The 410550-nt window shown below is 45.7% G+C and overlaps 1 protein-coding gene across 1 annotated transcript; it reads left to right on the plus strand.

Annotated features, from left to right (window-relative positions):
* Positions 1-62686: 62686 nt before the first annotated feature.
* On the plus strand, positions 62687-332299 carry LOC144823037 (angiopoietin-2-like). Its single transcript, XM_078681180.1, has 9 exons — positions 62687-63397; positions 194517-194672; positions 196732-196853; positions 216361-216593; positions 218422-218546; positions 264980-265081; positions 304105-304271; positions 325123-325253; positions 329896-332299. The coding sequence occupies exons 1-9, from the start codon at positions 63065-63067 to the stop codon at positions 330054-330056; spliced, it is 1530 nt and encodes a 509-aa protein (XP_078537306.1). The 5' UTR covers positions 62687-63064; the 3' UTR covers positions 330057-332299.
* The last annotated feature ends 78251 nt before the right edge of the window (positions 332300-410550 follow it).

A 410550-nucleotide genomic window follows, 5' to 3' on the forward strand; every position in this document is an offset into this window, starting at 1 on the left:
ATCATCGGGCAGTAGAGCATCGCAAACGTTCTTGAGCATGTCGACAAGACGGCGCAGGAAGTTAATATTTACCTCTCTCAATTGCAGTCATCTGAAGATTACAAGTCTGAATTGAACCTCGACACAATCAGCCTGCCACCCTACAAAAGTTAATAATTTGAGTATCATTAAATTGGCTAATTGAAAAAAATCTGTTGTTTACAGTGTAGTACGACATACTATGAAAAAAATAAAAGTATAAAAAAATTACGCTAATATTATATCACTTAGAAATAACCGACTCCCTGTGCTTGTATCATCTTCTACTCATTTTGTTTTATGGGGGTTGCTCTCACATATTGTGTCACTGTGAATGTGGATGTGGAACTGGGAATGACTAGAACCAACATTGATAGTGCAGTGCACCACGGAAAAGGCAGTGGGTGGTATCATGGCCTCTCCACAGAAAAGAGACTTTCGGACAAAGGGCAAGCGCTGAGTGTGAGATGCACAGGATGCTCTAATGAAAAAACATTATTTCATTCTTTACTTCCCCAGGACCTGATGCATCCATGAGGAGACAAGGTAAGGAGCTCAGAGACCAGGTTCGATTTCATCCCTCCAATAGTAGGATATAGGCAGTTGTGGGACATGACACGTGCATGAGAGAGAACACTTGCACCATTCCCCACATGGTCTTGGACTGCCGGCCACCTCCCCCCTTGAACACCGACTGAATTACCCAATTCAACCAGTCAACACATGGGGGTCTTTGGAAGTCAAGGGGGGGTACGGGCCCCCCCCCCTGGCCGTATTTATTAAAATATAAAAACAAATCAAAAATTTTAATCAAATAAACATTTCTGACAATTATTAAAATGCACACTTTTCAGAATATTAGATTGACATCCGTTTCGACATGGTATGATGGGCTAACCTTAACAAATAGCTAATACAGCGTGTCTCCTAACGTAATCTAATCATCCTGAAAATTAAACTGCATTCTAATATTTCCAATACTTTTTAATAACTTTTTAATAACTTTAATAAAGGCCTACGGCAAGGTCGCCAACCGGTGTCAGATCCTTTTACAGCTGCGCTCTCGCGTTGAAGATGCGCATGCGCAACCCAGGGCACGTTACACCCACGTGCGCTCCCCGAACTCCATTTAACCATAACAGGAGGGCCCAGACACTCGCGCACCTTAGTGACGTCATAGTGTTGTGAGGGGTGGCTACCAGCCTGAGGAAAGCGTAGACTCCCTCCCCCGCACCCTTTAAATTAATGGAGACCATCTCCTGCCCCTGAAGTTCTGAGAGAGACCAAATGGCCCCTCCCGCGGGCGGCCCCTTTCGTGAATGGGTCCGCCCCCCCCGTAAGGACCTTAAAATGCTGCTCACCGATTAATGACCTTACCGCCAGACACACATAATAAATACGACACTGCTATTCTAAAAGGAAAAAGGCCTAAGGATAAAATTGTTAACACACAGCAAAGCATAAACATCTACATATATAGTTACTCCTGTAAGCGGGAAAAAGGGGCCTAAGGAAAGAATTGGTTAAAATCACGGCACTGCACCAACGTTTAACTTCTGTACTTCCTTCCAGTAAACAGGAAATTCAAGGCCTACTGGATCAAGTCCCCCTTACATCTATGTTCCGGCACATTGACCAAACCTGATACTCACCATTTGCCAAGCCCCAAGGTCTGCTAATAAGGGATGGAGGGTGGGGAAAATTAAACGGCCCCACGGTGGGGCGAGGAGCGAGCCTGGGGAGCGCGGGCACAAAGAGGCCGCTTCCCGCGCTCCCCAGGCTCTTAACCCCTTCGCCGCCGCGACCCCGCCCCCTCGCCCCGGAAGCACACCAGTACTTCCGGGGCGAGGGGGCGGGGAACGCGGCCCCGAAGGGGACGGGTTATGGGAGGGACCGGGCCCCGCCATGCTTGCGTGGGGGCCTATTGGCCCCCCCTTGTATCATGGTCTTGGACTGCCGGCCACCTCCCCCCTTGAACACCGACTGAATTACCCAATTCAACCAGTCAACACATGGGGGTCTTTGGAAGTCAAGGGGGGGTACGGGCCCCCCCCCCCTGGCCGTATTTATTAAAATATAAAAACAAATCAAAAATTTTAATCAAATAAACATTTCTGACAATTATTAAAATGCACACTTTTCAGAATATTAGATTGACATCCGTTTCGACATGGTATGATGGGCTAACCTTAACAAATAGCTAATACAGCGTGTCTCCTAACGTAATCTAATCATCCTGAAAATTAAACTGCATTCTAATATTTCCAATACTTTTTAATAACTTTTTAATAACTTTAATAAAGGCCTACGGCAAGGTCGCCAACCGGTGTCAGATCCTTTTACAGCTGCGCTCTCGCGTTGAAGATGCGCATGCGCAACCCAGGGCACGTTACACCCACGTGCGCTCCCCGAACTCCATTTAACCATAACAGGAGGGCCCAGACACTCGCGCACCTTAGTGACGTCATAGTGTTGTGAGGGGTGGCTACCAGCCTGAGGAAAGCGTAGACTCCCTCCCCCGCACCCTTTAAATTAATGGAGACCATCTCCTGCCCCTGAAGTTCTGAGAGAGACCAAATGGCCCCTCCCGCGGGCGGCCCCTTTCGTGAATGGGTCCGCCCCCCCCGTAAGGACCTTAAAATGCTGCTCACCGATTAATGACCTTACCGCCACAGGCCAGGTAGTTAACCGACTATCTGCCCCCCCCCCAGAACTCCCCCCTTCTAGAAAGGTCATACTCTTCCTGCAAAAACTTCCACCCATGCCAGGATGTTTCTTATAAAAAGGGCATTCCCTTCCTCTGTTAAGTGCACCCCATCCCGCAGGTAGAAGTGTTCCCCCCAAATGCAACCGTGAGGGATGGTCTGTAAGACCGGAGTCCTAAATAACCTGTCCAGCTTGTTGTTGACCCTCTTTAACGAGCTGTTCAACGCGCTGACTGAGTTTCCCCCCCTCCATTGCATCCTTGGTATCAGTTGTGACCATACTACAACACTACCTGGTAACCGCTTTGCTAGCCAACCCGCTGCAGATATAATTTCTTCCAGGAGGACCCTTCTGCCCAGACCTGCTAGATCATTCCCCCCTAAGTGAAGTATTACCGCCGAGGGTGGTGTAGTATGTCGCGCTAGTAAGTCCGACATATAGTCCCTGAACTGATTGAGGCGGAGCCCCCCCCTGCCATGGAAGGAGACCCTGCACCCCCTACTTTCCACCCTTTGTTTGCCTGAACCTGCAAGAAAAATTTTGTTAGCACGTTTGACATATGAATGCCCCACTACCCAAATGACTACGGTCTTCTGTCTGTCCTCCTGGTCCCTCCATGCTGTAGTACAGTTGCCTTGATGCTCCGTGGGTAGTTTCCGTCCTGCGTCACAGGCCCGTGAAACTGTAAATAACCAGAAAAACAGCAGGTATTAGCAATACTCCACATGGCGGCAGCTCTCACAACATGTGCAACCGCACGTAGCGTTTATAAGCGCTTGAGGACCATCTCCCAATTCTTTGCACACTCTTTGTGGTCAAACCCCTAGCTGTTGCTTCTGTGGCTGCCCCTATCCGGAAGGAGTGCGTCCCAAACTCTTTGTGATTATAACCCGCTTTTGCCATGCTCATGGCTAGTACCCTCTGGAACTGAAACCTGGTAAGAGGAGTCCCATCCCCATGCATTAGCAGTGACCCCACACACTCCTGTGCCCGCTGTCTTATTAGTTCCTCCACATGTGTCACCGGGCAGCAGGGATTGTTCCTTGCCCGATGTAACGCCAAACTTTGGCCCCTAGCGTCCTGATCAGTTTTAGATTTCCTGATGCTGATCCACATAGTGTCGCCCCTTATGCTGATATCCTGCAGCTGAAGGCCGCCTATCTTATCACCTTTGTTGGCCGCCACGAGTTCACCTACCCTGAATGCCCCATAGAAGGCTAAAGAGAAAGCAGCTTTAAATAGGCCCACCTCAGACGTAGAGCTACATGTGTCCGGCAGCGTGAGGAGAACAGCTGACAGACGTTCAAAACCTATGGGTTTCCTGGAATCTATGGAGGGGGGCTGCATGCGCCGCCATCCTTTTAATGCCCTGTGGGCCTGGAAGCTGTGTGTAGGGTCCCTGCCCCCCCGTGCCCGTGCGAAAAAGGAGATAGCGGCCTTGTGCCTGTTGGCTGTTGCCACCGTGCGCCCTTCCTTGTGTAGGCTGCCTAAATACTCATTGAAGCTAGCCTCCATAGTCCACCTACTCTCCCAGCCCTGTCCCAGAAAGTGACAGTAAGACCTGAACGCCCCTTCGTATGCCGTCCTGGTCTTGGGTGCTAGGCTGGCTGCCACGAGGTCATGTAGTTGGGGGCACCAATTTGCCAAAGAATCGCCGGGAATTGGGCTGGCGCTGTCTCTGCCTCCGGCAAGTGATCCCTGAACACCTGCATCTTAAAGCGAGAAAGGGCATCAGCTGCATTGTTTAACACCCCTGGGACATGTTTTGCTCTGAAAAGTACATTCCTTGTCATGCAACACAGTACAATCTCTTTTATCAAGCGTAAAATGAGTGGACACCGTGCAGCTTGTTGGTTGATGCATTCAACCACCGACATATTGTCTGACCAGAATATTACCGATCTGTTGGCCAGCTCCTCGGGCCAGACTTTCAGTGCCACCCAGATTGGGAAGAGCTCGAGGAAACCAATGTTCACCGTCAGCCCGCTCTCCTCCCACCAGGCGGGCCACTTCTGCGCCACCCATTTCTTGCCAAGGATGGCACCAAACCCAACACTGCCCGCCGCATCGGTCCATAAACCAATGTCCTCCGAAGACACCGTGGGTGCACCCCACAGCACTCTTCCATTGAAATCCGCCAGGAATGCCATCCATATCCGCATGTCCTGGCGCACCTCAGCAGACAGCCGTGTCCGGTGATGTTTTTCACGAAGACCCCTCATGGCCTGTGCAATTGAGCGTGAAAATGGGCGAGCCATAGGAATTACTCTCAACGCAAAATTCAACTGTCCCACTGTCTGCTGCAACAGCCCTAAATTCACCTTCTTCGCTTGTAAGCACAGTCCTAGAGTCTGTTTGAATTTTTGGATCTTTTCTGCTGGTAATCTAAAACACCCTTCAACAGAATCCAGTTCGATGCCTAAAAATTCCAGGCATGTCACTGGTCCAACTGTCTTCCCCTGCGCCAACGGGACCCCGAAAGAGCGCATGAGCACGCAAAATTCCTGCAATGCCGACGCACACTCCCGTGAACCCGCCGGGCCCAGAAAAAGAAAGTCATCCAGGTAGTGCATCACCCAATGGTGACCCGTATGTTGTCTTAATGCCCATTCCAAAAAGGAGCTAAACTGTTCAAAATAAGCGCATGAAATTGAGCAACCCATGGGCATACACTTATCCATGTAGTACTTTCCCTTAAAGGAGAAACCCAGCAGGTGCTGGTCCTCTGGGTGAACCGGGAGTAGTCTAAAGGCTGACTCAATGTCTGACTTAGCCATCAGTGTACCTGCGCCCAAACTCCTCAGCATGCCCGCTGCCTGATCGAAGGACGCATACTTCACAGAGCAAATTGTATCATCAATAGCATCATTCAATGATGCCCCCCTTGGTGCGGATAAGTTGTGGATGAGCCTAAATTCCCCTAGTTCTTTCTTAGGCACCACCCCCAGAGGAGAGCACACAAAATTCTGCGTGGGAATGACGTGAAATGGTCCTGCTACCCTCCCCAAACGCACTTCTTTAGCTATTTTTGTTGACACCACTGTTGGATTGGCAAGGACTGATAGCTGATTCCTACACTGTGGTCTCCCGACATACCCCCCAGCAGGAATTCGAAAACCATGTGTGAAACCCTCTTGTAATAATCTAGCAGACGTGTGATTCGGGTACCTGTTCAACCAGGGGATCAATGCTGACAGCTGGATGGGTGAATGTGCTATTAGCGGGTGGATCTTACTATTCAGGTTTCCTCCTCCCCCTGCTTCCTGCACCACTATTTTTATTTCGGCATGTTGTTTCGGGGTGGGACGTGTGGCCACATACGCTACATGCGTGCCTGAACTTACAGGTACCTGGTGCCCTGTTGCATGTCCGCCTATTGAAGTCCCAACATACCCCCTTTGCCCCTCCATTTGCTCTCTGCTTTTGGGCCGTCTCCCCTCCCGGTGCTGATCGAAAGGGCTGTTGAAACGCCTGCTGCGGCCTGGGGAAATAACCTCTACCCGCATTTGCGCTTGTGCTTGCCCCCTGACCCTTCTCGAATTGATTGTGCCATGAGATAGAGTCTACCTTGTCCCATGATAAAGTTTTATCAAATTCTTTGGACTTTCTGAAAGCGACATCATATTCCTTCCATACATCCCCTGCATGATTCTCATGGAACATTGTTATCCTACTTTGGTAGCAGTTCATGGCTGGTTGCATCCCCTTAAAACGTTCGCCCATTACTGCGCCGAACACTGCAAAAGCCCTCAGCCAGTTGATGAGGTTTTCTTCCACCCTAAACTTGTACAACTTCGCTCTCCATTCACTGGGCAACAACATTTCCTTCTGTGATTTTGCATATTCCCATTCCCTGTTATCTATCAGCAATGAAAACATGTTCACATACTTGTCGGCCCATATCAATTCCTTTACACTCTGTGACACGTGCTGTGCTAAGCACTCACCCCTAGAGGGCAATGTTCCTTCGCCCAGCAAAGGCAGGGCAATCTCCTTACCATTCCCATTGTCGTTGGGTAACATTGCTTCCGCGGTCTTGGCACTGCCTCCATCATTCGCTGGACCTGTTTGGGGAGAAACCGGTGCAGGCGGCGTTGCGCCCCTACCACTAGCCAACAATATCTGAGTCACCAATGTTTGTTGCTCCGTTGTCAGAGCAGTATTGACCGGCAACGCACCCCCCCCTAACCACGGGAGAATAGCCGCCACCTGAGCTGCCAGGTCTATTGGCACGGGCCCTGGCGCGGGAGTGGGAGTAGGGCCCGCACCTAGGGGCACCGGAGCCTGTAGTGGCGCGACGGGTGGCACTGGTGCCGCCGCCGGTATTACTGGCACATTTGGTACTGCTACTGGCAACTGGGGCACCGGGGCTGGAACGGGCACCGGGACCTGAAGTGGCGGGAGTGGGGCAGCAGGGGGTACCTGTGGTGGCAGAATTGGTGCAGCAGGAGGTAGGACGGGAGTAATATTCTGTGGCTGCCCCCCCACCCTCTTATTTCTTGCTCGCCTGGGTGGTGACACAAAGACGCCCCTTGGCTTGGGCGGTACTATCGTCCGCTTGGGTCTACCAGATGGACCAGCCTGGGCATCTACTTTGGCCCCTAGAACCGCTAAAGCCTTATCCATTTTATCAACCTTCCCCAGTCTCTTATCCATTGCAGACATTCTGCGCATCATTTTTTGTAACATTACACCCACATTTGGATTGACACGCCCCCTTCTTTGAGACATATTTATGAGCACACCGTGCTCCGTACCTGACCCAGCTGGTGGTGCACGACCTGTAATACCTGACCCGATCACAAGCGCCTGTGCTGATGTATGGCGACCACAACCTAGCCTCGCAGTCCTGCAAAACAAAGAGCGTTACCTTTCCCACTAGTGACCATGAACTAGAGAAACACCCTATCCTTGATATTATCACATAAAACCCAACATTAAGTGGCCGTGCACCTTTAGCGTTTTAAATCGTTAAAATGTAAAACAAAACAACTCTTGCACCGTATTAGCAATACTTACCACATACACTTCAGATAAAATTATACCAGCCGTGATATGCGGCAATAGATTCCACGATAAGCCCTTAGCGCGCTATTCCAGTTAAACTATCCCCACTAGTCAACTCTAGCACTGTGTTGCAATTGATTTTTTATAAAACATGGATTTCAGTCAATAAATGACAACATAGACAGTCCTGGCTCCTTTTAGCGTGCAAATTCAGGTAAATTATCAAACCACGTGATATGAGGCAGTAAATCCCAACAGCAACCAGCAGGGCACCTTATCGTGCTAATACAATTAAAATATAAAAACTAAACAATTCTAGCACTCTGCTGCCCTTGGTAGCACTAATACAGGGATTTCTGGTCTCCCATCCAGCTTCTGCCCTAGCTGCCCCTGCTTCGCTTTGTTTCAAAGCTTGCGCGTCTAATCCACAACTGCCTGCAACCATAAATTAATTAACAGTTCGCTGGGGCACTCGCGTGTCGCCTTTACACTTGTCAATTTCACAAATTCGTTCTGCTGTGCTGGCTCGTTTAAAAACGGCTTTTCCCCGACGTGCACTAAGCCTTCCTGCCGCTGCCCCCGCCCCGCAAAATACCTCGTGTTCCGCCTCTCCCTGACCGGTCTCCACCGCACGGCTGTGTGGCGCCTCTCACTCTTTGTCCCGGCCGCGTCCTCCCGCCTTCCAGCAGCAACCGCTCCCGCTCTGATTCACAAGGCGCCGGTCTGTGCTCCCCGACACCGTGTCCTCCGCTGCGACCCGTTCGCCACGCTCCGATCCAAGGCGGTCTGCTGGGCTCCTGGGAAGATACCGAGTCCTCAGACGACACAGGAACCTGCAACAAACCTGTAACAAAGAAAGAGAAAATTAAACGGCCCCACGGTGGGGCGAGGAGCGAGCCTGGGGAGCGCGGGCACAAAGAGGCCGCTTCCCGCGCTCCCCAGGCTCTTAACCCCTTCGCCGCCGCGACCCCGCCCCCTCGCCCCGGAAGCACACCAGTACTTCCGGGGCGAGGGGGCGGGGAACGCGGCCCCGAAGGGGACGGGTTATGGGAGGGACCGGGCCCCGCCATGCTTGCGTGGGGGCCTATTGGCCCCCCCTTGTATTACGTGCTTTATGCTGTCTGTAGCATGAGTGGCACAGAATGTGCTTGCTTTGACACTCATAATTTTTTTCAGTCTCGTGTGATTCTGTACATCCAGCTTTCTCCAGACCTTAAAATTCCACTAGACCCAATGGGACCAGTCTTTTCTATGTTACCAGGTGGTTCATTTATTTATCTATACGAAAACGCAGTGTGGTCGCTCTACAACTGGCCATCCTTCTGTCCCTAACAGGTCAGTCACATCTAAGCTGGTCAACTTACTCACGCTGGCCCCCTTTTCACAGTTGTTCCAAAACCTGAGGAGTACACAGATTTGTGTCCATTATCCATATTTATGCCACAATATATATTCTGTTTAGGTTTGGCATACGCTAAGACCTTTTTGATTTTACTAAAAGTGTACATATAGTATACTAACAGGGGCTTGCTTCTAGTCTAGGGCGGTAGTAAACCACATCTGAGATAACCCACCTCTCTGTGCGTAATGCTTCCGAAACAAGGTCCATTCAGTTTGGTAACATGGCCAGGTGCTCCCCTGCTTGGCTGGATGAGAAACCAACATTTGCTTCGTCAGTGTCCTGTTATGCCATTTAATTAGCTAGCGCACCTGAAGCATGTCAGCTGCGGAAGCGCTATAAATTCCGAAGGCTCGTGCGCATGAATATGGACTTGTTTTTGTCAGTCACTGTTTCCAGGATGACCCTGAGTGTTTATCATGCTGTTTACAAAAAAAAAACAGGGTTATTAAAGGGATCGACTTCGTCCGTCCGTGAAGTCTTGGCGCAGTGAACGGTAGACGCATTACAGTGCACAGTATATATATATATTCTGAGAGCCATTTCTCACAAGCATCCCAATACATTGCCAGTGGCTGGCATGCACTGCATTGACGTCCAATAATAGGAAATACGTTGTGGCATTCACTATCCCGAGTGAAAGCTTTCTTTTTCAGAACAGTCCACTCCGAGGCTGCACTGGGTCGTGGCAGCTGTTCACTAACTTCTGGGCTCAGCAAACCCTCCAAGGCAGGCGTCCAGGTGCCCCTGGCATGAGTGCTCCCCGAAGTTCCGAGAGAGATGTCTAGCCAGGTCAGGGAAGAGACAACGAGAGAGAGAGAGTGAGAGAGACGCTCATCAGGGAGAAAACATAGAAACAAAAAAAAACGCCTTTTAAAGCCTGCTGAAAAAATACATGTGCTTCATCAAATACATAGTGGCCAATTCTAAATTGAGAGAGGCACGCAAGGTTTAATGAGCCTTGACAGAAACCCACATGGTGGCTGCGTGCACGCAAGCTTGAGGACAGGAAAAGCCTCTGGTGGCACTTTTAAAAGCCCGTTTACTAAATTTCTCACAGAGCATCGCATGCGCTGGCTCAGCGAGACCTAAAAAACCAATGGCATGTATTTAAAAATGAAAGTTGGTAAGCCGGATTTAACCTCGCCCTGCAGCCTGTGTTTGTGTGTGTGTGTGTGTGTGCGCGTGCGGGTGTTGGGGGCAGTGTGTACACGTCTCTCCTTCATCCCCAGAGGCCAAGCACTCTCTGCCGCTTCCGCAGGATGCTCGGCGTTCTCCATGAGACTGGGCTGGTCCAGCACTCTCAACTTCGTTTTTTTTTTTTAGGAGGGGGGGGATTTTGACGTCACCCTAGAGCCTTGCAGCGCAACGGGCAAAAGGAAAGCTCTTCTAACCTCTAGGAAGGATCACGTTATGCCTAATTCCATCACCAACTTTTAAACTAGAGCAATGGGGCTATTGAGCATGAAATGCTAATGGGGCAAATGAAGCAAAGCAAGGGCCTATTGCTAGTACGATTTGTGGCTGCCCCAATCCTGTTAATGTTTTGCGCCCACATGAGAAGTAGCATTGAACAAAGTCAATGCCTGTGTTAGACCCAGCGTTTTCCAGCTGGCAGGAACGCATTGAAACTAGTCAGAATCCATTGCTCTAGACAGAATGAGTACTATACACGTGTACGATAACCTGTGCTCACCCTTAGGTAGCTTGGAGCCGAGCAGTCAGGCTTATCATCTGGGCCTAAGTGAAAAGTATTGGCACAACATCACCCTTGCAACACACTGCGTTCACCACAATTAGACGACCACACTGTACGTATAAAACACTTGTCTTTGTATTACACACGCACATGGAAATAAAAACACAATACACATTGTATATACACTTCCCAGTTATATGCAATTGCCAAACTTTCCCAATGAAATCAAAATGATATACACATTGTATATACACTTTACAGTTATATGCACTTGTTGGCTTTCTTATTCGCAGAACGGCCAAAAAGTCACAGGTCTTTGACTACACCTCGTGACCCAGCCCCTCAGTCTTCAACAACACCAGCCAATGATACATGTTACACTGGCTGGCGCCCCATTGACTAGATATTTGGAACAACCTAACACGGAAAGAAACAGTTACTTAGTTTCGTCCATCCGGATTAGACCTCCAGGAGCCCAACAGTCACGAGTGCGGGACCGCGATCCGCCCATAGACAAAACGTTTGTGATCCAGGAAGCTGGAGTACTTCCAAGTCTGGAGAAATGTCTCCACTGAGGTGGAGGTGTGAACTGCTGTAACTTCCAACAGTCCGCTGCAGGTGTCCATAAGGCACACAAACCCCGTACACGTCATCAAAATATTCTCCACAACAAAGTACCTTGTGACGTGGGTCTAGGGAGAGGGAGCCAACGACCTCAGACAGAGGCCGTGATGTCATGCACTGTCATCCTCCTGATATGGAGGTTGAAGACCATCTCGTCTCCCGGCTCAGATTCCCCCAACACCCCTCGGACACCACACGTTCTAGAGCAGAAGCTAGCACAGGTCCCCTTGGTTGCAAGCACAGTTCCCTTGGACTCTGCAAGCTTACCCCGCACTCCGGTGGCTGCTGATCCTTACAAACACACTCCTCTGCAAAGCGTGATGATGGTGTACGCCAGGAAAGTTCTTGTCCCAACTAACAATCACTTCCACCCTTTTCTGCTGCACCCAGCGAGGTCCTTATGATCTCATGGAAACAGTGAGATCCTTTGTGTCCCTGGGATCTCGGGGACAGGAGGCCAGCTCACCAGCCATTGGAGAGTACTTCGAATCCATGCCAGGACAGTTGGCACTTAGCTTCAGGCCAGTAATGCCCAGGCAAAATCCACCAAGTGATAGTCCCCTTCCTGAAGCACTACAAGCCCCAGGCCACCACAAGCCTGTGGATAATCCAGTTGTAGTTCCTCCTGCCCTAAGAATTCCTCATGCCGATGTCCCAGTGTTGAAGTAGCGTAGTATGGTTCCAAATCCAAAAACGACTTTGGCTGCTGAGACCAGGGTCCAAGTAGTTATTCCTGTGATGGCCTTTGAAGATGCAATCAGTTCAAGAGGCCACCTTTGAAATGCACAGGTCCTCTCTAAATTCTGTCCAGTCTGCCATTCTACCCCGGGAGGTTAGATCACTATCTTAAGTGGGGTCAACACCCTGCCCCTTGGAATTAAGGTTCCAAACCCATCCACATGTAACCATCCCAGAAAGGCCCCTCAAAGTCAGAGATCTGCAGTTTCCCTTGAGCCCATAGTTTATGGCCTTCAACCAGGAATGCACAGGCGTAGCTGCCGTTCTAGTACCCAGATGTGAATTGGAGCCAGGTAAACAAGCACACAGAGCAATGAGCATCTAAATCTCTACTTTCCCAAACGTGACATTTCCGCACATGAAATATCGAATTCACTCACACTACAGGAGAGGATTCACCATTATGAGCTCATCGATTTCAAACACAATACTGTTACTATTCTGCCTGCAGGAAATACTACTCAATAGCCTTTCCCTACATTCCCCCATTCTAATCTAATGTGAGAAGCATGCACTTCATACCGAACACACCACCCAATGTCATTCATGACCACTGCATGTAGCGCACATAACCATATGGTTTACCTCTTCTCAGCACCAAACCCTGTTACCAGGGAGAACTGTGATATAACAAGAGACATGCAGAATTTTGGTACATAGCTTTTTAAATGCCAAACTGAGTAACAGTAATCAGTGCACACAGGCTCCACCAGGGCAAACATGTGATACAATTGATTATCTATCTCCGTGGATGCACAACCAGTGATGCAGCCCACGGAGGAGCACTTGATACATATGCCTTGGGTATATGTCTTACCCCTTTGACAAAGGACTTACAGCTAACTTGAATCAGCCAATTTATGTATATGACGAGCTCAGTGCTTTGGCACTGAATGGCAGTGTCAAACACACTCAAAGTCCTAAGCCAGCAAAAGCAGGTCCAAACAGGCGGTTGCCAGCCAAATAGATCAGGGAAGACTGTGCCAAAGGGTGCCAGGTCTAACACTCATCCCCTCAGCAGAAAGTAGGAAACAACTACCCCACCCCAACCCAGGGGATTCATCATCACTAAGGCGGAAAAATCTGGAAAGACCATCCACACTGGCGTGCTTGGTTCCAGGCTGATGTTCCATCCTGAAATCCATTCCTTTTAGGGAGATGGACCACCTCAATAGTTTAGGATTTTCACCCCTCCTCTGTATTAACCGTCAGAGGGGCTTGTGGTCTGTCTGAACCCGTAAGTGAATCCCAAACAAATAGGATCTCCGCAGACTCATAAGAGAGGTCAGGCACGTTGAGCACATGGGCTGTGCACCTGGACTCCTTCAGGGTGTCGAACACCGCCTGTCATGCCTCCATCCAGATCACCCGACGCAGCTGCTTCTTCTAAATCAGCCCTGAAAGGGAGTGACAATGGCAAAGTACCCTTTGACAAACCATTGGTAGTATCAGGTGAGACCTAAAAAGGCTCTCGCCTCCATCTGGGTCTTGGTAGGTGTCCATGCTAGAATGGGCTCAATCTTTAGTTGGAACGGTGCCAACTTGCCGCTCTGTACATGGTGACCCAAGTAAACCACAGGCCCTTGCCATATCTGGCACTTACTGGCCTTGATAGTGAGTCTGGCATGCTGCTGTGCCCTCAGTACCTCCTGGAGGTGGTCCAAGTGGTCCTCCCTACTGGAGCTGAAAACCGCAATGTTGTCAAGGTAGGCGGCACTGTGGTTCTCCAGCCCTGCAAGGACCTCGTTGACCAACCTCTGTAAGGTGGTGATAGAGCGCGCGTGTCACCCGACCAATAATTTCGCCACTTCCGGCTTCGGGCCCATATATTGCAAATCACCATATACATTGATCGGATGACCTCACGGTCTGCTATCAGATATTTGTGAGTTCCTTTCGTTATTCTTTAGCGTACCCGACTTACCATCCACCGATGCGGGTACCTATGGCCACAATGGATCAGGGAGCTAGCTGTAAAAGGAAAGGCAGCAAAATACAAACCCAACAAATAACATTCAAAACTCTTTGTAAAATGACCACGGACAACTGGAAGTTTTAAAGTCTTTATCTAATTTAGTAAAATTCAGAGAGTACCAAATTCACAGTAATTAAGCAATCGATAATCAGAATAACAGAAAGTACATAGCTGAGTAGCAAATAAGTCAGTGCAACCATTTATAAACTAATGGAACCAGGACACACTTAAATGAAGGATCAGAAATTAGAACGTTTAAGATGAATCACTAAAGATGGGATAGGCTTTGATTAGAACTAGTATTCTAGAAATTATCTCAAAGAAATGAGACAGGAGTTCGGGACATTTATATAACTATAGGAGAGTCTATGAAGAGAGACACGCTATGCTTTAAGGCAAAAGTTCTTTAGACAGTTTAAGTAAGGATGTTCTAGACCATATCAGGAAATGACAAACTGCAATGCAAAATATAATTTCTAACAGGTAGGGTAACATAGAAACACGTTATGAAACAAATGCAAATGACTTTATGATTCAATGGTTGCGGAAAGCATGGAAAATTAACATATGCAAAGGTATGTCTTTATTGAAGCAAAAGACAGAAAATTCAGAAAGGTGCAAGGTTCAGAGCTTTCAGAGTGATATTTACCTAGACTGGTGTGGAAACCAAACCCTGGCCACGGGTCAGTTAAGGACAGGAACCCCTCAAGGAAGGATACCCCTCAATGGACAGCAGGTGCAGATTGGACACCCAGGACAGGACAGGAAGACCAGATTAGGATCAGGACAGGACCCTCAGGACAGGACCCTCAGGACAGAACCCTCAGGACAGGACCGGCACCCGCAGTTCGGAAGCAACGCCTGCGCTCCACCCTCTCTGCAGCTATCGATCACGACCCCGATTGGGTCAGCGAACTCCCAGCAAAGTGCTCCGCCAGCACTTTAAGGTTTAGTAAAACCTTAGTCTATGGTCAAATTTCGGACAGAGTGCTCCGCAGTCACCTATTGAGTGCGTTGGGTCAGTGACAGGTCAGCTAAACCAGACAAGTCGGACAATTTCCCTAGGTGAACCCAGGGTAGATATACTGTTTTGGGACGGTGTACCACCCCCCAATGTTGCAAAGTGTCAGAATCCCTCCATTTGGATTGGTCCTAAGGTAGGCTTTGGGTAACACACCAATCAGAATAGACTATTTGGAGGCCTAATTTACATCTCTGGGCACCGCCTAGCAAGATTGGGGTTCCCATGAGAAAGCCGCACAGAATACAATGAAAAGAATACATTTCGATACAATAGAACATAATCATGATGCTTCTGCTGGGTGAAGGTGCTCTTTCCCAGGGTGGCTCTGGCATCAACCTTCTTTGGCCTGAGTTCAATGCCATGTCAGCTTCTAGCGATTCTGCGCAGAAATACCCTCCAAGATGGACTCCCCAGCCCAGCACCCCTCCGAGTCGAGGATACATGAAAAGTAAGCGAAAACAAATTAAAACATAGAAGTGACGGTATGAAAACACATCATTGGGTTTGTACTTTAAACTTATCATTATAAAAATATACTATGCAGTTTAAAATGTTAGCAACATATACACTGTCACAAGAGCATCACCACGTTATTCACGAAAGCTGTGTATTACGCATGCGCACCTTTTCCCACCAAACTTATAACTACGTCAGGTCACGTGAGTGTGACTGACGCATGCGCAGAAGCCATTTACCAAGCGGCGGCCATGTTTTAGGAACACGGATTAGTTGTATTAGAAATACACGTACGCAAGCTTCCTCTACTTCGTTCGAATATAAAAATAAAAGATTAGTAAGACGTACAAGTTTTATTAATTGATTACACACGGGCGAGGTTCATGACGTGAGCAAGTCGCGATGCGAAGCTTGCTCTATCAATCCCCTCTTTGATGATATTTACTATCATCACAAAAATAATGGAACCAGATGCCAACTTCTCACACCTTATACAACTCTATCTCTTCCAACAAGCGATTCAGCTTCTCTTTCTCATTTTTGGTAGGGTGAGAATTTTTCACCTTTTTGTATATCTGATTATTCATTTCCTCTAGTTCAAGCTCATCCACACTTCGTTTCACTCCTCTGGCATTCACTTGATGCTTTCTGGTATGCTTACGGCATTTGCAACAGACAAATATGAAAAATAGGATAAGACCTTGTGAAGGGGCACGTGAGCCGGAACCTCAGACTAATGCAGAATGGTGGTCAGCCACACCTCTTTTACCGTGCTCCTTGTCCCCACAGCATACACCGGCAACATGGACCGAAGAGGACGACTCTGTCTGGATTCCGGGAAATACGGGCACAGGTCCCTTTAAGATGGTCGAGCCTGGTAACGAGACTCCTCCCCCTGAGGACGCACTGGCGTCAAAAGCCGGCACACCTGGGAAGGAGAGGGAAGGCGTTTCAGGTGGAGTGGAGACCCACGAGGAAGTCGACGGGAGGTACCAGGACGCTGAAAAGACGGAGGACGACAAGCCAGGAGGCCAACGATCTCACGCTGTGCCCTGCCACGTTCCCACGGGAGGAGCGTGGCTCCAAGAGGTACGGGGCCGGGTAGCGGGTTGGGTCGGGCGGAGGAAACATCAGTGACCGTTTTCCTACTCCAGCCTATCCTTCTCCACCCCTCTCCCTGCACGAGCACTTCTTGTTCCCCACTGGCTAGGGGTAGTTTAAGTGTGCACGGACTGTTAATCCCTCACTCCCGCCCCCTTGAAAGTATTACCGACGTATTATGTCCTGACCCTCGTTTCCTTTCCTTTGCCGGTGCCTGAGCGGAACCCGGAGCGGAACCAAGAGACAACGCCCGGAGCCGACACCAGCCCCGTGGACGTCGTAACATCCCGAAGACCATCCAAGAGGACTTCTTTCTTTATCCTGTTTAATACTCCTGAGTTTCATGAAAAAAACTTATATCCCAATAAAGCCTTCGTTAAAACCGTTACTGAAGGCGCCTGTATTCCTCTTTACAACTCCGGTCCATGTTGAACCCTCAGTACCCGGTGTCAACCCCCACGTCCCAGCCCCGGCGGGACAATTGGTGTCAGAAGTGGGATCAGCATCCGTCTGTAAAGAAAAGATGGAGGCCCTAATTGATCATATAATCAAAGGACAGGATAAATTGGAAAAAGCCATGGAAAACCAAATGACGTCCGCCCAGGCAGACAGGGATATGTTCACAAACACGATAACGGCTCATCTGGAAAGTCTTAAGAGCATGACCCCTGCACCCCAAGTCGTTCAAGGCGAGGTGAGAGTACATACGCCCCATCCGCCAGGGGTGGCTCTCCAGAAATACATGTCTGGAGAAGACCCAGACGCCTTCCTGATTAATTTTGAAAGAGCGGCCCGTGCTCTGAGTTGGCCAGAGGAGAAATGGCCTTTTTTCTTAGCCCCTCTTCTCACCGGCGAAGCCCAGTCTGCCTATCAGGCGGCTAACCCCCTTGGAACAACCCCGTATGCTACCATTAAAATGGTGATACTAGACCACTTGGGTTTGGATCAGGAAGCCTATCGGGTGAGGTTCAGGAAAGAAAGGGGCATCCCAGGGGAAAACCCAAAGACTCTCTTTTTCAGGCTAAAAATGTCATCTGACAAATGGCTGCGACCAGACATATGTAACAAAGAAGACATTCTAAAGAAAATATACTTGGAACAATTCATGGAAGCCCTGCCGTACGCTACCCAGCGTTGGTTGCCGCAACATGTGGGACTCACCGTAGAACACGCAATCGAAATGGCTTCCCAGTATGCGAGAGCTCAACCAAAGTCCCTCACTTGGGAGCCGGAGAAAACGCAGAAAACTCTCCCGCCAACCAAAATGGAAAAAAAACACAAGGGCGGAACAGAACTGCCTCGACTGCTGCGCCCCCCGAGCATGATCCTTCCACCCAACAAAGGGCCCCAGTGCTTCGAATGTGGTGAGTGGGGCCATATCGCAAGAATGTGCCCCAAACGGAAACCACCTGAGGAGCCAATGGAAGTCGGCTATGTCCCGAGGACAGTGATGTACTCAGCCGAAATGGGTAGCACCTTCTATGTGAGTATGAGGATGAATGGTTATACCGTAAGGGCCTTGCTAGATTCAGGGTGTAGGCAGTCAGTGATTCAAACCAGATTCGTTAAACCAGAACAGTTGAATCCAAAGGGGCCTGTTTATATAAGATGTGTCCACAGGGATGTCAAACCGTACCCGATAGCTTCTATCACGATACTCCTTCCTAGTAGGGAACCATGCAAGGTGTGGGTAGGGGTGGTGGACTCCCTTCCTGAAGACATGATCTTGGGAACCGACAACCCGGAGTTCTTGTCTCTCTTCAAAGAAACACTTTCCCGAACCCCACAAACTAGCAGCCTACCTGCCTACCTGTCCCCCGAACCTTGGGTTATAGATCGTAGTTTCCGTTTTGCTCAGAGTGAGGACAGGACCTTAGCAAATGCCTGGGAAGTCGCCCATGCTGCGGGTGATCAAGCCTCTTCTTCCTATCCGCGCTTTTTGATAAAAAACCACCTACTGTACAGACAAAACAGAGCGGAAGGGGATGTACAACTACTAGTACCCCAGTCATTTCGAGAGCAGGTCCTTTTCTTTGCACATGCACACCTGATGGCAGGCCACGCCGGAAAAGAAAAGACCACGAATAGCATAACCCGACATTTCTTTTGGCCAGGGATACATAAAGACGTGCAGGACTATTGTGCGAAGTGTGAAGTGTGTCAACGACAAAACACACGTCGACCTCCCATGGCTCCGTTACAAAAGATGCCCATTATCGGAGTTCCCTTTGAAAGGGTCGGCATGGACATCATAGGACCATTGCCAAAATCGAGTAGAGGATATCTGTATGCCCTAGTCATAGTTGACTACGCCACCAGATTTGTTGAGGCCTTTCCCCTGAGAACCACCACCACCGCAGCTATTGCTGAAAAATTTGTAGAATCGTTTTCGAGAGTGGGGTTTCCTAGGGAAGTACTGACTGATCAGGGAACACCGTTCACTTCCAAATTAATGAAAGAGGTCTGCGCTTCCCTTGACATAAAACACCTAAAGACCTCGGTGTACCATCCACAGACAGACGGTCTGGTGGAAAGGTATAACCAAACCCTGAAAACAACCCTGAAGAAGATGTTGTCTGCTGAGGGACCCTCCTGGGACCGACTCTTACCCATCGCCCTTTACGTTATTAGGGCCCAAAAACAAAGTAGTCTGGGGTGTTCCTCCTTTGAACTCCTGTACGGAAGGGTGCCTCGTTCCTTGTTAGAAATAACTAAGGACATGTGGGAGAACGAAGAAGCAGAAAAACAGAAGTCCATGTTAGAATACACCAGCCACTTGCGTTCCAAGCTAGGAAAGCTGCAAGAGTTGGCTTATTCTAACCTGGAAGTCCAGCAGAACAAATATAAGAAAACCTACGACAAAGGAAAGAAGTTGAGAACCCTGACAAACGGAAGCTGGGCCTTGGTGCTCTTTCCCTCGGGCGTGACCAAACAGAAACAGGAATGGCAAGGACCGTATCAAATAATTGATACCATCGGCCTTACAACCTACCGGTTACGCCTGTCCCCATCCAAAACACAAACCTTTCATATTAACATGCTCAAGGAATGGTTAGGACCTGCACCACGTGATAGCCCTTTAGTTGCCCAGACGGATCTGGCCCAGACGTCAACCCTGGAGCAACTAGTGGTAAACCCAGAGCTGACCAAACATGAAATGGAGGAGTTAGCAGAGACTCTGAAACCCTTTTCTAACATCTTCTCTGACTTGCCCGGAAGGACAGACCTAGCGGAACATCGCATAGAAACCCTACCGGGTAAAGTGGTGAAGCAAAGACCTTACAGAATCCCCGCTGCCCGAAAGGAGACGGTCCGCAAGGAAGTCCAAGATATGCTAAAACTCGGGGTCATACGGCCATCCCAGAGCCCTTGGTCTTCACCCATTGTGATGATCCCCAAACCGGATGGGTCCAAACGATTTTGTATGAACTTCCGGGCGCTAAATGCGGTGTCCCAATTCGATACCTACCCCATCCCCAGGGTGGATGACTTGATAGAAAAGATCGGGGATGCCCGCTACATAACAACTATCGACCTCACAAAGGGGTATTGGCAAGTGCCCCTTCGGGAAGAAGACAGGAAAAAAACAGCCTTCGTAACTGACGAGGGGGCCTACGAATTCACGGTTCTGCCCTTTGGGTTACATGGGGCTCCTGCAACTTTCCAACGTTTGATGAACCTAGTGCTACAACCCTTCACTTCTTTTAGCTCGGCCTATTTGGATGATATAGTTATTTACAGCCGAGATTGGAAAGAACACCTGGTGCACCTGTCCACCATCCTGTCAGCGTTGGAAAGAGCGGGATTGTATGTTAATGCAAAGAAATCCCGAGCGGCCTTTAACACTGTTAACTACCTGGGGTATGTCTTGGGTGAAGGGTCCATAGCCCCACAAAGCGAGAAAGTCAGAGCAATAGCGGCTGTTCCTTTTCCTTCGAACAAAAGAGATTTACGCGCCTTCCTAGGACTGGTGGGGTACTACCGTAGGTTTATACCTCAATTTGCTGAGAGAGCAGCCCCTTTAACTGACCTCCTTAGAAAAGACGTAAGACCTAGCGAGTTTAGGCAGCCCACTCCTGAGACACTACATGCCTTTCAGTTTCTGAAATCCATCATGACTACGGCACCCATACTGGCCTCTCCTGATCATGCGAAACCCTATATCCTAGCTACAGATGCCTCCAATGTGGGTATTGGTGCAGTTCTGTCCCAAGTGGGAGGGGACGGGGTTGAACATCCGGTTTTGTATGTCAGTAGGAAGTTGTTTCCAAGGGAGAGCAGGTATTCCACTATCGAAAGGGAGGCTCTGGCTATAAAGTGGGCTGTAGAGAAGCTGAGATATTATCTCGAAGGAAAACCATTCATCCTTCATACTGACCATGCGCCCCTGAGATGGATACATCAAAACAGGTGCACTAATCCCAGAGTATTGAGGTGGTTCCTGTCTCTCCAAACGTACGCCTTCACCATCCCACACCGTAAAGGAAAAGACAATAGTAACGCGGACTTTCTTTCTAGGGTATTCCCTCTCCCCGAACGGGAGAAGCCAGGGGGGGAGGTATGTGAAGGGGCATGTGAGCCGGAACCTCAGACTAATGCAGAATGGTGGTCAGCCACACCTCTTTTACCGTGCTCCTTGTCCCCACAGCATACACCGGCAACATGGACCGAAGAGGACGACTCTGTCTGGATTCCGGGAAATACGGGCACAGGTCCCTTTAAGATGGTCGAGCCTGGTAACGAGACTCCTCCCCCTGAGGACGCACTGGCGTCAAAAGCCGGCACACCTGGGAAGGAGAGGGAAGGCGTTTCAGGTGGAGCGGAGACCCACGAGGAAGTCGACGGGAGGTACCAGGACGCTGAAAAGACGGAGGACGACAAGCCAGGAGGCCAACGATCTCACGATGTGCCCTGCCACGTTCCCACGGGAGGAGCGTGGCTCCAAGAGGTACGGGGCCGGGTAGCGGGCTGGGTCGGGCGGAGGAAACATCAGTGACCGTGTTCCTACTCCAGCCTATCCTTCTCCACCCCTCTCCCTGCACGAGCACTTCTTGTTCCCCACTGGCTAGGGGTAGTTTAAGTGTGCACGGACTGTTAATCCCTCACTCCCGCCCCCTTGAAAGTATTACCGACGTATTATGTCCTGACCCTCGTTTCCTTTCCTTTGCCGGTGCCTGAGCGGAACCCGGAGCGGAACCAAGAGACAACGCCCGGAGCCGACACCAGCCCCGTGGACGTCGTAACATCCCGAAGACCATCCAAGAGGACTTCTTTCTTTATCCTGTTTAATACTCCTGAGTTTCATGAAAAAAACTTATATCCCAATAAAGCCTTCGTTAAAACCGTTACTGAAGGCGCCTGTATTCCTCTTTACAACTCCGGTCCCTGTTGAACCCTCAGTACCCGGTGTCAACCCCCACGTCCCAGCCCCGGCGGGACAGACCTATAATTCCAATTGGCATCAGTACCTTGAACAATAAGCTTTTACCTAAACTAGCAAGCCAATGACCTACATTTGAGAGACCATCTACCAGTCTTTTCCAGGCACTGTCAACCTCGAGTGGTTTGAGTTCCTTTTCCAAATTAGTAATGTTTTTCACATATCTTTTGAGCTGCACACTTTTGTCCGGAATATAAGTGCAACAATGTTGCGCCTTCAACATCCGGCAGACTCCGCCCTCTTTTGCTAATAATGTGTCAAGAGCAAGTCTGTTCTGCAAAACCATTGATCTGATCGCAACCATTTCGGTATTGACCAGCAAAAATCCATGAGCTGTGTCCGTAGACAACACATCCACTATAGTGGACAATTTGCAAATTCTGTGAGTGTTCCGAACCACTCCCACTCCAGGTATCAGTGCACTGAAAATACTACCCATTATTTCACCTACGCTTTCTCTTTTACTACGCACTAAGCCATTAGTATTTTCACTGCTTCCAGCAACTTCATTCATATGGTATATTTTCGGGAAGACAATGCCAAAATAGCAGCTTCCATACCAGTGATCCGTCAATTTGAAATAAGCCTTGTCTCCACATATATAATAAATTCCAGGAAACACAGGCTCTGACCCATTTTTGAAACCCCATCCTCCAATTACCTTGTAATTATGTTCACATTCACTGGAACCAATGAAAATGTTATTATAATAGCTAGTCTTCTCGCGGTGAAGACATAGCTTTCCTTTCCTTTCAAAATCCAGCAACAGAGCAGGTCCCGCCCCACCATTTGAGGTGCCTTCCATGTTCTCAGCCCATTTTGACGTTTTCTGTCTTTCGTCATCTGCCTTTCTTTGTATTTTTATTCTCCTCTTCTCTGCCATGTTCAGGAACATCTTTTCCTGTTCACGCAAAGAGCAGGTCAAGTTATCTCTGGTGCGTCACCTATGTCGATATTACCTATAGTCAGAAAGTATTCGCCCATGTAGCGAGTAACGTCACTTTTGGTATGTACAGGATTCAAGTTCCCACGTATAGGAAGTTCAGAAAAGATCACGTCATTGTTAGAGTAATAGTACTGTAACGGTCCTCTTTTGTAAAATAAGCTTGCTAAAATACTACAGGATATTCCATATGTCAGGGGCAGGTGATGGTATGTCACGCCTTCAGCTACAGAGGTAGGTAGCTTCATGCAGACATAGCAATCCTCAATTTCCATAGTCTCTACATAGTGTATTAACAAGTTTGCGAAAACATTTAAATGTGTCTTATTCTTAACTCCATGATAATGTAGTCCTCCCTCATCTGATGCTTCTAGGTCTCGTTTTGTTTGTCTGAGTGCTCTCTCATGTCTTGCTACACTCTGTGTTGTCAGTTCTTCATTGTCAGTATTTACAATCTCAGTAGGGTCAACATTAGTATTTTTGCTCACCGCAAAAGGAATGAAAACTGTTAGTCCTATCCAAACTAATATCACTATAATTATACTACATACACATACCTTGCAGCATGTTTTGCAACAACTGCAACTAGGTCTACCATTCACGTTTGAATCAGACATTTTGGCTCAGAAGAAGTTTCTCGACCCCTCTTTGTGTCTTTACACGAGTAGCTTACTTTGTGCAAATTCACGGTGGCTCGTCTTCTTCTTCGGCAGAGTACTCAGCGACTGGTTCTCTGTCGCTTTCGTCAGTTATGTCAAGATCTTCAAATTCTTCCAAAACGAGCGTCCATTCAGGAGACTTGTACTTTTTGTTTTGTCTTTTTATTCGATCGCTCCTTCTTTTGGAAGTGTCTTCTGGTTGCTCTGCTATGCGAGAACTTCTCCTTTCTTCTGCACGTTTTTCTTCTACTGTTTTTATCCTCAGTCTCAATTTCTTTATGAATCTAGGCTCAATGTGCTTTCTTTTCTTAAGTCTTTTAGTTGGCACTGGGACTTTGTTCTCTTCTCTTGCCCTTTTATTTTCATTAGTTTGTGGCAATTCTGCTTCTTCTTCTTCCCTTCCTATCTCACTAGTTCCAGGACTTGCATCTATTTCTTCTGCCTGGTTACTAATCTGGCCTTGTTCAGGAGAGTTTTGTGTTTGCTTTTCAAATGTCTCTGTTTCTGTGTCCTGAACACGTTCTTCCAACCCTATCTGATCCTGATTGAGCACTTCGTTCTCTTGACTTTCTTCCGCTCGAATCTCTTTACTAGGTCTAATCTGTTTGTTTTCGACTTCTGGAGTTTGGGGAGGTGTATCAATTATTTGCTCAGTCCCTGTCTGACCTTCTCCTTCCTCAGTTTTGACGTGAATCTCAATAGTCTGAGGTTCTTCGCCTGTGCCTTGCTTTTCCTCTCTATTCCATTCTCTACCTTTCCAAATTCGCTCTCTTGTTCTGATTGGGTCTTCGGTGAGGTCAATCAAGGGTATCCACTCATCTGGCCATATGCTTGGTAGCTCGTCATCAGCTACTTCTGGACCAACTTCTGGGAACCCCTCAGCAGGCTGGACTCTTGGTAGCTCGTCATCAACTACTCCTGGACCAACGTCTGCGGACCCCTCAGCTTGACTGGTACTGGGCTGTACGTCGTCAGTTACTTCTGGTCTTGCTTCTACAGGCCCCTCTACTGGACGGCCTCCTTCTTCAGGCTCCTCGTCTGGTAATACCTTCTGGGTGTGGCTGGCGTGGATCCAATGGGGAACACCTGCACACTTCACTGCTGTGGTTGTTACCAGGATCACTTGGCGCTTCTGTCCCCACCTTGGTTCCAGGCAGCTCGACCGAGTATGCTTCTTTATTTTGACCCAGTTCCCGGGAACCAGTTTGTGGAGAGGAGTCGTTGGATTGGCGACGGCGTCTTCTCCGATCTGCCGAGAGATATAACGCACTTGGTCACCTAATCTCTTGCAGTATTCAAGCACCAAATCATCAGTAATCCTCAACAATTTGCTTCCTGGTACCCATGCTTGTCTCATCACTCTTCCCATCAGGATTTCATGAGGGCTCAGGCCTGTCTTCCGGTCTGGAATACTTCGGAGTCCCATCAGAACCAGAGGCAGGGCCTTTACCCAGGTCATGCCAGATGCATCACACAATTTCGCTAGTCTTGTTTTGATAGTCCCGTTTATTTGTTCCACTACTCCAGATGCCTCTGGATGATATGCACAGTGGAGTTTTTGCGAGATCCCAAATGCCTTACAGAGTTGGTCGATCACATCATTCTGAAAATGTCGGCCTCTATCTGATTCAATAGTGACTGGAACCCCGAACCTAGGTATCAGTTCTTTCAGTAAACACTTGGCTACTGTCAGTGCGTCACTTTGGGGAGTAGGGTAAGCTTCCACCCACTTTGAAAATAGGCAGACAATGACAAGGACATAACGCTTCCCCTCACAACGTGGCATGGTGATGAAATCAACCTGTATTCTCACAAAGGAACCCGCTGACCTCCCAATTTTCCCCAGTTCCACCATTGTTCTCTTGCCTGGATTCATCTGTTGACATGACAGGCACCTCTGGCAGAGGGACTCTGCTACTTTCCTGAATTTTTTGCTGTACCAAGTCTGTTGGAATACCAGAATCTTGGCGTCCCTACCAATGTGTGATCCCTCATGTATCAGTCTAGCCATTGTGCCAAGCAAGTGTCTGGGTAACACAGGCATACCATTTGGGCCCAAGATGACACCATCCTCACGTCTTGGTCTACACCCTTCTTCCTTCCACTTCTCTCTCTCTTGCCAGGGTGCCGCCTGCTGCCATTCTCTCACTTCATCCCATGTAGGCACTTCTTCAAACACTCGAAGTTGGCAGCTGTTTCCGGGCCCCCCCCGTTATGGATTTATGATATATCGATCCCTGGCGCATAATTGTGCCACTCGATCAGCAAAATCATTTCCAAAAGATACAGGGTCAAAGTCCTTCTTATGGGCAACACACTTGACCACTGCCAATTCCTTTGGTAATTGGATTGCCTCTAAAAGGTCTTGAACAACTTTTCCATTTCGAATAGGGGTACCTGATGAAGTCCGGAACTCCCTCTGTAGCCATAATTGGCCAAAGTCATGCACAACTCCAAAACAGTACTGACTGTCAGTATACACTGTTAGGCGTACGTTTTTCCCCAATTTGCAAGCTTTTATCATAGCGATCAATTCGGCTACTTGTGCAGACTTTACTTCAAATAAATAACCTGCTTCTACAATTTTTGTTAAGGAGACTACCGCATAGGCAGCACTCAGGCCTCCTTGTTCATGTCTTAGGCATGAACCATCCACAAACAATTCCATGTCATGTTTAGGCAAAGGTGTTTCTTTAATGTCTGGGCGTGGTTTTGTGCAAAATTCTGTTAAATCAATGCAGTTATGCTCATCTTCCTCCCCATCTTCCATATCCATTGAGTTGGGAAGCAGAGTGGCGGGGTTCAGAATGTTGCACCTGACAATTGTTATATTTGCAGCACCCACGAGAATCCTCTCGTATTTAGTCAGCCGACTAGGGGTGAGATACTGAGTTTTCGTTCTCGTTAGCAAAATTACCACTCCATGTGGAACATACACAGTTACCGGATGTCCCATGACAATGGATTCACTCTGCTCTAAACTTGTGCAAGTAGCAGCTACTGCTTTCAGACATCCTGGTAATCCAGCAGCCACTGGATCCAGGGTGGCAGAGAAATATGCCACTGGCTTTCTGGTTGTGCCATGTTCTTGTGTTAGGACTGACAACGCGCAATTATCGCGAGTGTCACAGAACAGGGCAAATTCCTTGGAATAGTCTGGCATTCCCAACGCAGGTGCTGTACACAGACAATCTCGCAATTTTGTGAAGGCTGTTAAGCTTTCATCATCCCATTCTACAATATCTGGTGTTCCTCTCTTGGTCATTTTTATCAAGGGCCTAGCTAGGACTGCAAATCCCACAATCCATTGCCTGCAGTATCCTATCACTCCAAGGAACATTCTGATTTCTTTCTGAGTACGGGGTAACTGCATCTTTTGAATTATTCTCACTCTTTCTGATGTTACTTTCCTGATGCCTTTCTCTATCTGGTGCCCCAGATAGTTCACTGATTTTGCACAGAACTGTAATTTTTCAGGGGCCACTTTATGTCCCTTCTCACTCAGGTGATTCAGTAGGGCAATGGTGTCAATCACACAGTCCTTATGACTTTTGGACGCCACCAAGAGGTCGTCAATGTATTGCACCAAGACAGAATTTCCAGGTAAGACCAAAGTTTCCAAGCATTTTTTCAAGATCTGATTAAAGATAGAGGGGCTCTCTGTGTACCCCTGGGGGACCCTGTTCCAGACATACACGTGATTGTTGAAGGCAAACGAGAAAAGAAATTTGCTGTCTGGATGCAAGGGAATGGAAAAGAATGCATGACACAGGTCTATCACAGTGAACCACTCAGCATCCCAGGGAATCTGGTACAGAATCACTGCTGGGTTCGGGACAATAGGGCAGCAAGGAACCACTATTTTGTTTACCTTTCTTAGGTCTTGCACTACTCTGTACTTGCCACTAGGCTTTTTGATGCCCATAATCGGTGAGTTGCATGGGCTACTCATTACTTCCTGTATGATGTTTCCTTCTAGCAATTTTTGTATTTCCAGGGCAACACCTGCTCTCACTTCTGCATTCATTCTGTAGGGTTTAGTATTAGGGTATACTGCATTGTCCTTGATGGCTATCTGTATGGGGTCTACGTTTTTCATTAATCCTACATCTTTTCCGGTAAAGTCCCATACCTCTGGCTTCACTGTTTCTTGGAGTTCTTTGGGCAAATCCTGCATAGTCATTCGCTTAATTTCTGAGTCAGGTCTGATTAACATTAATTTATAAATGCCATCTTCATCTGGGGTCTGAATTTCAACACCCTTTGGTGTGCAAAAGATGGTACCGTTCATTTTGCACAGCAAATCACGTCCCAGTAAGTTCACTGGACTGGTGTCACAAACGACAAATCTATGCATTTCTTTAAAGTTTCCAATTGAGATCTCCATGGGCTCGGTAACAGGAGTACTAATCAATTGATTAGATACACCCACTACTTGGATGGCTTCTCCCGAGAGGGGTAGGTTTGGAACGTCCACTGTTCTCACAGTAGAACGGGTAGCGCCAGTGTCCAACAGAAAAGTGACATCATTTCCGTCAACCTTTCCTTCAATGTATGGCCCCGACTGGTCTACCGGTAAGGAGGCGCCAAGTACGCACTCCTCGTCCTCCCCTCTCAGGCCCCGTCAGTACTGGTCATCACAAAGGAAGGTATCATTTAGTAAATACTGCGAAGTTGCTGTATTTCTGTTCTCATTGCTCCCCCAGACTTCTACGTCATCACCCTGCGTGGATTTTCCCTTAAATACTGGCTTTGGTGCTCGGGGCAACTGAATCGTTTTTACCTGTTGTTGGGTCTTTCTTTGTCTTTCATTCTGCGTCTGTGGAGTTAAATCAGGTGTTTGGGAGTTATCATCCTGCAAATAGGGACACTCGTCTCGCCAGTGTCCAATTTCTCCGCACTGGTGGCAGGGAAATTTCTTCTTAGCCTCCTCCCTGCTCATTTTGGGCCGGGGCTTTCCTCCACCCCCTTCCCCAGGACCTTGGTTCTGAGTAGTTTTGGCCATTTTATTCAATTGTTTTTCCTGCTGTTCTGCGAGCTTTACTTGAGCCCACATAACCTTCTCCTTGAGAGCCTTTTTCTTTTCTGCCATCTCGTCCTCACAGTACTTTGCGTACTGTAGGACCTCATCCATCTTTTTAGTATGCCAACAGATTTTGTTATCTTTTATCCATTGACAAATTTCGGGTCTTAAACCATTTACAAACCTGTAAATAAAATGTGTCATATCCTACATCTCGATGTTATCTATACCACTGTATGTTTTGAACACCTGCAACAGCCTTTCATAAAAGGAGTGCACTGTCTCGTCTCTTTCCTGCGTGGTTCTGTCTATCTTGGTCCAATCAGTTTCCTTTGCTGGCACTTTTAGTTTCAGATGCTGAATTACCTGTTCATATTTTCTCATTACTTCCTTCGATGGTTCCCCTGTTCTTTCATCTCTCGGGTATTCCTCACTAGGCCAAGCTATGGCTATTTTACACTCGGTCCATAGATCTACCGGGACCACAATGTCGAAAAACCCATCCAGGTCTTTCCACAGGCATTTTTGCACCTTTACGAACCTTTCCACCTGCCTGTACCAGTCAACTGGCTTTTCGCGCAATTTCGGGAAATCGTTAGTAAAGGACACAATATCCTGTCTGGACCATGGAACGTGCACATACTTTCCACCTGGTACTTCGCGCATAGGGCATAACTGTTCTGGTTTTTCAGCTTCTTTTAGCAAGAATTCGGGAGTTGCCTGCCTAGACCTGGCCTCATCCTTTTTCTTGACCCATCTGGCTTTCCACCTTTCCACATCTCCCCATTTTTGCAATACTGTCAATAGTTCCTTGACCTGTGCTTTCTTCCCTGAAACATTCAAGTTTTCCAAATCTTTGTCTGAGAAATCTGCCCTGTATGGTTTTCGCAACGGTTTCGATCTTGAAATATCTATTCCCATGCTAGCAGCCGTGTCTGTCAGTTTTTCATGAAGTACTCGGGTATTTCGGGTGAGACTCTTGCAGATAAACAGCATTTCGTCTTCGGAGTAGGTATTTAATCTGTCTAATCCTACGTTTCCTGCCATCAATTCCTCTATTTCTATTCTCAGCTTGTAGAGATCTAAAGGTTTCGTTGGGGACGCTTGTTTTTCCAATTCTTGACTCCATCTTTCGATTTCTTCAGGAGTCACCAATGTGACACTCCTAGTACCTGAGGTCGATTCCATCTGAATTTCCCTCGCATTAAAAGTATTCTGTCCTTTCGGTATCTTTTTCCAGTCTTTCTAATGGGCAGATCTAGCAGCGAGACCTCCGACTCGCACTCACTTGTCTGGTCATCTACAATTAAGGGTTCTGGTCTGGTCGGTGCAATGACAGGAGTAATTACGGGAGGTTTCGGACTTCCTTGACGGTCCCCGTACAGCGGAACCACCGGTCCGATCGTTACTGGGATCGTTAAGGCTTCAGGACTTGCATTTAGCTGTGACATTTTCTGTATTATCTCAGCTCTCTGATTTCCTAGCGCTTCCCGCTCTTTCTCTTCTAATAACCTGTCCAAAGTGTTTCCATGTAACACCTGCGGGGTTAGAATGGGAGCATAACTCGGGGCAGTGGGATGTGTCTCACTTGGTCCTCCGCCATAATTAGGTTTCTGAAACAAACTTCCTGTGCCTAGAGTTCTCTGATCTTCCTCATCCCGGGACTGTAATCGTGGCATTCCTGAACTCAAGGACCTCACCTCACCTCCGTAGGGGGGACGAGAGCAAAAATCTCCTTCACGTAAACATCCCGTCTCCCCACCCACGGGTCTCCTGGGGTAAATACTTCTGGTTTCTACGGGTCCTAGATTCTCAGTATAAGGAGGAATTAGATAATCCCCTCCTACACTTGCGGACCTGACCTCCTCCCTTTGTAGGGGTCTCCGGGGAATATCTCCTGCACTCGAAGGTCGGTGTCCCTCATTATAAGGAGGCGGACTTCTCATGCATATGTCATCTAACAATTCGTCATCTGATTCTCCCAGGGGCCCCCAATGTTTGGCCTTTTCTGTTCTTTTTCCCCCCCCAGGAGGATCTTCTGCTGGCATCATGGGAAACAGTCCCTCAACAATCATACTCTGTCTCCATTGTTTCATCTTTTTGTCTCTGGTTTCTTGTTTCAGTTTTGGGTAATACTTTGTCAGCCCTTTATCCATTCGGGGCTTTTCTCTTTGGAAAGCCTCAATCTCCCATTCCTCTAATGCCTCATACTGCGTTAGTCTCGGTCTGGGATGTAATTCATTCATTCGGGTTCTTAAGTTGAATAAGATCCTACCATTAAAGGTACCTTCTAACGGAAAGGCCATTATTCCGTCATCTTTTGTGTATTTCACCCAATTTTCTAACCACACACATGTATTGTACCCTCTGTCAAACATCATGAAAGAGGCGGGAGTATTTGGTGGTGGAATAACAATGCCCTCTCTAGTTTTGATCGGCTTGTCCTTTTTGAAGTAATTCTTTACCTTATTTACAAGGGACAATTTTCGCTTATTTCCGTACATAATGCCGTATCTATTAGCCTTCCACTGATCCCTTTCAAACCCTAGGTTTCTTGGATCGGGTCTAGTCTCTGGAGTATACGCGTGCCACATACGATTTCTACGCTTAACTTTGTTTACAAAATTACCTCCAATCAGAATGCGTCTTGCAATTCCGTGCGACCAATGGGGTGCACGAGTTCAAATAATTTCGGCCAATGGGTGCGCGGCCTTTTCGCGAGATCGTTCTCACGCTTCGGCGCTCACCCCTCCTTCACAATTCCAGCCCCGCTACCCGCCCGCTGTTTCTACCAATCCCAGCGCGGCTCGGAGTGACGTCAGAGACGCTTCGCGACTGACTCCCTCCCTTCACAAGGTAACGGAAACTTTCTTTCTTTCTAAAGTGCTCAGTGTTTGGTTATTTAACAACGAATACACATTCGCCACAGTGCTCAAGTGTCTAGACAGGAAAGATTTGTTTTACTGCAAGTAAACTACTTCCATTTACTTTTCACACGCTGCGGGTAGATCTCTTCCGCCTACCCTTCACTCTAGCATCAGTGACCCATCCACTCTTTCCGGGATATATCCGAGTCTAAGGTTTCCCAGCGGACCCCTTTGCTTTCACCCAAGCTCCGATGAACCTGCTACTCTTCCGATGTGACCCTTACTAGGTTACGCCACTATTGGAATTTTGCCAATGAACCTCGTTACTAACATTTATTCACACATGTATTCAGAAAAAGCCCTAGTTAGTGCTTCCGGTTCTTCCTAACCTGCACCTAACTTTCCTTGAGCCTGCGGCCTCAAGGCAAATGGATTCTATTCACCACTTTGCCATTCAATTCCCCGGGGAGTTCCGACAACACTTAACAAAACGTTTTACATACGCATGGATTAATACATATAACAATATAAGAACAAGAAAAAAAAATTTCAAACAATTCATAAATTTCAAAAGCAACGCATCTCAAGAGAGTGATCAAGTCCCCCGAAATGGCCGCTCCTATAGCAGCAATAATGTTAGCAGCTACCGACTTGGCTAGGTTAACTAGTCCTACCTAACCTTTAACTATTCCCTAACCATAACTCTGCTACCAGAAAAATACTGATAGAGCGCGCGGGTCACCCGACCAATAATTTCGCCACTTCCGGCTTCGGGCCCATATATTTCAAATCACCATATACATTGATCGGATGACCTCACGGTCTGCTATCAGATATTTGTGAGTTCCTTTCGTTATTCTTTAGCGTACCCGACTTACCATCCACCGATGCGGGTACCTATGGCCACAATGGATCAGGGAGCTAGCTGTAAAAGGAAAGGCAGCAAAATACAAACCCAACAAATAACATTCAAAACTCTTTGTAAAATGACCACGGACAACTGGAAGTTTTAAAGTCTTTATCTAATTTAGTAAAATTCAGAGAGTACCAAATTCACAGTAATTAAGCAATCGATAATCAGAATAACAGAAAGTACATAGCTGAGTAGCAAATAAGTCAGTGCAACCATTTATAAACTAATGGAACCAGGACACACTTAAATGAAGGATCAGAAATTAGAACGTTTAAGATGAATCACTAAAGATGGGATAGGCTTTGATTAGAACTAGTATTCTAGAAATTATCTCAAAGAAATGAGACAGGAGTTCGGGACATTTATATAACTATAGGAGAGTCTATGAAGAGAGACACGCTATGCTTTAAGGCAAAAGTTCTTTAGACAGTTTAAGTAAGGATGTTCTAGACCATATCAGGAAATGACAAACTGCAATGCAAAATATAATTTCTAACAGGTAGGGTAACATAGAAACACGTTATGAAACAAATGCAAATGACTTTATGATTCAATGGTTGCGGAAAGCATGGAAAATTAACATATGCAAAGGTATGTCTTTATTGAAGCAAAAGACAGAAAATTCAGAAAGGTGCAAGGTTCAGAGCTTTCATAGTGATATTTACCTAGACTGGTGTGGAAACCAAACCCTGGCCACGGGTCAGTTAAGGACAGGAACCCCTCAAGGAAGGATACCCCTCAATGGACAGCAGGTGCAGATTGGACACCCAGGACAGGACAGGAAGACCAGATTAGGATCAGGACAGGACCCTCAGGACAGGACCCTCAGGACAGGACCCTCAGGACAGGACCGGCACCCGCAGTTCGGAAGCAACGCCTGCGCTCCACCCTCTCTGCAGCTATCGATCCCGAACCCGATTGGGTCAGCGAACTCCCAGCAAAGTGCTCCGCCAGCACTTTAAGGTTTAGTAAAACCTTAGTCTATGGTCAAATTTCGGACAGAGTGCTCCGAGGTACTCTGTATCTTCAGTCACCTATTGAGTGCGTTGGGTCAGTGACAGGTCAGCTAAACCAGACTAGTCGGACAATTTCCCTAGGTGAACCCAGGGTAGATATACTGTTTTGGGACGTGTACCACCCCCCAATGTTGCAAAGTGTCAGAATCCCTCAATTTGGATTGGTCCTAAGGTAGGCTTTGGGTAACACACCAATCAGAATAGACTATTTGGAGGCCTAATTTACATCTCTGGGCACCGCCTAGCAAGATTGGGGTTCCCATGAGAAAGCCGCACAGAATACAATGAAAAGAATACATTTCGATACAATAGAACATAATCATGATGCTTCTGCTGGGTGAAGGTGCTCTTTCCCAGGGTGGCTCTGGCATCAACCTTCTTTGGCCTGAGTTCAATGCCATGTCAGCTTCTAGCGATTCTGCGCAGAAATACCCTCCAAGATGGACTCCCCAGCCCAGCACCCCTCCGAGTCGAGGATACATGAAAAGTAAGCGAAAACAAATTAAAACATAGAAGTGACGGTATGAAAACACATCATTGGGTTTGTACTTTAAACTTATCATTTTAAAAATATACTATGCAGTTTAAAATGTTAGCAACATATACACTGTCACAAGAGCATCACCACGTTATTCACGAAAGCTGTGTATTACGCATGTGCACCTTTTCCCACCAAACTTATAACTACGTCAGGTCACGTGAGTGTGACTGACGCATGCGCAGAAGCCATTTACCAAGCGGCGGCCATGTTTTAGGAACACGGATTAGTTGTATTAGAAATACACGTACGCAAGCTTCCTCTACTTCGTTCGAATATAAAAATAAAAGATTAGTAAGACGTACAAGTTTTATTAATTGATTACACACGGGCGAGGTTCATGACGTGAGCAAGTCGCGATGCGAAGCTTGCTCTATCAGTGGCATAACCCGAAACTGGAAATGGCCTTTCAGCATCGAGAAGGCTGACCTCTCCTGCACCCCTAGCAGTTAAGGCAATCTGCCAGTCCCCAGAAGATGAAAGGTACTAAGAAACTTGACAGCCCCTAGCCGATCAATGAGTTCACCCGCTAGAAGAAAGGGGTGCACGTCAGTACGAGTGACAGCGTTGAGCGCGCTATAGTCCACAGAGAACTGAAGTTCAGGTACCATGCCGGGGATCAGCCTTGGGCACCAATACCACAGGACTAGACAAAGGGCTGTTGAAGGGCTCAATCACCCCAAGGGCTAGCATCACATTTCAAAAGGCAAGTTCTATTTAGAACATAATGACAGAACACAGACGCAAACATTCTAAAAAGACTAGAACATTACAGAGACCTCTTCCCAGATGCTAAGCCTTACCTTATCCTACAACCTGTATGCCTTATGCTTAACAAGTAGATTATCTCCTGTATCAACATCATGAATGAACGAATGGGTGACCCCCGGGGTGAGCGAGAACAAGGGAGCAAACTGCCGAATAAACCGGCAGAAGTCTTCCTGTTGCTCCTGGGTCAGACTAGGGAGGACTCGCCCCCTCTACCGACCCATCCTGCTCCAAGGAGGACAGTGAGATCCTTTGTGTCCATGGGATCACATGGACACTTTTGAGGGAGGACAATGTTAAAAGATGTAGCCTTGCTTTCTGTACAGTCAGTGTCTTCTATTAATACCTGTTCGCCAGTGGCTAACTTTATTCAGCGTGCGAATTAATCAGAGGAAAGAATTTGGAACCATTTGTTGTTAAATAGACAAGTGGATTAAAAGTCCTGTAATTTTTAACAAGATGCACTCAAAATGTTTTCAATATATTTCCTAATTGGGATCTGGTTTTTATTCATTCATGAGATGTTTTTATAATAGCAGCAGGATGTGTATCGCCTAGTGCATTGTTTTATGGCTATTTTATATTGTGGAATCTATATATGATGTTTCATTTATGTTTTTTATTGTCTTTTTATGGGAAAATAAAGATTTCAAATTGATGAATGGCCTGATCACCGTCTACTGCCATTCCAGTTGTATTGGACCAGGACAGCAAACCATGGCCAACTCAGTGGCCTTCACCCGAAAAGGTAAGGTACCCCCTCTCAAGCTACCCAAAGGTCTGGGACGGGGGTGGGGGTGGAACTAAGGCATTCATTCTGTTTGTGAGTGCCAGAAATTTTGCAGGTGATGCCAGTAGAACGCGCCTAAGAACAGAGGCGTGCATACAGAGAAACAATTCTGACACAAAGTATTACACTGACAAGCGCTTGGATGACTCGTTAAAGCAATATACACAGTGGCTCTGTCCCTAGATGATCGGAGTTTGCGACTCAAGAGGGTCCGAGAGCACATATTCTTGGTTGACTCATATTGCTACTACATGAAGACAGCATATATCACATTGATTAGCAACAAGATATTTATCCACTATCTTGTGTCCTCAAAAATGTAAACAAGAGCATTAAACCCCTGGCCACCCTTAGAAAGGATTTCATACCGTGTGGTCCTGAAGAAGGTGTTCGGGTAATAGACATTTTCCACACTGAAGCACATGTTGACCGAACTTCAAGAGTTCTCAGCCCACAACATTTCAAAGGCCGAAAGACAAACTACTTCCCTGTTGTTTTATTGTTTCTTGTATGTGTGGTTGTGCTGAGATATGGTATGCAAGAATGGTATGAATGGTGCATCTGCTGTATGTATGAATGAGTGCAGGGTGGGGTCTTATATATGTACATCTATAGATGTGTGTTGTATAGTCTGTGTTAAATAAATGTTTTATGCTGAAGTAAAAGTACTATCAACTTTGTAAAAATAATGACTATATGAAAACAATACATTTATTGATGAAATTGAGTTGACTTGAAACAAAACATGTATGAAAAATGCTCAATAAATAAGAATACAATGTGTCATTATTTATGTCCACTGTCTAATGTTCCTTCTGTTTCAGAACATGTAGTACAACTGAGACACATACAAGAAATACAGGTTGAGTGGGCATTTTCTCTTGTTTCCTCAACTCAGTAGTCTAACATTCTTAGCAGAGGCACCAATCACATAACCCACTTTGATTTTCCCACATGCCATTCTTCCTGCCTACCCTCACCCATGAAAGATCAAGACATGAATGAAGCTACAAACTCATTCAACAACTCTCCAACTAGTCTAATTAATAATCTTTCTTCACTACAAGAGAAAGAATTAAGAGCAAAAGATTTGTCCTTGGTACACTATTGATCTTAATGAGAAAAAACACCTCACAGAGCCTGAAGTTTGAGACAACCTCTATAAAGCAAGAAAAGAGTACAAAAACACATGTTTGACGTGAAACCCCACGCTAGTAAGACTCAAATCAGCCTTGATAAAACCCGATTTGGGAAGGTTTTCAAGTTTGTCTGAGTCTCCAGAAACCCCAAATGTGTTCTAAATATTGTGACCCAAAAAGGAAATGTGAGAGTTTTGCCAGTTTCTTCGACACCAAAGTAAAAGTCATTGATGGGCTCCTTTCTTCAACCAAATGCTACTTGGCCCGCGTTAAAGAGGAAATCTCCCAGTATCATCTCTGCTGTCAACTTATTCCACAGCCTGAGCTCCTCAATATTTTGGCAAACTGAATCCCTCAACCCCCTTTCAGTATCCTATACCTGCTAAGCTAGTCAGGGAAATGCAGTACTATCAAGCTGCTCAGGGGACCAAAATCATTAACCTCTCTCTTTCTCAAGGTGCCCTCCAAGACTGCCTCAAGGTTGAACAAGGATGTCTTTTTCTTAAGAAGCCCACAGCCAACTATGATGACTTTAACAAGTCTTGCCTAAACCTTGGTCTGCCTATTTGGCAAAAATACCGCAAAGCTGTGTAAACATTTAACGTGAGCAGTTTATGCATGACAATAATATTCTTCATGACTTCCTGTCTGGTTTCAGGGCTGGCTGCAGCACCAAACACCACCATACTGTAACTCATTGATGATGCTAAATGTGTCCCTAACCTTGGTGATTCTTGTCTGCTGATCCAACTTGATCTCTCGGTGGCTTTTGATACCGTCAAGTATGGCACGCCCATCCACATGTTGAAAGACTGCATGAGCTTTGCAGGCACACTCCTGGATTGGTCCACATCTTATTTTGCAAACTGATTGCAACAGATTAAGATTAGAAACGCTGTATCCAATCCATTTCATGTCTCTCAAGGTATTCAACAAGGCTCTATATGAGCCAGTGCTCTTTTCAATCTCCATCCTGAAAGCCCAAGTGGTTAATAAAAGAACCAGTATCGTGTACTTCCATTATACCACCGATATGCATCTACTTGCAAGCTCCACTCAAAATGATATATCTTCACTGATGTCAACTATAAGCAAAATACAAATCTAGATAACCTGCCATTACTTCCAATTCAATGCTGATAAAACTGAGTTCCTTCTGATTTCACGATAGACTTTCTCAACGTGGATCAACAAACTACTGAATTTTACCAATATCCGAGGATGTTCACCACCATGGCCGAAAATGCCAAATCACTTGGCTTAGTCTATAGACTCACATCAACACAATTGCTAAGCATGTAAATGATCAATTTAGATGAGTCAATGACATTAAACCTTTCTTACCGGAACAAGGTGTAAAAGAAGTAAACAACCCTTGGTACTATAGAGACTCAAATATTGAAATGGTGCCTTATTTGGCATTCCCAAAACACATCTCGCACCACACAAAGCCTACCTACATGAAACTGGCCTTTTAAACTGAGCAGGTGGACTTTTTAGGCACAGGCACATTAACCTAGTCCATTGCTCATTGAGTGGGCTTCCTCTCCAAGGTGAGTGCACGTGCACAATAACATTCAGGACCTGATTCACAAAGGTAAATGTACACATTTGTGTTAGTCAGCAATTTTTTGGGGTATTTACAAACAATGAGTTAATAGTAATTTTATGAATACGGAGACTACACAGTCAGGGAGGAGAACTTCGCCCCTAAAAAAATAGGAAAGGCCTATATTTTTTATGTGCAAAGTTCTCCGCCCGACTGTGGATTCTCCGCAGTCGTAAAAGTAGGACAGGCCTATTGTTTTATGTGCGGAGTTCTCCGCCCCAAGTGTGGAGTCTCTACAATCATAAAATTACGAATAACTTGTAGTTTGTAAAAAAACAAAAAAATAGTAAACGTGCACAAAAGTGTAAGTTTACCTTTATGAATCAAGCCCATTGTTTGCACAAACTCCTCCATGCTCACCACCATCACATTCTTGCCAAGAAATTAAAGATGGCGGCTCCCGACTACTCCGCAGCCCTGACGCTACCATTGGAAATATCAGCGTTCAACAAAAAATGTATCATTAGCTAGTTGTTCTCTGGATGCGCGTCCAAGATTAAGGAGTCGCTCTGTACCACTATTGGCACCACTGCCAATCTGACCTCCTTCAAACAGAAACAAAAACAACGTCTTCTCAGTATGTACTTCGCTTAACTTATCTTCCCATTTTAATACCAGTTAGGTACTCTGTCTGTCTCTACAGACAGCCCCTGTCCCTTTCGATTCCAAACCTCTGTTCGAACTCCTCCTACTCTGGAACCCATCATTCTCCTCACCCATGCATTTTTGCTAATTGTTGTTAAGCCATTGAACTTTTATGGAATTTGTGCATTATACTGATCTTCCCTACTTTATCTGCTGTTTATGTATCAATAATGTTCCTGGGTGTGTAAAGTGCTCTAATGCTCTTGGACATGGGAAGCCCTTCATAAAAAAATCTAATGAATAAGAAAATGTCAGTTCATAAGGGGACGGTTTTGTTGTGCTCAGTGGTGCAAGCCTTCATCTTTCTAGCCTTGTTTAGTCTATAAATGTACTTATACAAGGACACGGGTGGGTAGAGGAAGGGAGTTGTGGGTTGGATATATCTGAATAGGTGCATGGAGGGGTGGGTGGTTGGAGTGAGTGAGGAGAGAGGTTGGAGGGCATGGGGTGGATAGAAGAAGGTAGAGGTGGATGGTGGGGAAGGAAGGACGGACGTATGGGTGGATGGATGGATGGATGGATGGATGGATGGATAGATGGATGGGACTCTCAAAGGGTGTGCATCTGAGTTCCTACTGCATTGTGGCACATAAATGCAATGAATAGAAAGCAATTCAGACTAGGGGGTGTTCGAAATTTGAGTAATTTGCTTTGGTGTAACTATGCAAAATTACAGCAAAATAATGTAAAATTATGTGTAATTTACGCTCACTGCAAATATGTCATTTCGTGCAGTATTTTAACACGAAATACATTCTCACGTCAATTTTGTGAGACGCATTTAAACACAAGTACCACAAACAACAGCTGCTCTGTTTTGTTGTTCCCTTGTGTTCTTTGTAAATTTTTTAAGTGGTGTGACAGCTGAATTTCGGGAATTTTGCATAGGAAGCCTAAAGCGAAATCCCTAAATTATGCATATTACGCTGCCTTTATTTAAATTTGACCTTTCAGGCCTAATTTATATTTCATGTCAGCATACTTAGGATTTCATTGAATAACCAAATTAATTCTGGGTCTTGTGGTCTTGGGTGAAATCAAATCATCTAGACTCGTAAAAGGAAAGCACAGGGCTGGATATGTTGTGCACTCTGGGCATGGAGCCATCCAGTTAAGCCATTGAATAATGCCAATCCCCTACCTTTGGCAATCGCACCCCCTCAGTGCTCAAATAAAAGGGCCACTTTCTGGTCTAAGAGCATTCGGTGCATGAATTAGAAAACAATCAAATTATTCACCTGTGCGGGACAGGGTCCCGGAGAGGGCCTACCCCAGTGCAGGTTGCCCGGGGGCAGTTCAGACTTGTCCACGCATTCATTAGAATGAACCTGCAGAGTGAGAGTACTGGCAGAGAGAGGTAGGCATGGACGTCATTTAGGGGTCGCAGCTGCGACCCCTGGCTTGCCCCTTGTTTTTGCGACACCTGGCTCAGAGGTGGCAAAATCAGTGCCTGGAACACAGGAGCAGCTCACCCTAATGGAAGTTGTCTGGAGCTCCATTTTAATGATTTTCTGTCAAATGTATATTACGCAAATAGTGAATAACATTATTCACTATTTGTGTAATCAAAAAATGGAGTATAATTAGCTGGAATATGACCCTATCAGGTAAGTAAAAAAGGCTTTGAAATGTATGTTTTTTTTGGTGTTTTTTTGTTGAAGATTTATATAGTGCGAACTTGACCCGAAGGTACTGGAGCGCTTTACATGAGTACTGGTTACACAAAGACATGTTGTATGTATGCTTGTAGGTGAGTGTATTTATCTGAGAGTGTGTAAAAATGTGTGTATGTTTAAGCATGTGTGTGTGCGACTCAAAGTAAAGGGCAAAATGGTGTGTGATGTCACTTCCACTACACCTAGCATTTTGGTGAATTACGAGAGAGAGAGAGAGAGAGAGAGAGAGGGAGAGAGAGAGAGAGAGAGAAAGAGAGAGAGAGAGAGAGAGAGAAAGAGAGAGAGAGAGAGAGAGAGAGAGGGGGAGGAGAGAGAGAGAGAGAGAGGAGAAGAGAGAAGAGAAAGAGAGAGAGAGAGAGAGAGAGAAAGAGAGAGAGAGAGAGAGAGAGGGGAGAGAGAGAGAGAGAGAGAGAGAGAGAGAGAGAGAGGGGGAGAGAGAGAGAGAGAGAGAGAGAGAGAGAGAGAGATATACAGAGAGGAAGAGAGAAAGAGACTGTTCTGCTGCACCATCACCTAAAGGACAGCATCCCTTTGCCTGCTTAGTTGATATTTAAAAAAGTGTTTGGCTTTTTGTTGACATCCAGGTTTGAACTATAGTCTGCTGCTGACTAGCATAGGGCGAAAACATATGACATCATGAAATCAATGTATTTGTCCATCAGCTGCAAAACACACAAACAGGTGCCTCTGAACAGAAACAATGAGTAAGCCGGGTGCATAAAGCAGGTGAAGCTGGGTTTAGACAACTTGACGACGTTTTTTTCTTAAACTACATCGGCTCAGCATTTAAAGATTGGAGAAATTCATAAAAAAGTAGGTTGAAAATCCCATTAAAAAAGGTGATTTGCGAGATAAAAACTCTCCGGAACATGGAATTTGTCAGGTACTTTTCAGTTACACACTATTTAACATAATAATTAATTATTTTCTAACCCTGCTCAGTTACCCCGCTCTAGAGCTACCGCTGATTGACACAGACAGGCAGCCCACTTCGCCCAAAAAATAAGTTGTACATTTGCATTTATATGCATGGGTGTAAATGTACGACTTTTGGGAATTCACAGACATGCCTAGTACTATGCCTAGAAAACGGCATAAGGTGCAGTTTACGGTTTTATATCTCCTGTTTTATCTCTCAAACCGGGAATTACAGCATGCTGTGCAATTTCAATTTCCACCCTTTTTTCTTCACATAGAACCATATTTTTCCATGGAGATGCCCCTTTTCAAACACCCCCACAGTGTTTCAAGGTGTTCTGTTTGCCTTACCACCCTTCAAGGGGAGTTACTCCATGCTTTTGTTGCAGTAAATCTCCAACCATTTCGAGGAAAAGAAAGGATCGAAGAGGAAATCGTGAATGACAAAAAAGCCAACAAAAGAAACAAGTTTCCTCCCTGCGTGACCGAAGATGCTAACTGGATGAAAACCAACTGTCTCAACTCAACACTGACAAAGCAGAAGTAGTGATCTTCGGCAAGAATACCTCGTCATGGAACTCCAACTGGTGGCCGGATAAAGCTTGGACCCGTACGGAGAACCCAAACCAGGGACCTTGAAATCATCGACTGCAAACTGGACATGACCGCACAAGTCAGCACCATCACAGCATCCTGCTTCTACACCCTGAAGATGCTGAGGAAATTCTTCAAATGGCTTCCAAGCAACACTAGAAAAACTGTCACTCATTCCCAAGTCACCAGCAAGTTGGACTACAGGAACACCCTCCAAGCCAGGATCACCAAGCAACTCACTAGAAGACTAAAAACCATCCAGAACTCGGCAGCCTGATTCATCATCAAACTCCGACACAACTCGCATCGCACCACATCTCAGGGAACTACACTGGCTCACGATACACAAACACGCTCAATTCAAACTCCTCTCACATTCAAGGGAATAAACAACTCAGGCCCTAACTTGACCAGTCTCAGCTCCTTCAACCAACCGCCCAGACACCTCCGCTGTACAGGACTCCTACTCGCACACATCCCGTGTATACACAAACCCAGATCAGGAGGATAAGCCTTCTCTTGCCTCGCACCTAAAGCACCTAATGTCCACCCACTATACTTCAAAGTCTCTGCCTCTCTTTTTGAAATCCGCAAGAAACTGAAGACCTGGCTTTTTAGTTTTCAGTCTACTATGAACAGGGCTAGTCACAAACACCTCAGCGTCAGGATAGCCTTGAGGGTGATAGTGCGCTTTACAAATGTGAAAAACAAGGGCCCCCTGAATAGAAATAATGATTCCTAGGACAGGGAAATAAACAAGTGTGTGAAAAATTCCTAGGCAATCATAAACAAGGAAACTAATGCAAGGAGGGACGGACGACTAAATAAATGCATATACATACATGTACTATTTATTTATAAAAAAAAACCATATATTGTACACAGAGTTGTTTAAAAAAACAGTTCATAAATCACAATAGACACAGTGAACAATTCATAAATCACAATAAACACAGTAAATTATTAAAAACAGTAATAAGACATCAATATCAAAATAGAACAACAATTAATAATAAAATCAGGGGTGGCAAATTTATTTCGACGCGCGTTTCGGCGTGCAAGACAACGCCTTCTTCAGGAGCCACACAATTTTCTGCAATGTAACAGAAAAATACATATTATAACAACCCTATTTTTTGATTAAAATCATTAGTTAATGCATTACTACTTTAGTCAAAAATGTTTGTCCTCCACTCCTTAGCTATTTGACACTATTTGTATAACACAAGGTTATATTCAACACAGCACAATAAACAAGCATTGGAAATGCAATAGGTCTCGCAGCATTAGAGTTAGTACTTTTAGAATTGTTTATGGGTTTTTTTTGTAAATCTTTAGCATTTTTGTTTCCTGTAGCCAATGCTAAAGAATTACAAATAAAAAAAGCCATAAACAATTCTAAAAGCTCTAACTCAAATGCTCCGAGACCTATTGCACTGTGTGAGGGTGAGTGAGGGTGGGTGAGGATGAGTGAGGGTGAGGATGAGTGAGGGTGAGGATGAGGAGTTGAGGGTGAGGAGTTGAGGGTGAGGATGAGTTGAGGGTGAGGATGAGTGAGGGTGAGGATGAGTGAGGGTGAGGGTGAGGAGTTGAGGGTGAGGATGAGTGAGGGTGAGGATGAGTGAGGGTGAGGATGAGGAGTTGAGGGTGAGGATGAGTGAGGGTGAGGATGAGTGAGGGTGAGGGTGAGGAGTTGAGGGTGAGGATGAGTGAGGGTGAGGATGAGTGAGGGTGAGGGTGAGGAGTTGAGGGTGAGGATGAGTGAGGGTGAGGATGAGTGAGGGTGAGGATGAGTGAGGGTGAGGATGAGTGAGGGTGAGTGAGGGTGGGTGAGGATGAGTGAGGGTGAGGATGAGGAGTTGAGGGTGAGGATGAGTGAGGGTGAGGATGAGTGAGGGTGAGTGAGGGTGGGTGAGGATGAGTGAGGGTGAGGATGAGGAGTTGAGGGTGAGGATGAGTGAGGGTGAGGATGAGTGAGGGTGAGGAGAGGAGTGGAGGGTGAGGAGTGGAGGGTGAGGAGTGGAGGGTGAGGATGAGTGAGGGTGAGGAGAGGAGTGGAGGGTGAGGAGTGGAGGGTGAGGAGTGGAGGGTGAGGAGTGGAGGGTGAGGAGTGGAGGGTGAGGATGAGTGAGGGTGAGGAGAGGAGTGGAGGGTGAGGAGTGGAGGGTGAGGAGTGGAGGGTGAGGAGTGGAGGGTGAGGAGTGGAGGGTGAGGATGGATTCGCCATTGGTGTGACGGTCAAGAAGGGTTGCCCTAAATTCAATCAAGAAATTGTACTTGCATACCTCAGATGTGCCAGGGCGCAGGTAGCCTGAAGTACACGCAGCCACCAGGGCCTAGTCACACCACACACGCAGGAGATATAAACACAGAAACAGACGGATTCGGGAAGGGCTTGTGCTGACACCAGTCACGCAGGGGCACTTCCAGGGCTAGAAGATTGCGAGCGTCAGTCACAAACACGTGCTTACGTTCAAATGCAAAATGCGCACTCACAAATAAAGTATATTGAGACGCCCGCGCATAAGGAGCGCACGCATAGATTGGGGCACAGCCAACATGTACAAGTGCACTTAATGCACACCCAGAACACACCATTCGAGTCAAAAACTGACAAGCACACACAATGTACACGGACGGGGTCTGACAGGCATCTATGCACAGTTCCTCCACAGTGGCACCTACTGATACCTATGTGGAGTAAACGCACGCACTGAAAGAGAAAGCTCAGTTTTATGCAATTTACAAAGAATAGCCTCGTTCAATAGCATAGGGTGACCAGGCGTCGCGGATTTGCCCGGACAGTCCCGGTTTTTCTCCAGCCTTCCCTGCAGATTTCAGGAAATTAAGGTCATGTCCCGGTTTTTAGAGACGGTCGGCTGAACTAACAGTGGGAGGTACCTTTTAATGTTTTGCAAAGCATGGATAGTTAGCAGCTGTTATAAGAAAGCAATCTAATTAACAGGCAAGCTGCTGTGTTTATGGCTTTTTATGAATGTTCTTACTGTCTCTTCTGTAATTCTCTGCTGAGGAGCGCTGTCATCGGTGCGCTGGGTTGAATTACAATACTATTACGAATGGTTGTTCTTCTTTAAGGCACTTGTAGCGTACGATACACTCCGGGCGGTGTCAGGGTGCTAGTCCGGGCTTTGCCTTGCTTTGCTCCGTTCTTCTGTCATGTACCAGTTTGTCCGACATGGAGTATGTTTATTTAGGCATTAATACATAGTGCGAGTTGTTTATAAGTTTATGCATGTATGCATTTTTATATAGCGCGGACATTAGCCAAAGGTTCCAAAGCGCTTTACAGAAGACATACATATTACATATTCCTAAAATGTTCCTACATATAAATAAAGTAAAGACAGTAGAGTGTGGTATAAATTGCAGCAGTCATAATATTTGTAGAATGTACCATGTACCTGGATGCAGGGGCTATATGTGTAACACAGAGATCAATAGTTCCACAGCCATTAAACACAGGACGTGTTCAGCCGGTTGGGGATGCTCTACAGCCATTAAACACAGGACGGGTCAGCAAGTTGGGGATGCGCAATATTATATTTGAATGAATGAATAAATGAGATTGCTTGTATTACCCACGCTAACAGCAATAGATACCTTGGCATACATTTACAATTCCAAAGGTCACTAAGAAAGAGGAGAAGCTACTATTAAAAGGAAAGAATCGTACAAAACAATTACAGCTCAAACAGAAGATGAATGAGCGCGTTTTACAGAAAGATAAAGCGGGTCCTTTAAACCTCGCAGCTCCCCTCGAGATTTCACACGGGTTTGTGAAGATTAGGCCATGGGGAGAGAATGTGACATCAGTCTGGGCTAACCACTTCTGAGCGGGGAACCAGGTTCTAATCTTGGGGTTGGCTCGACATCCAGTGATCCTGGGGAAATCGCATCATTATCCGTACCTACAAAAACCAAATTTGTCCTTGTGCAATGTAACGGGTACCATGTTAACCGTTCCAATCAATAGCTTAGAGTTGAATTTGCGCTATATCAAAACTGCAAAAAAAAAAAAACCTGCAAAATACAAGTGTGCAAGATAGGATCCTTCGGTTTGCTGAGCAGCTGAACTGCAGTATAGTCCGGAAAACGGGAACGCTTCAAGACTTGTATGTTAGTTTGTTGCGTTAGGGCCCGGACAGAGTAAGTCACGTCAGTCTCATGTCTCCATGGGGCTTGAGGGGCTGTGGGGAAGGTAGTCTCATGACTGACATCTCAATGGAGGTTCTGGCCTGGAGCATAAACAGTCACGGGTCAGGTTGGTGTCTCTATGAGGCTTAATGGACTGGGGCAGAGGCTCTGCCGCAGAGCCAGTCACATTTCTTGATGCTGAAGGGCTGCATGTAGTTAAGTATACTGCCGGATGTAAATTGCTACAATAACTCCTCAAGTGTATTAAGTGTCACATAAACGTTGCTGAGCACCGCGCTGAGAGTAAAAGTGTGTTTGAAGGCAAGCCTCGATGTCCATGACAAAAGAAAGGCGCGCTGCCATACTTGAAGAAGGTGGGCCTCTTCCAGCAGAGAATGGACCCCGGGGCGGGCCAAGTACGCCTCTCATAAAAGAAATGGCGGGGATGGTGGAGAGTCAACCGCACAGCATTTTTATATAGCGCGGACATTAGCCAAAGGTTCCAAAGCGCTTTACAGAAGACATACATATTACATATTCCTAAAATGTTCCTACATATAAATAAAGTAAAGACAGTAGAGTGTGGTATAAATTGCAGCAGTCATAATATTTGTAGAACAGGACGAGGACTGGCGCCAAATTTAAGACATGAGGTAGAGAGGGGCGCCTCGAAGCATGATCAGTGTAAAGACTAATCCAGCGAGGTAACATCCTAAAAGAGACGCCAGGGCCGCGAGGGCAGAGACCAGTTTAGGCACACCGTGTGTGTGCGCCCTTCTCTTCTGACAGTCACTTTAATTAAACCAATACACTGCAAATTAAATTAAATATAACTCGCATTCAATCAAGGTTCATTTAACAAATGCGTCACGCGTTGGGCAGCAGCCTCAGCATTAAGCCGGAATCAAAGTGACAACAAGCTCTCGGCATTGCGTGGCGGGAGGGGGCGGGGGGAACGTCGAGGGCAGGCAGGATGACTCAGGGGAGGGGGCGGAGCGGGGCAGAGCGGCATGTGGGTGTGAACAAGCCGGGCCTTTGAAGTGAAGCTAAGCTTCACTTCAAAGGTGTCGGAGGAATGCGGGCGGCTGTGCACGCGCTTTTAAGCTCAATGCACATGCGCATTGAGCTTAAAAGTCACGGGCACTGCAAGGAATCGCCACGATTCCTTGCAAGTTAGATAAAGTGTGGATGAGCCCCTATAGTCTCGCTTGCTCGATGCGCATGCGCATCGACAGGCGAGACCTAAAAACAGCATGATTAACATAAGGTTAACATAATAAAAACCATCTGTTAATACATAACTATTACTTGCAAAGAAATTATTCTGAACCATACATTTATACAAAAAGAAGAACATAGGTTCATGCAATCATCATATTTGATCTACCGAAAATACAGAAACGTCTATGTCCTGTTATATTTAGCAAAGACATTCCTTATTGTATCAAAAACCCAATACATATAGTACATGTAATTGGACTTACTAAAATCAAGGATGGGGAATGATTATCTTCGTGCCCTTTCTTAATATGGCTACAATTCCTAACGTGCACCGCAGAGAGTCCACAGGGAATAGGGTATTTCTTACATCAATGGTAAGTTTACCTATTTATTCAAGGATGGGAAATACCAATGAGAAAATTACAAGGCATATTCCGTTAGAGCTAACTAACCAACAGAGTGCCTAAAATATCTCACCTTTTTAATCATATCCAAAGTTCTTTGATTAAGGACATCTGGCTTGCAATATAAGGTGCAGCGCGATAAGTAGAAGAATAAAAAATGGTTTTATCTGTGTTAAAAAAGGGGAAAACACGATAGTGCTAATTAAAATATTTTTTATATATGTCAGTGCATGATGCAAGCACATATCTTGTTATTCAGTGAATCCTCTATATACACTTTCAAACTCACCAAAGAATTAGTTTTTCGCGGTGCAATCTTTAAAGCCTTTCCAAATCGGCTGTATGTTGCTTCCTTATTTGTAGTTGCTCGTGGCTCAAAACAGGGTAATGTCGAGCTAGTCTCTGCAGGGAAGAATAAATAAACCAAGCAGCCCTGAGTTAAATAGGGCAGTAGTTCTACCGTCATTCTCACTTAACTGAACCGTTTACGATGGCTTTGCAACGTTTATAAAATAAACGGGGACACAAAAGTGCTAGTTTAAATACAACCGCTTACCATAAAAAATGAACAGATTATAATTCTATCCGGCGTCTGTTATGTGTAAATTCACAGCTTTATGGAAGCGTCCCGTAGAAAACGATTAGCACTTCCACTTCTTTTCTCTCTGTTTATATGAACATTCGTTGCTCAAGACAGGATAATGTCGAGCTTGGAGTCTGTGAAGAAAAGGAATACAAGCCGAGCCGCCCCAAAGGTTAATAAGGTCAGTAATGATAAGGGCGCTATCGCTCAGCTCTAGTTGCACAGCGAGGGAAAATAAACCCACAGTGCAAATCAGCCACGTTGTAAGGCTTACCAGTGGAGTTTCACGTGCGTGACGACTACTCCCATCTAGCTCCGGCGTCCGGCGTCCGGTGAAAAAATGATGACTAACCCTGCCAAGATCCGGAAAAGCTGAAATACCTTCCGGCATTGACCACGTGTCTGCCCAGGTGGAAATTTTAAAGGGGTAATGCCGATTTAAGGCTAAATACGGACACCGATCGTTTTGGACAAAAACCTAAGCTAGGCATTCCAACTCCAGAACATAGGTTTACATCTAGCATAAAATATATGCGTTATATTGCCAAAGCAATCCTAGCATATACCAAGATCGATTCCTGACCATATTAAATAAGGTCCTAGCCTATTATTTAATTTAATAGCGTAATGGCATTAAATGTGAGCAATAAATACAGATATTAATGCTCGACCATATTGAGTGAGGTCCTAGCCTATTAATTAGTGTAGTGGCGCTATGCCACTAAGCATGAACAAGGATCCAGGTATGTAGAGGGAATGGTTTGTTTAAATAAACAAACCATAAAAGCATAACAGTTTAAAAGGAACAAGTAACTAAAGATCAATGAATTTATCAAAAAATCGCGTTTTCCCATGGCATTTCAGAATTTAATCCCTTTGCAAAGGTGTTAAAAACAAAAATCCAATAGACCTCGCGCTTTTTGCGAATAGCGCAACCACCTTTATCATTTGAAACTCTAATTTTCTCTAGGATGCGCCACTGGAATTCGTCAGGCTTGTGTTTGTGTTCCAAGTAGTGCTTCACTAGAGGCGCCAAAACCTTGCCGGTTTTAATCGCGGATCTGTGCTCTGTCAGTCGGACTTGAACCGATCTCGAAGTTTCGCCAACATAGCCTAACCCACAGGGGCATAGAATAAAATATATGACATTTGTGGTTTTGCAGTTCCACATGTCACTGGCTTTTGTTGAGAAACCATTATGAACATAGTTCTCACCTCTCAAAATGTTAGTACATGACTTACAAGAGGAGCAAGGTACTGTCCCACGAACAGGCATGTTATTTAACAAAGACCGCTGTCCAAGGGCAACATTATTTGTACTATTGTTAAATCTTGAATGGACGATTCGATCCTTGATGTTCTTATTTCTTTTATGAGCGAACAGCGGTTTGGCCAAGGTGTCTTTGGATGTAGGGTTGCAGTTTAAAACGTGCCAGTTGCTGTTAATAATTTGTTTTACACGGTCATTAAGAGTAGAATGTTTAATGACACAGACAAGCTGGTCAGTTTTTTTCTTTTCCTTATTTTCAAGTAGAGCATTACGGTCATAAAACCTAGCTCGTTTGTAGGAGCTTCTTACCAATCTATGGGGATTTCCTCGCTCTAGGAACTTCTTCCTCATTTCTGACGCTTGGATATCAAAATCATAAAGATTGGTACAATTCCTGCGTACACGCAGGAATTGGGAGAACGGAATACTATCGCGTTGACTCCTAGGATGAAAACTAGTGAAGTCAAGCAATGTATTACGAGCAGTCGGTTTAACAAACAGATCTACTATTAATTTGTTGTCCTCATTTTTTATCAATAGATCCAAAAATTCCACTTGGTCATTATCATACTTGGCAGTAAACTTAAGATTAATATCTGCCATGTTAATCCATTCTAAAAATTCTAAAAGTGTGTCCTTCCCATTGGTCCAGATAAAAAAGATGTCGTCAATATATCTGGACCAATGGGAAATGGACTCAAAGAATGGTGCTATCTCATTGTCAATGAATTTGTCTTCAAATGCCGACATGTAAATGTTAGCAATTGATGGTGCGACAGAAGCACCCATACTTACTCCTCGGGTCTGACGATAGACAGAGCCCCCAAACTCAAAAATATTTTCAGTAAGTACGATGTACAGACAATCAATGAGAAATTTTTTTGGGCAGCTTATATGATGTTTATCAATAAACCAATCTGTTGCTATTATAGCCTCTTTGAGAGGGATGTTACTATATAGGGACTCAATGTCCATGGTAACTAAAAAATCTCTACCGTGCATAAAGTCCAAATGTTCAACTCTAGAGATCATATGGCCAGTATCTTTAATGTACGACTTGATCTTAGGTATATAGGGTCTTAAGACATGATCTACAAACTTAGAGAGGGGCTCTGTGGGTGTTCCTATCGTAGACACAATAGGTCTATAAGGGGGGTCCAGGACGTTCTTATGTACCTTGGGTAACCCATAGATACATGCCGTTTTCCCTTTGTTGTAGTTAAGGAAATCATGTTCTTTTAAGGTGATATCTCCATTAGAAAGAGCCTCACTAGTGAGATGTCGAATTTTCTTGTTGATCATGTTTGAAGGGTTGAAGAATATTTCCTGATAGGTGGTATTATCGTTTAACATGGACTTCATTTTTTGTTTATAATTATCAGAATCAATAACGACGATTCCTCCTCCTTTATAACAAGCTTTTATAACCAGTTCAGTATTGCTAGCTAGTGAATTTAAGGCGAGAGATTCTTCCTTATTGAGATTATAGATCGGTTTAGGTACATATTTTAAGGTCCGGTCTAATTTTTGGAGTACCACCAACTCAAATGCAGCGACTTCAGGACCGACCTGCTCTAAGGAAGGACTGAATGTGGAGGGCAATGATACTGTTTTGTTAATGTCAGGATCATTATTATTACTAACATTTATTTGGAAAAACTTCCTGAGTCGAATTTTCCTGAAAAAGGAGATTACATCTTGATATAATTCAAAAATGTTTACATGCGCATGAGGCACGAACGATAGTCCCTTTGAAAGTACAGATTCACTAAAGGTGTCTAGGGTAGTTGTAGATAGATTAAATATAGGAATTATGTTCCTTGTCCCCAGTATTGGCGACTTCGAGTCTCCCTGATTACATGGGGTTCTTGTTGGTAGTTCTGGAAGTTGCCTCTGTTCTGCCCTTGAAACCTCACTCTCGGTCGGCCTCGACGAGGCCCCCTGTTGGATAAAAAAGGTCTCTGGGGTCGGGAGCCTGAATAGGAATTTGATGTTCTGTCTGATTCATAGTAGTGATTTGGATTCTCTCCCTCAGAATCAGACGTTTCCGAGAAATTATTCACTCTCTGGGGTGCATTCCTGTTGTCATCCACATAATGATTTTGTTTGTAGAATTCTTTCCCTAAGTAGGGGTAGGCTATCTCATCAGAATAAAATCTTTTATCCTTGAAGAGTTTATCTGTTTTACGTTTATTTAGATAGTTATAAAACGATTCCAGCTCTCTATTACACTCTTCTATTTTTTTCATAGCTTCTTCCACCCCTTTAATTTCTTTGAGTTTACTTTCTAGATCATCAATTTCATTTTTAATTTCTACTGCCAGTTCTTTTGCAGTTTCCACAATCAAGATCATCAGATCTCGGGAACATCTACTCGCAATCATGCTCCATTTTTCAAGGAACGGTCTGTGATGTACAAACAGGCCTGGGATGTTCCGAACTCTTAGCCCCATGGGTATAACCCCTGATCTTAAATAGGCCAACATAAACTCTCCGTGTGCTTCCATACGGATTAGTTTTTTCTTAAGGTCTGTTAATTTCCTACTTTCGTCATTACCCTTATCACTAGAGTTGGTATTACTAAATGAGGCGGAAGTGCCCACTAAAAGGGCAAATTCCCCATCAGTGAACCCAAAAGTTTTTAAATTGGACATGATTAGGAAAATTTCTTTTAAAAGTTACCAATTGGAATTATGGGAAACCACCGATAACCATAATCGCCAACAACCAATTTTTAATTTCCAAATAACAAGAGGAACACCCTACACAGACAGGCTGTGGGTAAACATATGTGAAAAACAAGGGCCCCCTGAATAGAAATAATGATTCCTAGGACAGGGAAATAAACAAGTGTGTGAAAAATTCCTAGGCAATCATAAACAAGGAAACTAATGCAAGGAGGGACGGACGACTAAATAAATGCATATACATACATGTACTATTTATTTATCAAAAAAAACCATATATTGTACACAGAGTTGTTTAAAAAAACAGTTCATAAATCACAATAGACACAGTGAACAATTCATAAATCACAATAAACACAGTAAATTATTAAAAACAGTAATAAGACATCAATATCAAAATAGAACAACAATTAATAATAAAATCAGGGGTGGCAAATTTATTTCGACGCGCGTTTCGGCGTGCAAGACAACGCCTTCTTCAGGAGCCACACAATTTTCTGCAATGTAACAGAAAAATACATATTATAACAACCCTATTTTTTGATTAAAATCATTAGTTAATGCATTACTACTTTAGTCAAAAATGTTTGTCCTCCACTCCTTAGCTATTTGACACTATTTGTATAACACAAGGTTATATTCAACACAGCACAATAAAAAACAGCATGATTAACATAAGGTTAACATAATAAAAACCATCTGTTAATACATAACTATTACTTGCAAAGAAATTATTCTGAACCATACATTTATACAAAAAGAAGAACATAGGTTCATGCAATCATCATATTTGATCTACCGAAAATACAGAAACGTCTATGTCCTGTTATATTTAGCAAAGACATTCCTTATTGTATCAAAAACCCAATACATATAGTACATGTAATTGGACTTACTAAAATCAAGGATGGGGAATGATTATCTTCGTGCCCTTTCTTAATATGGCTACAATTCCTAACGTGCACCGCAGAGAGTCCACAGGGAATAGGGTATTTCTTACATCAATGGTAAGTTTACCTATTTATTCAAGGATGGGAAATACCAATGAGAAAATTACAAGGCATATTCCGTTAGAGCTAACTAACCAACAGAGTGCCTAAAATATCTCACCTTTTTAATCATATCCAAAGTTCTTTGATTAAGGACATCTGGCTTGCAATATAAGGTGCAGCGCGATAAGTAGAAGAATAAAAAATGGTTTTATCTGTGTTAAAAAAGGGGAAAACACGATAGTGCTAATTAAAATATTTTTTATATATGTCAGTGCATGATGCAAGCACATATCTTGTTATTCAGTGAATCCTCTATATACACTTTCAAACTCACCAAAGAATTAGTTTTTCGCGGTGCAATCTTTAAAGCCTTTCCAAATCGGCTGTATGTTGCTTCCTTATTTGTAGTTGCTCGTGGCTCAAAACAGGGTAATGTCGAGCTAGTCTCTGCAGGGAAGAATAAATAAACCAAGCAGCCCTGAGTTAAATAGGGCAGTAGTTCTACCGTCATTCTCACTTAACTGAACCGTTTACGATGGCTTTGCAACGTTTATAAAATAAACGGGGACACAAAAGTGCTAGTTTAAATACAACCGCTTACCATAAAAAATGAACAGATTATAATTCTATCCGGCGTCTGGCGTCTGTTATGTGTAAATTCACAGCTTTATGGAAGCGTCCCGTAGAAAACGATTAGCACTTCCACTTCTTTTCTCTCTGTTTATATGAACACTCGTTGCTCAAGACAGGATAATGTCGAGCTTGGAGTCTGTGAAGAAAAGGAATACAAGCCGAGCCGCCCCAAAGGTTAATAAGGTCAGTAATGATAAGGGCGCTATCGCTCAGCTCTAGTTGCACAGCGAGGGAAAATAAACCCACAGTGCAAATCAGCCACGTTGTAAGGCTTACCAGTGGAGTTTCACGTGCGTGACGACTACTCCCATCTAGCTCCGGCGTCCGGCGTCCGGTGAAAAAATGATGACTAACCCTGCCAAGATCCGGAAAAGCTGAAATACCTTCCGGCATTGACCACGTGTCTGCCCAGGTGGAAATTTTAAAGGGGTAATGCCGATTTAAGGCTAAATACGGAGACCGATCGTTTTGGACAAAAACCTAAGCTAGGCATTCCAACTCCAGAACATAGGTTTACATCTAGCATAAAATATATGCGTTATATTGCCAAAGCAATCCTAGCATATACCAAGATCGATTCCTGACCATATTAAATAAGGTCCTAGCCTATTATTTAATTTAATAGCGTAATGGCATTAAATGTGAGCAATAAATACAGATATTAATGCTCGACCATATTGAGTGAGGTCCTAGCCTATTAATTAGTGTAGTGGCGCTATGCCACTAAGCATGAACAAGGATCCAGGTATGTAGAGGGAATGGTTTGTTTAAATAAACAAACCATAAAAGCATAACAGTTTAAAAGGAACAAGTAACTAAAGATCAATGAATTTATCAAAAAATCGCGTTTTCCCATGGCATTTCAGAATTTAATCCCTTTGCAAAGGTGTTAAAAACAAAAATCCAATAGACCTCGCGCTTTTTGCGAATAGCGCAACCACCTTTATCATTTGAAACTCTAATTTTCTCTAGGATGCGCCACTGGAATTCGTCAGGCTTGTGTTTGTGTTCCAAGTAGTGCTTCACTAGAGGCGCCAAAACCTTGCCGGTTTTAATCGCGGATCTGTGCTCTGTCAGTCGGACTTGAACCGATCTCGAAGTTTCGCCAACATAGCCTAACCCACAGGGGCATAGAATAAAATATATGACATTTGTGGTTTTGCAGTTCCACATGTCACTGGCTTTTGTTGAGAAACCATTATGAACATAGTTCTCACCTCTCAAAATGTTAGTACATGACTTACAAGAGGAGCAAGGTACTGTCCCACGAACAGGCATGTTATTTAACAAAGACCGCTGTCCAAGGGCAACATTATTTGTACTATTGTTAAATCTTGAATGGACGATTCGATCCTTGATGTTCTTATTTCTTTTATGAGCGAACAGCGGTTTGGCCAAGGTGTCTTTGGATGTAGGGTTGCAGTTTAAAATGTGCCAGTTGCTGTTAATAATTTGTTTTACACGGTCATTAAGAGTAGAATGTTTAATGACACAGACAAGCTGGTCAGTTTTTTTCTTTTCCTTATTTTCAAGTAGAGCATTACGGTCATAAAACCTAGCTCGTTTGTAGGAGCTTCTTACCAATCTATGGGGATATCCTCGCTCTAGGAACTTCTTCCTCATTTCTGACGCTTGGATATCAAAATCATAAAGATTGGTACAATTCCTGCGTACACGCAGGAATTGGGAGAACGGAATACTATCGCGTTGACTCCTAGGATGAAAACTAGTGAAGTCAAGCAATGTATTACGAGCAGTCGGTTTAACAAACAGATCTACTATTAATTTGTTGTCCTCATTTTTTATCAATAGATCCAAAAATTCCACTTGGTCATTATCATACTTGGCAGTAAACTTAAGATTAATATCTGCCATGTTAATCCATTCTAAAAATTCTAAAAGTGTGTCCTTCCCATTGGTCCAGATAAAAAAGATGTCGTCAATATATCTGGACCAATGGGAAATGGACTCAAAGAATGGTGCTATCTCATTGTCAATGAATTTGTCTTCAAATGCCGACATTTACAAATACACATAACATAGCAATGGCCACAAACTCAAACTCAAGAGGTCACAAAGTCTCAAGATAAATCACTCCTTGATGCGCACCTTGCACAGGAGTGTGTAGCGATGATGTCCACGCTGAAGTTGATTTAAAGATGTTTATTTGTAATTAAATGAATAAGATGGTTATAAGGCCCCACCAGGAACATCTGACATGATGCTCAGCCCAATGCCAACTGAAACTCCAGTCCACAGAGCCCCAACATTCCACAATGCATCATAGCTACAACATTCCACAAGCTGGTGTAGAAGGGATAAAACATGTAATGCATTGATAGAGTACCAGAATACTACATTTCCCCTTTCGTCCGAATTGAAAACAAATAGAGAAAGAACATAGATCAAAAAGAACCTCGTTAAGAAAGGAAGGTACTTAAATATGGTAACCAAAGAAGGTACAACAAACAGAAGAATAAAACCCATCCTCCTTTAAAATAGAAACAAGAATAAGTCAGGAAGACAAAAAGAAGCAAGCAAACTTACACTTATCCACTCTCCTTTCCACAACAGAAGAAAGATAAGAAAACGGCAGAAAGGAAACGAAAAATTGAAGATACCAGCGACTAACCGGCATACACACCTACTGGCCAGACAGGAATGTAGGACGGATAGACACAAGTAAAAGGACCAAGATAGCGTTAAAAGTCCAACCCTCCAGTAAAGAATTACAGCATGAGAGTAAGAACAATATAAATACAAGAGAAAACAGATAAAATTGTAACATCAAAAGAAGACAAAATTACCCATTTCCCCACCAAAAAGTTAAATATAAGCATAGCATTTCAAGCGTTTACAGGAATAAATGTAGAGGTTTCCTTAGCCACTTGTACCTTGAATTACGCGTAGATTCTTCTAGTCCTCGTCGCCATAAATTTTGTAGTGATGATGTCCACGCTGAAGTTGATTTAAAGATGTTTATTTGTAATTAAATGAATAAGATGGTTATAAGGCCCCACCAGGAACATCTGACATGATGCTCAGCCCAATGCCAACTGAAACTCCAGTCCACAGAGCCCCAACATTCCACAATGCATCATAGCTACAACATTCCACAAGCTGGTGTAGAAGGGATAAAACATGTAATGCATTGATAGAGTACCAGAATACTACAGAGTGACAACAGCAGAATTGTTTGCTGTTGTGGTGCATAATCACACAGTAGTAAAACCATTAACACCTGCCAGCTATCCCATTGTGCATATCTGACAGGAGTAAATTGAGCCCTTTTCTGCTATAAAGATAGGTTCTAAAGCCATTCATGGCTATGTCAATTGGCCCAAAGTTTCTGCTATTTTGCATCCCAAAGATGGTGATTTTCTAGACCAGCTGAGCCCCCCCTTCAAAACACGTGCCTTACAAGCTAGCCAGGAAAACATTCAAATTTTTAGGATAATGGCACGTAAATAGGGCAATAAATGTATCGACTCCATATACAGCAAGCATTGCGAAGCCAACAGGTCTATCATTGGCTGCCAGATTTTTTTGCTTTGTTAATTCTTGACTGCTTTGCCATAGTTTCAGTAAAACTTGATTGTTATAGGAGCTTCCGGGCCCTCACCAGTAGAAAAAATGGAACAAAGGCAAACATATTTTGGTCTCAAAAGCAGACACTGCCAAAGTAGTTCCTGACACTGAAGGGAACTACTGTACCTCAAAGTGAAGTTAGCCAATGGCGGAAGTGGGGCCACCCTCTGTCCCATGCTGTGTAAAGCGGATTAAAAATGGGAATGACACAACAATAGACCAATGAATGAAGAAGGCTGGCTGAAAGTTCCTCTTAATAAATATTATATATGGAATTTTAGTAAAATCAAATGGTCTTGGCTAACATCAGACCTAAAATAGACCGGTAGACCAACCACTGTACGAATTAATCTCCAAATTGGACTACTACAAATACTATTTTATCACATAATATTGCCAATTCGTTCAATTTTCTGGGAACAACCAATAGCCAAAATGAAATTAAATGAAATGAAAATTAAACTTATATAGCGCGTAACTACCCTAAGGCCTTGCAGCGCTTTAGCTAGAACCATTCAGGCGGCAGGGCAGGCGCTAAGCTCTTGCAAACAAATGCGTTTTTAATAGCTTTCTAAAAGCTGTCAAGTTGTTATTTTCTCTCAAGACCAATGGAAGAGCGTTCCACAACCTTGCAGCATTGTGCGAAAAGGAACGACCACCCCAGTGGGATTTTTTTACTTTTGTGGTGGTGGCCAGATGTAGCACACTGGAGCGGAGAGCGCTAGAAGGGAGGTATGGAGTTACCAAGGGGAGCATGATGGATGGACCTGACTTACGAAGAGCCTTCTGGACCAAGCACATAGATTTAAATTGTATCCTGGACGCTACCGGGAGCCAATGCAACTTCTTAAGGGCAGGTTTGGCCGACTGCCAACGAGGAATCTGAAAAAGTAGTCTGGCCGCACAATTTTGAGTAACCTGGAGTTTGGTAATTGTAGCAAGGGGGGCTCCAAGGTAAAGTGCATTGCCGTAGTCCAGGCGGGAGAGAATCCGGGCCTGGACCATGACTCTCCTCACCTGGAACGGCAATAGAGGGAGAACCTTCCGGAGCATTCTCATAAGTCCGAAGCACATGGCAGAAGTCTTAGTAGCCTGGACAGTGAAATCAAGTGAACTGTCTAGCCAAACTCCCAGGCTCAAGTTGTGACAAAACACTTGTAGAAATCCATCAGTTCTGTAACAGACATGCCTGAATGGTGTGTGGAGTGTAACCAGGTGCGCACAAACCCCAGCTTAGCAAACTCACAGTGAGGGTTATCTCATACCTAATCACAAGCACTGTTTGAGCTTTGCTTAACAGTGTTTTAACTATAAATAAAAGTTAGACCACACAAATAATTTGTTTGTGAATGTGTATAACCACTGATTAGTGTCAGAGTGATTTACAACAGAAAAAGACAGTTAATTCCAAACAGATGGATGAAACAGGGCAAGAACATTAATGTTTGAAACAATGAAAGTTTTTGATCATTCTCAACAAAATGGATGGCTGAGAAGAACTCTACAAGTCAAGACTTGATGAATGCCTCTGTACCTTAAATGTAAAGATGATGATTAACCACCTAAAGCTCAACACCACAAAAACAGAGATCACAATCTGTGGACAATGACACAAACATCAGCCTACTGCCAAATAGCCAAAGGAATCGGAGGCCTCACCATCACAAAAAGAGAGGGAAACCAAGGATGCAGACCAATTCTTGATGCCAGACGATGTGTTAATGGCTAGAGCTGTCGACCTGGAAGCTGGTAAACCGTGTTCAATGCTCGGCAGGGACGCACAACATCCTGTGATTCTGGGCAAATCTCTAAATCTGTCCGTGCCGGTAAACAGTCTAAATATCGATTTTTTTATTTCGACCTACAAAAATATCGAGTTGGAAATATCGTAGGGACACAATATCGAAATCAAGAATATCGACAACCAGAATATCGACAAGAAGGTAAGAAATATTGTTTTTGTTAATATCGAAGTTAGTGATATCGATAGCAAAAGTATCGATATTAATATTAGTGTTATGTATTTTATTATGCATTTTATATGTTTGTGTTCATATTTTTTGTTAATGATTGTACTAGTTTTAGAATATATGTGTTACATTTTTAGAAGTTAGTAATGTTTTTTTAAGTAAATTATGCGTTTTAGTACCTTAGCGGGTTGTGGGTTTATACGGGAATAGGGTGGGAAGTGATTTAATTATAGTAAATTCATTTAAAAAATTAGGAATTAGTAATTATTTTTTAATTTATTTAGCTTTTTAGTTTTGTAGCGGGTTGTGGGTTTATAGGGGAATAGGCTGGGAAGTAATTTAATTGTAATTAAGTAATTCTTTATTTTTATTTATTAGTATTGATAATTCATTTATGCTAAATAATTATTAATTGGTAATTAATTTGTATTAATTGGTAATTTATTTTTATTAATTGATTAATTGGTAATTATACTAAGTGTATTAATTTATTATTGAAGTGTGTTGTGGGCTTATAGGGGAATAGAGTGGAAAGTAATTTAATTGCAATTGAGTAATTATTTATTTTTATTTATTGTTGTTGATAATCCATTTTATGTTAAATAATTAGTAATTGGTAATTAATTTTTATTAATTGGTAATCAATTTTTATTAATTGATTAATTGGTAATTATATTAAGTGTATTAATTTATTATTGAAGTGTGTTGTGAGGTTATAGGGCAATAGGGTGGGAAGTAATTTAATTGTAATTAAATAATTATTTATTTTAGTGTTGAGTATTGATAAATAATGTATTGTTAATTAATCATTAATTGGTAATAACGTTTTAATAATTAATTTTAAAAAATGAATTTGATTTATTGTTAAATACTTAATAATTGGTAATTTGATTCATTATAATGTATTGCTATTTATCAATAATGTATTATTAATTATTTATTGCTAAATATGTTTTAATAATTATTGTTTCTTGGTGTTGAAAATTACATATTTTTTATTTGGTAATTAATTTTAAATAATTATTATATAATTGTATTATCAATTTAAATGTTAATTAAGTATTAATTGGTAAAACAATTAAGTAATTATTTCTTGCTATTGTTAATTAATTTGTTGTTATTTAATAAATAAATTATTATTTATTTTATTTTAAATATTGTAATTATTTGTAAGTTATTTTAGCCCCAACGCTAGTCAACACATTCCCTACTGTTGCACCCTCTGGAGTGGGACTAGTAATTTTTACCCCTACGCTATCCAACGCTTTCCCTACTGTTGCACCCTCTGGAGTTGGAATAGTAATTTTTACCCCTACGCTATCCAACACTTTCCCTACAGTTGCACCCTCTGGAGTTGGAATAGTAATGTACATGGTGCAGCATACTACCCATGGAGGTAAGTGCTTGAGCGGCCCACAAAGGGGTAAAAGGAGCTGTATAAATGTTAGAATACTATGTATTTTCAGAAACCTCAATCAAAGATTGCAGAGCTAACTAGGCCAGTATCAATGGCTATGTATCCAGAAGCACACAGTTCCATTTTAATTCCATCACCTAAAGAACAAATCCAGGCTACAGTCCTATATAACCTGACATCCGCAGGCAGATCTTTTGCTGGAGCACCAAGGTGTCTATGAGGTCAATCTTAGAATCCAGAGTCCTCTTTAGAAATCCAATGCAACACCCACTAAGGGGGCAGCTAGAGCTGAATTCTCAGCAGAACTACAATAGGTGCCCGAACAGAAACTACAGACCAGAGGAACAACGCACATCTGTCTGGAACACACACTCACACTGACCAGGTGAAGGCTTAGTGACCACAATCCGGAGACCGAAACAGGTCAATACTAAGGGACCCCAAACATAGAGAGGTCAGGCTCTGTGCCAAGTGTGACAGCAGGCAATCAAGATCCTCGTCTCCAAAACCGTCCAGTATGTAGATCTACCAGAGAAGCATTCTACAAGGAACATACGTCTTACCAAGAATAAAAGAAGTGAGAGGGGGGCAGGACAAAGGAGAGAAAAGGGGGCAAAAGAGTAGAGGAGGTGGAAGAGAGAGAACATGGGGGTGGAAAGAAGAAAGGAAAGTGCAACAAAGAGATGGTGATAAAAAATGAAGATAAGCAACAGAAGGTAGAAGATTGTAAAAAGACAAGAAAGGAGCGGATGGAAAGAGCGAGGGAGAAGGAAGAAGAGAAAGGAAAGAGCGAAAGTTGAAGCAGAAGAGAGGCAGAGATGATAGAGAGGCAATGGGTGGAATAGTTGGAAGCAAATAAATGAGTGGGAAAGATAAATTGAGAGAAGAGAGACCTTGAGAAAGAGGAATGGTAGACGAGCGCGAAAACAAAATAGCAAAAGAGAAGTGTAGAGGGAGAAGAGAAACATGAAGAGAGAAGATTTGAGAGAAGAAGGAGAGAAACTAAACGATAAAAAAGGGGAGAGGGAATTGGTAGAGGAGAAAGAGAGAATATGTAGACGAGAAAATGAATAGGTACGGGAGAGACAGGTCAGGTAGAAGAGAGAGAGAGAGAGAGAGAGAGAGAGAGAGAGAGAGAGAGAGAGCGAGAGAGAGAGAGAAAGTAAGAGAGACAGAATAGGAGATGGTTGTGAAATGTAGTCTAGTGGCTACGTTACCAGCTGCTGAAAGAAAACGTGAGCCTGCATTAATATTCTCAACTATTTGTGGTGCGGGAACAGGAAAGAGCGAGCACCTTCGATAAACCTGGAGGACCCCTCGCAGCCCTCCCCGCATTCCTGCGGTCTCTGAACTCATCGCGGGCCGGATCGGGGCAAGAGTTCCGCGAAACAAAGCATCCGCAAATAGGGATTGGAGCAGGTCCAAGGCGGGGGAGGGAGGGGTGCGCCTCTTTAAAAAGAACAACAACAGCACCCTCCGCTGACAGACCCATGTGGCCGCAGCAGTCCGAAGTCGTGAATCTCTCATAAGTGAGGCGAGGGATCAAAACCCGGGGATTGTAGGCGTCAGTGCCTGCAGCGAAACAGGGAGGCGCATGCTATGTCGGCGCTATAGATAAACTGGTCCTAGGCTGAGCAGTCGTAAAGGACTTTTGACACTTTCCGTGGCGCATGTCGTTGTGCACCACATTTGTTGACACACTTATTGTTACCTTTCAGGTTACAAAGCGCCTGGAGCATACCCAATTGGCTGAACGACGCTATATACTCAGCGAACCGTATTTTGGTTACTAGTGGGTGACAAGACTGGGATATTTTAAAGTGCCCAAAACGCTCATTTCTGGAGACTCTCTTGGAAGGATGGTCCCGCTCCTCGCAGTGATGCTGGTGGGGTGGCTGGGCTCCTGCCTGGCTCCGGTGGGCTCCGGCGCCTACCTCCAAGCCGCCAGCGCCCCCGAGCGGCACCGGCACCAGGTGCAGCACGGACCCTGCAGCTACACCTTCCTCCTGCCCGAGCTGCAGGACTGTCGGTCCCCCGCGGGGGGCGCCTCTCCCGCAGACTTCCAGGTTTCCAACTCGCTGCAGCGCGACGCCCCTCCGCCGCCAGCAGGGGGCGCCGCGCCCACCTGGCCCAGCCAGCGGCTGCAGCAGCTGGAGGACATCATGGAGAACAACACGCAGTGGCTGCAGAAGGTAAGAGGCGGCTTCTGTGCGCTGCACGGTGTATGTTTGCTGCTGCGCCGTGGTTGAGTCCGGGGGCTGAGGGGACCATTGCACATCCTGCACTTTATACGATTAATAATGGGCGCAGGGCCGGCACTAGACATGGGCAGTGTGGGCACCTGCTATACACCCTTCATCTGTCATTAGCGCCAAGACACCCCGAAAGCCTAGTTTGTGCTTTGAATTAATCTGTTCTTCTACTACATCTCACTTTGCTTTGAGCGGGTCGCATCACTACCAGTTCTCTGTACTGTAGGAGAAACTTCTTTCAACTTTTTTCATGCTGAGCTACATGAAAAAAATAACAGAAATGTTTGGTTCCACTGAGGGCTAAATGTAGGTTTTTTCCAGGTAGTATAGAAAATGTTAAATGTCCTCCACCTTATCCCTTGCACCACCACCCAGGCATCCACCTTACTAGAGGAGCTAACGTCATAATTTTAAGATCACTGCTTCAGGTGAAACTACTTTGCACCATATGCTATGAGAGAGTGCAAGGCCGGGTTCTGTTAGGTTGAATTATGTTAGGCTGATTTATGCTCAGATGTGTGGCTGTATGTTAGGACAAGGTGACAGTTTGTGCTAGAATACGCAATACTTTGGTATGTTAGGAACTAGGAAGGGCCTTAAATGGAATGAAAGTGGGGGAACTGGGGTCATTAAAAGTGGCCTTTGTAATTAAGGGTGTGGCTTGAATGTGCAAATTACATTTCTGCGATTCCTAAACCTTGCCACCAGGTAGATATGTTGGTGTCTGCCTGAGCTTTCTGTTCTTAAATCCAGATATACAACACAACTGATATACACCTAAAACCAGCTGGGACTAATGGCTTTATCAAAGATTCTTAGTTGTTTAAGATAAATGAGTACAGCAATGATTGTGTTAAATAATTAATATTGAAAATGTTTCAGTTCTGAAATTGTGAGACTGAATTAAACATTAGTGGGGCTTGTAGAAGGGATGGTAATCTTCAGTGTCTCGATTGCTCCTCTTATGTTCACTTCCATGTTGGACATGTATGTTCTTTTTCGGTATACAACGTTTACAACGCAACTTTTACAACGCACTACCATTACAACGAAACTTTTACAACGCAACATCCATTACAACGCATACATTTACAATGCAGTCATTACAACGCATGACACTACAACGTACACCACTACAACGCATACCATTACAACACAGTCATTACAACGCATACCATTACAACGCAAAACTTACCATCCAACACTTACCCTACTGTTGCACCCCCTGGAGTTAGAATAGTAATTTTAACCCCTACACTATCCAAAACTTTCCCTACTGTTGCACCCCTGGAGTTAGAATAGTAATTTTAACCCCTACACTATCCAACACTTACCTTATATGCAATGTAATGCGTTGTAATGGTATGCGTTGTAAATGTAGTATGCGTTGTAGTGGAATGCGTTGTAAAGGTATTTTTTAAGAATTCGTTGTAATGGTATGCGTTGTAAAGGTGTGCGTTGTAATGGATGTTGCGGTGTAAAAAATGCGTTGTAAAGGTATGCGTTGTAAAAGTGTGCGTTGTAACGTCATACATCCTTCTTTTTCACTCCACATCTAGGACATATGCATATCTTAAACCTCGTTTCTTTCCTCTCCAGCACCCTCACTTCACTCTCTCCTGAATGCACTTCCTCACAACTCCTTCACTATACTAACCCCAAATACACAACACACATGCTCACATGTAAGTAATGCATTTTCTTTTACTTTCGCCTTGTCAATATTTTGATAACTTGCCCCTCCTTTTCCACACATTTGCACAGAATCAGAGCTGCAACTGGAACACATGACCACGCTCTGTGCGCTCTACAGAGAGGCCAAAGATTGGATGACCATTTATTCTGAACACCTTTCTGACCCACTGACAGGCACTGTGAGAAAGGTGTGCTGTCTTCAGCCTCAACTCCAGAGCTCTCAATGGTGGCCCGTTTTAACTCTTTTGCCACAGGGCAAATTCCGCCGGGGTGCGAGGGGGGGCGGGGTTGGGCGTGGCGCTCGGGTACTCATGACGGCTCCCAGCCGTCATAAATCACGGTGGGCGTGTGCTCATGAAGGCCGGGAGCCGTCCGAACTCCGCCCACTAATTAATTCGCCCGCACAGGCAGGGAATTAGTGCCGCGTGGGCGGAGCAGCAACATTCAGACGGCTCCCGACCGTCATGAGCACACGCCTACCCGTGACTCTTGATGGTGGGGATCCGTCATGAGCACGGAATGAGTTAAACACCTGGGAGCAACTCAGATCAAAGTATGCATTAAACAAAAATAATATGCCACAAGAAAAAAAAATACAAAATACAGCATCCTGGAAACAGCTAACACTCTTAGTACAAAATTAAGTAAAAGGGGAAATATAAACAGGAACTAAATCGCTGGCATGGAAATACCTTAACAAGTTTAACATTCACTGTTCAGAAATCGATCACTGTTTCTACCAGTCGGGTCAAGGACATGAACATAGCGCCCGATAGGGGCCTGTCTCAAGGTCCGTATTTATCTACTACTGAGTCCCAGAGGGACCCGGCCCACTTACAGTCCTGATGCTAGGATTGGAAATGCATGCGTAGGCAGTGCCAGCTTATGTTATATTTCGCCAGGCCAGTGGTCTTTTTGATTGCTATATGATGTATTAAGTTATGCTATGTTGCTTTTTCTTGTGTTATGTTAAGTGTATTCCCTCAGCACTTAAACGACGTTGGAGCAACCAACCACGGAATTCTATAAATTCATTGAGACTTCAATATTGCAAATCTCGCAAAAAGAGAAATGTAAAAGATTCATATGTTGCTAAGCATATTTCCACGAGTGAGCAAAAACAGTGCTCACTGCTCACCGACCTGCAACCACGTCCTTGCTTTAGTGTTATATGGAAACGGGCACTGAATTGGGGGTTAAACTGAAGGTGCCAAAAAACGAAGAATCCTGGACTGCTCAAGCATTATCCCACTGTCCGGCACTGTGCATCAAACTTCACTGGGGAGATGGGGCAGGGTAGTCAATCTATGGTCATTCCTTGCATGGCCTCTCTGTTGAGACTGCAGAGAGGTGTTGGCTGCAGCTGTTCTACTTTCACCACAGAAAACCACCGTAGCGCCTTCTGTATAGGCTTGAGATCAAGAGCAGCTTCTTGAGCGCCTGCTGCAGAGGTCATGTCAACCTAGTTTTGTTTTATTTATTGATTTATGTATTTATTTATTTATTTGCGTTTTTGTACAGTGGAGACCAAGCTCAGCGAATTTTACAGAAGTACCAAAAACGATGCATAGGTACATAGGTGCCTATATCTAAAACATTAGCGTAAAGGAAGAGCAGGCTGCCAAAGCATACCCAGCTAAGAGAAAAGAACATGTATACAACGATGTCAGTTTCATCAAAGAAATCAATGAATCATAGAAATGATGACATTCTTATATGTGAGGGAAGTGGGAAGAAAGTTACTTCTGGAATGCCGAAGGAACAGGAGTGGCTCCAGATATTCTTTGACTTTCTGTGAGAAGGCTTTATCCTGATCTTTGGGGGACAGTGTTACTGACCCTGGAGGTGGTCCCTCTGAATGAGTGCCAATGCACTCTTCGGGCCCTATAAGCATCAAAAGACTTCAGAGATTGTAAATTTCGGAGATAGCTAACTCAGGGTCTCAGAGTTCATGCAGAGCCCTTGTCAGGAGTTTTATGGGCTCTGGGCCAATACATATTTCGGAGCCATCTCTTGGAACAATTAAAGATATTTCGGGGCCCATTAGGATGGCGGGCGGATCGCCCCCGCCAGGCCGGCTGTAGCCACCGCCGGCCTGCCGGGGGTGATCTGCCCGCCCTCCGTGCCGGAATGACCGCCCACCATATTAGTATGGCTGGGGGGTGCGCGGTGGCCGGAAAGACCGTCCGCCTCAAGGCGACCGGGGCTGAAAAGGGTTCATATGGTGGCGGTGTCTATCAGACACCGCCACCATATTACAATGGGCTTTGACAGATGCCTTTCCATGGCGGCAATGCCACCACGGAAAGGCATGTGGAGTCTGCTTTGGGGGCCCGATACAGCACAGTAGAAACCGTGCAGTGCCTGCCGTGCTGTGCATGGAAGTGCACAGCATGCCTTCCTGCCATTGTGGACTCAGCACCGCCCGCCACAATGGTAGGAATGCTGGATGCGCCCGCCACTGTGGCGGGCGCATCCTAATGCTGGCCACGGGACCCCCACCCTTATGGCGGGCGGTCCCTTTCACCGGTAGGATGACGGGCGGACAAAGTTCGCCCGTCATCCTAATGGGCCCCTTAGTGTTTGAATGATATATTCCCTCGACCGCAGGGTCATTTACACGTCATTATGGCCATATACTTTCTGGGTTACGACTTTCACTAATTGAATGGAACATTGATCACCTACTCCCCCTCTGAGTTTCTTTGACCACCACCTTATACCCAATCTTAACAAGTGATCCTAAGCAAAATCTTTATCAAAGAAGTCAGAGAACTCATCTGCCTTTCCATCCACCAGTTTCTATCACTTGGACTTCAAAACCGAACTCAGGGGTCGATTAGGATCGCGGTTTTCCCGCATCCTCTGGGCTGTCGGAAGCCACCGCCGGCCCGGAGGATGCGGGAAAACCGCTGCGGAGCCTCAAAAGACCCACCGCCATATTAGGATGGCGGTGGGTCTTGAAATCTGTCCGCAGCTTTTCCGCCGCAGTCGCCTTCCGACCGCTGCGGAAAAGCTTTAACATGGCTGGCGCTGTCTATCAGACAGCGCCAGCCATATTAGGATGGTGTAAGATGTATGCTTTTCCGCGGCCGTTGCGGGACCCCTGGGTGAAGGGGAGGTGGGGGATGCACATGGGGGGTACCTATGGTACCCCCCTGCATTTGCGTGAACAAAGCAACAGGCACCGCGCGGTGCCTGCTGCTTTGTGCACGCAAATGCGATGCATTTCTTTTTAACCTTGCGGCGGTGCAGCTTGAAGCTGCACCCGCCACAATGTTAAAGATAGAGGATGTGACCGCCACCCTGGCGGTCACATCCTAATCTGCACGGAGGGAACGCCGCAGCCCATGCGGACGTTCCCTCCTACTCTGGGGTCGCGGACGGACTCAAGTCCGTCCGCGATCCTAATCTACCCCTCAGTTCCTTGAACAGTCTCTATACTGTTAACATAAAAGAACCCATTGAACCGACCTAGTCCAAAGTCAACCTTGTCAACTTTGCCTTCACAACCATTCAGTCTTCCAAATAGCAATGGAGTGATCAGAATCCGCTGCCTTCCTGTCTTCAAAATTACAGTTGATGGATCAGAACTTGCTCACAACTGCCAACACCAACCACACATCACTGAAAACCAACCAACCAAAAATATTTCACCTTCATCGATGACCACATAAAAACTCTCAGACAGGAACTCATCACCCTGGCCATCAGAACCGACTCCAAAGCTGATGCCAATACCCTTCTGCACTTAGTCAACCTCATTCCTGAAAGCCAATATTAAAACTCACACCCCTTAAAGATGTACTCTAAGTAATCAAAGCTTTCCACACCATGTCCAAGAATACACTCATACAAAATAAACTATCAGCTTAAAAGAAAATAACAGCATAAACCCCACTTTTGAGACTGAAATCTCTCCAGTAATGACACAGAAACCTCATTTGCAACAAAAGCCACCTACAACAAGATAACTGGATCTTTGCAGCCTTCAAGGCTTCCTTAAACTCATCAAACAGTGCCTCTCTTTGATCCCAGACACCCATGTAAAAAAGAAAATGAACAGAAAAAGGGAAAAGAACGAATGAACAAGTGGAATAAGGAATGAAAGTTCTGCCTGGGTGGTGAGCTCCGCTCCATTCTCAGAGTTTGCAGAGCTTTCCGCTCTCCGTGGAGCACGTGGAGTTCCAAAAAACTTCGCTCCAGGTTTTTCCCTGCTCACCAATGTTAAGTTGGTGAGCGCGAACAAGGAAAATCCAATGCTAGACCACCTCCCTGCGAGATTTCTTAACGCGTGCAGACCCGGATGGTCATGACCACTCGTGTTGAGAAACCATCCGTTTGCATTGAGGAAGCTGTCTCAAGTAGAACATCTACTCGAGCAGTGGAAAGAAGCTGCGCTCTCTTGCGCTGCTCATGGTGCAGTTCGTTCTGAATTCCCTGTGCAGGACAAACACCTGGCGCAACCTAATGCATCCAGCTGCTTGCGGAACTCGGCGTAGCGTGGCAGAGATTTTTGGTCACTTCGCAGAGTTCCGTGTAGTGGAACTCCGCAAACTCCGCCCAGGCCAAACTTATTGTATTTCCATACTACATTTAAAACTGATTTTCATGTAGTAATTAATGCTCAGTTGGGGACATATATTTCTGCTGCTGTTTTCTTCTTACCACATGGCAACTGCTTATATGGCTTTTGGTTCAGGATTCACATAGAGACACATCATAGGAACTACTGTGTGAGACCAGAGCCTGCAAGATTACTGTAACCTTATGGATATGTCAAGTTAGGGCCGGTTCTAAGATTTTTGGGGCCCCAGGCGAAGGGGAATGTGCGAGACCCCTCTAATTTACATAAGTGACACCTTTGGGGCTCCGGAATCTGCTTTGTGCAGACTCCTCCTGGGTCGCAGCTCCCCTTCTCCGCCACCTACAAACACCTTTTTTACGGCTCATATCGGGCTGAAGGTGTGAGAATAGCTTGGGGGCTGAGAGTTAAAACTCTGCAGACGGTAAAGTGCCAACAATGGGTCTCCCGCAGTGTCTATGAAATGGCAGCCAAGCAGTAGGCCTAATTGTAAGACATACCTGCAATTAGCTCTCCTTGCAACTGGCACAAGATGAAGTGTGCCCCTTCCCTAGGCCTCGCCACACCATCTCTGAGAGGGCTAGGGAGGGGCCCCCTCCTGTAAGCCCAATTGCAAACAGACACCTTTCTTCAATGGGATCGACAAGGGCACAAGATGTTTGGTGGTGTGTTGCTCAGGTGCGGGGCCCCATGCTGATGGGCTGAGAGCGAGGCCCTGGGCAGCTGCCCATACTGCCCATGAGTAGCACCGGCCCTGTGTCAGGTATCTGAAACTTTAATGTTTCTGTAGCGCAAGTGGTAGCTCTTGCATTTGCCTGTGATGCCTGTTTAACCGAAGGAGTAGTCCCGCTGTCTACTCCTTTGGCATAACCTTCCATTTTCCTCAATTCCACCTGAATATGATAATATATGTCTGCAAATCTAATTGGAAAGGGCTGAGTGGGAAATTAAACGAGATGGAAGGCAGAAATTAAGGAAACTGAATAATCAGCATAAATGGCGCACCTAATAGAAGCAGAATGCTGTTCAAGACAATCACATTGTACTGAAGGAAATTGTACCCCCTATACCACAGACCTCTATGTAAATTCTTAACGTGCTATGCCAATCAAAAGCTACCATAATTGGCAATTAAGAATTTATGTTTTATTATTTAAATTGTATTCTTCTTGGACCATTGGGCTTCCACCAAACCCTTTTCACATGCATGAGTTAAAAAAATGGCATACATAGAAAGAAAAATGATTTTTCTCTGATTTGAGTTGATTATTAATCATTGGAAACCACAGGCTCAAATTAAGCACTGCTTATAATAGCATTAAGATTCCCCAATATGATACACACCTCTAATTAAAAGTCTCCTATGCTTCACACATTTAACATCTCAAACGCTGCTTGCACATGATCCAGGACTAGATGAAGCTCAACCCAACCAAGTCAGAATTCCAATTATTAGCCAAGAGCAACAAACAAGTTACTGTACAAACCTAGCTCAATGACCTGAACCATGATGGCTTTGAACCTCAACTCTCACTGAATGCGAAATGACTTGAATACCCTGAACACCAAACTCTCCCTCAAGAAGCACATTGCCAAAAAAAGGATGGCCTGGTACCAGCTCTCTCTTCTAAAGGAAGTCAAACTTTTTCTTTCACATAGCGACTTCAGACATGCAATTCGGACCTTTGTACTCTTGCATATAGATAGTGGTATAGCCCTACACCGCTCAATCTCAAACTCAACACTGGCAACCCTTAGGGGAATCCTACAAGACATAGCACATTTAATCTGGGGCATGAAGAAATATGATCACATCTCCTCCATCCTGATGGAACTCCATTGGCTTTTCTTGCCAGCCCTCACCTTCATCAAAACCAGCAGTATCATTTACAAACCAATCCCGACCAATACCCCTGCATATCTTACAGGCAAGCTAATCATTATTGAGGGTTTTTAGCACACCTGCATCCAAGATGTCATCAGACTGCAAACTAAGAAGTGTAAGAAAGAAAAAAACAAGACATCAGGCCCTTTCCATCTATACACCCAGGACATGGAACAACATCCCCATATATATTAAGACCTCCCCAGCGCTGCTCCACTTCAAGAAAGAGTTGAAGACTCACCTCCTTAACCCGTTGGCTGCTTCCGCGATTTCGCGGCAGTGCGGCCGTTTTAAAAAATGGGCGGGCCCGCGTCGGCCATTGGCCGACGGCAGCACTAGCGAGGTAGCGCTGCCGTCGGCCAATGGCCAATGGCAGCATGGAAGGGGTTAAATAACACCACATCACAATGCATCAACCAGCCATAACTCAGCTTCCTCTTCTACAAGCTTGTTGATTTTAAGCTTGCATGTGTCCATGCATGGTGCTCCACTGCCCTTTGACTAGGTTTATCATATATATCCAATAACGTATAGGTCTATGGTAACAGTCCCATTCTGAAAAAGGCCACAGGGCATGTCAAATTGCATTTTAGATTAATGGAATAGCCTGTAAATCCAAATACTTTTTCGACAATTTTTAGGCAACCTAGACTAAAACAGTCTCCATTTTGTTATAATTTGTTACCATATTTTTATTAGGGTAGGTTAGGGAAGCGACCTCTTGGTATGGTAAAACTTGTCTCAAAATATTTGAACATTTCATGTTTCCCCTTTAGCATTGACTGTAAAACCTGTGGCTTTAAAAAAAAAAAAATTGAAAATTGTCCTGTAAAATATGCAATGTGGTTCCATTTTAGCAAACACTTTATGAGGAGTGACTCTGCAAAACTCTCAGGGTGGTGAGTTTATTAGAGAGCCTGAAATGTTTTATATTATTCTATGAGTACCTGCACAGGATTTCCTGGACAATCTATTGCTTTTCGAGGAAACTTGCAAATCGAGCTTAGAAATGCACCAGTTAACCTTCACCTTTGGCAGGACGGAGGGGGGGGGGGGTTATGGGGGAATCATGGGGGCATGTGGGCATGCAAACCTTATGAGGATTAGTAGGCTAGCTTGCTTACAGGGGGAACAGCTCTCAAACCTCACATCACACAATATGCAAGTGTCCTCATCAACAGTGGAAGCAGAAGATTACAATACAGCATCAGCGAAAAATGTGAATGCTTCCTTTCAAACGAACAGTGCTTAAGGAAACTGAGGAGCACAGAGGTGGAATGCATTCTCATCCAGCCTCCTCAACAGATGGGGGAGATGCTTCGGCGTCTCCTTGCAAGAAGATGATTGAATGAAGGAACTTGAGAAGCAATGATGAATGGTGGAGTATGGAAGGAACGGGCGGCACTTCTAACATTGATTCTTGACCAAGAGCTCTTGACACTTTCACAATGAGAATACACTAAAACAAAAAGCAATAGTAAAGCCATACTGCCTAGTAACCTGCACAACTGTTTAGATCATGCTTTATATGTTGATATCTAATAATCAGTATCTGTGCACTAGTGATCAGGGTAGTAAAACGGGGATTCACTCTTCAGTGCTACAGATGTTGCTTCTCCTTCTTGTGACCATGAATAATCTGTGCCATCAATGCCTTCTGCTAAATACAAGTCATAGTAACATTTTTATGTAGCACTAGAAATGGCAGTTTTTGTGATTTCTACGAGCTGCAAAAAACAGTTGCTACTATGACCTTATTTATGGTTCTCAATGAGAGTATATGTTTTATTACTGTTGGGACAGAAACGCCCTTACATGCAGCTGGACGTGCACCTCTGCCCTGAGTGGTGGCAGCACACTGTGTAGTGATCAGTAGGAGTGAACAGGCCTTTATAGTCATCACCGTGAGGTCTAAAGGCTCACTCATTAAAGGTTTTGCTTGCAGTGCTGCACAGAGCACGTGTGTCATACATGTGCTGGGAGTATGTGTGCCTGTGAATGGTACAGTACAAGAATAGTGCTGTGCAGTCAGGGCCGGCCTAAGGCATGTGCAAGCTGTGCACCTGCACAGGGCCGCCAAACCCCAGGGGCCGCCACGCCAATATATATCCTTAGATACATATTTGCGTGGCGGCCCCTGGCAGGGATTGGGCGGCCTCGGGCCCCCTACCTACACTCCCTGCTCAGGGCCTCCGTGAGCCTAGAGCCGGCCCTGGTGCAGTGCATGCTTTTATATGTAAGTGCTGGGTGAACGTGTGACTGAGAAAGGTACAAGACATGGAAGGTGCTGGATTCTATTTTGGGAGACCCAAGGCTAACTGGAGGAATATGAGGAGATAGAGGAATAGCCCAGATAGGCTGTGAGGGACTCTGGAGGAAGGGAGAGCCAGGCTCTTTTATACACTTCAAAGGGTGCTCTTTGATTCAGAGAGAGGTCACAAGGAAGGGGTCTGGACACATTTCAGGAAGAAGATGGGGCTGATAAGAGAATCATAAAGTCTAGGGCCGAGGCCCTGGGGCAACCCTTTGATACACATATCACTGTGGCTGACATCAAGGTTTGAACCTCTAGTCTCTCCAGTGGCCTGTGCTGTGGGGCATCACCCAGGGACTCAAATTAACCCTGGGCGCCCGATTCGGCTACGCCCACGGAGTAGGCGTAGTGTTGCCTTCTACGCATTTTGCGTAGACAGCGTAGCCGGCAACACTACGCCCACTCCGTGTGCGTAGCCGAGTCGGCCACCACCCGCCTCCCTCCCGCCCTCCCCTAGATACATTATTTGAGCAATTAGCCTTATTAAAACAATATTAAAGCACTTACCTTGTCCGGGGCTCGTCCGGGGCTCCCTCTTGAATAGCGTCCTTTTCCTGGATACCAATGCGCATGCGCGGGCGGCCGCGCATGCGCATTTGAAATGCGCATGCGCGGCCGCCCGCGCATGCGCATTGGTATCCAGGAAAAGGACGCTATTCAAGAGGGAGCCCCGGACGAGCCCCGGACAAGGTAGGTGCTTTAATATTGTTTTAATAAGGCTAATTGCTTAACCACTTGGATGCTAAGGGTACCTGATGATCTTCCATGTAATTTCCATTGAAACCAATGGAAACTCCATGACGAGCTGCGCTCGTCATGAGCGTCGAAGGGGTTAAATAATGTATGCGGGGGAGAGCGGGAGGGAGGTGCGTAGTGGGGCTACGCGGAGTGCGGGAGTGGGCGTAGCTTCTCGCCCTCTCCGCGTAGCTCCGCAGAGCCCCACTACGCCCACTACGCCCACCCTTAACTCAAATACCATCGGCCCCTGGAGCCTGGAGCACCAGTGCCTGCATGCTTGCCGAGACTAGTGTGTCGTGTAAGGCAGAGGAGAGTGCTGGGGGGAGCGAGGTCCAGTGTGGCATCCTGGCGATTGAGTCCCTGTAGTCAGATGTGAGGAGACAGCTGCTGTACCTATCATGTCTTGGCCCATGTGCAGAGAAAACTCAGCGACCCCTGTTTACCAGAGAAGGGCCACTGTGAAGATAGTCATGATGGCTGCTGCACCGATCAGGTTGTTGCCCATGTACAGGGAAAATTCTGTGACATCCGTATGCCAGAGAAGGGCCGCCATGAAGAGAGCTGTGACTGTTGGTGCACCGATCAGGTTGTCGCCCCTCTGCAGGTTGCAATTCAGTGACCACATATGCCATGTTTAGCCTCTGTGAAGTGTGCTGTTGTACTGATCGGGCTGTAGCCCATGGCAGAGCTAAGTCTGCAACTTTTTACGACAGGTGGGGCCACTGTGAAGAGTACTAATATGCCGATCGGGCTGTAGCTCATGTGCGGAGACAAGTCAATGACCTCATAAGCTAAAAGGGACCCTTGTGAAGATTGTTGCTGTTCTGAACCGGCATTAGCCTATTTACAGAGTGAAATCGGTGCCCCTGAATGCCTGAGTGGGCCACCGAGACAAGGTACAGCAAGTGGTCTGGTCAAGACTATTGTGAGGAGGAGGCTATTGTGACCCAATCAGGTCCAAGCCCTGTCTGAGGACCAGCACCCTGAGTGTTACTCCCCCCACCTGTGGGGAAGAGCCCAACAGACACAACAAGCATTGGAGGAGCATCAAGGACCAGCTGCCTCTGCAGGATCACGTGCGAGGAACTCAATGACACCTTACCGTGCCCTTTCCGGGCGGTGTGAGTAACTAACTGGAGACAGCAGCTGCAGCTTTAGGACCCATGAAGTGATCACGCATGGAGGCTCTGGTTGCTGTGGTCCAGGGGGTGATGGTAAGACCGATTTAAGGGCCAGTCGGCCCCAGGGAAGCTTGCCTGCCAAGTACTCCTTCGGTGCTGGAACAATTTTGACTTTAATAAATAATTAGAGTGAGACTCCTCAGATTGGGACTACTAGTGGGTTTAACCTTAATGCCACGTATAGTGATTGGGGAAGAACCACTAACACTAGAGAGAGGGGAGAGGGACTCAGGGACACATCTATAAAACACTAGAGCCTTGACCTCATTGGTTTGTAAATATCGTATTTTACTCTGTGTTCATATGTAGGTAGTTCTTCTTTAATGAAAAACAAGTATTTGACTGGGCAATCATGTATTGCTACTAATAATTGTATTTTGAGTTGTGAGTCTGTGTTCACCCTTCTGAGTTTACCTCCTCTCTTCACTCCCCCAGAGAGCCTTGGACTGCTTGACCCACGCTACCACTGAGAGTCAAATGCTGAAGGGGTACTTGGCCCAGTAGTTCAGGATCCATAGTAGATCAGGCCCTGGCACATCAGGAGCTAAAGACCTCAACTCCCAGGGTTGGGGCCAATAGCGCCTGCTTGCCCTGTGGCCCTCCAAAGGGGTTCTGACAATAACATTACACATCCCTGACATATGTTTGTTAACATTGCACTTGGTGATCAGTTCACTCAGTATTTGAGATTTCCTTACTGGCTTGATAGTAAGATATGATAGGCTGGGGGAGGCATGAAAGAGTGGGGCCCACTTGCCTATAGTTTAAAACTGCTCAGCATGATTTCATAGGACATGTTAACAGTGCTTAGAGAGCACACTTGCGTTAGCAAAGAGTTGCATAAATGACAATATCACTTCATGACTCGAACTTTGTCCCACCCTTCGCCCTAACTACCCAGTAACCGAACAATCACACCCCAATTCCGATGCACCTCAGTCCTGAGCTGTAGTACTCTGAACAATGCAGCACAGGGCTCACATATAGTTTTAGTTGAGCTGCCATTCTTGAAGGGTAAATATTGTCTCACTCAAGCTGCAATCGCATGGAATGTACCACATACTTATGTAGCAATTGCAGTTTATTTTGTTTCCAACCCATAAAATTCATTATTTACTTATCAAAATGAGTCTCATACTTCTCTACTTTCGGTATTTATTCCACTTTCAGTTTTTTGTAAGTGTGCGCGTCAAACTCTGCTCCGCGGACCGAGTTAGCAGAGTTTTACCAATCCGCGCCTCCGTTTATGGCACAGAGATTTGGCAAAACCCCCAAACCCCCATGTAGTGGAGGTTTTTTTTACCACCACCCACCATTGATCGCCGCTGAAAAAGGTAACAAACCGGGTACTGGCAGAGTACCACCACTTCCAGTCCCACCAGGTCACGTGACTGATGTCACCTTCCGTGAAGGACTCAGGAAGGATCGGAGCCGCGAGTCAAGAAGAGCCTGAGGGGTGGCAGCGGACCTGTGCCGAGGTTGGGCCCAGGGACTTGTGGCTGCGTGAAGCCCCGAGGGCCTGGGCAGGAGAGGAGCAGCAGTGGAGGCCACAACTGAGGACACCCGCCGCAACCAAGGTCAATCCGCTCCATGAAGAGCAGTGGTGAGTGGCAAAAATATTGTGTATGTTGCGGGTTCGGGGTGATTTCAATAGAGCCTGGCCCCTGACATCTTGAAGATGCAAAGGTGAGTGCCTGGGCCAGTATTGAGCTGGGCGGGAGATGCTGAAGTTAAGCAATTGAAGAGGGTGCCAGTGGGGGTCACTTCGAGCTCAGAGCTGCCGAGGCAATCAGCAGTGGAGCGCTGCCGAGTGGTGTGCACGCATGCTCAGTAACTTCGTCTGCAAGCAGAACTCCTCGTAGCACTGCAGAGTGGGTTTTTCACTTCACAGAGTTACGGGTAGCGTTACTACGCACATGGTCAGCGACTAGCTGCCGCCTCCCCCCCAAACCGGCACCCAACACCCAGAAACGTGGACACGAGACGTCTTTACTTTTTGGAAGGCGGGCGCTAGTCGCCCGGCCGTATTTATTAAAGTATGAAATTAAAAAAGGTTTTTAATTGCATGATCAACAATTTATACAAAAATCAGCAGGACATTCGATACAAAATTATTGTCAACAAGTTTGAGAGCCTGACCTTAACAAAACTCTAATACATGTTGTTTCCTAACCGAGTCTAAACATCCTCATCTTGATTTTTGTACATTTCTGGCCATATGGCAGGGTCACTACCGGTGTCAGGTCCTACAAGCTGCGCCTCCCCATGAGACGTGCGCATGCGCAGTGTTACCCCGGGAATTGCCCGGTCTACGCCCTGAACTCCATTTACCCACTGAAGGAGGGCCCTTACTCTGCGCCAGCCGGTGACGTCATGAGTATACGCGCGCGGGGTGGCTACCAGCCTAAGGAAAGCGTGAACTACTCCTACCCGCGCTCCTTTGCTTTGCAGCATCCATTACCTTGCCCCTGGAGTTCTAGGAGTGGCCCGCAGGCCCCTCCCCCTGGGCGGGAACCTCCATAGGATGATGCCCGCCCCCTCAGACCTCAAATATGTGCTCACCGATAATGACCTTACCGCCACAGGCCAGCATTGTTAGCCGACGATCTGGCCTCCCCCTGCCTTGACCTACCCTAGAAAGTTCTCACTTTAGCAAAACCTTACAACCAGGCCCTGACATTATCAGACCACAGGACCCCTCCTTCCTCCGTCAAATGGACTCCCCTCACCAGGTAGAATTATGCGCCCCAAATACACCCATGTTGGATTATCTGTAACCGAGGGGGGGGCTTGAAATAATTTGTCCCACTGTGTGTTGATCCTCTTTATCGAGTGATTCAACGCCCTGACCGAGTCCGCCCCTCGCCCCTGCCACCGCGGGATAAGTTGAGACCCTACTACTGTGCCACCCGGGCAAGTCCTGTAGACCCACCCGCAGTGGAGATGAGCTCACCAATGAGTATTCGCCTCCCAAGTTTGGCCAAGTCATTCCCCCCTAGGTGAAGTATCACCACTGACGGGGGGTCGGGCTGCTGAGCGAAGAGTCCCTGAAAGAAGTTCCTGAACTGACCCAGGCACAGACCCCCAAACCAAATCTTCCCTGTCCCGCGTCCAGCCTGTTGCTTGTGCTGGCACGTTGTAGCTCCTCCACTTCTGCTGATGAGCTCCTCCCCTGCGTCACAGGTTTGAGAAACTGCAAGAACCAGGAAAAGACCAAGAAAAACCTGGGTGACAATTCCCACTTCCACCTTAGGGAATGGGTAGCACTTACACCTGCCAGCAATACTTGGGCCCTTGGTGTCCTCTTTCTCGACGTATGCTTCCCTTTTGACGTCCACCCGCTGCTGATGTTGCGGTCTGGAGCACCCCCCAGATATCCGCCATGGACCCAGCCGTGACTGACGTAAGCATCCCTTGGGCTGTCCACCTGTTGCAGCTGTTGTGATGTGGAGCACTCCAGGTATCCACTATGGACCCGGTCATACATAAAATGAGAAAGATAAACACACACCATTAGTGTTTCTGGCGATAACTGCTGTACACGTGCTAGTCTTACATTACCATCAGTTGCTGAGTTTTAGATAAGATTAGCGCCAGATGACTACTCATTAACCCGTCGACAGTACATGTTAAGCATAGCCTCAGTTTGTGTCCCATGTATTGTGATTGAATTAGTGTCACAGAGAGTGCCCTGTAGAATGACCTCTATTAGGAATAATATCCCGTGTGCAGTACAGTGACCCAGTGGCAGTGCCACAATATCCGGTGTGCAGTACAGTGACCCAGTGGCAGTGCCACGGCACATTTATGGCTACTAAAATTCTGCTGTAGACCGGGACATCACCTCCTATTCCTGGTTTTCCACCCAGGTCTTTAGGCCATCGGGTCTAAGTTTGAAAAGGCCAGTCTGTTTGCTAGTGCAGCATCTAGGTCGTTAAGCATAGGCTCAGCACCGCCCTAACCATGCTAGGCTGTAAAATTGGCTTCCTATTTTTACATTCATTGTTACCTCAAGAAGGTTGTGCTGCAGGCGAGGACATCGCCTCTTAATCCTGGTTTTCCCCCCACGTCTTTATGCATAAGATCTATGTGTGAAAACAAGACAGTCTACTTATCAGTGCAGCATCACAGTCTTTAGCTAAAAGACTTAGCACAGCCCTAACTCCGTCAGGCCATAAGCTGGCCCAAGGGCCTTTTTCGCTCGCCACTTTGGCTTCTGGGAAATATCATCCTAGCCAACCGGACATGATCACATGCATCCCCAGAACTATGTGATGCCGCAACTAGGCTCTTGGGCACCTTTTAGGTGTGACATCAGGGTGTGTATGATTATCAGGACCCCCAAGTAGTCTCTCTACAGGCTCCAGGCCCTGTTTCCATGCCATTCGTGGTTCCCCTACCACATTAATATATGGCTTTGGTACACCCCTAGAGCTCAACGTATATGGTGCTAAATCACTGTGTGCTATATAAGTTTACACACTGTAATTATTCGCCTCTAATCTCATCATAGGCTCAACGTATATTGTGCCAATTTACTTGCGTCTTAAATAAGTTTACTGACTGTAATTTCTTGCCTTTAGCCTCGGAAAGGAACTAAAGGGATGTGTTTTAGAACAAATACATATATTTGTTATACACCTGTTCTTTTTCCATTTACTCATTCATGAGATTATAGACTGGTAAAACAAGCTGCTCTACATTCCCTCAAGACTTAGCCTGAAGGCAGCACGCCATACAGCTACCACTAAGATAGCTTACTAATAAGGTTGACTTTACCTGTCATCAACGAATAGTCGATTGGACTGGTGCAATGTCCCCCCCCTAGAATAGTGAACAGCACCTCGGATGTTCATTACCTTTACAATGAAATAAGTCCCTTGTATGACTTACTGCTTTGGCTTGCAACGGAATGTGGGACCTGGGAAACTGGCTTTCTCAGTCTCGTCAAGCCCTACCCTTAGATGTGCATTAATCCCCAGGAGGACCCCAAGAGAAGGGGGAATACCCTATTCGTGAATCGTTCCACTATTGTTCTAACTATCCCCTCAGCAGACACCAATGATAGTAATTCTAGAGTGTCAAAATTTGACTTATGTCAATGGCTGTTCCTCGCGTAAGATAAATAAGCAGCAACCATGGCTTGGATAAAATATTGCAAGTGCCTGGAGGACATCAATGAAGAAGCCCAGAAATGAACACCAAATTCCTACTCTTTGTGCTCTGCAGCTCAGAAACCAGTTGGTGTGCCCAACATGGACGCAGAGTGTTTGCGTTCTGCTTCTGATACGTGCCCTGTACCATTACAATACAGTGGATTCCCTTGGAAACGCTAAAAAATGTGGGGCCTTGGTGGGATGCCTACCAAACATTGTTTGTATAGTCGGCCCTCAATACTGCTGTTAATACTAGGAACAATTGTATAGTGAAAGCAGCCGCATAACCCTTTTTCCGCTATCCAGACCGTCATCATTGTGTGGTGCATTCCCTAAAGTATCTTGGCTGGGAGCCATCTGGAGTCTCACACCTAGATGTAAATACAATGGAGGCGAAACAAAGGCACACAGCTGAATATTGCTTTCCAAGTACCTAAGAGAGGCATTGTTTCGCCTTTTTCCAGTGCCGATATATGGGAATATGCATGCACTGTCAAAATGTCAGATGTGTTTTACTGTCCCAGTATTTACTCATATTCCAATTTAAAACCCACAATTTTTTCTTTTTATAGTGCTACTCATCTCAATGCAGGGTGTCAGAGCACTTTACATTACACATACGCCTTATACATTGAAAATAAATTGTGTGTGTAAACCACTGAACAGTGTGTGTAACTTAAGACCAGGGCCACTGAAATTACGCGGCAATGAAGGATTAAATTAAGTAGCAGGGCTTGCTAAATTATGCAGCATAATGCGGCACATCTTTGGGTTAGTACCAGTTCTTTATTCTGTCATATGTTCACATCTTAACACTATCTGGATAAAGGTCTTATCTTATAAGTATTAATTGAACACCCCAATACACAACATGCACTTGAAAGGTGAACAGTCAGCTTTTGCAAAGTGCATTCCGCTTCATAGGAACATGCATTTCTAGTAACTTTTGTTCAGTTTGAGCTAAGAACAACTTGTAAATTATGCAGCAGAAGATGTAATATGTGGCAAATGTAGCCAATCCAGTACTATGTGAAACAATTGCAGTGGCAGCAGAATCACATAATGCCAGTGGGCCTGCATGAGATAGTGAGGGATACATGATGCAGGAGACACACGTCCTTCCTAGCTCACTGTGCAATGTTAGAAGGGTTGTGATTTATGAACTGCAAATAACAAAAGGATCTCTGTGCTAAAAGCAGTTACCCACTTACCTACCTACATAGATGACAAAATCTGTCATCTGCATATTACATGATGAACTTTGTAGGAGAAACATTAACCCTCCACGCTACTTTAATCTAAAACTGGGATTGGAGAAAACGTATATTCCCCCAGGAGATGTGGTAACCCCCAGAGTTATTCTACCATTACTCTCATTGACGTTTACTGGACTCACAAAGTTCTCAGCAGCAGATGCTCTAACCTTACCACATATTTTAAAATGCCGACTTTGCGACCAATTTAAGCGTAAAAATGCCGATAATTGCGCCCACTCCCAAACACAAGGAAGAATTTTCCACCATTGTATATACCAACTGCTCCAGTTCCCCCGTGCGTCTGCCACTTGCACACAGTCACAAGAGCCAGGCCTCTAATGAGGTGAGCAGCAAGAGCCACTTGCTGCCCAATTAATAAATTATATCGAAAATAGCCTCCTGTTGAGTACTAAACACATACACTGTACTTGACACCGTTTATCCTGTGATTAGTGCACACCCGTCTATCCCTATAACAACGTTGATATTGTGTGCTAACCAAATGGCGAACTTAAAATGACGGAATGAGCTAAATTGAGTCATATGATTTTCTATTTCGTGGTCCACTTTAGTCAACCCTCCCCCTTTTATGATTCCAGCAACCCTAGCTAAAAAAAACAAGCATTAGAAATGCAATCGGGCTCGGATTTATTTGAATTTGAGCTAATGGCATTGTAAATGCCAATGTCTTTTTGCCATGTGTTATGGAGTGTGTGCATGTGGTGTGTAGTGGAAGTATGTTGGTTGAATTGTAATTTTACCAATCGTGGCATGCTGTGCTTTATATGAATATGTTTAAAAGTAAAGTGTACCATACTGCGATTGCTTGGTGGAAAAGTGCACTGCCGGCTGGAGGTGTGTGTGCCTGGTGGAAGGGTGCACTGACGGCTGGTGGGTGGGTGCTTGGTAAAAGCGTGCACAGATGGATGATGGTTGTTGGTGTTTGTGCATGGTGAAAGCATTCATTGACGGCTGGGGGTGTGTTGTTGTGTGTGTTGTTTTCTGTGTGCTGGTGAGTGTGTGGTGGTGAGTCTGTGGGGGTGAGCCTGGGGAGTGAGTGTGGTGGTGAGTGTGTTGTGTTGAGTGGTGACAAGTGTGTGGTGTTGAGAGACTGAGGTGTGTGGTTTGTGTGTGCGTTATGTGTGTGTGGTGTATGTGTGTGTGGTGTTTTCTGCACACTCACACACTGCCCCTACACATTCACACACTGCTCACCCGCACACTCCCAATGTCACCCTGCATAGTCACACACTGTTTACCCTGCACACTCATTCTGCACACTCACACAATGTGCACCCTGACACACTGTCTCTGCACTCACTGTCACTCTGCACTCACTGTCCACCTGCACTCACTGTCCACTCGCTGTCACTCTGCACTCGCTGTCACTCTGCACTCGCTGTCACTCTGCACTCAGCTGTCACTCTGCACTCAGCTGTCACTCTGCACTCTGCTGCCACTCTGCACTGTGCTGCCACTCTGCACTCTGCTGCCACTCTGCACTCTGCTGCCACTCTGCACTCTGCTGCCACTCTGCACTCTGCTGCCACTCTGCACTCTGCTGCCACTCTGCACTCTGCTGCCACTCTGCACTCTGCTGCCACTCTGCTGCCACTCTGCACTCTGCTGCCACTCTGCACTCTACTGCCACTCTGCACTCTACTGCCACTCTGCACTCTACTGCCACTCTGCACTCTACTGTCACTCTGCACTCTACTGTCACTCTGCACTCACTCTGCACTCACTCTGCACTCACTCTGCACTCACTCTGCACTCACTCTGCACTCACTGTCACTCTGCACTCACTGTCACTCTGCACTCAGTCTGCACTCACTGTCACTCTGCACTCAGTCTGCACTCTCAACTCTGAAACTGCACTCTCAAATCTGAAACTGCACTCTCAACTCTCAAACTGCACTCTCAACTCTCAAACTGCACTCTCAACTCTCAAACTGCACTCTCAACTCTCAAACTGCACTCTCAAATCTCAATGTGCACTTTCAACGTGCACTCTCAACTCTCAATCTGCAATCTGCACTCTCAAACTGCACTCTCAATCTGCAATCTGCACTCTCAAACTGCACTCTCAATCTGCACTCTGCGCACTCAAACTGCACTCTCAATCTGCACTCTGCGCACTCTCAAACTGCACTCTCAATCTGCACTCTGCGCACTCTCAAACTGCACTCTCAATCTGCACTCTCAAACTGCACTCTCAAACTGCACTCTCAAACTGCACTCTCAAACTGCACTCTCAAACTGCACTCTCAACTCTCAAACTGCACTCTCAAACTGCATTTACAAGTTGTGAAATGAATTCTTTGGCAGACTGTTCTAAAAACGACATAATCAAAGTATGTGTTCCGAGTTGCTAGACTTGGGGAGTTCTACAAACTTTCCTACCAATGTTCTTTACTTTATAAAAAATAAAAACAATAAAACTTAGCACACTTCCTCTTTTGCCATCGCGCAAACGCTGCAACTAGCAGGATACCTAGATTCCATTCGGGGTTTCTCCCAGAGCTCGGAAGAATAGAATTTAAGTCAAGAACGGAAATCTACTTCTGCTGCTCCGCCTTTCAGCACGGTTATTTGCAGAACCAGTTCTTTGAATCTATATTTCACAGGCGAACAGATGTTTTGCAAAACGTGTAAATAAAATGTTTGACCTATTTTGTTTAAATGCTATTTTTTTATAACTGTTTTGTGGGGTTGGAGTTGGGGGGGGGGGTGCTATGCAACAATCATGCGTGTGAACACTAGCTTTGGGGTTTGCATTGTTTATGGTGAAAAAGGATGTTGTGGAAAAATGCAGGCTCCCATTTCTTTTGGGCAAAAAACAGCTTATCCTCAGTTGTAGCGAGTTTTACACGTTTATGAGATGTACACGTATTTGTATATATGATATTCTTTGCCCCAAAGCATTGCCAAGCATGTCTACAATACAAGAGCGCACAAGAAAATAAAGGAATATACAAGCTATTGTAAGACCTTTAGCTTGGAACTTCTACAATGCTTTATGTGTCATTTGTTCGCACACTTTATTGAAAAGAAATATACGTTACAAGAGAAGTAAAGTTCTGTTATTACACCAGGACATTTTTATGAATCACAACTTTGACCTGCACCGATTTTTGCTTTTTAAAATAAATTCATGGATATATATATATATTATACGAACGTGTTACACATTTATTTTTGAGACATTTAAATTGTGCCAGGACAGGTTTATAAAGACAACGTTAATTACTGGCTGGCAGCAATAAAAGGAGAGAAAAATAATTACGCAGATAAGTATGTAGAATATTAGAAAAAGCAGGGAGTTTGTTAAAGCCGCTTTCTGCAAAGTACAGCTGACAGTGGCATTGGCTGGAAGGAGAATGCACCCGTTTGTTTACCTTCCATGAATAGAACGTTGAAGAACCAATTGCCAATGGTAAAGCTAAGTAAGTGGTACGGGTCTGTAATTATGCCGATGAAACCTTAACATGGATCTGTGAAATATTTCCCATATTACACCAGTCTCCGTGAAATGTATTTTGTACGCCACCACATCCACTGTATTTCATATTGTGAGCAATGTATGTTCTCTTCTGTCAATGTATATATATATGCATTATAATTAATACAGAGATATTTTTTCAGAGAATATGTTTTGTTTTTACTGCCAAACAAACTTGTTTTAAGCACATCCCATTATCCGGTTATTACATTTGGAAACAGTGAAAAACGGGGACAACTGTTGACGTCTTATTTTATTGTTGCACAACATTGAAGGCCCTTGTCTTTCGACACTTCAGAGCGGCTTGTTCTGCCTGGGGTTACTTGCTATACCCCTCTGACGTACATTTCTGATGCGTGGTAACTTAATTTGCCTGGAGGTTAAGTGTGGTTCGTGCCATATCCAGATTTCTATTGTTGTATGGCGTTGAACTTCCGTCTTGCTTTGTTGGACATCAACTTACACTTGAGCGTAGCATGCTCGGCCAGCCCGCCGTGGGCAGGCCCCGCGGAGGGGGATGTTGACCAGCAATACAAAAAAAACAATATTTTGGTTACATGTGTGAGTGCTTGCTGCTTCAATCTTGCTTCAATTGCCCTCATCAGCCCGCACCTTGAAAAACAGCAGGTCTTGCTAACCACCTACCCCTCCACCAGACAGACACTTGTCTGGACGGACAAACAGTCCTACGGAAAGACAGACGGGCAGATTGGTGCAAAGCAATTCGCCTTATGCAGGAAACTTCCTTTTCTGGTTAAGCATTAACTGGTTTCCAGGCAGATCCTTCAGGCTGTTGGAAACCCGGATTTTATCTGCGGAATGCACTGCTAACCTGGCCCAGTAAACGCGCATCCCCTGTGTTGCTACAGAAATTCAGCCATAAAAACTGTCTGCTGAATCGCGCATTTGCATATTCGGAATGCAGTGCTATAAACCAGGCAGAGGGGCTGCAGCAGCCACTGCAGAGAAGTAAAACACTGGAGCCGAATCCCCGGTCTGCTGGGCGGATTTCCCTTCAGCCTCTTTAAAACACACGCCAATAAATCTGTGGATGAAACTGAGATTAAAAGAACAGCCCATGACAGAACGTCAGACTCTTGTTCTTGAACTAATGAAGCCCTTTCCCGGCCTGGCATGGAGCAGCTGCGCGCTGAGCGCTGCTGAATGGTGAACGCGCCCGGCCATCTGGATTCACTTACGGAGGCACCCTGACAGCTCCTAATTATAATTAATGTACTTCTTTGCGCGAGCACGAACGAAATATGCCCAAAATGGCGGAACAAAACTACATTTACCCTATCACTTTAAGCCTATTAAAACGACAACACAACGAAGACGAATCACTGGCCAAATGACAGAACACGCTAAGGAATGTGTGGAATTTGTCTCGGCCAAAGCCCTAGGAGATACTTCTTTTTTTTCTTCTTTAACATTAGTTCTCGAAACTCCTCCCACTTTCAGTGGGGAGGAGTCCGAGCCCTAAAAACAACACGGACTTTGAATGCATGGAATAAAACGTTTGCCTTCATTTGCTTCCGCTGATCTGGTTCTCGACTGCATCATAAAATTGTTTAAGTTTATATAACAGAAAGGACATCGTCATTGAGGCAACGGCACTCAGCGGTGGCCTCATTACAGCAACGGCCACAACTTAGGCCGTAAAACAATTAACTTAGTTGTACCTCGCTTCAGAAAGGGGATTAACTTTTTATTTGAATCTGTAAGGAGACCTGCCTTTTCTAGCAATGGCGGAGTGCAGCCTCGAACCCGTTTGCTTGAATATTTTGAGAGCTTCTGCGCTCACTCCAATAGGCAGTGCCAGCGGAGGTTCACTCTAGCGATAGATTGACGCTGCATATGTAATGTCTATGACTTTCTAGGGAGCGCCCGTTCCACATCTCAGCGTCTAGCGCCACAAGAAATCATGATAATTACAGTGGACTAAAAAACAAGGCAACGGCGGGCATCGGCCCTGTTCGACGCACTTATGATTCGCCCTGGGATGATGCTCAGTGAGCTGATCGCTTGCTGCTAATAAAGGCGGTTGTTTGCCAAGCCAGCCTCTGACCTTTGATCTTAGTACGATAAACCGCTTAGATGAACCATCTACTATTTACTACAGAAGTGTTGCGCTTTGTAATACAAGTTATTTTGTTTATATTCCGACCTCAAAAGATCGTAGTAAAAAAAAAAAAAAAATGCTATAAATCTGTTGCTAAAGCGCCCATGTCGATGTAGGGTCCAACCAGCATGATCTACTTCACAACTCCCCTCTCATGAATCATGGGGTAAAATGACAAACTACGATAACAAACTACGATCCCCCTGGACAGCAAAGACACAGCTTGTTGCAGTATGCTGATCCTTCCCACAGCCGCAACCCTGCAAAGCCTCTGTGCCCCCAAAATAACAGTCATTCAAAATGAGCTGTTTAAAAAACACACTCAAACAGCTGCTCCAGATGAGGCCCGAACCCGCAACCTCGGCAAGACTCAGTACGAGTGGTACTGAGTACGCCCTGTACGCTTAAGCCGATTGCACCACTAGAGCTTACTACTCACACCAAGTCCCCACAGGTGTTCTGCTCCCCACTTAACTTTCGCGCTTGAAACGCCGTCCTCCTGCTGATGATGCCTACACCATCAGCGCTGTTTTCAGGCGCGCTCAAAACGCTGCCCTGCCCATGGAAAGACCGTCTTGATGTCGCGCTGTTCTCCGGAGCACTCCCACGCCGCTCCGCTGTGAAGAGAGTTCGCCCGACCGTCCTGGCTGCCGTCCTCCCGCTTGTCCACCGCTGCACGCTCTTCTTGATTGAACCTGCAGAGGGCAAAAGGAAAAAACAAGCCACGCGATCCCATCGTCCTCGAGCCTCTTCAAAGAAGCCCCGAGCGCGGGGCACACCGTTCTGTGAGGGAGCGTCCAGGGACAAGGGGGTCTCCTGGGCGCTCCCCACCTCTTTATTCCCGAGGGGCCAGACGGGGGGGGCACACCCCCCCCCCGGCCCGCCCCTCCTGTAGCCCGCCCCCCCTGACCCGGACCTTCTACCTTGTATCCGGGTCAGGGAGGCCGCCGGCCAATCGGTGGTGGGTCGCGCCCCCCAGGGCCCGCCCCCACCACCGAGAGACAACAGTGGGGAAAGGGGGGGCGACGGTCGCCGCGCCGCCATGCGTGCGGGGGGGCCGAGGGCCCCCCCTTTTCAGTCTCCGCCCAGGCTTAGTGTTTTGTTCTCTTTGAACACAAAAAAAACTGCCCAGAAGCCTGCTTACACATACCTGGTTATAAACCTGCTCACACATACCTACTTAGACACACCTGCTTACCCACAAAATTTATAAAAAAAATATAGAGAAGCAGACATATTGAGTTTGAAATATCGTGATGCACAAATATTGCGTGCCAAAATATCAGTGAGAAGAATATCAATTGTAAGATAAGTAACATCGATGTTAAAAATATGTATGTTGTTAATATCTATGGGGGTCATTATGATGGTGGTCGGACTTTCGTCCGACCGCCATCGTTGCGGTAGTGGGACCAGCCGCCTACGAGGAAGCCTACCCACCTACCGCATTACGATGTGACCGCCACCGGGGCGGTCCGAGACCCGATCCCTAACATTGCAGCGGGGATGCAGTCAGCAGCTCCGCCGCAATGCCCAGAAAAAGGCACTTGCATATCCCTCCACTACGTGGCAGGCACCACACCATGCCTGCCACATGGTGCAGTGATATGTAGGGGGCACCATAGGTGCCCCCCAATGTCCTTGCCCCAGGCCCAGAGATGAAGGGGGGCCCGCTATTCATTTTGCTGCGGAATGTGTGCTGCAAAAACGAAAGGCGGACAGGGATATCATAATCCCTATGGTGGGGCCTTGCAGGCACCGCCACAATGTTGGGCAATGTTTTGGTTCCGACAGGCAGTCGGAAAAGGACCGCCTATTGGAACCATGGCGGGCGGTCTTTACAACCGCCGCGCTGAACCAACGATTCCCCCGCCATCATAATTTGGCGGGGGAAAACAACAGCACAATGGAGGATGGCCCGCACCAACAGGCTGTCGTTGGCGGGCCTTCCGCCATCGTATTCAGGGCCTTTGTTGTTAATATTGTTTACAAAAATATCATTTTTTTATGTATTTTAGCATATATTTTAGTTGTATATGTAATAACTTGTTTGTATAATTATTGTTAATGTTTTTAGTATAGTTTATACTTTTTAGTGGTTTTTAAATTTGTGGGGTTTATTAGGGTACAGAGTGGTAGGTAAATTAATTATTAATTGATATTAATTATTTAATTGATAATTATGTAATTACTTTTTTAATTGTGTTACAGTTTAGGTGTGGGTTGTGGAGTTTGTAGGGGTATAGGCTGGGAAGTAATTTAACAATAATTATATAATAATTATTTTGTAAATATTATTAATTAATTGATCATTGATTATTCAAATTGTGTAATTAATTTAATTTTGTATTAATATTTTTTATGTGGGTTGTGGTTTTTGTAGGGGCAAAGTGTGTCAAGGAACTTCATTATAATAATTAATTATTTATTATTATGTTATAATTATTTAATTGATCATTTATTATGTAAATTGTGTAATTAAGAAATGTTTTAAGTTATAATGAAGTGTAGGTCGATGTGTTTGTTCGGGTAAAGGGTGAAAAGTTAATGAAATATAATAAAAGTATCATTAGTTCATTATTAATTATTTAATTGATAATTATATAACATTTGTAACTACTATAATTTTAGGATTTATTTTAGGTTTGTGTTGTTCACTTGGTAGAGGCACTTGGTAGGAAGTTATTTAAGTAATAATAAATGTAAACATATTTATTATTTAATTTTTTATCTTATTTATAATGTCATGTGTTAATTGTGTTATGCTTTTTAATTGTAAATAACATTTGTTGGTTGTTAAAATTGGTAAAATATAGTGTGGTATTTTAATGATATTATTTTGTTTTAATTTAAAATATGTATTAAACATTGTAATAAATATGCATTTTATATTTAAAATATATATATTTTAGATTTAAATATTTATATTTGTTGTTATTTAATGTAGTTGTTAACCTATTTTGTTTGTTTGAAGTGAATTAGTCTCTCTCTGCTGTTGACCAGACAGAAGTGGGAATAGAAAAGCTTACCCCTCTGTTATCCAATGCTTCCTCTACTGTTGACCTCATCGGAATGGGAATAGTAAATTCTACCCCTCCTGAGTCCAACCCATTCCCTACAGTTCCACAGACTGGAGTAGGAATAGTATATGTTACCCCTTCACAATCCAACACTTTCCCTACTATTGCACAGACTGGAGTGGGAATAGTAAATGTTACCCCTCCTGAGTCCAACGCTTTCCCTACTATTGCACTGACTGGAGTAGGAATAGTAAATTTTACCCCTCCGCAATCCATTGCTTTCCCTACGGTTGCAGTGACTGGAGTGGGAAGAGTAATTTGTACTACTACTGAGTCCAATGCTTTCCCTACTGTTGCACTGGCTTGAGTAAGACTAGTCAATTTTACCACTCCGCAATGCAACACTTTCCCTATTGTTGCACAGACTGGAGTGGGAATAGTAAATTTTAACTCTTGTGACTCCAACGATTTCCTTCCTGTTGCAGTGATTGGAGTAGGAATAGTATATGTATTATTGCTACAATTTTATAGTTTTGTTTATATTGTTTAGATTTATAATATTATGATGTTTCTGTGTATTTTACATTATATTTTGTATGTATTAATGTTTATATGTAATATATTTTTGGTAAAACATTTTTTTAATTTTGTTTGGTTTTTATGTGCAATTACATTGATGTGCTTTTTAGAATTCTTTCCAGTTTGTTACAGTTTAATGTATTGTATTTTAACATAAATCATAATTATCTTAATAATAGTTTTAAATTATATCTGTTTACATAAACATACACACATATATATGAGTTTCATTAAAAATAAGTATACAATTTATATTATTTTATATTATTTATATATTTAATTTACATTTTAATTAGAGTTTAATATTAATATATTTAATATTTACTATGTTTGACTATTTTTATATTAAAAACTATGTTTTTGTCTTCAATATTAGTGTATAATGTTATTTTTTTCAATAGTTGTGTTATCTACATTGTAACAATATTTATGCTTGATATTTTTGACATGATATTTATGTCCCACGATATTTGTGGTTTCGATATTTTTTCAGCGAACCCCAGCCTACTTATACCTGATCACAAACCTCTTTACACAACTACTTGCACATGCCTGCTGTCAAACCTGCATTTATATGCCTGTTTACAAATACCTCCTTATGAACCTGTTTACACACTTGCTTACACAAAACTCATATAAACCTGCATACACATACCTGCTCACATACCAGCTTACTCATACCTACTGGCACACCTGCTCAGACAAATACTTACACATATCTGCTATCAAACCTGTGTATACATACCTATTTACATGCACATGCGATCAGACCTGCCTATACACACTTGCTTACACATTCCTGCGTACAGACCTGCTTACCAACCAGCTTACAGACCTTCGTACAGACTTGCTCACAAACCTGCGTATAAACACCTACTTACAAACCTGTGTGCACATCTGCTTACATATATATGCTATCAAACGTCCTGACACAAACCTGTATACAAACACCTGCATGCAAATCTGTTTACACATCTGCATAAGCATTACCACTTAAAATCTGCTTACAGTTACAAGGGCATATTTACAAGCCCCTTGCGCCGCTGGTGCGCCATTTTTTGTGACTCACCGGCTTCGCATTTTGCTGCCCCATATTTACAAGGACACGAAGAGCCACCCTGCGTGGCTTTTCCTGTACTTGTAAATACGCCCCCTTTACACGGAGCACTTTTCAAGAATGGGGCGTTCCATGGGTGTTGCTGTGGATGTTACCACGTAACACCCATGGACTCTGCCACATTCCCAGATTTACGAGGAATGGGAAACCTGGGAATACGTCAGTATGCTACGTCACCCAAAGGAGGCGTATGGAGGCGCAAGGAGGAGAAATGTTTTCATTTCTCCTTCTTTTTTCCTCTTTCTATGTGTGCTGCAGCAAAAAACACCTCTCATGATTGTTTTCGTGCAGGAAGGTGTCCCTTCCTGCACAAAAACAATCCCCCCGCTATGCAGGCACCCTTGCACCATGGTGTAAGGGTGCCTGCTTCGACGGCATAGCAGCGAATTCTACGCAAATACAGGGGGGGCACAGGCATCCATCATACCGTTGTACATATGATGCATCCCTGTGCTTTGTAAGTGACTCAGAGTCACCTTGTTGTAAATAAGGCCCACAGTGCTTAACGTATATGTACAGGACTTTTGCGTTTACTGCCGCACTGAGCCAAGGGAATTCTTCAAGTGTGCGTCTTAAACAGAGGGGGGTCGTTGTCATTATTTGTCTGTTGATGTGTTCCAGGCCTTGCTGCAGTTCTGTCTCCAGGGGAATATTCATTACGCTGTGGAATGCTTTTTTGGATATTGTGTAAACTTGAGAAAGGCCGCCATTTTAAAGATGTTTTCAAAGTACAGTTTTATGACATCGTACAACAGCACGAACTGCAGTGTGTATTGCTAGAGAGAAGGGACCATTAGCCCAATGCCTTGTACAGAAACAATTATATATGCCTTGCACATGGAGGAAATTTACTCCAAGAATACTGTGGTGAATTACAGGATGAGTCATTTAAAAAAAGCCGTGTAACAGGGACCAATCACTATTGGTACGGATAAGGCAGTTTAAAAGGACGCCTCATTAGAAAACAAGAGGAAAACAGACTGTGAAAGTGAGACCGTGGTGACACCGAACCAGACCTCTCAACCGAAATATGTACAACAAAATCAACTGCTACTTCCGGATATAGAAAACTAGCCAGAACTGCAAAACCTGCATGGGTCTTCAAAGAAGCACAGCCTTCAAAAGTAGGCCCTCAGCATTAGACCTCAATGTTTGAACTCACATGTGGTTAAAGTTTCCCCTGGGTCTTAGCGATAGCAATGTTAGTAGGACCTCCACTGATTTAGTGAAAACAACTGTGGCGGGTTCTCAGCAAATCTAAACTCACATCATAAATGTGACCATTATTGACATATGGTTCCTTTAGAAGATTTTGATGAGAGCCAAACTGTATTCATTCAGGCCCTTTGCCAACTTCAACCCCATAATCTATGAGACTTTACAAGACCAACCAAAAACATACATGGGGTTACATATGATGGCTGGGATGACGCAAGCGGGACCACACAGGCAGCTTGTGCAAAAATAAGCATCAACACGTTCAGGTTTTGCACTAACTGTGCGCACGATCCAATGGAAGCAATGCTCTTTTCCGTTTCTCACTGTCCCACCAGTGACTATATGTGCAAAAACATGCACGAGAGTGGTAGAAGCGTGGTAAGAGAATCGGAATAAGAGAAACAGCAGAGACTCGTGCCTCATCACTTCAGGGGTCAATGAAAGCTGCAGGCGGTAGTGTATTTCTACAGGACAAGGAGAGACTTTAAACTAGTGCTTGTCACTGGAACACTGAAAGCAACTGTGATTTTGAAATAATATGCATTTGAATTATCTCTGTATCACCAACTCTCTATGCCTTGATAGGGGACTGGGAATTCATGAAAGCTAAACATACACAGACCTATATATCTTGATTTTATAAATATCCATTTATAAGATATTAATATTAGAATCACTACTTTAAGCTGTGTCACTATACCCTGTTTTGTGGACAATGAATATAGTTTCATAGAACACTACTAACATCCTGTGACTCTCTTGATCTAGCAGTATATATGCATACTGAAATTCTGATACTTTATACATGTGCATTAATATTTGTATACATATTTGATATTAGATTAAGATCACCCACAGCATCAGCATACTTCTCTCAGAGCCTACATGACCATAATCCAACCTTTGGGGAATTTGAGGCTTGAAAATCAACATCCCTGTAGAGAGGTCGTGTTGCAGCAACAGTGTAGCAGACATTGCCTAGCAAGGACGCCGTGCACCACAAGGGAAGTATTCTTGAAGGTAAATGATGGCCGCCATCTCTCTAGACACACAAGAGCCCATGGCCACTGGTTCATTGCCAGTGCTCTACCAAGCGGCGCATTCCCAATGCGTGCACAGCTGGAATCCAGTCAGTGCCTACGCTCCCTCCTAAATGCAAGCCCTTCCTTTGCCGCAAGTCCCTTAGTGCAGGGTTCTCCAAACCGGTCCTGGAGGGCCGGATCCATGCCAGATTTTTAAAATAACTACATGTATCTAAATGGGGATATGTATCTGTTCTCGAGGTTCTACTTCACCCAAAGTGACGGTAAGCAACACGTCCAGTCCCACATCCTGATAGAAACCTCCAAAGTAGAGGTCCTCCCACTGTTGACTACCTTCTAGAGATGTCTGGCCTAAGATGAAACGTTGCTTAGATTACGTCATTCTCGGTGACTGCTTTGAATCAATTGAGTTGAATGAGTGTTCCTAAGTGAGAATGTCCATACTCACAGCTTCCATCTTGATTCTCCAGCGTAACCCTACAACAAGTGGGTGCAGGGTTTATGTGTATGGAGGAATGCAATTACCAAACTGTATGCTGCAGTTCCTGTTCTCTCCAAGTTTTAACCAGCCATAGTAGAAAGGGCAATTCGTGTGAGATATTGAGATATTTGTCGCACAGATACCGCTCCTTAACAGCTTCTACAGAAGGGAGCCCAAATGGGAACTGAAAGGTACACCAATAGCTTTTTTCAAGTTGCAATATATATATATATATCCAACAAACACAAAACCCTGAAGCAAGGACACTTCCAACAGCAGAATGCTTTCGAAGCTCTTTAATATCCAGAACGGCATTTCAGCTCTGACATTTGACAATTTCCTATATATATAACCAGTAGGTCGCCAGTAGGTAGTTATAGTTAGGACCTATTATCCATAGGAAAATCGCAACATTCTACTCCCAATAACTTTGGCGCCGATTGACGAATCTTCTCGAAATTTTCAAAACTCGTGGTGCGCTACGGTCTGCTTCTATGTTGAAAGTTTCGGGGTGTTTTTATGTCACGAGCAAGTTGTGAATAAAACTCGTGTTTTCTAAAAGAAGCTTCCATGTGGTTCACTTCACTTTAGGAACCTGGAATTTGATTGATGTTGGCGGCCGTCCCGGTCGCGAAGAGGACCCCCGCATTCTTGGGCGGACCTGCAGCTCCACCGGGGGCTTTGCATATGGAGGGAAGCTGTGTCAGCGCTATTCCAGTATGCGCTTGCACAAACACAATTTGCAACTACAAAGCTGCGTGCCAGAGGAACTGGAGGCTCCCTCAACCCACTGGGGAATTATTATGGTTATTTGCAAAGGAACTCGCTTACCCACTGGGGAAATATGGAATGGACTACAACGCCCAGCAAGCCGTTGTCACGGCCACGCCCCCGCCCAGGGGTGGGCGTTTCATCAAATATTTAAAACACAGCAAGGTCGCTTGCTTTCACTCAGAGCCACCGAAGAAGGGAGATGGTGATCCCGAAAATGCGTTTGGCCATGAACTTTTACAGAGGCTGCAACCATGTTTTTATGTCACAAGCAAGTTGTGAATAAAACTTGTGTTTTCTGAAAGAAGCTTCCATGTGGTTCACTTCACTTTGGGAACCTGGAATTTGATTGATGTTGGCGGCCGTCCCGGTCGCGAAGAGGACCCCCGCATTCTTGGGCGGACCTGCAGCTCCACCGGGGGCTTTGCATATGGAGGGAAGCTGTGTCAGCGCTATTCCAGTATGCGCTCGCACAAACACAATTTGCAACTACAAAGCTGCGCGCCAGAGGAACTGGAGGCTCCCTCAACCCACTGGGGAATTATTGTGGTTATTTGCAAAGGAACTCGCTTACCCACTGGGGAAATATGGAATGGACTACAACGCCCAGCAAGCCGTTGTCACGGCCACGCCCCCGCCCAGGGGTGGGCGTTTCATCAAATATTTCAAACACAGCGAGGTCGCTTGCTTTCACTCAGCGCCACCGAAGAAGGGAGATGGTGATCCCTAGAAAGGTGTTTGGCCATGAACTTTTACAGAGGCTGTAACCATGTTTTTATGTCACGAGCAAGTTGTGAATAAAACTCGTGTTTTCTGAAGGATGCTTCCATGTGGTTCACTTCACTTTGGGAACCTAGAATTTGATTGATGTTGGCGGCCGTCCCGGTCGCGAAGAGGACCCCTGCATTCTTGGGCGGACCTGCAGCTCCACCGGGGGCTTTGCATATGGAGGGAAGCTGTGTCAGCGCTATTCCAGTATGCGCTCGCACAAACACAATTTGCAACTACAAAGCTGCGTGCCAGAGGAACTGGAGGCTCCCTCAACCCACTGGGGAATTATTGTGGTTATTTGCAAAGGAACTCGCTTACCCACTGGGGAAATATGGAATGGACTACAACGCCCAGCAAGCCGTTGTCACGGCCACGCCCCCGCCCAGGGGTGGGCGTTTCATCAAATATTTAAAACACAGCGAGGTCGCTTGCTTTCACTCAGCGCCACCGAAGAAGGGAGATGGTGATCCCGAAACGCGTTTGGCCATGAACTTTTACAGAGGCTGTAACCATGTTTTTATGTCACGAGCAAGTTGTGAATAAAACTCGTGTTTTCTGAAAGAAGCTTCCATGTGGTTCACTTCACTTTGGGAACCTGGAATTTGATTGATGTTGGCGGCCGTCCCGGTCGCGAAGAGGACCCCCGCATTCTTGGGCGGACCTGCAGCTCCATCGGGGGCTTTGCATATGGAGGGAAGCTGTGTCAGCGCTATTCCAGTATGCGCTCGCACAAACACAATTTGCAACTACAAAGCTGCGTGCCAGAGGAACTGGAGGCTCCCTCAACCCACTGGGGAATTATTGTGGTTATTTGCAAAGGAACTCGCTTACCCACTGGGGAAAAATGGAATGGACTACAATGCCCAGCAAGCCGTTGTCACGGCCACGCCCCCGCCCAGGGGTGGGCGTTTCATCAAATATTTAAAACACAGCGAGGTCGCTTGCTTTCACTCCGCGCCACCGAAGAAGGGAGATGGTGATCCCGAAACGCGTTTGGCCATGAACTTTTATAGAGGCTGCAACCATGTTTTTATGTCACGAGCAAGTTGTGAATAAAACTCGTGTTTTCTGAAAGAAGCTTCCATGTGGTTCACTTCACTTTGGGAACCTGGAATTTGATTGATATGTATATATATATATATATATTCAACACGATCCACCCGCGTCTCCCTTTTAGTGATATCAAAAAGAACAACACAGGAGCCGTGGCATCAGTAAATGGTGCAGTTTAATGCAGATGCAACGTCCTACGCGTTTCGGAGTAAGCCTACTCCTTCATCATGTGATGAAGGAGTAGGCTTACTCCGAAACGCGTAGGACGTTGCATCTGCATTAAACTGCACCATTTACTGAGGCCACGGCTCCTGTGTTGTTCTTTTTGATATCACTAAAAAGGGAGACGCGGGTGGATCGTGTTGAATTTAAGGGGGTGGCTACCCCTGCCGTGAGCCCGCCGACATAGAGGCAAAGGACCAGCTACAATCCTGTGTTCATATATATATATTACCTACTGGCGGTCGCCAGTAGGTATATATAGTTAGGATTTTTTCTCTATGGGTTTTTTGAAAATTCTATGTCTAATAACTTTGGCGTTTGTGGACGGAATCGGCTGAAATTTTCAGGAAAATGGCACATTTTGTTTCTGAGCAGCCCTTGAAAATTTGGGGGGGGTTCGTCCAGTGGGGGCCGAGAAAAAAGGGGTGTCCCAAAACGTGTTTTTAACATTGAGTTTTCCATAGGGCGGTTGGCCTCACTTTTAGCCCGAACGGCTGAATGGATTTGCACGAAACTTGGCAAAATTGTAGGGACTGGTAGCCCGATGTGCCTTTTGTAGGTCTCAATATATGTGCTCCAGTGGATTTTGAGAAATTAACGTTTAAAAAAAGATATATATCTGTAACAGCGGACCGGTTAGCGCTCTGGTTCGCGGACTTTTCGCGCAACGGAGCTTTGTGAAGCGAAGCTGATTGGTTCTCCGGCGTCTGTCAACATTCCAAACAGTCCGTAGCGGCCGCCATCTTGTCTCTCGGTAGGATCGAGAGACAAGAGGAGGTCAAAACAAAGGGGGAAATAACTATAAGGGGGCATAGTAGATCCTCGCTGACCCCCTAGGTTTGATGTGGAGGTTTTAAAAGGGCCCCGCGGGGCAAAAAAAAACCAAAATAATAATAATCGAACGGCTGAATGGATTTGCACGAAACTTGGCAAAATATTAGGGACTGGTAGCCCGATGTGCCTTTGCTAGGTCTCAATATATGTGCTCCAGTGGATTTTGAGAAATTAACGTTGAAAAAAAGATATATATCTGTAACAGCGCTCCGCTTCGCGTACTTTTCGCGTTACGGAGCTTTGCGAAGCTGATTGGTTCTCCGGCGTCTGTCAACATTCCAAACAGTCCGTAGCGGCCGCCATCTTGTCCCTCGGTAGGATTGAGAGACAAGAGGAGGCCAAAGCGAAGGGGGAAATGACCATAAGGGGGCATAGTAGATCCTTCCTGACCTCTTAGGTTTGATGTACCATTTTGCCAAGTTTGGTGTAATTCCGTTCAGCCATTCAGGCTGTAGACGTATGTAAATGTCCTATGGAAAATTGCATGGGGAAAACACATTTGAAAGTGTTGAAATTTAGAACCAATTAAAATGTTACTTTGGTTTTGTATTTGTGTGTGATGAAAGTTAATTGGTTATGTATATATGTCAAATGAGAGGAAACCACAGCCATTTTGTGATACTACTGTCTGAGGTACATTTGTGAGGAATTTTTGGTGGTGAATTTCTGGTGTTTGATTTACACAGTACTAACACTTCTGCTACTTTTAAAAAGGTGAGTTGTTAATTTGTAAGGGGAACTATGTTGTACACTTGAAGATAATTTGAAAAATGTTTTCTGTTATTTATTTGCAGTCCTTCTGTTATACTAAATACTTGATGAAGTTAGTTTTATATTATGTATTACTAAAAACGATAAATGAAAGTGATTATTTTTTTCTGCAATTTACAGCAAGCAATTTCAAAATAAAATGGCTCACAATGAAGAGACCGTGGCAATTTCTTTTGAATTGTCCACTACATTGATTGAAATTGAGAGCACCAATAATGAAATATTGTCACAAGGAGGACATGACTTGTATGATTCCATTAGATTGATTGAAATGGACAGCACCAAGAATGAAATATTGTCACAAGGAGATGACTTGAATGATTCCACTACATTGATTGAAATTGAGAGCACCAATAATGAAATATTGTCACAAGGAGGAGATGGCTTGTATGATTCCATTAGATTGATTGAAATGGACAGCACCAATAATGAAATATTGTCACAAGGAGGAGATGACTTGAATGATTCCACTACATTGATTGAAATTGAGAGCACCAATAATGAAATATTGTCACGAGGAGATGACTTGAATGATTCCACTACATTGATTGAAATGGACAGCACCAATAATGAAATATTGTCAGAAGGAGGAGATGACTTGAATGATTTTTTTGATCAATCTCTTGATGGCGAATTTATCGAGTGTTTGGAGACCATAGAGTTACAAGAATCATCATTGCAGACTTTTAATGAGGAGATTCCAGATGAGATGATTGAAGAGGAAATTACTGATGAGGACATGTTACTAGTTGTTTCAAATTTAGAAAATTCTGAAGAATAAATTTATATTTAGAAATCAAAAATTGTTTGAGACATTATTTATTTTTATTTTTAATTTATGAGGTTGTAGCGAAGTGATTGTAGTATAAAATGAGACTTATAGTATAGAGTGCAACATTTTTATGTTACATGGTAAGTTTACTCATATTTACTTCCCTTCTGCCACTATATTATCTCCAATGTGTATTTGACATGTCTTCTTCATCTCCGGCCTCCTTTCTCTCACTGTGTGTCTCCGATGCATCTTATCGCTGGTATTTTGTGTAATTACAGAAGAGAGTAAAATAAAATAGTTCGGAACGTGAAAAGGGGGCAAAGTAGAGTACTCCTCACCCCCTAGGCCTTTTTAGGCGGTCCCAAAAGGATCAGTTTCTGCTTTCCTGAGAGATTATGGTATGAGTTCCATATACCACAATAACTTGCATTACAACATGCAAGATATCTATCTCCTATTACCAACTTTTGGAGATATTCGCGCTAAGCGCGAATATCTCCAAAAAGTAACACCTGCCCTGAGCAGTTCTTAGCCATGTTATCCAATGGGAGGTGGATAACATGGCTAAGAGTATTAGCTCGGTAATGCATGAATATCGCTGAGTTTTTAGCGATATTCATGCATTGCGGCCGTTTATTATCGCATTTGCGATAAACCTTGATAATAGTAAGGTTTATCTTCGATAATTTCTGACGATGCTTAGTGGTAAAAAATTGGTTGGTAAGCATCGTTAGCGATAAATATCGCTTAACTTTGGTAATATGCCCCAACGTCTATTAACGTTCGATTCGAAGGAAATGAGGAAGTGTTGAAAAACATTGTCTGCGCCATCTTGCCTTTTTTGAAATGCCACACTTTTGTCGTGCACGGCAGCCATTTTAGATGTCTTGACCAGACCCACTCTCTGCACGCTGTCGATTCGTAGCATGGCTCCTCACCCTCGTAAGCATCTCCCCCAGGCACTGGTCACCACCGCTCTCTGTCTTATGCATGGGCAATAAACCTTCCCCCATCTGCGCTGCTCTTCCCTGAGAATCACACTCTGTGCCCGCCCGACACCTCCCTTTCGCCCTATTCACTACCGCACCCTCTGACACTCCTCTTCCTCTGTGTCCGAATGTCCAGGCCGGTCCTAGGCTATCAGCTAGCCCTGCAGATGTAGTTTATGGCCCCAGCTGTAAAGAATCACCCCTCTTCAAAGGAGTTATAGTAGATCAAGGCCCACACCCGATGTGATCCGTCACAGCACACGCGTTCCTACTATCTGAAAACCATCCTGTATTGTGATTGGGGAGGGGACCGAGCCTGAAGCGGAAGATTCCAGGAATGACTCTTTGTACATCAATGTTTTTACAATTATGTGTCACATTAAAAATATATAGCACTCCAACAAAGTAGTAGGAATATAAAACTTTAATAACATATAAATATATACAACAAAACAAAAACAGTAAAAACATTTAAACGGGGGGCGTGGCTACGCGAGCGGAGATGGCGGTCGCAGCTTGCTAGAGCTCCCGCCGGCCCGCCGATTATCCGACGAATTATCCTGTCCCCAAACCCACAAACCCACTACCGGATAGCGACGGATGTTCCTACAGGCGCCGGGTGTCATCCGGTGGACTCAGGGGTGATCTCGTGCCCCCGGACAGAACCGAGCAGAGAGGGGCGAGGTGCGGCCTGGTGGTCACGGAGCAGCCGGGGCCTCGATTTTGGCGACGCGACAGGGTGCGCTGCCTGGCCCGGGAGCGGCCGCGGTGTTGGCTGTCCCTGAGGCCGCGATACTACAGGCGATCCTCCACCTGGGGCCAGGCTGGGCCGGAGAGTGGCGCAGGCGCCACGAGTGGACTGTGGCAGCGGTGGCGGCCTGGTGACCTGGCGCAGCCGGGACCTCAATTTTCGCGGCCTCGTGTCGGGCCGGGGCCGGCGGCCTAGAGGAGTGACTGGTATCCCCTGGAGACCCTGGCGGGAGGCGGCCAGACGTAGGGCGACCGGCCCGGCGAGCAACAACTGTGAGTAGTGGCCCTCCCCGGCCCCCCCCCCCCCCCCCCACCCCCCGGGCCCACTGTTCCGTGACATTCTTGGCATAGCAGTGCAGGACGCTGGGAGTCCTCGCACCTCCTGACAGGCAACGTGGGCCACGGGGGGGCCCTGGTCAGCGGCGGCTGGGGGGGCTGTTCCTGGGGGAAGTGGCTGAAGCCTGCCTCCCCCCCCTAATTCTCAACTGCCACTAGACCTTGCCGGAGAGGCTTCTTTCGGGTCTCCCTGACTGTGGACCGGCGACCCTAGTGGCCCTCACCCACCCGGGCGAACATGACCAGGGGAGGTGGTGGATCCACCAAGCAGGTGACCATCGACAAATTTACTGGCCCCGGTGGGGGCCCTGGATCATCGGGGGGTGGTCCATCAGGAGGAGGACCGGACAATACAGCCCTTATGGCGGCTATAACTCAGTCGCGAGACATGCTGGACGCAAAGATAGGGGCAGTTGGCGCAGACGTAACCCTGTTGCGCCAGGATCTTAGGAACGCTGTGGCACGAATCACAGAGGCCGAGTCCAGGGTGTCAGTGGTGGAAGAGGATGTAGGTGCCCTGAGGAAGAGAATGGCGGCGATGGAAGACGCGCAGCGGACCACAGCGCTCCGGGTGGAGGATGCTGAAGGGCGGGCACGGCGTAACAACCTCCGTTTTCTCGGCTTTCCAGAGAACTGTGCCAACGGCAATATGGAGCAGTTTCTCACACAGTGGCTGGAATCATGGATGCCCCCGGGGTCGCTGTCTGCCTGTTTTGTTATCGAAAGAGCACACCGCGCCCTGACACAAAGGCCGCCTGAGGGCGAGCGGCCTAGGGCAGTGATCGCTCGGCTGTTAAATTACCACGACAGGGACGCTATACTGAGGGAAGCCAGATCCAAGGAAACCCTCCTGTTTGAAAGTCAAAAGATCATGATTTTCCCTGATTACACTAGACTTGTGCAGCAACGGCGCCAGTCTTTTGTGGCGGCTAAGGCTAAGCTGAGAGGTCTTAAGCTACAATACTCCCTGCTGTACCCGGCGCGCCTGCGGGTGATATTCCAGTCACGGACATTGTTTTTTGATACCCCGGAAGACCTCTTCAAGTGGACGGATGAAACAGTGCGGGTCAGACCGAATCCTCAGCCAGGACTTCATCCAGGCACCCCTGAGGGTTCACCGCGGGCGCACAGAGACCGAACGACACAGAATGGGCGGTCCAAACGCTCTAAATCACGCAGGCGTGCGGCCTCGGTGGATGGCTCACTGGACGCTGGCAGACCAGAGGACTCGGAGCAGTCGGGAACAGATCACTGAAGTCTCCGGAGCCTCGGCTCCCATTTATTGCTAGAAATGCTGAGACTCCGGGCTGGGTGCGCTGAGTCGCTTGTGACCTGTGCACTACTGTTCACTGTGCAGCTCTGAGATAGTACTGTTTTGCTCTCCTGATTGGGGGGAGAGTTCTTGGGTGGGTTTGGGACTTGGGGACTGCGATATAAGGGCTACCACTCCCCTAGTTGTGAGTGGGATGTCAAGGGGAGGGGGGTGTGTTTATGGTTTTTCTGCTTGGGATGTTGGGATCCATTGGTATGGGTGGGCCCGGGCCCTCGGTTTTGGGCTCGAGACTACCCATGCCGCGACAGGTACTTCATGGTTCATTGAGGTATAGGGTGGGGGGAGGCGGGATGCAGGCGGTCGGAGTTGCGACTGCTGAGTTGGGGGAGGGAACTGTTGCAGATCATGGGACGAAGGGGTTGATAGTTTTTCTTGGGGTAGTTAGCGTAATGCATGTGTGTACCAAAATGATGCTTTGTGTGGTGTGTGGCGGGTGGTGCGGGCCTGAGGGGCTTTTATGGTGGACTCCGATTGACTATGGCTGAATCGATCGACCGACTCCCTGTGGACTTTATGCGGGTGGTTACGTGGAATGTCAGAGGATTGTTGGACAAGATTAAACGGGGGGCGGTGTTGCGATGGGGGAAAAGGGAAGCGGCAGATGTATTACTACTTCAAGAGACTCACATGATGGGCACTAAGGCACTGGGCCTACAGAGATTTGGATATCAGCAGGTCTTCCACGCGGGGTTCTCCAGAGGATCCAGGGGGGTGGCTATACTGATACACCGCAGGGTGGCGTATGTGCACGAGAAGCAGTGGGTGGATCCTCAGGGCCGCTACCTGTTTGTTAAGGGCATGGTGGGCACGGAGCCGGTGGTGTTTGGAAGTGTGTACGCCCCCCCTCCCCTGCAGTGGGCCCTGGCAGAGCGGCTGTTTGCGGTATGGGAGGATATCTCTGGATCACTGGCAGTGGTTGGGGGTGATTGGAATGACGTGATGGACGTGAGTGTGGATCGCCGGAGACGTCAGGAGGTGACTGGCACCACCCCCCCCTCCCTTCCGCCCACCAGATTGCATGCCATGAGTGAGGGGCTAGGTTGGGTGGATGCTTGGCGACATATGCACCCTGTAACCAAAGACTATACGTATGTCTCGGCAGTGCATGGCTCGTTCTCACGGTTGGACTATATGTTTTTGCCTGGAGAATATTTGTGTAGGGTGAAGGGCGCTGACATCTTGCCAAGGGGCCTGTCCGACCACTCCCCGGTTTCGATTACAATAGATCTCCATCGGAAACGGCAGCCGTTTAGATGGAGGATGTCCTCGTGGCATCTCCTTAAACCGGCATACGCTAAGCACTTGCGAGAGACTATTGACCATTATTGGCGGGAGAACCTAGTGGAGGGTGCCGATGTAGGTGTGGTGTGGGAAGCTATGAAACCTACTATACGGGGAGTCGATATTGCATGGTGCTCGGCGGCCCGTCGACAGCGACGGGAACAAACTGCGGAGGCCGCTGCCCGAGTAGCGACCCTCGAACATGAACACAGTACCGGTGGTGATGGGGTGGATCTGCGGCTGCTCCTGCAGGCACAGCAATCATATGCGTCCCTATTGCTAGACGAAGCCAAACAGGCGTGGCTCGCCACCAGAAGTAGGGTGTATCAATGGGGGGACAAGTCGTGTTCCATGCTCCATAGATTGTGCCAACACAATTTCCAGCCCCTCGCACTACCGGGTCTCACGAACGACAACGGAGACGTTCTAACCGACCCGAACGAATTGGCGGCAAGCTTCGCCACGTACTTTACAGACCAGTATGCCCCACGTGACCAATTGCCTGAGGGCGACTTAGCCCGCTTCTTCGAGGAGTTCCCACCGGTGCCGGTGTCGGATGAGACCAGGGAGGCCCTGGATGCACCCCTCACGGCGGAAGAACTGGGAGACGCGTTGGGGCAACTCAACGCCGGTAAGGCCCCTGGACCAAACGGCTACCCATGTGAGTTTTTTAAAAGATTCCATGTGCAACTGGGATCGCACTACCGCCGAGCGCTGGAAGCGGCCCGTACCCGGGGTCTACTGCCACCGGACTGGCGCCATGCAGAAATAGTAGTCTTTCAAAAGCCTGGCAGGCCCCCAGATAGCCATGACTCCTATAGGCCCATCTCCTTAATCAATACTGAGGCTAAGATACTGGCCAAGGCCCTAGCGAACCGTTTGGCTCCACACATTACTGCCTTAGTCCATTCTGACCAGGCAGGCTTTATGCCCCGCAGGGCGACGCGACACAATATCAGGCGTGCGCAGGCGGCGATCGACGCTGTTGGAGCCCTGGGGGACCAGGCGGCGTTGTTGCTGGCCGATATCAACAAGGCCTTCGACTCGGTTGGCTGGTCATACCTGTTTACTTTGCTATCTTGGCTCAACTTAGGCCCGGTCTTCCTCTCCTATATAAAGCTCCTCTACACTGATGTTACAGCCTCGGTGCGGGTCGCCGGGGCGGTGTCAGAGACATTCCGCATAGGCCGTGGGACCAGGCAGGGCTGCCCGCTCTCCCCCTATCTTTTTGCACTGGCCATGGAGCCCTTGGCGGCGAGAGTGCGCCAGGATGCGCAGATACGGGGCTTTGTATGGAACACTACCCTGTCGGACAAGATCGCGCTATATGCGGATGATGTCCTCTTTTTCCTCACTGATTTGCAACGCTCGGGCCCACGTGTCTTGGAGATCATGCACCAGTTTGGAGAGGCCTCGGGCTTGTATCTCAATCTCCACAAGTCCACCCTGTGGGTGCTATCGGGAGACCCGGTGACAGACCCTTGGGCCTCGGGATTGCGAATGGCCACGACTGGGCTGAAATACCTCGGAGTGTTTCTCTCGGACTCGGTTGACACTGCCTGGGACCGTAACCTGCAGCCCGTCTGGGAACGAGTTCAGTCGGACGTCAAAACTTGGTCTCGAATGCCCCTGTCAATCTTTGGCCGATCTGCCATTTTCAAGATGGTTGCGCTCCCGCGCCTACTCTACCAGTTGCAAAACCATCCGTATCCTATTCCACCTCGGTGGTTCAAACAGGTTAACTCAGTGCTGGGCCGCTTTCTCTGGGCGGGAGGCCCTGCCCGGGTGGCATTGCGCACATGCTTTCTGTCCACCTACTGTGGAGGCCTGGCCACCTCGGATCTGCAGTCGTACTACCAGGCCGCTCACCTCCTTGTTCTGAACGAATGGTGGTACTGTGACGGTGGGGACCCGGCCTATGCTCTAGAGCGTGCTTTGATGGGCGATAACTCGCTCCATACCATCCTATACTCGCCCCGACTGCGTGCCTCGCTGCCAAGGGTTACCAGACTAGTGTTTGCTATATGGCGACAGGCCTTGCGTCGCGTGGGCTGGTGGGGCCGACTGACCGCTGAAACACCTTTATGGCGGAACGGCATGCTACCTGAACTCTCTAAATTGCCAGGCTTCGATGGCTGGGATGCGATAGGTATCTCGCAGTTAGGTCAAGTGATGTCTGGTACGTCGCTCAAATCCTTTCAGGCCCTCAGTGCCGAATTTGATATGCCCCAATCTCAATTTTTCCGGTACCTTCAGTTCCGACATGCACTGACGCCCAGCATTGCCAACCTTGACTCACTCCCTGACTTTAGCCCGATCGAGGCGAAGGTCTTCATGGGTGATCTTGGGGACAAAAAAGTATCGCGCATTTATCAAACCATGGTCACCCACTGCTCCCCTACTCTTCTCTCACTGAAGGCGACTTGGGAAGTTGACCTCGGCCCCTTGGACGAAGACGACTGGCGAGAGGCCTTGGAATCCCCGAGGGGGGCGGCTATCGCAATGCGATTCCGACTCATCCAATTCAAGATTCTCCATAGGGCATACTATACCCGAGAGCGTCTGTGGAAGGCGGGCCTGATTGGGTCCCCGGAATGTCTGCGGTGTGGGGCTGAGGTGGGTACGCTACTTCATACACTGTGGTCGTGCTCTAGGCTGGTTGGCTTCTGGAGGGGTGTTTGGGGCTGTCTGTCTGAGGTGTTGGGCTGGACCCTCCCCCGTACTCACCGTCTGGGACTGTTGCACGTCCTGGAAGGGGTTGGTGGCAATATTTATAAGCGGCACCTGCTCCTACTGGGGCTGGTGGTGGCTAAAAGGGACCTGGCCCGAGCGTGGAAGAATGTGCGCCCCCCCCCCCTGACTGCATGGAAGGCTGGTATGGACTTTTGTATGGGCCTGGAGAGACCTATATTTGAGGCGCGAGGATGCCCCCGCAAACACTTTAAGATTTGGAAGAGGTGGGCAGACTATAGAGATCTGACACTGGACCCTCCGGTGGAGCCAGAGGAGGACCTCTAGCCCCGTACTGGCTGGCAGGGCCCATGTCCACGCACATTACCCACGTCATAATCTTACATCGTTACGGTTAGTACACACATGCATGGGGTTCGGGTGGGTTCCGGGTGGGATCGGGGAGTTGGGTGGGTAGGTAGCAGTATAAGGTGAAGGTGGGGTAACTGTTTTCTGGTATCCTTAATTGCATCATCTTCTTGCTTGGACACTTGGTTAAGTGCTGTGATTGTATCGTAATGTTTGGTGGTGTAGTCCTGACTGTGGGCTGCCACTATATTTCATATGCTCATCTTCACCAATAAACTAGTTGTGAAAAAAAAAAAAAACATTTAAACAACGAAGAGACCGTGGCAATTTCTTTTTAATTATCCAATAGATTTATTGAAATTGACAGCACCAATAATGAAATATTCTTGTCAGTAGCGGTCTGTTGTGCGAATAGTTCCAAGGCAGCAGAACGCGCTGAAATCTAGATGGCACGAAAGTGATGTCTAGTAAGTTGCCGCCCAGCAAAAAACGGCGTGGGGCGCCGCGGGGGTGAGTGAGTCCAGTAGGCACCACAGCTATTCTTACCGGCATTGCAGAATTACTGCTGGGGACAATGCCTGTGCTGTAGCAGGGTCACAGCAGAAACAAAAAGGATTCTGTTGAAGATGTTGTTGGTTTCAATTTGAAAACAGTTCTGGTGTCAACTGCTATGCTAATGTAGTGGTTAATGTTTTGTTTTCTCTAGAAAATGTAAAAGAGGGGGAGGCAGTCCAAAGTTCCGTTAAAAGGGCAAAGGAAAGGATCGGTGGTTTGAACTATCAGTCAAAAAGGGGAGGGGGTGCAATAATTTTTCCTACCGGGTCACACTGTGCTTTCACCGGAAGTGAGGTCTGCAGGATTGTAGTAATTCAAAGTGAGGCTGGCGCCAGCATGGGAGCGCCGACGTCCCGCGGATACAGTTTCGTCACTCCACGGGCGATCATGGCAGTCATTCCCCATCGGGGGTCGGAGACTCCCGCGGCTCCTCTAGAATCTTCAAGGTCGTGGAGGACTACGGTGGTGGAGTCAACCAGTGACCGGGCCATTTCTTTATGTTGGGCCCGCTCTTGCCAGGTCGACAGCCATTTTGAGAGTTCGGCAGCTACCGGCGATCGCGGGGTCACATGAGCGAACGGGCTCCACCCTGCCGGGCGAGACGTTGCAGCATGGCCACAGTGGAAGAACCGTTATCTAGGTCGTTCCGAAACTGTGCAGCACTGTAGTTGTTAGGATGCCACCGCCTGGAGCGCTGAGGGTGCAGCTGGGAAGCCTCCACCTGGGGAGGCGGGAGAGGCCTGTTCGCACCGTCTCTCCCTCCCAGTGCACCCCACGGCGTCTCGCTTGAGATTTGTTATGGCCGGACCAGGCGATGAGGACGAAGGGGGGGTCGGAGGCATGTGCAAGACATCCCCCTCCAGTGTTGTCGCAGCCATTATAAAAGAAAGAAGTGTCCCGTCCGTCTTCGGGCCGGGCTTCCGGTGGATGTCGGCCGGACGCCCCTGGCTCTGGCCCCATGAACGGGTTTCTTGGTTTATCGGCTGCAGCCGGATCCCGTCGGCCTCGGCCCCCCGACCGTTGGTGGTCGGACCGGAAGAGCATGTGGCGGGACTACCTGCAACTCTCAAGGGCCACCGCGGCCGGACTGGGAGAGAGAGGGGAGGGTCGAGGAGACATTCCCCCCCCCTGCAACTGTTCAGCGTTGTAAAGGCAATCCCCTGGCCGGGTCCCGCTGGTCTCGGCCTCTCCTCCGGCTACACCCTACGTTAGGATCTCCTGGCCGAGGCGTGGCAGCAGGACCTGCCTTATATGGGCTGCTCCCGGCTGGGCGTAGCCGGAACCCTGCCCCACCTTGGAAGTTTCCAGAGTGGGGGTGGATGTTCTACTGACTTGCATTTTCCCTAGTCTATCGATTTTTTTGGCGTGGCAGGCGGTGGGACAGCGAGGGGTGATTTGGTTTCTCTTACTGTTTTTCTGGTCTCTCACCACTGGCATATTTTAACGTTTTCTTGTTTCTAGGACATTAATAGGTTTTATCATTACGTTATGTTATCGTTTCTTTGTTCGTTGTTTAATAAAAGTTCATGTTCATCAGTGGCCTACTGATTTTCGTTTTCCTATTTTTTTCTTTCCAGGTTGTTTCATGGTAAAGTTTCTGTTAACAGGATACAGTGATCACTTCGTTATTATTGCATATGTCCTTTTCACTAGGGGTGCTCTCTGGTCGGGCCAGATGACGTATCTCTAGTAAATGGTCCGGGTGAAAAAGGTGCATCAATCAGTGGGGAGTAGATAGGCATGACAGATTACAACGGGGGAGAACGGTCCGCATTACGTACCCTTTCACTACTTGCAAAGATTTTCCTACGTTTATTTGCAAACAGGGAATACCTCCAAAAAGAACTAATTCCCAAACAGTCAATGTTCGGACAATCAATCAATCAATAAGGAATGAAATAGGTACGACGTGTTAAAGGCTTGCGTTACCTACCCTTCACTATCTGCAAAGGGAGATAGAATATTCCTATTCTTCCTCGTTTGCAGGTAGAGAAGATCGTTAAGAGAATTAACTTCGAACAATTCAATGCTCGATTGAAACAATCAACAAGGGGTACTGTGAACACAAATGAACGCCGCTTATATACATACGCATTGCTATTTTCAACAGGTTGTTCCTAATGTTTCTATTTTAGCGAGGTCAAAAGAGATCCCATTAGTGGCCTACTGATTTTGCTCGATTCCTTTTGTTTTTTTACACGATTTTTCGCTATCTGCAAAGACTAAACAGAGTATTGCGACTCTGTGCTTGTTTGTAAATAGAGAATGAACCAAAGAGAACAATCAATCAAATGGAGAGAGAAGCAGGCACGACGGATTACAAAGGGGGAAAGGGCTGCGTTAACTACCCTTCACTATCTGCAAAGAGAGAGTACTCCTAATAGAAATGAGGGGTGGGGGGCAGCAATCAAAGCAGATCAGTGTGCATAAACACGAAAAAAAAAATTCTTACCACGTACTTGACATTCGACAGCTTATGATATTTGCTATTAAAAAACCATTGAAATTCACTGAAAAAACCATAGGTTATAGACCATATATAGTTAGGAATTAGCATTTACAAAACCTTGAAAATTCACTGAAAAAACCATAGGTTATAGACCATATATAGATAGGAATTAGCATTTAAAAAACCTTATTTTACTCACACAAAACCATTGAAATTCCATATATAGTTAGTTGCACTAACTATATATTGCGCACCCGCAATCCACTGCTGATGATGTCACATATTACATCATTCATGACATGGTCAGTGACATCACTGATGACATCACTGATGACATCTCAAATGACATCACTGATGACATCTCATTTGACATCAATGACCACATCACTGATGATATCATTCATGTGACAATACAATGCATCTCCTCACATTTTAATATAACCTCTGTTTCACCCAGTGTTAAAAACAGAGTATAATTTTTGAAACCATTGACACACCAATACTAGTTACTACATACGTACTCACTGATTCCTACGTCTACACACACATTCACTCATTCACCCATACAATCATTCATACATACAATCACTCATGTTTACAACACAATCATATGCACTCATACACCTATACAGACACTCACACTCTGCCACTCATCCATGGAGTTACTCACACACCTAGTCAGTCCTGTAAAGAATCAATCACACTTCCATTTTCTACTCTATACAGTTAAACATAGAGCACCTTACGTTTTCAACCATATACTAACACATACTTACTCTCTTATACAATCATTGATACAAGTACACATTGATCTGTACAGAGTCACACACCTCCCATCCAGCCACACACACACTCAGTCTCCCATGCAAATACTTGGGCAATCAATCAATAACCCATATAGTTACTCATATAGCTACTGATCAACACATGCAGCAGTTTACAGAACAACAGACATAATGATGCACAAATTAAGACAGTTTAGTCACTAACCCATGCACTCAGTGAGACACATTTAATCACTCACTCATACATTCAGTCATGCACCTACTAAATCCTTCGTCCAGACACTTATACATCCACTCATTCTTCAATATGTAAGACATATTTTAACTTTACAGAAACATAGTCACTGGATGTTGTCATCAGTGATGTCACTGACCATGTCATGAATGATGTAATATGTGACATCATCAGCAGTGGATTGCGGGTGCGCAATATATAGTTAGTGCAACTAACTATATATGGAATTTCAATGGTTTTGTGTGAGTAAAATAAGGTTTTTTAAATGCTAATTCCTAACTATATATGGTCTATAACCTATGGTTTTTTCAGTGAATATATATATATATACAACCTACTGGCGGTCGGCAGTAGGTAGATATAGTTAGGACCTATTATCCATAAGAAAATCGCAACATTCTACTCCCAATAACTTTGGCGCCGATTGATGAATCTTCTCGAAATTTTCAAAACTCGTGGGGCGCTACGGTCTGCTTCTATGTTGAAAGTTTCGGAGTGACTCATCAAGCGGGGTCCGAGAAAAAAGGGGGGGTCCCAAAACAGGTTTTCCCCATGCAATTTTCCATAGGAATCTTTAGCCGCGGCTACAGCCCGAACTGCTGATCAAAATTTGGCAAAAAGGTAGCCCTTGGTTCAGCAAGAACTCTTTTTCTTAAATGGTGTAAATCCGTTCAGTAGTTGCTGAGAAAATCAAATTTAAAAAAATTGTGATATCTATTGCCGTGCAGGATCTGCGCACCCTTCCGATCACGAGCTTTATGCTAATTGGCTGTCAACACTCCAAACCAGGAAGTGTTGGCAGCCATCTTGTGCCTCGGTAGAACCGAGGCACAAGAAATCAGTAAAAACAAATGCGCAAAACACGAACAGGAGGCAGGGTAGAAATACCCTGACCCCCTAGGCCTGCTTAGTTTAGGGGTCACACATGGACCCCCAGGGCCAAAACATTTTTTTTTTTTTTAAATCGTCAAAATCCGCGGAGATTTGCGGATCCGGATGAAAAAAAACCAAAAAAACAAAGCACGGGCTCCCGCCCTTCGTTATTAATTAGCCCCCGAGTGTGCCAAGTTCTGGGGGCATACGTGAAAATATTTGTGGGGGCCTAAGGGGACCCCCGCAGCCCCGGGGACCGCCACCCCGGGGCTTTTTTGAAATATTTGTGTGGGGGGCACACAGCCCCCCAGCAGACCCCGGGACCGCCTCAAAGGCCCCGCCAAGCCCCGGGGACCGACACCCCCGGGGCTTTATGAAAATATTCTGTGGGGGGCACACAGCCCCCCCGCTGCCTCAGGGACCGCCACCACTGGGGCTTGTTTAAAAAAAAAAAATACCTGTGTGGGGGGGCTAAAAAGGTGGTCCAGGCCATGCCCCTTTTTACACCTCTGTGCAACGTAGCTCTGTGGTGCTTACTGGAGGTACCTAGTGGGCTAGTTGGACCCTATGGAAACTCAGGATTCAAGGGGACTTAATCTCCCAACTTAAAACGGCCACAGGGCGCGTTTACAGAGTGGGGAAGGGAGGGGGCGGGGCCTGAGGTGACGTATGAAAGCACGCCCTGTGGCACGTTTTAAGTTGGGGGAATAATTCCCCTTCAAGCCTGAGGGCCTCTTGGGGCCAACTAGCCCACCAGGTGCTTCCAGTAAGCGCCACTGCGTTGCGTTGCAGAGAGGTGGTCCAGGACATGCCCCTTTTTACACCTCTCTGCAACGGCGCTTATTAGAGGTACCTAGTGGGCTAGTTTGACCCTAGGGAGCCTCAGGATTCAAGGGGACTTAATCTCCCAACTTAAAACAGCCACAGGGCGTGTTTACACAGTGGGTAAGGGAGGGGGCGGGGCCTGAGGTGACGTGTGAAAACAAGCCCTGTGACGCGTTTTAAGTTGGGGAAATAATTCACCTTCAATCCTGAGGGCCTCTTGGGGCCAACTAGTCTACCAGGTGCTTCCAGTAAGCACCACTGCGCTGCGTTGCAGAGAGGTGGTCCAGGCCGTGCCCCTTTTTACACCTCTCTGCAACACAGCTCTGTGACGCTAACTGGAGATACCTGGTGGGCTAGTTGGACCCAAGGGACACTCAGGATTCAAGGGGACTTTATCCCCCAAATTAAAACGACCACAGGGCGTGTTTGCACATGTCAGCTCAGCCACCCCCCTCCCTTCACCAGTGTGCAAACGCGCCTTGTGGCACGTTTTAAGAGATAGTTTTAATACCAGTGCCCTATTATGTACTAGGGTCTTACAGAAGAGGCCATGGTAATCACAGGGGTACCCCAACCCATAGTGTTCCCTAGTGTATGTAGGTGTTTTAACTGTTTGCTAAGTGTCATTTAGCATAGCACTGGCTCTAGGACTGGTTAGTCAGAGTCAGTTGCCACCAGTACCCCTCTGAAAAATTTGAGGGTACTGGATGATTTTGTAACAAGGCCTCATTCTGCTCCTCTGCTTTTCCTTCTTCCTGCACTTTTCTTTGTCTTTGAGGGCTTCGGTTACTTCTTTCTGTGTGTTTTTTCTTCTTTCTTCACATGTCCTACCTATGTAGGCATAGTCAGAAACTAGCATTTAAAAAGCCTTTGAAATTAACTGAAAAAACCATAGGTTTCAGGCACGTTATAGTTATTATTATTATTATTATTATAAAGGCTTTTGTAGCGCGCTCTATTACTAAAAAATAGTATCCTGGCGCGAGAAGGTGAGAGCAAAGCAAAGGGTTCAGGAGAAGACAGAATGGACGGTTACAAATTAGCATTTCAAAAACGTTTGAAATTCAGTGAAAAAAACATAGGTTTTAGGCACGTTATAGTTAGGAATTAGCATTTACAAAAACCTTAGAAATTCACTAAAAAAACCATAGGTTTCAGGAGCGTTATAGTTAGTTGCACATGGGGGGGCGTGGCTAGCAGGCCATGTGAGAAGATGGGCACTGCTCGAGCTCCGGCGCTGGCGGGGGCTTAATCCGGTTTAAAATATCCTGGGGGGCCTCAAGGTGCCGCATCCTGTTGCCGGTACATGGCTGGAGACCACTGGTGCCCTCGACGCTGGCGGATTGTGAAGGCGGCGTGCACTTCGCCGAGAGATTCCCGGAGTGAGGCCCTCGGCGGGTGCGTTCAGGCCGGGGCCGGGACCCACAGTAGTGAGAGAGGCCGGGATACTCTCTGCCAGCGCCACCGGAAGTCCTCGGAGGACCGGCCCGAAGACTTCGCCGGGACACGGAAAGAGGGACACACTGTGCACAGCGGAAATGGGGGAGGACCCGTTGTCACTCCGGTCCCGGGGCGAGGACTGCGGGGGCCAGGAGAACTGCCGAGAAGGCCGGTGCTACGGTGAGCAACGCGGGGGGGCAGTTTGCGGGAGGAGCGGCTGGGAGTGCTGCCGACGGACCGGGGGCGGGGGCGATCTAGAGCCCCAGGAGGTTAGTTCGGGCTTGGGTTGCCTCCCCTCCCCCCCGCCACCCGTATCCGTTCCTCGCCACCCCATACTCATCAGACTGTGGCACACTGGCAACCGAAGAACGCAAGGGACCGCAGGTAGGCGAAGGCGAGTCCATTTCAATTTTGGCGGCAATAGCGAGGGGGGCCCTGCGCACAACAGAGGGGCTGCCAGGTCGGGAAAAGGCGCCCGGCTGCAACGTGACTTTTGAGGTCCAGGAGCCACTCAGTGAGAGTATGGGGAGCCGCCTAGAGAACCCAACCTCCCCTCCCAACAAAACAAAAAAAAGTTTCCCCCCCATTCATAATCACACCGGTGAATCGTGTGAAGGTAGGAGAAGGTGGACTGCCCCCCCCCCCCCCACCGGACAAAACTCGCACAGGGGCAGAGCTGGAAACCAAGTAGACTGCGGCCCCCCCCCCTGGACTGGCTGGCCACTCCTAAATCCAGCCAGTTGTAGCGACATCGGAAGTTGTCCCTCTTGAGAGGCCCTAACGTGGGGACACCCGCGAGGTGGACTGCGGAGCGACCGGGAGTACTGCGCGCCATGGTCCGTAAAGGAGTCAAGACTGCGGAAACCTTTGGGGGACCGACCACGGCCCGTACAATGCCACTCACAGAAGGGGAGGGATCCTCGTCGACATCCGCTGCACAACATCAAGCAGAGGGCCAACGAATGGATAAACTAGACATTATATTACAGGAAATAAGAGACTCTAGGGCGATATTGGAACAGCAGATGGGTACCCTGACGACAAATCTGTCCCTGCTCAAGGCGGATCACGGAAAACTGGCAGACAAAGTCAAGGACCACGGACTGGCGTTGGGGGAGATCACGTCGGCGGTGGCGGAACATACCGTCTCCATACAACAGCTCCAGCAACAGGTCACCCCTCTCATAGACCGAGTCGAAGATGCGGAAGACCGAAACCGCCGCAACAACATTCGCGTTATAGGCCTTCCGGAACGGTGTGAGGGGGCTCAGGCGGCGGACTTTATGGAGCGATGGTTCCGAGATCACGTTGCTGAAGAGGGGCTATCACCGCACTTCTGCATGGAGAGAGCACACAGGATCCCGACGGGCAGACCTAAATCTGGCTACCCCCCACGACCTCTCATAGCGCGCATCATTAATTATCGTGACCGGGATGTCCTTCTGCAGAGGGCGCGTGAGAAGTCCCTCATTCAATATGAAAACCAGAAAGTCTCCCTCTACCCGGACTACACCAACGCGGTCCAAAAACTACGCTCCTCATATCTGGAGGTGAAAAGGCTATTGCGAAAAGCCAACATCAAGTACGCACTGCTTTTCCCAGCTCGCCTGAAGATAATACATGATAGGAAGACGCACTTTTTTGAGAGCCCTTCGGACGTCATGGAATGGCTGGAAGTAATGGGTACTGACGGGAGCCAAAGGACCACGCAGGAGTCGAACGCTGATGGAGTGGGAGACACGCAAGCACGTGGCCCGACGGGGTCCCCCAAAATGCGGCGGGGAACACCGAGACATGGACCCTCACGGAAGCAGCAAAGAGAGAATCAGCTGGATGCAGTGGTGGTGGTGGGCGCTTTCACGGACGATCCTCAGAAAATTGCAACGGACTCGGAAGAAAGCACGGTCCACTCGGACTCGGACCACAGTGTGCTACAGTTCCCTACCTTGACGCCGCGCGCAGCTGATGACGTGATGGACAATTGTGGGAGAGAGGACCAGACTGGAAGCGCTGATCTACCTGCGAACTGTATTGTATCTTACTGTTTAATTTTACTATGCTTTGAGATGTTTTTCCTTGGTGGGCGAAGGGTGGAAGACACTCTGCACAAGTATTTTGCTGTTGCATGGGACTGACAGTTCTGGGTTTTCTTACTTTACCTGCTGCAAATGTACATTGGTAACGATGCCCCTGAAGTCAGTCTGCCGTTGAGCCAGTAGAGCCCACTAGGTGGGAAAGTGGACTGAAATGGTGCTGGGCCAACCCCCCGAAGGCGAATGCACCAGACCTCTAAACTTGTTTAACCTTGGTTTATTGTTGGGCACAGCTTTGTTCTTCTGCTGCGCTGTTATTGTTCAGTTTTGTGCATGGGATTGGGGAGGGGACGTCTCCTGGTGGTTAGGGCGAAGGGATCAGGTAAAATGGCTAGAGTGGCCGCAGTACAAGTGCCCGGATGGCTATGGCTGAAGTAACTGGTACATACAGAATTACAACCTGGAATGTACGGGGCCTGGGGGCGGTGCAGAAGAGGCATAGAATACACTCGTTCCTGCTCAGACACCACACACAAATTGCCTTTCTTCAGGAATCCCACCTCACCGACTCTGAAGCCACTAAAATGCGGAAAAAGTGGAGGGGCGCAATTTTTTCTACAACTTACTCTGCCTTCTCTAGGGGGGCGACAATCTGGGTCCGGCATGGTACACCGTTTATGGCGTTGGAGAAACGGGTGGATGAAGAGGGCAGATACATATTAGTGAAGGGCACGTTAGACGGTACACTAATGGTCCTGGGCTGTGTTTATGCACCGAACTTTGACCAGGACAAATTCCTGGAGAAGGTGGGTCTGGCATTGGCGGACTGGGTGGAGGAGGGGATTGGAACATGATTCTGGATATAGACCTGGATAGATCACATCCCCCCCTACAGGTGGCTGGGGTGTCCAGATTGACGGACTTGTTCCGAACGTGGACGGCGGGTTGGGGCCTGAGGGACATATGGCGCGCACTTTATCCAGAGGCCAGGGAATACTCCCACTATTCACATATACACATGCTACACACTAGAATAGACAGGTTCCTATGCTCCGACTCCATAGTCGCGAAGGTGGAGACCCCGGAATATCTGCAAAAACTTTCTCTGACCACAGGCCTTTGATGTTTCGCCTCATGTGGGGTGGGGTAGGGTTCCGACTCCGGTCCCCACCTGGCGCCTCGATCCGCTCTTACTGGAGGATGGCCCCTTCCGGACATCCTTGTCCAAAACTCTAGTTGAGTATTTTGCAGACAATTGGGACTCTGCCTCCACTAATTTGGTGGTGTGGGACGCCATGAAGGTGGTGATACGTGGCGCAGCGATAGGACAGCTCGTAGGTGCCCGACAGGAAATACACCGGAAACTTTGCAGCATAGAGGCTAGATTACAGATGCTGGAGAGAGAAGTAGGAGTTGATCCTGCAAAGAAAAAAGATCTGCAGAGGGAAAACATAGAACACGCAGATACTCTAGAAAAGCTTTGTGTCATAGATCACAAAGAATACCTTCGTCGACAACACACGGAGGTGGATCGGTCAGGGGCACTATTGGCTCGCTTGGTGAGGGATAGCCCGGATGTCCGGGTGATAACCCAAATCCGAACTCGGGAAGGTGCCTTGGTTGGTACACAGAATGAAATTAACCGGGCGTTCTGTGCCCATCTGACAGCACTATATGCGCGACCTGAGCGGGAGGACATAGGTCGAATGTCTGATTTCCTGGCCGACCTTCCATTCCCAACGCGGACGCTAAGAAAGACCTCGAGGGACCCATTACGCAACATGAGATACGCGTTGCCATCAAGTCCCTTAATCGCAACAAAACACCGGACATGGATGGGCTCCCGGTGGAGTTTTACACGACCTACTCAGAAACCCTGGTACCTATATTGGAAAAGGTGTACCGGGCGGCGTTGGTGGAGGGCCATCTGCCTGACTCCACTATGCAAGCATTAGTGGTCTCATTGCCAAAGCCGGGTAGGGATCATCTTGACATGTCCAACTACAGGCCCCTATCGATGCTCTCTACTGAGTACAAAATTCTTAGTAAAGCGATAGCCCTACGGCTCCAGGCACACCTCCCTACCTTAATCCATAGAGACCAGTGCGGCTTTCTCCCAGGTAGAAGCACCTCCATGAACACACAAAGATTACACGCTCTCATGGCAACAACCCCACAGGCCCTCCCCAGAGCAGGCTGCATAGCCTTGGACCTTAGACAGGCCTTTGATTCACTGTCTTGGGCTTTTATGTTTCTAACCTTGGAGAGGTTTGGGCTCCCAGCTTCCATCCTGGCGTGGATCAGACTGCTTTACACGGCACCTACGGCACGAGCACGCACAGGACGTCATGTGTCTGATAAATATGCAGTGCACAGGGGCACCAGACAAGGATGCCCCCTGTCCCCAATGCTATTTGTTCTTGCTCTAGAACCCCTGGCCATAGCCCTGCGTACGAAGGAAGGACAGAGAGGCATACCGAATAACGGTACATACGACCTGATATCGATCTACGTGGACGATATCCTATTATACCTACAAGACCTGGGGGCTGATCACACTGCCATCTATGACATATTTGATCACTTTGCAGAGGTCTCAGGCCTAGCCATTAACCCGGATAAGTCCAACAGCTTCTACTTTCGGGAAATCCTAAATCCAGGCCTCATTCCCTTTGGGGCCCATCTTATCCCAGTAGCTCCGATTAAGTTTAAGTACCTGGGGATCCAGGTGTACAGGACACAAGAGGACCAGATAGACGAGAACATCAAGAGAGCCATTACGGGGCTCCGCAGTTCGGTGGGATTCTGGACTGCGTTGCCACTATCGGTCGTGGCCAGGATCGCAATTTCTAAAATGGTGATGCTCCCCCGAATACTGTACTTCTTTGTTAATCTCCCTGATAGTCTGCTTCAGTCTATTTTTGACACTCTTAATACGCTACTAGTTACTTTAATATGGAGGATTGGGAGTCGCCGGATAGGCCTCTGGAAGCTACAGTTAGGGACTAGAGACGGAGGGCTGGGGGCCCCAGATTTCAAAGGTTATTACCTTGCTAGTCAGCTCTAATGGCTCTCCTACTGGATGGCAGGACGGAACCTACACGAAATAGACTACACGCCTGAGAGGCTGAACCGGGGTGAACTACACACATTGCTACTCCTGCGGAGCCACATCCCCGCAGAGTGCCACCCGCTCCTCCGCACGGCTTTGGTATGCTGGCGGAAGGCCCTAGCGTATACAGCTCCGACAGTGGCGTACGCGGATAATATCCCTCTATTGGGAATACCGACGCCACAGGGTAGACTTACTGGTAGAACAATGCGCCCTTGGCAGGAGGCTGCTGTGCTTGAAGTGGGTGCCTTTTTCGGAGATGGCAACTTGTTGGACCACGACGCCTTCCGGCAGGCCACTGGTGCTCCCCCACAGTTATACTTACTTCATGCCACTGTCACACATTTCATACGCATCAAATTGGCACCGCAACGTCTCCGACCCCCACAACATGAATTAGTTCACCTACTATACTACATGGGCCCAGGGGGTCACCTAGTACGTTGGCTGTACACGGGCATCAGGGCATCAGGGCACACGCCGCGATCCAAATCAGAACACTGAAACACACTTGGGAGCGGGACACGGATGGGATAATGACAGAGAAAGAATGGCGAACGGTGCTGGAACATCCCCGGAGGGTATCACGCAACATTAGGTTCAGATTCATGCAAGTAATGGTCTTGCACAGAGCATACCTAACCCCTAAACGACTGCACTTAATGCTCCCGGATGCCCCCCATAGATGCCCACGCTGTGGAGAGGATGAGGCTGGGTTCCTTCATATGATTTGGGCTTGCATAAAACTTCACGAGTATTGGTCGGTGGTGTGCCGGGTGCTACATACGGTCACGAACCTGCCGGTGCCGGTTGAAGCACTGCCCTGTCTGCTGGGGCTGCGCAGACGGCCTAAACCACTGAAAGCCTGACTGAAATTATTGGACTTAGCTCTCCTACTGGCAATACAGGCAATAACAATGAGATGGAAATCCCCTAGGGCACCGGGATCACACTTATGGCAAACAGAGGTACTGAAATGGGGCCGGGCAGAGGCAGCCCTCAGGAAGGAGGAAATGCGGGGCCACAGAAAGTACCCCATATCCCAAGACTGGGAGGTCATGCTCATAGCACTTGAAGATATAGACCTGGCCCCGGCACCGGGACATGGCTCTCAGAGTTAGGAGACAGGAGTTGGGGACTGTATAGGTGGGATCTGATGGCCCCCGCAGGTCGCACGATATGCTAGGATACAGCGCTTATTCTGATACATGAAAGCCAGTACAGACCGAGCTTAGACGACGAGAGTTGCACGGATCACCAGGAGGCGGAGAGGGAGGGGAATGTACAGAGGGGGTGGGAGGGAGGGGGAGGGAAGATGAGTTAGTCATTTGTTTGATCCCACGAAATTATAGAGTGCGAATACAGACATGTGAAAGAGATGTGTTGCAAACCGTAATTGGACCAACTGTATTGCCGATAGTTCCATGTTTAGGAATAAAACTGACAAAGTGGGTTGTTATGGTTGGGAGAAAAATTGGAAAATGCCAGCTGATGTAACGCAGACATTTATTGCACTGTCATATTTCTGATGAAACAGCTGTGAATAAAGAGTTTTAAAAAAAATAGTTAGTTGCACATTCCAAAACCATTGAAATTCCCCCGTTATAGTTAGTTCAGCTAACTATAACTCGCGCGCCCGCAATGCACTGCTGATGACGTTACATATTACATCACTCATGACATGGTCGGTAACATCACTGATGACATCACTGATGACATCATCCAGTGAATGTGTGTTTTTCTGAAAATTAAATATACTCCACGTCTGCCCATTTTATTTGTTAGTGAACAAGCCTGCTGGGCAGGCAAAACGCGTCTAACACTATCGGCTGACAATAAACAACATTTTGGTGCAGACACAGCGTCGACTTTTCTTGTTTTAAGAAGTGTGGCAGATATATATATATATATATATATATATATATATATATATATATATATATATATATATATTTGGCTTACAATTTTTTATAAGTCATGTGTATGTAAACACCAAGCCCTGGCTGGAAATAATTAATATCTGATGCCTGGAAGTGACCCAGCTCCGAGTCCTGGCTGAATGCCCGGTCGCCATCGCAGCTAGATGCAAAGCTTTCTGCTGAGATGCCAGATTTGTGCCAGCTTGGGCTCTGGGAATGCATCTGCCCAGGAATGGCATGGTGCACCAAACCCAGCACTAAAGAAAGTGCTCCTACTATGAAGTGGCAAGCCTTCTCCAGCCGGCACTTTACTGAACAAATAAACATGTGATATCTGAAAGATACGCCATCTGAGATATATGAATTATCTGTGCCAACTCTGTCTGATCTATTTGTGAGACTGAAAATATTTAGCATCTAAATGACGTGAAAATATCTGCTCATACTAAGTACAGATGCACTGGAGTTCCCAGTTTTCTTGCTATGACAATGTGGGTCCTGGTTACTTTAAACCAGACCCACTGGAAAAATTTCATTTTGTTGCCATGGCATTTTTTCTCATAATTATGTATTTGCCACATAATTAATCATCTGCTGCATAACCTGCAGATTTCAACATAGAAAATGGTTTCTAGCTCATACAGATCAAAGGTTACTAAAACGCACCAACATATGTTACTGTGCAGTCGGAGGCCCTTTGCAAAGATTGACAGGTCCTGCTTCTGTTGCTTATTGCTGTATGTGTGCGTTAAAGTTATATTGATGACATGAAACCTTTGCCCATACAGTGTTAACCTGTGTATAAATGTAAAAACAACGAAGAAATACTATCACATAATTTGTCGCATTCTGCTCCCTAATATGCCTTTTCTTGCCGCATAATTTAGTCAAGTCTGATACAGAATTTAGTCGCCCCTGCCGTATGATTCCAGTGGCCTGCTTAAGACCGCATTGTCTCATAGACTGGGGTATGCAGTGTAATGGCAGAGGAGGTTGGCAACTTTAAACTGCACAGATGTAGTTGCTTCAAGAAGCAGCCTTTGTGTTTGTACAGTTTCACTAGCATCCCTCAGGCAGCACCTCCTCTGCCTGTTGGTTTGAACCAGAAATTGGCCAGGTTACATACTGCCACAGGTCAGGCTGGGTCTTGGCTTTCTCTTGGGCGTGCTGCAGGAGGCCTCTGGCCCTGGTGATTTGATTCTGTTCTAGTGTTGAGATGTTCAGGTGACAGTGGAGGGTTCAGGAACCAAATCTGAAATCTGATGCCATTTGTTGTCTGGAGGTGCATGTTGCAGCATCTCTATGTGATTGTCACCATATTTGTGCCAGTGTCACAACTGAACGGGTCTAGCGTGCCGGGGACAGCTCCCAACCCCGCTGTCACAGATAGCGAGGCCTCTGAACCTCCACAGACTCCTCAATTCTTTTTTAGAACTGGCAGCTCCTCAGCGCTTTGAGAGAACCAGGCCGTGAGCCAGGCATAGAAGACAGACCGTCTGTTCTGTCAGATTAAGAGTCACGAGTGGCTCCGGTCCCCGAAGGTCAACATGCACCGTCGCTGCTTAATTCAGGAAGGACCTCAAAACTGGCTCTTTGACTGAACCGCAGATCTGCCCCCTACTACGTCCCCGCAAACTCAGCGCCTTGAGACCCTAACGGATGAGTGTCGCGCTTTACACAAAACCTGATTGATTGATAATCCAAGATGCGGGCCTGACCCTGTCAAGCTCTACTTCCTGATCAAAAGCAAGCTTGATAAGGGAGGGATTGAGTTTAACACTTCTGCTCCTTTGCTTTTTAATAGTTGTAATGAAAGTCACTTACAATGCAAACAATTTAAAAAAAAAAATAATTGATGTGGAAAGTCACCATTACTCAACTCTCAACCCCCTTCCCTGAATACTGCCCCCACACACCAGGCCACTCCTGAATTAGATGGCAGAGGGAAGAATGATATGTGACTGACTCGAGCCTGACCTATCAGCCATTCAGGTGCAAGCCTGACATCTGACTGACTTTTCTCACCCCGCCAGCTATTGATAGCTAAGCCTAACATTCGACTGACCCCATCTGGCTGAAGTGGCCTTTCAATGGTGAGTCATCATAACCTTTCAATGAGTCAGCCCTAACCTTTCATTGACTCAGCACTAACCCCTTTTCAAATCTCAAATTTCCCTATGAGCCTGTTAAGTCCTTTGACGCCACAGTCAACCTGAGTGTAGTGAGGTAGATAATCTGAAAAAATAAAAACATGGAATAAAAGTAGCAGTTACTGTTTAAAATATCATAACCCTCCTTAGTCTCGCACATCTCACAGATATTTATTGGCCTTAGGCTGAATGGGGTCTAGAGGGTTGAGGGGCACCTGAAGAGTTGGAGGTCCCACTGCACCGCAGGGGTTAAAGGGCCCTGTGGTAGGCCCCTGCCTGTGTCCCTAACATCCATTTGCCCCTCCCACCATTCCCCATCCCCAGTGATCAAGCAGCTCGTTTAGTTATCACCAAAGCTCAGGGTGTTTTATCCCACCATCGGTGAAACTCTCACTAAATATGTGAAATAACGCTTTGAAATAGTGAGCAGATGATTTGATGTCAATAAGACGCGATGTTTTCAGGCTCAAAAATAGATCAGACGGGGTTGGCCCAGATAACTCAACATCTCAGATTGGGTACTGTATTACCCATACCCCAAAGGCGAGAGCTTTTGGCTTTGCAAATGCCTGTTAGATCTCAGCAAAACACCCTTGAGTTTCTGAGTAAATAAGTTAATGCCCCATGTGTGAAAAAGAAAAAAATGACATTTGAAAAAAAAAATCTATTGTAGAAAGAAAGCAATTGTGCCCATGTCCAAGTCTTAGTGACAATGAATTTGGAAGTAGATAACATCTGTTGTCACAATAAACATCCATTTCAAAAAAGAAAAAGGCTTCTTTGAGGTGCACGCGGCACAGTGAAACATAGTTACAGAAGGCAAGAGTTCCAACAAAAACAACAGGAAAGAAGAAAACATGAAAGTAGTACCATAATCAGATCGCCATCAGCGGAGAGGCAGCAATAAAGGTGAAACAATCCATACTTGTCCCTTGCTCCAGTTGAAAGAAGAGGAAGTGAAGCTAGCATGCACTGGCCAATTAGAAGACAGCAAATAAGAGCGACAATGAAGACAATGATTGTTAAGCAATGAGTGAGCGGCAATCCCCTTGCTGTATACAATATCCCTCTCAAGCGAGAACGCATGCAGCACATGCTCTGTCACAAGTGAGACCTAAAAATGCAAAAAGTCCTGCAGCACTGATCAACCCCTTTTATGCTGCACCCAGGAGGGAGGTTGCACCAGTGAGCTTTTTATATGTTGATAGTGGGATTAATCAACATACCAAAGGCCAGAGGCGCTGGTCAGCTCTTTTGCTGTACACCCAGAGGGATCCCTATGGCACTGTGTACCCTGTATAAAACTAGGGGGGCCCTGTTTTCCCGGAATGGAAGAAGAGTGAAAGAAAGAGGAATATGGGGGATGAAAGTAGCACAATAGACAGTAAAGAAGCACACAATAACAGCACAACAAACTAGAGGCACAGAAGATGAAAGGAACACTGAAGTGAGAGAAAAGGAACAGATAACATGGTCTTAGCCATAAACATTTAGCTCTCTTTGCTTTCCCATTCAAGAATGACGCAGCCAAACCTAGCACCAAGGAACATAAATGTAATGTTTTTGCAATGGTGTATTGCCACGTGCTCTACATAGCGATACTCAGCACCTGCATCACAGCTATCCCGGAAAAGGTCATACAGCACTCTGGAATTCTAATAGGAATCAGGTCAAGAAGAAATGCTCCGCTTATACGTAAGAGATGACCTCCCCAAGGTTGCAGCACTAACATTCCGTAATGTTGGAAGAAACTTATATTAAAAATACAGAAATAATATAATTAAAGTTACATGTGCAATGTTAACCAGCACAACATTAAAATGTGCAAAAAGCAGTACGCATTTCTACTTATTGGTACCAGGCCTCGAAATTCCTAAAGCAGTTTTGTGTTACAAGGGGCTGAGCCAAATGTGCCCAGAAGTCCATAAATGTTTAAAAGTTGACCTTACCCTGTCATCTCTTTAATGAAAGCTTCACTTAACACTACAGAAAGTTTTTGATTAAGAGAACAATTTGAGTATGTTTGCTAAAAACATTATATTTCTAAAAAAAGTAATGAAACTTTTTCCCTTGCTAGAATACCATGAACCAATAGAAATGTTGCTCCCTTCTAACATATATTTCTCCTTTCTTAATTAAAAATGAGGTGCTAAATAATATTTGTTGCAGCTGATTTTTTTTATATAGCTCATTGTTTAGTTAACATATAATTAATTTTATTAGAAGGTTTGAAATGCCTTTATCCCAATCTCTTAATGGATGCTTCTCATCTTTTTTCTTATGAAGCTGAATGCTAATGGCTTAGCGCTAAACACTGAATGCTGATTTTCTATCCTTTACGACCTGATTGCTGATTGCAGTTTGCTACCGCTTCTGCATGATAACTTTGCTTTATTGTTGAGACTCTACCTAGTTTTGTAAACCTCTCTGGGAAGTTCGGCTGTTATTGACTGATCTAGTTTTGAGTTTCATATTCTATCTCACTGTTGCTTCTCAAACTTGAACTCGTTATGGGTTCCAGCTAACACACTTTTTGCCCCATTCTAAGAATAGTTATTATTTCTTTTATAGAAAGTGCTTGCTGCATTGTTATTAGGATGATCTAACCAAAACTGCTTTATTATTAATGCTGAAAGTTAACTGTGATGTAAAACAAACTAAATCAAAATTGATTTTACTAAACTCTTAAAGAAAATAAAACCCTTAAAACTAATTCAAACTCTCATTATTGACCTAAACTAAAAGTTAATATATGAGTATGATTTTTGTAATGCCCAGCTCCGGATGTATGACGTTACAATGCATACTTTTACAACGCTTGCCTTTACAACACATTTTTTACAACGCAACATCCTTTACAACGCATTCCATTACAACGCATACCATTACAACGAATTTCCAAAACCTACCATTACAACGCATTCCATTACAATGCATCCTACCTTTACAACGCATACCATTACAACGCATACCATTACAACGCATGTTTGGTAAGTATTGGATATTATAGGGGTAAAAATTACTATTCTAACTCCAGGCGGTGCAACAGTAGGGTAAGTGTTGGATAGTGTAGGGGTAAAAATTACTATTCTAACTCCAGGGGGTGCAGCAGTAGGGTAAGTGTTGGATAGTGCAAGCACACAATAACAGCACAACAAACTAAAGAGGCAAGGAAGATGAAAGGATCACCGAAGTGAGAGAAAAGGAACAGATAACATGGTCTTAGCCATAAACATTTAGCTCTCTTTGCTTTCCCATTCAAGAATGACCGCAGCCAAACCTAGCACCAAGGAACATAAATGTAATGTTTTTGCAATGGTGTATTGCAACGTGCTCTACATAGCGATACTCAGCACCTGCATCACAGTTTTCCCGGAAAAGGTCATACAGCACTCTGGAATTCTAATAGGATGCAATTCAAGAAGAAATGCTCCGCTTATATGTAAGAGATGACCTCCCCAAGGTTGCAGCGTTGTGATAGTATGTGTTGTAATGGTATGTGTTGTAATGGTATGCGTTGTAATGACATGCGTTATGATGGTGTGCGTTGTAATGGTATGTGTTGTAATGACTGCGCTGTAATGAAATGCGTTGTAAAGGATCTTGCGTTGTAAAAGTTTCGTTGTAATGGTAGTGCGTTGTAAAAGTTGCGTTGTAAAGGTTGTTTCCCCTCAGCTCCTGATTCGTCATATATGGCAAAGGTCTGTCACAGAGAGAGAGAAGAGGGCCCAGCACACCAAACAGGGATAATAACTGAGTAAGATAGAGATGGTAAACAGTGTTATTTCGATTGGTTCCCACTCCAGCAACCTACAGTACAGAAAAGTTTTTTCTTTCTTTTTAACACTGCATGAGTCTGGGAAGTCAACGAGTAGAATCAGCAGAGATAAGAGGAGAGAGAGAGAAAGTGAAACAAAAGGTTTTGGCGAGGTCGAGTCAGAGAGGGAAAGTCTGGTGCTAGGGAAGAGAAAATAAGCAGGCCTGGGTGCAGTTGGCGGAGTTTTGCTATGCGGAACTCCGCGCAGTTACAAAAAACTTCACGAAGTTCCGCGAGTGGCGGAGTACAGTGCGAACTGCAGTTTGTGCTGCTATTCCTGCTGCTCGGGTAGAAATTCAACCCGAGCGGCAGCTCGAGTGGGGAAAAAACTCCACTGCACATCTGCTGCGAAGCAGAGTTTTCTGCACTCCGCGAGCTCCACAGAGTGCGGAGTGCAGAGAAAGAGGTAAAGAACAATAAAGTGCGTTTAAGAAAGGAAATAGAAGTAATGTGTGAGAGTGTGAGCAAAAGGCAGAACGGTGGCAATCTCATAGCATTACTAGTGATAAATGGCACATGTGGGGAAAAAATGTAAGGCTTGGCTCGCGCTTAAGCTCTTAGTGCCAAACCAAATCCTTGGCTTGGCTCTGGATCGGCTCTCCCTACAAATTTTCTGCCTCACTGACTTCTACACTGGGGGCATCAAAATGCCCACAGTGACAGGAATCAAGCCGTAATAATATTGGTGTCGCAGGTGTGCAACGGCCATTAGGCTGAAAGAGCTTCTGCCCCCATCATGTTCTGTGGGCCGGGCTGAAGCTGTGTGGGTGTCTGTCCCAGGGAAAGCCTGGGTGAAATACGCCTGGAGAAGAGTGCATCGGGATAATCATTTTCTTTTCTCCAACAGACAGCTTATCTTGCTGCTTGAAGTGTGCTCAAAATAGGTGATGGGGGTGTCACGGGTGAGTCACAACAACCAGGAACAAAAATCACACAGTTTTTTAAAGAGAGAGAATGCTTGCCCTTTAACGCTGGTATGTGAGATCGCATCTGCACTTTAAAGGCACTCTCTAACACCTTCCTGTACTTCCAAGTAAACAAGACAGAAATCCCAAATTGTCTTGATTTGTAATAGCATTTATGTAGTGCTTACTACTCCTTTGAGGGGTAATAGGCGCCAAATAAATGCTAAAAAGTAAAGAGTTTTTTTTTTTTCTTTTTTGAATGCAATGACCATCCTGCAGTCTAGATGTTTCAGTCAAAAGCAAGGGCGAATAGGGGGAATTTGTGGTTTTGGTTCTAAAAGTACCAAGTCTGACTAAAACCGGTCAAGTCAAAAAACATAGGAACATGCAAAATGGTGTGTGGTGGGTGGATAGCAAAGAGGGCCCAGGGGCAACAGTCCCAATCCTCTGGGAAAAAGGTTCGTGTCCACCTGTCGTTTTTTATTTGAGCTGTTTTATTTACAGCAAACACAGACCAAAGGCATCAGGGTGCTTTACATGAACATCAGATTACATTTCACAAAATCAGGTGTGTGTTTTGAGGCATGGGCAGATTAATTAATTCGCCCAAGATCACAGGATGTTGAACTGACGCTGGGATTCAAACCTCCTTTCCCAGTTCCAAAGTTGGCAGCTCAGGCCGCTAAACCACTTCTTGTCTGTTAGTATTGCCGTCAGTGGCAGCAAGGGATTTTTGAAAGTGGGTTTGCATCACAAAAGGTGATGCAAACCTGCACAAAATTATTTTTTTCTATTTACTTTCCAGTGCAAATCTTGTTTTGCACTGGAAAGTTGCCCAAGAGTAACACAAAGCAGTGCAAATCACTGCTTTGTGTCATGCTGAATGAAGGGGGCATTCCATGGGTCATACACAGGAGTTCCCATGCAACCACCCATTGTTATCTACTAACAATAGCAGACAGTGCTTTGCATCAGAAAATAAATGCCACTTGAAAACGGGCATTAAAAAGGAGAAATGCTTTTATTTCTCCTAACATTTCCCTCTTTGTACGTTTACTGGACTGTGCAGTATGAATCCGAAGTACGAAAAGTTTTAGAGTTAGTCAAAGCCTCATATTTTGAACTGGAATTGCACCCCTTCAGTACAAAACCTACACTGGACACATTTGCACTCTTGAAGGTGTGTGTGAGGCGCTTGGTAGCCTAATTGTGTCCCAGCTCTAGGGAGAGAGCAAGAGGGTAACATATCTTTGTAGTTATGGTGCTTTTCTGCTCTCTTCCTCTCAAGTAATGTAGCAACTTTGGGTGCTGTGATGTGTTGTGTAAAACGTTTGATAATCTGGGCCTTAGCCTGTTTTCCCTCACTCACTCTAACTCACATTCTCTGGCTTCTCATTCATACTCACTCCAACTCACTGTTACTCACACACAAACGTACCCATACTCACTGAATCTCATTCTCACTAACACACTTACACTCACTAACTCTGGGTCCTGGGGCAACCGCACCTGCTTCACCATTGATAGCTACATCCACAATTCACCTCCACTCCCTCTCACAACCTCCAATCAATGACACGTTGTAACACACTCATACTCCTTCACTCACTCCCTCGTACTCACTTTCACTTATTAATGCACACTCCCAAAATTTGATTCTCACTTTCACTCTCATTGAAACTTTTAAACACACATACTTTCACTCAATCTCATCCACTCACACAAACACACACAAACGCATAGAGAAATAACATTTTTGTTTTACTTACCTGGTTTAGGGGCCGATTAGGATGGCGGACGGATTGCCCCCGCCGGGCTGGCGGGGGCAATCCGTCCGCCATCTTGACATAAATGACCCCCCACCACATTAGGATGGTGGGGGACTCCGCAGCGGACGGCAAGACCGCCCGCCGCTTTTACACCGGTCGCCTTCGCGACCAGCGGAAAAAAGTGCCTACATATGGTGGCGGTGGCTGCGAGACACCGCCAACCATATTACGATGCCGGCGGTCTTATGCCTTTCCACTGCGGCATTGCCGCCGTGGAAAGGCATATGGTCTTTGCTTTAGGGGGCTGTCATGGGCCCCCAGGGTGAAGGGGGGGTGCACATGGGGGGTACTTATGGCACCCCTCTGCGTTTCAAAGCACAACATGGCAGGCACCGCGTGGTGCCTGTCATGTTGTGCTTTGAAACGCACAACATGCATTTTTAGCATTGCGGCGGACGGTGCTTTCAGCACCGCCCGCCGCAATGTTAAAAATGCGAGATGTATCCACCACTGTGGCGGGTGCATCCTAATTCGCCGCACAGGACCTCTGCCCCTGTGGCTGACGGTCCCTTCTTACCACGGGATGGCGGATGGACAAAGTCCGTCTGCCATCCTAATCGGCCCCTTAGTTAGCTGGCCACTTTGAGGCTCCTTGGTAGCAGCAAAGCAGAAATATGGTGCTGGGCATTGGAACTAGCAAACATGATTTCCAACGGGGAACCAGATGGAGCAGCAAGAGTAGGACTGAAAAGGGGAAGACCCACCTCAGTACCCCTCTCAACTTTTTGATAGGCAGGGCCACTGGAATTATGTATCAGGGGAGGGTCAAATTATGTGGCAGGGCTAACTAAAAATTACAGCAAGAAAAACCAAATTATGTGGTGTAATGTAGCACATTTTATGAAAGTATCCTTTCATTTTTTGTGTTTTTAAAGTTTTTAACTCTTTCTGGGCATCAGTTGCACCACTTTGGTACCCATTTAACACCTAAATATAGCAATAAGCAGCAGAAAGATGACCAGTCTGCCTTTGCAAAGGGACTTCCGCTGTGCATCAACACATGTTGCCGTGTTTTTTGTGACATTCAAACCATTTGAGCTAGAAACAAAATCTTTTTTAATAAATTCTGGAGATTAGGCAGCAGATGATGGATTATGTGGCAAATGCGGCAAAACCATAACTATGCAGAAAACTCTGCAGCTGTACAATTGCATATTTCAAGAGGCCCTGTTGATAGTACTGGAAACAATGGCCTACAAGAAGCTGGGAAAGAACTGGGGATCCTGCTGCACTTTTTGGCTTTTCATTGGCGTCAGGGATGCAGTGATGTGCGCCCTGACATTCCCATTTTAGCAGATATACTGTGCTGCTGGAGGCATGTGCATTATGTCTGCTAAGTAAAATGGATTGTGCCTGTGTTAGGGGATCATAGTTGAACTACACCCATCAGCCATCTCACAGTCCACCTCCCTGAACATCTTTGGTTTGGTGAACAGATATATTTTATACTGAAGAGGTGAATCAGAATGACACTATGGATAGACAGCACATAGCACTTCGACCACCAAAGCTTTCTGCCACAGCAGCATGGTTTTCCCCAGGATTCACTGCCCTCAAGTGTTCTACATTTTGATCATCCTTACCATCTCTGCAAGTGGCAGCTGGTGGTTGGAACATTATAAGACAGTGGGAGAACAGTGCCTGCTCCAAATCCAGGACACATTCACATTTTAAAGGATCCAAACCGGTAAGTGTAGTCCCGTGGGTTAATACACCTACATCAGAGACATGGTCCACCTGACTCCCCTCTTTCCAAAGTCCACCCGCTTTAAATCTCAAACTCGGTGCTCAGAGACAAGAGTTCAAAATTGTATGTTTTCTTTAACTTTGCTTTTCTGCTCAGGCACACTCTTTCCTTCCCATGTGCTAAAGTGCAGTTTAAATTTTATTGCACCTGTACCTCAGCGCTGTTCATCTGCCCTATGTCCCTGTCTTCATATGTCGCTGCCTTCTCTTCGTTCCCTGTCATCCTCCCTTTTCATTTTTCTCAACCTGCCCTTTCCACCCCATACATTTCACCTTTGTCTAATTTTATATTTAACATTGTCTCCTTGTGGCAGCCTGGGCTTCCCTGCTCTTTCTACATTTCCTCATTACAAATGTAGATCAATAGGACATACTAAAATTACATAAAAGCAATGAACATCAAGAAAATGTTCACAACAAATCGAACTCTGGGAATGAAGAGGGTTTGACATGGAGGAGTGATAAGAAGACAGGGTAAATAGAGATCAGCACCATGTGTCCAAACTCTTGCAGCGCAAAGTCAATTTAAAACTCACTATTCAAAAGCCTGAAGCCTGCCCGGTAGCAAGAAGCTGTATTGTTGTAATTTACAACATAGCCTCATTGCTCTCACAGCAGTGTTTAGCCATCTTGAAAGAAGTAATAAAGGGCCAAAAAGTGAACAAAAAGATTCATCAACCGTTTGATCACTACTTTAGATGCCAGAAAATACCACATTAAAAAAAGATATGCATCCCCACCACGATCTATGCTCCACACTGAGGGGTACAATGAGGATTATTGAGCAGTCATTACATCTTGTACTACATGTTTTGGTGTTTTTATTGCAGAAAAGCAGTGGTGTTAAACCCACATATTTTTAAGGAACTGTGAAATATGGAAAATAATATTTCAAGGTTACGTGTGAAATACAGATTTTGTCACCACTGTGCAAAGGTTTTACATTGTCCAGGCTACTAGGATTATGCAGCTTGGGGGAGGGACCAAGGTTATCAAAATTGTGCAACAATAAATGCATATTATGGGGCACTTTGTCTGACGTATTATTTTCATACATTTAAGCTGGAAACAGCAATTTTGGTGAAATCTGAATATTTAAAACATATGTGTCAAATTCAGTAAATTCATAATTATGCTGTAAACGCTGCAGCCACAGAATCCCATAATTCCACTGAGCTCACAATTGCCTTTTGTTTTATCAAGAATTTATTTGTGAAAATTAAACAAAGCGTCAACATTTTAATTCCAGTCAATGCCCATTGTTAGCTGCACTTTGAATAAAACATATAAAAAAATACATAACAAGTACCTTGTCCTTGTCATCTCAAGCTTCTGGTAACATTTACAAACAACAAGGCCAAAGATATCACCAGAACACCCCAAAAGTAATATTGGACCAGATTACACAATTACCCATTATGAATGCTCTTTATTTATTTAACTTTAAACCATTGCGTAGATGCAAATAGATAAACCTCAACCTTAAAGAAGAGACAACTCATTTAGATGCTACCCATGTATGAAACACAAATACCAAAATAATTTGCATTCAATCCACTCACTGGACAGCAGGATGAATGTGGCCTAGTGGCTATATTAAAACAGCAACAAAACATGAGTGTTCACACGAGCTGTGAAATTGAATGTTTGAAGCTTTTTTTGAAAGTTCTAGTCATCAACTAAGGAAGAAAATGTGGTCTAGAGGCTAAACTTTCAATCTGAAGAGCTTGATTTGAATCCAGCTTGCTAATGAGGGCCAATTGTGCAATTCTGGGAAATCTCATAATAAACAATGTGGCTAAAATTAAATGTGTGAGATACTAGTGTAAGTGTTTGTGTAACAAAAGGATATAAGCCACCTCTTGATGAATACAATCTTGCATCATTTTCCATCACCTCCCATAACGAGCAACGCTCTGGTGCTCTCAGGTTAGATCCATGCTATAGAAATACCAACAAATGCATGCTTTTAGATTGTGAAGAGATAGCCAGCTTATTATTCTCTGTGGATACCCCTTCCTTTTGAGCTGCTGGTGATCCCACCTCATTTGGTGACAGGTAGAAAGGAGCTCCCATGATTTTCTTCATCCTGATCTATTCTTCCCACCTGGAGTCTACTTCTCAATGTCTCTCAGATCACTTTATTAGGCACATTGGGAGATTCCTCCACACACATCTTCTTGTTCCATGGAAGCATGTTATCATTATGCAGTTCCTGCTACTTTTAATCAGAATATACACTTTTCCAGTAAGCCTTCAGTGCTTTCATTTCTGACACACACAGGACACATTTGGTACCAACCATATCGCAGATCTGGTGGACACTCCTAGCTCCAGAAGTGCTCTGTGTCTCAGGGGAATGCACTGGCAAGAACAAAAGATCTGGCTTTAATGCCTACTGCCGGAAAGACAAGCATGAACATATGTCTTTTCCAACCGTTGGTGTATTAAACCCGAACCTATTGGCCTTCCAAACGTGTATTTTAATGCTGTCTTCATTCCCAGTGTGCGAAATGTTAGCCAAACCAACTCTGTTTAGTTCTAGCCTTTCCCCCCTTGTTGTTCGGGTCTAGTTGCACCCCTGTGGTGTAGTGATACCAGCCAGCACAGTTCACTTGAGAGATCTAACTTTTATTTCTTGCTACCTGCATTAAATAGGTATAGCACACAGAATGACAATCAGGTAAGTCTTTTCAAAGAATGCAAATCCCATTCATGGTTGTGATGGCGTTGCTTGTCCCAGCCCCCTCTCTGTTTTCACTTTGGCGCACTTTCTATCTGTCTTGCCTTTCTCCAGCCTGTACGCACTCCCTGAGTGCAGGCGTGGCCAGGTAGTCATGTCAGGGTAAGGTTGTAGCCAGGACTCTACATCTGGATCCATTATATGGTCCAAAATATTGGATTGCTTGTTTATAGACTTGTTTGTGTGTTGAATTTATCACGTTTGAATTAACAAATCTTAAAACACAGATAACCCGGTCTTGCCTTTGCACAACATTTCATCATGGTGAGCAAAGTTTTGTTTGGATTTCATCTTGGCCAGCTTTTGGATATCCCGTGCCAGTGACCCTCTGGCTGTGACCACACTGGCATCTCTTTATGTATTGCTAAGTAGAAAGGGCTGGCCCAGGCAGCATCTGAGGAACTATGTCAACTTCATCTTGGAACTGGAGATATTAAAAAAAATGAGGGTATGAGTGGAAGGGGAATTTCTCACGATTTTCCCAGCTGTAGCCATCACGTCATCCATAAATGTCTCCCAAGACCACATCGCTGGGGGTTTAGTTGCCAACTGTGGGCAAGCCATGTTTAAGAGCAACAAACATGCACTAAGGGCAAACTGGGCTATTGAGTAAGCGGCAGCGTGGCTGCACTGTTATCATCATGAAATCTATGTAGCGCTTAAGTCCCAGAGATGCCTAAGCACTTAAAGGTGAGGGCCAGGACAGGAACAGCTCTGGTCAATATGATCAGGTGTGTTTTTAGTACCTTTCTGAAAAGCATGAGCTGCTCAGTTAAAAGTAACTAGTCCAAAAGAACCTATCATTATGAGCTTGAGTGGTTGGGGAAACCACGCCTTCTCCTCTCTTCCAGTGTCTCCTCGTCAGTCCTCCTTGTTCCAGTTCTGACATATAGATGCCCTGACTCTTGTTGTAAACAGTGCTTTACCTACCCTTTAATTCAAGCCAGAATCATAATGTTCCCAGGATACTTAACATTAGCTCCACGCGTTATGCCGGAGGAAAAAGTGGTGTTGCCACAAATCTTGTCCTGTTTTGTCTATCATTGATAAGTTTACCTACATACTCATGAGTTTATTTACTTTTAAGTGTTAATTTATAGTGCCTGTGTTTCCACTTTAGACCTGCGTCGGTGTTTTTACCTTTCACCCTCCTAGTTACAGCTGAAGTGGCCCTCCTGAGCCAGCTCTCCATACGGATCTTTACGCTGTCGCCAGGTCCTTCTTTAGTGGTCGTGAGTCTTATCAATTCCCTTTTTAAAGCCTAGAAATGTGTGGTTTGCTAATAACATCTTGGGGACATTTGGAAAGCTGCTTGGGAATGCATTCTGTCCATTGTTTACCATTAGTTTTGCAACTTACATTTGCTTGCTTTATATTTGCTAGTTCCATTTGTTTTAGGCTGCCAGTATGAGTTTGTCCCTTCCGTTGCTCAAACCCTATTTCCTATATTCTACCACCAGTGTTCAATTTCTATTAACGGGACCTTATATTTTATTCCTATCTGGTCACCGTTGCCGTGCATTCAAAGACAGAGGTCGAATGTCAGACTCTGTTTTCCAGGAAGCTTAGTGTTAACTTCTTTTTCTCTGACTTCAAAGTAAAAGGACTTATGTGAAATTCATGCTGTCTACTGGGGATGTGCTATAGCAAGGCTGCATGATTTATTTGTTTTTCTAGAAGACAACAAAATGTAAATGAACTGAGCAGATATTTCAGAATATATCCAAATTAGAAAAGCACAAATGAAGCACATTTTTTGATATGGTATTGTATGGGTGATGACATTTCCACACATTATCATTTGTGTGCTGTATACTTTTATCAGTAAAACCTTATACCTGTGCAAATGTATTGGTAATTTCAATTGAAGATGTGTTGTCTGTAATGGCAGTATGCTACCACACCATATACATACTTCACTTTACCACACTCCACTGTACTCTGCACCACTCCACACCACTGCAGTCTACTATGCACCACTACACACTACCCCACTCCACGCTACTCCACACTGCATCATTGCACTCCAGTCTACACCACTCCACTCCACGACACTTCACTCTACACCTCTTTACTCTACTCTATGTCAATGCACTCTACCCCACACTCCTCTTCTGTGTACCACTGAACTCTTTGCCACTGCACTCTACACCCACCTGTCCACACCACTCAACTGCACTCCTTAGAATCCTTGGAGTGTCTTACACTCCACTCTGCAACACTGCACTCTGTGCCACTGCACTCTATACCAAAATACTCTACGCCACTCTAATCTACTCTGCGCTTTACATCACTCTACGCCACTGTACTGTACCATGTATCACTCCCAACTACTCTGAAACAATCTACTCAGTGCCACTCCATGCCACTCCACTTTTACTCTGTGCAACTTTACTCTATGCCTATGCACTTTACACCAATTTACTCAAAACCAAAGCACTCTACACCACTGCAGTGTGCCAATCTACCATGCGCCACATCTCTGTACGGAACTATACTCTACTCTTCAACATTTTATGTCACTGCACTCTATGCCATTGTACACCATGTCACTGCATTCTATGCCACACTATTCTACTCTGCACCACTGTACTCAGTATCTCTGCTCTCTACGCCACTCTACTCTTCTCTTGCAAGTGCAGTGGCATGGAGTGGTGCAGAGGCACCACTCTGTGCCACTGCACTTGCAAATTCACTCTATGCCATTTTACTATACACTACTGCACTCTATCACAGTGTGCTCTGCAACACAGCATTCTCTGCCATTGAACTGTACACCAATCTACTCTATGCCACTACACTCTACACCACTGCAATCTACACCACTATACCCTAATCTACACCACTCCACTTTATTCTACTTCACTGTACACCACTCTATGCCAATGCACTCTATGCCACTACACTCAGCATCAATACACTTTACGCCACTACATTCTACCCTGCACCACTCCAATCTACTTCATTGTACACTTTACACCACTGTACTCTGCAACACTGCACTCAATGCCACTGAACTCCATGCCACTCTTCTCTGCACCACTTCACTCTATGCCACTCCACTCTACACCACTATACTCTTCACCACTCTACTGCACTCTATGCCAATGCACTGTACGCCACTACACTCCACATCACTCCACTCTATGCCACTGTACTCTATGGCAATTTTCTCTCAGCAACTCTAAAGCACTCTGCACCACCCCTACACTCTACTCAACATCATTGCACTCTATTCTGAAACACTCTACTCCAGAGGTCTTCAAACATTTTGATACCGAGACCCCCTTGTCAAAACGTTTTAGGCGTGAATGTCTAGGACCTGGTACGCCTTATCACCAACAACTATTGACAACTATAAACGCCCCCAATTCCCACAGCAAATCATGTGGGGAAATAATAATGAACAGTGTTTGGAAAACCAGAGGTCAGTGAGCGTGGAGGCGTGGTCAAAGGTGTAGCCAAAAACAAAGGGCCTCATTTATGAGTAATTGGGGTAGGACAGCGCCACAAATCTTCTTGATGGGCTGCCCTATGCCAATGTAAAAGGGCAGGAATGCACCGTATTTATGAAATACAGTGCATTCATGTCCTTTCCTATTGCAGTGGTGCACACATTTCTGTCTGCCTAGCACCAACATAGGCAGGATTGCTTTTCTGCAGGAAGGGGCAACTTCCTTCACAAAAACAATTCAGAGATGAGTTTTCCTCGATCTATGTGTGCTGCATAATGTAGCACACATGGAAAGAGTAAAAAGAGGAGATATAAAAAACATTTCTTCTCATTACTCCTCCGCTGGGGAGGTGTAAGGTTTCGCTGCTGCCGCAGGTTTATGTGATTTTCTAAATCTAGGGCAGCATCAAAATCCATGAGTGTTGCATTGGAACCCCCACACAACGCCCATGGAATGCTTCATTGAGTAAGGCAACGCAGTGATGTGCGCTGCTTAGTCTTACTCCTCTCCACTCTATAGTCCACTCTATTCCACTCCACTCCACTCCACTCAATGCCATTCATCTCTCCTATACTTCTCCACTCTATACAACACCATCTGAACCACTCCACTCTACTGTGCACCACTCCACTCAACTCTATCTCACTCCACTCTATAACACTCTACTCCACTCTGACACTATACTCCACTCTATGCCCTTCCACTCTATGACTCTAATCCCTCCACGACACCCCACAACACTCTATACTAGTCGACACCACTCCATAACACTCCACTTCACTCCACTCCAAGCCACTTAAAATACTCTACACCACACTATGCCACTCCATACAACTCCATTTCACTCCACTCTATTCCACTGTATGACACTCCACGCCACTCTCCTCAACCCCACTAACGTTTGGCCATGCTGAACAGCAGTCATGCTGGTGTACATCATGGCTAAAACATATTGGCAAAACAAACGAATTGCTCTTGCATAGGTGGGTCCTATTGGCTTTGCCAGTGCTTGTTTTTACTGACTGACTGCTCTACGCTGTTTACTTCACAGAGGAGGTTTGTGAATGGTTTCCATTCAGAGTCTGGCGCCTAAAGATCACTGCCAGCACTCTGCCTGAACTTTCTAAGTTGGGAGTCACAGGATCACTGGGGTTGTGCGACTTGGTTGCCATAGAAGCAACCTCAAACAGGAAGCACTTGACCTATTCTGAGAGCTGTGTTTGTTGAGATAATGGAAGCCAGAAAATGTATCACCAAGTGAAAGCACACTTATCCTCCTTATGAAAATGCTCGAATACGGGAGGAAGAAGGAAGTTCAGTCATTACTACGTCTGACTTTTCTACTATAGCTAAATTGCAAGAGATGACACATCATCCAGTTACTGCAGCACTGGAGTCAAGAAACGGTCCTTTTGTGTCCAAACATCCCAAAAGCAGTCTTATTCTGACGACGTTGATTGTGAAAGGGAGCAGGGTGTGAGGGGCGGCTTTATCCAGGGAACTGGCCTTGGGTGAAATTGGCCCGCATAAGAAATACTTATTTTACTTATGCACTTCCTGAAGATGTTCCAAAGAACCTAATCAGCTTCCCATTCATAGCTGTTCACGAGGTATTAGCCAGAGAGTGGAAGAAGGTTGAAAAGATGGTGTATCCAATAATTCTTGCAAAGTGATATCCTTTACAGGGTTCAATGAGGAATGTCCCCCTGTAGTAAAGGTGGACGCTTTGATAGCATGTTTGTTGGACTTGGCCCTGTCTGTAGGATCATCCCCAAACTTTTTTCCTTCACCCTTCTGTTTTCTGAAACAGTTTTGTTTGGTTTTTAGGACTCTGCACACTTTACCATTGCTAGTTCTAAAGTGTCTGTGCTCTTTCCTTTAAACATGGTAGAATTGGTTTACATCAATTGGCCTATTTAATTTGCTTGTAAGTCCCAATTAAAGTGGTACTACATGTGCCCAGGGCCTGTAAATTAAATGCTATTAGTGGGCCAGCAGCACTGATTGTGCCACCATCTTAATTAGCCTGTTAAACCTGTCTCAGGCCTGTCATTTAAGCCCATGTGTGTGCAGTTATCAAACTGCCATCTCCACCTGGGGAAAAAAACTTCCTGCCAGGTCCAAAACATCCTTTTAAATAAATATAAATCAACCCTAATATAGGCCCTCACAGCTGAAAGGGCAGGGTGCAGTGTATTTAAAAATGTACTGGGGTGAATGTATGACATTGTTCTGCATTCTGCCCATCAACTGTTGTTTTTGCATTTCTCACCCCGAGTGGTACGGGTATGCTCAGACGTGAGTCCGGTGCTCCCCACACCACTGGAGTCAAGCTATCCTGGCTGAAGACGGCTGATAGCTAGAAACCGGTCCTAGGAAGCTTGATTCCGGTCCAAGGAAGACATGGCTTGGCAGTTCGGGCTGGACTGTTCCCATGAGGCACAGGGTCAAGGCTGATTTGCATATGGCCATGTCTGAATTGGGGTGGTGTGGTGAGCAAAAAAACGATGGATTTAGGCCCAGATTTCTGTACTGGGGTGAATGTATGACATTGTTCTGCATTCTGTCCATCAACTGTTGTTTTTGCATTAGTGGGCCAGCAGCACTGATTGTGCCACCATCTTAAATAGCCTATTAAACCTGTCTCAGGCCTGTCATTTAAGCCCGTGTGTGTGCAGTTATCAAACTGCCATCTCCACCTGGGGAAAAAAACTTCCCGCCAGGTCCAAAACATCCTTTTAAATAAATATAAATCAACCCTAATATAGGCCCTCACAGCTGAAAGGGCAGGGTGCAGTGTATTTAAAAACGTACTTTCAAGTTTTTCATGTCCTGGTAGTGAACAAAACGTTAAATTTGTTTTTCAGTGTTGCAAGGCCTACCTCTCCCATAGGATAACATTGTTGTTACCTTATTATGTTTAATAAGCTGTAACTTTCAATAGGGAACAGGTAGATAGGTTGAATTTGTTGTCTAAAGAACTGTAATTAGAATTCCTCTTTAATGGCAAAGTCAGATTTTTAAATACAATTCTTACAATTCAGCTTTTAGAAAGTTGTCATTTTTCTTGTTCTAACCATTTGGTGCCTTGAACCTGATCCTGTGTCACAAGACTAGTTGTAGCTGCCAGTTGATCTTTGTGTATTCTCCCAGAATGTGGGACAAAAGGAAGATAGGTGTTGGCAGGGTGGGCCACTCTGGGTTAATGAGGAGGAGGAGGATCTGTCACCTACTACACTTACACATCACAAAGGATCTTCCTGAGCACTCTCATGAAGGGTTTTTCACTAGTCTTTTTTGATCCTACACAAGCTGGAGTCAGCACAAGGAGGATGGGGATGATGGCTGACACCTCTGGGGGGTGGAAATGTCTAGAAGCTCCAGCCACTTTAAATTGGGTACCAGAACCTCAGACACCCGCCTCTTCAGTACACTTCTGCACCTGTGGACACTGCCAGTAAGAAGGACTGCTATGTGGCTGAAAGGACTGCCACTCAACTGACATCCCTGAACCCAGGACCCCAGGGTGACTTTCAGGGCTAGTTGGCTGCCTCCTGATCAGATGACTCAAGGACATACAAGAGTACAACAACCTTGAACCCAGCTGGATGTTGCAATCTGTGAGTCCTACCCTTCCAAATGGTGCCACCCCAGTCCTGAACTCTTGAAAGTGGGCCTGAAGGTGCTCTGCCAGCCCACTTGTGGATCCAGCACAATCGATGCATCTGCTATAATGTGCAGTGCAACTCCAAGCAGAACCAAAGAATCGCCTCTGCTGCATGGACTTCCCCGGCACAAGGACTTTGTATCGCTTTCACAGCCTGCAGCTTCTCTGGAATCGCTGCTACCCAAAGTATCCTTGACACAGGCCATCACATTGCAAGTCTCTCATCCAGTGCTTAATTTGTAAAAGGATATGTGCCGGGGCTCTCATCGGGGGGCCACTGCAGCTTGCACCACACATGCCCCTGCCAGCTGCCTATGACAGTACAATCACAGCTACTAACCATCACACTTTTACACAGGTGACAATTTATGCTATTCAAGGCCCCTAAACCTATAAGAATGGTTTGGGAGGCAGGTATTAGTCTTTATAAATGTAAACTGAACAAATAAGCAGCTGTTATTGTGCTCATATGTGGCAGACTGCCATATGCTGTGGTGCTGGCAATTAGGTGCCGGTGCCAAGCACCGGAAACCACGGCTCAAATTAAGCACTGCTCTCATCGACTGCAGCCTTAACGACGACGCATCTTAATCCCCGCAGGTTCTTCGGAACCAGCTGGTGTGCAACGTAGTTTCAATACAGAACTGCGCAACTCTTTGCAACCAGGATTTCAGGTACTCTTGTTCAGCAGGCCTAACTGGGTCTCTGTAGCTGGCCTGAACTTACGAGTGTCCCTGTCTAGGGTGACCAGATATCCACAGTTGGCACTTTGTGCTTCTTGTGGCAATTTTCACTTAAATCTTTAAAATTTCACATCTCAGGTTCTACTGGTTGGATTTTTGTAGTTTTGGTCTTGATTTACTTATTAAAATTTACTCTGTTTCTCTGCTTGTTTTGAATGAATGGTGGTATGGCAATAGGGAGGATCGGCTTATGCAGTGGAGCAGCGGCTCATGGGAGATCACTCGCTACACAGGGTATGATATTCGGCACCGTTGCGGGAATTGTTGCCTTCGGCTACGCAAGTCGTATTCCAGGTCTAGAGACAGGCATTGGTAGGATGGGGTGGTGGAACATGCTGACGCAGGAGACTCACCTCTGGGGTAACGGGTGGTTACCCCAACTAGCTGCCTTGCAGGGATTCCGGGGCTAGGATCATATAGGGATATCGGTCTTGGGGGACCTTATGAGGGGTCCAGTCTTGAAATACTTCCAGGACCTTCAGACTGAATTCCGTATGCCAAATTCCCAGTTCTTCAATTCCGGCACGCCCTGCCCCCCAGTCTAGAAGGTTTGGAGTCTGTGGCTGAGTTCAGCCCCTGGAAGCCAAAGTTCTTATGGGAGAGCTTCAGGATTGTAAGATTTCCAGAATATACCAAACCCTAATTATTCATTTCTCCTCCACACTGCAGAAACTCCGGGAGGATTAGGGAGGGGGATATAGGTCCCTTGGATGAGGAGGACTGGGCGGAGGCCCTGGCTGATCCGCGCAGGGCAGCATAGCGGTGCGTCTGATCCAATTTAAATACCTCCACAGGGCCTACTACACGCAGGAAGCATTTGTGGAAGGCAGGGTTTATTTCCTCTCCGGTGTGCCTTAGATGTAACCGTGAGGAAGGTGCTCTGGTACATACGGTTTGGCAGTGTCTCTCCCTGGATCGTTTTTGGAGGGGGGTTCACACTTGTTTATTGGAGGTCCTTGGATGGGACCTCCCCCGTTCACCGAAACTTGCCTTATTACATGTCATGGAGGGGATAGGTGGCAATGTTTACAAACGCCATTTATTACTGTTGGGTCTTACATTAGCAAAACGGGACATAGCGAGGGCGTGGAAAGCACCGAGGCCCCCTGCAGTAGCTGCATGGAAGAATGGTCTGGACTTTTGCATGGGCCTAGAAAAACCCATTTTCATTGCCAGGGGGTGCCCCAAAAAACATTTTAGAATATGGAAAAGCTGGGCAGACTATCGGGGACTGCTCCTAGAGCAGGTTCCAGTGGCGCAGGACCCGCACTTATAGAGATCTGGGTTTCTCTGGGAGGATCCAGGGAGCGTGGTGGGACATGGAACCCTGGTGTATAGCATTACTGCAATATTCAAATGGGTTTGTCTGAGAGTGAGTGTATAGTGTGATGGGGGAGGGTTTGGGAGGGGGAGAGTTAGATTTTTACCTTCAATTTTCTTTTTCTTTGGGTATCATTATGAAAAATGTCAAGGTCAGCATTACATGCTCTGATTGTCAGACGCCTCTGGGTTACAGGGCCCTGCTGTTTATGTGCCATTTGACAAATGTAATTTGTTTAAAAAAAAAAAAAACGTACTCTGTTTCGATTTACTTATACACATTTACTCTATTTTTCTAAATTGGTGTGGGTTTTTTCTTGTGTTGTGTTTTCATTTATTTACAATTTAAAGTGCTGTATAAGTACGCTAGAGATTGCCTCCAAGTTAGGCCTGACTTCTCTGTGCCAAGCTACCTGAGCGCTGAGCACAGGTTAATTTGGGGTTTATTTGTGCCTCCCCCCTGACAAGGATTGTGGTTCTTGCTTGAGTAGGGTTCAGCCCCCCAGTCAGTAACCACATTTTTTACAATGTTTATCTTCTCAAAGTTTGATAATTTCAGAAGAAGCCTCACCTTCAGATGTGGTAGATAAGAAGGTGGATGTTGCAAGTAAAAAGATCCTAATCTGCCTCAAATTTTTTAATTCACTCTAACACATTTGCCACCTACATACTATCACTAATCAGAGACTTCCAGTCATTAGCAGATGGTATACAAATGGGATTGGCGTGCATGCCAATTTTCTCTATTCAAAAAACGTTTTTTAAGTAATAAAAACCATTACAAGGGGCAAACTCTGATTAAAAGTTCAAGTATTCAAAGTGCTACAAGCAAATGGCTAATGTACAATTACTGTAGGTAATGGCTGTGCACTGCGAGGTCTATATGTTCAATTTAAGGCGTGTGCCGTGCTCCTTAGGATTACTCCCCGCTCAGGAGTATATACAATGAAAATAGACAGCACTGGCACGGAATGTGCAAGTGTCTCCTAGGGCACTGGTGAATACTGGCTGGAAAAACCAGCTAATGTTATTCAAAAATATTTGTCAATAAAGTTTTTTCGTCTTCAAAAGTATTTTATTCATACTTGTAGAATTCATTCGATATCATTCCATGATCACATTCATAGTAATCCAGCGAAAACAATATATATCCAACTTTCTTATATTTCATATATCAAAATTAACATTCCTTCCAATGCATTTCGGCCTTAGGGCCTTCGTCAGGGAAGTCTGTGAAACAGAAAATATGTCTGTCACTCCTTTATACCACACACAAAAAATATATAATACGTGTATATAACTCTCATGCATATATCAACTTGTATTTCATTTAGCAACAAAAGCGTGTTTTAAATGGACCAACAGAAATAAATATGACAATTTCATTACTGGATTACTATGAATGTGATCATGGAATGATATTGAATGAATTCTACAAGTATGAATAAAATACTTTTGAAGACGAAAAAACTTTATTGACAAATATTTTTGAATAACATTAGCTGGTTTTTCCAGCCAGTATTCACCAGTGCCCTAGGAGACACTTGCACATTCCGTGCCAGTGCTGTCTATTTTTAATGTACAATTACGGCAGTCAATAAAAATCTTGCAGTTGGCTAAAACTCAATAAATAGTTAGAATGATCGAAGTGCAATTTGCGAGTAACCAATGTGCGGTTACAGCAGTTAAAAAGAAAAGAGCATTACAATAGGCAGGATCAGGAAAAAACAACTAAGGGGTCAATTACGATGTCGCTCGAAAAGCATTCCAACTAAATTGGTTTCGGAATGGTTTTTGACCAAATCAGAATCTGGGAGTACGTCCGACTGATTACGATGGTTCCGAACACCGTTCGGTCAGACTCCCATTGACTTCAATGGGAGCCTGTGTTCCAACCGACTACACAGGTTCCCATTGAAGAAAGGGGTGGTTGGAGAAAATCGTGCACCCTGTGGCGGGCACCCCAAGGTGCCTGCCACACTGTGAATGGTTGGAAAGGGGGGACCCATGGGTACCCCCATGGCCCTATTCAGAGGTGCCCGGGTGAAGGGGGTCCCGCTACCGGCCCCCAAAGTCAGATTCCGACAGCTGATACCTGTCGGAACAACTGATTGGGAAAGGCTGTCCCAAACCAATATCCTAATTGCTTGTTCTGAAATGTGGTCTGTAGACCTATACGAGTCAGCTCCAAACAACTAGGTTACTCTGAGTGTCATTCGGAACCGAGTCAGACAGTCCAAATGGTTTCCGAACATCATAATCGGTCGTTATGGAATGTTTCTGAGTTGGCCGGAAACAAGGCTTCCAAATCGGATTAAAACTAACCGAATATCGTTCAGAGCCTTTTCAAATGACATCGTAATCGACCCCTAATATGTTCAAGGTGAGGTTAGCAAATGTCTAGTGTGAATTTACGGTGGCAGTCTGTTTAGTGCTAAGCTAAACTGGTCACCAGTTTGTATTGAGGTGCTTTACATCGATTGGCTGCCTCCTCCAACGGAAAGAGTTGTGTGATTAGCAAATGGTCAATGTGCAATTATGGTAGATTTCTATGCTATGCTAGGTTAAACTTGGCATAGCGATCGCCAGTTCATATTGAGGTGATTTACATCGATTTGCTGCCACCAATAGAAAAACCGGCTACCTAGTGGCCTTCCTAGCTGGGACCGCATATTTTGTTATTAGGTTCTGGCCTTAATTATGGCTAGGTGCTGCTACCATTATTTGTGAAAGCTAATGTCTGAGTGTTCTGACAAATTTGCTGCATCTCGCCAGCTCCCAGGTAGCCGTGGTCTTGAAACAGATAGAAGATGCTTCCTGGCATGTACACGCCCCAATGGCCAGGAAGGCTTGTTTCAGTAGGAGTTTCCTTCGGTAGTCTAGGGCAGGACAGTAGCAAAACAAGTGTAACCATGATTCATATTTATAGTTGCACAGCCTGCAGTCTCTTATCTCCTGGTCACCCACGCTGGATTAAAGTCTTTTATTGGGAGCACTAGTAATCTCAAATAAAGAATCTGTCTTTGTGTTTCAGCGTTTATATATTCCATGAAATAAGTTTTTTTTGTTAACAAACGTTATTAGTCGTTTGTAAAACAAGGCATCATACAATACAAGCGCTTGCTGCACTCGGCCAGCCAGCTACAGCGCCACTCTTACACATGTATAATTCAAGATTACTATGTTAATGTCCATATCCTGATTCCATGTCCTCAGGAGCTCCAGTCCATGAAATAAGGTTGACGCTTCCCAGTGAGGTAGGTGTCATTTAAAGGCTGAAACAACACTGAGTAATCTGCTGTTATGAGGTCTTGTTCCCATGTGGTCACATTCAGTTGCTGACTGGTTGCCTTTTTCCAGACAGGGTATGAAGTAGGTCCATCATGGAGTACTGCTTCCTCAATCCATATGGTAGAAATGGCAGTTCTTATTTGGTTTAGCCAAGAATTACCAGGAATTTTGACAATAAATTTCCTTTTATGGAGTTAATGGGAGCCATCCTGGTCCTAATGTAAACTTTCAGCAAAGAGGCTTTACAGTCTAGTGATTGATTTACCAGTCAATTCTAGCCTTAATATTGAGCGACGTGCATATCTCAGCTGTTGAAAGGTTTTTCTGTATGCTCTACAATTAATTTGCTCTAAAGTTGATTCCAGTGCTCCCGAGTAGGCGTGGTGACCATACTGTAATGCTGGAAGTAGAGTCACCTTCATTACTGTTAAAATAGGTGCAGCAGAAGCGCTTCTTAGTAATTTATTTAATCTGCCAACCCCATATGTAATGGAGGCAGCATTCTTTTCAGTTCTCTTACTTATGCCACTGATGTACCGTTTTCTCTAACCCTAACCCCCAGACATTGTAATTCCTCGATGTACTAATTATCTTGCTCCCCTAATGCCCAGTGGCCATCTTTTTGCTCCAGTATCTTCCAAAGATCAGGACTTTTGTTTTGCCCTGGTTAACCTGGAGATGATTGGCCTCATTAAATCTATTCAGAGCATCCAATGCCCATTGTATTTTGGATTTTATGTGATCCATGTCCACAATATCATTCTCATATTATATAATTTGAAGTTTCCTAACATGGCCAGCTATCTGGAGCCCAATGATTTTCCTAAATCAGCTGTGTAAAGATTGAATAGCAAGGGGGCCAAAACACAGCTCTGCTTTAAGCCACCATTAGTGCCAATTTTACATCTAACCATCCACATCACCATATATGGAGATTACTGCTCTTAGGAGTATTGGGGGTATACCCCAAGCATCTAGCTTCCTACACAGAGTTGCCTGGTCCACCCTGTCAAATGCTGCACTGTAATATATGAAACAGCAGAAGAGAGGTAACCCATTCTTTTGAAGGGCATGGTGTTTGAGGAAGGATAATGCTGGGTGTTATCTACAGTTGAGGCCCCAGCACGGAAGCCTGATTGAAAAAAGACATGATGTCCTCATCTTTTACCTAGGACTCTAAATATCTGTCAAAGGATGGACCCTCTCCAGGCATCAGGGATAGTAGCAGTTTGAAAGGCGAAATTGAAAAGTGAAATTAACAGCCTGGCCCAGCCAATATGGGCACATTTAAATAGGCTTGCTGGTAAGCCGTTCTGGCCCGGGTCCCTGGTAGTTTTCAAGCGTTTGATTATGCTTGCAACCCTCCTGAAGCTTGTTAGTTTTCCTGTTCCAATTTGATTCTTTGCCGTATTGGGGTCCTGCTCATCCGCTTTTTTGACACAATTTAATGACCAAATCTCTGACGCCCCAGATGTTAGAACTGCGATGGGGTTTAGCTTTCGATCTTTTGCCATGGCCTGGCTGGTCGCTGGAAAAGTTGCTGTCCGATCCACGTATTCCTCAGATACGTGGATAATCCATGGCCCTTTAGAGACTCCGTTCTTCCTGGTTACATTGCCATTTTTTAGTTTGTTGACATAGTCTCAGAAGTGTGCATGACACTTTTCTCTATTATGGAGCAACAGTTGAAGATTCTATCTTTCCATTCCCCAGGCCTTTCTTCATGCAAGGTGTGGGGTCTAGAAGAGCTTTTGGACCTCCTTCAGCTTCCAGATCCCATAGGCAGCCTATTTGATTGAGGAGTCCCTACTTCCAGAAAATTCCTGGTTTCAGTCCTCTTCTGTTCCCTCTCTGTTTTCAAAATCCTGACTATCTGTTGTTGGAGCTTTCAGAAGAGTGGTCAGTAGGCCGTCTAGAAAACATTTTCAGTTTAGGATGGTATAGTCTCAGACACTTGGGTTCTTTGACCCATCTCCAAAGACTCCTTCAAGCTTTTTTGATCAACTCCTGTCCCTAAATGTACTCTCTTCCAACAAGCTGTACTTGAAGGGTCTGTTAGCAAACAGGGCTATTTTCCAGTCCTAACGTCAGAACAGGGAAAGGGTTGGTATCTTATCCTTTTCCTAGTTTAGACAAAGACATGATCACGCAGCACAGCAGGCCAGCTTGCTGCGCAGTGTGATGTAGAAAGGGAAGCAATGTGCTGTATTTAACATTATGCGGCACATTTCTGTCATTTCCCAGTGCTGGAAAACAATCTGCTGCCTAGCGCCAGCGCAGGCACCCTTGCACCATGATGCAAGGGAGACCGTGTAGTAAGCAGGATTGTTTTTCTGCAGAAAGGGACACCTTTCTTAACAAAAACAATCCCTGGAGGCATTTTCCTCTTTCTGTGTGTGGTGTAGAATGCAGCATACACAGAAATAGTAAAACGCCAGGAGAAATAAAGATATTTCTCCACGCTACGCCTCCCCTAGGGATATGTAGCATTTTTAATGCATTGTCAGGTCTACCAGTAATCGTACATCTGGGAATGCGCCAAAATCCAAGGGTGGTGCATGGGAACACCCACGCTCCAGCCAGGGCCGTCTTAACAGCATTATAGGCCCCCGGGCAAAGCAGTGCACTGGGCCCTGCCCACACAACCACTCGCAGGAATAACAATGTTTAGAGGTGAATCAGAGTTAAATTATGTTCTGTGTGGGGCCCTTATGCTCGTGGGGTCCCCGGGCAACTGCCCAGGGTGCCCATGCTTTAAGACCGCACTGGCTTCAGTCATGGAATGCCTCGTTAGTGCAGAGAAAAACAATGCAGCAATGTGTGCTACTTTAGAGGTATCAAGCCATGCAGAGCCACGGGCCTTGCGTGGCTTGATAAATCTGATTTAAGAGTTGCATCGCTCTTGTGCCCCATTGCGTGGCGCAAGGGCTTTGCAACCCTTTGGTAAACTTGCGGCCGAGGGTATTTATCAAGGTTTTAGCTTCGATAGTGTGAGTTTTGTATTCTATCGACATTAATATCTTATTGTATCCTGATGACTGGCTAATCTCTGCCTTGTCGTTTTCAAAGGGTCTTCATGACACACAAGAGGTTGGCTGCATACTTCAATCATTAACATGGGTGATCAACTGAAAGAAGTTCCTTCTTCAACCCTATGAATCGATTTTGGACAGATTTTTATTCCTTAGTCAGAAAGAGACAAATTAGAGGCTCTACAGAGGTCTTTGCTGTTCAAGCCCCAGGCATCGGCCAGAAAGAGGTGAACAGTGAAGGCGGAGAGGGCAGCATCATTGGCAGTGGTTCTGTGTTTCTCATTGACCCTAGCCCCTTCCCCAGCACATTCTGCAACACTGAAGTCTCGCATGCAGGGACTAAGAGACTCTAGTTCCTGTCTCTCCTCAGATCTGGCATTACTTGAATTCTCTGCTTCTTCAGATAATTCTCAACAAAGGCTTAGATCTGTTCCACCCACCAGACTTCAGGGCCGGGCAATGATTACGGAGAAACTCATCAACCCAGGATCTATGGTCCCTGGAAGAAAGACGCATGCCCTCCAATTGGAGCGAGCTAGTTGTCATTCTTTGTGCCGTTCTACACTTTCAAGACCATCTAAATGCCCGGCCATCTGTGGACACACAGTCTACCAGGGGGCTCAGTCCTATGTGAACCACCAGGTTAGCTGAAGAGCTCCTGATTTGGTGGCTTCAACCAGGACTTGTTTTGGTGGGAGGAGTCCCATATTCTTCACCTGTCGACTTCTGGGGAAGTAGAGTCCGTCCGGTGACCATTTGACTCAGGTGTTTCTAAACTCAGTGTCATTCAGTCAATGACCAGTTTTATTTCAGCAGTTTGGAGGGTGGTTCAGTTTTCTGCAGTTGGACCATTTTGCATAAAAATGAATGTTTTTTTCTCCTGAAATCCTGCTCTCTCATACTATCTTTAATGGAATGAAGAAGTGATGCCACATCTCTGACCTTGCCTCGGGATCTGATCTTGGCAAAAGAAAGATTCAGAATGAACAACGCCATGTTCTACTCGTGATGTCTTATTGATGCAGTTTCCCTTGGTATCCACTTTATTGTCTAATTTATTGTTTTTTTCTACAACTAAAACAAGTAGAAGTAGAATAAAGCTTGCCCTAGAAAGAGTTTTCAGTGATTATTGTACAGCCACTGTTGCGCTCAGTCTAATGTGGGGATCAAAAATAACATGACAATCCTACAAAGGACTGCATGCAGTATACCCTTTGTATGGCCAGATGGAACTAGGCTAACTTGTTACCTCCTCAACCACTTCCTCGTTCCAGTCCTCACCCACATGAGGTGTGTGTAGCTCCCTGACAAGCATACCGCTGCCCCCTAAGAGGAAACCAGGGCCGGGAGCTTGGAAGGGTGGAGCGCCGATCTCGCATTGGTGGGGGCTGTTTTTGTTACTGGGGGCTGTTTTAGAGTGGTAGTGCTATATCGGCCCCCAGTAACAAAAGCAGCTGGGGGGCTGATGAGTCAAAGTTGCCAGGGCTGCCTTGGGTTCACAGTCCAGCCCTGGAGGCAATAATGTCCTGGGCCTCATTGGTGGGGACTCTGGTGCCTTCAGCCCAGCTATCCACCATCCTCAGCTCTTGTCTGCAACAGACTCTCTGCTGCGTCTCCATTAGGGGACTCAGCCTTATTATTTTTTTCCAGGCCTGGTGTTGGGCGCTGGTCTACAGTTATTGGATTATGAAGGTGTTGGTAGACCCTGCTACCTTGAGGGGTTATGCATCCAAATAGAAGGTACGGGCTGTGCCCAGCTATGGTGTGTGTTCTTCCTTTTTCTACCTAATTTTACTGTCCCTCTATTCTCCCGAGTTAAGGATTATGAAGGGGTGGGTAGAATATGTGTGGATTAAGTGTGGTTAGCCCACCCATGTGTTTGGTGTAGCCCAGCAAGGTTTGCACTATTCCCCACCTGCCGCACTTAGCTGTCTCCGAAGGGCTTGCAGTGGGACATATGGTTGGCTCATTTTTTCTGACGCCTGCAGTGCTTTAGTACCAGGATGTCTGGGTGAGTCATGTTACTTGTGGTCAGGTGCCCACATGCATTCAATTTAAGGGTTGGTATCTTGCCTTGCCAAGGTCTTGAGCCCACCTGCAGCTTGAGGTGTTGTGAGTTGAACTCTGTTCTTCATGCAGAGAAACATCAAATAATGTCACAGGGAGCCATCTTTGATTGGCCCAATGTTATGACTTCGGTATAGGCAGAGCTCTGCCTTGAATTTGAATTTCAATTGAATTTGAATTTGAATTGAATTTGAATTTAAAATACTTGTAAAGCGCTACATTCACCATACGGTTTCTTGGCGCTATGGAGGCTAAAATAACACAAGCCTGTCAGCCATATTTGTACGGTACATTCTGATTGGTGGTTAGGAGTAAGTCTGGCCCTCCTTAACTATATATTCTTGCCAAAGTCACTTTGCTTCACCCATATCTTGTTGCCATCATGGAGAAGCATGGTAAACAACAGGGGGTGTCGCCCTGTCCTCATCGTGAGAATTTCCCGTAAAGAAGACTTTGACTAATAATTTAGAGTAAATACAGTCTGAAAACAAAAAGGTAAGAGAGAAAATGTATTACTTCAAGAGTGAACTTTCCACAAATTGAGGCATTTTCTCCACCTGACAGGTCGTCTTTCTCTGATTGTTCCTGATGTATTATTTCCTCCGAGAATGACCTGAAGGAAGAGAAGGGGGAGTCAGAACACATGGTACAATGTGTAAATAAAGCAGAGCTCCTGGCCCTGGATCCTATTGGTAAATACGTCACACAAGATGAACTACCAGCTCACTGGTCCTCGCTTCATCTTAATGTACATTTGCCCATAGGTGATTCCCAGCTGAATATGACTGCTTGTCTTTTTCACCAGTTTAAGAAATCCGTAGCAGCTAACCTAGCTATGCATCCAGGAGTAAAGAATGTAACCTTACAAGAATCGTGAGAGCTGAATAAATCTCCCTCTATCCTCTAAAAGAGACTGGAAATAACTGCTCTCTGGTGGTCATGGTGGACCCCATGTTGGTTCTGGAAGATGCTATGACTCCTAAAGAATATCAATAGCAACGGGCCACCCAATCTACTGATAACGACTTGGGCAAATAATATTGTCAGGTAAAGGCGCCTACAAGGGATTTATTTAACGCAAATTCAGTGTTGCTTAGTCTAGACAGCTATCTTAATCTGCCTGTCACTGAATGATTATATCACATAAACATTTAACAGTTATTTCAACATGTATCAATCTTGTACAGACATAAAATGAAACACGGGTGCATATATTCAAAAGAGTTTTATATTGTTGTAAAAAAAGATTTTTTATATATATAGAGGGTTCAAAAAATTACATTACACATTGAAACCGGAAGTTCTACCTATATACAAATCACTTTTCTTCCTAGTAACTCTTTTGAATATATACACCAGTGTTTAACCCCTTCGCTGCTAGGCCTTTTCCCCTCCTGTGCTAAGGCTTTTTTTGGGGTAGTGCGCGCTTAGGCCCTTGTAACTTTTTTACCACATAAGGTATCCACGCCAATTTTGCGTCCTTTTCTTCCAACATCATGTGGATTCTAAAGGCGCCCAGGGTTTGTGGATTCCCTTGGAGGGGCCCCAGAAATTAACCAAAATATAGTGAAATTTTTGTTTTTTTCAGAAAGATGGGAAAAACGGGCTGCAAATGAAAGCCTCTGAGTTTTCCCTGAAAATGTTATCAAAAAGGGCTTGTGGGGCTGAAATATCCATTTTCTCAGCTTTTAGGGAATGACCGTCTTTTGTCAGAGAACCAACATTTTTCACACAGTTTTGGCATTTTTCTGGGACATATCCTATTTTTGCTATTTTTAGAGCTTTCCACTTCCTTCCAGTTAATGGTAGAAATGAGTTTAAAAGCAATAATGGATCCTGGAAAGCTGTACATTTTCGCAAAGTAGACAAAATTCTGAATTCAGAAAGGGGTCCTTTGTCTAAATCCATGAAGGTTTCTTTATAGAAACTAACAGTTAAATATTGGAATAATTGAAACTTTGTTGAAAAAAACAGCCTTTTGTCTCAACGTTTTCACCTATAACTTTTTCTAATTTTGACAACTCTTGGAAAGCAATATACCGTTACATCCGTTAGACCTTCCTGGTTGTGGGTATATATAGGACTTGTAGTTTCACCAAGAACCCGACGAACCCAGATCCAAAAACTGGAATGGTATTTTTTCATTTACTGGGTATACGGCACTTTGTCTTGGAAAATGTAGACATGGAAAAATCTTTATGAAAGACACCTATGTATTTATGAATTGGGTACAAATTATAGAGTTCAGAAACAGTATATAATTGCACATTTTCAAAATTGGGAATACTCATACTAGCATGAGAATTATTGGTCATTTTTCAAAAAGATTTTTTTTTACACAATGTCTTTCATTGAAAGGGAGAAATGCATGAAAGCTCAATTGGTAATAACAGTTGATTTACAAATCTGAATTACCCCAAGTCTCCCGAAAAAAATGGTACCTCACTTGTGTGGGTCGGCCTTGTGCCTGCGACAGGAAACGGCGCAAAATGCAACGTGGTCGCACCTCAATTTCCCAGTGAAATCTTGCGCTCTTTGGACAAAGAGACTACCTTTTGTTTTTGAGCCCTAGCTCTGCCAGCACCTAGGGAAACCTAGCAAACCTATACATTTTTGAAACGTAGACACCCAGGGGAATTCAGGATGGGGTGACTCGGCTGCCTAGCCTACCACCAGGTTTTGTTACCCAGAATCCCTTGTAAAGCTAAGAATTTGACCAAAAAAACACATTTTCCTCACACTTCTGTGGTGGAAAGTTATGGAATCTGCATGGATCAACGAATTTCTACCCACCCAGCGTTCCCCCAGGTCTCTCAATAAAAACGGTACCTCACTTGTGTGGGTAGGCATAGTGGCTGCAACACGAAACGGCGCAAAATGCAACGTGGTCGCACCTCAATTTCCCAGTGAAATCTTGCGCTCTTTGGACAAAGAGACTACCTTTTGTTTTTGAGCCCTAGCTCTGCCAGCACCTAGGGAAACCTAGCAAACCTATACATTTTTGAAAAGTAGACACCCAGGGGAATTCAGGATGGGGTGACTCGACTGCCTACCACCAGGTTTTGTTACCCAGAATCCCTTGCAAAGCTAAGAATTTGACAAAAAAAACACATTTTCCTCACATTTCTGTGGTGGAAAGTTCTGGAATCTGCGTGGCTCAACAAATTTCCACCCACCCAGCGTTCCCCCAGGTCTCCCGATAAAAACGGTACCTCACTTGTGTAGGTTGGCCTTGAGCCTGCGACAGGAAACGGCGCAAAATGCAACGTGGTCGCACCTCAATTTCCCAGTGAAATCTTGCGCTCTTTGGACAAAGAGACTACCTTTTGTTTTTGAGCCCTAGCTCTGCCAGCACCTAGGGAAACCTAGCAAACCTATACATTCTTGAAAAGTAGATACCCAGGGGAATTCAGGATGGGGTGACTCGACTGCCTACCACCAGGTTTTGTTACCCAGAATCCCTTGCAAACCTAACAATTTGACAAAGAAAACACATTTTCCTCACATTTCTGTGGTGGAAAGTTCTGGAATCTGCGTGGATCAACAAATTTCCACCCACCCAGCGTTCCCCCAGGTCTCTCGAAAAAAATGGTACCTCACTTGCGTGGGTAGGCATAGTGGCTGCGACATGGTCGCACCTCAATTTCCCAGTGGAGTCAGCAAGAGAGTAATAACAGATCGAGGTTGAAGAAATATAACGGCGGATTTGCAGATTCTTACGTATTCTGGGAAGAGTAAAGTCAGTATCTGTTGCAGTCTATAAAGCACTTCAGGCAGAGATGGCGTCTCGTGGGAGAGACAAACAGCAGCCCATGCAGCAGCCCTTGCCTTGTGGTTTAAACACAGACACATGCCAGAAAGATGTGGGGAGATCGGGCACCATCCCGAAAACTAAAATGCCTCCTCCTGTCAAACGATCGACTCCCACAATATCCACAGCAACTAAAGCCCAACAGCGAAAGTTGGAGAGAGCCAGCGAAAAGGAGAAAGAGCTCAAGCAGTGCAAAAATACCCGAAGCGGTAACAACAATCAAGCGGCAAGGGAGCCCCCAGAAAAGAAGAAGAACAAGAAAGACCCCGTTTACCGCCAGCCTTCGGTATCAGAAGTTTTCAGCGCCAAGGCACCTCCAGGGGTATCAGGATCAGCCACATCAGCCTTGCCGAGCGCGGTAGCCCTGCCGACCGAGGGATCAGTCAGCAACGTCCTCGAGGACGCACGCGGAAGCGTTGCTGGGCAACTAGGACACACAGAACTCACGCGTACTGCGGAGCTCCTGCTGGTGAGCTGGGCGGATGATGCTGGGCGAGAGCTGGAGCAGGGGAGCCAGGATGAGCGGAGCGATGTCGAGCGAGAGGTGAGAGAGGCTGTTGGTGGGGCTGGCAGGGCAGAGACTCTGAACACGGGTCAACTGTTAGAAGCCCTCAAAGAGGTGGAGGATGAGATGCGCGAGGAGCAAGCTCAACAAAAAAAAGATAGCACTTCAAAGAGTGGTGGCGCTGCTAGCTACAGACTACAGAATGAGCAGGCAGAGGCAGAGGCTGATGTTGCGGAGGGAGCTGAGGGGGACAAATTCTTCTCAGTTCCTGAGGATTCAGAATCAACGATGGCAAGTAGCAACGAAGAAAGAGACTCTGCAGATTCAGACTCATGCTCAAGCTCTGGTGATAGTGGTGGCTCCAGGGGAAGGGGCACTCAAAAAAGGCGCAAAATGGCATCAAGAAAAGTAGGCTCCCCACCGAGTTCATATAAGAGTACACACAAGAAGCTGCTATGGGATTACTCCGCTACCTCTAATATGTACAAAGAGGATGGCCAAGATGGACAAAATGAAGGAGGGAAATTGGATATAATGTTTGCCACACTAAAACAGATGCAAACAGAAGCTAGAGCTGAAAGTCGGAGAGCTAGGCATGACACCAAAAAAATCCAAGCCTCAATCAGGAAAGTAAATAAGAAGTTTGAGGAAGTGGAGGAGAGAGTTATAGGAGTTGAAGAGAGAACTAGGAGGCTAGAGGATGAAGTGACAGACTGGCAGACATCTAGAGAAGAGCAGACAAAGATTGTGGAGGATCTACAATGGAAGGTGGAGGATTTGGAAAACCGCCAAAGGCGCAATAATGCCAGACTCCTTGGAATTGAGGAAGGGGTGGAGGGGCAGGATCCCAGAGGCTTCGTTATCAAGCTGCTAAAAGGAGCTTTCCCGGAGGCGCCATGGCAGTGGGAGCAAGAAGTACAGAGAGCCCATAGGTTCCCACTCACGGTAAAGAAAAGACGTGAAGAGGGTACAGGGGTACTTCCAAGAGCCATGCTAGTATTTTTTGGAAACTTTCTAGCAAGACAAGAACTGATGGAAAAAGCTAGACCGGATTCTAGGAAGACTGTCGATGGAATAACATTCTTTGCTAGACCAGACTTTTGCCACGTAACGGTGGAGAGGCGATGGAGACTTAGACAATTGATTGGAGCATTTCAGAACCAAGGAGTAGAGGCCTACTTAATGTTCCCAGCAAAGTTAAAAGTTATTTCCGCAGGTCGGTCAAGAATGTTTTTCTCGGAGATTAAAGCAGGAGAATTTTTGGTGGAACTTACAGAAGCCAGAAGGAAGTAAAAAAGAAATCACAAAGTGAAGGGGGAGAGAAAAATGGAAAAGGGCAATGGGAAAAGATGAACCTGGTAGATAGGTATATTAATGGGTGAAGGTGGGCTGAGGGGAGGAGAGGGGGGCGACGCTACAACGCTCAGTGGACACGCATAGGTCAGGAGTGACCTATTTGCCTGTCACAGGGGGGTGGGTCAGCAGTGTGGGAGGGGGGGGCTAAAAGTGGGGGGGTGGAGGGGTAGGGGCACTGGTGAAGGTTGGTGTAGTTACACAGTACAGATTCGTAGAATATATGAGGAAGAGAGAAAATGCGTGGATAACCTTAAGAGATGGTAAAAGTAAAACATGAGTTATGGCAATCAGGATAATCACGATTAATATTTGTGGTCTAAATAACGGGGAGAAAAGACAAAAGCTCGCTGCATTGTTACGATTCTGGAGAATTGATATAATTTGTTTACAGGAAACGCATGTAGCCACTAAAGACAAGTTTATGCTGGATCAAATGGGTTTTGAAGTTCTTGCTTATACAGGTCAAGAAGGGAGAAGCAAGGGAGTGGCAGTTCTGGCTAGGAAAAATACTGTAAAAATTAAAAAGAAAAAGGAGGACTGTGACGGGAGATGGGTAATGCTAGATATGGAAACTATGGCAGGTAGAATTACACTTACCTCATTGTATGGCCCAAATGAGGATGAACCGGAATTTATGGAATTTATGGATGGTGAATTAGCATTGTGGCCAGAACCTGTGATATGCTGTGGGGATTTTAATATCAATGGTTTGGATGGACTAATAGCTAAGAATGGGGGTAAATATCAAGGGAGGAAAAAAAAGATATATAAAGCCGTACAAAATCTTGTTCGACATAATGCGCTGGTGGATATGTGGGCGGAAATGAACCCTATAGGTACAGGAAGTACTTTTTACTCAGCCCCACAAAAACAATAGCCAGACTGGATTACTTCTTCATATCTAGCTCACTTGTAGGTGGAGCCAGAATAGAACGCCTTCCCAGAATAGTGTCAGACCATAATCCGCTGGTACTAAGTATAGCAGTGCCTAAAATTAAGGAAATACCAAGATCTATCTGGACATTTGAACGAGGGCTGCTGAAGGAGAAGGAGTATATTACAAGAATGCAAGATTGGATAACACAATTCTGGGACATGAATAGGTATTCGGCCTCAGCGGATATGGTATGGGACAGCTTTAAGGCAGGAGTGAGGGGGGAGACACTAAGTTACACACTAGTAAGAAGTAAGAGGGAAAAGGAGAAAATGGAAGAGGGGATTAGGGTTCTGGTGGAATTAGAAGAGGCTCTAGTGGATGCAATAAGTAGACAAGAACCTATTGAACAGATTCTGTTAACTTTGGAGGTACAGAAGGCAGAAGCAGGAACTACTCTGGCGCAGAAAACTGCAAGGAACTATCTAGCAAAAAAAGAGAAATGTTATGAATTTAATGAGAGGGTCGGTCATTTGCTGGCAATCAGGACCAGACAAACCTTAGCGGCAGGGGAGATAAAGGAAATTAAGGATAGCTCTGGGACGATTGTCAATAAGGGGGAGGAGGTACAGGAGGTGTTTAGAAGGTTTTATGAGATCTTATACGAACAAGACACAAACAGTGGAAATCTGGAGGCAGAAAGCATGGAATATTTGTTACAAGGGCCACAGGAAGGGTTAAGTACAGAGGAGAGGGATAAGCTAGATGGGCAGTTATCAGTACAGGAGGTAAGAGATGCGGTATTCAGCCTCCCATCTGGCAAAGCAACAGGACAAGACCAAATACCTGCAGAGTTTTACAAAACCTTTTGGGATGTGTTAGCTAAGGACATGTGGGTAATTTGTTGTTTGGCACAGGGGGGCAGAATAGTCCCACAATCTTGGGCCGGCGCGGATATTATAGTGTTATTAAAAAAAGATAAACCATCAACAGAACCGGGTTCATATAGGCCAATTACATTGTTAAATGCCGATGCTAAGATATTCTCCAAATCGTTAGCTAATAGGTTGAGCAAGGTGATAGAGGGGGTAGTATCCCCAACGCAACATGGATTTATACCTGGCAAGGGGACCACCCAACATACTAGGCAGATGATCACTATCCTAGACGCAGTGGAGGCTGCAGGAGACCCTGTCGCGGCTATCTTTTTGGATGCTGAGAAGGCCTTCGACAGGGTCTCCTGGGCTTATCAATGGAAAGCCATGGAATGGGCAGGTATAGGCAAGGGGTATATAACAGCAATCCAGGCACTTTATAAACAACCTAATGCCAGGATAAGAATTAATAAATCCTATTCAAAGGAGGTACAGATTAGACGAGGGACTAGGCAGGGATGTCCAGCCTCACCTTTACTTTTTGCTATATATCTGGACCCGTTTTTAAGAAGACTCACTCATATTAGGATTCCCCCAGTTACATTGCACGAGAAGGATTACAAGCTATTCGCCTATGCGGATGACGTGGCTATTATAACACCAGCACCGGAGGGAGCACTGATTGAAATTGAACAGGAGGCAAGGAAATTCGGTGCGGTCTCAGGGTATCTAATAAATAGAGGGAAGACACAAATAGTACAGAATAGATATACGACACTTGTAGACACAAGAGTGGTTTCAGAAGCAATGTACCTGGGGGTCAGGGTGACTGCGGACTTAGAGAAATTAGTAGAGATTAACATGGAACCTTTGTTAGGGAAGGTTAAAAGGAACATGGACAGAGTCAACAATCTACATTTGACACTAATGGGCCGCATTAATTTTATTAAAATGGTCACTTTCCCAAAATTTTTATATCTTTTCAGAGCAATACCCTTATATTTTGATGGCACATGGTTTAATAGAATAGAATCAACAGTGAATAGATTAATCTGGGCACAGGGGAAGACACGTAGGGCATATCGTTTTTTGACACTTTCAAGAGAGAAGGGAGGCTGGGGGGCACCGGATTTTAGATTTTATTACTGGGCGGCAGCTCTCCAATATTCTAAAGGGCTATTAGGTGGGAGTGACCAACAGGATGAGAGAGAAAGTCCAGTGAACGTATATGAAGCACTCCTGGGAAAGGCGGCAGAGAATGCCTTAGTCACAACTGTGGATTTTGCCTACTTCAAGCACACGAGGTTCAAGACCCTGAACGCGGTATATAAAATCTGGAGAACAATTAAGAAAAAGCTAGGGCTGGGAAGGTACAATAGATACCTAAGGTTGTATACGAATAACGAGCTTCCGGCAGAGATTTTTAGGGATACAGTTATGAAAGAGTGGGATGGCAGAGGGATCAAAAAACTAGGAGACTTATTGGATGTAAATGGAGGGTTTTTACTGTTCCAAGAGATTCAACACAGATTTAAAATAGCTGGGAATAACTTTTTTAAATATTTACAAGTGAGGAGCTACTTTCATACAAAACAGGGGGGGACGGTAGGAATGACAAGCTGTAGGATAATGGACTACCTGGGAAGCAGCCCACAGTGCACAATCAGACAATTATATGCAGAACTACAGGATTACAAAATAGATGATAGAGAGAAATATGGCAAAAAATGGGTGGAACAAGTAAGGGCTCACCCTGAAGCTCTTCAAGCCTCATTAGACCTAGCCTGAACTGTGCTGTGCTCAGCAACACTACAAACTCAACATTACAAGACAGTCTACTCGTTATACCATACACCGGCTAGAATTGCACAATGGGGGGGAAGCACTGGAATAACTTGCCCACGCTGTAACTCATCAAGCGCCAACATTACTCACATGTTTTCACAATGTCCACAACTCTATACGTTAAAATTGGCAATAGAGAACTTTTTGGAGAGCTCTCTGGGGTTAAAAATTAAATTAACGGATGAGATGATAATATTAGGCATAAGTATAGGAGATAATAACACACATCCAGAATTCTTGTTTATGGCTACAGCAGTTTTTAGGATCATTATTGCGAAAGCCTGAATTGATAAAACGGCACCGACGTTTCAGACATGGATAGCAAGACTACTTTCCACATATAATCTGGAGAAAGCTATTTATGAGAGGAAAGGCAAAAGGGCAAGGGCTCTGGGGGGTAAGATTTGGATACCCATCGAGCAATGGAAGAGTAGAAAGAATTAAAAGTACATGAGATGTTATGCTTTTTGTTTTGTGTTTATGGCTCTTTTATGGGCTATAATAACTTTGGTTTTGCCAGATATGAAGATGATTGTACTTTATATGTATAACTTGGTAAACAAATCTGTACTGTAAAAATTGTACTGGAGTTAACAGAAAAATTGTATTGGAGGGGGGGAAAAAACGAAATAAAAATATAAAAAAAAAAAAAAGCAAACCTAACAATTTGACAAAGAAAACACATTTTCCTCACATTTCTGTGGTGGAAAGTTCTGGAATCTGCGTGGATCAACAAATTTCCACCCACCCAGCGTTCCCCCAGGTCTCCCGATAAAAACGGTACCTCACTTGTGTGGGTCGGCCTTGTGCCTGCGACAGGAAACGGCGCAAAATGCAACGTGGTCGTACCTCAATTTCCCAGTGAAATCTTGCGCTCTTTGCACAAAGAGACTACCTTTTGTTTTTGAGCCCTAGCTCTGCCAGCACCTAGGGAAACCTAGCAAACCTATACATTTTATAAAACTAGACACCCAGGGGAATTTAGGATGGGGTGACTCGTCTGCCTACCCCCAGGGTTTGTTACCCAGAATCCCTTGCAAACCTAAACATTTGACCAAAAAAACACATTTTTCTCACATTTCTGTGGTGGAAAGTTCTGGAATCTGCGTGGATCAACAAATTTCCACCCACCCAGCGTTCCCCCAGGTCTCTCGAAAAAAATGGTACCTCACTTGCGTGGGTAGGCATAGTGGCTGCGACATGAAACAGCGCAAAACGCAACATGGTCGCACCTCAATTTCCCAGTGAAATCTTGCGCTCTTTGGACAAAGAGACTACCTTTTGTTTTTGAGCCCTAGCTCTGCCAGCACCTAGGGAAACCTAGCAAACCTATACATTCTTGAAAAGTAGATACCCAGGGGAATTCAGGATGGGGTGACTCGACTGCCTACCTCCAGGTTTTGTTACCCAGAATCCCTTGCAAACCTAACAATTTGACAAAGAAAACACATTTTCCTCACATTTCTGTGGTGGGAAGTTCTGGAATCTGCGTGGATCAACAAATTTCCACCCACCCAGCGTTCCCCCAGGTCTCCCGATAGAAACGGTACCTCACTTGTGTGGGTCGGCCTTGTGCCTGCGACAGGAAACGGCGCAAAATGCAACGTGGTCGTACCTCAATTTCCCTTTGAAATCTTGCGCTCTTTGCACAAAGAGGCTACCTTTTGTTTTAGAGCCCTAGCTCTGCTAGCACCCAGGGAAACCTAGCAAACCTATACATTTTTAAAAAGTAGACACCCAAAGGAATTCGAGATGGGGTGACTCGACTGCCTACCACCAGGTTTTGTTACCCAGAATCCCTTGCAAACCTAAGAATTTGACAAAAAAAAACTAATTTTCCTCACATTTCTGTGGTGGAAAGTTCTGGAATCTGCGTGGATCAACAAATTTGCACCCACCCAGCGTTTCCCCAGGTCTCCCGATAAAAACGGTACCTCACTTGTGTGGGTCGGCCTTGTGCCTGCGACAGGAAACGGCGCAAAATGCAACGTGGTCTCACCTCAATTTCCCAGTGAAATCTTGCACTCTTTGGACAAAGAGACTACCTTTTGCTTTTGAGCCCTAGCTCTGCCAGCACCTAGGGAAACCTAGCAAACCTATACATTTTCGAAAAGTAGACACCCAGGGGAATTCAGGATGGGGTGACTCGGCTGCCTAGCCTACCACCAGGTTTTGTTACCCAGAATCCCTTGTAAAGCTAAGAATTTGACAAAACAAACACATTTTCCTCACATTTCTGTGGAGGAAAGTTCTGGATTCTGCGTGGATCAACAAATTTCCACCCACCCAGCGTTCCCCCAGGTCTCCCGATAAAAACGGTACCTCACTTGCGTGGGTCGGCATAGTGGCTGCGACACGAAACAGCGCAAAACGCAACATGGTCGCACCTCAATTTCCCAGTGAAATCTAGCACTTTTTGGACAAAAAGACTACCTTTTGTTTTTGCACCGTAGCTCTGCCAGCACCTAGGGAAACCTAGCAAACCTATATATTTTTGAAAACTAGACACCCAGGGGAATTCAGGATGGGGTGACACGTCTGCCTACCCCCAGGTTTTGTTACCCAGAATCCCTTGCAAACCTAAAAAGTTGACCAACAAAAACACATTTTCCTCACATTTCTGTGGTGGAAAGTTCTGGAATCTGGGTGGATCAACACATTTCCACCCACCCAGCGTTCCCCCAGGTCTCCCAAAAAAATGGTACCTCACTTGCGTGGGTAGGCATAGTGGCTGCGACATGAAACAGCGCAAAACGCAACATGGTCGCACCTCAATTTCCCAGTGAAATCTTGCACTTTTCAGACAAAAAGACTACCTTTTGTTTTTGCGCCCTAGCTCTGCCAGCACCTAGGGAAACCTAGCAAACCTATACATTTTTGAAAACTAGACACCCAGGGAAATTCAGGATGGGGTGACTCGTCTGCCTACCCCCAGGTTTTGTTACCCAGAATCCCTTGCAAACCTAACAATTTGACCAAAAAAACACATTTTCCTCACATTTCTGTGGTAGAAAGTTCTGGAATCTGCGTGGATCAACACATTTCCACCCACCCAGCGTTCCCGAAGGTCTCCCAAAAAAAATGGTACCTCACTTGCGTGGGTAGGCATAGTGGCTGCGACATGAAACAGCGCAAAACGCAACATGTTCGCACCTGAATTTCCCAGTGAAATCTAGCACTTTTTGGATAAAAAGATTACCTTTTGTTTTTGTGCCGCAGCTCTGCCAGCACCTAGGGAAACCTAGCAAACCTATACATTTTTGAAAACTAGATACCCAGGGGAATTCAGGATGGGGTGACTCGTCTGCCTACCCCCAGGTTTTGTTACCCAGAATCCCTTGCAAACCTAACAATTTGACAAAACAAACACATTTTCCTCACATATCTGTGGTGGAAAGTTCTGGAATCTGCGTGGATCAACAAATTTCCACCCACCCAGCGTTCCCCCCGGTCTCCCGAAAAAAAATGGTACCTCACTTGCGTGGGTAGGCATAGTGGCTGCGACATGAAACAGCGCAAAACGCAACATGGTCGCACCTCAATTTCTCACTGAAATCTTGCACTTTTTGGACAAAAAGACTACCTTTTGTTTTTGCGCCCTAGCTCTGCCAGCACCTAGGGAAACCTAGCAAACCTATACATTTTTTAAAACTAGACACCCAGGGGAATTCAGGATGGGGTGACTCGTCTGCCTACCCCCAGGTTTTGTTACCCAGAATCCCCTGCAAACCTAAAAATTTGAAAAAAAAAAACACATTTTCCTCACATTTCTGTGGTAGAAAGTTCTGGAATCTGCGTGGATCAACAAATTTCCACCCACCCAGCGTTCCCGAAGGTCTCCCAAAAAAAATGGCACCTCACTTGCGTGGGTAGGCATAGTGGCTGCGACATGAAACAGCGCAAAACACAACATGGTCGCACCTCAATTTCCCAGTGAAATCTAGCACTTTTCGGACAAAAAGATTACCTTTTGTTTTTGTGCCGCAGCTCTGCCAGCACCTAGGGAAACCTAGCAAACCTATACATTTTTGAAAACTAGATACCCAGGGGAATTTAGGATGGGGTGACTCGTCTGCCTACCCCCAGGTTTTGTTACCCAGAATCCCTTGCAAACCTAACAATTTCACAAAACAAACACATTTTCCTCACATTTCTGTGGTGGAAAGTTCTTGAATCTGCGTGGATCAACAAATTTCCACCCACCCAGCGTTCCCCCAGGTCTCCCGAAAAAAATGGTACCTCACTTGCGTGGGTAGGCATAGTGGCTGCGACATGAAACAGCGCAAAACGCAACATGGTCGCACCTCAATTTCTCACTGAAATCTTGCACTTTTTGGACAAAAAGACTACCTTTTGTTTTTGCGCCCTAGCTCTGCCAGCACCTAGGGAAACCTAGCAAACCTATACATTTTTTAAAACTAGACACCCAGGGGAATTCAGGATGGGGTGACTCGTCTGCCTACCCCCAGGTTTTGTTACCCAGAATCCCCTGCAAACCTAAAAATTTGACCAAAAAAACACATTTTCCGCACATTTCTGTGGTGGAAAGTTCTGGAATCTGCGTGGATCAACAAATTTCCACCCACCCAGCGTTCCCCCAGGTCTCCCAAAAAAAATGGTACCTCACTTGCGTGGATAGGCATAGTGGCTGCAACAGGAAACGGTTCAAATCGTACGGTGGTGAATTTACAATACCCTATTGCAAAACTACCTTGATTTTGGGGGGGGGGGAACCTGAGTTTTTGGCCCGGGGCTCGGTGGCCATCTTTGGAAACTAGCAAACCCAAACAGTTCTGAAAACTAGACACCTGGGGGAGTCCAGGGAGGTATAGCATGCGTGGTACCCCCAATGTTTTCCTACCCAGAATTTGTTGCAAACCTTAAAATTAGGTAAAAATATCACGTTTCCAAACATTTTTGCGTGGGATCTCCGTGCCGGCAAAAATGTCCTACCACCCAGCGTTCCCCTTGTTCTCCCGAGTAAAAGGATACCTCACTTGTGTGGGTGCCCCAAAGCAGAGCAGGCTAAAAATGAATTTTGAAAAAAGTAGTATTTAAGTTTTACAAATTAAGCCCCCCTACCTTAGTCACAGGCCTTTGGCCCACCCACACAAGTGAGGTATCATTTTACTCGGGAGAACAAGGGGATCGCTGGGTGGTAGGACATTTGTGCCGGCAGCGAGATCCCACCCAAAAAAGTAAGGAAAAGTGGGTTTTGTAACCGAAATGTAAGGTTTGCAGGGGTTTCTGGGTAGGAAAACATTGGGGGACCCACGCATGCCATACCTCCCTGGACTCCCCCGGGTGTCTAGTTTTCAGAACTGTTTGGGTTTGGTAGTTTCCAAAGATGCCCGCCAAGCCCCGGGCCAAAAACCCATGGGAACCCCCTTGCAAAACCAAATTGTTTTGAATGAATTAAGTTTTCAGTTGGAGAACATGCGATTCAGCGGACAATATCGCATGAAAATTGTGACAGACAATTTCAAGTTTGCAAGAGATTGTGGACAAAAAACAACAATAGAATTCACCAGAAAGACATGACCATATACTACCATGAATTACAAATAAAATCTCAATTTAGAAAGTGATTTATAGCTATAATATACACCATAACTGAGTTACTCAAAATACAGAGAATCAAGCACGGCTATCTATTCCTCAAAGACACACACATACAGGTTGGATTTGGCACGAGGGCGAGTGATGGTTCAGTATATAAAATTATATTAACATGATATTTCAAAAAAATGAAATGCTCTGTTAATAAATAAATGCATAAAAACCGAACCAGTGACTCGCAACTCGTGAGCTGTAAAGCCACGACAAGGCACCAACCGTTTTACAGGCCATTCACGCACCTTTCATACCTGATACAAACCAGACCACTGACCATCTGGAAGGAAAAGCAACACATTACACTAATCACAATAAGGGACAAGGTACACCCTACTGCAGAAAGAGAAAAAAAAAATGTACAGCACAGCCATCTAATCCGCAAGCACACACACATACTGGTTGGATTTGGCACGAGGGTGAGTGATGATTCAGTACATACAATTGTATTCGCAAGTAATTTCACAAAAAATGAAATACACTGCGTATAATTGAAAGTATGATTAACTGAACCACTGACTCACAGCTCATGAGCTGTAAAGCCACGTCAAGGCACCAACCTCTTTACAGGCCATTCATACACCTTTCGTACGTGTGACACATTCAAAACATTCACACCGCCAGCCGCGGACCCATCACATTTCAACACTCACACCAGCAAACAGCGCCATTCAAGGGCCCATCACTTTCACACGCCCAAATTTCTGACACTGCAACTACACAAAATGATGGACTGCGTGGAGTGTCACTCAACTAGCAGTGTGTGTAGTGACCAATAGAAAGTAACTACTCACACACCACCAGCCGAGCGCCAGTCCACCCACACCACCATCCAAGCACCAGACCATGCACACCGCCAGCCAAACACCACTCAGCTCACACCGACAGCCAAGCACAACTCCGTGCACAGACAGCCAAGTACCACTCCACACACACCACCAGCCAAGCGCCACTCCACACACACCGCCAGCCAAGCACCACTCCGTGCACAGACAGCTAAGCACCGCTCCACGCACACCATCCAGCCAAGTACCACTCCACACACACCGCCAGCCAAACACCACTCCACACACACCACCAGCCAAACACCACTCCATGCACAGACAGCCAAGTACCACTCCACGAACACCACCAGCCAAGCGCCACTCCACACACACCGCCAGCCAAGCACCACTCCGTGCACAGACAGCCAAGTACTACTCTACAAACACCACCAGCCAAGCGCAACTCCACACACACCGCCAGCCAAGCACCACTCCACACACACCACCAGCCAAACACCACTCCATGCACAGACAGCCAAGTACCACTCCACGAACACCACCAGCCAAGCCCCACTCCACACACACCGCCAGCCAAGCACCACTCCATGCACAGACAGCCAAGTACCACTCCACGCACACCACCAGCCAAGCGCAACTCCACACACACCGCCAGCCAAGCACCAGCCTGCACACACCACAAACACATTTAGAATTCTTTTTTTGAAAATAACACTAAACAAATGGAAATACCTACAAATCAGCTAACACAAATTCTTAAAATAAAAACTTTGCACTAATGCCAATCCTTGAAACAAACGAATTTTTTTTTACAGAATGCAGACCAGGCAATTCACATTACAGCTCATTAAAACTCCCAAAACTTCTTTTGCGTGTGGTACGATTTAAAACAAGCTGACAGACACAATGCAGGCTTAGAAGGACAGTCAGGAAGGTATATACGAGACTCCTTCCGCACGCTCCTTCGCCAACAGACTCTGCATCTTCTAGTCGGAAAGTCTCTTGCGGTAGTGGAAGGAATAGATTCAGGAAAGTGGCGATCTTTCAATCTAGCCACTTCCTCCACCACTCCAAATCTAGGAACACTTGCCTGCTCCACAAGTAAAAGGCTGCCTATTATAGACTCCTGAAACTTAACAAAAGACATCTTCTTCTCAGGACAAGACTTCTGGTACACAACGAAAGCATTAAAGGATGCCAAGTGGAACAGATGGATAGCCAACTTCTTGTACCAAACGTAAGCCTTTCGAAGAGCAGCATAAGGTTCCAACCTCTGATCTACTCTGTCAACACCACCCATGAACTTATTGTAAGCTAAAATGCACACAGGTTTGCGCACTTCAGCACCCTGACCCCAAACAGGCACAGGTTCTGTACTTTCATCGTGGATAGTAGTCAGCATGTACACATCTCTCTTGTCTGCAAACTTCACAGCTAGAAGCTCCCCACATCGCAATGCCGTAGACTATCCCCGCACAAGCCTTTTGCAAACAAGTTCCTTTGGGAAACCTTTACGGTTACTGTGCATTGTGCCACAAGCAACAGTGCCCACTTTGGCCAACTCCTGGAACAACCGCACACCAGTGTAGAAGTTATCTACATATAAATGATGGCCTTTGTTAAATAATCCTCTACCTAGTTCCCACACAATTTTCTCAGTCACTCCAAAAGTAGAAGGACAACCAGGTGGGTTAATGCTGGACTCCTTACCAGTGTACACCCTGAAATTGTAGACAAATCCAGTCTCACTGTCACACAGCATATACAGTTTGATTCCATAGCGTGCCCTCTTACTAGGAATGTATTGCCTAAAAACCAAGCGGCCCTTGAACAACAGCAAAGACTCATCCACTGCAATTTCTTTACCAGGGACAAAGATCTCAGAAAAACGATCAACAAAGTGATCAAGGACAGGCCGAATTTTAAACAAACGGTCACAATCAGGGTGATCGCGTGACAACGCTAAACTATTATCAACAAAATGCATCATCCGAAGAAGAAGCATATACCGATCACGACTTATGACTGCTGGAAATATAGCTGTTGCCATCAAGGGACTAGTGGACCAATATGAAGTCATTGATGGCTTCCTTAGCAAGCCCATCAAAAAAGTTAATCCCAAAAACTTCTTCATCTCTTCAACATTTGTGGGAGTCCACCGGATTGCTCTAGAATAGGGCTTAAGGCTGGCACTGTTGGCCCTCAAAAATTGTTCTGCATACAAATTGGTTTGCTCAACAATCTCTTGCAAAAACACATCGTCAAAAAACAACTGAAAAAAATGTATTGGCAGAAAATTCTCAGTATTCACTCTACACCCAGGAACACCAGTAAACTGGCAATGCCGGCTGCACCAAGCCAGGGGGAACCCAGAGGCCATCCCTATCAACGGGGGGAGAAGCCACCCCAGCCTGCAGCCCAGAAGCCTCTTGCTGCTGTTCACCAACGGGAAGCCTAACAACCACAGATACTTCTGGCTGCACAACACCAACAGAAGACATAGCATCCCCAGAGGGCTCTTCCTGCACTACACCAACGGGAAGCCCAGCAGCCTGAGATGCTTCTTGCTGCACTACACCACCGGGAAACCAAGCAGGCCCAGATGCCTCTTGCCGCTCTACACCAATGGGAAGCCTAACAGCCACAGATACTTTTGGCTGCACAACACCAACAGAAGACATAGCATCCCCAGAGGGCTCTTCCTGCACTACACCAACGGGAAGCCCAGCAGCCTGAGATGCTTCTTACTGCACTACACCACCGGGAAACCAAGCAGGCCCAGATGCCTCTTGCCGCTCTACACCAATGGGAAACCTAACAGCCCCAGATGCCTCTTGCTGCACTACACCAGCAGGAAGACGAAAAGCACCAGATGCCTCTTTGCGCACCACAGCAATGTGAAGCCTTTTGGGCGCAGGCTCCAGCCCACATGCCTCTTGCCGACGTAAAAAGAAAGGAATCCTTGCGGCCCTAGGCAGCAGCACAGGTGCCTCTTGGCCCACTACCGGCACCTCAATGTCCTCCTCTAACATAGGCCCTTCATCAGCACTAGAAGAATCATCATCATCCGATGATGATTCCATGCGAAGAGAAAACTCACTGCCTGAATCTTCTGCCCCTACCTGGGAGTCCGAATCGGACTCAGTCTCTGAACCATGGTCAGAGGAAGACTCAAAAAGCAAACCAAGAACCTGCTGAGCAGTAATCCTGCGACTAGCCATTATCCTTACAAAGCAAGAAGACTGCACACACAAGTGAACAACAACCTAAACTGTGCAAAGTAAGAAGTAAACAAGGTAAGGCTTTCACAAAAAGATAAATACAATCCAAAACAATTTCACTCTTACCAAATATAGCTACACTCACCAGCACCTACTCTGCTGAGACACAGCAAAAAGAAATGATATCCCACTAGAAAGAAAAAAAGAAATGACAGATTAGAAAACAAAGTGCACATCAAACACTAATGCTGAAAAAAAAATGAAAAAAAAACACAGAGCCACACAAACTGCTAGAAGTACAACCTTTTTCAAAAAGACAAACATCAAGGGAAAGTAGTACAAAATACATTCACTTACCAAGCACAAGCAACTACACAAGCTGCAAACAGACACGCAACCTACAACAATCCAAACAGCAAAAGCCTGGAACAAGACAAAAATAGAGAAGAAAAAAAATTACTACCACATTTCACAAACAATATAACAATTAAAACAACAACACACAAATTTGCCCCCCAAATTTAAATTCGGCCAGATGGGCCATCAAATAGGGCTTAGACCAATTGGGATTAGATGAGGTTTAACATCAAGACACTGGTTAATTTTTTTATTTTTTTTTACTGCCTGACCCCTTTAGTGCCAGTCAGTCTTTTGCTCCTACCAGTACCCCCATCATACAGGGGCAGTAAGGACATGCATACACCTTTTGTACGTGTGACACTTACAAAACATTCACACCGCCAGCCGCCAGCGCCATTCAAGGGCCCATCACTTTCACACGCCTACAAATCTGACACAGTAACTTCAGAAAATGATGGACTGCGTAGAGTGTCACTCAACTAGCAGTGTGTGTAGTGACCAACAGAAAGTAACTACTCACACACCGCCAGCCGAGTGCCAGTCCACCCACACCACCATCCAAGCACCAGACCATGCACACCGCCAGCCAAACACCACTCAGCGCACACCGACAGCCAAGTACCACTCCACGCACACCATCCAGCCAAGCGCCACTCCACACACACCGCCAGCCAAGCACAACTCCGTGCACAGACAGCCAAGTACCACTCCACGCACACCACAAGCCAAGCGCCACTCCACGCACACCGCCAGCCAAGCACCTCTCCGTGCACAGACAGCAAAGTAGCACTCCACGCACACCACCAGCCAAGCGCCACTCCACACACACCGCCAGCCAAGCACCACTCCGTGCATAGATAGCCAAGTACCCCTCCACGCACACCGCCAGCCAAACACCACTCAGCACACACCGACAGCCAAGTACCACTCCACACACACCGCCAGCCAAGCACCACTCCACGCACACCGCAAGCCAAGCGCCACTCACCGCCAGCCAAGCACCGCTCCACGCACACCATCCAGCCAAGTACCACTCCACACACACCACCAGCCAAACAACACTCCACACACACCACCAGCCAAACACCACTCCGTGCACAGACAACCAAGTACCACTCCACGCACACCACCAGCCAAGTGCCACTCCACACACACCGCCAGCCAAGCAGCACTCCGTGCACAGACAGCAAAGTAGCACTCCACGCACACCACCAGCCAAGCGCCACTCCACACACACCGCCAGCCAAGTACCACTCTGTGCACAGACAGCAGAGTAGCTCTCCACGCACACCACCAGCCAAGCGCCACTCCACACACACCACCAGCCAAGTAGCACTCCGTGCACAGACAGCAAATGACCACTCCACACACACCACCAGCCAAGCGCCACTCCACACACACCGCCAGCCAAGCACCACTCCGTGCATAGATAGCCAAGTACCCCTCCACGCACACCGCCAGCCAAACACCACTCAGCGCACACCGACAGCCAAGTACCACTCCACACACACCGCCAGCCTAGCACCACTCCACACACACCGCAAGCCAAGCGCCACTCACCGCCAGCCAAGCACCGCTCCACGCACACCATCCAGCCAAGTACCACTCCACACACACCGCCAGCCAAACACCACTCCACACACACCACCAGCCAAACACCACTCCGTGCACAGACAACCAAGTACCACTCCACGCACACCACCAGCCAAGCACCACTCCACACACACCGCCAGCCAAGCAGCACTCCGTGCACAGACAGCAAAGTAGGACTCCACGCACACCACCAGCCAAGCGCCACTCCACACACACCGCCAGCCAAGTACCACTCTGTGCACAGACAGCAAAGTAGCACTCCACGCACACCACCAGCCAAGCGCCACTCCACACACACCGCCAGCCAAGTAGCACTCCGTGCACAGACAGCAAATGACCACTCCACACACACCACCAGCCAAGCGCCACTCCACACACACCGCCAGCCAAGCACCACTCCGTGCATAGATAGCCAAGTACCCCTCCACGCACACCGCCAGCCAAGCACCACTCAGCGCACACCGACAGCCAAGTACCACTCCACACACCACGCCAGCCTAGCACCACTCCACGCACACCGCAAACCAAGCGCCACTCACTGCCAGCCAAGCACTGCTCCACGCACACCATCCAGCCAAGTACCACTCCACACACACCGCCAGCCAAACACCACTCCACACACACCACCAGCCAAACACCACTCTGTGCACAGACAACCAAGTACCACTTCACGCACACCACCAGCCAAGTACCACTCCACACACACCACCAGCCAAGCGCCACTCCACACACACCGCCAGCCAAGCACCACTCCGTGCATAGATAGCCAAGTACCCCTCCACGCACACCGCCAGCCAAACACCACTCAGCACACACCGACAGCCAAGTACCACTCCACACACACCGCCAGCCAAGCACCACTCCACGCACACCGCAAGCCAAGCGCCACTCACCGCCAGCCAAGCACCGCTCCACACACACCATCCAGCCAAGTACCAATCTACACACACCACCAGCCAAACACCACTCCACACACACCACCAGCCAAACACCACTCCGTGCACAGACAACCAAGTACCACTCCACGCACACCACCAGCCAAGCGCCACTCCACACACACCGCCAGCCAAGCAGCACTCCGTGCACAGACAGCAAAGTAGCACTCCACGCACACCACCAGCCAAGCGCCACTCCACACACACTGCCAGCCAAGTACCACTCTGTGCACAGACAGCAAAGTAACACTCCATGAACACCACCAGCCAAGCGCCACTCCACACACACCGCCAGCCAAGAAGCACTCCGTGCACAGACAGCATATGACCACTCCACACACACCACCAGCCAAGCGCCACTCCACACACACCGCCAGCCAAGCACCACTCCGTGCATAGATAGCCAAGTACCCCTCCACGCACACCGCCAGCCAAACACCACTCAGCGCACACCGACAGCCAAGTACCACTCCACACACACCGCCAGCCTAGCACCACTCCACGCACACCGCAAGCCAAGCGCCACTCACCGCCAGCCAAGCACCGCTCCACGCACACCATCCAGCCAAGTACCACTCCACACACACCGCCAGCCAAACACCACTCCACACACACCACCAGCCAAACACCACTCCGTGCACAGACAACCAAGTACCACTCCACGCACACCACCAGCCAAGTACCACTCCACACACACCACCAGCCAAGCGCCACTCCACACACACCGCCAACCAAGCACCACTCCATGCATAGATAGCCAAGTACCCCTCCACGCACACCGCCAGCCAAACACCACTCAGCGCCACCGACAGCCAAGTACCAATCCACACACACCGCCAGCCAAACACCACTCCACACACACCACCAGCCAAACACCACTCCGTGCACAGACAACCAAGTACCACTCCACGCACACCATCCAGCCAAGCACCACTCCACACACACCGCCAGCAAAGCAGCACTCTGTGCACAGACAGCTAAGTGTGAGGCCACCTGGAAGCGACCCTTGCCCAAGGGGTCGCTTCCTAAAAGCTAAAAACAAAATCCCTGGTGCTAGTGGGCATTTTCTGTCCCCCCTGGGGGCAAAACGGCAAAAAAAAATGGCCGATTTGCCCCCAGGGGGGACAGAAAAACGTAAACAAAAAACATGTCCGCCATCTTGGCTCCAAAAAACAACCCTGGTGCTAGTGGGGAATTTCTGCCCCTCCTGGGGGCAAAACGGCCGAAAAAACGGGCCGACTTGCCCCCAGGGGGGGCAGAAAATTGAAAATGTTATGGCTGCCCACCTGGAAGCGACCCTTGCCCAAGGGGTCGCTTCCGAAAAGCTAAATAAACAATCCCTGGTGCTAGTGGGGGCATTTCCGCCGCACGATCGCGACGCTGTGCGCGATCGTGAGGCAGAAATGCCCTGCAAAGAGACATCAGGGGAGAGGAAAATCTCTTTCCTCTCCCCTGATGCCTCTTCACTGCCCCCAAACCCCCGCCAGCCACGAGAAACCCACCTTCTTTACAAGCACGCAGGAAGCAAATGGCTTCCCGAGCACTGGGAATCCCTGATGATGTCAGCGCGCGCTGTGCGCGCTGACGTCATCAGGGATTCCCATGGGGGGGGGGGCGGGGGCGGCATCGGAAGCTCTTCCACTGCCGCCCCCAGCAAAACAACGAAGATCGGAGACCCTCGGGGGGAGCGCCAGCGCTTCCGCCGAGGGTGGGGCTGATGACGAGCTGGCCTTGTCATCCGCGCACGACCGGTGCGTGCCATGACGAGCCCAGCTCGTCATTAGCCCCGAAGGGGTTAAAGTATATTTTATGGCGGTACAAGATTGATACATGTTGAAATAACTGTTAAATGTTTATGTAATATAATCATTCAGTGACAGGCAAATTAAGATAGCTGTCTAGACTAAGGATAACAAGCGACACAGAATTTGCGTTAAATAAATCCCTTGTAGGCGCCTTTACCTGCCAATGACTCCTAAAGATCCTTCATTGAAGATCCAGTGAATCATTACGTGGATGCTGCCCTTTGCCAGGCCTAAACCGGCCTCAAACTCTCTTTATGAGCCAGAATTTACACCAACTACACTTTTATCTTTGGGCAAGGATTTCCACTGCCTCTGATCCTTGGTCCCAGACGGCTCAGACTGCGCTGAACTCATGCCTAAAATGGAGTTCCACGCACAAGTCATGTCCAATGTTCCAGTCCTTATGTAGTACAATGACCTTTTTAACCTGCCTTGGCAGCAGCTGCTGCAGTTGTGGCTTGTGACCAGGTTTGCGCCTGTGACTGGAAGGCAGAGGGATCCAGAAGGCTGCTATAATGAGCTTTTGCTTTAATTGTTCCAAGCTTTCTGGACGGGTGCAGGATGACGTGCAGCAGAGAGGTATTATCTAAGGCTTACAAGCACTTGCTTCCCTTCCTGGCCAAAGAAAAGTCTTCCAAATTAGGCTCTGCTTCATCGCCTCCTCCTGCTTCCACACCCTGCGCATGCTCCGCAGAATCTTCAGATGGATCCCAAACAACACCAGAAAGACCGCCACACAAGTCCTGGTCACCAGCCATCTTGACTATGGCAACACTTTCTATGCCTGAATCTCCACCAAGCTCCTCAGAAGGCTTAAGACCATAAACAATACAGCAGCCAGACTCATTTTGGAACGCCCCAAACACACCCACATCACCCCCACCTCTGAAACTTCCACAAGCTCCCCATCCAGAAGAGAGCCCAGTTCAAGATCCTCACGCTTGCCTACAAAGCTCTACACGATCAAGGACCATTCTACATCAACGATTCACTGAACTTCTACCTGCCCACAAGCGCTCCACCACACTTGCCTTCTCAATCACCCCCTGCTTCCGCTGCAGTGGGTGCCGCTCATTCTCCTACATCGCTGCCAGAACCAGGAACAGCCTTCTCCTCCACCTCTGAATAGCACCCTCCCTGTCGGACTTCCGAAGGAGACTCAAGACCTGGCATTTTGACAGAGACATGACACACTCAACACGCAGATACCCCTAGGAGTAACAGCGTTGTGCTCTACAAATGCTGATTGATTGATCGAGGGATTTTTCTTTCTTCAGGAGGGATGCCACTTCTTCACATCAAGGTTGGTCTAGCAACCATTTTAAATGTTATTCATACAAGATGACTGCTTGCTGGTGGATGTCACTCTGCACCTCCCTCCAAGTCTTCACCACATTCCTGGCTGTTCCAGAATCTTGTGCCCTTTAAGTGCGGAGTGGCAAGACTACAAGACTTTGAAAATATGTGGGTTGCTTCAGTGAGTGCACAATGGGCCATTGGGGTAGTATCGAATGCCACAATTTTGAAATTCCCAGCATTCCTGCACCCTTCCACTTTCAAAGCCATCAGGTGGCCACAGGACAACATCCAGAGACTGAAATTTTACCAAAGTTTGCCGGAAGTGGGCACTTTTTCAGAACAAAAACATTAAGTACATTGGAACACCAAGGACCGTGGAGTTGCAAATTAACACCTTGACCGCGGCGCCGTAGCCGCGCCCTGTGCTGGACATTCCAGAACAGGGCGCGGTCGTGACGGAACCGTTCCGTCATCAGCACAGCTCAGCCGTGACTGATGACGGAACGGTTCCGTCATCAGCATCGAAGGGGTTAAAAGAAAGACTGAGGTGACGAGATTCTTGAGGGGGCACCCTACCCAAGAACTGTGAAACTCAGACCCACCCCTTCAAAGATAGTTAAGGGACGTCCAACGTAGGCCTGGGAATGCCGAATCTAAACCACGTTTTCACAACAACCTCTGACAATGTAAACGAGTTCCATGAGAAGTCATTTTATATGTATCTTTCACGGGTATTCTGAGAACATGCCCTGGATCTGGCCCTCTTGGACAGACGTCGGACACCCCTGCTGTGAAGCATAAAATCAATTAAACATTTAGTCAAAGAGTCAATGTGCCCAGGGAACCTCCGCTACCCCTTCTCCTATCCATGGCGACAGATGTGTAATGGCTCATCTGCTGGGAGATGGGAGGAGAATGAAATTAAAACCTTAGCACCAACCCCTCCACCAGCTTACGGTCCTAAACAACCTTGTGGTCATGTTAGCTAAAATAAAGGGGAGGATTTACCAAATCTCCACACAACGCAGCGCAGCCTTGCGAGGCTGCGCTGCGTTGCACGACATGAGGGAGCAGGAGAGCCCCATATTTTTAAAGATACGGCTCTCTCCTCCCTATTCCCTTGCGCCGACACTGATTACAGCTGCTGTGCGCCACGCACCACCTTAGCGCCATAGCGCAAGGGGGTGTGTATGTGAGTCAGAATAGGTTTTGTACAGGAAGGGCACCCTTCCCGAACAAAATACTATGCCTAGACACAACGGAAAGCTTTTCCCACGTTGTGTGCGTGTTGCGCTGTGCAGCATTCATACAAAGTCGGAAAAAGGAAGGAAGAATGAAATCTTTTCTCTTTCCTTGTGCCTAGTTTAAAATGGCGCACTTTTCTTATGCTAAACCCAATCTACTGTATTTAGTAAATTGGGTTTAGGTGAGAAACCTTGGGAGGTTGGATGGGAACACCCATGCACTACCCTTGGTACACCCCCATGGCGCGAAGCAGGCGGGCAACTAGAGCCAAATTTCGAAGGGGGGGGGCCGAAAAAGATTTTTTTTGGGGGGGGGGCTAATTCCTCCAGCCATAACCAGAGTGGCTGTAAGAAGCGGTGAAAACATAACAAAAGCCTCAGTTACATTTAAATGGTCTTTTACAGACCTGTGAAGTACTCGGGTGCGGTTGCAATTAGACGTTGTGAAGCTGTGTCAGCCCGGGCAGACACACAGGGGGGGGGGGTGTTGGGGGCTGAAGCCCGGTGAGCCCAATGGGTGTTGCGCGCCTGGCGCGAAGTAATGCGAAACAGCACTGTGTGCTGCTTCGCATTACTTTTAAGTTATTTCCAGGCTAAATAAATTTAGCGCTGGAAAGTAAATTAGGAAAACAAGATTTTGCGCCGTTTTGCGGCACTTTTGTGACGCAAACAGCATAATCTGAGTAGATCTTCCCTGTAGTGTCCTAAACCCGAGCATCCTACGTTCGTAGTTATGCGTTTTTGACCAGGGCCGAGGCCCCAGAGTGTCAAACCGTGTGCCGTTTTTGCATTTTTTACTTTTTTCTTCAGCTTGCGTTTCGTTTTCGCTCGCAGGGTTAAAGAGTCACTGGCAGTTCAGGGCAGGAGGGAGTCTAGCCGCCCAGGTGGCCCAGCCCAGTGGGCTCCACAGCCTCTCAATGGCGTCCACTGCTCTCTCGCCCGGTGACCTTCAGCCGCGACCTCGCATAGACTCGCGGCATGTTTGCTTTGGCCTGGCGAGCTCCGGAGTCAATAAGGCGGCAGCCATTGGGCACGTTGCACCCGCCCGTGGAGCATCTGTCAGGGGTGCCAACAGCCCTGCTGTGCAGCGCACGTCTGCAGGGCAGGCAGCAGGGAGCGCGGGACACAAAAGAGGGCAAGAACCGTAAATCTGCTTCTATACAGTAATAAATGGACCCCTGGCTGCCACAGACATGAGGTTAGCAGATGATTGCCACTGGGATTACCATATCTTTTCATAACCACGTGCATTCAAGTTATTTTATGCAATTGGAATCGAAGAAAGACCACATGTCCCAGAATGCATCCGTTTATTAACTGGAAAGTTCAATCCAGGCTGCACTGCTCACGGAGGACACATTGGAAGACCCTTCCTGGACAGCGTGGGTGATGAATCCATTGAGGCCTGGCTTAGTTAAGGAGTCCACAGTTCATTCGACCATAAAACCAGGCCTGTTGGAGTGACACTGACACACGGTTTTCCCCAGACACGCATGTAATTGGCTGGTGCTCGGAAATTATGCTTCTGTGTATTATTCCAAGTATTTATTTTTAACTGAGGACTGTCTGTAAAACCTGTCTCTTTATAACCATTTTGTTTAGAATTTTGTTCTGTAAAATAGATCGTTTAGTCCTTTAAAAATCCTTGGATGCCTCAAACCCAGAATGAGGGTGGGAATTGTTTGTGGCTTGGGATGTGGGCTGGCATTGGGACATTTTAAAGAGCAGCTTTTACCTCCCAGCTCACCCAAAGATTTGTGACATGGAGTCATCCGATAATCTTAAACGACACACTGAATTCATTCTATTACAACTAAAATATATTTTACAAAAACATAATTGCTGGTGAAAACCCATCTGAATCTTTGATACAGTATTTTCTCGATAGTTGTATTACCTTGCTACCGTTTGGGTTGTACACATACAATTAAACAAAGGCATTGACCAATAGGTTTGCTTTTTTGAGGCATGCCTAAAACGTTAAAGAAAAGCCTGCAGCAGCAGTGAATAAAACAAAACAAAAACATTGCTTTTTGCAGCAATGGCTCAAGGAAAAGATAGTTTAATCTGATGATTTAGTGTACTTTTGAGATGTAAAATAGTCCTTTGTGCATAGCAATGCAGGGGTTTCCTTCGTAGGAGCTGGGATGATACAATAAGCAGCCAATAGCATGAGGTGAGACTGAGAGAGAAATGGTGCTCTGAGTACAGCCAAAGTCCACTCTGTATATTTCAAAGAACTAATGGTAAAAGGTAAAGCAGCACCTGTACTGCCAAGCCAGACCTTAAAATGGCAGAATTGGTAAAGGTCTGTGAATACTTGTGAAAGAATAACAATAATGCTCCAGGGATGTAAAGGTGCCCAGGGTCTTCCTTAGGTGAGCCACTGTCATCTGGCAGTTTGGTGCAATTAAAGGAACTCAAGACTACAAATCCCAGGATGCATTAGATTGTCCATTGGAAGCTCAAGACTTGATCTATGGATGTCTCAGTGAGCTAGAATGTCAAAGTGACTCTGCTTCCAAATGGTGCTATGAGTGTTCTCCAGTTTGATTGACATAATGATGAGGTTCTGCAGATCCCAGACTTTTAATAATTTCTTCGATGACGTGACAGGATGATGTGCTCACACCACTAAGGCAGCATCAAGGGGCATCAACGCAGGTTGCAAGAGTACAAGATGATGTATAGCGCCATCTATCGGCGTTAACACAACACTTGACAAAAAACAGAGGAATGGCAGAAAAATAACTAAAAGAGGAACATACCAAGCGTGCCCGAGGGGTGAGGCCTAGACCAGGAGTAGCATAAGAGTTCAGTACACATCGAAGGAAAGCGACCTGCAAGCCACACTCTCAGGGTAAGGGACTCTAAGAGTAATGTACAGCTCACGTAGTCTGAGCCTGCTTTAGCGGGTTACAAAGTATGGGAGTAATGTACAGGGTTGCACGGGCTCGGTGTCATGTACAACATCCCATAGTTCAAGTTTAATTTATTAATTATAATTTGACTTGGTAAATTCTACTCCGTCACCTGGTCTGAGATAATGAGTATTTTCCCTTTGTTAAGTTGTAGCAGTTTTGAGCTTCTGAAATATAAGACAGGGTGAGAGCGTTATTGCACCTGGTAATTACCGGGGGTATCCCTGCGCACCAAGGTGTTTGCACAGTGATTGCAGTTTAGCAGGTCACTTATAATCAGGCCCTAACTCCCTCCCGGCCTATGGTCCCGTGGGCTGAGCCTTATCCACGGTTACATGGCGCGGGTGTAATTTACAGAGTCATATAGTGTGGGAGTAGTTTACAGGTTGTCATACACGGTTATAAGGTCTGAGAGTAATCTACAACGTCACATTCTCTAACCCAAATTTACAGGGTCACTTGCTCTGAATATAATCTGAAGTGTCACCTAGTTTGAGACTAAGGGACAGTGTTAACAAAGATGCAACTCAAATCAATGGTCAAATGAGGGAAGTTTAATGTATTGAGTCACGTGGCTTGATAGGGATTTACAGGGTTACATGTTGCGAGAACAATTTAAAAGAGCACCTGGTCTGAGATTAATTTACAGGGTCACGTGACCTGAATGAAATTTACAAGGTGCAATTTACGAAGTCACATAGTCTGAAAGTAATTTACAGGGTGTAATTTACTAGGTCACATGCTCTGATTAATTTACGTCGTTGTATGCTCCTGTCTAATCACGTGCCCCGAGGACAATCACAACTGGCCATGTTAAAGAGTAAATCACAGGGTTCCAAGGACTGAACCTAGATTACTGATCAGTGATCACAAGGCCGAAGGCTCATCCACTGAGTCACAGGCTCTGAGAGTAATTTACAGGTTCATTTGGCCGGAGTACAGTGTACTCTGCGATGCGGTTTACATATGAAATAGTTGCAGTATCTGAGTGCCGTTAATAGAACCTCGTAAACTCTGAATATAACTAAAACACTATAAAAGACGTGTTCCAGCCACACCATCCGTCAGAACGTGATTAGGTTATAATAACAGGCTGTGGGTCTGTCTTGAACTTCCCTGCAGGCTGACCTCCACTCACAAGTCATCATCACAGCCTTCATCCCCTGAAGGCTGCGCCAATATCACCTCATCTGAAGCTCGCGGAATAAATTCATCACTTGGCGCAGACCCCACCGCGCGCCGTCCCTCTCTGGGGGACCCTCGCGTTGTTTTCTGGTGCCTGCGATCAAACTTTAGAACAGCTTCCAAGAGGCATTAATCAAAAGCCTCGTTTGTTCCCAAAAGCAGATTGTTGCAATGTGCGTTGTGCGTTGTACAGCCACGATGCATCCTTAGCATTGATCCATCAAACGGATTCCCCAGCAGAAATCACCCCCAGGGGAAGTCGATTCCTGTTAGTGAGCGGCCATGTGGTACCCGCCGGGGGGCCAAGGTGAAGCCCCCCTAGTGTATTTAGGCGATCATAAGCAAATAGGAAATGCTCAACCTAGATGTGCTGTTTGCAGAGCTGATGACGTGTCCTCTTTCATCCACAAGAAGAGGTTTGGCGATTGGCATGCTGTTTAAATTATTTTGTTCTGCAGTGATAACCCATACTCAGCTAGGGCAAAAATACTTTCTGTGTTTAATCTTCTTTTTGAGTTATATATAACCTTACCAAATATAAAGCAACCATTGAGAAATGCAAGCCTAGGACAATTGCCAAAAATCATTACTGCATACCAAAGTTGATGGGAATATCTTCAAGGCTGTGAAAATTGATTGGCCTGTTAAAATTGTATTTCCCAAAGTCTGTCCAAATATAGAACTAGCAACCGCTCCGAGGCACACCAATTTTCGAGGCAGGAATATTATCACGTATCATGGTGCTTTTTATTGAAATAGTGTTACATTACTGATCATTTTAAAGGAATGACTGGGGAGAGCGAATTTTTACAAATTTACGGTATAGATCGCAGCAAGCACTATTTCATCATGTTTTGAAATACAGGTTTGATCCAGCTCACACTTTTCTGAAGCAAAGCTAAACAAACTTTCAGGCTTGGAGAAAGAGCTACATGCAATTCTGCCTTTGTAAAGTACATCTTTAATGCATTCATATTCGAGTAAATTGAACAGCTTACTTATATTTCTCGTCAATGTAAATATTTCAGAAACTCTATCAATTAAATTGCCGTAAAAATAAGCACAATGGACTTGATTTTATATACATTGTAGTCAATAACTAATAACTTATTCCTTAAAGTCTTTCGATAATTTTCTATTGTCCGTAAGTTCACTTCATATCTTAGGCAATACAATGCAATAAGCATTTCATTTTTCGACTCAGGTGAGATAGAAAAGGGTGAGGGCTTGGAAAAAGTCAAAGAGTGTGAGAGAGAGAAAGAGAGACAGGGAGAGAGTGACAAAGAGAGAGCGAAAGAGAGAGAGAGCATTCCCACTCAAAACCAAAGATGTCAGAGGTATCTTCAAGAGGAACAGATTCTCATGTGGATATCCTGAGAATCTGGCATGGCTCCAGATCTCACATACAAAATATAGACACCGCTTCTCTGAACAGCGTAGGGGAGTGCATCCTCTTGCTTCAGTTGTCCCCCAAAATAAATTTCTAGAAAAAAGTTCATCATTTAATTGTACTTGCCAAAGGCTTTTCTGGTGACACGATTCTGTGGGTGCCGACCATTTCCTTTAGGAGCGAGTTGAGATGGAGTTTCAGAGGCTGATGAAGTAGAAACCGTGGTACATCAACCATGTAAGAGGATCTGTCGAGATTTCACTGCGTGGCAAACTACAACTCTCTCTAGATGCCGGTGTTTGCCGCTTTTTAAAATTCTTTTTTTTTAATGGGGTCAGCTCACCTTCCCTTCCCACCCAACTGACAGACTTTTCTCCACCTACAACCGCAGTGTTTTTTAATTAGATGTTGCAGTGTAGGTGGTGAAACGTCCTTCACCAAGAACAATGCGGCCCAAAGTCCACATACTACTAAAGAAATTCCCTACTATTAATATGTATTAAATAAAAAAAAACAATAGACCAAATACATAAATCATGAAACCTTACTTTTAAGTGCCATCACAAACTTGACATTATCCAATCCATCATTGATGACGTCTTGTTGGACAGCAAAGATGGCATCATCAATTATCTCTTCAGTGACATTCTTAATTATGAGCTAACCTATGACTCGCTAATGACAATACAATTTACATCATTGATGTCATGAATTGATTTTTAAAGATGGTATGAGCATTAACATGAAAACTGCCAAGGTAAGAGACTCAATGGGTGGCTGGAGGAGGGTGGGGGAGTCATTTTGAACAGTGATACTTTTATTGAATTCACAATTTGGTTTGTTGTTGCTCATCTAAGGATACCTCTCTTGCAGGTGAGCTGCCAAAACGTGACTTTCCAATTTTCCTTTAACAGATAATAATTATGTTGCAAAAGGGGGCTTTTTGAGCCGTCCTCTAATGGCAGTCACGCACCACCTAAAAATGTGTTCACCTGACTTTCCTGTTGGACATCCAGAAGCAGAAGTGAAATTTGTTGTCGGTCTGACCTCACACTGGCTTCAAACGGAGGTGCAATATCTTTGGCATGGTTTATCTGGTTCATTCGCGACATGTGTAGGATAAGTCAGTGGGCTACTCCCTTGACTGCAGAAATCTGGTTGTCATCTGCAAGTCACAGATGTGTTCCCACTATGCTCTTTTATCCTACGGCAGTCGACTAAAGGATGTAGGTTCTACTGACATCTGGTACACACAGTGCTGTTAATTGAATAAGATTCCCCTAATCCCAGTCATTGAGTAGCCAGGCTTCTTCAGTGCTAGTTAGGACTCTTTCCATTTTCTATTTTCAGACAAATAGAACAATGGGCACACCTTGGGGTCGATTCCGATTCGGGAAAAAAAACGTCCGTACGATTTGTATCCGGAGCCCTCTCCGTACGAATCGTACCCGTCCGTCCGAGTCGCGAAGTACGATCCGTATTCCGTGAATCCGTCCGAATCGTCGTGATCTGTACGTATTGCAAGGCTGAAAACGTGAACCGTACGACTCGTACACATACCGTACGACTCGTACACTTGCCGTACGACCCGACGAGTACGATCCGGACCGGGGTATGAGGACACGATTCGTACGGTCCATGTCAGGTAAGGGCGAGTCGTACGGAAAAGCACACAAACACATACACACCGTACGGTCTGTACCCCCCATAATCGCAGGGGTATGCACCGTAGCCCTGCGATCATGGGGTGTACGAGCCGTACCCCCATTGTACGATCGGTGTACGAGCCGTACACCCATCGTACAATGGGGGTAAGGCCCGTACACCGATCGTACAATGGGGGTACGGCTCGTACACCGATCGTACAATGGGGGTACGGCTCGTACCCCCATTGTACGATGGGCGTATGGCTCGTACACCGATCGTACATGGGGTACAGGTTGTACACCGATCGTACAATGGGGGTACGGCTCGTACACCGATCGTACAATGGGGGTACGGCTCGTACACCGATTGTACAATGGGGGTGCGGCTCGTACACCCCATGATCGCAGGGGTACGGTGCGTACCCCTGCGATCATGGGGGGTACGCACCGTACCCAGGGGGGGGGCATCCGTACCTGTTTCGGCGCAAACTCTGCTTTTACGGCTGTTTTCAGCTCCCATAGAAAAAGGGTTGTACGGTGCATACCCGACACGTATGGTACTTGCTGGGTCGTAAAAGCCAGCCGCGAACCGTACAGATGTCGCGTACAGCAGGTTCCGAGGGAGAATCGTACGGAGATTAGAGTCGTACGGTGTCTTGTACGACTCGTTTGGAGTACGGCTCCTGGTACGAATCGTACTTTGTCGTACGTACGGGACGTTTACAGGTACGATTCGTACGGGAAAAACGCTCCGTACGACGATTCGGAGCGCTTTTTACCAGATCGAAATCGACCCCCTTGTGCTTCAAAAGGGGCACACTTTGAAAGCTTCAATGGGCCACCAATAGAGAACTTCAACAGGTCACTGTACCAGAGCTCCAACTGGCCAAGAATCCTGACCTGCAGTGAGTCAATATTTTTTGGCTCCAATGGGCCATCTTTCCAGAACTGTAATGGCGTACCCAATCTACAATTACAATAGAGCAACAGTGCATGCCTTTAATGGGGCAACCTTCGAGAGCTCCACTGTGACACCATTTCAAGGTTTCAATGGACCAGTGTTGTAGGAGTTCCATTTTTTAAGAGTCCATCTCTCCAATAGGTCAACAGTCCATAATAAAAAATAGTTTACGTTGCTAAAATGACTTACGTTAAATGGACTCATATTCCACAACTCAGATGGCCCAGTATTCCACAACGATAATGGAAACACTCTATCTTCCTGAGAATAGGAATAAAAAGGGGATTTCTGTTTACAGACGAGATGTTCAGAGGATCAGGGGAAGGATGGTTAAACGACTCGCGTAATGTTACAGTCATCAAAAGACAACACATACAAAATGTATTAAAAAAATGAAGAAATCAATCATGCGATACTTGCCAAATCCAGGGCTCAGTCTTTCTTATGCAAACTTCTTATTAAAAACTTCAAAATAAGATCTACAGTGTTTTGTTTGGCGAAGAGAAATGACAGGTAATCTGTCTTCTCAGTGAAGCCCATCCTGTCTTGCCATTACTTGGCACCTGTACAGGGTGCGCTCAGAAATGCTGAAACCTACCATGTCTTTTTGGCTTATCTGCTCTGCAGACACAGCCAGTGTTTTGAGGTGGGAGTGCAACTGAGACAAAGAGTGATGCTGCCATACAACCAGCACTTAATTTGAGCCAGTTGTTGCCGGTAGGGTCCAGCAGCATTCATTTTTGGGACCGACACTTATTTGTCTGCATCAGACATTTCCCGAGGGGAAGTGAGAGAAAAATAAACAGAGCAGAAACACAGAGGAAGATGGAAAAACCATCATAAAGGGAGAAAGCAGGAACCTCTGAGAGTGAGATAAGTTGGCAGAGCCTGTCTGGTAGTGGATTACAGAAGCATGAGGTGGATTCAAGACTGGGCAGCCTTGGTATTCGGAGCACCAACATTTAATTGCACCAGCCGCAGGCTTCACACAAATTGTGGAAATGTGCTGCGTAAAGAGTGACTACATAGCTTATCATAGAGAACTACACCACTGAGCCAGGATTGCACAGTTGACTACATTGGCAGACTTTCAGTACAGGGCTTTACTGAACAAATGAAGTTGATTTGCTCTGGTTATTGAGGTAAAACAAAGCTCCACTGAAACAAGGACTTAATCAAAAAGGCTCATTACTTCTGTGGGAGCCACCATGCTGGAAAACAGGGGCGTCATGAACCCCTACTTTGGCAGCTTGAGCAGGGGAGGCTGCACTGGGCTGTTCTGGTTAACATATTTAACTTTTTGTTTATAGCACTTTTTTCTTTGATAAGAGCCTGCTGGTCTCCAAACTGAAGCTCATAAATGCCACTGTAAGTGGAGAGTGTGATGTAGCTCTGGGGTGGGGCAAAAACTAGAACAAAAATTGGATGAAAGGAAGCAGGGAATGGAGGGATGAGAGAAAGGTGGATAGACGAATGGATAAATTGAGAGATGGATGGATGTTGAGGCAGATATAGACGGATGATGGGCGGAGAGGATGGATGGAGAGAAAACTGGTTGGATGAGGAGAATGATGATTGGACCAAGAGGATAGATAGATGGATTTAAAGAGAAAACGAAGGTGGATGTTTGCATGGTTGGGTGAAATAATTGATGACAGAGAGAGGAAGGGTAGAAGGATGTATGAATGGGTGGATGAAGAAAGAAAAAAGATAAAGGCGTATGGAGAAAAGGATGGAGGGAAGAAAGAATGAAGAATGAATGACAGTCAGTGGTGAGAAAGAAAGATGAGAGAAGGAAGGAAGAAACGAAGAGAGATTGTTTGCTATTGGCAACAACAAGTCACACCCACTAACTATTTCTCAGTGTGGCATCCTGTAACCTTCCTTGGCTTGCGAGATCTAGCATTGCAGTGTGAGAAATTATGTTTATCACTCTGCATGTGCTTCACCTCCATCTATTTTGTTAACTTCTTTCTTGAGTTTGTTTTCTTCTTCCCTTGGTCTGTCCTCTCTTGTGGTACTGGTGACAGCTGATTTTGAATAGTATTTCTGAACTTTTTCCTATACATCAAACCTTCCCATGTGTCCATGTGCACTGCAAGTACACAATTGAATAGAATATATGGGCCTCTCAAACAATGCCCAACTATGGTTTACAAAACTTATTAAAGACAAAATTGACCCTGCCTCCTCCGTACTTTCTTCCTCCGTTAGCGATTGCCAGTCTGCCACAATCCTTATTCTTCTTTGACTGTATGACTTTTAGGAATATCTTTAGACAGCACTAGCATCTGAATGACCTCATGTCATCAGTTCTAGAAAAACGCACAGTAAGTACAAAGAGCAAGTGAGCTTTGGGTCAACGCCCTGTACACATTGATTTTCATGGTTTACCCTACTTGGATGGGCTGTCCCTCCAGGCTGTGACATTTTGTGGAAGCCTAAATTATCCACTTTGTTGTCTAATTAAGTGTTGGTGATGGGGGCTCAAATTAATTCAGTCTGTGCCCTCCTGTGTGATCCTTGATGTATTTAACGTGTTGACACAACAGCCTTTTTAATTGCTGGTTTGTGACTACTTGTATGTGTTGCCTCCTGTTTGGATAAAATAGCATCTCATAAAGACACACAGCTAATCACTAATTACCCTTGTGCATTCATTGTTTTACTTTACTGTCGTGATAACATGTAGACTTTACAGCTTTTTTAGTTCAATAATACAGCTGTACTCACATGGGCTTTTTTAAAGCTGCAGAAACATTCTGTCCACTATCCAATATTTTGCTGTGTATGCTTTTTAAGGTGAGCACTTATAACATCAATTTAATCGTCTGACTCCTTTTCATTACACCCTCCTTTGCGGATACAGACTAACTCTGCTAATGCAGTCTGTTAAGGAACTTGCCTAGACACAGGTTTCATATTGTTGTAGCCCAAGATGTTGCTGCATCATAATTTATTTTATTTTATATTTATTTTAATTAATGCGATTTTATATAGCGCGAACATTACCCAAAGGTGGCAGAGCGCTGTACATAAGAACCAGCTGCGTTACATAAGGACTTTGGATTTCATGAGTTCCATAAGAGATATAAACAAAAGAAAAAAATTGCAAATGGACAAGTAGGAGAGTCACTCAACGAGGAGATACAAACAGATAAACTCTAAAATCACATAGGAATGGTAGTAAGTACAAAGGTCTACTGCATATACTAGTGGTTAGAGTTATATATACAAGTGGAGTGAAAGGAGGGAAAACATTGCAAATGTACAAGTTGTAAAGTCACTCAAGGAAGAGATACAATCATATAAACTCTAAAATCACATAAGAATGGTAGTAAGTACAAAGGTCTACTACATATACTAGTGGTTAGAGTTATAAATATACTAGCAGAAGATTCCCTTCTCTAGCACGTTTCAAAAAAGAGGCCAAAGCCTTTCTCATGGGTAAATTCCTCATCTAAGGCCTGCCCTCATCCACCACTTTGGGACAGATGAATCTAAGACTATTGCCTCTCACGCAGATCACCATTCTCTCTGCCAAGAATACGTGGGACCTTTGTTTTTACTGACGCTAACGGTGATTTGAACCATTCACCTGTATCCCCCTCTCTTCCTTTGTTCTTATCACCACGCCCCTAGCCATCCTATCTGTTGATTATGTATTTTTCTGCACTTTAAAATGTGTTTTTGTTCACCACTAAAGCGCTCTGATACCCTCACAGGTCAAGTTCGAACTCTATAAAACACCAAAATATAATAAAAAAACTAAAATAATACAAATTGCAAATTCCCTCAGGATTACATTTTAACAGCGATTAGGTTTGGACAAATATAGATTACATATTTACAGAGCAGGAAATTCTTGCCATTGTTCAGCCAGGTTTTCAGGTGGTGTTGCACTCAGGGGTGGTGGTCTTGGGTCTGGAAGGATCCACTGAGTTGTAGATGTCCATAGGGGTAGAAGGCCGGATGGTGTTGAGGGAAGAAGCATACTGGATACAGGTTGTGCTGGGCCAAACCAAGTAGGCAGAGTCCGCAAAGGTGAACAAGGAGGCTGATGATGCTCTCCCACCTTCGATCCCTGCTGTTTGAGATAATAACCATGCCAATTGCTTCTGGGAGGGGGAGGCTTCAAGTGTGCAGATCCAACGCTGGCGTGTAGCCGCCATTTTAAGGCCAGACATTTTCCAGTGAATAATGTAGCAACTTGGCACATGTAGGGGTGCAATGCCCCTCCCCCCAGGGGCAGTGGTCGTCACGGGGCACGGCAGCCTACCTCTTCACAGTGGACAGAGTGCTCCGGTGTTGGGATGCAACTCTGCTCTCTCCCAGAGTCAGCTGCTAAGTCAGACGGGCGCCATTTTAGAACAAGGCATCCCCGAAGGACTAGTGTTACCGCGATTCAGGTTGGGGCCATAGTACGAGAGCCTCTCACCCACTCACCTCAGGTGGGAGGTGGTGGGTCGCTCCTCACTGCTGCGCCTTAGGCCAGCGCGTGCCTGGATCCTTGACTGCATCACCGTCGCGTCAGCGGGAGAAGGGTCAGTCCCCGGTCCGGTCACGCGCATCCCCGCGTGTGTGGAGCCCCAGCAGATCAGGTCCGGTCAACTCAACAAAAGTCACCCAACTATTACCAAATCCTTTCCCTAACAAAAAGTCACACCTGTTGGCTTTGTGAATGTGTGTTAAAAATGTATTGTCTGTGATTAACAGTTGCAGACATTATACTAAGTTAGGCAACACCTGCCATAGGTGGTATTTGCTGCAGCACAAAACCCATACAACACATTTAAAAAATGTAACATGAAATCCAGTACCTTGCAGCATCTGGAGCAGGGGCACAGGGATAGGCTCAGTTTCTTAGGGAAGTAAGGGTTTTGAGGGTTTTGAGGGCTTAGACATGAAGAAAAGCATGGAAACATTTTAGCAAGCGCTGTAGCTTGACTAGGCCCCCGAGGCCTACACTCGATACCACATGCCTGTGAAGCAGTGGGAAGAAGCAATGTGCAGGAGCTGCTCTGCCATGCTCTCTTTGAGTTTACCTCATACAATCATCTCATTTGTTTGAACTCTGCACCTATCTCCACCTTGGTTGTCATCTCATTGATTTCAATGATCCCATCTAAGGGTTAAGGTCAGCTTTAGGATTAGTGTCAGCAGAATCATAAGGGTAATGCTTAGAGTGAAGGCAAAGGCAAGAGTACGGGTTAGCGTTAGAGCTGGAGTTAGGGTTATGGTTAGGATTGGGTTAAGGATTAGGATATGAGTTAAGATCTGGGCCACGGTACGGGCTAGTGTATGAGCAAAGGTATGAGTAAGTTCATTATTCTCAAAATTATAAAGTCCTTGAGAAGGTTCTACAGTCCTGTAGACTTGTGAAATCATCTGGTAAGGAAGAAAAAAGCGTTGCTAAAATGAGGTTGTCATTACAGAAGCTAGTTGGTAAGGGTGAGCATGGAATTTTAATAAATGGAAAAACAATTGTTTGTCAGAATATTAACTACAGGAATATTGTGCTACAAGAATATTGCAGCAAAAATAATGTCTACCAGAATATCATGGAGGTAAGCACACAGTGATGACTATAGATTTGCTGTTCTTAACTCTACTTCTACATACCTTGAAGTTATATATTCTCACACTACATATGGGTGGAGTAACTTTTCATTTGCAGGTGGTGATCTTCGCTAACGGGTCGAAGATCTTCCTCTGCTAAAGTGTATGGAAAAGTAAAACAAATTTATAAGATTAAAGAAAAAATGTGTACAAATATTTTTTGTTAAACATTCATTTAAATTAATTATATATTTGTTTTAAATGTAGAACAATATAACATTTGCTACAGCACTATTAACACAATTTAGAAATAAATAATTAATTCATTTAAATATATTAAAAAAAATACAAATTATTTTGTAAAAGATATATTAAAATAACCGACCTAACCTAAAATGCTTATATTTATTTAATATGCATTAAAAATGTTAGAAGTGCAGTTTGTGCATAGGAACGGGCTTTTGCGAAGGGAGTAAATGTCCCTACCTAAACCTCTCCCTGGCCCTCCCTTAACACCTTCTTGCCCCTACCTAAACCCCTTCCATATGTAGTAAGTATTCCCTTTTTTCCAGTCTCTCTTTCCTCTTCCTCACACATTTTCTACTAAAACATCTGCATATGTTTTCAGAGATCTCCACAGTTGGACAGAGATTTTCACACTTAAAAGATATGATAAGCGGAGGTGTAGACCTATGCACGTAGGTTAGTTAACAGCGTTTTGTAGTACGTGGGTAGTACTATTGTAGTACAATAGCAGTACTACAACATGCAGTTTGTGAATAGGTCCTATATTGTGTGTGTGAATCTAATATCTCAGGGCTCCCATTCATATTTACCTGTTTGCATCCAAGAAGTAATTGTTTGCCAGGTAGTAAAAGTCGTGCAATGAAATAGGTTTGGGCACGGGATTTGGACCTGGGATGTCATTTCTGATTTTAAAGGCCGTCAGATCAGGTGTTATTCCTTGCTTAAACCCACAAGGTTGAGGCTGGGTCAAGTTAGGTATCTTTGCAAAGACAAATGTTCTACAAACTTTTTGAAATAAACTTTACAGATTTCTACTCGAATAGCACTGCTGCAAAACAAAATTGGGGCAATTTTGCTCCTGAGAAATTTATAGAATTTCAAATTGTGCAAAATTTGCTAACTTCTTGAGCCTAATACAATTTCAGAGAGGCCTACTCAAAAGCCAGTCATCCTGTAGGAGAGCAGAATCAAGGGGTAATGCTCCATTCAGTCACACATTGGAAATGGATTCACTCCTCTAGAAAGCATTGCTCTTCTCAGATTGCATCAAGCATCTGACTGGAATGGTTATGTAAACCTCACAGAAATATTTACAAATTGTGTAAGTTGCAAAATAGCCACACCTGTCTCTGTAGCAATTGTACATAATTGCTTGAGAAACTAATATATAACATTTTGATATTTACGTTATGTTCCATCTTTGATGTTTCCCCTTTCTTTTTAGCTGGAAAACTATATCCAGGACAGCGTGAAGACTGAGATAGCGGAAATCCAGTTCACAACTGTGCAGAACCAGACAGCAGCCATGTTGGAAATCGGCAGTAACCTTTTGAGCCAAACAGCAGAGCAGACGCGCAAGCTCACGGATGTGGAGACCCAGGTGAGCCATCATGCCTACCTTACTATTCTTGCAACTGTTTCAGCCCCACCAAGTATTCACTCACCTAATTCTACCGGTCACTACTGCAGCCAGTCTTATAACTGTAATTATCCACTACATGTCACTATAAAAGACATCGTATGCTGGCTGATATTCAATGGGATCCGCGTATCATTGCGCGTATCTTCTGGAACACCCATCCATCTTTCCCTTGAACCATTAAAGCCTGCCTCTACTGCCATTGGCTTTGTGTCACCTTTTTATTTAGTGACTGTGCTGGATATGATAATTGGCCTTTTGCAAGTGAATCCGGATGGGACACATGTTTTTATACACTAAGCTATACAATATGTATCCAGCAGAATAAAATCAAGAATTTAAGACAATAGGTCTCGCCTAGTGACCTATTGGCTTTGCCAATGCTTTTTCCTTATGCTGAATAGAATTAGCACCAAAAAAACATGACATATGCACGCTCATGCTAGATGACATATGATTGTGCATGCAAGATATTATTTGCTTGCAAATGCAAGATGACTTATGCACACACATGCGCCACCGTACACAGATGTCCCTAACAAATGATGCGAGCGCATTGTTTACTTATCTATCCAAGATGGCGGATGCCCTTTGGATTGGTAAATAAAAAAAATGAAATTTTTCAAGTGTAAAAGTGCTTTTTCTACTGCAGAGGAGCCCAGCAGCAAATGCCAGCTCACGGGCCCTCCAAAAAATAAAGTTTAATATAAAAAATGTTACAGACCGCATGAAGCTTGAAGAGCAGCTGGGGGAAGAAGATGGAGGGACGCAATGATTTTTAAGGGTAAGGAAGCAACAGAAGTGCTTGAGACTTAGCAGAAGACAGCCCCAAAGAAATAATAAAGTTAGGGGTCGGTGGGGTAAGCAATGGACGAGCTTGGGCAGAGGGATGAGGGAGTAACATTGAGTGGATGGCGGTGACGGTATTTGGGGGGGAGCAAGTAGTAAACACGAGAGAGAGCTAGAAAACACATGTACTCTCACGGAATGATAAAACAAAAAGAAAAAAATAGGTCCGTAAATGTGAGCAGTGGAAGAATACAATTCAGCTAATCAAAAGGATGGTGAGGAGGCTATGCTCCAGGGGAGGGACGAACACAGTAAGAGGAAGGTAAGGAATAGATCAAGAAGTAGGCAAATGGGAGTGACAATAAACCTTTAAGCCCATTCTGAGTTTTTGATATGGTTCAAATGAGGCTTTCTCCTACAGACAGCTCGTAGGTGTCTGGGAGGTAAGATCTAAAAACAAAGGAAATTCTTCTAGTTAAAAGTGGACCAAGAAAAACCTCAAAACACACAAGGTACCAGTAACCAACTTCATGATACAGTTAAAATCGATCACAGTTGTTTGGAAATCGTCAAGAAACATGTGAGATGCCCAATGGATCAAGGAGGAACCATTTGCGACTGGTCAGCTGCAGTTCTTACTAGTGTGCTCTTGGCAGGGAAAGAATTGTATATTGAGGTGGGAATGGCAAAAAGTATGCTCAAGAACTTATAAAGGTTCTGGAACATTTGTCTCTGGCATATAGGAGAGGGACAAGAGAACAGATTTCTTATGTCTATATAAATCCATGTATCTTACAGGTGTCAATGTAAACCTCCTTCATCTCAAGGTTAACTAGCTAGAATCTGTTAGAGAAGCGGATGGCATTTTGTCTGAAAATAGGATAAAGTGAAAGATACTGATGTCAAATTTGGTTTTCCTACTCAGTAGCATATAACGTGTATCCATTCTATAGTTCACCTATACTGATGGGTTTGGCCTTGAAGTCACGCAAGCGTTTGCAAGAACACCCAGTTGATCCGCCCAATCTATGTTTTTGTTGTTTTAGGCATCTGTACCAGTCACACAGTCATTGCCAATCCCATATTCGTCGCCCTAGCAGTATTTCATCCAAATTGCATTACAAATCCAGGCATTGTCACAAACCTTATAAGGTAGATTCAGCTTTTTCTAGGTTCTGGGAGAACGTGACATAGGTCTGTATTGATATGGCTCACCTCCTTCTTTCTCCAGGTGTTGAACCAGACCTCTAGACTGGAGATTCAGCTTCTGGAAAACTCCCTTTCTACCAACAAGCTGGAGAAACAGCTCCTGATGCAGACGCAAGAGATCAGCAAACTGCAGGACAAGAACAGGTACAAATGGGGGTGTCTTGTGGTTCTTCTTGTGCCCTCGGGACCGCCACCTCCCTGGGACTATTGTAATATAAATCGGGGGCTTCTTGAACCCCCCCCCATGCCCTGGGGACCACCACCCTCCCAGGGCTGTTTAGTTTGTAAGGGGGCGTCACAGACCCCCGGTCCCTGGGGACCACCAACTCCTCGGGGCCAAATTGTATTTTTTCAAATGGGAACGGAGCTTCGCAGCCACACCTTTCAGCCATTCTTTCCCTGGGACTGCCACCTCCTTGTAGCTGGTCAGGCCCTACTACAACAAAGGAGGGGGGCCACCATCCTGGAGCCATAGATGGCCCTGAGCACCGCCCAGGGCCGGCTCCTGCTAAGTCCCGGGGTGCCCACCATTGGGGCATCGCTGTTTGCTGTGGCTTGGCAGGAGCTTTACCACTCCCGCCAAGTCACAGCAAACTCCCCGCTTCCAGCAAGCAAGCGCTGACAAAATGCTCTGCTTGCTGGAAACAGAGCATTCGTCTGTTTCTTTGCCAGCTGTCAAGCTAGCAGGGAAACAGACAAATTGTTTTCAGACACAGGGAGCTGCATGTTTAGCTGCTACCTATGTCTGAAAGCAATGCCGGCTCCCGCAGGAGGCAGGGAGCCGACAGGGACCGCGGGGTCTTCAGGCTCCACCCTTGGTCCCAATACAGACTGGGTGCCCACAAGGCCACTGGAAACATTTTCTCTGCGTCCTTTATGCAGGTATAATGTAGGAGATGCACTATACATATGGCAAATGGGGTAGCACTTACTAATTAACCAGTAGAAAGTACTTCAGTTGGGTCATTGGAGACATTTCTTCAGCGCCCTTTACGCAGCTTTAGTGTTGGAGATGCAATATACATTTACCCAACGGGGTAAAACTTACTAATGAGCCAGTGGAAAGTACTCCACTTGGGTAGCGGTGTTGCACAAAATGGTGGCCTCTTCTAGGATAAATTTGCAGGGTAAGATTCATTCTGGCACAATGCTCATTTCACAGAAATGAAACCTCGACAAATTATAGTTAGGAAATACATTTTTAAAAAACATAGAAATTCAATGCCAAAATTAAAGGGTACAGAGACATTATAGTAAGGAAATAGAATTTAAAAAACCTTAAAAATTCACAGAAAAACCCCCAAAGATTACAGGGCCATTATAGTTAGGCTGACATCTCACTCATACATAACCAGAGAAATTACCTGACCTAACTATAACTTATGCCCCCACAATGCGCTGCTTATGAACTCACATATTACATCACTCATTAGATGATCAGTGACATCACTGATGACACCACTGATGACATCTCATGTGACATCACTGGTGACATCATCATCCATGGAGCCACTGACAAACCCACTTGCACCCCATACAGTATCTCATACACCCCCTTTTTAGACAATCACTGACATACCCATTCACAGGCCCATACGAACACTCACACATCTACTCACTAATCCATGGAGTCACTCAGACATCAACACATCCTTACAGCCACTAACTCAACCACTAACTCACATATACAAGCACTCATGCACCTACTCACACTGACCAATATGCCCATTCACATAACCAGTAATACAGACATACTCTTACATATCCACTCATACACATATAGAGTTTCTCACACAGTAAATCAGGCACACATACAGCTACTCACACACCTACCCAGTCACCCATACAATCATTCAGATAGCCACTCACTCATCCATACAGTTACTCACATACCCACTCACTTACTCATACAAATACTAACACATGTACTCACTCACCTATAGAGTCACTGAGACAAACACATACTTTCCCATAAACCTCTCACAGTCACTTACTCACCCATACAGCATTCACACACCGTTCGCTCACCCATACAGGCACTCACACACCCATTCACTTACCCATACACCCATTTACCCACCACTCATGCACCTATCCAGCCACACATGTACCCTGTCACTCACCCATACAGACAATTATGTACCTCACCAGTCACCCATTCCACTACTCATGCAGCCTCTTGCCAGTAACACGACTTTGATTGGCCCTGGATGAAGGACGGGCTGGCCAGATAAATGGCTTTAAAGACTGCCGTGATTAAGCGTGATCAAGGCGAAAGCTGAACCGCGTTGTGTGTGCAGCCATTAAATATATTTTCTGCATCTTACTGGGTGTCAGAGTTTTCTACCATGACAACAATGGATTTGTGCTACACACACATATATATATATATATATATATATATAGATATATATAGATATATATATATATATATATATATATATATATATATATCTATATATATCTATATATATCTATATATATATATATATGTGTGTGTGTATTTAATATATATATATATATAGAGAGAGAGAGACTTTGACATATATAGAGAGAGACATTGATATAAATATTTATGTGTAAAAAAACATACATATATATATATATAAATATATATATGTATATATATATATATATATATATATATATATATATATATATATATATTTTTTTTTCCAACAACGTCTTTGTCCCAGAGAAAAAAACGGATGAGCCGCAACTCCAGCCACCTGTTCTTTTTAGACAGCAATTTTATTTTCATTCACAGCACAGAGGTAAACCAACGCGTTTCGGTAGAACAGTCTACCTTGCTCACGGTTAATTACTGCTGTGGCTACACACCGTTTAAAAACACCCTAACCCCCAAGAAGCTGGTGCTCTCCACACTTCCTGTTTGTCCCCATGCTGGGAATTCTGGACTCTGTAGTTTTGCCTGCATTACCCATATTAAACAATTGCATCATGATTGCTTATTGGTATGTCTAGAGTCCCGTTATGTATCACGCTATTACGCCGCGCGCTCATTACAATCACAACATAATCCCACCCTCCAGTGGGCTTAATTTACCAGTTTCAACGCTGCGCAGATCGTAATTATGGGGTATTCGTTTTCATACCCCGATACTACTCTAGGATGGTTAATGTTTGTACATTTGTTGTATCAATTTCGCAGCGCATTTTATTGCTCAGAGTTAATAATGCCCTCCAGTCGGCTTTATCTGTGGGAGAGAAGGGGGTCAGATAAGGGTGTGGGGGGGGATGGTTGGATTAGTGAAGTCAAGAATTAGTTCTATTCACAGATGAATGTACAGTTCCTCTGACTGATTCAAGCCGAAAGGTATCATGGTTCGAAAATTCTGGATATGCCGTGACTCTTTTTGTCGCAAAAGTTTTTCCCGGTGGCAACCCCGGTCGGAAAGGGACATTGTTTCTATTCCCCAAAACTTCAAGAGTTTCCAGTTTCCATCGTGATGGCTCTCCATATGTCTGGCTACCGCGTTGTTTCTGTCTTTATTAACTGTAGCGCAGACGTGTTGCAGGATTCGTATTTTCAATTCACATATGGTGCTCCCTATGTATTTTAACTTGCATGGGCACTTTATCATGTAAATTGTGTACTGATTTTTACATGTAATTAGTTCTCTTATTTTCCAGATTTTCTTGTTTGCCATTGTTAGTTCTTTTGTAGGTTTAGCGATCTCACACACCTTACAGTTATAGCATTTTACAAATCCCTTAGTTTTTAGCCAGTTATTTTTAGACTTCTTGCTTTGAAAATGACTGTGGACCAGCTGATCTTTTAAATTTCTGGCTCTTCTGTAAGTTCCCATTCTTTTTCCCACAGTGGGATCTAGTTGTAAGATCTTCCAATTTTTCTTTAAAATCTGCGATAATCTTTTAGATTTTTGGCTGTAGTCCAAAATTAGTCTTATTGGTTCTTCTTCTGGTTTGTTTCCTTCATCCTTTGGTTTGAGGCAATCCAATCTTTGTTTTTCATTTGCTCTTTCCCAACATTTATTGATTGTATTTTTGCCATATTTTCTGTTTTGAAACCGTTTGATGGTTCCCGCACTATGTTTTTTCCACTCTTCCTCTTCACTACAAATCCGTCTCAGGCGGAGGAATTCCCCGTAGGGGATACTGGAGATCAATGAAGGTTGATGGAAGCTTGTTGCTTCCAGTGTTGCATTGGTTGCTGTGGCTTTCCGGTGTAAGGTTGTTTCCATCCGGTTGTCTTTCACGTACACCTCCGTGTCTAGAAATACCACCTTGTTTTTGCTTAGTTCATAGGTAAATTTAAGACATGGGGTGATTGTATTTAGGATGTCAAAGTATTGTTGGAACTCTGCTTCACTTCCCCTCCAAATGATGAATAGGTCATCAATAAACCTTTTCCAGGTCACTATATGTTGGGTGAAGTGTCTGTTTTGGCTGTTCCATGCCACCTCCTCCTCCCACCAGCCCATTGTTATGCACGCATAACTTGGGCTGAAGGAAAAGCCCATTGCGGCTCCATTTCGCTGACGATATAGTTGGTCTCCAAATAGGAAGAGGATGTTTGTCAGACATAGGGAAATCATATCCATTATCATGTCGTTGTGTTCTTTGTAATGGATATTGCGTTCTCGTAGGTAATGTTGGCATGCTTTCAAACCTAAATCATTATCGATGTTGGTATAAAGGGCGATAACGTCCATTGTTATCATCAAGTAATTGTTTTGCCTAGTCAAATTTTGGATAGTACATAAAAAGTCAGTCGTATCTTTGATGTACGATTTCAATTTTTGAACATGAGGACTTAGGAAATAATTGATAAAGTTTGCCATTGGTTCCAATACTGAACCCTTCGCCGACACTATCGGCCTCCCCGGTGTTTTTTTAGGATCCTTATGTATCTTTGGTAAAAAATACATTGTTGCCGTTCGAGGGAAATCCACCACCAAATATTTCTTTTCTTCCGAATCTATTAGTTTCCTAGTCTCCCAAATGTCAAGTTTCTGATCAAATTCTCTTTTGATCTTCTCCAAAGGGTCTATCTGCAGTTGTTCATAAATAAGGGGGTTAGTTAGTTGATTCAGTGCTTCTGTGATATATGCGTTCCTGTCCCATAATACCACATTTCCCCCTTTGTCTGCCATTTTAATTTCAATATCTTTATCATTGATCAGACATGTTAGAGCTTCTCTTTCCTGTAGAGTAAGGTTGTCTTTGCAATTGGTTTTTGTGATATTGTACAAATCATGTGTTACCGCCTCTTGAAAGATATTGATCTTGTTGCCTGGGGGTAGTTGTGGGTAAAACTTTGATTTTGCCTTTTTTGTACTGGTTCCAGCCCCCAATTGATGTTTTGCAGTTCCCAGGTGAATTTCCTCACCTTCTTCTGAGTTTAAATTTAGCAGTGTTAAGTAGCTCTCTGCATCTTTGACCTTTAGTGTGGAAGTTGGTTTAGGGAGGTCTTGGTTTAACTTGGGTTTGTTTTTCCTGCCCATGAAGTATTTTGCAAGTTTTATTTTCCTTATGTATAGATAAAAGTCTATCCTGGTCTGTGCCAGGTCCATTCTTTGTGTTGGGCAATAATTAATGCCTCTTTTTAGCAGGGACATTTCAGCTGGTGTTATTTCTCGTTCAGATAAGTTCACCACTTATAGTTCTTCCTTCATTTGTCCTTCTTCTGTCTCATACTTCGAGTCTTGGTACCAATCCTTTCGTTTGAGCTGCTTTCTTCTCCACCCTCTTCTGGTTGTGGATTTCTGTTTCTCTGTTGCCATGGTCTGCCCCTTCCTCTTCCTCGTTGTTGTCTTGGCGCCCCCTGATTTTGTTCCCTCTGGCGTTAGTGGAGAACGAGGCGCATATCCCCTAAAAAAAGTTTTTTTGCTTTGTCCATTGTTGGATCCTCTTCACTTTGTTCGTTTGAAGTTAGGGATGACATACTGGTGGATGATACTCCTGTTGTGTTTGCTTGTTGTTTGAAAGGATCGAATTTCCGAGCAAATGTAAATATTCGCCCCTCTGAGTAGTCATTGGCATCTCTTACAAATTTGTTGTGTTTTCTTAATCTTACGGTTTCTTCATGTTTTTCTATTTGCTTTTCCAGGTCTTCCTTAAATTTCGTCATTTCGGGATTTAATTTTAATAGCTCCAGTTCCTTTTCAACTTCCTTCAATTGTTCCTTCACTTTCTCCAGGGCTATTTCAATATGTTTGACCAGTATTTTGATTGATCCCAAGGATGAGTTCAATGTATATTCACCCCATTCACATAATAGGTCATTGGTTGCGTCTTGCTGGCTTGGCACCAACATGGTTCGGAGTCCCCTTGGGACTCTTTCCACCTCCAAATATTTACGTAGTGCAATCATCTCCCAGGATTTATTTCTTTCTTTTTTATTGAGCTTCTCCCATAGTCTCAATTTGGTTTTGGGATCATTTTTTCCTGCTGTACTTTGTTTATCCTGTGTTTTCTCCATGTTACCCTTCTCAAACATGGATGTTAATTGTTCTTTTCTCTTGGCTTCTCTCTTCTCCATTTCTACCTCTGTGCTTGCTGTATACAATTTTTGTTTGTTTGTCTGTATAAATGGCTGTTAATTACTGCCCGAACACGCTGTTCAATTCTGTATTGTTATTGTTTAGTCCCCGAATTTGGACTGTGTTTTCCTCAGTTGCGGTATGTATTGGCCAACATCCTGCGATACACAGTGATTTTACATGGCTTGAATTGAAGGGGACATAAAACAACAGGCGGAGTGAGTACTATCTGCAACCCGCAGTCCTCTGTATATAGCTTTGTGGTTCCTCCAATGGGAGTTGAAGCGTGAACTTTAAAATCCCTGTCCAAGTTTCTCTGTCACACAGAGCTGGCATTGAGGAAGTCAAACAAGCCGAAACGCGTCTGCCAGGTGTTACAGCAGTGGCGAATTGTCATCAAAGCAAGATGTGCCCGGATGGTGAAAATAAAGCTTTTCTCTACGTACCTGAGCATGTGTCAGCCCGTTTGTAGCAGAAGCGGGATTGGTTTTGCAAAAAGCCTCCCTTTTAGGTATCCAGTACCTTAAACTGCTCCACACTTAATATGGCAGGGTAGTGGCTACAGAGTCCCAAAAGGTTCATTGCTCACTCTGGTTCTTCTCAATGGTTCTCTAAAAGTCACTACTAAACATAGGCACGGATTGGTGCAGCCACTGACACCCATACACAGACAACACACAGCTATTGTTCTCTCTCTTTCATACGAGGCGGCCCATATGTTGAGACATAACCAGAGACAGCTGCACAGTAGACAGCAGTAAGATGACTCTATGTCTCAACAAGCATTGGAAAAAACCATGTTGTCTATCTAGCTTGCACTGTGTTGATGGCAAATTAGCTCAAAATGAATGTATGCTTGCAGCAAACACAGTAGATACACAGCGGTGTCATTATTGGATGCATGTGAAATTGTGAAGTAGAAAAGGACTGTAGAAGCTACAATAACCACCACATCACCAGGAACATAACCTATAGTCAAGCACAGTGTAACTCTCGGCGATGTGACGTGGCCTGTATTGATCACATTAGTGAGAGTGCTGTGACCAGAGGCTATAAAATGAACAATTGTTCACTGCCCATGCCTTTGCATCTCAATCAAAGGACCTCTGCTTAACCCCAAGCCAAATATATTCAACAGGCTAATGACAACACAAGGACCAAAAGATCATAAATGCTGCCAGACATGAATCCCTCCATTGACCTATATGAGAACACAGACCTCAGTGCATTCCACCTCCAACTGAATCCTGCTCCACCAGTATTTCTCCTATATCCCAGTGTAGCATCAAACAACCATAACAGCAGCACTGGAGCGCTTAAAGCTTATTTTACCCATATTATTTACCAAAGACCCCTTAAAGTCCAAAGGAGATTAAACTAAGCCATAAGAGTTGCTGTGACACAAACCCTATTAGTCAGTTCACCCTATTTACAGCCAATTAAGGAGGAAGACATTATCAAAGGTAATAGTAGAAAACAAACTCTGCAATTTGCACGGAATGCAAAGAAGACGATCACCCGAGTGAACTGTAGATTCCTCGGTCAGACCCTTGAGGTATTTGAGTTTGGCTTATCCTCGCCATCCTTCCCGATAGACAGGGGTATCCACACTCACTACTATTGCTCAGCCTGCTATTGGAACCAGTAGCAGACAAAATAAATCAAAACCTGGACAGATAAGAGGAAAAGATTCGGGAAGATGCAATCTAAGATGACAATGTTTGTGATGTCATTCAGATGTCTATCACTTACCCCCTGGTTTGCTACTCTGTTCTTGACAAATAAAAGGCCTACGATTCAAGGATTACCTGAAGAAATCCCAGCTGATGAGTGCCACGCTCTCCAGTGAGCATATACACAAATAAATGCCCAGTACCCCATTTGATGGGTTGCCGATCACCTAACCTATTTGGGGATACGTGTTACACCCTCACTAGCATTGGCTGCCAAATTCAACCATACACCGATGCTAGCCTTGATCCAGTGAGAGATTCAAGCTTGATATAGGACTGACTGTATTGGCGCTGTAAAGATGTCTATACTTGCAAAATATTATACTTCTGTAAAACCATGCCCATGGGGGACCCCCTGCACCTACTCCTGAACCTCCAAGGAGCGATAAATAACTATAGTTGGGCAGGAAAGAAACTGAGGATAGTCAAATGCATGATGTGACTTCCTCCAAAAGAAGTGTGGAAACATGTAATATTTTCATTAGCATAAGCAAAAGCCATCTTGGCTGTGGTGTCCATTTAGTTTCCTTCGTAATTCTTTCGTCCTCTGCTGTTTGCCTTTTTACCCTGCTTGTGTCATCTTTTTTAGTTGACCTCTTTCAACATGCCTCAGCAATGTATGCGCTGAGACGTTTGTAGCTGCTGGTGCACCTGGTCTTAGATGTTATCAGTTGACTGTTTACTTCCACCATAAGCATTCCTGCACCCTCTTCCTATTTGCTGACCAAGTGGTCATCCATTTACCTTTGTTTGCTGATAGCTATTTCTAAACTTTTTTTCCATTTCTGTCCATATGCTTACATTGCAACAAAGCTGTATATAAGGACGATGGTTTGTGAGTTCAGAGTACCTCCTCCTACAACACTTGAGAGTGTTGTGTCGACGTGGTCCTGCTCATGAGTGATTAATAAACTTGTTTTTTACTATAGCTCCAGCGTCGATCTCTCTTTTTGTTAGTCTATGGACCCGTGAACGAGAGGGTGACCCTGTACCAGTGTGCTCACTTTTGGGTACATTTCCACAGAAGGAGGCTAAGGCCTGTTGAAAATTGTCAAATACTTTCAAGTCTCTCAATTGCTCTATATGGTGGAAATGAAGAAATGCACTCTTCTTCAGCCAAGGTGATATTACAGCCTTTAAATGCTGACAGACAATCAGTAAAATAGCCTATTTTCAGGTAAAATCTGCAATCTGTAAGCAATGATATGCAGAGTGAGGCATAAGTGTTTGGTGGGCCACTGCCCTTTTGCCCCTATGAGAGTGAGGCATAAGTGTTTGGTGGGCTGCCGCCCTTTTGCCCCTATGAGAGTGAGGCATAAGTGTTTGGTGGGCCGCCACCCTTTTGCCCCTATGAGAGTGAGGCAGAAGTGTTTGGTGGGCCGCCGCCCTGTTGCCCCTATGAGAGTAACGCATAAGTGTTTGGTGGGGTGCCGCCCTTTTGCCTCTATGGAGGAGCCACCACTGTTGTATACAAGTCTTGGGGATTATCTCACTGAATGTTTTGGTAATCGACTAGTGAAATTCAGCCCAACTTTGTTTACCTTATATGTAAGATCTCTTTCTTCATTGCTTCCTTTTGGGCTAATAATTAATGGTCGGATAATCTAGGGTTAGCACGGATTCCATTAAAAAGTTAGGAATCGGAGTGTTGTTTTTGATGCAAAATTCATTCTAGCCCCCAAGATTGCTAAATTCACTGCAACTTGTTTTACGATCATAAAATCTCTAAGAAAATTTTTTACCCTCTTATCATACAATTGTAACAAAATGGTAGTGCAAACCTCAATTATGTTTTAGCTGGCCAATAACAATTCCTTCTATTTGGGTCTACCGGGAAAACTATTAGCAATTCTCCAAATGGTATAGAATATGACAGCCAGACTGAATGTAGGACCAACAGAAATGAACACGTTGAGCCTCATTATTCTAAAATGCCCTGGCCTCCTATCCTAAAATGGGTGATCTTGGAATATCTTTGTCTTGCTCACTTGGTATTCTCTGGATCTGGATCTTATTAATGGGAAAGATTAAACAAATATATTCCTTCACAAAATGTAAGATTTAAACCACAATTGCTAGTGCAAAAACCTGAAAGTTCAATCAAGCAACAAAGTATAGTCTTTCTAATAGTGGAAAACTGGGATCAATTACCGTAGCACAATAAAGAAATACACCTCTTCAAATTTGAGTCGTTGCTGCAAACATGACAGTTTTGTGAGTCATTTTGAGGTTCTTTCTCATTTCTCACCAGTGCTTTCCAGGTTTTCTGTCTGTGTGCCTCTCATGTGCCTGGGTATCCTTCAGAGTAGTGTCTGCACTTAATAAATCTCGAATCAAATCATATCACTTACTGAGGTAATTCTTTCCACGCCTAATATTGCAGATAGGGGAGTATCAACTTCTTAGTTTCCAGTTTGCACCATTGTCTGTATGTTCTAGTGCACGAAGGAGCCCTGCTAGTTGGATTTGGGGAAACAAGATGAGTGAATGAGATGAGGTGATGGTCTCTCCAGGATAAGGGTTCAATACTTTTACCCCGATTGAACCTGGCTTGCTGAGACAATATATATAATATGTCCTATTGAGCGGGTCTAATCCAAGAGGATTTCGTGATTTGCTTCCAGACTGGTTGTAATGCTTTTTAGCTGAGGAATTTTTGGTTTGTCAAACCAAATATTTATGTTGCCAAGGTTGGACAGGTTCAGAATATTTGATGGATATGCCAGATATGATGTCAAGGTCGGTCTATGAATGGCCCCATTACTTGAGGTTTGTGTGTACTGGAGTAGAATTGTGCAGGCCAATGTGGGGCTGAGATTGCACATCCTGGGAGAAGTGTGCCTTCAAATCTTGATTGCTGTAATGAATTCTTTGAATATTATTGATACGCCTCTTCAGGTTTTCTTTGGCAGTTCTATATGTGGCTTCAATATCCTAGTGGGATTGTCTTGTGAAGTCCTGGTGCAATGTCATTTCTCAGCTGTGTTTCTGTGATGAACTTATGGCCGAGTTCTGAGTTTGTTTACTGGTTCAAAGATGATGTCTATGTTTTTGTCCATTGAGCATTGACCAGAGGAAATGTTAATTGTGGAAGATGGTGTGTGGAGTGGAGATGGAGGCATGGAGCTCCTGAGTCCCTTGCAGGAGTGGTATGAGATGGTGGAGAAGTTTGTTGAGACTGATGTTTTGTGGTTTCCGCGCTCTACATAGGGGTTGCTGATGTGAACGCATGGGATGAGATGTATTCTATGATGTCTGCGGGATCTCTTTCCTTGTCGCTGGTGCTGTCAATCTCCAATAATACACCAAAGGCCTGCACCAGCCTAGGAAAGATTTTTCTTATTCATGACAAAAATTTTTTTTTTTTTTTATCAAAGTGTCATTCCAGATTGTTCCGTGCTCTTACATATTGTGATGACGGGTTTCGTCACTGGAATCTAATATTGTGTAAAGAGCATTTCTACTTGCAGAATCTGACTGACTATTGAGCCATCGAGAGAATAGCGCCTGCATGTCGAGGAAGCCCCTTGATTTCCATCTGTAAGTGAGTCAACAACTGGTGCCATGAGGACTAGACGACTCGTTAGAAGAGACCCATAGCCCATAGACCCTGATCCCAGCTCGCGATACTTGGCGCTGAAGTGCACGGAGCGCAGTTCGGATTAGCACAGGCACTTGGCACAAGCACCTACAGAAACCCGCTCCAACACGGTTCATAGAGCCTCCCAGATTTCAGCAAATCCTTCAGCTAACACCACCTAATCTTCAGCAGTCTAGGGGGCTGCAGGCTGCCAAAAGAAAGCTTGGTGGGGATACCACCCTGCCAAAAAAGGTAATTGAAAGAGCTGTGAGAGGAACAGAAACAGACAAGCTTGAACACTAGAGACTTTCACATCAAGAGCCCTTACAAGACTGGATTACCTACCTAACGTTTTTCATTTGTACATCTGCACGTCGTAACTTTTTGGAGCTAAACATACGAATGTTATTTCCGTACAGAACCCTCTGTGTAAATTAGCGTTGTTACTATTGCTCTCCTCTATGGCACTCCTTTGATTGGTGTTCGAAGTGCTGGCTGACTAAAAAATAACTGTAACAAGCGCATTCACTTACTGAGCTAGCTTACCACATTTTAAAGAGTTAGAGAATAAGAAATCAATGGAAATAACTGTGAGATGTTAGAGAAATCTAACATTTGGATAAATGAAACACTGTCCTGAAAAGGGCTGGTTAGTTGATTATGAAATAAGCTCAAGCTGGGCAAAGATGAATCACAAAGGGGCTTGTTTAGCCATTCAGTCACATCATCGGAGGATGCACTCTGTTGCCCTGCTGGAGCACACCCCACCACATTTATAGATCTCCTCCAAGAAGGTGGAGATGTCTGTGCCTTCAGAAAAGCCGCCGCCACAGTGGATCTACTAAGGGCTCGGAAATGTTGCTGTCCAAGTGACATCCATTTTTAATTCTCCTACAACCCGACCTCTTTGATTTGAAAAACATAAACTCCCAAAGTAGAAGTTTATTGTTGAAGAACAAAAATGAATGCCCCTCATGCAGGGGGAATGTTCTCCCAGCGCTTGGATGCGGGTGTCATTAATTCTATTTCCTGTGCAGGACGTCCAGGCTTCCGCTGGAGGTCCCAAAACAGAAACAGTGACGTTGGAACATCACTTGTCCATTGGCGAACAGCCTGTAGTCCACTGACCAATGGACCAAAGCTAGTTGGCTGCCTGCCAAATGTTTCCTCCATGGAGCGGTGAATCGCGAGGTTGGTGGGCACGGTGGTCTGTTACTTTGTTGGCAGAATACCCTGTCCGCCCAACTGTAAATAAGCCCTAAATTCAAGACGCTTCACCCATCACGAAGGCAGATGGCATTTCCTGACTTCGCCCATGGCAAAGTTGAGTTAGTTTGATGCAGGTGCCGATGTTGATGGGTGTCCCACTCACACACTGCTTCGAGCAACGGAACCCCAGAAAGAGAGGTTTACCCACTACCACGCAGGACGGTCCGCAGTGGCGTAACGAAACTTGAGTGTGACCCCCCTTTAAAGTACATAGAGGGCCACCCCCCACGCTCCGGACCCAGTCAGGAGCTCTGATACACCGTTTGTATAGAGTGCCGGAGGGGCCCCTGGAGCTCGGGCCCCCCCACGGGGGCTAATGTTACACCCCTGGCAGCCTGTAGCCCTCAACAGCAGCGGGGAAATAGCTGCCGTTCAGTCGACACAGGCACAGGCACCAGCGACTTCATTTTTGAGAGTGGCACGGGAGCGTCACCAATGCTGCGGGTTGCCTGTGCTCCATACCTGTTTTCTTTTGTGGCCCAAAGCAGCAGCAGGAAAAGTTTCCTACTGCTATGAAGCTTAATAAACTGATATTAACCAGGGCCCTTCATTTTACTACAACTATATGTATCATATATTTACTTATATGGTCTATATAGACATCCAGCCTACTTCTTACATAGGACTGTTATTGTGTTATACACACTTTTCCTCCACCCACTGCATCATGGGGCAGTGGCTCAGCCCACCTTTGCCATTGTCTAACTGCACTGTTAGTGATGACAGTCTCCCCCCTTTTACAAGGAGCACATCCACACACAAAGTAGTTCTCCTCATTGCCAATGACTACGGTAGTAATGCAAGTTTTTTATATCCAAACAATATTTTTTCTTTATTGTTGTTTTTAGACAATGTTGCTTTTAGATTGACGAGTGTACAACATCTTCCCCCAAAATAAAGTTTTGCAAAAACCATGACAAACAAGCATTAACAAAGCCAATAGGCTACTCTCCTGGGTGATATGTATGCCCTGCAAATAGGAAGAACACAACATAGCATAGCTTGCAAAGTTTAAAAGAATTATGCAATCTCAGACCTGACAGCTCTGCAAATCTCACACCAGATCAACAGAGAAATTTTTTTGCAAACAGAAGATAAAATAATCCAACAAAAAATGTCCCAAAAACAGCTGGTTTGCTTGTAGCTCTCCATAGTAAAGCAGTTGACATTTGTCAGCACCAAACTTTCAGCTCAAGGACCACTTCGCTCTGTTAAACTTACTTAATCCTGCAATGATGGGACGCTAAAATAAGATGGGAAAGAAAGAATGGGTGAGTACTCAACGAAATGCGATGTGCAAGAACTGTGAAGAAAGGACTATCACTTTCTACGTCTGCGAATTCTGGTCCGAGTCTGGATTAGCCCTTCCATCCCAGGTACATGCACGCTCAGTCTGCGAAGTGAACCCAGATCTCGTGCTTCTGGGTCAGTGAATACCTTGCCTACCCAAGCTAGATTTGAGGATCCATTTAGAAGCACATCCATTTTGGCCAATGAATCTGTTGCTGTAGGGAGTGGTCCTGGCCTATCTGGATTGATCACTGCTTTACCTAGTTGATTCAATCAATTGAAACTATACCATATGTTGATCTAACTGTATTCACAGACTGGAAGAAGATAGACATTGGTTCCTGCAATTGCAGAACATGGAACAAATTTTCCCTGATGACATGAGTGCTGCTGTTAGGTCTTTAGATTTCTGTACATACGGTATTTAAAGTGCTTTGCGTCGCAGCACTTGCACCTTTCTCTACTTCAAAGGGTCAAATCCCAGAGATCCATAATATGACACTTTCTGAATCAGTGCTTAATTTGTAAGAGAATGAGTGCAGGTGCCCAAAGCTCTGTTCGGAATCCTGTGGCCGGTGCTATTAAATGTCTCAGTGCCGAATACCAAAGCTGCCTCGTCTTGAACTCTGCTCAGGCGTCTTTAATCCACTACCAGACACGCTCTTCCCCTTTAGCCAACTCTGGCAGGTTCCTGCTTTTTCCTTCTGTGATGTTTTTTCAGACCTTCACTTCCTTCTTTTTTCCCCTTTGTGTGTTTCTCCTCTCTTGCTCTCGGTAAATGTACGATGAAGGAAAATAAGTCCCCATAAAGTTTGCCGGTGGCCCCCAACGGCAACCATTGGCTCAAATTATGCCTTGCTTTCAATATCCACCTTCTCTGCTTCTCCCCTACCTCTCTCTTCTTAATCCTTCACCCATGCGAGATAGATTCAAACCATGCTTCTTTCACATTAATGCTGTTTGATTGTTTAAAGTGCTGAGAAGTGTGTTCTGCAGGTCAAGTGTTGGAATCCCAACATGCAGACTCTGCCTTCCATCCTTCCAAGGTTGGTTAATTGAATGTCATAAATTGGGTAACAGCAGCATCTGTTATTTTCAGTGTTTAGAAATGACAGAAGAGTGGTATGAAGTAGTATGTAAAATCACGTGTTTTTGTGTTACACAGCAGTAGGAGCCATCTTTCGGGCACTTTAAAAAAGTGAGACTCTGCTTTTCGTCCTTCGACTTAGTTACGCCAAAGATGATTGGTTCTTAAACAGGCACATACTCCAGGGGTAACTGCACATTCTCGCAATGGAACGCTGCCTTAACCCAAGGCACATCTCCTCAATTGTTTATGCCAGAACGAATATATGTGCATGTCTCCCTCTCGCCACCTCCATGTCCACCGGGCCCCTTTTATCGCAAACTCCCTCAAGCTTTTTCTATAACTTTTCAAACAATCAAATCCAACTTTCTTCAGGCTTATGAAAGTTACTAAGTAGTTTTTTTCTCAAAATTTCCAATTCGCAATTTGTAAAGGATAGAAAATATTTTAAAGTTTTAACATTTGCAGTGGTTAATATTAGCATTTTTTAATTAGTGTTATTCTGGGGTAAAAGAAAAGCTTCACATTCCATGAGGAAGTAACTGGCATGCTAACAGTATTGCTAAATGTGATTTTTAAGCAATTTTCCCACAAATGTTTAAGGATCTATTTTTCAACTTCAGGAAATTTAAAGAGATAATGCTGCCATCTGTTGCAATGTCTAGCAGTAAAATTAGGTAGGGTATAAAGTTTGGTAGAGGCAAGTGGTATAATTCATTAGTATTAACTCCTAGGATGTATTTTAGCCCAGTTTACAATACACACTTGTAGCATTTTTTTTTATAACAGCCTCACAATGTTTCACTACACTTTTTAGCACTAATAATTCATTTCGGAGCTAAGTTCATATGTATATCCAGTTTGTATACATCAGTTTAAGCAGCTTCTACGTTCTCGTGGCTTGTTTGCAGATAAAGGAATTAGGCTATGAATGATAAATTGATTTGCAGAGGATCACTCAGTGTGTTACGGTGGGGCAGTCACAATCAGATCTCTTGTCATAGCCAGCAGGAGTTAGCAACATCACATACCACGTCATCTTGCATCATTCACAGCGAGCCACTGGGATAATTCAATAGGCACACCTTGATATCAAGAAGAGGTGCATGCCATTCTTTGTGCTATACAGTCTTTCCTCCTCTGACTACTGACACAAACTCTGGCTACACATGGACCCAGTATATGGGCAGCCTCGGCCCTGGCAAGAGAGCCCCAAGAGGTCTTTCTAAGGGCCTGATTACTAGTTTGGCGGTCCATGGGACCGCCAAACCCGTAGTGGAGGTGCGGTGGCATTCAAGGACAGCCGCACCAGTGGTCTGATCGCCGTATTACGAGTGCAGTGGTCAGACCGTGAGGGGACCACTGCAACCGCTGGGGATCTGCAATCCCTGGCGGTGGAGAGGATCCGCGATCCCTGTCGGTGGCGAGGCGGTCCTGAGGCCACAATTTGCTTGGCAGTGCTGCTGCTGCACCACCAAGCATATTACAAGTTCCTTCCCCGCCTCACTTTTCACTGCGGTAATCCCACAGTGAAACATTTGGCAGTGAGGAAAGGGCCTCCTTCTGCCTCTGGTCCTGGGTATCCATGCAGAGGGGCACATGGTGCACCTCCCCTGTGTGCATGCACCCCCCTGTTCCTGCACCGCATGGGCCGAACAGCCCATATTGTGCAGAAACGGCCTTTGACGTTCCCATTGCGGTACCATTTTTAAAGGCACCGCCTTGGGAATGGCCGGCCGTGAACTTTACTGGTGCAGGAGCAGGGCGCCGCCCTGTCGGCCTGCTCCCGCACCACCAAAGTAGTAATCAGGCCCTAAATCCCCTGTAGGATCTCTGCCTGGGGTGGGTTTGATTAACACAAACGAAGATCTTCTCAAAGGTTCCAAGTTAGGGAATTTCCTAGACTAACTCAAGGAGTGTGACTCTATATATTCCTTTAAGCAGTGTTTTTCCAGAGTGTCGGGCTCCTTTAAAATGCATACCGAAAGCACGGGCAATAATAGCGAGTACAGATGGGTGTAAGTTTACCCAACAATAATGAAAGATCCCATATAACCCTCTTTAATCGTGTTATTAACGGGATTCCGGAGGCATGTGTGCATGGCTGGCGATGAGAAAGCTGCCAGATCCTGTTGTGCAAGAGTTGGATCTATTCCAGAGACCACCAAATGTGCTCCCTGCAAGCAAATGTGACAGCTCTGGAGTTTCAAGAATTCGCTTTGAGACTGAACTGGGTGTTTGGACACAACGTTTGTGACAACGACAACATTAATAAGCATCTTAGCACTTAAACGTCTGGCTTTAATGAGCTAGCACAGCCATGCAGAAACGTTGCTGTGTACATTAAAGCCAGACTTGTTGGCTTTGCCAGTGCTTAGTGAAAGAAGTAGCAATAAAGTATTGGTGTCTGTACTGAAAACATATACGAGTTAAAGAACAGGATGTGAGAAACAGTGCAATGTTTGAGTGTGATTTTCAGATATGAAATAGTCCCGATACATTCCAAAGGAAGCACTACCTCAGGGCATAATGATAAAACAAATAGTCAATGGCATAAGGTGAGGGAATAATGCCTCTGTGGGTGGAGCCAAAGTACACTCTGAGTATATTTGAAATAATTATTAACAGTAGGTAATACACACAGCAGCGCTGTTAAGCTAGTCCTAAAAATAAAACTACAGAACAGCTCAGCGGTCGACGAAATAATAAAAACTCCAGGGGGTGAAGAAAGCACCTTCTTTCAGAGGTTTCCTTCAGCAATATTCAAAGCATCTGCGTTGACATTCTGGGGCCGTATTATGCATGCCGTGCACTTTACCTGTTTGTGCCACGGCATACCTTTCAGAAGGTGCACGGGCGCAAACCGGGACAGTGCGCCCTATTACTAAGAATGCCCTGGCCCCAGGGCCGCTGTGAACACTGCGTTCAAGTGAAATACGGAGCCGCTGCTTCAAAGCTGCTCTGTGTTTCAGAGTGCAGGAGGCATGTGGCAAGCACTTTGAGGAGGGGAGAATGACCCACTTGCAGTGAGTGACTGCACCCACCTGCAGAGGGATGTCTGTTCACACAAGCACCTGCAGCCCCTTCTGTAGTACCATTGTGCTCGGACACACAAAGTGGGTGCACAAGCCCGTTCTGCCCCCAGGGCACAATGTATAATACAGCCCCTTGTAGGCTAACAAAGAGATAGGTGACAAAAATAGGCCCGGTGAAATTTTTGTTATATTGGCATTATCTTGCATAATTTCCAGTATTTCCACTTATACTTGTTATGCAAAATTCTTGAAATTGTGTTATTATATTATATCACATCATTTCAAATCCATTTGGGTAACTGCGCTATTGTATGTGCACAGGAACAATCCAAACAACCAGAACATGAAAGGGTGTTGTTTACTGCACTTGTGTTTCTTGCACTATTGTTTTTGTGCAAAACGCATCCTGAAGAACAATGCAGATACGAGGATTCATTCGCACTAAAATATAGAGCTAAACGCCAGATTTGCCTTTTGTGTAATTTTGCATCATTTTTCTGAAATTTCACGCAATTACCCAGAAGGAAATTGTGTGAATTTTACACACCCCTAGAGAGAATCCAGCATGAAGTTAACCAGTTAGCCAATTACACATTGGTGTGTGGTTTGAGTAACAATGGGGAGTATGCATTTGCTTTGTGGCAGTAGAAGGAATCCACGTTTGGTCATTGAGCTAGCCTGGACTGGGATGGAGCCAGAAGAGTTAGACTTTTTCCAGAGTTAGCAACGGTGATCAAGCCTCAAAGGAAAGATAAGGGGGGAGTGTTGTGCTGTTGGTGAAGCAATCAGACAACTGGCGCTAAAAATTGTGACATCGGTTTTACACCCATAGAGATACGCAGAGAGGAGGGACGAAATGTAAAGGAGTCAGAGAGCGAGGGGTTGAAGCTTTGAATTTAGTTTCAAGACAAGTGTTTCATGCATGGGATCTGTTTGATTGTTTGGACTGATGAGTAGATCTTTTGAGTATGGGATTGTTTTGCGTTACAAAATAGAGTTTAGAGAACTTCAGGCAGCTCTTTGTCTCAATTTCCCTGTAATGGATGGTTAATAATAAGAACATGGAATCATTCTTGTGAAAATTAAAGTTTCGGAGTTAACAAATGTAATTCCCCGAATTGTTCCTTCAGCTTCCTAGAGCAGAAAATTCTGGAGATTGAAGACAAACACGAGGCTGAACTCCAAATCGTCAAAGCTGAAAAGCTCCAAACGCAGGACCTCCTCTTCAAGCAGAGCGAGCTGATTGGGGAGCTCGGCCAGCAGCTACACGCCGCCACACTCAACAACAGCCTCCTACAGAAGCAGCAGTCGGCACTCATGGACACCATGAATCAACTTTTTAACCTGGTGTCACAATGCAACCGTGAGTACTGACTAATACTGTGCCTTTAGAAGTCCTTCTGCCCTCCGATTGGCGGATTGGCCATTCACACAATTGTTATCCAAACAAAGATGGAACCCAACCCATGGGACATTTCTCTACAGGAAGAGGAGAAAAAGAGAGAAAGAGAAGAGACAGCGATAGCAAGAGAATAGAGTGAGAAAGAGAGAGAGGAGAGAGAGAGAGAGAGAGAGACCCATGCCGTGAGGATCAAATCGGTCCTCATATCGTGGGAAAACCCTAACAGACCTAGACAAATACTATCTTTGTGGCGATTGGTATGCTATGAGGACCTGTCCCCATAGTGTATTTAGGTACTTTTGAACTAAGGGGCCCATTAGGACCTCGGGCGGATCGCCACCGCCCGCATGGCGGTGGCGATCCACCCGAGATTTGTCCTCGCCCGCCACCCATTTCCCCCCGCCATATTACTATGGCAGGGAGGACCGCGGCGGACGGAAAGTCCGTCCGCCGCTTTTCCGCCCAGTCAGCAAGTCGACCGGGTGGAAAACAGTTTAACATGGTGGCGTGCCTGTTAGACATCGCCAGCCATATTATCGTGGGGCGGAAACATGCCTTTCCGTGGCGGCATTGCCGCCACGGAAAGGCATGCAGGAATTGCTTGTGGGGGCCAGTTGCGGGCCCCCAGGGACTCTGGGGGGTGAGGGGTGCACATGGGGGCTACCTATGTTACCCCCCTACAGTTCAATGCACAACATGGTAGGCACCTGGGGCCTCATTTATGAAGCCATGCGTCACTTTTACGCCGCCGGTGCGTCACTTTTTGTAAAAAATTTGCCTTGTTGCACCATATTTACAAAGTGACGCATCTAGGTAGATGCGTCACTTTGTAAACCCCTGCGCTACATTATACCTATGCCAGGTATAATGTATGCAGGGGGGGCATTCTGACGCAAGAAAGGGTCATAGAAGTGACGCAGTGAAATCTATAAGGTTTCACTGCGCCACTTCTAGGACACAAATGCGTCAATTTCTTACGCCTGCCTCACAGCAGGCGTAAGACTGACGCAGGCACTTACACATGGGGCTTGCCCCATGTGAAAGGACACATTGCTGGAGTTGCGTCACTTTTGTGACACACTCTAGCAATGCGTCACTTTTGCGCCCTACAGATACGTCAGAAATACTGATGTATCTGTAACTCCTTGCGCCATGATGCGTCATACTGTAAATATGACGCATCATTGGTGACGCAAGGAGGGCGCAGTGAAAAGTGACGCATCGCTGTTTTCACGCAGCGATGCGTCACTTTTCATAAATGAGACCCCTGGCATTGTGGCGGGTGGTGCTGAGTGCACCGCCCGCCACAATGTCAGATATGCAGGATGCGCCCGCTGTACCATTTCCCAATAGGATGGCGGGCGGAAGCGTTCGTGGAGTTAGAATAGTAACTCCACACTGCATTCCGATCAGGTGTGTGAGTATGTGTGTGTATACGTATGCACATACGTGAAGGGAATCCTTTCAGTACTCACGTCATGTGGGCACTGTTTGAGTCACTCTTACACGATCCCCCCACCTCACATGAAACAAAAGGGATCACCCCATCTGTTTGTTCCATGCACAGCACAGTCAATTAATAATTAAAAATGTGCGGAAGAGACAATATCCTCATAATTCTGGAAGAAACCTCATAGCTCACCAGTAAACTCCTACTCATTGAAAGTAAAATCCTGGAGGTTTGAAGCTCTAGGTGTTCTCGCCTTTCGTAGGTAAGTGGTGTTACTCCACTCGGACCTCGACTAAACATCTCAAGAGGGTAAGCTAACTCCCCTTTGCTCTATTCCAGAAATCTCTATGGGTCCCAAGGAGGTGCAGAAGGACTTCAAGGACTGCGCAGATGTCTACAGGTCAGGGTTGACCACCAGCGGTGTCTACACCCTCCGTTTCACCAACTCCTCAGTGACCGTCAAAGTAAGTTGCAGGAATGTGCATGTGAATGTGTCAGTCTGGAGGTTCCAAAAACTCACATTACCCACCCTCTAAATCCCTCAGTTTCAGTAGCAGTTTCTCCGGGACTCTCAGTTTTACCGACAGTGCAGTTCTGTCTTGCTTTCAGTCACAGAGTGATCCTTAACCCCTTTTACGCTCATGAAGAGTTCAGCTCGTCATGAGTTACGCCTGTCGTGCGCTCATGACGAGCTGAGCTCGTCATGTAACGCGGGTTTCCGCAAACTGCCACGCACAGCGGGAAAACCGCTAGCGCACAAGGTGTTAAAGACAGTGGATTCTGCCAATGTCTGCAGACTCGGGGAAGGCTGCTGATTGGTGGCTCCTGTAAGAAAGGGGCCACGTGACAGGAAGGAGTTGTAGCAGTGTGAGTTACGCTCCCGCCTCTTTTCTTTTTGTTTCTGGGTGCAGCGCCACAGCGATGGTTGGCCCCAGTGGGGATCCAAGAATGGCGAAATTACAAATGTATGCAAAGCATATCTTCAGATCTATTACTTATCTCGGCTGCATTATGCTACAAAAGGGCAAAATCTCTGGTGGCAAACTCAAAACAGTTTTGTGTAGCATGCGGTCAGGGCTGGATTGGCCGTAGCGGGCATCGGGCATTTCTCTGGGAGGCTGGAAGGGTGGGGGCCAATTTTGCAATGGTGGGGGGCGTTTTTGTTTCTGGGGGGCTGGTTTTGCAGTGGTGCTGCTACATCGGCCCCCAGACACAAAAGCAGCAGGGGGCAGGTCCGTCTAAATTACCAGGGCTTCTTTGGGATCCCAGTCCGCCCTGCATGCAGTGTGTCTCAAATAGCATTGTGTGCGTGTGCAGCATACCAGAAAGAGAACTGTGCCTAATCATGTATTATATATGTTTTTGAAAGAGTACAGGTAGCAGTTGGTGGTTCACGTCCACCAACACATCTTTCATAGAGTGTGCGAAATTGAGAAGTCAGGCAGCAGCTTGCAAATACCAAATAGTTATGGGTGGAATCATTAAATTAACCTCCGCGACTGGTAATTACTGGGCCATATCCCAGTCCATCGTTCTTATGCCCACAGTGGGACCTCAGATTAGACTCAGCCATATGCAAAACAGCCTTGGACCTCCTCCACTAGCACTCCAGCCCAAACGTCGAAGGCAGTTCCTCTCTGAACCAGAAAACTAGTACCCCAAGACTGGCTTTGGCCAAATTGGGCCTCTTCAGTTAAGTACAGCTTGGTTTCAGAGAGCCAGTGAGCTCTGAGCCCACGTCTCAGCATACCTGGTGCACTTAGCACATTGCACTGAGGAATACAAAAAAGTAATGGATGGAATCCTTAAATTAATGTCAGCCACTGGAACCATGCGTCATCCAACTGAAGATGCCTAACCAGGCCGAAACCGGTCTTGGGTTGGCTGTGTTAGAATTCGGCAATTCACGCTGGAATGTTCCTGTTGAAGCAGGACCAGGACTGATTTGCTTACGGCTAGGTCTATTCCGAGGTGGCAGGGTGAGCAAAATATGACAACTGGGGCCCAAAGACATTACCAGTGGTTACGGCTAATTCAAGCAGTCCATCACCACTTTTTTATATTTTTAAATTGAAAAGAAACCAATAGAAAGAGTTCTAAATGCTAATCAGGCTTCATCTAAGCCCATCAACCAGCCACAATCCTGCGCTCCAGCACTGACCGCAAACTGATTATGTCTAAAAGGCTTTTCCAGAATTGGTGGTAAATAATTTAAAGTGGCAGAAGCGAAACGATGGAACAATCTCCCCAAGGACCTGCGATTAATCAATTACCTCTCCATTTTTAAGCGTAACTGAAACCAATTCCTCTTTAAGTGGTAAAGAAGAGGAATCAGATGCAATATTCTGCAATTCCTCCCTAAACCTGCACTTTCATCTCCCTGTCTCCTCCTACTTCATCCTGCTGTTTTTCAACCCCTTTTCACCGACCGCATGTCAGGACTGTTTAATGTCCTTTATCTTGGACACTTGTTCTTGTTACTGTCTGGCACACGTTTCTATTTATTACCTCTAAGCTTAATTTACTATCACTTATTCTCATTCCTGCTTGTTTTCATTGTCTGTGCTTGTTAAGCGCATGCTCTGCTGGTAGCTGGGCCTCTGGCACTTGTTGTCCATTGGAATCTATATCTATATCTATACTAATATAATAAAGAGAGAGCCCAAACCTTTGAGGCGGGTAATCTCAGGAACCGCAGCACCAATCACAACACCCAATACAGCGTTGGAAAGGGCAGTTGCAGCAGAAGGACATAGGCTATGCAGACGCCCACCATATACATTTAAAAGGTAAAAGAACTGTGCCAGTAAAGTAGTCCCTTGTGGGCGTGTCTGCGTTCTGCTGCGGGCGTGTGCTGGGGGGCGTGACAAATGCTGGGGGCGTGTGGTACGTTCCGCCCTTCATGCCATGTCTCATATTGTGTGCTAATCCCACCCTGCTCTCTTGGAATACCCCTGCACCCCATAATCATAACCCACCCCTACTCATTAAAATACCCCAATACCCTTAAACACTAACCCATCTGAAACCTATAAATATACCCTGTACCCTGTACCCCAAAACCCAAACCTATCCCTAAACCCTAAAAATACCCCTGTACCCCAAAACCCAAACCTAGCCCTGAACCCTATAAATACCCCTGTACCTCAAAACCCAAACCTACCCCTGAACCCTAAAAATACCCCTGTACCCCAAAACCAAACCTAGCCCTGAACCCTAAAAATACCACTCTACCCCAAAACCACCCCTGAACCCTAAAATACCCCTGTATACCAAAACCCAAACCTAGTCCTGAACCCTTAAAATACCCCTGTACCCCAAAACCCAAATCTACCCATGAACCCTAAAAATACCCCTGTACCCCAAAACTCAAACCTAGCCCTGAACCCTAAAAATAACCCTGTACCCCAAAACCCAAACCTACCCCTGAACCCTAAAATACCCCTGTACCCCAAAACCCAAACCTAGCCCTGAACCCTTAAAATACCCCTGTACCCCAAAACCCAAACCTAGCCCTGAACCCTAAAAATACCCCTGTACCCCAAAACCCATACCTATCACTAAACCCTCAACCTACCCCTGTATCCCATAACTCAAAACTATATCTGAACCCTTAAAATACCCAAACACCCCAAAACATATACCTCAGTACCCCAAAACATATACCCCTATACCCATACTTACCTTATCCAAACATTAAAAAAGAAACATGCTTTTACCATTCATGCATTTACAACGAATTTCGTTGTAAATGTATGCGTGGTAAAAGCATATAAAATGTAATGCCATGCGTTATAATGGCATTGCGGAGTCATGGTACTTTCGTAATGAAAGTATGCGGAGTGATGGTATGCGTAAAGAAAGTTGCGGAATAATGGGTGTTTACCCTCCCCCGGTAAGTACATTGGTGGCACGGTGGCCCACATCTCCAACAACATACTCATATTTTTTCACCACCCATTTGAAAAATGCACAGGTCTCTCTCATTGATGGCCAGCACCGACATACACTTTTAGACACACCTCCCGCCACAAGTTCTAGAATTGCGAACTTTAGAGCTGGGGAACTACGTTTGAATCTCGGCATCAGCTCAACATCCTGTGATTCCAGGCAAATCACTTTGTCTCCCCGTGCCTACCACTAATGAATGTGTTCTTCTGTAATGTAAATTGTGCTCATGCCATGTTGTCAAGTTTGCGCTATATAATATTGCAAGGAAAAATAAAGTAAGGAAACTCGAGTTCACACACTACTGAACGCGCACTCTTAAGTGCATCAGCAGTGCACTGTGAATCGGAGCGTTTCACAGGCCTGTCACAGATAAGAAATGCTATCAAAACGAAATCCTACAAAACAATATACTACTGGCCGGCAGCAATTCATACCCGGACAACGTAGGGACGGGCTGCTAGTTATTAATAAAAACATATAATACATTCAGGGTGCAGCGGCTGTCCCCAGCTCCTTGAGGAGTCACAGGATGTCCTTGAAGGCTGGAACCCTCATGACCTTCTAGACCATATTGACATATACACTGGAAAGAGGGAGCCCTTTGCCAAGAAAGCAGAAAGAAATATTGTCATGTAAGAAACAAATATCATAAACCCAGCCCCTTGTGTGCACCCCAATGACTAGAACAATTTTTGAAAAATGTAAGAGAACATATTGGCATAAAGGACGCCAGAAACTGCAGAGCTGGGGGTATTTTTAATAGATATTCCAGGTAGTCCATGAGGTGATCATGTGAAGACTGTTGCAGTGCCTGTAGATTGTTGTTGATTAACTATACTGGAATTTTTGGTTGCTTTTGTATTGTGTCTATGCCATTATGGTCACTACGGTACTGACTTGCGTTTCCTATCTTCAGTCACCTCTTTATTTCAAACATTCTAACATCGCTAATCATACATTTAAACAGCAGTGTATGACACATATACTTTTTATGTTGGGGCAGGCTTAAGCCATGTAAAGAAGTGTAATCCATGTTGAGTACAGCACATTTGGAGGCCTGTTTTTTTTTTTTGCAACGGGGAGCTACATCGTTTGCCCAGAGGATGTTGCGTGTTGTGCAGTGGCCTCCCTTGTATGCTCCCTCCACCACGCTATATGTGTCACTCTCAAGCATTATATATTTCTCATCACTCAAGGGCTCCACTTTATTTTTCACCGTCTGCGTTTGCTTCCCTTAACCCTCCAACTCTCCCACACACATGCTGCTCACTATCCCGCATGATTCTTTGTGCCTCTAATATTCATGGATCTATGTGTGCTTCTCCATGCCGCCCACATACCTTCAATCCCTCCCCCGACCCGCACCTTTTCTAGTTAAAACCTTAAAATAAAACAATAACAGTTCTGAAGTACATTGGTAGCTTTCACCCCTATCCATCCACCATGCCACATAATTCGACTTATCAGACCCAGTACACACCACACAGTTCCACCCCACACAATCCCACAACTAACAATTCCAATTGAGCCCACATAATTCCACTCCAAACCACATACATCCACTCCACTCCAAACCACATAGATCCACTCCACTCCAAACCACATACATCCACTCCACTCCAAACCACATACATCCACTCCACTCCAAACCAAAGCACATGGGTAATAGACATTGTCATTTGCAACGCAACTGGCTCTAACTCTCACAAATGTGAGACCTATTGGCATTGCCAGTGCTTGTTCTCTATTAGTATCTGCACTTCTCCACTGCCAAGGAGAGTACAAGTACTCATAACCTTTGAACCCTTTCAGGTTCGGCCGTGCAGCTCCACTTTAACTTCCATGCACTTTATTATGAGAAGCGTGCACGCTTCTAAAATACACTCAGATCTGTGGGAATGGCGAGAGAAAGACTTGCAGTGCCGGTGTCTGTGAATTGCATTCTTGCCATTGTGCTCAAGGAGGCTCTGTTCCTCCCACATCTGACTTGTGAAGGGTGGGAGTGGTGGAAGGCGAGGCTTCAGCAATGGTGTTGAATGTAGGGACTGAATAGGGATAATTGAGTACCCAGCAGTATGCCCTTCCTCACCTTTCAAAGTTTGAAGATGATCTATGCAGAAAGGCCTCCCAGCAGGCACCGCTGTTTACACTGTACATTATGAAGTGTTGCAGCACAGTGGGTGTCATGCCAATTGCAGTTCAAGAAACACGTTTTCCGGTTTGGGTTGAGGATAAAAAGAACAGCAACATTTGTTGGCAAGATACCCTGAACTAAGAGAGGACCAAGGAAGGAATGTAACGTGGCAAACATTCCTCCTTTAAGAAATATGTGATATTTACGAACAGATGCTCACAGAGTTTTGGAAGCAAATAGACAATGACAAACTAAACGAGGCAGTCAAACTTTCCTCTCCAAGAGAACACAATCTGTCCTTTAAGCAGGAACATAAGGTTTGTGAGCGAAGGCCATGTCTCATGGACCACCCCGATCATCACTCCTGCTGCATGGAACGTGCTGTCCAGAATGCTATTGTCATGTGGGAGTTCTGTGCACTTATAGTAAGTTTTAGACTGCTAACAAGGGCATTGCAAGTGCCTGATAGATGATAGAATTATCTTTGTATCTTACCCGCCCATCGCATCACCTTAGCTCTGCCCCTAGCACCAACCTTAGCCCCGCCCACTAGCCACAATCTAAAGCGATTTGATGAGTACCTGCACTTCCCCCATTTAAAGCCCTGTATGCAAGTGATGTTTAACTTTTTCTGGGAATGCTAGGATGGATTTGTGTAATCTACTCTTGACTGCATGAGGCAATTGGTCACAGTGGAATGCACACTGAGCTCGAAGACAGGAAGGATCATCTTAAGAATCCTTACTTGGGTGAAACATGTGTGGGCAACACTTGTGCCTTGAGCCTCTAAGGACATGGTGTCATCCAAAGTTGTGTGTCACTTCGGAAGGTGTGGGTGAGCGGCCCATGATTTCATGCCACCAACATTTTTTCCACTCCTCTTTGCCCAACGCTGTAAGCAGGATCTCAGTCTTTGTTGGATTCAGCCGTGCTTATGGAGTGTATGTCAAGCCTTTCTCCCCCACCTTGCCCAAGGATGAGATTGTTCTATTTGATTCTCTTACTTTAAGTTTGGAGTATGTTGTGTCCCATCACATCCCACCTTGTTCAAGAACGCAGGCAGTACGTACTTTTGGCCCAACTCCTTGCCCATGGGTGGTGTTATTAAGTGGCCTTACCTTACAACTTCTCCAGGAGCAGTTTGTCTTGGTCTCTTCACAATGACCAAGGGTGAGGGGAGCATTTTTGTTCCATCTGCCTTTACCAAAGTTGACCACCTTTTATGGAAATTCTAAACAAACGTGTGCTAAGACCTTGGTCATCTGTCCCATGCTTCCATCATACTTATGTTATCAATGATGACGGAGGCCCGGAGCAACTGCTATAGACTCCATCACACTCTTCAAACAGATCACCGGATCAGCTGCCTCCGGTCAAAGAGATCAGGGTCAGAAAAAACAGCAACCCTGTGCCATGTTGCAAACTGTTATCCTCGTGACCTGATCTTTTTCATCTCTCCTGATGTTCAAAATGATCAGGAAAGATTACAAAAGAAAATGTTCATGGTGTCCCATCAGCCTTACCTACGTCTGTGGGTGGCATCCCAGGCCCACCTGACCCATCTGTTTTGCTCAAGGGAAGGGGCAAGTCAAACCCTTCCCCCGCCTGCTTCAGGGGTACGAGGGATTTATTTACAACCTCTTTCACTCTATATTTAGGGTGTAAGTGCAGTTCCCCCACACCTTTCCCCAGTCCTGACAGGTGTATTTATTCCACCAATGTGCCCAAAGCAGGGGAACATTTAATGCTCTTTCATGTGCATTCCACAAGGGTGGAGGGAATTTTTTTGTCCTCTGACCAAATGAAGGGGCTGTATTTGTTCATCTCTTTGTAGCTCAAGGTTGGGGAATATGCTGTGTCCTTCACCCTGCCTAGTCAAAAGGGTGGGTTGGTGGTATGAGTTTCACTACTTGCCCGAAGGTTGGATTATTTAGTGCCCTGTTCCCTCTTTGCTCAAGTTCAAGCGGTCTTTATTTCCACCTCTCCCAAGAAATGGGGCCCCCCAGTCTTATAGAAGAGCAGGTGGGTCTTTGTTTGCCCCCAAACTTGTTCAAGGGCTATTTGTGTGCCCCGACCCTTGCCCAAGTGCAGATAGGCATTGCCCAAGAGTGGGGATCTTTCATTGCCAGACCCCCCAGGTTGGCCCAATGATTAAAAAGTCTCTCTTCTCATGGCACCTACCCTTGCAGCAGGTGGATTCTCTCTACTCTGACCCTTCACCCTTGTGGAGATGAGGGTCCTTTCTGCCCCCACCATGCCCTCTGTGTGTCCAAGCCTGTTCAATGAGAGTTTTTTTTCTTTCCATTCATGCTTTGCCCTGGTAATCATTATTAATGGTGTAAAATAGGCTTTCTATGCAATGAGGTGACAGCTTTAACAAGAGAGCATTCAACTGCACCACTTTAATATTATTAATTAATATATGATTAAATAGACTAATCATGCTTAACAAAAAATAATTTCATTGACTATTATATACTCCGCACCAATTACTGGCCATCCATCCACAGGGCAGTTTCTGTATCACCAGGTCTGCAAACTAACAGGCACATGCATCAAAGGATTTTGAGATCGCAAACGGTGCGAATCTCAAAAATCGGCCGTTTGCGATCGCAAAATCTGTTTTTGGAATGCATGAAGGGTGAAGGCCCTCGCAATTTGAGAATTCGCAAATATTTGCGAATTCTCAAATTGCGATTGCATTTAAGGAATCGCATTTTGCGATTCCTTAAATGCTATGCATGAATCTTTAAAAAATTGCGATTTCGCAATTAGGGGGAGCAAATTACCATGAGGTTGAACCTCATGGTAATTTGCGAAAACTTTGAAAAATTCACTTTTGTGCATTTTTCAAAGTTTCATGTTGTGCACACACATGCCCTTAGGGCATGTGTGTGCACAACATATGTGCACAGATTGATTTCAGGGGTGCAACAGGGTGTCCTTTGGACACCCCTACACCCTTGAAAGCGCATTCTCAATTTGCGATTCGCTAATTGCTAATCGCAAATTGAGAATGTCTTCCCATTCATTCCTATGGGCCTCTAGGCCCATAGGAATGAATGGGGAGGTATTCCTTAATTGTGACTCGCAATTTGCGAGTCGCAATTAAGGAATATTAAGAAATCGCAATTTATTTAGCAATTTCTTGATGCATTGCATTTTGCAATTCCTTAATTGCGATTCCTTATTTTTCGCAATTAAGGAATCGCAAAATGCAATATTGATGCATGTGCCTATAAATGTTAATCTACAACACAACCTCCCAATTTAGCAAGCATAATCCTACAGTGAACTGTGTTAAATCTAATGGTCCATCAGAAGAAAGTGAACTACGAACAGATGATTTGATACCACCCCAGTTAAAATTACACCCTTCACATGCAGCCACGAAAGGAGTGCCATAGAGCTAATAGGGCGTCCAAAACTCTGGAGTGAGAAAATAGGCGGAAACCCTATCATACGCAGCGGTGGCTCCTCCGTTATGGTGGAGGAGCGTCGCCCTGCCTGCTGCGAGTGCAGAAGGCACACACATTAATACAATTTTAATAAATACCATTTTATTAATCTATCCCAGGCTCGCGCTGCTGCAGCGCAATGGCGGGGGCGGGGGAGCTGATTAGTGCAATGACGCTATTAATGCAGCACCCTTCCAGTGCACATGTCAGATTATCCGGCTGCCTACAGCCGACCAATCTGACCTGCGCACTTCAGAGCCTGCAATCTCAAGGCTGAGAAACAGCCGACGGATTGCAGCTGCAGGCCCCCAGCCTCAAAATGAGTGCTGGGTTAGCCTGCTCCAACAAATCCTGGAGCTGCATTGCAGCTCCATGATTGATTGGTTTTACTTTGTTCAAGGGAGGAAGTCCTTCCCTTTCCACCCGAGTCAGCACTAAGTAGAGCACCAGAAGGATGAAGAAGACCGCATCCAGAACCTGCACTGCAGCGAGGACACGGAAAAGAGCATCGCAGGTGGAAGGTAAGTTCTTTTTATTTTTTTTAAACTGTTTATTTGTTGTCCATTTCCCCTCCCTCCTCCCCATTGTCCCCCCACCACCCGCCTCGCTACCCCACCAACACACCATCCGCTACTGCTCATACCTTGATGAAACCCTCCATTGTGGTATGGTCTCTCCCTGCTCTGCAAAATCACCATCATGTTGTCCTAGAGATGGAGGGAGTCACAGACAGATGTTTAAGAAACCACTTTGTTCCAGTAAGTACAGTGGCAGATCACCCGCTGTGGCAGAGGAGTGTCGCCCCACTGCTTTCAAGCAGTGCTGGAAGCACAAACATTAAATTATAACTTTCAGTTATTATCATTTTATGTTCCCTTTGCCGGGGGGGGGGGGGGTGAGTGGGCGTGGCTTCTCTGGTAACAGAGCAGGGCAGGGGAGGAGTGGTTTGCCCACTTCTAAGTGCACAATGACTGCTTGGTCGCCCTCTCTGCCTGCCCAAACCAGTCATGCGCACTTCCCCACTTCTCCATGCAGGCTGCCTTACAGCCTGCATGGAGAACATGCCCACCCCTCCAGCCCCTGGCTGAGCGCCAAATTGACTGGCCTAGGGGAGGGAGCCTGACTGCCTGCTCTCTGTTCCTGAAATCAGAGGCAGGAGAGCAGATCAAGTTCAAGTTCAAGTTCAGGCATTTGTAAAGCGCACTACACCCAGAGAGTCTCAAGGCGCTAGATCAGAAACGCAGGACCCGGCGGCGGCTAGGAGATTTTTTTCTTCTTTTTTTAAAAATTGTGCTCCCTTCCGCAATTGCGATCCCCACCATGTCCCACCCTCCCTTCCCGTGCCTGCCCACCCACCTGTGAGCCCTGCAGGCCGCAAGTGAGTAAGTAGCTGGCACAAAGCAGTATCCATCACTGAAGTGCTATTGGTGGTAAATAGACGTCTGTTATTGATGAATTGCAATTATTAACATTGAGCCAGGATCCGGGGTCTAACCTGCCTTTTGAAAGAGCTAGGTGAGTACCTGTAGTCCAGACAACTGGTCCTAGCTCCAGAGTATGCTGGTTCGGTTCTTGCTAGTGTACTGTCCGCATTACTGAATTATGTCTCTCTTGTGCTAGAGGATCACTGGGCTGTTTCAACAATGAAAACACTTATATTGGTAACTTTCCATAATGGGTGATTGGCAGCTGCTCTGAAGCTACCTTGACTTACCTGATAGCTTGGTTCAATGGTCAGAGACTGGATCTTTAGAGGTATTTTAAGGTTGAGTGATCTATTGTATGATGCTAATATTGTGATCAAAATAAAGATGAATGTCTAGTCAGAGTTATTACCTGGAAAGAGATAGGGAAGGCAGCCATCCCATGCCTTGGATGGACACAAGCATGTGCTCAAACACACGTGCCTTTATGTGTCCTCACCACCTATGGGTGACGTGTAAATAGTTCCTAACATGGGTGTCACTGGACTTTACATTGACAGGCCAGTGGGTCTCAGCCCTGTGGAATAGCCATTTGGTCCCAAAAAACTGCTACACAGCCACAGCCCAAACCCCATGTAGGAAAGAGAGCGTAGACTAGAGGAATAGCCAGATATGGGGCTCGCTTATGGGGTCCTTCCGGCAACAAGGTAATGCTAGGCAGTACTGGATAATAGTGGATTTTCTAAGAAAAAATGAAATGAAGCTAAATCATGCAATGTGAGTGAAAAACTTCAAACTTTTGTACTTATGGTGACTCAATTCTGATTTCCTGCTTGTGAAGAGTAGTGGAGACTTACCTTCCCGGAGGAACCTTGAGAAGGCAGGCACAGCACCTAATTCTGGATTCAATCGTGTTTACCGTTCAATCTGCATCCACCAGGATCAGAGACTATCACCATGTTTGATTTGAGAGCCCGGTTTCAGAGATCTCATACCTCCCATCTAGTCTAAACTTTGTCTCATGGTGCTTCACCAAAGTGCTGAAACCAATCAGTGCTAGGACCAGGAGGAGAGCATCAGTCTGACGCCTTAGTTAGCCAATTTCTGAATGTGTCTTGAGGAAACAATGTGAAGAAGTGGGCCTTTTGAAGCACACATGCAAGAATTTGTAAGATCCCTTGTTGAGTAGAAGACCAGTGGTCACCTCAAGACAATCACAAAGCTTCGTGGACTTCCAGATAGATGCAGAGGGCGATTCAGTGTCTTCCTCTAGACCATCAGACAATGAGACTAGAAGAAGGTGCCGGCATGGTTCTTCCTTTAGCTCTTCCAGGGCCATTGGGAGCTGCTCTTCCATTACTACAAGGCATCCAGATAAGGGCTTAGAGAGTGGTCCACACATACTCTGGAACGATGCAAGAACATGGGCAGAGATTCACAGGACCATCACTAAATAAACCTCTGGAGCAGGACAGCAGTCTTTGATTTCAGTCTAAATATAAATACAGGTTCGGGCAAGGACGTGGGTAGACCCCGTATAGTGGCAGCAAGCAAATCCACTCTATATTGAGGGCTTGCAACTCTGACCTATTATTGGGTGCTTTTGTTAAGATCCAAAATAAAGCAGTTGTTTATATTTTATCCTTACTATATGAAATTGTCTTGGATTCTGAGAGCTTGGAACTCGGATCTGCTTTCAGGTGCATTTGTTAAGACCCAAAAGAAAGCAGTTGTTTCTGTCTTGTTCTTGCTCAGTGAAGTTGTCATGACTTTAAGAGTAGGGCAGTATGCTTTGTTTGCTTTGATCACCCAAAGAAAGTCGTAAAAGGGGAGTAGCTGTAGGGCTGCGGAGGGCAGGAATACAAGGCTTTTATTCTAATGCATATATATTTAGCGTGGGAATAGACTTGCATTGGGTGTAGATGGGAAGTGGGTCATTTTATGCCAAAGGAGGACAAACAGTTATCACCAACAAGAGTCCTTTTCATGCCCTGCCTTCTTTGAATGCAAAGACTCGTTCCCTCTAGTTACACGGACAGGCCTCCATTTTCCCAATGAGGATGATTACGGTAAATTGAGTAAATGCCCTCATTTCCCCAAGTACAGCAACTGCGCCTCACTTTCACCTGCTGAAAGCACTTTCAGCCCTGGGGCCTGCTGGGACCCTGGCTGTGGTTTGTATCGACGCCGTCTCCTGAAGGGTGCGCAGATGGCGTGACACTGCTGGCCTGGACATACTTTGTTGGCGCGACAGGTCAGGCAGGTGATCCCATTGTGAGTGCGCCTCTTATACAAAAGTACTGCAGACATTGAAATAGTGAATATTGCAGTTCCCAGGCTGGTTTTTTATTTATCATATACTCATTTTTTTTTTTATTTACCATCACTTGTCTCGAAAAGAGAAATCTTTTTGGCAGCACTTTTTGCCCTTTCCTGTAGTTCTGCAGGCAAGAAATTACATTTTTTTCTTTTTTACAAACAATACCGTCTTTTTCCTTGCTAAAGGCAGGACGCTGTACAGTTTGTTGTTGTAGGCGGGCTGGTGTGGGTTAAAGGGCTTCTTGGTGCCTACTCCTAGCAGCATTGTTCGCAGATGGTGGCGTCTCTGGGTTTGTGGACTCAGGTTTATTAGTCTCACATCTCAGCCTTTGAACCCTCAGTCCCTATTTTGTGTGTTCATCTGTGGTTTGCACTTCTGACTAAAGGCAGGTATCCTGCTGGTGTGAGGCTACCTTCTAGTCATGTGTATCATTGTAGTTAGTTGTGCCGCCCAGATGTGTTCCCTAGTAAGTGGGTAATGATTCACCAGAGGTGATTTAATCAAATACGTTGAAACCTGCTCCTGCTTTTGCTTTTTCCTGCCGTGGTTCTGAATGATGCAAAAAACACAGTTGATGGACAGAATGTAGAACAATGTCATACATTCACCCCAGTACAAGGATCTGGGCCTAAATCGATCGTTTTTTTGCACTCCACACCACCCTGGGTTAGACACTGGCTATATGCAAATCAGCTCTGACCCTGTGCCTCATGGGAACAGTCCAGTCCGAACTACCAAGCCATGTCTTTCCCAGACCGGAATCAAGCATCCAAGGACCGGTTTCTGGCTATCAGCCTTTATCAGCCTGGATAGCTTGACTCCAGTGGTGTGGAGAGCCTGGGACTCACGTCTGAGCATACCCAGCCCACTCGGGGTGAAAATTGCAAAAAACACAGTTGATGGACAGAATGTAGAACAATGTCATACATTCACCCCAGTACAAGGATCTGGGCCTAAATCCATCGTTTATTTGCACTCCACACCACCCTGGGTTAGACACTGGCTATATGCAAATCAGCTCTGACCCTGTGCCTCATGGGAACAGTCCAGTCCGAACTACCAAGCCATGTCTTTCCCAGACCGGAATCAAGCATCCAAGGACCGGTTTCTGGCTATCAGCCTTCATCAGCCTGGATAGCTTGACTCCAGTGGTGTGGAGAGCCTGGGACTCACGTCTGAGCATACCCAGCCCACTCGGGGTGAAAATTGCAAAAAACACAGTTGATGGACAGAATGTAGAACAATGTCATACATTCACCCCAGTACAAGGATCTGGGCCTAAATCCATCGTTTTTTTGCACTCCACACCACCCTGGGTTAGACACTGGCTATATGCAAATCAGCTCTGACCCTGTGCCTCATGGGAACAGTCCAGTCCGAACTACCAATCCATGTCTTTCCCAGACCGGAATCAAGCATCCAAGGACCGGTTTCTGGCTATCAGCCTTCATCAGCCTGGATAGCTTGACTCCAGTGGTGTGGAGAGCCTGGGACTCACGTCTGAGCATACCCAGCCCACTCGGGGTGAAAATTGCAAAAAACACAGTTGATGGACAGAATGTAGAACAATGTCATACATTCACCCCAGTACAAGGATCTGGGCCTAAATCCATCGTTTTTTTGGACTCCACACCACCCTGGGTTAGACACTGGCTATATGCAAATCAGCTCTGACCCTGTGCCTCATGGGAACAGTCCAGTCCGAACTACCAAGCCATGTCTTTCCCAGACCGGAATCAAGCATCCAAGGACCGGTTTCTGGCTATCAGCCTTTATCAGCCTGGATAGCTTGACTCCAGTGGTGTGGAGAGCCTGGGACTCACGTCTGAGCATACCCAGCCCACTCGGGGTGAAAATTGCAAAAAACACAGTTGATGGACAGAATGTAGAACAATGTCATACATTCACCCCAGTACAAGGATCTGGGCCTAAATCCATCGTTTTTTTGCACTCCACACCACCCTGGGTTAGACACTGGCTATACGCAAATCAGCTCTGACCCTGTGCCTCATGGGAACAGTCCAGTCCGAACTACCAAGCCATGTCTTTCCCAGACCGGAATCAAGCATCCAAGGACCGGTTTCTGGCTATCAGCCTTTATCAGCCTGGATAGCTTGACTCCAGTGGTGTGGAGAGCCTGGGACTCACGTCTGAGCATACCCAGCCCACTCGGGGTGAAAATTGCAAAAAACACAGTTGATGGACAGAATGTAGAACAATGTCATACATTCACCCCAGTACAAGGATCTGGGCCTAAATCCATCGTTTATTTGCACTCCACACCACCCTGGGTTAGACACTGGCTATATGCAAATCAGCTCTGACCCTGTGCCTCATGGGAACAGTCCAGTCCGAACTACCAAGCCATGTCTTTCCCAGACCGGAATCAAGCATCCAAGGACCGGTTTCTGGCTATCAGCCTTCATCAGCCTGGATAGCTTGACTCCAGTGGTGTGGAGAGCCTGGGACTCACGTCTGAGCATACCCAGCCCACTCGGGGTGAAAATTGCAAAAAACACAGTTGATGGACAGAATGTAGAACAATGTCATACATTCACCCCAGTACAAGGATCTGGGCCTAAATCCATCGTTTTTTTGCACTCCACACCACCCTGGGTTAGACACTGGCTATATGCAAATCAGCTCTGACCCTGTGCCTCATGGGAACAGTCCAGTCCGAACTACCAATCCATGTCTTTCCCAGACCGGAATCAAGCATCCAAGGACCGGTTTCTGGCTATCAGCCTTCATCAGCCTGGATAGCTTGACTCCAGTGGTGTGGAGAGCCTGGGACTCACGTCTGAGCATACCCAGCCCACTCGGGGTGAAAATTGCAAAAAACACAGTTGATGGACAGAATGTAGAACAATGTCATACATTCACCCCAGTACAAGGATCTGGGCCTAAATCCATCGTTTTTTTGGACTCCACACCACCCTGGGTTAGACACTGGCTATATGCAAATCAGCTCTGACCCTGTGCCTCATGGGAACAGTCCAGTCCGAACTACCAAGCCATGTCTTTCCCAGACCGGAATCAAGCATCCAAGGACCGGTTTCTGGCTATCAGCCTTTATCAGCCTGGATAGCTTGACTCCAGTGGTGTGGAGAGCCTGGGACTCACGTCTGAGCATACCCAGCCCACTCGGGGTGAAAATTGCAAAAAACACAGTTGATGGACAGAATGTAGAACAATGTCATACATTCACCCCAGTACAAGGATCTGGGCCTAAATCCATCGTTTTTTTGCACTCCACACCACCCTGGGTTAGACACTGGCTATATGCAAATCAGCTCTGACCCTGTGCCTCATGGGAACAGTCCAGTCCGAACTACCAAGCCATGTCTTTCCCAGACCGGAATCAAGCATCCAAGGACCGGTTTCTGGCTATCAGCCTGGATAGCTTGACTCCAGTGGTGTGGAGAGCCTGGGACTCACGTCTGAGCATACCCAGCCCACTCGGGGTGAAAATTGCAAAAAACACAGTTGATGGACAGAATGTAGAACAATGTCATACATTCACCCCAGTACAAGGATCTGGGCCTAAATCCATCGTTTATTTGCACTCCACACCACCCTGGGTTAGACACTGGCTATATGCAAATCAGCTCTGACCCTGTGCCTCATGGGAACAGTCCAGTCCGAACTACCAAGCCATGTCTTTCCCAGACCGGAATCAAGCATCCAAGGACCGGTTTCTGGCTATCAGCCTTCATCAGCCTGGATAGCTTGACTCCAGTGGTGTGGAGAGCCTGGGACTCACGTCTGAGCATACCCAGCCCACTCGGGGTGAAAATTGCAAAAAACACAGTTGATGGACAGAATGTAGAACAATGTCATACATTCACCCCAGTACAAGGATCTGGGCCTAAATCCATCGTTTTTTTGCACTCCACACCACCCTGGGTTAGACACTGGCTATATGCAAATCAGCTCTGACCCTGTGCCTCATGGGAACAGTCCAGTCCGAACTACCAATCCATGTCTTTCCCAGACCGGAATCAAGCATCCAAGGACCGGTTTCTGGCTATCAGCCTTCATCAGCCTGGATAGCTTGACTCCAGTGGTGTGGAGAGCCTGGGACTCACGTCTGAGCATACCCAGCCCACTCGGGGTGAAAATTGCAAAAAACACAGTTGATGGACAGAATGTAGAACAATGTCATACATTCACCCCAGTACAAGGATCTGGGCCTAAATCCATCGTTTTTTTGGACTCCACACCACCCTGGGTTAGACACTGGCTATATGCAAATCAGCTCTGACCCTGTGCCTCATGGGAACAGTCCAGTCCGAACTACCAAGCCATGTCTTTCCCAGACCGGAATCAAGCATCCAAGGACCGGTTTCTGGCTATCAGCCTTTATCAGCCTGGATAGCTTGACTCCAGTGGTGTGGAGAGCCTGGGACTCACGTCTGAGCATACCCAGCCCACTCGGGGTGAAAATTGCAAAAAACACAGTTGATGGACAGAATGTAGAACAATGTCATACATTCACCCCAGTACAAGGATCTGGGCCTAAATCCATCGTTTTTTTGCACTCCACACCACCCTGGGTTAGACACTGGCTATATGCAAATCAGCTCTGACCCTGTGCCTCATGGGAACAGTCCAGTCCGAACTACCAAGCCATGTCTTTCCCAGACCTGAATCAAGCATCCAAGGACCGGTTTCTGGCTATCAGCCTTCATCAGCCTGGATAGCTTGACTCCAGTGGTGTGGAGAGCCTGGGACTCACGTCTGAGCATACCCAGCCCACTCGGGGTGAAAATTGCAAAAAACACAGTTGATGGACAGAATGTAGAACAATGTCATACATTCACCCCAGTACAAGGATCTGGGCCTAAATCCATCGTTTTTTTGCACTCCACACCACCCTGGGTTAGACACTGGCTATATGCAAATCAGCTCTGACCCTGTGCCTCATGGGAACAGTCCAGTCCGAACTACCAAGCCATGTCTTTCCCAGACCGGAATCAAGCATCCAAGGACCGGTTTCTGGCTATCAGCCTTCATCAGCCTGGATAGCTTGACTCCAGTGGTGTGGAGAGCCTGGGACTCACGTCTGAGCATACCCAGCCCACTCGGGGTGAAAATTGCAAAAAACACAGTTGATGGACAGAATGTAGAACAATGTCATACATTCACCCCAGTACAAGGATCTGGGCCTAAATCCATCGTTTTTTTGCACTCCACACCACCCTGGGTTAGACACTGGCTATATGCAAATCAGCTCTGACCCTGTGCCTCAAGGGAACAGTCCAGTCCGAACTACCAATCCATGTCTTTCCCAGACCGGAATCAAGCATCCAAGGACCGGTTTCTGGCTATCAGCCTTCATCAGCCTGGATAGCTTGACTCCAGTGGTGTGGAGAGCCTGGGACTCACGTCTGAGCATACCCAGCCCACTCAGGGTGAAAATTGCAAAAAACACAGTTGATGGACAGAATGTAGAACAATGACATACATTCACCCCAGTACAAGGATCTGGGCCTAAATCCATCGTTTTTTTGCACTCCACACCACCCTGGGTTAGACACTGGCTATATGCAAATCAGCTCTGACCCTGTGCCTCATGGGAACAGTCCAGTCCGAACTACCAAGCCATGTCTTTCCCAGACCTGAATCAAGCATCCAAGGACCGGTTTCTGGCTATCAGCCATTATCAGCCTGGATAGCTTGACTCCAGAGGTGTGAAGAGCCTGGGACTCACGTCTGAGCATACCCAGCCCACTCGGGGTGAAAATTGCAAAAAACACAGTTGATGGACAGAATGTAGAACAATGTCATACATTCACCCCAGTACAAGGATCTGGGCCTAAATCCATCGTTTTTTTGCACTCCACACCACCCTGGGTTAGACACTGGCTATATGCAAATCAGCTCTGACCCTGTGCCTCATGGGAACAGTCCAGTCCGAACTACCAAGCCATGTCTTTCCCAGACCGGAATCAAGCATCCAAGGACCGGTTTCTGGCTATCAGCCTTCATCAGCCTGGATAGCTTGACTCCAGTGGTGTGGAGAGCCTGGGACTCACGTCTGAGCATACCCAGCCCACTCGGGGTGAAAATTGCAAAAAACACAGTTGATGGACAGAATGTAGAACAATGTCATACATTCACCCCAGTACAAGGATCTGGGCCTAAATCCATCGTTTTTTTGCACTGCACACCACCCTGGGTTAGACACTGGCTATATGCAAATCAGCTCTGACCCTGTGCCTCATGGGAACAGTCCAGTCCTAACTACCAAGCCATGTCTTTCCCAGACCGGAATCAAGCATCCAAGGACCGGTTTCTGGCTATCAGCCTTCATCAGCCTGGATAGCTTGACTCCAGTGGTGTGGAGAGCCTGGGACTCACGTCTGAGCATACCCAGCCCACTCGGGGTGAAAATTGCAAAAAACACAGTTGATGGACAGAATGTAGAACAATGTCATACATTCACCCCAGTACAAGGATCTGGGCCTAAATCCATCGTTTTTTTGCACTCCACACCACCCTGGGTTAGACACTGACTATATGCATATCAGCTCTGATCCTGTGCCTCATGGGAACAGTCCAGTCCGAACTACCAAGCCATGTCTTTCCCAGACCGGAATCAAGCATCCAAGGACCGGTTTCTGGCTATCAGCCTTCATCAGCCTGGATAGCTTGACTCCAGTGGTGTGGAGAGCCTGGGACTCACGTCTGAGCATACCCAGCCCACTCGGGGTGAAAATTGCAAAAAACACAGTTGATGGACAGAATGTAGAACAATGTCATACATTCACCCCAGTACAAGGATCTGGGCCTAAATCCATCGTTTTTTTGCACTCCACACCACCCTGGGTTAGACACTGGCTATATGCAAATCAGCTCCGACCCTGTGCCTCATGGGAACAGTCCAGTCCGAACTACCAAGCCATGTCTTTCCCAGACCGGAATCAAGCATCCAAGGACCGGTTTCTGGCGATCAGCCTTCATCAGCCTGGATAGCTTGACTCCAGTGGTGTGGAGAGCCTGGGACTCACGCCTGAGCATACCCAGCCCACTCGGGGTGAAAATTGCAAAAAACACAGTTGATGGACAGAATGTAGAACAATGTCATACATTCACCCCAGTACAAGGATCTGGGCCTAAATCCATCGTTTTTTTGCACTCCACACCACCCTGGGTTAGACACTGGCTATATGCAAATCAGCTCGGACCCTGTGCCTCATGGGAACAGTCCAGTCCGAACTACCAAGCCATGTCTTTCCCAGACCGGAATCAAGCATCCAAGGACCGGTTTCTGGCTATCAGCCTTTATCAGCCTGGATAGCTTGACTCCAGTGGTGTGGAGAGCCTGGGACTCACGTCTGAGCATACCCAGCCCACTCGGGGTGAAAATTGCAAAAAACACAGTTGATGGACAGAATGTAGAACAATGTCATACATTCACCCCAGTACAAGGATCTGGGCCTAAATCCATCGTTTTTTTGCACTCCACACCACCCTGGGTTAGACACTGGCTATATGCAAATCAGCTCTGACCCTGTGCCTCATGGGAACAGTCCAGTCCGAACTACCAAGCCATGTCTTTCCCAGACCTGAATCAAGCATCCAAGGACCGGTTTCTGGCTATCAGCCTTCATCAGCCTGGATAGCTTGACTCCAGTGGTGTGGAGAGCCTGGGACTCACGTCTGAGCATACCCAGCCCACTCGGGGTGAAAATTGCAAAAAACACAGTTGATGGACAGAATGTAGAACAATGTCATACATTCACCCTAGTACAAGGATCTGGGCCTAAATCCATCGTTTTTGTGCACTCCACACCACCCTGGGTTAGACACTGGCTATTTGCAAATCAGCTCTGACCCTGTGCCTCATGGGAACAGTCCAGTCCGAACTACCAAGCCATGTCTTTCCCAGACCGGAGTCAAGCATCCAAGGACCGGTTTCTGACTATCAGCCTTCATCAGCCTGGATAGCTTGACTCCAGTGGTGTGGAGAGCCTGGGACTCACGTCTGAGCATACCCAGCCCACTCGGGGTGAAAATTGCAAAAAACACAGTTGATGGACAGAATGCAGAACAATGTCATACATTCACCCCAGTACAAGGATCTGGGCCTAAATCCATCGTTTTTTTGCACTCCACACCACCCTGGGTTAGACACTGGCTATATGCAAATCAGCTCTGACCCTGTGCCTCATGGGAACAGTCCAGTCCGAACTACCAAGCCATGTCTTTCCCAGACCGGAATCAAGCATCCAAGGACCGGTTTCTGGCTATCAGCCTTTATCAGCCTGGATAGCTTGACTCCAGTGGTGTGGAGAGCTGGGACTCACGTCTGAGCATACCCAGCCCACTCGGGGTGAAAATTGCAAAAAACACAGTTGATGGACAGAATGTAGAACAATGTCATACATTCACCCCAGTACAAGGATCTGGGCCTAAATCCATCGTTTTTTTGCACTCCACACCACCCTGGGTTAGACACTGGCTATATGCAAATCAGATCTGACCCTGTGCCTCATGGGAACAGTCCAGTCCGAACTACCAAGCCATGTCTTTCCCAGACCTGAATCAAGCATCCAAGGACCGGTTTCTGGCTATCAGCCTTCATCAGCCTGGATAGCTTGTCTCCAGTGGTGTGGAGAGCCTGGGACTCACGTCTGAGCATGCCCAGCCCACTCAGGGTGAAAATTGCAAAAAACACAGTTGATGGACAGAATGTAGAACAATGTCATACATTCACCCCAGTACAAGGATCTGGGCCTAAATCCATCGTTTTTGTGCACTCCACACCACCCTCGGTTAGACACTGGCTATATGCAAATCAGCTCTGACCCTGTGCCTCATGGGAACAGTCCAGTCCGAACTACCAAGCCATGTCTTTCCCAGACCGGAATCAAGCATCCAAGGACCGGTTTCTGGCTATCAGCCTTCATCAGTCTGGATAGCTTGACTCCAGTGGTGTGGAGAGCCTGGGACTCACGTCTGAGCATACCCAGCCCACTCGGGGTGAAAATTGCAAAAAACACAGTTGATGGACAGAATGTAGAACAATGTCATACATTCACCCCAGTACAAGGATCTGGGCCTAAATCCATCGTTTTTTTGCACTCCACACCACCCTGGGTTAGACACTGGCTATATGCAAATCAGCTCTGACCCTGTGCCTCATGGGAACAGTCCAGTCCGAACTACCAAGCCATGTCTTTCCCAGACCAGAATCAAGCATCCAAGGACCGGTTTCTGGCTATCAGCCTTCATCAGCCTGGATAGCTTGACTCCAGTGGTGTGGAGAGCCTGGGACTCACGTCTGAGCATACCCAGCCCACTCGGGGTGAAAATTGCAAAAAACACAGTTGATGGACAGAATGTAGAACAATGTCATACATTCACCCCAGTACAAGGATCTGGGCCTAAATCCGTCTTTTTTTGCACTCCACACCACCCTGGGTTAGACACTGGCTATATGCAAATCAGCTCTGACCCTGTGCCTCATGGGAACAGTCCAGTCCGAACTACCAAGCCATTTCTTTCCCAGACCGGAATCAAGCATCCAAGGACCGGTTTCTGGCTATCAGCCTTCATCAGCCTGGATAGCTTGACTCCAGTGGTGTGGAGAGCCTGGGACTCACGTCTGAGCATACCCAGCCCACTCGGGGTGAAAATTGCAAAAAACACAGTTGATGGACAGAATGTAGAACAATGTCATACATTCACCCCAGTACAAGGATCTGGGCCTAAATCCATCGTTTTTTTGCACTCCACACCACCCTGGGTTAGACACTGGCTATATGCAAATCAGCTCTGACCCTGTGCCTCATGGGAACAGTCCAGTCCGAACTACCAAGCCATGTCTTTCCCAGACCGGAATCAAGCATCCAAGGACCGGTTTCTGGCTATCAGCCTTCATCAGCCTGGATAGCTTGACTCCAGTGGTGTGGAGAGCCTGGGACTCACGTCTGAGCATACCCAGCCCACTCGGGGTGAAAATTGCAAAAAACACAGTTGATGGACAGAATGTAGAACAATGTCATACATTCAGCCCAGTACAAGGATCTGGGCCTAAATCCATCGTTTTTTTGCACTCCACACCACCCTGGGTTAGACACTGGCTATATGCAAATCAGCTCTGACCCTGTGCCTCATGGGAACAGTCCAGTCCAAACTACCAAGCCATGTCTTTCCCAGACCGGAATCAAGCATCCAAGGACCGGTTTCTGGCTATCAGCCTTCATCAGCCTGGATAGCTTGACTCCAGTGGTGTGGAGAGCCTGGGACTCACGTCTGAGCATACCCAGCCCACTCGGGGTGAAAATTGCAAAAAACACAGTTGATGGACAGAATGTAGAACAATGTCATACATTCACCCCAGTACAAGGATCTGGGCCTAAATCCATCGTTCTTTTTTACAAACAATACCGTCTTTTTCCTTGCTAAAGGCAGGACGCTGTACAGTTTGTTGTTGTAGGCGGGCTGGTGTGGGTTAAAGGGCTTCTTGGTGTCTACTCCTAGCAGCATTGTTCGCAGATGGTGGCGTCTCTGGGTTTGTGGACTCAGGTTTATTAGTCTCACATCTCAGCCTTTGAACCCTCAGTCCCTATTTTGTGTGTTCATCTGTGGTTTGCACTTCTGACTAAAGGCAGGTATCCTGCTGGTGTGAGGCTACCTTCTAGTCATGTGTATCATTGTAGTTAGTTGTGCCGCCCAGATGTGTCCCCTAGTAGGTGGGTAATGATTCACCAAAGGTGATTTAATCAAATACGTTGAAACCTGCTCCTGCTTTTGCTTTTTCCTGCCGTGGTTCTGAATGATGGCACATATTTATATGGGCAAATCTATATCATAAGGATCAAATAACTAACGGATGCAAAAAGTAAAAAAACACATTTGCCAGACACATAACCGAATCCTTTACGGAGTAGGGTGGCCCGATTATCTCTATGGCCTCAAAGATTATTGGCCTGATTATGAGTTGGTGGTGTGGGAGCGGGCCACCATGTCACTGCCCTATTCCCAAACCACCAAACTCGACCACCCACCAGATTAGGAATTTTCTCCTGGTCTGGCGGGCGGTCCCATGGTGTTGCCAGGCTAAGGCTCACATGGGAGCCTTAGCAAGGCAGCACCGTGGGAGCACCTAAGCCTGTTCCTGAATGGCATGGACTGTGAAGTTCATGCCATGCAGGAAGAGGGTGTGCATGCACACATGGGGGGCCCCGCACACACCCTGAGGCCTTTTGCCTCATGCCACACTTTTCATGATGGCCTCACCACCATGAAAACCGTGGAGGGAAGATAACTCGTAATATGCTTGGCGGTGCCACAGAGGTACTGCCAGCATGCTGCGAGCCTCTGACCGCTGCACCACCGCCAAGGGATCACAGATCCCCGGCGGTTGCGGTGGCCCAATGGCAGATCAACTACCAAACTGGTAAAAGGGCAATTGGGCCTTCGATGCGGCGGTTGCTTTACCGCCACCATGGGTTCAGCGATCCATCGGACCTCTAAACTCATAATCAGGCCCTATATATTTGTGTGAGAGGTTACATTTCGGGTGGGCCCTCATGACATTTTGCAAGGGGGAGACATTTTGATTTACACCCCCTGCTTGCTCCAGAATTCTCTCTATAGCAAAGAGATGGGAGATACTGACGCACCACATATGATTACTGTAATTTAAACAATTTATGTTAAGTGGTCACTAGTAATCCAGAAAATATAGGGTATAGATCCGGCTGTCACAGGCATACCTACCATACACTTCCACATCCATTCATTGCCTACTAATCCAGCCTCCATCTTTAAATACCTTATCTCACACAGCGCCCCTTGAACTCAAGCCACAAACAGACAGCTATCCCCCTCAGACCTTCGACAGTCTCCTGAGACTGCTTCCTTCTGCAGAGCATTGGAGGGACAATTCACTTGAAATTATAAAATATGAACTTATTTCATCATTCCCACATGTATCACAAGCATTAGGACACATTGCGCTACCTACACATCATTTATGTTTATTGCAACAGGAGCATTCCATGGGTCTCAATCATCTGCTAAACTGGGGTCCACGGTTGTACCCCTCTGAAGTAAAGCTGTGTTAGAGGGTACAGCCTTACATTTATGTTTTGTCAGAGTCCTAGTGAATCCGTGGTTCACTTTCATTAATTTTCATAAGGCCCTAGGCTGGAATTATAAACATGCATTGCTTAAATCTCAGAAAGTGAAATATGCATCAAATTTGCAGTAAGAGATGCTTTCAAATATTCTAAATATTTGCATATATGGGACAGAGACATTTGCATATTTATGACAGAGACCTAAAAGAGATCTATTAAAATATAAAGCTACACAACGAAGTAATACTTGAGTCCTATGGTGCAGTAAGCATTGGTTCCACGTCTGGACATGCCCGCACGTGCTGGGTTCCAAACTATTCTTTTTCACCCACTATGACATTCTAGACAGAGACCCGCTGTATGCGAATCATTCTTGGCCTTTCTCCAACAGGGACAGTCCAGGCCAGACCACCAGGTTAGATCTTCTCCAGATGGGAACATGAGCAACCAGGCCTGTTTTGACTTACTTCGGTCTTATCAGTGAGGTATAACTTGAGTCCTATGGCACAGTGAGCACAGGACACATGCCTGGGTACACCCATCACCCTTAGAGCATTTACTGTAAAGAAAAACCAACAAGGTGATGGTAGGAATGATTGAATTAATCTCAGCCTCTGGCGATCACTCGGACCGTATTCCAAGCCATCTTTTTTTCTCCACTCTGCCATTCTACTCAGCAGCCCGCATTATGGAAATCAGTCTTGGCCATGTTCCAACAGGACCAGTTCAGGCCGAACCGCCAGGCCAGATGGAACGACAAGGGATTTCAGACAGTTTTTGACCTGCTTAGATTAATCAGTAAGTTATAGCTCAAGTCCTATGGCAAAGTGAGCGCGGTACCCACATCGTGTTGCCCTTAGGGCTTCTACTGCAAAAAACAGTAAGATGATGGAAGGAATGCCTGAATTAATCTCAGCCACTGACAATTACTCACGACTGTGTTATGTTCACTGTATCTTTAAGACTTCCCCTGCTTGATTACATCATTTGTTAGAATGTTGACATTCCAATGCTGGGATGTCAGTTTGCTGATCTTGTGTCCTGTTGATGGCTGTACATTAAAGCTACTCTACTTCTTCTACCCTTTCTGGATTGAGTGCTTTTATCACTGGCGACGAGGGTCAAGGCCTGATTGGGGACAGGCATCCACAACCATCAACTCCCCTAGATATGAATTTGGACTTAATTTTGAGAAAATTTTGAACTTTTACTTTCATTTGGATTTGGACTTCTTTTTGGACTCACTCTGGCACTACATTACCCTGGACTTTTATTTCCACCTGTATTCTTGGGATTACTTGGCCTGATATTCCTTCAAGTTATCGTATTTGGATTTTCTGGATGAAAAAACCTGACTTGGTCTACTTGTTTCTTGTGTCAACTCTTCCTGCTACTCTAAAATGCGATCGCAATTCGGACACTTTGCGCATTTTTGAGGCTTTATTTCCGATTATTTACGATTTTCTGTGATTTATGGCAACCCTGTTGACTTTTAAAATATAACGCTACTTGCCTCGCGTTGCAGACAGGAGATTCTCCATTCGGCATTCGGAAGCTTCTCTCAGCGCGAGTGCAGCCTCTGTCACTGGAGCCGCAAACGTCTGACGTCCTCAGGATACGCCCCAACGCTACGTGCATCGTCATCGCGTTGGCGGCCATTTTGTCTGTCTCCTTGGCAACGCGTACTTCGTCAACACAACGCGTGGATTATCGCGTTAACCTTCATTCTTGAGCTACGAAGCCTACGCTTCTCACGCCGATACACACGGCTGTGTGTAATCACTGTTTCAATGCCTTGAGACGCTGAAATGCGCGGCTGCGCATCGAGGACACACACAGAGAAGGTGACATTGTGACTCATTCTCACAAGCCAGTTCATCTACACGCTGATGTGCACAGCTGCACATCAATTCTTCTGTGGTTTGGTCTACGAGTTCCACGCTGATGTGCACAGCTAAACATGCAGTAATTCTTCACACCAGTGAGCACACTTGCATGTAATTGGTTATCTTGTGTTACTCATACACAAGACTTTAGTAAATGGCATAGTTACTAATTATTGTTTCTAGAAACCGTAGATTGTTTTGTTGGATTGTTACTCAGAGATTACCACATCTCATTATCTTTTGTTTTGCTTTGGTCTTCTTTCATTTTTCACCCAATTATGGCTACAACATCTAGCATGTCACAACCACCTCCTTTTCTTTCGGAGGAAGGAGAGCCTATTCTTCCTTGGAAGAGATGGAGAAATTTATTTGACTCCTATTTGGTTGCTATTGGTGGAGAAAAATTTTCAGCTTTTAGGAAACAAGCCATTTTGTTACACAATTTAGGAGTTGAGGGCAGGCATACTTATGATAGCATGGACAGCATACCTGTTGGTGGAGCTGATGGTGAACCTGCAGATGTTTTCGAAATGTCCATGACTATGTTGGAACAGTATTTCGGTCCAAGAATTAATGTTGTTCTTGAACGACACAGATTCTTTACTCGTGTGCAAGGTTCTCGTGAACGTGTTGGGACGTATGTTGCTTCCTTGAAAACTCTTTCTCGTACCTGTGATTTTGGAGATTTAGCCGAATCTCTTGTCAGAGATCAACTTGTTCGTTGCACAAACAGCTCTAGGGTTCAAGAGAAGTTATTGTCTAAGAACCCCACCTTGAAAGAAGCTGTGGATATAGTAGAGGGTATGGAAAACACTTCAACGTGGGTCAAGGAGATAAGGAAAAATAAAGAAGATGAAGGTCATACTGTGAGTGATAATAAAAAAAAATCTTCAGACTCTGTACACATGTTAGATGAAGATGAATTTGATGGTGAATGTCGTGAAGAGATTGCCAAAGTCAGTGCTGGTTCTAAAGGCAAACCACCTCTGAAGACTTCACTGCCTCAGAAAAGTTCCTTAGAGAATCGTCCTTCCTTTAAAGAACCTAATTTGTCTAAGGAATGTGATTTTCGCCAACAGCGCGCTTTTAATAATCAGAAAATACGTTGTTTTAGGTGTGGCAGTTTTTCCCACACTTCCAATTTTCCTCATTGTTTTGCAAAGGACAGTATTTGTAATAACTGTGGCATCAAAGGACACTATGCACGCGTGTGTAGGTCTGGTAAGAAAAGGGACACCAATTACTCTAACTCTGACATTGTACGTACTGTTGTTGTTTCTAGTGTGGAGGGTGATTCGGTTGACACGGAACATATTTTCATGCCGTTCTGTGATATTACAATTGACAAGTTTGATTTCAAGCTCATGGCAGACTCAGGGTCTCCTTTCACCTTAATTGGCAATAAGATTTGGGATGAGGCTGTGGGTCTAGATAGTGTCCAACTTCTACCTCCTGACATTTCTCCTATAAGCTATAATAAGTCTAGAATAGAAATCTTAGGATACATTGTGGCCAACATCTCTTTCAAAGGAAAGAGTATCAGTGGTAAAGTCTATGTTGCTGTCAGGGGTGACAATCTGCTTGGTTGGCGACATCAACATGATTTAGGTATCATTCTTAACCCTGGAGCCGAAGACCCCAAGAACCAAGTCATGTTGATGGAAGATTTTCTTTCGAGCTTCCTTCCCACTCAGATAGATTTTGTGGGTGGGACTGACAAGTATTTTTCTGACTATCCTAATGTCTTTTCTGATGCCTTGGGGTGTTTGAAGGGATTTGAACACAAGATCATTCTTAAGAAATCTGCCAAGCCATGTGTACACAAAGTCAGGAAAGTACCTAACATGATGCTAGAGCCACTCAAGTTTGAGATTGAAAAATTGTTGAGTTTGCGAGTGATTGAAGAGATTGAATCCTCTGAGTGGTTGAGCCCCGTAGTTTTGGCACCCAAGGATGGGGGAAATCCTATCAGGATGTGTGTGGATTTGCGTGGTTTGAATGAATGCATCTGGGTGGATCGACAACCTTTACCCAACATAGCGGAGAGTATTAGCATTTTGAAAGGAGCCAAGATTTTCAGTGTACTTGATCTTTCTTCAGCCCACCACCAGGTTGTTTTACACAAAGATTCAAGACATTTGACTTCATTTGTCACACCTTTGGGTGCTTACCAATTTCTTAGGATGCCTTTTGGTCTAGCTTCGGCTGCTGCGTGCTTTCAAAGGGTAATGAAAATGGTTCTTGGCAGCCTTTCTAATGTAATGTTTTTTCAAGACGACATTTTGGTTCATGGAGTGGATGAGTGTGAGCATGATAGAGTTTTAAGATCTGTGTTGGATAAACTAAATGTTTGTGGACTCACTGTCAAAAGGGAAAAATGTCGTATTGGTTTGAAGTCAGTCACATACTTGGGACATGTTATTTCTGGGAATGGGATTCAGCCTAAGTTAGAATTGGCGGAGAGTATCGTGAATGCATGCACACCCGTGGATAAGGAACAAGTTAAGTCCTTCTTAGGAATGGCGGAATTTTATTTCAAATTTGTTAAAAATTTTGCTAGTCTGGTTGAACCAATAAGGACTCTATTGAAGAAGGGTGTTCGTTTTTTGTGGTCTGTTGATTGTGACAAGACTTTTGATTTGGTAAAAAGAGAAATTGGCAAAATGCCTACTTTGGGTCATTTTGATGCTAAACTTAAGACCATTCTGACTGCTGATGCCAGCCTCAAAGGTCTGGGTGCGGTGCTTTCTCAAGTTGTGAATGGTGAAGAAGTTGTTGTGGCTTTCGCTTCAAGAGCTTTGAGGGAAGCTGAGTTTAACTATTCGTGTATTGAGAGGGAAGCATTAGCAGTATTTTGGTCTGTACTCCACTTTAAGTTCTACCTGTGGGGAATACCGTTCATTGTTAGATCTGATCATCGACCGCTAGTCCAAATTTTTTCTTGTCATCAAAGTGATCATATGACACCTAGGTTAAAAAGATGGAGTGAAGGTTTGCAAGAGTATAATTTCAGGGTGCAATATATTTCTGGCCAGAATAACAAACCTGCTGACTGTTTATCACGTCTTCCTATCCAAAGTGATTGTATTGATGATGATGTTACAACCTGTATAAATTGGGTGTTAGAGTCTAGCATATCCAAGGAGGAATGGTTTAATTGTGTTGAGAATGACGATGTGTTTCGCTTGTTGAAGATTGTGGTCATGAATGGATGGCCAAGTTATGATACTCTTGAGTCTGTTTTGAAGCCTTATTGGACTGTGAAGGATGAATTGTCTTTTTTCGAGAGTAATTTTTTGAGAGGCGACAGAATTGTGCCCCCTAGTGGTTTGAGAGATAGGGTGGTTAATCTTGCTCACGAAGGGCAACTGGGTAGGAATCTCACGAAGGCTCGGTTGAGAGAAAGATACTGGTGGCCGGGTATGGACCGAATGGTAGAGTCCGTAGTCAAAGATTGTCATTTATGTGCTGTTAATGACAAATCACACACCACCAGTCAGGCTCCGCTTTCTCCTGTTGAGGTGCCAACTACTGTTTGGACCAAGTTAGGACTGGATATTGCTGGTCCATTTGAACTGATGCCTTCTCATGAGAGATTTGTTGTATTACTCGTGGATTACACTTCCAAGTGGGTAGTATCAAAGTGCATGGGTGTTGTTAGTTCCAAGACTGTGATTGAATTTTTTAAAGAGGTATTTGTTTCGAAGGAGTCCCTAAGTTTTTACTTACTGACAATGGGGTACAGTTCACCTCCAATGAGATGAGTTGTTTTTTGAATGGTTTGGGGATTATACATCAGAAGACGGCTCTTTATTCTCCTCAAGCAAATGGTCTCACTGAGAGAATGAATAGAGTAGTGAAGAGCTGTGCACAGAGGGCTTTAGAGTCCAAGGTTTCTTTCACCAGTGTCTTGAGGGAGACATGGTGGGCACATCGCACGACTCCCAATGCTGTCATGCAGAGGTCGCCTTTTGAAGCTTTGAGGGGAAGGTTGGCTTGCTCTAAGCTTAATCCCGCTTGGCTTCCTGAGAAAGGGGGTGATGACAGCATTGAAAAGGCAGTAAGGAGGAGAGAAGCTTTGACCAACTATCAGCAGAAATATAAACAACGTTATGATGCTAAGATGGTTGTCAAACTTAGGAAATGGAATGTGGGTGACAGTGTTCTAGTTAAAAAACCGAGATTGGGTCACAAAGGTGTCTCAAATTTCACAGGGCCTTTCACCATTGTCTCCATTAGGAAAAATGTTGTCACATTAGATAATGGTTGCACCTGGAACATGTCCAAATTAGTCAAATGCAATGATGTCAAACATCATTTCAATAATAATTCCAGTCTCTCCACTGATCCTGGCTCTGTTCCTTCTACTAGCTACCACAGGGCTGCTCCCAGGAGATCCATACAACTTCATAGGAAGTTCAATGATTATGTACTGCATTAGCTTAGTTGTTTCCTGTGTTTTTTCCATTGATGCTTTATCTTGTTATTGGTTAACCTTTCATGTGTTTTTTTCCATTGATGCTTTACTTTGTTTTCCTTTTATTTCTTTTCACTATGAATGGGGGATGTGTTATGTTCACTGTATCTTTAAGACTTCCCCTGCTTGATTACATCATTTGTTAGAATGTTGACATTCCAATGCTGGGATGTCAGTTTGCTTATCTTGTGTCCTGTTGATGGCTGTACATTAAAGCTACTCTACTTCTTCTACCCTTTCTGGATTGAGTGCTTTTATCAGACACATTCCAGACCATTGTTTTTCTCCTCCTCTCTCATTCTAGACAAAGACTTGCCTTATGTAAATCATTCTTGGCCCTGCTCCAGCAGATCAGTCCACAGTCCAAGCTAAAGCGTCAAGCCAGGACACCTACAGATGGAAACACAAGACGCATCAGACCAGTTTTTACCTACTTACTTTTCATCAGTGAGGAATAGCTTGAGTACTATGGCATATTGAGAATAGGACACTAGTTTGCGGTTGGTTGTGGTCCATTTTGGAGAGGCCTCGGTATAGCCATTTGTTTCTGACTGCTCCCACGAGGAAGAGTTGGTACTGATTTGCATAAGGCAGGACTTTGCATAGTGTGTGGAAAACAGTGGACTAGAATGCAGCTCTAAGCAATTGCCGGTGGCTGAGATTAAAGCATTCCATCCATCACCTACCTGTTGCAGTAAAGAAAAAGCGTATAACGCTTGGCTCTTATGTAAAATGTCTGGCTCTCATGATGACCTCAAATGGCCTTGTGTCATAGTCATGCTATATTAAAAGAAAACATTGCAAAATGGCAGTAGTTCAAACATCCATTCTCTGTGTACTAGTTTATAGACCAGTTGGGGCTGCTACCGGCTGGGTATTGATGACCGCCATGAGGTGGTGGTAATGCCAAGACAAATGGTGCCAGACTGCCCACCCATATCAGGCTGTCTGGGGTGTCACCATTTTCAGTAGCTCCATTGCTGTTGAAGACCGCCATGTAAGCCATGTTGCTTTTCCATGGAGGCCCTGCACGCGTGAGCATTTCACTATTGAAGTGGCGGAGATATTTCTTGACCGACACCAGAGGTCTTTTAGCTCTTGCTAGAATTGTCTTCCATAGGATGGGGGTGTTGACGACGGCTCCTGGTGCTCCTACCATAGCAAAATAACTTGCTACTCACATATTACACTCAGCCGCGGCCGGTGCAGGTAATTGCAGTGGGGTGGGGAAGTTGACATAAAACAACAAGGGAAAATAAAATAAAAAATAAGAAACCACTTACCCTGCACTCACCACATTGCCGACTCGGTGATGCGGCTAGCGCAGGGTAAGTGTTGTTCTTCTTTACTTTTATTCTCCCTCATCATATGTCGACTCCCCCACCCCCAACCACCCCACTGATTTGACCTGCACAGGCCACGTCTGATTACACTATATACTATTTTGGGTGTATCAACCCACTGAGCTATCCTAAGCACATCAAACCATGACAACAATTCCCTTGTTACATTTCGAAATCTTATCCTATGATCTGCAATCCAGGCAGAAAAGCTGAGCTTGGAGAAGCCACCCCTGGCACAGCTGGACACCGTCAGCCCAATGTTTTGCTCACTCTTCTCTTGTTGCCCAACACTGGAATTCCTGCCAAAAGAACAGAATGGTGTTTGTTATTGAATACTGTATTCTTGTCATTCTTGCACATTGATTCATGCCTTAGATTAGTGCAAACATCAAGTCAATAGAGCCAAGCACTGACAAAGCCAATTGCGTTGTTATTTGTAGAGTTAAAAGTATTTCTCAGTGCAGTAAGGCAATGGGAACATGCATCATGTAGATAACAGCAGTGCAAGTTTGTGTCCCTCTCCCTTTCACACTCCCACACAAACACACAAAACACACACAGATAATAACCAGGACCGGACTGGGAACCCAAAGCAGCCCTGGCACATTTTTTCAGACCAGCCCCCAAACGGTGCATAGCGAGCGAGCCGGACCTCCACAGGAGGGCTCTTAGGGGGGTTCTCACCCCAAGAAAATTTGGGAAAATATGGTGCATTCTACAACACATTTTTCATTATAAATTCCATTGTATTCGTTATTAAAGCATAGTAAATAATGACCTTACAGTACACCAGGATATAGCAATATTTATTGGGGTTCTTCAATGATTCCCTCACTATCACCAACAGTGCCTCTCATCTTTCCATAGCGCATCTCTCACTTTTATTTCATTTGTTTTATAGGGCCTCTCATACCACTGTAGGGTATCGAAGCATTTAACATCATACGCACACACACACACACACACACACACACTGAGGCATTTAACCATACATGAGTTAATCAGTGTATAGATAATGTTACATAAGTCAAAGGTGACTACAAGGTGAAGGATTCACATGTCATCCATACTGGTAGGCATTTTTTAAGACTCCTTGTTCTGGGTAGGCACAAACTGAGGATTTAGAACATAATACATTGGTTAGCATCGACTTTAATAAGAATTTATTTTTACCCGAACAAACCCTCTTTAGCAAAATTAGGATAATAAAATACTGTGGAAAAACATAATTTTCTAACCTAGATAACGATTGTAATTTATGACCGCACAGTAACAAAAGGGTATGTAACCGTTACAACGCAACTTTTACAACGGACTACTTTTACAACGCAACTTTTACAACGCAGGATCCATTACAACGAATACTATTACAACGCATTTTTTACAACGCAAATACCTTTACAACGCATACCATTACAACGTAAGTATATAATTATAGTAAAAATGTTATAGGATTGGGTTTTTGGGTAAAGGGGTATTTTTAGGGTTCAGGGCTAGGTTTGGGTTTTTGGGTACAGGGGTATTTTTAGGGTTCAGGGCTAGGTTTGGGTTTTGGGGTACAGGGGTATTTTTAGGGTTCAGGGCTAGGTTTGGGTTTTGGGGTACAGGGGTATTTTTAGGGTTCAGGGCTAGGTTTGGGTTTTTGGGTACAGGGGTATTTTTAGGGTTCAGGGCTAGGTTTGGGTTTTGGGGTACAGGGGTATTTTTAGGGTTCAGGGCTAGGTTTGGGTTTTTGGGTACAGGGGTATTTTTAGGGTTCAGGGCTAGGTTTGGGTTTTGGGGTACAGGGGTATTTTTAGGGTTCAGGGCTAGGTTTGGGTTTTGGGGTACAGGGGTATTTTTAGGGTTCAGGGCTAGGTTTGGGTTTTGGGGTACAGGGGTACAGGGTAAAAATAAGGTAAAAATAAATTAAATTAAATTAAATTAATTTTAATTAATTTACATTTAAAAAAATATTATATACTTACCAATACTTACGTTGTAATGGTATGCGTTGTAAAGGTATCTGCGTTTTAAAAACATGCGTTGTAATAGTATTCGTTGTAATGGATCCTGCGTTGTAAAAATTGCGTTGTAAAGGTAGGCGTTGTAAAAGTATGCGTTGTAACGTCATACATCCTAACAAAAGTATAGTAACCCACTGAGCTATGCACATAAAATACTGTTCTGTGGACTGCATACAACAGGCTCTTTGTAGCAGGCATGATAACCCCCTGCACTACCCTAGGTGAGTCAAAACTCCCACTAGACAAAACTAACTCCATCTTTCTACAGCAGGAACACTAATCACCAGAGTTATTGCGGCACGTAATGTTGCATGAAAAACTGTTGCATATACAAGAAACTCTGTAGTGCTTTTAAAACTGCTGCCCTGCTGCAAAACTGGCTCCCAGTAACAAAAGCGTCCCTCCACCCTTCCAACCTCATGGGGAAACACCTGATGCCCGGTATGGCCAGTCCGTCCTTGAGAACAACTACCACACAGTACAGCATAAAATGCGGCAGTGCAAGCTTCACTTCCTCTAATCTGCTAAATCCCTCCTTATGGCTGGCCTGTTAGTCCTGATGGGTCCAGTATCTGCAGTTAGCGAGCCTATCGGAATTCAAAATTAATGGGAATTGCGGTGGTGGGTGGTAGTCTACCTGGAGCTTTCACCTGCTGCAAGTAGGTGAAGCCGCCAGTGGAATAACGTGGAAAAACATTTGTGAATCAGCATAGTAAATCCAATCCCTGCACATTACTCCCCAATAAATTACAATCCTTATTATATCAATCCCTCCTTCAAAATTACCGGGACCCCCAGTAACTGTAATTCTGAGGAGGTAATTAACCCCATCACGGGGGGCTAATTCCCCCACGGCGCGGGGGGGGGTAGAGGGGGCGCGCGCAGCGCCGCGGTGCTGATGACGAGCTCAGCTCGTTATGCAGCACGGTGGCCGTGTGCTCACGCCCGCTCAATGGAAAGCCCAGCACAGCGGGGGAATTATCCCCGCGTGTGCGTTCCGCGGAGGCCATGACGAGCTCACATCGTCACCAGCACAAGGCCACCATGCTGCATGACGAGCTAAGCTCGTCATCAGCATGCAAGGTGTTAAAGGGATTGTAATGAGCCACTCATAATGAGAGTTTGTGGACAGCTGTTTTAGTTTATTTTGAAAGAAGTGGGTACCTCCAAGCACCAGCATGGCTGACGCTTCGGCTTGTACAGAGGATACACAGGAAACAGATGCAGAGGGTACATGCGTGTCAGGGCAATGCAGTAGAGCTAGGTGGCAAGTAGGTCGGAGGTGGAACAGAGCGGGAGCAGAGAGGCAATGTGGCAGAAGAGGGGCACAAAAGGGGAATGAACAGAGCGGGGCATCCAAAACTAGGTGTTGCTCAACAGAGCGGGGCGTCCAAAACTAGGTGTTGCTCAAATACTATTGGGTGAAACAATAATATTTTAGGGATTTGAATACAAAAATTCCAACGTGCTGCTAAGAAAAGGAGGCTTAGTGTGCATGTCTGCTGAGGATGCTTATCATATACTTTGGTACTGTGTTCAATGCGGCACCATGTCGAGGGTGGTCACTGATGCCCCGGCTGCTCAGGGCTCGTAGCTCTTGGTGCCAGTATAGGGGCAGGCTACTTACTACCCTCTGGCTGTTAACCTTACAGGTCGAGGCCATGCAAAAAAAATGAAGTGGCACAGTAGCATCAATGTTGCCTCTGCATGTAAAGCACACCTTCCCAATCCAGTATCCACACAGCCCCAGATCAGAATTCCTAAGAACAGTAATATCATGAATCAAAATACAACAGGGCAATCAATGTCAAGTCAGCGTCAGAATAATCTTTATTTGGATTTGAGTAATGCATAAAAGAATTAAAATATTACGTTGATCCCTTTCAAACTTATTTAGATAAAAAACACCATATACAAGTTAGTTACTACTACAGGGTAGATAAGTGCCTGGAAAAAATCTTAGCTGGCCATATTATAACTCATATTACTGAGGTGATAAAACGTGCAAATAATGCCTTCTGCAAAGAGTGCATAGTGCAAATTCGGAGCTACTCAGTGGTAACATTGATAGATACAACAATGATGTGATTAAACATAAAAAGCAATTTAAAATGAGAAGAGTGTCCAGCTTACAATTCAGATTAAAAATATTTACTCATGTTCATATTTTCTATTATCAAGGTGGGCTAAAGAATTTCTTCTCTTAATTACACGTGTGATAAAGGTAAAAACAGTATAGCAGTTCACTTCATTCTCTAAATTACATAACAAATCAAAAGCTTCCAGATAAGTCACATCACTCATATAAAAATAGGAGATGCAACAGTCTCTGTACAGACCACAGAACAGCATAAGATGAATACTTGACTGGATGGCTGACACATCACAGGGGCACTTAGATCTTTTTTTTACCAAGCATCCCTTTTGGGAATGCTACATGATGATGGAGAAAGACCAACTGTAATCTCGTTAATTAAAATTTCTGTTGGAGGTTCATCACCATTATCAAATACCGCTGCACTCCCTGAGTTACCGACCCTTGCATATTTCTGGCCACAGTATGTTTTTAGGATTCTGTAGCTGCCATTCTATTATTGATGAACATGCATTTCATTTCATGTTTACTGTTGCATAAAATGTTGGCAGGATTAGTTACAGATACTTCGTCAAAAAGCTCTTTTAATAGGCCATCCACATTTGTTAAACACCGAATCTTATTGTAATGTTCAAGCATGAGGCAATCGTGTAAAACAACTGTGGTAAATTTGGCCTCTGGCTTGTTCCAGAAAATTGTGACAGCAGGTAAGCATGTTCAAGCAGATGGTATCTTCAAGATAGGATATGTCCAGCTCCCTGTGGGTAACAAAAGATGCTATGGAGCGGGTTACGGCCAAGAGCCTACACAACAAAAGATTTTCCTGAGTTTGTAAAATGCCTATCTTAGTTGGGCACTTGGACCCCACGCTGCAGCTCCATAGGTAGAAGAGGAAACACATTTACTCCTATAGAGCTGGATCATTTCCCGTAGTGGTTTATTACCATTCTTGCTGGAAAATCTAAGCTGGGCCTCAATTGATCTGGCAGTTTTTAGCTGTGCAGTACTTAGGTGAGGGCCCCATGCACCAAGGTGAGAAAAAAGCACCCCCAGGTAGGAGAAATTTTTCACCTCCTCCAGTTTGTGGTCCATCAAACGATGTACTTTCTTCCTTGGTTTTCCCTTCCCGCAGAACATAATGAAGGTTTTTGCTGGATTAAGTTTCAAATCCTTTCGCTCCATATATGCTGCAAACTTTACAATCAGTTAGTGCAAGCCATTTGCTGTTCTGGAAATGAGTACCACATCTTCGGCATATAGGAGCACTGGAGTGGGCCGGGAGCCAACCTTGGGAAAGTCATCTTCTACCTGCTGTAGCATTTTATCCACCCCATTGAGGTATAGGCAAAAAAGGAGTGGAGCAAAGACACAACCTTGTCTAATGCTTCTGGTGACCTTAAAGCCTGGGGTACATTTACCACCCATCTTACATCTTATCAGTGCTGTTAGTCGATCATAAAGCTGGGATAAGTGTGAGATTATATCAGTCAGCGCACCCAACTTGATCAGTGATTCCAATAACTTAGCATGGTTTACCATGTCAAAGGCACTGTTCAGGTCGGTGAAGCAGAGATGAATGTGTCCTTGTCTGGATTCTGTGTATTGCCTAGTATAAGATCGAGATTGATGCACTACTCAATAGTGCCAATGTCCTTTCTAAACCAGTACTGGATATGGTTAGCACCAGGTTATCCTGTACCCAAGCCTCCAAACTCTCCAGTATTATTCTTCCCATGATTTTTACTGATGAGTCCAGAAGGCAGATCGGGCCATAAAACTTTGCCTCCCCTCTATTTCCCTTTTTTAGGACTCATCTGGCGTTAGCAGCACGCATGCGCTGCTCTCACCATGACAAGGGCCTTTTGGAATCAATACGGATTCCATAGCGTGCACGAGGGGAGACAGAAGAGACAGAAGATGTGCACGCAGGGATTGGATGCTTTACTGGTGGCGTGGTACACTGGGGACTTTTTTTTTCACCGCCAGTAAAGGCAGCCCCTGCGTGCACATCTTCTGTCCGTCCCATGAGGGCCGCGCTTCTTCTCATAGCTTTCATCGACGGAAGAAAGGGTCAAGAAAAAAATGTCTTTGAAACTGATGCGAATCGTGAGGCTAGCGTATTTTCTTTGCGGGGGAGGGCTGTTGGTTGCCCTTGGACAGAATTTTTACACACGACTAATGAAATTTGTGTCGCAAAAACGTATTGCAATTTCAAGCAGCCTTAATCTTGAGCAACTTTATTCTGTCCTTTCTTTATTGTCACATATAGCATTTAGCACGCTGGAACCCACAATTGTGCTTCTTTCATTACAAGCATGAGGGTACAATTCACAGCATGTTAAGAGCTGATGTTAAGGGCGCGCTTGCTCTCAGAGCTTTAATCGACTGAAGAATTTAGCACGCTGGGACCTACAATTGTGCTTCTTTCATTACAAGCACCAGGGTACAATTCAAAGCATGTTAAGGGCTGGTGTTAAGGGTGCGCTTGTTTTCATAGCTTTCATCGACGGAAGACTGGGTCAAGAAAAAAACGTCTTTGAAACTGATGCGTGCCGTGACGCTAGCGTATTTTCTTGGCGGGGGAGGGCTGTTGCCTGTACTGCATTAGGCAGTGCAGTTTGGGGTTTTGATGAATTATGACCAGGGCCACTGATATGCAATTCTGAGTCTGAGGCGTTCCAACATAATTATCGATTTGCAGTATTTGCCACATAATCCATCATCTGCGGCATAATCTGCAGATTTTAATAAAGAAATGTTGTTTCTTGCTGAAATAGATCAAAAGTAACATGTGTTGACAAGTAGTGGAGGCCCTTTGCAAAGGTTGATCAGACACGTTTCCTTTGCCTATTGATTTATTTGGGGGTTAAACTGGTACTGATGAGGTGAAACTTTTGCCCAGACAGTGTTAACTTGTGTAAAAATGGTAAAATAATGAAGTAAGACTATCACAAAATGAGTGCAGTATGCCACATAATTTATCTTTTGTTGTTGCATAATTTAGTCAACACTGCTGCATAATTTGATCATTCCATTACCACATAATTCCAGTGGCAATGACGTACCACGGCGGGTGCCCGTAGGTCCTCTCTTTCAAGTTACATTTACTTCAGTTTTATAAGTGATGCTGAACCCCGAAGAGTTTGTGTACAACGCCTCATGTGTCACAAGCCGTTAAAAAAACACATCAATGCGGCTTCCAGGCCTCGCCATATCATTTGGTTCAGTTCCAATATTGATACAGCCCATGGAAAAATCAATGGTGGCATTCCAGGGAGGCCCCCTATTGTCACCGCCAGCAGTGAATCAATGAGAGTGCAGATGAAGGGCATGCCCATCGACTCCTCTTCATTTCATGCCTACAGTGTCAGAGGTGCATGGCAGTGTTATTACAGAAGAGGCAACAGTGCATCCTCCATCACCACATGCTACAGCAGCATCAGGACCAGTGCTTGCAGTGCCATCGCGGAACATCTATAAATGTTCATTTATCTGTGGTTTATATAGGGCAAATCAGACCTAGCAGAACAGCAGAACAGCATAACACTTTCCATTGGAGCTAGAGGTATAGGAGAAATAACATATACAGAGGACAAAAGATCACCAACTAGTGTTAGGAAAATATGCAATAAGAACATGCATGCCTAACATGGGGGAATCAGCAGACACCTATGCAATCTAGTGCCTTAATGATAAAGGAAGAATTCAATGAGTGTAGATAACATAATTTGAAGTTGCCACCTATACTACGGTCCTTCTCAGTTTCTTCTGTACATCTCAAACATGGCCTTCATTTGCGCTAAGCTTGTACCTGGTTGTGCTTGGAAGCGATGCTGGATGAAGCATCTCAGTCCATTTAAGGACATACTTTGTGGCTGTTGGCATTAAGGCTACAGCATGCGGGGATCTGTCTTTGCAGAGGACATGCTCCCCAAGGACATGCTTGCCCCCATATTGACCCCTCCTCTAGCCCTCTGTTATGTCCTTGCTGTAAATGGACACCTCTGATACCCACAAATGGCGTCGACGATATGCACGCCCCTCCAAAGACTCGCCCCACCCTTTTCAAGGGAGGTCTGGTTAATGCCAGGTCCTTAGCCTGCCATTGCCAAGATGTACACGACTTAATACTAAACCAAGAGCTGGATGCCTTGTTTATTACGGAAAGTTGGCTTAACGATTCTTCCAACCCCGACCTGGCTATTGCCCTCCCCCCAGGTTACACTATTCTTAGAAGGGACAGACCCTCAGGTCGAGGTGGTGGGATAGCATTAATAATCAAGGATATATTTCCTTGCCACACATTCGACCTATACCATCTTAAAGACGTTGAAAGTCTGGGTTTCTCAATTAAAATTACTCCATCGTTCTCTCTCCCGGCCGGACTTCTCTATCGTCCTCCGGGCAACCCCTCCTCTTTCCTCAACTCTCTGGACGAGGCCCTAGGCGCACTTATGTTACAATACTCTAATTTCATGCTCCTTGGCGATATGAATTTACACATGGAATCATCCACCGACCCCCGCGTCATTTCCTTTTTACAGTCCCTGAACATCTTCGGCCTCCCCCAACTTATCAATATGGCCACCCATAGCGCTGGTCATACTATTGACGGCATCTGTTCTAACATCCCTACCCTTTCCACCTCCCTTCCACTGCCCTTAATTTGGACCGATCATTTTTTCATCCCCTTTGACATCACGACACCCACTGCGCCCCCATCTAACCCCAGACACACCCAAGCCGTTTACACAGTCAACTGGAAGAAGGTGGCAGAACGTATACAGCTTGAGCCAAAATCGTTGCCCCTACCCCCCGCACTAACTGGAGATGTCGAAGCTGACTCATGCAACTTCCACACCTGGATGCACCAAATAGTTGCGGTTAACTCTGAACCCAAAAACAACCAAGGAAAGGGATCCAAGAAAAAAAAAAAACCCAATGCCCCATGGTATACTAAGACCCTGGCAGATAGCCACCTCCAATGCCGGAGACTTGAAAGACACTGGAGACAAACATATGACACGGCCTCCAAAACTCGCTATGTTCAACAGAGAAAAGTATATCTCTCTGACATCAAAGCAGCTAAAAAGGACTATTTCACTAATCTCATAATGGAAGCGCACCAAAACCAAAAAACAATCTTCACCATAGTCAAGTCCTTCACCCACCCAAAAGCTCTTACCGTTGACATACCTCCGTCAGAGAGTCTCTGCAACCAAATTGCAGACTACTTTGTTGACAAAATTGTCAACATTCAGAAAGACTTTCCTCTACCCCCGACGACCACCACACAAGTCACAGTCAATCACCCTCTTCTCTCCAGTTTTAAACCAGTATCCTTGCAACAGACAAGCAAGGCAATCCGCGCCTGTAAATCAGGAGCACCTACGGACTCCTGTCCTCCTATCATCCTTCATCATCTGATTGATACAGTCAATCCCCACATCAATGGAATCATTAATGAATCCCTTGCATCTGGAATTGTACCTGCCAAATGGAAGAAGGCCACTGTCAAACCGCTGTTGAAAAAACAGAATAAACCACCCACAGACCTGACTAATATGCGGCCTATCTCCCTACTTCCTTTCCTAGGCAAAGTCACGGAGCATTTAGTGCACGAGGAGCTTAAAACCTTCACAGAAGCCCATAACATCCTGCATCCACAGCAATCGGGCTTCCGCTCCGGTCACTCGACCGAAACAGCTTTGATCGAGCTTACCGACTCTATTAAATTCCTACAGGATGAGGGCAAGCAAGCTGTCCTCATCCTGTTGGATCTCACAGCGGCATTCGACACCATCTCGCACGCTATTCTAATCAATCGAATGCGAGAGATCGGCGTGACAGACTTAGCCCTGGCTTGGATCTCATCATTCCTATCAAACAGGTCCCAGACCGTAGCACTTGGACCATATCTTTCCAGCGAAAAGCCAATTACATCTGGAGTGCCCCAGGGGTCCATATTGAGCCCCCTATTTTTTAATATCTACATGGCACCCCTCTTAGCTGTGATAGAGTCACATGGTATCCTGGTTACGTCCTACGCTGACGACACGCAATTGGTCGTCACCATCGACAAACAGCGTACGGACGCAGAGCTCCGCTTTAAAAACTGCCTCTCCGATGTCTTTGTATGGCTAAACACTAATCACCTTAGATGTAATAGCGCAAAGACAGAGATCATCCCAATAGGCAAGAATATTTCTTTCTCCCCTAAAGATTGGTGGCCTATAGGCTCCGAGGCTCCTCCTAGTGCAGTTATAGCAGCCAGAAATCTGGGCGTACAATTTGACTCCTCCCTTACTTTTGACGACCACGTCAAGATCACTGCCGGTCGATGTTTTGGATTAATAAAATCCCTGAGGAAATTCTTTGATTTCCTCCCAATTGCAGCCAGAAAGTCAGTCGCGGTAGCTCTCCTACTCTCCCGACTTGACTACTGCAACGGCCTTATGGCTGGGGTGAAAAAATCTACCCTCAGGAAGCTGCAGAGTCTACAACATGCTGCAGCTCGACTGGTTCTACAACTCCCCAGAAGGTCATCTGCATCTGCAGCCCTGAATTCACTTCATTGGATGCCACTGCACAAAAGAATCTTTTTCAAACTGCTTCTCACAGTCCACAAAACCATGCAAAATACAGGACCCCGCTATTTTGTAAACCGCTTCAAGCGCTACAATCCTTCGCGCTGCCTGAGATCCTCTGGGACTAACCTTGTCCAAATCCCCAGATTTAAATATAAGACTAGAGGAGGAAAATCCTTTAATGTTCTGGCAGCTAAGGCCTGGAACACCTTACCCATTGACCTCAGAATCATCAGCAATGAGAACAACTTCAGGAAACTTCTTAAGACATGGGTCTACAAACTATCAGACTCCTCTGTCCTGGCTGCCATCTAGCTCTATCTTTTATTCACCACTTTTCCCAGTTATTCCTCCGTAACTCGCCCAGCGCCATGATGCTCCCCTGGGAGCGAACGCTCGCGCTTTACAAATACCCACAAAATATCAAATATCAGAGCAAGACCCATAACGCTCCCAGGGAACTGGTGGAGGAGACTGCACCACCCTTGGCACCTTCCACTCATTCCAAAGATGCTCACATGGAAATCATTCTTCTGGACCACAGAATGAGTGTACGGCTCCAAAAATAATAGCATCATGAGAAGGAGCCGTTTAACAACAGTGTGTCAATAATGCACTTTGCAACGTGACAGTAACAGATTCGATTTTACGATTAAAGCAAATCACTGCTCGTTCAGTAAAAATATGGGTACCAACTCAAGTGGTATGTATGATTTTATGCCCCAGCGATAGTCTATGCAATTTCAAAGTCTTAAAGCCGAGGTGCGGAAAATCCCCATTCACCCCTAAAATATGCTTCATCATCAGAAGCAATATATGTTAATGTTACCCTGCTAATACAGTTTAATAGGCCATTGTATCCAACCAGCATATGTACTGCCTTCCAACGTGTGAGGTACACTCCCAATGAGTGACACTTATGGTGCAGCGGAGGGTCTAAGAATAAGTTCTTGACAGTTTACTGTTGTGATTCCCACACTGTCTACCTTTCTCTTGTTAACTTTGTTCTAAAGGGCTCTTGTAACTAGACTTTGAACATGGTCTATGCTATTGCAATACTGTGTACGATACTCCTTATTACAACCCCTGTTTGCCAATTACTCCTTTCCTCAACGCTTACATGTATGTGAATAACAACCCTCTGGGAAGAGATGTAAGCATTCTGCGATATGTACATGTGCCTGGGCAGGTCATAAAACAAGCATTGAAAATGCAATAGGTCTCTCCTTTTATTAAGTTACAGCCATTTGCTTTGCTATACAATACCATTAGCAAAGCACATGGCTTTAACTTAACTGCTTCCGTGCGTCTGACGGCCCCCGTCCATCTGATGTCACAGTGGGCATATGCAGAGGACGGCCGGGGGCCGTCCGAACCGTGCATGCGTCAATTTTTTCAGCACCATTGGGGAATTTCGGCTGCAGCGAAGCGGTTAATCAAAGGCGAGACCTATTGCATTTTCAATGCTTGTTTTAAGATGGGCCCAATTATATTCTCTGTCCAGGCAGCCAGGCTAAGCCCTTGTATGGCTGCATTAAAAACCTGTGTTGATATAGGGGCCCACAATTTTATATTGTATTTAAAAACATCTACTGGGATCCCATGGGGCAAGGGGCTTTCCCATTTACTGATTTTGAAATAACACTAATGACTTCCTTAAAGCTGACCGAACTTAGGGGGGTCAATAATTGGGGCTTTTGTTCTCCCTGTGATATGTCTCCTTTTTGATTTTCTGTGTTAAAAATACTGCCAAAATGGCTAAGCCAATCGGATTGACAGACCAACGTCACAACATCACATAATTCACAGAACAAGAGTGATATGATGAGAAAAAATAGCTTCATTCACACTGGAAAATAGGGGGAGATTTACTTTTGCAGCGCAATACAGTGCAGCATCCACTGTTGCTGCGCTGCACTAAGAGGAGAGAGGGGAGCAGAGCTGTATCCACTAAGATATGGCCCTCCTGCTGTCTTTCCCAGCACTGGCACACACACAGGCTTCCTAGTACCAGGAACACACCTTGAACCATAGAGCAAAGGAATGAGTGTGATTTGTACCACAGATTGGGTACTGCAAGGGTAGCTTTCCAGTACAAAATATAAATGCATAGACATACCTTAAATGTTTCTTACCGTGTGTGTGTGCTGTACAGTGCAGGACACATGCAAGGTGTGAAAAGTTAGGAGAAATGAAAATAGTTCCTATTGTTGGCATCTGCATCGAGGGGTGTTTGTATCATGGGGAAAAACATGTCTACAATTGTTAGTAAAGAGGGCTTTGAGTCAAAAACCTTGGTGGTAGTATGGGAATGCCCAGATACTACCCATAGCACGTGCCCTTGATGCAAAGTGGCATAAATCGCTATTTACGTTACTTGTCTGGGCTACTTTCCAGTGCAAACAAATGGTTGCGCTGGAAAGTGAATCCTTTATCATCACTTTGTGAGTGTTTGTGTCAACTGTTACGACTTTGCACCAGTGTAAAGTGTTGATAACTCTGCCCCCTGGAATGTGTGGTAATTCCTGAGGTACTTTCCCCATTCAACAGCGTTTCATTGCGATGATAACCAACAACTTGCTAGCTTTCCATTGAATGCATATTTGGAATCTTCAGCTTCTAAATATCCCTGATGACTTGTTTCCTAAAGTATAACTGTATACCACAAATGTATAATGCATATGTTATTGAAGATAAGCTCATTGGATATACAAATAACATAGAATATGCAAATCGTAAACTGCGAAAGATAAATGACAAGTTAACTGGATTGTCGAGACTAGATATTAGTTTCTACTATGGCCATATAGTTCTTATTAATGTACTACTGAAGCTATAGAGGAGACTGAAACACTGGTGTAAGTGGTGAAATAAACATCATAAATATGATACGAAACTCAAAGTATGTATTAAAAAGTCCTATGTGCTAAAGGTAACGTTGTATACCCTTTCATTTGGATTAATACAACGATAAAGAAAAGAGAGCTGGGCACTATATATCACAGCTTCAACCATCATAAACATCCTGTAAGACCAGTGTGGTTGGATTTCATTGATGAGCTGTGATTCCAGTCTTACCTAGCCTTCAGTGACGTTTTCCGTTTGTGTTTGTTCGCTACAGGCTCTTTGTGATATGGACACCAGCGGGGGTGGTTGGACCGTCCTTCAGCACCGGATGGATGGATCAGTGGACTTCCACCGCTCGTGGAAGGACTACAAACAAGTAAGTCAGCCGCGTAGATGGTTTAGAGAGGACACACTTGAGAGCTGCAACGCATGAACATAAGCAGAACAGGCAAAATTACGTTTTAGGTGTAGACCAACAAATAGTTTGTTCAAAGTTATATGGAACAGAGGCATACTAGCCTAGAGAGGCATAAGAATGTAGGGGCAGATTTACAAGCCATTTGCGTCACTTTTGCGTCCCTTTTAACATGGGAAAAGTGACGGAAAAGTGGCGCAAGGGGGTTGTAAATCTGCCCCGTAGTGTCTTTGGAATGCAGGGAGGGTGTGGGTGAACCTAAAGTCACAATGACTATGCCTTAGCCATGTCTCACGGTTTTTCAAAATGACTACCTCTCTTCTTCTCTTTAGCTGATACAACAGCTCAGTGGGATAATGCACCTGCAGGACGTATCTCTTTTACGAGTTTGGTAAAAATGAATATGAGTTAGGTGACAGAGATGATCCTGAGTAGTGCCTGAAAAAAGCTCTGTGCTATAAAAGTTGTCAACCTTTTTATGTTCCCCAGTACGTTATATGGGATTGAAATTCAAATTATGCCTCTCATGTGGGTTTGAAATTCAAATTATGCCTCTCATGTGGGTTTGAAATTCAAATTACGCGTCTCATCTCTAAGAAATTTAAAGGTATCTGGATTACTGGAAAAAAGTAGGAACCCATTTCCAGGAATACCCATGGTATGACTTGATGAAATCAGGTATTAATTCATTATGGTTTAGTTAATGAACTAGGCTGCAGATTTTTGATTAACACAGTGTGGATTTCCCATGTCAGATAATTCTCCCTAGCCTATTTTTCTCCCTAGCACCTACGAGGTTTGTAAAACCATAAACTTTATGGTTTTACAAACCTCATTGGTGCTATTGAATAGGTCTCGCATTTGCGAAAGATTGAGCTGGTGGCATTGTAAATGACAACGCCTTTTATTTAGGTGTTGGTTTTCAAAACAGATAAATAAAAGGCATTGTAGTTTTCAATGCCAAAAGCTTAAACTCTCGCAAATGCAAGACCTATTGCATTGAAAATGCTTGTTTAGAAGGCCACTCCTTTCATAAGTCCCCTCACTCTCATTCTCTCTCACTGGCTTCTTTATTTCCTCTCTCCTAGTCACTCCTTTCCATACCATGTCAGCGCTCTGAGGGTGAAAAAAGTAGAGTGGGGGTGGTCTCTCGAGGGGTGTGGCCTAGGAAGCGTAACTAGTAATCCTTCACAAAAGGTGTGGCCTGTGTAATTATGGGCATGGCATAAAATGTGCAAAGCAAAATCCTGTGCTTCGCATAGAATTACTTGGCAATCGACCACTTGCCGCCTCTGCTGGGCATTCGTGCCAAGCAAGCATCAACATACGCTGCCAATCAGTCACCAAAGGATCCGTCGCCCAGCATCACAACCAGGCATCTGGTTAAGGCATCACCATTGCTGCCTGGCACTCAACCTCTCTCTCCTAAAATCCAGTGCTGCCCACAGTGTGCCTTTCAGCCATTATGTGGATGCCTCTCTGTGAATGTTATTGCATTCACAGATAGGTGCCTAAAACAAGATAAAGAACTATTCTTTTTGCCAATGCTTGGTAGCAGTGTCAGATAAAGGAGTAATAAAAGAAAAAGTGTGTGAGTAACTAGAGTGGGAAATATTTCAATTAGAAAACTGAATACAACCTGTGGAAGGGGTAGTGAACTTCGGAATGCTCGGTCATTCCCATAATCCTTTTTCTTTCACTACTTTCTTCTGCAGTCTATTGGTTAGACACATGCCCCTTTTCTCCCAATATCTTTGTAAAACTCTCCATATGCATATCTCATACCTCATCTCTTTCCTCTTCATCACCCTCATTTCACTCTCTCCTGCACCTACTTCCTTCACCTTACCATTCCCACCCACAACACACCCTGTCAGTACTTTAACAACTATGTCTTCTTCACACATTTTCACATAGAATCACAATTTCAGTTGGCGCACACCATTGATCTGTGCGCTCTGCAGAGAGGTACAAAAGGGGGTGGTGATGGATGGAGCATCTGAACCAATCAAACACTCACAACCAGTCAACAGATCTGGGTTCAATCCATCACCGTTCTTTAGCCCACTCTGCCACTCCAGTTCAGACATAGCCATATGCAAATCAGTCTGACCCTGTGCCTCATGGGAACAGTCCAGCCCGAACTGCAAAGCCATGCCTTCCCTGGACCAGAATCAAGCTTCCTAGGACCGGTTTCTGGCATTTCAGCCGTCTTCAGCCAGGCTTGCTTGAATCCAGTGGCAAAGTGAGCAAGGGACTCAACGTCTGAGCGTACCCTGCCAACTTATGGCGAACAAAGCGGTACAAAAGGGGGTGGTGATGGATGGAGCATCTGAACCAATCAAACACTCACACCCAGTCAACAGATCTGGGTTTAATCCATCACCGTTCTTTAGCCCACTCTGCCACCCCAGTTCAGAGAGGCCAGGGTTTGGGTGAGCATGTTTTCATAACCCTCTTTATGATCCACTGAGGGGCACTGTGAGAAACCTGTTCCGCCTTCGGCTGGAACTCCAGAACTGTCAGTCATGTCCCCTGTACACCCAAATCTGAACTCATGGACACCTAGAGGTGGCTTTTTTCACGGGACGCACTATTCAAAAGTATTAATTCCCTCAGCCCGCACCTGTAGAAGGTGGAGGGGGCGCGGGCCTCCTGAGCCTCGTCAGCACCTGTCTGTTATGGAGGAAGTGCCTGCAGCTGTGGAGTGCGGGCTGTGCCAGTGCTCCCTCATCACTCGCACGCCGCTCCCAGTAGGACTGCAGGACTGGAACCTTCCACAGACGAGGTAACTAGGTAAAGGCAGACACCTCTGAGAGGGAAGGGAAGTTGTCCATGAAGAGAGTTGGGTGGAGAGCGAGGGGGATTTTGGGAGTTCCACGGGGAGAGCAGTTGAAAATCAAAAGGGGGAAAAGCAGTTGGCGACATTGTAGAGGGGGAGACAGAGGGTGGGGTTAGGAGTGAATGGAATTCTATAGGTGCAAGGGAGTTAGGGGCACGGGGATTGCCTGTTGAAGGACGGGCGTGTAATGTATTAAGGGTGAGAGGACAATATTCGTGTAAGTCTGCAATAATAATCCATGTGCAACTTGTTAATATAATACCCATAGGCATACGGTGCTGTCAAAACACCAATGTGTCGTTAAAATTATATACAAAACAGATGCGTCAAACCAAGCGATAGAGCTAGATAGTACAAGCCCGAGACAGGGGGAAGCCGGGTCAATATTAAAGGACAACAGAGCAGAGACAACAAGACCGGGAGTGAGCAGCAGCAGCGGCAGAAGTGTCATGTGACACTGCATGGCCTATTGGTGTGGGAGGGCAGAAGTGCAGTCCTAGGGAGCTCCGGAGCGAGCAGCAGCCAGCTGGCAGCCTGTTCGTCCCTGCTCAAGGAATGAGAGGTATGCCGCTGGCACCCGGCCTCACTGCTGCTCGCTCCTGAGCTCCCTAGGCCAGGAGAAAGAGAAGGAGGAGCATGCACCCGCCTTTGGCCAATTGCGTGCTGTCTTTCTTAGAAAGCGGTGCAAAAGGGGGTGGTGATGGACGGAGCATCTGAACCAATGAAACACTCAGACCCAGTCAACAGATCTGGGTTTAATCCATCACCGTTCTTTAGCCCACTCTGCCACCCCAGTTCAGACATGGCCATATGCAAATCAGTCTGACCCTGTGCCTCATGGGAACAGTCGAGCCCAAACTGCCAAGCCATGCCTTCCCTGGACCGGAAACAAGCCTCCCTGGACCGGTTTCTGGCATTTCAGCCGTCTTCAGCCAGGCGGAACATGCACCCGCCTTTGGCCAATTGCGTGCTGTCTTTCTTAGAAAGACACACACAAAGGCCAATAGCGTGTGATGAAAAAAAAAGCACATGCACAAGCTTGTGCTCCGAGTTAAAAATCCTTACTAGAAGCCTCGCAAAACATGCACGCTGACTCAGGCGAGACCTAAAAATCAGAAGTAGTTGGTGGAGGGCAGGTTCTTGACCTGGCAAGGGTATGAGTAGGGCCACTGGAATTATGTATGACTGCAGCAGTTTTCGCATAATTTTAGATATGCTGCATTTGTCAAATAATCCATCATCTGCTGCAAAGTCTGCAGATTTCAACCAAACATTTTTTGTTTCTAGCTTAAACGGTATAAAAGTTACTAAGAATACAGTGACACATGCTGCCTTGCAGTTGAAGGCCCTGTGCAAAGGTTGACTGGTCACCTTTCTGTAGCATGTTATATTTGGGTGTTAAACTGGTACTAAAGAGATGTAACTACTGCCCAGCCAGTGTTAACAACTTTACAAATGTCAAAATGATGAAGTAATACTTTCACAAATTGCGCCATGCAATGCTGAATAATTTGCCTTTTCTTGGCGCATAAGTTACTCAACCATGCCACATTATTTGGCCTTCCCATGCGGCATAATTCCAATGGCCCTGGATATGAGGGGGTAAAGCAGAGCATTTGGGCATGGGCAGCACGGGTTACACTCAGGCCATGGCCTCAGTGGGGATAGGACCGAGGCAAAGACACTTTTACCTCATGCCAACGAGCGGGAAGGGTAGAAAATAGCCACCAGCAGTTGAGTTAACCCTCCCTTAACCAAGGTTGATGTAAACAAAGACCCCCTTCTGTTGAACAAGATGGTAGGAGAACAGCACTAAATATCCCACCCTTGGGCAAGACAGGGGGATGAAACTACACCCTCCACTGCAAAGGAAGGTGGGGTCAGGAGTACAACATACTTATGGGCGGGGACGGATTTAAAAATAAACTGACACACACCATTGGGCAAGGAAGGGACCCAGCCTACAGTAAACTCCTCTGTCCTTGAGCATTATGGGAGCAGCCCAGAACTACCAGACCTTGTGCCAGCGGTGGTGGAGGGGCAAACAAAAACCCTTTGGACTTGGGAAAGGTAGTACAGCACAAAAATAAAACTTAAAACATCATCACTCTGCATGATTCTTCATTAATATAACTTCTGTAAACATATCCAAACCAGTGACATTTTCCTGAAAAAAAACAAGGTGAGTGGGGCGAAGCGGAGTTTATCGAGGTGTGAATACTTAGCACAACACAAAACCTAAAATGATGGCACAATTACCAGTAAAGTTTGTTTCTTAACCCGAACTCCAAGACACTCCTTACCTTCTATAAAAGTTACATATATTTTCACGCATGCAGAAACGCATTAAATAATCTACAACATAGCTAATTTCATCAACAAGGATCACACTTGGACGGAATTGCACTTCTGAATGTCTGAAAGGCTATAGTAAAGATGGACTACCAAGAACTCTTCAGACAGTACCCAGAGACCTACAGACGTGGACAATGCAGGCTCTTCCATGTCTGGGCCGCATAGCTGCTCTTAAAATGACAGCCCTCCCGGGGATGCTGTTTATGTTTCAAACTCCCCCACCATAGCCTGCTACTACCTAGTATGCTACAAAACCTACACCGGGAACATAACACCTATATTTGGGGTGGAGTAGTGGGAGGGGTTAAAGGGCTCACATGTTGCGGGCAATATATTACCGATATCCAAGAGAGGGAGTCTTGGGGCCCCAAATGTCGCACAGTATTACAGAGCAGCATGCCTTTGCCCCTTGGTAGAATGGTCCAGAAGACCAGTCGGGGAAACGCTGGTGTTTCATGGACCAGCAGATTTCAGGGGTCCATATCTGGAAGCCCCAGTGGCTATACAGACAACATAGTCATTGGCGCTTCTATTCCTCTCCAGTCACGAGATCCACTTAGCAGCTGCTTGTGGGACTCAGTGGCAATGAAGAAAGGCCTCACTAGTCTAGGGTTTGGCAATAAACTCTGCTCCTCTGGCAGAGTTCACAGAGTTTTGACCACTCCGCTGGGAGTTCTCAACCGATCGCTGCGTGGCAGTGTTTTTTCTCGTGTGCGACTCACCAACGTTAAGTTGGCAAGCGAGAAAATTTAGCGCTAGGCCACCTCCCAGTGAGATTTCTCAACACAGGTGGTCACGGCAGGTCGCAACCGCTTGCATTGAGAAAGATGCCACTTGCGTTGAGAAAGCTGCCATTCAAGTAGAAAATCTACTCTAGTGGCAGAAAGAAGCAGTGCCGTCTGGCTCGTCGCGTGGTGCTGTTCGCTCTGATTGTACAGTGCGGGGCAAGCTCCCAGCTCTAAAAATTAGTAATCCAGAGTTCACCCAGACATGGTCGGGAAACCAGTTCCAAGCTTAGCAGCAGGTGGGCTGCAAACACATTCAGGATCTGGTAGACAAGGAGGGGGTGAATCCATTTGAGCAACTCAAGACAGACTGGGTGCTTCCAGAGATGAAACACATACTCTACACCCAAATTAGACACTGGCTATCGGAGGTGGCAAGGAGGTCTTTGACCTAGTACGAGAGATGGCTATTGACTAAAATAAATGACAAACATATGGTTTCCAAACTATACTCGCTCCTGCAGTTGTTCACCCCCCCACCAAGGTTAAACCCACGTGACAAAGCAGTGAGAAGAAGAATTGGGTTGTGTACTATCGGCAAAGAGTGGGGGGATATATGCCATAGGCCTACACACAACAGCACTTTCTGTGGCTAGCAGGGAAACAATGACTTAGATTGTCTCATACTGGTACTACATCCCTGCCAGACTTCACCGCTGGTCCTCCAATAAGTCAGGCATTTGTTGGAGGAACTGGGGGAACCCAGGTATGCTACTCCATTTGCTTTGGCATTGTCCCAATCTGATAAAATACTGGCATGGACTTTTCGATGACCTACAAGAGATTACAGGATTAGAAATTCTGGAGCAGATTTACAAGCCCCTTGCAACACTTTTACGCCACTGTTGTGTCTCTTTTGTGATGCAGTGGTGTCGTAAACAATGCGCCACGTTGCAACACATTTACAACGGGACACATCTAGGGAGATGCGTCACGTTGTAAAGCCCTGCGCCACATTATACCTGCGTCATGTATAACGTATGCAGAGTGGGCGTTCCACATAAGAAAACCTCGTAAAAGTGACGCACTGAAATCTATAAGATTTCACTGCGCCACTTTTACGATGCCACTGTGTCAAAACCTTATGCCTGCTTGAAGCAGGCTCACTGAGTGATGCAGCACAATAGGAACAGGCATTTCTGAGCTTTGCTGGAGTTGTGTCGTGCTTGCGACACGACTCCCACAATGGGTTACCTTTAAGCCAACAGATGTGTGACCCATCTGTCAACCCTTGCGCCACAGTGGGCCGCATTGAAATTGTGATGCATCTATGGTGGCGGAAGCATTTTTTTGCGTGACGCAATGGAACTGACGCATCTCTGCTAAAATGCAGAGATGCATCAGTTCTTGTAAATCTGCCCCTCTATATTTCCCAGCACACACTATGGGCTAGATGTAGGTGGCTAAATACCGGTCGGTAAAATTCGGTAAATTTCGGCTTTACCGACCGGTATTTAGCCCTGTGCGATGTATGTATTACCGAATGCCATCGGTAATAACGAATCGGTAAATCCAAGGGAAACAGTTACCGATTCCTTATTTACCGATCGGCGAACACCGAAACAAAAAATACCGAATCGGTAAATAAGGAATCTGTAAAAGATCAGAAATGCGATGTAGCAAAATTCGGTAATACCGAATTTGTCCAAAATCAGTATTAACGAATCGTTAGTTACCACTGATCCAAAGCAGGTGATAATCAGGTGCAGTGCATAAAAACAGCCCCAAAATGCAACATTGTGAACACAATGGCGGCCCTCTACATCATAGCAAGGCGGCTATGTTTGAGAGCAGCAGGAGTGAGGTTTTGGAGACGGGAAGAGCGTGTGTACAGACTGCGTGTCACACTGTTCCAATTGACTGAGCCAGAAATCCATGACAGGTACAGGCGACACCCACACACCATCCTTGACCTGATAGGGTACCTGGAACCATATCTTGAACATCAGACACCAAGGGCGCATGCAATACCCACCCATGTACAGGTGCTCTGTTGCCTGCACGTCCTGGCATCAGGAAGTTACCAGGGTGTGATAGCCGCAGCAGGTGGTGTGTCACAGAGCTTCCTATCCCGTTTTTTCAACACCTTCCTGGACGCCATGATGGAAAGAGTGCATCTTTACATAAGCTTCCCCAGGACACAGGCGGTGCTGCAGAAGACCAAGCTGGATTTCTACCAAAAGGCACAGTTCCCACACGTAATAGGCTGCATTGATGGGACCCACATACCAATCTGCCCACCATCAGCAACAGAATACATTTACCGCAACCGCAAATCCACTCACTCCATCAACGTGCAGGTGATATGTGATGCAAACTTCATCATCACTGACATTGTTGCTAAATTCCCAGGGAGTACCCACGATTCCTAAATATTCAGAAACAGTGGGATTCATACACGTCTGGCTGCTGGTGAATTAGGAGAAGGATACCTACTAGGTAAATCAATGTGACACCCTGATGTATACCTTAGATTCACCTATTGGTGACACAAAATAATGGCACTTTCTTTTACATTTAGGTGACAGCGCATAGGCCCTCCGGTCTTTCCTACTAACCCCATATCTCAACCCATCCACCCCAAGGGAGAGGAGATACAATGTGGCACATAAGAGCACACGCAAAGTTGTGGAGTGCACCTTTGGACTGCTAAAAAGCAGGTTCCGTTGCCTCCACAAAAGTGGAGGTGCACATCAGTACCGCCCCATCATCTGCTGCAAAATAATAGCAACATGTGCAATGCTACATAACCTTGCCACAAAGAAAGGAACAGCAGTGGAACTAACTGACTCTGAGGAAGAGGGCGAGGACAATCCACAGCCAGAGCCCAGCGCAACTGGTGTGGTAGCAGCACCGGATGGGAGACACAGACGGGCTGAGATAACTCGCAACTATTTCTGAGTGAGTAAGGAGACATAGCCAGTTACTGTATTTGTGTGATGGTGTTTAATAAGCACACCATCAAAATCAAAACCAGTGTTCATATAGACATGGGTTACATCACCCATCACATGAGTCCCAAAACCTAGTTGGCTCTATTTCCTGCGCCCACGCGCTGCACTGCCACGTTCCTTGGCCCCACTGTCTGAACTGCCAGTATGTCTCTGGGCAGCGCTGTGGCGTTGGCTGTGCCTCCTGCTCTCGGTGGGAGAGGGCGTAATGCTACTATGGCTAGTGGCCTCCTCACTGTCCCCCCTCTGCCATAGTGGCCACCTTCTCGGTCTGCAGCAGTTACAGTGCTGAGGTCATTGTCACCATCCCCCTAGCCACATCCTTACTACAATGTGCCATCTCCTCCTGCATGGCTATTGACCGTCTGCACATGAGTTAGGTAGCAGTGGACAGCCGGTTCAACACCTTGGTATATGCATCAAGTCTCTGCCTCTCCCTGAGCCTAGAAAGGCGGTCCTCCTCCAACTTGCTGCAGAGCTGCCTTACAGCCGACGCCACGTCACTCATGCCCTCAGGCATGGTGTTGCTCATTGCACTGATTCCCTTTTCTATTCTGTGCATGTGCGCGTTCATGTGTGACATCTCCCTATGCATTGACCGCATCGCTCTCCATTGCAGGCGCTGGACCTTCAGCGTGTTGCCTTCCAGCCCAGCAAACACACTGTCACCTTGCTCCGAGATTTGAGGACTGGCTGGCCTTGCCCTGTGGCGTCTGGGGGATGTGTGGGCGCGCTCTGATGGTGTCTCAGACCTTTCCATGTTGCCGTCCTCGGCCACTGGTAACTGTTGGCCCCCTTGTGCCCTCCTCCGACGACACCTCCATCTGCTGGAGGGTGGCCGCGGCATGCCTCCTGCCTGACTGTGGTGGTGGTGGTTATGTTGATTGTGGCAGTGGGGATGGAGTTGGTGGTGATGGCGGCGTTGTCTGGAGCTGTGGTGATGGTGGGGATGGAGAAGTTGTTGGTGGTGGTGCGGTGATTGTGTGCCCTGCAGGCGACTGCTCCTCCTCCTGTTGTCTCCGCTCTGGCCTGGGTGACTTTCCTCTTCTCCTCTCTGCTGCACTGCGAGATGTCTCGCCTGCAATGACAGAATGTAGATATACTCACTTATCTGGCAGTATTTGCATTGCATTAAACATTATGCCTGCCAATCACACTGACTGTCCTCTTCTGCTTGCTAATTGCTGTCACATGCTTTTGGGTTTGCTAGACTGACTGTCCTGAACATGTGTTTCCTGAGACTACATCTCCCACGATGCATTGCAGGGTATGTGTAAAACATGGACTGGAGTGGGAGTCCCTATGCCTCTCTGGGGATTGGGGTTGGGGAGGGGGAAGCACAATATGCTGGGCATGCATCTTACCAGAGCTGTCTGCGTCTCCTATGCCACTCACACTCTCCGGCTGGAGGGTGGACTCTACCATGAGTTCCAGTGCTGTTGGTGCAGGTGCTCTGCTCCTCCCTCCACCAGTTTTGCTGGCCTGTCTCTGCCTCTCCGCCATCCTTGCCTTCGCCGTCTTCCTCAGGTCATACCACCTTTTCTTAACGTCCTCAATGGAGCGCTGGGTGACCCCAATGGCATTTATTTTGATCTGGATCCCAAGCCAGATCTTTCTCTTCTGAGACTCTGGCACATGGAGGGACTGCTTGCCAAAAAGCTTCTCATGGTCCTTGCTGACGTCTTCGATGAGGACCTCCAGCTCCGTTTCACTAAACTTTATCTTCCTTTTTCTTTCTGCTCCCTCCTTCTCTCTCTCCTGGTTTGCCATTTTCCAAGGTTTGTTGTTTTTTTGGGTGAAAATGACACGCTGTGTTGCTCCTGGCTCTTCTGCTCAGCTACCTGCCTCACAGTCAGCTCCAGGTTCTGTGCAGCTGCCTGGGTGTGGCCACTTTCTGTTTGGGAGGTAATTGGGATGCACAGGATTGGCTGATTCATCAAATTCCGAATTTTTAAATTACCGATTCGGTATTTACCGATGCGGTATTGGATTCGGTATTTACAAATCGGTATTGCGGTTTCGGATTTTTTTTTTTACCAATACCTTCCGATTCGGTATTTTTTACCAAATATTACCGATTCGGTCATTTTTACCGAATCGTTACATACATCGGAGTTACCTATTCCTTAATACCGAATCGGTAAAATTTGGTATTAAGGAATCGGTATTTCACGTTTACCTACATCTGACCCTATATTGGGTCTCTCTAACAAACTAACATATCTGCTTCATTCTTTGAGGAGCAAACAGATGGTGGTAGCACTATGCATGGCACATTAAACTATCATAGCACAATGGGGTTCGGCTAGAATACCGGTGCATAGACAATGGCTTCATCACCCCGGATATCTAATGGTCATGGCAAAGATGTTATTGACCCAAAATGACAAAGCATTCTTAAAAGGTATGCCCCCCCTTTCTCACATTTCTGTCCACTGAATTTAAAGTGCTGAATTTGGGGATCCACCTCCAGCATCAGCCGACATTGTAACTGCCTGCTCATAACAGTGGATACGATAGAACGTCTTGCGCTAGAGTGGTAAGTGTCAACATTGGATCTAGACTCATAACGAACTTTGCATCCACTGCGAACTCTATATAGCGTGATTCACAGGTTTGGGTGGTAATGGGGTTGGACATTCAGTATTGGGATTAACATTCGGTATTATAGGCCGGCCTCCAGTCTGTAGGCTGTATTGCTCTATATTGGAGTTAACGTTTGTTGGAAAATTCAAAAAAGAAAATTGATAGATAAATGTAAAAAAAAAAAGAGGAATGGCAATGTATGGACCCAAAGTAGTGTCATAGACTGTAGTACAAGGAATATTATGAACGTAGCATAAAAGGCGATGACCATAACAAACCATTCCGGAATGTACCAAGCGACACACCGAAACAATGCAATTACAATTTTAGGTCAGGTCTGGTGGAGCCATCTTGGCGAGGGTATGATAAAAACTCACACACTGTCCGACATGCTCAGTTATATCCGATTTCTACCTTTCAGAAATGATGCAGAGTGGAATTTAAGGCTAAAGAGACGATCCAGTGAAAGATCAATGCTTGTGCCTGTACCCAATCTTAACAACATCAATAATCACCATTCACCAATAATAAGGGTTTCAGAACATCTCTGTGTATAATGCCGGTTTGGGTTGTAAAATAAATTGTTCCATCATCAGCATATCGAGTGCTAAATATCTTGCTACCCCCGCGCCGCACGGCTACCAGCTGTAGCGTGTGCGTCCCCTCGCTACTGTCCTCAGCCTCGCTGAGCCCGCCCCGTCGACCCCGCCCCCTGCCGCCATATCTTGCGTGTGATTTCTTCTTCTTCTCTGTGCTGCCTGTATCGTTTTCCCCTTTTTTGTTCTGTGCCCATATTTTGTGCCCTGCATTGTTTTTGTGCCGCTCTCTGTGCCCCCGACCCGCTTCCCGCTCCCCGCCGCCTGTGTGCGGCCACGCCCCCTTTACCTTCTGTACCCTCCCCGCTCCCACCTCCCAGCTGCTCCGCCCTCCCTCCCACTTCGCCATAAATGGCGACCGTGCGCACGCGCATCGTTGACGCGCAGCGGGCGCGCCGATTGTGCGCCGAAAGCGCGCCAAAGGTAAGCCCGTCTGCGCCCGTCCGCGCCTGGACCGCGCCCAGTGCCAGGACCCCTGTCCCCCACCGACGGAAGCCGACCCGACGGACTTACGACGCCGCCAAACTCAACGCACTCAACACCGGCCGAACCCCGGGTTGCTACCGAGCCACACCGAGACGCACCCACGGACCCTTCAGCTGCCACTCCTGCAAGTTCACCTGCAACCGGACCCACGCTACACCAGCACCCACCAAGCCAAACTCCAGCAGCACCCACCTGAAGTGCATCCTGCTCAACACCCGCTCGGTCCACAGACATGCCGTCGAGCTCTGGAACCTGCTCGACACCACAGCCCCAGACGTCGCCTTCCTCACGGAAACCTGGATGAACGCCTCCTCAGCGCCCGACATCGCCATCCCGGACGGCTACAAGATCATCCGGAGGGACCGCGTCAACCAGACCGGAGGAGGCATCGCCATCATCCACAGAAACACCATCCGCATCACGACCGACACCGACGACACCCTCGCACCCGCCGAACACCTGCACTTCCAGGTCCACGTCACCCCCAAGACCACCCTCAGAGGCACTCTCATCTACAGACCCCCGGGACCACGCACACAATTCAGCGAAGACATCGCCGACTTCATCAGCCCGCACGCCCTCCCCTCCGCCGACTACATCCTCCTCGGGGACCTCAATTTCCACCTGGAGAACAACAACGACCGCAACACCACCACCCTGCTGGACAACCTCGCCAACCTCGGACTCAAGCAGCTGGTGACCACCCCCACCCACTACGCCGGACACACACTCGATCCGATCTTCTCCTCCAGCAAGGACATCGCCTTCAGCCACGCCACGGGACTCCACTGGACGGACCACAGCTGCGTCCACTTCAGCTTCAGAAGGACCACGATCCACCATCACCAGCAACAGGTTCCCCGCAGAAGCTGGAACAAGATCACTGCAAACCAGCTCGCTACTTCCCTGAGCAAGAACCCTCCCACCAGCACAACGAACCCCAGCCAAGCGGCCACCAACCTCACGAAATGGATCAGCGACTGCGCAGACGACCTCGCCCCTCTGAAGACCCCGCCGAGCAGACCCGGCAGCAAGAAAGCACCATGGTTTAATGACGAACTCAAGAGCTCCAAGAAGAACTGCCGAGCACTCGAGAAAACCTGGCGGAGAGACCCAACACCGGACAACATGACTGCCCTCAAGCTCGCTCCCGAAAACACCACCTACTGATCCACGCCACCAAGAAAACCGCATTCAAGGAACGACTGGACAACAACGCACACAACAGCAAGGAACTCTTGAACATCGTGAAAGAGCTCTCCAACCCCAACGCCGGAAACAACGACATCACCCCTTCGCAAGACCTCTGCAACTCCCTCGCCTCCTACTTCCACAACAAGATCGCGGAAATACACAACAGCTTCAGCACTCAACCGACGCACGCCACGACCGAACCCCCCCCCCCCACAACCACCCTCCGCGTCTGGACCCCGATCAGCACCGAAGACACCGTCAACACGATGAACTCCATCCACTCCGGATCTCCGACAGACCCCTGCCCTCACCACGTCTTCAACAAGGCCGACGATGTCATCGCACCCCACCTGCAGGACATCATCAACACCTCCTTCAACACCGCTACCTTCCCGGAGAGCTGGAAGCACGCCGAACTCAGCGCTCTACTTAAGAAACCATCAGCCGACCCCACCGACCTCAAGAACTACCGCCCCATCTCGCTACTTCCGTTTCCAGCAAAAGTCATCGAGAAGACCGTCAACAAGCAACTGGCCGCCTTCCTCGAGACGAACGGCTCCCTCGACCTCTCGCAGTCTGGCTTCCGGGCCAACCACAGCACCGAGACCGCCCTAATCGCAGCCACCGACGACATCCGAGCCCTGCTCGACAACGGAGAAACAGCTGCCCTCATCCTCCTGGACCTCTCCGCGGCCTTCGACACTGTCTGCCACCGTACCCTAGTACAGCGCCTCAGCAACGTCGGAATCCAGGAGAAGGCACTGGAGTGGATCATCTCCTTCCTCGCCGGAAGGATACAGAGAGTCCGCCTCCCCCCGTTCAGATCAGAGGCCACCGAAGTCATCTGCGGCGTTCCTCAAGGCTCCTCGCTCAGCCCAACACTCTTCAACGTCTACATGAGCCCCCTCGCAGCCATCGCACGCCAGCACAACCTCAACATCATCTCCTACGCCGACGACACCCAGCTGATCCTCTCCCTCACCAACGACCCCGCCACCGCCAGAGCCAACCTACACGAAGGGATGACAGACGTTGCCAAGTGGATGATGAACAGTCACCTGAAACTGAACTCGGACAAGACGGAAGTCCTCATCCTGGGATCTGCACCCTCCGCCTGGGACGACTCCTGGTGGCCCCCCGCCCTGGGCAGCGCACCCAAACCCACAGACCACGCACGCAACCTGGGCTTCATCCTGGACTCATCCCTCTCCATGACCAGACAAGTCAACGCCGTCTCCTCGTCGTGCTTCAACATCCTGCGCATGCTACGTAAGATCTTCCGATGGATCCCCACCGAGACCAGGAAGACGGTCACCCAGGCCCTCGTCACCAGCCGTCTGGACTACGGCAACTCCCTCTACGCCGGAACCACCGCCAAACTCCAGAAGAGACTCCAGCGGATCCAGAACACCTCAGCACGACTCATCCTTGACATCCCCCGCCGCAGCCACATCTCCGGACACCTGAGAGACCTGCACTGGCTCCCGGTCAACAAGAGAATCACCTTCCGTCTCCTGACCCACGCACACAAAGCCCTACACAACCAAGGCCCAGGATACCTCAACAGCCGCCTCAACTTCTACGCTCCCAAACGCCAGCTCCGATCGACCAGCCACGCCTTCGCCGCCGTCCCCCGCATCCGAAGAGCCACCACAGGAGGAAGGTCCTTCTCCTACCTGGCCGCCAAGACTTGGAACTCCCTCCCGACCCACCTCCGCCTGACCCAAGACCACCTCGCCTTCAGGAAGCAGCTCAAGACCTGGCTGTTCGAGCAGTAGTGGACCCCCTCCCCCCAGCGCCTTGAGACCCTCCGGGTGAGTAGTGCGCTATATAAATGCTTTGATTGATTGATTGATTGATTGCTACCAAAATATTGTAACTAAAATATCACCAGCCAGAACATCAACAGAGCAATTACATATAGCCAGGGTCATAGAATTATGCGGCAATAAAATTTCGTAGCAAGAAAAGGCAAGTTACACAGCCTGTTTTGTTGCAATATTACCTTATGATTTTGACATTTTTACACACTAATAATGTCTGGGCAAAGGTATCACGCCATTGGTATAAGTTTAATAACTAAATAGAGTAATCAGCTACTGAAAGATGACCAGCTAATGTTGGCAATGGGCCTGCCACTTCACAACAATATTTCTGGCACTCTTTAAAGTAACTTTTTCTCCTTTTCAGTCAGAAGCATTTTTGTTAACATCTGCAAATTACTTATACATATTTAACGTGTCGATAGTTTGATCGTCGACATTTTTGCTGCAGGGTGTTGGTAGCCAGATATTTAAAACTCGGTATTCGGAAAAAATACCCATTCGCTAGCTGGCCCCTTTAAGGTAATAACTTAACTTGATGACCATGGCTTTCTTTTTTTTTCTTTTTTTGCGCCCTGTTTTACCACGTTTACCTTTTGCTTTCCCCTGACTTTTTCATATATATATTAAATATTCCTTTGGAGACATCTCAGTAAGCTCTGCGACTCAAGCATTCATAGACTGGCCACTTAATGGAGACTAGGAAAAGCGGCCCCTGGACAGACGGTCCTCGTCTTTCTAATGGAACATGACTGAACCGGAATTTCCAAGTGTCGGGGTCAAGGGACTCTTTCAGTTATTTCGTGAAAATGAACGGAATGTCGCTGCTCTGCAGTGAAAATAAATTGTTTGTGTGATTTCGGAAGAATCCCTTGAGTAATGGACTGCTGGCCCCATTATCCGCTCTGAGAGTGGATGTGCGCGCGCTGATGGGTGCTGAGGAATGGCAGTGAAGAACATTCCAGAGGCGCCATGTCTGGAGAGATGCCTGCTGTGCAATGGGAGGGGAAGGAGTCTGTGGTGAAAGGGGGTATATATCACTGGTTTTGACAGACTTCCCATTTCGCCCTGATTACATGAAGCTCTCTTCATTAGCACTTATATGTTCTCAGAGACGACCCAAAAACGGGGGTTAAACGGAATTTTGGTTTATTTCAAAATTGTGAAGAGTCTAATTCCGCAGAGTGCCCACATGCTCTCATTCAAGTTTGGGGACACCGTATAATTCCATTTTACAATTAGTTAATCTTAGACCTGACACACTTGGGTGGCAGTCCGGCCAAACATTTTGCCTCTGCCCCTCTTGTTTTACTGAAATCGTTTTTGTTCGCTTTAGTACTCTGCACTTTACCATTGCTGACCAGTACTAAAGTTCTTGTGCTCTCACCCTAAAACATGGCTGATTTAATTTATTTGTAGGTCCCAAGTAACTGGTACTAGGTACTACATGTAAAGCACAGAAGATGATGGACGGAATGTTGCACAATGGCAAAACATTCACCTCCAGTCATAGATCTGGGTTTAATTCATCGTTATTTTGCTCACCAAGCCACCCCAGTTCAGACATGGCCATATGCAAATCAGTCTTGACCCTGTGCCTCATGGGAACAGTTCAGCCCGAACTGCCAAGCCATGTCTTCCCTGGAGCGGAATCAAGCATCCTAGGACCGGTTTCTGGCTATCAGCAGTCTTCAGCCAGGATAGCTTGACTCCAGTGGCATAGTGAGCACAGGACCCACGTCTGGGCATACCCTTCCCACATAGGGTGAACAGCAAAACACACTAGGTACTACATGTACCTCGGGCCGTAATTAAATGCTACTAGCGGGTCAGCAGCACTCATTGTGCCACCTACTAACGTAGCCCTTAAAAACATGTCTCAGACCTGTCACTGCAGCCTGTAGTGCAGTTCAACCTGCAATTTTGACCAGGCAAAATAAATCTTTTGCCAGGCGGAAATCTTCTTTTTGACATATAAGTCATCCCTAAGGTAGGCCTTAAACAGCCCATAGGACAGGGTACATTTTATTAAAAACTAGGACATGTGTATATAAGTTTTTCATGTCCTGGTAGTGAAGAACTCCTAAATCTGTTTTTCACTGCTGTAAGCCCATCTATCATATTTAGATAACTGTGGGTCACCTTATTACACTTAATACATGATAACTTTTGATTGGGAGAAGGTAGGAATGTCATGCTTACACTTAAATGAATTGTAATTTTAAAACCTCTTCAATGGCAAAGTCAGATTTTAAGTCGCACTTCTGAAAATGGCACTTTTAGAAAGTTGACATTTTCTTACCGTAATCATTTGGTGTCTGTGTGCTGGATTACATGAATGGGCATAGCTGACAGTCGGCCTTTGTGTAATCCTCCCAGAGACAAAGGGAGACTAGTTGTTGGCAGGATGGGCCATCCTGACCGGATGAAAGAGGCAGAGCTGTTCCCCAGCCACACTTACATTTCAAAGGGCTGCCTCCAATACACTCACAAAGGATTTCACACCCGCCCATTGTCACCGTGGACCACTTGGAGCCTGGGCAGGGGAAGGAAGGGAAGGAACTTTCCAGAGCCAGATGTGGGGCTAGTATAGGGAGTCCTCCCACCTCAAAGGCTGGCTCCAGGAATAAACTTTGAACCTTCTGAGCCTCTCATCAGATTACTTCTTGACCTGTGGAAGACTCAGAAATAGGGCTGCCCTGCTGCTGGAAGGACTGCCTTTCTTCCTACCGAAGGAAGACTGGACCTGCTCCTTAAACACAGGAACTCCTAAGTGACTCTATGGGCTAATTTGCTAACCTCCTTTTCTGAGCTACAGGGACACCATAAGCACCAGCAGCCTCTCTGCACCTGACCAGCTGACCTGTTGCAACTGGGCCCGATTGGGCCTGAACTGGGACCTGCCTGAGCCCTGCTGGCCTCTGCTACATTGAGTCCCTGATCCTCAAGATCCTCATGTCCTGGACCCGTGGTTGGCATCAGAGTGCACTGATCTGAAATCCAGGGATACATCTATATATATTAGCAGCAGCTCGCAATAGTTTCCCCGCTTGGCACGCGGAATCACGGGCACAGACCAACTCTTAGTGCAAGCATTATTTTTATTCCTCACATCAGTCAAGACGCGTTTCGGCTGTCCAAGCGGCCTTGATATATATATTGTTGAAATTACGTTACCATGATTTCAATGTAACTGTTGTTGAAATAATTATGTGATGCGATAACATGATTTGAATATAACAAGAACCAGCATGGTTAACATGAATACAATGTACTACATGTCCCAGAAATCCTGTAGGAACTAACAGGAAGTGATGTAAAAAACGAGTATCCCCTTAAAAAAATCACCAAAATTGTCAATACTGTTTACCTGTGAGCAAGGTCTCCGTAGAGACCGAAACGCGTAAGGTGCTGCTGGCTGGCTGTCAATAAACCTTACAATTTGACAAACAGAACGTGTTGTGTAATTTAAAGGAAGACGAGAGTGCACGAAGAAAACACTCCCTGCACAAGGGAAAACGGAATTAATTTTACACGGCGGGTCCTGCCGTTCTTCGCGTGCACCGCCTGAAGAGCGCCCGGAAGCCTTAAACTTGGATCAGACGGGAGGAGATATATATATATATATATATATATATATATATATATATATATATACATACATATATATATATACATACATATATTACCTACTGGCGGTCGCCAGTAGGTATATATAGTTAGGATTTTTTCTCTATGGGATTTTTGAAAATTCTATGTCTAATAACTTTGGCGTTTGTGGACGGAATTGGCTGAAATTTTCAGGAAAATGGAACATTTGGTTTCTGAGCAGCCCCTGAAAATTTGGGGGGGTTTCGTCAAGGGGGGGCCGAGAAAAAAGGGGGGTCCCAAAACGTGTTTTTAACATTGAGTTTCCCATAGGGCGGTTGGCCTCACTTTTAGCCCGAACGGCTGAATGGATTTGCACGAAACTTGGCAAAATTGTAGGGACTGGTAGCCCGATGTGCCTTTGCTAGGTCTCAATATATGTGCTTCAGTGGATTTTGAGAAATTAACGTTCAAAAAAAGATATATATCTGTAACAGCGGACCGGGCAGCGCTCCGGTTCGCGGACTTTTCGCGGTACGGAGCTTTGTGAAGCGAAGCTGATTGGTTCTCCGGCGTCTGTGAACATTCCAAACAGTCCGTAGCGGCCGCCATCTTGTCTCTCGGTAGGATCGAGAGACAAGAGGAGGCCAAAGCAAAGGGGCAAATGACCATAAGGGGGCATAGTAGATCCTCGCTGACCCCCTAGGTTTGATGTGGAGGTTTTAAAAGGGCCCCGCGGGGCAAAAAAAAATAATAATAATAATAATCGAACGGCTGAATGGATTTGCATGAAACTTGGCAAAATATTAGGGACTGGTAGCCCGATGTGCCTTTGCTAGGTCTCAATATATGTGCTCCAGTGGATTTTGAGAAATTCACGTTCAAAAAAAGATATATATCTGTAACAGCGCTCCGCTTCGCGTACTTTTCGCGTTACGGAGCTTTGCGAAGCTGATTGGTTCTCCGGCGTCTGTAAACATTCCAAACAGTCCGTAGCGGCCGCCATCTTGTCTCTCGGTAGGATCGAGAGACAAGAGGAGGCCAAAGCGAAGGGGCAAATGACCATAAGGGGGCATAGTAGATCCTTCCTGACCTCTTAGGTTTGATGTACCATTTTGCCAAGTTTGGTGTAATTCCGTTCAGCCATTCAGGCTGTAGACGTATGTAAATGTCCTATGGAAAATTGCATGGGGAAAACACATTTGAAAGTGTTGAAATTTAGAACCAATTAAAATGTTACTTTGGTTTTGTATTTGTGTGTGATGAAAGTTAATTGGTTATGTATATATCTCAAATGAGAGGAAACCACAGCCATTTTGTGATACTACTGTCTGAGGTACATTTGTGAGGAATTTTTGGTGGTGAATTTCTGGTGTTTGATTTACACAGTACTAACACTTCTCCTACTTTTAAAAAGGTGAGTTGTTAATTTGTAAGGGGAACTATGTTGTACACTTGAAGATAATTTGAAAAATGTTTTCTGTTATTTATTTGCAGTCCTTCTGTTATACTAAATACTTGATAAAGTTAGTTTTATATTATGTATTACTAAAAACGATAAATGAAAGTGATTATTTTTTTCTGCAATTTACAGCAAGCAATTTCAAAATAAAATGGCTCACAATGAAGAGACCGTGGTAATTTCTTTTGAATTGTCCACTACATTGATTGAAATTGACAGCACCAATAATGAAATATTGTCACAAGGAGGAGATGACTTGAATGATTCCACTACATTGATTGAAATTAACAGCACCAATAATGAAATATTGTCACAAGGAGGAGATGACTTGAATGATTTTTTGGATCAATCTGTTGATGGCGAATTTATCGAATGTTTGGAGACCATAGAGTTACAAGAATCATCATTGCAGACTTTTAATGAGGAGATTCCAGATGAGATGATTGAAGAGGAAATTACTGATGAGGACATGTTACTAGTTCTTTCAAATTTAGAAAATTCAGAAGAATAAATTTATATTTAGAAATCAAAAATTGTTTGAGACATTATTCATTTTTATTTTTAATTTATGAGGTTGTAGCGAAGTGATTGTAGTATAAAATGAGACTTATAGTATAGAGTGCAACATTTTTATGTTACATGGTAAGTTTACTCATATTTACTGCCCTTCTCCCACTATATTATCTCCAATGTGTATTTGACATCTCTTCTTCATCTCCGGCCTCCTTTCTCTCACTGTGTGTCTCTGATGCATCTTATCGCTGCTATTTTGTGTAATTACAGAAGAGAGTAAAATAAAATAGTTCGGAACGTGAAAAGGGGGCAAAGTAGAGTACCCCTCACCCCCTAGGCCTTCTCAGGCGGTCCCAAAAGGATCAGTTTCTGCTTTCCTGAGAGATTATGGTATGAGTTCCATATACCACAATAATTTGCATTACAACATGCAAGATATATATCTCCTATTACCAACTTTTGGAGATATTCGCGCTAAGCGCGAATATCTCCAAAAACTAACACCTGCCCTGAGCAGTTCTTAGCCATGTTATCCAATGGGAGGTGGATAACATGGCTAAGAGCATTAGCTCGGTAATGCATGAATATCGCTGAGTTTTCAGCGATATTAATGCATTGCGGTCGTTTTTTATCGCATTTGCGATAAACCTTGATAATAGCAAGGTTTATCTTCGATAATTTCTGACGATGCTTAGCGGTAAAAAATTCGTTGGTAAGCATCGTTAGCGATAAATATCGCTTAACTTTGGTAATATGCACCAACGTCTGTTAACGTTCGATTCGAAGGAAATGAGGAAGTGTTGAAAAACATTGTTTGCGCCATCTTGCCTTTTTTGAAATGCCACACTTTTGTCGTGCACGGCAGCCATTTTAGATGCCTTGACCAGACCCACTCTCTGCACGCTGTCGATTCGTAGCATGGCTCCCCACCCTCGCAAGCATCTTCCCCAGGCACTGGTCACCCCCGCTCTCTGTGTTATGCATGGGCAATAAACCTCTCCCCATCTGCGCTCCTCTTCCCTGAGAATCACACTCTGTGCCCGCCCGACACCTCCCTTTCGCCCTATTCACTACCGCACCCTCTGACACTCCTCTTCCTCTGTGTCCGATTGTCCAGGCTATCAGCTAGCCCTGCAGATGTAGTTTATGGCCCCAGCTGTAAAGAATCACCCCTCTTCAAAGGAGTTATAGTAGATCAAGGCCCACACCCGATGAGATCCGTCACACCACACGTGTTCCTACTATCTGAAAACCATCCTGTATTGTGATTGGGGAGGGGACCGAGCCTGAAGCGGAAGATTCCAGGGATGACTCTTTGTACATCAAAGTTTTTACATTTATGTGTCACATTAAAAATATATAGCACTCCAACAAAGTAGTAGGATTATAAAACTTTAATAACTTATAAATATATACAACAAAACAAAAACAGCAAAAACATTTAAACAACGAAGAGACCGTGGCAATTTCTTTTGAATTATGCAATACATTTATTGAAATTGACAGCACCAATAATGAAATTTTCTCACAACGAGGAGATGACTTTAATGATTTTTTTGATCAATCTCTTGATGGCGAATTTATCGAATGTTTGGAGACCATAGAGTTACAAGAATCATCATTGCAGACTTTTCATGAGGAAATTCCTGATGAGGACATGTTACTAGTTCTTTCAAATTATGAAAATTCAGAAGATGTTGCCTGGGGGTGGGTCGTCAGTAGCAGTCTGTTGTGCGAATAGTTCCAAGGCAGCAGAACGCGCTGAAATCTAGATGGCACAAAGGTGATGTCTAGTAAGTTGCCGCCCAGCAAATAACGGCGTGGGGCGCCGCGGGGGTGAGTGAGTCCAGTAGGCACTACAGGTATTCTTACCGGCATTGCAGAATTACTGCTGGGGACAATGCCTGTGCTGTAGCAGGGTCACAGCAGAAACAAAAAGGATTCTGTTGAAGATGTTGTTGGTGTTCAATTTGAAAACAGTTCTGGTGTCAACTGCTATGCTAATGTAGTGGTTAATGTTTTGTTTTCTCTAGAAAATGTAAAAGAGGGGGAGGCAGTCCAAAGTTCTGGTAAAAGGGCAAAGGAAAGGATCGGTGGTTTGAACTATCAGTCAAAAAGGGGAGGGGGTGCAACAATTTTTCCTACCGGGTCACAGTGTGCTTTCACCGGAACTGAGGTTTGCAGGATTCTAGTAATTCAAAGTGAGGCTGGCGCCAGCATGGGAGCGCCGACGTCCCGCGGATACAGTTTCGTCACTCCACGGGCGATCATGGCAGTCATTCCCCATCGGGGGTGTCTGCGGGGGTCGGAGACTCCCGCGGCTCCTCTAGAATCTTCAAGGTCGTGGAGGACTACTGTGGTGGAGTCAGCCAGTGACCGGGCCATTTCTTTATGCTCTTGCCACGTCAATCGCCATTTTGAGAGTTTGGTAGCTACTGGCGATCGCGGGGTCAAATGAGCGGACGGGCTCCACCCTGCCGGGCGAGACGTTGCAGCATCGCCACAGTGGAAGAACCCTTTTCCGGGCGCCTGGAGCGCTGAGGGTGCAGGTGGGAAGCCTCCACTGGGGAGGCGGGAGAGGCCTGTTCGCACCGTCTCTCCCTCCCAGTGCACCCCACGGCGTCTCGCTTGAGATTTGTTATGGCCGGACCAGGCGATGAGGACGAGAGGGGGGGGGGTCGGAGGCATGTGCAAGACATCCCCCCCCAGTGTTGTCGCAGCCATTATTCAAGAAAGAAGAAGTGTCCCGTCCGTCTTCGGGCCGGGCTTCCGGTGGATGTCGGCCGGACGCCCCTTGCTCTGGCCCCATGAACGGGTTCCTTGGTTTATCGGCTGCAGCCGGATCCCATCGGCCCCGGCCGTTGGTGGCCGGACTGGTAGAGAATGTGGCGGGACTACCTGAAACTGTCAAGGGCCACCGCGGCCGGACTGGGAGAGAGAGGGGAGGGTCGAGGACACGGACATTCCCCCCCCTGCAACTCTCCAGCGTTGTCAATCCCCCTGGCCGGGTCCCGCTGGCCTCGGCCTCGGCCTCTCCTCCGGCTACACCCTACGTGATGATCTCCGAGGCGTGGCAGCAGGACACGCCTTATATGTGTTGTTTCCGGCTGGGCGTAGCCGAAAACCTGTTGCCCTTTGGAAGTTTCTAGAATGGGGCGGATGTCTGCTGACTTCTATCTTTCCCAGTTTGCCGTTATTTGGCCGTGGCAGGCGGTGGGACAGACACGTTTTGGGGCAGTGAGGGGCAATGTTTTCAGGTTTCTTATTACGGGCTTACTTCTAACGTTTCTTGTTTCTAGGACAATAATAGGTTTTATCATTACGTATTGTTATCGTTTCTTTGTTTGTTATTTAATAAAAAGTTAATCAGTGGCCTACTGATTTTCGTTTTCCTATTCTTTTCTTTCCAGGTTGTTTCATGCTAAAGTTTCTGTTAACAGGATACAGTGATCACTTCGTTATTATTGCATATGTCCTTTTCACTAGGGGTGCTCTCTTGTTGGGCCAGATATCTCTAGTAAATGGTCCGGGTGAAACAGGTGCATCAATCAGTGGGGAGTAGATAGGCATGACAGATTACAACGGGGGAGAAAGGTCCGCATTACCTACCCTTTTACTACTTGTAAAGATTTTCCTACGTTTATTTGCAAACAGGGAATACCTCCAAAAAGAACTAATTCCCAAACAGTCAATGTTCGGACAATCAATCAATCAATGAGGAATGAAATAGGTACGACGTGTTAAAGGCTTGCGTTACCTACCCTTCACTATCTGCAAAGGGAGAGAGAATATTCCTATTCTTCCTTGTTTGCAGGCAGAGAAGATCCTTAAGAGAACCAACTTCGAACAATTCAATGCTCGATTCAAACAATCAACAAGGGGTACTGTGAACACAAATGAACGCCGCTTATGTACATACACATTGCTATTTTCAACAGGTTGTTCCTAATGTTTCTATTTTAGCGAGGTCAAAAAGAGATCCCATTAGTGGCCTACTGATTTTGCTCGATTCCTTTTGTTTTTTTACACGATTTTTCGCTATCTGCAAAGACTAAACAGAGTATTGCGACTCTGTGCTTGTTTGTAAATAGAGAATGAACCAAAGAGAACAATCAATCAAATGGAGAGAGAAGCAGGCACGACGGATTACAACGGGGGCAAAGGCCTGCGTTAACTACCCTTCACTATCTGCAAAGAGAGAGTACTCCTAATAGAAATGAGGGGTGGGGGGCAGCATTCAAAGCAGATCAGTGTGCATAAACACGAAAATGTTTTTACTTACCACGTACTTGACATTCGACAGCTTATGATATTTGCTATTAAAAAACCATTGAAATTCACTGAAAACCATAGGTTATAGACCATATATAGTTAGGAATTGGCATTTACAAAACCTTGAAAATTCACTGAAAAAACCATAGGTTAGAGACCATATATAGTTAGCTGGACATTTTATTGACATAAAACCAATGAAATTCCATATATTGTTAGTTGCACTAACTATATATCGCGCACCCGCAATCCACTGCTGATGTTGTCACATATTACATCATTCATGACATGGTCAGTGACATCACTGATGACATCACTGATGACATCTCAAATGACATCACTGATGACATCACTGATGACATCTCATTTGACATCAATGACCACATCACTGATGATATCATTCATGTGACAATACAATGCATCTCCTCACATTTTAATATAACCTCTGTTTCACCCAGTGTTAAATACAGAGTATAATTTTTGAAACCATTGACACACCAATACTAGTTACTACGTACGCACTCACTGATTGCTACGTCTACACACACCTTCACTCATTCACCCATACAATCATTCATACATACAATCACTCATCTTTACAACACTATCATATGCACTCATACACCTATACAGACACTCACAGTCTGCCACTCATCCATGGAGTTACTCACACACCTAGTCAGTCCTGTAAAGAATCAATGACACTTCCATTTTCTTGTCTATACAGTTAAACATAGAGCACCTTACATTTTCAAACATATACTAACACATACTTACCTTCTTATACAATCATTGATACAAGTACACATTGATCTGCACAGAGTCACACACCTCCCAGCTAGCCACACACACACTCAGTCTCCCATACAAATACTTGGGCAATCAATCAATAACCCATATAGTTACTCATATAGCTACTGATCAACACATGCAGCAGTTTACAGAACAACAGACATAATGATGCACAAATTAAGACAGTTTAGTCACTAACCCATGCACTCAGTGAGACACATTTAATCACTCACTCATACAGTCAGTGTGAGAAGTTGGCCTGATAGGGGATGTTTCCAATTCTGGAACCACCTATTATCAGACCAAACAATCCCTTATGGTGTCTGGTTGTAAGTCAACCTTATTAGACAAGCTATCCTAGGGGTAGCATGGACTAAGCAGCCTAAAGGCTTAACTTAAGAGGTCGTGTTAAGCGAGCTGTTTTACCACATACAATCCTGTAATATCAAATGAAAGGACACCACACAAGTATATATTATAAAAATATATGTGTTTATTACTAAAAACAATCCCCAGTATTCTTTATGAATAAAGGGGCACAAGTGTTAAATCAAAAGCACTGTTTAAACATACAAGTTGCACAATTATGGATGAGGGCGGGTGGCCACTCAAACCATATACTAAACAAGTGGTATAAGAGATACCAATCGAGCAGTGGTTAGGCCTAGGGCCTAGGGAATCGCTGGGAGCAGTCAGGACAAGCAATGCTGAAGTCGGGAATGGCCCTCGGGATTCGGGAGATGTGCGGAAAGCGCACGCATGCACCAATGTTAACCAATGGTGCGTAAAAGTTATAAAGTTAAAGTTTAAGGACACTTCCGCTGGACCTAGAGGAACAAAACTTAACACACAGACCCTAGAGATGTGCGCCAGTGTGGGAACACCGGCGGAGCAAAGTTACCTCACCCACAGGAAGTGGGTGCACAGGGTCGAAGTGGCGTCGGGTTTTGACACGCAGGCTCTTGGTGCTTGAAGCTGAAAGGGCTGCAGGCAGGTTGAAGATGAAGTGTCCGGTGGAGTCCAAGGGTGGACTCAAGTCGAAGGGTACCTGAAAGCAGAGGGGACAGAGTCTGGGTCACTCAGCAGTGACCAGGGTGGAACCAGGACGGAACCAGGCAATGTCGGGCGCAATCAGGTGGTCGTCGAGGAGCTTCTCTCCGCTGTCACGTGGGCTCTGGGGCATCTGCGACGTCCAGGAGCAGGTCACGATCTGTCCCACGCAGGCTCTCACCGTCGGCGCTGTCGGCTTCAAGTTTGGAGCAAACAACACTTGGTAAGAGCAATCCACGCGGAAGCGGGTGATTGCTTCTCACTCGAACCAGGAAGGTCAGAGTGGGGGCTCCTTTTCAGGGGAGCTGGTGTGGATCTGGAGCAACCAGATTCACGAGTCTTCTTTGTAGTTTCGTCGGCACAGGGACCACTAGCCGGCTGGCAAGTGACCGGGCCAACGCGTTGAGCCAAATGGAGCAGAAGGGCCCCACGCAGCACTCGTCGAGTGTGGAGGGCTGAACTTCGGCTCAAGAGTAGCTCAGGGTGGGGGCTTCTCAAACCCCGGTGCACAGCTTCAAGGGTCACTCGTGGGCTGCACGGTCAGCGTCTCGTGGTCAATTCAAGATGGCGTGCCCCACGCTTCCGGTCACCTCCACGGGTCTCAGCTCTGCAGGGACTGTGGATCGGGCTGTTGGAAGGCAGGCAAGCTTGATCTCGTCGATCTCAGTCGCTCGAGTTCCGGCGGGAACTGCAACTAAGTAGACGTCGAGGGCTGGATGGTGCCTGCTGCTGCAGGGTGGTCACTCCTTGACCACAAGGGAGATTCTTCGGGCTTCCACATTGAGATGGAGGTCCAAGGGTCCAGAGTTTCGTTTCTAATGTTTCTTCCAGGAAATCTGATGTGCATTGGCACTGCTCCCACTCTTATTCGAATCTGGGGGGCGTGATTACCTGCTAGGTCCCCCCCTATGGGTGGGACCCAGGAAGGGGGTGGATACACCCCTTTCCTTTGATCCAGGCCGCCCTGGCACGAGGGCTGGAGTGCCCCAGAACCGGTTTGGCCGGATTATGCAAGGGGCAGCCTTGTGCGCCCCAGGCAGTGTCTGGTTTCTTTCAGACCTCCCTGCTACAATCCACTATCTCCTGTCTGGAGGGTGGTGACACTCTCCTGTGGCAGGAAACCCTTTGTCCAGGCCCCATTTGCTGAGTTTCGGTCAGCTGCAGGGGTCCAGACTCTGGTCTGTGGCAGAGGCATCCATTTTGTGGATCTAAGGCCCTTTTCGAAATTAACCGCATTAAAGTAAAGGAACATGTCTTACCCCTCTAGAGGGGTGGAATGCTATCCCCGTCACCAGAACTGGCGAGGGGATAGTATTCCAAATCGTATGACACCTTACACGACATGTTTTGATAAAGCCAAACCAGAGTTGCTATATAACCGCGAGGATTATAAGGCACTTAAGAGTATATGGTATGGCATTATCCTGAAACAGCTTAGGGAGTTGTTCCCGACAGCTGCAGACAGGCTCAGCTCATGCTAGAGCTCCATCTCACATTAAACCACGCACTCTGCCTCCAGGATTGATGAGGCCTTCCATAGGAGTGGCTCACAGGTTTATATGTGTCCAGATATAGGTTTAGATATAGGTATACTATATCTAAGTAAGGGGTGATTACACCACCTTACCCCAGCTGAGTGATCAGCCAGTTGTGTCAATTTAAGAACCAGCCAGGGGTGGCAAAAGATATGCTGCAGCCCCTGGTAGGCCTTGGTGGCCCCTATGCCCTGGGCACCTATAGTGCATTATACAGGGGCTGACAAGGAGTCCATTTCCAATTGTGGTATGTACCTAGGGTACATGGAATCCATTTTTCAGAGAGAGCAGATGGCCTGGGGCCCTGATTAGCAGGGACCCAGGTCAACTAAGTCAAAAAACCAGCTAAACACAGGCAAAAAATCTGGGGTAACCATAGTCAGGTAGCCACCTTCCTACATAACCCCCCCCCCCCCAAACGAAAGAAGATAAGGCTATCCTTGGCCAGGTAAGCCTATATTGCCTGAGTGGCCATATAAGGAAGTACCTGCACTAGCATGGGTACCCCCTGTCTCATGGTCCACTAAGCAGTCCCTCACCCTTTGGGTATTAGAGGGTCTCCACCATAGGGAATCACTACCTTGGGTGTGTTTATGCAAAGTTAAAGGCTGGTTTGGATATGGAGTATTGAAGTGAGGCTCTACTAATTTAGGGCTTAGCTTCCTCCAATTATCTTCCACCATGTGTGCCTTTCTTTCTTTAACTGAGTTGCACTGTGCTCTCAGGGTCAGCCTCTGGCTACCTAAAGCTGGAGGCTGGGTCCCTCTGTTTGGCTTGCTGGAGGGACAGTTCAGGTTTGGGCCCTTTGGGTCCCAGGTTTGGCTGTGCCCAACAGAATCCATCTGTGGGAGGTCCCTAACTGTTTTTAAGGGGGCTCCCTCAGGAGTTTTTAAAGTTTTCACCTCACTAGGGCTACTAGGTTTGGTGCCCCTAATCTGTTGATGGGGGTGCTTTATTTGACAGGGGGGCCTCTGGGTCTCACTGTCCTTCTTGTCCTCTACAGCCCTGGGCTGGCAAAGGCAAGGTAGAGAGGGGCAGGTTACCTGCTTCAGACTGGGTCCCACCTGAGAAGGGTCCACTGACATCAGAGGTTCTGTCAGGCTAGGCCCAACCACCTCTGGGGCAGTTCCTTCATCAGGGGTAAGATCAGTTCCCTGAGGAGGCTGATCCTGTCCTAAAGTCTGGTGAGGGGGAGATTTCTCTTCCTCCTCCATGCTCTCAGTTTGTGTGGAGTTATCCATCATTTCAGGCTTCACAACACACATATCAGTTTGAGTTTGGGCTGTGGCCATCACAGCCCCACCAACCTTTTCAGGAGGAGACTCAGTTTGGGTTTCTGCTGTTATCCTAACAGCTTTGCTATTCTGTTCAGGAAGAGCTTTTGCTAGAGATGGGGCAGAGAGTTTCTCAGCCCTACCAACCTTTTCAGGAAGGACATCTTGGATTGGGGCAGTAGCCATTACAGCCCCACTAACCTTTCCATTGGAATTTACCATTCTAGAATGGACTTCCTGTTCAACCTCAGCCCAGGCTGAGATTTCCAAATCATTACCAAGTAGGCAGTCTACAGGCAAGTTTGATGACACGGCCACTCTCTTTGGGCCAATGACACCTCCCCAGCTGAGACTTACTACTGCCATGGGATGATTGGTTTTGATGCCATCAATGTTTGTTACCTGGTATGTGGCACCTGGTAAAATTTGCTTAGAGGGGACTATACAGTCAGCCACCATGGTGATGCTAGCCCCTGTGTCTCTAAAAGCTTCAACTTTCAAACCATTGATGATGGGTTCTTGTCTATATTTGCTCAAAGTATTTGGGCAATCAGAGAAGTTGGCAAACCCCCTGCCAGTCTCATAAACAAGATCATTTGGGGAGGGGGACCTGGATAGGCCAGGGTCCTCCTGGGCTCCAAAAGTAAACCCACCCAGATTCCTGGGTGTGCTCCCACTTCCTGGGGGATTACTGCTGACAGTAACAGGAGGTGTTGGAGCTGGCTTTGGAGGTATATTCTCTTTATTGTTATTCTTGGGACAACAGTTGTCTGTTTTGTAATGCCCCACCTGTTTACAGGCATAACAATAAGGCTTTTTCTCTGTTGAAGAAGTGTCTTGGGACCCACCCCCATTCTTGGAGTTTTGGGGCCCTGGGGAAGTCTTTTCTTTATTTTTATCCCCACCCTTATCTTGAGGCTTGGTAGACTCCTTCTTCTGGTTACTGTCCTGATTCTTAGGCCTAATCCTGGTTCTGACCCACTTGTCTGCCTTCTTTCCCAATTCTTGGGGAGAGGTCAGATCAGAGTCCACCAGGTGCTGGTGTAAGAGCTGGTTCTGACAATTACTTAGGATCTGCTCCCTCATAATCAAATTATACAATCCTGTAAAGTCATGTACTTTGCTGCCATGTAGCCAACCCTCCAGAGCCTTAGTTGCACAATCAACAAAATCAGTCCAGTCCTGAGTCTGTGTCTTCTGGGTGTCTCTGAACTTCAACCTGTACTGTTCAGTGGTTAAGCCAAACCCATCTATTAGGACACTCTTCAGGACTTTGTAATTGTTTGCATCCTCATGTCTAACAGTGAGGAGCTTATCTCTCCCTTTCTCTGAAAAGGAGTACCATAAGATTGCTGCCCACTGTTCCTCAGGAACCTGCTGTACCATGCAGGCTCTCTCAAGAGCAGTTATCCACTTGTGGATGTCATCCCCTTCCTTGTAGGGGGGCACAATCTTTGTCAGGTTTCTACTATCATAGGACCTGGGTTTCTCTTTAGGAATATTGCTGCCACCAGTGGCATTTAAGCCACACAATTTCTGCTCTCTTGCCAAGGCAAGTCTAGCTTGAGCCAAGGCTACCTCCTCCCTCTCTATTTGGAGTTTGACAGCCCTCATTCTGGCCCTATGCTCTAGCTTTTGAGAAGCAGTCATGCCTCTCTGTGATTCTCTGGAGGCACTAGAAATATGAGAGTCCCCTGAGGGAGATCTCACTCTTCTGTTGCCTGGGAGAATAACATGGTGGGATCTGGGGAGGTGCTGGCCCTCTCCATTCCCCAGTAGGTCTAAGTTGGCCTGGCTAAGCCTGGCAACTGGGACCTGGCTACCCCTCTGATCCTGATCTTCTGGGTCCTCAACTTCTGAGTCCTCCTCCTCCTCTTCTTCTTCCTCATCTTCCTCCTGAGGGGGATCAGTTACAGGGGGGTTCCCTCCATTTCCTGTTTCTAGGGAAGCTTCCTTTGCCCTTTCTAAGTCATCCTGCTCTAGGATGGCTACCAGGATTTGGCAGGTGGGACTTCTGCCCCTTTTTAACCCTCTTGATTTGCACAAGGCAACCAAGTCTTTTCGGGTTAGTTTGTCATAACTGAAAGTTGCCTGGGTAAGGTCAACTGTCACAGGAGTAGACCCTGAGGCTTTTCCTGTGTCAGACATGACTCTAGTGTGGTGTAAGTGATGCACCTACCTACACTAAGTGTTTCCCTACTGTACCTTACTAGTGAGTTGTAGTCAGGGTGTGCTAATCCCTTTAATCTACAACTACTAAGTTCAGTAGAACTTAATATGCTAAGCTTTTGATTTATATGTACCTAGAGGTACTTGATGTGATCTTTCAATTTGATAAAAGATTGCAATGGTAAAACAACAGCAAGCTCAAATCCGCACCGCTGCTCACCAATGTGAGAAGTTGGCCTGATAGGTGATGTTTCCAATTCTGGAACCACCTATTATCAGACCAAACAATCCCTTATGGTGTCTGGTTGTAAGTCAACCTTATTAGACAAGCTATCCTAGGGGTAGCATGGACTAAGCAGCCTAAAGGCTTAACTTAAGAGGTCGTGTTAAGCGAGCTGTTTTACCACATACAATCCTGTAATATCAAATGAAAGGACACCACACAAGTATATATTATAAAAATATATGTGTTTATTACTAAAAACAATCCCCAGTATTCTTTATGAATAAAGGGGCACAAGCGTTAAATCAAAAGCACTGTTTAAACATACAAGTTGCACAATTATGGATGAGGGCGGGTGGCCACTCAAACCATATACTAAACAAGTGGTATAAGAGATACCAATCGAGCAGTGGTTAGGCCTAGGGCCTAGGGAATCGCTGGGAGCAGTCAGGACAAGCAATGCTGAAGTCGGGAATGGCCCTCGGGATTCGGGAGATGTGCGGAAAGCGCACGCATGCACCAATGTTAACCAATGGTGCGTAAAAGTTATAAAGTTAAAGTTTAAGGACACTTCCGCTGGACCTAGAGGAACAAAACTTAACACACAGACCCTAGAGATGTGCGCCAGTGTGGGAACACCGGCGGAGCAAAGTTACCTCACCCACAGGAAGTGGGTGCACAGGGTCGAAGTGGCGTCGGGTTTTGACACGCAGGCTCTTGGTGCTTGAAGCTGAAAGGGCTGCATGCAGGTTGAAGATGAAGTGTCCGGTGGAGTCCAAGGGTGGACTCAAGTCGAAGGGTACCTGAAAGCAGAGGGGACAGAGTCTGGGTCACTCAGCAGTGACCAGGGTGGAACCAGGACGGAACCAGGCAATGTCGGGCGCAATCAGGTGGTCGTCGAGGAGCTTCTCTCCGCTGTCACGTGGGCTCTGGGGCATCTGCAACGTCCAGGAGCAAGTCACGATCTGTCCCACGCAGGCTCTCACCGTCGGCGCTGTCGGCTTCAAGTTTGGAGCAAACAACACTTGGTAAGAGCAATCCACGCGGAACCGGGTGATTGCTTCTCACTCAAACCAGGAAGGTCAGAGTGGGGGCTCCTTTTCAGGGGAGCTGGTGTGGATCTGGAGCAACCAGATTCACGAGTCTTCTTTGTAGTTTCGTCGGCACAGGGACCACTAGCCGGCTGGCAAGTGACCGGGCCAACGCGTTGAGCCAAATGGAGCAGAAGGGCCCCACGCAGCACTCGTCGAGTGTGGAGGGCTGAACTTCGGCTCAAGAGTAGCTCAGGGTGGGGGCTTCTCAAACCCCGGTGCACAGCTTCGAGGGTCACTCGTGGGCTGCACGGTCAGCGTCTCGTGGTCAATTCAAGATGGCGTGCCCCACGCTTCCGGTCGCCTCCACGGGTCTCAGCTCTGCAGGGACTGTGGATCGGGCTGTTGGAAGGCAGGCAAGCTTGATCTCGTCGATCTCAGTCGCTCGAGTTCCGGCGGGAACTGCAACTAAGTAGACGTCGAGGGCTGGATGGTGCCTGCTGCTGCAGGGTGGTCACTCCTTGACCACAAGGGAGATTCTTCGGGCTTCCACGTTGAGATGGAGGTCCAAGGGTCCAGAGTTTCGTTTCTAATGTTTCTTCCAGGAAATCTGATGTGCATTGGCACTGCTCCCACTCTTATTCGAATCTGGGGGGCGTGATTACCTGCTAGGTCCCCCCCTATGGGTGGGACCCAGGAAGGGGGTGGATACACCCCTTTCCTTTGATCCAGGCCGCCCTGGCACGAGGGCTGGAGTGCCCCAGAACCGGTTTGGCCGGATTATGCAAGGGGCAGCCTTGTGCGCCCCAGGCAGTGTCTGGTTTCTTTCAGACCTCCCTGCTACAATCCACTATCTCCTGTCTGGAGGGTGGTGACACCCTCCTGTGGCAGGAAACCCTTTGTCCAGGCCCCATTTGCTAAGTTTCGGTCAGCTGCAGGGGTCCAGACTCTGGTCTGTGGCAGAGGCATCCATTTTGTGGATCTAAGGCCCTTTTCGAAATTAACCGCATTAAAGTAAAGGAACATGTCTTACCCCTCTAGAGGGGTGGAATGCTATCCCCGTCGCCAGAACTGGCGAGGGGATAGTATTCCAAATCGTATGACACCTTACACGACATGTTTTGATAAAGCCAAACCAGAGTTGCTATATAACCGCGAGGATTATAAGGCACTTAAGAGTATATGGTATGGCATTATCCTGAAACAGCTTAGGGAGTTGTTCCCGACAGCTGCAGACAGGCTCAGCTCATGCTAGAGCTCCATCTCACATTAAACCACGCACTCTGCCTCCAGGATTGATGAGGCCTTCCATAGGAGTGGCTCACAGGTTTATATGTGTCCAGATATAGGTTTAGATATAGGTATACTATATCTAAGTAAGGGGTGATTACACCACCTTACCCCAGCTGAGTGATCAGCCAGTTGTGTCAATTTAAGAACCAGCCAGGGGTGGCAAAAGATATGCTGCAGCCCCTGGTAGGCCTTGGTGGCCCCTATGCCCTGGGCACCTATAGTGCATTATACAGGGGCTGACAAGGAGTTCATTTCCAATTGTGGTATGTACCTAGGGTACATGGAATCCATTTTTCAGAGAGAGCAGATGGCCTGGGGCCCTGATTAGCAGGGACCCAGGTCAACTAAGTCAAAAAACCAGCTAAACACAGGCAAAAAATCTGGGGTAACCATAGTCAGGTAGCCACCTTCCTACAGTCAGTCATGCACCTACTAAATCCTTCGTCCAGACACTTACACATCCACTCATTCTTCAATATGTAAGACATATTTAAACTTTACAGAAACAAAAAATCACTGGATGTTGTTATCAGTGATGTCATCAGTGATGTCATTTGAGATGTCATCAGTGATGTCCTCAGTGATGTCACTGACCATGTCATGAATGATGTAATATGTGACATCATCAGCAGTGGATTGCGGGTGCGCGATATATAGTTAGTGCAACTAACTATATATGGAATTTCATTGGTTTTATGTCAATAAAATGTCCAGCTAACTATATATGGTCTCTAACCTATGGTTTTTTCAGTGAATTTTCAAGGTTTTGTAAATGCTAATTCCTAACTATATATGGTCTATAACCTATGGTTTTTTCAGTGAATATATATATATATATATATATATATATATATATATATATATATATATATATATATATATATATATATATATATATATATATATATATATATATATATATATATATATATATATATATATATATATATATATATATCCACCACAATTGTTCGGCTGGACCCAAGCCTCTTCTTACGGCGGGCAACACGGCAGGGTAGCCACCCCTAAATATCCACACAAATCCAGTGAAATAAATCCTTTTGGCAAGAAAAACACCGGAGCCGTGGCCTCTATGAACAAACGTGTTTATTGCAACACTAAGTCCCAACGCATTTCGGAGTTGCGTCACTACTTTCTCACGGGCAAGGTTTAGTGCCATTTTACTTTCTTTTAAAGAAACAAGTGCTGATTTCATGTGCATTATAATAAACATGAAAAACATATTCAGCTGGTCGCCATAGCGTGTGTCAATGAAGTTAGTAATAATATACACACATATTGCGGGAAATGCATTTCATAAAACATAGTGAATGTTATCTTAAATTATAAATTGTATAAAATAAAATAACGCCAACATCATATGCGCAATCTCGCTCAAGTGAGCCAACTTAAGTCACTCATGGTGCACTATTACCACGTTGTATACATAGGTAACAAAGCTAGTTCTTCACGGAGAAAGATCACTGCACCAAAGAGTGTACATTTCCTAGGGTTTCCACCTAAGTGGTTGTTACTCAATGATGTGAACAAAATCGTATTTTTCATCATACTACATTCAGTGCCTTCAAATAAATTCAGCCCAAGTGGGTAGACTGTAAATGTGATACTCTCAAGTATTGAATCAAGAAACACCCCCATCTACCTAAATATGACTTGATCATAGGGAATTACTTAAATACAACAAGTACTGCTCCAGTGAGCAAAAATTACCCAGCACCAAAAGTGACAGAAATTCATCAGCGGATGTGTCGATAGATATTAAAGCTCTTCTGCATCCCACATTGGTATCTGCAATAGACCAGACAAAGATAGTCACTGTAAAAACATTACTAAAAGTGCACAAAATGCTCACATATAACAAAAAAAACTTTAAAAACATCTAGCTGGAACATGGGAACGTCTGTGACTGCAATTTCTATCCTAAGTGGACGGACATTTCTTCGTCCAGATTCAGACCCGTTGGAGACTGGTATTGTATTTGATAATCATTCTTGACTCAAGTTTTCTTAATTCTACAGTCCTATTGCCTCCTCTTTCTCTAAGGAGTATGCAGTCAAGGACGAAGAATTTGAGAATATTAGCATTCTGATTGTGGCATGTACTAAAATGATGAGCCACAGGGTATTGCTTGTCATTTTTCTTTATGGCCCGAAGATGTTCAAGTACCCTCTTTTTGGCCTTATGGACTGTACTCCCTATATAAAATCTATCACAGGGACATTTCAATGCATAAACAACAAACTCAGTATTACAGGTCAAATGTTTCATGATTTTGTGTGGTGATTTGTCTTTGCATAGTTTTATTGTTTTGCAACTGGTGCTACATTTTCAAGCTTTACACTGGTTACAAGTGAAAAAGCCCTGGATATCAGTACATTTTTAAACTTGATTCTCAAGACTCCTACCCAATGAGGCACATAGGGATTTGGCTTTTCTAAATGTAAGAGATGGATATTCTCCTACATGTTCCCTTAGATCCTCATCACTTCTCAAGACTTCCCAAAACCTTTTCAAGCTTTTCTTTACCTCCCAAGCTTGGCTGTTATAGTTGGTAATGAAGAGCCCATTCTCTTTTTCATTGTTCCTTTTGCTTTTGGAAATGAGCAAATCATTGTGTTTAAGTTTTTCAACGTTAGAGGTGGCCTGATTAATGATAGCTTTGCTGTAACCTTGTGCTAGGAATCCCTGAGTCATGGTGTCTTTTTCTTTCAGATAACTCTCTTCCATACTGCAATACCTTTTGGCCCTAAGTAACTAACCAAAAAGGATGCTACAAATTAAAATTGTATGGTAGCAACTGTTTGCATGTAACAGGGTGTTGCCAGCCGTGCTCATCCTAAATAGTTTACTTGTTATTTTCTCATCCTGAATCTCCAATTTAAGATCTAGGAATTCAATAATGGCGGTATTGGTTTCACTCGTGAAATGCAAGTTCAATTAGTTATCATTCAGTGAGTTCACAAATTTCTGCGCCTGGATTTCAGTTCCTCTCCAGATGCAGAAGATGTCATCTATATACCTCACCCAGAGAACGACATGGTCAATGAATTGTCTGGTGTTACTGACAACTTGCTTCTCCCACCAGCCGAGGTAGAGTCCTGCAAAGCTGGGGTGAAGCAAGTTCCCTTCACCGTTCCTTGGGTTTGTCTGTACATCTTGCTATCAAACAGAAAGAAATTGTTTTTGAGGCAGATATGAATAATCTTTAAGAGCATTTCTGTGTGAAGAAGAAAAGACAATGATCTTCCCATCAGAAAATATCTACATTTGTCAATGCCCTGATCTTGTGGAATACACGAATATAAGCTACTAACATCCATACTCATAAGTAAGTAGTTTTTGTCCCAGGCGATATAATTAATGATTCTAAGAAAATCACCTGTATCTTATACAAGTGATGGCAGAGATTGGACCGGTGGCTGCAAAAAATGATCCACATACTTGGATATGTTTTCCAGTGAGCTGCCTCTTGTAGATGCAATAGGTCTTCCAGGGGGGGCTGATGACATTTTTATGCATTTTTGCAAGAAGGTATAACACTGGGATTTTTGGATCTTTACATACAAGAAAGGAATATTCATCCCGTCGGGACTTAGTGTTGCAATAAACACGTTTGTTCATAGAGGCCATTGCTCCGGTGTTTTTCTTGCCCAAAGAATTTGTTTCACTGGATTTGTGTGTATACATATATATATATATATGTATACACACATATATATAGACATATATACATATACACTGCTTGGTTGCCAGATGCAGTTCACTAGTAAAATGCAGATATTCCACCACCAATCGGTTTAATGCAAATGTCGTTTTTCTATGCAAATATTGGTGCAAAACTGCAATGCATTGATACAAAGTTTATGCAAACCAGCTCCAGTTACTTGTAGATCATTTTACACATGTGATAAGGTGTACAAGAAAGATTACCGAGCAAACTATGTGGAGAAAAAATATGAGGAAACTGTTTATACATTGCTTTTTGCTGCTGTTAGAAGAAATGAAACAAACTGATTTCCCCTCAAACCTCTGCCCATCTTTCACATTTGGAAGTGAGATAAAGGTGCTGGTAGGTGAGGCGCCCCTTCATCTGTTACCTTGGGTCTCCAGTTCTAAGTCTCATGCTCACCCCCTCTCTCCTAGGGCTTCGGGTCGCCGCCGGGGGAGTACTGGCTGGGCAATGAGTTTGTGCACCAGCTCACTGCACACAGCGCCCACACCCTGCGGATCCAGCTGCGGGACTGGGACCAGAACGAGGCCTTCTCACAGTACGACCACTTCTCCCTGGGCAGCGAGGAGCAGCACTACAGGTACGTCACGCGCCCCAGCTCGCGGGGCCTGCCTCTTACCTCAAGTGTGTGTGGAGAGTGATCCAACTAAACTTGGTGGGAAACATTTGTCTTTTTGGGAGGGTGAAAGTGACCCCAAGGCAGGTGTGACTCTCCAAAAGAGGTTGAGTTGAGGGGTGTGAGTGCGATATATCTGGGGTAGGCTACCAGAAGCCTCCATGTCATGTTATGTTATGTTATGTTATGTTAGTAAAAATTGTACAGCGCACGAATACCATCGGGTGTCTTGGGGCTTCAGGGGAACCATGATTCCAGCCCTGGATTTTCTTTACCTACATGCAATGCATGCCAGGAATTTCATGACATTTGGACTACAGTGTTTTGTGAAGGGGAGGAACGACTCGAAGTATGGGGTGCAGGGGCGTGGTGTTATCTGGTAACCCTAGTCTGGGGTCTTCTTGAGTGAGAGTTTGTGAATTTCTAGATATACGTGCAGACGGCTGAGCACTGGTGAATTCACATTGTTATGTCTTTCTGTGTTTGCTGCTCATTTCTTAACTTGTATTGGTTATGGGATATTGATTCAACCATTAATATACCGAAAATGGCACCGTAATGTACCACAAGCGACATCAAGTCTGCCCGTTTCCCAACTTATCGCAACACTAATGGACCCGACTGAGTCTACAGCTTTGCCTCGATGCTGAACTGGTTCAGTGGCCCTGCACAGAGCGCTGCAGCCACTTCACGCATCCCAACACACCAAAGGAGGGCATGTGGCCAACCTGGCTAGCGCCCAGAGGTCTCTGCGTAGCACCCCTGCTGTGTATTAGTATTAAAGGGATGGGACATCAGGCTGTCGGGAACGCAGAAGACTCAGCTGGGAATGAGCCTCACCAGCCCCTCCAAACATTCAGAGGTGCGATGCCGTCCTACATAGAAATCTAATTTTTCGCTATGGACAGTTCTCCTGTGGCAGCGTACTCTCTGGGGACTATGAATAGAACAATGATTTTAGTGGGTCCTACAATTTGTCAACATCCCCTGAAAGCACAAAGGCCACAGTTTGTGTATCCAGTATCTCATTCTGATGTTTCCAATTTTTCCCTGATGTTCTGCTTTGATTTTCATGTTGGCATGTCCAAGGAGACCCAAATCTAGATCATCCCCAGTGCACTGATGTCAATGTTCCTTTACATAGCATCGGTATGCTGCAGATACAATAGGGGCCCTCAGAAGTGTGATACATGAAACACACAAGAGGTGGTGGGAGGGATGCTTGCAATTTGTCCAACCACTGGCAATTGCCTGGGGTAGGGCCACACCCTTCCTTCTTTTACCCACCACCATATCATCTTAGTTTGGACCCAGCCACATGCAAATCAGCCTCCACCCTGCTCCTCATGGGAACAGTCCAGCCCGAAATCCCAGGCAATGTACACTCTGAACCGGAACACAAACAATCCGTTTTGCCCTGGTAAGGGCTCATCAGCCAGGTATAACTTGATTCCAGTGGCACAGAGAGCACAGGACCCACATTCCGGCATACTCTGCAACTTAGGGCAATACATGAAACACACATAACGTGATGGGGCAGTGGTTGTAATAAATCTAGCCATCGGTAATCCCTCGGGGTAACATCCTAAACCCATCGTTCTTTGGCTCACTACAAGCGATCAACAGTGGTTAGACAAAGTGCAAGCATTCCTCCTATCACCTTTCGTGTGTTTCATGCACCTCAAAATGTCTCACTTGCCATTGGCACTAAAGTGCCATCTCCTTGTTGAATGAAGGTTACTGGCTGGTGGCAGTGATCACGAACTTTGGGGTTGCAACGGGGATTAGGTCTAGAGACTCTTTCATGCTCATGTAAACCTTCCCAAGCCCCCAGTAATGGGACCCCAGACCACCTCCTCAACCCCCACCCCTGGTCTGTGAGCACTGTGATTACTTATTGAGATGTGCCGTGTGACAAGATGATGGATGTGTGATGGAAGGATGGTCTTTAGAATTATGTTGTGGTCCAGGTTGCCATGATGATTAATGAGCTCAGAGAGTAGCTGCTTCGGAACCCTACACTGTGTCCATCCAGAGCTCGTTCTTTTCGCTCCTCTGTCTGGGAGAATTCACAAGCATTTAATTCCAGGCAGCCACCCAAGCAAAGTGAGGGAATGACATTTGACTCAGCAGTGGCAGAAGGAAACACTTTTATGGAGTAGCTTTTCTCACATCTGGCTTGGATCTAGAATACACAAAGGACATTGAGCCGAAGGCAGCCTCTGATCCTCTACGGTTAAAAAACGCCAGCAGGACAGAGACCGCCAGCTATGTTGGTTGGGGCCAAAGTCAAGCAGTGCATTCTTTCAGATTGGCAGGTGCTGCTTACTCAGCTGCCAAACACTGAGGTGATAGTGAGGAGCATTATCCAGCATTTGAATGCTGTTCCTACCAAGACTTGATGGGTCGGTGGTATTTCCTGGCCGCCAAGATGCATGCTACATGTTTGCCCTGAGGTGGGACCTGCCACTGTGAAGTGTGGCAAAGTTCCAAAAGTGTTTCTGTGAGTACCTGAAGAGTGTTACAATGTCCCTGTGATCAGTGGCACTTAACATGCCACTCTACTCTTCACTAGAGTTCCTAAGATGCAAAGTTAACTTGCCCCTATGATCAGTATTAGAATTTTTAGATTAGTAGTCGTTTGTTTATTTATCACTGAAAGCAGTGAGAGACTATTTGAATCCATCCTATTTCCTCGGGCTCTTCTTCCACACACTCCTCTTTCCTTGCTGGTTCATGTCTACCGTCAATCCGTGGGGTAGCTCCTAATAGTGTTTTGGCTAAGCACATGCTGTTTCTCACTGATTATCGATTACCTGACTGGTGAGGACACCATCACATCATATCTCATGCTTTGTGTCCTCACAGAGTTTACTTTATGTCGTCACAGTTAAGCATGGGCGGATCTAGCGGATCTCGCGTACGCGAAATTGCGGATTTACGGATTCGCAATCCGCGAAGATACGCGAACTCTAGCGGATTTGCGGATTTTCCCGTTTTTTGTGTTGGCGCGCGTTCGCGCCGATTTTGGGACAAGTTCGCAATTGCGAACTTACTTTTCGGCTCGCAACGGCCGCGACTATGTTGTTTCTACGTCTGGTTTATCATCACAGGTTCACAGCACCCTCTGTTTCACCACTGCCACCCTCTGGGACACCCATGCCACCCTCTGGTACATCCTCACTGCCACCCATTAGGTTTATTTATCACTGTAGATTATGGTGGTTGAAAAAAGCAAGCACACCTGCCCTTCTTCAACTGCCATCAATTAATTTGTGGGTCATTAATGTGTCAGTAATTTTGAAAGTTCCAGTCTGGCTGGCACCTGCTTCCTTCCTTATCTGTAATTTGCTTTTTGTTGCAGTGAAATTTTTTTTCACAGGACCTTTATGGTCTACTTGTAGCTATTCTATGAGCCTGCTGTTTGGGTCATAGCAGGGTCATAGAATAGTTGCAAACTCTGGAGGGGCCCCTCAGGAAGCACTACCTTGAATGTTACTAATGTTAAGTTTGAACTTTTGCATCTGCTCATTGTTTTCAGTTTAGCTAAAATCGTTTTTTCTGCAATTTCGCGCGTTTTTTGGGGCGCGAATCCGTGCGAGATCGATTTCGGAAGCCGCGAATGCGTGCGAATACAAAATTGTTTTTTTTGCGACGTGTATGTTCGCGTGATCTTGCGCGTGTTCGCGAGGCGCTTCTAGCTATACGTTTGCCAAGTTACCCTATCGGTCGTACACGGGCGCGGCCATCTTGTTTGCGTGACGTAATTCCGTTTCCGGCCGCTATGTGTAATCTCGCAAAGTGTGCTGCTCGCTAGTACAATTTCGCGCGTGCTCGCGAGGAAAATCTCGCGCGAACTTACCCACGCGGTCGTGAACGGGCGCGGACATCTTGTTTCTCATTCATTGCTATGGTTCTGGGCATGCTTTCTCTATCCTCTCTCAATCTCTGCCATCCTTTGCTTGTTTGAAGTTTATTTGATCTAATTTTACTTATTATCTATCCCTCTATTTTTCTAGCTCTATATTTTTGTGTTTTCTGCTGCTTTTAGTTACTTTTAAACTACTTTTTAAAACTCTTTTCTTTTCTTCTTCACTATTCTATTTCTTGTTTATCATTTAACTGTATTTCTGCCCAGACCATGGTAAAGGGAGCCGGGAAGCACCCTGAGAAGGGGAAGGGTCCCGCATCCCGTGCCCGGCTCCCGTGCGGGCGTTTGAGGGGGGAGCAAGTGGTCCCGCGGGAGATCTTCAGCGCGGAGGAAGTGGCGGCACTCATCTTCCACGTCCAGCGCCGCCTCCCCAAGACGATCCTGGGAGGCGGCAAGATCGCGACTGGCTATGGCATCCGGGAGCGCCGCAAGCGGTGGGAGAAGGTGTGCCGGGCCATGTATAAGCTCTCTTGGGTCCGGCGCACATATAACCAGGCCACCCACCGCTGGACCGATGTCATGGACCGGGAACGGGACTTGCTGGACGCGCTCGGCGTAGAGGTCCCCGGGCTTGGTGAGTAGTAGTAGCTATTCATTTACTACTCTGTTTTATCCGGCTCTGTTATTTGCAAATCTTTGTTCTTTACCAAGAGCAATAATGCTGCCGATTACATTGAGGTAAATTATATTTCAAAATCTTCTATGCATTTCAGGTGCACTGCTCTCCTTCTCAGTAGCCTTGCTTGCTACTATGCTTCTTTGTTTTGTATGTTGTGTTCAGAAGCATTTCATTGGCCTGAGAAATTATGTATGAGTGTAGTGTAAAGATAAGAACTGCGTAATGCTAGACACTAAGGGTCATATTTTCAATTACCGGCGCATCCCTGCAAAGTAGCAGGGATGCGGCAGTAATTGTGTGCCATGCCACCACCACCCATTGGCCCAAAACGTCACAGAAGCCTTACGCATCTGTGCCGTAAAGGCAGCGCATTGCTGGAGTTGCGTGCCAACGATGGCGCAGCTCCAGCAATGCTCTGGGGTACCCTATCTCCCCAATGCTGCATCAAGCCGTACGTCGGCTTCAAGCGCGCAGGGTTTGAGTCATGCATCATTGTCCTAAAAGTGACTGATTGACATCTTGTAGATTTCCCTCAGCCACTTTTAGGATTCGTTCCTGCGCAGGTACGCCCTCCCTTGCGCCGGAACGCCCCCTGATGGCGCAGGGCTTTACAACGTGATGCATCGCCCATATGCCCATATGTGGTTTTTTTTAATATATACGCCGCACCAACACCATGGCGAGTCTTTTGTTCTGCCGCTGCGTCACAAAAGGCACGCAACAATGGAGGAAAATGAGCCGCAAGGGACTTCTAAATCAGCCCCAATAGACTGAAGTCCAGTCCTTCCTTTAGACACATGGCTATAAGAAGAAATAGTGGCGGTGGTGGGTGGATTGATAGTTTGAGTATTCACTGATCTGCAAGCAGGATGGACTTTGTCTGTCACTTCGCGTGCTGCGGACTGCTGCCTGCAGTGCCAGGCCTAGGCAAACCTCTTTAGTAGTCTGTTTATTGAGTTACATAGGAACTTTCTAAGTCAACGTTCCGCAAATCAGGCAATACGAATAACGTAGTATACCACATGAGATAGATCCCGTGGAATAGTTGTCTATCTATTTGCTATTTCTCCAAAATATTTTGTTATTGTTCTTTTGAAATGTTTGATTTGGTTGAAAAATCTCATCCATGTTTTCTGGTTTTTCTTTCTTTCATGTTGTACATCAGCTCCCCCCAAGGGCAAGAGGACACAGGAGGAGGGTGCTGAGGATGCAGGCCAGGATCGGGCAGGCGAGGGCTTCTTTGCTGGCCCCAGTAAGTTTACATTTTAATAAAGAGTACCTATTTTTTCCTAGCGTTCCTCATTCGATTTTTTCTAAATCGTCTTTGATCTTCTTGTAGACTGGATATAAATTCTTATCCTGCCTCGAATATGACTCCCTGTGGTATTACTAGACTATTCTTATTAGTCTGTCTGTGTAGCTAACTAAGATTGGACATTTGGCAATTCCATTGGACTCCCATTCTATTCAGCAATAGCTCTATGCACTGTCTCCTTACTGACTAGATAGTGTGGCAGAGTCATTCAGCTCCCGAAGTCACCGATTATTGATCCCCAATGATCTCTAGATTATCGTACGCAGGACAAGAGAGTACGGAGTCACAGCACAGTCAAGAAGTGTCAGAGGCACTCATGCTTGCAAAAAATTCCAAAACCTTTAGCTCATCCACTCTAGTCTGGAGGAACAAAAACCACAGAGTCTATTTAAGTTTAAAAGCTTTATTAAAAGTAAACACATTTATTAAAATCTACTTTGTCATAAAACTATTTAACTGAAAACGGAAAAGTGGTTAGTGCTGACGATTAATTGGACACATTTCTTGTGGTCGAGCCGAGCTCTCACCTGGTTTGAACTTGATCCTGGTCGTGTTCTTAGGAGTCAAGCTTCTGTCTGTTAGGAGAAAAAGTGGTGCGTGTTAAAAATCAAAAGCAAGCATTCATCAGTTGTGCATAAAAGTGCAGCAAGACAACAGCCTTCCCTGGAAAATGGGACATTTTTACTTTGGAGTAGACAGTCACAAATTATTACATTGTATTCAGTTTTTTTAACATTTTTCCTAGACCAAATATTATATAGTAGTGAGTGGTGTATTCTAACATTCTTAAATGTACTTTGTAGGTGTAACATCTGGTGACGGGGCCAGCGCGGAGGTGGCTGTGTTGGGCGAGGACTCGGCGGACTCTGGGGAGGAGGCGGTGCAAGAGCCGGCGGACGGTCCTGTGGGGGTTCAAACGGTGGTGGCGGAAACAGGTAAGCTATATATTCCTTACTTATTGAGATTGAAGACTGCATAGTGTGCTTTCTGCACGGGTGTATTACAAATCAACCAGGTAGTAGCCTCCTCGAAATGTACTTCGACTTAGCTGTGAAGTTTTTGGTGAGAAGAATCCCAATAAGTTCTTAGACGAACGTGATGGATGGGATGAACGAAAAGCGAAAGAAGGGTGTAAGTAAGTGGGACGCGAACTTGTATGATGGCTAGCAAAGAAGAACGATATGTGTTTGCTTGGCCCCCGAGGTGGCTGGGAAGGAAAGAATATGGTATGGTGCATGGCTGGGTCAATGATGAAGCAAGGATGGGTGGAAGGACAGCAGCCTGGGTGGGTGAAACAGAAACTGTATGTGTGCGTATACTTTGACTGAATGGATGCCTGGAGCATGGTATTCTCTGACTCTTAGATAGCACATGTGTATCTAGAGAGAGTAGATGGTCGCCAGATGAAGTAAGTGTTACCTTGAAGAGCATGTACCACCGCACCCGCACGTCCGTTCCAGTGCAGGGAAGGCAAGGAAAAGAAATTGTAAATGTGTCCAATACTACCATGAATAGTAGCAGTACTTTGTATTGCGTCTGCAATCACAGCATATATCTGGTTATTACGGTGGACACTCCGTACCTCTCTTAATAACTTTAGTTTACTTGTAGTACGTCATTCATGTGTGGGTGTATCACTGTTCACTCAATATTAAGCAAAGCACCTAAAGTCATCCCATATGTCATCAAATACGTCCCATGTGAAGTGATAGATAATCAAATTAGTTAGCTTCTTCATTTTCCTTTTCTAGTACTCATTTGCACTGTAGGGTGAAAGGTAAATTAATTAAGCAGTAGCCCTTGTAACAGAGTATTCTCAGTGCCACCCGTAATAGAAAAGTAATAGCTTCACCACCTGCATGTACTGGACCGGTACAGTAACGCAAGTCTGTCTCACTCATCATGGTGTGCAACTTTTTTTCTCGGGTGCAAGTTCACTGTGCTGTCCATGTCATTCTGCCGGCTTGCATAAGATAACGTACCAATTTCTCTAAACAAGAGAGAAGAAGAAGAATAAGACTGGTGTACTGTCATAGTCGACTGTAATGGAAGTCCATAGTGGTCGTAGAATTTGTTCTTTAAACTACCACTAATGTTAGAGCAAGGATGCAGAAGTGGGAGGTTACATAGATACTGTCCTCAATAGTTATGTACTGTGCTTTCAATTTGCTACTTGTACTGTGACCCAACTTTCGGCTCAATCACTTTGTGTTATTAATGCTAAGGAGCATTGGTTACAGACTATGTCTTTCTTTCTTCATATAGTTGCTCCTTCCAAATCAACAACACGGAGGGAGCAGGCTAGAATGGCCCGGCAACGGAGGCTGGAGGCCACTGTCGCCGAATATCGGCGGCTGGTGGCCCTGGAGGAGGAGGAGGACACGCAGTCGAGCGGGGCAACAACAACATCCTCGACTGTGACCACTGCATCCTCCTCCGTGACTAAGCCAGCGGGACCGAGCCGGGCTAACAAAGACAACCGCCACCGTCAAGCAACAGAAATACCAGCTGCCCCCCACAGGAGCTGCAAGGAACGCCAACGCCGCCTACGAGTCCGAATGTCCAACCTGGAGCAGGAGGTCCTGAAGTATAAGAACTTGGTTAAGGGCCTCCGCTCCGAGCTTGCCACCCTCCGCAAGGAGTATGATGCCCATGCCGCAAAATGCACCAGCACCAGCACCCTCCAGTAGTGGAGTGTCCCTTGCCCTTTTTTTATAGACTTTTGGGGGGTGGGATTTGGGAGTTGGGATCGTTTTGGGACGTTTCAAAGACAATCGTTGGGGTTAGGGTGGGTGAGGGAGATTATTTTGTTAGGGCTACATAAATATATTTTTAAACTTTATCTGACCATACCTGTTTTTTACTGCTTTTCAGTCTGGTGGGTGGGGGGCGGGGGTGTAACAGTAACTTTGTTTTCCTGAACAGTCGTAGGACTTTAGTAGTACAACCGTCAATCTCTTGTCTACTCCGAAATAATACTCCATGATACTACCTCCCACCAAACGCTTATCTTACCTGTAATTTGTGTTAGAAATTAGGGCTAGGCCCAGGGCTGGCTCCACGTGAAATGGGGATTAACGTTGTCAATCCTGGGCGGGTGACATTTCCTCATTGCGGTGGTACTAGTGGTGTGACACAGTGGCAGTTGCATGCCTATGGAAAAAAAGAAAACGAAACCTGGTTTGTCCTTACTGTAGCATTACAACGGTTACGGTACGATCGAGAATATAGCAGGTGACAGACAGAACATGTAGCCTAACAAATGGTAAAGTATTTGCTTGCAAGTATAACTAGTACTTGCGTTGAATTTATTTGACATTGGCTACTACTACTAGAAGATATAGTACTGAAGCTGATTAAGTCTAGAAGATATCCTCGTATTCCTTCACCAGCCTGTTGCTATGACCTTATCCTCCCCAGCAAGTGTGTGGAATTATTGATGTCATTTTAGTCAGACATCAAGCAAAACAACACAAAACAACACAGCCCGGGGGAAGAGGGTTAGGGTTTGTAAAATGGATGGGAATGGGGGTTTCTTTTTGGGTAGGTTTTGTTGAGAGAAGAAAAGAAAAGCAGAGCATGGACAAACAATAATTGAAGATAAAGACAATCTTTGGTTACAAAGTAAAGCTAAAGCTAAGCACATGCAGTCACACTCATAGAATAAAACAATGGATACTGTATCTGTATTGCGTATGTTGTTGGAGTTGTCCTTGAATTTGGTAAGTAAGTTGCATGCAGCAAACAATTCCTCTTATTGGCGGCACTCCTCCATTCCAGCTGACGCTTCGTCCATCAATGTTGGTGACCACTGACAGAAGACACCCTGTCCACTGCCTGCCTGGCGGATGTTGACTGAAACCCGGCCTGTAATTATTGAACGGAAAACAGGAAGTGCTATTACAATACCACTGATAAATAAATAAAAGGTATGTACGCTGTGTGGTTCAAAATGTGACACTTTGATTTCCCTAATAGACAGTACAATATTTTTGAAATTGCGTGCTCTGTCTGAGTCACCTTTTTAAGGATAAATAAGTATGGCCAAAATATTATAGCGGATCTTTCCCCTCAAGGTAGGTGTACTGTAAACTGTGTTTTAGAACAAAATTTGACCTTCCCAGCAATGCTCCCACCAAGACCCTTACTAAAGCCAGTCGCAAAAATGTAGAAGAACCCCAATCAGATCTCCAAAAACGATGCCTAGCAGAAAAATGGTTACAAAACGTACTTTGAAAGTAACAGTAGGCCCAAATACAGACCGTGGATTGTATTCAAACCACTTGCAAGCAAGCAAAAGTATCCATAGCCAGCATCGCTCCAACAGTGCTCTACAACACCAGAACTGCGTTGCAATAGAACCCCCCGAAACACATGCAATTCTGCTGCTAGGGCTAACCCTAACGAACCCTAACTTACAAAAAGTGCCAAAACTGGTGTTTCCTTCAGGATTTTGTCCAAAACACTTCTATCCGGTATTAGACCTTCCCAGGAATGCCCCAGGCAAGACCCGCCAACCCACCCGGAAAAAACCACCCGACAACACCCCCAAACAGCGAAAAAGCTAAATCTCATACTTACAATATCTCTCGGCCTTCGGTCCAAACGCGGCGCTGTGCAGCTAGGTCATCATCATCATCAATCATCATAACTCCTGTTTTCCACCACAGATTTCCTGAAAAGCAAATGCAATCAAGATTAGATTGTCGCAGCAGTGCTTCGACAGAGACCCCGGCCGCAACCCACCCACGAACAGCAGGAAGCCCCCCAAAACGCTACATTGAGCAAGATGACAGAAGAAATAGCAAAAAAATGGCTGTTCCTTCAGGATTTTGTCCAAAACACTTCTATCCGGTATTAGACCTTCCCAGGAATGCCCCAGGCAAGACCCGCCAACCCACCCAGAAAAAACCACCCGACAACACCCCCAAACAGCGAAAAAGCTCAATCTCATACTTACAATATCTCTCGGCCTTCGGTCCAAACGCGGCGCTGTGCAGTTAGGTCATCATCATCATGAATCATCATAACTCCTGTTTTCCACCACGGATTTCCTGAAAAGCAAATGCAATCAAGATTAGATTGTCGCAGCAGTGCTTCGACAGAGACCCCGGCCGCAACCCACCCACGAACAGCAGGAAGCCCCCCAAAACGCTACATTGAGCAAGATGACAGAAGAAATAGCAAAAAAAAGGCTGTTCCTTCAGGATTTTGTCCAAAACACTTCTATCCGGTATTAGACCTTCCCAGGAATGCCCCAGGCAAGACCCGCCAACCCACCCGGAAAAAACCACCCGACAACACCCCCAAACAGCGAAAAAGCTCAATCTCATACTTACAATATCTCTCGGCCTTCGGTCCAAACGCGGCGCTGTGCAGCTAGGTCATCATCATCATCAATCATCATAACTCCTGTTTTCCACCACGGATTTCCTGAAAAGCAAATGCAATCAAGATTAGACTGTCGCAGCAGTGCTCCCAGACACCAAAAATTACCCACAAACACCCGGAACCCCGCCAAAGAGCACCTCAAAGGCAAGCAAGTCAGCAAAAACGGCAAGAAATTTCCACCTCATATTTGGTCCAAAACACTTTTGTCCATTATTAGAGCTTCACAGCAATGGGCCCAAATCCGTCAACTCACCCGCAAAGAAGTACAACACCCCCACAAGTGCTGAGTCTTTCTTCATTGGGCGTAATCCAGCACTCTGCTTTGAGGGAAATCGCATTCTGGAGGAGGAGGATAGAGGAGCATGTTCTTCAGAACTTGTGAACCTGAGGAATGTAGACTGCGGCACCTTCAAATCAATAAGCAAACAAGTGAAGACAGTTCTGATGATGGTCTTGTTTTTGGGATTAGGTGATTAAAGTTTGAATTAAATTAACTGTGCAAAACAAAGAAAGAGAGACACAAAGCACACAGGAATAAAAGTGAATAAGGACGAAAAAGAAAGTTCTTGATTGATTGTCTCATTTTCAGGGCTCGGTGTCAGGGAATAAGAACAAGATTTCGTCATCATACTCTGCGAATTCAGGCTGGATGAGGTCAGTGCCACCGAACAGAGAACAAATCCCCTCATCTACGTTGCCGTCCTCCTCGTCTTCATGCGGCGTGCTTTCTCGTACTTTGTAATCTGGTGGTATGAGGTGCTGATTCATCTTGATCATTGTCAGCCGCTCCACATTGTTGGGCGAGAGGCGGCTCCGTTTGGGAGTTACAATGCCACCAGCAGCACTGAAAACACGTTCAGAAGACACACTTGTGAGTGGGCAAGACAAATAGTTTATAGCCAGGTTGGAGAGCTGTGGCCACAATTGTTTTTTGCCATGCCAATACTGCAATGGCTCATCATTAAGAAAGACCTCTGTTGAGTCATTCAGATAGTCCTGCACCATCGACTCAAGGTCATCAGCGGTTCCTCCACTTTGCTTACTTTTTGCTGTGCCTGTGACTTTTTTTCGAGAACCATACCCAAGCAAACTTAGTCAATCCTCTACAGCAGCCACTGTTTTTGTTGTGTGTGGTGCAGATGATCCAGTTGCCGGTGTCTTTAACGGCTGAGAGGTCACTTCAGCCACAGGTGCAGAAGTGGATTCTTGTGACTGGGGATGGCCTGCTGATGCTGATGCTGATGTACTGGCTTCTCCTTCAATAACCTGCCGTTCTTTTTCAAACCTCTTGGCTGACCAGGCTAACCAATGTTTGTACTTTTGAACATCTGCATCAGCAAAAGGAAAGAATGCTTTGTCTTCCAGCGCCTTTTTGTAGCGTGGATCCAGAATAGTAGCACAAATGTAATGCTGTTCTGAGTTGATCATTTTAAGACGTTCATCACCACGTAGGCGCTCTAATAATTTCTCAGACAAAATAAAATGGTCTTTTTTTTCCCATCTTTTTCAAACTCAGAAGACACCGCCATCAGTTGGTGCTCCAGCATGCACAACAATGGGATAGCTTTTCCCAAATTACAGTCCTCCTGGCTGACTGCACGCGTGAAGAACTCAAAAGGACGAAGCATGTCTGTCAGGCTTTTAACTATGTCCCATTGCGCCGCACCCATCCGCATGTCCTCCTTCTGAGATGTAGCCTCTGTGAAGAAATAGTGATCGAGTACCGTATACTGCTCATACAGACGCTCAAGCATGTAGAAGGTTGAGTTCCAACGTGTTGCCACCTCCTGGATGAGTGCTTTCACTGGCATTCCACGTTGAAGTAGCAGTCTCCGCAGATGCTTCCGGGCCTTAAAAGAATGGCTGAAATGGTTGCACATTTTGCGGCAGGTGGCCATTACCTCGAACGCTGGACTCTGTTTATCACTCAAGAATTTTTGAACTACCAGGTTGATACAGTGCGCCAAACACGACACTCTAAAATGGTCACCCTTCAACATGGCCTTAACTACATTGGCGCCATTATCCGTGGAAACATAACCAATCTTGCGTTTTAGGGGGGATAGCATTTTCAAGACCTTTTTGTTAAACTCTTCCAAAAGGTTTTCTGCTGTGTGACTTTTCTCCAAGCCAAACATGGCTAGTGTTGCATGTTTCCGAGCAGCTTTTAAAACTTTGTCCGGGTCAACACCTGCGTTTAGCTTTGCTTTAACACCTGAAAAAGAGACCCAGTGTGCAGTGATGCACATGTAATCAGCGCCTGCGCCACTGGTCCACATGTCTGTTGTCAGATGTATTGTGTGAACAGCACTCTTCTGCAAAGCTGCCCCAATCGCCTCCAGCACATCTTCATGTAGTGCTGGAACCGCAACTCTGGCAAAATAGAACCGGCTCGGAACCTTCCATTTAGGGCAGAGCGTTGCCACTAATTCAAGAAAACCTACCGCTTCTACAAAAGAAAAAGGTAGAAGGTCCACAGCTAGCATTTTAGCCAGCTTAGTGTTATACAGACGCGTCAGTGGGTGGTTGCGTTCATATGGCACGTCTGAAGTAAGCATTGTTCTAATGTTGCCCTGGACCAAGCATTTACGGGCTGAGAATGACTTCGTTGACCCAATTTTGCTCGCTGGTGAACTTTTGTGCGTTGGTGTCTCACTCGCTCCAACACTCTTAGTGTGCCTCACATTGGGTGTGCTGCTGACAGGGGTACTGGGTGTAAGGGAAGTGTTTGACACGTCTTCTTCCTGCTCGTCATCATCAGATGAAACATCAACGTTTCCTTGAATTCGGCCTTTCTTGATCGCATCTAGGTGCGCAAACCATTTGACAGTGTGCTGTCTCCTAAGATGACCTCTCTGGCCTCCGGTACCATAGTTGGTACCTGGCTTACCACGACTAACTGCTTGCTTACAAATGGTACAAATGGCAAACTTTGGATTTTTTGGACAAACAGTAAAGAAGTCCCAAACTGGGGACTTGAAGTGTCTGTGGGACATGGAGGAGGCGGCGATACTGGTGGTGGTGGTCATGAAGCTAATGCCAGATGAAGTGGAGGATCTGGATTGCCCAACTTTTGTACGTTTTGCACTTTCACCGCCACTAATTAAGGTCGAGGTTGACGGAGGTCTCTTCTTGCCAGAAAGAAATATGGAAGCGGGACGAGTTGGTGTACTACTTAACTCCAATGATTGTGGTGTTTCCACTGCCTCCTCATCGACAACATCATCATCATCATCACGCTCAGCAGCTCTTCGGGCTAGGGTCAAAATGTCTGTGTGCTGCATGCCCGCTGGGGCTGCAGTGACCTTTATGATGACTGGGTCGTCGTTGGCAGAGTCTTCATCAGCAGCAGTATCCGCCACTTCTTGTTGAGACTCATCACACTCCATAACTCTGAGACTTTGGACGAGCTTCCTTTTACGCTTAACTACCTTTGTCGGATCATGGTGTGCCTCACTCTCAGACGGCTGTGGTGCTGGTTCCCAAGTTTGATCCGTATCATCAGAAGGAGGTGTGCTTGAAGAAGATGTAGACACCACCCTTGATCTCTTCCTTGCTAGGGGTGTGGAAGACAATGAAGGATCATCAGGAGGAGTGGCTTCCTCAAATGATACCTCGCCTTGATTGTCGATTTCCTGATGTGCCCCTACTTCGGGAGGAACAACTATTGTGGGCACTTGTGACCCTCCACGCACCTCTGCTTGCGCATCTCCTTGCGCTGCCTCTCCTTCCACATGTACTTGGGCTTGTACTTGCACATGTGATTGTTGTTGCGGCTGTGGTTGTTCAACACTCGTCAGATGAGCTACAACAACCTGTGTTGATTGAGGGACATTGCTGCTGCTTTCTTGCGATGAGCCAACATCACTGGTCGATGGTGATTGAACAACTATACTGGCTGCCTCTGCAGCACTCAAGGGCTTGGACTTAAGTTGGCGTGGTGGTGGTGGTGGCACTGAGCCCAATGGAGCGGGGGTGCTGCTGCCAGCTTGGTCCCCAGCAGATCCCGCTGCTGCTGCTGCAGGCATACTTTTTTTTTTACTCCCAAAAAAAGGGGCGGGCAGCACACCAGTGTCCTTGGTAACTTGCTTCTTCTGCTCCTTACTGGCACCTTTCTTGCTAGAGGAGCTACGGGTTACTTTTTTTGGGGCCATCTTCTTCAGAGCAGGTCAGCAGGCAGCAGTTGCACGAGTTGCAGAGGGTTCTGTGTCCAGACGTGACGTCGCGTGACGTTATGCTGCACACACACACCGCTGCAGGACTTCTTCCTGGCACTGGTGGTTCTCTTGAGTCTTTTTGTGCACCTAAAAGCAATGGAAGACAGAGGAACATCAGTTCAGTTATACACCATGATGTTTACATTAAAGAGAGTGAGACCACACCACAGGCACACTCAGTCCATGCACCACCACCCCTGGGCAAAAGGCCACACCAGCAGCCCCCCAAAAACGACAAAAAACAATAAAATAAGCACAATCCCAGCCCATCCATGGCCTCAATTATGTTTAAATTCAAGAAGACACCCCACAGAAAGACTAGGCCCATGCAACACTCAGCACCCCTGGGCAAAGGGCCCCACCAGCAGGCCCAAAAAAACGACAAAAAACAATAAAATCAGCACAATCCCAGCCCATCCATGGCCTCAATGGTGTTTAAATTCAAGAAGACACCCCTCAGAAACACTAGGCCCATGCAACACTCACTACCCCTGGGCATAATGGATGAAAAGTAGGCAAAATAAGTGCAGGCCTCAGACACTGCCTCTCCTCAAAATGGCCCCTTACACCCCAAGCACATGTTGCCTGTACCAGCCAGCACTCAAAATGGCCACCACCACCACCCACATGGCCAGTCCACATCAACAGTACACCCCCCAAAAACAGAAAAACAGCCAGAAATCACCACATTCCAATGCCATCCATGATGTTTACATTAAAGAGAGTGAGACCACACCACAGGCACACTCAGTCCATGCACCACCACCCCTGGGCAAAAGGCCACACCAGCAGCCCCCCAAAAACGACCAAAAACAATAAAATAAGCACAATCCCAGCCCATCCATGGCCTCAATTATGTTTAAATTCAAGAAGACACCCCACAGAAAGACTAGGCCCATGCAACACTCACCACCCCTGGGCAAAGGGCCCCACCAGCAGGCCCAAAAAAACGACAAAAAACAATAAAATCAGCACAATCCCAGCCCATCCATGGCCTCAATGGTGTTTAAATTCAAGAAGACACCCCTCAGAAACACTAGGCCCATGCAACACTCACTACCCCTGGGCATAATGGATGAAAAGTAGGCAAAATAAGTGCAGGCTTCAGACACTGCCTCTCCTCAAAATGGCCCCTTACACCCCAAGCACATGTTGCCTGTACCAGCCAGCACTCAAGATGGCCACCACCACCACCCACATGGCCAGTCCACATCAACAGTACACCCCCAAAAAACAGAAAAACAGCCAGAAATCACCACAATCCAATGCCATCCATGATGTTTACATTAAAGAGAGTGAGACCACACCACAGGCACACTCAGTCCATGCACCACCACCCCTGGGCAAAAGGCCACACCAGCAGCCCCCCAAAAACGACAAAAACAATAAAATAAGCACAATCCCAGCCCATCCATGGCCTCAATTATGTTTAAATTCAAGAAGACACCCCACAGAAAGACTAGGCCCATGCAACACTCACCACCCCTGGGCAAAGGGCCCCACCAGCAGGCCCAAAAAAATGACAAAAAACAATAAAATCAGCACAATCCCAGCCCATCCATGGCCTCAATGGTGTTTAAATTCAAGAAGACACCCCTCAGAAACACTAGGCCCATGCAACACTCACTACCCCTGGGCATAATGGATGAAAAGTAGGCAAAATAAGTGCAGGCCTCAGACACTGCCTCTCCTCAAAATGGCCCCTTACACCCCAAGCACATGTTGCCTGTACCAGCCAGCACTCAAGATGGCCACCACCACCACACACATGGCCAGTCCACATCAACAGTACACCCCCAAAAAACAGAAAAACAGCCAGAAATCACCACAATCCAATGCCATCCATGATGTTTACATTAAAGAGAGTGAGACCACACCACAGGCACACTCAGTCCATGCACCACCACCCCTGGGCAAAAGGCCACACCAGCAGCCCCCCAAAAACGACCAAAAACAATAAAATAAGCACAATCCCAGCCCATCCATGGCCTCAATTATGTTTAAATTCAAGAAGACACCCCACAGAAAGACTAGGCCCATGCAACACTCACCACCCCTGGGCAAAGGGCCCCACCAGCAGGCCCAAAAAAACGACAAAAAACAATAAAATCAGCACAATCCCAGCCCATCCATGGCCTCAATGGTGTTTAAATTCAAGAAGACACCCCTCAGAAACACTAGGCCCATGCAACACTCACTACCCCTGGGCATAATGGATGAAAAGTAGGCAAAATAAGTGCAGGCCTCAGACACTGCCTCTCCTCAAAATGGCCCCTTTCACCCCAAGCACATGTTGCCTTATATTCAAGAAGACACCCCACAGAAAGACTAGGCCCATGCAACACTCACCACCCCTGGGCAAAGGGCCACACCAGCAGGCCCAAAAAAGGACAAAAAACAGCACAATCCCAGCCCATCCATGGCCTCAATGGTGTTTAAATTCAACAAAACAGTTGTATCATGCACCCCTAACCAACCCTGGTCCTACTGGATACTGTGGCTTGCAGCAACTGTAATGCCCCAAACAAACTTACTTGTGAAAGTTGATTTCTAATCCAAAAGTGATCCAAAGACAGTCAAAAAGGCCTCAAATCCAAATATCCAGCAGCACCCACAAAAAGTAATCCTTCCAGCTCCAGATCCAAATGAAAGTGACCAGGAGATGGACAAAGCACTGGGAGGAGCCTGCTGGACAGGAACAGGAAGTTGGAGACTGTGGGGCACTTCCTTCCTCCCCCCCCCCAAAATGGACTCCTTGCAAAAAAAAAGGCCATGCAAATGTCAACCTGAGGAGTGATTCTGATAAAAATCATAATTTTCTGAAGGTTTATCCTGTTTGCTGGTGATTTTCTTGTGCGAAATTGCAAAATCTCTATTTCGCAAGTGCGAGATTGTTCCTTTCCGCCGCAACTACGTGTTCGCAATTGCGAACTCTCGCGAGTTGTGCTGTGCAAGGTGGCAAGCCGCGATTACGTATTCGCGGGCGCCAAACTCCCGCGGGAACACGCAGCAAGATCTAAAATGGTGCGTCACTTGCAAAGAAAAACAACTCGGCAAACGCTAAATGACGGAAAGTGAACGCCGTGCACCACGCCGCGCGCCGCAACCAAGCCGCAACCAAGCAAAAAATCCGCCGCGAGCTGATTCACGGATTTTCGACAAATTCGCGAGCGCTCGCGGATTGCGAATTTGCCGAAAATCCGAAAAATCCGCGAGCGGAGCGGATTTTACGCCCATGCTTAGTCACAGTGTCTGTGCTGATCCTCCAGTGTGATCTCACCACCACACCGTGTTGCAACACCTCTATCTGCTGAAATAATATTTGTTTCAATATTTGAAAGCGCAAAGTCTCTTTCTTCCCATTGCATGGATGTAGCACCTGGAACCACAATGTACCAACATGCAGCATAGTGGCCTCCCCCCACTTCCGCTTGCACCCCTGCAAGCTCTAATGCCCAGTCAAGCGATGCTGCACCCCACGCAGAGCCCTGGTCGGTGTGCAACCAGAGATGGCAAACACTAACTTTGAAAAAACACTACACCCACGTCCGAATAAAAGTTGTTGATGCAATCTGGCGGTATTGGTCATATGACCTGGTGCCCAAAGAATTAAAGACTGTAAATAAACTTGGGTGGTGCAATGTTTTTTTGTCTCTTCAAAGTGATATTTTGCTATCTGCTATCCCTGGCGCAGGAGCATCGATAGTTTCCTTTGTGGACAATCTTGTGCCAGGTGCTGTTTGCAGAAAGTGGTTGTCGTTTCTGACCGTGCTCTTATTGCACAGGCGTGGGTGACCTACTGGCCCGGTGACTCCAGCAGCCAGTCAGGGGTTTATTAAAATATCTGATTTCCCTTTAAGCGGACATGGCTTCCACACCAGTGAGGCACATTGGCTTTAGTGATTTTCAAGCATGGCACCAGGTGGCAGGGGCTCTAATCGCAGCATCTCTAGTAGAAGACATTTTAAGATCCTTGTTGTGGTGAAAGTCCTTCTCAAGGCTTGGGAAGCTGCCCCAGCCTGCCCTGTTGTCAGGTCTCGCCTGGCGTTAGCAGCGTGCATGCGCTGCTCCCGCCATGCGAGGGATTCTTGGAATCAGTAGGGTTCCAGAAGTCGTGTCTCAGCTCCTCCTGCAATTTTCATTTGTGCCTGTCATTTGTTGTCATGGATTATGCTAAACATAGTGTAGTGATTGCACCGGAGGCGTTTTAATCCCTCCTGGTTGCCACTCTGCACTCTTTTGGCCCCACCCACCGGGATTGTATCTTCTACTTTTGAGGGGAGACAGTGTCTCTTAATAAGCCGCTAAGCACTTTTTTTGGGGTATTACTGCGTTTATCTTGAACAATGGCTGAAGCGCCTTTCATTTCTCTGGCGCGGCTTGTTTTTCTTTGGCATTCTGCTCCAAGCACGAGCGAAATGCTTTCACTTTTGCACTTACTGAAGCTTCCCCAGCCGTCCACTAGTGAAACACTCCTCTGGACACCGTGCTTCATCTTTTTTCACGGCTCCTGTTTTGTTTGCTTCATTTCATCGATAGGCACTATGTTTTTAAAATTATTTTTTAGAATGCAGCTTGTTTTGTATGCTTTCGAAGTCGTGGCTGACCCGCTTTTGCTGAATGCAGAGTGTTTTGTGTGCTTTGAGACGCATTTGCTGCTGCCAGTTTAAAGTCAGTTTAAAGTTCTATTAAAGCTGCTTGCTCCTGATCGTGTCTCCATTTTGAGACTCACTGACGTGCTTTCTCTGTGAGATGCCTCCCATTTACCGCGCTTACAAAAGCTTCTCTAGCCGTCCACTGGTCAAACACTCCTCCCGCCTCCAGCCCTCCTCCTCCCAGCACAAACACACACAACGCTTTTAATGCTGTCACTGGGGATTGTTATCCGAGTGGCGCTAGAAAGGAACCGTGTTCTCTGTTACAAATAACATGGCGCTGTGATAATACCAGGGCACTCTCATGTGGGGGGGAGGGGCTTCTGGTAGCGCCCCTTCTGCAGCAGGGTGGGGGATGTTAGCGGCTTCCAGACTCACTCTGGATCATTTGAAAGAGGGGGTGGAGGAAGGGGGATGGAGGCGGGCCCAGGGGGCGCTGCAGTCTGTGATGGGTTAGCAGAGAGGGTCTGTTTTTGTAACACTGAGACATTCTTGACACACTAATCTCAGTATGGGTGACATTTTCAAAACTGATAGCGTTTAATTTTTAAAAATTTACAGACCTTTGTGCGTGCATTGCTCACGGTAAAGGCATATATGGGAAAGAGGAACATAGCGCTAGGCGGGGAAGGGAGACATCGGATGCTGTGTTTCAATGAATGCTGACCTGGTTCTCTTCTCTGGCAGGCTGCACATCAGGGGCTACAGTGGCACGGCCGGGAGGGCCAGCAGTTTCAGTCCCACGGGCACGGATTTCAGCACCCAGGACGCGGACCATGACAGGTGCAGCTGCAAGTGTGCGCTGATGGCATCTGGAGGTAAATGGAGAGCCATTGATGACTATTTTTTTCTTTTGCAGTTTGATATAGGTATTGGAGCACTTTACTTGAGCACAGTTACATTACACAAGGTCACATTCCTTTTTGTAGGTACTGGGAGAGGTAAATCAGCGCAAAATCTTTCTGTCCGATTTACTTTCCAACACTAAACTTGTTTAGCATTGGCAATAACGTGAAAGCAATGCAAAGCAGCACTGCTTTGCATTAGTCAGCAACAAAGGGGCGGACAAAAAGTGGTGCATGGGCGGTCCCATGCAGCCACCCAGTTTCTGACGCTAAACCCAATTAACTAAATAAAGTAGACAGGGTTTAGCGTCAGAAAATAGAGCACCCTTCAAACAGGCGCTATGAAGGAGAAATGCTTTTTTTCCCTTTATTTTCTGGCTTCACTTGTGTGCTGCACTGTACAGCATACATACAAAGAGGCGACATTTTTTAAATTAGTCTAAGCATAGCATTTTGAATCCTTCCAGTACAAAAACCTATGCTAGACTCATGGAGACACCTTTCCACTATGGTGCAACAGTGTCTCTGTGGCGCACGGCAGGTGATTTCAGTGCCAGCACTAGGGAGAGAGGAGGCGAGCGCCATATTTCAGTAAATTTGGCGCTCTCCTCCTCTCTCCTCACACAGTGCAGCATTTGTGGCTGCTGCACTGCACTGCGTGAGTAAGTGGTAAATCTGGCCCGAGTGATTTGCCCAGAATCACATAATGTTGAGCTGGTAATAACACCCGATTCCTCTGTTCCTAGGTCACAGTGCTGGCCTCTTTGATGGGTGTGGGGCTATTGAAAGGAAGTAAAACCCAAAGTGGTTAGTTATTATGGGTTCGCCAGGCTTTGCACGGCGCCGCACAATTTTGTGCTGCACCTTTAGGGTTTTATCCAAGTGCATTCATGCAATGCTTTGTCGCTTTGCACTACTCAAGCGTGCATTCCAAACCTTAGTAAATAAACCTCTATGTTTGTGTTCGTGGTGGGGTTTGATGTGGTGTACAGTTCTGTAAAACCAATGTGCCTACGTAGGCGGATAGTTAGCTAGTGATGGGTGCATATGTGAGTAAAAAACGATTTTCAAAGTACGCATATGTGGTGTGCGAACTTACAAAATGACATGGGCAGTCACGCCATAGCCTGTTTTTTTAAATTCTTCTTTAGCCATGCAGCACAGCATTGGAGATGCTGTACAGCATTGCTAAAATCCATTGGTAAAGACAGTTTGGCCCTATCGTCTTTGCCAATGCTTGTTTTTGTCAGTATAACTTGACAACAAGGCGGAAACTCCTTGCAAATAAAACTGTGGGGTCCAGTCACTGAGAGCAAGGCAGAATTGCAGTGTCATTAAATTGAGGGCCACAAATACTAAAATCAAGACAAACCCTCATTAGAACCCAAACAGAAATTCTGACACTATTAGAAAGACAGAATTACACTTTAATTAAAACTAACAGCCGAGTCTGGAGGCTCAGTGAACTAATGCATCCACTGTAGGGACCTGTGTTCGATCTCATGGTCACAGGTTCAAATCCTGGCGGTTCCGCTCAGCCTTTCATCCACCTGAGGTCAATAAAATGAGTACCATTGAGTTGGGTAACAATAAACATCTGTTATTCAGCGGCAAGATACCCATGGGTGAACGTGCGCTGTACAAATAAACATGTTATGAGGGGCTAAGACTTTGGCGGCCGGACAGAACCCCTCTATTTACAAGTGAGATGCCAGTAAGGAGGCAGCAAGACAGCCCAAGCTGTCATTGATGTCTTTTTTTGGGAGGGTGGGACTCGGGAGTGAAGGCTTGCTCAGAGTTGAACTGTTCTGGTTAGGAAACGGGAATTCGGCAGCCCCCGCATATCAAACGCGATACATTATTTTGCGTGAATACATCTAATGACACACTTGAAATGGAAGCGAAATGCACGTGCCTGTCTGAGGGAATGGACATACGTGAGCTCTGATGGAGGCCTTGGCAGTGTCTGTGTGCAGCGTAGAAAATGAACAAAACCTATGCAATTTATATAAAGAGAATAGTGTTTAGTGAGTGATATCTTTATCATAGGTAGAAGTCGGGTGACTGAGCGGGGGTCTGCAAGGAGTCATGTGTAACTCCAGTCAGTGAATACACAAGAACATGTCCACATGAGCTCTTGTGTGTTCACCAACAGGCGAGTGTGGGAGCCGAAGACTCCTTTGAATTATGTGGTATTCCTCTTTACGGGGCATATCAGCAACAACCGGCGATAATTATCGCTAAGCGCACGTTGTGCTAGGATAATTATCGCCGGCTATCGCTGGATTCTATCACGGAGATAGCGTGCTATTACCAGCGCTTATCTCCAAAGCGATAGAAATCCAAGCTTTAGCTACGGAACTGTGCGATTATTGCTGGAAATCCAGCGATAATTGCACTGCGACAGGCAATACCTTGCTGATAGGGCAGGGTGGACTAACCCATAATATCCACCTCCCATAGGATATTATGGCTTAGTCAGATTTGAAGCAGGCATAATGAAACCGCGTTAAGCACGGTTAGCATTACTTTTAAAATCGCTAAGCAGGTTAGTGATATCCTTGTTGATTGGAGTAATGTTGGTTAGCGACATTCTCCATGTAAGTTTGGCAAGGTATGCCCACTTTACATCTCATTAGAGATGCAAAGCTGGGCATTGGAGGAAAGGGCGCTAAGGCAAGGATTCACAGTATAGCGTGACCTTGCTGATAAGGCAATATGATTATCGCCGCTTTTCGCCCAAAAACGGACGCAAAAGCGGCGATAATTGTTTTACGCTGCCTTGATGATATGCCCCTAAGTGAGGATTTGAGTGAGTGCACCAAGTGCTTCGAATGGGAAAATAGAAGTGCAGGTTCTCTGTGCCACACTACTTGCTTGAGAAGTGCCGGTACTCTCCAATTAAAAGTATTACATTTCACTTGAGAAGTACTGGTACTATGCCTCTCAAAATAAAAAAAAGTGCTTGTATTCAGTACCGCACAGTACCATTCCATTTAAAGCACTCAGTGTGCCTGCATACTTATGGGGTATTCCTTATAAATAAGTGCTAGTGTGTCTTTGTGGAATTATGAGGTGTGTCCTTTAGGTGATAACTAGATTGAGTGCTCCCTCCGAGTGATGTGGTATCCCTCTACAGATTATGACTGGAGTTAGTGAGTGAGTGAGTGAAGTCGTCTCCTTCAAGTTTTAGTCTCCGACTTGTGTGGTACCCCATTCTGGGTGTGTTCTTAAGTGAGTGTCTCCTCTCAGTTATTTAGACTCCCCCCCTCGAACTTCAAATAAAGGACGGCTGAAATGAGTGCCTCCTCTGAATGATGAGATATCTCCCTATAGGGGAGTGTCATGTCGGCGACGTGATAAACATAGACACATAAACAACAGCAGGTTCTAGGGCACCCCAGATCACCCTCTGGGCACTAGTCACTTCTTGCAGGGACAGGAAATGAGGCAGAGGAGGGGAACGAGCATGGTTGGGGGTCAGGACGCTGAAGACCCAACATGGTGAGAGGCCAGCCGCACCAGAAGTAGATAAGTGTATGTTTAGGGTGGATGGAGAATAAAGGCAACCTGCTTACTGAGAGCGTGAACAGTATCTATGCTTGAGGCCGCTTAGCCCTGCTGCCTGGCATGAAACCTGGTGATCTCACACTGAGGTCTGCTGTGAGTGCATCCTCCAAGTTATATGATAATCTATAGGTGAAAACTGAATGAGTGTCGCTTTTATGTTTCCCAAACTTTAAGTAGGTCGCGAGCCGATTTTTAGTAGGTTACGAAAGTCCAGGCAATAAATAAAAATGCCTTTAAATTCTGTATTTATCTTTTCCCATGTGCTGCGCTTTAAAGACATGGGTGAAATGTCAGGCAATATCTTCTGACCAATTTGCTACTTATTTTTTTTTAACATGGGGATTGGTGTTTACAAACTCCTCTCGCTCTGCTATCAGAATGAGAAGAGAAAAGAAAAGTGGATTATATGATAATCTTGCTGGGGTACAGGGAGAGTGAAAGGAAAGGCTCTAAAATGAATTGTTCAGTAGTTAGGAAAGCAAAAAAGAAGCACTTTGTTTTTTTTATTTGGAAGCGTAATAGAAACTAAGATTTTAGTAGGATCAAACAAATCAAAAAACTTATCTTTGTGATGCACAAATGATAACTATTCACTGAAACAACCCGATTTCCGCACATGATCATTTGTGTGCAATATACTTTTATCAGTAAAATTGCATACATGTGTAAATTTAGTAGCCATTTCAATTGACAATGTGCTGTCTGTAAATCACATTGCGAGACCCCATGATGCTTTAGTTACATTAAAAAAATCACCTGCCTAGTGTCCATTAAAGCAAGCAGGGTTGCAAAAGTTTGTTGTTCTAAAAATTGGGTTGTGGTTCTAAAAGTTTTGTGAAGCACTGAATTAGAGAATTGGTTAGACTGTGTGTAATTCTGAGTTATGTGATAACCTCCTATAGGTGAGGACTGGAGGGCGCATCTCTCAGTTACTTTGTATCTTGTTGTAGGTGAAATCTTACAAGTGTCTGTTATCTGCATGTTGTTGCGTTTCTTGAGCCTGTCCCCATGGCTCCAGTAACCACACTCTTCTCCTTCCCCACAGGGTGGTGGTTCGATGCCTGCGGCCCCTCCAACCTGAACGGTGTTTACTATCCCGGCAGCCAGCACCCAGTTAAGTACAATGGCATGAAGTGGCACTACTGGAAGGGCCCTAGCCATGGCCTGAAGAGCACAGTCATGATGGTTCGGCCGGCTGGTTTCTGAGAGTGGTCAGGACAAGGACGGGGCAATGAGCCTGGCGTGGAGGCGCGACGCCTCCCATGAGGACTCTACCATGCAGTATGAACTGTAGGGCCAAGCCCTACAACAACAGCTGGTCCTTTCTGGATGCTCTGCTCCTTTGCTTATTTTGGTGATTCGAGGTCAGGAAGCCTCGCGCTTGAAAATCTGAGAACTTGTGTATGGCCGCCTGTGCTTCTCACCCTTCCGTACTGCGGCTCTCGCACTCTCATGCTGGTTCACAGCACTGCCAACAGGGCCACTGTTGACGTTCTTGATATTGTAGCCACCATGATTACCAGCTGCACTCTACATACCGAACCCCTCTTACCCAGTGGCATTACTGAATCCCCAAACACTCTCGTTGGGGACCAGACATGTAAAGAGACAGAGCCAAGAACCATCTCACCACTTCGGAAGCTGCCCGCCTACCCTGAGGTATTTTGGAAAGGAGAGGTCCTAGAAGCCATGATATTCCACCAGAACGACAGCCAACCTTCTTAACGCGGGTCGCAGACCGCTCATCGAGATCTTCCATTGAAATATCAGTTTCCTGACACCAGAACTACTCAAACACTTCTGACAAGTCAACCCCACTCTACTTTCAGTTAAAAGGCAAGACCAGGGCTGGAGACTGTGATCAAGGTCAAGAATCACTTGGACGTTCCGAGGACGCGAGGATCTATTTCAGTCGAGCGGACATTTTTTACAATGGACTCTACTCCCCAGGCCCAAAACAGAGCACTCCAGATTACTGCATCCCTTGGCAGTAGGACTTTCAAACAACATTTATGTCCAGTACTATGACACACTGTTGGCAACGGTGCAAATTGCTGCCATGTTACTACTGTTGCTTCTTATTTTCCAATATTAGACCTCTAGGTCGAAGCCTATTAGTACAAAATCAAACTGAAAACATTTAGTCGAATTTTTTTTTTAGAGGAAACACTTTTTTTATTAAAAGATAATAAAACTTTCACAGTATTAGTAACATAAAGTTTTTTATTGTACCTTATGGCCCAGTGAAGCAGATTACATCTCGGGTCTGTGATGAGTATCCTGCAGCACATATTCAAATAGCAATGCATGCAGGCCTGACATACATTCTTAGAAGCATATGTTTCGGAAAAACAAAACATACTAAATGTGGTGTGTAATGTAAAGGGTATTTTTCGAACAACATGTGTAGATTAACAAGTTTCGATCAAATGGTACTTCGGCTCCTTCCTTACCTTAATCATGCCTGCATCCCTTGGTTCTATCTCCTTTTGTTATTCATCCACCTAGCATACTACAGGGCATAATTACAAGCCTGAACGCCACCAGAGCGTTGCGCCATTCCCCATATTTACACGGTGGCGCTAAGCCACTTGACGTGGCTCAATGCCACAATGTAAATATGACCCTTTCCACCGTTGTCAGCTGCAGTAAAGGGGAAGGCAATGGTTGTTGCTGTGGGTGTTCCACTGCAACAGTTATTGCTTTTTGATGCTGCTCCAGATTTACAAGGCTAGGGCCGTGCCAAAAACTAAGGCCAGGTAATACTTGGTCAAAGGATGGTGATCGAAGGATAAATTATTCCTTCCTCCTTGTTTTTTGCTCTTTCTATGTGTGCTGTATTTAGAAAGAGCAACTAATCGCCCCTGCAGCCCAGGCACCCTTTCAACATGGCACAAGGGTGCCTGCGCTGGTGCTAAACAGCTTTTTTAGCGCAAACACAGGGTTGCGCCATATTTTTGTAAATACAGTGCATCCCTGTGTTTTGAAAATGTCGGAGCATGACGTTGCCAAATTTGGCGTAACACAGCGCTCTGGCATTTTCTTGCAAATATCCCCCTTCATGTTCCCTGCTCCTTGATGTAGCGATCTGTTCCAGGTGAGTTGCTTCCTCCTAGATAAGTGTCTTGTTGTGGAATAAAAGAATAGCCCTTTTTATTCCAGTACCCATCTGTGTTTATGCGAAACACACATACTGATATCATCATAACTTATAAAAGAAAGAAAAGTATTGATCTCCTTTGATATATGTATTTTTTAAGGTTAATATGAAATGTGTATTTCAAACTCCACAGGAAACTGTGAGTTATGTTGTAAAAATCTACCTGGCACACACTTCATGGTATGTGCTGCATATGTACGTTACCTGCCTGTTCATCAAATTGTGGGTGTGATTGAAAGCTGTATTTTGTTGACTAGTGCATTTGGTAATAAAGAGAGTTTTTGCTTTGCCTCTGTCCTTTTATATGGATATCTGATGACACTCATTTATTTTAAGAGATACATTTACACTTATAATTATTTATAACATGTATATAGATTTACATGCGGACCACTAGGTAACAGGGTGACAGCCAAAGAAAGGTGAGACTTTTAAAGGAAAGCCACATTATGCATGATTTTCAAGGTGCGCGCATACAGCATGTGTGTGCTGTGCCCCCAGAACCACAGCACACACATATGCTGTATAGATGAAGCTGGTGCACACCCATGTAGAAGAGGACTGGGAATCAATAATAAGCCTCGGCAAAGGCAATAGGTTTGATGTTTGTGCAATGTGCAGATCAGGAGTGCACATTCTGTACAAATGTCAAACCCTATTGGTTTTGCCAGTTGGTGCATGTCTAACAAGCATTGGCAAAGCCAATAAGTCTCGGTAATGTCCGAGCTCTGAATTTTGGCATTGTTAATGTGAATGTTTTTTAGCTGTATGCTTGTGAAGTTGCGGATATGCTTGTTTTCAAATATGTGAGTTATTCCTTATGAGGGGGTGCTTCTGTGTAATATGTGTGCATTTTGCATAGTAATATTTGTAGGCCTCTCCATTTCACTATATTATGTTATGTTATTTAAATTTATAAAGCGCGACGGTTACCCGTGACTCTGGGCAATAGCTTGCTTAATCTTCCCGACGGCCCCCAGCGCCTAGAGACCCTAACGGGTGATTGTGATTGTGCGCTTTACAAATGTGGATTATTATTATTATTATTATTATTACCCTAGGGTGTCCTAGCGCTAGCTTCTGCTATCAAAACACAAGATGACATGGAGACCCTACATGCTGAAAAGCCAAGTTTTTAGTGCCCTCGTAAACGTCATTAGATTAAGGTGGCTCTAATGTGGAAGGGGAGTTCAATCCAGGCCCTTACAGTACAGATAAAACTTCTCCATCCAGTTGACTTTCCTAAACGGGGGTACTGTCACCATCTTTGCTCCTAAGGAGTGAAGAGTTCTTTTAGGAACATACCATTGAAATCGATGTTTGAGATGTTCAGGTCCGATTCCTTGAAGGGCTATGAAGGCGGTGCATAGGGATTTGCATCTCACCCGTTGTCTGATTGGCAGCTAATTAAGCCTTTTAATTTCTTTCGTGACTGAAACAAATTTGGGCGTGCCAGTAAGCAGCTTTGCTGCCACATTTCGCAATAGTTGGAGTTTGTTTAGCTGTTGCTTTTGGATGTTCAGGTAGAGGCCGTTACAATAATCTAACCTTGATAGAATGAGAGATGTTATTACTATGCATTGGCTGTTTCCTTGGCAGAAAAGGCATTATTTTCTTCATCATTCTAAGGGACTGGAAGGTGGCTGATGTAATAGCATTTGACTGATTCCCAAAAGTGAGCTTATCATCAACTATAAATCCCAGATTTTTTGCTTCCCTGGTAAGTTTTGGAAGGGTTCCCAATTCTTCCGGTCACCATCCGAGGCGCCAGAAGTTGGCATTATTTCGAAATATGATGACGTCAGTTTTGCTTGAGTTTAATTTCAAGTAGTTCTGTGTCATTCACATCTTGACTAATTTCATACAGTCATAACATCTCTTGCCCTTCTCTGATTCCTAGACTGGCAGTAGAGACACCACAATGTGTGTGTCATCTGCATATGAGGTTAGATGAAAGCAGAATGATCTGATCAACAAGGCCAAGGAAGAAACGTAAACATTAAAAAGAGTGGGACTAATGGATGACCGCTGTGGCATCCCGCAGGGTAAGGAAAAAGGTTTAGAACAAAAATTGTCCAAGGCCACTACTTGTGTTCTGTCCATCAGGAATGATTTCAGTAGCCTACAGGCCTTGCCCTGAATCCCGCAACCGACAGACGGTCCATATGGAGATCAAGATGGACTGTATCGAAGGCCGCAGAAAGATCCAGCATAATTAATGCCGCAATGCCTCCCTGATCCAGGGCTTTCCTTATTTCTTCAGTGGATTTAATAAGGGCAGACTCTGTGCTGTGTCCTACCCTAAAGCTATATTAAGTGGGATCTAAAATATGGTTTTCCTGAATGAAGGCACTAAGCTGTGTATTCACGGCTTTCTCAACTAATTTTGCAGGCAGTGGAAGCTGGGAAATCGGCCAGAAATTGTTAGGATCCTTTGGGTTTAAATTCAGTTTTTTCAGCAGCGGAAGGATCGAGGCTGTCTTCCATGATATGTAGCACAAAAACTGGTATTTTTGGGTCCAATGAGGTTTAAAGACCTGCAAGGGTTTGCTCCCCAGCCTAAATATGTCACAAACAAGAACCCTTCCGGTCTATGAAACAACGAGAAACAGTTGCAGTGTACGACCTAGCTATAGGGGGTCTCCCTTTCAAAGGACAAAATCCCATACCCACCAAAGCTGGCATGCTTCATCATTGGGATTCTCCTCGTGCCGTGATGCCTAATCACGACACAGGCTACGACCACCTCTCTGAGAGGGAGGAGCTCAGTGATGTTTTGCTTGGAGATAAGGTATACTAATTTCCACAATGAAGAGCTCAAGGTCAGTGGGGAACGCAGCGCAAAAGTGTGGATATCCACCCAAAAAGAAAATGCTCTCTAATGTCACAGCTGGTGGGCCAATACTTTACTTCGACAGTGCTTTTTTTCTTTGCATTCTTCCATCATACTAGTTGGTCTTCAGGTTACAGTAAATCACAGCAGTAGTACATTTTCTTGTACTACTGCAGATTTTCTTTGTGCCAATAAAAGCGTATTTCCTGCGACGAGCATTACAGATAAAAGAGGGTTCCGTACCTGTTTAAGGTACACCTTTCTGCTAGGAATCCCATTCTATCCTATTGAAACTATGTTTTATTTATTTTAATGTATTTTATTGCAAGCATATTGTTTAAGCAGTGGCATACTTGGCTTTGCCAATGGTCTTTTGAGATTGGGGTATTGGATTAAGCAAAGTGTTTTTTTTTCATTAACTCAGCTTGCACTGATCCCTGAAACGTATAAAATATCACCAAATCTTTTTACCTCCCTCCCTCACTCTTGGGCCAGCTGCAACATCCTTATGCCATCCGAAACATGATTCCATTTTCCTCCTCCAGACTCTGGGGCCACTCAGCAGGGGTGGATATTTCTACAAGAATGGGCAGTGATCCATGCACAAGCTTCTTGTGTTGCAATTGCTGTGACTCACAACCACTGGCGCTAGAACTCACTACAGTCGCAGAAAAAAAGACTGACAGGTAGGGAAAGAAATCATGACAAGAGCAGCTCTGGGTGAGAGGTTTGTCTTTACCAATTCATTTACCAGAAAGAAAGACAAGTGCATAAAAAATGACGGCATACCTGCAGCGGCACAGGAAAAATAATTAAAACAGCACTTGCCTCTTATTAGAACACCAGCGTTCCTAATGTGTGGCCGGACCAGTCATCCATTTCCTAAAATAAAAAAAAGTAATCCCGAAATAATGCATGAAAATGGTCGCTGCTTATGTTAAACAGTAGTTGGCTGATGCTCTCAGGGAGTCTAAACACTGGAAGAGGCATGACATACGCATATCCTTGACAAATGGTGAGAACTCAAAACGGAGCGACGATGGTGCCAGCAAATGGGAAGACTATGGAAAGGCTGTAAGCCCACAAAGCAGATACAGCAAGTCTCGGTTCGAAACGGTGCATGCGTACCATCTAGAGCTGAGACCTAAAATTGCATACTTTTTTTTAACTGTAGCCTTAATTCTTCTGAAGCTTTTGTCAGTGCTCACACACCAGGGCTATCCGGCTACTTGCTGACTGATTTTACCATGTTAGTCCCTCATGTTCGCCCTTTCTCCACTGATGGTGGAAGGATACATCCTAACAGCCTAAAGCACAATGGCTAGACTAAAATACTTTTGTAGGCTTATGTGATTTACAATGTCTTAAGTCAACTGCTGAAGGTTTCGGAGAAAAAGAAGTTCACGGCTAAAGGAGGCGGACTTGAAGCCCTTGAAGAATACAATATGTTCACCATGAGTAGTGCAAGCAATGCTCACATCAAACTAAAAATTAGCTTTAACATAACACAGGTTCAGAGAGCAGTCTATCTTGCCATATTGCATGCGCAGTGGCACTGTCTTCAAGCGGTGTCCAAGTGGACTATGTTACTATGAACCTGAAGTTGTTTAACTGAGCAACTTGCACCATGGCACAGTCCAGAAGTTGTGCCCAAGCAGACTGTACCACTTCAATCCTGAAGTTGTACTGAAGCGGATCATGCCACTGAGATGGTCTGAGGATGTGATTATGCGAACTCTGCCACTGTAACCTCCTGTAGTGTGCCTGAGCGGAATGCGACACTGTGACGGCTGATTGAACCTGAGTGGATTGTGCCACTAAACTAGCACTGTGAGCTCAGCCAGGGGCGTGCCACAATCAGAAGACTGTCTCGAGGCAGTAAGTCTTTTTAATTTTTTTAATTATTTTTTTCTTGCACCGGCCAACCAGACATGCGCACTTCTGCCCGCACGTATAACAGCTGTGTTAAACAGCCTAGGGTTTACACAGGCAGGTTCCCAGTATCAAACGGAGCGCTGGGTTAGCCTGCTCCGGCCAATCCTGACGCTTCTCACATGCTTGCTGACAACAGCACGAGGGAAGATACAGGATTGGTTAGGTAGACGGTTCGAGTTGGAGGAAACTAAAGTTTTATCCATTCTCGGCCAGAGTCTTCACACTGGAGGTGGCAGAACTGTCGCTGATGCTGCTGAGCTGATGTCACTGAGTTTGCAGCCTGGCCCCTTCTCCCTCTGCCCATGTGTTCCCAGGGGCTTCTTTGGCACACAGCGTCCCTCCACCAGTGCCGGTGAGCGCCTTGCTTGTTGCTGTGTTTGGGGTTATGCGGAGGATGTTCGGCAGCGCCCGCGGCATTGCCCTGTGGTTCACGGAGGAGGCCAACCAGTACTTCAACCAGCAGAGAAGAAAGGGGCACGGCGAGGGCGGAGGAGGTATGCTGGCTGGTAAGATGAAGAGATACCGAACCCTTGAATAATATCACCTCAAAACAAATATTGTTCTAAAGAAATGCACACCCCGTGTATGTGCAGTGAATGCAGCTCTGTGAATGCATGAAAGCCAGCTAGAATAAGAGCAACCACCTGAGGTGTGTGTGTGTGTGTGTGTGTCGGGAAGCTGTGGTATTGTTATTGTGTGCCTTGCACACGTATGTGTTTTACGCCACTTCTGTTGTCTTTTGAGGCAGGTGAGGAAATGAACCTGCAGGTTGTGGGTGCCGCCAACGTGCTGCATCACTTTGCTTCATTACTGGCCCTAGTGGGGCAGAGCTATTGGTACCACGGCTGATTATAGACAGTGCAGTCTCCCACAAAATGAACATTGGCCTGATTTTATAACAATAGGTCGACGGCCTTTGCTGTTTGTTATAAGATGTAAAGTAATGTGTAATGCAATGTAATGGTATATTTATATAGCGCGGCTATCACTCGGAGGAGCATCTTGGCGCTGAGGAATGGACCTTCACTGAAAAGGAGGTGGTTACTGCAAGATGGTATGGAAGGGGATCAAATCAGCGTTATGCATAGAGTGTCGGGAGCACTGTAGATCCAAGTTTTTAGTGCCTTCCTAAACAGGGACTCTGATGTAATTTTGCTTAGTTTTAGGGGGAGTTTGTTCTAGACCTTTGAGCCTAAAACCATCAGCGATTTTTCTCCCTTTGATACCAATCTGAAGGCAGGTATTTTTAGCAGAGTGGCATTCGCTGATCTCAAGCTACGGGAGGGAACATAGCGCTTGAAGCCCAGTAGGAGGTATTGGGGGCCCCGAGATTGGAAAGCCCTGAAAGTAATGATAAGGACTTTAACACCATCGATGCGGTGCATTTTCCCGCTGTGCGCTGGAAAATTCAAAAAAACGCGGTTCATGGCGAGCTCAGCTCGTCATGAGTGTACAAGAGGTGTAATTCATGACGAGCTGAGCTCGTCATGAGCGTCGATGGGGTTAAACAAAATGCGTTTGTGAATTGGTAACCAGTGTAGGATATCTAGTGCCGCTGTTGCGGACGATCTCCTGGGCCATTTCAGTACCAGCTGTGCAGCTGCATGCTGAACCATCTGGAGCTTGTGCAATACTGCTCTATTAGTTCCTGCATTTAGACTATTGCAGTAATCTAACCTGGAGGTGATAAGGGCAACGGCGACTGTTTGCCTTGCCGAGATGGGAATTAGATCATATAATTACTTGAGGATTTTATGATGTGGAAATAGGTCCCAGCAACTGTCAGGGATTGTTGTTTAAACGATAGGGTAGTATCAAATTTTATTCCAAGGTTTCTGACCACATTTACTGTGTTTGGAAGGGGAGTAGTATCTTCTGGCCACCAGAGTTTGGGCGAGAAAATATGTTTACCTAATGGTAATATTTCAGTTTTTTCCAAGTTACATCTCAAGTGGTTGTGGTACATCCAACTGAAAGTTGCTGTGAGACAGTTGCAGAGGTTTTCTTCCATCTGGGTAGTATCGTTGTCTTAGACAAGGATTAGCTGCGTATCATCCGCATAAGAGATGGTGTTTATATTGAAGGACGATATTAATTTAATTAGCGGAGACATATAGTAATTGAAGAGGGTCGGGCTAAGACTTGAGCCCTGGAGGACCCCTGACAAGATTGTCTTCTCCTGAGAGTTACATTGATCTAATGTGATCACTTGACGGCGATCTTGCAGGAAGTTCTTAATCCATTCTAGTACAGTCCCAGATATGCCATATGATACGAGCCAGTCTAGAAGAATGACATGTGAGACCGTGTCGAAAGCAGCCGGCAGGTCTAATAACCCTAAGACTGCTCTCTTTCCCTGGTCCAGGGCTTCTCTCAGGGTTTCAATTGTGTAGAGTAGTGTGGATTCTGTAGAATGTTGTGCTCTGAAACCTGATTGATTGGTGTTAAGTGAATTTTTTTCCTCCAAGAAAGTTGTAAGTTGCCTATTTACACATTTTTCAGTCAGTTTACACATACTAGGAAGGAGCGAGATGGGGCGTAGGTTAGAGAGAATAGTCGGATCTGCCAAGTGGTTTGACTGCAGCAAGTTTCCACTCTACTGGGATCTTTGCTGTGGAGAGGGACGAGTTGATTATGTTATTTATAGTGGGATTCACAATGTCTATGAGAGTGTGTAATACCAAGAAGACCATGCTTGTACATCACTGGATGTCAAGCCTTCCTTCCTTAGAATGTTACCCAGGAATCATTTACCGATGCTGTCTCTCAAAGTCTTCGCTGTGTGGCCACAGTTCCGTTTCGGTGACTATGGGTGTTTGCGGTTTGCTCCCGTACAACAGGGCTGGCACTAGGCATGGGCAGTGTGGGCATCTGCTCAGGGCCCCGTAGTCAGCCCTCCAACTTGGGGCCCGCACCAATGCAACAGAGTCAGACCACGGCATGAAAGGTGCCACCTTGCAAGTGCGCCACCTTAGGAGGCCCCCTCCCCAGGCCTCACTGCTATGGTGTAGCAAGGGGAACCTGAGGGGAGGGGGCCCCCATTCCCAGTTGCAAGAAGCCACATGAAGAAATAGGCTTACATAAATAGCTGCTTATATCACATGTATTAGAGCCCGTTAACTCTATTACATGCTACTCCGAACCCCTACTCATACTGACTTATTAAACCTTGAAAACCTCCCACCCTTCTAATGCAGACCTTCACCTCCTTACCATTCCAGGTGACATACACAGTCAGGTCAGATCATCACATCATCACAACACATTCCTCAGGCAGTGTCCGGCAATTAGGCCTCCAACCCCACCCACGCAGAGGCACAGGGGGAGGGGGGTGGCTATTGTCCTGCTGTTTAGCTCCCTGGCAGTATTTACCCTCTCTGGAGATAAGCAACCCTCACACCTTCAGTCCTTGAAGAGCTGTTAAGAGGTGCTTCTAGGTGGCTGAGAGGCAGGGGCTGCAGCTTCAGGAGCAGGGGCATCTTTGGAGATGCCGAGTACCCTGAATGGGTCACATCTATGCAATTTAGAGGGGCCTCCCACATCCCCTTTATGCCCAGGGCCTCAAAAATCCTAGAACCGGCCCTGCTGCACAATTTAATCTCTTAGGGAGTGGTGGTTGTGCTGGGCTGGGCTGTGCTGGCTTCTAAATAGGGAGCAATTGTTTTCAAAGCTGTAAATTGGTGATCTTGGCAGAGATGGCCCATGCACAAACTAGTCCAGTTCCGATTAACTTGTACTCCATATATTATGTGGTTGTTCGACAGAAGAGGTTTGTTCCGTTTGTTTCATTTATCCCTGACAAATGAAGCACCAAGTAACCTCTTTTGCAGCAGCACTTCTGCCTTGGGACGGAACTGAAGCGTGGAGGGAACTTCTGCAGAGAAAGGTGAGAAACTACTCGCTTGCCCAGGAGGCAGTAGAGCCTTCAAGAGGGTAGAACGGGAATGAGCTGCTGATTGCATTCCAGAGGGAGAGGAGAGTAAGTTGCCCCAAAGAGAAACAAGCATTTACAATGCAATGGTCTCGGCATCATTAAAGGTAGAGCTATTGGCATTGCTCAAGGCATTTTTTTTTTTAAATCATAAATAAATGGCATTGTCATTTACATTGCCAATAGCTTAATCGTTAAATAAATGGCATTGTAATTTACAATGCCAACAGCTACACCCCTACACAGAGCCACCCTCACACAGACAGAGCCACCCACACATAGAGCCACCTACAAACAAAACTATCCACACAGAGCCACACACACACACAGAGCCACACACACAGAGCCACAGAGACATACACACACACAGCCACACACACACACACAGCCACACACACACACAGAGCCCTACACAGAGCGGAGGGACGGGTGTGCTGGGAGGATGCCGATGCCACAGGGATCAGCAGAGGTGGGACCCCGATCCTGAGCTGAGAGCCGGTGGATGACCTGGCACCTGCTGACTGCGGGGGTAGTGAGTAGAGTCCAACCCTGGCCCCGGGACAAGGCTGGGCTCTGTGTGACAGAATATGGGCGGAGTGAGGCAATGAAGCCGGACAACCCATAGTGTCAATAAAAAGAGAGGAAACATCTCAAACATGTATTTGTGGCAGGAAAAACGTGATTTAACATTTGAATGGCCATCACTCCCTTTACGGCCAACCAATGATCTCTTTGTCTAGTCACCCGTGGCATATCTGGAAGGATCCTCTAGCCCAGAACACATAGGGCTCCACTTAATTTAGATAGCACAATAAATCAGTACCCTAGCCAGTGATGGAATGAAACCATTCCAAAGATACATCCACGTTTTGACAGCACAACATGCATGCCATAACTAAAAATGCTGGACAGATAAAATACAGCCTCAATCGTAATCTCCGAATATTCGGATGTAGGTTTAACAATCATATATGCGTCCTCAATCACATAAAAGTTTGTAACAACGTGTATCCATCTGTCACAAAAATATTGTTCTTTCATTAATGCAAAACGAGTTCAAGTTAAAATAAGACAGAAGGATCGGCAAGGGATAAATAAACATGATCGACTGAGATTTTAAACAGATGCTTTGTTTTCTGTGTCTCATAAAAAGCCTATGCCGCCCCCCACCCCTGAAAAAAAAATGTATTTAACGCCCAGGAGTATGAAGTGGCTCTCCCTGCACATCACCGCGCTCCCACTCCCGGTCAATGGCGGGCCCGCCCCCTCCTTTCCTTCGCCCTGCTGACACATGTGGGTGTCTTCTCCTCTCTGGATGACCCTCTCCTGAGGAACACGCACCTGCAGTGAGATCCCGGGGGCACCGCGCAGACCCCTCTGCCTCACGGCTCCTCCTGATGAGTTGTATTTGTGGCAGGAAAAACGTGATTTAACATTTGAATGGCCATCACTACCTTTACGGCCAACCAACGATCTCTTTGTCTAGTCACCTGTGGCATATCTGGAAGGATCCTCTAGCCCAGAACACATAGGGCTCCACTTAATTTAGATAGCACAATAAATCAGTACCCTAGCCAGTGATGGAATTAAACCATTCCAAAGATACATCCACGTTTTGACAGCACAACGTGCATGCCATAACTAAAAATGCTGGACAGATAAAATACAGCCTCAATCGTAATCTCCGAATATTCGGATGCAGGTTTAAAAATTATATATGCATCCTCAATCACATAAAAGATTGTAACAACGTGTATCCATCTGTCACAAAAATATTGTTCTTTCATTAATGCAAAACAAGTTCAAGCTAAAATAAGACAGAAGGATCGGCAAGGGATAAATAGACATAATCGACTGAGATTTTAAACAGATTCTTTGTTTTCTGTGTCTCATAAATCGCCTATGCCGCGGCCCCCCGCCCAGAAAAAAATGTATGTAACGCCCAGGAGTATGAAGTGGCTCTCCCTGCACATCACTGCGCTCCCACTCTCGGTCAATGGCGGGCCCGCCCCCTCCTTTCCTTTGCCCTGCTGACACACGCGGTTTTCTTCTCCTCTCTAGATGACACGCACCTGCGTACAAACTTTATGTGTGTATTGATTAATAGACTTTAGCGGGGCTCCCGGGGCACGGCAGCAGCGTGAAGCCGCAGGGGATTTTCCTGGTACATGCTTCTTGCATGGTCGGGAGCGTAACAGTGAGAGAGACGGGTTCAAGCCCCGTACTCAAAGACATTAAATCTCCGACCGGAGACTGCGGAAGCGCAGCCTTTAGGTCCTCGACCTAAAAAGAGAGGAGGGAAAAAAATATTTGCGAGTCTCACATTTACAGGCATCGAGTTATCACGTCTGCTTGTGTGTGGGGCCTAGAGCCATACATTCCAACATTTGGGAATGTAGTCACCTTCCAAATATTCGAGTGCAGTTTCCCCAGTGTGGATTTGTCTTTGTCAGCGCGTCCCTGGGCTGGTGTTACAGAGGACTCCGGCTTGCAGCAACAATCAGCAGAGTGCAGGGGCACGTCAGCCAGGCCCCTGCTGTCCTGGTGAAGGGATGGCTCGTCAACACACATCTGTGTCAAAGGAGAGGCAAGGCTAGGGAAGAATTCTGCATTTTGGTCCTTTGGACATCTTGCTAGAGAGAGTTTGCCCTGGGAAACAGTCTACTCCTTTTCACCATTCGTGTTGTAACTTTTTGCACACCTTTCTCTGCTTTCCTCTGTTTGATCGATCCGTACAAGATTTGAATTGTCTGCATGTTTAAAACCTGGGAGGGCCTCGGACTCTGTGTGCCCCTTAAAACGCTCCACTGGGGAGCTTACCTCTTTGTACCATACCTTCATTTTACCATTTTTAGCATATCAGCGTTTCACTCTACAACTTTATGTTTCATGGGCAAACGCAAAGAAAATTTTCAATTGGGAGTGATGCATTTTTACAAGTTGCCTTGTAAATAGGGCCTGGATGGACTTACAGCCACCTGGCAATAACAGTATTAATAAAGTGAGGGTGTGCCCCCCCCTCCCCACGCTCAGTAGAGTAATGAACAAGAATGCTGTATGTTGTGTTAGACCTGTCGGTCATCGTAAACCTGCACAATTGTATACCTTCTGCTGGGAGACTCTCAGTGGCTTATTTACAAGCCCCTTGCGCCACTTTTGCGTCTCTTTTAACATGGGAAAAGCGACGCAAATATGGCGCAAGGGGCTTGTAAATAAGCCCCTCAGCTTGCTGCTCCCAGCGAATTTCACAAAAAAGGTCCCGGTATCGAAGTACATCAGGATGGGCACTCATTCAACACTTTTACGCCTCACCACTTTCAAATGTCACCAGCCACCACTACCTGCAGCCACGCAGACATACAGTACTAAGGGCCATATTTCTGATGTCTGGAGTAGGAGCAAACTATTTCGCTCGGTCGCTGGAAGGTTAACCCGTGAATGCCCAACTACGGAACTGCTTAACTGCCTCACTAACACCAGCCAACAGCTCTCATCTACTGTGGTCTGGAAGTCCACAGTACAATTCCAATCAATCGAATGGCTTTCTATTCACTGCTAGCATGCTTCCATTGGATTTGTGTTAATTTTGCTTTTGCAGGATAATTTGGGGCATCACAGTCCAATTTGTGGTATTACCACCTGCCAAGCAACTAACACGGCAGAGCAGATGGAAGGCAAGCATGAGGAAAGGGACCCGCCACACGCTCATAAGAAGACGAATACCATGATAGTGATCCTCCCCTGACCTGCAGCTTCACGCGGGTCATGAGAGCTTCCATGGAGGATCATGTCTGTCAGGCAGTACCAGAGGCTTCAGAGCCACACAAAGGATATGTTTGAAGGCTCATTGCAAGCTGTCCCATGTCTGATGAGCCCTCCTGGGAGGGAAGCCAGGCACAACGCTACGCAAGTACAAAAGCTTTGAAGAGCTTGGCATACAGGGGAAGATTGTGTATTCGAGGAGGCACCGGGGGATAGTGGGCCTTCGAGAGAGGAGTTGCGGCATCAGCTCAAGCATACGCAGAAGACCATATAACAGAGAGAAGAGGAGCATCTCTGACCAGGGACTTCTTTGGAACAAGACCTTTAAAAGGAAAGGAAGGAAAGGAATTCGTACTTGTATAGCGCACTTATACCCTGAGGTGTCTTGGCGCTGTACGCATACCGCTTTAACCCTTCCTGGCTTTTCCCTGTGAAATGCCCACTCCTGGGCACCCCCAAGGTGAAGCCAGGCATCCCAGCGCTGTTGGGGCCGTTGTGGAGATTAAGCAAGCTATTGCCCAGAGGTGCAGAGTAGGACCCTTGATTAGAATAGGCACCGAGGCGAGAATTATCAGGTCTGAGGAAATTGAGCCCAAGACCCGCCGAGGCGGGAATTGAACCCTGGTCCCGGGCCAGACCTCTGCATCAGAGTCTGCCGCTCTAACCATTGATAGTTCAAAAGAAATTGGTTCTGTCGGTTGCGAACAGCACTTACGTATCAAAGAGTGTTTTACTTCTTATTTGATTTTCAAACCAAAAAAAACAACAACAACTCAAACCCCCTCTGACAAGAAAAGAAAAGAAAAGAAAAGAGAAAGGCAACTTCTTGCAATCAATGAAAAGAAAGCCTGTAAGTGACTATATATTCTCTTTATATGTTTGTATAAGTCACACTCTTACAAGAACTTGTTTCTATACAACGACTGTCAATATCTCCAATACAGTGCAAAACAGTGAAAACAGCGAATAGTGATCACGTGACAAAGACGATATATACAAGGTTAATACATTCAAAATAGACAATCTATACAAGCATACAAAAATTACAAAATTCTTGTTTCGCAAAGGCCAACCGCTGGTATAAAATTCCTGAACCCTTTTAATTTCTTTTAATTCGATGGAGTTCTAGAGTTATGGGGCCTGTAGGGAAATGTCGACGTTTCGACCCTGTTAAGCGCCAACTTGTTGGTCGCGGAGGGTCTTTCTCAAGACGAATATAAGCACGACAGTCGGCAAATGAGTCGAAAGAAGAATTGTATCAGAGGGGGTATTATGTGATTAAGTGATTTAACTAATGGCAAGGGAAGTAGGGGTACTCACCCTAGCTTCCAAGTACACAAATGTCACCTGGAGTCACGATAACATAAAGCCCTCTAGTCTGTAAAAAGAGGAAGGAGAGTGTATCAATCTCTAGAATGACCTATCATTCGAGTTTATAGTAATACACAATGCACATATGTGGTGTCTGAATTAATAAACGATATGTGTCATCTTGTATATGTCTCAATGGCTGAGACGATTTATATTAAAAAAGAAGAATTAGGAGGAGGAGCCTAGCCTGCAAACATGATGGCCGCCTGAACCCTCGGCTCCGCTGCCCCGCTCTTCTCCCCTCCGTACCGTCCCGCATCCTGCCACTTATCCGGTCTTCCTCAGACGGTATCGGACTCGGGGAGTGCTACTGATTCCGGCGGTGTGCTTCCCGACGTGATCCCTTCGACGGGACGGATTGAGCGTCCCTGTTTACTTTCTGCCATTAATGGCGGCGATCGAGTCTTTGTTCGCGGAGTAGATGGGCTCCGACCACCTCAACAACGGCCACGAACTGCAGGGCGAAGTCGCCCAACGGGAATCGGCGGCCGCTTGGAATTTCTGCGGCAGCGCGCTCCTGTTTCTTGTTGCCCCGGCACTTATTCAGACTTGTAGCGACTGGTGCTACATTTGTATCTCCTCTGCCTTCCCTCTATGGAGCAGGGAGGGAGGCCATTTTGTACCGGGTGCGAAGCGATTGCTACTGGTGGACTAATTGGCTCCAGAGGGTGTTTAATATTGCCGAAGACGCACTGCATCCATGTGCTACACTGATATGGGACTCGCTGCCCCTGTCCCCGTGACCTTGCGGTGCTTTCCGGGGCGCTCCTGTGAGGATACTCTGCGAGACGGGGACGCCGGCGTATTGGCTCGGGGACTGCCCCTGGTCGTCGATCTTTGCTCATATGGAGCTGCATTATCCTCCTCGCCGGAGGCTCCCCTTCAGATCGCTGACATCCTGAGCGCCCTGGCTGCCTTGCGTTCTGATTGTGCTGGTCATGCCTGGGACCTGGGGGGCCGCTTGGATTCTATCTTATCTACGTTATCCTTTACCCGATATGGTGATCGCGTGCTGAGCGCTTCGCCACACCCTGAGCCCGTGCACGGTGAGCTGTCTATCCTGATGTGCATGGTGGCGCTGGGGGTACAGGAACTGGTTTCGGCTATGGCGCTGTCGGCTACAATCCTGGAGTGGTGTGACGATCCTGGACCGGTGCAGCTGCAGGAGAGTCGCCTTTGGGCGCCATGTTCTATACTTTATTCTGAACTTGCTGGAGACTCTTCTTGTGGTGTTTTGGGCGCGCTGCCTCTGCTCCCGCTGTTCATCTGTGGGGACTTGTATTTGCGCACTGCTCTTCTCTGTGCACCGGTGGCCCACATGGCGTTGTGTTGGACTGGCCTTAACGGACGGCGCCCTGTTCTGCTGTGGTACTTGCAGTTGTTCATCTTACTTTGGTGGGCGGTTTCATTTCTGCCTTTCGCTGCCACTTTGGATCGTCAGGGACAAGGTTGACAATGCCTTTCACTGTTGTTTACTGTTGTCGGCTTGCTGGGACTGTGAAGGGTGGACAAGGGAACTGGACGCTGGAACTGTTTTAATGGGGGATCGCTGGGTCGGGCGGCCTCAACTATCCTGGGTTTCCTTTTAGGACACGTAACTCTGGCCCTCCTCCGGTTTTACATGTGTGTGTTTTTTTTCTTCCTTTTTCTTCTCTCTGTATTTCGGGTATTCTTTATTGGGCGACAGGCACGCCGTTATGGGGGGGGTAGGCCGTAGCCTCTACGTGTGTGCAGGGTGGGGGGTAGGGGGGGGGGGTCTTTGTTTCGTTTTTTCGTTCCTATGGGCCTTCTTTTCCTTTCTATTCGTTGACTCTTTCTCCTCTTCTTTCTCTGGGGTCAATGGTATGGGTCGGGGTGGGATGGAGGGTGATCGACGCACGGCTTATTATGCGATTTTCAATCCTGTTTAGTTCTCGCTGTGCGGCCATTTTGCTCCTGTCTTATTGTTTGTGGACTTCCTTGCTTCACATTGCCCACCTCTGTTGTTGATGTATATTGCGACTTTTGATCCTTTCTAATGTCTCTTTATTTACTTTGTTTTATGAACATTATAAAATCAAAACCTTGCTTTCTCCTGCTTCTCGGCGGTGTAACAGCTTCTGTGTAATTTGATTGCCTGTATTTGTATTTCCATTACTGCTGAGTTGCCGTATTGCTTGCTATTGTGCACTGATTCTGTCTAGGCCGGCCGGTTGGTTGTGGGCCCGTAATTGTTTATGATTTTGTGCAATAAAGGTTTTAAAAAAAAAAAAAAAAAAAAAAAAAAAAAAAAAAGAAGAATTAGAAACTAGGCTCCAAACGAATTTGATATCACTGAGTGGTGCGCCATACAAAACACGCCAAGTTGCTGTCACTTTAATAATGGCACCTCTCGGTAGCTTCTATTTTGGAACCTCAGATAATGTTACGAAGGCTTACCGTTAAGTTATAAACACACTGGCTCTGTATGCACCGGCGCGTCTGCTCGTGAAGTGGCTAAAAACAGACCGGCTCTGTATTCAACGGCGCGTCTACTCGTGAAAGGGCTGCGAACAATCTGCTTGCTGCCAAAGCCGAGGAGCGGGATTTATTCGTCATAGCGTAAGCGTGTCTGCTCGTCACGGTTAGTGCGTGGTTGCTAGGGCAACCCTACGTGGTGTATTAATTATCGTCTGCCGAAAACTAAATCAAGGATAGATTTAAGTGATCGCAATGAAACTTAATCACGACATATCGCAAGTGTAAGCATAGAGCAATGCACATAGTTCATCTCTCATGGCATAAGCACGGCCGTGCGTCACTATTAAGAAATAAATAATGTGGCAGCCCTACGTGGTACGTTAGTTGTATGCAGTCTAAATAGTGACAGTCTATGCCAAACTATAGGTGGTTAGAATGGATTCTAATTGACAGGATATCACATCATTAAGATTTAACACTGAAACTTGTTTACTCCTGCATGACTATCAAGTTAAAACCACAGTTTACACGAAAAAAGAATAATTTCCAAATTATATCATAATCATTAATGGAAACAATTAAATGAATTGTCAATAAAGTTTGCATACTGTTGGATTCAGCTGAAGATGTTATACAATATTAATGGTTACATTCTCCACCAAGTTTAACTCTATATGCCTTTGTACACAATAAAAGATTGTCTAAACTTTGGAAAACATTTTGATGACAGACCTAAAGTTGTGTAATTTCAACACTCATGATTGTGTCTATTCTAATGATGGTAAGGCTTGAGTAATATGGACAGATCAGAGTAGGCCCATTTGTTTAGCGATCTCTTTGTGCTCGTTGAGTCCACGTGATACCGGATCTAAAGTATGTATCCATTTACATTCTTTTTTGTTTAGGACCACTGACATCGATCCACCTCTTGGATTAGCTGTAATTTTTTCCAATATTCTCCACCTCAAACTCTCTGCAGGATGGTCATGGATCGTAAAATGTTCAACTAGTGGGGCTCCTGGTGTTTTGCATCGGATGCGACTCATGTGTTGTAGAATCCTTTGTTTAGCTTTTTGTGAGGTCTGCCCAATGTATGGTTTGTTGCAGGGGCACATGATGATGTAAATTACATTGGATGTGTTGCAATTAGTCAGGGACGGAAGCTTGTATGTCTTGTTCTCATAGGAAAATGTCTGACCTTCCATACTCAGTGGACAGACCTTACACGTGCCACATTTAAAATGGCCCACCACCGGTGGTAGACCTAGTTGGTCTCTCAGATTGGGTTGTTTTCGGGGTGCTAGGTAAGCTTGTACCACATTGTCTTTAAGATTGCTTCCTCGTTTGAAGGTAAATAGAGGGCCTTCATCCATCTGGAGTTCTGATGCCACTAAATTCCAATGTTTTTGGATTATTTTCTTGATGTTGTTACTTCTTGGATTGAATGTCGTAACGCATACGAGATTATCCATCCCGTCTTTCTTTTCTTTTTGAATGAGCAGCTGGTCTCTTGAATAGTACCAAGCCCTCTTTCTGGCGCGATTAAGAAGGCCCAGAGGGTAGCCTCGTTCTCGAAGTCTTGTGGTAAGTATGTAAGTTTCTCTGAAGAAATCAGCTCTCCTAGTGCAATTACGTCTCAATCTAAGGTATTGGACAAACGGTAGATTGTCGCGTAAATTGCGTGGATGACATGAATCATATTTCAATATCGTGTTTCTCTCCGTCGACTTTCTAAATAGGTCACAGTAAATGAGATTATGAATAAATTAGATTATTAATCTCATTTACTGTGCTTATGCCATGAGAGATGAACTATGTGCATTGCTCCATGCTTACACTTGCGATATGTCGCAATTAAGTTTCATTGCGATCACTTAAATCTATCCTTGATTTAGTTTTCGGCAGGCGATAATGAATACACCACGTAGGGTTGCCCTAGCAACCACGCACTAACCGTGACGAGCAGACACGCTTACGCTATGACGAATAAATCCCGCGCCTCGGCTTTGGCAGCAAGCTGACTGTTCTCAGCCCTTTCACGAGTAGACGCGCCGTTGAATACAGAGCCAGTCTGTTTTTAGCCACTTCACGAGCAGACGCGCCGGTGCATACAGAGCCAGTGTGCTTATAACTTAACGGTAAGCCTTCGTAACATTAACTGAGGTTCTAAAATAGAAGCTACCGAGAGGTGCCATTATTAAAGTGACTGCAAAAACAACAATGATGGACAGAATGTGGATCAATGTCACACATTCACCCCAGTCAAAAGATCTGGGCCCAAATCCATCGTTTTTCCACTCCACACCACCCTGGGTTAGACAATGGCGATATGCAAATCAGCGCTGACCCTGTGCCCCATGGGAACAGTCCAGTCCGAACTACAAAAGCCATGTCCTTCCCAGAACGGAAACAAGCATCCGAGGACCCGCCCGGTTTCGAGGTAACACCTCTCATCAGCCCGGCTAGCTTGCTTCCAGTGGTGTGGAGTGCCTGGGACTCACGTCTGAGCATCCCCAGTACACTTAGAGCGGTTACTGCAAAAACAACAATGATGGACAGAATGTGGATCAATGTCACACATTCACCCCAGTCAAAAGATCTGGGCCCAAATCCATCGTTTTTCCACTCCACACCACCCTGGGTTAGACAATGGCGATATGCAAATCAGCGCTGACCCTGTGCCCCATGGGAACAGTCCAGTCCGAACTACAAAAGCCATGTCCTTCCCAGAACGGAAACAAGCATCCGAGGACCGGCCCGGTTTCGAGGTAACACCTCTCATCAGCCCGGCTAGCTTGCTTCCAGTGGTGTGGAGTGCCTGGGACTCACGTCTGAGCATCCCCAGTACACTTAGAGCGGTTACTGCAAAAACAACAATGATGGACAGAATGTGGATCAATGTCACACATTCACCCCAGTCAAAAGATCTGGGCCCAAATCCATCGTTTTTCCACTCCACACCACCCTGGGTTAGACAATGGCGATATGCAAATCAGCGCTGACCCTGTGCCCCATGGGAACAGTCCAGTCCGAACTACAAAAGCCATGTCCTTCCCAGAACGGAAACAAGCATCCGAGGACCGGCCCGGTTTCGAGGTAACACCTCTCATCAGCCCGGCTAGCTTGCTTCCAGTGGTGTGGAGTGCCTGGGACTCACGTCTGAGCATCCCCAGTACACTTAGAGCGGTTACTGCAAAAACAACAATGATGGACAGAATGTGGATCAATGTCACACATTCACCCCAGTCAAAAGATCTGGGCCCAAATCCATCGTTTTTCCACTCCACACCACCCTGGGTTAGACAATGGCGATATGCAAATCAGCGCTGACCCTGTGCCCCATGGGAACAGTCCAGTCCGAACTACAAAAGCCATGTCCTTCCCAGAACGGAAACAAGCATCCGAGGACCGGCCCGGTTTCGAGGTAACACCTCTCATCAGCCCGGCTAGCTTGCTTCCAGTGGTGTGGAGTGCCTGGGACTCACGTCTGAGCATCCCCAGTACACTTAGAGCGGTTACTGCAAAAACAACAATGATGGACAGAATGTGGATCGATGTCACACATTCACCCCAGTCAAAAGATCTGGGCCCAAATCCATTGTTTTTCCACTCCACACCACCCTGGGTTAGACAATGGCGATATGCAAATCAGCGCTGACCCTGTGCCCCATGGGAACAGTCCAGTCCGAACTACAAAAGCCATGTCCTTCCCAGAACGGAAACAAGCATCCGAGGACCGGCCCGGTTTTGAGGTAACACCTCTCATCAGCCCGGCTAGCTTGCTTCCAGTGGTGTGGAGTGCCTGGGACTCACGTCTGAGCATCCCCAGTACACTTAGAGCGGTTACTGCAAAAACAACAATGATGGACAGAATGTGGATCAATGTCACACATTCACCCCAGTCAAAAGATCTGGGCCCAAATCCATCGTTTTTCCACTCCACACCACCCTGGGTTAGACAATGGCGATATGCAAATCAGCGCTGACCCTGTGCCCCATGGGAACAGTCCAGTCCGAACTACAAAAGCCATGTCCTTCCCAGAACGGAAACAAGCATCCGAGGACCGGCCCGGTTTCGAGGTAACACCTCTCATCAGCCCGGCTAGCTTGCTTCCAGTGGTGTGGAGTGCCTGGGACTCACGTCTGAGCATCCCCAGTACACTTAGAGCGGTTACTGCAAACACAACAATGATGGACAGAATGTTCCCATGGGGCACAGGGTCAGCGCTGATTTGCATATCGCCATTGTCTAACCCAGGGTGGTGTGGAGTGGAAAAACGATGGATTTGGGCCCAGATCTTTGGACTGGGGTGAATGTGTGACATTGATCCACATTCTGTCCATCATTGTTGTGTTTGCAGGTACCGCTCTAAGTGTACTGGGGATGCTCAGACGTGAGTCCCAGGCACTCCACACCACTGGAATCAAGCTAGCCGGGCTGATGAGAGGTGTTACCTCGAAACCGGGCCGGTCCTCGGATGCTTGTTTCCGTTCTGGGAAGGACATGGCTTTTGTAGTTCGGACTGGACTGTTCCCATGGGGCACAGGGTCAGCGCTGATTTGCATATCGCCATTGTCTAACCCAGGGTGGTGTGGAGTGGAAAAACGATGGATTTGGGCCCAGATCTTTGGACTGGGGTGAATGTGTGACATTGATCCACATTCTGTCCATCATTGTTGTGTTTGCAGGTACCGCTCTAAGTGTACTGGGGATGCTCAGACGTGAGTCCCAGGCACTCCACACCACTGGAATCAAGCTAGCCGGGCTGATGAGAGGTGTTACCTCGAAACCGGGCCGGTCCTCGGATGCTTGTTTCCGTTCTGGGAAGGACATGGCTTTTGTAGTTCGGACTGGACTGTTCCCATGGGGCACAGGGTCAGCGCTGATTTGCATATCGCCATTGTCTAACCCAGGGTGGTGTGGAGTGGAAAAACGATGGATTTGGGCCCAGATCTTTGGACTGGGGTGAATGTGTGACATTGATCCACATTCTGTCCATCATTGTTGTGTTTGCAGGTACCGCTCTAAGTGTACTGGGGATGCTCAGACGTGAGTCCCAGGCACTCCACACCACTGGAATCAAGCTAGCCGGGCTGATGAGAGGTGTTACCTCGAAACCGGGCCGGTCCTCGGATGCTTGTTTCCGTTCTGGGAAGGACATGGCTTTTGTAGTTCGGACTGGACTGTTCCCATGGGGCACAGGGTCAGCGCTGATTTGCATATCGCCATTGTCTAACCCAGGGTGGTGTGGAGTGGAAAAACGATGGATTTGGGCCCAGATCTTTGGACTGGGGTGAATGTGTGACATTGATCCACATTCTGTCCATCATTGTTGTGTTTGCAGGTACCGCTCTAAGTGTACTGGGGATGCTCAGACGTGAGTCCCAGGCACTCCACACCACTGGAATCAAGCTAGCCGGGCTGATGAGAGGTGTTACCTCGAAACCGGGCCGGTCCTCGGATGCTTGTTTCCGTTCTGGGAAGGACATGGCTTTTGTAGTTCGGACTGGACTGTTCCCATGGGGCACAGGGTCAGCGCTGATTTGCATATCGCCATTGTCTAACCCAGGGTGGTGTGGAGTGGAAAAACGATGGATTTGGGCCCAGATCTTTGGACTGGGGTGAATGTGTGACATTGATCCACATTCTGTCCATCATTGTTGTGTTTGCAGGTACCGCTCTAAGTGTACTGGGGATGCTCAGACGTGAGTCCCAGGCACTCCACACCACTGGAATCAAGCTAGCCGGGCTGATGAGAGGTGTTACCTCGAAACCGGGCCGGTCCTCGGATGCTTGTTTCCGTTCTGGGAAGGACATGGCTTTTGTAGTTCGGACTGGACTGTTCCCATGGGGCACAGGGTCAGCGCTGATTTGCATATCGCCATTGTCTAACCCAGGGTGGTGTGGAGTGGAAAAACGATGGATTTGGGCCCAGATCTTTGGACTGGGGTGAATGTGTGACATTGATCCACATTCTGTCCATCATTGTTGTGTTTGCAGGTACCGCTCTAAGTGTACTGGGGATGCTCAGACGTGAGTCCCAGGCACTCCACACCACTGGAATCAAGCTAGCCGGGCTGATGAGAGGTGTTACCTCGAAACCGGGCCGGTCCTCGGATGCTTGTTTCCGTTCTGGGAAGGACATGGCTTTTGTAGTTCGGACTGGACTGTTCCCATGGGGCACAGGGTCAGCGCTGATTTGCATATCGCCATTGTCTAACCCAGGGTGGTGTGGAGTGGAAAAACGATGGATTTGGGCCCAGATCTTTGGACTGGGGTGAATGTGTGACATTGATCCACATTCTGTCCATCATTGTTGTGTTTGCAGGTACCGCTCTAAGTGTACTGGGGATGCTCAGACGTGAGTCCCAGGCACTCCACACCACTGGAATCAAGCTAGCCGGGCTGATGAGAGGTGTTACCTCGAAACCGGGCCGGTCCTCGGATGCTTGTTTCCGTTCTGGGAAGGACATGGCTTTTGTAGTTCGGACTGGACTGTTCCCATGGGGCACAGGGTCAGCGCTGATTTGCATATCGCCATTGTCTAACCCAGGGTGGTGTGGAGTGGAAAAACGATGGATTTGGGCCCAGATCTTTGGACTGGGGTGAATGTGTGACATTGATCCACATTCTGTCCATCATTGTTGTGTTTGCAGGTACCGCTCTAAGTGTACTGGGGATGCTCAGACGTGAGTCCCAGGCACTCCACACCACTGGAATCAAGCTAGCCGGGCTGATGAGAGGTGTTACCTCGAAACCGGGCCGGTCCTCGGATGCTTGTTTCCGTTCTGGGAAGGACATGGCTTTTGTAGTTCGGACTGGACTGTTCCCATGGGGCACAGGGTCAGCGCTGATTTGCATATCGCCATTGTCTAACCCAGGGTGGTGTGGAGTGGAAAAACGATGGATTTGGGCCCAGATCTTTGGACTGGGGTGAATGTGTGACATTGATCCACATTCTGTCCATCATTGTTGTGTTTGCAGGTACCGCTCTAAGTGTACTGGGGATGCTCAGACGTGAGTCCCAGGCACTCCACACCACTGGAATCAAGCTAGCCGGGCTGATGAGAGGTGTTACCTCGAAACCGGGCCGGTCCTCGGATGCTTGTTTCCGTTCTGGGAAGGACATGGCTTTTGTAGTTCGGACTGGACTGTTCCCATGGGGCACAGGGTCAGCGCTGATTTGCATATCGCCATTGTCTAACCCAGGGTGGTGTGGAGTGGAAAAACGATGGATTTGGGCCCAGATCTTTGGACTGGGGTGAATGTGTGACATTGATCCACATTCTGTCCATCATTGTTGTGTTTGCAGGTACCATTATTAAAGTGACAGCACCTTGGCGTGTTTTGTATGGCGCACTACTCGGTGATATCAAATTCGTTTGGAGCCTGGTTTCTAATTCTTCTTTTTTAATATAAATCGTCTCAGCCATTGGGACAGATACAAGATGACACATATCGTTTATTAATTCAGCCACCACATATGTGCATTGTGTATTACTATAAACTCGAATGATAGGTCATTCTAGAGATTGATACACTCTCCTTCCTCTTTTTACAGACTAGAGGACTTTATGTTATCGTGACTCCAGGTGACATTCGTGTACTTGGAAGCTAGGGTGAGTACCCCTACTGCCCTTGCCATTAGTTAAATCACTTAATCACATAATACCCCCTCTGATACAATTCTTATTTCGACTCATTTGCAGACTGTCATGCTTATGTTCGTCTTGAGAAAGACCCGCCGCGACCAACAAGTTGGCGCTTAACAGGGTCGAAACGTCAACATTTCCCTACAGGCCCCATAAATCTAGAACTCCATCGAATTAAAAGAAATTAAAAGGGTTAGGAAGTTTATACCAGCGGATGGCCTTTGCGAAACAAGAATTTAGTAATTTTTGTATACTTGTATAGATTGTCTAATTTGAATGTATTAACATTGTATATATCGTCTTTGTCACGTGATCACTATTCACTGTTTTCACTGTTTTGCACTGTATTGGAGATATTGACAGTCGTTGTATAGAAACAAGTTCTTGTAAGAGTGTGACTTATACAAACATATAAAGAGAATATATAGTCACTTACAGGCTTTCTTTTCATTGATTGTAAGAAGTTGCCTTTCTCTTTTCTTTTCTTTTCAGAGGGGGTTTGAGTTGTTGTTGTTTTTTCTGCTTTGAAAATCTAATAAGAAGTAAAACACTCTTTGATAAGTAAGTGCTGTTCGCACCCGACAGAACCAATTTCTTTTGAACTATCAATTACGCAGGTTCTGAGGGACACAGGGTCAACCCCGTTGTTTTTATAAAAAGCTCTAACCATTGAGCCACACTTCTCTACTGAAAGGATGCCTGAGATCGTGTTGGGCTCCGACACTGAACTGCATAAGGAGGTTTCTGTGGGAGCTTGGAAGTGGTGAGACAATGCCAATGTCTCGTCCCCGGTTCTCTGGCAAAGATCCTGGACATAGCAGAGGAAGAGGAGGACACCAGGAATCCTGTGGATCCAAATGTATTGAAGGGGTGAACCTAAGGAATGATGCTCTTTCTGGGCAATACCAACTGTATGTTAGCCACAGAAAGGATTAAGGGTTTCCTGACCCTAAGTTGGAGGACCTGGCAGCAATCTAGGTAGTGATAGTCGCACCAGGCCAACTTTTTGGAAACTCCTTAATTAGGCAAATAACCAAAAACATGGGCAGCTAGACTGTTTTGGAAAAGGCCCAATCAATGGTGACAAATGTGTTTAGCTAGAATTTGTTTCGGCAAAGCCAGTCGTAGCAGGTGCTGTTTGACCAGCAATGGATCATTGGCGAACAAGGCCCGGCGAAACCAATACTCTTAGCAGTGGCAGGATAGGAGAAAGACATTTAAGAAATAATGTGTATAAATAATAAAAAGAGATATAGTTCTATTAACGCTTGGTACATTAAGTTGTTCTTTTATAATTGTTCTATCTTAGGTCTGATTTGATCCGCATCTGACCAGTTTGTTGCCTAGAGATTCCATTGTGTCAATAGGAGAAATACATCACCTTTCCTTCCTTCCAGAGGCAGGAGTAGCTATGGCAGACCCTGGAGAGAGAGATAACAGTTCACATCAGACACTTAGGGGTCCATTAGGATGTCGGGCGGATCGCCACCGCCATGCGGGCGGTGGCGATCCGCCCGACATCCTTCGCAGCCCGCCACCCATTTCCCCCCGCCATATTAGTATGGCAGGGGGAACACGGTGGACGGAAAGACCATCCGCCGCTTTTCCGCACCGGTCGCCTTGCGGCCGGGGCAGAAAATGTTTAATATGGTGGCAGTGTCTATTAGACACCGCCAGCCATATTATGATGGGCTTTGGGGAATGCTTTTCCGTAAAGGCATGCGGAGACTCCCTGCGGGGGCCTGTTGCGGGCCCCCTGGGACTTCAGGGGGGTGGGGGGTGCACATGGGGGGTACCTATGATACCCCCCACATTTCAAAGTGCAACATGGCAGGCATCGCGCGGTGCCTGTCATGTTGTGCTTTGAAATGCAAAAGGTGCATTTTTACCATTGCAGCTGGCAGCGCTTTCAGCACTGCCCGCCACAATGGTAAAAATACAGGATGCGCCTGCCAGTGTGGCGGGTGCATCCTAATGGCCAAGGTGGGACTGCCGCTCCGATGGCGGGTGGGCCCGTTTTGCACGGGGATGGCGGGCGAGCAAAGTCCGCCCACCATCCTAATGGACCCCTTTATCGGGAGGATCCGTGTCTAGGTGTCAGTTTGGTTTGTTTCTCCAAAAATGTGAAGATAATTTCTCAAAACACTTGGGTTTTAAAGACAGATGTGGGGTTCTGACTGTAGTGCATCCAAGCCACACTTCAGATTTGACACTCAGCCCTAATCAGGTTCACTCAGGATGCATCAGTATTGGTGGACAGGGATGTTCAGAAGCTGGTATAGAATGCAGTCATCTCCTACGCATATGCAACTATTACAGGACCAGTTAGGGTAGACCCTCGAACTTCATTAACTTGTAAAGAGCCTGCATATTCACAAATAAATGCAAGATAAGACCTGGAGAAGGCAAACTTTTGTTCCTTCAGCCAGTCTGGCTCCAAACCTAGGGGGAGTGGAGCTACCTCATATCCAGATTTCAGCGACCATTGTGGAGTACAGTGCTAATTTCCCTGGCTACGTGGCCATGAGGACTGTTTCACAACAGATTCATTGCAAGTGGTTCTGAAGTTACCCATAAAGAAGATTTGGATTATCGACAAGTAGATAAGGAAGGTGCTTGCAATCCCCAGGTCCCTATTAGGGTTTTAACCAAAGTAGTGGTGAGACTATGTGCGTCAATGCAGGTGACATTCACTGGTTCAGCCCACTAATAAGCTGCGGAGAGGATGAAGGGAGGTCACCTGCAGAGAAGCCTATCATACTCACATTGAGTACCCTTGTCAGAGGTCAGAGGAGACCAATATGGAACTGGAATAGAGGTTAGTACACATGGAAGCATGGAACAGTCAAGTCATCTTAGCTGCAAACCCAGACATGGTAGTGACCTCAGCCGTTTAGGCGTGGAGGCCTGCTGTAGCAATGTATTGGCAGGAGAACTTTGGTCAAGGCAGGAATCTGAATTCCATATAAATTGCTTGGGGCTGCTTGAAGGGTCTTTTACAGTGAAGACAATCGCCAGAGGCTAGGTACTGTATCCCTCTAAAAATGGACAGTGCATCAGCTGTACATTACGACAATCATCAGGGGAGAAATCAGGTTGAGAATGTTGGCCGAACTGGGATATTTGTCAGGTCTTCACAAGGTGACAGACTGGGAATCACTCTATTTTGTGAATCCCAGAGATTGGAAACTGGATACTTTGTCAGTGCAAGCACTACAGAACCACTGAGATTCGTGAAACTTGGATCTGTTTGCATCCTTGCTCAATTTTACTAAGGAACGTTATTTCAGTTGGAGACTTGCCCCGGGAGCACCAGCGACAACCATTATTCTTCAGGTGTGGGGTCTTGAGTTATATTATGCATTTCCCCCACTTCGGATGATTCCAACGACGGTGGTACAGGTCAGGAGGCAAATTGCAGAAATGATCTTGTTTATTCCTAAGTGGATGACTCAAGAGTGGTATCGGGTCTTCCTGGACTTAATAGGGCAAACTCCAGTGCTGCTGCTGCACAATGTTCTGATTACGGTGAAACTGGTAGGGAACATTCATCCTCTGGTAGAAGAAGCAGTGGTGGCTACTCTCAATGCCAAGTGGAGGGGCAGCCTGGAGAAAATACAAAACATCACTAAATATTAATTAAATGTGCAGACTCCCAAATGCCAATTCAGAGGGCTCTCTGACTCTCGGAATACTATTACCAGCATGAGAGAAGCAACAAATTGGTCTGAGTGGCCTGGCACTCAGACAGGGCCACAGAGCCTTTGTCTGTTCTCCACCCAGCTGTATAACACAGCTCGGGTTGGAGAAATGCTTAGTGTGCATGTTGGTTTGGCCATACTAAGACAGCTGGCCAAACTGACATGCGCACTTATGGTCCCCACCTTGTGTCCTCCCTTCTGCTGTCCATCAAGATGGTCCCATCCCACCCTAACACTGGGCTGGTTCTGGTTCAGTGAAAAATAAAATGATAATAACATTGGGGCAGATTTACAAGCCCCTTGCGCCACGTTTACATCGCTGTTGCGTCACGCAAGGCGGCGTAAACGTGGTGCATCCCTACGAGGCATTTACAACGTGACACATCTATGGAGATGCGCCACGGTGTAAGGCCCTGCGCCACATGAAACCTGCGTCAGGTTTCATGTAGGCGTTCCGGTGCAGGGGGGGGGGCGTTCCGTCGCAGGAACACCCCTGAAAAGTGACTCAGTGAAATCTACAAGATTTCACTGAGTCACTTTCCCAACGCTGATGCGTCAAAACCCTGCGCCTGCTTGAAGCAGGCGTAAGGCTTGACGCACCACGTTAAAGATAGGGCAAGTTGGAAAAGTGCTGAAGTTGCGTGCCGCACGCAACACAACTTCAGCACTGCGCCAACTTTACGCCCAAGATGCGACACGCATCTGTTCATTCCTGCGCCATGGTGCGCTGCATTGTAAATGCTGCGCATCATGGGTGGCGCAAGGATGAACTTGCATGCCGTATATTTCCTGGCGCATCTCTGCCGATTTGCAGAGATGCGTCAGGCAACGTAAATCTGCCTCATTGTTTTTTTATCATCTTATTTTTCACGTTTGCCTCTGCTGACTATCAGCAGTGGGGTGATGCTTCTCCACCATAATGGAGGAGCCGCCACTGAGAAGAAGGTCTCTGGGGACTAATAGGATGGAGAATTTCGGAAACAGATGGGCAATTAGAGGCCTTTCAGAACACGCTGAGCACCTCAATAGGAACGGTGGGCACAAGGTGCCCACAAAAGCTACACAACAGCTTGGGCAAGATGTTCTAGCAGGTGTATTAAATGGGATTTGTATCCTAAGTCAGCACCTTCAGGACATTTTTTTATACTTTCTCCCAGAGTTGGTTCAACAACGTAAGGCATATATGGCAGTGCATTCGTACAGGTCCACCATTTCTCTGTGCCTTGCTAATGTAGATTGGGCACCAGATGGTAACAACATGTATTAGTGTTATGTAACTGAGGTAGGCCCATGTAGCAATACAGCCTGTTTTCCTATATTGTCCTTGTTTCTGCACAGTAACATTATTTGCTGTGACCTTTGCACATATTCGTGTGCATGACAATGTTGCATTTGTTTCTCTGAAACTACTTTTGTTTACACATTTGGCTTTGTGCAACATTATCACAATGCCTCAAACAACGAGAACAAGGCTATTCGCATGATGTACAAATGTCGTTCTATCTTCCTCCATGGGGCTACAGGGCTATCTACATATCTACGTCAATGCTAATCTGTGTGTACATCGCAAGAATGTTTTTTATTATAAATAAAGAAGCATTTCTGGGGGTTAGCAGAGGAGACACTTCCGCTGGCGCCGAGGGTCCCTGCATGCTGAGGCTACCCCAAGCAGCTGTATGACATCTCCATGAGGGGTGCCCAATTTGTGACCAAGACGGGGTCCTACATTCTCTCCCGCCAGGTAATGGGGTTGGATCACCCCTTGGGGGGGATTCATGGCTCTATACCTACATACACACGGCAAGGATTGCATAGTAGGAGTATGCTTGAATACTACACTGTGTTATATGCCTGCATCTATACACTGTCTTAGCACCATGGTGGAACTGCATTTCTGATTTACTCTTTTGGTGCTTGTAATCACTTTCATCTGCTTCTGTCTACTGATTATCGCAGCATATGTAGCCTATACAAGAATAACATTGGTTCAATAAATATATTGAAAACGTCCAATTGTGTATTCTCTGCATATTTCTCTGAGAACAAGGGTGCACGAGTGACTGAGCGAAAAGATTCTGTACTGTTTCCACGATCCCTGAGTTGTCAGGGTTGTCATGTTCAGTCGTTTCCAGAAACCATTCGCTCCTTGTTTGGGTTAGGGGGGCTTGTGGTTGCACTGTGAGCTAGCTGGTCTCTAGGACAACATATACTACAGGGTGCCTGGAATCAGTCTAGACACCACACCCAAAGTTGTTTCAGTCCTGACTTGTCAATGATGTTTTGCCTATCAAGGAATTGTCAGGAAAGCTAGCCATGCTTCTGTTTCTAGTGTTGTCCTAAGAGTTTCTCATATCAGGGCTTTAGACATAGTTGGTCAGTATTTTTCTTAGAGGGAATTACTGAAACTACGTGTGCTCAGATGCCAGAAGGAATATCAGGATAGGATAAGTATCATAGACAATAGCAAAGCTTCTACGTATTGCCATGAAGCCTCCTGATCACGCAGTGACGTCTTCCTGGCGGGTGAGATGGGTCTGGTGGGTGATGCCACAGGCAGGGTAGATGTGTCATTGCTTGAAGCATATTCAGAGGGGTCAGGCAACCAGTCTTTAAGGAACTTTATTTTAAACCCATTGAAGCAGTTGGCTTGAATGTGTTGAGTAAGCTAATGACATAGAGATGAGTGTTATCCTCCTACCAGAGAAAAGGAGATGGGAAATGATGTCCATTGATTTATTTGGAAGGGGTCAGATTAATACAATATGCAAATTGTTCAGTTGCATGATGATAGCTAAAAGTACAGAGATAGCTTTTTTCTGTAGCCCAACCACATTCTAATACGTCTGTTTTTCTCACGTTTTATTCAAAAGACAGACTGATCAATGTGGCTGAGGATTGCCTTTGTGTCCTGGAAGGGTTTGGTTAAATAGGTTGTGTTCAGGATCCAGAGTTATGCTAAGGATTTTCACAAAAAAAGAAAAGAGGGAGAGAAGGTCTTGTTGAAGGGTGTTCTGGACTGGAGGAGGTTCATTATTGGTTACTGGATTTTATTTAATGTTTAGGACAGCATTCATGGGATCTGTAGTTTTTTCAAAGAAATGTTACTAATATTTCTTTGCTTCTGGTGGCTCATAAATATTGGAGAAGTACAATACTCCCTTTACAGACTTTTTAAAGTTTCCCATTAAATTTCCATACTCCTTTACAACAGTGGCATAGCTGGTGGGGTTGGCGGGAGGGCACTCTTTCTGGGGGCATAGGAGCTGAGCAAGTCGTGTCTGTCGACTATCTCCATCCCCCCGCCCCACGAGAACCAGTCATCTCTCAGCTGCCACCACACTCTTCTCCTGCAACGGGCGGCAAACTTAGCTAGCGCCCACTCCGGTAGGTCTAGTTACGCTCCTGCTTCACAAGTGTGATCTCTTAGAACAGGAACTGGCTTCTTTATACGCCCTGGCGTGGCAAGGATTTCTAATCCTATTTAAAAAACAGATCCTAATGCATCTCAAATCTAGCCATGAGGTTAGGAACCAGTTCCTCGGTGTCCTATGCATCTGTGTCACAAATCATAGTATTAAAGATCAAAAAGTGACAGCACATATGAAAGACAGAACCATTCCAGGCTGTCTTTTGTTTGTTTTTGTTATGGTCCAGGAACTTGCATAGCACATAGCATTGCAAACTAAAGACCTGAGTTAGAGTACAATAGAAAGGGTACTCCTTCGCAAAAGCAATGGAGTACCTTGTCCACCAAACCCTCGGACCACCTGTCTCATTTACAGTTTGGCAGACCATACGTATTCCGTCGATGGAGCCTTCGTGGATGGTGTAAATTCCACTACTCCATCGGACCGTCAGAGGTAGGACTGTATATCATCCACCTTGTTTAGGGTTGACAGTGTAAAGTCTTTCCTGTCAGTCACCAGCAGGAAAAACCTGGTGGTAAGGGACAGGAAAAAACACAATGTCTCCCAAACCATGGGAGAAAATTCCTAGGAATTGTCGGCCATTAGTTTTATGTTTTTCAGAAATGAACTCCCGCTTTTGTTGGTTGTTTTTGACAAACAAAAAAACTTTGAAAAAGATTGCAGACTGGCCGTCCTGGCTGAGGGTTCTGTCAGTCAAACATTTCCTACATTGACAGGAACCACTATGACTGTGGTTGCTGTAAATGTAGAGAGTTTTCCGCTAGGCTGGCGGACTACTACAAATTTGGAAGACGGATGCCCCTTGGTATTTTCCTCCACCATCCAGATGAAGTAAACTCCATCTGTCAATCTCTAAATCAGGTGCTGTACCAGCTCTTGGCTCTACTGGGTGGATAAAGATGTGTGGGTGGCTTAGAACAGTAGCAGGTAGGTTCTCATGAACATAAATCAGTTTGGGGGAGTGCAGCAGAGGGAGGTGTGGTTTACATGGCTGGGTCTGGGAAAGTGCCATGTTATAATTCAAAAGCCATCATAGTTTAATCTTAAGGAGGCTGAGGTATTCATCCCCCTTCAATCTTCATTTCCACCTTGTATCCCCCCTCCCCATTAAAGAGTGACGCTTGGGTAGCAGGTTTGTCCCACAGTCGTGACTCCTGTTCTGCTGCCCACTAAAAGGCACTGCAGCTTACCAATTCTGCAAAAGAATAGCCTGTCGGCAGCTGGGAGTTGAAGCTCAGGAGAGGTCCAGCACAAAGCAACTTTAGGATTTTGTTCCACTATAGAGGTGCAAGTACAGCCATCTGCCATTCAACCGCCCTGAATGTGTTAACGAACACCGTGCTGGGGTTCTGGATTGGAATATGCCTTTGGTGTTTATTTCTTCGATTAAGCCTGTTTCAAAGTGCTCAACTATTGTGAGATAAGTGAAGAGAGGCACAGGGTATGAGAGCATGATTTGCAAGGGATCCAACAGTCTGTAAAAGTAGGAGACTTGTACTTGCATCACCCAGCTGCTTGCTTCAAATGCTATCAAATTACCACTATATCCAGTTTTGGTGAATACACTATGAGACTGGACACTGCTCCTGCCCAGATGTCATTCAGTCCACATTTTCACCACACATTTACTACCAGCTTTTACAATGCGTGTAAAGAGTCCCAATCTGCCCTTATACAGAACAAAGCAAGGGCACCCAATTTAGCCAAGTGGTGAGGCCAGGATTAAAAAAACATGCACCGTATTCACAAAAAAAGATGTAGAGATGTAAGTATGCTCCCACGGATTTCACCAATCCCTACTGAAATTGCCATTAAAAGCTGTGCTGAGTGCAGGTGTTGATGTGAATCTATAGTAGATCATTTGATTCCAAACTTTTATTTCTATTTCCTCTATTTCTCTGAAGAGCGGGACTATATTCCCTCATTCAAAAGCACTTAAAAAAAATTATCCACCTGATATGCATATGGCTGTGTCCATACTGAGGTGGTATGGTGAGCTAAAGAATGATGGGTTGGAGTGCTACCTCAAACAATTGCCAGTGGTTTGACATATTGCAAAAGGTCTCCCATCACCTTTAGTGTGTTTCTTGGTCACACCCAGATGTGGGTCCTGCTCATTGTGACACTGGAACCAAGCGGTACCCGGCTGAGAAGCCCTTAACTAGGGTGAAACTGGTCCTAGTTTTCTTGGGTTCTGGTTCAGAGAGGACTTGGCTTAGCAGTTGGAGCTGGACTGTTCCCATGAGGAGCAGGGTCAAGGCTGATTTTTATTTGACTGGGTCCAAACTGAGGTGGTGTGGTGAGCAAAAGAACGATGGATTGGGATGCTACACCGAGCTATTGCCAGTGGTTAGACTTAATACAAGCAGCCTCCAATCACCTTTTGTGTGTTTCAGGATATTGATATGTACCATTGGCATGCTAGTGCTTAAAACAAGCTTATTCCATTTGGATAACAGAATTGTTCATTTTGTAAACTGGTCTCTGAAAGGTGACATTAGCAAGTAGTCATGGCTTACTCAAAAGGGGGGTAAAGGGTAGTAATCACACTCAAAATGCCCAATACATGCCCAAGTTATCTTTTATAAGCTGGCCTGATCTAGAGGAGGGCAATAGCATATAAAACCCCCAAATGTGTTCCATGCAACTCATAGGCAAAGGTCTTCTTATGCCGCTGCACATGCAATTGTCAAAAAAGGAGGGGTTTGGCCCAAAGGATTAGAGGGTAGGTAGGGCCAGTTATACTACATAAGAAAAAAATGACCTATGCCTCTAGTGACTTCACAACACTTATTCATATGAAGTAAGATGAACGCAAACTAATATGTTTACTTTAGCAGTAATTTCTGCCTTTTATTTCATTATTTTTTTGAATTAATATCTTTGATCACAAAAAGAACACATAGTCAACTAAACGAAATACCACATTAATACTTACACAGTGAAAATGAACAACGTGAAAATGTGTTTTGACATACAATTACAAATAAACTCATAATAATCAAACATCAATACAAACAAATGAAATGTCACAAAGAACAATCAATATATACACAATACGAAATACAAAGTTGTCATACAAAATGATAAAAAAAATTCTTATGTAGCTGCACATGCAAAGCAGAGGGTGTGCAAAGTTTCCTGCATAAAAAGTTAGCCACCATAAGTGCTACCTGGTTAGGCTGCCATTGATGGAATAAAACAGACACTCTGCCACCATGAGACAGAGATGGCCTCCATCACTCAAAATATGTCCACCTTTCTGTGTCTGGGGAAGGGGTGCCCATAACAAAGTGACAAACCCCTGGGAAGTGAAGCCGCTTCACTGCCACTCCAGTTGTGGTCTAGTGGGTTAAGAGGAAACTATGAAACTTGGTGACATGTTTTAATCCTGGGACTCGATATTTGGCCAAATTGTGTGTCTTTGGCCAACCAAAGTTTGAATTTAATCCTCTATTTCCTTTTTGTCAAGAATGTGAGTATTTTGAATGATCCTAAAAGCTGTGTGGTTAAAAATATGTAACCGTTCTTACTATTATCCACGAGGAGAGGCAGTACCTAGTCTCATGGTCTATTCACCGAAATTTATTAAGGTGCTAAAATTATCGACTCATTTGATAATATGTGAGCTTTAGACAGAAGTAACAGTGAAGAGATGCAAGGTCTGGAGAAAGATGGGTCAGCGAAGAGCTGCTAAAAGGCGAAAACTGGGGATAGATGGGACAGTGAATATATTCTAGGCTTGTGAAGATATGGCAGAGTGAAGAGATGCCGAGGTTGTAGAGATATGTGTCAGTGACAAGATGCTGGGCTATTTATGAATGATGGAGACAGTGCAATGCTGGGGCTGTGGAGAGAAAGGGTGGTGAAGGTGATGGAGCGGGATAGAAAACAGAAATCTGTTTAAACCCGTGAAGTCAAACTTCCATAAATAAATTAATAATGCTAACAACTTGTGCTGTGTGTATAATAATTCAACCTAGTTTAAAATTGCATTTTCACAGAACACGCGGGAAACTAACATGTGTGCTCATAAATGTGCATTATGTTGCATTCTTATGTATGTGGAAAATAATAAATTAATCTTGTCTATTGTCATGTCATAACTAATAGCAGCTGTTTTTAAAATAATGGCATGTGCTTATTTTGCTTCCATTGTATATGTGATGTCATTTCTACTATTCTAGGTGCACATAAGGTTTTATGGATTCATGAAGACTGGTAGATATAAAATGCTGCTTTATTTGTGCTTTACTGCTAGGTAATTTAGACTAATGGGTTAATTATTAGCAATGATGGGAGGCAACAGAACAAACTGTATTTCTTTCACTAATTATCCTTTGTGTTTGTTTATATAATAGTTTTACAAATGAAGCTTAGAGATGGCTGCAGGAAAATAGTACACTTTTAAAAGTGGCGCAGGAGAGATGGCGCAGAAAATTGACGCTCTTTGAAAAGAGGCCTAATGATGAAAATGGCTCAAGTGAAAATAATTCTGAGAAGGATGGAAAAGGCCTCTGAGCTTTTATTTTGAAAGGTTTTGGAATGAACTGCTAAAAAGATGACTTTTTGGAGAAATTTGCTAACGTTTGCTAACGTGCCACGGGAGTTCAGAGCTGACAGGCTCAAGGTTAAAAGGAAGCTTTTGCTACAAAATGTAGCAGCCTAAGGAAGAACTGCCAAGACTTCTACATGAACAATGGACTAGTGAATTTGCCCGGGCATGTAAGAAGGAGGTGTCACAGTTTACTGTGGTACGAGGTGGCTCAGCCAATGGAGAACTAGAATTCGTCTGCTGGAATGTGAAAAATAGTTAGCTCAGCTTAATTTAGGGTATAAGAATAGGTTCAGAGAACACATAGTTGGCTTACGCTCGAGAAATCTGGAGGACGATGTTATGCTGATGGACTTTACACGTGAGGACAGGAGTTTTTATTAATTACTTTATTACTAGGTGATGAGGGTAGAGACAGAGATATAGTTAGGATTTTGGAAATGCTTAATTTTACTTATTCCTGCTAATGAATAATAATTCTTGATTTATGCTCTTTTTATTAATACTGAATAAATCTTTCTTTATGACTTTTTCTAATGCTTGTTTAATAAAATATCAAAACCTAAGTTTTTATAGATGTGTTAAAATAAACTTTCTAAAATGACAAGCTGGTCTTGATTATTGCAGATGGTTTAAACAACTATATTTAGATCTTATCGCCTCATGATTCAAGCGCTCTATTGTTATTATGGGCCTAGTGTTGTAGTATAAGTTTTGTGGTAGTAGATAGTGTCATTTGTGCAATATTTTGGTGAGAGCGCTGGATCAATTTCTGGTAGCCATCGGACGGTTTATATATGTTGTTTTTGACATACATGTTACATGCATGATACATATAGGTTGGTAAAATCATAGGATTAAGTTTTAACACATGTTGAGTTTGTTTATTTTGTGCTATGTGTGTACCGGTACAAAAACTGTGTGATGAGAAGGTAGTCATGCAGAATATCTGATCTGTTTCTGTGATATCGCCGAGTATCACTGTTGGTATCGCCGTGTACCAGAGGTATTGTCGCCGTGCAATACAGTGTTGTCGCCGTGCAACACAGTTTTAGGGCTAGGTGTGAATCTTGTAATAGTGAGGGTTTTCTAAGAAATTAGAGCAGCATGAGAATAGGGACAAAGCGCCTTCCATAAAACTCACTGTGATAAGAGTATTAGTTATATTCAAGCTTGAGTGAAGGGCAGAGTAATGTCGGTGCATGATTATCTATAAACAGGTTAGAGTCCTGTACGGGTACATGTTTTATATCTATAAACAGGTGAGAGTCCTGTACGGATAACGGTGTTATTTTGCTAACGGTGCATGATTTCTATAAACAGGTGAGAGTCCTGTACGGATTTCATGTGTGAGTGAAGTTAGGGAATTTTCAGTGTGAAAGTGCGTGATTGTTTTGTAAGGTATGTTCAAGTGGAACTCTTAGAACTGTCACTTCGCGGTGCGTTCAGAGGAAAATGAGTTCATATTTTTACGTGTTAGAAGGGTAGGGTAAGAGTTGCTCTACTGGCAAATGGAAATTATCCTTAGTGAGAATAGCGCCGACTATTCCGAAGTGTGGATACTTGAATGTATGTAAACTATCCTAATTAGAGAAGCAGACAGATGAGTTTCGTTTTATGTATTCACTAAAATGTACCAAAAGTAATTCTAAGGTACTTAGGAAAGTTTAGAATAAAGTCTGTACCATTCTAAGACTTTTATGATGATGTGCAGTGTTTAAATACATTTAAAAGCTCTGCACGCTAATAAAATTCAATTCAAAAGTGTTCAGCATAGTTGAAAAGTATAAAAAGGTGAACTGTGCTATTTTAAAACATTCAGGAGCATTTTAGAATGTTCTGTGTTAATTAGGTTATAATTAAGGTATTCCACGTTGTTAAACAATTTTAAGTAAGTAAAAAGTGATCAGAATTAATTTTATAAACATTCCTCGCTTTAAATATAGTAATAAATTGTTCTCCATAGTTTAAAACCATTAAAATGTGCCCCGATCGAAAATTGTAAGGGAGGGGCTGGTTTTGCGAGTGAAACGGTGTGAGGAGAGCCAGAAGCTGCAGCAGCTGCCTACGTCAGAGCTTGCCGCGCTCTGATTGGCTCAGGTGTCTGGAGCATCATAGCAAAGCAGCGCTATGATTCGGTAAAGTGTTTTGGAATAGTCGCGTGTGATTGGCTAGTGCGCGTCTTCAATACATACTAAGTTATTTTTTATTTGTAAGCATCCCCGTATAATAACTTGGTTTTAGAAATAAAGATAAGTAGTTCAGATGAGCTAAATAGAAATTTGTCCCATATCGAAGAGCATATTGTGATAAGATGACTGTCTATGTAAATTAACTTCCAGTTCATAGCGGGAACACACTCAAATTAAAACTAAGTCCCCGTTTTGGTCTCGCTACAATTGCGCTGTTATTTTAAAAGGAAGGAGCGTGTCAAGGCCGATGCGTGTGGCGAGCACGCTGTATTAAAAGCACTTATTGTAAAGGAGGGGCTGCTGCTGTTTGAAACGCAAGGGGAGAGCTGCCTGCTGCAGAGGCTGGCTACGTCAGCCGCCGCGCTCTCATTGGTGGAAACGCCAACGCGTCATAGACAGAGCCGCGCTCTGATTGGGCGAGGCTCCGTGAGCTGCGCCCTGATTGGGCAAAGCTCTGTGACTGTGTATAAGTGTCTGGTAATCAAATATAGAGTTAAAACACCGTTTTAGTACCCTTTTCTTCGACGTTATAATGTCTTAAAAGGAGAAGAGTATAATAACTGATGTGATTGAGCGAGTGAACACAACATTAAATTTTGTATAAATAAAATAAGATAAAAGCGATTACACACTGTATTAAATTTGCACTTCCTAACGAAGGGATGTGCTTAGGAGGAGAGTGTCTGCAATAACAGAATACGTCATTAACAAAAGCCGCGCTGAAGAGCACGAAGGGGAGAGATTGGAAAATGCAGTGTGTATATTATAGTAATCGCGGCGCTGTGATTGGTTGAGCGTGAAGTAGGCTGTGCTCTGATTGGTTGAAGCCGTGAATGTCCCCGTTTGGTTCTCCTTCTTGGTGGAGCTGTTTGGAGAAAAAGTGCGTCACTGCTGAGATGGGCTGGGTGAGAGATTGCGCGCTGCTGTATTGAGATTGTATTTGTTAGAGAAGGGGCTGAGCGCGAGAGGAGAAGACGACTGCAGCAGCTGCAGGACACGTTACAGCGGAAGAAGCACTGTGATTGGCTGAGGTGCCGCTGCATTGTAATTGGTTGAAGGAGCGTAAACAGTGCTGTAATTGGCTAACATGTTTTATTATTAAAAAAGCGATTACCCGTAAAATTGTATTAGTCCCAGAGTTTAAATTAAATAAAGAAATACATCTTTACTTTGGTTTCAACTACTGCAATCCCACAGTTGTTTTTGGTGAAGAGGTGTATACTGACTGGTGCAAGCGAGCGAATGTGCGCTAAGGTCTGAGCGCGAGGGAAACGGAGACTGCAGTGGCTGTGTGTGTCACAGCAAAGGCGGGTTGTAATTGGTTGAGCGTCAAGGTAGTAACGCATTGATTGGATTAAATGCCGCAGTGTCACAGGAAGAGCAGTGACCTGATTGGTTGAGGCTTCGTGACGCAACCGGATTGGTGGAGGTTCGGATGGGCACTGTAATTGAATGTTAAGGAGTTGCCTGTCTGCCGAAGAGTGGCTTTTTCAAAGGGAATTAAAGCGCTGTGATCGCGTTAGTGTCTGCTGATAATTGTGGGGACATTGAAAGGCTGAGGAGACATAAGGTTGCAGATAATAAAATGAAAAAGGATAAGAAGCTAAATTAAGTGCAGTAGAAGGCAGATATTTAAACTGAATATTGCAGGAAGTGGTTTGAGGTTTTTTGCAGCAGTATCATTTATATAAAATAAAGAGAAAAACGAAAATTCTCAAAATTAATGTACAAATGTATTAAAATTATGCCCAGTCACATTTAAAGTGTTGAATAAAATTTTTATATTGCTGTTTTGCAAATACATAATTTTTTTTTAGGTTTATTAAAATTAAGATACAGAAAATTAAGGCAAAACAAGTCAGGTTTTCTTTTTCCACAGGTATATGTTGCAGAAGGTGTGTAAGTGAAAAATAAGTACATTTAAAACACATGTGATTATGTGTTGGTATTATTGTTATAAATAAATATTTTGCGTTGCTATTGTTTTTGCAAATTGATGTTTTTCTTTACAGGTTAATTATAATTAGTGATACAGGTAAATTAGGGGATATATTAGATTGACCAAATTATAAGGTTTTCTACACCTGATAGTATTTAATTAATTAATTAATTGATCAGCAAACGCTGCAAGGCAAATTTAAAGAGTATATTTACCAAATTAATTAAAGAAAATGTCTTCTTTATATAAGAAAATGAAAAAGGTTGTTGCTAAATGTGAGAGTAAATTAAAATTTCCCAAATTAGCGAAAATAAATAATAAAGGTGTCAGAGTAGAAAATATTGATCAGTGTACAATTGATGTTGTAAATATTGATCAGAACAGGAATTGAAGAAGACCCCCAGAACAGGTAAATGTAACGTCAAAAGTCCCAGATCAAATTAAAAGAGTCCAAGCTCAAACTTCTTCTAAAAATGATGCAACAGAAAAGCATGATGAAATGCTTGGTACATCTGGAATTAATATTCCTGATCATGTAAATTCATCAAATGATTTAAAGGAGTCCATGAAAATTATGGAAACAGAGATAGTCCCTGTACTTAGAAAAGATGAAACTAGTCCCGCAGTTTTAAAGGTCCCATTAACTGAAAAGGTTTATTCTATTGTATTTGAAATCGAATTAGTAGGGATTACAACTCAGCAAGAAACAGAGATGACTTCAGTTCTGGTAAGTGAGAAGTCTGACATTGACCTAATTGAATTGACACAGTCAGATGAGTCAGAATTATGCTCAAAGAAAAAGGAGATTGAGATAAATGAACAATTACAAATACAGCGACAGGTATTGATTCAGCAGAATGACATGGCTTCATTGCCATTGCAAATCTTTGTTAATGAACAGACAGACAAAACAGATACAGGATTAATTAAAGATCAAGAAAATAGTCCACAAAGATTAAATGCACTTCCAGAATCTTGGAATAAAATTGATGATCTTTTGAGTGAAGACATCCAAGTAACAGACACAATTGATCAACAGGTTGAAACATTGACTTCTACAGGTTCACTTTTCAGAAATGCAAACTTAATTAAAAGGTTGATTGATGATATTGAATTGGCAGAAAGGTTTGCTGTCGTGATATGTGCAGCATACAAAAAGAATGATGAACATGCTTTGAGTTCCCTAATACTAACATCTGTAGTTGAAACATGGCAGGTGGTCAAAGACTTACAAGATGAAGCAACTCATGAGGAGAAAAACACATGGTTGAGAAACACATGGTTGAGTACAGATTTTAGACAGCGAGATGAGGATGAGATTTTGTCACACAAAGATGGTAGAGTAGTTTTGCTAAATAGCATGATTACTGATATGGACAATATGTACCATAAAATTGCAGAATTTCTTTACCAGAGGTGTCTGACTTATCAACAAGTGAACACAATTAAGAGAATAGTTGTGAGATTGGGAACAGAATTACAGGAGAGTGGTTTATTCACTGGATTACAAATGGATTTCTGTGAGATGTCACTGTATGACAAACTGTGCTACATTTTTGTGATCTTCTGTTTGATTACAAAATGGGTTGAAACATTTCAGATGCGACATGATGATGAAATTACTGTTGCAAAGTTATCAGATAACAGAAAACATATTGAAAACAGATTGCTCCATTGTACAGATAGAACAGAAATTTCAGATGTTGAAGAGCATGAGAATGTTACTATAAAAGACAGAGATGCAGAAATGTGCCTAGCTGCAGGTACAAAGTGGACAGATGTCCTTCCACTTGTTTTGATGTTTCTGAGAAACACTACTGATAAAAAGACAAATTTAAGTCCACGTGATATTATGATGGACAAGGTCATGAGACAGTCATTTATACCAGAGAAAAGAATGATGACTATCAATAATAGCATCAATTTGGAGAACTGCAGGAATTTATCAGATGAAATGATCTCTGTGTTTGATGAAGATGAAACTGAAGTGCAAACAAGAGAAAAAGAGCAAGCACTTGAATTGTTACCAGGAAAAAGAATCAGGAAAAAGGTTTGTCTAAAAGGAAATTGTCTAGTGCCAAGGTGGCAGAAAAGGAGGTCAGTCAGTCTTGTCACGACAAATGCAGAGAAGTGCAAAAGACTGAAGAGGTGGATTGACACTGGCCATACTTTTTGTGTAACTACACCTGAAAATCCTGATGAGGATAGTGTCACAATTGATGATCCAGATTCTGAAGAAGAGCCTGAAGAGAATCCAGATCTTGAAGATCGACAAGTTGGTCGACATCTGGAGAACATGAATAGAAAACAAGCCTTGATTGAAGAAGACTTGAAAGTTGTGACAGAAGACTCAGAAAATGATGGAAATCTGTCAGATAAAGAAGCAGAAGAAGAATGTGATCAGATTGTGATTCAAGACGAGGAGAGTATTGAAAAGCAGGAAAGTAGCTCTGAAAGCAGGAACAGGAATTCTGAAACTGGGAAGTTGAAGGTAATTAAAGAAGAAAATGAATTGCCAAGTACCAGCTACAAAGATGATGTTCCTAACGGAGTGAAGCTGCTGAGTAAAGAAGTACCTGAGTCCAGAATGAAAATATCTGACACTGAAACTGATGAGAGTGATGAAGATTCTCAGATGAGAAAATTCAGAAAAGGAGCTTGGAGAACAGAATGTAATGTGACCAAGCAAAAGAAGAAATTACTAAGAAAAAGTGATAACTGGCCAGAAGAAAATGAAGGCCTAAAATTCAAATTGAGATACAGATCAAAGAAAAAGATTGATGAAAAATCAAGTCAAAAAGATTCTGTAAAGAAAAGTGAGGCAGGAAAGAAAATAGAAGTGATACCTGTAGTGGAGGTAAATGATGAGAGTCAAAAAGAGATTGAAAAGAATAGTGACAATGATTGAAGTACATACCTGTTAAATTTTAGGTTTTTGTTTTTGGCATAAGGCTGAAGAAATCTTGTTAGATGACACAAGGTCGAAGAAATTATGTCAGCTGAAAAATTGATTTGTGACATTAGGTCGAAGAAAAACTGTTAGAAGGTTTAAAAAGTATTAAAAAAAAATTAAGGGGGGTGTTAGAAATTTTTAGAAAATTTAGGTAAAATTTTTAAAAATTTTTGTTTTATTTTTCTTTGCAAGCTTAATGAAAACATAATTCTGCTTTGGTTAATTTAGGTTATTGTTCTTTTAGAAATAATCAAGGAGAAGTTTAAGGTTAATATGACAAGAAAGATACTGACATTTTATTAGTTATAGTTTTTGCAATACTTTTATTGAAGCTTAGTTGTATGTTACACAAGAAAAAGAAATAGAACTAGAGGGGTTTCTTAAAACTCAATATGAGAATTGTAGATAAACTGATGAGATAAGTCTTTAGAAATACTAATACAGGTGAAATTGAATCATGTTCATCTTTGATAAACTTTTTTGCTAAATTTTTGGGTGGTGGTGTGGTGATTTGTTAATCACCAGATGAGGGAGTTGATGGAGCGGGATAGAAAACAGAAATCTGTTTAAACCCGTGAAGTCAAACTTCCATAAATAAATTAATAATGCTAACAACTTGTGCTGTGTGTATAATAATTCAACCTAGTTTAAAATTGCATTTTCACAGAACACGCGGGAAACTAACATGTGTGCTCATAAATGTGCATTATGTTGCATTCTTATGTATGTGGAAAATAATAAATTAATCTTGTCTATTGTCATGTCATAACTAATAGCAGCTGTTTTTAAAATAATGGCATGTGCTTATTTTGCTTCCATTGTATATGTGATGTCATTTCTACTATTCTAGGTGCACATAAGGTTTTATGGATTCATGAAGACTGGTAGATATAAAATGCTGCTTTATTTGTGCTTTACTGCTAGGTAATTTAGACTAATGGGTTAATTATTAGCAATGATGGGAGGCAACAGAACAAACTGTATTTCTTTCACTAATTATCCTTTGTGTTTGTTTATATAATAGTTTTACAAATGAAGCTTAGAGATGGCTGCAGGAAAATAGTACACTTTTAAAAGTGGCGCAGGAGAGATGGCGCAGAAAATTGACGCTCTTTGAAAAGAGGCCTAATGATGAAAATGGCTCAAGTGAAAATAATTCTGAGAAGGATGGAAAAGGCCTCTGAGCTTTTATTTTGAAAGGTTTTGGAATGAACTGCTAAAAAGATGACTTTTTGGAGAAATTTGCTAACGTTTGCTAACGTGCCACGGGAGTTCAGAGCTGACAGGCTCAAGGTTAAAAGGAAGCTTTTGCTACAAAATGTAGCAGCCTAAGGAAGAACTGCCAAGACTTCTACATGAACAATGGACTAGTGAATTTGCCCGGGCATGTAAGAAGGAGGTGTCACAGTTTACTGTGGTACGAGGTGGCTCAGCCAATGGAGAACTAGAATTCGTCTGCTGGAATGTGAAAAATAGTTAGCTCAGCTTAATTTAGGGTATAAGAATAGGTTCAGAGAACACATAGTTGGCTTACGCTCGAGAAATCTGGAGGACGATGTTATGCTGATGGACTTTACACGTGAGGACAGGAGTTTTTATTAATTACTTTATTACTAGGTGATGAGGGTAGAGACAGAGATATAGTTAGGATTTTGGAAATGCTTAATTTTACTTATTCCTGCTAATGAATAATAATTCTTGATTTATGCTCTTTTTATTAATACTGAATAAATCTTTCTTTATGACTTTTTCTAATGCTTGTTTAATAAAATATCAAAACCTAAGTTTTTATAGATGTGTTAAAATAAACTTTCTAAAATGACAAGCTGGTCTTGATTATTGCAGATGGTTTAAACAACTATATTTAGATCTTATCGCCTCATGATTCAAGCGCTCTATTGCTATTATGGGCCTAGTGTTGTAGTATAAGTTTTGTGGTAGTAGATAGTGTCATTTGTGCAATATTTTGGTGAGAGCGCTGGATCAAAGGGATAAGGGGACTGTAGTTTCAAAGGATATAGTGACAGTGAGGAGATACAGGAGGTGTGGAGAGATGAATGAGAGAAAAGAAGCTGGGTTTGTAGAGTGATAGCGAAGTGAAGAGAGGAAAGGGGTGCAGTATAAAAATGACAGCACCATAGTACAAAGCTGCTATGGAGTTTTGTATTATGAGGATTTGATATTTTGTAATACTTTTGTGATTGGCTTAAAGAAATCAAGTTCTCCCTACAATGTCACTTATTCCAACCAAGCACAGTATTGCTTTCAATATAAGATAACCAGAGGACCCCCCCTAGACAAACCAGTGGTCCAGTTCTGAGCTTTCCTTTTACAAACACTTGTAATTCAGAGGCACAGTCAATTTGTGTTCATTCATAGGAATCAAGACTAAAGCTACCAAAATGCAGTTGTTTTGTGAAATAAAGCTCCAGGACTGGAGTGTTCCATTGTTTGTGGCACCAGCCATTTGGTCACATTAATAACGGGCGAGTCCATGCTGCATGCTTAATTATGAATGTTTACATTTGGCTAGTACAGCGCTAACGTTTTGACTTGAGACACAACAGCAGTCATCACGTTTTGCTCAGATTTGGAAAATTATAAACGCATCTCAGCCAATAATTCTCATGTCACGAGGGTCATAAAAGCCAGGACTGCTGTTTGCCTGCCTGGAACATTTACAATATGCTGTTCATTACGGGTGTTGAGTGAGGGGAGCGGCCGTGACTCACGAGAGGCGGAGCCTCGAGTGGGTAATGACGCCATTCACCACCCTCACGCTATTGGTGCAGGTCGCACAGTTGGTCAAGGTTGTGACATAGGTCTACATCACAGTACTGATGTAGGTCGTGGTGTTAGTCTTGGTTACAGGACGGATCATGGTTGCGGTATATGGCCGGCACTGGTAAGCACGGTGGGCGGTGGGGAGGGGCTGGGCGCGGCAGGGAGCGGCAAGGGCGGGAAGCCGACAGACGACGGAATAGGTATTATTTATTTATTTAATTATAGCTAGTCTGTCGGCTTTCCCCCTTCCCACCCCGCCCCGCCCCACTGCGTTCTCTGCAGGTTCAGATCGCAATATTGGTCTGGGTCGTGGTAATGGTAGAGGCCACTGTGGTGATCTAGAGTGTGGAGTTATTTTTGCTTAAAATATTGGTATATGTGGCATATTTACAAGGGGATTGCCCCACTGGAATGTCACTTTTTACGATGTTCCTGTGGCGCAATGCCCTACACCATATTTACAAAGTTGCTTTAAGCCACTTTGCTTGGCTGAACGCCACATTGTAAATATGTCACCCTTTCACGCGTTCAATGGGTGTTGCTGCAGGCGTTCCACCACAACACCCCTTGCTTTTTGATGCTTCCCTAGATTTACAAGGATCTGTAAATGTCAGACATTGCTAAAAACTAACACCATGCAAGAGCAGGCATTATAATGGCGAAACGAGGAGAAATATTCTTATTTCTCCTCGTTTTTGCTTTTTCTATGTGTGCTGTAGCACGCATAGAAAGAGTAAAACGCCATGAATGATTGTTATGTGCAGGTAGGGACATCTTCCTACACATAAACAATCATTCCCAGTATTTATTGACACCATAGTGTAAGGGTGTCTGCTTTGGCGCTAGGCAGCTAATTTTAGCGCCAGCGCTAGGGAAAACACAGGGGCGAGCTGTATTGTTGTAAATATGATGCATCCCTGCCTTTTGGAAATGTCGGAGCGTAGGGCTGACAAATTTGGCACAACTCCACCAGGCATGGCCCGTGCCGGGCGTTATACTGGGGCGGTGACGTCAGGCAGGGGAGGGTCAGGGTGGGGGGTTGTAAAATGCGGGATATGGACCATTAGAGGTAAGTTCCGATAAAAATAAATAAAACGAATTTCGTTGCCCACGCTGCATCACATTTGTCGATGCAGCGTGGGCAATGAAATTCGTTTTATTTATTTTTATCGGTACTTACCTCTATTGGTCCATATCCCGCATTTTACAACCCCCCACCCTGACCCTCACCTGCCTGACGTCACCGCCCCAGTATAACGCCCGGCACGGGCCGTGTCTGAACTCCACGCTTAGACATTTCATTGCACCTAGGTTTCTGCATCGGCCTTCGTTGCTGATGCCCAAGAGTTGCACCCAGTCACCAGCCCCTTCTGTGCGATGAAACGCCACTGGCACCAGCGTGTCTCTGCGGACGAGAACTAGCGTAGAGGAGTTAAAATTCACTATTAGAGAGATGAGAGCAAGGAAGAGGGAACATGGAGAGAGATGGCATACAATACATATATTCTATTTAAGAGCGTTCCGTGATGGTTAACGTCCCTATGTGCTCCAGGAGGAATGCCGCTCTTCCTTCCCTATCTCTCTCTTCCTTTTCTCAAGATGTGTGGAAAGCTTTATATGAACACCAATGCAATCAATATGCAATATATATTTCACTGATTGGTATTATACAGGAATGGGCAAGGAAAATAGGAGTTTATAAGCCTGCCATGGTAACCAGGACTTGGGAGTGGCAACAAACACTATTGCAACACTGTCATCTAGTGGCCAAATAGTGTATGGTGTTCCAAGAGATTCTGGAGGGAACTTGGGGCATATTTACAAGGGCTTTATCTCCACTTTTTTGGCTTAACAAGCCAAAAAAGTGGAGATGGAGCTATCACCCTATTTACAAGAGGGTGCTAACATGCATAATCGCATGTTAGCACCCTTTTTCCTAACGCGTCCCTTTGCATCTCTAATGAGATGCAAAGTGGACGTCACTGGGCGTACCCCGGATGGACTACCTTGCAAATATTGCTGTTGTTCACAATATTTACAAGGCTGCCCCAATATTTTAGCACACGTTAATGTTTGGAGAAAAACGCATTTTTCTCCAAAAACTAACGTCTGCTAAAATGCAGACTTACCTTTTCCTAACATTGGGGTGGATTATGCTGATACGACCCTGTGGGTAGTATCAGCAAGGTTATTGCAGTTTTGCAGGGAACATCGCTGGAAAACCAGCGATGTTTCCTGCAAAAGGTGCGATAGCCTCGCTATCTCTGGAATTTTTATCACCCTGGAGAAACGCGTTGTTAATAGCGCGCTACCAGGGAGATAAATTCCAGAGATAACCTGTGATAACAAATTTATCGCTAAGCACGGCCAGCGATAATTATCGCTGGCCGTTGATAATATGCCCCCTTTTTTATTGATAACAATGGCCCAGATGTACTAACATACCCACAGTTGGTTGCAAATTACGCACCAACTTTTTGCAGCAGGTATTTTACTTTGCAAACTTATCTATGTGTATATAGGGCAGTTCCCATAATACAAAGCAGGTTGCCTGGATTACTGACTACTCTTCCTGAAGCTGCCACCCCTACTCCCAAAGAACATGTCCAAATGAGACCACTTCCCATTTGTGAATCAATTACCAACCGGACTTGAGAAATGATAACTGATCAATGGCATGTGACCAAAATTACGTTTACAAATCATTGATTCATAGGCTACCACAACACAAGTTGGAAGGTTTGCCTTTTACATGCCCTTTCCAAATTGTTATTCGTTAATGATTTCTTAACTCATTTTCGATTCAGAAAACTCTTTCTGCATCGGTCCTGTTGTAGTATCAGTCTAGGTAGCAGAGTTGATCTAAAGTGTGGTATTGGTCTAGATCATGATATTTGTCTTGGTTGCTGGCTTGGTTTAGGTCGCAGGATTGGTCTTGGTTGCTGTAGTGGTCTAGAGTGTGGCATTGGTGTCGATCATGTTATTGGTTTTGGATGCTGGCTTGGTCCTGTTGTAGTATTAGTCTAGGTCGCAGGTTTGCTCTATGTCGCTGTAGTGGTCTAGAGTGTGGTATTGGTGTCGATCATGTTATTGGATTTGGTTGCTGGCTTGGTCTTGTTGTAGTATCAGTCTAGGTTGCAGGATTGCTCTGCGTCGTTGTAGTGGTCTAGAATGTGGTATTGGTGTCGATCATGTTATTGGTTTTGGTTGATGGCTTGGCCTTGTTGTAGTATCAGTCTAGGTCACACGATTGGTCTGTGTCGCTGTAGTGGTCTAGAGTGTGGTATTGGTATCAATCATGCTATTGGTTTTGGTTGCTGGCTTGGTCCTGTTGTAGTATCAGTCTAGGTCGCAGGGTCGCTCTTTGTAGCTGTAGTGGTTTAGAGTGTGGTATTGGTGTCGATCATGTTATTGATTTTGGTTGCTGGCTTGGTCCTGTTGTAGTATCAGTCTAGGTCGCAGGGTTGATCTGTGTCGCTGTAGTGGTTTAGAGTGTGGTATTGGTGTCGATCATGTTATTGGTTTTGGTTGCCGGTTTGGTCCTGTTGCAGTATCAGTCTAGGTCGCAGGATTTGTCTGGGTCGCAGGATTGCTCTTTGTCGCTGTAGTGTTCTAGAGTGTGGTGTTGCTGTCGATCATGTTTTTGGTTTTGGTTGCTGATTTGGTCCTGTTGTAGTATCAGTCTAGATCACAGGGTTGCTCTGTGTCGCTGTAGTGGTCTAGAGTGTGGTATTGGTGTCGATCATGTTATTGGCTTTGGTTGCTGGCTTGGTCCTGTTGTATCGGTTTAGGTTGCATGGTTGCTCTGTGTCGCTGTAGTGGTCTAGAGTGTGGTGTTGCTGTTGATCATGTTATTGGTTTTGGCTGCTGGCTTGGTCCTGTTGTGGTATTGGTTTAGGTTGCAGGGTTGCTCTGTGTCGCTGTAGTGGTCAAGAGTGTGGTGTTGCTATCGATCATGTTATTGGTTTTGGCTGCTGGCTTGGTCCTGTTGTAGCATCAGTCTAGGGCGCAGGGTTGCTCTGTGTCGCTGTAGTTGACTAGAGTGTGGTATTGGTATCGATCATGTTATTGGTTTTGGTTGCTGGCTTGGTCCTGTTGTAGTATCGGTTTAGGTTGCAGGATTGCTGTAGGTCGCTGTAGTGGTCTAGAGCTTAGTATTGGTTTAGATCATGGTTTTGGTCTATGTTGCAGGATTGGTCTAGAGTGTGGTATTGGTGTAGGTAATGGTATTGGTATTGATGTTGATTGCCGGCTTGGTCCACTTGTAGTATCGGTCTAGGTTGCAGGATTGGTCTAGGTTGCAGGATTCCTCTAGGTCGCTGTAGTGGTCCGAGTGTGGTGTTCGTTTTGCTCATAGTACCGGTTTCGATTTCTGCGTGGGTGCTCTTTGCTGATGCTCGAGAGGTACAGGTGCATCAGGTCAGCAGCCACCTCTACGTGATGAATCGTGAGTAGTTCAAGGAAGGCTCGTTAGACGAGAGTTGGTATAAAGGGGGTGAAAGGTCATTATTAGGGAACTGAGAGCAAAAAATGGGGACAAATATTGAAGAGATAAATGGCCTCCAAACTATGGATATTTTAATTGTCAGTTTATATTACTATTAACGCGCCTATGTGCTCTATGAGGCATTCTCCTCTCTCTGTCTCTTCATTTCCTCTGCTTCTACATCGCGCTTTCAAGTGCACGAATGGCGCTGTAAAGAGCTGTTCGAGCAAACTATACAAATGTTTAGGGCCTCACGAGGGGTATGGAAAGTGCTATACAAATAAGCAGGGCACGAGTCGGGGGTCCACACGGGGGGACGGCGTCCCCCCACTTCTTTCACTGGGTGGATGCCGTCCCCCCTGCCAAGAAGTTGGGCCCCACTAAAAAAGATGCTAAATTTGTCCCGGTGTAATTTCCAAACATCGGGACACATTCAGCAGCACCTGCACGTTGTTGTCTGCTTTCGATCACAACAACGTGCAGGCGGGGACGGGGCTCTCTTATTTCTGACTCCTGCTGGGATAGTCAGCCATAACAAAGGCCGAGGAGTCTCAGAGGACATCAAGCCTCCTTTTGTTGGAGTTTCCTGGCTGGCTTCAGTCAGGAGCCTCACACCTGATGCAAATGCAGCAGAGGGGAAACAAAGGCTCGCACCTTGTTAGCACTTCACACATACTTAGGAGAGGCATCTTTTCACTTTGTTCAGGCTCTGTTTAGGAGATTTGCATGCACAGTTAGAACGTCAGATGTGTTGATCTTTCCCAGTATTTGCACAAAATAAATTGCATTTATATACGCTTATTACCCTTGAGGAGGCGTTGTAATAATTTAAATATCACTATTTCTTTTAAAGCACTGTGGCTATTGAAAGCTTAACGCTGACATAAGGTTTTATATGTAGCGTACAAAAGTGTGAATCTTCTGCTTAAATCAGAAGGGTTTGCAAGTATACTCGAAGTGTGCTCAAGTGTACTTATGATACACCTGCTAAACATATATGTGAGGGCTTAAAATCTGATATCACTTCTTGTGATGCCAGTTCCCAGTCCTGCCAAGCGTCATGCAACATGTGTGACGCCCACGCATTTCAGTGCAGTGATCCGCATCACCGCACTGAAATGAAATGTCACGCATCATGCTGCCAGGCGAGCCAACGGTGTCTGTCACTGTGCCCGTCAGTCACTGTGGCTCTCTCTGCTGCTCGAGGTGCTGCCTGTGTCCCAAACAGTTAACAGCACAGACTCCCTGCGCAGCTCTTAGCCGGCGCTACAATGTATCGAGTACCGCGTCACGTCCGGCCGCCAGGAACACAGGAAGTTAGTCGGCGGGGGAAAATCTGGAGTGAGCGTGCAGGCTGCCTCAGTTGCTCACACTCACAGCCTCTCATCCATCATGGCTGTTGGCACCAGGCCGGCCGGGCCGGCCGCAGGGGGGTCCTGACCGTCGGCCGCATCATGTGCAGCACAAGCCCACAGCCGGTGAATGTCTCTGGGCTGGCGCGGCCTCTCTACCAGCACAGGGTCAGTCCAAATAGCTGCCTGCTGCATTGAAATTCCCGCGCGGCCCAGGCCTGACGTCATTGTCAACACCAGATAGTGACACCCGCCGCCGGGTTGGGTCTGCCTGTGGTTGCGTGATGATTGAGAGCGATGGGACCTCATGTCCTGGTCTATGAAGCACCACAAATGAGAGCTGCAGTATTAGCGCACGACCACGACGACGTGCGCAGCTTCTGGCAGTTGAGGTACGTGGTTCTCATGTTGGCGCTAGTATGTTATAATGTAAGAACACCCGAAACAGCGGCCGTTATAACAGTGACGTCGCTTCAGTGGCCAATGGCTATGGGAAGTCTTATTAGGGAGGTGCTGCAAAAAGGGCGGGTATCGTGTTGCATTTCAATATTAGCTGCACTTGCAGTGTGCACGCAGCACTGCTTGCAATACCGCGGGGCAGTACATACCGCGGTCGAGCCGGGCCCTCTCAGGCCCACCCGACTCTCATTAGCACCGTGACCTGTTAATGACTCGCCATGGAAAGTTTGCTGCCTGTAGCAGAAGGAGCTGCTCGCCGCTGGCTTTCGGCTGGGGTTAACTTAATCCGCCCGCGGTGCGGATCAACAACTGTGAGTGAATAAATGGTGTCATGTGCCACATAGATTGAGCCTGGCCCGGCTCGTAGAGGTAAGCGCTGGTATGTTTTTCACTTTATTCAGCATCACAATAATCCCAGATCAGAACTAGTTGTGATTAATCAAACCCACTGTCCGGCCTTCCCACCACAGGCTTTCCTTGTGTGTTCTTCGAATGTGAAAGAGAACAACGTGATCCGGATCATTATCCGAACGGCAGCCCCCACACACAGATCTGGTGGTACCTTGCCTTCATTTTTTAAAAATGCTGGCAAGGCACCACAGAAAGTCATTGCTATGCACTACTGACTAGTAAGTAGGGCAAAATTCCAGGTGGAAAGCAAACAGGCAGTTTGGTTCTTTTTACCAAGCTGCCCTACCCTGTCCCTGCCTCTAAACTTAAGTGGTGTTGGTAGGGTGTTTTTCCCACTGCGTCGCAATTACCGAAGGGCCTCCTGGCAGTCAGTAGAACCCCACCTCCAAACAATTTCAGTCCCAGGCAGCCGGGCTGACTCAGAGAGCAGATCGTTCTCCTCGGAGGTCAGTCTCCTCTGCAGCAAAACCAGCAGAGCGTTTTGGGCTGTAACTGGCAAGTTCTCATGAGTGTTAAACGATTGCTGAAGAATAACTAACACTGTAAAGGCAATCTGTGACACCAACGCAGCACCTGGTTACATTTCACACATTTTACTCTGTATGCATTCCCGAATACTATTTCCTTTTAATAACTATTATGTTTCTGTAGATTTTAAGAACACTCAGACAGGACGTGCTTATTGACAATTTCTGAGAGATGTTGAAAGAGAAAGAATTATAGTGCATAAAGAGTGAGAACCTGCAGAGACAGTATAAATGGAAAAGCGTGATGGATTCAAGCACTCTGAAGACTGTGTTGCATATCTGGCTATAGTAATAGAAACTCATGCGGAAGTGCCTCTCGAAGTGTCACACATTCGGTAGTAAAATGCCACTCATTCACACAATGAAAACATAAATATCACACATCAGCAATAATACAAATGGGCAGCTATGTAAAGTTGTATTTAAGAATCGTGTCTGGCCCTTTGCAAAATGTTAGAATGAGAACAGGAAGCTGGTATTTTTCTTGTGGGTGGGAGAGATGCAGAAGGGTTATGATTGTCAGAGTAGTTTCAACAACAAGCTGACCCATGCTATAAAATGTGCTTTTTAGGCTAGCATGCGGTCATGAACAGATCATCTTCTGAGCAGCAGCCGTGCCTGCCAGCCTGCAGTCACACAGTGTGTGTCTGGTTAGTGCCCTTCCATTTCTGGTGCTGTGCAGCAGTTCTAAGATCTTCTTAGAGTTTCTCGTTGCTCAAATGGGTAGAATCTCTGATATTTATATGTGCCTCTCATCTTCATTGCTTGATTTTTGCCCGCGAGATAGTGTCACTCATGTGCGCTGAAATGTCACTCATAATTACACTGGAATTATGAAAATGTCACACATAGCAATCTGAAACCTTGGCAGCTATGAGTTCCTGTGATGTCATGCGCTGTGATGTCACAAGCGTGATGTCTTTCGCTGCGATGCCACGCGCTGCGATGCCACTTGCATACTGATTAACTAGGTTAGTCCCCCCACTTCTTTTTTTAGGACTTGTGCCCTGCAAATAAGCAATTCAGTAAAAGCAACATGGCATATATATTTCAAAATTAGATTCGAGTTTGAACTACCGCCTTGTGGAACAAACACCAGTGCAACACTGTCATCTAGCGGCAGAAGGGAGTAATTCGTTTCCAGCGGGTCTGGTGTGAACTTGCTTAGTTTACTTACTGCGTGTCGTTGAAGCTAGCGTATGCCTCTGCTTTATCCAAATGACTTTTTAGGTCCAAGAAAAGCTAAACCACAAAATATATTTTACAGCTGTATAAAACAATTGTACGCCAACTTTATTCTGTGCTCGGTTTTAAGCTCCGATATAGGTAAACAAACGTACAGCTCTCAGATGATCGGAAGAAACGGAAAACTTGAATTGTTGTTATGATGATGACGATTATTTTTATCTACAGGGGCATTTTATTCACTTCCCACAAAGAGCTGCCTCTATGCTCTATAACTTGTCAAACAAAGAGGGTCTGAAAGGGGTGGTTCTTACGTTTTTTGCTTTTATTGTCCCAAATGTGTTTCCTGCCTGATGCAGGCTCAGCTATTCCATCAGTACGCCTGAAACATAATTTCTCAGTGCACACACATTTATCCATGGTGTTTGGTTTGTGTTTGATTTGGTTCAAACATTCGCCGGATGGTCGCAGTGACTGGTGCGCTTTTAGGATTTGGCCCCCTTGTGCAACCTACAGGAGACAAGTTTCAAATGTGATAAAGCAGCTCAGGGTGTTTTACGCTATTTGCAAACCATTGCATGCAGTATTCAAGCTAACGTAATGTTTTGTAATTATAAGGTTGTTAAAATGAGTTCTGTTGGGTGACATTAACTTATTACAGTTTGCAAGCAGGTGCCTTGGTTTGACCAGCTGAATACTTGCTCAAGTAACTGCAGGTCACAGTTTCGAAGACATTACTTCCATCTAAGGTCGAGTTTGTGATGTTTGTAATTCACTCCCAATGAGGACACTGTGACAGGGGATTAGTTATAAACAGGATTGCTTTATTGGCAACAGGCAAATCACTATTAGAGCGTTGAGCGTCTTACTCCTAGTTGCTCCGGTCGCTTCTGGCGCACGTCGTCACTCACGCATGCGCCTACAGTCCTTCGCGCATGCGCACATCGTTCACGCTCTTGTTCTGACGTGCTGCATCACCACGCCACCACGCTGAGCTAGAGTGCGACCCTACATATCTCCTCTTTTTCACAAACGCCAAGAGGCCAAAGTCCCAGGGTTCAATAGTCCTCTAATTCAAAGTCTTTAAAACGAACAGGCCTGACCACCATTCTCCCAGCACGTGTACGTCTTACCAGGGTAGATTCTTCGCGGGTACCTTCACGTGCAGGGCTCATCGCCGTTCCCTGTGTCCCAGACTCATTCCTTGTGGGAGCGGCGCTTCTTGCTGTAGGGGTCCCCTCTTCACTCGATTTCTCCAGATTTTCTCTCTCCACCTGCATTCTTCCTTCCTCTTGGCTTTCCTCTCCTGCGGTCATCTCTTCAGCACTGCTTCCCTGTCTCTGATCACCTTGGTCTTTCTCCTTTCCTATGGGCCATTGTATAATCTTGTTGATTTTCGCCATGCGGTCTTGGGACCACACTTTGCCGTCACTGAGTAACGCAGCTCTTCCATACACCTACTCCATGGGTGGGCTGTACTTGCTTTCTCCTTTCCTTCTTAGTACAGCGAGCTTGACTCTCACCCATTCCCCTCTCTCCAGATCTGTCTCTTTGACATTTCGTCTCTTATTGTAATGTTCAGTGTACACCTTCTGAGCCCTCTCCAGGTTGTGCTGGACGACGGCTGGTGACCATTTGCTGGTGATCGTTTTTTCTCTCCAGACTATATTGTCTCTCGTAAAAGGGTGTCTTCCCCGCAGAATCTGGAAGGGCTGTACCCCGTCGAAGCAGGGGTGATTCTATATGCCCACAGCATACTCTGTATTTCCACCTCCCAGTCTTTACCCTTCATTATTGCGGCCTGTGTGGATCCCATCAGGACGCGGTTGAACCTTTCTACTTGGCCGTTGCTCGCCGGATGGTACACTGAGGTGTGTTTCGATTTTATGCCGTTCCTTTCCATATATTTGGTCCATTTCTCAGAGGTAAATTGCGGGCCATTGTCGCTTAGGATCGTCCTTGGTATCTCTTCTCTTAGAAATACTGAGGTGAGAAATCTGATCACAGCTTCTGAATCCATTTCCTCTTGTACATGCACTTCGGGCCACTTGGAGTATTTGTCCACCAAGACACATAGGTACTTTGCTGTTCCTTGGGTGTCTAACACTGGTCCCAATATGTCTACTGAGACGTCTTCCCATGGGTTGCATGGTTGATCAAATTTACCCAACGCCGGTCTCAGGGGTTTCAATACCTTGTCCGCCCCTTGGCACTGGTCACATTCTCTCACATGCCTTTCTACTTGAATATCCATGCCCGGCCACCAGTACATTTGTTTCACGCGCAGTTTCGTTTTCACGATGCCGAGATGGCCCTCGTGTAGCTGACTCAGCAGGAGCGGGATCAATGTCATTGGGGGCATCACTTTCTCACTGCGGTACACAAAGATTCCAGAGTCGCTCACCGACAATTCCTACCGCACTTCATAGAATTTCTTAAGTGTTTCATTAAGTCTCTTTTTTTCTGGCCAACCCTTGATTAGATAGTGTTTGACTTATTTCATGTCTCCATCCTCCTCATACGCCTGCACCCATTCTTGCCTGCTGATCGTTCTTTCCGAGTCCTCCATCACAGCCACCATTTCGTCTCCTTCTGACGAGGCCTCGGGTGCCTCCTCCATGGCCGAGGCGCGACTGAGGTAGTCAGCTACCTTGTTGCGTGTCCCGGGTAAGTACTCCACATCATATGTGTATTCCAATAGTTTGAGGGTCATTTTGGCAATGCGTGGGGTGGCAGTGGCATGTCCACTCGAGGTGAGCACCTTGACCAGTGGTTTGTGGTCAGTTTGTTGCTTAAATCTGGTGCCCCACAGGAACTGCCTGAATTTCCCCATGGCCCATGTCACCGCCAGCATCTCCTTTTCAATTACACTGAATTTCTGCTCTGTGGGAGATAACGCTCGGGAGGCGAAGCTAAGGGTCTCAACAGTGTTATCGTCCCTCTCTTGTGCAAGCACTGCACCTAAATCTTTTTCACTGGCGTCGGTGGTCAGGATTTTCCTTCCCGAGGGATCATGTCCATGTAACGGCACCGCCTGACTTATGTTCCTCTTCAGCTCCTCAAATTCACTTTGGGCTTCCTCATCCCATTGGAACGCAGTCTTATCTCTTATGAGTTGTCTCAGTCTGTGAGTCTTCGTGGCGAAGTGTTGGACAAACTTGCTATAATATTCGGCCATGCCCAGAAATGATCTCAGTTCGTCCTTGCTGACTGGTGCTCTGGCTTCACAGATAGCTTTCACATTTTCCTTTTTTGGGGTGATTCCTTGGCTCCCTATTTCATGCCCAAGGTAGGTGACTGCTGACATGCCGAGTCTACATTTTTCCCATTCAGCTGTGAGACCTTTCTCTTGCAACACCTTCAACACTTTGTTTAGCTTCCTGTCGTGGTCCTCTCGGTCCGTTCCCATAATCAGAATGTCGTCCTGGAAGTATTGGACGCCTTCCACATCCTTGAACAGGCGGTGCATGAGTTTTTGGAACACCGCTGCCGCAAATGCCAACCCGAAGGGCATTCTGCGGTACTGGTAACAACCAAAGGGTGTAATGAAGGAGGTAAGTTTTCTGCTCACCGGGTGTAAGTCTATTTAATGGTAAGCAGAGGTGAGGTCAATTGTGGAGAACCATGTCACCACTCTCGTTTTGGCTAGCATCTCCTCAATCCTCGGCAATGGAAATTTCTCCACTATCAGGCATTTGTTGAGTTCGCGAAGGTCCACACATAAACGCACCTTGCCGTTAGGTTTTCTGGCTACTACCAGGGGCGCCAACCATTCCGAGCTGTCTATGGGCTCGATTATTCCTTGCTCCTCCAGTCTCTGCAGTTCTTGTTGGACTGCATCCTTAACCGCAATGGGTATGTTTCTGACCTTGTGGGATACAGGGATAGCATTTTCTTTGAGTAGTATCTTGTGGACAAATTTCTCTAGTTTGCCAACCGTGCCTCCAAATACTTTGGGGAAGTCCTTTTTCACTTTCTCCAGGTCTGGCCAACTGTCACTGTCTGTCAGCAGTACTTGTTCCTTGCCTCCCGGGTCTAGTTTTATTCCAAGGTCTCCTTGATCTCTCCAACCTAGCACCGAGGGCCCCTTCTCCGCCACGTACAGTTTGCATACTGCCGATCTCCCTCTAAATTCAAACTTCAAGGTCCTGTAACCCACCATGGGAATCGGATTGTTTGTGTACGATATCGGTTTTATGTCCGATGGCTCCAGTTTTGGGCCTAGGCTGGGTCTGAACTCTCCTTCCCACACTGATCTTTGCACTATGGTGTATGGTGATCCTGAGTCGATCGCTATCCTGATTTTCACCCCTCCAATCAGCATATCTGCGCGTGGTTTATCAGAGCGCTTGCCTGTTATTTCCAACACTTGCTCTTCAATGCACAGTACCAGGTCATCGTCCTCTAGATCCTCCTCCTGCGACATAATCGTCTATGGATTCTCCTTCTTCTTGCTTCCTCTGTTGGAAGTTGAAGCGATCAATGGAGACACACACAGCCGGGCGGTAGTGATTGTCAAGATCTTCCAGGGCATGCTTGAAGACGTCATCGTCTGCTGCTTGCCGCGTCGCAGGAACAATGTTTGAGAACACCCTTATCCCTTCAGGGCCCAGATTGTGTAGGAGTATCAGTTTTTTCCTCGCACTGGAGGACGCCTCCCCATTTTCGTCTTCCAAGGCTTCTACGTAGTTTTTTAAATATTCCCTCCAATCCTCCCATTTCATTTGGGGTTCACCTGGCTTGGGTAGGAATCGAATCGGTGTTGTGAGAGATGTCGCTTGGGTGCTCATCTTGGGCAGTTCTCTCGGTACTACTCCTTGGTCTCGGGGCTGCCTGGCGCACTGCTGTACTCTCCTTGATCTGAACCTTCTCCCTGGCTCTTGGGGCTGCCCGGTGCGCTGGCACCTCTGTCTTGCAATTTGTTGGGCTGTTGTTCTTTTCCACCCTCCGCACTGTTGTCCCCTTTCTCCGCCAGGGCCTCAGTGGGGCGTCGTCACCGTCTTACTGTGCTTCTCCTCAGTCGCCTCGTGGTTGGGCTCTGGAGCACGTGGTGGGCGTGGCTTGGTCTTTCGCGCTTCTGCGCGCTCTTTTTGTGATTACTGCCGCCTCCTTTCCCTGCTGTGTGCTCTCTTGGAGTATCCCCTGAGAATTCTGACCTTAGTGTGTGGTCCAGGTGTCGCCGTCGCGTTGTTCTTTTAGTTTCACTTCTTCGGGGATAGTATCTGTGGGGAATACCACTCCTCGTCGCCACTGTGATGTTTGTAATTCACTCCCAATGAGGACACTGTGACAGGGGATTAGTTATAAACAGGATTGCTTTATTGGCAACAGGCAAATCAGCGCCGAGCGCCTTACTCCTAGTTGCTCCGGTCGTTTCTGGCGCACGTCGTCACTCACGCATGCGCCTACAGTCCTTCGCGCATGCGCACATCGTTCACGCTCTCACTCCGACGTGCCGCGCCTCCGCGCCGCCACGCAGAGCTAGAACGCGACACTACAGAGTCTGGTTTACTGTTATTTAATATCTACTGCAATTGTTAGCCCATCATCAAGATAATAATGACAACTCTCATTTGCAGGTGTCAGAAATGCAACACGGGTGCTATTTTTTTAAAGTTCCGGTCTATTTGGCTGTTGCAATGTATGACTTGACACAGAGGAATTGTGAGGTTGCAGTTAGATTCTCACTTCCACCTCTAAGACTTGCTGTCAGCGTAGGAATACCTTGGACAAGGAGGACTGTGATTGCCCATGACACTGGGAATTTGCAGCATTGTCATGACTAAGAGGTAAAAGTGGACTTCTCTCCTCCATACAGACTACTTCCCCACAGCCACGCCCCGTGGAGGGAATTTCGGTGGGGCGGGGGAGGGGTGCTAAAACCCGGAATATGGATAATTGAAGGTAAGTAAACAATGTAATTAATAAAACGAATTTCGTAGCGCGCCCTGCATCGCAAAATGTGATGCAGGGTGCACGGCGAAATTCGTTTTATTAATTAAATTGTTTACTTACCTTCAATTATCCATACTCCGGTTTTTAGCACCCTCCTCCGCCCGCCTCTCCGCCCCACTGAAACTCCCTCCACGGTACGTGGCTGCTTCTCCACTCAATGCACACACATTCTATGGCGCTGCTGCATGGCCCTCTCAACCGGTACATAAATTCGCTGGGGCTGGCTTAACTTCAGCTAAAATAGCTAATCTGAACTAGAACCAGGACTGCCTCCACTCTTCTACAACACTGCTTCCTGTCATATGCGCAACCCCAGTTCTGCTGTGTTGGGCATGCCATAGTGCTGTTGGGAAATCTTAGACTCACCGCCTCCCCCCAACAATATTGACTAAGCTACGCCCCTGACTCCACATCTACCTGATGTAGGCCAAGGGTGAGTTAAGCACACAGTAGTGGAACTTTTAAAAGGTGAGTGAGCCTGTAGGCCTCACTCCAGTGACACAGGGTAAAAAGGTCCTGTTCACTACTACTGATCACTATATGGCAGTGCTTAATTTGTAGAAAAGTAAGTGCCAGGGCCTTCGTGAGGGACCACTTCAGCTCACCCCAACCATTGGATTTACCAGCGATGCCAATGACAACACACCTACTAACCATCACACTGCTACAAGTTTGAAAATTCAGGCTATTCCAGGCCACCAAAGCAATGTGAATGACTTTGGCGGCTGGCATTAGTCATTTTCAATGTATATCAAATTTATAAACAATTGTTTTTGTGGTACTCTCTCAATAAGATAAACAGCGCCGCCATGTGGTTGACTGCCATAGTTGCCAGTGCTGACAATTAAGTGCTGGTGCTGAGCACCAGAAACCACTGGCTCAAATTAAGCACTGCTAAACGGTATGCTGCCACCACCACACTTATGCTGCTTAGCTCCTGGTGCAGGCAGTAACCTTCCATCTCAATGAGAGCAGAGCTTTGGGTGCCCCTCTCGGTCCAGCATGACCGCAATCTTTGAGACAGGGCTATGTCATGGTACACACGCATGATCTGAGTTTGCCTAACACAAAAATCTGAATTAGGGATCTAGGCAACAGTACAGTTGAGCACTGAGGGCAGGGGTAGATGTCTTTGCCGTGCAAAGGACATTTCTGTCCCAACATCCCCTCATTCTAACTCCAAGCTCTTCACACCATCTACTTGTATGCTCCAAATTCCCCAGGCTGCCTTCCTATATGCTTCATGTTTCTCACTTGGTATGTCAATGCAACCTCAGCCCCTTGCACCGGGCCAGATTCACAAAGGCAAATGTACGCTTTTGTGTAAGTTTACTGCTTGTTGGTATTCACAAATGTAAAATTAGACCCAAAGTCTAACTTTACTGCTTTTCGGTATCCACAAAGGTAAGCTTGGACCAAAAGTCTAACTTTAAAGGTAGTAACTTACCTTTGTGAATACCATAAAGTAGTAAAGTTAGATTTTTGGTCTAAGTTAGACTTTTGGTCTAACTTTACCTTTGTGAATGCTGAAAAGTAGTAAAGATAGACTTTTAGTCTAGCTTGACTTTTGTGAATCGGACCCACCATCTCTGCACAGCAAGCTCCATACAAAGTCGACCTTTGTACCTTAGCTGTTCCTTGCACTATCCACCCATTTGCTCCAAGTTCCTAATGTTGTGCATCGATGTTCTCTGAGCTACAGTACTGACACTTTCTGCCCATGTGACTCAGGACAAGCCTCACAATGTCTAGGACAAAAAACTGCAGAAATACTATAAATCATAATACAAACCTCTCTCTCCCCACTCAACAACACTGTGCAATCCTAAGCAAGATAGTTCATCACCTTGTTTGTCAATTCCCTCTGCTGTCAAGATTTGGCGTGCCTAGAAACAAGAAAACGTAGATGTGAAATACAGTTTGTATTGTACATAGTTTTCTACAGGAAATGCATGAACACGAATTATTGTGGCCGTAATAATACCACCTGTTTTCAGAATGGTTTCTCTTCCATGATCATGGCTAGTCTGAACCTGTAAGGTAAGCCAGCTCCCTGTGATTTACATCGAACACCTTTACCAACCAAACTACCTCACTAGTTTGAAAGGTAAATGTTGTCCTACGCCAAATAGTCTCCAGTGTCTGAGCTTGGCAGGCTCTACCTGGGTATGCAGGCCTTTAAGTGGCATGGAAAGGGTGGGGAGTCTCTAAAAGGGTGTGGCGAAAGTAGCTCAACTATGAATCCTATTCCAGAGGCATGGCCTGCTTAATAAAGGGATTAGCTTAAAACTTGTAAACTATACTCCTGTACTTCACACAGAGTGCCACCTGCCCAATAACTGGGTACTTGCCTCTTAGTACATCAAGACATATTACACAACAATGAACATATGTCTAAAACAGGCCAGACCTATTGGCTTTGCCAATGCTTTTTAGCTGTATCAACTTAATGAACAGCAATTATTATTAATTATTATTGAAATCTTATATAGCACAACAGCTACTCACAAATGGTTTCCCGGCGCTTTCACTATGGGTCAGGGTCTTGCAGGACACCACCAAATCAGAAAATCCAAGTCTTCAGCTGTTTTGGAAAGTTGGACAATGAGGTGCAGTTTCTCAGGGATTTCGGAAGATCATTCCACAGCTCGGGGCCAAGGTAAGAAAAGGTCCGACCTCCCATATGTGCCAGTTTGACTCTGGAGACAGTCCAAAGGGACAAGCGAACTCAGCGACAACCAGGCTCTGACCAGTTTCTGAAGGTACCGTGGGTCTATCCCTGCCCTAGCCTTGTTGCAATTGAAGTTTGAGCGAATTGCTGTTCGTCCACATAAGAGTTCAAACCCAGGCAGGAGTTTAAGGACTTCGAGCTGTGGTCCTTGCCAGATGACAGCGAGAAGATGATTTGTGTGACATCTGCATATGAGAATAAAGTAAGGCAACAGCTCTCCACTAAGTCTGCTAGTGGATGGATATAGATGTTAAATAACATCGGACTTAGGGCTGATCCTTGAGGAACACCAGAGGTGATGCTACTCTACAGAGTCCATGATAGCTTTTTAGTGCTGGTTTCTATTTACGTTTTTTATCCTCATCATAGGAAAGCCTCCAGGACCTCTCCAGGCCCTTGCAATTCTTTTTCTCTGCCCTTAGAGCCTCAGTAACTCAGTAAACCAAGGGGCTGGGCGTGAAGTCTGACTGGACGTCTAAGTTTGTCCGGCAGTACAGCGTCCAGAGAGTCCTGCATCCAGTCGTCAATCAGTCACTTAGTGCTAGGCTCAGCATCGTATTCCTCAGATGGATATTAAAGACCAGAACGTTCAACCTCGACCAGTTTCTGGTCCTAGCCTGAGATTTGTCCTCCACTGTGGAGGGGGCTTGAGGAAACTGGATGGAAAAAGGTACTGCGAGATGGTCCGATCAAAGTTGCGGCAGCAGGGCGGGGGCTGGTAGAGGGGTCAGTATATAAATGTTTTAGATTTAAAAAGTTAGGATCTAAAATATGACCTGCTTTATGGGTATATTACACCCAACAAGAGGTTCAGGTGAAAAACAAAAAATCCACAATACGACAGTAAACATCAAAGCTTTATGGGTAGAGTGGGATTAATTAGACCCAGATTCAATGCCCTGAAAGCCTCTATCAGGGCCTAGCCAGGACTACAAGCGACATCTTCTATATTTAAATCTCCTAACAAAAGGAAATTTGCGCTTCTAAGAATGTGTGGCACGAGAATGTCTGGGACAAGTGTGCACAAGTTTCCGGCATATACAGGGGGGCAATAGATTAGTGCACCGGATATTGTCAGATTGTGTGTGAGGCCAATCGAGAAGGACACGGCTTCGCAAGCCGGGATCGTTAGATCCTGGATAATGCATTTCTAAATGTGCTTGAAGACAATGGCAATCCCACCTCCTGCATTGCCTGCCCTGTCTCTTCTCACTATGGAGTCATTTTGAGGCAGTGTTGCAATAATATCGGGGAGGGAGGCCTCATAGGTTTCCATTAAAAGTGCAGCGTCAGAGACATGATCCAGCAGAAAGGTAAACAGATACTGTTGGAGGCTTGGTATCGAGTGATGGTTAAAGCTGAATAAGTCAAATTTGCTTCCAATCTCACTGTCTACAGTGGAATCCTCACTTCTCACTGATTCCAAATCAAGAGCTGCATTCCTCTCAGTGACATGCAGTGGGTTGCTGTGTTTGGCTGAACGAAATGCTATAGGAGGAACAGCATTGTGGGCACATTTGCAAGTAAAGCACAGCCCAGTAGGCATATAAACAAACTGGACGGAGTATCCTCAATTGGTAGGCAGAAAATGTCTTAAAACCTGCCTGAGAGGTAGCATCGGATTGGTAACGCGGGCACTTGGGCAATGCCAGAGGGGCCGGTGTCCAGTTCCAGCCGTGGGCTGCTTTTTTGAGCAGCCTGGGTGGCCTATTTGGGCGGTTTCTGCGTTGTTCCGATGCCGCCAGCGGCCCAGTGAGTGCCTGAGTGGCCTTTCTGGAGTCAAATGGGCGTCCATTACCTCCCTTTTATTAACGGCAGAGGTGTCACTCCCTTTCTCTCACTGGGCCGGAAGAAGTGGCCACATTTGTTTTCAGGTGTGTTTCACAAGTGTGAATAAATCCTTGCATTTTTTTTAACGCTCAGCCTTCACCCCCCAAACGCCCCCCCCGTACCTTTTTTATAAAATGTTGCCATAGCAGTGTTTTACGAATAGGAAATTTGCAAATCTGGGCCACTTATTTTAGCGTACCGAGGCCGATTTTTAATCCTAATCCAACATTGCTGAGAGGGGCAGGGTTATTGCACCCGTTATGGTGCTAAAGTGCATAGAAGGGTGCAGATAGACTTGTCTTAGGCTTGCCTTCAGCACGACCGCGCCAGGGCTGGTAAAAGTAGTGGCGCAAGGTAAAAGACTAACAGCTAGATGCATCAAACAAAAATCCGCTCGCAAAGGGGCAGATTCTCAGAATCTGCCCTTTTGCGACCGGTATTTTTGCATTTGGGATATATCATCCCAAATGCAAAAATCGCAATTTGAGAAATCGCTAAATTGCGATGATTTGCATTTAAGGAATCTCAAATTGAGATTCCTTAAATGTAATGCATGAAAGTTTTAAAAATAGCGAATTCGCTAATAGGGCACGCAAATTACCATGAAGTACAACTTCATGGTAATTTACAAAAACTTTGAAAAATGCACTAAAGTGCATTTTTCAAAGTTTCATGTTGCGCACACACATGCCCTAAGGGCATGTGTGTGCGCAACATATGTGCACAGATCAATTTCAGGGGTGCAACAGTGAGGTTCCGTGAATCCTGAACCCGTATCATAAAGGTCATGGTTTCGTTACGAATTTGATATTAGCAAACCGTAACCAGTTAGTACGGCAAGCCTGAGTGTTTTCGTCACGTTACACCGATGGATTCACTACGTATTTAGGGATTCGTTTTGAACCCTCGGTTCCATTTTGTGTACGGCAGCCATTTTGTGGTTGCCCTCACATAGGCCGATGACTACGGCCGAACGAGTCTTTAGCACACGTACACTTTAGCTGACCTCTGAATGATCCGAGCAAACTGACCCTCTTGCCTGAAGCCAAACTTGTTAGGCCAGTTCCTTTCCCAGTAGCTGATCGAGATTGAGGATCAAGGCACAGGAGATAATAAACACTTTATTGCACACAACTATGTCTTATCTTACTCACACCTGTCTCTGCTCCTTTCTTTATGACCTGTTTACGATGAGGAGGTGCCCGTTTTTATGATGGGTTCGATCAACCTGTCTGATGAAGAATGTTGGGTTTGACCAATGATCGATCGTGGGCTGGGCAACTGAAAAGTGGGTTTTACCGTCATGCGATACCTCTGATCTGGATACATGTGATTGGACAGTTTGTAAATGTAAGGTATTTGTCTGGAATGTGATTTTTGGCATAAAAGGGATGGCTTGCTTTGTAAAATTGAGCAGTCTCCTACGAATATACAGCCATTGTACTTCGTGGACCTCTATTTCTGGTTGCAGCCAATAAATTCGATCTTTGACGTCACCAAGAAGATTCCATGTCTCTGTGTTTAGAAGACAGGTGAACTCGGAGACTTTGGGTGTGTCCCCTGATGCCGCTGGGTCTTAAATAACCCGGTTCTTCATTTGGCGCCCAACGTGGGGCGACTTCAGCGGTACCGGTCCAAGCCTGAAGATCGTGAGGAGCTTTGTGTGAAAATTCTGGAGGAAGGCCAACCACTTCATCGACCCCTGTATGTCGTCGTGGCCCGAAAGTCTTTGCTGCGAGGTTCCCCGCTTTCCAACGGCTACGAAGGACTGCTGCCCTGACTGTCGCCCTGTCTTGGAGCCTTTGATGATTTGTAGAGCGAGACAATAAACGGATCTTCTGGCGACGTCATCGATATTTCAGTTAAGTATGAGTGGAGCGTCTCCCAGTCCTTAGTTTTTGGATATCCCTTGGGATCCTTTGATTTGGGTTCTTTGATTTGGGACTTGCAAGCTCCAAAGCCGAGGGACTTGTGTATTCACGAGACTATCGTATTCGATACTCCCTTGAAGTTTGAAGCTAGACTAGAGAGCGAAGATGCCTGGTCTTAGCAGACTTGGAAGAATATTTTGTTGTGGTCATAATAGGGATTCCCGATTGGAGGACTCGTGTCCGGTTCCTCCGATTGGAACTCCAACCTATGAGCTCTATGTGAAACATGGCGTGGGCCCCATCACGTATAATGAAGTGTGGATTAGGTACACAAGGAAGGACGGTGTCCTCAAATGGCCCCAATATGGAAGTTTTGACACAGAAGTTTTAGATAATCTAGAGGTTAGACTTTTTAAGAAGAAAGCCCGGCCGGCGATGTTTGACTCTTTCCGCCTATGGCGAAAGGAAGCCAAACAGAAAGAAATTAAATTAGCAAAGAAGAATAAAAGAGATAAGGGTATCTAGATAATGCAAGCTGCTATACAGTTTAAAGATAATGAAGAAGAACAAGCGAGTGAGCAGTTGCACAGGCAACGTAAAATGGCGATTGATAAATGCTACCCAGTTTTGCCACCTCTTCAGCAAGATGCGATGAAGGACCTTGTGAAAGATCCTTTGATGTCACATTTGTTGACTTCGCCACCCCCTTATGGGCAGAGTGCTACAGCACCTCCGCAACCTTTAGTTGCGCAACCTCCGGTTGCTCTGCATCCTGCTATTGCACAGCCGCCAGCTCCTCTTCAGTTGGCTCCTACTCCTCTGGTGCAGCCTTCTCAAGGGCTGCCAACTTTGCTACCTGCTCCGCCTTTAATTCCTACGACTTTTCCGCCGGTTCTCGCTGCCTCCTCCGCTACTGCTCCTATGTTGACTTTTTCTCAATCCGCTTTATCTCCTGTTCTGTCAACTTCTCCTTCTGCTCGACAGAGAATGACGGATACTGTTACTGGTCTTTTGTCTCCTTTCTTTGGGTCATTAAGCGCGACCCCCGTTTCAGAGCGTAAGCAATTGCGTAGCCAAATACCTGGTCCCTCGGAAAGGACAGTGTTGGATCATTTGGCGCGTAAATGGGTTACTGATTCTGCAAGATATGACTTAGAGTCTGTTATGGATGTATTCCACCAGTGGGAAGCACCGAAACAGAGATACCTTTTTGACAAAATGTGTGTGTTCCTTTGTGAAGAATGGGTAGATGGTGATCTGGAACATACCCCGTCTGAGTTGTTCCATGTACAGTCCGAATTTGCGAAAGGCACGATTGTGGGTCCCGACGTCGACAGAGCGGTAGCGACACTGCTTTCGTTCAGGAGCTAGTCTCCTTCTCGGTCGTTGTTTGAGCCTGATCCCTCTGTTAGGAGAAAGGTGCGGCAATATCCAATGAGAGAGGTTCCTCCAGTATGGAAGGAAGCAGTTCAGGCTGATGCAGGTCTTGGTATTGTAGCTGCACCGGCACATTTTCAACGTGTTTGGGTACATGTTCCGTGGAAACGTGCTGAAGTTTTGGCTCTTAAGCAGACTTTGCCTGACCCCCGTAAAAATCCTGCAGGGTATTATAAGGAATTATCACAGACCACAGACTCCTGTGTGATGAATCTAGCTGATATAGACATGTTGTTTGGAAATGTGGTCCCGCAACCCCTATGGGGATTGATTCGTCATACTGATCATGCGCAAGAGTTAGGTGATACATGGGCTAATATTGGTGCTGCAGATGCACTACAAGTGGGTGGTGCTAAACCTGAGCCTTTAGTTGCAGACCTTCCTGGTAAGATCATTACCTACATGAAGACTTTAATACCCGCTATGCGAGTGAATTGGGACAAATTGTCTGCGTGTAAGCAGAAGAAGGATGAAACTGTATCTGACTTCTTCACTAGGTTTGAAGAAACGTTTATTGACCACAGTGGTCAAGACATGAGTACCGAGGGTGGTCAACGGTTGTTTGTTGATAAGTTTGTGCATAATTTACTCCCTGAGTTGTGTACCAAGTTAAAGGATTCAGAGAGTTCTTGGGCTGTTTCCTCGTCAGCACAGATATTGGCTACTGCACAATACTACGAAAATAGGGATAAGGATGAGAAGGATAGAGCAGACAAGAAGACTAAAGATTTGAAGACGAAGGTTCTCTTACAGCAAGCGTACCCGCCTCGTAATAACCAACGTGATTATCAGCAACCTCAGCAGTTTCAGAGAAGCTCGCAAAGGTTTGAGCCTTCTCAACCGCGTTTTCCTGTAGGCCCTAATCAATGTGCATATTGCAAAGAAGAGGGTCATTTTAAACATAGTTGCCCTGTTTTGTTACAGCGTATGAATGGTGTCTCTGGTGCAAGAGGTCGAGGTGTTCCGCAGGCTTCTAGAGGTAGGGGACGTGGAGGGTTCCCCCAGAACGCGCGTTCCTTTCCTCCACAAAATTCAATGAATTGTTTTGATCAGCAGAATAATGCGTCTGGTAGGATGACTCAGTACTATGCTGACGACTACTATGTCGAGGGTGAGAATATGGATGGTAATGATTGCTAGGACAGCCATGGATAACGGAAAGGAGTTGTTTCAGTTCCAGTAGATCAGAGTGGACCTTATGTTGAAGTGATTAGATCAGGTGTGTCAGAGCCTTTTCTGTTGGATACTGGTGCTACGAAGAGTTCTATCATGCACTCTAGACCTCCTGGCGCACCTTTGTCTGGCTTAACAAATGTTTCAGTAGGTTTTTCTGGCGCCCCAGTTAGAAACCCGATTTCTAGTCCTTAGGCTCTTTCTGTTGGACCTCGTGAATTCGAAGCACCCCTTATTCTGACGACAGGTTGTGGTGAGAACTTGTTGGGATTGGATCTGTTGAAAAGATTGTATGCGACATTGTATTGTTCTCCTTCGGGAGTACAACTTACATTGGGTAAGAAAGTGGTCTCTCCGATGTATTTGTCTAGGGATCAACTTCCGGCAGAATTGTCTTCTCTTCCTGATACTATTTGGGCTACTGGTCCTAATGATGTGGGTCTTTTGGAGATACCGCCGTATGTTGTGACGCTGAAAGCGAACGTTAAAATGCCACGCATTCCCCAGTATAGGATCTCTAGTGATGGAGAAAGGGCGTTGCTAGCGATTATCCATGATTTGATTGAGAAAGATGTGATCGAGGAAACAAGAGGTAATGTGTGCAATAGTCCTGTTTTGCCTGTCTTGAAACGAACTGACTCTTCTCAGCCACCTGTTTACAGGTTTGTGATCGATCTTAGAGAGGTTAACAAGATAGTAGTTCCGCAATTTCCAGTTGTTCCGGATATCACTGCCTTATTGACCATGATTCCAGCTTCAGCCACTTGGTTTTCGGTGATTGATTTGAAGAATGCTTTCTTCAGCATCCCGATTGCCGAGGAGAGTAGGGATATCTTTGGCTTCTCTTTAGGAGGTCAAAGTTTCCGGTTCAAACGCGCTCCTCAAGGCTATTATGAGAGTCCGTCAATATATAGTCAGGCTTTGAAAACACAGCTTGATACAATTGTTTTACCTGATGGTGCTGGTCTTCTCCAGTACGTTGACGATTTGTTAGTAGCTGCCGATACTGAGGAGATTTGTAAAGAAGCTACTTTGTCATTGTTGCGTCATTTGTCTGACTTCCATCACAAATTGTCTCTTTCGAAGTTACAGTATTGTCGACAAGAAGTGACCTACCTAGGTCATCTCTTATTGAAGGAGCGAAGAAGATTGACCCCGGAACCAATTCAAGCAATTGCAAAAATGAGTGTGCCAATTAAACAGAGAGAAGTGCGCGCTTTCTTGGGTATCACGTCATATTGCAGACAATGGATACCACATTTTTCCCTGCTGGCCAAACCTTCTGTGGCATTGATTTGTAAAGATACACCGAATCCCCTCCCGTGGTCTGACGATTGTCAGAAAAGTTTTTCCGAATCGCGCGACACATTGTGTTCGGCTCCTGTGTTTGGTACTCCCGACTACAGTAAGCCCTTTACACTTTATGTCCACGAGAGAGAGGGATGTGCGTTGTCAGTGTTGACACAATTTTTTGGTGATAAGCAGCGTCCATGTGCATATTTCTCGTCGACCTTTGATCCGGTAACTAGAGCGTTGCCGAGTTGTTTGAGAGCCACAGCGGCAGCAGCTGTTTCCATTCGACAGTCTGCTGGTTTGGTGATGAATAATGCGCTGATTGTGATGGTTCCACATGCAGTGGATACTTTGTTAAACAGGACCAAGACACAGCACTTAACTAGTGCTTGATTGTCAGGTTATGAACTGACACTTTTAGCGAGTCATGTACACATAAAGAGATGCAATACATTGAATCCAGCTACGTTGTTGCCGATTTCAGTAGAGACAGACGTTTCTGAACAGCATGATTGCTTTCTCAGGACAGAAGAGGAAACGAAAGGGAGAGTAGATCTTAGGGACACTCCTCTTGTGAAGTGTGATGGTACCTTATGGGTGGATGGTTCATGCTTCAAGCTTCCAAATGGTGATACGACTGCGGCATATGCTGTTACGACTTTGCATACGATTGTTGAAGCTGCACGTATCCTACATAATTCAGCTCAAGCAGCCGAGTTGATTGCACTTACGAGAGCGTGTGTGTTATCAAAAGGAAAGAGAGTGACCATATATACCGACAGCCAGTATGCGTTTGGTGTGGCTCATAGTTTTGGACGCTTGTGGAAGGAACGTGGGTTCCTCACGTCTCATGGAACAAAGATTCAGAATGGTCAGTTGGTGAACGAGCTTCTTAAGTCACTCACCTTGCCGTTGCAAGTTGCAATTGTGAAATGCAGTGCACACAAGAAGGTTACCGATGACGTTGGTCGCGGTAACGCATTTGCAGATGAAGTCCCGAAAGATGTGGCGAAAGATGTGATGAGTCGAATGTATTTCTCAGGCCCTGCAAGATGGATTGGTGATGTTGGAATGTGTGAGGATACGATAGAAAGTGTGAAGTCTATTCAAGCCGAAGCTACAGAGAGAGAGTTGAGCGTATGGAGAGAGAGTAGGGGTAAATTGGATGCGAATGGTTGTTGGGTTGAGTTGTCAGAGCATCAGCGATGGTTGTTACCCGATGCGTACGTGTTTGCAGTGGTTACGATGGCGCATGGAATGGCTCATATCAGTGTGAAAGGGATTTGTAAATTGTTGGCTCCGGTATGGCGAAATGCTGGAATTCCTAAGTGTGCAGAGAATGTGGTCAAGAATTGTATGGTTTGCTTTAAGTACAATCCTGGTAAGGGAACTCCAACCCCAGCTGGTCACTTTGTACCTCCGACATATCCGTTCGAGGTTTTGCAGCTAGATTTCATCCACCTGGAGAGGTGCAACAATTTGAAATACGTACTCGTGGTTGTTTGTGCCTTTTCGAGATGGGTAGAAGCATATCCCCTAAAAGATAACACTGCCTTCTCCACAGCTAAAGCCCTTATTAAGGAGTTTTTCCCTAGGTATGGTTTGCCGAGAATGGTCTGGAGTGACAATGGGAGTGAATTTGTGGGTCAAGTGATGAAGAGAGTGTGTGAGGGGTTAGGAATACGACAGAAGTTCCACGCTGCAAATCACCCACAATCAGCTGGACTAGTAAAGTGCTATAATGGCACTCTTAAGTTAAAACTTGCCAAAATACAGGGGAGCTCTGGTCTTAAATGGCCTGATGTGTTGCCATTAGCACTTTTGTCAACTAGGATGACTGTACATTCTCGAGTGGGACTTAGTCCCTATGAAATAATTTTTGGCGGCCCGGCAAACATATGGGGAGTGCCGAGGCCGACAAAATTCAGCGAGATTGAACACCCTGTATTGCTTGACTATCTGTATGATTTGACGGCTAAATTGCGTGTGTTACACCAACAGGTTCATGATACATTGCCTCAGGCTTCTGAAGATCCAGGACATGCCATCGATCCCGGCTCCTGGGTGCTGATCAAGAACTTTCAGCGGACAAAGAACGATCAGCCTCGCTGGATTGGTCCCTACTTGATACTCTTATCAACGCGATCTGCAGTGCGAGTGCAAGGAAAGAAGAACTTAATCCACGGCGTACACTGTAAGAGGGTTCCTTTGCCTCTGCCGTACGACCGGTGGGTCCAGGAGGGTATTCCTGATTCAGAAACTGACACTGTGCCTCGTTTTCTGCCTTTTAGCGATGCACGTTTAATTGGGACAAGTTCTGAGCGAGAAAGCGACGATCTTCTACAAGAAGCTGTGCCACCGTCAGTTCGATTGGACACTACTGAGCCTGAACTCCTATTCCGCGACCAGACATTGCCTGATAAAGGCCGTTATAATTTGCGACCAAGAGTCATGGGACAAATAAATTGACAGAATTTTCCTTTTTGCTATTTTTGAAATTCAGCTCTCCCATCTGAGAAACTGTTTTGACTGATTTTTGTTTTTAGAACCGCCATCCGGGTTCAGCTGTAGGGTCGCGGTGTAAAGTCTTTGGAGTGCAAGCCGAAGACACAAGGTAGACGGTTCTGGTTGGTCCTAGGGCGTTTCCCTGGATTGACAGGCGCATTCCTTAGCACGGAACACCCAACCGCCGCGAGCAGCACGATTAGAGGATGGAGTTTTTCAAGATGGAGAGACCTGTTAAGGAAACGAGTTTTAAAAGCAAAATGTGTAAAATTATGAGCAGAAAATGTTTTTTAATATTGTGTCTTTTCATATTACTTAGCTTAATGATGTTTTTAATGGGATATACTATATTCTCTTTTCAAGTGACGTTTACACCCACTACACAGCCCATACCTTCTTCTACTGTTTCTTCGCATTCTTTTCATCCTTTGCCTGAACATGAATCCATTAGAAGATTGGAATTCGCTAATAACTCCTTTGTTCAGCTTCTGCACCAACACCAACTAGTAGTGAACACGACTAACTATTGGGTATGTGGCCTTATGCCTCATACTACTGATAAAGGTATTCCTTACCTGGTCCTGCCATTCAGCTATAATGGTTCTGTGTGGGCATACAGAACGATGCTCATCTATGCTCGTGAAGTCAACCCCCTACGTTCTGTGAAGGACAATCCAAAGAATAGTGCTCTAGTTAAGAGTATAGTCGATATGATCAGAGGAGTTAGCTCCTATGAGACAATCCCGAGAGATGAGACACTAGCGTATATTGGATGGAACGTGACTGGATATGGAGTTAGTCTGAGTGAGAACCAGCGAGCGAAAAGATCCTCTCCGATTTGGATCGTACCCCATCAGGGTCATCTTTGTCTGCAAGGTAATGGCAAGAATCCAAGAGCTCAGTTAGGGAGGAGTATCTGCACTGAGACGTATGTTTTCGCGTCCCAGACTTCCCCATCGTTTCTAGCATCTAAGGGCACCTATTTTGTCTGTTACGATAGAGCGTACACATGGTTGCCCCCTGATTTCTCTGGCACATGTTTTGTCTCATTCCTGTTGCCTCCCACCTACACAGCTGCGGCAGATTACCACAAGACGAGAGTTGTCAGAGGTGTCTTCAGTAAGGAAGATACTGCAGGACAAGAATTAGGAGATTTCTTGAAGGGTTTTCTGCCATTTTGGGGACCGATGGTTAACAGCAGGAACATACGGCAATTGACGAGAGTGGTTGAGTCCACAGTAGTTGAAACTGCCGGTGCCCTTAGTAACTTGACTGCTGAGCTCCAGTCGGATCACCTTATGACTCTCCAGAACAGGGTTGCGTTAGATGTCATACTTGCAGATAGAGGAGGGGTATGTAAATTGATCCAATCGAGCTGCGGCGTTTTCATTCCAGACAATGCTCCGACAGTATACCAGGCCATTTCCAAGTTACATAAGATCTCCGAATCTATACACGTGGATAAAGGAAAGGAGATTGGTCGTTGATGGGATGGTTCTGGGAACTGATATCCACTTGGGGATGGAAGATTCTGATGATCATTGGGATAGCTTTAGCGATTCTTTTCCTGTTCTGTCTCTGTGTGCAGTGCGCTCCTGCCATATGTGGCCTCTGTGCTACTACGTGTACAAGGAGCCCTGTCCCAAGGGAGGTACTAAGTAATAGGATCATGCTTCAGCAACATCTTGATGATCTGATGAATATAGACCTGGACTCAGATTGACATGAGTGTAGGTTATTGCCTATGTAAGGGCAAAAGGAGGGTCTGAGGTTCCGTGAATCCTGAACCCGTTTCATAAAGGTCATGGTTTCGTTACGAATTTGATATTAGCAAACCGTAACCAGTTAGTACGGCAAGCCTGAGTGTTTTCGTCACGTTACACCGATGGATTCACTACGTATTTAGGGATTCGTTTTGAACCCTCGGGTTCCATTTTGTGTACGGCAGCCATTTTGTGGTTGCCCTCACATAGGCCGATGACCTCTGAATGACCCGAGCAAACTGACCCTCTTGCCTGAAGCCAAACTTGTTAGGCCAGTTCCTTTCCCAGTAGCTGATCGAGATTGAGGATCAAGGCACAGGAGATTATAAACACTTTATTGCACACAACTATGTCTTATCTTACTCACACCTGTCTCTGCTCCTTTCTTTATGACCTGTTTACGATGAGGAGGTGCCCGTTTTTATGATGGGTTTGATCAACCTGTCTGATGAAGAATGTTGGGTTTGACCAATGATCGATCGTGGGCTGGGCAACTGAAAAGTGGGTTTTACCGTCATGCGATACCTCTGATCTGGATACATGTGATTGGACAGTTTGTAAATGTAAGGTATTTGTCTGGAATGTGATTTTTGGCATAAAAGGGATGGCTTGCTTTGTAAAATTGAGCAGTCTCCTACGAATATACAGCCATTGTACTTCGTGGACCTCTGTTTCTGGTTGCAGCCAATAAATTCGATCTTTGACGTCACCAAGAAGATTCCATGTCTCTGTGTTTAGAAGACAGGTGAACTCGGAGACTTTGGGCGTGTCCCCTGACGCCGCTGGGTCTTAAATAACCCGGTTCTTCAACAGGGTGTCCTTTGGACACACCTGCACCCTTGAAATCGCAATCTCAATTTGCGAATCGCTAATTGCGATTCGGAAATTGTGATTGTCTTCCCATTCATTCCTATGGGCCTCTAGGCCCATAGGAATGAATGGGGAGGTATTCCTTAATTGCGAGTCGTAATTTGCGAGTCGAAATTAAGGAATTCTAAGAAATTGCTATTTTTTTGTGATTTCTTGATGCATTCCATTTTGCTATTCCTTAATAGCGAATCGGTATTTTTCGCTATTAAGGAATTGCAAAATGGGTTGTTGATGCATCTGGGGGTAAGCCCCTAACTGAGCATGCGAGGGTCCCAATAGTGTCTGCTTCTTAATGAAATACAGGCGGGCACATAACTTGTACTCCTCGCTATTATAGGCAAATTCTAGTGCAGTCTTTTTTTCTTTTAAGCAATGATTTTGTTGAAAATAATTAGAATTGAAACTACTTCAATTCAGACATAAGATACTGTGAGTTAAATATTTCCAAGGTCTGTGGACCAGGTAGTGGCAGTATAGCAGACTTCATTTAACAGTCTCCCATTTAGCCACCTATGCCTTTTTTCTCCCCACATCATTTTGAAAAAATCCATCTGCGTCAGTCATTCTCACAACTGTAACTGGCACATACGCGACCCTTGCACTGTGCGCTCCACGGAAGGCCAAGGATTGGATGAGTTTGAGGCGCTGACAGGCACTGTGAGAAACTCCCACTGTATTCTGCCTAGGGGGGCCAGATGTCCCCAATTTGCCAGACAGTCACAGTTTTTGAAGGGCTCTCCCTGCGTCCCAGCACTTTCTTCAAAAACACAAACATTTCCTGTTTTTTAAGGGAGGGTCAGGTGAACCTGCACATTAATCACAGTGATGTGCAGGCACACATTTCAAGGGGCCCTCTCAAGACAGAACTTCAGTTGTTTAGACTCTCCTCCCTCATTCAAGTAGCACAGCTGGGTTTAATGATGTGTGAACCAGGGTTGCAGAGCCCTCAAGGCCAGACCCACCAGCAATGAGACCCTGGAGCTCTTCAGAAAACAGGGAGGGAATCTGACAGACTAAAATATACATATACATACATATATATATATATATATATATATATATATATATATATATATATATATGAATTTTCACAAATTTTCATATATATATATATATATCAAGACGAACATTGCCGCTGTTGTTACTCCCCCAGTGAGAAAGGAACTTTTCCGAAACATGTTTGGCAATAGATGGCATCAGACTCACTGTGAAGGCATTACCTCATGTGCTGCTGCTTACTGAATAAAAGGATTAATCAATACGTCGGGTTCGGTGTCTCCATTTGTGCGAGCAATTTCAATTGTATATGTATATACTTACGCTAGGCGTCTGCTCCATGCAAATCCAGTTTCCTGTATTTGTGGCTACCCCGCTTCAATTGGTCAGAACACCACTGCCAGCAGTGTTCTAACCAATTGAAGCGGGACACTTAGCTTTTAAACTTGGGCGGGAGGAGCACTTGTGAGATTTCTGGCGGCATCTGAGGAAGTTTTAATGCAAACCGAAGCGCGTCATGCACGACGCCTGAATAAAGGAATTTGGCAGCTTACCTGTTGTTCCGTGGTGCTCTGTTCCCTCTGCAGTGGTGGGGGACGGTGGAGAAAATATATATATATGAAAATTTGTGGAAATTCGTCAAGCTGCGCCAAAGCTTTTGGCAAAACATAAAACGCTTTTCCAATGGAAACTTTGGTCCTAAGTATAACTACCTACTGGCGACCTCTAGTATGTAATATATTTGTATATAAGATGTCCTGAGACTCAATAGGACATACAGTCCTATTTCTATGTCTGCGCCCACCCCATTTTTCGTTTGAAAATCTGGTCACCCTACTTCTGCCTCAATTTCAGAACTTTCAATTGTGTGCTGTCCAAACACCAACGTATAGCCTGAGCTCACTCAGACACCTGAATGCAACTCTGTTCAAAGTATGCACTATACAAATGTCAAACACAGTGCTTAATTTGAGCCGTGGTTGCAGTTGCAGCCCTGTCAAGTGCCACGCATCAGTCGTTAGACCAGTGATACCTGGGGGCCGCTTGCTGTCCTCTTGATTTTTACCTGCAGCCCGCCCCTCCCCCCTCTCCCCCTGTGACCTGCAAGACCAGATGCTGTTTAGTTGCTGAGCACTAATATTCCGGAAAAAAAAGTTAAAAGGTAAGCACTCAGTAACCTGCAAATAAATGCTTGCCCATTTATTTAACATTGTTTTTAGACATCCTTACCCAATCCCTGACCCACCCAGAGCCCCTACTGCCACCCTGCTGGCTTCAGTGCGGCCCTCGGTCACACCACAGGCAGTACTTTGTGGCCCCAGGGCAAATATTTGCGAGTACCCTGTTATTACACTAATGTATTTCAGTGTAGTGGTCCGCATCACTGCATTGAAAGGGGAAGTTGCGCATGTATAGCTCCTCCTGAAGCTAGGTTTGGTCTGCCAGCACTTATTTGTTATCATTGAAAATTTACAGAGAATAAAAGTGGAGAAAACACACAAAGGGGAAAGGAGGAGGAAGAGAAAGACTGAAAATCATCATAAAGGGAAAAAACAGGACCCTGCAAGAGTGAGATAAAGGAAGGGTTTTAAGTTGGCCGAGTCTCATCGGTGCTGAGCACCGGCAGTTTTTTAAAGGGGGCCTCGAAATGGGTCTCTATTGGGCTCTGTTTTGTGCCCTGGCACAGGTGGTCCGTTTTTTTCCGGACTGCAGTGAGAGGAGGCACATCGATGGGCGCATGCTCACACTGCTCACTTCTCACTAGTGGAGAAATTACGGCAGGACGTCCAAGTCATGCTAAGTGAGCGTTGTAGGGTAAGGGAAATCCTTTAAAGAGAGTCATTTTCTCTCTGGATTGCCCTTCTCTTTTTAACCCCTTGCGTGCGCTTGACAGCCGGGAGCGTGTGCGGAGAACAGCCCTTACCGAACCCCACCCACTCATTATTTCCCCAGCACCGCGCCGGAATTTGCGCCGCGGTCAAGGGGTTAAAACTCAGGAGCAGCAACATTGTTGTGGTGTCACCAGGGCTTTAAGTGGAAGCTTTTTCAATATTATACACGCCATAGTTGCTGCTTATTTATCTTATGCAACTAACAACCATTGACAAAGCCAATAGTCCTGACTTGTAGGTATGATGTTACATATGTTATCATATATCTGAATGGAATGACTGAAACAGCAAAATACAAAGTAGGGCAGCTCACCATGCTAAGCACAGA

This window comes from Lissotriton helveticus, chromosome 3_1, assembly GCF_964261635.1.
Source record: "Lissotriton helveticus chromosome 3_1, aLisHel1.1, whole genome shotgun sequence".
Classification (NCBI taxonomy): Eukaryota; Metazoa; Chordata; class Amphibia; order Caudata; family Salamandridae; genus Lissotriton; species Lissotriton helveticus.

What these genes read in the sequence shown, in the direction of transcription:
- LOC144823037 (XM_078681180.1), top strand. Translation starts at nt 63,065, where the DNA reads ATGGTCCCGCTCCTCGCAGTGATGCTGGTGGGGTGGCTGGGCTCCTGC. An exon ending in ACACGCAGTGGCTGCAGAAG is followed by an intron (nt 63,398 to 194,516) that starts GTAAGAGGCGGC and finishes CTTTCTTTTTAG; the next exon opens with CTGGAAAACTATATCCAGGA. An exon ending in TCACGGATGTGGAGACCCAG is followed by an intron (nt 194,673 to 196,731) that starts GTGAGCCATCAT and finishes TTCTTTCTCCAG; the next exon opens with GTGTTGAACCAGACCTCTAG.